Here is a 552304-nt window from a genome sequence, read left to right on the forward strand (position 1 = left end):
GAATAGAGTTCCCATCTTGAACAACTAAACCAAAACATTAACATAAATATTTCATCTTTTAATTTTTGATAGTATAATTGCCATTGGCAATTATGCTACTTTCTTCATTCAACCAATAGTTTCTGAGTACCTACTTTATTCCTGGAACTGATTTAAGTGCCCTGGAGAAAATGGCAAGTAAATACTTGACATAATTCCTGTGCGTGCAGAGTTTACAGTCTAATAAAGAAATATTCATTAAGTAAATGGTCATAAAAATTAAAGTAAAATATCAATAGTAAAAATACTAGATGGGCTATGACACTTTAGATTATGGGATTAGGCCGAGGAAGCAAAGTTTGAGCAGAGAACAGATGAAAGAGAAGAGAACATTCCAGGCACAGAGAACAGGCACATGTCTCCATGTCAGGAGGGAACATGGTATGCATGAATTTTACAAGTTCAGAGAGCAAAAGAAATGAAGTTGTGACAAGAGACTTGAGATGCATATAAGGGCTTGATGGTCTTACAGGCCGGGCTGAAGAATTTATCACTAACCTAGAAGTATTTGGAAGTCGTTGTTTGGATTTACGTAAGAGAGTCGGAGTAATCAGATTTAAGTTCCAAAAACTGGTTCTAACTGACTACAGATGGAGATATTTTTCTGTTGTGCTTTAAAGGTGAAGTAAAGGGACCACAAGGCCAAAGTTAAACTCTGGCATTTAGCAAAGTATCACAACAATTCAGGCAAGAGATAATGGTAATTTGAACTAAGATGAAGTTGATTTGGATAGAGAGAAGTGAACTGACATCAGAAATATTTCAGGAGTAAAATGACAAGACGTTGAATCAAATTAGATAAGGTAGTTTTGGAGAGGAGAATGAGGCATCTCCTTGGTTTCTAGCTTGTGTGGATGGCTTGATATGCGTGTCATCTATGGAGATAGAAAATTCTCAGGTAATTATATGAGTTCAGTTTCACACTTTTTAAGCTTGGGGTGTTTTAAACATTCAAAAGTAGTTTGAAACGTGCAGATAGCTGTATGGGTCCTCCTGGATCAAAAGAGTGCTCTATGGGACCCTGTGGCTCATATGCATAGATAAGGATTGAAGACATGGTCATAGATTAGATTGGTTAGTGTAAGAATACAGAGGAAAATAGAAGAGTTTAGGAGTAAGCACTGAAAATTGCAACATTAAATGGACAAGAAGGGTATAATGATCCTGCAGGGAGATTTCAAAAGAACACCTACTGATATTGAGGAAAAACCAGGGATGTGCAGGATTATGGAAAGTCAGGGAGATGAGAGTGTTTCAGGAAGTGGAGAGAAGCCAACATAGCATATGCTCCCAAGAGATTTCCAGTGACTTTAGTGAGAGAAATGTTGGTGAAATGATGGGAGTAGAAGCTAGATCAAAGTGGTTTAAAGAGTAAGTGGGTGACGAAAACAAATGGAGGCAGAAAGCATGCACAACCCTTGGGAAAATATTACTGTGAAGGGGCAGTGGTAGGGGGTGAAAGGTGAAGAGGAAGAAAAGGTAGCAACTGACAGCATGACTATTTCAGTGAAGGTTTTTTCCCTTCGATTGTAAAGACGTGAACATGGTTAAGAAGCCAAGAATAGAATATATTAACAGGCAGAGGTGGAGAATAAGAGGCAAGGAAAACTGGAAGAAATGGGCTCTAGAAAATAGGTGGTAGAATTATCCTTAGATAGTTATTGAGAGAGAACCCCTTGTTTTTAACAAAAAAGATGTAGGATTATGCTTATGGTTAGGCAAGAAGAAAAAGTTGTCACTTTTTCCTGGCCAGTATTTTTCCTCTGTAAGGTAGAAGGTGAAGGCCACACACTGAAAGGATCTGTAGGGCAGTGGGTTGGAGGACTGAGCTGAGTAGAAAAGGTTGGAAATATTTGTTGTTTTGTGAGACAGTGAGTTAACAGAGAATGGCCATAGACTTGACATATATTGATCCCTGATTGGATTTCATTAGAATCATCTCTCTCTCTCTCATATACATATATATATATATATATATATATATATATATATATGTGTGTGTGTGTGTGTGTATGTGTGTATATATATACGTATATATGTATGTGTGTATATATATGTAATACATATGTATATATTATATATATATATATATATATATATATATATATATATATATATAATTTCTAAGCATTATCAGGTTGCCAAACAAAACAGATGGAATCTGTACATTCGACTCCCTCTCCAAAACTGCTCCTCTCGCAATATTCACGCAAGCATACGTAGAAATGTACAGCTTCACAATTATACTTTCTAGACAGCACCTGAAGTTATTATGACCAAATCTTCCATAACAATATATTTGCAACTACTTTTTAAGTGACACATACATAGATACTATTTGTGACACATAGTTCACAGTAAATATTGAATTACATCTTTAATTTGAAGGAAAGTAAAGAATGAAGAGAAGAAACAAAGATCAGTAGACACCGTTTCCACTTAACAAACAATATGTCTTGCTTTATTTATAAAATATATTCAAGTTTTAGTCATGCTTTTTTGTCAAGCTAAAGTGAATCTTCCCATGAAGGATCTTTGTTTGTTGGTTGGTTGGTTTGTTTGTTTTGGGTGGGGGGAGCAGAGGGAGAAGGAGAGAAAGAATCTTAAGCAGGCTTCACACCCAGCACCAAGCCCGACTCAGGGCTCGACTCGGAGCTCAACTCAGGGCTCGATCTCACAACTATGAGATCCTGAACTGAGCCGAAATCAAGAGTTGGACGCTGAACTGACTGAGTCACCCAGGCACCTGTCCCATGCAAGATCTTTAATGCTTTACATTATAACTAGTCAAGAAACCCACTTATAAAGGAAGATTGGGTGAATAGATAACAACAATGTCTGGGATGCTCAGAAAATGAATATTATAAAAGTTTATTAGCCCATACATCCCATGTAACCAAAATATAAGATAAAACTTCATAACTTATGTCTGTTTAATATCTTTCCTTTAATTCTAGGACAATTAAAGGAAATGTTAACAACACACAGTAATCCTCGAATATGACTAAAATAAGGGATGGCATCTAAAAATGACAATCTGTCTTCTTAATTTAGGATTCCTCATTCTATAGCCTGCAGGTTGTGCCCAATGATAAAGGTCTGTCTCATGTTTCCATATATGCTCTCTTATTCCTTTGAGTAGATGATCTTGTGTCATAAAACCCATCTCCTGTAACACAATATTCTGATTTTATTTTTTTTAAACCATGTAAGAGCAGAGTAAAAAAAATCTCTTAATAGGAACTATTTAAGAAGGAAAAGGGCAATGAGAAAAGATTCTGCATATAAAATAAAAAATGACCTTCTGTGGTGAATTTCACTATTTTTCACGTGTGACAAGAGTAATAAGTCTTGGCAGTTGGAACATGGTATTCACCTGAGGGCTGTCAATCATTCTCACTTTGAAAGACAGAATTTATGAATTGTCAGTATGCCTTTTAGGCAAGAAACCAGTGTTCATTAAGAGAAAAACTACAATAAATGCTCAGATAAATTGAAAATCAAAATGTTGCCTGGTCAGCTGATCTTAAGACCATATTACACATAATCTCCAGTTCATATGTTATAATAATTGGTAATATGTGAGATGTGCATGGCCAACTGCACTGCTATTACTGTGTTTTTCAAGTGGAATATAGTCTGGAGATCAATGGCTTGAGCTTTTCTCCCCCCTACATTCTATATAAAGTAAACTATTTGTCATTGAGCAACTCCCATAAATACAACTCTGCTACCAAAACTGCTGACAGCCTTGTAGGCGATTTTAGTAGTGGAAGCCAGGACTGAACACACTGAACTGCATTAGAGTTGGTCCCTGGAGAACGGAATTGAACTTCATTGGCAACAGCACAGTCAGAGTTCCATTTGACTCCTCATTAAACCTCTCATAGGGATTACAGCTCTTTCTCCGTGCCTGCTACTGCTTCTTTGCTATAGAAGAGATAGATATGAACACATAGGCATCGGCACATTTTTTACATATTTAGGAAAAGAGGGATGTTCTTAACGAAAACAAAGTGACTTACAGATTTTTTTTAAAAGCATCTTCCAATCTCTTGTTCATTAACAGCCTTATTAGTATTTCCAAAAGAAGCAGAATTTTATTTCAATTTGTGCACATTCATTTTTCAATGCCTCTCTTAGAGCACATAAGAGATTCTGTTTGGTCCATTTACCTTTTCTCCAGGAAAAGCGGCATTCGGGGTAAAATAGTTGGGGATAACCATCTCTATCTTCTTTACCCGGCAGTACTGTTATGATAATGAAATCAGAGCAAATATTTTGAAATAACTGGTAAAGCACATATTACCACCTGCACTATATATTGCCCATGGCCATTCTTGCTGATTTGGAGTCTTGAAAATAGCATAATAAGATTTACCATACTTTGGAAGTATTGCACTGGAAAACCAGTCAATAGTTAAAAGAAACACTCTGCATGCTCTATGGATTAAAAACCCCACACTGCTGGTGATACAACATTCACATCCTTCTCGGGAGTCTCTCCTAGGAAGATTCCCAAGACTTATTGTTTTAAGTGCAATAAAAACAAATGAAACTTTTTTTTTTTCCAGCAACAGCTAAGTAAAATACTCTTCTCCAGAGAGGAAATCTTCTGTGATTATGAAATAATGTCATCAGTCTTCAGGCCATCTAATCACAGTGTTACTTAATGGAATATTAATAATGCTAATTACTAATACTTTAATGGAGAATGCTTTACTGCTTTCTGTTCACTGCTATTGTTCCCCAGAAGTGATTCATGTGTACATAAGTGCTAAGCAAATTGTGGTATAAGTGATGAAAAAAACCCAGAAAGACAACATAGCAAATACTATTATGTAAAAATGTACCTCACTATTAAAGTTCTTTTTGCATTTACAAGATGACTGTATGATCAGTAGAATTGTTTTTTGCTGCCCTACATACACCAGCCAAGCCTATATCCCTGTAGCTACACACACACTCACATGCAGGTACACACACATATAAATACCTTTATGTATATAAATAAACCACAACATGGCCACCTTAAAATCAAATTTGATTCAAAAGAGTTGTTAGCAATTTGTGAGTATGATTTTGTCGCTGGTCTAAACGTGTCTTTAGTTCTAGACATTAGATCACTTCAGTGCCACTTTCAGAAACATTTGGGAATAGATGCTGCTTTCGGCAGCTTCAAACTAAAAGGAAAATATATCAAAGCAAAGCCCCTATGAGTGCAGTCCCAAGGATAAAATTTTCAGATAGCCCATGAGTCTGATCCAGAGCGAGGGAGAAGCAGTTAATATTTTCCCAAGGGAAAGAAAAGGTCCAGGCCAACAAAGAGAGGGTATAAAGGCACTAAAATGAGCATATAAGGGGGAAGAACATGGCAACAAAAGATACTTGCACAAAAGACACCAAAGACAATATTTTCATGGAAATTCAAACCACTATTGTACATTTATGTATACGACCATTTAGTACACAAACATACACATGTAAATATATTCAATCTAAACCTTTCTTAGACACACATATGCATACCAACCAAGTGATTAGTATTTGGTCATTAGTTATCTAGCAAAAGGTCAAGTAAATGTAGCCCTGGATCCTTTTTCATGTCACTTCTCCCTAATGGTGGGTCTAAGACAAACTCTCTATATTCATAACCAAGGTCACCTTGCCTGTCTCCTGGTGCCCAAGCATGTCTCAAAGACAAATAGGAAGTTCTATCACTGGCAAGGCACAGCAAGGGTCATTTACATGATAAGAAGGAGTGATTCATATTTGAATAGTGTACTCCATACTTATTTTGACAGACATTTTTCAAAAACTACACATAACCACCAAAGGGATATAAATACTTTGAAAATACACAGCTTGGAAATACTTGCCTGAGCTTCTAAAAGGTCACAGATTAGTTACTCACAAGTAATTCACATGTGTTAAGAAGCAAATGCTGTGAAAGCGGTCAAAGGTTACAAATTTTCAGTTACAAAATAAATAAGTCCAGGGGATGTAAGGTACAGGATGGTGACTTTAGTTAGTATTGGATATTTGAAAGTTGCTAGAAGAGTAGATCTTAGTTCTGCTCACAAGAAAAAAACATTGTAACTATCTGTGATGATGGTTGTTAACTAGACTTGTTTGGGTGATCATTTCACAATACACACAAACACTGAATCATTATGAGGTATACCTAAAACTAATACAATGCTATATGTCAATTATATCTCAATAAAAAATAGTTTGGGAAGGTCCTGTTTATCCTTCACCCAGCTTTCTTTAAAGGTAACATTTTATATAATTATAAAATCAGGAAACGACATTAGTATGGTTCACAGTACTAATTCAGATTTCACCAGTTGTACAGACACTTGTATGTGTGCACGCCGACGGAGGCGAACACTCCTGCGTCTATATGCAGTTTTATTACCTAGGTAGATTTCTGTAACCACCACCACAATCAAGATACAGAACTGTTTCATCACCACAAAGATTCCTAACATTACAGTTTTTTAATTACACACCTCTGTCCCGGAACTCTCTCCCCCACCCCCCACCCCCCACTGGTAGTTATAACCATTCTGGACAAGTTCAACAGTTTCTTTAATAGTTTCACATTTTTAAAGTATATGTTTATAAATACGTAATATATTGTGATCTCCCCTCCCCCACTTTAGGCGACCTGGCAGACTTTGGTATCAAAAGGCAGCCCTTGAAATTTATATAAGAACTGATTTCAAACGGATAATGTATTTAATTGTGCTACTTCCTCCCGGGGAGGAGTGGGACGGAGAGAATGGAATCATCCCCATCAAACACACAGGCACGCACCACGCATTCCATCACCCCAATCACAACCACCGCTCCCCTCCGAGTGCTTTCTGTACTTTTACAACAGCAACTGAGAGCAGATGTAGGAAGATTGAGAGGAGACTGGGATCCGCTCCCCAAGTTGCTCTAGAGGAGTCAGGGAAACCCCCGCACAACTCCGGAGTCTCAGAGACGGTGGAAAGGGTTGGGGCGGAGCCTGGAGTGGGGGTTGCCCAGCAAGAAGAGGCGGCAGGCGGACCCCGGTGGGAGGGCTGGGAGGCTGCTGTCACTTTATGAGCCCGCAGACCAGACTGAGAGTATCCTGCTGCGGGAGGACCGCGGCCGGCTGGGTGCAGGGCCCCCGCCTCTCGCTCACCACGCGCACCCCGCGTCTCCTCCGGAGCCTCGGTGGCGGCGGCGGCAGCGGCGGCGGAGCCTCGCCCACCTCAATCCCCACCCTCTCCATCCTTAGCTGTTAAAGAACAGCAGCGCCTGGCACGTTCCTGGCGGACCTCGGGCGCAGAAGACGAAAGGAAGCAGGCGCAAGGGGACTGGGAAGGCAGCATGCGCCCGCCGGGAACAGCCTCGGCGCCCACGGTCTGAGGCGGCAGCCTCACTTCGCCATTGTGAGCCGCCGCCGGGGGAGCTCGCACGCGCCGTGGACCCCCCGGGTCCCCGTCGGCACCGTGATGGGGCACCTGCCCGCGAGAACGCGCGGAGGCCGCCGCCTCCTGCCTCTGCTCTGGCTCTTTGTGCTACTCAAGGTAGGGGAGCGCCCCCCCACCCCCCACCCCGCCCCTGCCCCGGCGGTCCTGCCTGCGTCCGCGCTCCGACGCCCCGGCTCCATCCCGGGGGCTTGATGGCCGGGCCGCTGCACGCGCCGGTCCGTGCAGCCGGGCGCAAGCTTTGTTGTCCTTGCGTGTGCTTGTTCCCGGCGGTTTTGAGGGATGGGATGGAAGAACAGGCAACTTTGCTCCCTCCAGCTTTCGCCCTTTGTGCTCTTTTTTTTTTTTTTTTTTTTTTTTTTCTTTACCGCGGCTGGTATCCACGTCAAAGGTGGGCTTGTTAGGTAGTGTTTCACCAGGCAAAATGAGGTCACTTTTCCTTCTGGTCACTACTGCAACTCCAGTGCTCTCCCCAACGGTGTGTGCGGCTGCTTTGTCTCAATTTACTTTCTGCTGGAACTATGCACCTGGGGCTGAGCTCCCTGTTCGCAAAGGACTGCCGGGGTGGTTCGTGAGCATGGTTTTCTTTGAATAAAGACTGTCAACTTGAGCCTGGAGAGAACTCTTTTCCCCAGGTCTTCATCTTCAACCTCATCGTTCCCCTTACAAAGTCTTTAGACTTTCCCCCACCTTATTTACAAAGGCTGGTATCTCTAAATTTAAGTGGCAGAGAAATCTGTGTGATTAACTTTTTCGAGTTTTCTTTGGATTCTGCTGCTTTAGGCTGTGATTTTGAGGAAAATGAGAAGGAAGGGGGCTGCTTAAAAAAATCCTACTTTGTTAACTATGCTGTGCATGAAATCTTTCAGACAAATTTCAGCTACATGTTTGCTTGGAAAGTAGTGTGGAGTTGTGAGGTAATTGTCTACCACTTGTGTCCTCAGTGGGTCTAGCTTTTCGTTTCCTCATTAGTCCTTTTCCCTTCCTGGCAAAGTAGGTCACAGGTGACTGGGAGCTATCCTTTCAGCACCACCGTGATTGCTACCTTGGAAATGGATGTAACGTTAATGGATGCAAAGGTTTCCTTACCAAAGAGTCACTTTTTGCTTACGTGTACCATTAATTATGAATGCTTGACAAGGAGACAGTGGAACAGGACCAATGGATTGAGAAAAGCATCAATTTTAAATATTCCATATCTTTATGGCTCTTAATGGAATATAGGAAAAAACAGTTTCAAGGAGAAAAAGCAACAGAGTAAATACATGAAATTTTAAGTTATATTTAATATGTTTTCACAGTTTTCTTACGTTTTAAATGATAGTTTTATTTAAAATCTGGCAAATGATAAGTTCGGTCATAGGCTTTTACTCTAGGAGATTGCTCTTTTAGCATACCCCACAATTGTATTAGATTTATTTAAGCTTTTTATTAATTTTTCTACTTGTCAAATTCTGTCATAACTATTATGTCTATGCAACCCTTGTCATGAACCCCAAGTGGGAGATGGCATCACCACACATGTTTCTAAGTAACAGCTAAGACCTACATGTATGACATCTGCTCCAAATCCAACCTTTGGCACAACCACAGGTTTTTATTTGAATTCTTCATAACGTGTGAGAATTTCAGGGATGTTCAAATGATGAGTTTGAGAGTGGGGGTGGAGCGCTGCAATTAAAATGTACAAAATGTGGCAAAACTTCTAATCAAAACCTGATACAGATGTGAGAAAATGCAGTCAGTGTTGGCATAATAGTAGTCTCAGTGACTGTAATAGAGGTTCACCCTATTCCACATAATAGGTGTATTTTTGCCCATTTGCAGATGGATGTCAATTATGGTTGACTGCATCACATAGTAAATACATTGATAAAGCTTGTCATTTAAATAAATATTGCAATGGGACAACTATGTAAATGTGGTTTTGTGTCGTCTTAATATAAAGTATATCAGAGGAAAAAAATTATATGTATATATACTGAATACCCATCAGGTGCCAGTCAGTCTTCCGGGGACTTCATATATGCTATTTCATTAGGCTTAATCTGTTACAGTTGACAAAGAGATGTTCACAGTGTTAAATTGGGCACAAAGGATAATGCATTTACATTTGGGAATAGTATATTACGTGATAAAATGGGCATATCGTATCATCTCTTTACAATTTGGAGATATATTTGCCTTCAAGGTTTTGAACAAGTGTCAGTAAAGTAGTCCTGAAAACAATTCCGTTATTAAATAGCAGATTGTTGATTGAATCCCAATGATAAGCTCTGTGTGCTGAGTCAGAAACATTCATCCAACCTCACCCAAATCTCTGTAGCTCTCATTATGTCAACAAATCTTTCACTACTCCACATGAAGTGTCTTCTATATAAGAATAAAAATTCTTAAAAGCGATAAAGTTAGAGAAACTAAAATATGAGGCTTGATTTATAGTATTATCTTTTTCACAAATCAGAAGCAAGCAACTGGGTATAAGTGACGGGAAGTCTAAAAATTTGAATCTGTATGATTGGCTATAACTAGTTTCATTGAGGTAGCCTAAATGAGCCTGGGCATGGAAGCCTTTGTGCATCATTCCTTATCCCTAGCTAAGTGATAGGGACATTTAATCAGGCATCTCAGATTGTCTAAATCATCCCCTGTATGCTGTAAGGCTAATATCTGCACAACTAGTGTTGCATAAACAATGTTAATTATGAAATTAAAAAAAAATTTCATAATCAATATTGATGGTGTATATAACAATAGGAAAAAAAAGTAGAACTCTTATCAAGTATACTGGGAACTACCAGTCTGGAAATCTTCTACCCACATATGAATGTAAATGGAGTATTTATCTGATGAGTCTCCTTCTTGTGCGTCTTCCCATAATTCCCAGGGAAAGCAATATAATTTCTCTCACCTATCCTATCTTTACTAAACCTCTTCTTGAAAATTGCTTCCTGTATCAGTTCACTCGATATCAGTATTTTGTCAACTAAAATGCAAATTGTAGAATATGACATCATAGGAATTTAAATTCTGCCTTCCCTGAAATGGTGCTCATTAGTAGTCAAGTGGAATGTTTCTCTAAACTCATAGGCTTGGCATGAATCCTTCTTTCTTTACTTAACCTCCTCTCTATATTTTTCTCTGTGTCTGCTCTTACCTGATGTGTAATTAAAGAACATTAAATTTGAAAGAGGACTTAATTATATTTTCTGAAAGGAGGTTTATGTTTAATTCTATAAAACATGAGTGTTATGATGTTGGCCATAGTACTCCTATTTAGGAGAAATATCCACTTTCCAAGGTCTGTCTGCCTTTCTCCACCATTCTCTCTCTCTTTTCCTCTTTCTCTTTCTCTCCCTCTTCTCATCCCTCTCTCTTTCCCTTTCTTTGATTCTCTCTCCCTCTCTCTTTCTCTGTCTCTCTGTCTCTCTCTCTCTCTCTCTCTCACACACACACACACATGCACACAGACACACACACGAAATAATTTTCACTTCCTCATGGAGGTTTCATTCACATTCTATATTATACAACATTAGCAGATGAACTATAATGTTTTCATCTTTCTGGAGCAGCTTGAACCACCCTCCTCGTAATGAAGTTTGCTGTCATTAACTCCTCTGTCAATCGACTCCTTTGATAAATGTTGTGGCCAACCTTTTAGAGAAACTCTTTCGCATATGACATTGCCAGTTAGTTGGAGAAGGTTCACCGGGCAGGGCTTCTACTGGGGATTGAGTAATCCTTCCAACTGTCCACATGTTTGCCTTTGTTCTTTGTTGCGTGACAGATTATTGTTACCTTAAGGAATAAAAAATCCACACCATACCCCTGCCTCATTTTGGCCCATAAGAAAATGCACATCTGTAGGCATAAGTAATTAAAAACAATGTAAGAATTGTACTTTTTTAAAAAATTTTTTCATGTTTATTTGTTTATTTTGTGTGAGAGAGAGACAGAGCACAAGCAGGGGAGGGGCAGAGAGAGAGACAGAATCCCAGGGAGGCTCTGTGCTGTGAGTGCAGAGCCCAGTGCAGGGCTTGATCTTGCAAACCATGAGGTCATGACCTGAACAGAAATCAATAGCCAGAAACTTAACCGGCTGAGCCACCCAGGCACCCCTTTTTGTACTTTATTTATTTATTTATTTTTAATTTTATTATTTAAAAAACTTAATGTTTTATTTATTTTTGTGAGAGAGAAAGACAGAACATGAGCAGGGGAGAGACAGAGAGAGAGAGGGAACCATAGAATCTGAAGGAGGTTCTGGGCTCCGAGCTGTCAGCACAGAGACTGATGCGGGGCTTGACCCATGATCTGAGCGGAAGCTGGATACTTAACCAACATCCAGGCACCCTTGCACCTTATTTTTAAATGTGGCACTATTTCTAGCATCTAAATGTCCAACTTAAAGTTATTTAAACTTATAAGCACATTGACTCTTGAGTTTTATGAATACAATTTCAACTTGAGTCTTGAGGGTTTGCAAAGGACCTTTGGTGTTGGATACACTTGGTGCACCTATTTAAGCCATTGTGATTGGCAGCAGTGTGGCACAAGAGAAGGCTTAACAGGAATGACCATAGGTATTTCTCATTTTCTTCCTAATTTAATGCCTTCAGCTACACAGTTTCAGTGCTGCATTTTCAGAAGCATAGCCCCACTGCAATGATAAGCTTCACTAGAAAGCACCTAGTATGTTCATTTTATTACTCCAAATACATTTATTTTTGTTTTCTTTTTAATTTTTAATGTTTATGTATTTTTGAGAGAGAGAGAGAGAGAAAGAGAGAGACAGAGTGTGAGTGGGGGAGGGGCAGAAAGAGAGGGAGACACTAATCTGAAGCAGGATCCAGGCTCTGAGCTGTCAGCACAGAGCTTGACATGGAGTTTGAACCCACCAACCGTGAGATCATGACCTGAGCCAAAGCCAACGCTTAACTGACCCAGCCACTCAGGCGCCCCTACGTTTATTTTTGAAATAAAGGAAGGTGTATTGCAATTTTTTGTCTCCCACTGTGCTTAGTATGTGGAATTAGGCAAATGATAGAAGCTTCATAAACAGAATTTCAATTTTCAGCATTATATAGTTTCTGACAGAAAAGTGTTAAATACCATCGTATTGATTTGTGAACACATCTTTAAGGAAAACATGAGAAAATTATCATTTTGTGAATTAAATCATTATAATTACATTGCAGTCATTACAGTAAAAAATAATAAAAAGTTACCAGTTCCTTATATCAAGAACTTATTAAGATTATGAATCAAAATACCAAGGTGTTATTTTTTCCAAAAATGCAGCACTGTTGATTGCTCATTTATTCACCACTGCATTTGCTATCATCTATATAAAAGCAAAGTTGAAATAATAGAAGAAATCTCTTTCGTTACCTCTACATGTGACCTGCAGCTTCAGCCAACATCCAGCCAGCTCTGCAAGTCATATTCTTGCTTCCTCTTCCATATCATCATTCTTCTGTGACCACTACCAGCTAGAGCGGACAAAGATTTCTGCATTCTTCTAATAGAAACCACTCTAATTTTTGCCATAACGTTGCCCTTGAGAGAGATGAAGCCTTTCCTACACCCCAGTCTTGGTTCTATTTATGGTGGTATTTAATCCAAGAGCATAACTCAAAGCCTTAAAGAACTCTTCTGTCATGGCCTCAAAGATCCATTGGTATTAGCTCTTTCTGCTTAAATAAATATGTGAGAGACTTCTTTGTGCACCTGTGTCCTTTATTTGAAGAAGCAAAACAAGGCTGACGTGGCACAAGTGGAATGAGCCAGGGGTGAACAGGTTGCGACGAAGCTAGAGGCAGATACAAAGACTCGTATCCTCATCTCTCCTGGTGCTATTGGCTCCAACAGGTGCCGTAGTGCTTCCACCAGCTCATCAGGGCAATATGTAAATAACCTCATTAAGCACCTCTCTTGTAATCTACAGTCACTAATTATTCCTAATTACTAAGTTTGTCTTTTCACAAGCTTGTCCTTGGGCTCCAGAGCACTGATCCTTAGGCTGTTTTTTTTTTCCTCTGAACATGGTGCCTTCAAATTTACTTCTATAAGTACAACCATATTTTATCCTTGTGTCAGAAAACCGTTCTCAACTCTTTCATTTAAAATCTAATTCTCCAATGAAAGATGTCTGCTTTCCTAGACATTCTAGTTACCTAAAAGGCCAACTCCTTTTACTCCTGAATATAGTAGAACCAACAAACAGAGGATGTTCGAAACGAAGTTCTAGAGGTTTCTTGGTAAGGAAGATTTTTCCTTTCCTTTTTTGTCAAGAAATTGAGATGAAAGAGAGAAAAATGATAGTTGCCTGGGAAAATACTTCAGAAACAGAGAATCAGAACTGCCAATAGGACTCTGAGTTTGAGAATTGTATTAAAAATTATAAATATTCATGTTGATTTTTGTAAGGAAATTAATATAGGGAAAATTAGGAAATCAAATGAAAAGGAAGTTTGATGAAAACAAATGTATTGCCATCTTTCTATTTATATGCAAATAAATTTCTTATTGAATACTCTTCATTTATTTGGTTTCCCACTCTTCCTAAATAGGAATGCTGTGCAGCTCATTTTTCTAACAAAAACTGGTCTTATCATAAAGTGAATTAAAACCAAATGAACCTGCTAATTTTTGTAACTTTACTAAACAAATTAAAAGCATTTATCTACAATGTAGGGGTCCAAAATCAGAATTGTATTCCATAATACTAATGTGTATTTGATGTACATGACAGATGTTTCCCTTTTTTTCTGTATCACCTCATTTAACTGTTTTTCAGGTAACAGAAACTTTGTGTTTGTTTTCTTTCTACCACACCTACTTTTTTATGATAGATTATTTGTATGTGAGAAAATATCATGGGTCTACCAGGTCCTTAATCCTTTTCTTTCTTTATGGCCTCCTATTGACCAAGTGATGCACAGAGACATTTCTGTCCCTTGTTCCCTTTACTCTTAACCCATATCAGAGACCAACTATAGCCCTGTGTGCTGAACTTGATTTTGATTCCCTCTTGGTTCCTCTCATAGGAGCTTGTGATTGGCATGTACAAATAAGATGTTAGAGAATTCCACAGAATCTGCAGTGCCCTTTCCATATTTGGTCTGATCTGAGTTCTGATTCCTAACTTCTTCTACCCTACTTTCTGAATCAGGATTCTATTTTGATTAACTCTAGCATTACTGGCTTGTGATCCTGGCTTTAACTTCTGGTTAATCTCTCCCTGTCATGTAGTTTCCTTGAAAGAGTATCCTATAAACTCTTCTGCCTAACCAGTCTTTCCCCAAAGCCAGAATGGTCACATTAAGAAGTTACTTTTCTTCTTCAATACTAAGTCTGTCTTTCCGATTCCAGGATAATGATTTGCTGTCCAATTCCATTCAGTTAATCAAACAGTGACTGAATATTTATTGTGTGCCAGGAATTGTACCAGATGTTGTAGGTACAGGAATGGACAATAGTCAGTTGAATCTTCACAAATGATATAGTGGGAAAATAGACATAAAAGAAAATGCCATTAAAATTCAGTGAAGTTTTTGTTTGTTTAAAATTTTTTTTTTCAACGTTTTTTAATTTATTTTTGGGACAGAGAGAGACAGAGCATGAACGGGGGAGGGGCAGAGAGAGAGGGAGACACAGAATCGGAAACAGGCTCCAGGCTCCGAGCCATCAGCCCAGAGCCTGACGCGGGGCTCGAACTCACGGACCGCGAGATCGTGACCTGGCTGAAGTCGGACGCTTAACCGACTGCGCCACCCAGGCGCCCCAGTTTTTGTTTGTTTAATAGAGAAAACTATGTTAATAGAAAACTACGTTAACATAGTTAAAAAAAAACTATTTTAATATGCTACAGGAGAGACTATATCTCATGGTTTGGGAAATGATTTCTTAAAAGATGATACCTGAGCTGAGCCTGAGTTAGGTTTAAAAATATGGACATACAGACAGAGAAAACTGCATGAGCAAAGGCCCACTGTTGCAAAAAGAACGCAAGCATGGCAGAGTTTAGGAAAATACAAGCATGCATAAAAGGAAGGGAGGGGATAGATACCAGATCAGGGAGACTCCTATATCCTGTGCTAAAAAAGTAGGATCTTTATTTTCTAGGCGAAGATGATCATTGAAGGGTTGGGCCAGGCATAGTAGAGTAAGATTTGTAGTTCAGAGAGAGTTTTTGGCTATAAGAAAGGTTATCCCAAAGGTGAAGTGGGCCCGGAAGCAGTTGAACTACTAGGAGGTTATTATAATGGTCCAATTAAGAGATGACAAATGGTGACCCTAGGGTGATGGGAAAAGAAACTAAAAGTAAGGAGACAATGTTAAAAGTAGCTAAATTGACAAGGCTGGTTAGATGTGGGGAACCGGGGAGAGAGTAATTTTATGCTAACTTCCAGATAACTGACACCTTTGCCTGAAATCTTGCAGTTTTAAGAATGTGTACTCCTCCAGATCGGTTTACCCCCTTCCCTATCATGCTTAGTACCATTGTTCCCGCTCCACACCTTTATTAATCGTCCTTTAATTAAACTCTCTAGGATTTCCCCTGAGTGCCCTACTGGGGCCTTGACTGATATATAGGACATGCCAAATTTAGTGGAAGATCTCTTGAGTTTGAAGCGCCAAAAAACCACAAGAGTATTATTAGATATGAGTCTGATGTCCAGGGGCGATGGCAAGCCTGGAGATGTGAATGGGGATGTCCCAGCAGAGAGAAAAGTAGAGAAGGGCAGTGGGCCAGGATGGGCTTTGAGGAGCACTAACATTTAATAAGGAACTTAAGAAGATGAAGAAGAAACATCCAGAGAGGTGTAAGAGGAATGTAGAATCAAGGAAATTCGGAGTCTAGGAAATTTCAAGGGGGAAGGATTGGCCAACAACATCAAACACAACAGAAAGGTCCCATAAGCTAAGATCTGGAAAATATCTTTGGACTGGAAAATAGGTAGGCCATTGGTCTCCATGAAGCTTGGGAAGAGCTGAGGAATAGAGAACCGGGCACTTATTTGTTAAGAGCATAGGCATCAGGTCAGAGAGACCTGATTTCGATTTTGGCTTCCTTGGCTATGCCACTTACCAACAAGCTGGATGTGGAGAAAAGTTATTTCACTTGTGTGGTGCCCCTTTGGCAATCTGTTGCACTTATGTCAGAGAATACTTGTCAGGCAGGAATAGGTGAGATGGCCATAACGTACTTTAAAAAGTGCCTTAGAATACAGTAAGCACTCAATAAGTGTTCTGTACAAAAACAAAAAGGGAAGGCAAGAGCTAGGATAGGAAGGCAAGAGGTAGCTAAAGCAAAATCAAAGAGGTAGAACAATAAAAATGTGTATAGAGCCACATCTTCCAGAATATGCGTCATGGAACATGAGAGACTTCCAATGTCAAAGATGTTATTAAAACTAAACACTTCTGTGGTAACATGAATCTTGGAATAATCAATTTAACTTTGTTTAAACTATTATTTATTCATTTACTCTTATTTTTTTGTACCAGGACTTCTCAGAACACTTAGTATGTTAATATGCATTGTGCTTTCCAGAAGGGAGATCTAGCATGTAGCATTTCCCAAGTTTGACTGTAGAACCCATTTTGTAAAAATACTTCATGGGAATACATGTGATTACACTCTAAGAAACAATATCTGTGCTTGTACACTAGACACTTCTTTTTATTCCTTTATCTTTTTTGTAAATGAGAAATTTAACTTTAATGATAAGAAAAAAACACAGCAGCAAGATCCTTTATAATTTAAATCGCAGAATCAGAAGACTTTGCATGAAGGAAAGTAACCATTCCCAACTTTCTTATCAAGGACTGATGTTCAAGAAACTGTCTTAGGAGAAAACAAATGTACATATTCTCCTTATTTTACGGATTGTGCTAACTCCAGTTTTGGTAACTGTGTATACAAAAAAGGTTCTTTGGCTTTTGGCTATTGAAAAGTGAAAAAATCATTTTGACCCTATTTTCTAATATAATCATCTTACTATATAACTTGAGAGAACAATATCTTTTATTCAGTATTATTTGTCTCTAAGATTACTGCCAATTGGTTTACATTTTTTTTACTGTTTATTTATTTTTGAGAGAGAGAGATACAGAGTGGAAGTGGGGGCAGGGCAGAGGGGGGTGGGGGCAGAGAGAATCCGAAACAGGCTCCAGGCTCCGAGCTGTCAGCACAGAGCGCAACATGGGGCTGGAACCATGAGATCATGACCTGAGTGAAGTTGGATGTACGGCCGACTGAGCCACCCTCGCACCCCTGTGACCATTGGTTTTAAACGGTGAAATCACTCTCAGGCAAGAGGTGGCTGCTCCCCTTCTCAGCACCTGTTTTGTTGTTTGGTTAGTTTGGTTTGGGGATGAGCTGTTTCTGGTGGTAGCTTTCACACATTGCTACTATCTCCATTTCACTTGAGTTGAGCACTGTGTTGTGACTGTTCCCGCTTTCTTGCATGCTCTGAATAACTGCTTGTCAACAGACCTGACAGGTTATAAAGATAAAATGTGAGAAGCTTGTCATCTCTCTGTCCTGTCCTCCACCGCCCATCATACCACTTTCACAGTTTACCCTAGCCCAGATTTTCTGCCTGTTGCCCGTTCTTCTCTTTTGTGGCCATGACAGCTAGTTGGGTAGAAGGCAATTCTCGTTCTTCCCAGTAGGGCCCCATGATGAACCATGATATCGATTTGAGAGTGTTAGCATGAGAAAAACACTTGGTACATTATAAGCATTTTATAAATGCAGATTTTACTTTATTCCAATCTCTGTTCAAAGGGTATTTCCTCAACGTGTCTTTTGTGAACAGCCAATCCAAAATCACCCCATCACTCTAAAATTTTACCACTTTTACCTGGATTTATTTTCTTCAGAGAATGTATCACTCACCACGTGGTGAGTTTTTTATTACTTGATCCTCCTTTGGAATGCTTGTAAGTCCCATGAGAGCAAGGACTTTATCCACTTTGTTCCCTGCTGTATCCCCAGCTGCTAGAAGAGCACCTGGACCATGGGAGATGCTCCGTGAATACTTGTTGAATAAATGAATGAATGTTGCAGGAGTACATGGGGTGAGAAAGGTCAGGCAGCAGCGCTGGGACAGACTCAAGAGGATGAGCTAGATGCAGGCGTGCCAGCGCAGGGACGGGGCTGCTGCACAACCCTGTGAACTAGGAGGGAGAGTCGGTCAGGCGGGTGGTGCCTGGCAGCGTGAGGGGAATCAGAATGAGGAGATGGTCTGGAAATGCTGCGCTGTTGATCTTGTGAAGAAAGCAGAGACCTTATTATAAGTGAAAATGAACTTTTTTAGGCATCAGGGGTGAGGTTGCTCACCTATTTTGTTCTTGCTATTTTCTTGGGTCAGAATAAACTGCCAAGGAAGGACAAATGATGTGTGGCCAAGCAACAGATGGGTTCTCTTGTGTGATCAATTCTCATTTGTAGTAAAGTAAAAACGGATTTTTTTAAATCACTTATTCTCTATCGTATTCATTAACTGTGTATAATTTACTTTGACTTCTAAAACAAAGTTATTTCTGAACTCTTGAAATCTAAGAATGTGTTCTTTTTTAAAAAATATAATTTATTGTTAAATTGGCTAACATACGGTGTGTAAACTGTGCTCTTGGTTTTTGGGTAGATTCCTGTGGTTCGTCGCTTACATGCAACACCAGGTGCTCATCCCAACAAATGCCCTTCTCAGTGCCCATCACCCATTCCCCCCCCCAACCCCCACATCCACCCTTAGCTTGTTCTTTGTATTTAAGAGTCTTCTATGGTTTGCCTCCCTCCCTCTCTGTAACTATTTTTTTCCCCTTCCCTTCCCCCACGGTCTTCTGGCAAGTTTCTCAAGATCCACATATGAGTGAAAACATATGATATCTGTCCTTCTTCGACTGATGTATTTCACTCAGCATACTACCTTCCAGTTCCATCCACGTTGCCACAAATGGCATGATTTCCTTCTTTCTCATTGCCAAGTAGTATTCCTGAAAAACAGTGTGGAGAGTGTGTTCTTTCTTGGTTTTACAGTTTGAAAATATCAACATTAAAAGAATTTTATAAATAATTTTTCCTCATTTTCCTCTCACCAAGCATGTTGATGTACTCAGATTGGCTCTGGACCTCTAAACTCATTTTCAGAAACTTGTGTAACTAACTGAAGCTAGATGACAAATTATTATTTTTCTTTAATACTTAAAATTTATGATTTTTTTACCCCTAAAAATGATATTTTTGAATGCATATGAGTACTTCACAGAAAAAATTTTAAATGGATTTTAGAAAATGGATGTCCTTTCCTGTATAAGGTCCCAACATGTAATTTTATATAGAAAAAGATGGTAATTTTCATACTCAGTTGAAATACTGGATAATAAGTATTTCATTATCCCAATATGAACAATTAGTTGAGCTGATTGAGTAAATTAGTGCTTTGTTCATTAAAATGTTAGTATATACACACCAATACCCTGGATTTTCAAGATTTTCAAATGACAAAAATACCCGAAGTATGATTAAAACAAATGCTATTACTTCTATAAATCAGTGTGTCACTAGAGAATCGAAAGGTGTTACATCAGTCATATACCAATCTATATCTAAGTATATATAGTGTACCATTCACTGTGCTGGTCTACTACTGTGCTGGTAAAGTGTGAAAGTTTGGGCTAGTTGTAATTTTTTTCTATTACCTTAATTTTGCTTTGTTTGTTGATAAATTAATATATCCCTTAGAACCAAAAAGAGAAGAAAATTGTGATCAAATATAGATATACTCACATGCATGGCTATTAACCACAATTCTGTGATTAACAAATTATTTTCCTTAAGTTTAATGATCTTTTTTTAATATCAAATCAAGGTTTCTGGAAATCTTCAAAAACAGATTTATAAGGGTCCCTTTTTGTCTCTGAGTGGCTATGTCAGAATTAGACTAATTAGACTACATCATCCTCTCTCTTGGTAACCAGGAATTTCCTCTTAAAGTCAAGTTGGTGCTCCGTAAAATAGACACCCTAGTAATATTGCTATAGCATTTCTATTTACTTTGACATTGTGCTAAAAACTAAAGTGTAGTCATAAAATTGGAGTGTTCTTGCCAAATACCACAAAGTAAAAACATCATATTTACAATAAGTGCCAACACCATTATCATAAGAAATGCCTTATTACTTGGATGTACTTAAAATTCCTAGATTTTATCTAAGAAGAAAAATTGGCTTACATTTCTGAATAAGTTGATTAATAAGGTGAATAATAAAAAGCCAAGGGAATTATATGTTGTCTGTAATGTATTATTAAACGGTGAGTCATGTGGTCCTCCTTTAAAGGATTATAGAAAAATCCTTTATACATGTATGAAACGTATGTGTATAACAGAGTTATTTACATATAAATATAGTGATGAGATATGGCCAAGTTCATTTTTTTCATCATCATGGAGAAATTCCTCTACGGTTTCCCCTAATTTATACTTTTTAATTAGTCTCTCAGAAATGACTACAGGCCTCACTCAAAATGGTTAGGTACTGGGGATTTGTAATATTGAGATTCTGTTGTTGTCAAAACTGTGCCAAGATGATTTCATGGGCTTAGAATTAAGTATTATTGACTTAGTCCTAAAAACAGCTTATCAGTTGCTTCTTTTTAATTAGCTGTAACTGTTAAATCTTCTAAAAATCAGCCATTCTTTAGAGGTGCTCTACGTTGCTTCCTTGAATTCATTTTTTGCGTATTTGCAACTAACAAAATACAGCCGTATCTTTAAGTCTTTTTTCATCTGATTGACGCACCATTGTCTTATTTATTTATTTTTGTTGAAGGCTAATTGGGAACATAATGAGAATCTTTCTATTGAAATTCTTGATGCTGTGCCGAGGCCTTCAATTAGCCTTTTACTACATGGCTTCTGGAGGTTCTAAAGAAGGAAGTACTTAATTTGAAATCTGTAAGTAATTCTGAATCAGGTGTGCATCACCAGACACAAGAATTTTATAATAATGGATTAAGAATTCAGAAACTAATACATGTTCACTGAGGAAACTCTGTCAGATACAACAGGAAGGAAAAGAAGAAAGCCGTCATTCCTACACACTCTATTCCAAAATAACCACCATCTGGAGATATATCATTCCAAATTTTTCCCAAAGTCTGTGTATCTAAGTGAGTATGTAAAAAAGAAAAAATAAAATTGTCCTACTATTTTAGCCTACTCTTTTCACTTAAATGTATTATAATAATTTTTCAAGCATTTTCAATCCTCTGCAATTTAGGACATTAGGTCATAGATCTTTGGGTCGACTGTATTCAATTCCCAATTGTATTTGCATTTGTTAAGGACATGGATGATAATGGGGCACCTGGGTGGCTCAGTAGGTTGAGCGTCCGACTTCGGCTCAGGTCATGATCTCACGGTCTATGAGTTTGAGCCCCACGTCGGACTCTGTGCTGACAGCTCAGAGCCTGGAGCCTGTTTCAGATTCTGTGTCTCCCTCTCTCTCTCTGCCCCTCCCCTGCTCATGCTCTGTCTCTCTCTCTCTCTGTCAAAAGTAAATAAACATTAAAAAAAAAAAAAAGGACATGGATGATAATAAAATTGATTATGATCACAAAGTGTTGGGGATTGTCACCTATATGTGGGCCTCTCATTTGTGAGGCTACTTCAGAATTAACCACTTAGAAAGACTTCAGAAGCTATATTGCAAGCATTTATTGCCCATTTCTCCATAGCTAAATACAGTGCATAAAAAATTTAAGAGTATAGGCTTGCTAGTCAAAAAGATGTAGTATTGCTGATCCTCTCACAGCAGACACAAATTACAGTGGCTGCCCAGATCACCATTCCTTCTGTGGCCAAGTCGGCCATCTGCTCCACTACCTGCCCTCTGTAGACGGAACTTCCTTCTTTCTGATCCATATGTCCTGAAAGGTGTTGCTACCCTCCTACTTGGCCTCAATGCCCTGGACAGAGTGATCAGTCAAAGGGGTGAACCCCTGCCCTAAGATAAGCCCATTTGGGGACTACACCTCACTGACCGTTGTCTTTGAGCTTGTCATTGATCTAAGCCAAACCTATCAGAATCTGTCCCTGCAAGTATTTTCAAACTGGCAATGGTGGGGAAGAGTCCTCCCCTCTCAGTTGTGGAGCTCTGACAAGAGCTAAGACACACAGAGGTAAGACATGAGATTAGAAACTGTTCCCAACCATAAAACTGACTCACAAGAAGATACTTTTTTTTTTAAATATAAAATACTTTCTTTTTTTAAGTTTTTATTTAAATTCTAGTTAGTTAACATACAGTATAATATTAGTTTCAGGTGTACAATATAATGATTTAACACTTGCATACATCACCCAGTGCTCCTCATGACAAGTGCTCTCCTTAGTCCCCATCATCTATTTCACCCATGCCCCCATCTCCCCTCCCATCTGGTAACCATCAGTTCTCTATAAAGAGTCTGTTTCTTGCTTTGTCTCTCATTGTCTTTCTCTCTTATTTTTTTCTCTTTGCTTGCTTGTTTCCCTTCTTGAATTCCACATATGAGTGACATTTTCTAACTTAAAAGGAGGAGGGAGGAACAGTAGGGACTTCAGCAAGACTATCATTCATTGCGAGAAGACTGTCTCATTTCTCAGACTCCAGAGAGTCACTCCAGAGGTACTCAGAAAGATTACAAAACAGCAATCTACTCCAATACAATTCCATCATAGCCAAGCAGGCATAATAGCAATGCTTGGAATCTTTAAGTAATCTGAATAAGAGTGATTATATAATTTATCATACTAACCAGGGCATTTCTGAGAGTGAAGGGATCATTATGCTAGGATAGCGGGCATAAATCGGCCTGTTCTGGGAGAACCAGGACAGATGGTTAGTCCTTCCTGAAAATACTAACAAAAATGTTTGATGCGGATTGTACTCACGAGCTCGTCACCCATCTCACCCATGTCTGAAAACCTATGGTTTAAACAGGTTGAATTAGCCATATATGAGGAACTGTAATTTTCTTCATCAAAACCTAGAGCCTGTGCAGGAATGTTTACAGCAGCTTTGTTTGTACTAGCCAAACACTGAAAATAACCAAAATGGCTTTCAGTCAATGAATGGTTCAATGAACTGTGGTATTCCCATACCAGGTAATACTACTCACAGCAAATTGAATGAACCTCAGGAAAATGATGCTGAGTGAAAAAAGCCAATCTCAAAGGGTTTCATACTTTAAGATTCCATTTATATATACCCTTGAGATAACAAAATTATGGAAACGAGAACAAACTTGTGGTTGCCAAGGGTTAAAGATTGGGTGGGGAGGGGAGGAGGGAGGGGGTAGAGATGGCTATAAAGAGGCAGCATGAGGGGCGCCTGGGTGGCTTGGTCGGTTAAGCGTCTGACTTCGGCTCAGGTCATGATCTCACGGTCCGTGAGTTCGAGCCCCGTGTTGGGCTCTGTGCTGACAGCTCAGAGCCTGGAGCCTGTTTCAGATTCTGTGTCTCCCTCTCTGTCTGCTCCTCCCCTGTTCATGCTCTGTCTCTCTCTGTCTCAAAAATAAATAAACGTTAAAAAAAAATTAAAAAAAAAAGAGGCAGCATGAGAGAGCCTTGTGATAATGGAAGAGTTGTGTATCTTGATCGTGGTGGTAGTTACATGAAGTTACACACGTGATAGAAGTGTATAGGTCCGTATATACTCAGACACAAATGAGCACATAATTACTGGTGAAATCTGAGTAAATTCTATGGATTGTGCCAATGTCAGTTTCATAGTTTGGATATTTCCTTGTTTTGGATATTTTCTTATTTGGATTTGCAAGATGTCAACATTGGAGGAGGCAGGGTGAAGTGTGCACGAGACCTTTGTGTCCATTTCTTTACAACCTTCTCTAAATCTGTAATTTTCTCAAAGGAAAAGGTTAAAAAACCTTGTAAGCATATATATTTATTTACTTATTTTTATTGTGATCGCTTCTCAGCCTTTTGGCTAAGATCAAGTGTATTTTTATTGTGCCTGGCACTCTGTTAAGTATTTTAGCTGACTAGTTGACAGAGCCTCTTTCTTATGAGGACTGTCTCAGAAAGAAAATAATTGTACTAGGTAAAGATATCTAAGCAAATGTGAAAACAAAATATTAGAAAATTACACAAGGGCCTCAATACATCACATTTACCACAAATTCAAGTGCATTATGAAGAAGGTTGGGTGTTGCACTACATTCTTACAAGATTTATCTACTGAGCTCTGGAAAGGACCCAAAGTTATTGGTCCTTTCATAATTCCGATAACATCAATGTTAAAGACAACTTTTTTAAAATTATTTTTTAATTTTATTTTTTTAAATTTACATCCAAATTAGTTAGCATATAGTGCAACAATGATTTCAGGAGTAGATTCCTTAATGCCCCTTACCTATTTAGCCCATCCCTCCTCCCACAACCCTCCAGCAACCCTCTGTTTGTTCTCCATATTTAAGAGTCTCTTATGTTTTGCCCCCTCCCTGTTTTTATATTACTTTGTTTCCCTTCTCTTATGTTCATCTGTTTTGTCTCTTAAAGTCCTCGTAGGAGTGAAGTCATGGTATTTGTCATCCTCTGACTAATTTCGCTTAGCATAATACCCTCTAGTTCCATCCACCTAGTTGCAAATGGCAAGATTTCATTCTTTTTGATTGCTGAGTAATACTCCATTGTATATATATACCACATCTTCTGTATCCATTCATCCATCAATGGACATTTGGGCTCTTTCCATACTTTGGCTATTGTTGATTGTGCTGCTATAAACAGTGGCGTGTATATGTCCCTTCGAAACAACACATCTCCATTTTAATGACTCTTCAGAAAATAGTTGAAAATAGAGTAACAAATTACCATTGTGGGAAGTGAGGACAAAATACTTAATTGATTAATCAAGTGATATCATTCTTCCTTTTTGGGTGAGTTATTAAGTAACATATCTAGAAATAATATAAATAAATTAGAATGAAATAAAAAGTGTAAGACAAGTTTAGGAGGCTTGAGTAAAACAGGGGAGATGAATGCAGGATATATGAAGATGAACAGGTATTTAACTATTTCAACAAGTCAATCATCAAACATATATTAATCTGGACATGTAAGAAACATGCTGTGTTCATCATCTCCAAGAGTATAGGACAAAGTTATGCCCTCAGGAAGTCTGTAATATAAAGGTAAATAATATAAGTATATAGCAAGTTAAAAGGCAATATATGACTTACCACTGTAAGAGATTTCTGAAGTAGTAACACATTTATTTGCAAATGAATGAAACAGATAACTTATAGGCAGCAAAGTGCCCTTGCCTTCAGATAAGGAAGAGAGCCCTTAGGCTTGAAGGAGCACTAGGTTCAAGAATGAAGATAGATTTTAATCTGAATCTGGTCTGATAGAGTCAGATAGATAGACTAGGTTAAGGAAAACTTTCTAGGTTGGAGAAATAGGAGCAAATAGGAATGTGAGAAAATGTAGACTCTGTTTAGGAGGCTTGAGTAAAACAGGGTGGATGGATTCAGGTCCTAAGGGGTTTGAGTGGCTGGAAGCAAGGTGGAAAAGGTGGTTTTCCCCCGCCAGGAGCTTCTTATTCAGAACCTTCTGTACAACAGTGCTACAAAGGCAAACATTAAAATGAGCTTTACCTCAGCAGTGGTGTGCAGGCAAAAAAAAAAAAAAAAATTATCATACCTCATTTTAGCTTTAATTGCTTTTATAATTCTGAATTTGCTGGTAAATGCAAATGCTTAATTCTAAATACGTGCGCTCTGTCTTAATTAGATAAAATAATCCTCTGTTGGTTGGGTAGTTCAGTAAATTAGTCCCTAGACTTAAACTCCCCTGGATCGTGTTGTTTATGCATTAATCTGTGTGCACTCTTAGAGATAAATGGAAAATAAGTGGATTTTTCAGAGACAAGTTGTAACTGTCAGCATACTTTTGTCAACCTTCAAAATAAAATAGCCAGTTAGTATACCAACAAAATGAGTTTATTCAGGAATAGCAGATAAATTGCAATTTGAGACATGCAAACTATGCCAAACCATAGGCAAGTCCGGAGAACAAAGGAGAGAAGTATTGTTTTATAGAGGTGAAAAGAATTTGGGGAGGGCTTTTTGAAACAAAAGTCTGCAGGAGGTGAGTAAGAGTTTGGGGTTGTGGTGACTTACTGGCTGAATTGTGGCAGTTCTCATTGGCTGGGTTGTTGTTGGGCAAGGAGAAAATCTTCCTTCCTCCTGCTTGGGATAGTAAAGTAAGCTTCTTCTAATCAAGATATATAGAGTAAGCCTGAAAGAGTGGTACATGCATCAGTGATTCCCCTTCAGGACCTCCATTTTAAAATTTAAAAAAATTTTTTTTTTAATTTATTGTGACAGAGAGAGAGAGAGAGTAGGGAAGAGACAAAGAGAGAAGGAGAGAGAGAACCTGAAACAGCCTCTGCTATCAGTGCACAGCCCAATGTGGGGCTCAAACCCATGAACTGTGAGATCATGACCTGAGCCGAAACCAAGAGTCGGACACTTAACCAAATGAGCCACCCAGGCACCCCAGGACCTCCATTTTGAATGAGATTTTCCTTTCCGTGGTTTCACACTTTCAGAATTAGATGCTCTGCATGTGACTAAAAGTTGCCATGCTTATTATAAAAATTATAATTCACATACATATCCTGTCATGCTTGTAGAATTTCTTCTACAGTTTTATCCTTTATTTAAAACTACAAGTAAAAATGACATTCTACTAGACAAAACTAACTAGAAAATCTGAACCTGTTATACACATAAACATCCTACCAACTCAGCAATTAGGGTCCTACCAATAGTGCCACATTTGTTTATAAGGTATATCCAAAAGGAAACAACCAGTACAAGTATCTCTGGCAGAAGTGAAAAGACAAGTTCTTCCAACGCCCGCCATCTTACTGAAAATGATGGTGGTGATCCTGACAATCGCTGTCATTTATTGAGAGGCTGTTGTTTACTGGGGACTGGCCCAGAGACTTTGCACACATGACCACATTGCATCCTAATATAATCCTGTAATCATCATCACCGTTTTAATAATGAGTAAACTGAGTTTCAGACAGGTATTGAAGGAGTTAGGAATGAAACCATAGAATCTGAACACTATATCATACCCTTCGGTGTGAGAGCTCTCACATGGCTTCTATTTCCTCATTACTAACTTATATCTTCTGCCTCTTCCTCTTAAGATAGAAGTATTCTAGCACCTGGGTGGTCAGTCAGGTGAGCGTCCCACTTCAGCTCAGGTCATGGTCTCACGGTTCATGGGTTCCAGCCCCACGTCAGGCTCTGTGCTGACAGCTTGGATTCTGTGTCTCCCTCTCTCTCTGCCCCTCCCCTGCTGGTGCTCTGTCTCTCTCTGTCCCTCAAAAATAAATAAAACATTAAGAATTTTTTTAAATAAATTTTAAGATAGAAATACTATGAGACACAGGAGACTGAATCAGCTTTTGAGTCATTGGTGGGGACTACCATCCAGAAAGAAATGGGCTACAGGTTACTCCTGGAGACAGTTGATTCCTGCTCATCCAAAACTCTTTCTTGGAGTTTCTCCTTTCTGTCAATCAGTCTGTTGGTCACATGTTCAACCTTTGGTTTAATGAATTGGGGGCTTTTGCCCTTTGTTAGATAATTGCACAGAGCCGAATATAATACATTGTGTTAAGGTAGAGAGCTCAGACTTCCAGTTTTTGTGTAGAGCATTGAGAATCAATGATTCTCAGGAAGATTTTTGTCCTGGCTTTGGAAGCCGACTTGAGATTTTGTAGCTTGCTGGCTTTCTGCAGCATTTACACCTCAGACAGGCCTTTTCCTCCATGAAAGATGCCACCTGGACAAAAACAATTTTAACACTAATGTCTTCCTTTTGATTGCATTAGATTTGCAAATTAAACAGATTAATGGTAGTGCTCTGTGTTCCTCTCAGCTCTTCTGTTTAATACTCTTATCTGACAAAGTGTAAATAGAAGACATAATTAATTACTCATGACGTGCATGTCAAGTTGCATAAAAAATTACATCCCCAAGACACCCATTATTACACATCTGACTGTTCTGTGAAATTGGTTTTGTAAAGAAAAAGCATACCTGAAGATAAGGTTTTGTTTGTTTTTCTCCTCTTTTTATTTAATTTACTAGAGTATCTTGAAAAAAGATGTGGAAGAACGACATGAACTGTTAACATAATTTTAAAGAGCTTACTTCATTTGCCCAAGGGTGTGTTATTTTTGCTTTTTTGAAATTTTTCTGTCGGGTTATGAGATACTAAGCTCTGTATATGAAACTAGTAAAAATGATGATGCTTGCATAGAAGGAAGGCCCCAGAATATGGCTATTAATGCTTTAGAATATGTCTTGCTGAGAAATTATTAGCCAAGCACACTATGCCTTACCATCCCCTCCATAAATTATCTCAACCTTGAGCTGGGAAGTGTACTACCATGACTGAAAAAAAACCAGAATAATTGTTCAGCCATTTCTTCTGTCTCATCTGTTTGAGTTGATCTGAATGAAATGAGGTCTGTGCTTTAACTGGAGAGCTCAGCATTTCATATTTAGCTCTCAATCTGTTTTATGATAATTTTCGAAGGAACAGACTGCTCATGACAAAATGTGCTGTACTATTATTAAAGGTGTCCTGCCTTTATAGATTTCTATCACTTTGAAGCAAAATGATGGCTGGGAGGATTTTTGAATGGGCATATTTTCCAAGTTTTTAATAGATTTTTAATAAAATGTAATAGGTATCTCAAGTTGGAGAAAGCCAAGTACCTGATGGAAGAGTATTTTAGGGTTATCATAATGAAACAAGGCAGCATGGAGGAAAGATCATTTGCCCACAATCACTTATTCACTTTACCCATCTGTAAAAATGAAAATTTCTACCTCACAGGATTACGGTGCAATTTAAATGAGATAATGTCTGAAAGGTCTTTGTAAATTGTAAGACACAAGTTAAATATGTGATATTTGGGTGCCCGGGTGGCTCAGTCAGTTGAGTGTCCGACTCTTGATTTTGGCTCGAGTCCTGATCCCAGGGTTACGGGATCAAGTTCCGCATTGAGCTCTACACTGAGTGTGGAGTCTGCTTAAGATTTTCTCTATCTCGGAGCGCCTGGGTGGCTCGGTCAGTTGAGTGTCCAACTTCGGCTCAGGTCATGATCTCACCGTTCATGGGTTTGAGCCCCATGTCAGGCTTTGTGCTGACAGCTCAGAGACTGGAGTCTGCCTCAGATCTGTGTCTCCCTCCCTTTCTGCCCCTCCCCTCCCCTGCTCATGCTCTGTCTGTCTCTCAAAAATTACACATTGAAAAAAAAAAAAGATTTTCTCTTTCTCTCTCTCCCTCTGTTCCTCTCCCACTCTTGTCCTGTCTCTCTCTAAAAATAAAAACAAACAAACAAATAAATAAATAAATAAATAAATAAATAAAATATTATCTTATTAAAAAATGATTGTATCTCCTGTTTCATTTGCTCTGGTACAGAGATGTTTTCTTTTTTCACATTTATGTGTATCTGCCCATGTGGATAGTGTGTGTCATGGAGGGCTGTATTTAATACTGTAATATATTCTTTTTCTTTTTAAAAAATAGAGTTTGCCCTACCCAAGTTAATTTTGGGCCACCTATAATCACAGCTTGATTATGTGACTGGTATGATTTAATGTATAAAATTTACTAAATATTTATGACTAGTAACAAAATATTTTCATATCAGCTTTACCTCTGATCTACTGATCAGATCATTCCAATAAAAATGATTTTTTTTAAGTTTATTTATTTACTTTGACAGAGAGAGAGAGAGAGTGTACACGAATGAGTAGGGGAGGGGGAGTGGCAGAGACAGAGAGAGAGAGAGAATCCAAAGAAGGCCTTGTGTTTTCAGTACAGAGCCTGACACGGGCTCAATCTCAGAAACTGCAGGATCATGACCTAAGCTGAAACCAAGAGCAAGAGTGGGACGCTTAACCAACTGAGCCACCAAGGCACCTCTAAAAAAGAATTTTTTACGTAACTTTGTGCATGTAATACTGTCAAGCATTCTATTCGTTCAGTATGTATATGATTATTATTCATCTTTTATATGTTATATTGAACCATAATTCATTCATTCTTTTAATGAACATTTTTTGAGCAATAATTACATGCCAAATACTGTGCAGATCATTCACTATTTCTTCAGGTTTCACTCATCTGTGCTTAGAAATTGGTACATATGTACAATAATTCCAAATATAAACCAGTTGGCTCCATCAGTACACGTGAGGCAATAGCCCTCTTCCTCTAAAGTGTCCATTTGGGTATTTCTGACTATCTAGTGGGGCATTTATTCTGGAACCTCAGTTCCTCTGTGTACCACCTCTGCCCTTCCAGCCCCTTCATTCCCCTATTAGACATCTCCCCTACTCTACCAGGTACTACTCCTGCAGTCCAACCCCTTCCCTGACTCTCTCAACATTTCCTGTCGCCTTGATAACTGAGGATTTCTTACTGGTCAAGCTTGTGTTTTGGCTTTTGTTTTTCTCCCCAGAGCTTGTCAGCTGTGAGCCAATGGATTTCTGGAATTCTTGTCCCACTAATTCTTCAAGCATGTGTGAATTCCACTTAGATAGCAGCTGAGATCTGTGCCACCCCCATCCTATAACATTAACAGTAGCAAAAATTACTTAATTTATTTGATCTGCCTTTCATTTACTTTGTCCACTTTCTTGCCAAGTCAAATAAACTGCTGGAAAGTGAAATAATCAAATGCTTCATAGCATGCAGAATGATAAACAAATAAACATGAAGACAACCTAACTACAAAGAAAGAAGAAAGCTTGTATTAAATACATTCTATTTTATGGTCTTTATTTAAAATTTTTTTTTTACGTTTATTTATTTTTGAGACAGAGAGAGACAGAGCATGAACGGGGGAGGGGCAGAGAGAGAGGGAGACACAGAATCGGAAGCAGGCTCCAGGCTCTGAGCCATCAGCCCAGAGCCCGACGCGGGGCTCGAACTCGCGGACCGCGAGATCGTGACCTGAGCTGAAGTCGGACACTTAACCGACTGAGCCACCCAGGCGCCCCTATGGTCTTTATTTAAAAAAATGGCATCTTAATTGAATGTGAAAATAGATACAAGATCAATACTTAATTTATATTTGGTACCGTGCCCCAGGTATTGATTTATTAATTCCTCAGTGGTTGAGATATTACAAATTATTAAAAGATCTATTTATCTCAAACATATTCACATTTTACAGTAAATGTCCCAAGTAAGTAGCCATTGTACATGAATTCAAAATTAAAATGTAAAAATAAGCTTTATTGTAGACATGAACATATCTAAACTGAAGGAGAATTTTATGTGAGTCTATATAAACATTATTATGTTCTAAGTAAAGTAGAATAAAATAAATAATATATGAAAACCTAGCTTTATTTCTTGGAAAAAAAATAAATAAATTTACACCATTTCAAAGTTCCCATTTTTCATTATTGTTAATGTTAAAAAATCCCAGAGTTATGGACATGGGGAATATGTTATACTGCAGGTGTAATGCTTGCTGATTACATCAGTTTAAGAATCATTAGTGAGCATAACCCAAATGGTTCTAAAATACATTTATTTGGAAACTTAAATTAAAAAAGCAGATCATCTTCAAGTATTTCACAAACATGACACTTATTTTTTAGAGCATATTTGTCCAAAGGAGTAATTCAATCTAGTCAAATTCTGCTAGACCTCCTCCCACAGAAGTCTTATAAAACTTGGATATGTGTGAATAAATCAATGAAAATAATGTCAACTTCTTCCTTTTAACTCAGTAACTTAAGATTAATAAAACACTTATTAAAAGAGGTGAAAGCAAATGTAGTAAATATTGTTGAAATGGTTTCATGTTATAAATTAAAACTCCTATATATGAACTTTCAGATAAAATCCATGTAAGATTTCCCTAATGAAGCTTTCAGAACACTATGTGAAAAAAAAAATGGGTTTAAGTTTGTGATTTCATGGCTCTTTTCATATGCTGATCTCAGTTCAATATCAAGTCTCCCTCTTTTCACAAACCATCTGGGAGATTGACAAGTTGCATCTCACCAGATGGCCTAGCATACCAACCTCTCACTTCAGTGGCACCAACCTCCATGATAAATCGGGGAATGCTTTGGTACAGTGCTTCTGCTCAGGAAGAATTCCATAGCTCATGACATAAAGTGCCAGTTCACCATTGCCCACCTCGTTCTAAGGTTGAGATTGGATATGATTTCCATCGGTATTAAAGTGTTGTAGGACACAGAAGAATTGATGCCGCTCACCAGCCTCCTATTATCCTATCTTTCTATGATTGCTCTTCCTAGCTCATCTTTCCCTTTCTACTCCCTAGTCTACACTTTTATTATTTAAACTTTATATAGAGAGAGCCTTCTTCTTCCTTCCTCTTCTTGTCCCTTATACAAATCATTGGAAAATACACATTAAAGCATCAGAAAATAACTATACAGTTTTGGGTTCTGTGGGTGGGATAATATCTTCCTGAGTCTAGAGTGCAGCCTGTTTATATTTTGTTAACAAGAAATTTAATTGCCTGTGTCAGTTATTTTGTAGAATAACTTTATGTTTACAAGTTACTGCCTGTGACTAAGCTCTCAAGGCCTTTCTGCTTTCCTTTTGTCTTTATAAATGTCAAGGAGGCACTAGCGAAGTCATGAAGGACAAGGACATGGAAAGGGCTTTTTTTTTTCCAGCTTAGAGCTCAAACCTGACTTCAATTTCTTCCCCCATTACCTCCCCTACTTTTCTCCTCTGAACCCCTCTCATAAGTTTTATAAATTCTTCCAGCTATTTAGTATTAACGAAAAAGTGTGAATCAGAAATGTTTACAAATATGATAGGTCTTCTGGTGCCTTGAGCATCTTTCTTTTAACATATTCCATTTTAGCTTCCAATTTTTTGCTGTCTTTCTCTTTCTTGACTTTTAGGCTTTACTGCTTCTGTATTCCCTGACAAATGTAGAAACTGCCCATATCCTCAAGTCCACATTTTGAAGAGTAAGCCTAAGTGCCTGCCAGGTTATTCTTCTCATTTAGCAGTAGTTGACTGTCATGAATGTGCACCATTATAAGCACAGACCATGTCACATTAGAAATTCACCTACAGGAACTTTATTTCAAATCTCCTTTTTACTTAAGTTTTCAAAATTCTATCTTGTGTGTTATTTTGTCTCCCATCCCCAGCTTGGCTATGACAGCAGCATATTCCCATACTTTTTATCTGTGGAGGTTTGCTTCTCTTTTTCTCAGATGCAGAGCCATAGGAAATTGTCCACATCTTGCCAGAGACAGGAATAGCTTGAGGGAACAGCCTTTGCTCAACCCAATTTGATATTGATCCCAAGCGAGTTTAATGCTCCCCTTATGTGTGATTTTGTAGACTAGAAGAACATCAGCCCATCTTTCCCAGGAATCCTGCATGTTCTATTGGTTGCGGAGAAAAAAAGAAATGAGGTCATCAATGAAAGAAGAATCTCTTGATAGAAAGGGTAGAGATTAGTTTCAGCATGGGGTGGGAGAACTACCAACTAATTCAGTTAGTCAGAAGTAATGGAATTAGGCAAGATGAAAATCTGTCATTTCACTCTTCTGTTTAAAATACATAAATGGCTTTCCGTGGTTCTTTGGCTATAATCTACACTCTTTCATGGGCTTAAAGTCCCTTTTTGATCTGGTTTGTGACTATTCTAGCATCATTTCTAATTCCTCACTTTTTATGCTGTGGTCATTCTGAACTTTTCTCAGTTCTTCATACTTGACACTCATTCTCACCATCCTCTAGTCCTTTGAATGTGCCCTTCTTTCTGCCTGGAAAATTCCTTTCTCTTACACTCTCTCCCTAACCCAACAAGCACATACCCATCCTCTGGGTCTTAGCAATGATGATCCTTTAACCACAAATCCATTCCTGACTTTCTCTTCTCCAAACTGGGAGAAGAACCTAAGTTTTTCCCATCTCCCTAGAACTCCATTCCATCCCTCCATGTCCATCTGGAAGAGTTTTGTTTTTTTTTTTTCTTAAAACACAACTTAAAAGCTTCACTTCTTTGAAATCATTCCAGCCATATTCCGAATGTGGTGGACTCCTTCCTCCTTAATGCATCACTGTAACATGAAGATATATCTATTATTGGTTTAGTTGCACCATAGTGGCAATATTTGTCCATATATTTGTATTCCTGACCAGACCATAATATCAAGTTCTGGAGGAAAGAGATTGCCTTAGAGCATGTCTTTTTTAAAATTTTAATTCCACTGTAGTTACCATCTCTCTATTACCTTTATATCCCCAAAATGTTCTTTCCTTACCTGTTCATCCTAAACATGTAATTACTTTTTAATTATCTGGTTCCCAATTACTTTGTAAGCCTTGTAAGGGAGGGACCATGTTTTGTTCACCATTCTTTACCTTTCACAAAGGTTGGGAATCTCGATACTCAGATATTTCTAGGATAAATGTATGCATTCATATTAAATTCATATAAATGATAAATCTTTCTATAAGTAGTCACAAAGAAGACAAGAGTCATGATGGCTCTTGAATAGCCTTTAGTAATAATGTTTATGATTTATGATAAATCAGAGATTATAGAAAGATTCATTTGATCTGATGGGTATAATTCATTTGCCATGGTCCATGGTCCCGTGAAAGGCAAAGATCTAGAAAACATAATTATCTAGTATTCTTATAAAAATTATGGCAAGTAAATCAGATAAGAATATAAAATTTTTAATTTATCTATGGCCCTATAAAAATCAGGGATATAATCAAAAGACCTACATACTTATTGTCATCTGCCTATATTTATTTTGTCATTCAACAAGCACTATTTATTGATCACTTAAAATATGCTAGGCCCTTTTGATAGGAAGAATAACGGTCTCCCAGAGATGTCTACACTCTAACCATGGAACTTTTAAATAGATTACCTTGTAGGACAAAGGAAGTTCGCAGATGTGGTTAAGATTAAAGACCTTTCAAGACTGAGAGTATCCTGGAATTTACAGTTGGGCTTAATCTCACTCATGAGTCCTTAAAAATAGCAGAAAGTAGAAGAACAGATCAGGATGGACTCAGACTCAGCCACTACTTGCTTTGAAGCTTAAGGAAGGAGGGCAAGCCCGGGTATTCAGGCAGTCTCTAGAATCTGCAAATAGTCTTCAGCCGGCAGCCAACAAGGAAATGAAACCTCAGTCCTATGGATGCAAAGAACTGAATTCTGCCAACCACCTGAATGAGCAAAAAGATTCTTTCTTAGAGCCTCCAGAAAGGAAGCCTTGCCAACAACCTTGATTTCAACCCAGTGAGATGCGTACCAGATTTCTTACCTATAGAATTGTACCATAATAAATTTGTGTTGTTTTATGTTGCTTTATCTGTAAAATGTGCTAGGGCAGTAATAGAGAAGAAATACAGCACTGGACTAAACTCTTGGGGGAGAACAATATGGTCTTAATTATGGTCCTTTCTTCAAAGCCTTCTTGAAGACCACACAACAGTTTGGTCAGGAAAACAGATATGTGCACAAATAATGCCAATACAGTGTAATTAAACCTATAATAGAAATACGTAAGTTTTATGCTTCAAAAATAGAGGTGGAATTAAGGAAGGAGTCAACTCTATTTCGAGTGGGATCAGGGAAATTTTCAGAGAAGAGGCAATTTTAAGATGGGTTTTCAAGTGATAAATCCTGATTTTCCATTTGGATGGATGGCTAAAAGATGGCACATCAGTTGGTCAAATGTTGGACTAGGAATGGTGCAGTTTGAGGGGAGTAAATAGATGGATAAGTGTCACAGGGACTTCATTATCATACAAAATATTTTTTGGATAAATAATGCGGAAGGATTTGCATTTCAGAAAGTATAGAATAGAGAAGAGGCAAGACTGTACTCAGGGAGTCTGCTACAATATTCTTAGCAAGAAAGGATGAAGTGTCTGCTTTATAATAGCAACCACTCACCAGAACTTTATTTCGTATGCCAGCAACTATACCAACACTTTACGTGTATAATCTAATTTAATCCTTATTAATCAGCCCTGTGAGGTAGATGTTATATCCATTTCACATATGAAGAAACCAAGGCTCCCTTCAAAAAGATGTGTCCCCCCAAAGAGGTAACAAAAAAGGGATTCAAACACTGGTATTAGTGGAGCTAAAACGTCCACTCTAATTCACTTTTCATGGATGGAGCAGGGGACTAAAATAAGAAGATAGGGAGAAATCTAATAGGTAAGATCAACTAAGCTTTGATTAGATGCAGTGACAAGGAAGAGAGAAGTTAGGGCAACTACCAGGTTTCTGATTTGAATTATTAAAGATATCACTGTTAACTAAGGTAGAGGCCACACCTAGTAGAAATGTTCTGGGACAGGGGTGGGGTGAAATAAAAGTTAAGTTTTGGATGAATTTAAGAAGTGCGAACACGATATCCAAACAGAGATTTCTAGAAGCCAGCCAGATACCAGTTTGGAGTTTAGAACTAGGGCATGGACTGACGATGGCATTTGAAAATTATCTACCGGTAGGTCACTTTCATAGACTAGAACATTTCATATAAAAATCTTGGAGAAATCTCCTATTTCTAATGGACAGGTACAAGTCTATCTTTAACTCTTCAAGAGCTGTATACTCTATTGACTGAACCAGCCAGACTCTAATGGACAAAGTACAAGTCTATCTTTAATTCTTTTCTGAAAGAAATTCTCACGTGAGGGCAGGAGATGGCTCAGCCTCACATCAGTGTCATCAGTGTCAGACTGAGGCTGATGGAAGAATGGCAGATGACCAATGGTCCAGGGATCCCACCCATGTGTCCTGCTTGATGGGGTCAGAGCCCTGCTCTCATGAAAGACCCTCTATGCGATGTAGCTCTGACTCTGTATTTCTTGGAAGCCAGTGTGAAAGTAAGCACTTTGCTTTAGATAACTTTTTAATCTCCTAATGAACATAGCGACTTCCACCCTTCCCCCCAGTTAGCTGCGTGTCAGTCAATTAGCAGATTGACAGCTCAGCCAAAGGAATAGTGGAGGCCAGTTTTGCAAAGAATCATTAAATCCGGCTTGAATATGCTAACGGAAAGGGAGAGGAATTTAAGACAAATCCTGTTCCCTGCTTTCTGATCAAAATCTTTTAAATGAAAGAATTGCCATCAAATACTCTGGTATGGAATTTCTTGAAACTGCCTGGTTACTTTATTAGAGGGGGAAGCAGGCACTAACTGCAAAAGACTACCTTTGTTGTACCAGACACACAAGAAGAGATTTTCACCATTGCAGAGCTATTTATACACAGCCAGCTTCTGTGCTCAGTTCACACACACACACAACTCCCATTGATATCCGTGGAGGCTACAGACATGTGGCGGGAACAGAACTTGGCCCACTGAGCTGCAAGGCTTGGCATTCTTTTGCTCACTATGACAACTTCAGAACTGGATCTCTTAGCATATGAGCTCTCAGAGAAGAGTTCTTGATTTCTTTTTTCTTTCTTCCTCATTATCTTAGCCTTGCAATACAAAATGGAGACCGGGAAACTACCGGCCACCTTGGTTGCTTGCCTAGAGTACCCTGAGGGACTTGGAGAAACTGAGACCTTCTAAATTTTAGATTCAAAAACTTGACAAAGATCATTTCATAGAAGTGCCGTAGTCCCCAGGGTACAAGACTAAAGGTGTGGCTTCACAGTCACCCTGGAAGTAAAGGCAAAAGATGTCTTGAAACAGCTTTTGAACATATAAAAAAATGCTCAAGTCCCAAATTTAATTTACAAATGACATGTCCCAATAAATGTTTGAAATCTGCCACTAATGTGTCCCTTACATTCTTTCTTATAGAAATTGTTCCTTCTCTAGTCCCAAGAGATTCTGGTGGGGAGCAGCCAGACCCCTGTCCCCATTATATGGTTACATGTCAGACTAGGGAGTCAGGGTATCCGATTCTCTTGGACAGAAACATTGGTCCAGAGGTAGGCATATGAACCAAAGAACGATAATCAGTTATGCTACTTCACAGACTATAGAAGCACAGAAAAACTGAGACTCCTAAGATTAGGAAATGAAATCATACAAAAGTTTTAGCTCTTTGGGGACAGTATTCTACCACCTGGAGAAAACATGATAAATAATGAAACTAACAGAGAGGAGAGTAAAGTTATTAAAGAAAAAAACTTTTTTTGATCACATAATTTAAGTACCTGGACCCCGTCATGTCTGACTGGATTTCCCCAATATGAAAGAAAATAAATCCCTTTTTTTCTTAAAGTGGTTTGAGTCCAGTCTCCATAACGCATATCCTATAAAGATTCAACGAAAACAAAAAAACAAAAAAACCTCCTGTCAAATGTACCTTATCCATCCCATTCAAACACTCATATTTCAACAGGTCTACACATACTGAAACTTTCCTAAATAACCTCAGGGGAAATATGTCATTTTCAAATTACTATGGGTGCTCTGCATACTAAATATGACGCAAGGCACATTTCCATGTCTCCTCTCTATAGGGGAAGAGGAAGCCTTGTGGATATGCTTTGAGGAAGCAACTCATGGTCTTGGCTCTTGGCTCTTGGCTCTTGCCCAATGCAGCACCTGATGGAGGCTGAGCCCAGCATGTAGCCCCAGTAATGGATCTGGCAACAGGGAAAGTGTGTTACAGGGCTCCTTCCACTTGACCGGCTACCATCACTAAATCAGTTCTTCCCAAATTATTTGAGTGCCATTTTTAGAGAAAGGAACTGTCCGTGGTTGGTAGCTACCGACGCCACAATTTTCAGAGGAATGAATACCAAGGATGGAGGCATAGAGGATGGGATTTTCAGAAGTGTGGAAACCCAGAGGGAATGGGGTGTCTTCTGCCCTTGCGAAGTTGTACTGCTCAAATCATCCGAGACACAGAGGAAATGTGTTTCAGCCTTGATATACACGAATTGGAAAAACAGCTTACATAAACAGGTTTAGTTACCTTCATTTAGCATAGCAATGAATCCACACAGAACCTTAATAGTTTCTCTGTGCAGTAGATTTTCATCAGTCATCCAGAAATATGTGTTAGGAATAAATATCTGTTATCTACTTCTGAAGGAGTTTGATCATTGAAGAAATCGTTTGCTTTCAGCATGGTCTGATTTCTGGCATCCTTATCAATGTGTGTTTTCTCACATGTAATAACTTATTTTCCAGACACTCATCTTAATACTCCCATCCATATGCAGGTTACAGTATCCATTAGACACAGAAGTCTGTTTTACCACACACACACAAACACACAACAGAAAGCTAAAAAATGTTTAAGTAGTTTCACTCATCTAAGGGAATTTCAAACATTCATTTAACTGTAGGGGTAACGATATCAGGCAAGGCTCCAGTCGCCACTTATGCCTGTCATTTGCTGTAATTAAATCGTATTTGCATTATGTTTCTCTTCTATTTTAAAGTGCGCATTTATTACTGAGTAATAAGAAGGACCATTTAAAGAGGGCTTGCTATGTGCTATAACAAGCACCTTGAATACATTGTCTTACTGAATACTCAAACAGCATGGCACACATAAAGTGACCCCCATTTTGCAAACAAGAAAAACAATCCTCAGTGATAGGAAATCACCAAGCAAGTAGGATGGACTCCAAAGCCCTTTCTCATATATGCTAAGTAAATTTCAGTTACATTGATGTCTATTTTAATTGAGCTTTATATAAAAGGATCTCTAGGGCGCCTGGGTGGCTCAGTCGGTTGGGCGGCCGACTTCGGCTCAGGTCATGATCTCGCGGTCCGTGAGTTCGAGCCCTGCGTCGGGCTCTGTGCTGACAGCTCAGAGCCTGGAGCCTGTTTCAGATTCTGTGTCTCCCTCTCTCTGACCCTCCCCCATTCATGCTCTGTCTCTCTCCGTCTCAAAAATAAATAAACGTTAAAAAAATTTTTTTAAAGGATCTCTAAAGGCCAAAACCCTCTCTATGCGTGTAGTTACAAGCACAACCATCCCCTACCATTCTGCGTATTTTTCCTCAATACATTTCCCTTGAGTCAACACTGACCTACCCAACTGTATTATTTTTGAAATTCTTAACAGTAAAGGTATGTAGGAGAGGGAGGTTGAAGGGGAAGAGGAAGGAAGAGAGAAGCACACAGATTACAATGAATTTAGAAATCAAGGCAACTGTGACTCATGTTGAGTGACATTTCCCTGTCTCCTTCCAGTGCTGCCATCTGAGATGGACCTCTTGCAGGTTAGGTTGTAGGTTGCAGGTTAGGACCTCTTGTTAGGTTAGGTTGCAGTCTCACGACTTTACCCCCAGCACTCTTTTCCTACAAAGGAGTGAAGGCAGTGAACAGAAACAAGCCCTCTCATCCTTACTGACAGGTCGGTTTGGGTTTCATGTAATAAACTGTAACTATGCCCTCCTTCTCCCACTGATCTCCATGTTTACCACACCATTATAAGCAGATGACTCAGCTGCAAACCTCCTTTCTCTGCCCAGGAACAGCCCATTTCTTACTGGGCAATTTTAGTTCCCACTATTAAGAAAACACTTCCAGTAAGGACATGTATTGCCTGATGAGAATTCCTGAGAAGCAGCATGGCCCTCGTGTACAGGACAAGGGATGTAGCTATTCCTTTGTGATGTCTAATGCATTGCAAAGGTAAAGACAAATCCCGTTCACGTCTTTCTCCTCATGTGAAGATTTTTTTTTAATGCTTGAAAAAAATGCTTGAAATCTTGCCCCACAAAAGAACATTTGAGTCAGATCTGTTTAATCTGATAATCATGTATGTTCATTAAAAGTTACAAGATAGGTTAATGTTTGTTAGACTGAAATGTTGGAAATAAAGATTAAAACTCCTTATACATAGGGGTGCCTGGGTGGTGCAGTCGGTTAAGTCTCTGACTCTTGGTCTCGGCTCAGGTCATGATCTCATGGTTCATGAGTTTGAGTCCCACATCAGGCTTCTGTGCTGACAGTGCAGAGTCTGCTTGGGATTCGGTCTCTTCTTCTCTCTGCCCCTCCCCTGCCTGTGCATATGTTCTCTCTCTCTCTCTCTCTCTCTCAAATAAAAAAAAAGTGAAAAAAAAACCAAACTCCTTATAAGTATAAACTGAAGTTTTCCATGGTTATTTATGTTATTATATAAAAAAATAACAAAAAAGTGCTTTTATTCATTTGAGGAGGTAGCTGGTATTTGCTAGAAAAGGAGAACTACCATATAATTAACTGTGTCAAAATGTTTTCTTTGTTCACAGTTAATCTAACTGCAGCTGCTAGGAGGCAGAATGCATAAATATGACTGTGTACTTTTAATTACAGAAAATGACAGGCGTAAGTTGTGACTGGAGCCTTGCCTGATACTGTTATAGGCGAAAATGTTGCTCAGAGACTCATTGAATTAATAAGTAACCTTTTGTTTTTTTTGGTATCAAAATTTTATAGATGTTAACGGCAACTAAAATAAAACAAAAATTCAGAATTTTAATCAGCCAAAAGAAATTTAAATACAATCCGAGTAACATATATAGAGAAATCATGGCACACAGTAACCAACTTTATGCCAAATAATATCTCATGCATGGGACTCTATCTTGGAGAAAGAAATGTTCCACATCTGTAAATTTTCTAAAGATACCTTTAAGAATTAAATCATTTTTTTCCCAATTTTCCTCTCCATTCTATACAAGGAAGTTACTTTCAAATTAAATGTTTATCCTAGGTGCTCTATTTGCAATGAAGAAAAAAATGTTTCCTATTTGATGTTTTTTTTTGTTTTCGACAGTATGTGGCAATGCCCATAAATGGAAAGATGTCTATCCCTGGGCCCTGGAGTTCATTTTCCTCTAAATGTTTAGGTCTATGAGATAGTACTGACTAGAAACGAAGCAGCACTTTCTTCCTTATGACATTGCTCTCCTTATCTGCCTTTCATAGCTGAATGGTACAGCGAGCAGAATGTACACTAGGCTTTACATCAAACATGTTGTATCATCCTCGTAACACTAAACAAACACTTAAAATCTCTCTGACTATCTGTTCATTCTTCTATGAGGGTGAGATGGGATAATTCATGTTTAAATCTTAAATACAGTAGTTGCTGGAAATGGTATTTTAAAAAATTTCTTTCCTATGATTATTTTTTTAAATCATGTTTTCCTTTACATGTCTTTTCTCTTTTCTGTATAATGTTAGGCAGAGAGGGGGTGCGGTTTGGGTTAGAGAGGGTTCAGGAGTCATGGTCAAGGCTGTGCATGAGTGCTGTTTTTAAGCTTTCTTGTTGTCTTCATTCCACTGTTTATCCCTCTACTCATTCACTGTGGGGGTGGCTGTCACCTTGGTGACAGCAGTTTTGTGCAGCACATGTGGTGTGAACACCGGCCTGGTGCAGAGTATAAACAGGTTCTGCTGTCTCAAGTAATTCACTATAAGCAGATAAGCGATTGCCTTTGTTCTCTTAGCTGCTCTGCTGCTGAAATACACTAATAATAGAACATGTTCGTTGAAATTGTGCCTCTCCATCTCTAATTACTGCATGCCAACATATTCTGACTGCTACTGTCAACAACTGATGGCTGTGGGTGATTGTTTTAGATTGCGCCCAAGGGGGTTCTTCTACTCACTCTGCCTTCCATAGCGTGCACACTTACTTGACTGGCTCATTTCAATATGCCGGATGGCTTAAATGAAATAAAAATGAACATTAAGAAAATATTTTCAGACCAGCAGATGTTTGTTGTGGATTGACTCTGTTTAAGGGAAAATGGAGCAGTCATAGAATGAAGACAGTCTGTTCATTCTTGAGTTCACCTTACCTGATGTTGGTGAGGACAGTTATTCAACTCCGTCCTTCCCCTATCTGCTCCCCCAAGTCTCCACACATTTCAGACCAGGCCTGAAACCATGACCTGGCTTCCTTCCTGCTGCAAGCAGTCAACTTTACTCAGTAGGCTTCAAGGTCTTAGACAATCTCTAATCCAGTTTCCAAGGACCATCAATGGAAGGAGCTCCACGCTAAATGAATTATACAAGTTCTCAGGGTAGCCAAAGCAGAGACAGAACAAAAATCCAGGTTTCCCATCTGTTGATCTCATATACTTTCTGCCTCACATCATTGCATCTTTTACCGGTTAGTTCATGTCACTGATGTTGCTGATAAAATGTGAACAGAAGTTGTTGATGAAGGTACAAATCCCAGGCCAACATGGAAAGTTTATCGCTGCCAGAACTTCTGTTCAGTTTTAGTCACATCTGCTTGGGATTTTATGCTCAGTTGACATGCATCTTCTAAAAGACCCTTGGTATTTTGCGTCACTTTCATTTACTCCTTCCTGATACATCTTATGGAAGGAGATTAAAATGATCATGTACCTTGCATGGACTTACACACTCAAAGTTGAATTTTAGGTGCATCCGGAATTTGCTCAAATTCTGTAATATAAAACCTCCGTTGAAACTGGGCTGTCCTCCAGAGCAAGTTTGCTGTAAGTGAGGTACAAGAACAACATGTATTTTCCAGAAGATCCAACCTGCTATTTCTGAAAGGAAGAATATATTACCCCTAGTATATTTACTAGAGGCAGATTGTATTTTTAATAGAAAGGGGAGGGGTAATTAACAAATTATAATACTGATTCTCATCCATGGATGAACTTAGATATATTTTGCATTGATTTAGGCATTCTTTCAGGCCCTTCATGATTGTTTTACTAATTTTCAATGCCTTTGATTTATTCTCAGGTATTAAAATATTTTGGTTGCTGTTGATCATGTTTCTGTCCTTTGTTTTCATTGATTTATTGGAACAGAGTTGATTTTTATGTTGATCCTGTGTCCGGCATCACTGCAGAACTCTCTTATTAGCTCAGTTTGTCTTTCCATTTTCTAACCTCATCTTGTACCATGCCCCTCCCCCACCATTGCTTTAATCACACTGACCTTAAATAGTTCCTAGAACTCCCCAAGCATTTTCCTTACTCAGAGCCTTTGTTCTTCCTGTTTCCTGTGCCTTCGAATGTTCTTCAAGTGATCAGCTCATTTTCCTTTATCTTTCAAGACTCCATTTAAAAATCAACATATTCAAAGAGGCTGTTTCTGACTCCACCATCGGAAGTGGGCTCTCCTTCATCCCTTTTCTAAAATCACCAACATCATGTTTATATTCTTTGTAAAATGAATCACAAGCTGGAAACATTTTATTTACTTATGTATTTACATCAAAATATGAGTTTCAGCAGGGAAGGAACTTATCAGTGTGGCTCACTCTTGTCTTCTCTGCAGCTAGAATAATGCCTGTCTGACAAACAGTGGCTACTCAGAACATGTAAGAATAAAGAGAGATCTGAGGTTAATGATAGAAGATTCTGGGTTATAGCATAGAAGATACATTTCCAAGCATATAATAATATACTTTATATCCATTGTCAAAAGACACAAATAATATAAAATCATAATGAATATTCATGACAAAGAAAAATGGCAAAATTTTCTGTTCCCAGTACTGTTCAAGGTAGTATGCAGGAACAACCAAAAAAAAAATCATGTTATTGGCCACTAGGATTTAAACAATTTGTCATCTTGTTAGTCATATTCATATGTTTTAACCTATAACATATAGGTTAAAAGCATAAACCAATACAAAAAAACTTATGAAAAATATCCAATAGTTTGGCAATCACTTGCTTCAGAAACTCAGAACAGTGAAGAATGGGACTTTGTGGTCAAGCTTCATTAACAGAGGGTTCTATTAATGAACCTTAAATCTGCCATAGGAAAGAAAAAAGTTATTCCGATGTGTCAAATAAATGGGTCAACTATCAGTAGTACAGCTGGTTTTGTCAAAGAGCACAAATGAGTGAATGAGTTAAAAAAAAAAAGTTATGTGGATATTTGGCAAATGTAAAAGAACAAAATTCTTGAAGTTTTGTCACCATGTGGATGCTGTGCTGTGTTCTGATATACAGTATTGCCCCTAATGTTCAACTGTATATCAAACTTCTATGTGGAGAATAATTCCCCCTTCATTATCCCTCCTCTCATACCAAGCTCCTCGGGAACGGCATAATTTAAAAGCACAAACTATCCCAGGGACCTCATTTATGGGGACATTTCCATGTCTGTGTGTGTTGGTATTACTGGAATACTGCCACACTATCACTGCATCCCATTCTCCAAGGTTCTGAAGCATCCCTGAAACTCACTGAGGTCTCTGGATTCACCAGGAACTGTGAAAGATATCAGCAGCTATTGAGAAAACAATGCAAAATGAAGTGTAACCCTGGTTGGACAATAAATAGGGAATTGGGTGCTGAGTCCATATACATCATCCTTGGTCACGCATCGAAGCTAAATATCAGGTTTTGTACAGCAGTGTCGCATTTATTTTTATTTTATTTTACAAATGCAATGCCATTCCACTATTAAAAGCCCAACTATTCTTAAATGCTTCTAAATATATTTTATCTAAGTATTTATGTTAGATTTACTCTGAATATATCAGGCCTTTAGAGAAAAAACCTGATATTTACAAAGTATTTTCTCAGATTAATGTATCTTGTTATCATATGCCCTTTCTTCTGCGATACAGTTGATAAAATTTTAAGAGTTCATTAGAAAATAAATTGGGAACTCGGAGTGAGGCCTAGTAAATTAGGAACCAATACAACAAAAGTAATGACCTCTTAATCTAGAAGTAGCTTCAACTATAATATAAATTCTAGTTCCAAAAAATGAAATTATGACATGCGTGTTCAACAGGTATTAATAAATTACATGAAATCTTTTTATAATCTGAGTTAAGTATTCTCATTATTATAAACTAATACACACAGCTTTCTAATTCCAAACTGGGAAAGCTTACCCTATTTACCAAAATATTTTCAATTAAATTATTTTAAAACTTTACATATATATTTCTATTATTACTTGAGCTTTTCAGTGTTAATTATTTAAACTAATCTTGGAACATCTTGCAAAATATGATTGGAATGAAACTTTCAGGAAGGAATAGCTATAAATTCAAGATGGTGGAAATTTAATTTCGATGCTGACCTTGAGTACGTCTAGGAGGAAAATTGGAATTCTCTTAACAAAATAAACCGGAGTTTAGTTTCTGTATGGAATGGAGTTTGAAATGAATATGGAATGAAAGTAAATATTTAGAAGATTAATTCCTTGAGCTTCCTCAATATCTTAGTTTTGCAAGACTTGGAAACTATCTTCTCCAGGGACAAAAGAAAGTAATTACCTCTCCTCCACATGGTGTTTAATCATGCTCTATTTTTCGAAGAGCAGCTGTGCAACCCTGGCCAGGCTACAAATTAAACACACCTCCTTCAACTTGCCTAGATTTAAAAGATAATGAATATGTTGGGTGACAGAATCTGAATTCCAAAAGATTTTAATAGGCTGGAGCTATAGGCTGAAAATAAGATGAAAGTCAAAGATAAGTGTAAGATCTTACACTTGGGTCCAGGAAACCAGTGAGCAGACTCAGGGTGCAGAAGATATGGCTTAATAGCAACACAATAGCAGAGTGGATTAGAAAACACAACATTTAGAAGCTTTATTTGACAAAAAGCTAAATATGAGATAGTGGTTTGATCTGATTAGCAAAAAATTTAATGTGACTCATACTACGTAAGTAAAAGGATTCATAATTTAGGGTTGATAAACAAAAAATAATTGTGATGGATTAAGGCCCTTTGCAAACAAATGTGATTACTGCTCATTTAAAGTTTCTTCAAACCAAGACCCAAAGGTCTGCATTGACATCATGTTCATTCTACTAGTTTTACTGAAACTTGAAGAGCTCCCCTTATGACAGAATTCACAAACTTGTGGGCACTTGGTGACACCGGACTATTATGTATATAAAATATTTGCATATACAACACACATCAGTTAGTGAAACTGGCAGCAGCCAAAATGAGATGACAACAGAGAACCATCCATTTCGCTAATGGCACTTATTAAATCTACTTTACTTTTAGAATTCTGGAAAACTCTGAAACTGACCGTTGCACAATACAGAAGGAAAAGTATGATCTCCCCCAAAATCACAAAAAGACATATGAGATATTTTTGAGGATTCACTCCAGATCATAAAGAGTGCACCATGATGCAAGTGCCAGGAGATAAAATAAACCTCTAAGCATATGTAAAAGAGCGAGGTTATCAGTATCTACGTGAATATTCATTATTACAGAACTGGTGCATTTCCCCGGTGGAAAAAAGTGTTTTCTTGGCTTCTCTCTCTACAAATAAATCACTACAGTAAAAGCTCTCAAAGGAATGTCAGGTGGGTATTCTGGAAATATTTACCATAATTGATTTCTGTGGGTTTCTAAATGCTTTAGTCCAAAACCTCATTTATCAACTTTGTCTATTTCATTGTAATTGCAGAATTTTCTATTACTATATGCTGCCAGATCAAGTCAGTGCTGACACAGGAGCTCTCATGTTGGAAGGAGGGGAGCACATTCCCACACACCAGCCTAGCAATCCGGGCTCTTGACTGTAATTAAACTTACGGGGGAGTTATCCTTGTCTGATGGGGAAGGAGGCGGCTGATTTGTAGGATTCATTAAGTTTTAGCAGCCATGCTGAATACCTGCATGAAAACTTTCTCTGAATTTTTGAAGCCTGCACACATTTGGCTGAATAAGAAAAGATTGAATGATTTTGTTCTGCAACAGTGGCACGTAGTATATTGCTCAGCCGTACTCTTGAATCCTAGAATCACTGGTCCCATTAATTGAATAATATAAACATGCTCTTTGAAGAGACTGATATACCAAATTTTGCTATTCTAATACCAATTCACTGTAGTTAGAGATGTCTGGCCTGGGATCCCGAGACAGTAACATTTTCAATGGGTTGGTTACTAAATCTCTTGACTTCTGCATTTGGACCTATTCTTTATCTTTATCCTTTATAGTTATCCCTTTCTGGACTTGACTTATTTTTCCTTTGCACAGTTAAGCTTTGTCCCTGCTCTGCCTCACTTCCCCAGCTTTGACCATTTGCTTCTATCTTTGCCAAAAATTTTGAGTCTAATTTTGATTATACTGCTTTTTCTACACTGAATACACCCCCTTAGCCCCAGTGGTGGTCTTGAGGAACCCTGATCCTGGATGCCCTTGTCTCTTACCCTTCTTCCACCCACTCACCCCTCCAATTGTCCAAATTTGGCCAATTCACATGATCATTTAATTTATGTGAGTATTAAATAAAAGTTGAGAAAACTTTATTTTCAAAAAGTAAACACCATTCAGACTTCTGAATACTCCTGTCTGAAATGTGTTCAGATCCTTTGGAATTCAAAACTATGCTCCTTGCCACATGGTTTTCCCTTTGCTTGATGAGAGACTATGGCTTTAAAGTAATGAAAAGCCATTTCAGTATAGATCTTCTAAAAATGACTTTACCATAGGTAAATGGGACAGATGGAAGTTGTGTTTTATCTAAATAATACATTTACATTCAAGAAAAAGACTATTTAAGGAAAATGTATTAAGCACGATACAACCCCAAATAGCTTCAAGTAGCTGAGCAGACCCCTAGGTGGTGAGATTCACTTCATGTTCGTTCTCACTGAGTCCAGGTTCCACCAGATAGTGGCAAAACCCCACAAGCTCCACTTGCTGACTGGTACCCCCCACTCTCTCAAGCTGCCATGGCTACTCCAGAAAGTTTCCCTCTCCATGGAAAATGGCAAGTGCCAAAATTTTGACTTTTGGGTATGTCATGCGGTGACTGCTAATTTTGCCCTTTCAGTAAAAAGCGCGGAAAGATTTCCGCACAGAGTCTGAGACAAAGTCGAGAGAAGGAAAGGAAAAGAAACAGAGTCCTCAGGGTAAGATTTCAGGGGAATTAGATTTTTGTTGCCTTTCCTATCTCTACCTGTCTTTGATCTCTGGGCTGCTTATAATAATTTGACTACCTAGTCCTTCTCACACCTTCTTTACTGTTTCTTGTGTTTTATTAACTCTATCTTTTAACTCCCAAATTTGGCCTTTATTATGATCCTCATCTTAACAGAGGAAGAAGTTGAGGAACAGCGAGATAAGGTCACAAGGCTAATAAGTGGTGAAGCAGACCATTAAGCTACACTGCCTCCAGAGAAATCTAAAGGTAGTAGTCTGAACTAGAGTTCACAGTGGTGCAGAACAAAATTAGTTCAGTGTATTCATTTTTTTCTGACTTCCCTTATTACAGGGTATGTGAGACTGCCAATAAACTAACATTATTTAAACCTGCAATACAGAAGATGTTGAAATACTTGTCTCATTTAGACCCAGTTTCTGTGTTCTGGATTTTTCCGTGGCTATAGAAACGTTACTGTGGAGTATTCTTTGGAGGTATAAAACATCTTTTTACTTATCTGAAATATTCTATCAAAAATAAAAAAAAAAACCGAGAAGTTCCTTTTTCTCCATTCCATCGACAAAGAACATCCTCTTCAACCTGACTAGGTTGCTCACAAATGCATGTCCTCAGACTAATGTGCCCGAAACTGGGCTTCTCACATTCTCCTGCCAAACCTGCTCTCTTGCAATTTTCCCATCTCAGTTGGTGGCAATTGAATCCTCCCCCTTGGCCCAGGTCTCACATTTTGGATCATCCTTGACTCCTTCCATGCTCTCAAACCCCACAGTGCCCAGTCCTACATTGAATGAGATGAAACAGGCGGAATGTTCTTTCTCTTGGTGGACGGCTGTGGTTATAACCAAGCGCTCTAAGCCAAGCCTGCAGTGGATGGAGCCGGAACTCACTCTGCCCCAGGCAACAACACCTGTCCTTCCTCCCTTTTTTGGGTCTAAGGGTGACGGAAGAGGCAATAAAGACTGCTTCCTTGACTCAGGTAGTCCATCAATCAATGAATCAATCATCTGAACATATCCTAGGAAAACACATCGATGGTTTCATTTCTCAATCAGAGGCAAAGTGCTTGCAACCAGCCCATCATGATCTGGACACCTCTTACCTTTTGGACCCTAGGGTAGTGCCCTGCTCTACATGTGGCTCTTCTGTTCCAGTCACGGTCTTTGGCTGTTCTTCCAGTGTGCCTGGTAGAAGCTTTGCCCCAGCTCTTCTCCCTACCTCGAATGTCCCCTTGCACCTCCTCTCTGCTCAGCAGTGATCTTGCCATATTTGGCTGGTTATTCAAATGTTACCTTCTCAGTGAGACTCTCCTGGCCACTTTATATAAGGATTTAGTTTAATATGCCCTCATTGCTTTCCTTCCCGCACCTTTCCTTGCTTTACTTTCCTCCTTAGCACTTCTGCCATTAAAGCACTATACAGCTTATCTATTGGTCCTATTTGTTGACGGTCTATTTCTACAATGTAAGCAGGCATGTTTGTCTGCTTTAAAAACTGCTGCATCCTCAGCACCTAGAGTAGTACATAGCCCAGAGCAGAACTCAAACAAATACTGTTAAATGAATATGTCGTTGGAAATGAGTGAATAACTGTCAGGAAGTATAGATACATATGAAGTCTGTTAATGAGCCTGGATTTATGCTCTAGGTTTAGATCTCCATCATATTCGTTTCTCTGAAAACATGTCTCCTAAGATTAAGCACTGAGAGTTAGAAGTCGTGTAATTCTTGCCTATTGTTACACCTTTAGTTTGTAGAAGTAGTTAAGTAACCTGGTGTATTTCTGAGATGACAAAGAGGGTTGTCCCTTGTTTGAAAATAAACCGTATCTGCCGTGGGGGGTTGGGGTGCGTGGGAGGGAAGAGGACACAGATAACAAACTCACACTCTCCTCTATGGGCAACCCCCTTGGGGGCTGTGAAATCCTGGGGAAGGGCAGCACTGAGATGGCAAATTCTGTCTCACTAAAGAAGCCTGCCAGATGGATGAAACTTAGTTTGCCAATTTAGTGCTTCATTAATTCTCTAACCACCCTGTGGGTGTGAAGGGGACTGCTGTACATTTTAAAAGGAGTTTTAATTGGGTTTTCAGTCAAGACAGTTTCTGTAAAACGAAAATTAAGAGGAGAATTTTGGAAAGGTTGGAAATTGGAAGGGTTCAGTGAACACGTAATCTGCAATAAGAAGGAAGATTTCTTTGAGTTTGTGTCTATTAACGAGACACACCCCATAATTAAAAACAACTCACAACTGAAAAGGTGTGACAGGGAAGAAAGTAGTCAATTTTTTTTCCTTGACCGGAAAGTCTTCAACTTGAACTCTTTCTCATTTACCTGCTCTTATCGATATGCCAATAACTGAAGGTACAGAGAGAGCTTAGTGTAAACCTACCAGGTAAGATGTGAAATCTCTGTATAGCCTCATGGCCTATTTAAACAATTCATCCAATTTTATCTCCTTTGAAAGACTTCCTAAATTGGAAAAAAACATGATGGATTAGGTTAGTTAAAATATTCTACTGGAATTCCTGGATTATAAATTTGACAACCTAATATAGACTGTAGCTCATGTCTCTTTCCTCATTAGTTCACTGGTTACACCAAAACTGCTTATGCAATGAGAAGTGATTTCCAGCCTCTAAAGTTTCCTTACATATTATATTGACAACACAGAATCTGGAAAATTCTTACGAGTGAAAATTGAGGGTTACCCATCAATAATAAAAATTTAAGTCTGTTTCTTCCTCAAAGATTAAGATAGGTATATATGTTATTTTAGTTATGTGACACATGTTTTAGCAGTTCTTTGAGAAAAATTCTTGTGGACAAAGCCTTTGCATAAATTGAGATCTTCACAAAAATTAGTATAAGCATTTCATATATTTTAAAGAAAAATTGGAATGTTTTCCACCCTGTTGTTTTGCATTCCTAAAGTTCCAACCTCCTTTATGTTTCAATTCATCAGTGATTAAAAAATGACAATAAGCAGCAAACAACTCTATGAATAGCAACCTCAACTCTGTCATAATGCATTCAGTGGGAAAAAATCTGTAATACCAAAATAAATCCCAAAGTGGTTGAAGTCTTAAATGCAAATTAAAAGTGTAAAATGATTTTTAAAAATAATATTGAATATTAGTTTAATTATATCATGTAGAGAACTTCTCAAAACATAATTCTAAGTTTAGGCATGAATTTTTTTTTTTAACTTTCAGTATGTTTGATTTTATTATAAATAGATTTAAAAGCTAAGCTATACATGACTGACAGTAGTCTTAATTTTGTATATTCTTGATTTTTGTAATACATAAAGATTTTTGCAAATCAATTAAGAAGAGGAATACTTTGATAGAAAAAATAAGCAAAAGAATTAATTGGCAATTCCAAAAAAAGTACAAATTGGACAAAAGCACAAAAATCCTTAGTGAATATTACCGAAATTTATGAAGAAACTTTGGAATTTCTTCATAAGAAAATGTGTATTCTATTTTCCTTGGATAGGATGTTTTATATATATATATCTTTTAGAACCATGTATTCTGAAGTATGCTTCACGTAAAAAATGTTCTTGTGGGAAAAAATAACTTTAACTAAAGGTACTCATTTAAAATAAAGCATATTAGGGGCGCCTGGGTGGCTCAGTCGGTTAAGCGTCCGACTTCAGCTCAGGTCACGATCTCGCGGTCCGTGAGTTTGAGCCCCGCGTCGGGCTCTGGGCTGATGGCTCAGAGCCTGGAGCCTGCTTCCGATTCTGTGTCTCCCTCTCTCTCTGCCCCTCTCCCGTTCATGCTCTGTCTCTCTCTGTCTCAAAAATAAATAAACGTTAAAAAAAATTTAAATAAAATAAAATAAAATAAAATAAAGCATATTAGATGGGAGGTTAGTTGGAGGTTGGGCGAAATAGGTAAAGGGGATTAAGACTACACTTGCCATGATGAGCACTGAATAATGTATAGAATTGTTGACTCACTATATTGTACATCTGAGACTAATATGTGAACTGTATGTGAACTATACTGGAATTAAAATAAAAACTTAATTAAAAAAAATCAGGCACAGGGGTGCCTGGGTGGCTGAGTCAGTTAACCGTTCAACTTCAGCTCAGGTCATGATCTCACGGTTCGTGAGTTAGAGCCCCTTGTCGGGTTCTGTGCTGACAGCTCAGAGTCTGGAGCCTTCTTCAGATTCTATGTCTCCCTCTCTGCCCCGCCCCTGCTCATGTCCTGTCTCTTTCTCTCTCTCTCAAAAATAAATAAACATTAAAAAAATTTTGGGGGGGGGGCACATGTGAAAAAATCCACTGTTTTGCCTTTCAGGGTCACAAAAAGATAAAAATAAATCATAAGTCTCTTTGTTGGCAGTGACGCAGGCAAGATTTCTATAAACTTCTTAAGAGCAAGTGGCATTAAAAACCAAAACACACAAAAACAGGCATACATTTCATCCAGTAATTCCATTTAGGAGTCTATATGTATGGAATTAATCAAAGATGACACAAAGCCTTTGTCAAAGATAAGTGCAATGATACGTATGAAAAATGGTCGTTGAAGCACTACTTGGAATGTTAAAAAACTGAAGAAGGCTACATTTCCAACAACCAGAGATTGTAAATTGTGACATATTCATACTTGGTAAGCAAAGACAATACTGCTGCATAAGATACCATCCAACCTGTAAAATGTTGATGATATGTTGTGAAATAAAAAAATAAATGGGATGTTGATTGTGATGCAGATTATAATATGGATAGATCTTCACCAAACTGCTCATATTAGCTTTTTCAAGTTGGTGATATAATGATTTTTGAAGTTTTATGCAATGAGTATTATATTTATAATTAGAAAGAAATGATATCTTGTAAAAGTTTTAACGCTTTACAACCAGCAAGTAATTTCTTAATGTAAAATAAATAGAAAAACCTCAAGCTTACATTTTTTAAACACCTGATTATAGGAGAATAATAATCCTCAGACATTCACTAAGCCTGTCATATATTATACGTACGTGTTTGTGATTTTATAATAATTAATATATAATAAACATATACAATAATTTAATAATTAATAATAAATTAGCTCTTAGTTTAATAATTAATAACAAATATTGCCAGTTAATATTAACAGACTATATTATTAATATTGTTAATTAATAATTTAATTGTGAGTAAATTATAATACATTTATTAATTTATAATAAATTTAAATAGTATTTTAAGGGACGTCCACTTTGCAAAATTCTTTAAATTATGAGCTCCTTTAAAATACATGCTGTTCACTAAACATTCCTTAAAAATTCTGTGTGATATATTAATGGTTTCTGCCTTCTTAGCATGTTGGGATGCAATTTAGAATGTGAGATATCCAGGGCTCCTGGGTGGCTCAGCCAGTTGAGCATCTGACTTGCCTTCAGCTCAGGTCATGATCTCATGATCGTGAGACATGAGATGGAACCCAGTCAGGCTCCGTGCTAAGTGTGGAGCCTGCTTAGGATTCTCTCTCTGCTCCCTCCCCCCCCCCCCCCCCCCGCTTGTGTGCTCTCACTCTCTCTCTCTCTCTTTCAAAATAAATAAATAAATGTTTTTAAAAAATAAAATAACAAAAATTGAGATCTCTGATTAACATGAATCTTGGGGCCTAAGCAGAACAAGGTAGATAGAACTTCACTTTTTTCTCTCTATATATAGCAGGACCCATTTGTACAGAAATACCCCATTCTACTTCCATAATGCTTTTTATGGGACGGTCTCTAACGTCCATTATGGAACTAATTAGGAAACTCCTTACTATCGTTAAACCCAACCCCTCTGGTTTGACCACAACTGCTATATAGCAGTGAAACACAATTTGATAGCTCCTTGTCTGTTTTAAAGGAGGAAGTAATGAATAACTTCCCTAATTAAAACCACTATGATTTGGTGGGATTTTATTTTTCTTTAACAGGGAGGACAGGATAATTACACAGATTGGAATGCAGCCAAACAGTAAAGCTAACTGCTTGAAAGTGAAATACCGTGCAAGGACTCAGCTTCCTTAATAAGCTGTTCGGTGTGGGGGATGGGCACAAGACATGTACTCAGGACTTTCCCGAGTGGCTTGTGAATTGAATCTACCCCTGAAGATAACCTAGATATAGATTTTTAAATATAAAACTACAGTAAAACTTTGGTTTGCCAGCATAATTCGTTCTGGAAACATGCTTGTCATCCAAAGCACTTGTATATGAGAGGGAATTTCAAGAACCATGGTCTCAGTTGTGATCATGTGATGTTCAGCATCACATACTACTCGTAGTGCAAGATGTTGCTTGCTTATCAAGTTAAAATTTATTGGAAATGCTTGTTCATCTTGTGGAACACTCTCAGAACAAGTTACTTGCAATCCAAGGTTTTACTGTACTCCGTGTTCCTTGGTAATTTAGCCTAAGAAATAAGTAGACTGTCTTATCAGTGCCCAAGATTTTCACAGGCAATGCTGCAAAGGATATTATTTTGTGCTGGGTTCAGACTAAGACTGGTATAGGCAGGTGGACCATCTTTATTTGTCAGTTGATTAATTAGAGTTGGTTTTGAGTCAGTTAATGACATGACTGTCACCAGGGCAAGTAGGAGTGTAAGTTTATAGGACAGGCAGTAATTAGTGTCTCCAGATGTTTTACATGAAATCTAGTTAAAACACATGGACAGAATCAAAACAGAAGCAATTACAGTACCTATGAGAAACTGCTACCACATTCGGATCCATATCTAAAATGCTAAGTGGGCACAGAGGGGCTTCATAGAAACAAACATAATTATGGAGCATGACGTTGAACATGGGCTTTGCTGCCTTGGACTGTGAATACTGGCATGGTGATGACAAATTGTCTTGTGACAAATACACAATAGGACAGAAGGAGAAAGTAATTTGGGTGCTGAGATCGGCATCACAGTGGGGGCCCACAAGAGCAAATCTTTACCGGTTGTTTTATATCATTTCATACAAAAGGATGTTTTGGAGAGGCAGAGAGTAGGAGGGGTAGAAATTGAGAGATATCTAAAGTTTCCCAAAGTCTATTTTGAACCTATTCTTAATTTCAGCAGTACTTTTTCATCTTTTTTTTCCCCACCCACTCGACTATTTTATGAGTGTAACTTATTTTCAAATTCTTCTAGTTCCTTGTTGAGGGCAATGTGTATCTGTCAAAAATTAAGGGTACAGTTAAAGAGGTTAAAATAAAAATAGGTGAAGTAGTATTTATTCAAAGTGTAATTATCAAACACTTATTATGCACAAATCATTTTATGTATCATAGTAACTGACATTTAATTAGCACTCAGTAAATTTCATCTTTCTTGTTTACTACTAAGGATAAATTCTCTCAGATACAAGAATGTTAAAAAATATAGAAACAATAATTATAAACAAATGTAGTATGAAATTCTAGGAGAAGAATTTTTTTATCTGTGTTCCAGAAAGATCTTAAGGATTCAGGCCAATGAATATATTAGGAACAGTGTATATTTTTGTACTCACATGTGTATATATTTTATAGAAAGTGAGAATCAATACTATTCATCATTCTTTTTCAAAGACTCAATCACTACAAAAATGCAAAGAACAATTGGTTGAAGGAAGAGAATGAGGATACCAAATAAGCTAGAGAACATGTTGATTGATACAGACATTTGTTAATAATTGCATCTGGAAAATATTTTAAAAGATTGTATATTTATTTCCTGCTTTTGGAATGGCACAGAACAATTCTAAGACAAGACTAATATCCATTGGGAAGACTTCCTTTTCCCAAATAGAAACTGGGTCATTAAAATATTGGGAAGGGAATAGGTAAAAATAAGAGCTAATGAAGGGACTTGGAATGTCTGGGATATTAGAGTCAGTCCACTCCTTCATAAAAGCAATGAAAACATGGGAGAAAAAATCATACAAATCAACTTTTTCAGAATTCTAAAAATTAACCGAAGACTTGTAACAATCTTGAGGAGTGTTTATTCCAAAAAAATAAATTGCTGAACCTCAGTAAGAACAAGATTTATGGCTCTTAAGCTTGACCTACCCCATGCCCTTCTCCCGAGTTCTACAGTGGCCTTGTAAAACAATAGCCTCAGAGCCATGAAGCATGAGGGCAGGCTGGCCAAATTCAGAGTTCCTCAAATGGCTCCATCCCCAGAGCATTATCACTATTTGATCTGTCTCAAAGCTTCTTGGAAAATCTTTATTCAAAAGGCATTGTCATTATTTGACCTGATCAGAGCTCAAAAGCCTACCTCCAGGGTGTATGTGGAAAACAACCAACAAAGATTATTTGATATCACAGGCACTTACAGCATCAGTTGGGGCAAACAAGAGCCTGGACAGAAAAATAAAAGGAGATGTTCCTTGGGGTCTTTGAAAAGATCTGATATATTACCAGGGATTTGGAAGTCCACATATATTAGCAGGGCTTTGCGCATGTGAGGAAAACCCAAAAGTGCCCCAATCTCTGATCTCTGGTTGGTCTTGAGGCCCTGTACAAGCAGGAAGTAAAGGCAAAGGCAGAATTATACATTGCCTGAGCATTACTGGAGTTCCAGAACACAAATAAAGTTCCTTGAGAAAGGATAGAAGACTTACTGGCTCAAGGCATTTAGGAAAGTATCTGACCAATCATTTCCTGACCACTTAGTTAATAATAGACTTCAGTGGCTGACCACCACAGGGAATACAGACTTTTCAGAATTAGTCCCGGAAAGTCACTAAACAACCCCCACCCCGATAAAGAGATAAATCCAGCAGCAATAACAATAAAAACTAACAACAACACATCATGGGGAAGAGACCTGAATTCCAGTTTTGCCACGTTATATGTTCTCAAATATACACTTTCCAAGAGGAAAATTATGGTTCAAACACAGGAAAAAAGTTATAAATAGAAACTGACCCTAATGGGACCCAGATTTTAGAGGTACTAGACAAAAATTTTAAATTAGCTATTATTAATATATTCAAAACTGAAGAAAATCATGTCTAAAGAATTAAAGGAAAGTATGACATTGATGCTTCACCAAATAAAGAATATCAATAAAGGAATTTAAAAAATGTTTTTAAGAACCAAATAGAAATTCTAGAATTGAAGGTACAATGACTGAAATGAAAAATTTACCAGAGGGGTTTACCACAGATTCAAGCTTGCAGAAGAAAGAATTGGAAAATTTAAAGGTAGCTCGATTGAGATTACCCAGTTTAAGGAACAGAAAGAAAAATGTCTGAAGACGAATGAACAAGATCTCAAGGAGCTGTGGGACACCATCAAGCATACCAACATACGCAAAATGGGAATCCCAGAGCAGAGGAGAGAGAGGGAGGGGCAGAAACAATATTGGCATAAATCATAGACACAAACTTCCCAAATGTAATGAAAAGCATCTACCTATACATCTAAGAATCTTAAATTTTAAGTAAGGGAAAGTCAAGGAGATCCACATTTATTCAGTCTGTCAAAAGACAAAGAAAGAATCTTAAAATCAGCAAGAGGAAAATGGTTCACCGTGTATAAGAGATTCTTAATAAAGCTAACAGCTGACTTCTCATTAGAAACCAGGGAGGCAAAAGACAATGAGATGAACATTCAAAACGCTGAAAGAGAGATGCCTGGGTGGCTCAGTCGGTTAAGCATCCGACTTCAGCTCAGGTCATGATCTCACAATTTGTGAGTTTGAGCTCCACTTCAGGCTCTGTGCTGACAGCTCGGATTCTGTCTCCCTCTCTCTCTGCCCCACTTGCACTCTGTCTCTATCTCTCAAATCTAAGTAAACATTAACAAAAATAGTTTGAAAGCTAAAAAGATGAGGGGCAAAAAAAACCCCATATAAACAGTAAGTGAAAACTGAAAAGAGAAACAGACAATTCAAAATCATAGTTGGAGAATTTAATATCTCACCTTCAAAAATGGATAGGACACCTAAGTAGAAGATTAATTAGGAAGCAGAAGACTTGAACAATACTCTGAACCAGTTAGACCCAAAAAACACCTATAGAACACTCCATCCAACAGCAGCAGAATACACATTTTTCTTCATTGCACATACAATATTCTACAAGAGAGACAATATATTAGGTTATTAAACGAGCCTCAGTATGCTTAGAATAATGAAATCACACAAAGTATGCTCTTTAAGCACAATAGAATTAAATTTGAAATCAGTTATAGAGGGAAATTTGAGAAATTCACAAAAATGTGGAAATTAAACAGCACACTTCAAAATAACCAATGGGTCAATGAATAAATAGCAAGTAAAGCTTTAAAATTCTTTGAAATGAATGAAAAGTAAAACGCAACATCCTAAAACTTATAGAATGCCGCTAAAACAGTGCTTAGAGGGAAATTTATGGCTGTGAACATCTGTCTATATTGAAAAAGAAGAAAGATTTTTTAATCAGTGGCCTCATCTCCTACCTTAAAAAACTGGGTGAAAAAAGAGCAAACTAAATGTAAAGCAAGCAAAAAGAAGAAAATAAACTTAAAAGTTAGAGCATAGGGGTGCCTGGGTGGCTCAGTTGGTTAAGCATTCCACTCTTGATTTCAGCTGAGGTCATGATTTCACTGTTCATGAGATTGAGCCCCACGTCGGGCTCTGTGTTGACAGCTCAGAGCCTGCTTTGGATTCTCTCTCTCTCCCTCTCTCTCTGCCCCTCCCCTGCTCATGAGTGCCCTCTCTCTCTCTCTCTCTCTCTCTCTCAAAATAAATAAAAAAACCTAAGAAAAAGTCAGAGCATAAATAAATGTAATAGAAATTAGAAAAGCAACGGAGAAAACCTAAAACCGAACTTGGTTCTTTGAAAAGATCAACAAAATGAACAAAACTTAGCTAGACTGACCAAGAAATCAAGACAGGATCCTCAGATTACTGAAATCAGGAATAATAAAGGGGACACTACCGTTGAACTTACAGCAGTAAGGAGAAAAAGGATTATAGGAGAATACTGTGAACAACTACATGCTAACAAATTAGAAAACATAGATGAAACTGACAAATTCCTACAAAAACACAAAATACCAAAAGTGATTCAAAAAGAAATACAAAATTGTAACAGACCTATAGTAAGTAAAGAGATTGAATTTGTAATTTAGGAATTTCCAGTAATTAAAAAGTCCCAAGCTCACATGACTTCATGATTAATTTTACCAAACCTTTAAAGAAGAAATAGTATCAATTCTACACACGTTCACAAAAATTGAAGAGGAGGGAACACTTCCTAACTCAGTGTGAGGCCTGTATTACCATAATACCCAAAGCAGAGAAAGACATCACAAAAGAGACTACAGAAAGGGAGAAAATATTTGCAAGTCATATATCTGAGAAAGGACTTGTATCCCAAATATGTAAAGAGTACATAACAACTCAGTGATAAAAAGTTAAGTAACCCAATTAAAAATGGACAAAGGATTTGAATAAACATTTCTCTGAAGAAAATAAAGAAGTTATTAAAAACTCCATAAATAGATGCTCAAATGCATTTGTCATTAAGGAAATACCAGTCAAAGCCACAATGAGATAACAATTCACACCCACTAGGATGGCTATGATCAAAAAACAGACAATAAAAAATAAAAATTAAAAAGAGACAGACAGACAATAAAAGATAAAAATTAAAAAACAGACTGATAATAACAAGTGTTGGCAATAATGTGGCAAATTTGGAACCCTCATACATTGCTGGTGGGAATGTAAAATAATATGGCAATTTTGGAAAATAATTTGACAGTATCTTACCATGTTAAATTTCATTCATAAATATATGTCCAAGAGAAATCTAAATACATGTCCACCAAAAACTTATATAGAATGTTCATGGCATATTACTCAAAATGCTAAAAAAGTGGAACCAACCAAAATTTTTATCACGACAAATGCAGAAACATAATTTGGTATACGCATACAATGGAATATTATTTTTGTGATTCCATTTGCATTATTCTTTAAATATGGGAAAGATGGAATACTTAAGAAAAAATCTTGCATTTTAGCATTGATGTTCAAACTTAATAAAGGTTTTCTTTCAATGCCCTGTTCTCTGAATGTCATACTCAGATCAATTTAAGTAGCATCCCTACCAGAAACCTGTCTTTGGTGGCTGTTTTCTATACCCCTAACACAATAGTATAAAGTCATTAATGTTCATCATGTTGTATATTTTCAGCCAGCAGTGGTCAAATGACCTTTCTAAGGTTGTGTATTAATTTGTTCTCACCATTACTCCCCTGACAGTTCCAAACCTCAATTGTTACTTTACAAATAACCAAGAAGGTGAAAAGGCAACAAAAGCCTCTCATGACACCTTGCTGCTACTTCATGATGGAAAATGGTCACATTGGGGCACCTGGGTGGCAGAGTTGGTTAAGCATCTGACTCTTGATTTCATCTAAGATCATGATCTCACAGTTAGCGGCATCAAGCTCTGCATCAGGCTCTGTGCTGACGGCACGGAGCTTGCATAGGATTCTCTCTCTCTCTCTCTCTCTCTCTCTCTCTGCTCCTCCCCCCACCACCCTCGTCTTGCACACTGCGTCTCAAAATAAATAAATAAACTTAAAAAGAAAAGAAAAAGGTCATATTTATTGTAACATTTTTTCCCTGTGTTGTTTAGAACATATTTCCTCTTTGTCTGAATTCCAACGGAACATGTGACAAGAGACATACTTGCCTTTGTTAATGGCAAAATATACTTAATATGTTTAACTCCCTTCTACCTTTCCTTTCCCTAAATGGAAAAGATCTCTCGGGTAGTGTTTACATTTAAGCTTCAAACTCTAAGTTGGAAAAATATTTGTCTGCAATTAATGAAAGTTTCATGGCTTTCTTACTTTAGATTCTTTTTAAATGGTGGATTTAAAATTCCCTCATCTAGGGGCGCCTGGGTGGCTCAGTCGTTAAGCGTCCAACTTCGGCTCAGGTCATGATCTCATGGTTCACGAGTTGGAGCCCCACGTCGGGTTCTGTGCTGACAGCTCAGAGCCTGGAGCCTGCGGATTCTGTGTCTCCCTCTCTCTCTGCCCCTCCCCAGCTCGTGCTCTGCCTCTCTCTCTCTCAAAAAAAATAAATAAAAACATGAAAATAAATAAATTCCCTCATCTCTAAAATAGCTAATAATAGCTCTTTGTGGAAGATAAGCTGAGAAAAACAAATTAGAAACATCTAAAAATATGTCTTATCATTTCTAAAACCATCTTTCTGAGCAAACAGAGATTTTCAAGCAAACAGATTTTCAAACAGAGCTTGTGACAAAAGCCTATGTGCGATTATTTTATTAGAGAGCGCAATCTCAGGAAAGAAGGAGGAAAGAAAAAGGGAGGTAGCGTAGAAGTGAGAACAATGTATGTGTGATTACAAAGGCTGTCACTGCTTAGTACCAAGAAAACTGCACAGATTTTTGACGATATTTCAGGAGACTGGATAAATCACTGAATCTCTCAGGACAACTGGTTTGGGAAGAAGAAAAGAGAAGAATTTATCTCCCAAAACTCAAAGATCTAAGTCCGCCACACGTCCAAGCAAAAGCGCTGGGGCTGCGAGCAAACCCTTCTATCCTATGCCCCAGCGCCAACCGGGGAGCTCAAGGGCAGGAGGCAAGAATTGCACAGCACAGACTGTAGAGAGAAAACAGGCTAACCTGAAGCCCATCAGAGCCCGTGCAGTGCTGGTGGCCGCAGCAGCAGGGGCCTCAGAGGCAGGTGATGCTGACAGGGAATGAGATGAGACATAGAAGGTGCTGATTTGCCATCCATCAAACCAAAGCCTGTGGATAGAAATGCAGCACGTTTAAGTTCATGTTTAAGTGACAGATTGGAGCGATTATGTTATTGTTCTGTTCTTGGGAAAAGCGTACAAAGGCTTGATTACAACCATGTCAAAAGGACCATAAAAATTAAAAAAAAATTTTTAGGACATTTCAACTAAGCACAACTTTTGCCTTTCACTATAAACCTTTGTATGTATTGCAATTCTTGTTAATCAGCTCACTGTAGTAGTCACCTCATACTGACGAAATAAAATACCATAGACTGGGGGGTTTAAAAAACAAAAGTTTAGTTTGTCAGAGTTCTGGAGGCTGGAAAGTCCAAGGTTAATCTTCTTGCCAATTCCTGGTTCCTGGTGAGCACTTTCTTCCCAGCTTATAGGCAGCTGCCTTCTCAGAATTTACAGTAAGAATAGATGAAATGTTTAAATAAATTAAAGCAGGAATAAAAAAAATAAAGAGCAAGAGATTATTAAAAGTGGTCACTCATTTTTGAAAAAGAACCAAAATAATTTCTACATATGAGAAAATTTAATGAATAATATTAAAAATTAAACAGAGGACTTAACTAGCAGAATACATTCAATTGACATAAAAGATTATAGAATAGATCTGAACAAATTACAAAGAATGTGGGGCGCCTGGGTGGCTCAGTCGGTTGAGCGTCTGACTTTGGCTCAGGTCATGATCTCACAGTTTGTGGGCTCGAGGGCCGTGTCGGGCTGTGTGCTGACAGTTCAGAGCCTGGAGCCTGCTTCGGATTCTGTGTCTCCTCTCTCTGTTCCTCCCCTGCTCGTGCTCTGTCTCTCTCTCTCTCAAAAGTAAATAAAGATTTAAAAAAATTACAAAGAATGTAGCACAAAGGACACGGATACATGGAAACATGAAAGGCCACAGGGAGACAGTTCAATATATGTCTAATTAAATTCACATAAGGAGTCAATTTTGAAAGAATATTTGTCATTATAAAAACATAATTTTGTTCTACTATTCTTAAAATATAAGAATGATTTTTTCTAATTTTTTTAATGTTTATTTTTGAGAGAGAGAGACAGACAGACAGACAGACAGAGCACGAGCAGGGGAGGGGTGGAGAGAGAGGGAAGCACAGAATCCAAAGCAGGCACCAGGCTCTGAGCTGTCAGCACAGAGCCTGTGCAGGACTCAAACTCATGGACTGCGAGATCATGACTTGAGCCAAAGTTGGGCGCTTAACCAATTGAACCACCTGGGCGCCCAAATACAAGAATCATTTTCTGGGGGCAGGGGAGGACCTGGGTAGCTCAGTTGGTTAAACAACTGACTCTTGATCTCAGCTCAGGGCATGATCTCAGGGTCGTGAGTTTAAGCCCTGTCTTGGGCTCTGTGCTGGGCATGAAGCCTACTTTAAAAAAAATCGTTTTGTTAGGATTTAAAAGATATCTAATAATTATTATATCTGAATTTATTATTATAAAACACATTTGATTTGTAAAATATTTTCACAATAAACACTCAAGCCAATTTTTTAGTGCTTTTCTATCTCTCTTTCTCCGCCTCTATTGTCTGTCTGTCTCTGTCTGTCTATATAAAGATTAGATAGATAGATATCTGGTCATAAACCTGATATGCACGTATAAGTTGATAAATATAATCTTATGTGTGTGTGTGTGTGCATGTTTATTATTTTGAACCATATGAAATTGCCATTTGGAGTGTCAAAGAGTCACATAGAGGCAATTTTATATGCTTAAGCCTATATATACATATTGGATTGAGGATGCATTATATTTTACAGTAGCCTTTCTACATAAGGGCAAAAATATATTTTTCTCTAAGGATTCTCTGAGTTCTATCTCAAATCCGGTAGCCTGTATGATAGTAACATTTCTTCAGGATTGTAACTCCCACACTTGGTTACAAAGATTAGCTCTCCTCACTATAGTGATGCATAGTACTTAATTGACTTTGTCAGACACTCACCTTTATGTTCTCATCTTCCTCCCTAACAGGCAAATTTCTAGATCTTTTATTCCTCCAAAATCTGCTTAGAGAAATAGCTATGATTTCCTTGCCATTTATTTGGCTGCCAAGTGTTAGTAACACCTGATATTAGGTTCATTTAAGATGAAGATTGGAGACTGGCTTGAAATAATCCATTAGATTATTCTTCTCCCATCCTTCCTACTACTACTGGCATCACTGGTAGTAGAAGCGGGTGCAGGCACTGGATGAACTGTATATCCCCCTCTAGCTGGTAGCCTAGCCCATGCTGAAGCCTCTGTAGATCTAACCCTCTTTTCCTTCCACCTTGCAGGCGTTTCTTCAATCTTAGGTGCTATTAATTTCATTACTACAATTATCAATACAAAACCCCCTGCTGTATCTCAATATCAGACACCTTTATTTTTCTGATCCGACCTAATTACTGCCGTCTTGCTACTCCTACCACTACCAGTATTAGTGGCCGGCATTACCATACTACTAACAGACCGAAACTTAAACACCACCTTCTTTGATCCCGCTGGAGGGGTCCTATCCCATGTCCGCACTTGTTCTGATTTTTTGGGCACCCGAAGTCTGCATCCTAATCTTGCCAGGTTTCAGAATAATTTCACACATCGTCACCTATTACTCAGGCAAAAAAGAGCCCTTTGGTTATATAGGAATAGTCTGAGCATTAATATCTATTGGCTTCCTAGGTTTCACTGTATGCGCTCACCACATGTTCACCATGGGAATAGACGTTGACACACGAGCATACTTCACATCAGCCACCAGAATCATTGCTATCTCCACAGGGGTAAAAGTATATCTGACTTGCCACCCTTCATGGAGGCCACATTAAATGATTCCCTGCTACGCTATGAGCCCTAGGCTTTATTTTCCTATTTACTGTAGGGGGCTTAACAGGCATTGTACTAGCAAGCTCCTCGTTACATATCGTTCTTCGTGACACATGCTATGTAGTAGCTCACTTCCACTATGTATTATCAACAGGAGCAGTATTCGCTATTATAGGAGGGCTCACTCATTGATTCCCCCTACTTTCAGGAAATACTCTCAGTAACACCTGGGCAAAAATCCATTTCACAATTATATTTGTAGGTGTTGACACGACGTTCTTTCCTCAGCACTTTCTCGGATTATCCTGAATACCTGGACATTACTCTGACTATCCAAATGCAATACAACTTGAAACACAATTTCCTCTATAGGCTCTTTCATTTCTCTAACAGTAGTAATCTGAATAATTTTTATAGTCTGAGAAGCCTTCGCTTCCAAACGAGAAGTAGCAATAGTAGAACTAAACTAACCACAACCAACCTTAAATGGCGGCATGGATGTCCTCTTCCATATCATACATTTGAAGAGGCAGCCTATGTAACCTTAAAATAAGAAAGGAAGGAAGCACACCTCTAAAACTTCCTTCCCCAATACCTTTCAAATTACATAGCCTCTGAAAACTCTTTTTTGTTGTTGTTGTTTACTTATTTTTGAGAGAGAGAGAGAGAGCACAAGTGGGGAAGGGGCAGAAAGAGAGGGAGACACAGAATCTGAAGCAGGCTCCAGGATCTGAGCTGTCGGCACAGAGCCCAAAGGTGGGGGCTCCAACTCACGAACCACAAGATCATGACCTGAGCTGAAATCAGGTACTTAACCTCCTGAGCCATCCAGGCGCCCAGCCCATGAAAACTCTTGTAAGCCAGATCTATCTCAGAACTAAAAGAACATGAGCAATCTAGAGGAAAATTATTCCACGTATACACAGATATCAAGAAAAACACTGCTTTCATCATGCCATCTCAAACACTTTCAAAGGCCTTCATTGCTTACATGGTACATTCTAGATCTCTTATTCAGTGTGCAGATTCTTCTGAAACCTGCTTCCAGCCCCCATTTCAATCTTACACCCCAGTAACCTAAGCATCTAGCACATGGCTATCAGTTATCACCTCCAAAAATAAGTTGGATCTTTAGCCTACTCCAGTAAAAAATATTACTACCCCAGGAAAAAAAAAGCCCAAAGTTCTTAACGTGTTATTAACAAGAAGTAGGGGGAGGGGACTGTCCTTACCCCACAGAACTCTTAATTTCTGTAGAAATTACTTGCTGTAGAGCCCCATGCCTTTCGTCATGCTGTGCCTTTACCTATAAGCTGTTCTCACCCACCTGGTGACGCCTGGTCCTCTTCAACTGTCAACTCCTCAGGGAAGCCCTCCCTGACATCTTCAGCAGAGTTTGATGTTTTTGCTTTATGCTTTCTTAGTACTTTATTCCTATCTCTGCCTGCCTATCCCCTTAGACTACAAATTCACTTTTGGCGGGTGTCATGCTATCTGAGTATATCGATATCTGCCACATAACCTGGTGCTGTGTCTTTCTGCTGAATGAATGAACCAGCAAAGGAATGAAAGGCCAATAATGCAAGGTAGTTAAGAGAAGTAATGCTAGACCGCTAATATTTTACTGTCTAACCCAAAAAATCTTAAACAGTGATACAACAGTCATAGGAGAACAGTTTCTGTGCTGCTATTATGCCAGTTGAAAAGCTTCTTCTGGTGCTTCCAGAGACTATAGTTGTACAGCTACAGGACTGATTAGTCCCCTGATCTCACAGTTTGATTTATGTGCATCATGCACTCCGTAAGGAAAGCCAAAGGAGATCCACTTCACTGTGAACAGTGCTCATTAGAAACCAACCTCCAGCTAGGCCAATGCACAAAGCCTCAGGGAACGCTAAAGGAGATTTTTTTCCTTTCAAGCATAAATTGTGTTTTCATTTTTTTTGAATGTTTATTTATTTTCGAGAGAGGGACAGAGACAGAGAGACAGCGTAGATAGGGGAGGAGCAGAGAGAGAGGGAGACACAATACGAAGCAGGCTCCAGGCTCTGAGCTGTCAGCACAGAACTCCACGCGGGGCTCAAGCCCACAGACTACGAGATCATGACCTGAGCTGAAGTTGGATGCTCAACAGACTGAGCCACCCAGGCACCTCCGAAATATTCTATTTTTTTAAATGACCACATACTATCTGAAAGTATAGATGTAGAATCATTAATTTAACCAATTTTTTTTTTAATTGCAGAGACTATTCTTTCTTCACTGATTTAATTTTGTTTAATACTAAGACTCTATATAAGCCCAGGCCTGCTTCTGGCTTCTTCATTGTGTTGGAGTCTTAACCAACTGAGCCACCTAGGCGCCCCCAGCACAAATAATTTTTTTAAATGTTTTTTTAATATTTTATTTATTTTTGAGAGAGAGAGAGAGAGACAGAGACAGAGAGAGAGAGAGACAGAGACAGAGACAGAGAGTGAACGGGGAGGAACAGAGAGAGAGAGAGCGACACGGAATCCAAAGCAGGCTCTAGGCTCTGAGCTGTCAGCACAGAGCCCGACGCGGGCCTGGAACCCACCAATTGTGAGATCATGACCTGAGCTGAAGGCAGACATTTAACTGACTGAGCCACCCAGGTGCCCTAGCACAAATTATTTTTTAAATATAAAAAAACAATGTGTATGTTTGTCTTCTTAGTGGAAGTGTGATTAATTTCCATAATGTGAGAATATAATATGTGGATTACCCAAGAAAGTTTTATATTTTAAAACAAATTCAAGAAAAAAATATATAAACACTACAGGAATAAATATTACATATAAATTTTTTACACTTCCTTTAGATAATATAGAAGAGATATCCACCTGCCCACATCCCAGTTTTATAATAAAAATCCATTTTTTAATTAAAAACACATTGAACTCTTTCTTCCCATTTTTAAAACTGTTCAAAAATTATAAGATTTGAAAGGCTTTTGGTAATAGCGAGCAAGTCCTGCCATTAACAAATGCCAAAAGCATAATAAAACACCTAAAATGATAAGGTTCTTGTGTCGGGGCTGAATAGCCCTTTAATTAGAAAAAGTTCATGTATTAGTATTCAACATTAAGCAATGATTAATAGATACACCGTGTGCTTTTTTAAGTAGGGTAGATAACATGTCCAATTTTAATGTAAATTTAGTGACAATATAGCGTGTTTCTCTAAAATGCTCTGTCTGATTAGTTTCAGAGGAGTAAAAACAAAAAATCTTGATCAGTGAGCACATCCGTAAAATATTAATACTAAAACTCCTTACATAATTGTATTCTCTGAAATTGTTGCAGTGGCTGGCTGGGAGGTTTTCATGCTCAAAAACAACATGTTATAAAAAATGAAATCCAAATGAGGTGCTCGCTCTTTTCTCCATCCTAGAAAAACATCTACTCTTACTGACCTCATTCCTTGCCCTCACTGACTGATCAAAGAAAAAAAAAAGCCTATTTTTTTTTCTGTCTTCTTAAAGAAAGCTCTATTTTGACAGTGTCTTTTTTTTTTTTTTCCTTCCCTCCAGGGAATCTTTAAATAGCCAGGTAAGAAGAATTCTCAGAGTAAAAGGTACAGGGAATGTGAAAGCAAAAAATGACATGTGGGACAACTTTTTCTCAACTTTCACATTCAAGGAGCTCCGTTTTAGTAGTGAAGATACCATGTTCCCTCAAATATTGCTGTCAACATTGAGTAAATTTCCCTTGTCTATTTTATTAGGATACCCGTCCTTTCTCACAGCTTTATCTACCATCCAATTCCATCTATTCACCTTAGACTCATATTTCAATGCCAGACTCTTTATGGGTGAATTCCATATTCAATTCCACAGTCTAAGATTAAACTTATCGTCTCCCCATCCCCAAAAGTAGCTCTCCTCCCAGGGTTCCCTGTTTTCCCTTGACACTCGCAGCTGGTTATTCAGGCTCGAGACATTGACAAGATCTAGCAGTCCTTTCACTTCAAATAAAAGTTTCCTTCAAAATGTTTTTCCAGTTCTGTTTTAATCTAGGTTTTCCCCAAAAGCTAAGCCATAGACCAAAGCTTGTGTAAAGGTCATTAAAAAATTTTTTTTTAATGTTTATTTATTTTTGAGAGAGAGTTAGAGAGAGAGAGAGAGAGAGACAGCGCCAGCAGGGAAGGGGCAGAGAGATGGAGACACAGAATCTGAAGCAGGCTCCAGGCTCTGAGTTGTGAGCAAAGAGCCCGACGTGGGGCTCTAACTCCGGTACCATGAGATCGTGACTTGAGCTGAAGTCGGACACCCAACCGACTGAGCCAACCAGGCGGCCCCAAAGGTCATTCATTTTATTTGGGAATATAATCTTAGAGGACAAGCATGAGGGCAGTAGTTTTGAACAGGGAAAAACCAATTTGAAAAATGTGCTTTTGTGAGCTGCCATGCTTCAGTCTCATAGGAACTTCTAAGGAGCCTTGTGAAACATGTTTGAGAACTAATGGCCTGGGGCAATAGGGGAGGCAATTCATCCCTTGATCCCTAACCCCATTACCTAAGGTGTAACCTAAAGTAATCTCTGGTTGTGCATGCATAAGGGCCAAGTAAGGTGTCACAGGTATCCCACACAGTTGTGCCAAGTAGTCCCATAGCAGGAAGAGTTCCATGGTCTCAGCCCACAATGAGATGTTATAAGTCTGAACCAAGGTGAAGATGGTGAAGCATTTAATGGAACTCGCCAGCAAAGCAGTGGTTGGGAAAAGACATGAACTAAGAGGGTATGAAATGGCCAGTACAGCCTATCCCTTGCACCACTCAGATCCACCCATATGCCCTATTAGGTAAAACCTGTCACTGAGTCCCCTTCAGGGTAGTGATAAGTTGTAATCTCTGAAAAGGCTTAATTCCAGGGGTTATTGGAATGAATTACACTCTCACTATTGCAGGCAGTGCCAAGGTCATAACTGATATTTATCATCTCCTTCTTTACTACTCATTCTGTTTATTTTCCTCATGCTAAGCCAACACTCTGGCTGGCCTAGTTTTCTTGTCTGCTGGAATGACCTTGATTTTCATATGTGAGAGATCTGTGCCCTTCGTTGCCTTTCCTTCTTTGGACTGTATTTACTATAATTGTCCATACACATTATCTCTTGGCAGAGAAACACAAATATGCACTCCTCTTGTATGTTGTGATTCTGCATGTACTCCTTCCTATTCCCATTATATATCACAAATCCCAGAACTTCATAGAAATTAGATTCAATCTCCTCTATGAGAATAGTAATTCTTCACCTTGGTTGCTTCAATGGCATGGGCAATTCAACATGACCAAGTAGTAGCTATAGTTTCAAGTTAAAATGGAATGTATTAAGAGTTCCACTCTGTCTTCTGGGGGAAACAATCCCTTTGCACAAACCAAGGTCATTAATCCTGTAGAACCCATGTTTGTGGAGATGAAGATCACAACTTCACTGGGTCACTGGGAAGAATGGTGAGATGAACTAACCCCACTCTCACTCATTAGTTCTGGGACCCATGCATTTTAGCTACTGGAGAGAGTACCATTTATCAGCCATTGATTTAGTGCACTCACCACATCCTAGAGGACAGCACCCCAACCAGACTGTACCTAAGTGTATGTCTTCCTTAAGCCTCTAACTGACCATTCCATTATTCAGTTCCTAGGTGAGGAGATATATGGTAGGACAAGTGGATTGTGTGTTTAAGTGCCCATTCCTGTATGGGAAAAGAGATAACTGTGAGAAACCGTGAAAATATATGTCATATGTTGTATAATCCTTAGGGTGATGACGTCAGTGGTGATCCTTGAATCAGGGAATGCAAATTCATATCCAGAGAAGGTGTCATTTCATGAAAGGATGAATTTTTGCTCCTTCTACTGGGGTTCAGTTTGATGTAATCAACCTACCACCAAGTGGTAGACTGGTTTCCTTGAAGAATGACTTCATATTGAGGGCTTAATTTTGTTTTCTGCCCCTGACTAGTCACCAGTAGTCAGATAAAATTTACAGAAAACGGACCCTGCTACTGAGGCTGTGTAGCTGTATCCCTGCCACAATGGTCACTCTGTTTATGGTCCCATTCTGCTAGCACCAGGGTTGCCAAAGAAAGATGCTTGTTGCCATCCACAGGACAAGTTTCCTCCTTGGTTATTGAGTTCCTCTTCTGAGATAAATGGTCCCTAGTGGTCATGAGTATGAGAAAGACAAGTGCACATGCTGTGCCCACTTCCATAGATCCAGTGCATGGATTTTCCTAAGATTTCATTGTCTCTTACCCACTTATTGTCTTTTTTTCTGAGTTCTGACCAACTAGCCAAACCGCTCTGCCCAGGAGCCCAAAACTCCATGGAAAATAAACTTCCAAATGTTATCTTTGAAGGTCTAGTTCACTCTCATGTCCTTTAGAGCCAGACCTATGTAAGCCTCAAGTGTAACAATTATCCAGTAAAGCTAACATGAAGAAATTGCACCAACTTACCTGTGAATTGGGCCTCAGTTATTTCCTTTGCTATTTAGCCATAGGGAAACCCAAGATGCCATAGCTATAAGTTGTGACAGAGAACCTAATACCTTACAAATGGTTTAGGTGTTTGGTCACCTGTTTATTGTAATTTACTTGTGTCTTCTGGAACTTCTCCAGCCCAATTCTGAATGGTGCATTCATAACAAATCACTACTCTTCCTGCCCAAACTTATGACTCAATGGATTAGATAATATACAGTTCTAAGGATCTAGTATCATGGCAGGAATTTTTTTTTCCAAAATTGCATAATTCTTTGCTGCAGAAGGAATGGTCTTGCTCTAATACCCTAGGAGTTTTTGTTGTGAGTCTTCTACTGAGGTTTGCCCTTTGACACATAGGCAGCTTAGGATGCCTAGAATGCCGGCCACTTTCTACTAATCATGTTAAATTACCATTTATGTCACCGATATAACAAACCAACATGATGTGTTGTGGAATGTAAAAATGATCAAGGTCCCTATAGACTATACAGTGACAGAGAGCAAGAGATTTAATGTAGCTCTGAGGGAAGGCAATGAGTGTATATTGTCACCCTTCCCATGTAAAAGTGATCTGGTTTTGATTTCTCTTACCATGGGGAATTGAATTACAGTCAACAAATCAGTTATAGCCAAATACCAAATACAAGAGACTGAGTTAAGTTACTCTGGTACTGAAAAGGTATCACCTTCAACATGTGGTAATTAGGACTACGACTTGGTTAATTTTTTATAGTTTATTGCCATATGCTCTGATCCTTCTGGTTTATTCAAAGGCCAGCCAAATCAATTAAATGGCATTATCAGGCGAACCTCCACTATTGCAACTGAAGTTTTTAATGGTGGTGTTAACGTCTGAAATTCTTTTTGGCATGAAGTATGGTATCTGATTGCTGTCTGTCACCTGGAGAAAACACCACAGGAGTGGAAGAAATCACACATAATAGAAGAGAATTATAGTAACACTAAAATTTAATTGGGAGGCAGAGGAAAAACATGAAGTAAATAAGATAGAGATGGGGGTCAGAGAGGAGAATAAAATGACAGCAATATTCAAGAAGTGGTCATCAATGTGAAATATTGCTGGGTGTCACAAAGGAATTAGGGCTGCAATAGGGCCAGTAGGTATAGAAAACAGGACACTATTTGCCTTTGCTTGAGCAATTTAGGCAGAAACACAGAGTCAGGTGTCAGATTGCTGGGAACTGAGAAGTATAAGGAAACTGAGGAAGTTGAGGCAACGAGTTTAAACTATTTTAATACGTTGGCCCTTGAGAAGAGAAAAGCGGAAATAGGATGGCTTGGAGAGAAGGAAGATGCAGAATTAGCTGGTGGCTGTTGTTGCTGTCGTTTAGGACTGGGACAGTGTGAACAAATTTTAGTCAGATGACAGAGAGAAAGCAAAGATACAAGAAAGTGAAAAAAAGACTCTTCTTTGCCTAAAAAGCCTCCATTCTTTCAATCCCATGGATAATAACAAATCTCATAGCTTGGCCCATCTTGGAATAGAATCTTTAGTCTCTTATATTGGCTAATTTTATGACTAACATCTTAATTTTATTTCCTTATTGCTTGTAGCTTAGTACAGTAAGATTTGCAAAACCATTAAATGTTAGACTGCAGCATAGAGAAGGCAGGGAATATTTCCACAATTACCTTGCCCAAATTGAAGCTGTCCAAATTTAAATTACTAGTGCTTTTTAAGAGATAACAACCTATGCCCAAATTGAAGCTGTCCAAATTTGAATTACTAGTGCTTTTTAAGAGATAACAGCCTATTTCATTTTATTGTCTCTTAATATATGACAGCACTGCAGAATTAAAGATCACACATGCTGATGATGAAAGCCCTTGTATTGGAAAATGGGATATTCTGGTGTGCCTGAAAAGATTGATTAAGCAATGAACCAAGACAAGTGTATGGTTGTTTCAGAGTAATCAGGCCTTTGGGACTACTTAAGGTTATAAACAGAAGCAGGTGTCTAATTCCTCATGAGTCCTTTTACCATTGAGAACACAGATCAGAGATGTGTGTGTATAATATACCATTTCTGGAAGCTCCTATAGTCTGTAAAAGTTGATTTATTTAATTTCTTCTTATAAGTAGGGTGCGTCTTTTGGTGTGTTCCCATAGAAATGTATCTGAGTATATGTGATGTTGGAGATGTGTGAATTTGCACATAAAGATACAGATTCATAGATGGAAATGTGCGTATTTGGGTGTATATATTTGTATGTTTGCATGTGCAATTAAGGCTTAACCATAGGGGCTGGACTCATCTGAATCACACTTGTGTCTTCAGTTGTGACTTTAAAATTAAAATGTGGTAAAAACAATTCAGTTAAGCATTTATGGTTAATTTTGAGAAAAATGTATATATCCTAAATAATACTGTTGCCTTAAATATTACTGAATTACTATATTTTTTAATTGAAGTTACTGGAAAGATTGCTTTGAGTTGGCACTATTTTTGTATTCAAGAACTAACTGCAAAATTCTGGATCCAAAAAATGGTTCTTAATGTGATGTGATAATAATGTCTAATTAGGGGGGAACAAACCGAAAGGAAACCTCTGTTGAACAAAGAATCCAGAAACAGAAATTCATAGGGCTGGTCAAGTATCTACAGGCACACATGCTGCTAAGTTTTTCATCTGACACAGGCTCATTCTATAACATTGTATAGACTTTTATGGTTCTGTTGAGGAAGAAAATAAAATGGAAGTCAAGGAAGCATTTTTATTAGGTCATTTACTCCCCTTAACACAGTCTTTCCCTTCAAACATTTACAATAAAGCAGATTTAATCCTTTGCCTTCCCATGGGAAGTCTAACACAAGAAAATGGAATTGTAGAAGGATCACACACAGTGTAAGACCAAGTATTTTTAGAAAGTACTCTCCCAGGAAGTGGCTGAGTTACATGATGTGACTAAGGCAGTCTCTGGGAGTTTCACCATTTTGGGACGTCCAGGAGCTTGGCATTCACATGAGTTACTGGATATTTTTCTTTGCTTATAATGCATCACTAAATTCTAAGACCATACAATATTTGTCCTCAATAGAGAGGCACGGTGATATACTGAAATAACAATATTTTACTGACCGGCCTACCATCAAACTTCGTAACTCAAAGATTACATTTCTTTCTAATTAGATTTGCTTTCCTTAGCCACCAAGATCTAAGCAACTGATAATATTTATATCTCTAACAACTGTGTTTTATTTATACAAAGGAAGAACAGAAATAAGCTTTCATTAGGCAACAACAATATGCCAATGACTGTGAAATATGCCTTCCCATGTGTTGTTTACTCCTTGTAATAACCCTAAGAGATTAATATCATTATCTCCATTTAACAGACAATACAAGCCAGATCTTCCTGATTAAAAAGCCCCTACCTCAGTTTGACAGAGAGAATGAGGACTTCCTTCAATTAGATTGCTTTGAATTGTCCTCAGTTGCCCAGTGTTCAAACAGCCATACTTCTGAACTTGGATTTCATAAACTCGAGTCACCTCTGAGTGAGAGCACAAACATATATAACCTTTAGGGCAGTCCCTTGGGAAGGCTGAGTGCCCCAGGAGAGATAAGATCTGTGGCTTTGTTTTTAGTTTATTCATCTGTCAACCAACCTTTACTGAACACCTATGTGCAATCTACTATTTTAGGAACTGGAAACAAAACAAAAATTTCTGGCCCTCAAGGATCTTACGTTCTGTGGCATTCTGTGGGGTGGGGGTGGGGTGGGGAGGATGGTGGCAGAGGATTCGGATTAATATCCAAGAAAGCTCTGAATACTAATTGACCAATATAACCAAAAAACGTAACTATTTGACAACTTAAATTCTTCCAAGGTAGGCCTTGTGGAATGTGGGAATATGCATTATTATGGCAATGGACTACCACCCTGACCCCATGACCTGTTTTTATTACCCTGAAAAATTAAGGGTAAAAGGAATAAACCCCCAAATAAAGCCAGTATCTACAAAACAGGCAGCTGGGGGCCAGGCGGGGGGGGGGGGGGGGGGGGAGGCAAGGCAAGGGTTAACCGATGCTCCCAACAGTTTCCCACCCATCTTTAACTGTGAAGAGAAATACGAGGAGAATCAGAGAAATCTAACGAGGAGAATCAGAGAAATCTAACGTGGTCAGGATGTGACTGATGTAGGTGAATGAAAAGCCCTTTAAATACCAACACTGTTCACAACACAGAGATGCACTGCTTATTGAATTGGTGAAATGAGTAGTTCTTAGAAGCATGGCATGGTTCAAATATTTAGAAAGCTCTTAATATAATACCTTTCCCCCTTTTTGGCCTACTGTTTTTTGGGGGGGGGTGGTGTTTTGTTTTGAGAGAAAGAGGGAGGGAGGGAAGGGCAGAGAGAGAGAGACAGCGAGTCTTAGGCAGACTCTATGCCCAGTGGGGAGCCCAACACGAGGCTCAAGCCCAAGAACCGTGAGATCATGACCTGAGCCAAAATCAAGAATCAAATGCTCAACGGATTGAGCCACCCAGGCATCCCGGCCTGCTGTTTTAAAATAATGGTTCTTTGGTACCCTGAAATAACATCTTTTTTCCATGTGCATTTTTGCTTTCTCTTATTACTTTTGGTCTTTGATCCTCTGGGTACAGTGGAAAAAAATGGACAGAAATGTGTTCCAGTTCCAGATATGCTATTTATAGACTAGCTATAGCTATATTTCTTCATAAAAAATAACTCTCTGAATCTTGGTTTCTCATTTACTTCGTCTTTACTGTAAAAACAATAACACCTACCATAGAGGGTTTTGAGAATTAAATAACATTTAAATTGTCCCCAAAGTAGGCATTTAGTAAATTTAGTTAAATCCTAGAATATGTAATCCTTTGCAGAAAAACTGTTTTTAATCATCTGCCTTATTCAAAGTGGAGTCTCAGTAAATACTTGTGGATTGAATGTTCACATTTTGTATTTCAGATATTTTCAGTATAACACTGAATGTCACTATGTACAACTTAGTAGTTATCATGTATTAGGCATATCAAATTAGTGCATAAAATTTTTGCAAATTATTAGTAAGCATATCAAATTAGTGTATTAATTGAGGATGGAAAACCAGTCTTCTTTTTTTCTTAAGAGTTTGGCTCAATCCTAGAAATGCTTTCTAACCATTAGAGCTGACCCACAATAAAACGGATTGGGTTATTTGGGGATAAGTGCTACATTTCCACAAATGCTAACAAAGGGACTAAATGGGCATCTGTCAGGAAAGTGGCCGGGATTTCTAAATTAGTTGGAAATTATCCAAGATGATTCCCAAAGTCTCTTTTTCTCAATGATCTCATAATTCTAAACAATATATAATGCTTTATTTAGAAACAAGTAAGGAAAAGGAACTTTTGATTTCCTATTACGTTATTCACAGGGACACTTTAAGCATTATTTCATCCCAAATTCTCTTTATAGGTAATAAAAACATCTAACAGTAATGTACCCCTGCGAGGCACTATTCTGAGTTCTTTACACACATTAGCTCATTTAATCCTTATAGCCATCCTATGTGGTGGGTGGGTGGGTGGGTGGGTATTACTATCACTGTTTTACACATGAGGAAACGAAGGCATTGAAAAGTTAAATAACTTGCCCAAGGTGAAGTTAATAAGTGACAGAGCTGGAACTGAAACCCAGGCAGTCCATCCCTAAATCCTAAGAGTATGTGGTGTAAGGGCCACACACAAGACAATCTTGTTTCTCACAGATCCAGAGTTTGTCCCACTAACCCAGAAGCTCCATGTTGGTACTCATCCTTAAACCTACAGTATCTGACACATAATAGGTAAAAAATAAATGATTTTTTAATTTTTAATTTTTTTTTTAATTTTAGAGAGAAAGAAAGAGAGTGGAGGAGAGGGGCAGAGGGAGAGAGAGAGAGAGAGAGAGAGAGAGAGAGAGAGAGAATCCTAAGCAGGCTTCATGCTCAGCATGGAACCAGACACAGGGCTTAATCCCATGACCCTGGTATCATGACCTGAGCAGAAATCAAGAGTCCGATGCTCAACCAACTGAGCGACCCGGGTGCCCCGATGATTTTTTTAATATATAAAGATTAATCCAACTCCCATTTTTCATGTCTTTTAAAAGGCATACCATAGAAAAGTGTGCTGCTTAGCTTTTATACCCAAATTATTATTTATCTGATTATAGATAAGTGGTTGAGAAATGCTTGTTGGTACTATACTTAGTACCAGAAGCCCTTTAAGATGACATAACATGAATATATAAAACAGGATAGGATGACCTAAATTAGAAGTCAGTAAAATCAAAAAGCAAAACCTAGGGCAGAAACATACCATGGATAGGGTAATATAAATACACATACTATTCTATACAGTTACTTCAAGTGGATCACACATTGGTCCTAAGCTTTTCCACAGGCACAGGGAAAAAGGAAATTGATCCATTTTAAATTGTACCTGTCTTTAAGAGTACAAAAAGAGTATTTCTAAGGAGGAGCAAATCTATTCTCAGTATTAAACCAGGAAGAAATCTCTTCCAAAAATCTTCAAAAAGAGACCCTGGTAAGGAAATGAACAATGTCATCCAGAACATTCTGTGCGTATTCTTTCCATACTGCCTCTTAACCAAGGCACCTGAGACCAAGGCATCTCACAGAGCCTGGTTACTGAGGAGGAAGCTGTGCGGACAGCAGGTTCTCCCTCTGTAAGGAGTTGGTGCTTAGTTCTGGTCAGAAGCTTAAGGTAAATTGCTAAACTCCAAATCATTGTATTTAGCTCTGAGTTAAAGATAGCAATAAGTTGAAACAATACACCCCATACACTCTTCCCAGTCTATTTCCCTCACAGCCACCTGGGTGTCCCTTTGAATCCCTTCAAGCATTGTCCCCTGTTTTTTTAAGCTAAGCCGACAATCTTTTTTTTTTTAATGTTTATTTATGTTGAGAGAGAGAACACGTGTGTGAGCAGGGGGAGGGGCAGAGAAGAGAGAGAGAACCCCAAGCAGGCTCTGTGCTGTCAGTTTAGAGTCACATGCGGGGCTCTATCCTGTGAATAGAGAGATCACGACCTGAGTAGAAACCAAGAGTCAGACACTTAATTGACTGAGCCACCCAAGACCCACGCAACCCAAAGCCTACAGTCTCTAACAAGACCTACGTGGCCTGTGTAATCTGCTCCCCCGTCCCCCTCCCAGTGGTCTCGCCACACCTTGTACCCCCTGTGCCTGTTGTTCTCTACCCTCAATCTAAATCGCCTTTGTTTCTCCTTCGTGTCAGTGGCTCTGCATATGCCATCCCATTTGCCTGGAATATCTTCTCCTTTCCCCCTCTGCCATCCCTTACCCCATTAATTCCTGCTTCTCAAAAGCCCCTCTGATGAGCTTGGGGAGCTCTACTCCCCCTTGGTGGACTGGGCATCTTGCATCATTACAGACTGTCATCACACTTTGTGTATTTCCCTTGTGAAAAGTATCAATATTTTAATTAGATCATTAAACTTCTTCCTTTGTTTATCATATATGTGTAGATGAACATCTGCTTTGCACTGGGTACTTTTCTAGCCCTAAAAAAAAAAAAAACAGCCATGAACAAAATATATAAAAACCCCTGCCCTCCTGTAGTTTCCATTCTGTTCTAAGTTTCTTCAGTAAAATCCAAGTGGCATGTGGTCAATGACTATTTCTGTCTTGTTTACTGATGCATCCCCCCGCACGAGGCACAATGTGTTGCACGCAGCTTGTATTAGAGTAGCCCAATAATGGCATGGAAACAACCCACCCTAAGATTTTAGTGGCTTAAAGCAACACAGGTTTTTGATCATTCTGTATGACTGGGGTCTCTTATCACTTACCAGCACAGTCATTCAGGGACAGTTCAGTAGAACAGTCATCATCGTAAATATTGCCAGTCATTATACCAGAGAGATAGAAAACTCTCCGGAGTTCTAACCAGCAGTTAAATGACTCCCCACGGTTTGAACCAAGAGTTAAATACTCTAGCCTGGAAGTGCACAAGACGCTTCCACTACAACTCAGTGTCCAAAATTAGTCACCTGGCCGTATCTAACCACAAAGGGCCAAAGGGAACAACCACAATTATTCGGCAGATGTCACTACTGACTATCACAGAGAGAATTTAATAAATACTTGAGGAAAAGATGACTTAATGGCAATGGAGAATAGTTATGATCCAGATAAAAGCCATGTGTGAATTTCTCTCTGAAATACATGTATTCATAAGATGTGTGCAGTATGTAGAGATTAGGCTAATGATAAAACAAATGAGTTTGCATTGCTTCCTCCCACATCATCTTATACCTTGATTAAAGTCAACAAGGAATGACGAAACTGCTATGTGCAAAGTAGAAAATAGGCATCCTACAGGCAAATAGTGAAGTCACTATCTAATAAAAATTGATTCTTCCAGTGAACTATAAAATATTTCATAGGTCGGATTTCATTGGACTGGTTCACTTGGCTGTTCTCTTTGTGCTCTTTTGCAAATCAGACTTAGACACATTCTGCAGGGGTGACTGAAAAGCAAGATCAATTTCACGTTTTGTTCTCCTTGCCAACTCTAATTTTGTATTTTGCCTGAACATTCAATTTTCTATATTTAATTAAAAATTAATTAAAATTCATCAGAGTATAAATTGTATCTCCTAATTTCATTGAATTCTAACCATGGGTCATGCCTCTTAAACACGGAAATGGTCTAGCATTTTATTTCAGTATGAAGTGGAAGAATTGTCAGGATTATTTTGATGCCCAGATGGGGATTTGGTATTTGTTTGACTGAATTCTGTCTTTAAGTTAGAGAAAGAAAGGAGCTTTGGGAACTTAAATTAGAAAGATTAGCCAGAGCAATAAGAAAATCCAATAGGAATTCTTTCTTGAGATACAAGATTTTTGTGAAATTTGTTTACTTCATGGGATTTTCACCTACTAAATTCTGAGGATTATGAGCCCCTGTCTGAAAGGGCAGTCCACAATACTATGTTTCAGAGCAGTAGTTCCCACATGGAGTCTTTGGACATACTTTTGGAAGACTTAGAGTTTGCTATGTAAATTGTTAAATGTTATGTCCCTATTTGATAACAATTCAATGCATATATATATATATATATATATATATATATGCTTTAGAAAATAAGAATGGTACATGCTGACATTGCTTTTCTGACTTTTATTTATTTATCTTTTAATTTTATTGTGGTAGAACACAGCGTGAGATCCATCAGTTTACTATACATTATTATTGTCTGTAGGTATAGTGCTTTACGGTACACCGCTAGAGTTTATTCACCTTACTGAACTGAAACTTTATGCCTTGATTAATAATGGCTCATTTCACCCTCTCCCCAGGTCCTGATAACCACCTTTTCTGTCTTTGATTTTATGAATCTGACATTTTAGGTGCCTCATAAAAGTGGGATTAGGCATTGCTTGCCTTTCTGGGTCTGGTTTATTTCACTTAGCATAATGTCCTCAAAGTCCATTCATGTTGTCACACATTGCAGAATTTCCTTTCTTTTCAAAGGCTGAATAGTATTCCATTGTGTGCATCTGGACCACATTTTCTTCATTGGTTCATCTGTCAATGGACATTTAGGTGGTTTCCACATCTTAGCTAACGGGAATAGCGCTTCAGTGAACACAGGAGTGTTAATCTCTCCTAGAGATCTTGATGTCTGTTACTTGATTGACACCGAGCATTACTGGTTTAGTTATTCTAAGCATTGATATATGGAATGAAAGAAAATAGTTAGAGATAAGAAGATAGTGGAGTCAAGCCAAGTAAAATATGATAAGCAAAGTGAAGGATAGTTTCAAAAAAACTAAAATAAGAAGATTGGTGTTAATATAAGTACATGTCACTAAACAGAACCTACAGTGTCACACTTGGTACTAAATACATGCGTCGAACGCAACGTGAGGTCGGCAGAGATCATCTGCCGCATTAAATCAATGTTGACAATTTTAAACTTACAAGTTTTGTACTTTTATTTCTGGGTGATTGGTGAGTTCACAGTAAACATTTAGTTTCTTATTCATTTGAAGTTCATATCTGTTTACACTGTTAGCCCTTAGACAAGCTTTACAACTAAGAATAAAAATCAGACCCTTTACCATGACCTGTAAGGCCCTGAAAGAGCTGACTTCTTCCCACCCAGCCCCTTCCCATCTTGCTATATTATGTTTGGACCACGCCACGCTTGGCCATGTTACTCTTGACCACTGTGCTTTAACTCCACTGGCATTTCTGACAGTCCTTAAAGCACACTCAGCCCTCCCTTAATTCATCACGTATACACACAGCGTTTTTCTCTGCCTGCATACTTTTTTAGGCTCATAATAAAGCTAGTTTGTTCTAATCTCTCCAATCTTAGCTTAATATACCCTTTTTGCAGGAGCCTTCCCTGACCTCTCTATCTCCTCCACCATTACTTTCTATCGCAGTCCCCTATTCATTTCCTTCATTGTAGTGAGCTCAATTTATAACTTTATTTATCTGATTATTGCTTGGCTGCCCTAAACACCAAACACACACATGTACACACACACTCCAGGATGTAAGGTCCATTAAGTACAGTGATCTCATCTTATTCTTCATTGCATCCCCATGTCTTAAAAGAGTGCTTGGTACATACAATAAATAGTATTTGACTAAATTACAAAATTCATTCCTCATTAGTCTCCAGTACTATCTTTCTAAAAATCTTTGCTAATTTTATCAGCAAAAACGGCATGTTATTGTTTTAGTTTCCTTCTGGTTACTCATGGCATTGGACATTTTTATATGCTTATTGGCCATATGTATACTTTGTTAGTGAAATTCATATATTTTGCCCACTTTTCTTTTGAGGAAGATTTCAATGTATTTGTGTTATTTATGTAATCAGGACATTGATCTCTTAACCATTTTGCATATTACAAAAATGCGGTTCTCATTATTTTATGATTTTTTTGTGTTTCTCTTTATGACATGAAAGTTGTCAGTGTTTTTCAAGTAGATGTTATTAGTCATATTCTATAGGTTAATAATATGAGATTAAGAAAAAATTACAAATGACTCATGTTTAATAAGATCTCTAGCATACGGTTTCACTTATATGTGGAATTTAAGAAACAAAATAAACAAACGGGGCGGGGGGGGCGGGGGAAGAGGGGTAAACCAAGAAACCAACTCTTAACTATACAGAACAAACGGGTGGTTACCAGAGGGGAGGTGCGTGGGGGGACGGGTTAAATAGTTGATGGAGATTAAGGAGGACATTTGTGATGAGCACCACGTGTTGTATGGAAGTGTTGAATCACTAAATTATACACCTGAAACTAATATTACACTGTGTTAACTAATGGAATTTAAATCACAACTTGGAAGAAAAAAAATGTTTCTAATTCAAATTCATGTTTTTTCTACTCTACGTGAAGCTGACTTCTGCACAGAGTCAATATGTCTCAATGCTCGGCAGCAGATATTTAGCAAAAGCTATATTTCTGTGCATCTGTTTGAGGGAAGAAATAAGTCTGATTGCTTTGTTGTCACATTCGCATGAATATATCATGAATGTCATCTAGCAAAAGATCTAAGGTTCCCAGGATTCTAAATTTTACAAAAACTGTCTTGGTGTTTCTAATGGAAATTGCTCATTTGACTGCATTAAGACTGTGTGGGCCAACTGAAATGTTATGTTTCTAAGCTTTGGGCCAACTTTTTTTTGTCACCTGACTGTGGTATCTCATATTAATTAGGAACTCTAATTGATAGTCCTGTATGTCTGACTAATACAAATGGGAAAATGTATTAGTTCCTAATTAGCTAGTGGGTAGGCAAAAATGTTTAATAATATAGAATCTACAAAGAGAGAAGAAAATTAGTTGTATTCTTTTCGGTGAAAAAGTTTGTAAGCCATTATCCAAGAATATCTTTATTTTCATTTGACTGTACACATATTGCACTTTTTTAAAGCTTATTTATTTTGAGAGAGAAAGAGAAAGCACATGTGCACATGAGCGGGGGAAGGGCAGAGAGAGAGAGGGGGAGAGAGAATCCCAAGCAGGCTCTGCGGGGCTTGAACTCACGACCGTGGGATCATGACATCAGCCGAAATCAAAAGTGGACACTCAACCGACTGAGCCACCCAGGTGCCCCCAGAAGTACTGCACTTTAAGAGGAAGGATTCTAAAGTAACTTTGTCATTTTTAATTTACTGGAAGACAATTAATTATTACTATTTTATTTTTTTGTAATTTTTTTTAATGTTTGTTTATTTTTGAGAGACAGAGAAACAGCATGAACGGGGGAGAGGCAGAAAGAGAGGGGGACATAGGATGCGAAGCAGGCTCCAGGCTCTGAGGTGTGAGCACTGAGCCTGATGCAGGGCTCAAACTCATGAGCTGTGAGATGGTGACCTGAGCCAAAGTCAGATGCTTAGCCGACTGAGCCACCTAGGCTTCCTTACTATTTTAAATAATATATCCTGAATGACAAGTTCTCTTCATACCAGAAGATCAGTTAATTATAAATCGTTCCATTTTGTTAAAACTGATGGAAGTCTACACAGTTTTACCATATGGAGCAGAATGAAAGAAGCAAGACATGAGAGGTACGGTGAAAACAGAAAAGGTAGAAAAGGATGTAAATATGTTCAATTATGGAATAAATAAAAAATATTTATTTTATATGGAATAAATAAAAAAAATATGGAAAAATAAAAAAATAAATAAAGATTTAAAAAAATTAAAAAGAAGTTAGTGGCAGTGTTGGGACCTGAATTCAGGGGTCACCTGAGCCCGCTATAATATTCTTGTAGCCATAACTCACTATTTCTTTTTTTAAATTTTTTTAATGTTTTATTTATTTTTGAGAGTGAGAGACAGAGTATGAGCGGGGGAGGGGCAGAAAGAGAGGGAGACACAGAATCTGAAACAAGCTCCAGGCTGTCAGCACAGAGCCCGATGCAGGGGTCGAACCCACAGCTGTGAGATCATGACTGGAGCCGAAGTCAGACGCTTAACCAACAAGCCACCCAGGCGCCCCTCATAACTCACTAACTCAGATGATGATTTGACTTGTAATTATCACAAACCACAATGGCATCCACAAGCCATCTTCTGCTGGCCACTGTGTGTGCAGGCATCACACATGGATACTATTAAAATACATTGCATGACACATGTAGGGATACATGCAGGGAAAATGATCTCTGTAAGTCCAGCAAAGTTATAAAGAGCCATGAAACTTCAAATGAAATTCTTGTTTCCAGAACAGCTAAATCAATCATGAACCCTGAAACTTCAATCCAAGAGCATGTTTTAATCAACATCAATTTTTCTTGTAGTCTTATATACAATGTCCACCCTGAAGTACTGTCATTTTTGAAAGTGATTTAGATACTGATTTTTAATCTTCTTCTTTTGGTATTATAGCCCTTTTGTTTGCTCTCTTTCTGATTAGGCTATTTTATATGCAGTTTTCCTCCAGTGAACCTACTTGGTTAAACAAAAGTAATAATGCCATGATCTTAGATTAAGTTTAGTTCTGAATGTCTTCTCAAGGGCTTGAAATCAAGCCACAGTAAAAAATAAGTAGATTAATTCAAAGTATCCTGATTTAATTGTGTTTATAGAGAGCACACAAAATGCCACATATATGATGAGGCTCAGAAAGGATTATGCAATATTTTGTTAACGTCCTCTTAGTTACATTGATATAATAAGAACTTAAAAAATATCATAGTAGGAGAACAGTTTTGCACCAATATAAGGTGAAACAGCACAATATTTTGCTTTCCCTGTTTTTTTTTCAAGTCACCAAGATGGTATGGACTTAAACATTAAATAGTGTATAGTAAATAGTAAATAGACGATCCTGATTAGAAATAGAAACTAAAACTAAAATGTAGAAATAGTGTTTTTGGTGCATAAAGTATTTTGCAGCCATTTGTTATTTCTACTATTTAATTCCGTCAGAGTCTGAGTGATTTTCCTGAGTTTGGATTATAGGAATAAGAATGCCACAGTTCATGTACCTACCACAGGCTTCTGGTCCCCTCATCATTTACCTTAAGATAAGCTTCATCTCCGGGCGCCTGGGTGACTCTGTCGGTTAAGCGTCCAACTTCGGCTCAGGTCATGATCTCACGGTTTGTGGGTTCGAGCCCCGTGTCGGGCTCTGTGCTGACAGCTCGGAGCCTGGAGCCTGCTTCGGATTCTGTGTCTACCTCTCTCTCTGCCCCTCTCCTGCTCACGCTCTGTCTCTGTCTCAAAATAAAAATAAAAAAATTTTTTAAAAAATTAAAAAAATTTAAAGATAAGGTTCATCTCTTAGTTAATGCTTAAGTATATTCTGACCTCCATGCTGGTGTTTTTGTTTTGTTTTGTTTTGGTTTGATTTTGACTCAGCATTATTTAGAAAAATCTAAGAACAAATGTTGGTCTAAACCCTCGTATGGCCTCTAGTCCTAATCTAATTTGTTTAAAGCCTCATGGAAACTCATTTTGTTCATCACAAAACTACTGGTTTCTTTTCCTAATTCAGTTGATCACCAAATCTGAAAGCATTGATTAAATCCCTAGAACTTAGTTAGTGTCTACTCCAAAAAGCACTTCAAAATATCAGTCTTTGAGCAATTAGAGAAACAGAAAGATGCATTTCTTCCCTTCAAGTAGCTTACTGTTTACGTAGAGTGCCAAAGGAGAACAGTTAAAGAACATAAGCTACGCGTGCATTGTATAGCTTATAACTATACTTCTTACTGTAACCAGTGGCGACCTTCCAACCTGCAATTACAACTGGGATTTCTAACTTTTCTCTTGCAATAATCCAAAACATTTTGACTTTATCCTCCCTTTTTATTTTGATTATGTTCATCAGATATGAAAAACTAGATCCTAGGGGGTTTAAAAAAAAATGAGAGGAAAATGAAAACTAAAAAGAATAAGCATATAGATGACCATTCTTTCAGTTTTTCTTTGATCTTTGTGTAAGAGGCTTGAAACAATCTATTTATTTATCTGGCTCATTCTCCTGCCTTCCTAGCAATTTCAAAGTTGACTGCTCCTACAAGATGAGGAAATTAAATGCCGAGAGAGAGCAGGTGCTGCCGGGATGGGGGATTTGATGGAGAGAACTGACTTGATTTCCTTAAAATCCCAGACTCTAGCTCAAGATTATTTTCTTAAGTATCCTCTTTTATCATCATTTAATTTTGGTCTCTAGGATTGAGATTCTATTGTTCCAGGAAAAAATACAGATTTTATATTAACCATTTGAACATTCTACTCCTTTGGGTGTGCCTGGAAGCTTCCCTATGTGGGGTCAAGGGGGTGGATTTTCAACGAAGCTTGTAATTATTGGTCTGTGTTAGAATCATCACTATTCTTTTTTTCATTATCTCACATTAGAAAAAGATACATACATTTGGTCATTTTAACTTTATAATGACCAACTTTAAGTCTATAGAAGTCTGTGACTTCTCTCTTCAGATAAAATCAATGACAGCCTATGTTTGACAAAATCACCATAGTATTAGAGAATAGATATGCCATGAGAGGTTCCATTTTTTTTTCTTTTTTTTTTCAACGTTTTTTATTTATTTTTGGGACAGAGAGAGACAGAGCATGAACGGGGGAGGGGCAGAGAGAGAGAGGGAGACACAGAATCGGAAGCAGGCTCCAGGCTCCGAGCCATCAGCCCAGAGCCTGATGCGGGGCTCGAACTCACGGACCGCGAGATCCTGACCTGGCTGAAGTCAGGCGCTTAACCGACTGCGCCACCCACGCGCCCCGAGAGGTTCCATTTTTAATTTACGTCATTTGAAAAAAATTTTTTTAACTTTGATGGTAGTCAGACTTTCTATGTTAGGTTTTTTTCACATACATTATCTTTGAGGTGTGAAAATAAAAAGAACACACACCTTATTTTCCATTTTATTCTTGTTTTTAATTATTTTTTAATTATTATTTTTTTTTTGAGAGAGACCACAAGTAGGGGAGGGGTAGAGAGAGAGGGGGACAGATCATCTGAAGTGGGCCCTACACGGACAGCAGAGAGCCCAACAGGGCTTGAACTCACGAACCATGAGATCATGATCTGAGCTGAAGTCTGATGTTCAAACGACTGAGCCACCCAGACACCCCAAGAATATTAGATTCTTATAAAGCACCAAGTTTGGCACAAAAGGGTCCAATAAATGTACTTACTGTGAATATCAATATTTAGTCCCATTTTCTTCAGAGTTGAATTCAAGTTCTAGTTCCCTTTAGAAAATCTTACCTGAAAATTCAAACTTTTGTGATTATTACCTACTCTAAACATTTCTCTATATTTTGTCTTTTGACATATGCTACTTTGTACTTACGTTTGTGGGTTTTTTTTTAAGTTTATTTATTTATTTTGAGAGACAGAGAGAGAGAGCGCGCAGGGAAGGGGAAGAGAGAGGATGGTGAGAATCCCAAGCAAGCTCTGTGCTGTCAGCACAAAGCCCAATGCAGGGCTCGAACCCACAAACCGTGAGATCATGGGCTGAAGTCAGATGCTTAACCAACTGAGCCACCCAGGTACCCTACATTTGTCTTTTTTATATGTTTGTCCAATCTCCCCAGCTAGATTGTAAACCCTGAGATATAAGGAATGACAACACCACTGTGTATCTCTAGGACCTATTTATCAGAGTGCCTTATGTCTAGTAGACGCTCAATAAAAGTTGGGAATAATTCAATTTTATTTCCACTTCTGTGCCTTCTCGAATGAATGGGATTTCTATATTAACCTCCCAGAGTTTTTCTCTTTTAAATAATATTTTATAGTGATAACTAACTTAGATAATCTAAGTCAACCTCTTACCAGACTCTAGAAGAAAAAAAGGATCTCATGGAAGTCAGCCAATGAACATCACCACTGTGTCAAAACACTGTAGCTGATTTCAAAACCTGCCCTTGTCTCTCTCACTGTGCCAATTTACTTTCCCCAAGATGTGCCAAATTTGAGAGGCCTGACAACAAAGGGCTCAGAGGTATTGCCAATTTCATAGACCCATGATGTGTTGGTTGCCTCTGCAGAGAATATGGGCTTACGGAGTTTTTCCCTGGCACTGAGAGTTAGAATGAGCACAAGCCAAGAGAGTATTTGCTTTCATTTGTTAAAGCAACATCAACACTTCTTAGAAGCAGTAGACAAGAGTGTAAAAGTAATGTTTATTGTAGTGACACTGCACACAGAGAGTATCTTTTCCTCAGCTTCTAAGTATCTGTACCTGTCCTTTTTACTGGCAGAGTAGGGACCATGCATTCAGCAAGCTTAATGTACTAGAAGAGAGAACCTCACAGTAATGATGCTGCCTGATTAAGGTATAACAAAGAGTTACTAGCTACAGGATAATGAGGCAGAAGAGACAGACAGACAGACAGAGAGGCATAGAAAGAAGGGAGAAGAGTTGCCAATGTAAGGAAAAGCAATAAAAGTTTGTGTGTTTAAAGGACACCAGAAGTATGGAATCAACATACACAACTGGTAAAACACATGAGAAAAATAATTCCCTAAATGCAACATGATCTTTGGTCTTTTTTGATGTTAATCAGATTTGGCAAAAGGTAGTTAAACTCCATGACCATAGTTTTCCTTACTGGCGCATAATTTTAACAATAAGATTTTGTTGAATAAATTGCCATTGAAAATCAGTGTGGCAAATGAAAAGAAAACAGCATGCAAATAAAGAACAGTTTCTCCCGTTCATTTTCAGCCATAGGCAAATTAGGGAGCCTCAGTGTCCTAATCTCATGGAGATTTTTATTTATTTATTTATTTTACTGATGGTTGAGAATATTTCTCAGGAAATGTACAGTGTTTGGCTTTCAATATGATGTCTTGTGTTGGTATAGAAGTTTTGGACTTACGTGATAACCAAATTTAGCATTTTGGTTATTTAGTATTTGATTATTATTTGAGAGGTGGCAAATAATATCTGATGGGGTTGTGAGCCTGGCTGGTGCTTTGAGGAACAACTCCAGAGCTGGAAGAGCTATAAAGGGGGCCGACTCTGAGAGAGCGTCAAAGGATGAAAGGGGAGGAAGCAAGAAGGCCCCAAACTGGGTATAGCAAGTGGAAGACCTTGCTGATGGGAGAATTCTGGAGCAGGGCAAGAGATTACTGGTGTCCACCGTGGGTTGAGGCCAGGTGGATGGAACTTTGTGTGTAGTTAGGGCAGGCCTTTGGGGCAAAGGGGTGGGACTGGCAGCCAGTGAGATTAAGCTGGATATCTCAGGGACCAGAGGACCATCCTCCTCTGGAGGACATTTTACACCAAGCAAGGACAGCACTGAAAACCTGGGTATCTGTAACCTCTTATTTCCTGGGAATCTTAAAGGGTAAAGCCAGGAGAGGTGGAGCACCCCTGAACCCTAGGTCCAGACCTGTTTGTTTTTGTCTTCCAGCTTGGGGCATGTGTAGAGTCCTCAAAGAACAAAGGCTTGGGGATCCCAAGAAGAGTGAGTTAGGAAAAAATTTTAATTATACATCTAAATTATAGGAAAAAATAGCAATGATCTGCATTAGAAACAAAATATAGTACCTGAAGACTTTCTTTGAACAAGCAACCATGATAGGTGTTGGGCAGGGCAGGGGATGGGGCAGGGTGGATGGTAATGTTTTTGAAATAGTTAACAAGGGGTGGGGGGCTCATAAATAACACTGCATTATTAAAGATTCCTTAAGGTAGTCCTTCTTACTTAGTTTCATTTCGAGGGGCACCTGGGTGGCTCAGTTGGTTGAGCATCTGGCTTCGGCTCAGGTCACGATCTCACAGTTTGTGGGCTCGAGCCCCGCATCGGACTCTGTGCTGACAGCTTAGAGCCTGGAGTCGGCTTCGAATTCTCTGTCTCCCTCTCTCTCTGCTCCTCCCCCGCTCATGCTCTGTCTCTCTCTCTCCTTCAAAAATAAAAACAGAGGCGCCTGGGTGGCTCAGTCGGTTAAGCATCTGGCTTCAGCTCAGGTCATGATCTCATACTCCGTGAGTTCGAGCCCTGAGTTGGGCTCTGTGCTGACAGCTCAGAGCCTGGAGCCTGCTTCAGATTCTGTATCTCCCTCTCTCTGACTCTCCCTCATTCATGCTCTGTCTTTCTCTGTCTCAAAAATAAATAAACATTAAAAAAACTTTTTTTAAATAAATAAATAAAAACATTAAAAATTTTTTTTTAAAAAGGAACAGAAAAAGTCTTAGAATGAAAGAAGCAAAAAACATGCTAGAAACTAAGTGGAAGTTAAATACAATCCTATATAGGGGTACTTGGTGGCTTAGTAGGTTAAGCCTCCAACTCTTGATTTCAGCTCAGGTCATGATCTCACAGTTTGTGAGTTTGAGACCCACGTGGGGGTCCACACTGACAGTGTGGAGCCTGCTTGGAATTCTCTGTCTTCCTCTCTCTGCCTCTCCCCAACTCATGCTTTCCCTCCCTCTCTCAAAATAAATGAATGTTTAAAAATTATCCTATATATTCTATAAAATTAAGTCACCTATACTTCTGATAAAAATGGATTTTATTAATAATTTCCAGGTATAATTGTGAAGATTAATTTGTTCACATGAATAATTGTAGTTTGTACATGAGATTCAAATCTGCTTGTCATCATCAGTTAGTTTAAAGTCCTATCAGTAGTAAAAATATTATTGTGTCCCGGGGCGCCTGGGTGGCTCAGGTCATGATCTTGTAGTTTGTGGGTTTGAGCCCCGCTTAGGGTCTGTGGTGACGGTTCGGAGCCTGGAGCCTGCTTTGGATTCTGTGTCTACCTCTCTCTCTGCTCCTCCCCTGCTCAAGCTCCGCCTCCCTCACTCTCTCAAAAATAAACATTAAAAAAAAATTGAGGGGGGCACCTTGATGACTCAGTCAGTTAAACATCTGACTTTGGCACAGGTCATGATCTCGCGGTTTGTGAGTTCAGCCCCACTTTGGGCTCTGTGCTGACAGCTTGGAACCTGGAGCCTGGAGCCTGCTTCAGATTCTGTGTCTCCTTCTCTCTCTGCCCCTCCCCTGTTTGTGCTCTGTCTCTCTCTCAAAAATAAACATTAACAAAATTTTTTTTAAATATTATTGTGTCCTAATAGAAATGTAAGTAGTGTGATAGAGAATACTATAGGTGGGATTGAAGTGTAGAATCATTTATGGTGAGGACACAACAGGTTCCTTTTTGAAGGAGTGATCTATTATTGACTCCTACATCTAATAGAGTTCATCATAAAAAGACAATAACATTAGAAGGATAGTTTAAATCTTGGCACATAGAAATTATGTGTCTCTGACAGCTAGTTTTCCAAGCTGAGATCAGGATGCTCTGGAATTATCTCCCTAAAGAAATTACATGGACAATTATGCAATATTTTTGGTAATGAGGAAATGTTAGCTTACTGAATTAAAGTCTGAAGAAGCAAACTGCTGTGAGAAAAGTTAAGTTGATTATTATTTTAAAAATGATACTTGAACTGTATCTTAAAGATAATGGATACCCTTTAAGTCATTCAGTAAATTTTAAAATTACTTAATTTAAAAGTAAGAAGGATGCTTGTTAATTCAGAATGTACTTTACCCATGGAGTCAATGAAAGCAATTATTTAGATTTTTAATCCCCCTATCTCTAATTTGTTATATTCAGAGAACAGTAGATGGTTCAAGTTAATTATTTGTCTAAACTTTTCTGGATATTTGCTTCTATTGTCCACACACAAAATATGGGCTATTACTTCATGTGAAAATGGAATAAAGAGTTATGTTCAAGTCTTTTTCCCGGTGACTGAAGAAAGTTTTCTTCAGAGGAAGCAGTTCTATTTTTAACTTCTTTATTTTTAAATTATTTTTACTTTTTTTAAATTCAAGTGTAATTAACATACAGTATTATATTAGTTGCAGGTGTACAATATAGTGATTCAAATATCTACCCATTACTCAGTGCTCATCATGATAAGTGTGCTCCTAATCCCCTTCCCCTATTTCACCATTGCCCTGCCCACCTCCCCTCTGGTAATCTGTTCTCTACAGCTAGGAGTGGTTTTTTTTTTAAACTTCTTTATAAATAATCTACTTTGCTTGTCACCCTTGGATAAGGAACAGGAAAGGTGACACTGTCTATGGGGAAGCTAAAAGCAAAGTAGTGGGACTTCAGGATCTGAAGGTAATCAACAGTGGCTGTGTATTCAAAACAGAATATTCCAGTGCAACTCACAAGCATTCTAAAGTCTGAGCAGGACACTTGAGCACATTCAACCTTGACCTAAGAGCTTGGTGGACACATAACGATATTTAAGACGGAGAGTCCAAAGGCAATACTTAATTCTTCCGTGATTCTTGACTTAGGCAATCAGAGTACAGTCCACCTGGAAAGTGATTTCATGCTATTCCATTTTTTAAAAAACAAGCTTAATCCTCAAATAGTCTGTGATTTACCACAAAGACTCAGAGCATTATTTGGGGTCATTTTGCTTTATTTAACCTAGACCTGTTACTATTTGTGGTATAAATCATCTTGGTTAAGCAACATGCTTCAAGCAGGCTAAACACAATCGGAATAATTATCACAGAATAAGGAAAAAGAGAGCCTGTCTCCTTGAGAGAGGCATGTTGCAAATTCTGCCAAGATCATTACCATGTTTATTGTTTTCACTTGCTGGGCTCAGATTCACACGTCAGCAAAATTGCAAAATGTCTTTGGGTCACTGACACATGGTTGAAACTACAAATCCTTTACCTGGAAATGCCAGATTTTCTGGCGAGAATAGCATTGGAAAAATGTCTTACAATATTTTAAAACACACAGTGTTATTATTTCCTGCCCTAAGGGATACTGCTCCTTTTGAAAACTAATTCTTAGACATCAGATTTTTTCCAATATTTTGTATAGCCTTAAATCAATGTACACTGTCAGCTGCAACATTTTATATACATTTCAAGAGAAGTAAGATTTTTTTTATTAACAGTTCTATCCTCTGGCTGTTAAAATGCTGTAAAATCAAATGTTTCACTATGAGAGAGGCTATCATTGCTTCATTGGATAAGTCACCAAAAATGTTTCTTTTTTCTGTTTGTTAAGACATGAGTTTAGCTGCTGCTGCTTTTGGAATGAAGAAAACCCTTAATTAACACTCCTGTAACTTCTGTTTTTTGGTTTTGTTTTGTTTTGTTTTGTTTTGTTTTTTGAACTTCAGCTTATAACTAGTTGAGTCATTATATGAAAGTAATAAACAACTGATAAGCAACTCTAATTGTCATGGATAGTGTTGCATTTTGTATCTTCTTATAAATTAGTATTTGGTGAATCTTTACATTCTCTTGAAAGATTGACACGACCAAGTACTAGCCATTAATTACTGGAAACAGTATTACATTTTATAAAACACCTTACTTGGAGTTTCTTGGCTGATACACGCATGGAGATTTGGGAAGAGCATCACTCTTGGAAAAGGCATGAAGCTCCAAGCCCCTTCTCCATATCTTGGCCTGTGCATCTCTTCCTGAGTTATATCCTTTTATAGTAAACTAGTGATCTAGTGTCCTTATGAGAAAAAGACTGAGATTTGACTACAGAGCCAAGGAGGAAGACACTATGACAACTGAGGCTAGATGCCATGCTACTGGCTTTGAAGGGGGGGCCCTTCAAAGGGAGGGAGGGGCCCAGAGCCAAGGAATGCACCTAATCAAGCTCTAGAAGCTGGAAAAGGCAAAGAAACAGATTGTGTCCTGGAGCCTCTAGAAGGAGCATGACCCTGGGAACATCCTAATGTTGGCCCAGTGAAACTCATTTCAAATTCTGACCTCCAGAATTATAAAGATAATAAATGTGTGCTGTTTTAAACAAAACAACACACACACACACACACACACACACACACACACACAAACACACACACACACACACACACAAACAAAACAAAACAAAAAACTAAAACAAAAACAAAAAAGACACACACAAACTCACCTTTTTTTATTTACAGAAAAAGGAAAAATACAAACCAGTGAATAGATGTCCTTGATATAATTAATGGCGGGGTGTGGTTTTTAGCATGGGTGACTGTATGCTTTGAATAAGAATGCACTGATTGATTTTAAAATCATACTCTTTTTGAGATTAGAAAAAAAAAATTTTAAGTTTTTAAATGATTGAAAGATTTGTTAAGTGGGAAAAATATTACATTTGAGCAAAAGTTTCCACCACTGAAAAAAAGCAAGGTTTAAAACTACCAACTTGGGATCAAGTAACATTGAAAATTAAAATATAAGTGTCAATATGCTAAATCAGTATTTCCATTTATCTAAAAAGTACAAAACATAAATTGCAAAGTAATTAGAAGGGAAACAATTGGTCCTTCTGTTCATCTGCCTTTGTATAGATTTAGATTCATTTATCACAGACTCCCAAATAATACCGTTGCTGTGGTTCAGCAGACCACACACAAAGCATTCTAGAAGCATGCAAATCTTAGCACAGGGTCCCTCATCTGGCAGGTCCCCAATAAATGTTTATTTCTCCATCAGAAGCTAGCTAGGTGTATTGGCATAAGATATTTCCTTTTCTTTCCTCCTTTATTCTTTCTTTCCCTAACTCAATCCTCTGCCTAGAAGCTATTTTATTTTTCTCTGGTAAATCGAGCACTTTTGTTTGTTCTATTCGGGGTGTGCCCTTTCTGTTGAGCATCCTTCGAAGAGTCATAAAGGTCTGGTTCATACTTTTGACAGTATTTATTTCAAATTTTTATTTACTCAGCTGCCTCAATTACAATCATAAGTTATCTTTTAGGATGGCTTCTCTTTCTCACAGTTACCCTGGCCAGAAACTCAATTATATGAACACCTGTAAAAGCAACAAGAAAGTGTTGACTGATATTTTATTTTTAAAAGCACCAAAAAAAAAGAGGAAATGGCTGAGATTTTTTTTTTGAAAATGGAAATGTAGTTGTCTAATATAGCCATTTAGAAAAATACCATTTCCAAATCTGTACTTGAGTTTGTATGCAAATTTGGTCTATATCTACTCGATCATCTTTTAATCCTACAATGTTACTTTGGAGAGTACAAGGCCAACACTGCCCATTAATTTCTTCAAGAATAGTCTCAAAAGCTAACTCCACCAAGTTGGTGTGGAATACAGAAGGATTTCATGCATGAGGAGTTCTACTAAGAGAAACTGGGATGAGCTGGCATAGCTAAGGTGGACGGGCCGAGGAAGAACACGGAGACAGAATACAGAAGCAGCTGCCATGTACACTTCATAGAGGAATACTCAAATTTTGGAAAATCCACAAATAACCTAAATTGTTTCCCTTGCTGACCCACCCAACTACCCATGGACAAAATACTTTAAATGGCTTCTTTGCAATCTCCCAGCTACTCAGAGGTTTGCTCAAGAAAAGGTAAACAAAACTTGATGTTCCATATTGTTCCCAGATTTTCCTTCTTTCTCTCTGCTTTTTCTTGTATAAATCAGTGTTTTTGTTAGATGAAATCAATTTATTATACATTCTTTGATTATATAAATAAAATAATGTGCTGAGAATTAACCTTATGTCTTTCTATTCTTTTTTTTTTCTTCCCGTCATTCTTTGAATAGGAAATAGGTATCTAATTTGAAGACATATCTAAATATAATTATGAGAATCAGCCTCAAATATTAAAAGGCTGGAGAGCAAAAGTTTCCTTTTTGCTATAGAGCACAAAATTTATATCAACAGATAATAATCACATGAGAAAGAGCTTTATTAAAATCAGAATACCAGTAAAGTCTCTTTATTTTAAAGTTCAGGGGTCGTATAACAGACTTGGGACAAATAGCACTTATGTATTTTAATCTGTAATTTATTTGTCTGTGAGTCTCATTACAGTGGACCACTTGGAGCCAGGGACTATATCTTATTCATCTTTGTATCTCCTGTACTTAGTATAGTATCTGATTCACATTCATTGAACACGTCTTGTGGAGAAGTACTAAAAGGCACAGTCTTAGGATTTTAGAACCTTTTCCAATGCTGTGTGTTTGCAACATTGAGTGAATGGTTGAGTCAGGAGTCTCAAGCTTACTTAACATTTCCCACCTGCCATGATTAATGGTCAAGTTAAATCTTGGCTCTTCTCTGTTAATCCAATTTCCCAGATCCTCATTGACAGCCCTCTTGTTAGGAAATTAGTGAGTTTTTTATATCCTGGCGGGGTTTTTAACGCTTCCTTTTTTCTTGGCAACCGAAATACTCTTTTCCGTGACCACGTGGAGTTGTACAGATTTTCCTCCGAGTTGTAAATAACAACACTCGAGTTCCCTGGCTTTCTCTTCATTACCTTTATGAATTTGACCTTGTGTCAGTGTTTGGCCAGAAACCAATGGTAATAGAAAATCAATACACCATATGAAGAGAAGTGGAAAAATGGCTGGGATACAAATTTAAAATATTTTTAATGTTTATTTATTTTTGAGACAGAGAGAGACAGAGCATGAACAGGGGAGGGTCAGAGAGAGGGAGACACAGGATCTGAAACAGGCTCCAGGCTCTGAGAGCCCGATGCGGGGCTCGAACTCACGGACTGCGAGATCATGACCTGAGCCGAAGTCGGCCACCCAACCAACTGAGCCACCCAGGCGCCCCTGGGATACAAATTTTATATGAATTTCCTGTCTATACGGGAACTTACACAGATTGGATGTAGTTGAAAATTTCTCTTATTATTATTTACCCAAGCCCTGTTTGTACCTTCCTGAGAGCCACAGGACTTTAGACTCCCATGTTTTGTGAACTGTGTAAACAACATTCTGGAAATGGTCAGATCCTTTATTCCTATACGGCCCAACTATATGCAAAGGTATCAAGTATAGGTTAAAAAATGAATTAATAAAAACCTGTGCAGTTATGGATATCAAGAAAGAAATAAGTGAATTCTATGCATATTACTTACAAATTTTTAATAACACTTGAATATGACAGAAAGATAGAGGATCTTTAATTCCTATATGAATGAAAACAGCAAAAGAATATATTGAGAATGATTAAGCCCAGTTTTCTGCAATGGTTATGCAATGAGCTGTAAATACTGCAAACACCAAGCCTCACTACTCAATGTGACCCACTGTCCAACAGCACTGGAATTGTTTGGAAGCTTGTTAAAAATGTAGAAACTAAGGCCTACTCCAGACTTATTAAATAGGAATAGTATTCTTTACAAGGTTCCCGAGAGATTTGTATGCACATTACGTTTGAGAAACTAGTATAATGAGTACATAGTAAGTATTGATCATACCCTTGTTCCTCCTCACAAAGGAAGTGATGGTAAAACCTTAAACAAAGCAATTAAAGAACTGTAATTGAAGGACAGGAACATTGGTCTGTTCTACATTCTCGTTTGTGTCTGTGCTACCCCCCAGAGTCTACTTCTGAACTGGAATTCTTCAAAGTTTTTAACACTAAGATTTAGTCTCTCTTTAAACTTGCACTCAAATTACAGCCTTTAGGAACTGAGTCTACAGTTGATAACTCAACAAAGCAGGAACATAGTCTAGAGCAGTGCAATCCAAAGTGAGATGAGAAGACTGCCCATCTGTGAGTTGTTTCTTACTAGTCTGCAGCAACACGAGGACCTTGGTAGAATGTGCATAAGGAATCAAGCAACTTATGCCAGAGTGTAAATTACCTACACCACTAGGCACACTGTTAATTTCAGCTATTTTTTTTCCTAGTAAGACTTTTTTGATGAAGGCAGCAGTGTACTGACTTCCATTCAGGTCAGGCTCATGGCCCTCCTTGTGGACAAGAACTTTGAGTAGCACAGGCAAAGAAATTAAATGCAGAGGGCCTCTCTACTTGCTAAATGTGAATATGCTTAATTACCCCAAGTTCTTTTTTTTTTTTTTTAAAGAAATGCTTCTTTTTTATTTTTGAGAGAAAAAGAGTGTGTGAGCAGGGGAAAGGCAGAGAGCGAGTAGGGGACAGAGGATCTGAAGCAGGTTCTGTGCTGACAGCAGAGAGCCCGATGTGGGGCTCAAACTCATGAACCATGAGATCATGACCTGAGCTGAAGTTGGAGGCTTAACCAACCGAGCCACCCAGGGGCCCCCAAGTTCTTCATATTATAGCATACATTAATTACTAATACAGATTAACTTCTCCGTAACTCCATAATGTATATTGTGTTCACTACTAAATTCCTAGTACCTGGCCTAGACATGGGCTTCAATAAAGATCTGTTGAATGAATGAACTGCCCAGATCAACTCCGGCCATTCTTGTTGTTTTCTTTTTTTCTGGCTTGTATTATGAGCTTCCTGCGATGTAGATGTTTGGTATAGATATGGGAGGTCTTGCTTAAAGGGTCCTCAGCAGAAGTGATTGTTGGGACCAATCACACTATACACACACAAAGTATTAACAACTATTATAATAAAAGTAGAAAAATTGTGATACTTTTGGAAGCTTCCAGAGTAAAATCTTGCATGGCTGATGGTACATTTTCTACAATGTAAAATTTAAGGCATTACTAATACATAGTAAATCAGAGTGAGAGTAGACAGAAGATAAAATAGATGTGATTTTGAAAGAAGGAAGGTGAGTTCAAGGCATAGACCAAATAGGCACAGATCCGCTATGACTTTTTAGCAGATATTAATTTGCTCCTTGAGAAAAGCTTCCTCTCCCTTCATTTGTGCCAACAAGTCATTTATCATCTTAAGATGCTCCATGGAAGCTAATTGATGTGATACAATTTTTTCAGACCCCAGAGTTTTGGAGAAAGGGCAATGTGGTAGTAAAGTTGCCTATTAAAAATAGCATCTATAAACTGTCAGCAAAGAGTACAAGGAGAGGATGAAGCAATTTAGACTGCTTTCTTCCTTTTTCAGGATCCCTGGAAATAAATATTTTTATTAGATGTGAGAAATGCAACCACATGCTTAACTGAAGCTAAAGTAAAATCATTTTTTAATAGTTGAGATGAACTTCAAGCTATCTAAGCCACAGAATAAAGAGTGGTGACCTCAAAGGTTGACCTATGGGAATTTTTTTTTCTTCTAATTAAAAAACAGACTATGGTTAGAAAATGACTCGGTCCACCACAATTATTTAATGCTCTTTGAGAGTATTTCATTTAAATAGGCACCATGTGCATGAGAGAAAAAGGGCACAGAAAAGGTAAAAGCTAGTGTTTGTTTTGTTTTATTTTTGTTTTCAGAGAAAAGAGAAGTAATCCAACATTGCATAGACTTTATCGAGATTAGTAAATGTGCATTCAGAGGAACCATTAAACAAACCAACTGAGTCAGTTACGTATTGGACATTGCCCCGGGCTTCTGATTCATGCCCCTCAAGGCCCATAGTTGACTTTTACAAATCTAAGTCTGGTATTGTCCCTTCCTGCTTATAAGCCAATAGTGTCTCTTTCATAACTTTCGGAACTGTGCCCCAGTTGCCTACCATGTCTTGAGAACCTTCAGATCCCACTTCTGCCTGGTTATACAACCTTGCCCAACTCTTGTACCACTCACTCACACCTAATTCTCCTCCACTGCAGGTGCCAGGGTCTGAACCATCCTATCTCTGCGCATTGGTTAGGATTCTCTAACCACCTGGAATGGGATCACATCCTTTTCATCCTGGGAGATAGCCTTTCAGCTGTAGAAACTCAATTCAAGCATCATGTCCTGCGTGTCTTACCACATTCACCACCATAAAAAGGACCCTTGAGACTTAAGTCCTTACATTTTTGCAGGGATTAAATAAAACACTATATGTAAAGTATTTAGCACAGAGCCTAAATATGCTAAGTAACTATCATTATATATTAATTACCCTATGCTGAGAAACGATACAACATGGTGAGACCGCCCAGCTCCATTACTCACTAGTTCTGTGAATCTAGGCAACTTACTGAACCTCTCAGTGTCAGTTTCCTCACCTGTGAAACAGATACTCTAATAGTTCCTACCTCACAGGGTAGTTGTGAGAGTTGAATATGTTTATACAGGAAAAGTACTTAGTACCTGCCTCTTAGTCGGCATTCAATAAATGTTAACTCTGCTAATGATGTACTTCTAAACATTTACCATAAGTAAATTTCAAATATATACAAAATTGGAGACAATAATATAACGATTACCCGTGTATCGTACACTCAGTTTTAGCAGTTATCAAATTTTTGCCGTTATTATTTCATTTATCTCTCTCTCTCTTTTGTGTAGATACTGTTCCTAGAGTACGTTAAAGTGAATTGCAGACATCACAGCAGTTTACCTTTACATGCTTCCTAAAAACTGATGACTTTGTAAATAGAATTATAACACCTTTTGCGCCCCTGTCTTCCATACACTCTTTGTAGTACCTACAGTCTTTCATTGAACTTATTTTCCTGTCTTTCCTTCTAGGCTCTGAATCTTTGAGAACAGTAGTTGTGTTTGACTCACCTTAGTCTCTAGCTTGCTGACTAGAACATGGAAGGAACCCAATAAATATACTTTTTAAAGAGAGGGAAGGAAGGAAGGAGGGAAGGAAGGGAGGGAGGGAGGAAGGGAGGGAGGGAGGGAGGAGGGAGGGAAGAAGGGAGGTAGGAAGGGACTGGGGCCTGGGTGGCTCAGTTGGTTACCCTTCCAACTCTTGATCTTGGCTCAGGTCATGATCTCATGGTTCAGTTCATGAGTTTGAGCCCTACATTGGGCTCTGCACTGATGTTGTGGGGTTCTGTCTCTGTTTCTCTCTGCCCCTCCCTGCTTGTGCTCTCTCTCTCTCTCAAAATAAATAAATAAGCTTAAAAAGGGAGAAAAGTGGCTCATGTAACAATGTAAGACATTTGACATTAAAAGATACAATAACAGTACAAATAGTGCCTGATCAACAGTAAGAACCAAACACTGTGGTCCAAGAGAGAAGACTCCAAAAACCGATGTATAGGTAGGTTTGATTTGCGGGTTAGATATTATTTCGTTGCCTGGGATGTAGAAAACAGAAATAAAAGAGTGCATTGTTCTGTATCACCATGGTGTCAAAGTGTTTATTCTGGAGTCTGTATCTGTTCCCCACTTCCATTAATTTGTATTATTTACCATTACTGAAATACTACTCTAAAGCTTTGTGATGTCTAGTGTGAAACAAAAGAGCGTACAAAGTTCAGACATCAGATTGCCTAGCGTCAAACTCGAGCCTGGCCTTTACTAGTTCTGTGATCTTGGCAAATCACTCTCTGTTAGAAGATGGAGGAGGGACAGTAAAGTATCCTCCAAACTCACAAGGCACTTAGAGAGCAGAAGATGGAGCAGACCACTCCATACGGTTTCCACAGTTTTATTCAGGGTAACTTACCGATTCAGGGGATCGGGCCGGTAATGACCCTGCACAGCTATTCACCCCAACGTCCAGACTGTAGTCCACAGATTTTGTAGAGCAGGTGATGTGCAGAGGACATTGTGGTGACACCAAAGGATCTACCACTCAACAGACCTGTGGGGCCACCTGTGTGCCAGAAAGGTGGGTGAAGAAACTATGTCACCTCTACTAATTACCTAAACAACGTTAGGGAAGATCAGAGCAAGCCTTCCTACATTCTGGTCAGGGTATACATTAACCTCCAAGGGGGCCTGGAACACAAAGCCCTGAGGAAGGGAGGGCCAAAGGTGGAGTCCATTTTGTCGGCACTGTTACAGCGTCTGTGCTTCAGTTCATTTTTGAAGTGGGGCAGTATTAGCACCTACCTCATGGAATTGTTGAGAGTATGTGATATACTTAGGACCATCCCTGATTCATGATAAAATTTTTTTTAATTGTGGCTAATATTATTACTATCTAGCGATCAGAGAACAATGAAATAAATGTGAAGCTTTCCATTTAATAAAAAAAGAGAATGTTTCCATTTCAGATACTTTCTGTGCCACAGAGCTGCTAAACAAATCTTTGCAACAATTCCAAAATAACTTACCCCAGGGAGTAGGATTTGGATATGGCCAAACTAAAGAATTAAGATACTTTTTGAATTGTCATTCATTGTCACCTCTGTCTGACGTAATTGCAAAGAGGGGGGAAAAGGGACATTACCACCACATGAATTTTTTTTTTTTTTACTTTTTTTTTAAACTGTTTTTTTGAGGCACTTGAGGCAATCAAAAACTCACACGTGGTACCCAGCACGTAACTATTAAGATGATGGGTTGGTGCAAATATGGCTTTATAATGAATGAAATTGCCAAAAATACCTTGAAAAAGAATTATAATAATTATATTAGCTATAATTGGGTGTCTGCTATGTGCCAAAATTTTTTATATATTAGATTGAACCAAGTAACACTGCCAATATTTGACCTAAGAAAATAACCATGGAATAAAGCTCAGCCAAATACGTTTTTTTCCATTCCTCCAAGTTGTAGCATTTTCATTTTTTCAGAAGAAATCTGGGCTTAGAAAGATTAAGTGACTTACCTAAACCACATGGCTATAAAGCAACAGCCTAGAGATATAGGCCCAGGTTTGGGGGCCCATCTCATTAGTGACTAATTACAACATCCTTTGAGTATTTCCCACCATGTAAATAATAAAAGATGTAAGAAATATTTGTCATAGTAAACGCACAACTGGGCAGTCAGATTTTAAATATTTAAAACAGGGTTAAATGTTTAGTGAGTAGGCAGAGCAAAACATGCTACCATGTTACCAGAAGATATGGATTAAAGATGTGAATCCTGTGTTGCATAAAACCGAAGAACATTTCCCTTCCAGTGTAATAATGAGATAATTATCACCTATTGATTCAGATACCCTATTGTACATCCTCTCTCCCTAATTCTCAAAGATTATGATATTGCTATGCAAAGGGTATTTGTTATTTGTTTGCTTAACTTTTTAAGGGACATTAAGAAAGAGAAAATATTGCACATTTTGAGGGGAGGATCATTTTAGAGGAATTGAAGCAAAGACTTGGGGGAAGGGTCACTTGGTGGGAATGTGCCCCTGGCTGGGGGACAGGAGAGCAGAGCTCTTGCCCTACTTCTCTCTAATTGCTGTGAACCTTGGGTAAATCCCTCTCCTTTCCCAGGCGTCTGATTCTACTTATCTGAAATAAGATGGCTGGGCCCAATGCTCTCCGATGTTTCCCAGAGTTTTAATAATGTATTCATCTTGTAAAATTAGACCATTAATTATCTTTTAAGTTTATGCTTTGCAAGGTGTTAAGATGGAAGAAATAAAACAGTAAAATATGAATTAGCTTATGATCAGAAATATTTTCCATATTTAATTATAGTTTATTTCTTATAGAAGTGTAAGCTGAGGTGGGGTATAGTAAAACCAATATTGGCCTACTGTGTGAAAAATAGGCGGAAATTACTAAATACTTAAATATTTGTAGAAAATCAGATGTTATTTGCTAGTCTGTATACAGACCCAATTTTACTACTTTCTTAAGCTTCAGAACGAATGAAGACATTTTGATTCATTCACATCTGCAGTATTATTTGGGGGACCTAGAAGTGTTTTTTTTATTTTTTTACCTATGTGCAATGACATCTCAGATTCATTTGGTTTTAGAGTTGCTTCTTGGCTTTCAGCATCATGCTGGTAAAGGCAAGTAATAGGATAATCAGAGGTTCACTCACATCCATTGCTTTTGCCTGTCAATATCCTAATTACCTCTCTAACCCATTTAGATGACTCAGAGTCAATGCCATGAATACTGATGATCAGAGAAGATGCCAGGGAGACAACTTATTGTAGTTTCATACTGTCTTTCTGCTTTTATCCTTCCTCAGCTGAGAAGTTAAGGACACAAGTTAGAGAAGTCTGATCATCTAAAGGGAATTCATTAGCCTTTTAAAATAGGGCAGCCTAGTAGAATAGGCAACCTACAAAAAGATGCATCTCTGACTTGCTGGACAGCATTTCTAATTATCAGCATTTTTTTCTGGTGCTTTAAGTTGTAACTGAATATTCTTAAATAAATATTGCAAGAATAAGGAATGTGACATTATGTATTTACTTTTCAGTGAAATATATTCTTATTTATTTACATACAGCACATTCTATTTTAAATCTTGTATTTACAGAACATCAAAATTCACACATTTGACAGTGTAGTTTGTTCTGAAAAGACTTTTCCAAAAGAGGATAAAGATGGAAGTAAAAAAGTAACATTGGTTGATGGTAAAAATATCCTATTTTCCTTTAACATTTAGCATTTTTATATCATATATATGATTATGGTTGAAGTAGGAATGAATTTGTTAAAGACTGTGGAATCAATTAATAATTATCCATGAAAATAAAAAGGAAGTATTTTTATTTTTTTAAGTTTATTTGTTTTTGAGAAAGAGGGAGACAGAGAAAGCGCAAAGGAGGGGCAGAGAGAAAGAGGGAAAGAGAGAGATTGTCAAGCAAGATCCAGACTGTCAACATGGAGCCTGATTTGAGACTTGAATTCATGAACCATGAAATCAAGAGTCGGACCCTTAATTGAATGAGCTACCCAGGTGCCCCAGATAGGAAGTATTTTTAAATAAATACCCACTCATCATTAACAAATATATTATTAACTCTCTACTATGTGCTGGTCTCTACTATGTGCAGAGAAATAAACTAGTAATAGCTTTGGTTCTTAAGGAGCTTGCAGTCGTTTGGGAGATACGCACACAGAAGGATAAAACAAGTCAGAAGATGGTGATCAACCCATAGTCGATATATAAACAACAAAATAATGGGTGCATGAAAGAGGAGACTCTCCCCTGAGAACTAAGGAAGATATTTCAGAAGAGAAAACATTTGAGCTGAGTGTTGAAAGATACAGAGAATATTCCCAGATGAAGAAACAGAAGCAGGGCATATCAACCAGAGGAAATATCAATAGGTGTTAAGGGAATGTGTAGAGTATTTAGGGAATTTAGGGAATGGTGACCAGGCCAGGCAGCTCAAGTGTAATGGTCAAGGTGAGCTGGGACCCCATTGCCCAAGCCATTCAGTGCAAATGTTTGTCACTCCACAGGTCACCTGGTCTCATCTGGAAGGCCGGATAGGTGTCCCTCTCCTCCCTCAAACATTAAGTGCTTCCTTACTAAAGCTGCGGTCATTTCACTAATGTCTAAGTTTGTGTTTTCCAGTTACTAGAGATTATAATAAGGTTGAACTGCTTGGCTTTCATTTTTCTTTGATTTATATATCTTTTGTCTATTTTTCCCATAATTCATTGCCACCCACCTCTTGGCTTGTAGTAGCTCTTTACGAATACCGAAAGCTATCCTTTGTCATCTTTATGTTTGCTTGTGTTTCTGTGGCATTTTGCCTGTTTGTTATTCTGTTTGTGATTTTATCCTATACACAAGCTTTATTTTTTAAGTTTAGTTAACACTTAGTATGTGACAGGCCTGTCCAGGGGGAGGGGGCATGTGGCCCACCCACCTGCCCCACGGGCTGCTCCACTAATGCTTTTTTTAAGCCTTAGTTCTCTCCGTCGCTTGTCTAGAGCCAGGCCTACGAGCAGCCTTATGCCTTCAGTGCACCTCTCCTTTCTAACTCATCACCTTCAAGTGTAATTACAGCTTGAAAGGCATTCAATAAAGAAGGAAAAACTGGGCATGCTAAAAAAAATGTTAGCACATTTATTCTTAATAACAACTCTACAGGGAAGGTATGAATATCCCCAAATTTCAAGTAAGGAGGCTGAGCCAGCCGCATGGAGCGGTTATCTAACTTGTTGGTATGTGTGAGTCCAGGAAATGTTCCAGAGGCCAGGCTTGGAGCCTCTGCTAAACTGCTTTCTTTAAAATTTGATCAATTTGCAATTCATTTTGTGCACAATTTGAGTTAGAAATCTTTTCCCTTCGAATGTTATATTATTTGTTGTACTAGCCACTATTTCCTTGATTGATTTGAAATAATGAATGTATTCTAAAATAGACATTGATATACACATGGGTTTCTTTATAGCTTCTTGATTCTGTTTTGTTGTTCAGTTGTTCATTCCTCCACTAATACTGCATTGTTCTAACTGTAACTTAACAGCACTGGTGCTGATAAATGTTAGAGTAAGTGTCCTCTTTTATCAAATGCCACTCTTCCTATGCATTTACCCCTCCAAAGAAATGAAGTCAGCTTCTTAAATTCTATAAACTAACTATAGAGGGGGTAGGTGGATTTTGACTTGTGATATCATGTACTTTTCAATTAATTTTAAGAAAACTGACATCATCAAAATGATTATCTTTTTCATACTAGAATGTAGTGTGTTTCCATTTATTGAAGTCTTTTTTATATGATGTGGGGAACAAAGGCAGAAGGCAATGGCAGTTAAAATTAAATTTCCTTATAACCTGCAGCCCATTGGCAAATACTTGAGGCAGGTAGAGTAAAACGTTTCATCAGGAACTCCCTACTATCTTAATGCTAATGCTTTGCAAGGGGAAAAAACAACCTTACCTTGACAATAGCTAGGCCACCAGTATCCTGTGAGTCTTCTTTAGCATACAGAAATCTCACTGGAAACTTCCCCTGGACTTGACCTCCCCCAATCCCATAGTAGATAACCAGTCTCTCCTCATGGTCCCAGAGCAGCTCTTTCTGCCCAAGGGTCCTGTCCCTGTGCTTTAATAAAATCAGCTTTTGCACCAAAGATATCTTCAAGAATTCTTTCTTGGTCATCAGCTGAAGACCCCACTAACCCCACTGCCACCCCCCAAACCTCATCATTATACTTCACACCGTTTTTATACTTTTCTTCTTAAAGGTCTTATACGATATTTGCTAAGCTTATTCCTAAGTTTTTTTCACTGTTTTCCACTTTTAATGAGATCTCAAATTTCATTAAAACTTCTAATTGGATGCTGCTGACGTATTGAAAAACTATTAATATTTGCATGTATTTCTTGTATATAATCACTGCATTAAATTATTATATTAGTTCTAATAATTCTTTAATTAGTTATCTTGGAATTTTTCTTGGACAGTCATACTTATGAAAATTGTAAGCTTTATCTCTTCCTCTGCAATATTTACTACACTTTTTAATTATATGGTCTCCTTTGTATGTGTATAATGAGAACTATGGGTGATAATATTCTTAATTTTCTAGTTCCTGGTTTTAATTGAAATGCTTCTGATGTGTCATCATTAAGATGTCCTTACATAGAAGTTTGTTTTTATTCCTAGAGTACTTTATTTCACCCTCACACTTAAATGACACTTTGACCAGTAGAGGACTTTAGGTTCCCAATTCTTTGTCTCAACTTTCTAGATCTTTCCAAACATAGCCTCCTGTGTTTCAGAGAAGTCTGATACCAACCTGAGAGTCATTCCATTGTGATGACTCATTTAGGGTTCTTCACACTTTTCCATGCTCATTTCTAGAACTGTCTCATCCTTGGAGTTCAAAGATTTTATCTCAGTTTCATCTAAATGTATATAGATTTGGAGTTAAGGTGGCTAGACAAGGTACCAGACCCTCTAGCCAGTATAATTTCAGGTAAACAATAAACTAAAACTCTCTCTCTCTCTGCCTCAAATGTATGTATTTTTATTTGCTAAATCTAACAATACTTATAGGGGATTTATTATTATTATTATTATTATTATATTATTACTTTATTATGCTTTGGCACTTTGTGAGTTTTTTTTCAGCTAAAGTCATTTTTCAGCTCAGAGAAATATTTTTTTATTATTTGTTTAACACTGTACTATGTCAGAAAACTGGTTCTTCAAATCATTGTGTATATTGAATATAGTGCTAACTTTACCCCCCAGACAAGCTGTTCTTAATTTGGTTGTGTGTCTTAGGCTCTTAAATGTTCACATGATAGAATAGAACAAAAATGGTGGAGATTTTTTTCCTCCTTTAGTCTCTCTTCTTGTTTTCTGGGAAAATGAATATTGGATATCCTGAATTTAATCTCTATTTCTCATAAATTTTCTATTACATTTATATTTTTTGTCTTTTATGTCTTATGTTTTGGGAGATGCTGTCAGCCAAATTAATTCTATTATTTAGACTTTTCATTAAAGTATTAAATTTCAGCTATCATGGTTTTAATTTCTAAGAATGTTTTCTTCATCTCAGACTATCCCTTTATCATAGCAATTTGTTCTTCCTCTATGACTTTTAAAATTCTCTTTGTTGCATTATTTTGGGTTCCTCTAGGTACCTCTAATCTTAGAGGTTCTAACTAATCCTCTAGGATTAGTTCTGTTTAATCAGCCTTCTCCTTGGACATGAAGGCTTTGGCTTTCCTCAATTTCTGTTGGTCACTGGTTATCCATTCTTATTTGTACACATTCATGTTTATAAATGAAAGATTGTGCTTATCAACATAGGTAACTACTGTTGTAGTAGTTCTGTAAACAGAAATCTGTTTTGCAATAAGCTTCTCCCTTGAATAGGAGAGGGAAATTTAGGGTTTCTAGGAATGAGGTCTGGGTATGGTGGATTTCTTTTGTTTTACAAGCAGTAGGAGGCAGACAGTTTGGACCCTTTCTTTGCTGTCTAAGCAACTGTTCCTCTGGGTAGCGCTTTTAAGATCAAGTGCTTTAACAAAGGACTGAGTGAAATTTGAAGACAACCACACCATTGTTTTTAGAACAAGTTGATTCAGAACCATTACTACAAATGATTCAGTTGCGAGGGTGCATGATACTTAAAATAACATGGTGATTCTTAGCACACTCACATTGAAATATGGGCTGAGTTTTACGTAATAGTATTGTGTCAATATTAAATACCCTAAACTTGAAAAGTATGTTGTGGTTATATAAGAGAATGTCCTTGTTCTTAGTAAATATGCACATGTTAAGGAGTATGGGGTCATGATTTATGGAAGTTACCCTCAAATGGTTTAAATTTTTTAAATGTATTTTATAATGAAATTATATATATATTTGGATGGACGGACGGATGGATGGATGGGTAGACAGACAGATAAAGAGAACAAATGAAACAAAATGCAAAACGTTAGCAATTGATAAATCTAAGTAAACACTCTCTGGGATTCCTTTGTACTATGCTTGTAACCTTCTTATAACTTAAAATTATTTTATAATAAAAAAGTTCTTTAAAATCAAGGGTTCTAAGAAAAAATTAATTAGATTTAGGTTCGACGTATTGCCAAATAAGAAAGAAGTTTACATCCCTGCTGCCAGGAACTCAGGCTCTTTCTATCTTGTTATTTCTCCATTCATGGCTTCCATTTTCATAGTCACCTCATGGTCTAGGATAAATGCTGGAATTTCAGCATTTCCATTCACATTTCCACCAGAAGAAAGGAGAAGATCATTGAAACAAAGCACATTCCTTTCCTTTAAGAACACTTTGGAAGTGGTGCACTTTTCTCTTATATCCCAATTACCAGGAATTGGTCCTATAGCCATATATGGCTGCATAGAAAGCTGCTAAACACAATCTTCTCCAATTTATACACCCACTAAAAGTCAGGGATTATTGTAGAAATTGGATATTAAGGATAAGAAGGAGTATCTGACACACCATCTGAACAGATCAGTTCAGATTTTTCAAGTTTTTTTGAATCTCATGAATCTCTCACTAATTCATTCATCCATTCCAAAGAGATCTCTTGAGGGCTTACCATGTACCAGTCACTGTAGTAGGATTTGAGATCAACATGATGAGGACGTACACATGTTCCAGCTTAAAGGATGGGCAAAGAAGGGGCTGGAGCAGGAAGACCACTTAGAGAAGAGAGCACATGCACAAATCTCAAGGTGGGAGGGAGAATATTCCAGTTAAGAACCTTAAAGAAGGTCTGCCTGGCTGGAATACAGGAAAGCAAGATGGTATGTGGAAGGAGATGAAGCTGGAAAGATTATCAAGGTTAAAATGATGTGAGCACTAAGGCAGGCCACATAAAGTTACATCTGTCCTTATCCCAGGTATACCAAGCATCCAGTGAAGGGTTCGAGGCAGAGAGCAACATTACCAGCTTTATATACTGGAAATATTTTCTGAATACAGTGTAGAGACTAGCTGGGAGAGCATGAGAAGATAATACACTCTAGAAATCTATGGCCAATAAGAGAAGATGAAATTTGAGCAGAATCAGACATGTTCCGGAGATAAAAACCATAGGACATAAGTTCAATTTGGTAAGAGAAGGTGAGGGTGAAAAGAAATTGAAGGTGACCCCACATTTCCAGATTGTACATTTCCAGATGGATGGTGAAACATTTTCTGAAATGGGGTAATACCAACTAGAGATTAGGGTTAGGGACAAGGTGTTGATTTTTATTTTGTTTTAAGAGCCTTGAGTTTGAAATGCCTTTCAGATATTCGAGCAGGTATTTCAAGGAGGCAGTTAAATATGCTGGTCTGGGGCTCAGAGGAGGTGTCAGGATTAGAAAACCAGATTCTAGAGTGTTCAGCACACAGATGGTTGGTAAATAAACCACAGTCCCAGATGTGGTCACCTATGGAGATAACAAGAGGGAAAAAATGAGAATTTAGAACTTGAATATAAAAAAAAATTAATAGAACAGGCACAAGGAAGATGGCAAGGGGAGGCAGAGGAGACAGAGGAGTGGCTGGAAGATGAGTCAGAAGTTTGTAGTGTGATAGAAGCCAAGGGAAGAGGACTCAGGAGCACTAACCAGAATCAGATTCTGCAGAGAGGTCGAGGAAGGACAGTAAGTCAAATTTCAGACAAAAGGTTTCTGAAGTGTTACTGCAAGGATAAGATGTGACAAATACCTCTTCAAGTCAGCAGTGCATGGGGTGGGGTGTGTGTGTTATGCGTTAATAATAGGACCTCTCTGAAGCCAATTCTCCAACGATCCTAGTAAAGATTTAGCTTCGTTGAGGACAGAATTTCTTTTTTTTATTTTTTTAATCTTTATTTATTTTTGAGAGAGAGACAGAGTGCGAGCAGGGGAGGAACAGAGACACACACACAGAATCCGAAGCAGGCTCCAGGCTTTGAGCTGTCAGCACAGAGCCCGACACAGGGTTCGAACTCAGGAACCACGAGATCGTCACCTGAGCCGAAGTTGGACACTTAACCGCCTGATCCACCCAGGTGCCCCTCAAGCCCTTATAATTTTAGTGGATGTAATCATTGCTATCATGCAATGAAATGGGTCTTACATGGATGCATATATCAAAACACATGAAAATACAGTAAGAAACTCATGGTTTTTCTACATGACTACAAATTGAGATCATTTTCAAAGGGATTATTTCTCTTTTATTTGGCTTTTTACTTTAGAATGAAAAGTATTCATATTTTAGAAAAACTTTGGGTGAGGTGTTATACTTTTCACCAAAAAAACCCCCACAACTATATATTAGTTCAAAAACTGATCACTAATGTTTAATCGTTCCTTTTAAAGCTGCTTCCTCAACCTAGAGACGCATTTGCCGTTCTGTCCATATTTGTGCTACGTGTGACCACGTGGCAATCTTAGCTAATATTCCGTGACCATGCAAGCTTGTTTAGTGTGTGTAAATTAATGTTCATTGCGACCTTGAACACAGCACCTTATTTTTTTTCTTTTTTCAAGACTAAATGTCCTCCTGTATATTAAGTTTGAAAATCCTCCAAAATCCTCTATACTGAACATATATAGCTGGTCTCCGGGTCACTGTGCAGACACTGCATTTCCTGTGTGTGCCTGTATCACGGGGTCCTTCTTTTTACCCAGTTTGCACAAAGTTTGCTTATTTGAAAATGAGTGGTGCGGTACAAATGTCCTTCACAGGGACACCTGGGTAGCTCGGTCCATTAAGCTATCAATTCCCGATTTCAGCTCAGGTTATGATCTCACAGTTCGTGAGGTCAAGTCCCACATCAGGCTTTTACGCTTGGAGTTTGCTTTGAATTCTCTGCCCCTCCTCCACTTTCTCTCATTCTCTCTCTCTCTCTCTCTCTCTCTCTCAAAATAAATAAATAAACTTCAAAAAACATCCTCTACAGAATGATTTCCTTTATTTCTATTATAAATTCTACCAAATTTTAGCATAACTGCTAGAGACCTTGAGCAACTTAAAAATGATTGCCTTGGGGTGCCTGAGTGGCTCAGTTGGTTAAGCTCTCTTGACTTCAGCTCAGGTCATGATCTCACGGTTTGTGAGTATGAGCCTTCCATCCGGCTCTGCACTGACAGCACGGAGCCTGCTTGGGATTCTCTCTCTCCCTCTCTCTCTGCTCCTCCCACACCAGCACACGTGTTCTCTCTCTCAAATAAATAAACATTTTTTAAAAATGATTGCTTTATCAGGTGAAAACCAGATGTAGACCCAAATGAAATACCTCATATTCAGATGCATGAATTTCCCATTTCATATTAAATTTCAAAATACATGTTGGTTTCTATTCAGCATTTTTAGTTTTGATCCACAAGCAACAAAGTAACACTAAAAGTAAATTGGGTTTGGTGGAATATCTTTCATACAAGTAACGGTAAAGAAACTGAGGGCAAGTAAGCACTTTATTTTCTCTCAAGTAAATACAAAAGTAGCAAACATCAATATTTCCTGGAAGAGAGGAAAACTTTTTGCCAGGGGTCTGCAAGTCCATTTGAACATCAAACATTGTCCACAGAAACATAAAAGCTACTACTGGTGTCCCCTGCTTTTCAAAAGTTCAAGTTTTGCTTTGCCACTTTGCTTTTGCAAAAGACCTACATTAGTACCTGTTTTCGCTAACCAAAGGAAATTAGAAAAGAATTTTCCTTTTTAAAAAAAAAAAAAAGGCAAAAAGCAAAATTAGCATTCAGTTTTTGTTTTGCAGCAATCTTCTGTAGAGGCAGTGCCCACCCAGCGTTATCTAGAGGGGTCCCGCCAAGTTTCTTCCCCAGGAACCACACTCAACATCTCAGCATCCAGCCACCGGAGCTGTGAACAGTGTCTGTGACCATCTGTGCTTTATCTCCATTTATTTTGTGCATCCATTAGCAAGATGTGTCCTGAGGTATCAGAGAAGCCTAAGAGAGGTTGTTTTGGGGGTCTGGGAATGCTCAAAAAAATCTCCATATAAATCAATGCTAATTGCTTTTTCACTTTATGCTATTTCGGCTAAGGAGAGGTTTCATAAGAAGCCTCTACTTTTGGGTAGCAGGGAAATCAGTGTCCCTAGGTTCTCTCTAGTTCAACTGCCATAAACTGAAAAGATCTGATCAGCTTATTCAATCCCTATCATATACATAGCAACTCCCATAATGAAAACTTGTAGATAGAAAGCTGAAATGAGGTTATAGACCTTCTCAACTATCAGAGGATAAGAGTAGTTGTAACCATCAAAAATATAACAGACCTTTCCGAAGTATGTCAGCTTAACCATTCAAATAATGGCTCCTAAGACATGATTTTATATGATTTGGGAGAGTTTTACAAAGCACAATTTTCATCTACCTTACAAACTAAAGCAAAGAAAAACTATAAGAATTTTTGTGTAACTGAACTGACATGACACATGCAGTCCCTGCTTGGTTAGTATTGTGTCATTCTTTCAAAAAGAATTATTTATTAATGTTAACACTGATGCAGCTTTGCACTGCATGGGATATACATCTGTGGTTCCTTTGAATTTCAGCTAAGGTTGACCATAGTTTCTTAGTGAATGAATTAGCAAAGCATCTCTTTTTCTTCTTGTCAATCTCTTCATATAATTCCTCTTTACCTCGGGGCACCTGGGTGGTTCAGTTGGTTAAGGATCACACTTCGGCTCAGCTCTTGATCTCACGGCTCACGGGTTCGAGTCCCACGTCGGGTTCTGTGGTGACAGCTCAGAGCCTGAAGCCTGCTTCGGATTCTGTGTCTCCCTCTCTTTCTGCCCCTGGCCCTCCCCCACTCATTCCCCCTCTCCCTCTCTCTCTCTCTCTCTCCTTCAAAAATGAATAAACGTTAGGGGCGCCTGGGTGGCTCAGTCGGTTAAGCGGCCGACTTCGGCTCAGGTCATGATCTTGCCGTCCCGAGCCCCGTGTCGGGCTCTGTGCTGACAGCTCAGAGCCCGGAGCCTGTTTCAGATTCTGTGTCTCCCTCTCTCTGACCCTCCCCTGTTCATGCTCTGTGTCTCCCTGTCTCAAAAATAAATAAAATGTTAAAAAATTTTAAAAAAATAATTAAAAAATTTTTAAAGAAGTGAATAAACATTAAAAAAAATTCCTCTTTACCTCTATCAGTTTTTCTCTCTCTCATATTCCCTACTTCCACATCACCACTGTTTCTTCTCTGTCCTGATTCAGAATTTCTGAGAAAGGTTCTAATCAGCATTCCAAGGTTAGAAGAAATAACTAGGCCCTACTGAGAGATAATGGCTCAGTAGCATGAGAAGCAGAATATGTGTTTCCCAAATACTAATGCTTATAACCCCCGATCTTAGTTGCTTATACCATTGAAAATATTTCCACTAGTCATTGACTCAGACTGTGATTGCTGGATCCAGCAAATGCACAGTGGTTACCTCTGAGTGATGGACTTATGACGGTTTATTTCTTCCGTTGTTGTTAATTTTTTCTTTCTTATTGAACCTAATTATGGTATCCTGATCATGTAGTTTTTTTATTAAAATATTAGGACTCGTGGAAAGGATTATTTTTTAATTTATCATCTGTTACATCTGTTTAATATTTTTATATTTCAACTCAGGGCCTGTTACTGTGTCTCAATATGCTATAAGTGGCTGGCTCGGAGCCCCTATAAATACAGTGCACAGCCTTAGAATGTGACAAACTACAGGTACCCAAATGGAAGGGCTGAAGCTAATTGGCTTTTATTTTCAAAGTATCTAGTTTCAAAGATGTATTTGTTCGAATATTAGCAATTTCGTATGGCTTGACCTAATGCTAAATGGAATTATATCTAAGCAGGATTTCCTCTCACCCTGTTCTAACTTATAATTAACCACATGCCCATAACACATGGATAATCATTACTTTTCTCTATTTCACAAAATCTACTTTGGTATCTCCATTTAGGGGAAAAACTGTTTCACTAAAATGAATCATTTTGAACTGACATGAACAACAGGTTCTGAAAATTTCTGCTTGGTTTCTGCATTGTAAGTTTTCTTCAATAAATTAATCCTTATCTCCCTAGGGCAGGCTTTTGACATGCCTGAAACAAAACTCAGCCAAATGTCAAAATAGGAGGGACAGAAACAGCTCAGCTGAAACCTACCAGCCAAATCCAACTTGGAAGAATTTATTTATCTGGGACAGAGAGCGCTTATGAAATTGATATTGGTAAAGTAGAACTTGTAGCATGTTAACAAAAAGCACTACACACAGAGGTTTTTTAAATAGTGAATCACCTAGTGCTCTGATGCCTCATTAATATCGTGTCAGGCTGTCTGGAACAATGCATGATAGCAGTGCGTGTCCTCGGTAGATTATTCCGCCGTTCTGCAACTTGAAAAGCAATAAATTATCCCAAACTTTGAGGTTTGGTATTTTAAATTATATAAGTGAATGCTACTTGAGGCTTAAATTTTACTCATATGCCCACATCTCTGTAATTAGAGTCTTCTGGTCCGGGTAAAGAGCATTATTAGAAGAAGTAGGATAAAGTGCGTGTGTGTGTGTATTGTGTGTGTATACACGCACTTATTTATTTATATATTTTGTTATATATAAATAATATACCTTTTATGTATAATTATATATAAATTATATGCTTTTTATATAATTATATAATATATTTATTATATATATGTGCTTTGCAAAACATTCTTTTTTTTTTTTATTTTTTCATGTTTATTTATTTTGAGGGAGAGAGAGTTAGAGTGCAAGCAGGAAGGGGTAGAGAGAGAAGGAGACACAGAATCTGAAGCAGGTTCCAGGCTCCAAGCTGTCAGCACAGAGCCCGACCTGGGACTCGAACCCACAAACCACGAGGTCATGACCTGAGCCGAAGTCAGACACCCAACCGACTGAGCCACCCAGGCACCCCTCAAAACATTCTAGTCTCATCCCCTGCCCACCAAAGAAATGAGGGGCAAAGGGATCCCACACTGTCCTCAAAGCAGCAAGTGTTGAAATTGCTAAAATAATGGAATAATCATACAGTCCTATCTCATTTCACTGGGGCCCAAAAGTAAAGTAAGAGACGATCCCCTCAGGTGCCACCAAGGCATGTCTCGTTATACCACCGAGAGAGAAGGGTGTTTGAGGAAGGGACTCCCCTGCAAGCTTGGAAAGAGCAGGCTAAGTTGCACTTCCCTTTTTCCTTTTTCTTACCACCAGAAGACAAAACAACAACACCCTAAAAAGTAACACCTGCAAGGATCCTACATGACTCATGTTTGGGATAATGACCGTGCATCTTCTGGCCCCAGCTTTCCTGCATGTTGACACCAAGGCCCAACCTCCAGTGACTCCTTTGGTATTTGCTTCTTGCAGCCTGTATTCAGCATATGAATCATCAAGCCCCCAGCAGAGGGCTGCCCCAAGAAAAAGCCTAAGATTTTAGTTAGAGAAGCAGCGTTATGGACTGATGGTTGGTTCTCACCCACAACTCATAATGGCAAGTGAAACAGAGTAACAACAAATGGCCATGCTTTTTCTCTTTATTAATGGATTTCAGGGGAGAAAGGCAGTAGAAAGTATGAATGTCGTAAAAGAATGAAATATTCAGGCCCCAAATTGCGCTTCGGTAAATTAAAAAAAAAAAAAAAAAAAAACCACAGCAGTTCTTATTGCTCAATTCCAGCCCATTTGTGGAGAATAATAATAATAAAAAAAAAGCAATGTAACTAAAAGTAAGGTAACAAGCTCAGCAGGTATTTGCTACCTTAGCTTTAAATGCTACTGCATTTGGGAGTCTAGCTGTTTTATCATTGGCCTTCCCAGACCTCACCGGACCTCCGTCAAGAAATATGGAGACACTTTGGATGAGCAAGGCAGCCCTGACAGAATTAACTCTAGGAATAAGAGAACACACCCCATGATGAAGGGTTTACTAGACTTAAAGACAATTAGTGAACTCCTGGTGGAATTTCTGAAGGATGCATCCAAAAATTGATTCTTGAACTTGCCGCAAACCTATGCTTTGTAACTATTATTCTCCACACATGAACAGTCTAGGAAGCAAAATTTTTGAGAGCTAACCTTACCAGCTACATAAGTGGGTTGCATCTTATTGTCTTCAAACAAAAAAGACAATTATAGACATACTGTGTTTCTGGTTCTTTTGAAACTGATTGTTCAATATCGTATGTCAGGTTCATTTCAAAAGGATTGTGATTTATCAGGGAAAAATTGTGATTTCATGTCAGTCTTCTCAGGAGATATTTATTTTATTTTGAAGTATAATTCCAGTTGTGCTGCGTTGCAAACAAGTGAAAATTGCTTCTCCTGTCATTGAGGTAAAGGGTGATTTCAGTTTTCAAGAATTAAAAATTGTGTTCACTTGTGGCAACTGTAACAATGAAGTCACAAATCTGCAGCAATGCTGCAGAAATTAAAGATACTCTGAAACATGATGTATATTTCATTTCTTTAACCTATAAGGTAGTGAAATGCCAAATATTACATGCCTATGTACTTCCCCTGCTTTGCCCACCCAGATATAACTTGGTTCCAATATATGTTAAAAACAATGTTTTCTGGGGCGCCTGGGTGGCTCAGTCGGTTGAGCATCTGACTTCGGCTCAGGTTATGATCTCGCGGTCTGTGAGTTAGAGCCCTGTGTCGGGCTCTGTGCTGACAGCTCAGAGCCTGGAGCCTGCTTCTGATTCTGTGTCTCCCTCTCTCTCTGCCCCTCCCCAACTCATGCTCTGTCTCTCTCTGTCTCAGAAATAAAAAAACATTAAAAAAATTTTTAAAAAACCAAAAAACGATGTTTTCCAATACTGTGAATGTTCCTTATGGGATCATATGTACAAGAATCCATCCAGGGTTATGGTTTTGTCTATTCATGCTTCCCCTGACTTGCAAAAAGCACTAATTATTAAGGAACAGTGGGAAGGAATAGAGCGTGGGCACCACCTGTCTGCACTTGAACCATAGGTTCACATCAAACACTCCTTTGAGGGGTACCTGGGTGGTCCCGTCGATTAAGTGTCTAACTCTTGATTTTAGCTCAGGTCATGATCCCAGGGTCATGGAATCGAGCCCCACATCGGGCTCTGCACTGGGTGTGGAAGCTGCTTGGGATTCTCTCTCTTTCCCTCTCTCTCTCTCTCCCTCTCTGCCCCTTCCCCACTTGTGTTCTCTCCCGCAAAATAAATAAAGAAACATTTTTTTAAAAACCCAGAATATTGTCAAACACTTGTTTGAATGGTTTCCTGTCAACAATGTTCAGGTTCTTAGCCTGGCATTTAAGGCTTGTCTTCCTTTGCTCTAATCTAGCTATCCCTTTGCCTTATCTCTCACTGCTTTTTCTTGTGCACCAAGTGCTCTCACTGAATAAAGTTTCTGAATTTATCTGAAAAAGTCCTATTCTTCACACTATCTCTAACAAACTTTCCTCACCATTTTCACCAGCCTGAAGGATAAGACTAAATCACTTCCAAGATCTCTTCTAATTTTAAATGTAATGACTTATGATTCAAGGAAGTACTACTTCCTATTTGAAACAATCTTTGATTCCCCCCCCCCGCCCCCCGAATACAATCTCCCTTGTTTCCTTCCCCACTCTTGTTATCTTTTCACGTTCTGTATATTACCCATCTGTAACCATGTTTATATCCTCTGCTGTATTTGCAAGTTCTCTGAGCACTGCTGCATCATTTTACCTTGTGTCTCCTACATCCCCATGACAGTACCCGGCTTTCAGGATATTGCCTCAAATTATCAAACTGCACCAAATTACTAAGCGACATCCCTGCTGATACGTGAGTTTTATATGATGGCTGATTTACCAGCTTTTCCTCTCCTGTGTATTGGAAGCCCTCAGCCTGAAGTAGCTGAGGGAGATGGCTGTTTTCTGGTCCTAAATCAGATCCTCTCCTGCCTTTGCCACCTCAGCCCTTCTCTGCCTGTGTTGACCATAATGATGTGACCACCGTAGGGAAAGCTTGCTGTTACACCAAGTACACCAATTTTAAGTCTCTCTGTCCATAATTGTTCAATTTAGTTCTTAAAGTCTGAGCTTTCTGCCTCTGTCACATGGAGTTCATCAAATCTACCTGCTGTTCTTTCTAGATCTAAATCTGGTTCACAATCCATACACCCCTGGAAACATGCAGGTGCACTATTCTTTTCCGACTCTTTGATAGACCATTTCTGTGTGTAAAGAATTATATTTAACTGCCCAACATGGAGGTGGCTTATAAACTTTCCAGACCTGGAATGAGAAAAATAATAGTTCCAAGGCTTAAAGATTCACTCACATGACTTTCAAGCACACATTCCTCTAATGCTTTGAACACCTGCTGTGCAACCGAGTTTCCATGTGTATTATCTTATTAGCTTTTTTGAATAATTCTAAACATAAAGTTGACAAAAACTGGAGCTTAAAGTATAAAATTGAGTAAAACTAAGGCTCAGAATCTTTAAAGGGTAACATAGGTCATAAAGCTAGTAACAGGATTTGAACTGAAGCACCTAAAGCAGAGTCTTGTGCTCCCAGGATGACACCCAGGGTGTCGTGGCGATTTGTCAACTGTGATGCAACATGGCTAGTGTTTCCCCTGCATTTAGAGCCTCTGGGCCTCATCTGTGTGTTGCTCCAGTGGTGGGAACCACCCTTTCCCAAAGATGACTTCACAATAGAGTATCAGCGAGTTGTCTTGTCCACTCAGGGACCTATTTCATCCTGCAAATGCCTCCCAGTCAGAAGGACTGACTTTTTCAGTTCCACTTTACCTAGATGGCTCCTGGCTTTGCTGATTAACTATCCATGCCTATAACCAGGGAGTAAAAACTGAAAAGTGAAGGCTGGCCGTGCAATGTGTGCTGTTGACCAGAAGCATTAACAACATCTGGCAGCTTGTTAGAAAAGCGGAATCATGGGCCCCATCCCAGACCACCGGAATTCATATGCCCTTTAAGTTTGGAAAGCCCTACTCTAGGGGCACCTGGGTGGCTCAGTGGGTTAAGCATCCAACTTTGGCTCAGGTCATGATCTCTCGGTTTGTGAGTTCGAGCCCCGCATCGGGCTCTGTGCTGACAGCTTAGAGTCTGGAGCCTGCTTCGGATTCCTTGTCTCCATCTCTTCCTGCCCCTCCCCTGCTCTCTCTCTCTCTCTCTCTCTCTTTCTCAAAAATAAATGACATTAAAAAATCTCAATTTCTTGGTTTTTGTTCTTAATTTATTCACTTATTATAAAAAAATGATAATCTCTGAAGGCAGTCTTCTTTGCCACTTGGAAAGCACTCACTTGTTTACAATAGCCTCACAAATCTGACCACTCACCTACATGCCAGATTTGATTATACCGCTATAGCACGCATAGAAAGCCCATCTAAGTCCATTTTCTTATGGCGGGAAGAAAAAAAAAGTCAACTGATTTGGTAGGTTTTGGAGAGTGAAACATTGCAATGGAAATATCACTGGAGAGGGTTCAAGAAGACCTGCACTTAAAGAGTCTTCCTCTGGCCGTAGCAACATTTTTCTAGACATGTCTCCTCAAGCAAGGGAAACAGAAACACAAACTATTAGGACTACATCAAGACAAAAAGCTTTTGCATGACAAAGGAAACCATAAAAAAACAAAAGACAACCTACTAAATAGGAGAAGATATTGCAAATGATATACAGTAAAACCTTGGTTTGCAAGGATAATTCGTTTCAGAAACTTGCTTGTAATCCAAAGCTCTCATATATCAAAGTGAATTTCCCCATAAGAAATAATGGAAACTCAGATGATTCATTCCACAACCTAAAAATATTCAAATAAAAATAATTACAATACTGTATGTAATACAAAATAATAAAGAGAATACAAAATATAAAGAAAAATAAATTAATCTGCACTTACCTTTGAAAACCTTCATGGCTGGTGTGAGGGAGATGAGAGAGGAAGGTTATTGTGTAGGACGACTTTCACTATCACTAACAGATGTTGACTAAAGTATGAATAAAGTCCTGTCACATACTGTATTTAATGTAACTGGCAGTAAGGCAACAGAGGAAAGGGTCTATATCTGCGAGCAGCCTGACCTAGAATGAAGCGAAGCATCCCTAAGCTTACTCCTGTATGGAAAAGCAAAGGACTGTCCATAAGTGCTTTGAAGTGACAAAAAATTCACTAGTGCCAGTTGTGGGCACCTTCCAATGTTCTGAAAAATCAATGATTCTTGCCAAACACCTCAGCTTGAGACTGGGCATCTGAGCTTGGGAGATGAGCACCCACAATCCCGCAGTGAGAGAGAGAGAAAAAAACCATTGGCTCAGTTGTGATCATGTGATGCTCAGTGTCATGTATTACTCGTATTGCAAGACAAAGCTTGTTTATCAAGTTAAAATTTATTAGAAATGTTTGTCTTGTGGAACACTCGCAGAACAAGTTACTTGCAATCCAAGGTTTTACTGTATCTGATAAGGGGTTAATATCCAAAATATATAAAGACCATATACAACTCAACACTGAAATAAACAATCCAATTAAAAAATGGGCAAATGAGGGGCACCTGGGTGGTTCAGTCGGTTAAGCGCCTACTTCAGCTCAGGTCATGATCTTGTAGTTGGTGGGTTTGAGCCCCGCACTGGGCTCTGTGCTGACAGCTCAGGGCCTGGAGCCTGCTTTGGATGCTGTGTCTCCGTCTCTCTCTGCTCCTCCCCCACTCATTCCCTGTCTCTCTCTCTGTCTCTCAAAAATGAATAAAAGTTAAAAAAAATTTTTTTAAATGGACAAATGACCTGAATAGACATTTTTCCAAAAAAGGCATACAGATGGCCAACAGACACATGAAAAGATGCTCAGCATCACTAATCATCAGGGAAGTGCAAGTCAAAACCAATAAGATGTCACTTCATACCTGTCAGAATGGCTAAAATCAAAATGACAAGAAATAACCCTTGGGCAGTGTTGGTAAGAATGTAAACTGGTACAGTTACTGATGTAAACAGAATGGAGACTCTTCAAAAAAATTAAAAATAAAAATACTATATGATCCAATAATTCCACTATTAGGTATTTACCCAAAGAAAATGAAAACATTGACTCAAAAAGACATCTGCACCCCTATGTTTATTGCAGCATTATACACAGTAGCCAAGATTAGGAAGCAACCTAAATGTCTATCAATAGAGAAATGGAAAAAGAAAATGTGGTGTGTATAAAGGTGCATGCACAGACACACATATACGTGCTCAATGGAATATTACACAGCCATAAAAAACGATGAGATCATGCCATATGAGACAACATGGATGGACCTGAAAGATATTACACTAAATGAAATAAGTCAGTCTGAGAAAGACAAATACCATATGATTCCACTCATAAGTGGAACCTTAAAAAAATGAATAAACAAACAAAAAGCAGAGTTAGACCTATAAATACAGGGAACTGATGGTTCACAGAGGGGAGGGGGTAAAGGGTTGGGCAAAATGGATGAAGGAGATGCTAGTGACGGAATGAATAATCCAGGGGAATAAAAGGCACAGCATAAAGAATACAGTCAGTGATGAGAGCGCCTGGGTGGCTCAGTCTGTTGAGCATTCGACTTCAGCTCAGGTCATGATCTCACAGCTCATGAGTTCAAGCCTCGCGTCGGGCTCTGTGCTGACAGCTCAGAGCCTGGAGCCTGCTTTGGATTCTGTGTCTCCCTCTCTCTCTGCCCCTAACCCACTCACATTCTGTCTCTGTCTCTCTCAAAAATAAATAAATATTAAAAAAAATTTTTTTTAAAAAGAATACAGTCAGTGATGTACTGGTGATGTAATTGGGACAGAAGGTAGCTACACTTGCGGTCAATGTAAAATTATATATAAATTTGTGAAATCACTAAGTTGTATACATTAACTAATGCAGCATTAGCATGTCAACTGTACTCAAAAAAGCATTGTCTTTCTCCCATCAGCCAGATAGCCTTAAGCAGGCCCTTTTCGCCTCTGGGCCTCGGGTTTCCTCATCTGTATTAAGGATTTTGGACAACATAGTCTAAAGCTCCTTCCCACTCTGAGCACCTGTAGGCACTCTCCTATTACCTCCTTAATAGATCTTTCATTGTGCCCCTCGTCTCGTTCACCCCTGCAAAATCCAGGTCAGTCTTCCTGGGGTTACTACCGCGGCCTTCTAATTGATCTCCTGCTTCGTGCTGATCTCCCCCAGTTCGGGTTCACACCACCAATAGTTCTTTTGTTCTCAAAAGAAAATCTCACGGCCATCTCATGCTCACATTTCAGTGGCCCTAAGATAATGCCCAAATGCCTGGACATGGCCTTCAAGACCCTTCCTGCTCCTTGAAGGTGCTGCATTATCCTCTATTCTTCTTTCCAGCCCCTCTTGCCTGAAATATCCCCCATACTCTGGCCTCTTTGCAATCCAAGTCCTATTTATCTTTCAAGCACCAACTTCCCCGTCACTAGGAAAGGTGTTCTTGCTACCAGAGTACTTTGTGCTTCTTGTCATAATATTGACGCTTCTTACTATTATTGCCCATTAGAATTAACCTTCTTGAGGTCTGAAACCAGTCCCTCTGGCTCACAACCATGACCTTGTAGCTCACACCAGTCAACTACTATGAATTATTGTTCAAATTACTCCTATTTGAATTCCTGGTCTTCCACTTCCTAGTTATTGATAAAATAATAATAGTAAAATCTAAATGTTGTTTTAAGGATGAGGCATAATTAATCTAAAGCACCTAGAATAAACCCTGGCATACATTAGGCATTTAAGATATGCTAGCTATTACTATTGTCATTATTCTTTTCTCTCTTTAATTATAGCAGTTAGTATGGGCTTAATTATAATTACCTGATAACTAACAATCTCTTTCTTATTTTGAATGCTAAAGGGAATAGACAAAGAAGTAGACACATTAATCAACTAGACAAATGGATCAAATTAATGGTATTTTTTATTCCAGTGAAGTAAAGAATCATATTGTTATGTACTAAATATATATAATTAATCCTATTTATTATAAATTATGCAGCAATGTATTTGGAAAATATTGTATTGAATTATCATAAGCTATGATTAAATTCTTCCAGTAAATGTTCTATGATTTGTTTCCTCAAAGCTAAAGCTAATGGAAAAGGCCTGAGAGAAATTGTCATTTTGAAGAAAACAGATCCCGGATACTTATAGCCTAAAAGGAAATCTGGCATGCATTTCTTAATATTCTTAGAAGTTACTCATAGGTTCAGCTTTTATTAATTTATAACTCTTCAAAGTTATGAATTGAAAGAGGTCCTAAAGTCCAATCACTCATCCAATATTTGAATTTCCATGGCACCATTCTAGCCAAGTGGATGGACAGCCTCTGCATGAGCAATTAGACCATTAAATCTCTATTAGTTCCCATAGCAACGTAGGATTTATTAATGGTTTATCTATGAGTCTTTAAGAATGTATTCTCTGCAAAGCAGAAACAAATTATAATGTAATCATAGGAGAGAAAAGGAAGGTGGACAGTGGATAAGGAAAGAGTTGAGATATTAATGCAAATTTAGCTTGATTTTTTTTCTCTGTCAAGTATTAAATAATAACAGAGGTAGAATTCATGACCAGCAAAGATACAAGATCAATGTTATTCTGTCACTGGTTTATTGCTCTCTATTTTACTCTTCCCCAATTTACACATGTTTTTTGCTGTCTCCCACCCATTATTTCCTTGTATTTCTTTAATTGTTATTCTTCATCTGATTCCCTCTTTCTCTCCACCTGCCTTCTTGCCTATTTCCCCAATAGCTCTCTTTGTTTGGCCAAGTATTCTTTTATTTCTGTAATACAAAGATACTGATTTTGGCTTAAAAATCCAGAAACTGAACTATAGTAATAAATGCTCAGACACATAAGAATAGGCTGTACAGACATGGTAGGAATATGTCATGAAAGGCTCAGTAAGTGTAGAGTAAATGAATGGATGGATGATTTAAGTTTACAAATATCTATTAAGTTCAAATAGAAACATACTCTAATAGACAGTAAGTGAGATCTGAATATTTGTCTTTAGGAGATTAAAATCTAGCAGGAAATTTATATATAGAACTAACCAAACACAGCACAAGGCAGACCATGAGAAGCAATACAAAGAGGAAAACATGGAAAGAAAAAACAAGATGTACAGAAGAAGCAAGAAAGGGAATATTATTCAGGGAGGAGGAAATAGAGTGATTGGTAAATGGAAAATTAATATTGATCATAAATATTATATTTCAAGGCATTTAAGATAAGAAAGGCTTGTTTCAGGGGCTCCTAGGCGGCTTAGTCAGTTAAGCATCCAACTTCAGCTCAGGTCATGATCTCACAGTTCGTGAGTTCAAGCCCCACGTCAGTCCCTGTGCTGACATCTCAGAGCCTGGGCCTGCTTCCGATTCTGTGTCTCCCTCTCTCTCTGCCCCTCCCCTGCTCACGCTCTATCTTTCTCTGTCTCAAAAATAAACATGAAAAAAATTAAAAAAAAATAAAGGCATATTTCAGAACTTAAAGCACATTGATACTAATTTTAAAAATCCTATGGATCCCACACTCAGCTGTTGATAAAAGTGCTGCATGCTGTGACTTTACTAAATCTTTATTATGAGTTGAATAAAAACTTTGTAAATAAAGATCTTTTGTTGAATGTAAACAGCGTAGATTATTGTAAATTGACATAAGGTACTTGTGTCAGGCAACCGAGAGCAGCTGCTGCCTTTAAGAACAGAAACCTTAAACTAATCAACAAAGATACGGAGAGTTAAACATTTCTGTAAAGAATCCTATGAAAAATTTTCAATGTTGACATTAGATTCTGTACCATCGACATTTTCTAATGGTCAAAACCACTTTTTAAGATTCTCTCAATGAGGCAAACATTTCACCTTTGTAAAATACATATTATACAGGGCCATAAGAAAATATTTAATGAGGAAATGCCAATTAGCAACAAGTGCAGTGTGTCAAGTAAAACCAATGATATTTCCTTACCAAATACCACAGCATGATTTCCATAAATGCCATGCTTTTCCAAAGAATAGAACCCTTTCACTTGATGCAGTAAATTGCATACTGTCTTTTTACAGCTGTTCCCAAAGACAAAGATATTTTTGAGCTTCATTTATAAAACATAAATATCAGATCGTTGTTCTAGCCTTCTTGTAATTCAAAATAGCATCAGTGCTGGCTGAACATATTACTCATACCATGGAAAGTAAGAAATGGTGACAATTTCAAGCTAACACTGTGAAATGAAGATGAATATGTGAAATGTTAACTTCAAATGGCTTAAGTGGATGCTATAAATACTTAACGTGAGGATAGCGGGATTTTGGTAAACGAGAAGAGCCCTTTGAAATTATTTCCACTTCTTACTGCAGGAACAATGTACCTGTTACTAGACTCGTGTGATCCCGTGTACAAAGTGATGTGTCCTTCACACATTGGGCTGTGAGTTACAGGAAGAGAGAGCCCATTCTTTATGGGATGGTTATAAAGGCTTTGCAAAGAAGGTGGCATTTGATGGAGATGTCAGTGTCAAATAGAATTGGATATTGAAAGTGGGAGAAGGGATATTGCAGGCTGAAGGAATGCATGAATAGAACCCAGAGGAGAGCACCTGGGGCATAGGGAATGGGGGGCTTGACTAGTGTGTAGGGTTTTCAGGGGTTCGTGGAACTTCTTGACCGAGAAGCAGCAGCAGATAAGGTAGAGTTGTAAATTGGGACGGGCTGTGGAGGGGGCTGAGTGTCAAGCTAAAGAATCTGGTTTTTATTTGATAGTGAATATTAAGCTCAGTGATTTTCCCCCGAGGTTTTTAACTTGGAACATTCACATGATCAGAACTCTGCCATGTGTTAGGGGCACTTAGAATGCACCCAGGTAGGTAGTTTACAAACATTATCCTATAGAGTCACCACAAAAATGTAGTTGAAAGAAGATGAGAAAAACCCCATTTTACAGATGATAAAACTGTCTCAGAAAGGCTACATAACTTGCCTGTGGTCAGCAATCTAGTAGGCCAAATTTTTTTACCCTAAATTGTATGTTCTTTACTCTTCATGATCCCATTTTCATAAGTTTATTGTTTAACCAAGATCCTGTAACATCACAATTCTGTTACTATTAATAATTCAGTATATTTGAAGAAGACAGAAAATAGGAGAAAGTCAGGCAAGTTTAGAGGCCATTTTAATAGAACAATAAGAAATAGTTTCTAATACAATTATGTTTGTCACTAGTTCAAATAACATCAAATGTGAGCTACCGTTGTTCCTGAAAAATGCACACTGAAAAATTGAGTGATTATTATTTTAGGGTTTTGTTATGATGTGGAGGGTTCTTACACAAGTGCAAACTTAAATTCCTTTTGTTGTCTGTTAGGTTTCTTATGATAATCAGAATGTTTTCTGATGCAGCTAACAAGAGCTTCCTTAGCAAGATTCATTGAGTGTAATTTCCACTTTTTTTTAGACCATCAAAATTAAGTACTTAGTATGCATAAGGTATAAAATATAATAAGTATCTTAAGTACATTTTTTTCATTTTATTCTCATTCTTAGTAGGCACTCTTTTCCCATTTTATAGATAAAGAAACTAAGGTTCAGAGAGGTCTCTGTGTGATGGAACTGATACTCATATTCAACTTTATTTGCCTTTAAGTCACTACTCTTCCTACTACAGCCAAATGCCCCGCAACTCCCCATGAAATAAAGATGAGTGATCTTAAAAGACATTCATCCTTCTTGGCCGCAAAGAAATAAAGTAAAAGGTGGTCTGAAATGCAGCTCATGGCAGTAACATAAGGATGTGTAGGATCAGTGTTAATGCACAGACTTTGGACTCAAAGGCATGTGGATTTAATTCTCTTGTCTACCACCTAAAAGCTGTGTTTCCTCAGATGTGTTACTAAATCTTCCTGAGGCTCAATTATTAATCTGGAAAATACAAATAATAATATCTATTTCAGAAGGTTGTTAAGAAGATGAAGCAAAGTAATGCCTAAATAGTTCTTAGCAGAAAGTAGATTCTTAATAAAAGTATAAGTTCTCTTGAAGTGCCTGGGTGGCTCAGTCGGTTGAGCGTCCGTCTTCCGCTCAGGTCATGATCTTGCAGTTCGTGGGTTTGAGCCCCTCATTGGACTCTGTGCTGACAGCTCAGAGCCTGGAGCCTGTTTCAGATTCTGTGTTTCCCTCTCTCTCTCTCTGCCCCTCCCCTGCTTGTGCTCTGTCTCTCTTGGTCTCAAAAATAGATAAACATTAAAAAAATTTTTTTAAATATATAAGCTTTCTTAATAGTAGCTGTTGTAGTCCCATGCAATGGTATTTCCTTGATTTCCAGGGCCCCAGCTGCCATCCGTGAAATAATATTTGGTGCCGAGCTCTCTTCTGAATTCTGGATCCATATATCTTGCCAGCTACTTGGCATTTGCATTTGAATGTCCACAGGCATCTCATACTCCATTATGTATCAAACTGAACTGAGTGAATGATACACATTACCCTTTTTCTGACCCTGCTAATATCGACAGTCTTTCCTATAGATGATGATGATGATGATGGTGATGATGATGATGATGATGATGACGATGATGAGTGTGTATAAAATCCATACCACAACCAACTCGAATCTCAGGTCACTGAGTTCTGTGGAACACACTGTCTAAATTTCTGCTGACATCTTGGTCCCAGTCACCTTCGCATCCGTAATAGAATACTTCGATCACACTTATTTCTGCCTGTCCTCACCAACCAGCTCTCTACAATATAACCAGAAGGAGCTGCCTGCCCCTTGGAGGGCCTAAATGAAATTAGCTTTAAATCCCTTCCCATGTCCCATGAAAGCTCAAATTACCTTGGGATTTTTGTCACTTTCCAGGAGGTTTGCCTTCTCACTTCCTCCTCTCTCAGGCGCCAAGTTCCACAAATAGGGCTTCTGTGTCCTAACACATGGATGGGAAACTCAGCCTTCTCTGCAAATTCCACAAATGACCCACTCACACGAAGCATCTGCGAGTATGGCAGATATTATTAAAGGTTGGGATTTGGGAAGATGGAGATGTGTTTACTATACAAAATGCTAACTTCAAGTGGAACATTAGGCATTTCCAGTTTTAAAAATGCTCTTTGACCTCCTCCATCTGGATATTTCCACTGACTGATTTCCCTTCCCTGTGCCAGCATCACACCATCCTGCTGGCTCTCCCCTCTGTTTTTTCTAGTCCCTTCCCTCTTACCTCGCTCTCTTACTTTCTGGAATGAAGCCATTCTTTTCTTTGTAACTTGAAGCTTTCCTTGTAACTCGTTTGATCCTTTTTATTTTTGTTTTTGTTTGTTTGCCTAGATTCCTGTGCTCACATCTGTAGAGTGTTCCCTTCCATCCCAGGTGGTTCATTCGTTACCAAGTAGTTTTCTATTAAAAGTCCCCCCAATAGAAATTTGAGAACCAGCAGTTAACATAATATATTCTTCTATTACAGATGCAAATCCAGTCATTTCACACTCCTAATAACCTGTAAGTGGCTTCCCATTGCCTTTAGCATAAGGCTCAACATTTTTTAGCGATCCTTTTCTTTCTCCAGCTCCTCATCAGGTCAACTATGACTTAAGGCCTGTACTTACCTGTGTGTACTCTTACTTCCTCCAAATTAGATTCTCCTGCTAGGTCTTTCATCATTATGCACTTCTCAACACTTGTAATTATTCATTTATTTAAAATAGTGTATTTCTTCTCTTTTGCTGTAGACTCCAAAGACCATTGCGACAATGACCAAATTTATTTTCTCAATCATTGTATCCTTAGCACCACGCATACAGCAAGCACTCAATTTTGAAAAACTACATGAAGGTAAACATTGAGCCAAAAGTGTGTATGTAAAGTAATGTACTTCATCTCCCTTAACTTCTGAGCTTGAATTCATCTGGCACGGATTGGATCAGTCTTCTAAAAAAAACCATAAAACCCCAATGACGGCGGAGGGCACAGGAAACTATATGCTTTGAAGGTCTGGCAGTTTTGCTGCTGAGGATGTTAACAACTCAGGAGCATTAAAGGTCAGTGCTCACAAAAGGTCATGAAGGTCACATCTAAATATGCTGTGAACTACATGTTTAGTAACGAGACTGCACTCTTTGTTAGCTATCATCAGGATTTAATTAACTGGTGTCACAGTTGGAGAGACACTTCATGCCTGTGGGGAAATTTGACTGAACTCATCCATTCTAAAATAAATGATTAGCACCATCATCTTCCACATTATCTTTCAATAAGTGGGACAGCTACATTTTTCAGAAGCATCTTTCTTAGGTAACACTCTTTCAAAACTATGAATACTGGTAAGGATAGAAAAGAGGTTTGGGGAATAATAAATTCAGGCAAAATTATGTTTTTTGAGTGCTTCATTTTATGAAGGTAACACTTGTTTCACAGAATTAACCTGCCAGGAACCCCTATTTTTTGTAAAAACATTAAACCAGAAGAATGTTGCCTATTTTTAGGAGTGGCCTGATCATTGAACTGTTGAGAACAAATGTATTTTGTGGCTTCCTGGACTGTGGACACACCTCCTCCTGAGTCAATCATCAGCCAGGCACAGCTTCACAACTGTTCCCATGGTAACCTTCAGTCAACTAGGGCAGCTCAGGCTTATACGCAGGCATAAGAGAAAAAGAAATACTGGCTGCTCTTGTTCATGATGCCACAAAAAGGGGTAATGCTGATTGCTGGATGAATAGCCTGAAAGGCAGAAGAGCTACTGAACCATGTATAAATCATGGTGTTAGTGTCCTAAGAAGATACAACTTCTAAAATTTACACGTTCCAAAGAAAATCAGTGTGAAAATGCAGATCAGAAATTTCGTAGTAACAATTAGTTGTGTTTGGAGAATCTACTAAGTAGTAGGTGTTGGGTTAAATAATGCACACATATAGTCTTGTTTGCTTTTCTTCAAAAGCCCAGTCATTCTAGTATTACCACAATCTGCCCAAAGCAACTGAGGTTCAAAGAGTCAAAATGTGAAGGTATCACTTAAGTGGGACTTGAACCCGGGTTTGCCTGTCTCCAGAATTTCTTTTTCTCTCTCAAAGTTGCCTCTTTTGTGATACCAGCCTTTTGGAGTATCTATCAAGCATAATCTAGAGGATTAAGTAATGGTCTGTGCTGAGGGAGTTCACCACCAATTAAATACAGATATGAAAAGTAGTGTTTGGGAAATCATTCTGGCTCCAGGATCTTACAATCTGGGGACGGTAGTGTTATAGAGTCATAAAATTTGCAGTTAAAGAATTGCCTTGAGGTGCCTGGGTGGCTCAGTCAGTTAAGCAACTGACTCTTGATTTCAGCTCAGGTCATGATCCCAGGGTTGTGGAATCGAGTCCTGCATCAGGCTCGGCCCTGAGTGTGGAGCCTGCCTGAGATTCTCTCTCTCTCTCCCTCTCTCTCTCTCTGCCCCTCCCCCACTCACTCAACATTCACTCTCACTCTCTCTCTCAAAACAAATAAATAAACTTAAAAAAGAAAAAAAGAAAAGAATTGCCTTGAGCGCCAGCTCCTCCCCATTATAACAGAGTAGCCTGGAGAAACCATTTAATTTCTTTGCACCACAGTGTTTTCATCTGTGAAGTGAGATAATGATTTCACGAGACGGGTTGAGGATTAAATGAGAAAATGTGTTTGAAAGTGCTTTATAAAATATAAAATGTGATATATGGTTGTTATTGTTTTCCTAAATATCACATTGAATTTTGGCACATCTCTGCAGCATAACATAATTCTTCCAACTTAAAAATGCCAGATTAAGTTCTTTCCTTAGGCATGTTTCGTTTAATCTCCAAAATTAAGAGTTCTGTACAGCTTCCACCACGAGTCCATACTGGGAATCCGGAAATCATTACTGCATTCCTATGTATATAATAAAATGCCATTTGAGGTGCTCAGTGAGTCAACAGTCCAACTCTTGATTTCAACCCAGGCCACGATCTCACGGTTTGGGAGATCGAGCCCCACATCAGCACAGGAGCCAGCTTGGGATTCTCTCTCTTCCTCTCTCTCTGCCCCTCCCCCATCATGTGTTCAAGCTCTCTTTCTCTGAAAAATAAATAAAAATAAAATGCCAGTTAACACATACATACATGGTAACTTGATAAGGAAATGCCATTTGTATTTATTTTAAATGAATGCATAGGGGGTAACGGAATTCTGTTACCATTCTGCACTCTGGTTGGGCAGAGCAAAGAGTATGACGGGAAGCTGCCGGTCCAAAGATAAGGTGTTTGATCAAGGAAATGGCAGTGCAACAAGTTCGGGTGTAATGAGCTGTCAGCCTCTGGGCTGACACTGACCTTCACATGTGTTTTCTTTGGCCAGCATAGTTTTATTTTGCTATAATTGTGCATTTTAAGGACGCTTTTAGGTAATGTGTGCACCCTCCCGTTTGCTAACTATTTCATCCATCAATCCTGTTCTACTAGACCGCTTCTCACATTTATATCACCTGCCTGACGTGTGAGTGTGGACCCCTTTGCCAAAAAAGAGGCAAAAGAGATGAGGACTCTGCATTATGAAATCATAAAAACAGAAGTGAAGGAAGTTATCTAGGCATGTAAAATATGGAGGTTGAACTGTCACGAATATGGACTCGGGCATGGAGGGAGAGCTGACATGTTCCACCTGAAAACATACATTTAGGTCACATACAAAGAAATCTGGTATGACACAGAAGATTGTAAATACCAGCAACTTGCTGGAGGAGCTTCACAGCAGTTTCTGGCGGCACATACCAAGCACATAACTGTGTAAGTTAGTGTTCTTTACTTTTCATCATCATCCTTACCATCATCACCATCGCTATGCTTGGTCAGACGCAGTGCTCGCGAGGACAAAGGCACAGACTACCTGTCTTCCTCTTTACTCCTAAATAGAGTGAATCCCCAGCATCCTGCACCGTTCCTGATATATGCTTGCTGCTCAAGACACATCTGAAGGTTTCACAAATAATGGAAAATTAGTGGGAGGCCATCCCTAGCCTTTGAGATCAACATCCAAATTCTGTTCTGACGATTTCCGACAGAGTGCTGTGCATGATTCTGAGAAAGTGTCAGGAGGAGCTCGGTCCTGTAAGGACAGCTCTGGGACTTTGATCTTCCTGAAGGAACCAAAAGGAAAGAAGATGTTGCTGGAAAAGTTTTCCTGCAGCTGCACAGGAGGCTAAGCGGATGAATTACATAGCGTCTGCAGAGAAGTATGGCCATAAATGCTATATAAGCACCGGACACCATTGATATTACTATTTTAAAGAATTGAGCATCCCATTACTTCTTATGTGGTAACCTTAGCACAGCAGAATATTCTAATTGTTCCTTCTAAAATGCCCTCTCATAAGTCTAATCATTGATTGGGGTACCAGTGGAGCATTGATAATGTTCTGGATGCAGGTCACACAGGCAGATTTGGTGTAGGCAGCATTTTCTTAGACTTTCATCAGGTCTTCCCTGAATGGTTGTAACAGCCTCCTTAACAGTCCACTGGCCTTAGGTGGTCCTACTCGGGCAATTCCTAACTATACTGGTCCATGTTCCTAATTTTATTGACCTTTCTAAACTGTGACCTAATCATGTCACTTTTCTACATTAAAACAGTCCACGATTTCTTTTGGCCCAAGAAATACTCAAATTCACATCTTGAATTGGGCTATCTACCTTCCCCTCTGAAGGTCCTACTATGATCCAGCCACCACAGAGGACTGTGGAGTCTTTTCTTCCCATTTCTCTAGATGACTCTCTGACCTTTGTTTCCCTGGTAAACTCCTGAGCCTCTTTCAAGCATCACTTCCACCTTGAAACCTTCCCCTCACACCCATCACAGAAGCCGAATTAATTGCTTTCTTCTCTACATGGCGATAGCACTGAACAATTCTCTTGTATTGACCAGGACTGTAAGTTTTGGAAGTTCAGCTTAACTGACTTAAGCCATAAACTGGAATTTATTCACTCAGGTCACCAAACTGCCCAGGGGCGGGGCCATAGAACATCTGAAACCAGGGCCTCAGACCGTATCAGGGATTCTCCCCCAATTCTTTCTTCATGACAGAAATTATAGATACTGACTTCTCCAGATTTACATCCATACATACTTGGCACCAGAGGGGAAAAAAGCTCCTTCCCATTAATTCCAGTCATAAAATTTCAGAGAAAGCATTCTAGTTGGCTGACTTGGTCCACATGAGCTTCCCTATGGCTCTCTCCGTGAAGGGAGGACTGGGCAATATGATTCACCCAGACTGAGTCAAGGTACTGACCTGGGAGTAGGGCACTATTAGCAACCTCCATCGGACCCCTTGTTGGCTTTATCGTGGGAAAGAAACAGTGCTCCAAAATAAGGAGGTGCAATCTAAGAAGGGATTCCAGCCAGGCAGAAAAAACAGGCATCAACCAGACAGGCTTTCAAAGTCTGTAACTAAACTAGCAGTACTCACATAGTGTTAAAATTATGCATTCGAGTGAGCCTTTCTCACTAGAGTCCAAGCTCCATGAGTTCAAGTGCCCCTCAGAGCCTGTCGCCAACACCCAGCAAGATATCTGATACCAAGTGGGAGCTCAGCTAATGTTTGTTTGTTGTTGAATTGACAAAATGGATAGCTCTCCAATATTCTGTAAATATAACATCAAGCGAACATGATTACAGAGTCCCAAAGAGTTTTGAAGTTAGTTAAATGGATGTTTATAGAACCTCTATAGTTTAACGGTCGTTGAGGGATTCAGCACTTAACTAAAACACCAGAACCTTTGAAGTACAACCAATATTTATTGAGTTCATTCTATTAGCATTTTTATAAAAGCCATTTAATTCTTAATACAATCCCATGAGTTATAGGAATCACCCCTGTTTTACAGATTAAGAAGATGAAGTTAAGAGATCTTGTTTCCCTGTGTTCTCAGATAATAGGCTGCAGCAAAGGAATAGAAACTCAAACCTTCTGATTCCAAGTCTATTGCTGTGTTCTTAAGCAGATTATTTAACCTCTCTGAGTAAAATAGGGAAAATGACACTTATTTCTAAAGATTGTTGTAATGAAAAAAAAAACAAAAAACATAAAATGCCAAGTGCAAAGCCTGATCCAGAATAGGGGATCAGTACATAACAGTTGCTGTGTTTATCAGAGATGTTCCTAAGACGTCTGACTACAACATCTCTGAGGCCAGTTCTCTTCCTTGTCCCACATTCTAGGCACTCATCCTGCATTTTCCTGCTCTTTAGTGCTGCCCACTCTGTCTCCAGTAGCTTCTGTCCCCTGGGACTGACCATTGAACAGGTCATAGGCTCCTGGGCTCCCCCTTCCTTACTGAGGCCAAGCACCCAGGCTCCCTTTGCTGCCTCAAGCAACTTACTTCTAGTTCATGAAAGAGAAATACCAGGAGATGTAAGGATGTGTGGATCCTAAACCTTGTTCTGACATCAATTAGCTGTGTGACATTTGCACCGCTGTTCTCTCAAGTGTGAAATGAGGGTGTTGGAGCAGAGAAATTTCTGTATTAAATTTTATTATGCAAAGAAAATTTCAGTAAAAATATTTTCATTGCAGAGTCAAGCAATACTATTACTCGGTTTCAAAAAAAAAAGTTTTAAATATTTCTCTATCCACCAAATAAATCCATGTTGGCCTTGCCTAAGTTTATCCATTTCTATTACTTATAAGTCTTCCTTCTTGCTGTACCCAGCAAGGATTACATGTCTGTATCATACATTCAGTATTTTCTCCTGAATATAGGTTCCAGGAAAAGCTGAAGCAAAGAGGACAGAGAAGAAATAGCATGATGACATTTCTTTAGGCTCACTGCCTAGACTCACTTGGCCTGCTGCCTTATTCTCATTAGTCCCACTGACTGAATCTGATTAGCCTACCCTGATTTATTTTTGGCAACCTGGGAGCACATGGGCCAATACTTATTTTCATGGCTGATACAATCATGCCCAAAGCTGTCATTAGATTTTGGAAGATTAGTCTCTTTCCCTGGAAGATTGCACTGTCTGTGAAGCATCATGACCCATTAGATATATGTTTCTTAAACACTTTACAAAATTGAGTCTATTTATCCCTCTTTTCATTACCTCAAAAACTTTGTTATTGGCTACTACAACATAGAGCAGGGGTCCTGGGTAGCTCAGTTGGTTACGTTTCCGACTCTTGATTTTGACTCAGATCAAGATCTCACGATTATGAGATAAGATGGTGCCCCGAGTTGGGTTCCGCACTGGGCGTGGAGCCTGCTTAGAATTCTCTCTCTCCCTCTCTCTCTCTGCCCTTCTGATGCTCGTGCCCCCCCCCGACTGCTTTCTCTCTCTGTCTCTCAAAAATAAATAAACAAAACATACAGCAAAAAACTCTTGTCATTATGAACCTGATGTTTGTAAACTTAACTGTTTTCTGAGTTGGTGAACCAGTATTTATAACCAAAAATTAATAAAAGCCAGAGTTCAGTGTTACTGGATATTCAATGCTTGGTTTAGCGTCACAGTTCCATCTGGATCACTGGCAATATGAATGCGTCCCATTTTCTAAATGTTTATTATGTTTACCAAAAGAACACAATTTTAGAAATCTGCCCATGTGTCTGAGGATGAGAGACAATATGGATAAAAGTACATTTTAAACATCAGTCCATATTGACTGTTCTATATTAGAGAGACCTGCCTACGACTGACCGGATCACAAAGCACCTAACATATGCCAGGCAGTGGTCCTAGAACTCCAGATGCAGCTAGCAATGAGACACAGCCCCTGGCCCTAGAGGATTTGGGGTCTAGTATGGTTATAATATCATAAACACAATTAAATCTACTAAATGTTAACATAGAATTAAACTTCTGTCAATGGCCAGATATTCCTTACAAATACTAGGACCTGTAAACACTAGATTTCTAAAAAATCCGAATAATAAGAAAAAACATTTTTAGGTACACTTTAACCTCATTTAGGGAGCTGATATATGTATTGTATGCATGATTTGGCTACTGACAATGTGTGAGGTACCATTAGGTTAATTCTCAGAGGCAAATGTCCACATATAATTAATGCGATCAGCAATGCTTTCATTCATTTAACAGAGACTTACCAGTTGTGTATGTGTGTCAGACTCATTGTTAGGAAAAGAAGTCAAGAGGGGAAGATAAATAAATATGTGGAACAATAATGGAACTCAATTTTGGTACTTGTGTGATAAGTGCTTAAGAGCCCAAACTAGATGTGTGGCCTGGGGCAAGTGACTTCATCCTTCTGAGCCTCAGTTTCCTTAACTACAAACTGAGATTAAAAAATAATACCTATGTTATGAGGTCATTTTGAATATTAAATGAGATGATCACGTTTATAGACTACATAGCTTCATATCTGGATCCATGTAAGTCCTAAACAAGAATTAGCAGTTTTTGTGTCCCACTTTCACAGAAGAGAAATCTGAGGTTCAGAGCAGTGAAATAACTTCCTTGGACCCCACAGACCCAGAAGATAAATTAAAAACAAGGCAGCAGTGGGGCTCCAGGGTAGCTCAGTCGGTTAAACATCCAACTCTTGATCTCAGCTCGGGTCATGATCTCACAGTTCCTGGGATGGAGCCCCACATTGGGCTCTGCAATGACAGCACGGAGCCCACGTGGGATTCTCTCTCTCCCTCCCTCTCTCTGCCTTTCCCCCATTTGTGCATGCGCTTGTGTGCACATGCACGTGCTCTCTCTCAAAATAAATAAACTTAAAAAAATAAAACAATTAAAAAATAAAAATGGAGCAGCACTGGTATAAAGTATATGAGTCTTGTTTGATATCAGAGAGCAGAAGGACTGAATCTGCCTGTGTAGTACGGGAAAGACTCAGGAAGGAATATTTAAACCAAGTACACAATGACTTTTCAAATGCTGTCCATAAACATTTATCTAGACACTTGGAGCAGTTTTCATTCCCCTAACCGCTGCCGTTCCCACAGATCCCAGTGATTCTCAGTCTGGTTCCTTCTTCAAAGAGCATTTCAGCTTTTCTTATTAAAGATTGGCTAACCTTTAATGAGGAGGATTATCACAGGATTCTCAGTCCTGACTTTATTTTCAGAACTGACAGGTGAAAAGTGAGAGAGGAAATAACTGCCTTACAACATGCTTCTAGAATTTCCCTGGGACTACCACGACATTACTCCTTCCAACGTAAAATAGAGTGCTTCAAACCATATAGTTTCTCCAGAATAGCTGAAACCAAGGACTTCTCTGGAAGTTCAGTGCCAAGATGATTTTCATTCATTCATTCTTTACTCATTTCCACGATTTTTTTTGTTGTGTTTATTACACAACACAACCCATGAACTGGAAAGCAGCTTTTCAACGGAGAAGAATCAAAAGCGAAAGCCTGAGAAGATCATTAGTCATAAGAGGGTTAAATCTCTCTCTTCCTGCTTTTCCCTGAACGCTAAAACACCTGTGTGATGCTTATCACAAATACTAGTTTTATAAAAATGATCTCAACATAATTTTATTGCCAATAATCTCAATTTGACCTTCATGTCCTTTTTTTTCTCTTCTCTCAAACAGAATGCCACAACATTCCGCGTAACTGTTCAAGATGGTAATCGCATCGTTGTCTCTTTAGAAGCTTCAGATGTCACGAGTCCATCATCTGTGTATGTCGTGAAGATAACGGGGGAATCAAAAAATTACTTCTTCGAATTTGAGGAATTCAACGGCACTTTGCCTCCTCCTGTTACCTTTAAGGCTAATTATCATGGCCTTTATTACATAATCACTCTGGTAGTGGTAAATGGAAATGTGGTTACCAAGCCTTCCAGATCAATCACTGTGTTAACAAGTAAGCATCATTTGTAATATCGTCCTCTTGTGTTTCTTTTTGGGGTATATTTTCTTGGGGCTCTCACTGAAAGGAAGGCAGCCCAGAATGTCAAGATCAATCGCCTTGAAGTCAGGTGAGGTAAATTCAAAGTTCTGCTTTATATTAAGAGTACAGCTGCTTGCCAGCATTTGATAATGTTTAACTGTTCCCTTTTATTTTTAAAAACTCTGCTTTAAACTCAGTGAAATAGTATGCTTTGAGACGGAATGACAATTTTAGATTCATGATTGGGCCATGTAATTTTTTGCTATATAACTTAATAGTATGATCATAACTAAACTATTTCTTTCCAGAACACATATTCTCATATTAAGCAATCTGAGTTTTGAGACAATGAATTTATACTCGTATTTAACCTGCTCAAAATTAATTATACATTTTTAGCTGAGAGAGAGAGAGAGAAAAAAGATATCATTATTTATCAGTTTCTATTCTTGACCTCGCTCTCAAAATAGCCTTGGCTTCCACTGCCCAAGAAAAACACCAAGAAAAACAAATCATTGGCATTTTAACCTTCAGTAGCCCATGTCTTAAAGTAAAGAAGTGATGCTGATATTAGGAATTTTTAGGAGTGATTTTAACTATATGTGATTTTCACTTTACTCTCTGGAACTTTAATATCTAATCTCAAAGTAAGATACAGCTCTACTGAATATGTTGAGGTATATGTTGAAAGAAAAACTGTTATCTATAAGATGGTAGAATTTATCACTAGAGCAATTTAATGGCTCAGTGGAGTTCTTTTTGCTTATTGTTCTTTAGTGCAGATTTTCCAGTGGCTGCGATTTTTTAAATGTCAGCTACATGCAATCATTTTCGCCACAATTAAGGAAAAGAACATCGTGATATTTTTCTCTTGGGATAAAAGGAAAGAGAAACATCAGGAAGCAAGAACTCAGAATCAAGCTTGGAGACATATTTTTAATATGTCTGTCAGAAATTAATTAAAGTTTCCCTTGGCAGAGTCTCAGAATCAATATTGAATCCTAAAAATTAGGAATGGAATGGCACACACCCAAGACCTTCAAGGTTTATAGATATAATGAACAAATCTACGACCTACTAGAATTAAAGGAAGAACTTGCCTGTTCTTTAAAATATTATTTTAAACAAGCTGCAGAAAAAGGTGAATTGAGAGTTAATAGGTATGGCAACAGATCTAAGTATACAATGGCTATAATACAATTTCTTGAAATCAGAAGTCCTGCATTATTCATCTTCACAATCTCATAAGCACCTGGCATGAATTTTATACTTAATACGTGAACAATAAATATTAATTCAATGTAGTTGAGCAAGTAACGGGAGAAAGAGCAGAGGAAAAAAAAAGACTAAGACAAAGCAAAATAAAAGTGTTGCTGACCTAACATTCATGAACATGCATTCAGCCACTCAAGATCAGACAAAGCTCTAGCAGTCAGCCCTTGAGCTAACGGTTCGTAAAGACATTTGATAAGTAAGTAAATGATAAGTAGGTACATGGTAAGAGATTTCTATAATATCTCATTGATATTTTAGCATGTGCAATGAGTTCTATTCAAAATATATCTTTATTTTCCTTTGTGATTCCTTTTCCGACATGTGGGCTTGGAAGTGTGTTGAATATTCAAAAGTTTGACATTTTTCAGAAACATTTTTATTAATTTAATTAATTAATTAATTAATTATTAATTTTTATTAATTTTATTAATTTTTATTAATTTCTAGGTAAACGCTGTTGTGATCAAAAGGCATACTCTATATGATTTCAATTACTTTAAAATTACTTTAAAATTGTTTCATTTTATGGTCGCAAATATGGTCTATCTTGGGATGTATTCTGTACCCACTTGTTGGGTGAAGTTTTGATACATCTCAGGTCAAGTTGGTTGCTCAAGCCTTCTCTACCCATACTACTTTTCTGTCTACTTGTTCTAATAATGATGGATAGTGGTGTGTGAAAGTCTCCAATTATATCTGTGGGTTTGTCTGTTTCTCCTTTCACTTTTAGTTTATGCTCTGCATAATTTGAACTCTGCATGAAGTTTGACTTTATATCTTTAAACTTTTAAGATTACCATGTCTTCGTTTTTTATAATCAGGTATCACTTGACATATAAAGTTATATTAGTTTCAAGTGTACGACGTAATGATTTGATATTTGTATATACTGCAAGATCATCACAGCAAGTCCGGTTACTATTGTCACCATTGAGTCTCAGATTTTGTTTCTTGCAATAGAACTTTTAAGATTCACTCTCTTGACAATTTCCAAACATGCAGTACAATATTATTGACTATAGTCACTACATTATACGTTACATCCCATAACTTATTTATTCTATAACTGGAAGTTTGTACCTTTTGATCCCCTTCACAAATTTTGCCCACCCCACCATCATTCTGTTCTCTGCATCTGTGAGTTTTGCCTTGTTTTGTTTGTTTTTTAGATTTTCATATACACGGGATTCTACAGTATCTGTCTTCCTCCGTCTAACTTATTTCATTTCGCAGAATATGCTCACATTCCATCCAAGTTGTTGCAAATGGCAAGAATTCACTCCTTTTTATGGCTGAGTAGTATTCCACTGCACGGGTATACACCACATCTTCTTCATCCATTCATCTGTTGATGGATGCTGAGGTTGTTTCCGTATCCTGGCCGTTATAAATAATGAACATAGAGATGCATATATCTTTTTGAATTACTGTTTTTGTTTTCTTTGGATAAATACCCAGAAGTAGTATTTCTGGATCTGGTAGCTCTCTGGTAGCTCTATTTTTAATTGTTTGAGAAATATACATACTGTTTTCCATACTGGCTGCACCAGTCTACATTCCTACCAACCATGCATATTAGTTCCCTTTTCTTCACATTCTTACTAACACTTGTTATTTCTTGTCTTTTTGATAATAACCATTCTAACAGATGTGAGGTGATATCCTGTGGCGGTTTTGATTTGCATTTCCCCGATACTTAGTGATGTTGAGCATCTTTCTATGTGCCTTTTGGACACCTGTATGTCTTCTTTGGAAAAGTGTCTAGTCAGATCCCAAATATTCTGATGATAACAATAATTTTATATATGTGTGTGTGTGTATATATATATATATATATATATATATATATATAACTAATTAATGTCCTTTCTTTTTATCATACTTTGATGATAACAATAATTTTATGTGTGTGTGTATGTGTGTATAACTAATTAATGTCCTTTCTTTTGATGATGAATTCCTTTAGCTTTTGCTTATCTAGAAAACTTTTTCGTTCTCCTTCAAATGTGAATGACAACCTTGCCAGATAGAGTATTCTTGGTTGGAAGTTTTTTTCCTTTCAGCACTTTGAATATATTTGTCACTCCCTTCTGGTCTATAACGTTTTTGCTGAAAAATATGCTAATAGTCTTACAGGGCTTCCCTTGTATGAAACTTCTCTTGCTACTTTTAAGATTCTCTCTTTATCTTTAACTTTTGACATTTTAATTATAATGTATCTTGAGTGCATCTCTTTGGGTTCATCTTATTTGGAACTCTCTGGGCTTTCTAGACCTGAATGTCTATTTCCTTCCTCAGGTTAAGAAAGCTTTCAGCCATTATTTCTTCTAATATGTTTCCTGCCTCTTTCTATCTTCTCATTCTGGGACTTCTAGAATGCAAATGTTATTCTATTTGATGCAGTCCTACAGGTCCCTTAAACCGCCTTCATTTTTTTTTTATTGTTTTTTTTTTTCTTCTGTTTCTCTGTTTGGGTGAGTTCCACTGCTGTGTTTTCTACTGATCCTTTCTTCCATTTCATCTAGTTTGCTGTTGAATACTTGTGGTGTATTTTTCAGTTCAGTTCTTGCCTTCTTCAGCTCTGTGACTACTGTTTGGTAATTTCTTATATTTTTATGTCTTTTGTTGAAATTTTCACTGTTCATTCATCCTTTTGAGTCCAGTGAACATCTCCATGATGGCTACTTTGAACCTTTTATCAGGTAAATTACTTGTCATTCATTAAGGGTTTTTTTCCTGGGGTTTTATTTTATTCTTTTGTTTGGAACATATTTCTCTGTTTCCTCATTTTGCTTGACTCTCTGTATTTGTATCTATGTATTAGGTAAAACAACTGTCTCTCCCAGTCTTGAAGGAGTGGCCTTATGTCAGGAGAAGAACATTATCATTCAACCTTGCCCTAGCTCTTGGTTGACTCTTGAACCTTTGTGATCAACTAAGCAGCTTGATTTATTCTTGTTGCATCCCAGTTGGATGCTAAGGGGAGTGCTAAGATTTGTCAGTGGAGATCCCGGTGGGAGTGCTAAGATTTGTCAGTGTTCCAAAGGGAGGGATCTCAGTAAACACTTAGTTTCAGGCTGATTGGAAGCCATGCTCTCAGGCAGAAGCTTTTAAGGTAAGCAAGTATGTAAAGTCCTGAGGCACCACAACTGTAAACCCTGTTGACTTCCAAACCAGTTGATCTGGAAGAGTCCCCTGGACAACTGTTGTAAAAATCAGGGCTCCAGACAGGTATACAAGCTCCTTTCTGGGAAGTACTAGCAAGCTGTAGCAAGACTTAGAAAGATTACAAAAATGGAATTGCCTGACCTAAGTTCCCTGCGCAGTCTGTAGATGTGTGGCAAACTTGAAGACTGCCCTTCAGGCTGAAGCTCCAGGACAACTAAATAAACCTTTGTCACAGACACACCGGTGGTATGTTTCAGTCTACTGACTGTGCAGTGCCCTCAGGATGGGAGCCTGCCAACAACTGCCTCTCCAGTTGTTACAGTTCTGTGGGGCCCAGGGACAGAAATCCCCAAGCCACCAGAGCCGGCTGATCAAGGAACACCCTCTTCGTGGACTGTATGGGTTTTAGGGAGGCAGTGGGAGAGCACAGGACTGAGACACAAGCACCAGCTCTAATAAGGCATGACATTTTTTTCTATATGCAATGGCCATCTTTATCCCAAGAAATATGTTTGGTGTTGAAGTTGATTTTGTCTGCTATTACTATAGATATTTTAGCTTTCTTCTGTTAAGTCTTTTCATGGTATACTTTTTTTATCCTTTTATTTTCAACCTACTTATGTCTTTATATGTAAATGGGTTTCTTAGCATTGTACTTTTTTTTTCCAATCTGAAAATGTCTGAATTTTAAGCAGAGTGTTTAGACCAGCAGTATCCAATAAAAATAGGATGTTAATCATATATGTATATTAAATTTGGGGTAGACACATTAAAAATTTTTCTGAAAAGGTGAAATTAATTTTAATAACATTTTAATTAATATTAATCCACTCCATTTAAAATATTACTATTTCAGTATATAATCAATATAAAAGTTTACATATAACTTTTAAGCATAAGTTTACTAAAATTAAATAAAGCTTAAATTCAGCTTCTCAGTTGTACTAGCCTCATGTCAAGTGGTCAGTAGTGTATGTGGCTAGTGGGTACCAATTTTGACAGTGCTCGCTTAGAGCATTTATACTTAACATAAGTATTTATATTGTTGGATTTAATTTTAATCTACCATATTGCCAGACTGTTAGTGTGGGAGATTGAGGCAAGCTGGGTTTAAGGTATTGTCACTTTCAGTTCATCACAGATTTCAAATTTTTCCAGTGTTTTCTGCCAGCAGTGGATGAGTATATTTCTCAGTGCTCCAATTCTACCCTCAGTATCGATAAGTCCTGAACACCCACACCACTGGTCTCCATGATTTTGCCCCTCTTCTCACAATGGATCGCTGTTGCTTTTTACTAGTGCTAAATTTTTGGTGAGAATAAGGGAGGTTTTTAGTTCTCCTGATCCAGCCTCAGGCTTAGGCAGATCCTGTGATCCTGCTGGGAAATTGTCAGCATTCCTACCCCTCATTATACACTGACAGCTAGTCTACTTGGGTTGGAATTTCTGTGTTTTCCCCAGTAGTAGTAGAATTCTACTTTGTATGAGTGCATGATCATAGGTCCAAGGGAGATTCTGCCCCTGTCCCAGGAACAGACTCTTTCACTTCTATCCATCCCTCAGAAGGGGGTATCTTTGCCTGAGAACTTGAACAGAAAGTTGTTTCTGTCCTTCCCCAGTGCCTTAAGGCTTCTGCTTTGTATTCAGGAAAGATCCAGGGAATTGAGTAAGGTTTCAACATGATCTATTAGTGGAGCAAATTATCAACTGCATACCTGTGCCACCCCAACCCCCTGGGGGGAGGGGAGGCTCTTACCCTCAATATTCTCCTGAGCACCTGATTAAAGCCCACAATAAGAGCTAGAAAGAGAGTGTGGACTCTACTTGTGTCTGGGCCTCCCAATCATTTGAAACTAGCGCTGTCCTAGAACTTTTAGGTGGTGGAAATATTCTATATCTGCATTGTCTAGTACAGTAGCCACTGATTTTGAATTTTATTTAATTTTGATTCATTCTGAGTCTGATTAAAATAGCCACAGTGGCTAATAACTATTCTTTTGGACAGAGCAGTTCTAAACTGTCATTGGAAACACACTCAGCCCTTATGAATTCATTAAGATCTCAGTTGCTGTCTTCTTTCCTGCTTTAATGGGGCCCTTCCTCTTCCTGCCATGCTCTACTACAGGTGAGAAAGTCCCTCCTGTCTGCAGGGGGCTTGCCACTCCTGAGTATTTAGTTCATTCAATTGCCTGGCAACCTCACTTCCCTGATAGGTTCAAGAAAAGTTATGATCTCGTGGATTATTTCGCTTTTTCTTCTTGTTGGGGGTTGAGTGTGACATTGACTTGTAGCTTTCTACATCCTAAGTGGAAGAGGAAATTTGCATTGATTTCTAAAGAGCAAAAATTAATTAGTGATGGTTTCTTATCTCTCATCTTCTCATTTTTAAAGACTCAGTTACATCCCCCAGATTTTAAAAGGGATAATAAGTTCAGAATATAAGAACTGGGAATTAAGGCACAAATATTAAGGCACAACGGTGACATTTGGTTTCAGCTTCCTCCTTTAAAAAAAAGTGGGAATTAAAGTACATGATGACTAAGATTAGTTTTGAGCTCTAAAATTACCATTATTTGTCAGTTAATGATGTGTTTTTTGCCATCTTTATTTTTATAACAAGCAGTTCTTTTTAAAGTTTAGGAAGCATGCATAGTATCTGCTCAAGGAGTTGACACATTGTTTTTGAGAATAAAAGGGTATATTTGTTGCAGTCATTTGTTGTGTGTTAGATGCTTGTCTTGATGAAATAAGCAATGACAAAGCAACTGGCCTTGGGACAGTCCCTTGCTACTTGTCTATAGCTGTTCTGAGTCTGACGCTGTTAGAGAAAGCTGAGAAACATGGCAAAAAAAAAAAATCAGCACAAAGTAGTCAGTTGGCCATTTCAAAGGAATTTTACAACCCTTAGGCTCTGACATCTGGTTAATATTTAATTGATTGAGAACCTTCAGTATATTGTCTGCACTTTAGAGAGAAGTTGCTTCTCAATAGATACATTAATACATGAAAACAATTGCTTAAAAATTGGGGAATTGTTATTTGTATCCCCCTGTCTCATGGGTTAGCAAAATCTGAGAGAGAGTAGTTGTAAACATTGCCAAACACTTTAGAGACACTCTTCAAATATAATATTTATAATATATTCTACAAATATAAACATATATCCATACATTATACAAATATAATGTATTATAAATAAAAATAATGCATGAGTTTTTATTTTATTTATTGTGCACATTCTGTATGTCACATCTTATGTTCTAGAAAAATAAAGATAAATAAATACCCACACTGAAAGATGGTATACTGTAGTGTGAAAAACAAACAAACCATTACAAAAATATAAATGCTGTAAGAGATTTATGTGAGAGAGACTGCCCAGCTCTCCTAGGAAACATTGGGAAGGCACCTTAAAAGAAACACATATTGAAAATTTAAGGAAAATTTGCTAAATGAATAAAGAATGTAAAGCGTTACAACAGAATCAAAGGAAGCATGTTTGCAAAGAATGGAGGCTTGCATAGCATGACCCACTTGTAAATTACAAGGAGTTATGATGGCAAGCATCCATGGTTCCAGAAAATGATAGGAAAAGAGGCTAGAAAACTTGAGAAGAACCTTGACTACCTTACAAAGGAGTGTAGACTTTATATGAGAGATGAGGAATGGTGACAGATGCAAAGACATGACATAGTAAGATCTGATTGGGGAAAGCTTATTATACCAGAGCGGCAAGTCATAGAATCCTGAATCGTGTGTTGGAATGGGCAAATTGTCAAGCAGGTAATTTGAGTAGTGGTTCAAAGTATGAACTTTAAAGCAAGTAAAGAAATCTAGAAACCATATGTGTAGCATTAGATAGGTTGTTATTTTCTTTAAGTCTTAGTTTCTAAGTCTGTAATCTGTCCCAGTGGTTGGGGTTTCTGTAGAGACTTATATAATAATTATTTTGTTTTTTTGTTGTGGTTGTTGCAGTTATTCAACTCTGTTGTTGCAGCACAAAAGCAGCCATAGGCAGTATATAAGCAAGCAAGCATGGTTGTGTTCCAGCAAAACTTTATTTAAAGACACCAAAATTTTAATTTCATATAATTTTGATGTGTCATGAAAAATTATTCTTCTGTTAATTTTTGTCAACTATTTAAAAATGTAAAGGCCATTCCTACCTCACAAGTCATATAAAAACAAGTGGCAGGCCAGATTTGTCTTGGGGGCCGTACGTTTGCTGATTTGGGAGAGGGTGCTGTAAAACAATGTCAATATTTTGTAATGTGAGAAATGTTAAAATAAACTCCTTAACAAAATGTGTAGCACTTAATATAAGATCAATAAATACAAACAATACCAATGTCATTAAATAGAAAATTACTTAAGGGGTTGGAAGCAAAAGAGAGTCAACACAGATTAGGCAGGGCAGAGGCAGTGAGGTAGAAGTAACTGGTTTAAGGCAGAGATTCTGACAAAAGTGAGAGCACCAGGTAGCCTGCAGGCTTAAAGATTTTGAGCAGAAACAAGTAGGAAAAAATAAGATGAGATTTGAGGCAGGGAGAGTAGTTTGGAAAGCTTTTGAAATATTCTGGGAAAGAAACGGTGAAGACTTGAACTAAGCTTATGGGTGTGTTGGGAGCCATGACTCTTGGACCACAGGAGGCTGCTGCCGCCAGCTCACCTCAGTAGCCTGTTTGAATAAAGCTGAGATGTCAGGTTAGGTTCCAAATCACCATCTAAATGTTTATTTTTGAGACGGGGGGGAGAGACAGAGAGAAAGGGAAACAGAGGATCAGAGCCCGACACGGGGCACAAACTGATGAACCATGAGATCACGACATGAGCCAAAGCCAGACACTTAACCAACTGAGCCGCCCAGGTGCCCCTCCAGATCACCATCTAAACATAAGTTAGGAACTCTGGCCTGGGACCTGGGAACAGTCTTTTTTTTTTTTTTTTCTCCATCAGAAGCGAGGGTCTAGTCACAGGTTTCTTTCCCTCAAGAGGAATGTGTTAGAACAGGTAGATTCTTAGATTGATCGCATCAAAAGCAAGGATACTGGTCACTGACCCAACAGCTCTTTTAGTTTTAATCCATAAAAACAGAGCAATCTCAGAAAGAAGCACCTCTTAGCACTTAGCAGTTACCCATAAGCACAGGGCTAATTCCACTTTCTTGAAAATAGTATTCGCCCCACATTTGTTTTGTTTCTTCATCATCTATCTAAGATAGTCACCTACAGAACTTTAAGAAACTTCTTATTCATGATTGTCATGAATGATTCAAAGGTAATTAAGGAACACAAAACAGTCTTCAATTTAAACATCAGATTTTATTATGGGGACACCTAATGAGAAAAAAATAATCATATTAAATGTCATTAAAATTTTTTTGATTAAAAGAAAAAATGGGCATTTAATGTTAGGATTTCTAGGAAAAATAATGCAGTAAATACATGCTTGTGATGCACTCTTTACTCCTACCACAAAGCAAAAAGAAAACCATAAGTACTTTGGTAGCCTCAAAAATAAGTTAGTTGTCTCTAAGAATAACACAACAGAAACTCCAAGCAAGGAGGTGCATTGAAGCCCTGGGGCCTCTGTGCTCTATATTTGAAAGAAGACAGCCCTGATCTTGGGCTCCAATAGAATATGGATTGAAATTCTTCATACTAGATGGGCACTGAGCTAGGCTTTCTGCTTGGAGCAGAGATCCTTTCTGCCTGTGACACAATTATAGATGGAGGCCTTGAGATGCAAGGAACACACACAGTCAGTTTTACTATCAAGGACCAAGCTAGTTATCCTCTAATTTGGAATGAATTTGTGATAGCCACTCTATCTCCCACAATATGAAGAATTTCAGGTAACATCGTATGCCCTGTTTCTAGACTAGGGGATGTGGTGAGCTGAAAGAAAGCTATGGCTAAACTGCCTCAATAGCAGGAAACAAGAAATGGGACAAAAAGAAAACAAAAAATTAGCCTAGGGCCTGCATTTCAAAACACACAAAGAAATGTCTGCTAAAAAAGATCAAAACAACAACTTTAACATTGCAAATTATATTTTATATAGCAATCTGACAACAAATGTACAGTATGCTATGATGTTCAAAGAAATAAATATAAGAATTGCATCAATTTAAAGGGATTAAAAAATTATGAAGCAAAGATTGGCAGAAATTAAACAAAAATATCAAAAAAGCATAAAATAAATGTTTTAGAAATTAAAAATACACTTATTTAATTTAATATTTAATTGGTTAGATGAGACAAAATTATCTGAATGCATCAAATTTAAATTTAATTGAAAAACTTCAGTAGATAGGATAAATTCTATACTGATAACAGTTAAATAGCTAGTAAACAAAGATAATACTGTGTGATTGCTTTATAATTATAATTGCCTTACAATTCTCAGGTAGGAAGGTGGGAGAGGCTTTAAGAGGTTAAGAGTTCAAGAAAAAGAGAATGGAGGAAATGATGGGCACAATATTTCAAGAGTTGATTATGAAAACTTCCAAGACTTGAAGAGTGACATCAATCTGTAGATGGACAAAGCATTCCAAATACCTGGTAGCGTAATTCAAAAATAAGACAACACCTAAATATGTGATGGTGAAACTGCAGATTCCCAAGAATAAATAAAAAGCTTAGAACCTACCAAAGGAAAACCAGTATCGTAGCTACAAAGGAAAACTGACAGAAGTTTTCTCTTGCACAGTAATTGATTAAAGAAACAATGGAGCAATAGCTTAAAAGTAGTGAGAGGAAATCTTGTAATTTTATGCCCAGCTAAACTACATCAAGAATGAAGATAAGGAACCTGTCCAGAATACAAAGTCTAGGAGAATTTAACACTTAGACTCTAACTTAAATAACTATTAAATGTGTTTTAACAAGGAAGATAAATCTAGAAGGAAGGCACAGGACACACACACAAAAAAAAACAAAACAAAAAAAACCTGTGGGAATGTGGAATACAACAAAAGTCGTATTACAAATTAGCAGAAGAATATGGAAAAAGAATCCATGAAACAGGCAAAAGAACCAGTTTTACGAAAAGAAAAGCTGAATGACTAACATTAGAAAAGATAATTAACCTCTTTCATGAATTAAAAGAAACAAACTTTCACATGGCAAATTTCATGTGGCAAAAATTAAAAAGGCTGATATGAGCAAGTGCTGGATAAGAATATGGAAAAAGAGGGACTATCATACACTGCTTATCGAAATGTAAATTGACACAAAGTTAGAACACATTTTTACAATAGCTCATACAATTGAAGATGTGCATACCATACTATCCAGGATTTCCAGCTTCCAGAACCATGTCCCAAGATTATTGCAGCATTATTTGCAAAAGTGAATGACTGAAAGCGATCTAACAAAATAACAGATAAACAGTATAGTGTGTATAATTCTAAAGTGAACACTAAAATAAACTTCCTAGAAATACTCGAATCAAGATGGACAGCTCAAAAGCAGTGATAGGTAATAGAAGTAAGCTTCAGAATGATTCATATAATATGAGACCGTTAACATACTTTAAAACACGTAAAATAACACTTCACATGGATGTCGTACACATATAAATATAAAAATAAAAACACATCAGAAGATAACCACCAGATTCAGAGTAATAATTGACTTCTGGCCATTGTAGGAAGGCAAATAGGATCTGAGTAAGTTATATGAGGGAGTTGCAAATATATTTTGTAATGCTAAACTTCTGGAACAATAAAAAGATTGAGGACAAAAAAGTTATAAACAAGCAAAAGTAATAAATGATACACATATTCTAACAATTCTATTTCTTTATCTAGTCCAGCCTGGTCCCCAAGGCAAGAAATGGAAGTGTAAAGAGGAAGGAATATTGAATTAGATCAGAATTTAACCTTGCCATCACTGAAAAACACATAATAACAGCTCTGGTTTATAGCACACCCCTAATCGCAAAAAAGAAAAAGAATGAGGGAAGGAACTGGAGAGACAGTAAAACATTTTTAGAGAATGCACTTGAGTGCTATTGAAAATAGTAATTCTTGGATTGAATTTGCCTCTGTAATGCCTGGGCTTGCAGTTTAGAATTTATAGCTGACCTGGGTCACTTAGGTTGAAGCTCAGAGAACTATAAGAAGAGAACACGCAAATAGGCATTTTTTAAAATTCGTTTAGTTTAAATTTAAGTAACTTGCAGCAGAAAAAAAAATATCACAAAATAAAATACCCATGCTGTAATCCTCATCTGTCTCTTGAATTTCAAAGTTGGGCTGTGGCTTTGATGTGCATACTCCATGCCACAGGGAATGAAAGATTGGGTGGGCCTCTCACTTTTCCATAGACAGAACCCTGGTGAGGGTGGGAAACAGGACTCCGGGCCTGGAAGAGTCCGTGCTCAGTGGCTGCTTTTTGTTGTTAGCTTTCATTTTGGTTCTCTTAGATCCAGAGGCAGTAGGTGGATTTGGTAGACTCCCTGGGTTAGTAAAGGGACTGGGTTGAAAGAAAGACCTTCAAATAGTTCAAAACTTCTTTGGGATTAATCAAAGAGCAATACTCAAGAGTCTTCAGGGGTTGGTTGGTGGGTTTGCTAACATGACAAAGTGAATTCACTCTGTAATTGTTACCTTTAAGCAGGAAGACTCAGGACACATCAAAGATAAAATAGAAACATTTTAACCAGAAAATATAGCATTTAGTCTACAGGGACATGATCACAATATATACCCTAATCTGAAGGCCCTTCCTGACTTTTTGATAGTTTGGCTTGGTTTTTTAAGAAAACTCCAGGAAAAATCAAAGCTTTAACATGTTGCTTCAATCCTTCCTGGATCTCTTTAATCAGAAGAAAAAGCTAAAATAGATTATGATCCTGGAGGGCAAAATGAAAAATATTTTTTTTCATTGGTTGAGACAAAGTAGATTGAAACAAGGTAGGTACTTGATAATTGTGGAATAAGTTAAATTAAATTTTGCTGTCCTATGGTATCAAAATTGAAAATTTCAAAGTGTAAAATTTAAAGTAAGGATATTGCTTCCCTTTGGACTATAGATGATTTCCAAGAATTGCTAATGATAACACTTTGAATCAAATTTATTTTTTTCTGTAATACAATAGTTGACTCCAAACTAAGTTATTTAAAAGATTTTCTCGAATAAAATGAATTCAAGTAAAACTTATCCAATAGCACCATAAGAGGGGCGCAGGAGTTCAATTATTTTACGAGATTTTTGCTGAAGAATGGGTTATGGAGGAGATGCACACATACATTAAATTGCAGTTTTAAAAAATGAGTATTTAAAAAGTTTGTAATGAATTAATAAGTCAAGCGAAATATAAATGAACATTTTTTCAAACTTCTGCAGGAAGAGGGGTTTGATAAACACCATAAATTATGATTCTCACAACCTAGGATGGTTTACATTCTTATACTTAATATAGAAAAATAAGTAGTAACTTCACACACAAAAATAAAAGATGACATAAACATTTATCCTTGGTCAGGGCCAAATGTATTTTCTGCTGCAGGTCTGTTTTTAATATCAAGTTTTCTTGGCTTGGAAAAAAGAAAAATGAACTAGGAATTTGAAGACATTGGCTCTGCCACATACTTAAGTTGCTTTTAACAAATAATTTAAAGTCTCTGAATCATCATCATTGTTTTTATCGGTTGAATGGCAGTATTTACATTTGCTCATCTTAGATCTCAGGGTTGTTGCAAAGGCAAGTGGAAAAATGAATATGAAAGTTCTTTGAAAGGCACAAAACACCTTCTAAATGTATTCTGTTAGTTACTGCTAAGTAGACCAGTCAGCTCATAAGTATGCAACAGTTTAATGCTCATGGATAATAAAAGTATATAAGGTTTTGATAGGCATAATTTTTGGTACTTTCAAGTACTGATAATGATTTTTGTCCCTTTTCCTCCACTTCCCCTTTCTCCATGTACTTCCCTTCTGCAGAACCCCTACCTGTAACCAGTGTTTCAATATATGACTATAAACCTTCTCCTGAAACAGGAGTCCTGTTTGAAATTCATTATCCAGAAAAATATAATGTTTTCACAAGAGTAAACATAAGCTACTGGGAAGGTAAAGACTTCCGAACAATGCTATATAAAGGTAAGAGGCAAAAGGAAGAGTGTTGAATGATAACGATTCCTTTTTACATGATGTTTGCCAAAAGGTCTTCTCTCTTGCTCTAAAGAGGTCTCAGGATTCACTATGTGACCATGAAAGAACCGTTACAAAGAAGTATTAATTAATGAAAATCTTGTCGTCATGAATCTTAGAACATCTGGTTTGCTAGAGTCACGTGCAATGCATAAGCATAAGAAATACTCAAATTACTACCACTTTATATGTGCAGCATGTCTGGTACAAGAAATAAATTAAAACTTAAGCTTAGAAACACGTCACCCTACCACTTCCTTCCAGGTGTGTTAGAAGGGCATTTCTAGAACTAAGAAGCTAGAAAGTCACCTTCCACCAAGTTTCACTTGGAGGTGGTCCAAGACTATTCTCAAAGGCAAATGATAATGCTTTTTTATACCCTTGGATGTATTTTTTATCTGTATGACCAGCTAAATGATTTCATGCATTAAAATACAAAAATTGGTTTCATTGTTTGTACTGTCTTGATGGGAAAGGAGAAAGAAAATCCTATGGGAATCAATCTCAAAAAAAACTGCTCAACTTCTCTGAGTAGACTCTTAGAGGAGGATAGAGAAGGAAGGGTGGAAGGGGAGCATTCAGCTCCATTGGGAGTGAATTGGGAAGGAAAGGAACCTAGAACTCTCAGGATACGACATGTAACATTTCTCTGTTGGCTGCTTGTAAATGGAAACATGTATTAGGGAGGTGGAAAATGGGTCCCAAACTACACAGGGCATGATATCCAGAAAAGTGTCCTTTTGACTTGTTGCTTTTACAAACTCGTTTCTTCCATGGATATTTTTATGAGACATTGTTTAAAACACACGCATCGATTTTATAATTTTTGAAACTTTAAAAAATGAAATAAATATAATCATGAACTCCACAAATTAATCACATTTTTTATTTTCCATGAGAACAGAGTATCTGCAAAATAATAAACGGGACCTTATTTGCTTAGTGATTGCTTGCAAATCCAAGTTCATGAATGACTGAGATGCAGTCTGTGGAATTTTTGTTGAGTTTAAAGCCAGCAGTTTTAAAATAAGTTAATTAATATGCTGTCCTTTTTAAGTTAATTAATTGTTTAAACTATTTTTGGCTTTTAGTTCAATAAGTGATATTTTTAGTTTCTTTCCCATGTTTCTTTCTGATTTGGATTGGAATCTTAAATTTATTATTTTCCTAATGTTTTCCAAATGAAATCCAGATTTGTATTTTCTTCTGTTTTTGATCAAGTGCTGTCTGCCAACTCGCAGATAAACCATTCTACTTTAAGAATGGGCCAGATATTACAAGTGAGCCTAGTGAAAACATGTCTTATAAAATTATTTTTTCCTAAGTCATAAAGTGGCAAACTATCTTTGATTTTTATCATAAAGTAAATGGCTAGCATAAACCTAATCTCGATAATTTCTATATACTATTTTCTCCATTTAATGCACCAAATGTCCCTGCAATAAAAATTTAATTCCAATTGTATCCAATTCTTGTGGAAAAAGCTTTTCAGGATTTGGGACCGAAAGATCCAAATTTTCACCTCTAACCTTATGCCAAGTTTGTATTCCTGACCATGCCAGAAGTTGAAGGGGATATTATTTTATGGCAATTTAATTATGATTGTTTAGAACTTCCTAAACAGACGTGGCATTTAGGAGACCAGAATTGTAATATAATTGATTTTTTTTTCTTCTTCTCAGATTTCTTTAAGGGAAAAACAGTATTTAATCACTGGCTGCCAGGAATATGTTATAGTAATATCACTTTTCAGCTGGTATCTGAGGCAACTTTTAATAAAAGTACTCTTGTGGAGTACAGTGGAGTCAGTCATGAACCCAAACAACATAGAACTGGTAAGTCTTCTGAAGAATCAAATTTAGTGAAAAAACAATTAAGTTATATGTTTGTTGCATATAAATATTCTATCATTCTAAGAAAAATTCTGTTCCAGAGCTAAGAAATGAGATACATACATATTTGTAATAGTATTAAACAAATTCTCTATCAGTGTAAGAGGAGCTGAGTAAAATATCCAAAAAAAAAAAAATCTAAAATATATCAATGTAATCATAGACTTACAATCTTGGTTTGGAAAATAGTACATGATACGACTAAAAGTTACAATTAAGTGACTTAACATGACCAAGTAGACATCTATTATTCTATAACCTGGTAACATGCTCATATGGCAGATAAACAGATAAGAGATGTTCTAGTACAGAATATCAGATTATTCAAGGAAAATATTGGGATTCATATGTATCTAAAACTTGGAGTGTTTAATTTTAGTAGCATCACTAATACGAAGCACGGTTATGGGATGGATGGATGGATGGATGGACATAAATACGCATATACTCAATGCCTGTCACCAATTCCAATATAGTTGACATTACCTGTGCCTAATGACATTACCTTTGCCTAAATTACTCATTACGAATGTTGGAGATGCCTTTCATATGAACGTTGGGAATGGATTGTAATAGATCACCCCTGAGGCCCTGCCAATCTGAATTCTAAGATGCTATGATTTTCATTAATTAGACCAAGACAAAGAAACTATTTCAGCTAAATAAGTTATTCACCTCAATACACTTACAAATAAGAGTCTATTTGTATTTTTAATTATTCAGTTACAATACACTTACAAATAAAACACTTACAAATAAGAGTCTATTTGTATTTTTAATTATTCAGTTCAACTAAGGAAACATCACCAATTGAGTGACTTCTACCTGGAAGTTGTTCTAAGTATGAGAGATGAAGACAAAATCTGGTGAGATAGGTTCCCTGTCCTCAAAAAATGGTAGAGATACAATACAAATGGCAATCATACATGGCAGAAGGTGATAAATGTCATAAGAGGTGCAAAGTTATATAACTGCACAGAGGAGGGAAAGATTAATTTTTATTAGAAATTCATGGACAAAGTGATATTTAAACTGCTCTTTGAAGGATAGGTAGAAACTGTTGCAGGTAGAGACCATATGGTGTGCCTTCACAATTTTCTCCCTCTAGAAAAGTATACTTCCATAATTCACAAATTGATTTTGGGCTCATATGTTTCATTCTAGAGAGGTAAGGTGTGAAGCCATATTTCTAACATGTGTGTTATTGTTTCTAGAGACATGTATTTACCTTTTCTAAGCGCAGCTGTGTCACAGGGAGCATTTTTATCTTGATAGCTAAAGTACACTGTAGCTGCTTGTTGGTAAGAAAGATCCAGTGGCGAGACTCAATTGCTTTAAAAGGAGATTTTGATAAGCCGAAGAATATTTACAAAGCTCTGCTTTGGGCATGGTGAAATTACCTGTTGGACAAGCATACTATCACTCGTTACTGTATTTGAAGTATGAGTGGTGATATACTAATGTGAATACATTGTGCACAAAATCTTAGATAAATGTGTACTTGCCACCACAGTAGTTCTCGATGTAGATTATCTTTATATAGTAGTAGTAAAACGAACCTCTGTTTTGTAAATCCGCTTGCATATTTGACTCACGAGTAACTATTTGCTGTCATAGAATTAAAAAATCACTCGAGAATGAACATTGTCTCCCTTACAGCCCCGTATCCACCCCGAAATATCTCAGTTCGCATTGTAAACTTGAACAAGAACAATTGGGAAGAGCAGAGTGGCAGTTTCCCAGAGGAATCCTTCATGAGATCACAGGATGCAATGGGAAAAGACAAACTCTTCCGTTTTACAGATGAAACCCCAGAAATGCCCTCTGGCAACATTTCTTCTGGTTGGCCTGATTTTAACAGCAGTGACTACGAAGCTACATCCCAGCCGTACTGGTGGGGCAGCGCATCGACAGCTCCTGAAAGCGAAGATGACTTTGTCAGCGTACTTCCCGTGGAGTATGAACATAACAGTACACTCGGTGACACTGAGAAGTCAACATCAGGCTCCTTCTCATTTTTTCCTGTACAAATGATTTTGAATTGGTTACCACCCAAACCACCCACTGCCTTTGATGGGTTCCATATCCACATAGAAAGAGAAGGTAACGTAATAGGAAATCAGTGAAAATAGCAAACGGTGTGCAAAGGAAAGGAAATTGAAATATTTTCAAACTAAATTTAGAAAAAAAGACTGCTGGTAGACAGTTAAGATTTCAAGATAAATGGTAAAGGAAGGGAAGAGTCTAATTGAGTAGCAACGTGGACTGAGATTAGAAAACAAAACTGAACAGGTAGGATCAGCATCCAAGGTTCGGGAAGCGTATAAATTGCAAGTTTTGACAACAGGACACGTTTCACTGCCCAACATGTCACGTACCCCCGGCCGCTGAGGGAAACCTTACGTTTGGAAAGATTTTGATTAAAGTTGTAACCATCACAATTACAAAATATCCTGGAGAGATGTTCTGCTTTCCAGGACACAATTTGTGGAAGCATGCAGCAAAACAGTCTTTCTGACAAGATGGCTGCTTTCCCAAAGGGGTCAGACCTGTGTACTTCTTATCTAGGGACTCTTACTATCCTTAGGGTGTGCGCCCCTCTGGAACCTGTACCACTCACGTTTTCCTGAAGAGGAGCTGGTAATAAAATAGAAAACGCACAGCAACGGATGGTCTCACTACAGCTGCTGTATTGTGTCTCATGTTCATGTATCCAGCATCTCAGAGCCATTCTTTGTATTTTATTTTTAATTTTTTTTTAATTTTTTTTAACGTTTTATTTATTTTTGAGACAGAGAGAGACAGAGCATGAACGGGGGAGGGGCAGAGAGAGAGGGAGACACAGAATCGGAAGCAGGCTCCAGGCTCCGAGCCATCAGCCCAGAGCCCGACGCGGGGCTCGAACTCACGGATTGCGAGATCGTGACCTGAGCTGAAGTTGGCCGCTTAACCGACTGAGCCCCCATTCTTTGTATTTTAGCCCTTACCATAAGAAAAACGGCCATGGCCTTCAGTAAACTTGGGTCATGAATCACATCCAAATTGTTTGGTAGATTTTTATAGTCATTTGCTGTTTGTTTTGTTTCTAAAATAACATATTTTGTTTTATACTTTCCAGTCCAGTAGTTTGGGTGATAAAAGTTGTCAAGTTGGCAAAATTTGAAGTTCCAAATAATAGCCTTATTTCAGAGTAGGGCATTAGTATCATGGACTCTGATGTATTATATATTGTTTGCTCTTATTTTATTTAATAGAGGAAGATATCAAAAGCTGTGGATTCCTCTATGCTGGATTATAGTGCAATCAACCATACCCATATATTGTATAAAGTTGAAATCCTTTGTCATTTCCAATTATTCGAGAAAAAGTCTTCACATTTGCCTGGAATTACTTGTATAAAGTAATCTGTCTTAATCTGCCCTTAGTTTGTCTCTTATTTTTCTGTTCCTTAGTATATTCTATGGAAAATAGGATCCCTTAACTCAGAATTTTTTTTAAACGAGTATTTCTGTGCAGGTTCAGTCATGCTTTTATGTGACTTCAATGTGTTCTGTTGAAGGCTATTGTAGTCACCAACGGGTGAGAACAACTTCAAATGCAGTAATAAGCAGCAGGAGATGAACTTTGAAGCAATGTAAAAATCATTTTTACTTTTAGAAGTTCTGGAAGAAAACAGATGAAGGAAGCATATTGCAAGTGTCAGAAAATCTGCCCAGAAGAATTATTTCTAACTAGAAAGAGTTCAGCTTATTTTAAGGCATTTCTGGATATTTAATACTACCACCAAGAATTTATAAGATACTTTGTTGTCTGTTATTTTTTTACTCCTTATATCTAGATGAAAAAGTCAACTATTTTGATCTTTTCCTCACATTCTCCTATTATTGTGTACATATAATGTTGTTGGGAAACCGTACAGGAGAATCCCTAAGTTTTCTTGATTTCGATGCCATATTTTAGTTTGGTTATTTAAAAGTATTATGAAAACCAGTTTGAATACTTAGTCATCTTTTTTTTATAGCACCTTTGATTAAGATGTGTAATATAACGTGACAAAAGGAAAGAAACAATATTTTAAAAACTACTTTTTTTATTAATTGACTTGTTTACATTCAAGGCCCTTTCAGATTCCAATTCATATATATTCTCTTTTTTACATATGATTCAGAAAACTTTACTGAATATTTGACAGTGGATGAAGAAGCGCATGAATTTGTCGCAGAGCTGAAGGAGCCTGGGAAATATAAGTTATCTGTAACAACTTTTAGCTCCTCAGGATCTTGTGAAACTCGAAAAAGTCAGTCTGCAAAATCACTCAGTTTTTATATCAGTAAGTACCAAAGGGATTATGTTGTACTTACAGGGGGACTAGGACAATGGAACCGGGGAGATTAATGATGCTCCAGCATCAATGATTCATCAAACCTCAGAGACCCTGAGAAATCTTCAAGGTCAGGGGAGGCCCAGATCCATGAGATTTTGACAGCAGAGGAAATATATGTATGTTTAATAGTAGCAGACCTACTCAGAGGTTTAGCTTACAGATTTTTTTTTATTATGGTGATAATTGAACATTTATTAAGCTGACTTTCCACACTAGCCATCGCAAACTCTCCAAGGACATGGACGCACTGTTTAGGAAATATGACGTTTGTTTAAGGCCGTATAGAAAATTGATATTTTTGGACTATGTGAAAGGTCTCACTAGAATGTTGAGCTTATATAATTCAAAGGACAAACAAAGATTCATGGGTAGTGGGACCTAGGTGGTTGCCATAAATTTGGCACAAGAGGGCAAAGCTAGAGCATCCTAGAAGCCCCGGTGTCAAGTCTTAGGGTGACTTCTACTGATTCCATGAGGGGCAAGAGTAAAGTAATTACTACCTCTAAAAGCTGCACAAATCGTGCGTGTCTGTAATGCTTTTAGCTAATCTGAATGTTCACTAGAGGTTTAGAGGTCAAAAATCAGTTCAAAGCAGTTAGATGTGTCTCCGATCAGAAGAAAGGAAAAACCAGGAGACAGTGGATAAAAACCGCTCATCAAAAAGGATGACCACCCTATACTTTATCACCCTCTCCAAAGGCAAAATACCACCTTTAGTCAATCCTCAGAAAGGTGGGTGGGAGAATGAGAAGGGAGGCAGAGGGAAGAGATCAGCTTATTTCACAGCTGAAAAATGTTGCAAATGACCCATGTAGCATTGCTGTTTAAGAAACCAAAAATGCCGTCGCTGATAAGAGGCCTAAAGATCCGTTAGATATACAGAAAGATTAGTCCTAATTGTTTGCACATCGATCTTTGACCTGAAGTCACTTGAGAATGAGGACAAAGTTTAGTATTCCATTTTTTCTGAACCTGACAATGTCTCATTAACCAAAAGTTTTCCTGGCCTGTCAGTAGAGGTCCACCGCAAGTGTGAAGAGCATCCAGGAACACTCCCTCAGCTATTCTAACCTCGCTTGGCTTTCCCTTCTCTGAATTGCTCCTGTGTTTCATAGTGCTCAGCACAAAATACAGAATTTATTTGTGTATGAATATTTCTCTCCATTTCTTTTATATGTGTACATCTCGCTTCTCATACCAAATTACAAAATCCTAGCCTGGGGTTATACTATTAATTCTGCTGTACCTTCAACCAACAAGTAATTCACTGAACTACTTTCATGCATCAGGCACTCTGCCCTAGAGTATCCAAATTGACTAGTGCTATTGAGAATGTGTCAGAATTGCTCCAAAATATAATTATTTCAAAGAGGTACCTATTAATACTCATCTAGAAAAATATAAGGCACTAAAATTTTTGTTTTTTCTCTGCCAATAAAAGAATAATATTTGTAGCACTTAGGATATTCTATTCTGCAGTAGTGGGTCATTCAGGTGTACTGTATATATATCTTTAATTTAAAACAGGACACTGTAGATATAAATACTATACTTACCTGAGTAAGCCCCTACACACAGTGTAGTCTCACACCAGCTAAATTCTATTCACAGACCATTTTCCTGATCCAAACCGGGTGGGAGTTAAGCTATGACATTAATATTTATTACGTTTCATTCAGATTTATGTTTTTTTTTGTTGCATTATGATTTCTAGGTATGTAGCTCTGAAGGTTTTCCTTCAGAGATGAGAAGTAAGGTAGAAATTTATATGAGTCCCCCAATAGCCTTACATTTCAACTACCCCCATTTTTCAGGTGGAAAAAACTAATTCACGGAAAGTTTAATGACTTTCCCAAGTGTCCAAGTGAGGACTAGACCTAGGAATATTTGCTAGCAAAGTCCGTTTCCATGTAGCCTGCAATGACCTGTTACCTTGGCTCGATTATCAAATAAGTGAACTTATTTTCCTTATTCCCACTTTGGCTCTCTGTGCACCTGCTACCCCAGTAATCTTCATAACAGTGTTAACACTTCACATTTACATAGTTCTCTAACACGTATAATCTCATTTGATCCCAGCGACAGATGGCATCATGATAAATTGTCACAAAGCAATGACCCAGGAGACAGGGGGGTCTGGGTTGGGCCCCAAGCACTTATTAGCTCTGTGACACTGGACATGCCATTCACATCTCTGGGCCTCAGTTTCCTCATCAGTTAAATGAGGTATCGGATCTCTAAAGTTGTCAATCCTAACATTCTATGATTTATCCATTTGGCCATTTGGCCATTTATCCATCTGAGATTCAGAGATGTTAAATCATTTGCCCAGTCATTTGCTCACTAATGAGCAAAACTGAGTCTGGGTCAACGTACCTGTCTCCAAACCAATGTTTTCATAGTGCCTCCAGAAGTTTCATGGAGGTGTTAAGAGCATGGATTCTGGAACCAGCCTTCCTGTGCATGAATCCCAGCTCTACTTTCCCTTTCTCTGCCTCAGTTTCTTCATCTGACAGTGGAAGGAGTACTAGTACTTATCTCATAGGTCTGTCATGAAAATTAAAGGATTAAACTATGTAAACATATAAAAGCTTCAAACAGAGCCTGATACATGGTGAATGCCAGGTCTCTTTGCCACCACTATTATGGTCATTTTTTATTGTCTTTATCTCCCTTGCCCCCTTTGCTGTGAGCTGGAGACTGCTCTCCCCTGCAGAGCCACTTCCTTCTTTTCCCCTCATGGATTCCAGCCCAGGAAGACACTCAGAAGTGTATCCTAAGCAAATAAAGAAAAGTTGTGCATTTGCATTTCAACAAGGACTTTCTGTAGATAATAACCATGTTAACACTTCTTGAGTCCTTACTATGTGTCAGGCACTGTGCTAATAACCACTTTAAAAACTTAAGAGAACAAAGCTAATGGTGGGCATTTCTATGCTGATACTTTATAATGAGGAACCCACCGCGACCCTCAAATGATCACCGGGATTGCAGGCAGCTTCTATAATTGAGTTTGCCTGTTTCTTCTCTCATACAGTCACACCCGGCCTCTTTGATCCTGCTGTTACCAAATTTAAAATCTTTTCACACGATGGCAGTCGAGGCTAATTTGAATCTCAAAGTAATTATTTCTGGAGACCGAAGGTCCTAACAGCAAAGGAACCATAAACACTGATGAAATGCCCCACCCACTGTTTGTTAGAAGAGAAGTAGATTCTCTTGGGTGAAGAATTGACCAGCGTCACCTCAGATGCACATAACAGCTGATGTAGAGCTTCTCTCTGTCCCTAGAACTGATTTTGTTGCTGCTGCCACTGCTGTTCGGGCAGTGGTGAGACCAGCTGGGCAGAGAACATACAGACATGCCGGTCCAGCTGCCAGTCTTACTTTGAGTATCTTTGTAAGGGCCAAAGGAGAACAACATGATTTTTAAAATGAGACTCTTTTATCTCAACCAGCTCGGTATGACACCTCCCTTGTGCTCTTATGTGAAATGTTCAGGCCCATCAGGAGAGTGGATCGAAGAACTGACTGAGAAGCCCCAGCATGTGAGTGTCCACGTTTTAAGCTCAACCACCGCTTTGATGTCCTGGACGTCTTCCCAAGAGAACTACAATGGCACCATCGTGTCTGTGGTGTCACTCACCTGCCAGAAACAAAAGGAGAGCCAGAGGCTAGAAAAGCAGTACTGCACTCAGGTAAAGGAACAGAAAACAATGCTGACGGGTTCATTCGCCTGCTGTGGCACAGCCAGACAGGCAGAGCCAGGAGGCCAGTGCAAGAGGCTGTGCTGAGGTCTCCCCCGGGGTGCGTTGTGTACGGGGGATGAGTGTGCATGGCTTTTCAGTGACAGTCTTCCTCCCTGTCCCTCTCAGGACTACCATCCCCCGTTTATTTCCATGCCTCATTCAGGAGACCTACGATGTGGGGGGCACCTGGGGGCTCAGTCGGTTAAGCGTCCGACTTCGGCTCAGGTCATGATCTCACGGTCCGTGAGTTCGAGCCCCGCGTCGGGCTCTGTGCTGACAGTTCAGAGCCTGGAGCCTGCTTTGAATTCTGTGTCTCCCTCTCTCTCTGACCCTCCCCTGGTCACACTCTGTCTCTCTGTCTCTCTCTCTCTCTCAAAAATAAACATTAAAAAACTTAAGGGAAAAAAAGAGACCTACAATGTGGCAGGTACTCTGATAGATGTTGGGGATCTAGATAATTTCTATGCATCTGCCCCTTGCAGAGTTTATAATCTAGTGAGAACAACGCATAAGGGAACATACAGTTACTGCAGAGTATAAAATAAGGCCCAGGGAGCCCTTATGGGTTCACAGAAAGAAAGAGCTGGGCATGAGTAAATATGGATTGGGGCAAGAGGATTGGGAAAACTGGCCAGAGAAACTTTTACCCGGCAAGGAGACAACCAAGCAGAAGATTCTGGGGAGTTTTTGTTTGTTTTACTTTTCCCATTTCCTTTTTCTTGTTATTTAAACTACAAAAAATAATCCATGCTCACTGGAAAACTAATTCAAAAATTAAAAGTACGAAAGGAAAAAAAAAAACTCCCCCTTCACTAATCGCAGCTAAGAAGAGCTTTTTAAAAACATTTTTTTAATGTTTGTTTATTTTTGAGAGAGAGAGATAGAGTGGGAGCCTGGGAGGGGCAGAGAGAGAGGGTGACACAGAATCAGAAGCAGGCTCCAGGTTCTGAGCTCTCAGCACAGAGCCTGATATCAGAGGCTTAACCCACTGAGCCACCCAGGTGCCCCGTTGAGATCTTTGAAGGAGAAATAGGACTTAGCTGAGCACAAGGGAGCATGAAGGGCAAGTGGAAATGGGGTGCAAATCATTAGTTCTGGGAATGGCTACCAGAGTGAGCTTTCAGGCCCAACCATCCATCCGGAGGGAAACCCTGCCACATGGGCCCCGGGGCAGATCCTGCAGTCCGTCGCCCAGAAGTATCCACAGGGAGCCTGGTGCCCAGCCGTACTTTCCCAAAACTTAGTTTTATTTTTTCATACGGTCGAATGTACTGATTCTTGGTGTCTTACAAACAGAATATTTACTTCCCCACAGGTAAAATTATCAACTCGTGTGTCATACACTGGAAATATAATACTCAAATGCAACAGTTGCTATATGAAAGCTTTTAGGACATTTAATGAAATTCAAAGAGTGAGAAACTTGAAACTGATAAGATGAATTTAGGAATCCTGGCCTTTGGAGTGCCAGAAAGGCTTAAAAGTACTGAGATAAGCTCTTACTTGAGGATGAGGCTACCCCTTGACTTCAATTAAATTAAGGAGTAAATATGCTAAACAGATTAACTTGTAATCACGACTCACTGTGCAGTTTACTAGCTTCCTTTCCTGAGCCTACCGAAAACAGCTGACTGGTTACCTTGCTAGAAACATCCGTTTCTCTTACAGAACATGACATAGGACTTGACTGCTCCAAGGTACATTGCTTCGCCCTTCATCTGATGTACAAATTATGTATCTTTTGCATAGAAGCCAAAGGCTAACTGTATAGATAGAGTTTGTAAATTATAAATGAGCCAGAAAAGGCTGGTCTAAGTGTACTTTGACAGTGCCTTCTTGAGATGCAAACATGAAACTGTTAAGGATTACAGGCAAGAAGGCCAATATTTAGAATGGAGGGCGGGATCTAGACCCGCCCGGATCTAGACCCGGGATCTAGACCTCACTGTGTGAGGCATTATCTCAATTACCACAGGAACATTTTGAAGATTTTGTTATTACACCAACATTATCCATTGCCTCACTATACACGCATGCATGTGCACGCGCGTGCACACACACACACACACACACACACACACACACACACAGGCACACACATGTTTAGATGAGGAAACATTATTCAAAAAGTCTCAAAAACTGGCCTGCAGTCAGGTGGCCATTAATCAAAAGAATCCAGAAGACAGTATCACCGGTACCTGTCTGACTTGGGCTTATTTCCTAAAGCAACTGTTATCCAGAAAAAAAAATTAATAGTTCTTTAATTCTGTCTGCAGTGGTACTGTGAATGCATTCAACAGGAAATTCAAGATTTCCTGCAGCTCAAAAATAAGAGTGATTCTAAGGCTAAACACATACAGTAGTCCCTCCCCTTATTCATGATTTCACTTTCCATGGATTCAGTCACCCATGGTCACCCACGGGCCAGAAGCAGATGATCCTCCTGTGACATATAGTCAGAAGGTCAATAGTAGCCTAGCGATAGGTCGCAGTTTCTACATCATTCATCTCACTCTGTCTCATCACACAGACATTTTATTGTGTCACGGCACCATAAGAAGAGAGCGTATAGTCCGATAAGATATTTTGACACAGACTACATTCACACAACTTTAATTACAGTATACTGTGTAATTGGTTTTACTATTGGTTATTGTTGATCTCTTACTGTCCCTGATTTATAAATTAAACTTTACAATAGGTTTATAGGTATGTAGGTATAAGAAGAAACAGTACATACAGGGTTCGGTACTACCCATGGTTTCAGAGGTCCACTGGGGGGTCTTAGAACACAGAATCCCCTGCAGATAAGGCGGGACTACTGTATTAACATTAAGATAATGCTTCGCTATTTGATACTTTCACTCTCCCTACTTGGCATCTACCACTGACTATACCACGGGATCGTTGTTTATATATCACCCAGGTCATCCATGAGAGTCACTGCGAGTACCGTTACCCTCCCTTATACCACCGCTGATCTCTGCATGCTAGGTGGGTCCTAGTGCAAGATCCTAGAAATAAAACAAATTTGACTCGAACCTTGAGTTCATGAGGCTTAGAGTCTGGCCTTCCATGGACCCATTAATTTGAACTTGTCTAAATCCCGCATGTGCTCTTCATGTCTGGTTGTTTCGTGTATAAGTTTGCGGGCAAATGTTTGTGGAAAAGGGTGTTTTGCGTTGCATGCCCCCTAACAACCATCGTGGTGCTTTTCATTAACAAATATATGAGGAACATAAAGTCTGTGCTCCATCAGTGTTATACATAAAGGACCCTGTCAATTCTTCAAAGTAAACGTGCTCTCAGTAGTTTCTCTGAAGACTCACACACAATCCTAAATTTCAGGATTAAAAAACGTTACATAATATATGTATGTGTATTTATTTTTAATGTGATCTGCCTTGTGTAAGTGCCTTGTGTAAGTGCCTTCCAACAATTTACACACCCTGTTATTTAATAGTCTGTATGTATTTCCTGTGCTAAGACATCTTTCCTCCTATTTCTTTAGCTGAAGAGGGATAGGACCGGTGCCTCATTGGAGAGGCATTGGGCTGAACAGAATTCTCTGAAATGGAGACCAAGTGAGCTGGGAACGGGAGAGAGGAAATAGTGAAATGCAAAGATGGGATGAAAATTGGGGAAGGGGATGTGGAATGATCCTCTGGAGAATAAAATACATATTATACACATTATTTACTAAGTAGAGTGCAGTGTACCTACTCCCAAGGCGGTCCAAGATAAATAAAGAGTGATAGATAAATAAGAGGGATAAAAGCACAGATACCAGCTGGCAGCTTAGCAAATATTCGAAAACAGGGTGGCAGAAAAGAGTTGGGTTGATTAATTGTTACCAAGGTTATTTGCAACACCATTGCCCTCTTCTCCTTTTTTTTTTAGTAGTGTGATGTATATACACATAATTGCTTCTTATTAAAAAATCAAATCATGTCCCTAGGATGAATTTGTTATGATGGCATATTTTTTGCATTGAGGTATAATTATCACATTATATTATATTAATGTCAGGTGTGCAGCATAATGATTCAAGAGTCACATACATTGCAAGATGACCATCACAATAAGTCTAGTTGCCATCCATCACCATACAAAGTTACAAAATTTTTTTTCTAGGGATGAGAACATTTAAGATTTACTCTCCTAGCAATTTTCAGATAGGCGATACAATATTACTAACTGTAGTCATCACCACGCTGCATGTTACAGCCCCGTGACTTGTTTATTTCATAACTGGAAGTTTGTACCTCTTGACCCCCTTCACCCATGTCATCCTCCTGTGAACCCCTCTCCCCTCTGGCCACCCCCATTCTGTTCCCCATACCTATGAGCTTTGTTTTGTTTTGTCTGCTCATTTGTTTTGCTTTCTAGTTTCCACACAGTGAAATCATACTGTATTTGCCTTTCTCTGACTTATTTCACTAGCAAAATACCCTCAGGATATTAAATATGATGGCAAACTTAAGTGGCTATGACTTCAGGTGTAGTCATTTGAATAATCAGAATCAAGTAGTTGCCTAAAATATTATCAAACCAAAGAGATTTTAACACCACCCTGAAGTAATCTACGCTTTGTCTGTCCTGCTATTCTAAATATTCTAAAGGAGTGATTAATGAGCTAGGTTAACATTCACAGGCATGCCTACATGTGCATAATATGTTGTTAAGTCTTAAAGGAAAGTTTGGAGCGACATTGATAATGCAACACCTATATGGTTCAATATAATATCGCTTATTTATATATGTGTGTAGGAGGGTCTGGAAGATTTTCCCCCAAAATGCTGGAAGTGGGGGGAGGAGGATAGAAAAATTGCCAGTTTACTTCATTTGCTCTTCTGTTGGGTGAATAATTTTCGCAATGCGCATTATAAGTTTTATCATTTAAAAATGTATTTTAAAGAAATAAGCCAATGTTGCTTAGTTGTGCACAGCATACACATTCTTATTCATAGTTTGTCTCTTCAGGAAATGCTCCATCAGATGAGAATATCTAGTTGGCTAACTTTACCTAGATGGCTTCCAGCAGAATTCACATTCTAAAACATGGGCAAGGACACTTGGGTGGCTCAGTCAGTTGAGCGCCCAACTCTTGATGTTTGCTCAGGTGGTGATCTCCATGGTCATGAACTCGTGATCTGGCAGTCACGAGGTGGAGCCCTGAGCCACACTCAGTGCGGACCCTGATTGGGATCCTCTGTCTCCCTCTCTCTCTCTGCCCTCCCCGACTCATGCTTTCTTTCTGTCTCTGTCTCTCTCAAAATAAATAAATAGACTTGTAAAAATAATAAAATTTTTTAAAAAGTAAAACATGGGCAAAAAATTCTGGTATGAGTGAGTAGGAAAGAAGGGGTGGAAATGCTATTTTGTGAACTCAACTTCATTTTATTTTGTTTAAGTTACTGGAAAAGAAATTATGGTATGCTGCTCCCCCTACTTACATTTAGAGCAAGTTGTCCCAACTCAAGTTATACAATTCCTATTGTGTAGAATCAGTTTCTGGTGTTAGAAAGGCTTAAAATTCATACCCATCAATTCTGTATTTATTCTTAAAATCATAACGAAGCTTAAAAAAAAACCTTATAGCATAGGTAAGCTGTCAACATTATTGTTCTTCTTTGATTTCTTTCTGCTCCTTTCCACAGTAATTTTACAACGTTATACACCCTAGAGGCCAAAAATTGATGAGGAGTGAATTATCTTTATTGAATCTCTAGTTTCAATAGAAACCTGTGAGGTATATAAGCATCCTCACCTGTGAGGTATATAATAGTATTATCTATAGTTTATCAGTCATGAAGCCACGCTAAAAATTATAAATAAATTCCCATGCTGATAAGAGGTAGAGTCAGGATTTGATTTCAGGCAGTCTGAATAGAGAACCTGTGTTCTCTCTACTAAGCAAGGCTGTCTTCAATATCAGAGGCATTAAAGGTCACATTTCTTGACCTGTAAACTGAACCATTAATCCTAGTGCATGCCAACATTTAACTTTAATAAGTACATTTTTTTTTAAATGTACATTTCATTCATGTCGGTTCTGTTTTTCTCTATATTGTATTTGTTACCTAACCAAAAGTTAAAAAAAAAAAAAAAAGAACAGTAAAGAAGGGCTCATCTATATGAGAAATATTTTCTACAACATTATTTTAAGGGGTCACAATAGCCTTCAGAAGCATTTCCTACTGTATCTTGATGCTTAGTCCCAGACTTGCCTGTAACAGCCATTGGAGGTCACAACACTAAGCTTCCAGTCCCAACACTGCATCTGAATATGTGACCTTGGCCATTTCCTGGTTTTACTGTTTTGATCTATTAAATGAGAGATTTGGAGCAGATAATCTCTGAGGTCATTTCCTTCTCTATAATTAGATATTATATGCTTCTTAGTGACGAGAGACCAAAGACATTCCTGCACTGATCTTTGTATGTTTTTAGCTGACACTACAATTTAGGATGTCAGACTACCCTTATGGTATTGCTGATTTGATTATGGTTAGAGGCTGATGTGTCTCTAGTGTACATGGTTAAAATTGACATTGATGGTATAAAGCAGTTCATGGGGCTTATTAAATCCAGCCGTAGAATTTGAATGTTCCGGGTTCCCTTCAGTGTTCACATAAACTATAAATCATGCTAATTTTGAAATCTGACCTTCCCCAGAACGAGCAAAGGCTTCTGGATTTCAAAGGCGTCTGCGGCTCCACAAAGAGTCCCTGAATATGGTATCAGCCTCTGTGTCACATTCTGAAAGCCCACGTCTAAATAAATTATGTTGGGTGTTTGGTTTAAAGGTGAACTCAAGCAAATCTATTATTGAAAATCTGGTTCCCGGTGCCCAGTACCAGGTCGTGATGTACCTAAGAAAAGGCCCTTTGATTGGCCCACCTTCAGATCCTGTGACATTTGCTATCGGTAAGTGGCCAGCCTCAAGAATTACTTTACCAGAGTACTGTTGGTGGGGAGGGGGACGCAGTGTCCATGCCCAAGTCATTAGCATCATATATGGGGGGGTCCATACTCATTCACCCAATATTCTACATCCAGAGTCATAAATGACTACAGTTGTATAACCTGGGGTCTAAAGTTAGCAACTATTACTCAGAAAAATAACATCGGAGGCAAATATGATTTATTCAATGACCATATCAGAAGGGCAAAAACTCTAGTTTTAAGAAGTTTGAAGCCATTTCTAAGACATTCGAAAAGATATTAAACCTTTCTTCTTGGCTCTCTTTTCTCATCCTTCCCTGCTTCTTCTTAGTTCCAACGGGAATAAAGGATCTAATGCTCTATCCCTTGGGTCCTACGGCAGTGGTTCTGAGCTGGAGCAGACCTTACTTAGGAGTGTTCAGAAAATATGTAGTTGAAATGTTTTATTTCAACCCTGCAACAATGACATCAGAGTGGACAACATACTATGAAATAGCAGCGACTGTCTCCTTAACTGCATCAGTGGTAATGGTTCCTTAAGTAGCCGTCACACTTCCGGTGTAAAGAAATTTGCCTTTCTGTACCAAGTGTATCAGAAAAAGTTACCTGTAAATACACATGGGTGGTTTGCTACCTTCAAGATTTTTTTTAGTTGTTTTTGCGTGTAGGACTGTTTTTTCCGAGGGAGAGATTGAGAGAGAGAGATTGAAAGAGAGAAAGAGAGAGAAATAATTATGTGAAGCATGCTTTCACCCCTAATTGGGCATATCCACGTTTTAATAGAGCTAAGAGCTTATGGTCTGTCTCTGTCCCTAGGAGGAAAACACAAAAAGTTACCGTTAGTCATTCAATAATTAGTTGACACTGTTTTAACACTAGTGATGAGTATTCTTAACATCTACACATCACTTAAATACCTATGATGTCAGGCTATTAGAGGATGCTTTTCTTTCTTTTAAAAAAATTTTTTTTAATGTTTATTTATTTTTGAAGGACAGAGAGAGAGAGTATGAGCAGGGGAGGGGCAGACAGAGAGGGAGACAGAGAATCTGAAACAGGCTCCAGGCTCTGAGCTGTCAACCCAGAGCCCAATGTGGGGCTCGAACCCACAGACTGTGAGATTATGACCTGAGTGAAGTCGGACACTTAACCAACTGAGGTTGGTTGCAACCAGGTGCAACTAGAGGATGCTTTTCAAGAGAGCAGGGAAAGATTGCACTTTCTGAGGCTGGAATAATTTCTAAGGCACAGGTCACACATGAAGTGCACGATTGCCCTCTACCCGGTTGATGTCTCTGGTATTTGCCACCCAACAAGGATGCATGATTATGGTCCAAACTGGGAGAACACAAAGTCGTGAGAGGCCAGTTTTTGTAGAAATAGGGGAATGTGTATGTACAGTCGCTTACAAATAAGTACTATTTCACATGCGTAATACAACTTAGGAAACTGCAAAACGAGACCAATATTAGTAACATTGGACTCAATACCGATGAATCACTTTTTTAAAAGTTCTGTTTGTAGATCATTCTATTTACATGCAGATATACATACATGTATATACATACAATACAAAAAGGTATGGGAAGGAAAATAAAAAATACTTATTAATAATTTTCATGACCTAATAAAAGTAACTCTATTCCAAAAATAGGATTTTTTCTCCCTTGCTCTTTTGTCTCCTTGCTCTTTTTAGAGGATAGCCAATCTGTTGCCAGCATGGTACTACAACTTTCGAGTTACCATGGTAACATGGGGAGACCCAGAACTGAGCTGTTGCGACAGCTCCACCATAAGCTTCATAACAGGTGAGTAGTGTTATGGGAACGGCTTCCACGGGGAGAGAACGCCATTTTGAGGAGTTTCTGAAGAGATACATCTCCAGAAAGTGCTAGGCACTCACCCAGCACTGACTGAAGCTCAGTCTCATGGAAGCTAGTATCCTTGATTCTGAAAGTTCATTATTTGTTTAAATGATAGTCTTTGAAAATCAAAATACATTTTCATCCTGAGTCATTGTCCTTTATTTATGTGCCCCTGTTTGGAATCGATTAGAATAGAGATGTAGCAGACAGAACTTTGGGCTTCAACTGATTTTACCCACTCAATGATTTTGTTTGCTAGAGTGCCTCCATTTCCTTATTAATTCAAGTTGTAAAGTTACAGGCTGATGGCAGCATTGTCCACAGCAGGAGTTATAACAGGCTTTGGAGACTGATGGACCTAGGTTTGAATCACGGATCGGCCATCTACCCTGTGTAACCTGTGCATGTTAACTTTTGTAAGCCTCAGGTTTTTTTTTTTTTTAAAGCACTGAAATAGTTGTTAGCTCATTTTCATATAGCAGAGATAGATAACAGAGGTGGTCAGAGATGGCAATGGAAGGGGGATTTCATCAAAGAAACACTGACTATTTCAGAATCCTATTTGAACTATGATTTTTCAGGAAATTTTGGTTGGACTACAAGGCTATAATTAGTGTTATACTGACAGAAGATGTGAGAAAAATATGTTTAGGTGAAGAAAAATGTTTCCAAAATATTTTCTTCACTGGACATCTAGTTTTACTCTGTCAGACTTTATCAATGAAAGAAAATGCAAAGAAATCAATCGCGTGGGAGCACCTGGCTGGCCCAGTTGGTAGAGCATGCAACTCTTGATCTCTGGGTTGTGAGTTCGAGCCCCATGTTGAGTATAGAGATTACTTAAAAATAAAATCTTAAAAAAAAAGAAGAAGTTAATCATGTGAATTCTTACACTATCAACAGACATAGTATATCCCTTTCCTTTACTAGACAATATTTGGAGCTCCCTGTGTTCCAGATATTAATAGTAACACTAGAGTAGACAAGTGAAAGACTACCAAAATATCAAAAAGGTAGAAAATACCAATTATGTGATAAGTAGTGTGTGAGCTTCTTGACTATATTAATAATTGCATACTTAATTTTAGTTACATTTTACCATATAAATAATTCATACAGCTTAACTTTATTGACATTGCCTTTCTGAGAATACTCTTTCCCCCTCAGACAGAGACGTCTGAAAGGAGCCCAGACTTTGCATCTGAAGACGTGATTGAGCAGACCTGGCCCTCCAGAATTCTAGCTGTCAGACTTTGAGCAAATTGTCCTAATGATCCTCGACTTCTTTTTTCTCATTGGCAGAATTCAAAATGTGACCTAACAACCGGCTAATAGAGCAAGACCAAGTGTTTTAGAACTCTCTGTAATAAAGCAGAAAACCACCTTGCCAGGCTCTCTATGGTGTCTCTGAAGGGGGACACTGGAAACGAACGATTAACAGGATTTGGAGTTCTGGACTCAAGTGGCTTAGGTGTGCCTTTCAGAGCTGGGAACTGACTGGGACCTGGCAAAAGTTATGGGCCTGGCAAGTCTGAATAGTTCTATGGTTAAGTGAGCTGCTTGGCTAGATGAGCAGTCTGTTGTCTCCAGCAAATTGATCTTTGTGAACTCCTTATCTTTTCCTGGGACAATCTCCTATTTTAGTGTATGTGCTGCCGAAGCGAGCCCTCCTGGGACTATCTCCTAAGTCATGCTGACACTGTCCCTTCACGGTGTCACCTAAGCATATGAATATAGACGGTCTCAACTCTCCCATCTGTCAAATAGGCATAATAATATTTCACAGGTAGTGTGAGAAGTAAATTATATAATGTAAATCATTATTAAAATATATATGGGCACTGACTTATTTTTAGACTTATTTTTAAAACCAATTGAAATATTTGCCTTATCTCGTTTTGCTTTTCTTCCCTCGTCTCAAGTTTAAAGCAAACAAGGATATCACACTTCTCTTTCCTGTGCTTTTAGTTGTGATCCAAAACGCCAAATCGTGTGATATAAAAGGATACAGGAATAAAATATTTGAATAAGGTGTGATTTATTAGGATCTCTGGACTACTGTCTTTGTTAGGCAACTTTGTCTGCAAGTCAAATGCATAGTAATTATGCCAGTGTACCAAATTATGTTTAATAAACAAATAGTGACATCTTGTGGCCTTTCAGCAATATGCTGAATTTTAAGGCAACAACATGGCGTATAAAAATCTAAAGATCTCTAGTTAATACTTATGTGCGGGGATTTGTGTTAATACTTATACAATTTTAAATACGTTTCCGGGTTTGCAATTTTAAAAGTATTTCTTGTCCTCAGTAGAATTAGAACATGAGAAAATATCCTTTGGCAAAATGTAAGTATAGATACATATGTATAACGAAGTACATAGAAATATAATGGAGGAAAGAAGCCACAGGTATTATTCTCTTTATTAGACTATTCTGAAATACGATTTGGGTTTGTGTTAACTTGCTTGCTACAGAAATGTATTTTACGCTCTATATTACAAGTGTGTTCCGTAAAAATTGTTCTAGAAAGCATAGTTATGAATGTTTGTTACAAGTACTCGTAGCATGTCGAGGAAACTAAATCTTCATGGTTTATAGAAATTCTCCTCCAGATATTTCCTTTGGTCTTGTGCTGTCTCTCAGAATGGAACACTTGCTTGTCCAAACCAGCATGCACAGGGAACTGAACTTCAACTGTGTGTGCGTGTTTCCTAAAATCTTCAGAATTATCAATTAAGTTTAAAAAATAATTAAAATATACATTCAGAGCTCATATATTATAAAGCTGGTAATGAACTCTCCTCCCCATTAAAAAATTTGAATTTAAATGTGTCAGAATATAAAATAAATGAAGAAACTCAGTGTTAGAAGTTAGTTTCGTGGTGTGATAAAAGAGCCCTTCTTTCCTTCCTTGCTACTTGCTTCAGTAACATTTAAGAGCCTACTTTTTGCAAGGTGCTGGTTAGACATGATCAATGGTATTGCTTTGTGATTTTATATAAACAATATTTATTTCCTGCCCCTCTAATCATTGATCTTACTGCCCTTTATTTCTATAAACATCTTTGCTATGCCACAATAAAAAATATACTTTTATAGGACCCCAAGTTTTCCAGTACTGCTTGGAAAATCAATTCGATAATGCCTTATACTATTAATTTATTGATGCAACAAGTGGATGCAAAGAAGTGAACATTTTAGGAATCTTCTAACTATGAAATCAATATAAAAGACCTGATATCCTCAGGTACAGATGGGTCTGGCTGCCTTGTGTCTGGGCCATACAAGGTGGGGACCCAGGAAATCAGTGCCCAGCTTTTACCACCAACCTTCTTTATGTTACTGAGAGGTCCTGGGATCCCCAGGACCATCTTATGGTGTGAATTTTTTAAGGTTTATTTATTTTGAGACAGACAGAGAGAGAGAGAGAGAGAGAGAGAAAGCATGTGAGTGAGCGGGGGAGGGGCAGAGAGTGAGAATCCCAAGCAGGCTCAACGATGTCAGTGAGGAGCCCAATGCAGGGCTCAAACCCACGAACTATGAGATCATGACCTGAACCAAGATCAAGAGTCCGATGCTTAACCAACTGGGCACCAGGTACCCCTTTATGGTGTGAATTTTAATTCTCTAAATTAACTCTACATGGGATTGCATGCTCTGTTGGTAAGTACTTTAATTATATTAGTCTCTTATTAAACTAAAATGTGCCTCTTACCTTCCTTGTAGCCCCAGTTGCTCCAGAAATCACATCTGTGGAGTATTTCAACAGTCTGTTATATATCAGTTGGACATATGGGGACGACACAACTGACCTCTCCCATTCTAGAATGTTACACTGGATGGTTGTTGCAGAAGGAAAGAAGAAAATTAAAAAAAGCGTATGTTTTTTTGAATCCCAGTATCGGGCATCTGAACATTTATTTACATAAACTCTTGAAAACCATTAAGCAAACATTTATTGAAACATTAAACAAATGGTTTATGCCAGTTTGCACTGTTTTGGGCTCCGGAGAAGGGACAGTAAAAAAAATTAAATTCCTCCTTTCAGAGAGTTTACCTTTTAATCTTTAATAGTGATCTCTAATAGTTAAAACTACTCATCATTTACATTTAAAGTTATGATTTGAGGTTTTTATTCAGGATGTCAAACATTTTCAAGAAAACCACAGTTAATGTGTTTTGATATTTTCTCCATATATCACCAATGCCTAAATATTTGGGTACATTGAAAATACTGATTTCTTTTCTCCTGCTTTATTAATTACACTTTTGACATGGCGTTAGTTAGGGTACAGACTAAACTACTGTAAAAAAAAAAAACATAGCTCGAAGAAAATAAAAGCTTGTTTCTCTCGTGCTAGCATAGAACTGTCAGAGCACCTCTGCTGTAAAGGATCAATCATCCAGGGGTCCAGATTCTTTCTGTCTTGTTGTTTCTTCTAAAACTGTGTAGTCTTCATTTGTATAGCTGAACCTTATCATCATTACATCCATATTCTAGCATGCAGGGAGAGGAAAGGAGAAGATATGGAGGCCCAGCACTTACAGAGTGTAGACAGGATTATAAGCTGCCCATGTGACTTCCACTTATGATCCATTGGTCAGAAGTAGATCACATGGTTCCCTCTAGCTATAGAGGAAACTAGGAAATGTAGTCTTTAGTTAAGAAACCAGGTGGCTATAGATATGACTAGGTGTCTTCTGAGCTTCTCAGCTAGGGCTGAGTTATATACATATCAGCAGACACCTAACAGTTGCCTTTTCTAAAATTTGCTGTGAATAAGAAGAAAAGTATCAGAGTAGTACCTATTCTAAATAGAGGATTAATTGCAAAAATGTTCTGATATTTATTGTGCACGTGTAGAGCTACCTTGCATTTGGTTCAGTTGAGGAATTCATATCATTTTCAAAGGAAATAAAGTATCAGTAGGGTTGTAATCAACTATAGAAAGCAGCATAGAGTAGACAGAATGCCTACCATAGCCCTGTAGTTGTTTGGAGTGGTGTTCTAGTTCAAGTTCATTAGAAGTTTAAACCTTCAATCTTGATGGGTCTTTCAGGTAACACGCAATGTCATGACTGCGATTCTCAGTCTGCCTCCAGGAGATATCTACAACCTCTCAGTAACCGCTTGCACTGAAAGAGGAAGTAATACCTCCATGCTCCGCCTTGTCAAGCTAGGTAAGAAAAATATACATGAGGGTGTTTGTGAAAATAGTCATGCCCAGAGAACTAGCGTCTGCATCTCTTGATTTGTCATGGTCTTTTCAATTTGATGAAATAACAGAAAAATGTTCACTCTCTTTCATAAGTGCAACATAAACATGTATGTTCAACTTAAATGTTTATGTATTTTTGAGAGACAGAGAATGAGCAGGAGAGGGGCAGAGAGAGAGAGGAGGGCAGAAGATCCAAAGCAGGCTCTGTGTTTATAGCAGAGATCCTGACCCATGGCTCCAACTCATGAACTGTGAGATTATGACCTGAGCTTAAGTCGGACACTTAACCAACTGAGCCACCCAGGCGCCCTCGTTCAACTTAATATAGGTTTCTGTGAATGGAATTTTTGCTATTCTGGGAGTCAGGAGTATTCCCCATCCTTAGTGAGATTAGAGAAATGAAGAAATCTTAGGAATTTAGAAAAGGAAAAGCCTTAGAGATTATCTAGTGCAGTGCTTTCAACCCCTATCAGACACCATTCCTTTCTCATGTAAGTATTATGTGATGCCCTTTTTAATATCTCAAATTGAGACTTATAGATAAAATAACCCACATACTGATTTTCAAAGTTGATATAATGTCCTAATTGTAGTGTAAAACCAAGGTAAAAAAAATATAACAAAATCATATGGATTCCCTGTGTATTTGTTCAGATACAGTGCTTCTGTAAGTCAAAATGGAATTGTCTAATGACTGCACATAATTAAAATGAAAAAGTTGAAGTTTACAAGCAGTAAAGGAATCAGTAGTTCTTCCATGCACGTATAAAAGGAAATAAAGGCGTGAATAAATAACTGAGCAAGCATAAGTACAAGTGGACCCTTGAATAAAAGTTAGAATTAGGATAAGTAGTAAGAGATTACATGTATTTGCATGTGATGAGAGAAAGAGGAAAATAACCTTAATTAAAGTAAAGAGAACATGCCAAGAAAAATAATAGGCTGTGGATGGGGGGAAATGAGGAAAGTATAATATTCTTGCAAATGAGCTGGAAATGATGGTGTAGTGTAGTGTCAAAATAATTATTTATATTATGAAATACAACTAGGAAGTGACACTATTTAACACAAAACACATCTTTTACATTCAACAGTTTTCCACATAGTGAGGTATACATTTAGTTTCTGATACATAAAGGGGCCTCAGGGATAATAGTCTATAATCAGCAGCAGGCAAGAGAATGGATTGGCAAACAGTTGTGGGGTAGTGTCAGTGTAAGAGGGGCCACCTAGAAATGGATGCACTTCAATGTGTGATTTTCACAGCAGAGATCTCCTTTTTATATTTTGAAAATTAACAGTATAGAGAATGGCAATATTGAAAATAAGAATATTTTCAAAACACTTAATGCAACTTACTGACATCCTGTTTCGGATGTCTGCTAATTTATAGTCTGTATCTAAGTCTGTTCCTAAGAGTGTCAAATTGTCACTCTCACCACATATGTTTATAGGCGTAGCTGTAGGTAAAGACTGATCCAGGGTGTTTTATTAGCAGCTTAAACAAACACCCAGAGTACCATTGCTGGTAGGGATGTAGCTTTAGAAAACTCGTAGCAAATCCCAAACAAAACAAAACAAAACAAAACAAAACAAAACAAAACACAGTCTTTCCTTAGTTTCCCCAGTAGTTGCTTTTCTCTATAATTCAGTGCATAAAACACTCTGTCTTAAATCTTTTTGTCTTCTGTTGGCCATGGCAAAAATTAAATCCTCACACTGACACCCTTTAAAATTAGGGTTGTCCAGGTGGCGCAGTTGGTTAAGTATCCGACTTCAGCTCGGGTCATGATCGCATGGTTTGAACCCCACATCGGGCTCTGCGCTGACAGCTGGGAGCCTGGAGCCTGCTTCGGATTCTGTGTCTCCCTCTCTCTCTGCCCCTCTCCCACTCACACTCTGTCTGTCTGTCTGTCTGTCTCTCTCTCTCTCAAAAATAAATAAACATTAACAAATTTTTAAATAAATAAATAAAATTAAATAGGTAGCTGGAGATACATAACATATTAAATAGAAACTATTGGCAGAAAAAGTAAATTATTGAGTAATTTGTCAATAACACCTTAATTCCATTTAGGTATTTTTCTTAATGACAACTTTCTTCTAAATTATTTTACTCAACTTCCAGAAAATCTTTTCTAACATTATTATGTGATAAAGTACTTGCAATTACATTTATAGTGGATTTATTCTGGTATGACATTACAAACATATGTGGGATGTGGGACTTGGGACAGTTTTTCTGTTTGGAGCTTTCATGATCATTGCAGAACATCTAGCATTTCTGCTTCCTGCCTACAGAAGCCCAGTTAACAACCTTCCTGGTGGCTATTAAAAACATTCCTACAAATTTACAAACACCCTCCCATTGAGAACCACGAGTTCAGTTTCATTCACTGCAGGCAATCTGTTCTTCTTCCCCAACCGTCTGTACTTCAACTCTAGGAATGTGGAGATCACCAGCTTCCAACGTTGTGTGATCCTTCTATTAAAAAAAAAAAAATGCCTGCCTATCACTTGCAACTGCTATCTCTGATTTTGTCCTTCGTGGATATAAAAATCCGTTCAAAACTCGTTTCCAGGTAACTGGAATTGCTTAAAGATTATGCTCACATTCCCCATGCGTTTCTTGTCCCCAGCTTTATGATTACAGGAGGCTGTAAGTGTTTCTTGGGTGCTAGCTGCTTTCTCTAACTCATTTGGTTGTTCAGAGGTGGGTCTTACCAAAGCAGCAATTAGGGAGCCTATCGAGAGCCTCACTGTTGCCATAATGTGACATTATGGTTGATATATGATCAGGAGTATGAGTTAAAGTCCTGAGCTGGTACAGTTATATTCACGCTACACAGGCGTATGAGTAAAAATCATGATAGTTCCCAGCCCAAATTTATCATGAGGTTTTGAGGTTCCATATTTTCCTGTTAGCAGGCAGGACTACTTAAACCAGTGTAGAAAGGTCCTTTAAACTTTTCAAGAAGGGAAGGCCAGTTTCCATAAAAATTATTTCTTAAAATCAATAAGGTTTTCCTTTTTATGATCTAAATATCAGACAAAATACTGCTTCTACATCATTGCTCTCTGAAAACAAGACAATCTGTATATAATGTGCCAGAACTCGGCCTTTTTCCCCCTGAAAACTAAATAATTTCACTTGTCATCCATTTGTCTAGAAGTCTATTTTCTATTCCACTCATCACATTATTGTTTTTTGGTTCTTTCAATTTTCCATAACACATATGGCTTTGCCTACTGTAGGTGCTCAATAGATATTTATTGAACCGAACTGCAACCACAGACCTCAAAGTTGAATACATTCTACCAAATTTTATCTTTCAAAGAAGTAAAATAACATTTTGCTTTAGTAATAGCTGATTGCAGTTATCTTTTATTTCATAGAACTTTCATTCTAGTCATTTTATGTTCCTTTATAGCATTCATTCGGTGTCCATAGAAGTCATACGAATTCTACTTTACAGAAACCTGCAACTCTGGCACACAGATTTTTAAGGCTAGTGTGAATCAGAACGATGTTGTTAAAGGTAGGACCAAAACTGGTTTGGCTAACCCTGAGGTCGGTTTCTTTGTGATAAAAGCCTCTTTGCAATGGCTCTACTTGGTATCATGGAGGGCAGGATCTACATCTATGGGAAGAAACCAGGCTATGATTGAGTCCAGTATAATATAAAGTAATCCAGGATGGTATGTGCAAGGGTAGAGAGCCTCAAAGCAATTGCCAAAGATTCTCAAATATTATGTCACCGATCAGCATCCACAAGAAGACATCTACCAACAGTGGTACTGTTTGCAGGGCATTGAGCCCATCATCCTATTAAGAATTGTAAGTTGTCAGCAGTTTCACGGTACCATGGAGGTATGTGATGACAGTTCCCTTTGGCAGTCAACACAAATGTGAATCAAATCTGCGCTAAGAAATGTCATTTTACAAGAACTTACTGGTCTACATGCAACTGTGGCTTCAACCAGCAACCAGTCATAACTTCTGGTCTTGGTGAATCCACTTGAAACTCTGGGCCAACTTTAAGAGAATTGGGTAAGTTTACACCAGATAAGCAACCATTCAAGAAAGAAAGAAAGGAAAAGAAATAGGGATGAGAAGGGTTGGGCCTATCACAAAATAGCTCTATGGTAGTAGAATATCCATTCATGAATTCATTCAACGAATACATACTGAGAACCTTCTAAGAATTGCCCAGATGCCAGACTACTTGTAATAATGAACTCGAAGGGTTCAGTTTCTGTTCACAAGGAGCTTAGGATCTGCCGAAGGGGGAGATGGTAAGAAGTGCTGTGTACCACATTAAAACAGGGTAGTGTGGGACAGTGTATAAGCAGCAAACCTTTCTCTGAGGAAGCAATGATGAGAGATATGAATCACAAGAAAGGATCTGCCATGAAAAGTTTGGGAAAGGGCATGCAAAGCAGAAGGAATAGGCAGAGACCAAATTATACAGGATTTTTAAGAAGATGGAGTTGAGATTTTATTTTGAGTGTAATAAGAGAGAATTTAAAGAATTAAAAATAAACAATCTGACATATTTAAAATAATCCCTCTGGTTGCTCAAGGGAGGAAGGATTGTTGGGTTACCAGTGAAGATAGGGAGACCGATTAAGGCACCATGTGCCCTAACTTTAAAAATAGCATTCCCGTTTTGGTTTTCTTCTTCAATATTACTTTGGCTATTCGGGGTCTTTTGTGGTTCCATACAAATTTTAGGATTGCTTGTTCTAGTTTCAAGAAGAATGCTGGTGAAATTTTGATTGGGATTGCATTGAATGTGTAGATTGCTTTGGGTAGTATGGACATTTTAACAATATTTATTCTTCCAATCCATGAACATGGAATGTGTTTCTATTTATTTGTATCTTCTTCAATTTCCTTCATAAGCGTTCTATAGTTTTCAGCATACAGATCTTTTACATCTTTGGTTAGGTTTACTCCTAGGTATTCTATGATTCTTGGTGCAATTGTGAATGGGACCAGTTTCTTTATTTGCCTTTCTGTTGCTTCATTATTAGTGTATAAGAATGCAACTGATTTCTGTACATTAATTTTGTATCCTGCAACCTTGTTGAATTCACGTATCAGTTCTAGCAGACTTTTGGTGGAGTCTGTCGGGTTTCCCATGTATAATATCATGTCATCTGCAAAAAGTGAAAGCTTGACTTCATCTTTGCCAATTTGGATGCCTTTGATTTCCTTTTGTTGTCTGATTGCTGATGCTAGAACTTCCAACACTATGTTAAGCAACAGCGGTGAGACTGGACAAAGAATTTGTGGTTTATATATGCAATGGAATACTACTTGGCAATGAGAAAGAATGAAAAATGGCCTTTTGTAGCAACGTGGATGAAACTGGAGAGTGTTATGCTAAGTGAAATAAGTCATACAGAGAAAGACAGATACCATATGTTTTCACTCTTATGTGGATCCTGAGAAACTTAACAGAAGACCATGGGCGAGGGGAAGGGGGAGAAAAAAAGTTACAGAGAGGGAAAGATGCAAACCATAAGAGATTCTTAGAAACTGAGAATAAACTGAGGGTTGATGGTGGGTGGGATGGAGGGGAAAGTGGGTGATGGGCATTGAGGAGGGCACCTGTTGGGATTAGCACTGGGTGTTTTATGGAAACCAATTTGACAATAAATTTCATATTAAAAAAATAACATTCTAATTCGGGGCGCCTGGGTGGCTCAGTCGGTTAAGTGTCTGACTTCGACTCAGGTCTTGATCTCACAGTTTGTGAGTTCGAGCCCCATATCAGGCTCTGTGCTGACAGCTCAGAGCCTGGAGCCTGCTTTGGATTCTGTATCTCCCTCTTTCTCTGCCTCTCCCTCACTCATGCTCTGTCTATCTCTCAAAAATAAATAAATGTGAAAAAAAATTTAAAAAAATAACATTCTAATTCAGTAAGTTCCATTGGAAATGAGGGCAACTTTTAGTTAAGTGGGAATAATGGAGATGAAGAAAAATGGACAGAATTCAGGAGTTATTTTGGAGGTTGTGTCCATAGAACTTGTTTGTGGGGTGAAAATAGGAAATAAGAGAAAGGGAAATTAAAATTAACTCCTAGGCTTTACTCTTAAGCAACTAGGCTGGATGGTGGCACAATTCACTGAGACTGACAAAACTAGAAAAACGAGAAAAGGAGTAACTTTGGGATAGGGTGAGAATCAAAGATTCTTCTCTGGACTAAAAAAAAAAACAAAACCAAACTGAGAGGTCATCCAAATACAGTTGTCAAATAAAATGATTCTTGTTATGTGTCTGGAGATCAGCAGCGAATTCTGGGCTAGAAATATAAATTTTGGAGTGTCTAGATGAGATCACTAACTAGTAAGCAGAAATAGAGAAGAACCACTTCCAGCACTTGGACACTGAGCAGAGAGACTGGGAAGGTATAGCCAACGAGGTCAGAGAAAACCAAAAACAGAATGTATACACCATCACTGTCAAACTTCTGCAGTATCCTGACCACAGCTGTGTTCAGACAGGTTCAAGATAAGGAATCAGGTAACTTCAGTGCCAGGAGAGGTTTGGAGGTAATTGAATGAAACGTCCTCATCTGAGCAAGCTGCAACCTAGAGAAATTTGACTTCACACATTGTTGAGTCTGAGTCAAGAAACAGTGATTTGGCACTTTTTGTCCATCTGCTGTTTATGTTTTCCTGGATTTGGAGTGTATTTTTTTCCTATAAACTTCTTTTTTCAGTGAAAACTCCTAATAGAGAAGGAAGGAATTTCACACCCACTGTGTGGTTTTCTCTCTTCCTCTTTTGGAGTTTGGGTATTAATAACATTGGCTTGATTTTCTTAATCTCAGTCATGAAAAACTTTATATAGATTAGAAATCTTTAAACATAGTTTGGCTATGGATAAGAAAGAATCCATATATTTTCAGGTGTTAGGAATTTGGGGCATATTACAATCTCTCTGTCATAAAATTTCAGTGATTACAAATAATTATTTCTATTTTGATGAAATGTAATTTCTTACTTAAGAAAAACCCAGCTATTATACAGTACTGCCCTTCATGATCTCATGCTCAGTTGAGAACATTTGTTTATTCTTATGTTGAAATCATTGAGTTTACAGTTTGGGAAATGGTTGCTTGGATATATGCAGCCCTTATTTTTGGTAAGAAGTGAGTGAAATGCTGTGAGTCAGAGCATACTGAAGTCTAATGTACCTCTCTCTATCCTCCCGTGCCCTTTTCTTGGATCATGTCCTGGTAAGTGACTACCTTGTTATCCCTCTCACCCCCCACCAAAAAGAAATGAGCTTAATAAGATCTAAATGTGAATAAATTGTGTCAATGTAGCACAGAGAAAAGGAAAGATGGATGGATGAATGAATGTATGGAAGGGAAGAGGAAAGTGAAATAAGAAAGAAAATATGCATATCCATTCTATCTCTCATCTATCTATCTATCTATATATCTATCTATCTATCCATCTGTCCATCCATCCGTCCACCCATCTATATTGACTGCCAGTCAGAAAAAAAACTAATAAATTAATTAAGCTACTATGCTTTAAAAAGTAATTTATTCTAGAGGCACCTGGGTGGCTCAGTCAGTTAGGCATCTGACTTTGGCTCAGATCACGATCTCATGGTTGACGAGTTCGAGCCCCGCATCGGGCTCTGTGCTGACATCTATGAGCCTGGAACCTGCTTCGGATTCTGTGTCTCTCTCTCTCCCTCTGCGCTTCCCCCGCTCATTCTCTGTCTCTGTTTCAAAGATACACATTTAAAAAAATAATTTATTCTATCAATCAACACATATTTATTTAGCATTTACTATGTGTTACATACTAATCTAGGTGCTCAGAATACAGAAATGAACAAGACTGACAAAAATTTCTACCCTCATTCTACTGGAGAAAAAGAGACAATAAACACAAATATAAGGACATCAGATGCTGTGGAGGAAAATGAGGCAGAGAAAGAAGCATAATGAGGAGCAGAGTGCAATTTTTGTAGGCGGTGGCATAAGTTAAGCTTCACTGTGAAGGTGATATTTCAGTCAAAACCTGAAGGAGGTAAAGGAGTGAGCCAAACAGATAACTGGGAGATTTTGTAGGCATAGGCAACTGCAGGTGCAAAGCTCCAGAAGCAGTGGTATACCTGGAAGTTCAAGAAAAGATCAGGAAGGTAGTGTGGCTGAAGTGGAAGGAACAAGAGAGAGAGAGAGAGAGCAGTAGAAAAGAGGATAGAGAGGTAACAAAGGAGCAGATCATGTGGAGTCGTTGAAAAGACATTTCACACCAAGTGAGATGATATTCCAGTAGATGGTTCAAGCTAAGGAGTCATATGACCTGACAAGTTTCACAAGATCACTTTGGTAAAGAATAGTGTTCAGGGATCAAGGTAAAACAGGAAGCCAGGTAGATAAGATGACCTTACATGCCAGTTACCACACATAATACCAGTTTACACTGCTATAGATCAGTTAAAGACTAGTCATCCTCTTTTGCAATTCTTTTCTTCCCTAAAAGTATTCCACTTTGGACATATTTGATAAATTACACAGTCACCTTAGAGTTAGGAGACTACTGCATCTACCCAAATATGAGATTATACTTGTCTGTGCCAGGGTGGTTGCTGTGAAGGTGATGAGCCGTGAGCAGATTCAAAATTTATCTTGAAGATGCCAAGATCTTGGGCCTGAGCAGTTGGAAGGACAGAGGTGCTATTTATTGAGTTGGGGAAGATCATGGAAGAGGCAGATTTGGGTGAAAGATCAGAAGCTCAGATTTGGATGCATCCACATTTGAAGGTACCTGTTAAATATTAAGGAACAGATACTGAGTAGGCAATTAGATAAAGGAGCTTGGATTCTGGGAGATTTAAGGATTGGGGGTATAAGTTTGAGGGTAGTCAGGAAACAGACTTGATGAAGTTATCAGGGGGTGAATGAAGAAGAAAGCATGCTATCCAAGGACTGAGCCCTGGCACTCCAATGTTAAGAAATGGAAACCAGCAAAAGAGCCGGAGAAGGAGTGGCCGGTAAAGGAAAAAGGAGCACAGAAAAGTGTGATGTCCAAAGAACCAAGCAAAGAAAGTGCTTGATTGATCAGCTTACACCTGCTGGTAAGTCAAGTAAGATGTGGAGTGAGAATTGGCAACCCAGGAGTTATTGGTGAGTCAGAAAGGAGGCATTTGGGTGGAATAGTGAGGGAAAATTATGCTATTAAAAGTAATTCAAGAGAGGGCGGCTGGGTGGCTCAGTCGGTTAAGCTTCCACCCAAGTCATGATCTCACGGTTCATGAGTTCAAGCCCCACATTGGGCTCTGCACTGACAGTGGGGAGCCTGCTTGGGATTCTCTCTCTCCACTCTCTCTCCCCCTGCCCTGCTCTCCTTCTCTCTCTCTCTCAAAATAAATATACTTTTTTTTTTTAAAAAGTAATTCAAGAGAGAATAAAAGAAAAAAGGAAGACAGCTGGAATAACAAAACTTTTGAGAAGTGTGATTATAAAGAAGAGAGAAAATGAGCAGGAGCTGAGGATAAAAGAAGCCAAGAGTTTTTATTTGTTTGGTTGGATTTGTTTTGTCTTTCTTTCTATTTTTTTAAGTGGGTGGAAACAGCTTTTCAACGGCTAATCAAAACGATTCAACAGAAAAGGGAAAAATGATGGTGCAGGATAGTTTAGAAGGTGACGTTCATTAAAATGATGTTCCTTGCTTGGGCCAGAGGAGACAGGACCCTGGGGTGCCAGTAGAGGGGGTGGCCTTAGACGGAGTGAATCTGTAGTAAGGAAGAATGACAGAGCATAAGGCCGCCAATAGAGTAGGCCAGTCGGGTGAGAGTGATGATGGAAGCTTGTGGGAGATTTCTCCTACTGACTTCTTACAAGCGTGTTCTTCAGGTTTTCAGAGGACCATGATTGCCCTGCTACCCTTCTTGTATGGCCCTACATGGCCAGCAGCCTTCATCTATGGTCCTACACGGCCAGCAGCCTCATGCCAGCATTAGCTTCTGGGTTGGAATGCCAGGCATGTCATGTTCCGTGGCTCCGTTCCTAGTCCTAAGACTAACTGATGCCTCATCTCAATCTCTCTCTCTCCCATTTCTCACTGTGGTCTCCTGAGTTTCACTGCCATTTCCAGCTGCCCACAGCCAAGCCACACAAAAAGGACATCCTTTTAAGAAGTCCTTAAAAGCACTTCCCCTGCACCCCATGACGTGAACTGATAGGGCAGCAACTATGATGTAGTGATCTCAACGTATAAGCAACTGCCCATTGTGGAAAAGTTGCCCTGTGGGGAAAAAGGAACTTTTCAGAAAGCCCTATCATCCTCAGTTATATGGAAATAGATGGCAAACACCCACATTTTCAGGGAGGAATCCAGGTGTAGAAGGACCCTTAACTAGGTGTGCAGAGGTCTGGATCCCAGTTCTTTTTTTTTTTTTTTTTAACATTTATTTATTTTTGAGAGAGAGAGACAGAGCATGATCAGGGGAGGGGCAGAAAGAGACACAGACAGAATCTGAAGCAGGGTCTAGGGTCTGAGCTGTCAGCACAGAGCCCGACGCAGGGCTCAAACCCATGAACCATGAGATCAGGCCTGAGCCAAAGTCTGACGCTCAACCGACTGAGCCATCCAGGCGCCCCTGGATCCTAGTTTTGTTCTCACAGACAAGTTGTGTTACCATAGAAAAGTGGGTTAAGCCCTCTGGACTTCAGTTGCCTCATCTACAAAGTGAGGGTCTGGACTAAATAATCTTTAATATTCCTTCCAGTTTTAAAGTTCATACCTGAGTTCAGAATAAAGGCAACAAGGCTAATGATACAATGAGGGTAGTGATCCTTTTCTAAGAATTTGGTGAAAATAACTCTTAACTAAATAAAAATGCTAAGTAAAAAAAAAAATCATATTCTTGGAACCAAAAAAAAAGAGGAAGTTAGATATGCTGTTTTGAAACTAAGTAAAGTTAAATGAAAGCTTTCTTTGAAAAATTCTGCTAATCGTTAGAAGTTAGTCGAGCTGGGAAAACCATAGAAACACCCAATGACTCACAGAAGGGGATGTTACACTTGCTATCATTAAGCCATAAAGAATTTATTTAAAATGTAATGGAAATCATGGGTATTTCTAATTCCTGAGAAAATTGTGTGTTTTCGATATGGAAATGGCCTAATTATAATGTAATATTTGCCTGAATTTTAAAAAATATTTCCCAATGTTGTTTTTAACTTTGCTCATTATTTATTAAAAGAATCTCCCTGGGGCGCCTGGGTGGCTCAGTGGCTTAAGCGCCTGACTTCAGCTCAGGTCATGATCTCGTGGTTCGTGAGTTCGAGTCCCACCTCGGGCTCTGTGCTGACAGCTCGGAGCCAGGAGCCTGCTTCGGATTCTGTGTCTCCATCCCTCTCTGCCCCCCCCCCCCGCCACCGCGGCTCGTACTCTTTCTTTCTCAAAAATAAATAAACACTAAAAAAATTTTTTTAAAGAACGTCCCTAAATTGACAAGAGAATAGGCTTAGTAAACTTCAGCTCTAACACAAGTTTCTGTTGTTTAATATAAATTTTCATCTTCTTAATTTCATTGCATATCAGTCTGAACTCATTATGAATAATTTCTCTACCACTTTGCTTTTTCTTTCGAATATTTCTTTCTGTTGCAGATGTTGTTTTTGACCACATTGGACATACTTTATGTGTCTGACACTGTTTAAGTCCCAGGTGTTTTCTTTGACCAAGTTGAATATAAGTTACACGGCTTACACTGCCGAAGGAAGAACTGCCTGCCTTGAGGGAAATAAAAATAGATGTAAAAGACATACAATAATATAGATGTTGAACCATTCTTTGTTATCTGAAGAGGATACCAGCAAATTGCTGTCACTGATACTGAGGATTGAAAATCGATTTTGTCATATTGACAGTTTTTTTACAATGTGTTTTGGTTGAATTCCTCTTATCACCAATGTCACACATTTGTAAAACTAATGGGCCCTCACGGATATCATCTTGGTCTCATTAGCATCATTCTTTCTGCAGCTAAACCAATGGGTCACATTAAAATAAGAAACAATGTAATAATTGTCAGGAAAAGATGGTTTTTAGGCAATAAATACATTCTATTCGTCTCCAACTCTAACTATTACACCTCACTCCCTCTGGAATTTCCTAGGAAAGGAAGAAATTTGCTGCCAGAACAAAGAATAAGAATCAGGCACTAGCTCATACTTTACTCAAGGTCACCTTCACTCCCCTGAGATCCTAGGGAACAGCTTGAGCCTCTCATAATCCAATCTAAATTAAATGGTAGAGGTAGCCTTACAGCTTTCCTTTCCGCCCATGTTCTGCGCATTGTATTTAATTTCCTTATAAAATTAGGTTGGATTCCCCACTCAAATAGGACAGGCACTGAAAAGGAGAGAAGAGAAGGGAAGAAGAGGGCCAGACAGTTGAGTATAACATCAGCAACTCTAGAAAGCTGTTCAAAAATATTTTAAAGCAAACAATTCTGTATCTCTACCTTATTTTGTAAAAATAGTACATCTGTCTCCTTTCCCCATATCCACAGTCTCACAACAAACATCGTGGACTCTGAAATGATTTTAAACAAAAGGAAATCTGACATTATGAAGCAAGGGAATTTTGAAGGAGTTGAGATTTCAAATGTCACTTTGGAAAGTAGACAGTGATAGTAGCCAGGGGGATTTCTATAGCTAATATCTACGTGGCTCTTTATATTATATAAAGAGTTTTTGTGTCCATCGTCTTAAAGCTCATTGAGTCTTCATAAAATCATTGAGGTCTCTCTATCCTTCCCTTTTATAAGCTAGACTATATTTGAGATTTTGAATAGTAAGAGACTGTATTCATTTGCTAGAGCTCCATAGCTAAATATCACAGATCGGGTGGCTTAATCAATAGACATTTATTTTCTCACAGTTCTGGAGGCTGAAAGTCCAAGAAGAAGATACCAGCAGGTTTGGTTTCTCTGAGACCCTTCTCCTGGGCTTCCAGGTGACCACCTTCCAGCTGTGTCCTCACATGGTTTCTTCTCTGAACCCATTCATCTTTGGTGTTTCTTTGCCCAAATTTCCTCTTCTTATAAGAACACCAGTCAAACTGGATTAGCGCCCACCCTAAGGGCATCACTTCAATTTACCTGTTGAACGGCCCTATCTCCAAATACATTCACATTTTTGAGGTGCTGGGGCTTAGGTCTACAACATAGGAATGTGAGTGAACACAATTTAGCCCATAACACAGACCAATCAAAAGGCGTTTGCATGTCATTGTATTCCCTATCACATGAAATTGCCTGGACAGTATTTAGCCAACACTACCTTTTAGTCTCATGCCCAAGGATGGGAAACAGAAATCATCTAAGTCACCCTAGGCTGTGGAGTTTAGCTGACCTTGCCTTCTTATGAGAGGAGATAGACAGCAAAAGGGGGGCCTCTCTAAGCAGCTTCTGCCAAGAATTTCCACACTTCTGCGCTACCAAGCAAGAAGGGATGCTCTAACCCCACCCTGTACAATTGAAATATAATGAGAGCCATATATGTAATTTTAAATTTTCTAGTAGCCACTTCACAAAATACTAAGAAGAGATAGGTGAAATTGAGTTTAATATGCCTATTTAACCAAATATATCCAAAGTAGTATCACTCTAATATGTAATTGATGCAAAGAAATATAAATGAGGTATTTTTATTCTTATTTTGTACTAAGTCTTCAAAATTCAGTCTGTCACTCTTATAGCACCTCTCAATTTAGACTAGCCATATTTCAAATAGTCAGTAGCTGTATGTGGCTAATAGCTACTACTTTGAACAATACAATTCTAACATTTAATACATTTCCTGGGGCAGATGTTGTCTTGTGTAGTGAAATTTAATTAGAATCCCTTCTCAACCCAATTACACCTCCACTTATGAAATATTGCAGTAATTTTCTTTGTTTGGAATAGCTGAGTGAAATTTCTCCCCAAAACAGCTAAAGAAATATACCTATCACAAAAATCCTAAACAGTCCTCAAACAGGTGATTTGTGTATGTTATTCATTGACCTACAGAGCTAATATGCATATATCTTTCAGAAAAGAATACTGAGATAATGGGTGCAGTGACTTTGGAATCATCTCTTGCCCCTGCATAACACCTGAAAGGAAAAATTTGTTTTGTGGCTGGCCAAAGGAAAGGAAAAATTTGTTTTGTGGCCTTTGGAGATTTACCTGAGGATCCAACTTATCACCTAGATTCACATTTTTTAGCCAGACCCAAAGAAACCTCTACTCCATTATCAAAGTCATAATCTTTGGACCACTGAGAACACTTAAAATTCATGGCAATCTTTGACTCTGCCACTGAAAGCTGGTAATTTTAGCAACACGATCACTGTAAAAAGGCAGAGGACATCATGGGGCGCCTGGGTGGCGCAGTCGGTTAAGCGTCCGACTTCAGCCAGGTCACGATCTCGCGGTCCGTGAGTTCGAGCCCCGCGTCAGGCTCTGGGCTGATGGCTCGGAGCCTGGAGCCTGTTTCCGATTCTGTGTCTCCCTCTCTCTCTGCCCCTCCTCCGTTCATGCTCTGTCTCTCTCTGTCCCAAAAATAAATAAAAAACGTTGAAAAAAAAAAATTAAAAAAAAAAAAAAAAAAAAAAGGCAGAGGACATCAAAATTCAACCCCAGTGTGTCTGATCTTGCCTGATGCTTAAATCTTAACAGCTCTGATTAATGAATCTTGACCTGTGGTTTAAATCAGTCAATAGATAAGATTTATTGAGCAATTTCAGGTGACTAGTTCAAGGTGAAGACAAAAATAATTTATAACACATGGTATTTGTTCTCAAAGAATCAAATGGGACCTAGTAGAATCAGGACTTAACTCACGTAGTTCAAATAGGGTAACAGAAGGTCAGAGAAGGGATAGATCATCAAAAGACAGAGTGAACAGGTAAGGCTTCAGGAAGAAAGGAAGACTTTTTCCTGATCTTAGGACGATCCAAATAGAAGGATAAGTACAATGAAGGGAAATACATGAGTTGAGTAAGAGTACTGCTTGTATGGTAGTCAGTGAGAAAATTGGCCCTACCAAAGGAAACATTTCTGGGTAGGAAGGATGGTGATGAAGCTGGATGGGTAAATGTGGCTGATGTAAGTAGGATCTTCAAAATTTGGCACATTTGATGTGATGCAGTAGACATTGATCACAATAGATTATTATGCAGATAGGATTTAACATGAGCAAAGTGGTATTTTAGGTGATTTATGCCTTCACTGACAAATAAGAAAGAACTGATTAAAAGCAGGAAAAAGAATTAAAGCTCTGTCGTGTTGATTGATAAAGTGTGGTGACAAAAGCTTGAACGTGCAATATAATAAAAAGAATAGATAAAAGGAAGAGATGACAAGAATTATTTGAAGATATGCTATCAGGGACTGAGAAACCAGAGGAGAGCCTCGTCAATTGAGAGAATGGTGTTGCTCGTCAGAGTATCAGTGGTTGGAAAGCAGATTGATTTCGGGAAGGCGGAAGACTCAAGGTCTATTTTGACCCTATGGAGGTTAAGGCAATAGTGAAGTATTTGAGTAAGCAAGAATGATAGGTGATTGGAAATACACGTGTAAAAAGTTGGATCTGGAAATCGAGACCTGGGCGGTATTCTTGTTGGATAGCTAAACTGATTTTTTTCTACCCATCAGGGGAAAACAAAAACAAAAACAAAAACAAAAAACAAGACATAATGTTTATGGACATAATGTCCATAAACCTAATCAGTTTAAGAGGCACTCTGAGGAGAAATTCTGTCTTGTGGATTTTAAAAGAGACATAACCAAGGTTCAGCCCAAAAATCATCCATCTCTGCCCCCAGACAACCCTCACTTTTCTCCAAAGATTCAAGTTCTATGAGAGTCAGAGGACCTATTCTCTGACTCATACCTATTGGCAGTGACAGTTATAAAGGATGTGAGAAGTGGAAGCTGACCGCTATGTTTCATCAAGTGGACAATTCATTGCAAATGAGAAAGGGGTCCTGACATCTGTTGTGAATCAAACCTGCCCGAGACTAACCCCCTCCCTTTCCTCCTTCAGCTCTTCTGCCTAACCTCGTCAATTGGCTCTAGAAAGAAAAATGCTTCTTTTTAGTTGCACACAAATTTAAGTTGTCTGGGATAAACCATGAGAAGAATGGTTCTGACATACTTCCTCGTTCTGAATAGGGCCATGAGGATGGTATTCTAGAACGAAGGTCTAAACCTTCCCCCACAAAGATAATGTATATGTCGAAGGAGTGAAATGGCCTTCAAGAGCTTCTTCAAGCACTATTAAAAGCCAGGAGCTAGAGGACAGACTTGGGGGCATGGGACAAATAATAAAAAGAAATCCAAGTAACGAGCAAACAGTTTGGGTAGTTGTCTAACAGGGACATGCAGGTGGTCGGAGTATGATGTTTCATGAACCTAACAGCAAGATATGTGATATGTCAAACAAGCAACGTCAAGGAGGTCTGACAGGGGGTAACAGGGACTCTGGCATAAGCACTGGGGTTCAGGCATAGCACTTTGCGTACTGGAGGAATTCAAGGGAAAGACAACACCCAAATGATAGGGCACGGAGAGGAGAGTAGGAGAGACTCAAGAATGGGGGATCAAGACAGCAAGATCACTTCCTAAAACTGAGGAACAGGCAGGGGTTTGGTCTCAAGCCAACAAATCCGGTGACTCAGTTACTGGAAATGAGGATGAAGGGGCATAGTTTCCTTGACTAATGGATTAATTTATTGATCAAGATGAAGTGTCTAAAAGAGTTAGGTAAAGAAATCAGTCCTCTAACATTTTATTAACCATCCAGTCCCCTTCCATAATCCTTTTCTTTAAAAAAAAAAAAAATCATATGTACTTAACTCTACCCCTCTTAATTTCGACTACATTTTCAAGAAGCCATTCTTCTGACAAAATGATTCCAGGTAGTCTCCAGCAGGTTTTTGGCTAAGTACCAGACTGAATGTCTGCATTAGAAGGCAGCAAACCACTTTCATTTTTCTCAGCCATTGAAGTGCAGATTTTTGTGTCTCCTACAGAAAGTCTGTATTATCAGGGCAGTGCTAGCTCCAATGCAGATGACATAAAAACTATTAATAGATTATGTATATAATAAAGCTGAAGTAGAAAACAGAAGTGCTCCAAAAAGAGAAGTATAAAATGAAAGGGGGAGAAAAAGGCCAAATCCTCTGCCTTCTAAGTTAGGTGACCACCATCTTGGTGAAAGGACATATTTCAAAAGCAATATAAAATTTTGATGGTGCTCTCAACTGCCTGTATTTGGTTTTGGTTTTGGTTTTTGGCCTATTTTATCCTGCCAATCAGTGAAAGAAGAAAGGATATATTAAATTAAAATAAAATTTTAAAACTCTGTCTTTGCTCAGAACCAGCTCCTCCAAAATCACTCTTTGCCGTGAATAAAACCCAGACTTCAGTGACTTTGCTGTGGGTGGAAGAGGGAGTAGCTGATTTCTTTGAAGTCTTTTGTCAACAAGTTGGCTCTAGTCAAGAAACCAAACTCCAGGTACTGTACATTTTGCTTTTTCTTTTCTGAGTTGATTTTGATTAAGGCTAATTATCTGAATGAAGTCAAGTCCTTTATTTGTTTAAACTATAGAAAATGAAAATTGTTCATTTGCGCTTTTGTGTTTCAGTGATAGAAATTAACAGTGTGCTTAGAATAAGCCTAAAATGTAAGAACCAATTTGTCAAATTGCAAAGTTTATTTTCCTCTTTGCATTAGCTTTTGTCCCTAGTTCTTAGTTACCCTGGGTCCTGAGGACTTAAAAGGGTTCATTTTTCCTATTGCCATTAAATCGACCAAAGGTATAGACACTGCCATATAAAATATAGTTTAACAAATATGAACTGATTGCCCGTTATGTGAAAGGCACTATGTGTGATACAAATGGTAGAATCAATACTGGCCTTTAAATTTTTTTTCATGTAGTTATGGATATTGCGTCAGTCTAGAAATAATTAAAGTAAAACTCAAGTGCCATAGAGAGATCCATTCTCCTTAGAGAATTTAAAGAAGGGACTATTTCTAGTCAGTAAGGAGGACAATTTTGCTTGGGAAAATGAAGGCTGAGAGAGGTGACTGTGAAGGCTTTAGAATCACAAACAGCAGGTAGAATGACTCCTGAGTTATTCACCAGGTCAAAAGGAAGGGAAGGAGGGAGATGAACCGGGAGCTCCCAGGGTAACAAAGCCACAAGAAAACAATTTTTTACAGTCAGACGTGGAAGGAAAAGGTCAAGTGTGTGAAGGATGTCACAAAATGCAGGGTAGAGACTAATTCTATGAACATGAATAATTGATGCTTTTTAAATAATGCAGTTCATGAGATTGAAAAGAAGAAAGGATTTCTGGGAGTGGGAATCTTTTCATACAGAATGTTAAGATAATTTGCTTTGATTTCTTTCCCCTTTTGATACTCTCCTCTACAAACTTATCTCTTTTTGATCTATACTGAACAGCTAATCTCTTTTTCTATTCAAAGAATCCTTTTTGGAAATAACTGCTTTGTCAGTAGTGGATTTTCTTCTCTGCGGCTATAGTAACATCTTTCCTCAAGAAAACAATGGTTATGTAGCTGCTTATTACAATTGAGCCTTTCCTTAGAATCATTCTTTTATAGGACAATAAAAGAGGTGGGATTGGAAATAAGTGCTGATGGCTGTCATCTCTTTAGGCAGGAGTGTTTCAGATCCCTGTTTTGAAAAAGAATGTTATGCTGGCTCATCTTTTTATATTGTACTGTGGTACTTGTCACTGGTCCAACCACTGGCCCAACAAATTAACAATCTGTTCTACTCAAGAATAGGTTAATATCAAATGTTTTTGAGAACTCAAAGTTGCTATGCCTTTGGTGGCTGCTGTTTAAAAGCTGAGAATGCAGACAAAGGGGGTAATGTCTTTAGTAGAAGACCAACAACCCAAAACAAATATATCATAGAAAATAAACACAAAAGATTCTTTTTTAAAAACATTTTTTAATGTTTATTTAGTTTTGAGAGAGACAGAAAGAGAGAGAGAGAGAGAGAGAGAGAGCAGGGGAGGGGCAGAGAGAGAGGGAGACGCAGAATCCGAAGCAGGCTCCGGGCTCCCAGCTGTCAGCACAGAGCCTGACGTGGGGCTCGAACCCATGAATCGTGAGATCATGACCTGAGCCGAAGCCGGACACTTAACCACCTGAGCCGCCCAGGCGCCCCAAAAGATTCTTAAACATAGGAAAAGATGATCAAGTTCATTTATGGTAAAAGAAATGCAAAATAAATCTACAATGAGGTACAATTTCCACCAATACGATTGGAAAAACTCAGAGTTTGCGGACACATTGGATTGGAAGGAGTAAATGGGAACAGGTGTTGTCCCACTTTGACAGTGGCAGGATAACATGGAACATGTCTGTAGAAGACAGTATGTCAATAGCTTTCCAGATGAAAACTACACAACTTTTTGACCCAGCATTCAACTGTTGGGAACATGAGTATATATATATGTATATGCACATTCACACATCTACACACATGCAGGTTTTGTGTACGAAGGTGTATGTGTACACGTGCATACACACATACATATATTGAGTGTGTGTACATATATGTTTGTTCCCATAATGTAAAATTATGTTCACTGTGGCATTGTTTGTAATCGCAAAAAATCAGGGACAATGTAAACATTCCTCAGTAGGGGACTGGTTAAATAAAGTGTGTCCCTTTCCATGAATTTCTACAAAGCCCTTGAGAAGAATAAAACAGCTTTACCTGTGCTGACATGAGCAAAGCACCGAAATATACTGATAATCAAGGTAAAGAGTAAGCAGCATGATGTGTGAACTACATTATCACTTTTGTTTAGCTGTATCTTATGTTTTTACCTCCATAAAATATAGATGGGAAAGAAAAAAAAACATGCCTGACAACAACGGCTCCATCTGTGGAAGAGATCTCGGTAGATAAGAAGTAGTGAAATAAGGAAGCTTATTTTTCATTGCTATCCTTTCGCATCTTTTAATTTCTTTACTGTTTATATATTACCCACTCAGCTCTGAAAAATAGTTTAAAAAACAAAACAGGTGGAGATAATATAACATTGATCTTATGTTCTGCATCTCCAGGAACCGATTTCTGTTTCCTCTCACGTTGTGACCATCTCCAGCCTCCTTCCTGCCACTGCCTACAACTGTAGTGTCACCAGCTTCAGCCACGACAGCCCCAGTGTCCCCACATTCATAGCTGTCTCAACAATGGGTAATTCCTGGCATTCGTGGAATCTGGTGTCTTTGAAAGTTTTATCTTTGTATTATTTTTTTAAGTTTATTTATTTATTTTGAAAGAGAGAGCGAGAGTGCACAAGCAGGGGAGGGGCAGAGAGGAAGAGAGACAGAATCCCAAGCAGGCTCCATGCCATCAGCACAGAGCCTGATGTGGGGCTCGAACTCACAAACTGTGAGATCATGACCTCAGCTGAGATCAAGTTTGACGCTTAACAGACTGCGCCACCCAGGCACCCCCAGAAGTTTTATCTTTTTAGATTTTCCTCACATTTTCTTTTCAAATATATGCACTCTGTACTTCTAATAGATCCATGCTCCACTGAAACATTCCAGGCTGCGGGGTCAGGGAGCACGTACCTGCCCTTACCAGCTATGTGATTTAGGGAAAGATATTTACTATCTCTGAGCCTCTGCGTTTTCATCTGCGAAAGTGGAATCATAATATGTGTACCTTGTTGAGCTGTTTTGAAGCCTAGAAATGAAATACGTAAAGCTTTGCACACGTAGCGTGAGTGATAGCTGCCACCATCAACTCCTCCATCGTCATCCTCCTGTCCAGCGGTGGTCACAGTGCTCTGATCGATTAGGGCTCATCTGTTGTCCCTCGGCCCTTAGCCGTCACTGACCATGCGGTGACAATGCTAAATTACTGGGTCAGAGCAGGCGAGTTTCCAATGAAGCCAAACTATAAGTAGGGAAATTAGAAATTAATGAAAGGTCTGGAATACGGGAGTTTTCCTTTTCCCCTTCTGAGTTCTATTAAATGTGTTGCTCCCCTGTTTGTTGGAGTCTGATTCTGCAACCTGAGACCCTCAATGAAACCTCCTGTAATACAACCTTTCACTGTCACAAGATCCCTTTACTGGGTTCATTTTCATTTCTGTAGCATTCATCATATAGTTGTTTGTTTTCTGTTTTGAATTTTTATTTTTCCAGAAAAGAGGACAAAAGTGGACCTGAAAAGTATATTAATGGTCTGTCACTTCTGTGTCCTTTCCACCATTCTGTGTCTCTTCATGCTTACTATTCCCTGTCATTGCTACAGCAACCCCAGAAACAGGTGATACTATTAAGCTTATTTACAAGTAAGGAAAACGAGACCCAGAGAGACAGATAAAATAGCTTCTCCACATGACAGTTAGTAGTCAGATGAACCTGAAAAAGGTCTCCTGACCATGAGTCTAATGTTCTTTGTGTTCAGTTACTCTGCCTGTGAACAGGAGTCAAGCTGGCCCAAATGGGAAGTGGCAAATACACAAAGGTTTATGGATTGAATGTGGTGGCCGGTTGTGTGATTTTATGATCAATGCTGAGGATGGGAGCAGTCTTTCCTCTTGGGTCCACCGTAACGAATTTCATAAAAACGTGACACGTAGTCCCCATTGTTAATATCTGGCTCTTCCCTGTAGTGTGATGAACTAGGCAATGCGCAGTGCCATAGCAGCCCTTATATAAAGTAAATGCGAGGGACACAGCCCCTGTTCTTAAGGGCCCCACGACTTAATAATCGGTTTCATCTCTAGAGTTGTGCAGATGGGAAACCTCTCAACATATGGCTACCGATCATCAGAATGCCTGCTTCTAGTGATGTGTTAAGTGTTGCAGCAGATGGTAGCTTGCTAATGCCTTTTTCATATACGTTATTAGTTGCGAGTGCAATATACAGTTGTGCTTTCTGCCTTTAACGTCATAGGCGTAACGCGAAAACCTGCCCCTCTCCAAGCTTCTGAAAATGTTAAGCAATAATAACGCGTGATGATGACCTCTAGATATTTTGATTTTCAAAAGAATTTAAACGATGGTACAGCACTATTCACAGTTTATAATTTCCCTTTGTAAGAACATTCTGAACAGAAGCTTTGGAGATGGACTCAATTCCTCTAGGTACCTGAACACCGCTTATCAAACTGCTTTGCTAGATTCTATTTGACCAGGAGGAGGTCATTGTCGGCTTGGAGAAACACCATTGTTGCTCTTGTTTTCAACATCATGAGTTCCATGGTGTTAAAAATCAATGGAAAACGATGAGTGGTTCTGTTAGCTTTGTGTAATGGAAGTTTGTAATGAAAATGCATGGCTTTTCTCTTTAGTGACAGAGATGAACCCCAACGTGGTGGTCATCTCCGTGCTGGCCATCCTCAGCACACTGTTAATTGGACTGCTGCTCGTGACCCTTATAATTCTTAGGAAAAAACACCTGCAGATGGCAAGGTAAGTTAAGTTTGGTTAATCTTTTACCCACGGCCTTTAAAGTATTTTAATTTATCATACGTGTATACTTTTGCAGACCTAAATTTTATTAGCGATAAGTTTCATTTCAGTTTTCGGTGTCTATTGTGTGTGTTTTCTAGGTAGACTTTTAAATATTAGTTTAGAAAGCATTATGATGGGGGCGCCTGGGTGGCTTAGTCAGTTGAGCGTCTGACTCTTGATTTCAGCTCAGGTCATGATCTCATGGTTCATGGGTTGGAGCCCCACGTCAGGCTCTGCACTGACAACACAGAGCCTGCTTGGGATTCTCTCTCCCCCTCTCTCTCTGCCCTTCCCCCTCTTGCTCTCTCTTTCAAAATAAATAAATAGACATTAAAAGATAATAATAATACTAACAAGAAAACATCACAGTGGAAATGGCAAAGCAAAGGATTGTTTATACAAATCCAGATCTCCTACTCTCAATCTTGTCATTTTAAGAAACCCATACAAAGGATTCTATTAATGACATTTGGATATTTTCGAACGTATTTTGGAGTCAAATAAAAATCTATGGCTACTTAGTATGATTAATGAAAGGAGTTAATATATGGAGAGACCACAAGAAAGAAAAACATCCCTCTCTTCATCAATTCTGCCAAAACTGTCTTAGAAAACATTTGCAGAGTCTATGATCAGGTCCATTCAAGGCCCCCTCTCAGTTTTGTTCCTACTACTCAGACTTGCAGGCAGTTTTCATTTTTCTTGCAGCCGAAAAAGACTTTTGATTTATGACTTTGGTGATTCCCTATTCCTTTGACCACTGATGCGTTTCTCATCAGAGCACATTCTCAAGTACTTTCGGTGGTCCCCTATATTATCAGAACAATCCATCAATTCTCTTAAAAACTGTTGTTTAGTTGAGTACTACAGGGTTTGGGAAATTTGATTCAAATTTATATTTACCCAATAGGACCCTGCTGAACTGCCAATCAACATCCTTTTTCTTTCTCAGAATTCTATCATTTACCTATTCATAGCTAAATGTATCCATCCAATAATGATTTAATCGGTGTCTTGTATGGCACAATTAAATAAAAATCAGACATGTAAGCTGTCCACTAAGCACTTAGAATATAGGTGGAGATATGTACCTAAATAAATATATTTGGGGCTCCTGGGTGGCTGAGTCAGTTAAGCATCTGACTCCTGCTCAGGTCATGATCTCAGGGTTCATGAATTCGAACACTGCATCGGGCTCTGTGTTGACAGCTTGGAGCCTGGAGCCTGCTTCAGATTCTGTGTCTCTGTCTCACTCTCTGCCCCTTTCCCACTTGCGCTCTCTCTCTCTCTCAAAAATAAAATAAACATTAAAAAATTTTTTAAGAAAATAAATAAATAAATGTATTTAAAGGTATAAACTGACCTGCCCCAGAAAGGAGATAAAAATGAGCTTCTATTAACGTAGAGAAAAGAGATTAGTCTAAATATAAATATCAAACTTTTTGAATGTTGTCATTTAAACAAATCTTAGAAGGATAGGGAAGAAGGTGGTACCACATTGTGGCTAGAGTAGAGAGCTCTGAAATTACACTCCTTGGGATCAAATCTTAATTTACAATCTATGTCACCTTGTGCAGTTCACTGAAATTTCATTTATTCATTAACACATATTAATGGACACCTGCTATGTGTCAGACTTTCCAGATGCTTGAGAAAGCAGATGAGAATTTCTGCCTTCATGGAGCTCATATTCTAGTGGAGGAGGTAGATAATAAATAATATCAATAAAAGTAAAAAGATTACATGGCATGTGAGCAGACAATAAGAGAAAAATAATAGAGCAGAGTAAGGGAAATTAGCAGTACAGGCATAAGGAATATGTGTAGAAGATCTCTGGGAGGTGGGTGAGTCTCACTGAAAGGATATTTGAGAAACAATTTGAAGGATATGCGGGAGTTAGCCATGTGTTTTCTAGGGGAAGAGTAGAGGAAACAGCCAGTGCAAAGGTCCTGAGGCAGGAACATGTTCAGAGAGTAGTAGGAAGGTTAGTGCAGCTAAAGCAGAGGAAATGAAGGAAGGTTTAGCAGGAGATGATGTCAGATCATGTAGAACTTTGTAAGCCATTGTGAAGACTTATACTTTTATCCTGAGTAAAGGGCAGACTTATGCTTTTATTCTGAGTTCAGGACTTGGGGCAGAAGAGCTGCCTTACATTAGAAAACAATCTGTATTGAGGGGCACCTGGGTGACTCTGTTGGTTAAGCGTCCGACTTTGCCTCAGGTCATGATCTCACGGTTTGTGGGTTCAAGCCCCGCATCAGGCTTTGTGCTGACACCTCAGAGCCTGGAGCCTGCTTCAGATTCTGTGTCTCCCTCTCTCTCCGCCCTCCCCTACTCATGCTCTGTCTCTCTCTGTCTCTTAAAAATGAGTAAATGTTAAAAAAATGTTTTTAAGAAAACAATCTGTTGAGACAAAAGCAGGCATATTTTTTTTTTTTACATTTTGTAGTCTATTTCATTTTATTCTATTCCCCTTTTGAAATGCCAACCATGATCCACTTAATCTATTTCAACCCCTTAATGAATATGTTACAGCTCACAGCTGAAAAATTTGGTCTGCACTCGATTGAGAAAAGATGGATACAAATTGTCCCAAAAATTATATTAAATTTCTTCCTTGCAAATGTAGTTCTCTGCAGCAAGTATTGATAGGTGACTGTTGATTTGTAACTTTCGAAATCTTAACAGAAGTAACTCTTGGTCAAGAATAAGGTGGAAAGGAAGAAGTTGAATGTTTGGCTGTTTCTCTACCTATAAAACTGTCTCTGTGGCAATGGGGGTCCCAGTGAGGCTGGATGGATAGTGGACATGTGTAGACACTGATTCCTACTTCTCAAACAGTACTGATGAGAGAAAGATTACATAGAAGGTCCATTAGATTTGCTGTGTAATTATATAACGAAAGAAAGCTAAAGTAAGAAGGACATAGAGACTATAACCATATCAGTTTAACCCTGTAAAAGAAATGCTTCTTTCCAACAATCCCTCTTTATTCAACAAGCCATTTGTAAAAAAAAAAAAAAAAAAAAAAATTGAATCAATCAAAAAATAAATCATTTAGGAGCTGGGAAGAAATGATCAGATTCTGGATATATTTTGAAAACAGAGTCATTAGCTAAGGGGATTGGCTAACAAATTGCACGTGAAATGGAAATGAATAAGGGTCAAAGATGACTCCAAGGTTTTTGGTCCTAGCAACTGGAAAGGATGGAGTCACCACCAACTGAAATGGGATTCCAGATGAGGATTTCAGAGTTGGAGGAACATCAAGACTTTGGTTTTGGAAATGTTACATTTAAGATGATTGCAAGTGCAGGTGTGGAGTGGGAGTTGAACACAAAGGTCTGATGTTCAGGAGCGAAGTCTGGATTAAGGATGTAACTTTGGGAGTTGCTAGCATATAAACAGTATTAAAGCTATATAAAGCTGGATGAAATTCTCATTTACTGGAGGGAGTGCGTGTAAATTAGAGAAGAGGGTCCTGGATTAAGCACCAGAACAATCCAATATCAAGATTTTCAGGGAAGAATAAAAAGATAGGAGCAAAGGAGACTGGTAAGAGGCACCCAGCGGAGTACAAGAAAAGCTAAGAGATTACGTGGCCTGCAAACAGGGGAAAGAATGTATTTCAAGGAGATACGGGAACAGCCCCTAGGTGAGTGGATGGTTAGGAGCAATAATGCAATCATTGGGAAGCATGCAACAAACGTTAGCTCGTAATAGTAACAGTGGTGGGGGTGGGGATAGGTATAGTAACGGACGTAGTGGCATTTCTGAGAATACCATCACAGGAGCATTCGTTGTGGTGCACCCAGCAAGATATTTAGAAGTGGATCTACCTCAGCCAGCTGGTCATTAGAGCAGAGATTCTTAACATTTTTTTTGTGCTGTGATCTTTTCTGGCAGTCTGATTAAGCCTGTGGATCTCTTCCAAGAATAATGCTTTCTTTTTAAGTGCATACAATGAAATACATAGGATTAAAAAGAAATTAATTATATTAAAATATGGTCATCAGACTATTTTTAAAAATGCTTTACATGCTTTTTTATAAATATATTAGATAATATATAGTACGATAATATTGCGTAAGATGTCCAATAACTCTCATAATTTCATCAGAGTGATGAATATGAACAATATTTCAATATCTGCAGCAGGTTCATTATGGAAATATGTCTGCAGTTTCTATGGTTTAGTGATCTCATCTCATCAGTACTGATGATATTATTGTGGCTTGTTGCCTACTCTAATAGTTGAAGGAATTGCTGAATTTCAGTTAGAAATTTAGAGGTGGTGAAATTAAAGATGTACTTTTCCCCCACTATGTTCTAGAGCCCTAAATTCTATCCTTAACCCCTAGAGAAAGAACCTTTGAATTATAAGGTAAAGTAAATCCTATATATAGGAAATTGACATAGGAAAATTAATTGATGGTGTGTAATTTATAGCACAATGTGATATAACAATATATTAGTGTACTTTTCAAAGAAGAAAAATGTTCCAGGCACCTGGGTGGCTCAGTCGGTTGAGTGTCCGACTCAGTTTGGGCTCAGGTCATGATCTCACGGTTTGTGAGTTCAAGCCTCTCATCTGGCTCTGTGCTGACAGCTGAGAGTCTGCTTGGGATCCTCTCTTTCCCTCTCTCTCTGCCCCTCCCCTGCTCTCTCTCTCTCACTCACACACACACAAAATAAATAAATAAACTTAAAAAAATTTTTTTTTAAAAAAGAGAAGAAAAATGTTTTTAGGACACTGTAATAAGAGCAGGCAGGTAACTAAAGTGATTAGTACGTGTGCCAGTAATTTCAAAATCCCTTCTTCAGTTCTGAATAAGTCAATCAATTTCATATAGGGGGGAAAATGAGATGCATGAGCCCAGTAAGCTGTGTTGTTTATCCATTGACATTAGGCAAAGGTGGAGAAGGCATGAGAATATGTTTACTTTTTACCTCCACTTCTGGGGAAAAAAACTTTACAACAACTTTAGCAGTATTTTCTACTGACAGATTAATAAGCAACATTCTGGACAAGAGGCACTGCATAAGCCAATCTATTTCAATACGTATCACTTTTTATACTCTTATCTCAATTGATGCATCACATGGACATCCCAACGTGAGGAGAAATTTTTGGAGGAAAAAAAATCCAACTTGATCCACCATCATTTTAGAGAGGAAATTTAAATGCTATAAAAACAAAACCCCGCAAAGAATATGTGCTGAAAACAGAAAACCCTCGGTCTAGGAGGCTTTGTAAAAAATATTATGCCCCAAACAGTTCAAAGCTTTATGTTAGGATTGGGGTGCCTGGGTGGCTTAGTCGATTAAGCATCTGACTCTTGATTTCAGCTCAGGTCATGATCTCATGGTTCATGAGATCGAGTTACACATCAGGCTCCACGCTGACAACACAGAGCCTACTTGGGATTTTCTCTCTCTCCCTCTCTCCCTGTTTATGCTCACTCCCTCTCTAAATAAATAAGTAAACACTAAAAAAAAAGAGAGAGAAAGATTTAAGCTAGGATCATGAGTGCCTTTTGGAAAGGATTGAAAACAAATACTTTTGGCTTCAAATGACTTGGGCATGTGCAACCTTATGAAAAATTATTTTATCTTTCTATTTTGCATTGCATGTGAAAGAGAAGTACGTGGAACTTAGATGTTTTTTAAGTTTTTTTTTTTTTTTTTTTTTTTTTTTATTTTGGAGAGAGAGAGTGAGCATGGGGAGGAAAGGGGTTGCAGAGAGAGAGGGAGAGAGAGAATCCCAAGCAGACTCTGCGCTGTCAGTATGGAGCCCGACATGGGGCTCTATCTCATGAGGTGAACTGTGAGATCATGATCTGAGCCAAAATTAACAGCTGGATGCTTAATCGAATGAGCCACCCAGGCGCCTCCCCCTTTATAAATTTAATGCTGTGATGATAAACCAGTAAAGGCTCTCTATTATATCAAGGTAAAAGAGTGCTCTGTCAACCAGTAACCTAATTTTGTGGTTCCTTCCAAACAGGGAATGTGGAGCAGGAACTTTTGTCAATTTTGCATCTTTGGAGAGGGATGGAAAGCTTCCATACAATTGGTGAGCATTATTTTGGAATAAGCCTCCAGACAGCTTATCTATGCTGTGTGTGCCTCCAACTTTATTTTACTATCTTTTGCGGATAAATGGTTTTGTCTGATTATCCTTTCACAATTTCGGTGATAGTGGACTTTGAAGGTTAGATTTTCTTCACCAACTACATTAAGTTCATATGAGTTTACTGTAGTCACAAAGTAGAGAAAATGTCTTAGTCTGCTCAGTATTTACTATATTAATCAAAGGACTAACGCAGTCATGAATGTAGCCCATAGCTAAGGAAGGGCGTAAGTGCAAGACCCACATTGAACAGGTGGCAGCCGAAGGCACAGGACAGACCCCACAGAAGCAGCATGTGACAGAGCAGCATCTCTATCTCAAACTGACACTTCAGTGCCCAGGAATGTGAGCCACCACCTTTTGTTCAAAAGTCAAGTAGACGCGTACAGCCCAGGGCTCTCAACTGTTACACTTACAGGTAAATAAATCTCAAGGGCAAGTAAAGTCCCATAGGAAAACATGGCCTCATTTTTTTCCGCCTGCTGGCATATTAAGGACCTGGAGGGAGGAGGTATTTTCAGAATTAAGAAAGCATTGTCAAGAGATTAAATTGCTTGACATTATACTTTAACAGTGATAGATGAGAATTAACGATCCTCTCCACTGCAATGGATGCCTAACAAAATTGCTAATGAAGTAACCATTTAAAATGGAGCCAGCACTGCTTACAGGATCTACTTTGTTTCTTTTGCAAGTGACCATGCAAAGCACATTTATTTAAATGTATACATTTCATGTTAATCCTCTTAAGAGATCTTGGGTTTTTTTCTTGTTTTCCAAATCCCCCAAAATGGTGATCTTAAAGAAATAGTTAGGTGAGACTAGAAACTTTACGGAATCAATGAAAGAGGGAGGGCTTTAACTGAAATATAAATTCTGTTTCCCTGAGTGGGCATCTAGCAGTTGAAAGTCTAGTTGAGATAGGATTCTTTTTAACAAGACAATATGTCGTGCTATTTTTAAATTTTAGCCTGAATGGATTTTTGCTAACTATGAAGAAAAAGAACCCATAACCCCTCGATGGTGAAAAGTTAGTAAACATTTCTAGGTTTGTTCGAATACATTAACACTCTTGCCAAGATTAAGAAACTAATTCACTGATGCGTGTTTCTGGTCTGGCTCACCCTTTAAAAAGCCTCAGTCACAAAGCAGTGACGAGCAGCCCATGTAGAAATTGGCCCAGTTACACTTGGCGACTCAGGACACCTATGTAATTGACTAACTACACAATCACTCACAATGGATAGAATATGAGAGACCAGTTATAGGAGAGCTGAGGCAAAAAAAGAATTCACTTCAGGACCTTTCTAGAAAATCTAGAAAATTCTCCACCAGCTCTTGGCAAAGATAGTTTGCCAGCACACCAGCATTTCCTGGCTGACAAAATAGATATCTCAGTGGGAATTTGTAGTAACTAGAGTGACAAGGTGATGCCATTTCCCCCCACTAATTCTCAGAATAGTTATAGATGCAGCCATCGGGCAGTTTAAAATCCACATTAATGAATGTTCTATTTTGCAGGTGGTTTGAATACCTGAAATTGGATTCAAAACACACTTTTTAAAATCAGTCTGAATGAGAAGTTAAAAGTAAAATGAAATAATTTTGCTCCCCCTCAGCTGAGTATCAGTCAGATTCCAGAACAGGCAGTTTGCTGAGCTCCTTGTCTTGAAAAATGATACCTGAGTGTCATACCATAGCTCTGTTTTAAGGGTTATTTTTCAGAAAGAAGGTATTACTATAAACTAAAAATAATATAGAAAGTCATACCTAGGGGTGCAGCTTTGTAAGAATGTGTCCCAGAAGCTTGGAGTCTTTGTCAAAATCAGTATACGCACAAATTGACGGTTTATATTTCCTCCCACGAGCTGCTGTTAGCTATCAAATGATGTTATCATGGCTCCTTAAAAGAGGTTTAAGCATTGCAAGGGTAATAATACCCAAGAATAAGACCGGAGCTAGCTAATGAGGCATTGAAGAGTCTCATTTAACTGATGTAAAATGTAATCACCTAATAGCAGACTAATCGACACAACAGAAGTTGAAAGAAATATATCTGATTACAATATGGATGTGTGCGAATCAAACTGATTTTGGCAATATGATAGCACTTAAGCCCACACATTTAAGTTTCACAGAATGGAATAATATTTAATCATAATTAAGATGCTTGTCATTTTAATTGATCTTCGTAGGTAATTTACTGATATCTGTTCACAGTTTATGCTACTAACTCTTGCCACTTTTTCATCTTTACATCTGTTATCTATTAATGCTCACAGGCGTAGGAGTATATTTGCTTTCTTAACCCTGCTACCCTCATGTCTTTGGACTGATTATCTTTTGGCATTTTATATTAATCCTTGGTAAGTGATTTTTTTTTACTGTTTACCTAACACAAAGTCTATAAAGTTAGCCCTCCAGAAGTAAAACAAAAAGGAAAAATTCTTTTTAATTATTTTATGTGTTTGGCAGCATCTGAAATTATGACTCCTGTCTTGAAATGGATTAAAGTAGTTAATGGCACCAAGATGGCCTATACGTATATTGGTTTCCCACTTAAAATTTTCTTCTTGGGATGTTCTTGGCAAGCTTTTCTTCCATTTATTATTAGTCATTTGTTTCTTCATTCAATCGATGCATTGGCTTCTTACCTTAGTAAATGATGCTTCCCATTTTCCTTACCATCTCCATCCATTAGAGAACTCTGTTTCCAACAACGAAGAAATGCATGAAGGTAGAGAGCCAAGAATACTGTACTGTGTTTGGGGTCTCGGTGTTTTCATAGTTAATGCTAACTCAGTGAATATTGAACAACTGGCTATTTGCAAGCCTCTTTGTATAATTATCTTATTTAATTGTCCCCACAACTCTGCAGAGGATATTATCAGCCCCATCTTAGAAATATGCCAAAGAATCTCTTAAGGAGATTATCTTATCATACTACCATCTAAAATATCCAGGTTCCAAATCCAGGTTTCTCCGAAATCTATTCTTTCCTCTGTAAAAATAAGCTTCCTTTAAATTCTTATTTTCTTAACTTTTAAATATTTTTAATAATCAAATCTCAAAAGAGTATTTTTTCAGTTTTTATAAAATATAATCATCATCATCATCATCATCATCATCTTGAAATCTCAGGCTAACATATCTAGAAGGATCTATTCCCTTTCCTGAGCCACAGGAAAAGAAAGGTAGTGGTTTCCTGACCAAAACCAAAAATCATTGTCCTGAGATATCCATGGTGTTTAGGTACTACATTATGTACAGGCAGATCCAGGTATCTGGACAACTTCAGAAGGACTCAGAAAAAAGCAATAAAAATAGTTCATGAACTGGAAAAATGGTGCATGGGCAGGGGGAATAGGGAAAGAGTAAAAGGTGAAAAGCAATCTGTAGAGTTATGTATTCAAAAAGACAATTGACTAAATGTTCTTCAGTTTCTCCAAGGACAGAATAAATACAGCTAGCAAGGTTAGGATTTTGAGTTGCAATGGAAGAAATACAAAAAAGGACTTCCTCACAGTAGAGATTGTTTATACCAGAATTTGCATTTTTCTTTTTTTTAAAAGAGAGACTAGAGGAAAGCTGTTGAAGTACACTAGACATGATGTGTTAAGTAAGGAAATCAGAGGAATGTTCTGGATGATGAGGACCATTTGTTGTTATTCTAACTTGGTTGTTTTATTTATTTATTTATTTATTTATTTATTTATTTATTTATTTTGAGAGAGGAAAAAAATGTGCACGCGTGTGTGTGCTCATGCACGCAAGCAGGGGATGGGCAGAGGAAGAGAGAGAGAGAATCTTAAGCAGACTTCTCACCCAGTGTAGAACCCAACTCGGTGCTCGATCTCACAACCATAAGAGATCAGATCTCACAACCTGAGGCAAAATGAAGAGTTGGACATTTAACCAACTGAGCCACCTGGGGGCCCCTCTAAGTTGGTTTTAATAACAGTTTTTAGTATAGGGCTTCACTATACCCAACACAATATTTTAAGTATTTGACATCAGATAGCATTTAGGTACAAATAGTGTGTATAAATTCCATTTTGACCTTCAACATATGCATCAATTTTTACTCAACATCTATTAATCATTCTCAAGTATTCTACCTATCATCAGACCAGTTGTAGTCAATACCCTTAAAGTACCCTCCATAGATCTCAATTAAAACAAAAGAAAGAAAGCTGCATATGCTACCCTATAAATTTCTCTACTTAATTCTGACTTTCCCACAGTTTGGTTTTTAAGCTTATATCAGGCCTATGCATTTTTGCATGCCTTTGTTAATAGGTCCCCTTAATAAACGCATCTTCAAACTCCAACAAACCCTTTAAGGTCTGCTACTTACAGTATTGGTCAAATAGCACTAGACCCAAGTTGGGGGGCGGGAGGGAAACCATTCAGTAGTTTTATCTGTTGGTTATTTAAAAAAAAAAAATCTTTTTTTTTTTTTTTTTTTTTTTTTTTTTTTTTTTTTTTGAGAGAGAGAGAAAGAATGGGGAGAGGAGCAGAGGGAGGAAGAGAGAACCTTAAGCAGGCTCCATGCCCAGCACAGATGCCAACACGGGGCCTGATCTCAAGACCCTGGGATTAGGACCTGAGCCGAAACCAAGAGTCAGATGCCTAACCAACTGAGCCACCCGGGTGCCCCCTATTTGTTGCTTTTAAAAAACCGTTCAGTAGTTTTTAGAAGAATGGTCTTGAGACTGGAAATGGTTATCTCCATGTGAGAAGAGAAGGCAAAACATAGAACCCCCAGCTCTCTGTCACTTTCAGTAAACCACACACATATCAACCAATGAACATGGACTGAACATAAACTATGCTTTCAGCCGTTGGCTTGTGCCGTGTCAGATAAATAAAAGAAGTAAAATACACGATCCTTGCTTTTTTCGGGTAGAGCTACCTCAGTACTCACAAAGCCACCCGAATTCCCTACTGTTTGCTACTTTTCCCCTCATCTAGTAACTTGTGGATATTTTTCCCTGCTAAATAGCCATTGTTAATCCTCTCCACATGGTTCGTCTTCACATTTCACCTACTATAGAAGTAACAGAGCCACCTGCCCCACCTCCTTCCTCACACATACCCTGGTTCTTCCTTAAACTGCCAACTTCATGGAAATAGACGTTCCTGATCATTTTGTAAAATCCTCTGGATGAGCGGTTTGTGTGGAAATCAAGGGACTCTTTCTGGCTCATGGTATTGCTCAAATCTGTCCCAGGGTGGTAGAAAAACCAGGGAAGAGCACCAATGCCCAGGTGGCTTAGTCTCAACATGGTATTCTGCCAAGATTTCTGGCTACAGTCATCTCAGATCATGTTTCCTAGTCAGAGAAAACCATTTCATTCAGACTAGCTCCATCTGGATTCATTGTTACTACTCTCTCTCTCTCTCTCTCTCTCTCTCTAAGGCCATAGTCACCTCATGCTCTACTCAAGTATTCATCTGCTTGCTCTAAATTCTCAACAGTTGTCATTTTAAGGGTGAAGCAACATTTAGTTTAAACTGCTCGGCTTTACTCATGGTTTTTGCACACTTTATTCAGAGAATGATATAACTCTAAACACCTTTTTAAGATTTGGGGATGATTTCCACTTAACCTATGAAAGAGTAAGTAGAGCTTATGACATTGGGGACATATAGAGTGTTTGGGGTTTATGTTGGAGGTGGAAGTTTGTTTGCTTGTTTGTTTGTTTGTGGCCATTATAAATCCCATGTCTCTGCCATGACTTGTATTCTCCTTTGCAATGAATTCCAGTCTGGTTGGCTTTTCAAGATGTCATAACCATGAAGAACGTATGCGTCTTAACTCCTTGAAGTCATCAGGATTTTGAACCTTACCTAATATAAGTGAAAGAGAAGATTAAAAGATGTGCATGGCTGTGTATGCATATATTCCGCATGTTTGATGGGTGTTATCACTTTTATTAAAAAAATATTTTGCAATGACAAGATGATACCCTAACATCACCTCAGATGTTCACTGTGACACACACACACAAGCTAGCTCTTTCCATAATGTGCTGAAGGTAAAATGGCTGGCAAAAGCTTAACTTACATGTTCAACAGTGAATTGTCCCCTGATTGTAGTCTTAGAATTAGCACAGCAATGGAAAACATAGGAACGTTCTATCAGCGTTGCCGGGGAGTCTCATAATTCAGCCCTGTCCTTATCCCACAGCCTAAGGATATAGGATCCTTTGGAATCTTTGGGATTTCAGCAAAATCTAAGCAAAACATAAAGATTGTACACAAATCCTGAAGATATACACATAAATATACACTTGACACAATATGTCATTCAAACCATGTGGTGGAATTTTACATTCTATGTAAAAGTTAATTCAATCAATGAATGAGATTGAAAGAAAAAAAAGGGCCTCTCTTCCACGAACCAGGCTTCCATACAGCTGTTGAATAGTAGCAGCTTAATATTTCAGCACTGAATGTATTCAGCGTCACTCTCCACGGACATTTGTTTCTTCCAAGTTTCCCTTGAAGTCTGCTTGGATAAGAAAGCTTGAGGTTTGGGTTTGTTTGTTTGTTTTTTCACTCCCAATCACAAAATATGTTGGGCAGCCTCCTGGCTTCGCCAAACTGTTACCTATCTAAGCTAACATTCCTGTGTCACAAAGCACCAAATTAATTAGTTTCTACTACATGAAGTCATTGTGGGATTCCTAAAGTTAACTTCGCTACCTTCACAAGAGCTGAGTACACATTATTCGGAAGGTGTTCTTTTAAGTTCTAAAATGCTTAGATGATACAGCCCTGTCCAACATTACAGTGGCTTTTTGAGGGCAGGGGTGGGGGGGGGGCAAAGTAAAAACTGTAATGTCTCTTCCCGCTAAATCTCAAGTATGGAAGACAGAGGATGAGGGAGAAAAAATAAGACATGAGCTGTGGAATGGATTGCCGTCACTCAGAAGTGGGAAGAAATAAAAACCGCCTGAAACCAGAAAATGAAAACAAGAAACACCATTTGCCTTTATGGAAATTTCCCTACATTCCCTACCCTTATTACTTCCTCTCCGCCCACCAGTTCCATTTTCCAAGTCTAACATCAAATTCCTAATTGAATCATTAAGTAAAACTGTGAGGGCAACATGGCAAAGATTTTCTTTAGTGTTTATTTATTTTGAGAGAGGGAGAGCGTGTGAACTTGCCAGCGGGAGAGGGGCAGAGAGAGAGAAAGAGAGAGAATCCCAAGCGGGATCCATGCCCAGCACAGAGCCCAACACGGGGCTTGATCTCATGAACTGAGAGATCTTGACCTGTGCCGAAATCAAGAGTCAGACGCTTAACTGATGGAGCCACCCAAGCACCCCAGCAAAGATGTTTTGTTTCGGTCCAGTTAAGTAAGATTTTTTGAGCACCACCATGTGTTCTATTAACTGTGCTCAGCTCGGGGGGGGGGGGGGGGGGTGGCAGGGGGAAGGACTGTCTAGAAAGGAGCACATATGCAGCTGATAGACATCATGAGAAATACTCCATCGACAAAGTACTATGAGAGCACAGAAGAAGCAGGGCTTCATTCTGCAAAAGCCTTTCTAGAAATGAAGGTACCCAAACATTCACAATTTCAGTATAAATAAATATTTGGGCACATGAGAGCACTCAGGTCACAACTGGTTATTTACTATAGATTGTATATTTTCAGGAAGTTTGGGTGCTTCCATCAATATTTAAAGACCTTGGGAAATTACTTATAAAAATTGTCGCTAGCCCTCAATCATATCAATATACAGGAATGAAGTGTTTCATCAGATAGCATGTTAGCATTCCCTAGCTTAGGTCAGTTATCTGACTTATTGGTTGAAACAATTACTCTAAATAGCCCCTAAAATGTAATTAACTGAAGCACACATTAGCATTGTATGTGTTTGAGCTTACAGAATAGTAATGAATTAAGAACTAGTAAGTAATAGGTCCAAGTCTTCAGATAGCTTAAAAAACTAGTTCAAAAATTCGACTCTTGGTTTCAGCTGAGGTCATGATCTCACGGCTTTGTGGGTTCGAGCCCCATGTTGAGCCTGATTGGGATTCTCTCTCTCTCCTTTCTCTCTCCCCCTTCCTCACTCACACTGTCTCTGCCTCTCTCAAAATGAATAAATAAACTTAAAAAAAAACAAATTCAAGATTGAATAAGAACAACACCATCATAGAATTCTGTAAGATGCATGCCAAAACTGATAGCACACACTCATGTTCCCAGGGAAAATGTCCAAAGGTTCTTTTAGTCTTTGACAACCAACATGTCTACCCTCCTAGACATTAGTTCTCCATTTTATTCCCCAACTCTTTCCTTCTTGTCTGTAGAGCCTGGAGTATTCAAGCAGTAGGTACTTCTAAATATATTTATAAAAATACTTCAGCAATTTAACCACTAGTAGTAAGGAATTACATTTCTAGAATTCGGTATTTGTCAAATCAGAAACCTAAAATGCAGTATGTTCCTGCAATCTAACAGGGTTTTTAAAAAATGAATCTGAAATTATTATCATTATCTTCTCATTTAAGGAAAAGTAATTAAACAAAATGGAGACAATGTTTAATGAAAATTAAATAAAATTGCGGAGCCTGATGTAATTATTTAAAGCTCTTCAAATTTAATCATTATGTCAATCAATTCTTTTGCTCAGATAAACTTGTCTTTTTTTTTGTTAATTCTCAGGAGTAAAAATGGTTTAAAGAAGAGGAAACTGACTAAGTAAGTTGTTCTTTATCATTAAGACATAACCGACATGTAACATTGTGTAAATGTAAATTGTGCGATGTATTATAGCATTTAGTCAACATCTCCATCATGTCACATAATTATTGTTTCCTTTTTGTGGTGAAAACATTTAAGATCCAATCCATAAAACCTTGAAATATACAATACATTTAAGTTTTTCTTACTACTTCCTTTAAAAATATTTTATTTAAAAAAGGTCTTCATAATGATCTTAACTTTGCAAATTAAAACAATTGCTTGCCTTCAAATAGAGGAGATGCTTAAGAAAGAGGCAAATGTGTACTACAATGTCTAAACTATTATGTGTTGGTGTCAGTGATCACTAAGAAAGCATATCACAAAAACCAAGTTAGGAATAAGGAAAATCATCATCATATGAAAACTGGTAAAGAATGGGTTGTTAGGAATTATAAAAGTCTTTCATAGAAAGATATTTGCCATTCCCAATCTAGAAAATGTCTAATAGTTAGCTACATCAAAGTTGTACAAAAACCTTTACTGGTTTGTACTTTGAAATTCTGTGCGTAGTGCAGGGAAAAGCTTTTACTCTATTTGATATTATAATTACTTTGAGAAATGCTGTCTCTGGAAATCTTTATAATAAATAGAAAAGAATAATTACTGTAGCCAGCCTATGGTTTCACTTATCTACTGAACTGCTAAGTCATAAGAATTAAGATTTTGATGGGCAAAAATTAACCGTCGGTTGATTTCAAAAGGCTAATTAAATTGTCACCTCTGGGCCATTGGTTCAAACTCTGCATATAAAAAGTGGAATATTTCCATACATAGAGTTCATCCTTGATTCTTGCCTTGGATAAAATATTGATGACTTAATAGGAGGCAATTGGGGGTTCCGGCCAAATCTATGGCATTCATGCTAATGGAATACATAATACGAAAAAAATTTGGACACAAAAATATTTGTTTAGCCTTTCGTGACATATAGATTTTGGCGGGGGGGCACACATAGATAACAGAATAATTTTTTCCTAAATCTATTTCAAATCAGTATGCGGTCCATTGGTATATAGCAACTGATGCAGGAGAGATGAGAATAACTAACACAGAAGAGAGGTACCATCACCTGGAAAGAATGATTCGACAGAAACAGGAAGAATTTGTTGCCCAAAGTTCTTGGCTGGGTTGCTAAGTAAGGTAGAAAAGCATAGACTAGAGTGTTTAGAGGACAGGGTCTCTGGACCAAAAGGGGAGATTCTAACAGGCTTGCTTTTCCCAAGGCTCAGCAGAGAGGAGGAGGAGAAGGAGGGTGTGGACAACAGTCTGGGTAGAGTGTCGGTGTGGTAGAACCTGCCCACAGGCCCCAAACTCACGTCAAACCAGCTTCCTCCTTCACGCTTCTCGTTTCTTTTCTAATCCTCCCTCCTTCTCTAAAAGCCAGTTCTCCAGGGACTCTCCCGCCCCACATTTCCATTTGCCATCTCTGTACCCTTTCTCTTTCACTCCCAAAGCCCCCGCACCATGTCCCCATGGCTCCCCTTTCCTATCTCCACCTACCTTCATTTCAACACTCCTTTGCTTTACCTCCTCCTCTCCCTTTTCCCTCTAAACCTTTGTTCTCCTCATCTCTGCTCTCTCCCAGCTTTCTTTTGCGTCTCCTTACCATCCTCCTCCTCTCCCTGATGTTCATCCTTCTATTTCCTGGCCCTTCCTCTGTCTCTCTTTTCCTTTTCCTTTTTCTAATTCATAAATATTTTCTCAGATCGCCTTCCCTATTGCGCCTCCATTCTCCTGGTAACAGGATGAAAACTAGAATTGTAAACCTAATCTGAAGGTCAATGCACTGCTCAAAGACAAGAGCCAGAGAGTGCAGGTCTGATGGAGTTCATTCCAGGACAGGAGCCCCATGTATAGCCATTCTTTTGGAAGGATAGCAAGTTTGGAGTAGGAACAGCTTTGAACCAGAAATCATTCTCCCTGCATGCTAGTCTACTGCTGAGAGCCATGTGATCTTGGACTATTTGCTTGACTTACTTAGCCTTGGCTCCCTCACTTGAAGCATGGAGCTAATGTTGCCCATGTGTACTTCAGGGGTCAACTGAGTCAACTGAGCAAGATACCATATGCGAATATATGTACTGTCATGTGTTTTATGGATACAAGTCATTAATATTATTTAGTGAAACCATTAGGGTTTAAATGTGCCTCTGGCAGGTATAATGCCCTTTAAAATCTACTAAATTCTTAACATAATCTATCAGATTGGCTAATCAACAACTTGAAACAAATATCTATTCAATATTATGTATTGGCTAATAAGACCTAAGACCACAGGTAGATGATGTAAATGGAGTAATTTGCAACAAGATTAAGGGAAAGGTGGGCTGGATGGATCCTGCCAGGGTGAAAAGGCTCGAATTAGATGACAGAGTACAGCATCCTGCAGAAGCTGAGAAAACAGGTTGGTATTGGTAGGCTCTGGAAAGGAAAAGCAGCTACAGAAAACTATAGGAAATAAAATGTAATTCTTATTCATGAAAAGAAGAAGGCAAGAGGTGACAACTTCTGCTACAGATGCAGAAATGTAAACTCAGAGGTGTTACCTGATTGTACCTTTGAACCATTTTGACACTTTTATAGATACACAAGCCTCTAAACCTGGCTGTCTAAGAGCGAGGCACTAAAAGCTTTCTGGCGAGGCTGGCAGCACAAGGGCTTATACTTGTAAAGCTGTTTAGATCTAGAAAGTTCTTTAATATACTACATCAACCTTATAAGGTAAGTAGGACCATAGTATTTTATAGATGATAGTGTTGAATCTTACAAGAGTTAGGTAAATTCTCCATAATCACACAGTAAATAAAGAAAACCATAACTCAAGCAGTTCTTCAGGCTCGAATCCTTTGTTCTTTCCCACAAATCAGAGCTTTCTAGAAACAACATTATATACATGTGGGTATATGAGTATGCATATATATAATATTTTATTGCTAGAGTAAGAGCCAATTAAAAATCTAGAGATCTCTCCTATCTCAAGGAAGTGTAACCTATAAGGCCCGCTTTTTAATTACAATATATTAGGGACTGGTAACTTTAACAACAACAAAAAATGGTGAGTGGTAACCTTGGAGAAGTAAAAGTTCTTTTTTCTCCAAGAAAATTGTTCGTGTGTGAAAAGTATGGCATTAAGCAGTATAATAGATACCTGTCAACAGGATTTTTAAAGCATACATTTTTTTGTGTTTGATAAAGCCCAGTTCAACTGGATGACTTTGATGCCTACATCAAGGATATGGCCAAAGACTCTGACTATAAATTTTCTCTTCAATTTGAGGTGAGTGGATAAAGTATTTCCCACCTTCTGTGATAGATAAGGCATGGGAATTGGCATATTGGCATTGATGTCATTTTCCTGCTCATTGGGCACTACCCGTGATATGGTTCATGACGGGCAGGGTGGTAATTGGGCTGGGAGTGTCTAATCTTGCCTTTGGCAAGTCAGGGTGAGGAAAGCAGAGAACAGATGCAGGTCGTGGGGCGAACAAACATGGTTATAAGAGAAGCCGTCATTGAAAAACCAGTGTATTCAAGAGTGCAGGGAAAAGCAAGGTGAGAATTTAGGCCTGAAACAGAATTTCACTTTCAGGGAATTTTTAGTGTGTCTCTTATGTCACGTGGCCCACAGTAAAGGTAGGTGGTGGCTGAAATGTCTTTGTCTTCTGAGCAGAGAAAAGACTGGGGTGGGGCTCTTACAGCTATAGGACTCCTGACATTCTGCTGAATACAGTAAGACCTTGGTTTGCGAGCATAATTTAGTCTGGAAACATGCTTATAATCCAAAGCACTCGTATATCAAAGTGAATTTTAAGAATCATTGGCTCAGTCGTGATCATGTGACGTCCAGCATCACATACTACTCATATGACAAGACATCGCTCGTTTATCAAGTTGAAACTTATGAGAAATGTTTGCTTGTCTTGTGGAACACTCGCCCAACAAGTTATTTGCAATCCAAGGTTTTACTGTATTTTTTTGTGAGGTTTCCCTTTTCTTTTCCTGGGGAAATTGGGGAAGAATTATATGTGGTTAATGTAGAAGAAGAGAAAAATGCCAAAACCTCCTTTCTCTGAAGCACGCATGTTCTTTGAGTCCAAGACCCCATGTCAGGGAAGATGGAAATGAGTCAGCCTCAGATCTCAGCCGCGTGAGGAATGTAACTGGTCCTCAGGGGTTTTTTCCCCATGTTTTTCATAGCTCCTAATGGTCTGGATGGCCTCATCCTTCAGGATCCTACAGCAAGGCTCAGGTGGTCTGTGATTCAAGGAGACTAGGGGAAAGAAAAAGATAAAGTGACTTTTCGAAAGTGTTATTTGAAATGTCTTAGGTTCTCTTTCATGGAAAACACCAGGTCATCGAATGGAGCTGCTTTCTTCTCATTATTCATATTCAGTTCTTCTCTCCCCTCATCAGCCTAGGATGTCATAGGTCTGTGAGAAGCAGCAGGAGTCCTGGTGTGGATATACTAAGAGGGAATTTAAGAAGGAAAAGAACCGTACACATTATCAAAAACAAAGCCCCCTAACGAGGACCCTGTGTCATTAAAAATTCTACCCAGAGCCCAGCTCAGTTACCCACTGCATGCAAGAGCACAAGAGGCTGTTAGATGATACACCAATGCTGTATCTCAAAGAACAGAAATTCTGTGTGAACTGGAGATCTATGGCAAGGAGGGCATTTCAGGAAAAAAGGAGACTTTCTATAAGAATGCATAAGCCAAAATTCAGGAAAAAATAAATGTCTAGGTAATTCTGATAATGATGATGGCAATTATGATGGATGCATGCACACTTTCAACTTCATTGAAATCTCCAGTTCTTAATTCCTACAGGATTATATTACCTTGGTGACACTGCCTTTGCTGGGAGGCTTAGCAGTACCTCCTGGTTTGTGCCATCAAAGCCCAGTGTGACTATTATTGTCCTGCTGGGTTGCATCACTATAAAGACAATTCAAATTTTACCATTTCCTGGTAAAAAGGAAAGATGATTTTAGTTGTGAATGACACAGCATTCAAGCTAGTCTAGACCAAAGAAAGAGGGGATTTGTTCAAAAGAGGCTGAGCTATCTCATGTAATCAAAGGAATCACAATCGGAGCTCCAGTAGGGGGAGGAAAGGGAAGCAGCTCAGTCACAGGTATGTGGGAACCAAAGGCCACACCCCTGCAGGGACACCCGCTACCCTCGTTTTTTTTCCTCATTTCTGCTTCTCTCTCTGTTTGGCTTCCCTTTCTTTCACTACAAACCAACCCCTGAGCGTCACATGCTGGTTTCCACAATTTCCAAAGGGAACTGTTGACTCTCCTTCTTATTCAGAGATTGAAAATTCACAACCAATTCTGACTGGTTGACCTGGGTTGTGACGTCCACTCAAACTAACCACAGCCAGAGACGGCGGAATCATGTAAGAACAGGACAGCTCTTACTGGAACCACTTGGCTAAACCAAAGGAGACCATTAATCCCAAACAAAGAAAGGACACTGGGAGAACCACACAAGAAGTGATTAGATCCTAGCTTCAGGTGCTTCAAAATTGTGAAAAGTGGAGTAATAAATTTTATGTGATAATGTTTAATTTATAACATGCTGAGAGCTTTGATATCTTCGATATATAAATGAACACATCCAGGCTTATTTCATAGGACTTATAAAGGAGGTAGGAATGTACTAAAGTGGGAATCCAAAAGTCTTAATTCTCACTAACATTTTGGCATTAACTAATGTTGGAAAAAAGCCACAATTACTCATCACCTCAACTTTTTCATCCATAAAATGAGTAGGCTGAACTAAGTCAGTGGTTTTCAACTGGGCCAGTACCAGGGATTACCCCTCGGGAGAGTTTGGGAAGGTGTGGGAGTATTTTTGGCTCTCATAATGACTTAGAAGGAAGCTACTAGTAGTATTCAATGGAAAAGCAGACAGGGATGATAAATATTCTGCTCTGAGTGAGACTGTCTTGCACAATAAAGTACTGTCCCAGGTCAATAGTATTCCTTTGAGAAATAGTAAATGTAGGACAAGGGAATATCCACACGTTCTAACTCATGGGTATTAGTGTTCTTCAGAGAAACAGACCAATGAGAAACATATACATGTATAAACACTAATGCAAGGGCACCTGACTGGCTCTGTCAGTAGAACTTGTGACTCTTGATCTTGGGGTCATAAATTCAAGCCCAACATTGGGTGTAAAACTTACACACACACACACACACACACACACACACAAACTGCTAATACAATATAAAAACCAATATAATTCTTTCATAAGTTTATTACATTATGTAATTATTATATATTTAATTTTATGTAATCATTGTAATATGTATATCTTATATCCTATATATGATAATATAATAGACGAAATATATATATAAAGAGATGGACTTATTTTAAGGAACTAGCTCACACAGTTGTGGGAGCTGGCAAGTCTGAAAACTGCAGGGCAGGCTGTGGACCCCAGGAAGAATTGATGTTGCTGCGCAAGTCCCAAAGCAGTCTGGAAGCAGAATTCCTTCCTTCTCAGGGGATCTCAATCTTTTCTCTGAGAGTTTTCAACTGATGGATGAGGCCCACCCACATTATGGAGAGTCATTTGCTTTCTCAAATCCCACTGATTCAAATGTTAATCACATGTAAAAAAAAATACCTTCCTGCAACATCTAGGCTGCTGTTTGACAAAGCACTATATAGTCTGGCCAGGTAGACACATGAAATTAACCACTAGACCATGATTTGAAGGCGTATTTAGTATCTTCATTTATTATGAAGCTTTTTTTTTCATATATCTTAGAACATTGTTGGTCAAATAGGTAATGTATTTGGTGCCATGCCCTCATGTTGTATCTCTGCTCTGAGCAGAAACCAAGAGTTGGATGCTCAACCGACTGAGCCACCCAGGTGCCCCTCCAGAAGTCTGCTTTAAATCACAGGCTCAGCTATATTTTCTGAGCTGACATTTGCCCAGGCAGTGACCCATTGGCCTGACTCACTTTCTTTTTCATTCTCCAGCCTCCCAGGCACTGCCAGCCTCCAACTCCACCCGGCTCCACATCCTCAGGTTCCGTGCCAGGATAGCCTCAGCTATTTCCAAAGACTCATGCTCCCATACCTGATTTCAAGATGTAGGTCAGACCTTTCACAGGGCAGCCCTCAGATTTTCCTGAAATTGATAATCAAAGCTTAAGGGAAAAAAAAGCTTTCCTACTCTAATAGGAACCCAAGAGGGTATCAAGATGGCTGAATCATTGGTCTAACTAAATTCAGTAGCTGAACAGTTATTTGTCCTGTTTCTATGAATGCTTAATACTTTATATTCATTTTGATACTGACATTGAAAGATCACACACATATTGAGAAATCACATCATCTATAAGCATTATGCAAATTGAAACTAACGTCTGGATTTACATATATTACCAATACGGCTATAAGTCATACATGAAGCTATACGACTTGCTAATTTGCACTCACTAAATACATTCTTTTTTCACTCTGCATCTGATTTTGGATCTCCTGGAAACATTGATTATCCTTCTGATGAAACTGTACATCTTTACTTAAGGAGGTTTGGGGCTCCGGGATTAAGTTCAAGTCCTCCTTTCATATGTCTCATATGGAAAGGTTTTGAAGAGCCAGACTTTAGAGCTTGAAATGTGAGCATCCACGAGACATACCATATATTGCTCATTCTGCCATTAATTTCTGTGTTTTGTATTGGTTAGATCAGGATGCTGGCGAAAGCCCTTACCGTTTTTGTTCAGAAATGTGGTTGCAAAGGTCAAGATTAGCTACACTCCTGGCCACATAGTTCATGAGAGATGATCTTTGATTTCTGATAGCCTCTGTTTGCAGCTGTTTTTTCCTGTGTTCCATCCAGTGCACTGGAGACCTGCCCATGGTCGTTATTGAAATAAGTCACCTTGAACCCTCTCCAACAGTTCTTACACCAGAGGTCTTGCTTGGTTCTAAGACCTGAGTTCTCTCCTCTTCCTAATCTTCTAGGTTTGGTCTCTGTTTCCCAGTGTCTGTACCACTGACTGGAATGTTGCCCCTAAATCCCATCCTAGCGCCAGAGCCCTGCAGGCTACTGCTACACTTTCCTGAGGTTGGCGTCCTCATCCGGTCTTCCTTCACCTCCCAGAGATGCCCATTATTAATGCACCCTATTCTTCCTTTAGAATACCTGTTATGGGTTTAATTGTGTCCCCACAAAAGACATGTTGAAGCCCTAGCCATCAGCACTTCAGAATGTGACCTTGTTTGGAAAGAGGGTCATTGCAGGTGTAATTAGTTAAGATGAGGTCAGACTAGCCTAGCATGGGCTCTTAGTCTGACTGGTGCCCCTGTGAAAATTCAGCTGTGTTAAGACACAGACAAACAGAGAGAATGCCATGTGGTGACAAAGGCAGAGCTTGGAGTCATACAGCGGCAAGTGAGATTGCCAACAAACCATCAAAAGCTAGGAAGAGGCAAGGAGGGATACTCTTATATTCCTCTACAAGTGACAGCGGCCAGAGGTCCCTGCTGACACCCTGATTTGGGGCATATAGCCTCCAGAGCTATAAGACAATTAATTTCCGTTGCACTAAGCCACCCAGTTTGTGGTACTTTGTTATGGCGGCCCTCAGATGAACGCAGAGCCTCACTAAATACTTTGCTCTAAATCCCGTGCCCTTTTGTGTTCATCTGGAAACCAGCCAGACCTTGCCCCATTCCACCGAGCCTTTTACTTGCTACAGATGGCACTGCTTCTGTCAACACCACTGGTCCCGTTGTTCCTCCTCACTTCTTCTGTAGTCTAGTAATCTCACTCACCCCATTCTGATGTCCACCCTGTCCCAAGTGCTTACCACCTGCTGACATTGTTACAGACTCTAGAGCCAGAATACAGGTTGTGGTCTTCTCTGAAGATTAATGTGCATGGGATGGACTGGATGTGTTCGCCCAGAATTGATATGTGGAAGAGGTGGGGTCTTGGGACGTAAGTAGGGTTAGATAAGAAAGGCCACGTGAGCACACAGTGAGATGATGGTTCTGTGCGAGTCAAGAGAGGCCCCAGAATGAAATCTGCCTTGTCAGCACCTGGCTCTTGAACCGTGGGAAATGCATTTCTGTGGTTTAAACCACCCCACCTATGATATTTTGCTATGGCTGCCTGAACAGACTAATATAGTGCATGTGTTTGGGCTTTGCTTTCCAAGACCTGCACGCTTCAAACACAGCCCACACGACAGAGACTGCCATTGGGTTTTGGGGATTGCATTCGTTCCTTAGGGCCTGCCGTAACAAATTACCACAATCTTGGCAACTTAAAACTACAGAGAAGTATTCTCTCACAATGCAGAGGCCAGAAGTCCAAAATCAAAGTGTTATCAGGGCCGTGTTTCCTTTGAAGGCTCTGGGGGAGAACCCTTCTTTGCCTCTTCCAGCTACTGATGGCTCAAGGCACTCCTGGGCTTGCAGCCTGCATGACTCCAATCTAGGTCTCCATCGTTATGTGGCCTTCTCTTCTCTCCTCCAAGGACACGTGTTGTTAGATACAGGGCTCACCCAGATAATGCAGAATAATCTCATCTTATGATCCATAACTACATCCGCAAAGCCTCTTTTTTCATAAGGCCACAACCACAAGTTCTAGGGGTTAAAATGTGGACACATCTTTTGGGGAGCCACCACTGAGCCCAATGTGCAAATGACTACATGGCCCAGGGGAAAAAAACACAATGATAAGTTGTGACAGAAACAAAACTGGCAAATGAAAATTCAAAAATGATTTATGTTGGTTTCGGGCCATCACCTCATACTTTGCCTTTATGAAGATTTAAGCCTCTGGAGTTTCCATATGGTTGGAAAGAAAATAACTACAAAGCCACTGAACCGGAAACTGAGTATTTGATTTTCCACTTAGTGACAGGCTAAATTACAAAAGATGGTGAAGCATTTTGTGTATGCGCTCCTGTTCCTGCTTTGCTACGGTTCAGCTCTGGCAATTTACATTTACAGTGTTCAGACAATTAAACCTCTCTTATCAACTAAGGGCATTTACAGCAGGGAGACAACACATAATTAAAGTTCTATCATTCAGTCAGCTTCCATATGTGCTACAGCTCTCAGCTCCAATCTGTTTCCACACTTTTCTTTTGTATCTGAGGCCTCTTCCTGTGGCTCGTCAGTCTGTCCTCAAAGCAGGGGATTTGTGGGGAAAGTTGTCGGTCTGGTAGTACAAATGGCAAAGGAGGGAGAAACTATGCATACAGGCAAAGCAAAACAAAGCATCATAACAGCAGCATTTCATAATCGTTATCAATAAGGCTGTATTTTTTTTAATGTTTATTTATATTTGAGAGAGAGAGAGAGCACATGAGTGGGGGAAAGGACAGAGACAGGATCCCAAGCAGGCCCTGCACTGTCAGCTCAGAGCCTGACATGGGGCTTGAACTCACAAACAGTGAGATCATGACCTGAGCGAAAGACGCCCAACCGACTGAGCCACCCAGTAGGTGGTGCCCAGTAGTACTGTATTAATATTTGTTGAGTTTAATCATTCCAGTGGATAGTCGCTATACGTGACTGAGGGATGGAGGTATTTATTGTTAGCCTTATCTTACAGAATACTAAGCTGATGTTAACAAGAACTGAACAACTTTTCTAAGACCCTACCATTTATAAGTGGTACAACAAAATACGCCATATGTTTTGGCAAACTATCTATAAAGACACTCTCTAAAGGAGGTAGATTTCCAAAATATTTTAGGCAATGGATGCATCATCTAAATAAGCTTATTACTGCCAAGAGGAACTAACCTAAAAATAACTGATTTGGTTTAAAGTTGATAAAAATAAATGATTTTCCTACAAGAAAAATACAGTCTTTGAAAACCCTTTAAAATGGAAAACCACTTACAAAGTGACAGTGACAAGCTTCTGTTTAAAGGCATTTACCAAGCATGTATTTTGCCTGAGTGGAAAAAACCCATTTTGTGAATGGAGGATCAAAGTCAACATGGCTTGTCTTTAAGGTTGGCTTCAACGTGGGCCAAGGAACTTGAGATTTTGTGATCTTAAAAAAGCCAAAAGTGTTGGGACGCCTGGGTGGCTCAACTAGTTGAGCGTCCAACTCTTGATTTTAGCTCAGGTCATGATCTTATGGTTTGTGAGATTGAGATCTGCGTCCAGCTTCACATAGACAGCACTGAGAGCAGAGCCTGCTTGGGATTCTCGCTCTCCCTCCATCTCTCCCACTCCCTCACTTGCACATGCATGCTCTCTCTCTCTAAAATAATTTTAAAAATAAGCCAAAAGAGTTGCAGAATTAAAGGAGGAGAGAAATATGAGTGATTCACGTCAATCCATTCGTGCTGACCACAGGTTTGCATCCCAGGGCCAGTAAGCACATTCAGCTGTCAAAGACCTTTTATGGGGAAGCAGCAAAAGACCCAAGAACTTTATTTCCTTAAAGCATATGCTTTGCAAAAAGCACTTAAATCCAGACAGAAAGGCCATGAAAGAGATATGCCTGGTCAGCCTCTCAAAACATCACCAGTGTCTCCAACTGAAGTCTTTCCAAGAGTCTCCAAAATTCTTCCCCCAGATATGTATTCCTCCAGCTTATGATTCACTGAAGTAAAAATTGGGAGGAATTATGAAGAGTTAAATGTGTGCGCAACATTAACATACTATACGAGTAAAAAAACTTACAGCAGGTGGTTTCTCTACTGCCTCACTGAATAGTATTATAGAAAGGTGCATACCATACAGATGATTCCATTCACAGATGGTTCTATATGCTGTTGACTAATAGTTCCCTGAAATTTGTTCAGGTATAACCAGACCTGCTGCACTGGTTGTGCACTGTTCAATTATATGGAGCGCCATTCACACAGACCAGAGTGAATGATGCCTCCTGGAAAATCCAGGTGACCTGACTGTAATTGCTTGTTTCCTGTAAAGGATGAAAGCTTAGAAGCCGCCCCCCTCTCCTGCATCCTGTAACATAATCTTTTTGAATTATGATGGTTGTCTGTTTATATAAAAATTGCCCTACTAATGTACATTCTGATAAATTGGATTTATAAGAGTACTGATACACACAGACAGGTACCTGGATGTTCCTATTTTCACTGATGGGTTTGCCTACCCATTACTGATTCATCCTTACTGTTGAATTTATTACCAGATATTTAGTGCCTGTAGATCTTATATCTTGTAACACGGAGAATATTCCCTACTCGTTCCTCACTCTTTCTTTTACTACTTCTTGAGGGCCTGTTGCCTGCAGGAGAAATACCTCATAGAATAGGAATATTTACATATATCATATAAATTTCAGTTAATACATACTTCCAAAAATCTGAAATGTCTCTGTTTTCAAATTTTCTACACCTTGAATAATACTCATAATTCCTACCTTCTCCACATGATCACTAAACTATCCATTGGAATTAAGTGGTTTTTTTTAAGTTTTATTTATTTGTTTTGAGACAGAAAGAACACAAGCAGGGGAGGGGCAGAGAGAAGAAGAGAGAGAATCACAAGCAGGCTCCGTGCCATCAGTGTAAAACCCAACATGGGACTCTAATTTATAATCACATGTGAAATCATGTCCTGAGCCAAGATCAAGAGTCAGACACTTAACCAACTGAGCCACCCAGGTGCCCGAGGGTATTTATGTATTATGTTAGTCAGCTGTTCCTCCAGTAATGCTATATAAGCATTATATAGTGTAAATCTCAAAATCTCAGTGATCCACAACAACATTTTTTTAAATATTTATTTTTCTTGAGAGAGAAAGGTAGAGAGCAAACAGGGGAGGGGTAGAGAGAAAGGAAGAGAGAATATTCCAAGCAGGCTCCACACCATCAGCATGGAGCCCAATGCTGGGCTCTCACTCACAAACTGTGAGATCATGACCTGAGTCGAAACCAAGCGTCAGATGCTTAACCAACTGAGCCAGCCGGGCACCCTGATCCACAACAACATGAATTTATTTTCCTCATTCAAGGGTCTGTAGGACAGTGGACAGGCCGGCTTCAGGCCATGGGTCAGAATTAGGTCTGCTACAAGTGTCTCCTCATTCTGGGGCTCGCAGCCTCCCTGGGTGTTATCACAGCAGATGGCTGCAGCACAGGAGGGCAAACCAAACTGAGCAAGCACACTTACTGCTTCTGATTGGAATGATTTCTTCCCAAGTTCATGGGCCAACGCAAGTGGAGAACAGTGGAATGGAGAAGCATGCTCGGCCCCAAAAGGGAGCTACTGGAACATCATGTGGAAGAGGAGGGGTGATACTTCTATTACAGGCAGGGAATGAGGAATAATCCAATATGAACAGTAAGCCAATGTGAACAGTAACCCAGTCCACATCAAGTACGGAAACTCAACTCTATTCTCTGTCATTTACAGGAGTTAAAATTGATTGGACTGGACATTCCACATTTTGCTGCAGACCTTCCACTGAACCGATGTAAAAATCGCTACACAAACATCCTACCATGTAAGCTTATCACTAGAGCCTGTCCTAGTGTCGTCTCTCAAAGGCTGACGGACCGTTACTGCAGATGGATTAGTTTCCCCAGTCTCTGGCTAACCCCAGCTGTGGTCTGGATCCTCAAGGCCATCTCTGCCACTGCATTGATCCCAAGCGTGCTTCCGTGTTACTCAATTCTGTCCTGTGTAGGAAGATTTAATTTCTTTGCTTTCAAATGAATTGTGTCTGAGAAGGAAAGACTGACCATTTGGCTCTTTTTTATCTCTATTTGGAGATTAAAAGTCTTAGCCAAACTCGGGGTAAGATAATCTGAGCTCTCGTAAACTACTTTCAGTCAACTCCCTGACAACAGCAAGAGTGCAGTGTATTAAAATACCTCCTCTTTCTTCTGGCAGGTTCTGCTGTTGCTTAGCGTTTTGTAATAAAGCCAACATTCAAGAGAAGAGTAATATAAAGTACTTATAGGACAATTAAAATACATTCCAATATAGATTTAACTTTCTGCCATACTGGGTAGAGGTGGGGGATGCTGGGAGAAAATGGAGAATGGGAAAGAAGAGAGGTGAAAAAGCCCTAGAAGGACAACCCTTCCTTGATCAGGCTTCTTGATAAAATTGGGTAGTGTCATCATTTACACTTTTACATCTATACGCATTTCAGAATTTACTTTTCTCATCTGAAGTCTGTTTGCACAAAGTCCATGCAACCCCATCTTCTCTGGGTTTCCCAAAGGCAGTGGATTCTCTGGATGTGTTAGGTGACATGGAAATCATGGATTTAGGCTACATTCTACAGCCTTCCATTCAACCTACCAGATATCTTAGTTCCTATAAATATCCTACACAATCCCCCTGAAGCCTGGAGACAAGGACAGGGAAGCTGATGGGGAAGAAATGGTGATTGCGAGGTGTTTCTATATTTATTTAAATAAGTGGGCTAAAGTAAACGTGGGCTGCTCCGACTAGCTGTTGGTTAGAGAAAGTTAAGGCAATCCTTCTTTCCACTCGGAGTTTTGACATTGTTTCTTCTTATTCTTTACAGATGACTTTAGCCGAGTGAGATTAGTCTCCATGAATGAAGAGGAAGGCGCAGACTATATCAATGCCAACTATATTCCTGTAAGTAAAAGACAATAAAAAATTTTTAAAACCAGGCGTCCAAATTCTAGCTCAGCCACAGGAGGACTATTAGAGCTATATATATATGTCAAACAGTTAAAAAGAGAGCCATTCTCCACCTGGCTACCCAACTCTGAAGAATTATCCTATTAATTCCCAGTATCCCACTTCAGAATAACAAATAGGGGGAAAAGCCCATAGATTAGTAATGTTCACGTTTCTTTGTAAAGAGTGAGAGTGAAAGTAAGTAATTATATTAAACATCATCTTTTTTTGTGTTTAAACTTCAGTTTTGAGGTGCCTGAGTGACTGTGTCAATTAAGTGTCAGACTCTTGATTTTGGCTCAGGTCATGATCTCAAGGTTCATGAGTTCAAGTCTTGCGTCGGACTCTGCCCTGACAGTGGGGGGCATGCTTGGGATTCTCTATCCCTCTGTCTCTGCCCCATCTCTCTCTCTTCCTCTCTCTCTCTCTCTCTCTCTTTCTCGAAATAAATAAATAAGCATTTAAAAATAAATAAATAAGCTTTGGTTTTGGCAACACAACTCAAAGGGCTCCACCTGAGCCCCTATTTTAAAACTAGTGACAGTTCTCATGAAAAGGTGTGAGTGCGATTATATGTATACACTTCAGAGAACAATGCTTACAATCACGCCGACCTACATGGGTCAGTTACTCTGATTACCTCTTTGATGAGAAAGGGAGGAACCATTACCTACGTGTGTGATCCTTTGCTAGGCTTATCCCCAGTACATTTTCAGTTTTTCTTCATTTGCGTGGAACAGCATTTGGTGTTGACAGTAGCTTCTTGGGTGACCACTTTGTCACTTAATCTTTCAGGGATACAACTCACCCCAGGAGTATATTGCCACACAGGGGCCACTGCCTGAAACCAGAAATGACTTTTGGAAGATGGTCCTACAACAGAAGTCCCAGATTATTGTCATGCTCACTCAGTGTAATGAGAAAAGAAGGGTAAGTGTCTAATGGGGCTGTTCCCACTGGCAGCAAAATCTGTACCAGCCAGGGCTATGGCTGGAGTGTTTACTGTGTACCAGAAACTTCCACTTGCTTCTTTTATAATGTGCACAATAATACTATACAGTTCTTCAGAGGCAAGTACAGTAAAACCTTGGTTTGTGAGCATAATTCGTTCCAGAAACATGCTTGTAATCCAAAGCACTTGTGTATCATACGACTTTTCCCATAAGAAGTAATGGAAACTCAGATGCTTTATTCCAGAACTCAAAAAGGTTCATATAAAATGATCACAATACTATAATATAATACAAAATAACAAGGAAAATACAAACTATAAAGAAAAATAACAAATTAACCTGCACTTACCTTTGAAAACCTTCGAGGCTGGTGTGAGGGAGACCAGAGAAGGGAGGGTTATTGTGTAGGACGGCTTTCACTATCACTAACAGATGTTGACCACAGTACAGTATGAATAAACTCTTGTCACATACTGTATTGAATGTAACTGGCAGTAAGGCAGCGGAGGAAAGGGTCTATATCTGCAGGCAGCCTGACCTAGAATGAAGCAAAGCATTCCTAAGCTTATTCTTGTATAGAAAAGCAAAGGACTGTCCATATGTGCTTTGAAGTGACAAAAAATACACTAGGGCCAGTGTGGGCACCTTCCAACATTCTGAAATATCACTGATTTCTGCCAAACACCGCAGCCTGAGACTTAGCGTCTGAGCATGGGAGACCATGCCCACAATCCCGAGCGAGAGAGAGAGAGAAAGAGAGAAAGAACCATTGGCTCAGTTGTGATCATGTGACATCCAGCATCACATACTACTCATATTGCAAGACATTGCTCATTTATCAAGTTAAAATTTATTAGAAGTGTTTGTTCCTCTTGCAGAACACTCACAGAACAAGTTACCTGCAGTCCAAGGTTTTACTGTAATTTTGTTTTCTCTAAGTGAGCACGGACTATTTCTTTCCTAGCCTGTTTGTTTTAAAAGGTTGTGTGCGGGGTGCCAGGGTGGCTCAGTCAGTGAAGCATCCAACAGTCAGCTCAGGTGATGATCTCAAGGTTGCAAAGACTGTTTGAGCCCCGCGTCGGGCTGTGCGCTGACAGCTCAGAGCCTTGAACCTGCTTCAGATTCTGTGTCTCCCTCTCTCTCTGCTCCTCCCCTGCTCAAGCTCTGTCTCTCTCCCTCTTAAAAATAAATAAACGTTACAAATAAATAAATAAATAAATAAATAAATAAATAAATAAATAAAAGATTGTGTGCTATTGTCACCTCAGGTGAAATGTGACCATTACTGGCCATTCACGGAAGAACCCATAGCTTATGGGGACATCACCGTGGAGATGATGTCAGAGGAAGAACGGGAAGACTGGGCCTGCAGACACTTCCGGATCAACTATGTAAGTCATGAAGCACCAGTTCAGGTGGCTGTCCCCATGCTGAGGGACACCAATGTGTCAGAGACCAACCCCCCATCATGTAAGACTATGAGCTCTTCCAGCTTTGCAGCACTGCTTTCTTCAAGAGATAAATCCCACTTTTAGTGTATTTATTTCCAGTTTCATCAGCAATGCTGTGTGGATGAAATGGTTGGCCTGGAGATCCCGAGGAGATGAAATAAAAAGTCTGCACCTTTCCATCTCAGATCAGCCCAGGGCAATAGGAGACACAGGGCACCACTGCTCACCAGTTACAATTGACAAGTTCTCATTACTTATACTAATTATGGATGGGTATACTTAGGATATATAAGGCACACTTAAATTTTAAACTAAACACCTAAACCATGATATAGTAGTTTGGATTTGGTTTTCTTTGGCTTTTTTCCTTATTTTTTGTTATGGTTTGGCTTTTTATTATTTCAAAGCTATTTCTTTTTAATCATGGTTCCATATCTCTTTTCAAATGCTATTGATTTCTGAATATTAGCATGTTAGAAAAGTCTAGAGGCACCTGGGTGGCTCAGCCGGTTGAGTGTCCGACTCTTGATTTCTTCTTAGGTCATGATCCCAGGGTCGTGGGATCGAGCCCCATGTCTGACTCTGCACTGACAGCACAGAGCCTGCTTGGGATTCTCTCTCTCTCCCTCTGCCCCTCTCCCCTGCTCCCACTCTCTCTCTCTCTGTCTCCCTCAAATAAAATTTAAAAAAGAAAAAGGAAAGTGTATTTGTCCTGGGTCTGCTACTTCCCTGAATATTAGGCTTCGAGCTCATGCCCAATGTTTGTGTGCCAGGCTGGGTGCCCCTATCAACCAATCACCCTTCTTTACACACAGTAGTCCCAGAAAATAGGAGGGAATTTTTCTAGTACTCGCTTAAACGTGCTCTCTGTTGAGGACACCATTCAATAGGAAAGTCCTCATCACAATGTTCTCTGCCTAGAAACAACACTTCCTAACTGTGTATGTCAGGGGTTCAAGACTGGGCTATGGACAAACTGACCACTGCTTGTTTTGTAAAACCTATGAGCCAAGAATGAGTTTTAAACTTTTAAATGCATGAAAAAAAAAGAAAAATAATATTTCACACCAAATATGGAAATTATATGAAATTCAAACGTCAGTGTCCACAAATAACATTTCATTGAAACATGGCGACACGTTTGCTTACATATTGCCCATGAGTTATTTTTGTGCTGCATCAAGCTTGAGTCGTTGGAACAGAGACAAATGACCCTTAAAACTAAAATATTTACTCTCTGCCCTCGACAGAAAATGTTTGGTGACCCTTAATATGCACAATAGAAACAAATATTGTCCCCGTCAGTGTAGCATAAGTACTCGTGAACTAGCCACTTACTGTATTTGCAAGTTAAATCACTTCTTAACCACTGGTAGTTAACAATGACTTTTGTCACAATGAGAATTTGGGCAAATCCCTAGCAGACTGCTTCATGCTGTTCCTTTTCTTTGAAATGGCCATCTCCTCCCTAAACACATTCCCACCCAGAGTTTCAGCTCACATGTCACCTCCTTTGTTAAGCTTTCTGTAGTCTCTAGACAACTTTATTCCTTTCCGCCTCTGCTCTGTCTCACCTACTGCTCTATCACAAGACATCAGAGATGGCTGCAGTTCTCTCCCTTCGTGTCCGTCTCACCCAGTGTGGTGTGAGCTTGGGAAGCAAGTACCCCGTTTTAATAAGCTTTATAATCCCAACCCTTAGCCACTTATGAAAATCTTTGTGGAATGAATAAATCAGTGAATGAAGGAAGGATTTCAAATATAATAAAGCACTTGGAAAGACGTTCCATCAGAGAAAATACTTGACAATCTGAATGCCATTTGAATCCTGCTTTCTTTTTTGGTTATTTTAGCTGGGAAGCCAGTGTAAACTGCTGGAAAAATGTAGGACAAATATTTCCCTAGGTTTGGATTCAGGAGATAAGAAACTGCAGAGCGCAAGACAACACCTGTTCCCATACCTGTTTCCTTGGCAGGGAAGAGTCAGAGATCACTGTATGATCAATACTATGCTTCTTGTCCTTGGTCTTTTTTTTTTTAATTTTTTTAACGTTTATTATTATTATTATTATTATTATTATTATTTTGAGAGACAGAGAGAGACAGAGTGTGAGCAGGGGAGGGGCAGAGAGAGAGGGAGACACAATCCGAAGCAGGCTCCAGGCTCTGAGCTGTCGGCACAGAGCCTGACGCGGGGCTCGAACTCATGAAAAGTGAGATCATGACCTGAGCTGAAGTCGGACACAACCGACTGAGCCACCCAGGGGTCCCTTCTTGTCCTTGGTCTTAACTTATGACCTATCTTTCAATGACAATCATGTCATTGAAACATAAGAATAAAATATTGAGTAATAGTGCTTTCTGGTAAGATGTTTATACGGTAGACACAGTCACGAGCATTTGGTCCTAGAGGGCCCCCTTTTGGCCATAAATGCAGAATCTAAAAGAACATTGTGCCTTGCCAATGAATATGCTTTTCTATTTGTTTCCATTTTTGTTTACACTCTTCTTTATTCCCTCTATATTGATATGTGGAAACTTTCAGAGTACAACCAGATAAAAGTATATGAGTGAGGAAATCGGGGTAAGAGAGATTTTGGAACAGCTAAGATAATAAGTTTTTCTCCTTCAACGAAGAAAGGAGGAAAATGACCATAGCACACAGTTTTTCACTGTCCAGTGCTTAAAAACTTGGCATGAACTGAGTAAGAACTGGAAACTAAAACCAGCAAAACTTTGTCCCCATTGATGTGTGCCTTGCTATCCAGCTTGACCAGGGATCACCCCAATACCTCTGTCTTACAACTGTAGAGAGACTAACGACAATATAAGCATTGCCTATTTTGGAACCACTTTGCTCATTTTAGCTGGAGACATTTTCAGATCAATTATATATATGCATATACATATACACACACACACATATATGCCTACAATGCACAAGCCTTTGAACTAAGCCTATAATCAGCCTTTGAAGAGAGCTAACATTTTTTGTGAGGTTTTCTGGGCAACCGAAGTTGTCTAGTGATTGATTGAGCATCCGTCGGTCCTCATGGTGTTGAGTAATGGAGTCATTATGCACAATTTATTATGCTTGGGTTACTTTATTGCCATACTTCCTGAAAACAGCAGTGAGAGGGGCAACATTTTTGCAGACTTCATGCTCTATGTGTCTAAGAAAGAGCCCTTGAAGGTGGTGAGGGAGGTACTGCATGTGGCTTGGGATGTTTAGCCTTAAGTGTCTGGGGACAGTGGGTCTAATTGAGTGCTGATTTACTTATGTTTATACAGATCTTATTATGTGTTTATTTATATGCTTTATTTATGCATTTACTTATATTTATACAAATTCTACTCCACCCAAGACCACTGACTCTTTGGAATTCATTCCTCTTTAATGCCTGAACCTAACTTTAGTTTCAAACTCATAACCAGGCCAAATTCTTCCAAATTATGATACAGTATTCCATTCACTGAGGGGATTTTAGGCTCTTGCCAAGTTTGAGGGAAGGGGAGTGAATTAGATCTTTGTTGGGGCCTGGGTTTGGAATATTCCTGACTGTTGATAACAAGAACAGAATAAATCTTTATGCTTACAAATTAGTAGAGACTAAAAAGAGTGAATCTTGAATTATCCTGATAATTACTCAGTTCAGAGGGGACAACAATAAATTTGATGTATGGGTTAATATGAATAAGATACATGTACAAAACATACCCCCTCACTGGGATTCCCAGAGCCAACCATATAAATGCACTGAGCTGGAAGGAAGAGAGTGGTGGAAACTATGGAGTAGTGGTGATGCTAATATCTGACAGGTCCATCCTTCACAGACATGAGCACACTTAATCTTCCCCATAACCCCTGCAATAGGTCGTATTGTACTCTAACATCTAAAAAGACGCATCTTAGGTATGAGAAACCTGCTGTTCAGCCAGTTTGTCTTGGGTCAGAGCCTAAGACCGGGATTGTCCTATTGGTGAGTTATGGCAAGTATGATCTTGGGTAAAACTGTAAGGGAGCAAGGGAAGCAGGAGAGGACAGGGCAGGGAAGGAGCCAGGCACAGCTGTGGGTTCAGCTGAATTCTAGCCTCAGCTGCATACCATGGGGAGTGTTGGGGCATGAACGGCACCTTACAGTTACATGTGCCACTCCGACGTAAGGGGGCCCGCATTTTATACCCCAATATCGGTCACTCCGTAGCTGTGGACTGCCCTCAGTAGGAGAACACATCCTCTCAGGCACACTCCAGCAAGACATTTCCCTTCGTGGAGGGACAACCATGAGGAGGACAGAGCCATATGCTGTTAGCAGCAGCTGGAAAAGGGGCAGTCAGCCTGGCAAAGGGGACCCTATGGGGGAGGGTCACCAATAGCACCTCCCACGGTATTTTTGGGCCAAAGCTGATGCCATTGCTAAACGGCCGAGCCAGAATACACACCCTGATCTGCTTATGCTCTCATCTCCACACAGGCCTGGATTCGCCGATTTATCCTACTATTTGAAGTTGTAAACAATTAGTATTTTTTCCCCAGGGCCTGCTTTGTGCCAGACACGATCCTCAGAGCTGGAAAGGGAAGCGTGCTGACCAGGAGTGGAACATGGCTTTCACTTCTTAATGGCATTAACTTGTGAGCTGCAGTGACGGCCCGGGCCAGCTGGCTAGTGGACCGAGAGATTAATGCTCACTTTGGCTTTTTCTCCTAAAGGCTGACGAGATGCAGGATGTGATGCATTTCAACTACACGGCGTGGCCTGATCACGGTGTGCCCACAGCAAATGCTGCAGAAAGTATCCTTCAGTTTGTACACGTGGTTCGACAGCAAGCTACCAAGAGCAAAGGCCCCATGATCGTGCACTGCAGGTAACTCATCAGCCGCATTTTCTGTCGCGGCACCACAGGCTTTGCTTTATAAAGGGAATCATCCACCAGTCCATGAATCCCTGAGCACAGTGAATTAACGATTAAATGAATTATGAATTTATAACATTGACAACTCACTGATACCTTACTAGGTACACAATTTGCTTATAACATGGCTTTTCCTATCTCCTATAGCTTATGAGATAGATATTTTTATTCTCATTCTTAGCTGAAAGAAAGAAGTGGGGAGGTTAAGGGACTCGCTCAAATTCGTGCAGCCAGAACGTGGAGGGGTTAGGACTCAAATCCAGGTGCACGGTCTCTAAAGGTCGTGCCTTTAGGTGCTGTGTGAAATTACCCCAGCCTATGAGAGATCCTGAGTGGTTTGTAACATGGCCAACTGCAAGGGCAGATTAAAAATAGCCGATCACAGCCCAGAATAATATTAATAGACATAAAAGCAAGATGAGGGAAAGGAGAAATGAAAGTATTCAGCTCATTAAGATAGACATTTGCTATGATTGCTCTTAGAGATTGTCTCTGAATTTCTAGACAGCTCAAATGAAAGGGGTTGTATGATCTAGCACACTATCCAAAAACAAGGGCCACACTAATTCCTTAGGAGAAACATTATCTTTGAATTTAAGCTTTCTTTCTCACCAAGTGAACCAAATCTCCATCAAAATCCATCAGTGTGACATGATTTCGTTGCAAAATTTTTATGCAACCCCCAAAGAGCATGGGATATAAATATGTTCCCACTGTATGCCACAGATAGAAATGGAATGGGGATGTTAGAGGAGGCAATGGTAGCCATGTCAACCTAAGTAAATAAGTCTATAATCCTGGGTCTAACACCTTGGCCTTTGTGAACCAGAATGGCTAGGGGAGTGTGTGTGTGGGGGGGGGGGGGGGGCGGGGACAGAGAGAGAGCAGTATGTGTCTGTGTCTGTCCGGAAAGAAAAACACTTTGTAAGCTACCCAGTTTGGGATCAGGGAGGATATTCTTGCGTGAGTTCACCTCACGTGTTCACAGGTGTCACCAGACAACATTATCTGGTTTCAACACCATTCTTCCCATGAGCAGAAAATAAAGGTGCTCAACCACGCGGTCAAACTCGTGGTTCCTTTCCAAGCAGGAAGCAGCCACAGTTCTGGATGTGACTTTATGGGTGCTCACCCAGAAGCAGAACGTTTTCTCTTAGACAGTAAGTCTTAGGAGGGAAGAGTTGTCTTGTAGAAAAGCAATCTCTGAACTCGAGGCTTCTAGTGTTGGATTTCTCTCCCAGCAGAGACTTTCTCTTTTCTCATTTTACCATAATTCACAATCCGCAGCCTCTCAGTGGTTGGGAGAGAAGAGCTGACTTGAACATGTAGAGCTGGGGGCTCTCCTGACCGCCGGTGGGCGGCGGTCAGTGTCAGTCACTCGCCCCACTTTGTTCCGCTCTCTGAGCCCTGGGATTTGGGGACTGGAAGAGACTGAGTCCAAATATCAAATGTGATTTGGAGGCAACTATCTAAAAGATCGCTGGGAGACTGAAGCAGGCCCAGGACCCACCAGAATGGCCAGTGTGCTGTAAGGAAGGTCTGGGATGGTGAACTCAACTTAGGCCTGACGGCACACAAGTTGCTATGGCCCCAGAGCTAGAGCTGGCGTGTGGCATCTCAAGCCGACTTTCCAGCAGCGTGTGTGTGCCTAACTCTGAGGTTACGCAGAACGCTGCAACTGTTTATGTGTATCAGCTCTCCAACAGGCTCTACATGGAATCATCACTTTCCTCCGGAAGCAGAGGGCCCTGCGGGAGAGGGGGTGTGTGTGAGGCAGTGCAGACCCACATCTCCTTAAGCAAGGTGGCAGGGATAGTCAGAAATGTGCCATCGAATGACACCCCGGACCACAACTGCACGCTTCAAAATCGGTTAGGAAAATACTCTCAGGAGTTCTTCCCTTTTCTCAGTGGTGCCACCTGTAGTTTGGGGGGGGTGGGATTTAAATTGCCAGTTTGTTTGCAACAGCGCAGAGGAATATGTCTGAGGAATATGTTGTCTGAACACTCTTTTGCAGTGCTGGAGTGGGACGGACAGGAACATTCATTGCCCTGGACAGGCTCCTGCAGCACATTCGGGATCATGAGTTTGTCGACATCTTAGGGCTGGTGTCCGAAATGCGATCATACCGGATGTCTATGGTGCAGACGGAGGTAGGAGCAGAATCAATACGCATTTTCAAATTTGCCCTGGAATGAGAAACTTCTCATTATTCAATCTCATGTTTCAAAACTGTTGTGTCCATTTTTTTTTCTGCATCCACTAGTCCCAGTTTTTTATTGTGCATGTTCAAACTGCTTCAGGGTATTAAAAAAAAAGATACTAGCTTCTAGCAATCTCTTCAGTGCATAGAGCTGGCACTGTTGTTGGCATCATATGCCCTTCATAATCCAGAGCACGTGGATGTATCTATGATATCTATAATAGAATAAAGCCTCTTTGAACAGACTGAGAGTTCAGTGAAGGTGACAGCCAATCTGGGTAAATGCCACCGAGTGGGGACTGTGGAACTGATACGATTTAATTCGTACTTGAAATGCTAGATTTGGTTCAGTTAGTTTGGCATTAGTTTGTCCTCCATAACCCTCTGTCCCAATGCACTTTTGATGATGATCAAGGGTTGATTTATGCTTCCTGTCCCCCTTATGATTTTAAGGCTTTCCAGCTCCCAACCTAGCAGTGCAGCCAGTTCCCTTGGTCTAAATGAATGGATTTATCATTGTAACAACAAGGGAACATCCCCCAGAAATATCCAGCTGTGTTATATGCTCCCTCCTCCTCCTCTTCAGCCAAGCCTTCTCCTCCCTGCAAGCCTCAGAATGCACCCTGGCTGGAGTGGCAGCCCCGGGCCGCTGCCACCACACAACACACACTGCCTCCAAACAGCAACAGGTGTGCACCTGGGGGCGCCCCGAAGCCTACGCACAATAGCTTGTTCCTGATCCTAATCACCAAACCATAGTCGCGACTTCTTAGCTTCCGGCTTACAATAATCCCTTTTTTTCCCCCAAGGGGTGTGCAAGAGGAATGCTTGTAGAGTACAACACAACCAGGCCTGACCTCGTATTCCATTTCCAGCCTAAATGCCGCCTTAGTCTTTTTCCTGCTTTTTCTATGATGCACCACTAGATGTCAGTCTAACTCAAAAAGCGTGCAGCCATGGCTGCTGTTAGTGCCCGGTTTTTCTCCTCTGCCTCTGTTTGCTCTCCTGCCTCCCCACTCCCACCTTTCCAAGGCTGGACACAGCTGATGGATGGTATTTATTTCTGAGCTATAGCAAGATCATACCACTTTGGAAAGAGTGACCCATTCACACGCAGGTGCCTCATTGATGATGTGTTTGCTTCCTCACTTCCTTGAACCCACTCACATCCCAACTCTGCTGCCTTCTAATTTACAGTGGTGGGGATGTGAACTAATATTACCTCCTTATCGTAAGCTTGAAATGTGCTGGTTCCCCAGAGAAGCCCACTACCTAGTGATTAAACAGTGCTTTATGAATCGGTCCATATTTTTGGTTTCCACTTCTATAAATTTACATCCTCATATGTGGTTTAAAATGTCCCCATTATGTATAGTAATCCCCAGCCTTCAAAGGGCCACTCCTTATTTTAAGTATTTTGGATGTGATGAATTGTCTGCCCCATTGACTTAATTTATGCCTCTTATAACTTTATAGACTTTGATTATAGCCTGTTTGCCTATGGCTTTCCCAATTACAGAATCTTAATCCCCTTTTAAAAACTACCTTCACATGGCCGACCCTCCATCCAGTTCTCAGCGCCATTATCTTTCCTCGCATGTGGTAATCGCGCAAAACTAGAGCAGCCTCCATGTGCCTCTCTGCAGAGCTGAGGAAGTATTTTGTTTTTCTCCCTAACGCTCTGGCCCCACATTTTGGTTGTTTGGCTTCTTTGTTTGGGGCAGCATTTTAGGTTGACATCTCCAGGGAAACGGTCTTTTTAAAGTACAGCATCCCTTCCCTGAACTCTTGTGGGAAAACTCAGTCAGTAAAAGAGGCGGAGGTCACCACAGGTTACTGATTTTTTCCAACTGTTCCAGCTTCTTGAGTTCCCTCAGGATTCTGCAATGGATGCTTTCTAGTTGGAGTTATTTATTTGTCTCGGTTTTGTTAGTTACGTCTGAAACATCTTGTCCATTTACCTTTATTTTTCATGGCTTCTATGCTCATCATGGTTCAGCCTGTATTTTGAATGTTAGGGTTTTCCTAACATCCTTCTTGAGCCCGTTCATACCCCCCAGACCTTCTGTCTTCTACTTGACTGATGTTAAAACGTAAGGAGCAGAGTCAATTATTTTCTTCAGCTTTATCATCCCACAGTACCCCGTTGACACTAATGATTTTCAAGAGGCCAGTTTGGATTCTCTCTCTATAAACCGCCTGCGTGTTGTGCACCGGGTTTCCTCCCGTGGCTGGTTTCTAATTTCCCTGCCTCCTCTAGACTACCCGCCATCTCCATTCCACCACCCCGCCCCACTCGAGCAATTGCAGAAGTTACCGATAAAACAGCTGTGTCCTGAGATGCACATTTCACGTCCCGGCAACATGCTGCATGGTCTGCAGCATTGACATGCCCTCTTGCCTTTTCTCAACTGACCGGGCACGTGGTCTGGGCCTCTCCACAAGAGCAGGAAGGGCAGTTGGAGAGTAGGGGTGGTGGGGTGAGACCCCGTGAGGGCCTGGGTCACAGCATGGCCTCTGTACAACCCCCTTCACCTCTCACAGGCCCTCCGTCATCTGTAAAATGTGAATGATGCATTTGTGAATCGTACAGCACACATCATGGAAATATCACCTAGACCAGCACGGTGAAACTGTAAAGGGCTCTGTATGGATGGCATTCCCCTCTCCTGGGCTCTCTTCTATTTTTATCAAACGTTTTGTTTGATTTTCTTCTAATAGGCTTTCCCTGGAGGTCAGTGACGGCTTTGCTTTGAGCAGCCATTCTCCTGATCGGCAGCTTAGACTTCTCAGGGGCCCTCAAGGATGTGTCTGTAAATAGTCTTTTATTTACTTTGCCTGTGGTCTGTCTACTTTTTTTTTTTTTTTTTAAATTTTTTGACACCCAAGTTTGGCCACTGAATAGTTACGCACTGAAGAGCCAGGCAGTTTCTGGCCTTAACTGTGCCCAGTGCCTTACACAACACCAGAAACAACAGAGTGGTGTGTGATAATGAGAAGAAGTAGCCAGTTATTGATGATATTATCACAAAATAAGGGAATATAGGGGGCGCCTGGGTGGCTCAGTTGGCTAAGGGTCCGACTTCAACTCAGGTTCATGAGTTCGAGCCCCGTGTCAGGCTCTGTGCTGACAGCTCAGAGCCTGGAGCCTACTATGGATTCTGTGTCTCCCTCTCTCTCTGCCCCTCCCCTGTTTGGGCTCTCTCTCTCTCTCTCTCTCTCTCAAAAATAATAAAAACATTTAAAAAATAAGGGAATGTATTTTTTCCAAAGCTTGTTGAAAAATACAGATTGGGCTTAGGTATCAACTCAGTGAGGTTTGAAGCATTAACCTATCTTTTATAAAGTTGTACAAAAGACCCCTTAAATCCTGCGAATACCATGACTGGTTTTTATTTCAAGGTTATTTCTAATGGTATTACTTACAGAGACGCTCTAGGCAATGAAGACACAGTAGAAAGATCATGAAGTTTCTTTGATTTCATGGCACTAAGACAGCTACTCTCCATATGCTGATGCATTTCATCTCCATCTTCAGTCAAGTATAACTTTCATCCAGTTGTGCTTCGATGCTACATATACATATGCTAATTTTACATTCTAATTTTCCACCTAACATTTTGCTCTGTGTATCTATCATCCCAAATTATCCAAAACTCTATAAATCTCATTTTAAAGACTGACTAGTGTTTCGGTATAGATCTGCTGTAACTTATTTAAACCATTCTCCTTTTTATAGAACATTAATTGGGGTCTTTTCCCACTTGTTTACTATCTGCGTCCAGAGTGTCACTTATTAGCACTTTATTAATAATACCTCTGCCAACCACAGATGAAAACGACAGCTTCAACAAACTCAAGTTATCATTGAATGTGACTTTTCCCCTTCGGTTTTGCTCACGTCATGGATGAAAAACAATTGTTTTAATTTACAATTTTTTATTATGTCGCCATTTTTTGCTTATGGTTTAATATTTCCTCGGTTTACTTCAGAAAATATTTACTAAGCACAAGCTGAGTGCTAGACATTAGGAATAAAAAGGTACAGTCCCTGCCTTCTAGGAATATTTGGTCTAATTGTCGATATATTTTGCCAGTTTAAGTGTGTGTGTTACTGATTGGAGGAATTTTAAAGAAAAGTAAAGGTATCGACTTTTCATCATAATTCTAGAAAATAATTTTCTCTCCCAGTTTCTGGTTTGACCTTTATTTTATTCTTTTCACTTTGTTTCATATACAGTACTTTCAAAGTTTCATTTGTGATTTGTTACATCGTTTTGAAGTTTAGAAAGTCCTTCCTAAAAGGAATCAGACAAAAATTAACCTATATTTCCCCCCCTATATTTTTATGGCTTAATTTAGTAAACTTCCTGGATTTTATTTTGGTGCATATTATGAAGTGATACACTATTTTTCTTTTTCAAAAGAGGCCCATGATTTATCGATTGGACATTTTCTTTAGCATTAAGCGGTGATTACGTAAACTCTATTATTAATCAGAATATTTTTACAGTGGATTCTCTTGGATTTCCTAGTGATAAAATTATTTCAGAAATAATGGAAATTGTTTTTTGACATCATGGTATTTAATCCTGCCATAGGATTAAAATAGTCTCTCTTCGAACGTGTTTGCACAAAAATATCTTGTTCTGAAACACGTTTTTGTCCTATGCACCAGGAGCAGTACATTTTTATCCATCAGTGTGTGCAGCTGATGTGGACGAAGAAGAAACAACAGTTCTGCATCAGTGACGTCATCTACGAGAATGTTAGCAAGTCCTAGTTCAGAACCCGGAGCAGTAAGTAGAGAAAAGGCCATCACGGGCACTCTGTCTTAGAACAACAAAAGGCAGCAGTCACCAGTTGTATGGATTCTGCCCCCACAAGTGGGGTCATAGGGCGAGATTAATACCATTGCAGATCTGAGAGCTTCCATGTACCCGGGTTGGTAAGTGTGACATTAGGGGCTTCAGCAACTCCTTGTGACATGACCTTCATTCTCTCCACCTGAACCTTAAATTGTTCTGATGTTGGATCCATGCACGAAATGTCAGGATACTCTCACCCAACTCTATCTAGATATTTTGTGCAAATGTTTTATTGATTACAAGGGTCATACGAGGGGTTAGTTACAAAAAAGACGTGAGCTGGAGCACACATCCCAGAGAAGAAAAACAGTATTGGCAATATTCTCAGAATAGTGGAGTTTAAGAATGCCTTGATCTCATCCATTATGTGAACATTTTCCTGAGAGCTTCCTGAAAACATTAGTAACATAGTTGGTGCCTTGTGCTCAAATTCGACCAGGAGATCAGATTTGGGAGGTGTAAGTAATCTTAGCTGAAGTAACAATATGCCAATTCAAGTCAGTAAACGGAGCGTGAAATGTATCTGACTACACTGAGGTGGGGGTGGGGGGACCATTCACAGGGTGTGGAGAAGGTAGCTGTGCATTGTGGCAGGAAAATGGAAGGATAAATAGCGTATGGACCAGTGGGTAGCAAGGTAAGATTAGCATTCTACCTTCATATCCATCAAAAGACAGAAAGCCCGAAGAGGCAGGAAGGATAAAGACTAAGACAGAGACAAATCTGTGGAAAAGGGAAAGATATTTAGATCCACAGGAAAGGCTTACACAGAGAAAGATGTACAGATAAACCTATGTCACAGAGCTGTCCGTGTGTGGCTTGACCCTCCCAAACCGCTTACTCTCTCTTTCAATCTCTCTCTCTCTCTCTCTCTCTCTCTCTCCATCCCCACTCCCCCCCCCCCCCCCCACAGGACAGGACATGGTGTGCACCCATCCTCCCTTGCTTCCAGAGTTTTTTAGGGGCGCTGCTAGCCATTTTGCTAAGAAGAGCCCCTGCTTTGTAGTATGTGGCCAAGGAGATAATTTATCTCATTGAAGCACCGGGAAGACTTAGCCTTAAAGAGCCTCCAGTGTCTTTTGGACTCTTTTACTTCTGGACATTGAATAACGGACCACATTCAACCGAACACCAGAAAGGTCCAGACGCTCTGCAAAGGGCAGGAAGCACAGCACTTCCGAAGAGGAGTTTTCTTGGCCCTTGGCTGGTTGGGCTGAGTTTTTGTTGTTGTTGTTTCTAAGTGCAATAATTTTTGTATGTGTGATTTTATCAGGAAGTTGAATTGTTTTCTACCCACATGACCGATCAAGCCCGTAGCCCAAGAGGGAACAGGCATTGTTAGTATCAAATTATACCTCATTGTTAAAAAGCGGCATGGCCACACATGAGGAAACCGTAATTCTGCTTCACGGAAATTGAACTGGCAAAATCTGTACTCCGACATTCAGATGCAGGATCAGGAGGGGGGGAGGGTGCAGGGGGGAAGAGAGAGGGGTTGTACCCACGGATCAACTGCATATCTTTTCCAAATATGAAGAGCTGTAATTCAGCTTCAAAGTAGAGTAGGAAAAATATTTAAGTCTTAATTGTTCTAGTTCTTGATGGTTTTCTTCCTTATTAACAGCTAAGTGTTTTTTCCTTGGCCCTCTTCAACTAATGTCACCCTCCAGATTCTTTTTCAACAAATCAGATCTGGTTCAGAATGGTTTTAAGAAGGACTCTTTAGACTCCACTGCTGTCTGAGCAACCTTGGTGCCTGGAGTTTGCATTCCTTTATCTGTTGACCTGCATACATGTGAAAGCTGTTTCTTTGAGAACTGTAGGCTGTGAAAACGCACTTTCTTTCCCCCAAAGAGCTGGGAACTTATGAAGTTATGGCAATGAGCTGCAGCATGCTAGGACAATTATTTGGCGGCGTTTTTGGGTAATATTGTCAAGCGTTTCTATGGATTCCAGCGTTTGATTTCTTTTCGTTTGGTTTCATTTTTGGTTGTCCGTTTCATTTTAACCAGTGTTAACTAGTAACATTTTATTCTTCCGATTTTGTACAATTACAGTACATGACTGTGCATTGTGACATTTGACGGCATTGTGAAGCCTGTTATTTTGTGTCACTTCCTTAAAAAACAAGAGGTGATGGTATGGATATACAAAGGAAAACATTTTGAGTGGAAAGTAAACACAAGCTGACTGCTTCACTGTGGCAACGTGGCTGTCCTGCCTCCCCGTGCGCGTGCGTGCTCTCCTCTGTGCATCTGATCTGATGGCTGCCCCTCGCCCTGGCTTCCCTTCATTCCCGATCATCTTCATGAAGCCATGTACCCAGGATCAGCTTAATATTTTATCGGTGACCTTAGTGGTGGTGAAGGATGCCAAGTGAACAGCTCCACACCCTACTGTCTCTCGTCACCGAGGAGCCCTGGCCACCGCGGACCTTGGCACAGTTCTGTGCAAGACCTGGCCAGCGAGTGTCAGGTTCACCTTGCAGGGGGAACAGCAGAAGATGCCCACACCCTGCAGGTTAACAGCTTGGGCTCCTCAGGCATTGTCAGTTCTTACCTCCTTTCCTCTCCTTCTCGCCTCCCTGCTGCCACCTCCTCTTCTCACCCCTACCTCTTCATTTCCCTTCTTGGACATGTTAATAATGTATCACCCACTCCATTCGCGGGAACACACAGGGCTAAAGAAAGGTGGCGAGTGTATGTGTGACATCCTTAGATTTTCACACAAGGACAGGTCAGGAGTGACGTGCGCAAACTTGGATGAGCCGATAAGGTGCATGGGTAAGCCGGAATCCATTTCGTTTTCGTAGGCTGGAATATTACTTCCCCTGAAACTTAAAGCACTTCATAAATATTTCATGTTTTTCTTGAGCACCCCTTCAGTGTAGGGATCAAATAGTACCAGATCAACTTTCCCAAAAGAGAAAATGAAGTATCCAGAGTTTAGACTGGAGACTCAAGAGTTTAGACCACAGAAAGGGCACACGAAAGCACTTTTCCAGATGGCTCCCTCAGGGGTCTCCCCAGCAGTCACTTTGTCCATTGGTATGCTGGTGCTCCTGAAACTATAGAATTTAGAGTGGGGAAAGCATCCATCCATCAGAAGGCTTGGATTTTGAGAGATGCAAGACGGCTCAAGAGGGGCAGAGAGAGAATGAGAGAACCCCAAGCAGTCTGTGCACTGACTCGCGAACCATGAGATCGTGACCTGAGCTGAAATCAAGAGTCGGGTGCTTAACCAACAGAGCCACCCGGCGCCCGAGAAGTCTTGGATTTTAATCCCAACAGATGCCTTTGGAACTTGCCTCTCCTGAATCTCAGTTCACCAACTGTAGCAGTGACCTCCTCAGAGCTCTCTATTTTTCAGGTATAAAGAGTATCAGCATGATAATTCACCCAAAGATGCTCTGTATCTCGTCCCTTCAGGTACCCTAAAACCATTTTAAGCAGCTTCATTTTCACTCCAGGACTCAGTGTGAGCATTCAGAGCGGAGGCGGCCAGGGCCTCTGTATTATTAATAAGGTGTTTTGTTTTGTAATCATCTGAGTCGTGCTACAACCTTCTAAACATAGAGGTGCTTAGCACATGCAGTTCATACTAGCCTACGTGGTACAGAGAGAGAGGAAGACTTTATCGTCACAAAATATTTAACTTGGAGTGCTATTGACATCAGATTTCCTCACTGCAAAAGTCAGTTTCTGAAGTTAATTGAGAAACTACCATGAAGGCCTAATTTATAAATTTAATGTCTAATACCAACATATCCACCACCACACATGCTTTTATGTAACTTGAAAAGGAAAAAGAAAAGTGACAAATTACAACATTTTTTAGGACAGCATTTTGATTCAAGGCTTATAAATTTTCCAGTACAAAGTCAATGTTACCCTTCCAAATTTAAAATGAGAGAAGCTAGTAAGATTATTTTAATCTCTTATAAAATCTTTTATCAGATTTTCTAATGTCTTTTGTTATAAAAGCTGTCCCTGCCCCCCCCCCCCACTCCCACTCCCCCAGAGGCAATCCATCTCTCAAGGAAGGTGTGGTATTAACATATAAAGCAGGATCTGGAGACTTTGGATCTGAATTTTTTGCAGACCATATGATAGCTGCTTGCTAGTGGGTTGGCCCTTAGCCAAGGAGTTAAAGTTACTGAATCCAATCTCTAAGAGCCAAAATCCTCCCTGCTTTCTAGCAAGGAGGCCTTCCTTTCCACCTCAGGAAACGTCTGATGTAATGTGCCTCAAATTAGCTGGCTCGCTTCCTGGCTCACAGCTTTCTAGCCTGGTGTTCGGCACAGGCTCAGAGTCCAGAGGCCATGCCCGGGACTAAATATAACATCTACTTTGGCCAAAGGGGTTATAAAGCGACCAAAACATAACATATGCAGTCTCCTACCCCTAGTTTTTCACAGCATTTGACGCATTTGAAAAAGAACTTAAGTTATGACATCTCTGACACTGGGCCTCCCAGAACAGCCAGAGGCTTTTTGTCAGTTTCAGCCCATGCAATGGCAAGGACTGATCCCGGTGGGGCCCTCAGTTAAAGGTGGGTACGGTGTGTAGCTCGGGGAGTCGTATCACCAGGGACATTAAGAAACTGAAGGTTGTCCAGGGGCGCCTGGGTGGCTCCGTCGGTTAAGCGTCCGACTTCAGCTCAGGTCACAATCTCACGGTTCCGTGAGTTCGAGCCCCGCATCCTGTGGTGGCCTCTGTCTTCGGATCCTGGCTCCCAATCTCTGCCCCTCCCGTGTTTTCTCTCCCTCTCTCTCTCTCTCTCTCTCTCTCAAAGATAAATAAACATTTTTAAAAAAAGAAGGAGAAGAAGAAACTGCAGGCTGTCCAAGGCAGTCACCAGAACCATTAGGGATGTGGAAAACAACAGGTCAAAATTACAAGACTTGAGAAAAGTGAGACTGTTAAGCCCGGAGTAAAGGAAGATTCCTTTGTTTATTCAATCATTAATTCAACAAATATTTGTTTACCTAATCATGTTGAATGAATCAACCAACCAAGGAAAGATTTCTTGACCCCGTGCAATAGGCTAGGCACCATCGTAAGCACAGACGGTGCCATATGCTATCTTCTAAAAATATGTCATGGAATCAATTTTGTCGTTGTTGGAAGGACCAAGAAAACATCAGTCAAGACTTTTTCAACATGTTTCACTTATATATCTCAAAACTTAATATATTTTCTGCAATGAGGGGCCAGTGAGGATAATGGTGTTGGGCTTTTCCCCTATGGTTTATAGAACAGCAATACTAGGTTCCCATCGTCTTTGTTGCTCATCAGTCACCACAGACCGTGACATAGTCCTTCTTCCTTGATGAGAATTATCATATATCTCCCTGGAAGATGGCGGATTCTTTTCTACTGAACCCTTCCAGTATGTAGGATTGCCCCCTCACCAGGCAGTCCATCGCTTCATTTGTCAGAAAACATTACCAGCATTCCCTTCCTCTGTCTGCACATCTAAGGACTTTACTGACACTAAGGATGTAGGAGTCTGTGCCTCTCATGGATATAGGCTTGAAGCCCAAGTCATTTCCCCATTTTGGTAAAAGGGCAGGTGCTGTGTGAGTGCTAGAGTCCAGAGCTGCTTGGGACAGAGACCTAATTTCAAGCCATTCAATTTGAGAAACAGCCGATTTCTAACCCTCTCGAAAAATGATTTATTTACTCAACATCCCTTACGAGACACTGGGGCTGTGAAGATGGATGAAACAAGGTTCTTACCTCAAGGAATTTACATTCTATTTGGGGAAATTTGAAGTGAAACTAAGGGCAACAAAGTGTTACAGATGCTGTGATAGGAAAACATAAAGCATCCAATGCAGGCTCAAGAGCAGGATAGGTGTTTGTTTTCTCGAAGGGCCAAAAAAGACTACACTGCCATATTAAAGTATTAAAGACTATTGAACTATATTAAGAAATACTAATGATGTACACTCATTTTGCAATCAGCAAGCATTCAGAAAACCCATTGTGTCATTCACCAGGGCCCATGTGAGTAACCTAACCTCAAATCCTGCCTTCTGAAACTTTTCTTTTTCACTTGACTCTAAAGTGACAATTTCTTTCCGAGCCTCCACAGACAGCTCCAGCTCATGTGTTATTCAGCAGAATGCAATGAATTTCCTGTTACTGCAAACGTAACAGAGCCTATTGGGGCTACATTTTCCAGCTACTTGTGATTAGTGCTGTCCAAGGCAAGATAGGCAGAAATGCTAAACTCCACTCCTTGGCCTGTGACCCCTGATGATCACCCAGGAGCAACCTTCCACCTGTGTCCATCTGTCTATCTATCTATCTATCTATCTATCATCTATCTATTTCCATCCCTCCAGATCAAGATGGAGATGCCAAAAATACAGAAGGAAGCTGGGGCCCCAAATCACTACCTGGAGCAGGAATGAATGCCTGCTGCACCAACTCATGATGTGACCAAGTAACACATTTCCATTGTGTTCTCACAGTGATTATGGTATCGTCAGCTCTGGCTGTCACCCTGCTCTTAAATAATATGGCAGCACCAGGATATGCTTTACAACTGTGTGTGGCTTCAGTTACCGTGGGAGTTTTCCTGGGCAGTGGTGTGGACTTCCCAATAAAGTTCCCAGAAGGCAGGTGAGAGATGAAACAGGGCAGAGCAAGGTCATCCCACAATGCAAACAAGTGCTCAGGAAAAGGCCACAGGAGCAATGATGGTTCTTTTAATAAATAAAGTTTTCTATGGAAATATATGCCTTCTTCTCCAGAAGTGGTTTTCCCCCACGTTAGATCTCTCCTTCTCTTTGTCACCCCGTTTTAAACCCTATAACAAGACCATTATATAGGAACCCCACTTGAGGTCTTTAGCCTTGAATGAAGCTATTGACTCTGAATCAAAGTCCAGGGTTTCTGTGAACAACAGGCCCCACAGTGGTTTCCAACCAATAAAAGCCCAAACACACAGGAGGCCGTGAGGCTCGGCAAGGGAGGTGAAGCTCAGCCAGCCGTGCCTTCGTGTCTTGTACATCACGGTAGGTTCCAGAGCAGCGGCTAGAAGTTCAAAGCCAGCTGGCACAGAGTATTTTTGTTCACTTCTGCGAATACCAAAAAGTCCAAAGGGCCATTTAAACTACAGAGAGGTCACTGCAACCACTACTGCCTTTACAAATAGAAAACAGAATGGTCTCGAAGGGCCCCTTTATGTCCAAAACCAAACTGGATCACTTCCCCCCCGCCCTTAACCTGTGAGTGAATTTGGGAAGCAGCATCGCAGAGTGGAGCAGTTTAGAACAAGGGGCTGTAGATGGAGAGAGACTTGAGCTGAGATTCTGTGCCTGACTGTGACTCAGTTATCTCATCTGTGAAATAGGCACGGTGATGGTAGCTTTATGGTAGCACAGGGCTTCAAGAAGATAAAGGAAACAACATGCGGTGGGGCTGAAAACAATACCAGGAGAAACAGCATATTGCATAGCTGGCGGGGACAAGCAAACCTCCCACAGTCTCCAAGGGCCATCTTGGAATTCTTGAAGAGATTTGGTAAGAGCATCTGGAGCTGGTCCCTGAACTGGGCTGGGTTAGTTTCCCCAGGATGACAAGTGAACCCCCACCTCCATTCCTACCACACACAGTCACAAACCTCAGAATATAAAGGAGGTGCAGCCTGTGACCCAGTGTGGACTCCTGGGTCATAGGCATGTGGTGCCGAAGCAGGAGCTGGTCCTCCAGATCAGAGTCCTGGATGGTCCGGGCCTGACTTTCTACTTTGACTCTCTACTACCCAGTGAGTCAACAGTGTGTATTTTGCGTCTGGGTGCACAGAACCCCCACTCGAGGCAAAGCCATGCTACGGCCTGATTCGCATTCAGTGAAAACATCTGTAACTGGGCAGGCAAGCTGTGCAAATTCACTGCATAAAACAATGTGTGAAAAGCCGACCACTTCTTCGAAGACAAAGAAGCTGATCTGTACAAACTGTAAGACGCAAGAGTTACGAGTTAACCCTCCTGGGTGGACTGAAGAATACAGGCTCGGAGTGAGCAGATGCCCCTGGGGACACCGCTCGATGCCTGAGAGAATGAGTCTCCTTGTCTGTGAGCAGGAATAAGAAGAGTTTCCCCCACAGGGTCGTGTTGAGGATTACACGTAAAGCCCTCGGTGTGGTGCCTGGCGGTTTGAGGACGCGGAGTGACGACTGAAGAAGAAAAGCAGACTTGGAGTTCCAGCGGCCCGTGCTTGTCAGAGCAGGGGGCCCTTGAGAAGTCACCACCGCTGAGCCCAAGTGTCCCCACAAAGTACAAGCAGCCCCGTGGAGTTGTGGTGAGAGTCAGAGCTGGTTGTGTAAAGCACCAGCTGGGGGCCTGGCAGCGTCTGCGTGGCATAAATGCCGTCCGGTTCTCCAAGCCTCTCGGCGGGTTCCGAACACCAAACCTCCCGCTCATTCCAGCACTGAGACGTCCCCAGAGTAGGCGTGTCCCGTTGATTCCTGGATCCCCTGCGGGAGCACTTCTCATGAGATCCGGTCCATGAGGCCTGCTCCCCAGGTTAGCAGTTACAACCCTCCACGCTGAGTGCTGCCACACTTGGGGTCAGCCACTCGGTAAGGGAGGCCCCACCTGCACACGTACATCTGACAGGGGTGTGGGAAACGCAGTCTGACAATTGCTAAAAGAAGTGAGAAGCACCCAAGCAATTTCCAGAGAGCTGTTTTAATTTGCGTTTTGTAAATCCATTGTGCTGTCACCAAGGCATAAAACAACATTTTCCTCTTTTTTTTTTTTCTTTTTCCTATTGCTACAAGACAAATGAAATGAATTACCTAAATGTCTACACTCTGCCCTATAAGACTGGTTGTAGTGAAGACGTAATAAATTCACTTCCCTGGGCTGCTTTCCTGATGTGAAGTGTGTCTTCACTTATCGGCTGCAAAATACTGGGTTGCTATGTCATTAAGACTCTAGACCTTGTCGCCTTGCAAAGGGCTATATTTTGTAAGCTAGACAACAGATCGTGGCAATTGTCTTCGCCTGTGGCTCAATGGCTCTGCCACTTTCATCTTGTGACTGGTCACGCTGATCCTCTTACCACATGCCTCCGAGGAGCCGAAGAAGACCCTGTCACTGTTATGTTTACTGGATAGACCACACCACAGACTGACTTGCAGCAAATGTGTATCTCTTCCTGGTTCCAGCCCGGCCATCACCAGGAAAACTGGGACCAGGATCAGCTAGTATTTGACAATTTATCGGCATCCTCTATAATGTCCACTTCAAAGCCTATGTATGAAACTAAAGAGATGATATCCAAAGGCTATTTTCCTGTCTAAATAAAGTATTCCTTTGAAGGGGTGGTCAGCCACCTGAAATTTCCCAACAGTGTTAATGACTGCTGAGATCAGATCTAATTGTGGGCATGGAATAATCAGCTCCCAATATACCTTCATGTTCACCTACAAGGGCCTTTGTGGGGGAGGGAACCTATGAGACCAGGGCCAGGGGCTTCCAAATGAGGCTCCGTATCTCCTCTCTGCAGCGTCGGCGACAGAAGCTCTGACTTTTATCTGTTTGATACAGTGGTATGTTATATAAAATTTCATGTTTTGAAAGGATGCTTTTTATGCTTCCAATTTTTTTTTTATACACTGGCCTATGATATCTGAGGGTAAAGATTTGCAGGATATGCAGAAGTCCAAGAGAGTGGAGTCCAAATTTAGTTTTTCTACTTACTGTGTGACTTTGTACAAACTACTTGACTTATGTCTGAGTTTCAGCCTCGTTATCTGTAAAATCTGTAATGTGAGAGATCGTAGGGTACTGAATTCGGTTCTTGTTTCCCTTTCCCTAGAATAGATGGGGAGCAGAAGGACTTAGCGGGTGATACCAGCTTAAAGTAAGACACTTTAAAACAGGAGAAGCTATACATATTAATTTCTCACTGTGTGTGTGTTATTCCTTGTTTTTCCATTATCTGCAAGAGACTGTTCATTTGGGGGGATGACAGGAATAACTAATGTTGGAGAAATCATGCTCCACTCCACAGCCAGGCTTCAGGGACACAGAAAGAAGCAGGAATTGGGCCAAGTGCCTGGGACTACAGTCAGGAAGGAAAGAGCTCATGGGACCAGCCTGGACCAGGACCATCTGGGCCTGGCAGGAGCCCTGATTCATTGCCCATCCCATCCCCACACCAAACCAAAGGCATACTTTCTAATATTGTTCCGGTCTCCTTGCACGAGCATTGAGAGGAGAGTGCACAGACCCAGTTCTGGTGAGAACTCTAACATAATCCCTCATGCAGCCTCCATAAATTTACTTTTCGAAAACAAGTGAATCTCAATTTCCTATAGATTTTCTTAGAGAAAAGTACTGGAAGGAAGAGTTTTACGTGATTAGAGTATCCTATGACCCAGTGCGTCTTAAGTGGAGGGAAAGAGAAAATTTACTGCTCACCTCTCATAAGCAGTATAAGACTACAGTCATTGGGATAAGGAAACTCACTGGCTCTTTGGGGATAATTCCCCAACAGTGCAGCAAGCTAGGCTTGAACAGTTAGTCCTGCTGAAATGAGGAGGCAAAGATCGGAGGTCGGGCACTGGAAGGGGCTAGGATTTCCAAAGAACGGCACCAGAGTGGAACTATTTGTGCAGAGACTGGCCACAGAAATCTGGAAGTGAATCCCCAGTTTGCAGAGGGTAACATCACCCAATGTTTAGCAGAGCATGGCTGCCAAAAGGGTGAGAGTGGAATAGAGCTACCAGCGGAAGCTGTGCTGGGGGACATTAGAGGTCCAGCCCAGCAAAAGGGAAGAGACCTGTTTAACACCCTTTAACACTCTGGGAATCTATCTGAGATAGATCCACCCTAGAAATTCGTCCAAAAAAGGAAATTCCTTAGAAGTAAGAATTCCTTAGAAGACTCCACAGTAAAAACTACTCTTGACAGGTACAGACAAAGCCTAAAATTAAGCAATAACCAGATATGCAGAACAGAGAGAGCTTGTAGATAAAGCAAATCAAGTTAGAAGACCTTATGAAACACTTTGAGCCATCAGGATCCATCCTTTGCATAAAATCAAAGACATACAAGTTCAAAGTGATCAGCCAGTACTGAATTGCTTGCCAGAACAAGAATACTCTTCGAAGAAAGATAACAGGTTCTAGAGTATATAAAACATATCTATAATGCCAGGTATATAATAAAAAGAATTACTACACATGCAAGGAAAATGGAAACTAGAACCCACAGTGGGAGAGAGAAAAAGCAATCAATAGAAACTGAGCCTGAGATGACCCAAATGTTGGATTTAGCAGATAAGGATTATAAAGTAGCTTTTATGTGCTAAAAAAAAATTTTTTTAAGTCATTCAAAGAATTGAAGAGAAATATTTTAATGAGTAAACAGATAGTCTCAGCACAGAAACGAAAGTTAAATAAAAGCATGAAATGTAAAACCTGCAACTAATAAAATACAATAACTGAAAAGAAAAATACTCTGTATTAACAGCATGTTGGAAAAAAGATCACAGGGGTAGGAGAGAGGAGAGCTGGTGAGCCTGAATACATAGTAACATAAATTTTCCAATCTGAAGAATGGGAAAAAAATTGTATTAAGAGACATCGAGATTGCTGGGATGATATCAACTGGCTTAATATACATGAAATGGGAGGCCAAGGAGAGGAAGAGAGAAAGCAGAAAAAAGTACTGGAAAGAGTATGGGCTTCGATAATGGGAAAACATTATTCATTGAGGTGCACACAGGATAAATACCAAGAAAACTACATCTATTAACTTTATAATCAACCTGTTGAAAATGAAAGACACTGGGAAAAAAATCCTGAAAACAGCTAGAAGGAAAAAGCATGAATGATGACTGACTTACCATTATGAACAATGGAAGCCACAGATCAGTGGAATAACACTTCTAAAGTTCTAGAATAAAAACTGGCAACCTACATTTCTATATTCAGTGAAATGTGTACTTTAAAAAGCAAGGTGACTCCAAGTTTGGGCCCAGATGGAATCAGAGAAACTGGATTTACCCTCTGGCCTGAAAAATTAAAAAAGAAGCAAAACGTATGAAATTTATGAAAGAACAGTTTTCAAGATACTGGACACTGGTCATTAAATGGCTGTGATCATTGAAAGATGAAAATCAAACGAAAAAAACCCTACAAGTGCTCCAGCTTTCTACCTAGATATTGTCTCCAACCTGGACTGCAGGGAGGGAGAGCCCACTTGGAGTTCACAGACTCCTTGAGTTGAGGACACAAATCTTATAATGTAGCAAGGACAGAGGGGCTAAGGTTCATAGCACAGAGTAATTGAGAGGAGGAAGCGGTGTGAATAGAGCGTTCTGGAGATCTCTATAGGATCTCCACAGAGACTTATGTTGAAAATGAACCAGCGCAGGCACATGAGAAAATGCTCAAGGTTCAGGCACCACCTGAAAGGTTTGGAGGAACAATTCTCAGAGCTCACACAGAACCAGGAATAGTTCTTATCACCATTGGCTAGAGTAGAAAACATGCTGATTCATGGAACAATAGGTTGGGTATTCAGAAGGGTTTTGCCTCAAGAGTGGCATAAAATTAGGTTTAATGCAAATGCCACTCTCAAGTTCCACCTAACAAAGGCAAGATCAGAAAGAACCAAACTCTTTCCCAGTAACTTCACAGCATCCCAAAACAAAGCATGAAGATATTTATAGGAATACAAAAGAATCCAAAAAGGTAAAACCTACAATGTCTTTAATCTGATTAAAAATCACCAGGCACATAAAGAAGCAAAGAAATAACACTCCATAAAGCATTAAAAAGATCAATTAAAATTAACCTGTAAGTTATGATGATAGAACCCATAAACAAGAACATTAAGACATATATTTTAACTGTATTCTCTATGATTTTTTTAAAATTTATTTTGAGGGAGGGCAGGGGCAGAGAGAGAGAGGGAGAGAGAGAATCCCTGCACTGTTAGTGCAGAGCCTGATGCAGGGCTCAATCTCATGAACCATGAGATCATGACCTGAGCTGAAACCAAGAGCCGGACACTTAACTAACTTGAGCCACCCAGGCACCCCTGTATTCTCTATGATTGGTAAAGTTAAAGAAATATTGAGCAAATGGAGACACGGGAGATACTTTGAAATATCAAATCAAGCTTTTAGAGATGGAAACTCTAATGTCTGAAATGAAAAATACAATGAAAGAGACTAAAATCAGACTGGAAACTCCAGAAGAGTAGTGAACTTGAAGACAGCAACAGAAACCACCCAAAATGAAACTCTGAGAAAAAGGACTGGGTAAAAATTAAAGGAGCATCAATGAACTTGGGAAAACATCAAATGGTCTAATATACATGCAATTGGGAGACTTTCAAGGCTAGAAAGGCAGGAGGGACAGAGAAAAAAAAAGGAAGTAATAATTGCTGAAAATGTTGCCAAATTTAGTAAAAACTGCGATCCCACAATTCTAAGACGCTCAGTGAACACAAAGAACAGGAAGAAAACTACACAAAGGCCACGCCATAATCAGATGGTTTAACCAGTCAAGAGATCACCAGTTTGGCAGCTGCAATTAATCCAGTAGCAGTGGGTGATTCCAGTTTCTAGTTTCCCCCTCCTACATTTTCAGAACCAACTTCACTACACCCCCTCAGAGATACGAGCATCAAGTGTCCAGAATCCTCTCCTCAAAGGTCTCTGTCCCAGCTCCTCATGGCATCTCTCCTCTGTGCTCCTGAGGCACCAGCACCAACGCCAGACGGTGCCTCCCCCAAGGCTCTGGATCCAAGATTTCTAGGTCCCTTCCCCCAGACTTCTAAACGCTAATAAACCCAAACCCTTCCTTTGCTCCCCTACACCAAAGTGTGGAAGCTGCGTCCTGTTATTACTCAGTGTTGTTTTTCGCCTATGTAACCAATTCTTTAAATTAAATACCATTTAAACAAGAGAAGGACGAATGCATCTTGTTAGGTGAAAGTATGAACTTTTAAAAATTACTAGATGGAATCTCAAATAAGTATAGAAGAGTAAGTATACAGGCCAAGTAGCCAGAACTGGAATGGATTGTTTATTGAGCTCTTTCAAATCTACCCCTTTTCTCATTTTTATGATTTGGGGCTTTGCCAGGTGTGTTCCCAACGGATTCTGCCCAAGGAGTGTGCTACAGGCAGACAAGAAGCTAGAGGGGGCAAGGCACTTGCTCCCTTCTGTTTTACTTCCTGATCATATTAACATCACCCTCATAATAGTTCTTTACTCTAGAAGTAGCAATTGATCCCCAGCAGGTTCCAGTTACCGGTTTGTTTGTTTTCCCCCCCACACTCCCAGAGCAGCCTCACTGTGCCCTCAAGGAAATCTGAGTACCAGCTGGCTGGCGTGGTCTCCTGAGGTCTGCATCCCAAGCTCTGTGGGTTTGCTTCACTGTTTTCTCAGCTGAATTCTTATCTGAATTCCTGAGGCAATTCAGACAGGTTGTGCCTCCGTCTCAGAGGTTTGTGTACCAGCTGTGGGGTCTTTCCTCTAAACTTCTCAGCTACCACAGACCAAACTCCTCAGATGTCTGGATCCAAAGTCTGCAGTCCCTCTCCCTCAAAGATCCGAAATTCTGTTAAGCCCAGTTCTCCCCTTTGTTACCACAGCCCAGAAGGAGGTAACTGCTTCCTGTAATGACCACTGTGGTGGTATTTTCCATTGGAGTTTTATAGCATAAGGACATCCTTATAAATTACACCAGTTCTTGTAATATCACTTATGTCACAATACACTCAGGTTATCTGACCTTTCCTATCTATTTTCTCTTGTCTTATCGAGAGAAAATTTTCCACATTTTCAGAGATTTTCAATAAGGGCCGAGTTATAAATGCGTGCCTGTGCTTACGACATGGAAAAGATCTAGAGTCATGTTCATCATTCTCTTGGGGGGAAATGAGACCTGGGGAGCTGTTTCCTTATCTACAAAATAAAACTCAGAGAGTTACTGCAGAAACCTCAGTAAGCATTTCTGTGGAAGCACTTAGTAATCGTAAGTACCGTGCACTTTTGTTTTTACTACTGTGACCAGTTCTGACTAGACGGTAGAAGGAAAAGACAATGAAACAAGAGAGGTGGAAAGAAGAGAAACCAGTGGATAACGTATTCTAGAATGGTTTTTACCCACTCCGAAATATACTGGAAATCAATCAAAAACACAACAAATAAAAAACGGGCGGTCTCTGTTCTTCCCATTCGATTCAACCCTGATCCACAGTCTACATACCAAAGACCCCATTTGTCAATGAGACAGAAGCCATTTATTAACATACAGCAAATACTGTTTATTGCAGACTTTCCAGCTGACTCATGTGAAAAAGGCACTATGAAAATTAATGAATCTAGATAATCTCTCTAAATGGATTTATGTTAAAATATACAACATTCTTACATAACATCTGTTTTATATATGTGAAATAATATAACATTTAATGACAAAAATTGTGTTTCCAAAAATAACATTTGTTGAAGGTTAAGTATCTTTCTTTTCTCTATCTAGAATCTTTCACAGGATTAAAATATGTGTAAATTAAGTGTTTCTTATTACCAGAAAAACTTGACACAGATAAACACATAAAATGGCCCCAATATCCATTTAACTACTTATATCAATATTCAGAACGGAGGCTTTCATTAGCAAAATACTGTGACGCACACCAATGTGGGCTACTTCCTGTGATACGTTCTGACGGCATATGACCTCTTTTCCACTTGTGCTTTCTCATATATAAGAACACAATATAGATAATAAGCAGAATATAAACTAAATCAAAACACAGGCTATACAAGGAGTTGTGATCAACAGAGCCATGATACATAAAATGTCTTGGGAATGTTCCATAGGTTTATATTTGCATGTCCAAGGCCTTGTTGTATTTTACAGTTCATTAAATGTTTTGATTTTTTTAAAAAGCTGTTGGCATTAAGAACTTTAAATAAATCTAAATAATTCTATCATTGAGTATGTCAAAGAAGAGACCTAAGTAAGCAGAGGCTAGCCTACAGTAAGCTACACTCTGAATGACAGACACCAGAGTCATGGACAAAACTGAAATCAACAGATTTTAAATCATGGGCAATATCTTTGTTTTGCTGTAAGAAATAAATTCACCACTGTCAAAAAAAAAAAAAAATGCTGCCTTATCCACTGAGATGGGGATGAAATAATTAATCCAATAAAGGAAACCTGACCTTGGTAAAGTAGGCAAAATATTTCCCAAGGGCAGAACATCTATTAAAATTATTCAGTTTTAATAAAAATAATAGGCCAGGAAACAAGTCCTCTGATTTCTTATGTTTGCATTGTTTCTTTATGGTGATAAATTAAGTATTCCAAGAAATAAGGATCTGACATTCCCTTCATGGCTTCTTAAAACAAAGCACATTGGAATAATGCCAAACATTTCAATGGAGTTAAAAACAAATTAGTGACTGCTCCCCTCATCAAAAGATTCCACTCCCGAATCACTAGCAGCAGCACTGATTTTTTCCTGTCGTCTTCGCATGATTTCTTGCAACTCGGAGCTGCCGCTGTTATCCTGAAAATTAAACATGGTCAGACAAGATGGTTACTGGTTTGTGCAAGCTGCAGGTCATGTAATGAAATGGTTCAGGGTAAAAGTCCTTTGTTTTTCCTCTAATATCTCTTGGGGAAAACTGAAGGCTGCCCTTCATGTAAGTGATGCTTCTGGACTTCACTAATCCATCACATGAATCATTTTCTCATTTATGGGAAGTCTTAAGGCAATTCATTCACTATGCCTTTTACTTGAACATGATAAAGATAAATCAATAATGTATGTGGAATGCCCCAGACTCCCTGGGAGAAAGAAAATATGTATACAATAAACATGATAAGATGGTGAATTATCCAAGAACCCTCTTAAGTCCAGCAAGATGTTCATCTGCCTTTAGGGGATTCTAAATTAGGCTCAGAGACTGGGCTCAGAATACGCCAAAGTTCCCTTCAGAATACACGAAGGTTCTGACCCTCTGACATCATGTCAGCTCTCCTCCTTGCCAAGCCCTACCTACGATCCCTGTGCATCCTCCTTATTCTGCTCTCATCAATGGAAGTTTCTGGCAACTCAGATGAGTAATGTAAAAGATGGACTAGATGCAAGAGAAGGGTGTAATGGGAAGGCAGTTGAGGAAGGTGAAGAACCTCAGGTAGTCAGTCCGCCTCAGCTCACATCCAGAGGAATGGAAGCCAGAGATCAAGAGATACTTTTGAGGACAAAGTAGAGGCAGTCTGAAACCAAGGAATTCGGGAATTCTGGAACTTTCTATCCTACTCTTAAGAAGTAATTTTATATACTCTCAATAAAATTAAAATATATAATGGTAAAAAAAAAACTGCCTCAGAAAAGATATAATTCTTATTCATATTCAATAGAAAGAAAGCCTAATACAGAACACCCCGGGGATTCATCTAATATGGAACTCCCAAGATCAGGACCATAGGAAACATTTCCAAGGAAATAAAATTTCTCCTAAGAGTGGTTACAGGGTTGCATGCATGAAGCTACTTCAGTCTGACTTATTTAACTGTTGAATTTAGATGATACACCTGCTAGAGAGAATTATGTATCAATTTTACACCAAAGCCAATATCCTTTCATTTGAGTCGAAGCATAATTTTGTGAAAGTTCTTAAGAGCTGTGAGATATAACAGTTTGAAACTACTACTCTTACACAGCCCATTTTAAGAAGAATAGGATATTGGAAGCTTAAGGATATTCAATCTCAAAAACATTCATTCTCTTCCTTTCGTACACACAGCTAGGACTACATAATTACTCTTCAGCACTATTCTCAGGGATCCCTACCTACTATTGTCCCTCTGATTATTTAGATATATAACAAGACCTAAGACACAAAGCCAGAGTTTTAAGACCTTAAAACCACTAACCTACTGGAATCCTCCAAACTCAATATTAAGAACAGGCCGAAGAGTTCTGGCCTCTTAAGGCATTTACTCACTTAGAAGTGAATGTCCATTATCGTGTCAAAATTTAAATTCCTACAGAAGTAGTTAATGCATATAAAATCAGCACATTGGGCTTTTCATTAACTGTTCAAAAGCATATGCTCCAAGCTTCATGTTACAGGAGCATTTATGATAAATTAATCTTCCTGCAAATGGTCACTGATGGTCTCCAAGGATAAACTGTAAAAGCTGAGTCAAATTTAATTCAGCTCTCTGTGAAAGGGAAAATAACCAATGTGGACATCAACAGCTGATTTCAGAGCTTTCAATTTGCAGACCACACTCCTGATTAATGCAGAAAAACACCACCTCAGGTTGACAAGTCCTACCTCTAGCGCAGCTTTTTGTACAGTGATTTGGCTAAAGACTCTGGACCCTTCAGGGCAGACTGTCTTCAGTTCATCTTTATTGAGAGAGAAAAGCTGTGCCCCGTTTAATACTCCAAGACTATTGACAGTCCTGAAAAACACAGAAGAAAGAAAAAGAAATGCAGCATTAAAAATACTATCTAGGTAAAACATGGGGTGCCTGGGTGGCTCAGTCGGCTGAGTGTCCAACTTTGGCTCGAGTCAGGATCTCATGGCTTGTGAGTTTGAGCCCCGCATTGGGCTCCGTGCGACAGCTCAGAGCCTAGAGGCTGCTTCGGATTCTGTGTCTCCTCCTCTCTCTGCCCCTCCCATGCTCATGCTCTGTCTCTCAATAATAAATAATGTTAAAAAACATTTTTTTTAATTATCTAGCTAAAACAAAAGAAAAAAATTTCTGGTCCTGCTATAACCTCTCTTTTCCAAGTGTTCCATACAATGAAACTCTTATAAAATGGTACTTTGGTACTTATTATGGCACTAACAAGGGACTCTCGTGATGATGACCTTGAGGCTATATAAGATGATTATGAAGTATCAAAAAGGAGCTGATTGTGTTTAGTACCATTATTGTTGAGTACCAATTCCTTGAAATACGGTGCTTCATAGGGGGAACAGATAACTTTCTAGTAACCGGGCAACAGACTAACCAGTGTATCTCATTCACTCATGTTGGGTATGTGAGTTTATAATATTAAAGTTCCCTTAAATATGTATTACTGAAATAGTTCATTGTATCAAATACACATTTATTATTTTCAAATTTTTAGACTATAAATAGAATCTTTACCATGGGCTTACCAAGGGAAAAGCTCTATTACGTTATAATCTACGACAGGTAACTTATTTTTTCATTTGGCTGAGAATCTACATTTTGCAGTCGATAAAAAGATATGTCCTCCATGGTCTGGGGAGTCTAGCTAAGACTTTTGTCCTACCCTGTGTAACCTGATGTGAGGGAAAGGAAGCTACCACCTCAAAGATACTGACAGTTTACTTAAGGGACCGATGGTAAGCAGACACCATCACCTACAAAATAGAGCACCACCAAATTGCAGTTATTATTATAGTATAGAGTTTTAGCTGTAAATATAACTATTTCCTGAGCATGGAACACGTGCAGTCTGGGCTCCCCAAAGTTTTGAAGAGTCATTTGTGGCGTCTTAGCGACCAAACTGAAAAGAAGGCAGATTTTACACAAAGAAGTGTAAAGTATTCCCAGAGACACTTACACAGGGCTGAACCCCTTTGACTGTAACCACGTCTTCACGTCTTCTGGTGTGGAGTCATAAGTGATATTGACAACTGGCACGTTCTGCCGTGGCACGTGGAACCTCTTCTGCGCGGCACTCCGACCAATGGTGAGTCTGTGGATAAGCTCGTCCTGCACTTCCTCCATCTGAGATTTCCTTCCTAGACACCAACACAGAGTACGTTATTTCTGAAAACCCCTGACATGCGTCACTCTCTCTAGAACCCAGTGCCAAAAATCCTTTGACCCCAACTGGACTTATAATCTAGCATTCCCACCATCTTCCCTTTCATCCTCACCCAGTACAAATCTCTTGATCAATTATTGAAATCACTCCTTGGCTCTTCTCCTCTCTCTTCATTGTACTCATCTGGCAAAACCCCACCCCTTATTAAATCTTACTTTCTGCTTATTCTGTGCCTGCACCTGCACACTGCATATAACACAACAATGCTGAATGATCTCATGTTAAATTCATGAATATGAACCTCAACCATGCTGTTAATGTTTCCTGACAATCGCACTGCATTTCCTTAGGCCCCTGGTCTCAAGTGGGGGAAATTTTGACCCCAGAGACATCTGGCAATGACTGGAGACACTTGTGGATGGCACAATGAGAGGGGAGGAGGAGAAAGAATGCAACTATCATGTAGTAGGTAGAGGCCTGGGATGCACAAAACATTCTACAGTGTCCTTGTCAGTCTCCTACAACAGAGAATTATCCAGTCCTGTGTCAACAAGGTTGAGAATCTGCCCTAGACCAAGTAAGACAAGTGCCCTAGACCACTGTTAGACAAGTATTTAGTATCTTCTTTCTCTGCAAACTTCCAACACTCATTTCCCAATTCTCACCCTGAACTGATGACTTCACTTTCCTAATGTCAAATAAAATAAGTTATAAGAGAACCTCCATAAGTTCCCCTAGTGGTTCACCTACCAGCACTTTCCTCATGCACTCTTCCTTCCTCCCTCCCTCCCTTCCTCCCTCCCCCTCTCCCTGTCTTCCTCCCTCCCTTTCCTTCCTTCCTCCCTCCCTCCCTCCCTCTCTTCCTTTCTCTCTTTCTCCCTCCCTCCCTATTACATTATGGATGAACTGTTTCCGTGCTCCTAAGGAAGGGCCACCCCTCTATGTGTGCACTAGACCCCATGTCCTCTGCCTATTTATTTATTTTTAATGTTTTATGTATATTTGAGATAGAGAGAGAGAGAGAGAGAACAGGAGCAGGGGAGGGGCAGAGAGAGATGGAGACACAGAATCCAAAGCAGGAGCAAGGCTCAATCTGTCAACACAGAGCCCAGTGTAGGGCTTGAACTCACGAGCCGTGAGATCATGATCTGAGCCTGAGCTGAAGTCACAAGCTTAACCAATTGAGCCACCCAGGCGCCTCTCCTCTGCCTATTTAATTTCTCCTCTACTTATCCTAGGTTCTCCATTTTCCTCTTTTATTGGATCATTTCATCATCATACAAACACTATCATTTTGTGATTGTTCCTCTTGCCTTTAAATAAACCCTTTCTTGACCCCATGTGCCTCCCAGCTATTGTCCATTTCTCTGCTCCCCTTTTCACAAATTCCATGAAAAGCTGTGTGTACTAGCTGACTCATATTCTTGTTCTCCAGTTTTCTCTTGAATTCACTGTTAAAAAATAAGACTTTTGGCCCCATCCCTCCACTACATTTTGCTAAACTCCTACGGTCAATTCCCAGTCACTGTCTCACGTAACCTACCAGCAACATATGAAGAAGGTGCTCACTCCTTAAAATGCCTTCTTCCTGTGGCCTCCAGGACACCACTCTCACCTGATTTTCCTCCTGTCTCGTTGGCCTCTCCTTCTCAGTATCCTTTTCTGATTCTTCTCATCTCCCCAGTAAGCAATGTTGAGGCACAATGCTTGGACCTCTCCTCTGCCTGCCCTCACTCCATCAATGAGCCGTGTGCCCTTTAAAAGCTGATGACTACCAAAATTACTTCTCCAGTCAGAACTCTGAAGCCATATATGCCAGCCATCTTCTTGATATATTCATTTGGGTATCTATTAGGTAGCTCAAATATAACATGTCCAAATCTGAAAGGCTTCTCTTCTTCCTGAAGCTTGCTTTTATGCTACACTTCTCAGCTCAGTTCATGGGAATTCTATTTTCTCAGTTCCTCTGGCAAAATGCCACGGAGTCATGCTTGACTCCCCTTTGTCTTCTATTACATTCAATCCATCATCAAATTTTGTTAGTCCTATCGTCAAAATGTACGAAAAATCCAGCCGCTTTGCTCCATTTTTTTCTGTGACCAGCTTGGTCTGAGCCACGGGCCTATGTATGGCCTTCCTTCTATTCTCTACCATGGCACCCTGTGCTCCTTCATTTGGTTTTCAATACAACAGTTAAAATGGCCTTTTTAAAATATAAGTCAGATATTGCAAGTCTTCTGCTCCAAACCTTTCCAAGTAATACAAATTACTCCCAGTGAAAGGCCTCAGAGAACCACCTCCTGAGGTAACTCCACTGGCCCCTGGAGCCCTCTGCTCTCACGCTGGGTTCCTTGACGCTCTTGAAATTTAAGGGCCTCTGCCTAGAATGCTTTTCCCCCAGAAATCCACTCAGTTTATTCTTTCCCCTCCTTTAGATTTCTCCTATTTAAAATTGCAACCCCCTTCCCAACAACATTTCCCATCCACATGGCTTTATTATTCTCCAAAACCACTTACCCCCTTCTAACATTCCTCATCAACTCAATCACTTAGGTAGCCATCTCTTGTTGTCAAAATACATGCCTGAAGAGAAAAGGGATGCTTGCCTGCAACAGCTGGAGCAGTTAAGTATTTAGCGAATGCTCACTGAGTAAATGAATGAGGCATTCTGCTGACTTTTTCACTAAGTGAGACTTTGAAAGGCATCATATACAAACTCCTAAATTAATAGCTAAGAGAAGGGAGGTCAAAAGAGGAGAGATGATGCATCAAGATCACACTGTTGTTAATTAGCAGAATTTAGTTAGAACTGGATTTCCTGACTTTCAGCTCACGGTTGCTTTATGATCAAAGTCACTGAATCGACCTTTGATTAGGTTACATGTTATCCCTCTCCCCCACCCATTTTATGCTTATGGGAAATCTGTGTATATGCACATATGTTTATGAGAAAAATGGGGAAGAAATGAAGGTATAGGAAAGGGAATAATGTATTTGTGTATTTTAAAACATTACAGATTATATTATATATATTACATATATAATAGACATATTAAATATATATGTACATACACATATATATAGATACATTATTTGTATGTTACCTTCAAGGATTAAATACAAAAACCGATACAGTAATCCAGTTAACTGATTACCTTGGCAACAGGCAATGACCTGGCCTCTAAAGGAGCTTTTTGTGACCACTGTTCTATGATCTTTTTTGTCTTTTTTCTCTTCCTTTTCTCTTTTTTTTTTTCACCCCCAGGGAGAATGTTTCAGAAAGTGTTCAAGTCCTTGAGAAGTAAATGAAAATATGAAATAACCAAAAAGTGTTATTTCAGTCGAATTTTTTAATGCCTTAGGCATTCTGGGAACCTTCTGAAGAAGGCAAAAGACAGAAAGAGGAGAAATGAAGGGAGAGAGGGAGAAAGAAGAGGGGGCTAGGGAGGGTGAGAGGGAATATTACTGACTGATCATTTAAGTAATACACTACATGCGTTTCACTAGATAACTCTTTTAACTCACTGCATCATACTGCCACACAGAATACGAGTACATCTCAAAGAAATCAGAGAGAAAAAGCGTCACCACACTAAAAGACTTGTTTTCTTATCTACTAACTTAGCCACTGCATGAACATCTCTGGTCCACAGCATAACCTTCCATGGAGTACAAAAACTTCTGCTGTGCTCCTGACTTTCGGTTTCCATTTGCAATGTTCTAGCACACAATAACAAACCAGACTAACTTTACACCTCGTTCTGAAATAACACTTCTGATTACAAAAGATTAAACCCAAATAAAAGGACTAACATTTCAAAGGAAGTGGAAGAAATGCAAAATAACTAAAGCATTGGTTTCTTCAAAAGTGATAAGAGGAGAACCTTTTTAAATCCTGCGATAAACCAATTTGAATAGCTTCTATGACACATGGCTCCCAACAGCCAGTTTGAATAGGCAACCATAGTTACCTTCAGCAAAAGAAGTGTCATTCTGTCTCACTCCTGCTACCTGCTAAATTTTAAAAACAGGCATGCTGGGGCACCTGGGTGGCTCAGTTGGTTAAGCGGCCGACTTCGGCCCAGGTCATGATCTTGCGGTCCGTGAGTTTGAGCCCTGCGTCGGGCTCTGTGCTGACAGCTCAGAGCCTGGGGCCTGCTTCTGATTCTGTGTCTCCCTCTCTCTCTGACCCTCCCCTGTTCATGCTCTGTCTCAAAAATAAAATAAACGTTTAAAAAAAAAATTTATAAAAACAGGCATGCTAACTTTTTTCCTTGTTTATGGCTACTTGGTAACTTTTTTTTTGAGTTGAGTATTCACTTTCCAGTTCCTTCCATTTTAATCACAAGGCTAAGCAGTAAGCAGAGAATGTAGGAAAGCATAAAAGGTTTAGTTTGAGAGAAACCTGGCTATCGACAAATACACATTTTGGTATGTCTGTCTGGATCTAAAAGACTTTTGAGAAGCCCCAACATTCATTCAGAAAAACCGTCCTCCAAAAGCGTGCTCAGGAGAAAGCTTTCACGAAAATAATTCGTTTAGAAAAAGAAATACATTTATTTAATATGAAATTATGCTTCTGAGTGAGATATCTTTAAAGAGAACTTTGTGTAAATACATGGAAAGTTTTATTATTGTAAAGAAAAACATACAAATGTTAATTTTGGAAGAAAGGTTTATACTTTATATGCCAATGTCACCCTTTTACTTATGAAAAACAGATTTGAAAGTGATGAGTCACAATTATCAGGAGAGTTGTCTATCTTGAAAGTATTCAAACTATGCCTCTTTCCCATTAGGTTATTCTTAGTTTCTTAGACTAGGACAAAGAACAAACTGTCCCTACCCACAGACTGTTCCAAATGGGACTAGATGCCTATGGAGTCTGACCTAGGCCTAGAAAGACTAACTACAGTCCACAGTGTCAAAGATCATCATGCTGACGTAGCAAAGAAGGGACGGGTTGTAAACTTGTGGTAAAAATGAAAAAACAATGTTCATTTCTAGGAGAAAAATTTTCCTTAGGGAAATCAATAAACATATTTATAGAACTTTCTCATTGCAAAACTATGTCTTTAAGTGTCTTTGAAAAAAAAGTAAAAGCATCTTTTAAAAGAATACACAAACATTCAAAAAACTTCAGCAGCATATTATGCTTATATACACTGACGTGTTCTCGTACACACACACACAGTTTTTGCAGCACAGTTCACCATTTCTCTGAAACGTCACTTTTCTGTTCGTTTTTTGGTAAGGTCGGGATATGGATAAGAAGGTGACGGATCAACTTTGGGAAAGAAAGTAATGTATAAAAGTAGGCTGATGCTTATGGCATTTAGCCAGGATTTCTAGAAGTAAACAGTAACATACGTGTCTTCTTTTAAATTTAAAAAAAAAATTTACCAAGAATGACCACAACTGACTAGATGTGGCTCTGATTTACTGAAATAAGAAAAATGTTGGGTGAAAATTGGAGTGAAGGATCCAGTCATTTGACTTTGAATCTAATCATCGAATCTCAGCTTTAAAGTTAACAGTTCAGTACTTGTATCTGGACGGCAGAGATGAGATTTGACAAATCTGGGAGTCATTCCTTCTCTAACAATATGGGCAGTACTGAAAGAAATGGAAATGGACTGATCATTTGCAGTAAAAGTATGTTTACATGGAGAGAAGAACCCAGAACTGAGCCGTAGGAGAGGCCACAATGAAAGAACGACAGACATCCTTTATACATATGCACACACAGGTGCATGTGCACACACACAGATACTCTTTATATACTTTTATCATATTGAGGAAATATCTTCCCGGCTCTAGTGTTCCAGGAATTTTTACATGTCAAATATAGGTAAGGCAAAGTAATTTTACAATACTTATACAAACATAATATGAAGATTAAATAATAAGAAAAATTACCTTAGAAGTACCTTCAATTCTCAAATTATCTATACTGCTGTTTAATGGCACTAATGAGGATAATCCAAGGTTTGCCATAGTGTCTTTTCTTTTAGTTTTTAAAATCTGGTTTTCACAGAAACATTCATGTGAAAAATCAAATTTATGAAAATATGAAGTTGAAGTCTAAATCTCAAGCAAGTGTGAGTGTGTATGTGTCGCAAATATGAGGAAGAAGAGCCGGGACACCATGATTATGACACTGAGGATGACAGCAGCAAGCACTGGCTGACTGCTTACTGTGTGTCATATTGGTCACAGTCAAACAGAGTTTTTCAACCTCAGCATCCATGACATTTTGGACCAGATAATTCTGTTGTAGGGGGACTGATCTGTTCATTGTAGGATGTTGCTAAACATCCTTGGCTTCTACCTATTAGATGCCAGTAGCCTCTACCCCACTGTGATGAAAACATGTCTCCAGACAATACCAAATGTTCCCTCGTGGGGGGTGGGTATATAACCATCTCTGGGTGAGAATGACCGATCTAAATGCTTTAAATGTATTACCTCATTAAATCCTCACAATTATCCTATGAAGCAGACGCCATTATTCTCCCCCACTTTTCAGATACTCAAGTATAGAGAAGATTATTAAATTCTTGAAGGTCACATGGCCATAAGTGGTGTTTCACTGTACAAACTCGAGTATGTCTGGCACCAGAGTCTGCATTCGACCACCACAATATAGTGGAATATGCATAGACATGTATACAATAGAGAGTAGAGAGAACTTCATGCTTCTTAGAATTACCTGAAGGACAAGAAACTAGATGAAAAGTCTTTGCAATCTGTGAAGTACCATGCAAGTATAAAGGACCACTATTTATATTGGATAATGTTTAATGCCAGTAGAACTAATAATAAACAATATTTTATTACTTAGCAGTGCTTTTAATTCACAGAAGAAACTGTATATTTTTGCCCCCCTGGCAAACTTACGGTCGACCGGAAGTTGTTTGTGTTTCTGGTTATCTCGCACAATACTACCACCACTGTCACTGGAGCTGCTGTTCTGACGGGTCACATTTGCTGGGACCTTTGGCACAGAAACAGGTGCTGGAGTAGAAGGAGGAAGGGGTACAGGAACAGGAGCAGGTGTTGGAGGAGGCGATGGAGCAGAGGGAGTATCCGTTGGTCTTGGACCATATTCCATCCTTTGTTTCTATAAAAAGACAAATAATTAATTAGAAATTGCAGAAATATAAAACCTAGGCTAGGAAAACAATTTATACTTTAACAGGACATTGTTGGCTATTTATTTGTAAACTTACCTGCAAATCCATAGCAAATTTGTGTGTGCACACACACACACACACACATACACACACACCTCCAATCCTATATGGTAGAATGATCATTAAAAATCATCTTTTAAATATTCTACATATTTTTTCAAATTCAAAATGTAAGTTAAAAAGTCAAAAAGATATACTAGTAGGAAACAGTAGTATTAATGATAGTAATAAACGTCAAAAAAATAAAATTTGAACTTGGAATCACACAACACCAGGGTAGGTCAAAAGATTTCTGATTATTTTACAAATTCCATCAATATTAACCTCTAATTGCATTGGAAGTTTAAATATCAGTAACATAAAGCAACATTTAATCCTCAGTTTAAAAGTATGCTAGATTAAGTAATATTTAATTCTGCTGCTTCCCATGTAGTTTGTTAAGAAAAAGGGTAATATCTCAGTAGATAAAATATCTCAGGACTATGTTTTATAATAAATCATTTTAAAATGCTGTTAATTTTTTCACGCCTTAACACTTTCTGCCGTCATTTTAATGTTAGCTTATTAAAATCAGAAATTTTCCGGGGCGCCTGGGTGGTGCAGTCGGTTAAGCGTCCGACTTCAGCCAGGTCACGATCTCGTGGTCCGTGGGTTTGAGCCCCGCATCGGGCTCTGGGCTGATGGCTCGGAGCCTGGAGCCTGTTTCCGATTCTGTGTCTCCCTGTCTCTCTGCCCCTCCCCCGTTCATGCTCTGTCTCTCTCTGTCCCAAAAAAAAAAAAAAAAAAAAAAAAAAATCAGAAATTTTCCTTATTAAACAGGAATGCTGTGGGGTAAGTGGTGGGAGGGTAATGGTATGGTCTTTAAATGTTTATGACTGCAACTCGAAAACATATATTAAAAACAGTCCATGTGGGGATTTGTAGTAAAAAAGGTGAATGTGTTAATATACACAATAACAGTGGTGCCTGGATGGCTCAGTCAGTTAAGGGTCTTACTTCAGCTCAGGTCATGATCTCACAGTTTTTGGGTTCAAGCCCCGCGTTGGGCTCTGTGCCGACAGCTCAGAGCCTGGAGCCTGCTTCTGATTCTGTGTCTCCCTCTCTCTCTCTACCCCTCCCCTGCTCATACTCTGTCCCTCTCTCTTTTTCAAAAATAAATAAACATTAACAATTTTTAATAAAATAAAATAAGATAAAATACACAATAACTTTCAGTAAGTTTTAAATCATGATTGTTAGGCTATTAGAAAACTTTATTTATGTATATTCCCTATTAAACTACACAGGAGAATTAAAACTTTAAACAAAATAATCTTAACTAATAGATAACTGCAATATAACAAGTTCCAAATTCTCAAAAGGCAGTATTTGGGTGCTTTTTGTTTTTTGTGTTTTTTGGTAAAATCAAAGATACAGAACAATGACTTATCATTTAGGTAAAGTTTAGATACTGCAGTGGCATGATTTTAATTATGCTACTATTCAAGATTAGCAGAAAAAAATGCAAAAACATAGGCCTTTTGGTAATCTGGTCCTTTGGTTAGAACAGTATGTACTTTTAATTCCTAAATTGGCCCAAATATAAGGTGGTATTGATTTTAAAAGAAGGCTCCCCGGGGCGCCTGGGTGGCGCAGTCGGTTAAGCGTCCGACTTCAGCCAGGTCACGATCTCGCGGTCCGTGAGTTCGAGCCCCGCGTCAGGCTCTGGGCTGATGGCTCGGAGCCTGGAGCCTGTTTCCGATTCTGTGTCTCCCTCTCTCTCTGCCCCTCCCCCGTTCATGCTCTGTCTCTCTCTGTCCCAAAAATAAATAAAAAAACGTTGAAAAAAAAAAAAAAAAAAAAAAAAAAAAAAAAAAAAGAAGGCTCCCCAATTTCCACAGAGATGAAAAACATAAAAATACACAACACACACCGTTTTTAAATTAAATCGTTACTCAAAAAAATTTTTAAAAAAAGCAAAAACAAAAAAACCACACTATCATCACAGTTGCCTTCACAGCAAATGAGTTACACCTGTGGAAACCGGTGTGGGAAGAAACCCGGTTCTTCTCTGCTGTTTCTTTAAAAGCTACCACTCACCAGCCAGTGGGGTGAAGAAGGTGGGAAGGGAATCAGGCAGAAATGAAAGCAGAACCGAAAGAAGGGTTTGCAATGCTGCCAGCTATTGGGATATACAGAGGGGGGAGAAAGAAGGGAAGAGGGAGGGAAGGAATAGAGGGCAAGATCCATAAGAGCGTGCCACGAAGTTAGATGGGACAGAAGTTAGATGAGAAAGAGAGGCTGCTAATGCCCCGGCATTGGAGGCCTAAAAACGTTCCTGATCTATTCGATAATAGAGTTCATATATATTCATATATTAATAGAGTTCATATATTTGGGCCAATAAGACATTTAAAAGCAACCAAAATACAGCAAATGTCACCAAAATGTTATACTTAGCACACACCAAAGTCATCTGATTAATGTATATGCAATGTTCCTTTGACAAGAATAGCCTTTGCATGTAATTTCATAAAGGGTCAGTGAATTCTCATGTTAGGATCTCAAAAGTGTCAGTTTAAATTGTTATTTTTAAAGCTTAAACAAGCAAACAAAAAATTCTATCAGCCCTGCATTCCATGATATGATTCATACTTTCTGCTTTCATAAAAACAAGAGCAGCTAGTGTTCTGCTATCCATCAAATAATACTGTGAAAAATGGGACATGCTGTGTGTTACTGTCACAGTCAAGTCTGAAGACAGGCTCACCAAAACTCGTGCCTCACCTTATTTCCGTCATTGCTGCATAATGCAACTTTATTAGTATCAGCTGACAGAATAATAGGCTTAAAATACATGTAGTTGATGAAACAGAAACCATATGAAAACTTGTCATGAATTTACTTGCATATTTCCCCCTTTTCCTGATCCTTTCTTCCTGCCTCGTGTCTCCAACCCACGGAATGAAAAGGGGGAGAAGTGTCTCCTCAGACCATCAGGACCTGCTCTGAAACAGCAACCAGGGCAGCGTTTCTGTGGAAGTCGACTCCTCACTCTTGGTGCGGAGGAAACAGAGCATCAGTACTGACTCTTGAAATCACTTCTCTGTGTCCCTCCCAATCTTCCTTACTCTCCTTTACCCACCACGCAGTTACTGCTCTTCCCTTCATTATTTCTGTCTCTTGGAGGCAGATCCAAATTGATGGCTCCTCAACTTCCAGGAAGTCTTGGAGAGTAGAACCACACCCTGCACCTTCTTCTCCTGAACCAAGTGGTGAAGCTCTAAATCCTGCCTCCAAAAACTCTTGACCAAACTCTTCCTGGTTTGCCCACAACTCTCCCAGTGTTGGGACTGGAAGTCCCAAGTCCCTAACAACCCTCACTTGCGAGCAAACCGGCATGACTGGTCACCTTGAGGTGGACCAACTTCTCTATAGTGACTGTTCACCCTCCTATCTCCCACAAATATATTTAAAGTTCTGTTTAAAACAAAATCCGTCTTCTCTTTCTCTGAAAGGAGTCAGAATGACTAGACCCCATGGCAAATTTACTTTCTTATTGATAATTAAGTCAGAATGAGTCACTTTAGCCACTAAAGTTGAAATTCTCCAGGATTAAGGACAGTTATTTAGAGATAAGCTCCTGATTCATGTAAGAGACTGCTTCAAGGGGAAGTTATGCAAGTAAGCCCAACCAAACCATTGAAATTGAACTGTTCTTAAAATTTTAACCTACACATTTTCCCTCTAAATTTGGTCTCTTTGGAACTCTGCAGTGGAAAAAAAAAAAAAAAAAAGGCACAGCTGGAACATTTGGAGGGTGTTAAGTCCAGAAATTGAATCCAAAAAATGATATTAAAAAGAAGTGTCATGAGGGAACAAATGTGGGTTACCTCTGTCAGCTCGCCAAGTAATTGCTATTAGGAAAATGGAGCAAACCACATTAAATGAGAAATTAACACAGGAGATGGAACTAAAATAGTATCAGTTACAATTCACATCAAATATCAGAACACGTGAGCAAATTATTTTTTGACAGTAAAATTACCTGCCTACAAATCAACTTATATAATTAATTTCCATCATTCTTATCTAACAATGGAAAACTAATTATATAGAATCATGCTACAGTATAAACCGTATAGAGTACTTCAGTACCTATTTGTATATTATTGTGTTTTTAAAATATTAAGATAGGTTCATCTTATTCTTATAGTTTATAAAGAATACAATTAGAGTGCACTATATATAAGGTTAATTTCTCTTTAAAAGCTGACTTTACAAAAGGAAATACATATCATGGTGTGTTTTAGGGAGCTTTAGGTTTAAACTTGTAAGCAGTCTCAACAAAATTTTGTAATTCTGCACATGCATGTTGGGCAGTCATTACTATATAGAAATAGTAACCATATATAAGTCACCTAGATCCATAAGATATATAGATACATATGAGAGAGAGACAGAGAAAGGGAGATGACTTTTCAAATTATTGCAAGAAATACTGGGGAAAATGTCAACACATAAGGCAGAATAAAAAGTAAACATCCTTTTCTAAAAACCATGCCTCTAATTAATAAATAGAATGTTCTGAGATTAATTTTGAAAACACATTTTAAAGAACTGGGTACTATCAGGAAGTAAGTCTACTGGAACGAATATGAAAACATCTTGAGTAAAATGGTCACTGTCCAGCAGTATCTGAATATCTGGACTGAGCTTGAAAAACAGAGCATTCATAACATGGGGTGAAATTAGTAGTGTTACTGGTTTAAAAGTCACAGGAAATATTTCCTTTCCTATTTTAGGGCTATTTAAACATGCATTGAGAAAAATACCACAAATGTGTATCTAGACGGGATTGTGGAGATTGTTGACCCCTTCCACTTCACAGCTGAGCAAACTGGGCACAGAAAAATAAAATGCTTTCTTGAAGTTCACACAGCTAGTTAGTGACAGATTGGGGCTTTTTGCGTACTATCACCATATCTCTTGCTAGGAAACAGAGAAGACAGGAAATTTTCTGTTTAATTCACAGGACTGTAACGACCAGGTATTCATAATTATTGGCACCTTGGTAGACTAAAAATATCTACAATAATAATAAGTACGTAGACTTAATAGTAAGTGGAAGACCCGTTTAGTCAAGCCTTTGAGTACACCAGAGATAACAGGAGGGTGGGGTTAGTTTCTGCCCTCATACAGCATGAGAATCCATATGGGCAAAAAGGTAATTCTAGTAGATGAACAGTCCTAGTGCCAGAGGTCTGGGAATCAAATCAAAAGAGGTATCAGGAAACTTTATGTGGCAAGTAGATTATATGGGGAGAAAGCACCCTGGATGTTGATCTGTCGCCCAGCTAAAATACAACAAAGTACTGGAATGCTCTATAACAAAATTTTTATCAAAAGGTATATCATTTTTCTTCATTTCTCCATAGTCTCTCATAAGCATCTACTTCCGTTTCCCTGTGGTTTCAGTTAATCTTTTCTTGATGTTCCATATCTTTTATAAATTCTGCATTACTGCCCTCCCTTTTATTGTCAAAACTTTGTGGAACCCGTGGGGGAAACACAATAGGTGGGAATGGCTGTCTTTACAGAGCTGTTAAAAATCACTCCAAATGTGAGGATATTAAATAGCCTAGACTCTCAGGGACATTGGTGGCAATTCAACACCTATTTACTTCTGCTGCCAGGTACTAGCATCCCTGCTATCAGAAAAGAATCTCCAACCGAAAGTGTCTGAACAACAGCAAGTACTCTTGTGCCTTTCACCGGGGAACTGCCATCATTCTTGACAGGAAACACAAGGATATGAAACAATAAGAGTCACAACTGTGTGCACTGTTAAAACATTTGATGACTTGTAGACGCCACATGGAACAGTTTACATCTAACTCCCTAGTCCCACTGTTCACAAAATGTCTACTTTCTAAGTAAATTATGTAATTTGGATTACCTTCCTCAAGGATGAAAAAAAAAATGGAAGAACTGATGAAATCTAAGGAATTGGTAGATAAGGCAAAAATTCCACTCTGAGGATGGTGATTATCAGATTAACTTTTATCGCAATACCATGCATGGTAAAGTTATTCTGAGAAAATGTCTCTTAAGCATTCATAGAGTGAAAACTGTATGTATGTACAAAATGAGAAAACAATCTTTTCTAAGCATGATTCCCATTATTGATTGAGTGCATGAGACCATAGGCTCTGAATCCAGAGTCCTGGGTCCCAATCCCAGCTTCACACAGCTGTTAATTGTTCATAACTTACTTTTCCAAACCTTAGTTTCCTCATATATGAAATGTGCCTACTTCATAAGGTTGTTGTGGGAATTAAATGAATCAGTATTGTGACGTCCTTAAACAATGCCTGCACTCGGCATGAACACTGACTACTGGCCATTATCTACTCGGAGGGTAATACCATTGCTATCAGTGCATGTGAAGGAAGCTTAAGCAATTAATCATTAGGTATCATTCAGCAGTCCAGTACAGGGATCTAAAATGTTTTTGCTAGAAGTAGTTTCTTGGGTGCCTGGGTGGCTCAGTCGGTTGAGTGTCTGGCTTCAGCTCAGGTCATGATCTTGTGGTTCGTGAGTTCAGGCCCTGTGTCGGGCTCTGTGCTGACAGCTCAGAGCCTGAAGCCTGCTTTGGATTCTGTGTCTCCTTCTCTCTCTGCCCCTCTCCTGCTTGTGCTCTGTGTCTCTCTCTCTCTCTCAAAAATAAATAAACATTAAAAAAAAAGAAGTTTCTTTAAATTCTTTCAATATTTTGATCTCAATGGATAGAAGATACCAGGGGGAAAAGAATGTCACCAATTTCTTTTTCTTTTTTAATTTTTTTAAATGTGTATTCATTTTTGACAGAGAGAGAGGGAGAAAGAGAGACAGAGCACGAGTGGGGGAGGGGCAGAAAGAGAGGGAGACACAGAATCCGAAGCAGGGTCCAGGCTCTGAGCTGTCAGCACAGAGCCCAATGTGGGGCTCGAACTCATGAACCGTGAGATCATGACCTGAGCCGAAGTCGGTCGCTTAACTGACTGAGCCACCCAGGCACCCTTATCATCCTTTTCTGAGGAGAGAGAGGGTCACTGGTAATGCTTCAAGAACAAAGGAGCAAAGCCGTGGCAGATGGCTTGGTGATTCAGATTCCAGACAGCAGGCTTTTATGGAGGACCTGCTCAGTGCTAGGCTTTCTGTCTTCCTTTTCATCAAATGCAAGATCCTGGCACTCAATAAATATTTGGGAGGTGAATAAGGAGATGAATAAGACACAGAGTTGCTCTTGATTGGTTTGTAATCTGGTGGAGGTCTGTTAGGCTAGAGGGTTAGGATCACTGGAATTTACATAAATATGTGGTATCTTTATTGTCGTTTCAAAATAAGCCACACAGTTTTTCTTTAGGTATATTAGACCAAGGATGCTTTTGTCTTTTCCATCTTATTCTACCTAGTCACTGTGTGTGTGTGTGTGTGTGTGTGTGTGTGTATGTGTGTGTGTGTGTGTGTGTGTGTGTGTGTTATAGATGCTTTGAGAAAAGGAATTCTTTTAGAGTAGGATTTATGCCAAATAGCAGATTGTCAAGACTGCTTATTAAAATTTTACAAGATTTTGGTGGTTTTGTTGGGCTAAGCCCAAAGTTTTCAGGAGCTGTTAAAAAATAAACTCTTTTTAATACCTTTTAAAAGCAGAGCTCTTAACCTAAACACACACACACACACACACACACACACACACACACACACACACACACAGCTTCTATAACGTTTCCACATATATCACTGTATTCAGAGCTGCATCCAGAAATTTTTAGAAGACAGTCAGATAGTGTTGAAAAGTTTAAAAGGAACCAGCCCAAACAGGCAATTCCCACACATTTCTATTTACATAAAGTAGCAAAACAAACTCCTGAAGCTTGTGAGCACTTAAAAAATTTCTTGGTTGTGCCAAAGTTGACAAAAATGTAAGACGAGGCTCTGTTCGAGAAAGGAGGAATAAAATTTATGTCCTCAAAAAGTACTCTCCCTACCTGTGATATGTATCAACAGTTTTGCTTTGGTTTTAAACAGAAGCAACCTTTAAACAGAAAAGTCAACTTATGGCTCAAGCCAAGAATCAAGGAAAAGACAAGAATGAACAATAAACAGACAAAGGTAAGAGAGGTTAAATTCCTTAGGAAATTGCTGGTGGGGTAAAATACTTAGTTAGAATTGACATTATTTGCATGTTTTGGTATTTTATTGGAGTTTGCTCATCCCTAGTAAGGATGCACACAAACAAAACTTTGGATAATTGTTTTTAACTCTTGACTCCTGTTCATATGCAGCATCTAGGGATAGTCTCTGTGAACAGTGTCTCTGATAGCTTATTACAAGTTAACTGTTAAAAAGTTAACTTTTTAACATTAACATTGCATAAACTCAAAGGGTATATACTCCATCACTGTTTTAGGCATATACTTCACTCTTTAACACTGTTTAAGGCATTTCGTCCAACTGTCTATAGGAAAGAAGGTAAGGAATTGGCACTTATAAACCAGGTGGAAGTCTATGTTATGTCAGGTAACCACATCTCAAAATCAGAAAGGAACTCAGGAAAGAAAAAGGTATTCAAACTAAGTTAGAAAAGTCACTTCAAAAATCCACAGGAAATGGAGTAGTAGACCATACCTTGAATAACTCAAACTCCTTCTTTGGCATCAAAAGCTAATGACAAATGATGAACATAAATTAAGTACATAGTACATATGCACATCAGGCTAGCCAAAACAAGCACGGCAAACAGAATTTCCACCACATCACCTTAAGTTATCAAGATACATACATTGTACAATAATTCTTTACTTTATAAGTTTGCATGGGGCGCCTGGGTGGCTCAGTCAGTTGAGCATCTGACTCCCGATTTCAGCTCAGGTCATGATCCTAGGGTTGTGGGATCGAGCCCCATGGCGGGCTCCACACTGAGCATGGAGCCTGCTTAAGATTCTTTCTCCCCCTCTGCCCTCTCCCCTCTCTAAAATTAAAAACAAAAAAAAGTTTGCTTGACTCTTGGATTCTAGTAAGGCCAAAAGTCACTCTGGATGACCACAGGACCTATACTCAGTGTGAACACTATGAGGGGCCACAAGTAATGAATGGTCATGCAGCAGAGGTATGATCACCATCCTACATGTGGACAAGCTGTATCTTACTAAGCCTATACCTGGCATGAACATCAACTCTGTCACTGGACAGCATATGGAGCTTCTCAAGTTTATGACATTATTATGGGGTCAGGTGTGATTTTTTGCTGAAGATTCTGAAAATTAAAATAATTCTTCCTGGGGGCATGATATAGAAACCACCACAGGTTCATATGCTACATATGAGACGGTCCATCCATTCCGCCTCTGCTAGCAGACTGGACTCTAGAGGTTCTGTCACAGGTCAAAAATCCCAAGTTAAATAGTAAGTGGATTCAGATGTTCAGGTGAATGAGCTACCAGAGTTAATAAAGTCTGAAAATGTGTCATGTGACTCAAAGATTATTTAATGATCAACAAGAGAGAGCCTGATCTATCTACCCTATGTCATAAGTATATTTTAATCTTAAAATCAAGAGAGGACCAATATTATAGTCCAAATGAATACCCACGTGTTGGTGTAAGGAGGGGGGGGGGAAGAGTGCAAGTTCAAGGTCAGTGGCAGAACATTTAAGAGAATAAGGGCGAAAGATGGTGAAGATGAGCCACCCTCCAGCCACTGTCCCAGTGCCACCCTCTATGAAGAAACCACTGGATGGGAAGGTTATGGGCAAGAGTGAAGAGGCAGAAATACTGCTTCTCTGAACATCAGAAGGACTATAGGATGTGTGCGAAAAAAGAGAAGGTCACTTACTGGTAAACATTTTAAGCAATTTTCTGAAGAAATAAATCAGAAAAAACGTATATATAATTGTTCCCTATATCTTTCGCCATTGCCCCCCCCCCCGCTAACCCTAGGAAAAAAACTATACAAATTATACAACAAATTAAGTCTCAAAATGATTAATACACAAAAGGTATTTAAGTCCCATTTTAGAGTAATCAATTTGAGAGTTTATAAAAGTTAAATTTTGCAAAAAGTCATAATAAATACCTGTATGGTATGCGTGTATGGTGGATCAGCACGCCCTAATCCAGATTCTGGAGGTCTCACTATATCCAAAATGTTATTTGGCACAAATCCAGAGTCTCCACTTGCATTTCGAACCTTCCACCATTGTTTTCTATCATCAAGGATCTGTCATCATGCAAAAAAAATAAAGGCATCATTCCATACCAAAACCAATCTATGAAAGAAGTTCGATGTTTATTCCTTAGATCAGGAAACTCTTTTCACTTCTAATAAGCTGACTTACTATCAACACACTGTGGGTTGAATGATTCTCAGGAGTTACACTGATAATCATAATTACTAGTATAAAACATGTATGGAACCACTACTGTGAATGTCCCCAAGGTCCTCATCGCCTGCCAAGAAGGTTTAACTGTGCTATCTGAAGCACGGAAAGATGACTAAGATGACATGTTTGGAGAGGTCTTTTGTCTACACCCTTCAAACAGGAAGGAAAAGAATGGAAACCATTCTTTTTATAAAAACTATCATGACTATCACATTACATATTAAAGAAGATGAACTCCGAGTTATGATCTAAGAAATGGATTCGAGAGTCATGGTAGATTATTCCCAGAATCAACAGCTTACTCAATGATGGGTACATTTGTGCAAGGGGACTATGACAGGAAGAAGGAAACGTTTTCTCTCGTTAAAATATTATGATGTATCAACTAGCCTTGATTCCAAAATGGATAAATCCCAGAAGAAAAGAGGACCAAGTAAGCCAAGAAATTCAACCTCTGTCCTCCCCACCAACCTCTGTTTTTCACCCCCTCCCCCAGAAAAACCCAACAAAAAAATAAGATAAAGCAAGCTCCCCCTCCTAAATAGATATAGGTATCTATAACATGCTTTTATCCTGGATAAAATAAAATGACATTGACCTGGCACTTTTTAAGGAAGGTTTAGATATATACCAAATACAACATGCAGTATATTGTATACAATATACAAAATAAATCCACTTTATTAAGAGTATAAAAAAGGTAAAATTCTATTACCTCTAAAATATCATCTTTTAGAACTGAGAGCTCACTGTTGTTCCTTGCCACAAAGTCATACTTGGATTTGGCATACTTCTTGGGTTGTGCTTTCAGTAGATCATAATTTCTATAAAAAGAAAGAGAAATGTTCATTTAGTGAGTTCTTCCTAAAGGCTGAAAACAGAAGTAAGACATTAAAGCAAATCAATGCCAATTCCTACCAGAAAACATTCTGACAAATTATTACAATAGTAGTTTAGTTTATTGTATTTCATAGAATATGAGAACTGAACAAAACTTTGGAGTTATTACTATTAAAATGAGCAAACTATGGCTAATACAAAACTAAATAATGCAAAATCATAAGGTTAGTGGATACTAAGCCAAATACAGAATACAAATCTATGAATTCTTTGTCCATTAAATATACCGGGACATTACTTTGGTAATTAGCAACTCTACCATGAAAGAACTGGGATAAAGATCAATGGTAGCATTTTTTATAAAATTAAAAGAGACTGAAGATAATTTTCATAGTAGAAATTTAAATTATATGTTGATTTCACTAACTCAAGCAATGTCTTTAATTCATATTTAAAAATTATGACTGTCAAGTTTTAGAAAAGTTTTGCCCAGTTCCTAAATTGCAAGGGTAGGTATGAATTAAGAGTAAGACTAATAACACCTCCTAATTAGTTAATCCATTCATTCATTATAAACTTATTTTAATAGTAAGAACAGGTCCAAGAGTCCTATGCTTTTTTAAAAAGAAAACTTTCTTGGGGCGCCTAGGTGGCTCAGTCAGTTAAGCACCGAACTCGATTTCAGCTCAGGTCATGATCTCACAGTTCGGTGAGTGAATTGGAGCCCTGCATCAGGCTCTGAGCTGGCAGGGCAGAGACTGCTTAGAATTCTCTCTCCCTCTCTCTCTGTCCCTCCCTCATGGTCTCTCTCTCAAAATAACAAAAAAACAAAAAAACCCACAAAACTTTCTTAAAAAACCAAATACTTCCTTTAATCATTAAATGACCACTAATAAATTTAACATAACTAAAATATACCTCTATATGTAATACAAAAATTGATATATCAATAATGCACTACTATTTTCTTCATTTCAATAATAAAACACTTTAACTCTTGTTTATTAATTTCACTCTCTCATTTTCTCCTCCATTTACGTTTCCACATTTCCTTACTCATTTCTACAAGGGAAAAAGCAGAAAGGAACTAAAGACGTTTGTTCATCTTTCCCCTGTCAAGTGGCCCACCAGGGTCCTCTGGAATAATGAGTCTCAGCAGGGCCAGCACGACAATTGTGACACAACGTATTCTGCCATCAGAGGTAATTGGCAACCTCTTAGTAACTCCAGAAGAGGAAAGGGACAATGAGAAAAGATGACCCAAAAGCTATGCTACCTACTGGCTATTTTTGATATAGTTTTAAAAAATAAGAAAAGTGAGAAAAGTGACATTATAGCCAAATAATTATTATATATTAATAATAATTTAACAGCTGTTCTGTGGGCTTCCTACCCCCTTTCCCTACTTTATATGTTTACATTCTATTTAGATTTCATTTGGGGGGATAAAAAAATTCAGCCACTCCAGAAGTCAGAAAAACAATAATTTCAGTTCTCTATCTTTCTCTCTTCCCTCGTGTTCCCCTCCCATGATCTGGAAAATAATCACCATTAATAATAGAGAGTTGAGTATACTATAACAGGGCAGAATAACTCTCTGCCACTGTGTTTCGGAACCAGTGAATTAAAAAGAAAAGTTTGCCACAGCTCTCCTTGAAGTCTTTGCTATTTTGAGTGTCTCAGAGATGACTACCCAGCATGCACTCAAAAAGTGCTCTAGAGAGTACAAATCTTTACGGTTTACAGTTTCTTGCCCTCTATAGATAAAACTTAGCTACGATATTGACCATATAATCAATCTGAAAATCATACTGTATAATTTTTCAGATATACTAAGGTTTCTTAAGAGATCTATAATATATAAAAACGTATGTTCTCTGTTCCTGGTTTGGAATAATCGATATCCACTTGATATAGAGCAGATGTGGAGTCAGCAATGATCGGAGACATCTCTGAAGCATGAACTGCTTTGGGATAGAAGTAAACTGTAATCCCTCAAAGGAGAGGGTTCTAAATTCAACAGGTGGTTTACCTAATGGCACAGTAAGTTTCACTGAAGAGTGAATATACTTCACATGGTATTTACTGCATTCCAGGCATAGGCATGTAATAGAGTTTAAGGGTAATAAAAAATAATTATAAAAGAAAATTCCAAACCTCTGTGTATTTTATATCAGACCAGAACTTTCAGATTATCTTTTGCAATAATGATGATACATTTTCTTAGCAACCTGAAACATCAACGATCCAGGTGCCTATGTCAACGATCCAGCACCTATTACAATAGCCTGAGTGAGAGATGGGATCCACAAGACTACTCAGATATACAATCTACCCACCACTCAATGTATTTTTTTTGAATTTTTAAAAATGTTTATTTATTTTTAAGAGAGAGAAAGTGCGACTGGGGGAGAGGCAGAGAGAGAGGGAAACACAGAATATGAAGGAGGTTCTGAGCTGTCAGCACAGAGCCTGACTTGGGGCTCGAACTCACTAACTGTGAAATCATGACCTGAGCTGAAGTCAGATGCTTAACCCAACTGAGCCACCCAGGTGCCCCCACCACTCAATGTATTTTTTTAAAAATTCTTTCCCCGGGTAAATTTTGACAACCCTAAACTCTATACATAATTGAGTATCCCTTCATGGAATTGCCTTCAATAAATTCCATTTAAATTTTTTATTTCTCAAAGGTTACTAAAAGAAACTTTGTGATATTTACCACAACATTCTCTAAATGAGGAAAAAAATCTTTAAAAGTAATGTCCCTTACATCATCCCTCACATTCTATACAAAATTTCATGAGACAAATATTTTTGAGGATTGGATAAAAAAAAAAAAAAAACATTATTTATCCTAATAAACCAATATATACTTCTTCCTTTTGCTAATGACAGCAAATGATTGTTTCTCTTTCTGCTGACAGCTAGGAACCTCAAAGACAAATCTGAAATTCAATCACAGTATCAATCTATACTTCCAAAATTTTAATTCTTACCCCCACTCTTGATTACTTAATTTTGTAGTTTTTGCTTCATTATTTTATTTTTAATATTAGCATTACTTAAACTGCATATAATTTAAGTGAGTTGACTGAATCCAGTTTGGAAGCAGATGAGGTACAGAGATATAACTAAATCACTAAGTCAAAGTACACTCTCCTGACCCTCTAAAATGATCAAGATAAACTTTTAAAACACTTTGTGGTAAGCTGTCCAAAATAAATGGCAGAGTTTTTTCCATCAGTAACACTATACCTAACAGGCTTAGAGGTGAAGGGCAAAGACATAGGTAGTGACTCTGACATGTTGGATACACTACCATGTGCCTATTCAATCATTCAATAAATCAAATAAATCTACACTTACTGAGTGGCCACGATGTGCTAGATGTGGTCCCAAGGTTGACAATGATCAAAGTTAGTTATCAATATATATTATAAATCTGAACACACATGAGAAATGTACTCAAGTGGTTTTGTAGCTTTGTTACTTTGCTATGAAAAATCACTGGTTTACTGGAGAGATAGAACAAAAAGGGAAGAATTACCAATTTAAAATAATTTCTGGTACGTGGATATGTTTTTAAAAAAGGAAGAAAATACTGGGATGAGTAATAAGTTACTCAAGAATTTCAATGAAATAACTTTTAAGCTTCAAAAATAAGTTTCATGCATTATCTCCTAAAAATTGAATCTATAATTAAAACTTATTTCGGGTGCCTGGGTGGCTCAGTTGGTTAGGCGCTGACTTCCGCTCAGGTCATGATCTCACAGTTCGTGAGTTTGAGCCCCACATCGGGCTCTGTGCTGACAGCTCAGAACCTGGAGCCTGTTTTAGATCCTGTGTGTCCCTCTCTTTCTGCCCCTCCTCCGCTTGCACTCTGTCTCTCTCTCAAAAATAAAATATACGTCAAAAAATTTAAAAAAATATTTCATATGTTGGCATCTTTAAAATGTATTATTCATTGCTGACTTTATATTCTATATAATATGTTACTGGTGTCCTTAGAGTAATACTTGGAAAATTTCTATACCAGTTACTTAAGTATTACCTCTGTTGTCGTTCCTAACAAAAACAAAAAAATTTTAATTCTACCTTCTTTATATTCTATTAAGAAAAGAGTATACTAAGGGGCTCCTGGGTGGCTCAGTAGGTTAAGTGTCTGACTCTTGGTTTCAGCTCAGGTCACGGTCTCATGTCTTGTGAGTTTGATCCCTGCATTGGGATCAAGAGCCTACTTGGGATGCTCTTTCTCCCTCTATCTCTGCTCATGTTCTCTCTCTCTCTCAAAATGAATAAAATAAACATTAAACAATTTTTTTTAAAGAAAAGAAGTAAAGGGAATGCAACCCTCGTGGTAAGAGAAGCTTTGTGACAGGAAGGTACCAGCGCAAGCTTTCAGTCCCATTCACCTGAATGACCATCCTTCCATTTCCTTTTTCACCTCCTTTGTTTCTGTTTTGTATATGGGTTGGCCACAATCCTCATTTGGCACCCTCATTTGCAGAGGCTAGAAAACAAGACTGAAGAAGTGAACCTTCTCCAGTGCCATTACTTCTCCCCCATCTCAGTTCTCCACATTTACCCACGCTGAATTTTTTTCAAGAGTGAAACTAAGGGGAAATAAATGAAAGCTAAAACTGGAAAGTAAAAATAAAATACAGTAAGATGAAATGGTAAGAATGGCAAATAAGACACTGACTTCTTCTAAATATTTAGTTTATATTTAGAAATAGTTCTATCTAAAGGAAGGTTTGTTTTTGTTGGAAGGAGAGAAAGATGGAAATTGTTTCCTTTTAAAGAAAGATCCTTACAGACCATCTGGTATAAACTAGTGGAGAGTTTCAAAAACAATTCTTCTTTCTTCTTAATTCACAGATTTTGTCAGAGCACCTTTTTAAAAAGGGAAAGTCATCCAAAGGCATTTTCTCTAAATTAGAGTTATAGGCTGGAGGTTTTCCAGTTAGAATTATAGACTAGAGGCTTTCTTTATCAAAGCCAGCTCTATAAAGGAACAACTGAAATTTTATCAAACAATTAACAGATGGAAAGTTTAAAGAAGTAGTGAACAAAGCAGACACTGGGACCTCTACTTGCACTAAATCAGAGACAGTCATCCGCAGCTCTCCAAGTGGCGCCCATGAAATCTTACCTATCTACGTGGAGATTAGGAGTTGGCTTAAAAGCCACAGCAGCTTCCCCTTGGTCCAGATGGGGCATTCTTGTGTACATGTTATTGAATGCATACCCATCAGGTGGAGGATACTCTGATACACTGGACTGCTGAAAGACAGAGAAACAGAGATTAAAGAATTGCTAAGACTATTTGAATGACCACTGACGTCAGTGAACAAAACCCTCCACTATAATATGATCAGTTTCATTTTCAAGTGATTGGCCATTACTAACAAATTATGAAATGGGGTTGGTACATTTTTTTTTTAATCAAAGACCTATTTATAACAGGAAAAGTCATTAGTACAAAAGCTATATGTTAACTCTGAAAATAGCCGGGTATGCAAGTAATACATTCTTTCCTTAGGAATTCCATTGAAGGTGATTTTGGTATTAGATAGATGTTAACAATTTATATAAAATGAAATTGGTTTAAAAACAAGAATAAAACTCTTCCCCCTTGCTCTCTAAGTTTAAGGAACAGACCTTTACTACTCTAACAAAAAAATGTCACATGAAAATCATCTAAACTCTGTGTATTAAAATTATACCCCCTCTCATTTTTTTAAATGTACACAGTCCCTATTTTTTTTTAAATGGCAGCACTATTACCAGATTTACTACTGAGGAAAATACAGAAAGGCAGAAACATACTGATCTTGAGAGTCAGTAGTCCAGGGTAAGATAATGATGGGAATAATTTCTTTTTATGTTTAACACAATTCTGACATGAGCCTACTAGGTGCTACCAGGAGGGGGAGCTGAGGTCTGTGGGTCCCAAGGAGCACCATAGTTTTAAAGCTATGAGGAAAAAACAAAGAAACAAAGACCAAAAAAAAAAAAAAAAAAAAAAGTACATAAAGTACGTAAAGATTTTTAACTGTTTCTTTATGTGAAATGAGTATGGGACACATACAATAGACCCTGAAGCAATGGAAGTCCTTGGCTATTGAAAGTGTTTGTGAACTCACTGGGGCAGAATATTTGAAACTGGAAATGTCTTAGAAAAGTGTTAGATACATGTTTACTATAGTTCATTCTAATGACAGAGTTCGTTGGAGTACGGATAAACACAGTGTGGGTAGGGTTTCTTCAGTGGACAAGTGTGGATGTCAAAAAAACTCACACTATATTACTCCTCTGGAATATATTTCACTGGAATACACTGCACTTAACACAAAGAAAAAATTCTCACCATTTAAATACCTTAGCTTAAATCATCAACAAAACGAAAAGGCAACTTACAAACTCAGAGAAAACATTTGCAAATCATGTATCTGATAAAGACTGAAAATCCAAACTATATAAAGAACTCATAGCTCAAGAGCAAAAACAAAAACAAAAAAACCCAACCAACCAACCAACCAACCAACCAAACACAAACAAAGAAAAACCCAGTCCAAATAAAAAATGGGTGGAGCAACTGAACAGACATCCTTCCAGACATCCTTTGGCATACAAATGGCCAAAAGGTACATGAAAAGGTGCTCAACATCTCTAACCATCCAGGAAATGTAAATCAAAATCATAATGACATGTCACCTCACACCTGTTAGGGTGAGTATCATCAAAAAGACGAGATAACAAGTACTGGTGAGGATGTGGGAAAAAAAGGAAATCCCTGTACACTATTGGTGGGAATGTAAATTGGGGCAGCTGCTATGAAAAACAGTATGGAGGTTCCTCAAAAAATGAGAAATGTTCAGTAGTTTCACTACTGGGTATAATACTAAAGGAAATGAAATTAGGAACTTGAAGAGATATCTGCATCCCCATGTTCACTGCAGCATTGTTCACAATAGGGAAGCAACCTAAATGCCCATTAACAGATGAATGGATAATGTGGTATAAATATACAATGGAGTATTATTCAGCCATGAGAATAATGCTGTGTGTAACAACATGGATGGACTTTGAAAGCATTCTGCTAAGTGAAATAAGCCAAACACAAAAAGACAAATACGACATGATAGCACTTATATGTGAAATTTACACAAAGAAAAACCAAAGTCAAATTCATGGAAACAGAGTAGAAAAACGGGTACCAAGGGCTGGGGAAATAGGAAGAATTTGGTAAAAGGGCAGAAACTCACAGCTGTAAATGAGTGAAATCTGAAGATATAATGTAATGGTGAATATAGCTGAGAACACTATAGTGTATAATTGAAATTTTCTAAGAGAGTAGAACTTAAATGTTCTCACCAAAAGAAAAAAAAAAGACAAATATGTGAGGTAGATGTGTCAATGTGTTAATTAACTAGACAGGGGGATCCTTTCACAATGTGTATCAAATCACCAGATGAACACCTTAAATATCTTAGGATTTCCAATTATATACCTCAATAAGGCTGAAATTAAAAATAAAATAAATAGCTTAATTAAGTTGGTTTCTCATTTCCCTGGTTGAGAGCAGAGGCATCAGATGGTTAGGCAGCTTTTTATTAAAGGCTGTTATAAAGGGCGGAGTGCAAGAACCCGGTAGAATCACCTTCACCTTTGGCTAACTTTGAACAGAACAGAGTGAGGGCAGCCAGTATGAGATCACTGGGTCCTAAGAGTGACTGGGAATATTGGGAGGGAGGAGAGAATGATGACAAATGACTAACTGTGATGACTACATACACAGCCTTGTCTAGGGCTGTTGCTGGTTCAGAGGAAGTAAAGAAGTTGAGTATTGCTACCCACATTTGACACCCCACGTCACCTATGCCTTTCGATTCTAAACAAAACCACCAGATCTTGAATCATCCAAGTCTTGTCCTGAGTGCATTTATTTTAGTAGCAATAAAGTATAATAAAGTTTCTCTTCTAAGGATGATTGCATTTTTTATGTATTTTAAATCACCATTACTCGGCCTCTTTTCCAACAAATTCTTAAGGCATCAATTCCCCTAGAACAGCTAGCAGGCGCTTTTCATTTCATTTTTTTAAAACCTCGGAATAAGTACTTAAGCCATAAAATGGCAAATAGTTTACAACAGGAAAATGATAACTCATTATAAGGAAAGATTCTCAATAATTCTTCCTTTAAAATTACTTATTCAGTGAGAGTAGACAACTTTGACACTGGGAGCCCAGAACACATTACTCTCCCTTTAAATACACAAATTGAAAAAGAACTCACAGAAGTGAATTTCTGAGGCATGTATTATTAAGTGGATGTATTTTCTTATTTAAGATATAAAGACTGTAAGCTAGAAATTTCTGTGATTTGAAAAGAGTCAGCTGTAACTATAGCAGCAACACGTGTATCATAATTTCCTGTTTGATTACATCTTTTTTTCCCTCTAGAAAAGTCACCCTCTATGAGGAAAGGAAATCCACAGTGATGAGGTCTGAACTATAAAATCCTCATCACCATCCATCAGGATGAGGTCTGGAGAGGGATGTGTGCCTGCCGACCAAGGCAAAGGGCTGTGAGGTCATCTTCTTAATCCCTCGTTTAGAAGGACAGGCAGTTATAGACTCTACCCTTAGTGTGCCAGAGGAAAAAACAATTACATTAGGAAAAAACATATCTTCAAAGCAGTACATGTGCTTTTTTAAAGTTCTGGAATTTAATCAATCTTTTATAATATTATGGTTATTGTTCAAGGGAATGATTTTTTAAAAATTTAATTTATGTAAGTGTTTTTCCTTAAAAGTGAAGATTTACTCCAGTTTGCTAATCATTCCTTCCTATCATGTTTGCTATGAATACCCACAGCAGTCTGAGAAAATTTATCGACGGAATTAAATAAAGGAAACAAACAGGACCTCAAGGGGCATCTAGTCATCATTTACTGTTTCTTCTCCAAATAGACCTCATTCACCTAATTCCTCAGGTTCTGATCACCCTGTTTGGTTTGCTTCAGCTTTAAGCAATGTTTAATTTTCTGACGGAACAAGAAGAATCACAGAAAAGTCATTTTTAAGAGATGTGAAGGGATAACATAGCCAATTTCAATCCCCCCATTGGCTCCCAAAATAGGTTATTACTCCAAAGCTTACTAAATACTTGAAAGGTACAGTAAATTTTGTGATTCTTCTCAAGGTATGATACTGTTAGAAATGCTCATTTGAGCCTGGGGAATGAATCCAGGAGAAGCTCTGGCCTTCTAGCCAGGCTGAGAGGGCTCCAGGGTTTAGAACTAAATGAAAGGAAGGAAGGAAGGAAGGAAGGAAGGAAGGAAGGAAGGAAGGAAGACAGGGAGGGAGGGGGAAGAGGGACAGGAGGGAGGAAAGAGAGGGGAGGGAGGGACAGAGGAGGAAACAAATGGGACATTTGGGAAAAAGCTGCTTGGGACAGGTTAGGAGACCTAGGTCCAGGGAGCTGCCTTTCTAAAATTTTTATTTAATGTTTACTCATTTTTGAGACAGAGACAGAGAGACAGAGTATGAGCAGGGGAGGGGCATAAAGAGAGGGAGACACAGAATCTGAAGCAGGCTCCAGGCTCTGAGCTGTCGGTACAAAGCCCAACACGGGGCTCGAACTCACTGACAGATCATGACCTGAGCTGAAGTCAGACGCTTAATCGCTTAACAAACTGAGACACCCAGGCGCCCCAGGGAGCTGTCTTAAGGGTATGATAATGGATGAGAAAACAAGAACAAGCCAACAGGCAACAGGGTGATTCCCTGACAAGGAGAGAAGCTAGGCACTCAAAAATTGAGACTGGCTCACCAGGACACTGGCAGGGTGATGGCTGGCAGGCTGTGGAAGAATGATATGGGGGGCGGGGGGGGGGGTGTCTTGGGCTTCACAGGGAAACAGAGCAACTGTCACAACAACGATAAAAAGCTGAGAGGTAACTAAGGGCAGCAGGACATTTAAGTCATTAGTTCTAGAACAATCTTCAGATCAATAAAACTAGAACTCACAATCAGAATTAGAAGAGAATGCACAGATTACTGCACTTTCTACAAAAAGTGATGTTAAAAACTTTACCTCTGTGGATAATCTTTTTGTCTCTTGTTTGCGCTGATGTTCTGCTACATTTGCCACAGACTCAGCCAGCTGATAAAGATCTTGTTCCATCGGTGCTCCCATGAAGTTCAGCATTGGGGGCTCCCAACCGTTGCGGAACCGTGGAACATATGGTGGAATAAATTGTTCTTTTGGCCACTCTGCTCTGTAGAGGGACATTAAGGCATAAAATTAAGAAATGTATCCATGTTCAAAATTACTTTCAACAAGGTTAGCCACAAAAAAACAAAATAAAATGATTTGGGCTCCTGGATGGCTCAGTCGAGCTGGACTTCAGCTCAGGTCATGTCTCTTGGTCTGTGAGTTCGAGCCCCGCATCGGGCTCTGTGCAGAAAGCCCAGAGTCTGGAGCCTGCTTCGGATTCTGTGTCTCCCTCTCTCTCTGCCCCTCCCCAGCCTCTGCTCTGTCTCTCTCTCTCTCTCAAAAATAAACATTTTTTCTCTCAAAAACCAACAAACAAAAACAAAGCATACGTAATCTGCCCTCTCTGCACACATAAAGGGAAAAGGAACATGCTTATGCCAGATTGTAATGCCAACAAAATGAAGATTGAATTTTGCTTCACAATCTGTTTTTTCACATTGCCTCCATTCTCCATTCATTCATCTTCGTAACATGGATATAGGTTTTGAAAAACTGGAAAGGGAGTGTGAGGCTAGAAGCGTTGAAAGTATTTAGAACATGAACTTCTCTTGCATCTAAAGTAGATTCAGATTCTCATCTTTCCCTTCCCTTCCCTCTCATCATCATAACCAACCCTCCTGGTGTCAGACATATCTTTCTAAAAAGAAATAACAGAGAATGTTCTGAATGTTTATGCTTTATAAAGGAATAAGTCCTCTAAATGAAACATTACCAATTTTATAAATTAAATTTATCAGCTAGTCTTTAATCAGTGAAATCAAGTTAGGACTAATCTGGAACAGTAATCATTACCCATTCATTATTTAATGACTCTGAGTGAGACTTACTTCTACAAGCTCCTAATCACTCATGAACCACAAAAACACCTGGGACAGAAATTATAGGTTCATTTCTGCTCCACTGTGTTGTTTTATCTCTCACAAGTGAAAGATTAATTCTTCAGGTTATATTTCTCCTATGATAAAATGAGCCATTTATTCAGATTATTAAGTACCTTCATAATTTTTTTATCTTTATGAGTTTTTAAATCAGTATATTCTTTTCCTAATACTCTTAACAATTAGGATTTGAAATGACCGTTTCTCATGTCAAGAGCTAACAGTGTATTTTCTTTTGATGTAGTTTTTCCAATGGTCATTCATTTTCTCATTGTGAGGTACGACCCAAAACCGAGAAATTTAAAAATCTAGGCTATTTTTGTACTATGAGATCTGATTAATTTAGTAAGTTTCATGTGAAAATATTAAAAGATCCCACCTAGACTTATCAAAAGATCATAACCTACAAATATCTAATGGATTTAAGAAATCTGTTTAACCAAGTTTTTACATAGTATGATATACAAATAGTATGATATATTAATATACAAATAATAAAAATAAATTTAAATAATGCTTTCAATATAAAAGTAACAACTATAGTGCTTTTAAAGAATTTTTTGCTTGGTAAACCATTCAATATGTAAGCCATATTCCAACACAAGCTGTTGCCAAAGTGTAAAATACAAGTGGGGACAGTTTATATGTGTTTCCACAAAAGAAACAGAAGAGAGAAAGTATGAATTGATCCATCGCTTTTAGGCTAGTCCATTCAAAAGCATTAGGAAGAAAAGCTTCTAAATGACCACCTGAATGGCTTATTCTAAGTAGTGAGAGCAATAAAATGATTTGGATAAGAAAGGCAAAAATTATTTATTCAATGTCATAAAATGAGAAAGTTTTATACCTTGCTTTGCTCAGAAAAACTTTAATACTGCAATGATAAATGATGAAATCTTAATGATCTGTCTTCCACAATCACTTTATTGACAAGATACAATTTTTAAAATGATCCCCTCCTTCTTTCCACCCAGAGAAGGATCTTGTCTTTCCTAAGCTCAACTACCAGACTGATCTTTCTAAAACACGGATGTGATTACGTCACACTCCTATTCACAAAGCTAGTGGTTCTCTGCAGCCTATACAATCTTCTCCAACTCCGTAGCATGGCAGGGGGAGCCCTCATAGCCCACCTGTTCATTTCCATGTGGCTCATTTAACACCATTTTCTCCTCTCCCCCTTTCCACAAGCACCTGCTACCCAAAGTTTATATGTCAGCTAAACCCATATTCATTCTCCATTCTCTTGACTTCCTGCTTCATGCCCTCATTTGTGTTTCTCTATTAGAAAAACCCCTTCCCAATTATGTATTCGTGGAAATCCTACTCATCCTACTGAGAGGCAGCATAGCAAAATAATTATGGACATCAACTCCAAAGCCAGACTGCCTGAATACAAATGGCAGATCTGCCACTTAAGAGTTATATGGCTTTGAGCAAATTACTTAACCACTCTATGCCTCAGTTTCCTTATCTGTAAAATAGTGACAACATAGTACTTACATAAAGTTCATGGAAGACTGTTTAGCAAACCCTATATGTATGGTGTGTACATATATATTCCACAATATGTGACTATTATTATCTATTGATTTAAATGCCAGCCCTCTCTGAAAGCTAACTACCCTCCTCTTTAAATCCTCCTCCTGATGGTTCCACCTTGCCAAACAACAGCAGTTTATGTGTCACTCCTGGTACTTAACATGCCTTATATTGTGCATACTTTATATCTTTTCCACTAAACTAGTTTTTGAAGGGTTTAGGCTTTTTCTCTGTAATGCCTGGTCCTTCATAAGTAGAAGGCTAAAAATATGTCTCATTAGATTCATGTAATAACAAAGAACAACACTTAAAGTATTATAGGTATTAAACTCATACACTTACCTGGCTTTCATCCAAGTTTCTCCCAGTGACACCCAAAGCTGCCTTTCATCAGCGTTGACAGTATAATTTAAGAAATCAATTGTGTCCTTAGTCAACAGGGGGCTGAGTACTGAACTGGCTAGTTCAGGACCTCCTGTTGCCTGCACCACCTAAAATGACAATAAATCATTTTTTAGCAAGAAGATGGTGATTACTTGTATATTTTCAAAATATGTAAAATCTATGCCCAAAACAAGCACTGTTTTCATATACTCAAATTTTGACATTGTGCAGTGTACTACTGAATGAAAAACAGTTTGTTAAGTCAACTTGCCCAGGCTAATAGTGCCTAATAATCTAGAATGAAAAGTTAATAGTTTAACGACTTTCACAGGATCTGTCTATTGGCTGCACAGGACTGTATTTTCCCTGGAAAATACTAATGGCTATCCAGAGAATTCTAAGTCAGGTGGTTTAACTATCTGCTTTTTGCTTTAAAAAAAAAAAAGTACATGTATCTTTCCTGGCAAATCTATTATGCCCAACTTGAAAAATACGGTTCTATAAAGGAATACTCTAGAGAGAAATAAGTCTCAAGTTAACAGCCTATGGCTGTGCCTATAAAGACATACAAAAATAAAAGGATCCGGAGAGAAAAGTGAGAGAAGAATGAGAACTGGTACTCTGAATCTATGACAGCTTTTCCCAGAATCTAATTCTAGGAAACTGTCCTGATTTAAAATGGATAATTTAATGACTAGCAGAAACAAATAAACAGGTGCAACTCTCTGATAAACAAAATGATGATAAGTGTATGTCTGGAAACTGCTCCAGATTGACTTCTCAGAGGCTATTTCCTGGCTAAAGAATGGTAGTTATCTCCTAGAGCAGAAACCAGAGCCCTTTTATAAAAATTTCACTTTCCCAGAGATATGGCACAAGTAAAAAGGGATTTTTTTTGAATGGCTTCAGACCAAGAGTCAGTTTCTCCCCAGTCATCCAAGTGCCCTGAGCATGCCATGCTATCGTATACCTCTGTGTATCTGCACATGTTTCTTCCCAGTTCCCCATGAGGCCCTTAATTCATCACTCAGAACTCTACTCCAGTACCACCTCTTCCAGGAAGCCCTTCTTAACCCAACAGCATAGCTCTGAGGCACCTCACTGTCCCCAAAACAATTTATATGTATTAGCAACATATTACATTTTAACTTATGGCTTATTCTTCAGTTTTCCCTCCCGTGAGGACTAGGACCAAATGAACTGCAGAAAACACAGTGTTGGAGGGATGAATGAGAATCAGTGAAAGATCAAAGATAAGGAGGGACATTGGCTCTTACTTGAGAACAAAACCCACTCTGACTGTTTGGCATGTAATTTTCTTACTTCCAAGTCCTATAAGCACTTCTAGTAAATGTGTAGGGATGATTAAGAAGGAAAAGTTAAGGAGTAAAATCTAAGAGTAAAGGAATTTTTAAATCTTTGGTTTCACAGAGGGAGGAGGGAATGAAACAAAAGAAATGTAAATAAAAAGCTGCAAGACATAGTTCCCTCTGGAGAACGGATGTCAGGCAGGTTTGCATGTATGTGTGCTGTAGGTAAGCTTGTGTGCAGATGCTGGGGGCAGGCAGCAGGTTTTTCAAGCTTTAAAGCCATTCAATTTTGTGTGGCTGGAAGTAGGCTCTTTATGAACGTTCCTTCCCAAGTTTCTTATCCAAGTAATACATCTGGATCTCTGTAGGCAGAACATTAAAAGAGCAACAGACATATTTTGATCAGAGACACCATTAATAAGGAGTCATTTTTGATGAAAAACAAAGATAAAATACATCATATTTTCAGATACATAGCCTGATCGCAAAGGCTAATTTCTACATGTTAGGGAAACCAGTCCTATTATCTTATAGTTCTCCTCTATGTAATGACTACGCAATTACTTACAATGTGTGAAAGAGTTTGAAAGAATGAGAAGGTGGCAAAAAACTGCTCTATAACCAACACTTCCTAATACGCAAACTAAGACAGTATCAAATGTGTTAAAGAATAAGGAATATAGGGGCACCTGGGTGGCTCAGTAGGTTAAGCATTCGATTCTTGATTTTGGCTCAGATCATGACCTCGCAGTTTATGAGTTTGAGCCTGGTGTCAGGATCTGCACTAATAGTGCTTGGGATTCTCTGTGTCCCTCTCTCTCTGCCCCTCCCCAACTCATACACGTGTGCACGCACCTCCCCCCCACACACACTCTCTGTCTCTCAAAAATAAATAAATATTTTTAAAAAGGAGTGAGGAATATAAATTTTGTTAATGAGCTAGTCTGGGCTTCTTTGCATGTGAATGGCCTTGATCTAATTTTTAAAAGAGCTTATATAGCAAGAATTATTCCAGACAAGTAGAAATTTGATGTTCTATATATAGCAACAACATATGGGAGCATTCATAAATTATTGATGTAGCCTTGGACTTTCATCTTCTAATCTTTTATTGCCCAGTTCTGACATTTATGCTGATAATGTTACTTTCCTATGTTTGTAAAGCAATATTCACTTCATATTCTACTTCAGGTCTTGTCTAGTTGCCCTTGAGGAAAGGATAAGATTTATTATTCCTTTTTGTAACTTGGATTTTGTTTTTCTCATTTTTTTTCTGATAATCAAGTAAAAGCTATGAAAAATGCATTTGAATTTGCTCCATTTTTGATAAATATTAAAGAACTCAAACCATAATGTCCATATGCCCTAAACCAAAATTAAGCTTATTGGCTTCATATAGTTCTTACTCTTTAAAAAACAGCCATAGAAATAATAACACCAAATAATCACACACTACTAACAATTATCATTACTGCTATTGTCATTCTGTTCTCTATTGTCTGCCCTTCTGACAGGGAAAGCCATTCACAACCACTCCACCTGTGCCTGCCTTAGCCCAGAAAACAGGAAACTCTGTCCTCCTGGAAGTATTTAAAACAGATTCTGCCTTCTTTTTACTCCTTGCTCACTTGTCCTCCCACAAAACGGGAATGACCTAGCTAATTGGAGGAATTGTAGAAAAGAGTGATTTGTAGCCCAGTCTCTTTTCATATCTGTCTGTATGTGGGGCCAACAATTGTTCTGCCTGCTTTCTGTCGCCATGCTTTCCCTAAGCCCCAGCACTTTTTTTGTGTACTCTTAAATATTCCAGTGAATTCTCCTAGCTGTCCTGTAGGACAAGACGGCTCTACATAAAGTCAGCTTGGAACAATTGCTATTACACTATTTGCAAGTGTAAGAAATATAAAATAGGAAGGGAAGTATATTATCATACCATATAAGGAAAGAACATACCTGGATACTGAAAATTCAGAAAATGAAGATGTGTATCTTGGATCCTGGCCTATGACACAAGGGTATATAACCTTTTGCTGGATAAGCTCATAGGAAAGTCCAACTCCTCTACAAAGGGAATTGTTTCCAACACACCCTTCTTTTTAGCTTCAAAAATTATACCTTAAGTGAGGGGGGTGGCCTGGGTGGCTCAGTCGGTTAAGCTTCTGACTTCAGCTCAGGTCATGATCTCATGGTCTGTGAGTTCAGGCCCCGTGTCAGGCTCTGTGCTAACAGCTCAGAGCCTAGAGCCTGGAGCCTGCTTCGGATTCTGTGTCTCCCTCTTTCTCTACCCCTCCCCCACTCTCACTCTGTCTCTCTCTCTCTCTCTCTCAAAAATAAATAAACATTAACAAAAATTTTTTTAATTATACCTTATATAAAAATATACCTGTATGAGAAGGGAGTTTTCTGGGGAGAAAAAAATTGTACTACCTGCCTGTCACTCTACCTGACATATAGTGGGCAATGTAAGGACTACTAATTATTCCCTAGTGTCCACTCTCTTCTGCCATCTAGAAAGAGAAGCCCCTACGTTTTGGATGAACCAACACAGATGGAGACTATATTACTCTGGTGTTCGGTGTGGCTATATGAGAACATTCAGGCCAACTGGACAAAGGCAGAAATTATCTGTTTAATTTCAGAGTCACTTCCTTAAAGACAAATCATCTTTCTTTGCCTTTGTACAGCTGTAACAAGAACGTGGAGGTAAAATCAGCTTCCACCACACAGATATCTGACACGGTTGTTCAATTCTTCCTCTTGGAAACATTTTCTTCATTTGGCTTCCAGAACACCATAATATTCTTATTTTTCTTTTCCCGACTTAACTGCTTTTTCTCAAATCTTTGTTGGCTCTTTCCATTCTCCTCACACTGAAACTGCAGCCAGTCCTTACCCCTCTTCTTTATTTGTAACTACTACCTTGGTAGTAGTCTCTGTCTTACCTATTGTTTTCTACATCTTGGTTAATAATTAGGCCATCTCTTCACTCATAGGCCAAACTTTGGAGATACGCTTGGCTGTTGCACAGCATATCCTATCTACCAGAAAGTGTTGCTTCTATGGTTTACACCCAGAATCGGGCTTCTTACGATCTCTAATGCTACTTGATCCAAACACCGTCATCTCCAATCTGGATTATTCTAATAACCATTCCAGTCCCTTCTTCCGCCAGATCTCCAAGTATTACAGCCAGAAGAATCCTTTTGGCGAAAACCTTCCAAAGTGTACAAGATTTCACAATCACCTACAAGGACCAACAAAATATGGCCTTCCGTTTCTTTGCTAACCTCATTTCCTAATTAAGATCTCCCTCATTCTGTTCCGGTCACAACACTTATTTATTCCAAGAGCACAATTTGCAATTACCACCCCAGAGCATTTACAATAGCTGCTCTCTACCTGGAATTCTCTTCTTTCAGAAATCCACATGACTCATTCCTCACTGCATTTGCTCAAATGACACCTTCTCACCTTAACCAACCCTATTCGGAAAGGGTACTACTCCAGCTCACACACTCATGTGCGCACTTGCATGAGCACGCACCTGAAATGCTCCCTGTTCTCTGTCCCTACTGCATTTTTTCAAGTAACATTTATTTTTAGCAAAATGCATTATTTATGCATGTATTTAGATTAACAATTGCCCCTCCATACTACAATATACGTTCCAAGAGGGTAAAAATTTATGTCTGTTTTGTTCCTGATAAGCTACGAATAATACGAAGCACACAGCAGGCTCTCAATATTTGTGAATACATAAATACATGAGCAAAACCTTCCATCCAGTACCAGCGCCTCCTCATGTCTAGCCTATTTTGGGAGAAAGAGAAAAGCTTTTATATTATTATAGCCATTTCTATTATATACTAGTGTACATTGCAACACCAGCATCCGATAAATCTTTCTTTTCATTTCCCTAGCGCTGTCACAGACATCAGTTTCCTCAACTGTAAAATAAGGTGTTTGAACTAGATGATTTCTAAGGTTCTTTCAAACTCTCAAATTGCACATTCTTGATACGTGCATAGATGCCAAGGGAAATAGAATCCATGCAAGGTGATGAAGAAAAACTGTCTAGGTAACTCCAGCCAGGCACATGGGGTTGAAAAACGTACTAAGAGTAATTCCTTTCTTATATTAACAAAGCCTTACCATATTTAATGGAGTAAATAAAAAATGAACCAAATCTGCAGCACTCGGATTCTGGATATGAGACTTCAGTTTGGCCTGTAGCATTAAGAAACCAGACAAACAGATTACTATGATGTAATCAAGCAAAAAACAGACACTCATGAAGGTCCAACACAGACTCAGAGGAAGAGTTCTTTACTACTACTTTCACTTTTAGTGTATTAATCAGCCTAGGTAAGTCAGATTAGGGGAATTTAGTTTTTAAAAAGTTAGGAATCATTCCTTTTTGATAATTCGCTTAGATACATAGGTTTTACTAGCTATTGTCCTAATTAAAGAAAAATCAAGACACACATACCAAAAAACCCACAGGAAAAAGCTTATCTCTTAATTTAATCAATAACATCCTGGCTAGGCTTTGATTTCTTTCATTTGTTTCTTTTAGTTATATATAAATAAATTTCACCTACCAGAAGGTTAAATCCATGTTTAAACTTTTGTAAACAGTCAATAAATTCATCAGGAGGAGGAGGTTTTGCCCGCAGAGTTAAAACGCCCTCTAAAAGAAATAAATGGGAAGAGGGACAGATGAAAGCAAAGTTCTAAGAAAATACATTAAATGAAAAAGTAGAAGAACACATTTGCGTCTATAAAATTTGATGATCATACCAGATACCACGCTGTGTAGCTACTCTACCACATGTCATAGACTAACTGCAACAAACTAAGATGATCCGACATTTGAAATGGATTCTTCTATCCTTAGGCACTACCAATTACTCATCAATTCCATAAACGTATACTGTAGCCTTTTTATGTCCCAGTTACTGTGCTTATCATTGCAAAGACTATAAAAATGTATAAGTTATGGGGCCTCCGGGGGGCTCAGTGGTTAAGCATCTGACTCTTGATTTTGGTTCCGGTCGATTTCACGGTCATGAGACTGAGCCCCTCCCTCATCAGGCTCTGTACTGAGCATGGAGCCTGGTTAGGATTCTCTCTCTCCCTCAGCCCCTTTCCCCACTGCTCTCTCTCAAAATAAATAAATATTTTTTTTTTAAATGTGTAAGTTATAGGCCCCACTCTGTAGGGCCTTAAAATCTAATGGAAGACATGAATCAGATAAGTAACAAAGATACACCAATGAAGTACTATAGAAAGAGACTGCACCTGGTTGGGAATTGGGAGGATGTACACCTAAAAGATGTTTCACAGGGAAAGTAGCCTTTAAGATGAGATTTGGAAAGTCTGTTACATGGCAATTTGGTAAGAAAATGTCATGGTTGGATAAAAACAGCATAAGTAAAAAACATGAAAAAAGGAAATCGTATGTACATGAAACAACAAACTAAAACAAAGAAACACGAGGATGGAAAAGTAGATCAAGGTTAGATTATGGGTGACCTTGACTGCCAAGGGAAGGAGTAGACTTAACAGAACATGGAATTAACATGCTTTTCAGAAGAACAAAGTGACCGCCTTAGAGCTTTAAGACAACTGTCCTCCCAGAATAAAAAACTGGAGGCTTGAAGACTACTTAGAGAGCTGGGTAAAAACGATCACAGTTTGAAGCAGACACTAGTTATGAAAATGAAAACAACTGGATATAAAACACAGTGAAGGAGCATGTGGGTTGCTCAACCGGTTAAGCATCGACTCTTGATTTTGGCTCAGGTCATGATCTCATGGTTTGTGAGATCAAGACACATGTCAGGCTCGCCGTTGAGCATGGAGCCTGCTTAGGATTCTCTCTCTGTCCCTCTGCCCCTCTCCCCTGTTCACACACTCTCTCTCCCAAAAAGAAAAAAAACAAAAACAAAGGAACAAAAAAAACCCCAACTCATTGAAAAAATAATATTGATGTTGGCTGTAAGCTAGAGAATGAAATCATACAAGAATCTGTGGTCTAGAATCTGGGTGACCAAAAGGACAGAACACACTTCATAAAGAATACAGCAGGAATAAGAGGTGTGAGACATAAGGAAGCAATAATACTTAATCTCAGAATATAAGGAAGTGACGTATATATCCAGATATACACATCTGGAAGACAAGTCTACAGGTCACATGCTTATGATATAGACATGAGCTAGAGAAAGACTGGAAAGTCATGTGTCATGAAAGGGATATTTATTTACTATTCTTTTATGTATTTCATTATGTTCTACAATTGCAAGCTTATATATTTTGAAGCCATTTTAAATAGCTAACTACAGCATACTCAAAAACTGCTTGTATGTGACCTGAACATATTGTTTGGGAGTTCTGTGATTAAAAAAAAAAATCAAATCCACTGACATTTGCAACTATATTAATGAGAAAAATCAATCCTTCTAACAAAATAATGAGGTTCTATATTTACAATAAAATACATCCAATTATGGGAAGAACAGAGCTATGACTTTAGCAGACATTAATTTTGCAGTCACTAATTAAAACTATAAACAGATGGTCACCAGCTGCACCTCAGAGCCTCTGTGATTTAGGTGAAGTATCCTAGACTCTTTCCTTACCATAGCCAACTTCGAACCAAAATGGACTTTTCCCTGGGCTCATCTTAGTCTCTGCCTAACTTCCAGGTGCTATCCCAAAATAAAAAAAGGGACCTTGGCCCACTGTCAATGGAGTTTTGCTGAGCAGTTCACAAGGGCAGAAACTCTGCCTAGCACTGGAGTTCTCAAAGGTCTTTAGAAGATTAAGAAAATCCAACTTACCTCCTGGCCCTTTCTTTTTACCTTTCTTAGTCTTCTTCCTTTTAGAAAGCTCAGAAAATGCTTCAGCTGCTTTTTGGAGTTTTGTGATAAAAAATTCAATATCATCCAAAATGTGGTTTAATATTTGCTGGAATTAGAAATTACAGAATGAAATGTAAAACAAAATAAGACAATTTTTTGCCTTGACTTTATACTGTCAGTAAAGGAAAATTAGAAAAAAAAATACCTCCCACATACAAATTTTAAGTTTAGCACTAATTCCAAGAAAAGAATTAAACTAAATATATCTATACCTGTGGCTGAAGTCTGACATTCACATTTTTCTTTAGTTTAATTTTGTTCTATTTTCAATACCATCAAGAAAGCATTCACAGTATCTATTGAGATTATTAATTACTTTCAACTACTCTAATTTTCTCATAGTGCTTCTTCCACATAAAGTTAGGGTAAAAATTTCTAAGAAATATCTTGTTAGAAGAGCACTAAGAATTTTTGTTTTTTTTAATAAATGTCCCAATAAAGTACCGACAGTATTATTTCATGGAAAAAGGTATACAGAATGTTGTATAACCTAATAAACACATAGATAATTATCCTAGAATAGTCATTAATAAGAGTTTCTACATGGTTAAATAGAATCAATGATGAATTATGCTTTCAGGGATTATTGGATGAATTTTGATTATACTACAGTCTTAGCTGACTTTCTCTACTTTGTGTGAAACCTGACATTCTTCTAATTTAAAAGACTAGAAATTGGGATTAAATAAACTTCTAAGTGTAATAAATAATGGTGTGATATAAAAATGAAGTTCCAGACTTCAAATTCCTCTAAGTATTTGTTTACAAATAAGCTAGGAATGTGTGTATAGTATAAAAATAATTATATTACGATCATATGTTGTTATTACATCACAGGGCATTCTCACTGTATAAGTAAACTACTATGGACTAATAAAAATAAATACAGCCTTATCCTTTATAAAGAGTTAAAATTTACATTTTATTTTTTAGGAATTATAAAATATTTTTTAATAAATGTCATGAAGATATATTTAAAAGATATTTCAATTATGAATTACAAACTATGAAAAAGTTAAAATCCCTCAAATCTGATAATTCAGTTTAAATTCCTTTGCAAACTAGTTAATATGCTAGTTTTCTATCAGAGCCCTATTCTACTAAATATTGGCATAAAGGCAAAAAACAGTTAAGATAAATAATTCAAAGGGCATAACCACCAATGGAAAGAGAAAATATACTTTCCAAAAAACACCTTTATTTAAATCAACTTCATTTTCCCAGTTGATATTTTCTCCCCTTTAAAAAACAAAACAAAACAAAAAGCCAATGATCTAAAGATGAATGGTAGACCTACCACATCTCTGTCAATTCGGGCCGCCATCATCTCAGGCGTTTCTTCCTGCTCATGATACTGCCTTGGCTTCTCAACTAAAGAAAGGAAATCATTAAGTCTTTCCACCTGTTGCCTGAGCAGTATCAATATAGGCAATGGAACATGAAAAGAGTACCATTTACAAAAGAGAACACCTTCTTTAGATACAGAATCAAAATTGCTCGTCATCTATGAATGACATGCACTCTTGCTACCACTAAAAAAGAAGGACTCGGGCAGAGCTTTCAACCTTCACAATGCTGATTCACCCTGTAACTTCCCCGCTATTCTCCCTTCTTCCTGACAGCTGCCTGTGGAACCAATCCTAACTTCTCATCCTATAATTCCTACAGAAGAAAACAAGTACCAACTCACATTTAAGCACCTACCCGTCAAAAACTGGCCAACTATTTCTAATGCAACAAACATCCCAATTCTTACACATTCCAACACTTTGATTATAATAAAGCTTTGGGGGTTCTGACAGTAAAGTCCTTTTTAAAATTCTGACAGTAGGGGCACCTGGGTGGCTCAGTCAGCCAAGCTTCCGACTGCAGCTCAGGTCATGATCTCACCTTTCCTGAGTTCAAGCCCCACATCAGGATCTGTGCCGACAGCTCAGAGCCTGGAGCCTGTTTCAGATTCTGTGTCTCCCTCTCTGTCTCTACCCCTCCTCTACTTGTGCTCTCTCTCTCTCTCTCTCTCTCTCAATCTGTCTCTCAAAAATAAACATTTAAAAAATTTTTTTAAATAAAAAATAAAAAAATTCTGACAGTAAAGTGCTTTTTATTTATTTATTTAAAAAAAATTTTTTTAATGTTTATTTCTTTTTGAGACAGAGAGAAACAGAGCATGAACAGGGGAGGGGCAGAGAGAGAGGGAGACACAGAATCTGAAACAGGCTCCAGGCTCTGAGCTGTCAGCACAGAGCCCGATGCGGGGCTTGAACTCACGGACCGTGAGATCATGACCTGAGCCGAAGTCAGATGCTTAACCGACCGAGCCAACCTGGCGCCCCAGTAAAGTGCTTTTTAAAATGTCATTAAGCTTAAAACATGCAATGTTGGGTTCACTGACTTAAACTTTAAAAGTATAAATGCCCTACAGGATTTGTAAATTAAATAATAGATATCTTAAGAGCATTCAAGATATTAAGTTAGCTCATTGAGCTAAAGCATGATGTTAATTGTAAGGTCATTATCATGATCTCCTTCCTGGTTAACACTACTACTAAACACAGATACTTCTACAAACATTTCACAGTATATGGAATAAAAAAAACCAAAAACTGTACAGATGAAACAGGAAAAATGTACCATCAATAATGGAAATACAACTCATAATACATCATGACTCATGATATTCAATACAGAAAACTATAAAAAAAATACTCAAAATTCTGTATTGCTATGCCTTTTTATGCCTAACTTTTCCCCAAAAAAGGAATAGGTACCCCCCCACACACAAAAGAAGAAATTACAGAGTCTTATGAAACTTAATTAGTGGCTGTAAAGTACTTTAAGATAATTAGAATTTACATTCATGAAATCTTGCCAGTTAAATGCTGTTTTGCATGGGTTAGCTACTTCCTTGGGTATTGTATACTACAGAAAGCAGCAAGTTGACCTTGAAATATAGCTAGTAGGAACTCCAGATAGGTCCCAAAATGTCACTTGGCAGGTGAGATAAGGGAGAGGTGCAGTATCTTGCAGACTTTTTCATCACCTAGGACCCCTTCTGCCACTATTCTACAGAGACCACTTTTAGAAGTCATGGGTAAGGCTATGTCAAGGATTCAAAGGAGATTTTAGCCTGAGTCAGCCAGAACTTGCAGAGGGACCAAAAGATACTTCTTGCGGGGGGGTCACGGAAGCAGGGGAGCGTGCAGTGGATTTCCAACTAAAAACTGGCCTGGATCCAGACAGAACCTCACATGGGTAAGTGTTATGTTCTATTTGGTCTAGTAGAAAATTAGAAGTTCTGAAAACCGTTTCTTACTCTAATTTAAATAGATGAGAATGCACAGCATATTTTAGACAAAACCTAATGAGAGCCCACAAACACCCCAGGAACAAATTTTCTCTTTTCTGTAAATTATATTAGTTTTACAGATGTTTTTACAATTTTATTCAGAATATTTGTAAACTTAAGATGTCTTATCCTTCCTCAACTTCAAGGAAGACCATTTTGATCTCTCTCAAAACCCACATTTCTTCCGCCAAACAGCAGCAACAACAAAAGTACCATAAGAACAAAAAGTAAAAAACACTATAAACTCCTACCAGTTTTTTTAAACACAAAATTTTACAAAAAAAAAAAAGCATCAACAGAAATTTACCTTATAAATTTCTAAAAACAGAAATTGTTATAAAAGTTAAAGTAAGTAATTCTGTTACTTCACTTTTGATAAATGGATGTTTCAAAGATTTCTTTCTTTCATCTGTTTGGTAACTGGGCTTATGTGTAAATCTCTAAAAATAACTTCAAGGATACCAAAAAACAAAACAAAACAAAACAAAAAACTAAATAAAATGGAAAGCATTTCAGAAATAAAATGAACTCCATTTGGCAAAAGTGAGACCAACCACACATTATGTGTACTACACTGCAAGAGATACTGTTAGAGGCGTTACTTGCTTTCAGATTCACAGCAACCCATGAATTATTATCCCCATTTTACAAGTGAGATTGAAGCACAGAGAGATACTGTCCAAGGTCACACAGGAGATCCTGGTCTTATTCCAGAGTCTAACTTGCAACTCATCAGATTCAAAATCAAGCCCAGTGTCACTCATTTTGGCCACCAAGTTCTATTGTTTACCTACCCTGCTAGATATCCTGTATGAATAATGCTTTATTAGATAAAGGATAAGTGATTTAAGAAGTCTATTGAACTGTGAGGCAAAAGAGTGAAGCTTCATCAAATTCAAACTTGCTGGATCACAATTATTAACCCTTATAATGAAGACACTGGACCTAACAACATATCATAAGGCATTATCGGTCATAACAATTTCATATTTGGCAAGAAACATTCTGACATGTAAAATGTTACACTATGTTCTATGCTGTGATTTGTCTTTTAAAAAGAATACCAAGGTAAAATGATGGTGCCCACAAGGGCCCCTTTGACAAGCTTAGCCAGATGGAGAATGCATTTTACTCTTGTCCTAATACTACCCTGATATCCTTTTCATGAAAGCACAACACTTTTTCCAAAAAGGACAGTGGTAAGGTAATAATAATGGAAAGAATTTTGAAGTATAGTCTTTAAAAACAAACTGGTAGACTCTTGTTTGGTATATATCATGTTACCATCTTTTTGTTAGCTGAGTCAAACTTCCCATCTTTGATTGCATTTAAAAAAAGGGACCGTAATCCTAACACCATATTTATTTAAATGACTGGCCTGAACTCTCGTATACAATAGTCTTATAGTGTCCAAGGCTTAAATTTCTTTTCTAAGTTTTGTTTCAATTAAAAAAGCTAACCTCAGGCTTTAGCTCAGAAATCAGCATCAGAATTTGAAAGCAAGAACTATGTCACAACCCATAATAAATGTTCAAGAAGTAGCAGTTCTAGAAACACTCACAGTCCCCCTGGTCAGCTGCCCATGCAGACCAGGCTGCCACCCGACTTCTAACATCCACCTGGGTAACAGTCCCAGGGGGCACTGGGGCAGGAGCTCTTGGTGGAGGCGGTATACCAGGGTCTGCTTTTGAAATCATCCTAAAAAAGACGAAAAAAAAAAAAGAATTTTTTACCATCTTACTTTCTATCAATTCTCTCAGTTTATGGTACTAGTTCTTCAACCTTAGGAACTATGTCAAGAGGTAGAACAATAAGGGTTTCCTAACCATTTCATATTATATATATTTACAAATGTACATCAAATACAAAATCATAGGAACATTTTAATTCAACTAATCACTAGGTTTAATTTTTTTTTCCTGTGTCTCCCATGATTTGGAAAGGCTGTGAACTAACTATATTCCTCATATCTATTTGTACTCCCCTAGGCTGACCTTCCCTTAAATTGTCACTCATCAGTCCTGACTCTCTTGGACAACACACGTGGGAGAGAAGCCTTCTCAGAGACAGACCAGAAACATGGAGGGAAAATGTGCACACATAAACCCATAAACCGACAAACTCAGAAGAGCAAATGAGTTGAAATCACAGGTTGTAATCTCTAAAATATACCTTCACTGAAGGCAATCTTTCTAAATCTTTAGAGCAAAAAACAAAACAAAAAACCACAAATGAAAAAACTTTTCTAACAAACAAAACAATTCTACCCCTCAATCTCTTTTAATGATTTTACCTCAGGGCTTCGGGCCGCCTCTTCTGTTTCCCTCCTTTACTGTCACTGATTGCACTTTCAATGTCTTCACTAATGAGGTTTGCCTGCAATGGAAGACAGGAGGTCATAGATTTTTCTTGTCTTGATATGTAGGTTCAAACAACAACAAAAAAGGGATTATGTTTCCTGTCTGAATCAGTAAGTGTCTTGACAAAAAGGAAGTGTTTTCTTTTTTTTAAACGTGCTTTCCAAACATGACTCTTGTGGTTTTTTGATGGTGAACTTTATAATGGCCAAATTTATTTATTTATTTTGTTTATTTACTTTGAGAGGGAATGCAAGTGGGGGAGGGGCAGAGAGAAAGGGAGAGAGAGAATCCCAAGTAGGCTCCACTCTGCCAGCGCAGAGCTCGACACAGGGCTCAACCCCATGAACTGTGAAATCATGGCCTGAGCCAAAATCAAGGGTCGGACGCTTAACCAACTGAGCCACCCCGGCGCCCCAAAGACAAAATTTAAAACGCGAAGAAATTTTTAAAGATTATCTAGTCCAGATTCCATTAGTTTAGACACAAGTTATCCTTGCATAAAGGCAAAGAGGAGAGGGATTTGCATGTGCTGGAAGTATAGGTATATGCAGAAAGCATAACTGGGGGAAAATCTCTGCCTAAGGAGAAATGAAGGAAATAGAAGTGAACGCGTGAGGAACAGAGCTCCTTTCCCATTCTCATCCTCAGGCTCCAGTGGGCGCCTATTAACCTACTGCAACATATCACTCAGACCCAGCAGATACTCTCAGTTTAAAACAAATACACTATAATCATGGAATGAACTCCCAACACTAGGTTGTATCCTTTTGTATCCTATTTTGTCATTTCAGATAAAAGTTAACTTTCTCCAAACAATTAACTTCTCTAATACTCTCCCAACAAGAATATCTGACTGGGTTTTCTTGAGAAACAAGGTAAGATTAGTAGCAAAGAATTTTATTTACGGCCAGTGATTATTACTGCATATTAGATTCTTGCTAGGATGTACTCATCTTCTATTTTTTATTCCTGCTGGTTCTCTGTAACTATGTATGTTTTTCTCAAATATGTATGTTGTATATTCTTTTACCATAAGCACAGATAATCATAAAATTTTAGAGCTGAAAGGAAACTTGAAGATTAATATGTTCTCCTTGTTTTATAATTAATGAAACTGAAGAATACTCATGATGGCTTGGCCAAGGTCACATTCCTAAGTAATTGTGAGGGCTAATGCACGCTAGTTCAGTGTTACTGCGATAAGAATATCTTACTTTCAGGAAGATATAATAAACATCCTGTCAAAGTCTCTCTATTACGCAGGATGTTAAATAAAACTGAAGATGCCTTATGAGCAATTAAACACCAACAAAATGGGCAATCTGGAAGAAATGGACAAATTCCTAGAAACATATACACTACCAAAATTGAAACACGAAGAAATAGAAAATCTGAACAGACCCATAACCAGTAAAGCAATCAAAACAGTAATCAAAAATCTCCCCCCCAAACAAGAGTCTGGGACCAGATGGCCTTCCAGGGGAATTCTACCAAACATTTAAAGAGTTAACACCTGTTTTCTTGAAGCTGTTCCAAAAAAATAGAAATGTTAGGAAAACTTCCAAACACTTTCTATAAAGCCAGCATTACCTTGATTCCAAAACCAGACAGAGGCCACTAAAAAGGAAAACTATAGACCAATTTCCCTGATGAACATGGATGCAAAAATCCTCAACAAGATACCACCAACTGGATCCTCAAATACATTAAAAAAATTATTCACCACAACCAAGTAAGATTTATACCTGGAATGCAGAGCTGGTTTAATATCTGCAAAACAACCAATGTGATACATCACATCAATAAAAGAAAGGACAAGAACCACATGATCCTGTCAATAGATGCAGAGAAAGCATTTGACAAAGTACAGCATCCTTTCTTGATAAAAACCCTCAAGAAAGTAGGGACAGAAGGATCATACCTCAAGACCATAAAAGCCATATATGAAAGACCCACCACTAGTATCATCCTCAGTGGAAAAAAACTGAGAGCTTTCCCCCTAAAGTCAGGAACAAGACAGGGATGTCCCCTCTTGCCACTGTTATTCAACATACTATTGGAAGCCTTAGCCTCAGCAATCAGACAACACAAAGAAATAAAAGGCATCAAAATTGGCCAGGAGGAGGTCAAACTTTCACTCTTCACAGATGACATGATACTCTATATGGAAAACTCAAAAGATTCCACCAAAAAACTGCTAGAACTGACCTATGAATTCAGCAAAGTTGCAGGATATAAAAATCAATGCACAGAAACCGGTTGCATTCCTACACACCAATAATGAAGCAACAGAAAGAGAAATCAAGGAATTGATCCCATTTACAATTGCACCAAAAACCATAAAATACCTAAGAATAAATCTAACCAAAGAGATGAAAAATTTAAACACTGAAAACTACAGAAAACTTATGAAAGAAAGTGAACAAGACACCAAAAAATGGAAAAATATTCCATGCTCCTGGACAGTTAGAACAAATACTGTTAAAATGTCAATACTACCCAAAGCAATCTACATATTCAATGCAATACCCATCAAAATAACACGAGCATTCTTCACAGAGCTAGAACAAACAATCCTAAAATGTGTATGGAACTAGAAAAGACCCAGAATAGCACCAAAGCATGAGGCATCACAATCCTGGACTTCAAGCTGCATTACAAAGCTGTAATCATCAAGACGGTATGGTACTGGCACAAAAGCAGACACTCAGATCAATGGAACAGAATAGAGACCCCAGAAATAGACCCACAAACGTATGGCCAACTAATCTTTGACAAAGCAGGAAAGAATATCCAATGGAATAAAGATGGTCTCTTCAGCAAATGGTGCTGGGAAAACTGAACAACGACATGCAGAAAAATGAACCTGGACCACTGTCTTACACCATACACAAAAATAAACTCAAAATGGATGAAAGACCTCAACGTAAGACAGGAAGCCATCAAAATCCTCAAAAAGAAAGCAGGCAAAAACCTCTTTGACCTCGGCTGCAACAACTTCTTACTCAACATGTCTCCGGAGGCAAGGGAAACAAAAGCAAAAATGAACTATTGGGACATCATCAAAATAAAAGCCTTCTGCACAGCGAAGGAAACAATCAGCAAAACTAAAAGGCAACTGACAGAATGGGAGATGTTTGCAAACAACATACCAGAAAAAGGGTTAGTATACAAAATCTGTAAAGAACTTATCAAACTCAACACCCAAAAAAACAAAGAATTCAGTGAAGAAATGGACAAAAGACATGAATAGACACTTCTCCAAAGAAGACATCCAGATGGCCAACTGATACATGAAAAAAATGCTCCACATCACTCATCATCAGGGAAATACAAATCAAAACTACAATGAGATACCACCTCACACCCGTCAGAATGGCCAACATTAACAACTCACGCAACAACAGATGTTGGTGAGGATGTGGAGAAAGAGGATCTCTTTTGCACTGCTGGTGGGAATGCAAACAGGTGCAGCCACTCCGGAAAACAGTATGGAGGTTCCTCAAAAAATTAAAAATAGAACTACCCTATGACTCAGCATTGGCACTACTAGGTATTTATCGAAGGGATACAGGTATGCTGTTTTGAAAGGGCACAGGCACCCCAATATTTAAAGCAGCACTATTGACAATAGCCAAAATATGGAAAGAGCCCAAATGTCCATCAATAGATGAATGGATACAGAAGATGTGGTATATATATACAATGGAGTTATTACTCAGCCATCAAAAAGAATGAAATCTTGCCATTTGCAACTACGTGGATGGAACTAGAGGGTATTCGGCTAAGCGAAATTTGTCAGAGAAAGACATATGACTTCACTCATATGAGGACTTTAAGATACAAAACAGACTAACATAAGGGAAGGGAAGCAAAAATAATATAAAAACAGGGAGGAGGACAAAATATAAGAGACTCTTAAATACAGAGAATAAACAGAGGGTTGCTGGAGGGGTTGTGGGAGGGGGAATGGGCTAAATGCGTAAGGGGCATTAAGGAATCTACTCCTGATATCATTGTTGCACTATATGCTAACTAACTTGGATGTAAATTTAAAAAATTAATAAATTATTGGAGCGCCGAAGTGGTTTAGTTGGTTAAGCGTCTGACTTCAGCTCAGGTCATGGTCTCACAGTCAGTGAGTTCAAGTCCCGCATCGGGCTCTGTGCTGACAGCTCAGAGCCTGGAGCCTGCTTCAGATTCTGTGTCTCCCTCTCTCTCTGCTTCTCCCCCACTCGTGCTCTGTCTCTCTCTGTCTCAAAAAAGGTGAATAAATGTTAATTAATTAATAATTAATTAATTAATTAATTAAAAAAACTAAAGATGCCCAGGAACCCTGAATTTCCTATGAGAGGGGGACTATCATATTTCTTTTTGGGGATGGGGATATCATATTTCTAAGAAAAATTTTACTACAGAAGTGGGCAGAAGCATTGTTTAAAATCCTCAAAGAAGCTTGAAAAAAATAAAAAGAAACTTCATAACTCAAAAGTGATGTTGCAACATGACCCATATAAAAGAAACCACATCATACTTCATTGTGTTTATATTTTCAATGTCTCAAGGAAAAAATGGCCTCATGGAGAATATGGCACTAATGAGTAAAAACATATAGCTGTATATATGGTACTTGAGCTTTTAGTTACATAAAACAGTAATTCAGTAAATGTTTCAGACTCATCAACACTACCATCCCCTATCAGATAAAATAAGTCCTTTATCCTCAGAATTGAAATTCAGAAACTCTACTCAGCACAGTAACTATTAGTTTCAGGGTAAGTTTTAAAACACTGAGGCAAAAAAATAAAAAATAAAAAAAATAAAAAAAAAAATAAAACACTGAGGCAAACACCAGATTTAAAATGTCTTTTAGCTTAGTCCTCTGTTTTCAAAATATTTTAATTTTATTTCATTATAATTTCATTTTTCCAGAGAAAATATACACTTTCATACTAATTTCATACTTAACAAATCTAACCTTGCACATTTTTTTTGTTTATTTATTTTGAGAGAGAGGGAGAGAGGGAAGGGCAGAGACAGAGAGAGAGAGAGAGAATCCCAAGCAGGCTCTGTGCTGTCAGTGCAGAGCCTGATGCAGGGCTTGAACTCACAAACAGTGAAATCGTGACCTGAGCTGAAATGAAGAATAGGAAACTTAACCAACTGAACCACCGAGGTGCCCCTAACCTTGCAAAATTCTTAATGCCCTTTATGACTTTCAAAAGGTACTATATAAAATTTTGATGAACATCACATATGTAATCTACCTAATGCCACAGTTCAAGTAACGTTTTTAGAAAGTCATCTAAACATAAATTTAAAAAAAAAGAAAATTATAAAATATCCTGATGACAGTCTAATTTATCTATCATGTCAAAAAATACAGAAAAGATCAAGTGACACTTTATGCTAATCTCCCAGCACTTCTTTATCAGATAAAAATTACCTGTATGTTTTATAATATAAAATCAAAGTGATAAATCACTGCTTTGACAAAGCACCAATCAACTCAACCCAAAATGATTTCCCTTTTGGAGAAATAAACTCATGAAATAAAGATATTCAAGGTTGATGATAATTTCTAATGTCCAACAAAGCACTGCAAGTTATAATCATTGAAAATTACAGTGTACTTTGAAATACAAATCTTAAGGATATAGCATGTTTTTACTGGTAACTGTGCTTAACCACTTTCACATTACCACTTGGGGATTACATATCTTGAGCAATTATTCAAGACACATAATTAAAATTAACTTTAAATCTATATCATGGGAAGTGTCTAAGTGTTTCATCGCAATAATCCATGTTTAGTGCAGAATAAAATAAGATGGTATGATTACTTACTGTCCATGAAGAATGATTCTTGAAGAATCAATTTTTAATTATAAGTCCAAGTAACTCAATGAAGAATTTAATATATTATCTATGCCTGCTTTTTTTTAAATAAGTAGAATGCATCTTTCCTTCCTTCCTTTCTTTCTTTCTTTCTTTCTTTCTTTCTTTCTTCTTTCTTTCTTTCTTTCTTTCTTTCTTTCTTTTAATACCACTCTATCTCTTCTTTATTTCCTGGAAGCCCTCAGGAACATACTAAGGTATTTGTTTTCCTTACAAAATCCTAAGAAACTAAAAATCCACCAGTCATATGACTGCAGTAGATAATCCAAAAGCTGTCAGAACATCTACTCAGAGGGGAAAAAAAAAATACACCATTCATTTACCTTAATCTCATCACATTGGAAAAGATGAAGATCTGGCTTGTTCTGAGTTGGCTCTTTGCACACCAGGGCAAGAACTGAATCATAGTTACAGGAATGCATCACAGCTTGGCAGTGCTGGATTGTGTTTAAAGGAAAATTCTCTAGTTCATTCTATAAACAAAGTAAAAACAAACTTGTCTTAATTTTTATTGTATAAATATAATCGATTCCACAAAGAGCTCTTGGCACTGTACACATCATTTTTAAAGTGTGTAAATCATACTGACAGTGAATACGAGTAAACACCTAGGATGGAGAGGATGAGTAGATACAAGGTGACAGCAGAAAACAAGGTGGGGCCAGAAGGTGAGTGGGAGAAAAAGCAACAAAAAGGAAATATTTAGCAGAGGAATGCAGTTATCTTCTTAATAAACAGAAGAAATACTGAACTTGGTAATACTGACTTCCTTAGGTTATGGAGTGGAGATGATGCCTTTAAGAGAAAAAGAAGTAAACTGAGGCCTCTTTCCAAGATTATTCCCCATCTTACATGGTATTTTTTCCCCTCTGGCTATATAGTGTCAGAATTTTTTTTTACTTGAACATTGAACAGTAATACTCAGTCATACACAGAAGTCTCTATCTTCTGTGACCATAAATGTGGGGGGGCTACAAATAATACATCATTTGTACATTTTTCTATTTCAATGAATCTTTCAGATGAAAAGATTAAAAATATCTATATTTATTTATTCCAGCCCAAAATATCAAACAGCTGGGCCAAAAGGATCTCACTAAAAACATATATTCTTCAAAGTGATTAAGATTTCGGTAGTATAAAAGTGAATACTCTTTAACCTATAAATAGCCCACTAAATAAAATACTGATAGATTACATAATTATTTCTTAAACAAATGAACTTTCTGTTCACAATCAGAATTCTGAATTTCATGAGATAAATTTAAAGTGTCTATTGTTAGACTAATGCCTTTATACAAATAGTAAGTGGGTCATGATGGGAGAAACAGTGATTTTTTTAAGTAAAGAAAATACAATATCTCCGATAAATAAAAATAAATTAATAAAAGTAAAAATAAAAAGCATCAACTTTTATTACAGGCGGCACATATACACATATATCACACCATAGATTCATTCTAAATTCTGATTCCCTGACATCCAGCGAAGGCAAAACAAGAAATACTGGCTCCATCAGAATAAAATGCAATTTCTCAGAGTACCAGGGAAATAACAAATTTTCTTTCTTTGCAAAAGTTAATTAAATAATATCCCTTCCCTAGAATTACTTGAAACCATGAGGATCGGAGAGGCACTCAGTTGCTATTTTCTCACAGGGTACGATGGATGTGACTGGTGAAAGAAAGGGCAAATTGTACTCCAAGACCCATCAGACAGAATACGCTAAAATGATTACAACAGTTGGATTCTTTACCTTCACAACTCAAGTGCTTCTTAAATGATGGGGCTCAGAAAAGTGCTGTTTCAGGAGCTCCAGCATCTTACCCGCCAGCCTAGTGCAAAATAAAGGTGCCTGCTACATGGCTGGGGAGAAGGGAATACGTACACACAGACACACCTCTTCATCCCAGGTCACTCATTTCCTGGCATATGGTTTGGCCTAGCAAGTAATTGATAGATGTCATAAGGGCCCAGTGGGGGCCTTGCTTCAGTGCTCTGAATTGTTTTTGCCACTTCCTTCATCTCATTGTTTGTGGTTTAAATAAAACAACAGAACAGGGATCCCTGATCTTTAGTTTCAGGAACTAATTTTTTTGTGCATGATGTGTATGCAGTATTATATTTCTTCTTTCAAATCACTGACAAAATATTTTATTTTATCCAACTTTCATCCACTTTTATACAGTATGACCTGCTTGTAAATGTAAATACCTGTGGAACTTTCTTACAAGTAAAATAGTCCAAATTTTACAAACTTACCTTTGATTCTAAGTCAATCAGGCTCACAGCTCTGTCATCCACTTGAAGAATCATATCTTGAGTCCACACTTTGCCCTTGGCATCAAGCAATTTCAGCTTCCTTATTCCATCATCCACAGTTATCATTGCATCTTTCCGATCCAGAACAAAGGTAGTCAAGTGCTTATGATTGACAAAAAGGAAAAATATATATAACACTCACAGTCTCTTAGTACACGTTTTCCAAAAGAAAGCAATGGTAACCTCATTGAAGTTGGTGAGTAGAGTGGTGAGGAACCAACACAAAGCACCTACAACTTCATGGCTATCTTACTGAGATAATGAAGTCAAGCCAGGTTTTGTTGAATAGAGGCAACAGTGCCTTGAGTCATAAAATACCTAAATCTGCTTAATACTGAGCCATGTCAAGCTACATAAACATAACATAAATTCTAAACAGCTTAAATAACATTCTCTTAAAACCAATCCCTCCCATTTTTTTCATTTTGGTTACTTAAGTGCTGAATACCAGCAGGGAAGCTACACTGCAGGTGGAAAACTACAGACATTGATAAATGAGAGAAGTAGTTGACTACTACTATAACAACTGTCAAAGCCTTGATTGAACTGAAACAAAATTTTAACGTTTATTTATTTTTGAGAGAGAGAGAGAGAGAGAGAGAGAGAGAAGAAGAAGAAGAAGAAGAAGAAGAAGAAGAAGAAGAAGAAGAAAAGAAGGCGGCGGAGGCAGAGGAGGAGGAGAAAGGGAGGGAGGGAGGGAGGGGGAGAGAGAGAGAGAGAGAGAGAGGGAGGGAGGGAGGGGCAGAGACAGAGGGAGAGAGAATCCCAAGCAGGCTCCAGGCTGTCAGCACAGAGCCTGATACAGGGCTAGATCCCACGAACTGTGAAATCATGACCTGAGCCGAGATTGAGAGTAGAAGACTTAACCAACTGAGCCACTCACACATGCCCTTAAATAAAACTTTAAATCTAATTAAGCATGCTTGCTATGGGTAGAAAACTGAAAATAAGAGCAATTTAAAATTTACTCCCTACTTAAATATTTTCTATTACAAACAAAAGTCATTAAATAGATTCCACTCAAGAGCAAATATAGCTTAACAGATAACAACACAGGAAACTAATAAGAAACCACTGTTTAAATAGGACTACTAACGACTTTAGGTAAAATTAAAAATAAAACCAAACCACTCTGTGAAACCAACAAAGGCATAAGTTCAAGATTCTATAATATAAAATAGAAGCCTTTGTCCTGTTTTTAACCAAAATAAGGCTGGCAATAATAAATGAGTAGTTATTTTAATTCACTCTCTATGAAAATAGACCCCAGACTAACAAGATACTTTGATATTTTACATCTAAATTTTGCAAAACTCTAAAAGAAAAAAGGTGAACACAATTCATAGTACATCATAGGAATACAATAAAACATAATTCTGATTTTACTACCAAATTTTTATGTCCCTCAAGTTTCATTCTACATTTTAGCAAACGTCAAAACATCTTACCTCAACACGGTATTGGGATGTGTCGGACACGCTGCTGACACTGTCCCGGGCATAACTCTTCCTTTGCTCTGAGAGAGAAGTTGAAAAAGCCATTATGTACCCACTAAGAGGCTAAAGCTTGTGTACCAGGGCCTTGTGGCCATCTCTAAAACCAGTCTAGCTCACGTATAAGTATAGCAGCTGACAAGTCACTGTTGTGTGGTGTATCTGAAAACACTCATTATTCACATTAAATGAATAAGCCACCAGAAAGCTTATTTAAAAAGAGTTATTTAATTAAGGGCTTTATTAACCAGATACTTACTGTTTGGCAAAAAAAGATGAAAACTGGCTTATAACTCTCAGTTTTTAATGTGTTGAGAACACAACAGAATTGCAAATACTGTCACAGATACTGTATTCTGTGAGTTAGACTATATTATCAAAATAATGGCCACGACAAGGAACATCTCCTTTCACAACATCCAAACTATGGAGAGTGTCAGAGGAGATTCAAAACATGACGCAATCATACCGAGTGCCATTAAACTTTAACAGTCTCCACACAGCTACAGAACAAACAAACATGATGCTCAAAACTGTAGATATCAGCTGTTAGAAAATACAAGAAAGTCAGGTGGAAAGTCACCACACCACACTATTTAAAAAGCAAAAATAAACCTTTATTTTCTTTTGTATAATGCTGCAAAACCAAAATACAATATAAAATATTTTGTACATGTTACTTTCTAATCAAGGAACTTGCTTATTTGTAAATTCAGAGTTGCCCTATTTTTCCTAAAGCAGAATGCTATGATGAAAAAGAACCCTAACTAGGAACCAGGAGATTATTGACTCTAGCTTTGGCTCCATCACTAAGCAGGACACTAAATTTGAGCAAGGTGCTTAGCTCTGGACCTCAGCACTCTTATTGTAAAATAAAAGGGTTAAATAAGATCAAACCTCAAAACTCCTACAGTACTAATATCCACACACACGCACGCACGCACATGCACACACACACACGCACACACCTTAACTTTCCTGATATCTAATTGTTTTTCAAATATAAATATGTTTCTTTCAGTTGATATGAAACCTCTAGACCTTCCTACAACTTCAGAGGTTGAAAAGTTCTGCTGAACATGAACTCAAACCAAGTACAAAATATAAAGCACATATACAGATCAAGAATGTTAACAGAATTTTTTAAAACTTTGATAAATTCTTATTTCATAATATAAATGAAAGTAATTATCTTTTCATTTATATTTATCTGAAACTGAGATGAAAAATACCTATGTCCTTTATATTACATCAGTCTGATATTATTCTGGTATACTCTATTTTTGTTTTTGCAGCATTAAAGTTACTTAATAGAAACAGACACACTACAAAATTCAGTATCTGCTACCTTTCTTTTTTTGTTTGGATGATGACCTGAAGAAGTATGATCCATCCGTTCCTACCAAAACAATGTGATCAAAAAGAAAGATCTGGTTTCACCTTAAATTTTCTACTCCAGTATACAAAACATAAGCTTCACGTACATGACTGTAGTCTACTTATCAAGAAAACAACCATGATTCTTCTGATTCTTAGCTGAGAATTAATCAAGGTGAGATATTAACAAATAGATAACTGTTCTCAGGAGAACCACTGAAATACAATATGTAACTGAGGAACATTTCTGACAAAAGCACTTTTAGAAATAATTACTATTTCTTTTTTTTTAACTAAAAAATGTTTTTTAATGTTTATTTATTTTTGAGAGACACAGAGACAGTGTGAGTGGGGAGCAGCAGAGAGAAAGGGAGACAGAATCCGAAGTAGGCTCCAGGCTCTGAGCTGGAGGGTCAGTTCCAGGCTCCAGCACAGAGCTCGATGTGGGGCTCGAACCCACAAACCGTGAGATCATGACCTGAGCCAAAGTTGGACGCTTAACCAACTGCGCCACCCAGGTGCCCCAGAAATAATTACTATTTCTAAATAGTGTTGTATGTTAAGTGATGAATCATGGGAATCTACCCCCAAAACCAAGAGCACACTGTATATACTGTATGTTAGCCAACTTGATAATAAATTATATTTAAGAAAGAAAGAAAGAAAGAAAGAAAGAAAGAAAGAAAGAAAGAATGAATCACTATTTCAGAATCACTAGTTTATCATTTTCTAGCACAACTCTCTATGGCAGACTCAGAACATGAAGGTGGTTCTGTTTCCTGTGGTCTGACCTAGACAGCAAAAGAAATGGCAATGGTTGCCATGGTATCCAGTTGTGATATGGCAACCCCAGGACATTCAAATGCTTCACTGAGTCTTTCAGATAAGTGAAGCCCAATGGCGTGTTTTGTAATTCAAGTTTCTCATTATGAAGTAGTAAGAATTTGTTCTCCCTAATTTTCTAATATAGTTTTTTAATCCCATAGAAGCTTATTTTATAAGTACAATAAAAAAACACGGACTATTCGATATTTGTAAAAACAAAAACAAAAAACATGACATTAACTTGATCACTCTGATTGCCTGGAAGATAGATGTTATTTCGAATATTCCACATGAAAAATCCATTTTAGAAATTCTTAAACTGCTTTCTCTCCAATGCTACACAATAAATAAGATGTATGTGTTATAAGAAATTACCTTTTAAAGACCCTAAAAATATATAAATGCCACGAAACGGATTTATAAACAAATAGTAGTTCCAATGATTTAAGTCGATGAATAAATAAAGGTTAATATTAACATTTTAATAGGAAATTCTGAAAGAAGGTTCCTAAGAGGCAATTATGGTACATTTCTTTCTTTATGAGAATCATATGTACTCTCAAATACAGTTGTAAATAGTAATCATGCTCCTAAGCTGAAAAGCTCACCAAAAGCCTTAAAAAAGTATGAGAAGTCTAAATAAAGTCTCAATGATACTCCAGATAAAGCCTCTAATGATGTTCCCCACTTTAACAGTGGTTTTCATCCCTGGCTGCACACTAGAATGAACTTTGAAAAATAATGCCTGGGTTCTACTTGCTAGAGATTCTAACGTAGCTGGTCTAGGGTGCAATTTGGGCACTGGGATTTATAAATGGCAATTCTAATGGACAGCCAAGATTGTTCCAAAATCTGTACAAAGGCCAACTCATCTACTACATGTTACCTCTTTAGGTTGAAAACTTTTCTTTCCTAATTAAGAGTGTAAAGCACAGCCAAATAGTACATTAAATAATAACTGAATAAATCTGGCAGCGGAGTTTTGGGTTTCTCATATTATAGGCTGCTCAACTCCCCAATATAAAAGCCTTGGTTTCTGTCTCCTTAACTTTCTCAATCTGAATCAATTAAAGCTAGGAATAAACTACTTGATTGGAGTACCAATGGTTGTGGTTTTACTGCTTTTCTCACTTGCTTTTACACCGCAGAACAGAACATACAAACCCACAGAAACAGAATTAGGTGAATTCAGTGACCAATGATAAAAATTCTTTACAGGCTTTTTTTTAGCATTATTGAGTTGATATGCTTTTACAGATTTTTTTAGCATTATCAAGCTATTATGTGATAATCAACTTGCAGATCAGGAACATTAAATTCAGGTTCCATAAGACATTGAGTGATTAGGATATATTAATATAAGTTCATCAAGGGGCGCCTGGGTGGCTCAGTCGGTTGGGCGACCGACTTCGGCTCAGGTCATGATCTCGCGGTCCGTGAGTTCGAGCCCCGCCTCGGGCTCTGTGCTGACAGCTCAGAGCCTGGAGCCTGTTTCAGATTCTGTGTCTCCCTCTCTCTCTGACCCTCCCCGGTTCATGCTCTGTCTCTCTCTGTCTCAAAAATAAATAAACGTTAAAAAAAATTTTTTTTAAATAAATAAATAATACAGGTTCATCAATAGTAACAAACGCACCACTCTGGTGGGGGCTGTTGACAGTGGAGGGCTATGCATATGCGGGATGATAGATAGGAAATCTCTGTATCTTCCACTCAATTTTGCTATGAGCCTAAAACTACAAGTCTCAATTAAAAAAAAAAAAAAAAACAGGTAGGTTTCATTTAACTCTTCAATTAGTACAATGGCAACTATAACAACATGCAGGTCTGAATATTTAAATGCAATTCCCTTTTGTCTGTATTGCTGTTTATATACACAGCAAAATTTGTAAGAGCTAATATCCAGAAAATTTTATTTTCTTTTTCCAAAAATAAAGCATATCTTAGAAAGTAAGGATTTTGCAATTAAAAAGAAAAAAAATGTAACATAAAAGCAGCTGCTGAGTGGGGCGCCTGGGTGGCTCAGTCGGGTAAGCATCCGACTTCGGGTCAGGTCATGATCTCACGGTTTGTGGGTTCGAGCCCCACGTTGCGCTCTGTGCTGACAGCCTGGAGCCTGCTTCAGATTCTGCGTCTCCCTCTCTCTCTGTCCCTTCCCCTACTCGCGCTCTGTCCATCTCTCTCAAAAATAAATAAACATTTAAAAAAAAGTAACTAAAAACAAAAAAAGGTCATTTTCATAAAACTGCATTATTTAAGAATGAATTTTCCTGGTTTGTCCCATGAGGAGAAAAGAAGTTTAAAATTTTCAGATAAGGTGAAGCACCAGCATGCTCTACGGAACTGAATTTTGACTCTTAATTGCCCAACTTCCTGATAATATATAATCCTGAGCCATGTGCTTCATAAGAATTAAAAGAAAATCGGTCTTAAAAAAGAATATTTAAATGTTTTCTCCAAGTAAAATACACGCTGTAAGTGATGCATGTGGAGAAAAGAGAAATGGGCTTTAATTCGTGAATGCCACCTGAATGTGTAAGAGATTGCTTGGGCTTCAACTGTGACAGTTACACAAAGAGACTAACTCCTAGAAAGGGACAGGAAGAGAAGAAAGATAGGTACAAAAAGTAAAACATGTGGGGTATATATCTATTAAGACAAGTGCTATATTCAGAAATCTTGCTATGAGAAAGAGAAGGCAAGTGCTATGCAAAGATACAGAAAAGTTTACAGTAAAGTCAATTATACAGAAGCCATATGCTTTACAGACTACTTACATTCAATTCTTACCAGTACCTCCTGGAGAAGAAAAAAGAAAAATAGGAAAAACACAAATATATTTTCCTCCTTGCTATCTTTGCAAAAAAGTTCACACTGAAGGCTAGAATGAGACTTAAGAGGGTGCCCGTCTACCATACTTATCCAGTACTACTTGGACTGCAACAATACAAATCTTAAAATTACTATACATGTTGGTAATGACAACAAAATATTGCTAACTGATGATTCTGTGAAACTTGAGTTTTTCTGGATAGAGGATGACTTTAAATACCTGATTATTATAAATGGCTATATTACAAATTCAGCAATATCTAACTTAAAGAGAAGTTACTTTTCTAGGAAGTTCAGCTATTCAGAACACAGCAGAGCCCACACTTAAAGAAGTCCTCTGAAGGGCGGAGAGATGTCACAACGTCGACACATCGAAACTTGCACATTTTAATATGTAGACTTTAACAAGACTCTCAACTCCCCACTCAGAATCTACTTACTCTACTAAAGATATTCTATCTAGCTGATCAGCCCATACATATCAGAAGCAATGTTAGAAGAAGGCACGTTAACAACAGGGAAAAGTGACGGGTATGGGACACAGACGCACAGAAAAAGCAGCCACAGATATTCAAAAGGGAAACGATTTTGAATGATTTGGCGTAAAGATAAAGAATAGAGCTTCTGAACACACGACAGTACACAAGCTAGTGTGCACTGATGACCCTCTGAATCATAGACAAGAGATTACAGGCACCACACCCTGATAGAAGGGAATGTTTAATATATTTTATAAGTACGTCCCTTAAAAATGATATTAAATTTTAGTGCTTAAAGACTTTGACAAGCAGGCTAACTACAAACTGTACATATCTACAAAATTTTCAATTCCCTGATAACACTAGCCAAATGAAATGTTACCGTCATGCGGTATGTGGAGGAGAATGAAATTAATATTTATTTTCTGTTTATTTACGTTGTCAGGGACTTTAGTGATGCAGAGCTTCTCACATACTGGCTCTGAAATTTCTTATATCACAATGAAGAAATAGCAAAACAGGGATATTACACTGCAGTATATTTTTACTACTTTCCTTGAATAAAATTACACATATCCAAAAGAATCAAAATTTATCATCATAATTCTATAATTGACAATATACTTACAGGATTTATAAAAAATATTTCTAGTAATATCTGGAATATAAGCTTAAAAAATATGATGAAGATTACCACTTGATCCTGTCCAAGTTTCACTGTAATTATATACTGTATGTATGACATCAAAACATCAAATTTGAGGGCCTTGATTAATCTGAGCACCCAGGACACAGGACAAAAAATAACTCTCCTACATTCCCCCTCAATGCCATGACAGACTCGTTACTTCTGTTTCCTCATATAAACTTATTACCACAATATTATTATCATTTCTATTTTATAGATGAAGAAACGGGGGCCAACAGGTAAAATCATCTGCTCAAACTGGCAGTGCTTTGGTAGAAATGCCATGATTCAGCCCCAAAGTGCTTGGCCTCCAAAACCCATGATGCCTCTCTTGAGACAGAAGTTCCTGAGTTACTGAATCAGTCTAGGAGGCACATTATGGTGTCAGATCTGAAAAGTGTTCTCATGAGAAAGACAAGCTGCATGAAACTCTAGATGCAATATCTAACCTGTGGCTGGTGTATGAAAAACAATGGTCGTTACTGTAAGACTCATGTTCCAGTGCACTAAATAGTATCGTCATATCCCAAAGAAGTTCGTGTACCGTCCACAAAAGAAATGAACTCTTGATTTACTCAACTGGTTTAATCATTGTGCAAAGAAAAATTGTTAAGAAAATGCATACATTGTGACAAACTACATTACAAACCTCTCCTTTACCACCTCCCATTAAAAAAAAAAAAGTTGAAACTGGGAGGCTAACCATTCTATATTAACTAACTACAGCTGGAACTCCAACTTATTTACTGAAAAAGATTGTTCAAAATCTGAACATATTTCTTCCCTGTCATTCATTCCATTCATTCCATGGGCATTGGACTGAGAGCCCCTTTTGGGAGGGAGGAGTGAGGATTAGATACCAGGAGGAATGAAACATCATCTGTAATTTCAAGAAACTTAAAACCTGCTTACTTCTAAGCCAAACACATTTGCTAAGTCTTCTTTCTTCTTTGACTCTTGGATTTCCTCCATTCTTTCCCTCTCTTTATGTCCTCTGTTTTACCTATACACTGTTCATTTTTGTCACACTACTCAAAGTTGTCACATATTCTCACAATCAAGATTTTTAAAGTTATGTGACTTTGACAATCACCTCACCTTAGAAAGGAGCCTCAGCTTTCTCTATATGTAAAACACAGAAATTCTTGATTCACAGAAATTCACTGATTAAACCTGAAGATTTTCAATCCCCAGATCTACACTTTTATGAAGGTGCTCCTAATACAAAATAAACATTAAAATTTGAGGTGAATTCCACTTTTTTATCCCTTATCCCTTCCTTAGCTGAGAACAGACTTTTGGATCTACAGTATTTGTGAGATGATCAATAATACTCTTTCTCCTTAACAAAAGTCTCAAGGCTATTGTTTAGACGTCTGACTTAACCTGTTTCCATCCATACTCATCATATCCATCCTCAATACTGCTATGAGAGTGACCCAAGACAACAGAACTATTTTTCCTCTGACTAAAAAAGTTCAGTGACTAGTCATTCCCCATAAACAATGCTCAACTTCCTTAGTATGATTGTTCCTACTGTGGCCCATGTTTATTTTTCTAATCTTATTTCCCAATGTAACACCTTGCACCCTCCAGCTAAGACCAAACTGTTCGCAGTTCATACATTCATTACATTCATTCTGCCAGTATTTTACTGAGCGTAAATTATACATCAGCCCCTGTGCTATGCTTAGGGAATCCCAAAGTAAACAAGGCAGATATGGCCCAATTTCACAGAACTTACAGTCGAGTTTATAAAGGACTCCTACTGCTGTTTATGTTACTCTCCAGCCTCCCAAACGCCTGGAGCATACTACTTACATTTCAGACTTTAGCTCAAGGCTCAAGTCTTCTATGAAATCTCTTCTGACTACCGCCCCTACCCATGTAGAAGTGACCACCCCCACTGCACCTCACATGCTGCCATCCAAGCTTATTTAGCTCTTTATTATAATGATGCATTTACTAACCTAACCTCACCAAAATAATGCATAATGAATATGTGTCCTATTCATCGTTGGAATGACTGAATGTTCATGGAAACAGACACTATGAAGACCTTGGCCTGGCTCACAGAAGTACCTAGACTACCTACCTAGAAATAAAAGACTGAAGGAATTCATTATTTTATTTTTGCAAAAACCAAAAAGGCATAAAAACCCTTCTTTTTCAGTTCTTTCAAGTCATTGTCTAGACTGCAAGTCCCTTAAAGTCAAGAACCATATATTACTAGCTCTGTTCTGAGCACATATTAATTATAAAATACATATTTGTTGAATATATTCTCTGGATCTACTATTCACAACTACTAGGACATAATACTGTTCTTATTCTTTATTGTACAATAATAAAAGCCCAGACAGACCCTGTGAAAACAATGCATTCCTAAACACATGTAGTATATGTCAGGAGTCTTCAATTTCTTCTTAGTAATGACTTCTATTTTATACCTAAGTTAAAAAATATATTATTTACATATGAGACAATCTAGAGAGGACAAGGGAAGTTAAAGAAGAATCAGGGAGAAAGCCTGCTGGTTTTGTAGTGCAGAGAGAAATAATGTAAGGACTGTTCCTCATACTATAGTGCTACCCAAAAGTTCAAGAGCTATAAGGAAGAAGTCCTCTGTCAACTGTCAGCCTACAATCAAATGGATCAGTCATGAAGATCAACAATCATATCACAAATAATTGGCCAGGAAATCCACCTAAGGCACTGATGCCATATAAAAGACTCCTTAGAAAACACTATAATACATTTTGCCTGTGGCTTTAAATTATATGACAGTAAGCAGAAGTCACAGCTTTAGTAGCTTTTATAAAAACTCTTTTTTAAACAATCCGTATCTCTCACTACTTCACTCCAATTAATATAAACGAGGCATGGATTCAAATTATAACTTCGAAAACCTCGTTTGTGAAATGTGGTTGGAAATAGAATTATACCTCATCAAATAAACAAACATACCATACAGGGCCTTTGCACTTGTTCTTGAACCGTGTTCTCTGTCCATTTGGGAAAAGGTGGGTGATGATCCGTAGCCACTGTAATAAAAAATGGTCATGGTGCAGGGTTAAAGTCCAAAGTAAGCAAGCAATAAAAATTCAAAACGACAAATAAAAATTCCAAGGTACCATAATCACCATGAGTTTTTTAAAAACATACAGAGTTAATGATACCTAGGCGTCAAAATGAGCCAGATCCTGCTCTGGTCAAGAAACAGAACATGAATGACACTACCCTGATGTAGACTGAGGTAGATGTAAATCATAGCCACGTCTTAAACTTGAAGGCAAAACCTTAGCCAAGAAGATTCAATAAGGTTGAAACTATCTTAGAAGGGTTTAAGAGTGCCATACTAAATCGAGTTGTGAGCAGTGATCCAGTTATAAAAAGTACTAAATGACTCAATTTATAATAGAACAGACATTATTTTCATAAAAATTTAAAATGCAAAATAACACATTATCATTAAATTTGACCAGCTTTGCCCTATTTCTAGCCTCCTGTTACTAATATGTTAGGTGAAGTAAACATATTATTTGAATTTTTAAAATTCATTCAGTAAACATTTATTAAACCCTAAAATCTAGAAGAATAAGGATAATGGCAGGGAACAGGGTTCAGCTAATAGAACAAGTAAAACAGTTACAACAGAATGTAACATCTGGATAACACTAATAGATTTCATCAGGATGTCCAAAAACACTTTACCGCCAAGTTGGCATTTCAGCAGAATACAAAAGTTTGGAAAGAAGCTCTACAGATGGGTGGAGAATTAAGTGAGGAAAAGGCATGCGGAATTGGCTCAAAGATGAGCCTGGTGTCCAAGGGAAAAAAAAAAAATCGTATCTAGTGGGGTATGCATAGAAGAGAGGAGTGGCTTCAGACATACAGAAGGCAGATAGAGGGCTTAAGAAATAAGAATTAAGTTTTTATTCTCTAGATGGAGTATGTATATTAATACAGGGAAGTGACATGATCAAAAACGTTTTCAAAGAAAATAATCCCAGAACTAATGGCAAGGTAACCACGTAGAGGGTGCTGCAAAAATTACGGTAGGCAAAAGGGCCTTAAGTAGGGCTAGAATAGAAAGAACAGAAGAAAGGGACAGAAATAAGAGTTCCCTAATAGAAGAAAATGTTATAAATTCACGATTAAATGGATATTTGTTGTAAGAAGAAGGAGGAAAATTGAGAATGTGGTCAGACTTTCTGGCTTGCATAACTGATGGACAAGGTAAACATGGCACCTGACAATACTCGCCTGGTGCCTCTTACTGGCCAATTATAAAGAGATTTGCAATAATCTTTACAGAGAAAAGATGAAGTATAACTCTTTACAAAGTATGTAACCTGTGAATTCTGAAAAATGACTATATACCACAATGGCCAGTAGAAAATAACAACAACATGAACCATGATATATAAGGGGATGGCAACTTAAGCCAGGGTTGTGATTTCAAATTATACCTGAAGCCACAGGGATAGTTCTGTTTGCTTGTCTGGTCTTTTTATTTGGTTTACGTAGTGATAAGTATTCTGACTGATTGGACTAAGAGACCTTTAATTCTCCTCAAATGCCAATACTTTATAAGTCAAAATAGTAGAATGCTCCAGAGAAACTGAAAGCTCTGAAGCAAAGAACATGTTTAACTATGGAAAACAATAATACATAAAATACCTAAAACAAAATGTCTTCTATTTGATCACTGTCATTGAGGTTGATGTTACTTTACCATTTTTCTTACTAGACACAGTAAACTTTTAATACTATCATACCTTAGTATTAGAAAGAGATTAAATATTAATGAGGAATAAACTACATAAATAAGTGGAGCTAGCTAGTCCTTTCATTAGAAACATAAAACAAAGCCACCAAATCAAATCCAAAAAGAACCCCAACAAATTAAATATAAATCTTCCAACCTACTTCATTTGAGATGGATACATTCCAAAGCCACTGGGATGATTAGAAATATGACCATTCATTGTGGTTTTCACTCCTCTGTTCTGAAAAAAGAAAGGTACATAGATTAAAGGTAATAAAAAGGTCAAGACATTTCAGTTGCAAGTTATTCATTCAACAAATACATGTCACTGCCAGGATGATGGCAGAAATATGAAGATAAAGATCTCCACCCTCAAAGAGCTCGCGCACCAGAAGTACAGAGGGACACAGAAAAAAAGATTCAACTGGCATGTAACATTATGTACTAGAATTATAAGCAAATTTAGGTGAGTAAAAGAAAAAATCTAAAATATAGTTCCAAACCCTCTACATATATAGGCTTAATTGTACATTCTGCTCAAACTCATAATCAAAGGTCAGTTTTATGATGTTTCAGATGTTACTTTGTGTATTGTTTCATTAGGAAAGTAATACAGGTTCATTACATTAAAAAACTTGAGAAATACAGGGAAGTACAAAATACAGAAAGGCACAAAGGGGAAAAATACCACCCAGAGCCCTACCATTTAAAGATAACCATTTAACAGTCTGTCAATTTCCTCCAGACTTTTTCCTGCATCTACTTTTCTTCTTTCTCCCTTCCTTCTATTCTCCCTTCCTTCAAAGCACATTTGACATCTTATACATACACACTTAGATACACCTTTTTTTTTCCAAGAAGGTATCCACTTACATATTCCTTCCACTTCTCACGAGAAAGCCATTTTTAAAGTCAACACCAAATGATATTTAACTTTAGAAAACATTTTTAATATGTTTCACAAATTGAACAAATTCCCTCAACAAGATGAATAAGTAAAACTTCCTTACTGCTAAATCCAACGGCCTTTTCTTTCTTTGTGCTTCCAGACAATACTGCTACACCTGATTTATTTCTATTCTCTCCTGAATACTTGGTCCTTCCTAGGTTCTGTGACACTAAACAATTTTGGGTCTTATCTTATTTTTCTGACTTTTGTAGACATTGTATCACCGTGTCTTCTCAATAACTGAGAGGTAGGTAGGGCACGTCCCAGCTTTATTATAAGACAAAGGCAACAGGAGCAGAAGAATTAATAACTACTGAGTGACTATTATGTGGCAGGCAATAAAGCTGATACTGCCAAGGTGAACAAAACGGTCCCAACTCTAGGCCAACACGCTAGTGGGAAAAACAGTCACTTAGTGAATAAATATGAAACTACAGAATGTTCCCATTACAAAGGAAAAGTTTAGGGTGATATGGAGGTACATATTAAAAGAGAATGTAATTCAGATTAGGAAGCCATCGAAAGCCCACAAAAAGAAATTGTATTCAAGATCAGTAACTTCAAATTAATTCTTTCTCATTCTTCAGATCTCAGTTCAATCACAATGCCCTCAGGGAAGCTTTAACTGACCTCCCTTCTAGACACAAAAGCCCACTATCAGACATTCTCAGACTATAATCAATTTTTCAAAGTATGTATCACAGTTATAGTTTTTCATTTGTTTAAATGACTGATTCTTCACTAGACTATAAGCTGCATAAGGGCAGAGACTTTTGTTTAATGATTGCTGTTTCTCAAGCAGCAGGAACAATACTAGGCATAGAATAAGTGTTAATTAAATATTTATTCAAGGAAAGAAAAAAAAAGAAAGTCCACTTCCCACTTTTGAAAGGCTGCATTGCATTCCTAAGGATATAAAATTAATTCATATGGGGGCGCCTGGGTGGCTCAGTCGGGTAAGCATCCGACTTCAGCTCAGGTCACGATCTCGCGGTCCGTGAGTTCGAGCCCTGCATCAGGCTCTGGGCTGATGGCTCAGAGCCTGGAGCCTGCTTCTGATTCTGTGTCTCCCTCTCTCTCTGCCCCTCCCCAGTTCATGCTCTGTCTCTCTGTCCCCAAAATAAATAAACGTTAAAAAAAAATTTTTTTTTTTAAAATTAATTCATATGAAACACAAATAAGTCCCAATGTATAAGGCTCCATTTTAAATTTAAAATCCTATTTTAAATGAAAAAGCCAGGTCGACTACCATAATTTTGGGAAGGGCTGAGACTTGACCCAGTTCCTGAAGAATAACTAAGAATTTATAGAGGTCCTCAAAACACTCAAGTTTAATTCAAGCTTTCCCAACAGTCCTGTCCATATTTATTCACAGCTTAGAAGCAAATTTCTAAATTAAGGAACAAAGAAATACTGACCTCTCCCCCAGATAAATACTGCATTTACAAAATTACATTACATTTATGTTACATTGTCGTATTCTGTTTTTATTGTTGCTGTTATTGTTTGTTCTCCTCCAATTTATACTTGGATGCGATGCATAGTGTACAGGTCAGCCAGTTCTCTGGGGAAAAATTAAATCCTGATCTGTACTGCTTACCGATTTCCATGGTATGAATATTTCCACTATGGTTCATCTCAAGCTATCAATACTTTTACAGCAGCTTACAAAATTCTTAAGTATTTCACAATTGGTTCTCATAAACCTACAGAGCACATAACTGTTACATTCTAGAATGTGGGCCAGGACAGAGGCCTGGAATAACATTCTAGATCTAGAGCCCATAGCCAGACACATTCATTCACAGTTAGAAGCCTGGAACTCTATTCTGGCACTGACTAGACTATACAAGTCAATTAAGCCTCTGTCTCAATTTTCTCACCAGCAAAATAGAGAAAATTCTTGGATCCTTCTAACTCACAGCGCTAGTGAAAAAATCAAATGACGGATGTGTAAGTTTCTTCTAAGTTTTTTTTTTAAGTGTGCTTTCAAAACAAGCTGGTTCATTCAGTATATAAGTTAAACGCTAGGGTTTGTACTGATTTTGATCTGGTTTGCATTTTAAAACCACAGCAGCTGGTTTAATGAAAAGTGATAGCCACAGCATCTCATCCTTTTCATGTTTAATTCTTCATGACAGTCAAATAAATGCGTGGTTTGTGTTTTGTTTAAAACAGTGATCTGTCAGAATAAGAGAATATTAGAAACAGGAATAGAAAATGTCAATTTGCTAAATTGGATTTTAAATATAGAAACTTTTCCTCTTTGGCAATCACACTGTCACCTGTCACAGATGCTCATGCAGCAATATGGAGTTTCCAAATCCTTAACTATAGCAATTAGAGTGCGCACCTTGCAAAGGAAACAATGACAAATGCCTGGTTTTCCTTTAGGCTTCTAGAAGACATATCCAAATTACATCTATGTAGATCATATATATAATTGAGAAGAACCATCAAGTCTTACTAAAAAAAAATAGGTGTTTTCATTTTTATTAACTATTAAGCAAAACAAAACTAAGGAGATAAACACTTTCTTTATCACTTTAAAGATGTCATAAATTCAGTTAACTCTATTAAGTCAGCTAGTTAATCCTACTAAAAGGGTACACTAACACTGTCATAATACCTTCTACAGATGTGAAATTAGAGCTTCACTTTGCTTATAAAAACACGTTTATAAGTCATAGTTATTATAATTTTCTTCTTCTTTTCTACAGAAAATAACATTCTTCAGCAAGTATTAAGATAAAAGTGGTAAATTTAAGATCTAAGTTAAGCACACCAAAAATGTTAAATACTGAAGTTTTCAGAGTAGTTGGAGTCCGTGAAAATCATCATAAGCAGAAATAAATGAAGCTATCTATAATATGGCAAAACCAGAAAGTTAAATTTGGTATTAGAAAGTGTTAAGATCCCAAATATAAATAAATATTTAGATTCCCTCCCCTTTTCTTTACTCTTGCTAACACACAATATCAGTTTTCAAATTGCTGAATGAGTATGTAGTCATTACTCAATGTCAGAATACCACCTACCCAATCTGGCTACCAAACTGCTAGTAGCTCTCTGTAGACTGAGCTGTCCTTGAAATAACTTGTTCTCTCAGAAAATGTCACAGACTTTCTTTAACTTTTTGTTTATTTATGCTTGACAGAGTATTTTGAAGTATCTCTACTTTGATTTCAATGTAATTAAATTCACGTCTCTTCCAGTCAACAGTTAGCTATGAATAGATCAGTTTGGAGGAAGTCAAAAGTTATATAATAATTTTCGACTGTGAGGGGGGCATGCCACTAACCCCCATGTTGTTCAAGGTCAAGTTTATAAAAGTGGGTCTTCTGAGTGCTCATGCACATGTAAATAGCATGTGATACCCATAAATTTACCTGGATCGTTAGCATTTCTTCCATTATAATGAAATACATATTAAACTGGGGCGGGGGGTGGTGAGGGTAAGCCTCCAATTTAGTTGGAATCCTCCAACAAAAATAAAAATTTGGTAGGAAGGGGAATGAAATTCAGAGAGAGAAGAAATTGTCTTAACCTTTCTTTATTGCCCACTGAACCATATGCTGGGGGTTGGGTTAGGAGAAATGGCGGTTGGATTGGATCTTGAACTATTTCTCAGAAAAGTGTCCATTAAATTTCACAAGTGACATGAGGAATTTTAACTGAAATCTCCAAGTATTTATGTGGGAGTTTTCCTTTTTAAAAAAATTTTTAGGGATGTCTGGGTGGCTCAGTTGGCTAAGCATCCGACTTGGGCTCAGGTCATGATCTCACAGTTTGTGAGTTCCAGCCCTGCATCGGTCTCTATGCTGACAGCCCAGAGCCTGGAGCCTGGAGCCTACTTCAGATTCTGGGTCTCATTCTCTCTCTGTCCTTCCTCCACTCATGCTCTGTCTCTCTCAAACACAAATAAACATTAGATAATTTTTTTAAATGTTTATTTATGTTTGGGAGAGCGTAGGAGCAGGGGAGGAGCAAAGAGAGAGGGAGACAGAGTATCCAAAGCAGGCTCCTGCTGTCAGCAAACCCCGACAGGGCATGGGGGGTGTCGAACTCAAGAACCCTGAGAGCATGACCTGAGCAGAAGCTGTACAATCAATCAACTGACAGGAGTTTTCTTTTTTTTTTTTTCATATACCTTGGCAAACAGGCTCGAATAAAACCTTTCCTCAAAATGTTTATCCCCCGACTATATTATTTCCACAATTAACAATGGACTTACAGTTAGCCTTATATAATGACAGCTGCAAGAAACTGACTTTTAAAGAAGTATACACTTTATTAGCGGAAGTTTCTGATTCAATTACCCTGCAACATAATTAATCAGCATAATTAATCAGGCCTCGGTGCCTCATCACCACTGCTACCATCCTTAAAAATACTGCCATTTACTCCATCACATGCAGCAGAGGTCTCATTAAAACTGCAGCTAAGGGGCCCCTGGGTGGCTCAGTCGGTTGAGCGGCCGACTTCGGCTCAGGTCATGATCTCACGGTCCGTGAGTTCGAGCCCCGTGTCGGGCTCTGTGCTGACAGCTCGGAGCCTGGAGCCTGTTTCGGATTCTGTGTCTCCCTCTCTCTGACCCTCCCCCATTCATGCTCTGTCTCTCTCTGTCTCAAAAATAAATAAACGTTAAAAAAAATTTTTTTTTAAAAAAACTGCAGCTAAATCCTGGTCTTTTTTTTTGGCAATAAACTTTTTTTTTGAACCACTTTATTTATATTTATAGAAAATCTGTGAAAACAGTACTGAGAGTTCTTGCATACCCCACACCCCATCTTCTTATTGTTAACATCTCACATTAGCATGACATATCTGTCACAATTCATGAACCAATATCAGTATTTTATTAACTAAAATCAATACTTTATTCAAAGTTCCTTCATGTGTTTACCTAAAGCTGTTGGGTTTGTTTTGTTTTGTTTTTCTGTTCCAGGATCCTCTGCATAATACCTCATGTCTCATTAGGGTGCTCTACACTGTAACCATGTCTCACACTCCCCCTTTGCTTTTGAGGACTATATTAGTTTTCCAGGGCTTCCATAACAAAGTATCACAAAGTGGGCAGCTAAAAACAACAGAAATTTACTCTCTCACAGTTCCGAAGGCTAGAAGTCCAAAATGAAGGTGTCAGTAGAGCTAAGCTCTCTGAAGGGTATAGAGGAGGAATCCTTCTTTGTCTCCCCTAATTTCTGACAGTTATCTGGCTGGTAATCTCTGGTTCCTTGGCTTGTAGATGCATCACTCAAATCTCTGCTCTATCTTCGTATGGCCTCCCCTGGGTGTCTGTCTTCAAATTTCTTTCTTCTCCTAAGGACACCAGTCAGTGGATTGGGGTCGATCCTAATCCAGTATGACCTCATCTGGATTTATCAGCAAAGACCCTCTGCAAATAAGGTCACAGTCATAGGTACCAGGTAGCAGGACTTGAGCCTATCTTTTGGGGGAACATGATTCAACCTGCAATAATGACCTTGATAGCTTTTTTGAGGAATACTGTATTTTGATATTCTGTAGGCTGTCTCTCAGTTGGGATTCGTCTGACGTTTTCTCATGATTAAGCTGGAATTATAGGTTTTGGAGAGGGAGACCACAGAGATATGTGCCACTCTCACCATATCATATCAAGAGTCCACGCTTCTGGCTCTGAGAACATGGTTTATGCTAACCTTGCTCACTGACTGAGGCAGTATTTGTCAGGTTTCTCCATGATAAAGTGACCTCCCTCCGCACCATTCTACAGGCCTGTTTGGAAAGAGTGATTACATGCAGCCCACAACTTACAGGGTGGACAGTTATGCTCCACTTTCTACAGGAGGGAATATCCACATAAATTATTTGGCATTCTTCTGTATGGGAGATTTGTACATTCTCCACTATTTACTCATTTATTCTATTTTTTAGTCAACAGAAAAGATGGAAAAACAAACAAGAGGGGATCGGATTCATCAAATAGAAACTCCTGATTATTCAAACCCTATAAACTCCTATTTCAGGTGCTTCAGACAAGATCTGAGTTAACCTTCCCTTCTGTTCTGGGTATAGCATAGTGCTGAGAGGGAGAGCAGGAGAGAGGGAGAGAGGGAGAGGGAGAGGGAGAGGGAGAGGGAGAGGGAGAGGGAGAGGGAGAGGGAGAGGGAGAGGGAGGGAGAGAGAGAGAGAGAGAGAGAGAGGGAGAGATGGAGAGAGTGAAGACAGAGAAAGAAAGAAAGAAAGAAAGAAAGAAAGAAAGAAAGAAAGAAAGAAAAGAAAGAAAAGGAAGGAAATGAGGGAAGAAAGAAAGAAAGAAAGAAAGAAAGAAAGAAAAAGAGGGAGGAAGGAAGGGAAGAAAGGGAAGGAAAGGAAGAAAGGAAGGAAGGAAGGAAGGAAGGAAGGAAGGAAGGAAGGAAGGAAAAGAAAGAAAAAGAGGGAGGTAGGAAGGGAAGGAAGGGAAGGAGGGAGGGAGGGAGGGAAGGAAGGAAGGAAGGAAGGAACGAAGGAAGGAAGAAGGGAAAAGAGGGAGGTAGGAAGGGTAGGAAGGGAAGGAAGAGAAAGAAAGAAAGAAAGAAAGAAAGAAAGAAAGAAAGAAAGAAAGAAAAAATGAGAGAAAGGAAGAGAGAAAGATAGGAAGGGAAAGAGAAAGAAATTGAAGCATGGGAGAGATCACAGCCCTTAACAAAAAAAAAACCTTGGCTAACACCACCAAAAGATGATTGGAATTTTAAAAAGTAAACATTATCTAGGAAGTTCAAATCTTCCCAGGCAGAAAGTTGTTGAGTGCAGATTCTCAGAAGAGGTAGAAGAATATTTACTGTGGGTATTTTCTCACAGAATAAGAATAAAAGTACAACTTTTTCTGTCAGTTTAGTTCTCAACTGAACACATATCAGGGAACAACATTTTGGAACAAGAAGTAAAGAAAACCATCCCACCTAACTCATCTCATCCCATTCCCCAGGAATTTTTTTTTCAAATCTCTACTTTTTGAAAATCAGCCTTAAGGGTTAGTATTCACTGACATTCTATGAACCTTTTGGAAAGGTTTCAAAATGAAATTTTGTGTCACTGCTAGTGCAAAACAAAAGCTACTGAGGAACTTAGGATCTCACATATGACTATTTTTTATTGTGAGATATTCTTTTTCCATAGTGTGCCATAAGCCAAATTAGTACAGCTCAACACATTTTACAGAGGCAAACAGATAAAGAGCTATCTGGGCCTGATATAACCCACACTTTTCTATTCTAAATATGTTCTAAAATCATCGTTATGGGTTTAGAAAGAAAAATACGTTCTAAAATCATCTTTAATGAGCCCAAAAGTCTTGAATTCAAATTTCATTATGATGTATTAAATGGCCTCTAAAAATAGTAAATCATAAAACCTCACAGGTACAGTGAGAAGAGTTTTAACCTACAGATGAGATATAACATTTTAATATTTAACTACCCTGCTGTCACATGATTACCTCCCTCTGCATTACCCAGAGCAAAGGACATGAAGCAGTAAATAAGACACCACTGGTGACTCACTCTGCTCTGTCAGTACACCTCCTTACGAGGACTGATGGTGTACAAACATACCACACAGCTTTATAGCAAATGTAGCAAACTCCACACAAAGCGGCAAATTTCACCTTTAAGCAACTATTATACTCAATTCATCTTACTTTTCTAAATCATAAATACATCTCCCCAAGGTTAGTGTAAGTAAAAAATGCTTAAGTGTTACTACACAGGACTTTTTTAAGCAATGCAATTCTGTTTAAATGGAGGTTAAATAAAGCTTTCTACCAGATTATAATGTACATCACCCCCAAACTGCTTCCCAGATAGTTTATAAAAAGATGCTACTTCTCACCTCAGCCTCATTCTGCCTGTTTGCCATGCTACTCCAACAGTGATCATTTCGGTAAGAGGACACAGAGATAGCATATCTCATCAAGGATTATTCATGATTTCAATTTGTTCTATATTGGCAAGATACAGTTTTAGAGATCCAAATGCCAACATAATGGTTATATGAGGGCAGGTGTCTCAAGTTCAACATCTATAACTTTATAAGCCAACAAAGTCCATGACTGGACTAATAAGGTAAAACTCTCCAATCATGCTTAACGACTCCTTATTCCTATTATTCCACACTGTTTAACATTTTGTTGACAGAGATAACAGTGCATGCCTTTCAAAATACTATTTTTCACTTATCTTCAAAATCAGAGACAGTCCCCATATGCTACTAAAGAGTGATGTAACAAAAAACAGTCAAAACACAATAGAAAAATCAATTCCAGTCATTATCTACATTTGGCTGAATATAAAAATAACTGATAGTCCGTACTCCCACGAAGAAAACAAATCCTAACAAAACCTTCCTTGAAAACTCTCCCATCTTATACAGAAATTTTAGGGGGGAACAAAAAGAAGAAAAAGTAGGGGCTCCTATGTGGGTCAGTCAGTTAAGAGTCTGATTCCTGATTTCAGCTCAGGTCATGATCTCCCAAACCGTGAGATCGAGCCCCATGTTGGGTTCTGTGCTGACAGCGGGGAGCCTGCCTGGGATTCTCTCTCTCCCTCTCTCCCTTTGCGCCCCCCTCTGCTCATGCTCTCTCATTCCCTCTCAAAAATTAAAAAATAAATAAATAAACAAATAAATAAAGTTCAAGGGAAGTCAGAGGAGTGGGCCTAGAAACCAAAATCTTCCTCAAAAAAGGGTTGAATCAAAGAAGGTAAGATAAAGATCTTTAGAAGTGAACAGCACATGTAGGGGCACCTGGATGGCTCAGTTGGTTAAGTGTCCAACTTCAGTTCTGGTCATGAATTCAGGGTTCGCAAGTTTGAGCCCCACATCGGGCTCTCTGCTGTCAGTGCAGAGCCTACTTCAGATCCTGTCTCACACCCTCTCTCTGCTTCTCCCTGTCTCTCAAAAATAAATAAACATTAAAAAGGAGAAGAAGAAGGAGGAGGAGGAGGAGGAGGAGGAGGAGGAGGAGGAGGAGGAGGAGGAGGAAGAGGAGGAGGAGGAGAAGAAATAATGAATGGCACAGTCGGGGGAGGAGACATCAACAGGATCATTTATGTAGTTCAACGTGGCAAGTAAAAAGACAGAACGCAAAGTGGGCAGCTTATGCTGGGAAGGGGCTAGGCATTCAGTTCATAAAAACCTTCCTCCAGGGGCACCTGGGTGGCTCAGTCGGTTAAGCATCCGACTTCGGCTCAGGTCATGATCTCACAGCCTGTGAGTTTGAGCCCCGCGTTGGGCTCTGTGCTGACAGCTCAGAGCCTGGAGCCTGTTTCAGATTCTGTGTCTCCCTCTCTCTCTGCCCCTCCTCTGTTCATGTTCTGTCTCTCTCTGTCTCAAAAATAAATAAACGTTAAAAAAAAATTAAAAAAAAAAAAAAAAAAAACCTTCCTCCAGGCTGTAATACATGAGCTGAGTAAGCCAGAAAACAGAAGAGCAAACACAGGAGACAGCATGGTACCATGCTTTTGTTAGACCAAAATTCAGTGTTTAGTCACCATATCTGTGTAATGCTATTCACAGTATAGACTAAGATTACATTTCTTTCATTGTACAATCTTTTGCCTTTAGAATTAATAATCATCTTACCTTCAACCCTTAGTTTTCCTTCATCTCCATTAATTTGATCCTTTCCCTCTCCACCAAAAGTGAAGTTTCTTTTGATGCATTTAAACACAATCTACTCTACCACTATTCTTATCTTTCTGCAGGCATCTCTCCCTGATTCCTACACCTTCCTGTTACAATCAATCGATTAATCCCTAGGTCTCCTGTACAGCATTCACTGTGGTTTCCAAAGCAGCCTTATCCTACCCATTATTTCCTTTTCCTCCTATCTTCAATCCTTGTTTCTTGGATCCCAGGACTCCCTCTTCTTTACTTTTACTTTTTTATCTTGGAAGAGTACATACTTCAGGGTATAAGAAATGTAATTTCTGCAGCTTTACTAGACTGAAAACATGTTTATTATACCTTCATAGATGGCCAGTAGTTTGTCTTGGTTTCCAGTGCTACCTTGCAAATTACTTTTGCTCCCAAATTTTGAAGCCATTGTTCTGTCTCCAGGGTTCCTGCTGAGATATTAGGTGGCATTCTGTTTCTCAGTGGCCTATTTTCTTCTTTCTGCAGTTCTGGAGTTTGGGAATCTTCACTCTTTTTCTCCTAATGTTCTGAAATCTCATGAATACACTGGTATAGACTTTTTTTTTAATTCAATATATTAGAAATTCAATGGATCTTTTCCAATTTGAAAATCATGGTCCTTAAATTCTAGTAAATTTTCCTGAGTTATTTCTTTGATCGTTTCTTCTTAAAATTTTTTAATTTTACTTTTCTAAAAAATTCTATTGTTCTATTCTGAGGACTGAGCTTCTAATTTTATTGCCTTTTCACTTTTGTTTTTTCATTTCTTGGTATTTTGTTCTACTCTCTGGTTGCTTCCTTAACTTTATCTCCTAAAGCCATTTAAAAGTTTTCAAGTCTTCTATCAATTTTCAATTTCCAGGAGTACATTTTTATGCCCTACATGTTCTTTTTATCATGATACTTGTTCTTATTTCCAGATTGCAGTATATTCTTTGATCTTTCTGAAAATGTTAATGACAATATTTAACAGTTTTCTTCTTCTCCCTTTATTGTGCCTATTGCTGTCAATTTTGTTTTCTCCAGGCTTGTTTTGGTCTCTAAATTTCCTCAAATGTCTGATGATCACTGGTCACTATTCACAGTGAAGATAAAACACTTGAAGACTAATTAGAAAGTTCTGTGGGGGCACATGGGTGGCTCAGTCGTCAGTCTTGTCTGACTTTGGCTCCTCAGGTCATAATCTCAGGGTTCATGAGTTCAAGCCACACATTGGGCTCTCTGCTTGTAAGTGAAGAGCCTGCTGTCAGCACAGAGCCTGCTTCAGATACACTGTCTCCCTCTCTCTGCCCCTCCATCACTCGTTCTTTCTCTCAAAAATAATAAAAATAAACATTAAAAAAAAAAGAAAATCTGTGTAGGTGAGTGGGACTTGCCAACACATAGGTTTCACTGTGGAATTATCTGGCTGGGCTATTCCAGCGGGAGACCCTCAACCAACAGTATCCACAGGACTTTTGCACAGAAGGGTCAGATTCTTCAAAAAAGCATCTTCCAATTGAAATCCTGGAGAATATATATCTAACTGCCAAACTTTTGGAGATGAGTAGAGGACGTGTGCTGAGAGTACCTCACTATTTAGTATTTCATTTTCCACTCTCCTTCTATGCCTTGGTGTCCCCTACTCAAGAGTTCCCTAGCCCACATTCTCCACAGAATTAACTTCCAGTCTTGCTGGAGTGTGGGGAGGCATCTGGGGCCTAAGTTCACTTTAAACACTCTTACCACTTAATTCTCCTGTTTTCAGCCTCACTCTCATTGTCGAGCCTTTCTGAGGTTCTGAAGGGAAAATCAGGCTGCTTCTGAGAGTCTCTCACTAGCAGCTCAGATGCCTGCTTCTTAGAGCTTGTAGGTTAGTAACAATCACCCACAGGCTTTCCAGAGTCATTTTATCTCACTGAATTCCTGCATTTTTTTGAATCCCTTTGCTGTCACTCTTTTGAAAGGAGTGGAATAAATGTATGTGCTTGATCTGCCTTTTCCTGTAACATATTTTCATTGTCAAAACACTGACAAATATTTGTTAATGGAAAACTCAAGGGAAAAATTCAAGTCACTTCCAATATGAACTTGAGAGGTTAAGGTGGACTATAAAATATGAGCACAAGTTTATACTAAAAACAAAAGGACCAGAACAGCCGCAGTGAAAGCAAGATAAAAAATGAAGGAAATTTACCTCACATAAGTCAGCTGATATTTTGGTAGATATGTTTAACTACCTGATGTTATATATAACAACAAATGCTGTTTTCAAATCCCAGGAAAGAAACAACAATTATAGTGAGTAAAAGTGAGGCAATATCCCCAACTACATCAGGCATTATTGTTAATTTAAAAAATGCCTTGTTTTTCTAGAAATTAAACCATAGCTTTAACTGCACAGCAGAGTTAGGTGACTAAATGAAACCTGAAATTACCCTTAGATAAATAATCAGTGATGTATTCATTTTAATTATTCAGATTTTTAATCTGTTTCCAAAGAGAAGCCCTATTTAAATGAATACAGGTGGGAATAAAATCTTTTTCAGCTCCCCAGAATAGAAGTCAGAGATATCTGTGCATTAGTTTTAAAATTCAAGTTGCCTAAGGGGTGCCTGGGTGGCTCAGTCAGTTAAGCAACCGACTTGGGCTCAGGTCAGGACCTCACAGTTCATGGGTTCAAGCCCCACGTCAGACTCTGTACTGGCAGCTTAGAGCCTGAAGCCTGCTTCAGATTCTGTGTCTCCCTCTCTCTCTGCCGTCCCCTACTCACACTCTGTCTCTCTCTCTCAAAAATAAATAAACATTAAAAAAATTTTTAAGTAAATAAAATTCAAATTGCCTATAAAAGTAGTGTGAAACTCTTTTCTTGGGAAGTTAGCTATTCACATAGTCATACGAATTAAAGAAAAAAAAATTAAGTCCAAAGGAAAAACATTTTTAATTGAGGCTACTAAATTTCATATTTAAAGACAGTATAATACAAGCTTTGGTTACGAATAATATTACCCTTGAAAAATGTCTACCATATAATAACAATGGAAGCTCTCAAAAATAGGAGTAAAGTTCCTCATAAACGTGAAACCATCCATGAACAGGGATAAATTTAGACATATCTCTATTTGCTGTCGTCAAAAAAATAATGTTCATTTATAAGCACTTTAGTAAGTCACGGTGCAAGCGCTTTCTTATATTATCTTACTTAACTCTTACGCACCTTATGAGATTGTTGAGAGGTCACAGATATCAGACAGGCCAAGGCCCCTCACCAAGAGGGTTCCTGGCTTTGTGTGAGAAAGAATTCAAGAGCAAGCCCTTTATAGGGAAGGGACACAGATTTATTATATATAGAGGACTGGAACAACTTCACAAAGTGATCTCTCCTCCCAAATAAGAAAAAGGACCCCTGCTTTGCTTCTAACAAGGGTTTTATCAGTGTTTTGTTTTGTTTTTTAATTAGCTGACCATATAGGAAGGGGCATACTCTAACTTTGGGTTTATCACTTACATTGGGTGGTTAGTTTTTCCATTGTCTTAGGTTGTGGAATTACCCACAGGGAGATTGTTAACAATGTCCAGTCTTTGAGGCTTTTACTGCCACAGAGAGTGAGGTACTGTGGTTTTCTATGAGTTGGATCTTGTGACTCTTTCTACGACCTACTGACTTTCAGCCTAAAACCAAAATGGCTTTACTTTGGTCAACCTGTCCTTATTATCCCCATGTTAATGAGGAATCTGAGACTTTTAACTATTGGGTACTTCCCCTCAACTATGGATAAATCTGGAATTTGGAAACTGGTCAGGGATATGTCAACACTGATTAAATAAAAGCCAAAAGGACCTTTGTAAATAATTATTCAAATAAGATTCATTCAACAGTAATTGCCACCAGCCAATATCGGTACTAATTTATTCATTCATTCACTCATTCAACAAGCATGTACTATGTAACCATTATGTGCCCATCAGGGATCTAGATGAGCACTGATAAATAAAACTTCCTGTGATGGTGAAAATGTGCAGTATCACCACTGCCCAAAACAGACACTGAGTCCAAGTGCTGAACACCTGAATTGTGGCTAGCACTACTCAAGAGCTCTGATTTTAATTTTATTAAATTTAAATTAGTTCATACTGAAATGTAAATTGCCACATCTGGCTAATGGCTATCATACTAGACAGGTGAGCTCTAGATACTGAGCACACAGTTAGCAAACAGACCTGGTTCCTGCCTTCATGGAGTTTACAGTCTCGTAAGAGAGCCAGCATGAAGTAAGTACAATAATAAATATAATATTATAATTTGTTAGTGGCTTAGAAGAAAAAGGATAGAAAAGATAGTATTTATAAGGTTATAAAGTCAGACTGAGTCACATGTAGCTAGGAACATCTAAAAACTGTATGATTCATTTTGAAAATGTTATTTCAAGCTTTCCCCCTTCAAAATCCAGAATAATTAGTGAACCACTGAAACAAGATAATTAGTGAACACTGAAACAAAGAGTTGATGCATTTTTTGAAACTGCGTTCAATGTTTTAAGACTGATGCACAGAAACAGTGCTCTGTTGGCAAAGAAATTTATGTAAAAATGATTCTGAACAAGGAATGTTCTTTGTATCCTGTTAATATCTTGAATTTAAAAAAAATAAAATTAGAGTAGGGAAGAAGAATCATAAGAAATAAAACAATAAAATCTATAAAATGGCAAATTCAGGTACTTCGAGTTTAAAAATGTGGATTTGATGGGTCAGGAAGTGAGAGAAAAACAAGTGAAGTACTATTCCCCTTGGGGTTAAATGGAACTTTTTTCATGGTAACATGTCCCCTTTTGGGCCAGTGTCATTTTTTAGAAGGAGGAGGAGGAGGAGGGGGAGGGGGAGGGGGAGGGGGAGGGGGAGGGGGGGAGGGGGAAGGGGAAGGGGAGGGGGAGGAGGAAGAAAGAAGAAAGAAGAAAGAAGAAAGAAGAAAGAAGAAGAAGAAGAAGGAGGAGGAGGAGGAGGAGGAAAGGAGGGAGGGAGGCAGGGAGGGAGGGAGGGAGGGGGGAGGAGGAGGAGGAGGAGGAGAAGAAGAAGAAGGAGGAGGAGGAGGAGGAGGAGAAGAAGAAGAAGGAGGAGGAGGAGGAGGAGGAGGAGGAGAAGGAGGAGGAGGAGGAGAAGGAGAAGGAGAAGGAGAAGGAGAAGGAGAAGGAGAAGAAGAAGAAAGAAGAAAGAAGAAAGAAGAAAGAAGAAAGAAGAAAGAAGAAAGAAGAAAGAGGAGGAGGAGGAGGAGGAAAGGAGGGAGGGAGGCAGGGAGGGAGGGAGGGAGGGAGGGGGAGGGGGAGGAGGAGGAGAAGAAGAAGAAGGAGGAGGAGGAGGAGGGAAGGAGGGAGGGAGGGAGGGGGAGGGGGAGGAGGAGGAGAAGAAGAAGAAGGAGGAGGAGGAGGAGGGAAGGAGGGAGGGAGGGAGGGAGGGGGAGGGGGAGGAGGAGGAGAAAAAGAAGGAGGAGGAGGAAGAGGAGAAAAAGGAGGAAGAGGAGAAGGAGGAGGGGGAGGGAGAGGAAGGGGAGGGATAGGAGGGGGAGGAGGAGGAGAGGAAGAAGAAGGAGAGGAAGAAGAAGGAGAGGAAGAAGAAGGAGAGGAAGAAGAAGGAGAGGAAGAAGAAGGAGAGGAAGAAGAAGGAGAGGAAGAAGGAGAGGAAGAAGAAGAAGAAGAAGAAGAAGAAGAAGAAGAAGAAGAAGAAGAAGAAGAAGAAGAAGAAGAAAATAATAATGTTTCCAGGAGTTACATTCCTAGATTTGAGCACCTGGAAAAGAAACAGAGCAAACACAACTCAAGATAGTGAATAAGTTAAAGAGAGGTGCTTGGGTCAGCTGAGGAAGGGAGAACCACCAAACACTTTCATGTTCCCGGATCATATGATGTGGATTTTTGTTTGGGAAGTTAAGATAGACTTGTTTGGGTAAGTAGGCTAGTTGAAGTTAAAAGGAAGAGGAAATTTGGAGAGGGATCTAGCACAAGGGCTAGTAATGTCACATTTGCGTTTCTTTCCACTCCCATCATTCCCACTTTTAAGCAAGTGGGAACCCTGCCTATAGGCTGAGGTAAGTAAAACTGGGGGGAGAAACATGACCTGATTTAATTGAAATGTGTTGTTCATAAGAAGAACAAGTTTAATATTTCTAAATAGCCCCCCCCCCAATTATTTCAGCTCTTTATTAAATAAACGAGGTATAATTTAGCTGGCATAATCACTGTCTACCATTTTAAACCAACTGTTTTTATAAAATCCATTCACTAAGAGATCTAAGCTACCACTACGAGTGCTAATAGCACTGAGAGGAGGAGGAGGAGGAGCTAATATTTATAGAGCACTACGTGCCAGGCACAATTCCATTGCATATATTTGTTTTAATTGTCACAACAACCTCATGAGTTAAGACCATTACTATGGCCTTTTACAGATGAGTTAAGAAAGGGACAGAGTTTAATCAAAGTCCCAATAAGTAGTTGGTATGAAATAAAATCCAACAGCTTTGCCATATAAAGGAAAGTAATGGTCAGAGTTTGTTTTTTGCCCCAAATCACATGGTCACCTAGCATCCAAATAGAACTAATAGGATTTTTTTGTTTTGCTATAAAGCTATTATAAATGAAAACACATACATTTGTATAGAAAAGAACTAACAGTGAAGCTTTACTTATAAAGAAGAAAGAAAAACCACTGGATTCAGAATGTTCATGAAGTAAAGGCAGGAGACAATCAGGAGTGTCAGAAATATTATCAAGATAAAGGCAAGGGTCATACCAGAATAAAAACAATGGCCCCTAGAATTTCAAAGAATTACAAAATTCTAAAGGGTCATGGCATCACCTTGACTTCTGATCAGCAAAATCCATGCCTATTACAGAGTACTTCTCTATGGTAACATATTTCCAATTGTTTAATGGCAATCAATAAAACTAGAATTGACTTTTATATTCAACTTTCAGATAGCATGTTTTCACAAACATGGAACATATGAATTATTATAAAAGAAATGTGTCAATATGTATATTTCTTCAAATAGGCTCTATTCCTTCAAAAAGGCTCTATGAAAATGTAGAAATAATCCATTCTGCCTCTATCAAACAGACACAGTGGGTGCTTTTCCTCCAACTTCTTTGGAAAATTTATTTTCTCAGGAACTTCAACAAATCAACCTAAAACATGTTGCTTTTTCTAACATAATCTTACATAGTTTTACTGAATTTGATGAGGAAGGGAGTTAAGTTTTCCTCAAGCTGCTAAACTAAGTGTCAGCCTAGGTTTAACTCAGCAAAATCTTTTAAAAGTTCAATATATTACACTCTAAGAGAGATATATGATTGTTTCTGATAAAACATGGTTTTTTTAATATTTGGTATTATTTTTTAATAATAGTAGTTTTCAAACTTGAAATATTTGTGTCATGTAAGCAGTAAAAATCTATTAATGAGAGGTGCCAGGATTTTAAGTGATCTTTTGATAATCTAAATTGGAATCATTTCAAGAAGCTTCTGTAGATAAAATCTGAATCAACCTAATACTCCTGCCTTCTAAAACTTAAATTTATTATTCTTTATTTTTATGTTTTTTTTAAATTTATTTTTCAAGGAGAGAGAGACAGAGCATAAGCGGGGGAGGACCAGAGCAAGAGGGAGACATAGAATTTGAAGCAGGTTCCAGGCTCTAAGCTGTCAGCACAGAGCCCGATGAGGGGCTTGAACTCACGAACTATGAGATCATGACCTGAGCTGAAGTCGGACGCTTAACCGACTGAGCCACCCATGCGCCCCAATCATTCTTATACATAAATCCAATCAATGGTTCCTCACTGCCCTCCAGGAAACATCCAGTTGGATGAAACAGCCTAGTATTCTGTGATCTGGCCTTTTACACCTGTAAAGCTTCCTTTCTCCCCACTTCTGCCTTCCTGCCACCTCCCCTGTTCCGTCCCAGACCCACTCCTCCACCCTGAACCCTCCCTATAACTACACAGGCACACCATACATCATTTTAAAGATTCTTGCCAGCAAATTACATCTTCTATCTGGAATATTCTCTCAGCCAAAAACCTCCCTGCCACCTTCATCTGGCCAGCTCCTACTCAAACTTCAGATATCAATCTAGGGAGACCTTCCCTGATTTCTGCAAAGTAGGATAGACAGATGCCTCTTCCATGTGTTCCCATAATGCTGGAGTCTAACACTAAGATGCACTTATCATACTGAAGTCAGCTTCCTATTTTGTTGTTTGTACACAGGATTGTAAGTTTCGTGACGGCAGGGGCTAAATAGTTTTACCGAATACAAAAACTAAAGACAGTAAGTTCTCAATAAAAATTTATTCAATGAGTGTAAATATTATGCCCAAATCAAAATGTTTATTTTAAAATCTTATTAAGGATGGGGCCCCTGGGTGGCTCAGTCGGTTAAGCATCCGACTTCGGCTCAGGTCAAGATCTCATGGTTTGTGAGTTCAAGCCCCGTGTCAGGCTCTGTGCTGACAGCTCAGAGCCTGAGCCTGCTTCGGATTCTGTGTCTCCCTCTGTCTCTCTGTCCCTCCCCAACTTGTGCTCTGTCTCTCTATATCTTTCAGAAAAAAATGTAAAAAAATAAAAATAAAAATAAATAAAATCTTATTAAGGAAAGACAGAATGAAACAATGCTCTAAAAGCAAGAAAATCTGAGTAGGAAATATGTTAGCTTGTTGAAGAGTTAAAAACAGAAAATATTTAGCATCACTAGCTTCTAACAAGAACCACTCAAGGAAAACAGCAAGCATGGTCTGCTTTATGCCCTAATCCCTGTAAATCACCCCATCCACACTGCATATTTTGCACCTCCTTCCTCCAGCCTCTCCACCTTGACCTCTGTTATTGTTAGCCAACTTCCTTATTTTCCTCAAATGGAATGGAATAAAAATCCTCATCTAACCATATCCTCTCACCATTCCAATTCTGTCCCTTGTCTGATGGTGAGCATCAGTTCTACCAGAATCCAACCACTTTCTGTGGCTGTGAGGAAATTTCGTTCCTAGGCTTGCCGTTAGAACATCCTACCTAGATGTCAACTTGACTTAGGTTTGTTGTGAAATTAGAAAACACTGAACACCGAATACTCTTGCTTGCTTTGTCAATACCATTCCCAACTCTGTGCCCTCGGACATGTTAAACTCATCCTCATCAGTCCTTTTCATAAGCTGGAAACTAGGGTATTTCCAAGAATCCTTTGCAGCTCCAAAGATTAGCTCAGTGACATCAGTCATAGGCCAGCACGCTGGCTCAGTGTGCTGCCTCTTGTCATCTAAATTTACCTCTACAGACCACCTGACAAAACAGAACATAGGACAAAGTATCCTATTTTACTGGGGGTGGGGGGGGGGGGGAGTTAACACAGGTTACTCAGGTTAGTCCTTTGAGGACTGGATATATGTTACCCTCACAACCTCCAAGCCTGCCTACGAAGAAAGCATGTGCCATAATTTTTTTGTCTGTTTTCAATTTAGTTGGTAAGAAGCACTGGGAACAGCACATAGCAGCATATAGTAGCACACTCCTCTAACTATTTAGCTGGGAAAAATAAGATAAATTTCCCTGATCTCCCAAGAAATGAAGCTGCTCCATTCCAGGATGCTAAAAAGGAAATTTTTCTAGAAAACAAGTGTTTGAATTTTATGAGATATGATATGTTTATGAGAGTAATACTTAATCTTAACTGTCACTGATGTCACCTCAGGGAAGACTAGTTTTGCCAAGAGTCACACAGCTGCTTCCCTGCCATGAAAGAAATAGGATGAAGGAAAGCGGCCTACTCTAGAAGTGACTGTGTGCGTGAAGACAAAAAATCAAAGACTCCAACTGATCTAGACCCAAATGCTTAAGATACAGGAAGTGAAAAATGACCAACTAATAATCTACTATTTAAGTGGGCAAAGGATAGGATCCATGCTGTGGATCACCACTACCCACAAATGTTCCTAAACATAGTTGACGGCCCTTGCAAACCTCACAGAGCTTCAAATGACAATACTCTAGTCTTAGAAAGCAAAGCCCTATTGCTGCTCCCTGGGAGGGAGTGAGCCAGCTTGCCCATAAGGCGATTTCCCACCATCTAAAGACCACCTTCCAATTCCTAAAAAATAATAATAGTATTTCCGCCAAGAAGAAAAATGCTTTTGGGGTGCTATTTCAGAGCTACTGGAAACAATAAAAACTTGCCGAGTATATTGCAATGCTTGCATTGTGGTATTGCGGGATAGTAGAAAGAAGGTAGAAGGTCCTAAATGTAAATTTTCACTCTACCATATCTCTATGATGTTGAACAAACTTTATCGACTCTGAGCCTCTGTTTATTCATCTGTGAAATAAGGTTGTTATGAAGACTGTATGCAAAAGCACACACAGGTCACTTAAGATTTATTATCTATATCGACATCTATGAGTTCTTTATCTCCCTGAAGGATTGTATATTGGAGACAAATAGTAATGGAAGCTTTCTTTAAATACTGGTTCTAATAATGAAATCCACTGAGGTAAAAACCAATCGCAATCAATCAAATACAAGTCAAGTGAAATACATGAGAATCAGAGTAAAGAATGTTACCAATTACATACTCACACACCCAAAAAGAAATTTCCTTTGCTTACCATTCCAGGCCTACCATGATTTTGCCCTAAAGAATTTCTCCAGTCCTCCATATTCTCTCCAACACTCCCACCCAGAATCCTTCACTCTCTTCTGAGCATACGGAGCACTGAGCCACCTTCAGGCCTCTGCTCTTACCCTAAATACCCTTCCTGCCACTTTATACCTACCATCGAGCAACAGCTCAATTCCTCCATTCCTACCCCTATTTTAGTCTTCCCTGACCAACTCAACATCAACAATATCTAGTCATTCAGCAACTATTTATCATGTTTAATATTTTTAATGTAGTTATGAAGAAGAACTCTGGATTATTCCTTCGTATCTCTGACACAGCTCTGGGATGTGGCAAGCTAGCACAATCTTCTGCAAAATAACTGCTGTACTAAAATTGCGCTATAGGAGTTTTATGTACATGTTGTGCTAGAATTTTAGTGATCAAAGGAGATAGCATTACCAATATAAATTTCCTCTAAGATTTACACAAATGACCGCCTAGCACAAATCAGTCCTGTCCGAGGACTGGACATTTTTGTTGCAAAATAGGAACTAATTTAGAAGTACAGAAACTGAATTGAAATTTTTCAAAAAAAATTATTTAACAGAATTTCTATAGTCACAATTATATAAGACTCTCTGTGTTAATTCAGTGGAAATACCAATAAAAGTACTGTTGTTGGTGTGGTCAATGATTTTAACATATGATCTAAAAAGCAGAACTTTGGGAAAAAGTACGCCTATTTATATCAAGGAGACTCAGAACTGACTCAGAGGAAAAAGTATTATCCTCTGACTCATCAAGACCACTTCCTGAAACACCCAATGTTTTTCTTGGAAGGAAGTCTATACAACAAGTGCCATTTCATTCAAACACTGATTAGACAAAATTGAAGTCTAACACAAAATGAACAAAAAGACATATATTTTCCAAAGCCAACAAGTTTCAAAGGAGACCATTTCATAAACATATATTATCTGGTCATAAAAGGGAAGACTTTAAATACAGTCAAAATGGATAATCCAAAGTATATTATAATGAATAAACCACTGACTACCTACACATATCCCTCTTTATACCATAATCTCTTAATGATAAAGAAACAACCATATGATTTTAATCCACAAAATTAACTAATGTCTTTGGCTTCAAAACAGTCTTTTTTTTTTTCCAAGGGAATTCTCTTCTGAATCAACTGAATCAACTGTGTGGCCAATATTTAATAGTAATTTACAAAAACAATAAATAACACTTATTAAGTGCTTATGCATGCCAAACATGTTACAGGTTGTTAGCATGCATTTACTCAATAAGGAACAGATACAACTATTACTTCAATTTCATAGATGAGGAAACTGAGACACAGAATCACACCTATTACACAGTAAAACCTCAAACCCCAGGCAGACCACCACAAAAGCCTAAACTGTTTTTTTTTTTAAGTTTATTTTGAGAGAGAGAGAGAGAAAAGAAGGTGCAGCACACGCTCACGTGAGCAGGGGAGGGGTAAAGAGAGCAGGAGAGCAAGAGAATCCCAAGCAGGCTCCACACTGTCAGAGCACAGCCAGATATGGGGCTTGAACTCACAAACACTGAGATCATGACCTGAGCCAAAATCAGGAGTCTGACACTTAAACAAGCGTCCTGAGCCACCTAGGTGCCCTGAGCCCAAAATGTTTTGATGCTTTCTGTGCATGTGACCACACACCTCCCACTAGAATGCTCGCTAAAAGTTAAACATTAAGCACACACACAACACACATATAATTAATTAAGCACACACACAACACACATATAATTACATATATGTATAAATATTTCATTTACATAATATGTGCCAAAATTTAGTATGTCCTCATTTACTAGTTTATAAATCCTAACGTGACTATTATATTGATAGGATTTGTGTACAAACACCAAGTCTCTGAACCAGAAGAACAATTACTTGGACGAGCTTTGAAACACTCCACTGTCCAGATACATTTATATCAGTTTCATTTGTTTTTTATTTCTACAACACTGAAAACATCTCACAGAACTATAAAAACACCACAATGATACTGTCCTGGACACAGCCCTTGGGGAACAAAAATACACATAACATTTCCTATTTCAAAATAACAAGCAATTAAACTGAATCTTGCTGTTTGTTTCCTCTTGAGTAATCTAGACTGGAAGGAGTTCAAATATCTGACTCTCGCAGTATTTTGCTTTCAGTACAAAGACCATCCTTTAATATGCCAATTCAGCTAATAAATGTTCACTCGTATCTCTACCTGGTTCATAGAAATGAGTTTAAATATTAAATGACTGCATATTTCTAGTTCTAAACATTTGAAAAGGAAATTCCTAGTTAGCTAATGAGGTAGAATAAGCACTTATAAATATGCCACACCACTCTGCCCTTCAGATTATTAAGGACCAGTATAAGAAGGGCAAATTTATCACAGAGGGTTAAACCCTTAAAGCAGCAGCCTATGGAGACAGAATATTCCCAGCATCAACACCACTCTGGAGGTGCTGAGATGCAGAGGTGCTGTGGAGCCCTGCCTGCCCAGTGTGATTTTAGGGCCAGGACAGTCATCCTGCTTTTTTAAAATGTATCATTTACCCAAGTGACACAGGGAATGAAATTCTACCACTGGAAATTAATTTATTCTTTTGAATTATGTGTTGTAATCCCTAGGAACCACTTTTAAACTTCAATCACTTCTGGGACTAAAAATATATTATTATCACGTAAGTATGAATTATCAGATACTTCCTGCTATGATAGGAGGAATTTAAAGTACTATAAGAATACCTATGAAGCCAGTGTGCCAGGAAATGTAAGAAAGCTTCACAGAAATGAAGCAGTAGTAAGCTACTGAGAAAAAAATTTGCCTGCTTAATACTTTTGCCTATGATATGTCCAATTATTAATAATTACTGAAATTATGAAATGAATTCCATCTTATACCTGGAATGATTACTTATTTACTTATTTTTATTTAGGAATGATTCTTTATTAAAGACAAACATCCTATATAGCGGGACTATATGGACAAACAACCTATACAGCGAGCAAAACCGTCTAAGAAATGCATCCAGTATTTTTTGTCTACACCTGCCAGGTGCTGTGCTTCACAACAAGGGCATATAATAAACAACATGGTATCTCTCTGCTAGGAGCACTCAGTTTAGCAAAGAGATAATTACAATGCAATTTAATAAATGCTACTGTCATGGCATGAACAATGTATTATGGAAGCATCCACCTGGAGAAGTTTGTTGGTAGGTTTCATAGAAGAACTGACGGTAGAACCAGATGTTGAAAGACACAGAGGAGTGTGTCAATTGGAAGGGTGCGAGGGCAGTGAGAGAGCATTCCAGGCATATGTAAAGCATGGTACATGGAAGGACATGAGCTTCAGAGAACAGGGAGATATTCAGTGTGGCTGCAATACAAGATGTATAGAAAGATAATGTAGTTGAGAAAAGCCTGACGCCAGATCGTGAGGGGCCTTGTAGAGCATGCACAGAAATTCAGACTTAATCTTTATGGAAACACAAAATCATATTACTAATTTTTAATTAAGTATGGGGGCATTTTGGAGGACAGACAAGATTAGGAATTAAAGCTAACTTATTTTAAGGAAATTTTATCAGTTTCTTTCATTCCTATGGGAACCATCTCAACTGTATTCTGTGCTAGATATCTTTTTGGAAAAACTAAGATTCACCCATGTCATTCCCATAACTTCTTCAAATCTGAATTCTCCAAAGAGAAACAGGAAGATAATTTAATCTAAAATATAGTACAAGGACACAGCCCACATTTTCAACAGTTACTAGATACACAAGAAATCCACTGAAGTTGCACACATCCTGTTTTAGGAAAGTTCATTTTATTTTATTTTTTTAACGTTTATTTTTGAGACAGAGAGAGACAGAGCATGAACGGGGGAGGGTCAGAGAGAGGGAGACACAGAATCTGAAACAGGCTCCAGGCTCTGAGCTGTCAGCACAGAGCCCGATGCGGGGCTTGAACTCACGGACCATGAAATCATGACCTGAGCCGAAGTCGGCCGCTTAACCGACTGAGCCACCCAGGCGCCTCAGGAAAGTTCATTTTAAAAATCCAGAGAGTAAGAGAACTGAAGGTTGTTTTTGTTTGTCAGCCATTGAAAACATTCCTTTAATGAAGTGGCTTCTGTGGAAACCCATGGCAGAGCTCCTCAAAAACTTAAACACAGAATTACCGTGTACATTGTAGTAGTCCCACTTCTGAATATACACCCAAAAGAACTGAAAACAAGGACTTAAACAGATGCTTATATACCCATGTTTACAGCAGCACTATTCACATCAGAAGAAGGTGGAAGCAAGCCAAGTGTCCGTTGACAGGTAAATGGATAAGGAAAATGTATATGCACGGAATGGAATATTACTCAGCTTTCAAAAGGAAGGAAAGACTGGTACATCCAACAACACGGATGAACCTTGAAGCCATTATGCTAAGTAAATAGGCCAGTCACAAAACAACAAATATTGTATGATTCCACTTATATGAGGACCCAGAGTAGTCACACTCATTGAGATAGAATGTAGAATCCAGGAAGGAAAAAAAAAAAAGAATCCAGGAGCTGGTGGGGGGGGGGGGGGGGGAGAAGGAGGGAGGAAAAAAAGAGTAGTCGTTACTGTTTAACGGGTACAGAGTTTTAGTTCATGAAGATGTACACTTAAAGATTATTCAAGTGGTAAATTTTATGTCATGGATGTTTTACACAATAATAAAAAATAAACCTGAGGAATGAAAAGACTGCGTCATGTCGGCAAGCCCATCAGGTGTGGCCACCTGGTCCACTAAGGTGAAGGCTGTAAATGAGGATGTAATGGAAGCATAAAGAATTTACATGTGGCAAACACACTTGTAAAAAAAAACTTAAAACCATCCTACAATCTTGTGTGTGTGTGCATACATATACACATATGTATGTATTTTTTTATTTGAAATACACTAGATTATCATATACTCCACTTTAATAAAGATCAAGAGACAAAATTCCTAATCTGTAAGACCAACAAATTGGAACTGTGTTTTGGAAACAAACAAACAAACAAACAAACAGCACTGATCAAGTTTTCACCAATCCTTGTTACCATCAGCGCTAACATGATTTGGCAGTCCCTCTCACAAAGGCCATTTTTCACCAATCCTTCACTTTCTTATTAGTCAAATGGAGTAGGGCTCCACGGTCCATCCTGACATAACCGATCTCACAGTGTGTTGAGGGGATAAAATAAGACAAGGTACACATACAATTACTTTCAAAGTTTAAAATGATTTGGAATCGACATGCTCCTGTACAAAAGGATCATCTGACTTATGAGATGGCTTAAAGAGTTTTTTTAAATTTCTCTGCATTTTTCACTTTTTAATTGAACTTTTAAACAATTTAGTAGGCACAGAAACTTTGAGGAAAACAGGCATTGAGCAATAAAATATATCAGTATTCCAAGGGCGGGTAAATTCATACACATGTATATATGTGCACATATACAACCGACCCTTGAAAAACACAAGTTTGAACTGCACTCCACCTATACAAGAATTTTTTTCAATAAATGCATACAATACTGTAAATCTATTTCCTCTTACTTATGCTTTTCTTAATCACACTTTCTGTTCTGTAGCTTTATTTATTCTAAGAATACAATATATAATACATATACAAAATTTCTGCTAATCAACTAAAGGCTATTAGCAGTTAAATTTGGGGACAAAGTTATATGTGGATTTTCTACTCTGCAAGGGGTCAGTACCCAAACCCCCACATTGGTCAAGGGTCAGATGACATATTAAATATACATATATTAAATAAGATGGCTTCAAAGGTCTAGCTTTTAAAGCGATAAGGAAGAAAATATTTAGATTTTGCTTTTATAATGAATTAGTCCATTGCTAAGTATCATACCAAATATCAATAGGAATTATAAAATGATGTTAACAAAAATTGTTAAGATTCATTTAAAAGGCCTAAAGAACATGCCTGTACTTTTGGTTAAGAAAATTGTCAGGAAATTGATGCCTTAGGACAAATCAGTTGTTACCTGCAATAGTTAGAATATCCTCTGTTCCTGCAAATGAGCCCAATGGCACTGACAATATCTAACTCACTAATTTTAATACTCAAGAGAGAATCCATCTAAAATAAACATCTAAGAGTTTTTCACATGCCAGTACTGCCAATTCCCCTCCCAACATATCCTTTGTAAAACTTGTATTATCTCCAGGGGGCAAGGGGAAGAGTCTTTTTTTTTTTTTTTTTTTCTCACTGATAGAAATGAACTTAGAGGTCTTAGTGAGTACTTACCTCATCTGCTGTCCAGTATTTCTCTTTTTGTAAGGAAATAGACTTATGACATCCAGTAGGGAATGCCTCAGATTTCATATTAAACCCCCAACAATGTGATACTATTAAACTAAAGTTCACTGAAGTTTAAGCTTAAGTAAGGCATACGCAAGTGGCATTATGAAATTGTTGTATAATCAATTGTACGTGTGTTGTTTTTACCACTTAGCGGCTATTTTTTTTTTTTAACTCAAAGGCCATCATTTATGAATAACCCTGAAATGTTTTCTTTCCTTCTTCTCCAATTCCCATTTACCTTCCCACTTAAAGTCATCCTCTCTTCCCTTAATTGTCGTAAACCTCTATTTTACCTCCAATGCATGCTTAATATTTTGTAAAATAGTCCTTCCGTGGTTACTACAACTTTATATCACAGACCTGGGAAATACGCAATCCTCTCCCCATCCTTTCTACTTTATAAATTCCTCAATGCACTCAAACCAATAAGTGAAATTATCTAAATTTAGAAGTCCAAATATGATTTTGAAGAAATAAGCTACACAAATAATAAGCATTTGAGTATTTAACTTTTTAATTAAACCTCTAAGCCTGATGATCATGTGCTATTTGGCCACCAGTGATCACCCAGAGAATCAGGGATCACATGTTCTAGTAAGGAACACCCTTCCCTTAGGCTGGTTATTTTAAAAAAATGGCAATATTCATTCTAGCTCAGATTTATTCCTGATGTTGTAATAATGCAAATGTACTTTCCTTCTCAGGATCAGACCCAGCTGAAACAGTCTACATTCCTTTTTTCCTGCTTTTTCTATGCAGACTCTTGGTCCAAGTTCCATTCAGACCCTCTGACCGTAGTTACCAAGGTTTGGGACATCTGGGCTGCAAGTGACCTAGGATAATCTGGGATTACCAACAATCTGAATAGTTTGATGTAATTACGTAGGCTTCAGAGAGAGAGTAGTAGCCTTCATCCAAGGAATCCCTATACTCACAATTATACCATGAATTTCCCAGTGAAATGTCCATTCATTCTTTGTCCATTCAGTAAATCTTCCTAAGGGCTTTCTATGTGCCAACAGATACTATGCGTATGAAGCTGGGTATACAAGGAAGAACAAAACACATATAATTCCTGTCCTCAGAGTCGTTAGGAGACACAATGACCTTCTTTGATATTCCTTTGAATATGCCAAGCTCTTACCATCCTCAAGGCCTATCATTATCTGTCTGGAATAATTATCCTCTTTGTCTTTGCCTGACTCCTGCATTGCAGCTTAAATGACCCCTCTTGGGATGTCCTGTCCGGACCTTCCAATCTATATTATTAGATCCCTCATTGCATGTTTTCACAGTACCCTGAAATCTTCTTCATAAGGCTTTATAATTAGACTTATGGGCCAATATTTGTAACATGAGCTTTTCAAAAATAAATGGCTGCCCAGTATACTTTCTATTGAAGCAGAATAAACTTCTCTATTCTGTACTTTATATTGAAAACGTTTTAAGTCTCATCTTTCTTTTAGGTGAGTATTATTTTAATTCTTTCAGGGGTGCCTGGGTGGCTCCGTCAGTTAAGCGTCCAACTTTGGCTCAAGTCATGATCTCACGGTTCGTGAATTCAAGCCCCAAATCAGGCTCTGTGCTGACAGCTCAGAGCCTGGAGCCTGCTTCAAATTCTGTGTCTCCCTCTCTCTCTGACCCTCCCCCATTCATGCTCTGTCTCTCTCTGTCTCAAAAATAAATAAATGTTTAAAAAAAAAACAGATGAGTCTTGAATTTTTTCTTTACACTTTATCTCTGTAACTGCACAATTTATCCAAAGATCTTCCTTCATTTGCAAATTTTATAATAAAATTACAATTCTTCAAACAGTCCTATTTTTTGTATGTGAAACTTAAATGTTCTGTTTATATTTGAGATACTAGCTAAAGATACTACAAATGTCCACATATGATATCTATTTAGATATTTTCAAGCCAGAATTCTGAATAGTCTATACTCAACTTTTAGCATTTTCTTATGTGGGAGACCCAAATATATAGGAATCCCACTACTCATTAAGTGTGAAACTTTAGGTTTACTTAGCTTCTACAAGCCAGGATTCCTCACTTAAAGTAGTTATAGTATCTGGGACGCCTGGGTGGCTTAGTCGGTTAAGGGTCCAACTTTGGCTCAGGTCATTGTCTCAAAGTTTGTGAGTTCAAGACCCACATTGGGCTCTGTGCTGGCCTGCTTCAAATTCTGTGTCTCCCTCTCCCTCTGCCCCTCCCCACCTCTCACTGTCTCTCTCTCCCTCTCTAAAAAATAAATAAACATTAAAAAAATTTAAAGTAGTTATGATATCTTTTAAGGGTATGAGAAATAAATATAAGGTATACAGAGCCCCTCGCAAAATATTTTTAATAAATATCAACTCCTTCCCACATATGAGGGGAAAAAAGGCACATGTTCAGAAATGTAGCTATGAAATATAATACCAGTTTCCATTCCCTAATCTGATTTCCTAAAAGAGAACAATCTAACTTTTTTTTGGACTATTTTTCAGGTCAGGTGTTGACAAACTTTCTATAAAGGGTCAAGTGGCAAATATTTGGGGCTTGTGGGTCTCTGTTGATAATTTTTTGTTTTTAATAATCTACTAAAAATGTAAAAACCATTCTTGGCTTATAGAAAGAAAATAATCTATTGGTCAGTTTGCTAATCCCTTGCTCTAAATACATAAATACTCATCAATTCCACCCTTATTTATCCATTACCTGTATAATATTTAGCTTTTAATCAACACTCAACTGAAGAACTACTCTCTCCACTATTCATCAATGCTTCCATTTAACAAGTAGGGATTAAACACTTGTGTCCGTGTTTCTATGTAAGGCCCTGTGAGGTAACTGGCCACATAAAGAAAAAGTGACTAAGGACAAGCAATAAAATCAGTACAAATAAAGTCTTTTGAAAGCATCCTTTAGCATAACCTCTCTTTTTCCTCTTTTTTTTCTCCCTGAGCCTACTACTAATCAGGATTTATAATATAGCTATTTTATGCTCATGACCTCAGATTTCTTGTGCTATAACCTTGTATCAAAACTGGTACTGATTTTAGTTCTTTTATGAGAATCTGATTGGGCTACCCACGACATAGAGTGAGAATCCCCTCTGCTCATTCTCCATTGGGCTCTCATCTTTCAATTCTAACATACTGTTACAAATTTACCTCCTTTTTTTCCAACTTCCAAAGCAATTATTTCTCCTTCTATTCAGCTCAGCCTACCTCCTTATTGCCAACTGTCCAAATTTTCTCCCTTTCTATATATAAACTCCAGAAAAAAAAAAAAAAAAAAAAAAAACCCTGAATTAGGTATTAGAATTAATTTCTGTTATTGTTCTGCCTCTGACAATCTGCACATTTCTTAGCCTGGGCACCTCAGTTTCTTCAATTATTACAGGCATTGAAATAGCCCGTGATGCCAATCAGACACAGTTAAGAAGCGTAGAGGAAATAACACCTGTAGTTTATTAATTTATAATCTACAAAGTACTGTGACAGACCACTAAAATCTAAGGCTCGGAAGTCAGACCTGATTCTAGAACTGGCTCTGCCCTTTATATTTATGAGTTACCTACCTTGGGCAAGTTAATTAACCCATCTAAGTTTCATTTTCCTCATCTGTAAAATGAAGACAGTAATAACACATACTTTATAGCGTTTTATGACGATTACATGGCTAAACTATGTCAAGCGCTTATCACAGTGCCCAGCATATAGTAAAGGCTCAAAAAATGTTAAACATAATTACTCTTATTTAAAGGTAAGATATATTTTTACTCCAGGAGGCCACCGGCTCTTGTATTTATTTCTCAGTCCCTACCTGCTTTTGAAGATACCCATTTATGTCCACTGATAAATTTATGCCCTTTTTTGTAAAAAAAAAAAAAAAAAATCATTTGGTATTTTGCTCTGTCATGCTGTGTCCCTCCTTACAGGGTCTATTTAGTTTCTTTCACCATCAAAAGAGAGGGAAGAGGAAGAGCAGAAATGAAGGAAAAAGAGAGGGAGAACCATCAGTTTGCACTCTGTAGGTTAACAATTAGGACAAGCATGTTCTGTTATAATGCAACACACATATTCCTAAAAATCATGATGCAATTCAAAATCACATCATTAAAACCACAAGGCTTATGGAGAAAATGGGGTTAGAAGCACAACACTCAAAAACTCTGTCAGTGACACTTCATAAAAAAAAGGAAAGAAACTAATAAAGATTGTAGCAGTTTTACATATGTTAAATGGTTAAAAAAAATAAAAACCACAATAAACATGGTACCTTACCTTGAAAAAGACCTGAAGTTTGCTTGTGGAATTGGCTGCCACAGGGTTACAGCTAAGTAAGTTATTGTGAAATGGAGGGAAAAGGGTTATCTGAAATTGGAGAGAAAACTATAAAAGATATGGGTGTGTTTGCAGTTCATAGCGTACAATGAAGTGAGGTAGCTGGAGATGTCCGAGGACTGTGCACATGCATTTTGTGTATTCCTATGTGGCTCAGGTCAACCAGGTGGAACTTTCGGTGTTCACCTACTATTTCTCAGATAATATCACACATGAGAAGTGTGAAATTTACGTTATCCTCAAACTGTTCCCTAGTACCAATAATGTAGGAATAAATTCCCATTTTCAAAACAAGCATTATAGAAGAACTGACTATTCATTCCCAAACTACAGACTCATGATTAATGTTCTCTGACTCAGAACTCTAGTCACGATCTACAAAGCCTGTGTTACTCTTCAATTTCCTATTAGCCCAAAGTGTTTATCTAGAAAACGTTGTTCTTTCTTCGTCAGTATTAAGCCATTAAACATGATCTAAAACATTTCTTAACTGCATCTTTGACTGTTCCCTCAGCTTTCCCTTCTGGGGACAGCTCGGATTCAGACAGTTATGTCACAATTGTTTTCTTCTCTAACTGACCCCCTATCCCCAAATGTCCATTCCAACAGAGGAATAAAATGTCTGGTGGTAACACGCTGTCATGTCATTTCATTTATTTGCTCACCAAATATTTATGAGTATTTCCTGAATACAAGGTAACACAGGAGAAACATGATGAAACCACCTCCAACCATCCTAGTAAGAGGTAAGAGACTTAAGTAATTCAGTGGATCATTTAAAGTTGGTCGAGGCTATACAGGAGGGGTAAAATATTATAACACATGTAAAAATAACTGCAACACAAGACAGAACATGAAGCACCTTAAGACAATGCAGAAGGGGCACCTGGGTGGCTCAGTCAGGTGGGGATCTGACTTAAACTCAAGTCATGATCTTGCAGTTGTGAGCTTAAGCCCTATTTCAGGCTCCCTGTTGTCAGCACAGAGCCTGATTCAGATCCTCTGTCTGGCTCACTCTGCCCCTCCCCCACTTATGCTCTCTCAAAAATAAATAAAAAAATTTTTTTAAATGCAGGAAAAAAAAAACCAGATTACTTTCAATGTTGGAAAAAGGGACCAGGAGAAATTTAATGGGGGTGATTAGCAGACCTTATGGATGAGTTAAATTTTGATTATGAGGGAAACGATTTCTAATTGCTACACGAATAAAGAAAAAGGCAGGAAATATATAATAAAGCATCAAGATCAAGACACGTAGGCCACAAATTAAGATACATGATGACAAATAATAAGTTCTATAACAAACTTTGAATTTTATCTGATGGAAAATGGGAAAGTCACTGACAATTTTTAACCAGAAGAGTGTAATTTAACCAGAAGAGTGTAACATCAGTGATGAATGAGCAAAAGGGAGCCCAACTGGCCTTCACAAACCCAGGCTTTGAAATAAGTGAAGAGACTTCATTCAGAGTCTTTGGAATGCCAAGTAAGAGCAGCAGGAGGGCTTTCCCAACAACAATCCCCAGCTTTGTGTCCAAGATTGATATTCACAGCTCTACTTAATGGATCCTAACTGTGTCATTTGGTCTGGCAAATTTTTAAAAATAGTGGCATAAAAAAATTACCTGCAAAATGAGAGGAAAGTATATTTTTGGAAACAATGAGGGAAAAAAAAGAATACAACTTAAGAGTAATAATAATATTAGCAGATATTTAAATCTGATCATTAGATCATATAATTAAGAAAGTTAATATGGTTTTGAATTACATCTAAATATCTGACACAATATTTTTTTAGTAGTCAAGAAGCTGTATATCAATGTTCTCCCAAAGCAAAACCTTCTTGGATTAATGTGCACATAAGGTCTAAGGCAAGTATAAGAAACACATGTTCCATTTCAGCTCAGATTTTACATCACTAAGTACAAAGAGCACAGTATTTCACATATTGCTTTAATACCTTAGAATATATATTAAGAATTAAAACTACTACAAGTTTCTTCTAATCATGTCCCTGAATCTGTTAATGTATTCTATACAGCAGACAGAAATGCCACAAATTTTAACTAAAATAATACATTTTGATTAGCTGAAAGTCCACTTTTCAGTGTTTCATGAAAAAATTAAAAATTAAAAATATACACACGGGGGGTACCTGGGTGGCTCAGTCAGTTAAGTGTCTGACTTCAGCTCAGGTCATGATCTCATAGTTTGTGGGTTCAAGCCTCGCGTCAGGCTGTGTGCTCGCGTCAGGCTGCTTTGGATTCTGAGTCTCCCTCTCTCTTTGCCCCTCCCCCGCTTGTTCTCTCTCTCTCTCTCTCTCTCTCTCTCTCTCTCTCTCTCTCCCCCCCAAAAAATAAACATTAAAAAATATGTATATATACATACACACACACACAAGCTTAAACTCTAACAGAAAAAAGAATTTTAAAGAATAATTGTTTAATTAAATTAGAACTTTGTTACAGGGTAAATGATCAAAAGACTATATGAAAATCTACTTTGTTATATCATCCGCACAAAAATTTTACACAATTCAAGTAAAGTATTATTTAAAAATCTAAAATATAATGAGCTAATTTTTGTCTGCTTAAAACTCTTCATGCCTACCTTGATGAATTAATGCAACATGATTTCTCTGAAAAATAAACTAAAAAGGAAACTTCTCTATACAATTTATTTCAGAATTACACAGAAAATGAGTATAAACATCTTATCCTTCCCAAAGTCATTTTCTCCTATATGTAATTTACTTAAACTGAAGAAAGTATTTCCAAGTCCATCTGCAAAAAAACAGAAACCACTTTTAAAACTAAACTCCAGGTGGGGCACCCAGGTGGTTCAGTTTTTTCGGCTCAGGTCATGATCCCATGGTTGGGGTATCAAGCCCCATGTAAGGCTCTGCACTGAGCATGGAGCCTACTTGGAATTCTCTCTCTCCCTCGCTCTCTGCCCCTCCCCCACATTACATACCATTCCGAGAGCATATATAAAATTTATACTGAGCATGACACTGACACTTGCTTTAGAGTTCACCCTGTAAAGCTGACCAAAGCTCTGCAACAAGGTTAAGAATAACTCAGGTCATAAACATTCCACGGAATCTCACCTATGTATGCTACCAAACAGTTGCACATTGTGCTTATATGGGAAGTTTAAGTTTGTGGTGTAGATGACATTCCTTATGGTATAGAGTCTTAATAAATAGCAGACACATTAGAGAAAAATCAACATATTCAAGAATGTACTTCAATGGATCAATATAGGCATAATAACCATGGTACCTGAACTCAAGAATACACTACATTTCCCAGCACCAAAACAGAGATGTAACCGGTTATTTACTTTTGTTCTCTATCTAGTATACTGTGATACAATACTATTAACTCTTGTTTTTAAATAGTATAAATCTTGGCCTTGCACTTAATTACTCGTAACATAACAACAAAAAGACTCCTCCTAAAAAAAATTAAATGTAACAAATTGATAAAAGCTACAAAAACATCTCTATGTAAGAATTATAGATAGATAGATAGATAGATCTATATATAGATATTTCACACTAAGCTCAAATTTTATACTTAAAACATAATCACATGATTGAATTTTTTGGAAGAGTTTTTCCTTAAAAATTTCCATTAATTGACTATTTAAATGTTTACAAGTTCCATTAATATACACAGGCTCAGGGGAAGAAGAAAAAAAAAACTTTAAATACACATATTCACTACAGTTTAGGTCCCAAGCAAAATGTTTACACAGAAATTTGGCAGTGTTAAGTCTGTGGACTCAAAGCCAATAACAACCTAAGAAAACTGAACTTGGTTAATAAGCAAATTTTCATAGTACAACTGACATTGTATAAACAATCCAAAGCAGTTAATATTTATAGGATAATCACAGTATTTTGCCTATCAGATTAACTTAAAGTAATTTTTAAGAAAACTTCATATATTCTATCTGTGCTTCCCCAACTATTAATCGTCAACAGATTTCTTCTCACCTACAATTTATGGGGGAAAATGATTCTCTTAAACATATGACCTAACAGAAAGAAATCCTTTAAAATCCCCCAGAGGCAGGAGGCAGGAGGCAGGGCTCTGAGGAGCCCGAGGCACCAATTTCAACAAGTTCAGAATCCACTTGGAATACCAAATGGGAATTTAAGAAATTGTCAAAAGGCTAACTGGGACTAAAAAGTATTACTGCGTGGTTCAAGGTCTATATATATCTTCTAAAATAATTATGCCTTTGAGAGCCCTCCTTAGCAAAGTAAATATTCACAAAGTCAAACTTACCTACTCACACAATCCAAGCAAGACTCCTCTAAGCGATCCGCCAGGCAATATTGAGAGGACATTCCTCTCAGCTCACTCTGGGTGCCAAGTGACCTTCGGCATATCAACAGAAAGGGTGGGACTCTAAGCTTCAGTTTCGGCATTTTACTATAGTGAACAAAGTTTCTCCTCTGGTTTCTCTAGGGCGTTAACTAAGACTTCCTCTTCTTGTTAAGTAAGAAACACAACCACTTCATTTCCAACTCTTCCCTAAGGTGCTAAAGTAAAGCTGTAAATGGTGCAAATAATAATAGCTAACAATGACTGAGAACTTAAGATGTGCTCCAAACTAACACCATACAGACAGACACTATTATTATTCCCATTGTTAGGGGTGGAATCTCAGGAACAGAGGTTAATATGTAACTGGAAGAAACTCCAGGTACAGCAATGTGGCTAACTGAGCTAATGAAGACCTTCCACTGCAAACACACAGAAAAAATGAAAAAGAGTGTAACAAATTTTAAAAAGAAATAACACAGCTTCACTTACGACAAAGAAAATCCCCTGGTGCTACACCAAAGCTAGAACCAAGGGCCAAAGTGGTATGCACCAAAGTAAATACTGCCAGTTATGGCCTCCAGAAATGACCACAGGAATCACCTCAGCGCTTCGGCCTAACTGAAATTAGTAAGGAGATGCCCTCTCAAGCAATGAGATGGGAAGAAAGTATTCTCTCTGAAGAAGAGTCTAGATTTCTGGCCCTGCTTTTCCTCAACACAGGATACCACCTACCCAACTGTACCCTGATGACCATGTGCAGGCAGAGAAAGAGCTCTCAGACACACAAGGTATAAAGTTGGTACTGAGATCCTTTCAAAAAACCAGAGCTATTTTCAAAAGGCTGCAATCACAGTTAAAAAATGATGCAGGGAACAGGACAAATCCACCCACTGTCTTAGTAAGACTTCAAGACAACCTGTCTCTGGGAATCTGGGTAAAAGCATAGGGGAAATGCAACAACCAGAAATTAAAACCCTACACCTGTGTCACAACAGTTCTCAAGTCTAAATCTTATTTGTATGAGAATCTTCAAACTCAAAAATTGAGATAAAATTGGGTCCGAGGCTTGTGATATCCCTGGAGTATCCAGAAGAAATGAAACCACTCTAGAGTAACACTCTATAGGCCACATGGGACCTCTATAAGCTAGAAAAACTAAACCAAACAACAACAACAAAAATCTCAAATGAAGATAAGCCTATAATTTAGAAATTACAAAACATGTAAGAAAATGATTTACTGTGATTGAACATTAACAAACCAAACAGGGGCACCTGGGTGGCTCTGTCCATTAAGCATCCAACTCTTGATTTCGGCTCAGGTCATGATCTCACAGTTCACGGGATCGAGCCCATGTCAGGCTCTGCACTAACAACATGGAGCCTGCTTAGGATTCTCTCTCTTCCCCTCTCTCTCAAAATAAACAAATAAACTTAAAAAAGAAATGGGTATACACACACACACACACACACACACACACACACACACACGTGTGTGTGTGTATACACCAAATAGAAAATACAGTACTCAACTAATTTTTTAACATGAAGATAGAAAAACAAAGCATAATTATTAAGAGACGGAGGAAGAAAAAAGAGCCTATAAAGAATAGGAAACAGAAAAAACAAGTAGGTTTTACAAAACCATACAAAATTTATATACAAAGACATGCATATTCTCTACATAGAGCACCCTGAGTTTTCATCAGGTTTCTGTAACTTAAAAAGAGAACATTGTTAGTATAGATGGATAGAAGTTTAAAAACTTACTTAGACAATAAGCAAAGCAGGAATTCAATTATATGGCAGGATCTATTGCACACCAACTTTCCCTCTCTACCATTGATGACCACTCTGCCCTTGCAATGCCCCAATCCTGGAAATCCTGACCCATCCCCCAGGCCGCCGTGAGCCCTCTCCAGCACCTGTGCAAAAAGGACAGAGTGGAAACTGTGATGTGCCACTCAGATCCCCTTTCAGGACTGAATGATTTATCCCCCTGTTGAACGGCTGCCAGCAGACAGCCTTCAGCTACCAGCTCTCTTGAGAACGGCTTTGGCTGAAGATTCTTCTCACACAAGTTCATGCTCCCTTTCCAGGGCAGCCCACATTCAAAGACAGGTGGCTGCAGGGAATATAAAGATGTGGCCCTCTCTCCCTAATGGGGGACAATGGTGGAGAGCCATCCTGGCTTCAGAACTCCCCTCTGGGTCAGACCTCCATCAGGACTGCACAGTAGCCTAATTTCCCTTCTGCCCAATACTGGTATCTCCCTTCCCTTCCACAGGGGTTGATCCAAAGAGCACTTTTTAAGAAACTTCTAGCACACTAATTTCCATCTGAGAGTCTGTATCCTGGGGAACCCAGACTGCAACAGAAGAGCATCATAAAAAAAAAAAAAAGGACAGGATATGGGGCAGCACTATGAAAGGAGTGATAGTGAGAAAGGGCGGCCTGGGTGGCTCAGCTGGTTAAGGGTCCGACTCTTGATTTCAGCCCAGGTCATCATCTCACTGTTCATGAGCTCAAACCCCACATCAGGGCTTGGGATTCTCCCTCCCTCTCTCTCTCTCTGCCGCTCCACCACTCGTGCATGCTCTCTCTCAAAATAAATATTTAAAAAAAAAAAAAGGAGAAAAGAAAAATAATAAAACGTTGAAACCAATGAGGAGAACACCAGAAAGTACTAATATCTCTTTGGTGAGGAGACCAGTAGGACAAGGGAAAGACTTTTTCAAAATGAAAATATAATCATAAAATTCCACAACACAACATTTCATAACATCTCAAGGGTATACCAATTCCAGTGTGTCTTTGTGAAGACAATACCTCTTAGGTCCATGGGTCTGCTAAATGCCAAAAATGTTGCTGCTTAGATATAGGCCATTTATTCTTCTAAGACAGTCACTTTCCTAACAGTAAGTTAACTGGTACATTCAATTCCCTGCTGGGGGGCAAGTTTACTAATAGAGATGTACGTGTACAATTTCCAGCTTCCTTCAATAGTCATGGGAAAATGTGCAACAACCAAATCTAACACATTCCAAATACATGTTTCTTATGGCTACTTCTGGTAAATGCCCTATCTTCTAAGGGTGAGGAAATCTACAAATCCCATGAGCCCTGTTTATATTTACCCCATGTTCCAAGTAACAGAATTCTGATACACCTTTTGGTTCTGAACCACCAGTAAAGATGTTAATGACAGTTTTATAAAAGGTTAATCAGGTTCAGGCTAGTATATAACTAATCATTATTAAGAATACTAATAGGGGTGCCGGGTGGCTCAGTTGGGTAAGTGTCCGACTCTTGATTTCAGCTCAGGTCTTGATCTCAGGGTCATGAGTTCAAGCCCTGTACTGGGCTCTGAGCTGGGCATGAAGCATACTTAAAAAAAGAGAATATTAATAAAAAAAACTGCATGGACTATAGCTATATTCATTCATATGCACACTAAAGGATGTCAATGACACGGGACAAATCCAAGCAAGGCTCGTGGGTATTTGACTGCCTCACCCTTCTAAGACAGGGCAGTGTACCAGAAGTAGCCATTAGAAATATATTTGGAACATAGATTTGGTTGCCACATGTCTTCCGTAACTATTAAAGGAAGCTGGAAATTGCACATACACACACACACACACACACACACACACACACACACCCCTCTCTACTGGTGTCCCTGCCCTACATTCCACACTTTGTAACCACAAATACAAAGGCAGACAAGATAAAATGTAGCAAAATGTATCAAGACTTTCAGATTCAAAATGACATGAAGTCATTAACATAAATTATCAGGACAGGCAAGCAGAACAGATCAACAATGTCACAATACATTCACCTTGGAAATATGCAGAACTTCACTCTCAGTTTCTGTACACTTCATTCGCGGTTCCTCATCTGTCTTTCAGCACTTCCTCTCCCAAGAATCACAATCTGCTTTGTTTTCTGTAAACCAACCCTTCTTCTTCTAACTTTAAAACTCTCATTGGAAGTAAGAAACTAACATGTTACTAATGAGAGAATCCAAAAGAAGTTTCTAAACTCTAAATTGCACATTGCCAAATCTCAGTAACATGCAAGTTAAGCTAGCTAAATTCATATGGGTAGAATGATCAACCAAATCCTTTAACAACTTATCTAGATATGAAATAGCAGTGCAATATAATTCATATTTGGGGAGAGTCATGTAAGATTATTAATATATCACAGGCATACAAAAGAGCAAATATGCATGGGATGTGAATGAGATGAAGAACCAACTTGCTCATATTAAAAAAGATTAAATGATGGGGTGCCTGGGTGGCTCAGCTGGTTGAGCATCTGACTTCGGCTCAGGTCATGATCTCACGGTTTGTGGGCTCAAGCCCCGCGTCAGGCTCTGTGCTGACATCTCAGAGCCTAGAGCCTGCTACAGACTCTGTGTCTCCCTCTTTCTCTGCCCCTCCCCTGTTTGCACTCTGTCTCTCTGTCTCTCTCTCTCTCAAAAATAAGTGGATATTAAAAAAATTAATAAAAAAATACTAAATTTTAAAAAAGATTAAATGAGTCTCTATCATTTTGGAGATATTGTTTGGACACAGAATCTGGATTAAAGGTGAAAAACAAACAAAAAAACATAATGGACACTTCTTGGGATGAATAAATATAAATAGCAGGACCAAACAATATTCATTGTTTACATAAGCTATTAGAAGAGTGGTACCATAATTACATTTTCAAGTCTACAGATGGTTTGAGTCTCCAATAAGAGAAGTACGAATTTGAGAAAAATGAACTGCAAAATTAGGTAACAGGGTATATATAAGGGAACAAAATGGTAGTTTCACCTTAAAGTAGCAAAGTTTAGGTACATACTCAGGGAAACACCACACAAACTCATTTGATTATGGATATTGTGTGTCAATTTTCCACTTAGGAATCCCCATACAGTTCCAGGAAGTCACACCCTTATTTGACAACTACAATCAAAAAGAAAAAAAAAAAAAAAACACAAACATTTTTTAATGGTGAAAACAAAAAAGTGATGTCTCATTTCTATTCAAGTCCTATAATCAAAGACAAGTAGTAAAGTGTAAAGACCTCAGTACTAAGAAACTGAAGGCTTGTGTTAAAGCATCACCTCTGCCACTTAGTAGCTCTATAACCTCAGGCAAGTAACTTAATCTCTCTCAGCCTCCATTTCCTCACCTGTAAAATGAGATCAATGAGACAAATTGGTGAGCTCCCATTCAGATCTATTCTAGAACATTCTCACAGTTCAAATTTAAAAACAGAAAATCTACTTAATTAGATTTTGGCTAAATCACTGTAAATGGCAGTTTTACACTTTTCAACAGAAAATGGTAAATTATCAGAAAAATTAAATCACCGAATGAATAGTCAGGAAATCTAATGACAAATGAGGAAAAAGTATTAGTTGCTATGAGGACATTTGTTAATTTACCTCACAAATTACGAAATAACACATTTCAGAGGCCCCCCAATTTCTGCTAAAAAATTCCAATTTAAATACAGACTCTTCTAAAACAAATAGGTATAAAGAATTTCTGGGAGGCAGGAAAAGTGGAAGCTTTTGGCATGTAGTACCAATATTTCCTATCATTATTAAGATTTCACTCAGAACTTCCTTATTTCACCTGACTCACATGGTACTAGCCTTCATAATTGACTCAGTGAATGCATATCAGAAGAACTAACAGATGTTCCTTGTAAAACGGCATTTTGTAAACCTATATCATCCTCCAAACCTTTGTTTTCCATAAAACGTTACTCTCAAAAAAAAAAAAAAAAAAAAAAAAGATACGAGTACTTATTTTATTAAATAATAAAGTGCTTCTGGATTCTTTCATCAGTGCTTCTGGATTCTTTAGTGTCGTTTGGAAAGAAAATGGCATTTCATATAAGCCTACTGATGCTTTCTAGAGTATTTTTACCATAACTCTGTAATACAGTCAAGAAATTATCACATTAGCCATATAATGAGACTCAACTGCTCTTGAGTATTGTAATCATGTGCTATAGCACTGGGAAGAAAGGGAGGGAGGAAGAAAAGGAGGGGGGGGGAATCAACAGATACAGAAAACAAAGGCTCATAAGGACCTATCTTATCAAAAAATAAGAAACGCCCAAGTTTAATTTCAAAGCATATACCTACTGAAATACTGCAAAGAACCATCACATATACACTTCAACAAGTTAACTGAGCAAGCAGGCTTGAAAAAGTAAATCAGGAAGCATTACAATACAGAAAGAAATGCATGTTTTCAGAGCAGCAGTTTAGAAAAAGCTGGAGAAATAGCTATCAGAATGACATAGCTTATGTCATCCTTCAAAAATAAAACGTGCAATTAAATTTGCACATCAAATGATCCTTAAAGCTCATGTGTTACCAATAAAGAGGGGCGGCAGAGGGCACTTAAATCAGACAAGCTGTGTCAGTGGCACATAGTACTGTGGTCATATAAAGAGAAGCCATTACAGCAAAGCTTTAACAGGATCTGAAGTGGAATGTCACAGTGAAACACCGATATTAAACTGCCAGAGGCTATATTCATTTCAAAAAGTGATTTAACTTCTTTGAATATCACCAGGCTAGAGTCTGCACAGGCAGAAGAATATATAACTACATGGCCTTTGGCTGAAGTGTTAATACGTTGCAAGTTTACCACGGTTGAGCAAAATATTAAGGATTACTTTCAAGTTTATTTCTCGTCAATAAAATATTGATCCTCCAAAAAACTTAAGCTTTATTTAATCTGCAGTTTCAAGACCTTCGAATGACAATTCTAACACTAGTATCTAATTCCTCTGTATTTGGGAGATGGACCTATGGAAAAGAGGTTAAATAAACCCATGTCAAGAGGTGAAATGTTATGGTCCAAAGACCAATGGGTTTGAAACCTAAAAGCTTAATTTTTTCCCCTGGCTCTATCATTTAGTATCACATGACCTTAAACAAATCATTAATGTAGGCAATAGAACATAGTTGTAAAAAACTCAGGTTCATGTGCAAAACAGGTACAAACACCAGTGCTATTATTTACAGCTGTATCACTTTGGCCAAGTTACTCCACCAAATCTATCTGCTTGTCTATGAAATAAAAATAATAGTATCTTCTTCAGAGAGACTGAATGAAACAATGCATAAAAGAGCACAGTGTAATAAAGTGGTTAAGTATTAAATGGTGAGCTTAAAGAACATCGCTATTTCTCTTAGTTTTCTTTACCTTTTAAGTAATCTACCTTAGATGTTGTCTTAGAATAATTTCCTGTGCTCCATGTTGTCTTTATCAGGTCACTGGTTACTTAAGAAAACTGAGTTCCCTCCATTATTAAAAAAAGTTTGTTCACAACTAGGTAACCTTCTGTATTTGCCTTTAAAATCCTCTTTCACTTTGGTCAGACAGATAATGTGACCACAGGTCAATGATCTGTGACCCTATTTAGTCAACTAGTCCAAACCTTTTGATATTTTTGACAAAATTCCTAAAGTCTTGTTGACATCAACTTGATTGTCAGGTTATCCAGAGGGCCCTTGGAAAATCTTAAAGGATTTGTATCTCATCTTATGCAAGAGAGATGTTAATATAATTAGGTTTGACATGGGAAAGACTGAAATAAGAAGTGGTGGTAAACATTCAGGTTATGTTTTATGGATACATCGTATTAAGATAGGTATTCCAGAAGTCACACAAAGTTCATAGAAATTTGTCACCACCCTCTATCCAATTATCATCTTAGATTGTTGTATACCATAGAAATAACTAATTTTCCTATCAAATGAACTCTCATCAGAATTTTAACCGTACCAGGGTGCCTGGGTGGCTCAGTTAAGCATCCCACTTCGGCTCAGGTCATGATCTCACAGCTCGTGAGTTTGAGTCCTGCGTCGGACTCCGTGCTGACAGCTCAGAGTTACTGTTCTGCTCCGATTCTTTCCTAAAAGTGTTTACAATCATCTACTATGAGAATGCTCTATGATGGTATCACTTGAAAAACTTTGACACTATGCCACTGGAATGGGTAAGAATTTCCAGAACTGATGTAGGAGCTGATAGACTCGTAAACCTGTTAACCCAAGAGCAAGCAGAGTAAGAATTAATTATAAGGGACTGAATGGACTGATATGGATGATTGTAACTTCTGTTTGAAGTAGCACTTGTTCTTTAATGTTGTGTTTTTCCAATTTAAGGAAACCTTTTTCTCTTTCCTTTTGAGCTACTTATAACTCACAGCAATTTGGTAAATTATACTTCTGTAAACAGAATTGAAGCATTTCTCTTTTCTCCCCAACTCATCTCTCCAGAATTTGAGAATTCTTACTGAGTATTCTTATTTTCATGGCAATATAGTTATTTGCATAAGTTCAATAAAAATCGGTCCTCCTTGTAACGGGACACAATTGTAAACATTGCTTATATTAGAAAGGCTTTGACTGGAATGTCATATTTGAAAATGATGTGCACAGAATCAGATGTGACCAGACAGCTTCAAGGAACTAAGGTTAGCTTTAAGGAGCCAATGCTTATAAAGCTACCCTTCTAAAAACTACCTGGTAGCTTGCTTATAGGATTTCTGCCTAACAGGTGGGTACCCTTACTTCCTAGCCGAATCCAGGAACCTCAGGATACTTGGGGGATCTCAAGAACAGAGGACTTTACTCACATTTATAAGTGTTACAGGCAAAATCTGACAGTGAGTCACTGGCTGAGTCTACAAGCTTCAAGAGCCTTTTGAAAGTCCAATCTATGATTCCTCATTAGAAGTTCCAGCAAAGCGGGGGTGCCTGAGTGGCTCAATCAGTTAAGCAACCAGACTCTTGATCTCAGCTCATGATTCATGAGATTGAGCCCCACATCAAGCTCTGTGCTGACAGCGTAGAGCCTGCTTTGGATTCTGTCTCCCCTCTCTCTGACATTCCCCTGTGCGCATGCACTCTCTCTCTCTCTCCCTTTCCTCTTTCAAAATAAATAAATAAACTTAAAAAAAGTTTTGGCAAAGCAGACTTTTAAAAAGTATATATGGTCAACCACTATCCTTGCTGCACCGATATGATCATGCCAAGTTAATGAAACTAGACTCATGTGGCAAACAGATTGGTCTTACTTAAATTATCTTTGATAGAAATGAGGGTGACTATAAAGACAAAAATTGTGTTTCAATGGAAAACTACAGCATACCCATGTGGGTGTTAAATTCTAGTCCTCTTCATTGTCTTTAAGGTTTTGTTTTCTACCTACAAAGTAGATGGGATCCTGAATTCTTCTAGTCTCCTCCAATATCTAGCTACAATTCTCCAAACTAATGTTTCCAATTTTTCTCCCACCCTTCTGACTTGGAATTACTAAAAATTAAAACTGCCTTTTTCCCAAAGCCCTGCAAGTTGAAGCTGGACAACTTGAGATCAATTTCAGAGAAATCACCACAACAACTCATATATGGACAACCCTTCCTGCCTACTGCTATGTGGGCCACTCAGAAAGTTCACCAGAACACCTGATGACATCACCAGAGACATTCAAACTGCAAACCAGGAAAACCTGCCAGGTTACTACCATCTGCTCTCACCCTATCTGAAGATGCTTTGAGTCAAGCATCTATAAATATTCTTGATGACTAACTGCCCTCTGGACTCAAAAACCACATTCATTGGTTAATGGTTTGTTCTAACCATTAACCATTAACCTTTTCTTTTTCTTTGGTATCCACAGAAATGTCCAGGACTGAGAAACTGGTTCAACAGATAATCTACTAAATCAGTTTCTAGACCTTGGAAGTTCTTGGGGGAAGTTTCAGATAGGGGAACAAATGACATGTTTTAGGACAAGCTAACCCTAAAATATGGAAGCTTGGCATATTGGATATTTAGGGTAAAGGAGTTTGAGAAAATGGAAGAAGCAGGAAGATCACTCTGACCTTCCCTGGCCCTTCTCTCCTGAAATAGGTCATAAAACCCTAGTGTGAGAGATGCCCTCCATTCACCAGGAAGAAAGGAGCATCCTTATCTCTGAAGACAAAGGGACACTGAGAAGAATCAGAACAAACAGGCTTTGCTAAATCTCCTCCAGTTTACTATATTTATCCCATACTCTTTATTCTATCATATTCCTCCATAACTGATCAGTTTTCATCTAACCTAGATAAAAATACTCAGGCCTCCTTTTTCCTTTCTTTATGAAGGCTCCTATCTCATGAAAACCTTCTATTAAATAAATCTGTATTCTTTTCTCCTATTAATCCTTCTTTGTCAGTTTAATTTACAGATCCAGAGACCCTAAGAGAGCTGAGGAAAACTTTTTCCTCCCCTACACTCCACAGATGCTATACTTATACTCTCATCAAAACTATATGTATATCACTTGTAAAAATCTATCCCAATTTGAAGGAGAAAAAACTTTTTATGCCATTCTTAGTTCAGCAGTGATCTTTCACTAAAACCTTAACCTCAAATTTTTCTTGCTGATTTTTCACTTTTTCGTTGAGATCAATAGGATTCATTCTGTTAGCTACCAGCATGGGTTTTTTTTATTATGTATGTACAAGACACAAACATGCATAACATTTTTCCTCTAGACCAAAATAAACATACACCTTGCATTGAGGTTCTCAGTGTCAAGTTCTAAGTTAGAAAACTATAATGCAGACCTATTCTACATCTATTAAAAAAAAAGAAAAGATAGTAGGTTAGGTCTTTTGGTACTCTCAACAATGTCAGTCAAAGAAAGACAGATGTATGTTTTCACTCATATGTGGGACTTGAGACAACTTAATGGAGGACCATGGGGGAAGGGAAGGGGAAAAAGTAGTTTCAGAGAGGGAGGCAAACCATAAGAGACTCTTGAATGCAAAGAACAAACTAAGGGTTTATGGGGCGGGAGCAGAGGAGAGGGGAAATGGCTGATGGGCATTGAGAAGGACACTTGTTGGGATGAGTACTGGGTGTTGTATGTAAGTGATAAATCACGGGAATCTACCAGCAAAACCAAGAGCACACTGTATAAACTGTATGTTAGCTAGCTTGACAATAAATTATTCATATATATATGAAGAATATCAGACATGATTCCCTAAATTAACAACCACATTTGTGTATCTTTTTATAAATCTGATACATGTGGTAAAACTTTCTTTATATACCTGCCTAGATTATTCTAATTACATTTAATCCAAAACCAAAAGTGCCTGTTGACCAACTCCCAAGTTAAAATCATTTTATACTGCAGGGTATCTCTGTGGTTCAGCTGGTTAAGGGTCCAATTCTTGATTTCAGCTCAGGTCAGGATCTCAAGGTAGTGAGACTGAGCCCTGTGTTGGACTACAGGCTGGGTATGGAGCATGCTTAAGATTGTCTCTCTCCCCCAGGCACCTGGGTGGCTCAGTTGGTTAGGCATCCAACTTCGGCTGAGGTAATGATCTCACAGTTTGAGTTCCAGCTCTGCATGGTGCTTGGTCCTTGCTGACAGTGCGGAGCCTGCTTGGGATTCTGTCTCTCTCTCTCTGCCCCCGTCGCTCTCTGCCTCTCCCCAACTCGCTCGCGACCTCTCTTCTCAGAATAAACTTAAAAAAAAAAGGATTCTCTCTCTCTCTCTCCTTCTTCCTCTGCTCCTCTCCAACATGCACACACACTCTCTCTCTCTCAAAAAAAGATCATTTTATACTGCAGAAGAAAAAACTTACACATTAACTTAATGCTAACTCTTAACCTCTTCCATCTCAACGAGGGCACAACTTAATTTTTACTGCAAACACAGAATTCAATTTTAAGATAACCAATATGTTGACTGTGCTAGTATTAAAGCATTATTTCATTTCTGTAAGGATGCCTGTTGTCATTCTTTCTTAACTTCCTACTGACTTTGAATATTACAGTACTCATTAACAGAAAAGCTGTATGGTTTCATAATAAGGAATCAAAATATCACCCAAGGGTCAGTCAGTCCCTCTCTAATGCTCATGAACTTTCAGAACTTGGTGTCAAAATATAATCCTTATCCAAGACTCCTGGGATAAATCGTGCACTTCACATGTATGGTATTGTCTCAAATACCACCAAAAAGTCTCCATCAACTGACTTCGACATTAGAGAAGGACTAAGATGCTAACAAGGCAGATTTTCTGACTGTCAATAAGTTTTGGCAAAAGCTTTCTATATCTTTAAATACAGAAATTAATTCAAATCAGCAATAATCCTACTTTAAAATTTGGCTGCTATAGCATAATAAGTACATGTTGAATAGGGGGTTACATGGCTCTTTAGATTTTTACATGCATCTTGTAGAAAGACACATACATATGCATAACTCCCACACAAAATTTTCCTGGCTGGTCTTGCTCCATTTTGCAAGGGGGCTTGTTTACAGACAAGCCAGTATCTCCAAGGAACAGATACTACTTTATTGTTAAAACGTATCAGTCTTCAAGGTTTCCCCCCCTCCCAAACTAAAATACCATAAGATGCATTAGAATAATGAGTCTTATATCATTTTGATTCATTTAACAATGAAATAAAATTCGATGTCAAAACAAAAAATCACATAGGCATCCTGTTAGGGAACATAAAAAACATCTACTTTGTTTACTTCGAGGCAAATACTCTTCTGCATTCTATTAGGATACCACTAGCCCAGGGATCCACACCAATAAATCAGGATAAACCAGCAGATCTTATACTTACCTGCTAGATCTCCAAACCAAGTTCATTCACAGGGACTTCCAGTAATTACAGCAGCAACATGCTTTATCTCTACCACTAGCTTTGCAATGACTGAAATCACTCTCAGAGGATGTGTGGGCACACACAGTATATAGTTTACATAGCACTTTCACTTACGTTATTAATTCTTTGACTTTTGTCACCTTATCAAAAATTATACAATGGGGTTACACTAGCAACTCTTAGTCACACAGTTCCTTACCCACTACTCGGTACTGACCTTGGACTTCAGACCTGTAGAAATCTCATTACAACAGCCCTGATTCACCAACAAAGAACAGAGAGATGAATGAAGAAAAAAAAATACAAATGAGGGGGGAAATATGAATTTTAAAAATTCATAAGCTCTGTCAATAAACAGTGTCTTAAACATTTGTTGAAATTTGTCTCAGGTGAGTACTGAAGGGGAAGGAGAACTCTTCCTTTGTCCCTTTCCAGGTTCTCCGGCTGGTCTAACAACAAATTGACATAAAACGGATGAACAGGAGAATAACAAAATTAATTCATACATATGGGAGCTCAAAGAAACATGAATTTCAAAGAAATCACCAAAACAAGGAGATTTTACATCTTTTAGACAAAGAAAAAGTACATTCGTGAGGAAATGACAAGACAAAGGGGTTTGTGCTTGTGGTAGGAAATTAGTAAGGAAGCAGTAACAAGGTTTGTTTATACAAGCTTCTCAGACTTGAATTCCCTCTCTTTGGTAAATAAGGATGCTTTTTACTCTCCAGGTGCAGGGGGGGTACCCTTCACACGGAGAATTTAATTCCTGCTTTCAGAGGGAGAGAAGAGGGTCAGTGTCCTTCTGGCACAGGCTGTTTCTTAAGTGACTTTAATCCACAATAATCGTTATGCCAAAGTGGTATATTCTGGGGCAGCCTGTCCTGAACCCATCAGTGTGCTGACTTGCTCATAGAAAATGTAGAATTCTCCCTTTAGGTTGTATTAGAGATATAAACACACACTCTAAATACAGACTGCCCTTCAGGTTAATCTGTATTACAGAAGTACATATACACACTAAAAGCATACAAGTAGCACAGGTATATGCATAAACATTGAACACCACATAAATCTAATGAAATCACACTTGTGTATAAACAAAAGATCAGAAGACTTTAATAGGATGACCAGTGAGGAGTCAGTCAGTTTACATAAAAACTGAATAAATAAAAGGTTTCAGGAAGCAAATTGTCACTTCTTTTCCAGTAAGGTGAGAAAGCCTTCGTGGGGAGTTTAATATCTGAAGATAATTTCCCAAAAAAACTGAAGAGCCTGATAAAGCAAGGAGGATTGTTTTCTTTCACATGACAGACAAGTTGAAAAGAATACAAACAGAAAAACATCAAGAAAGAAGAGGGTTCATTACTGTCAAGGACGGCAGAGTGGTGGGTTTGGGGGAGAGGGCTGCGATTTTCATATTCACCTACGGGATAGGAAGTTCAGTCCCTGTGGCTTCTCAGGAAAAAACATCTTACAAACAAATCACCTGGAAAAGGCAGCACTGGCTCCGAATTCAAATATGTGCCAAAGTCAGGAAAAGAACTAGAACAAAAGTTCTACAGTAATACGTGCCAGGTGGATTTATGAAAAACAGTCAAGAGGGAAGTGCCAGGTTTTGTCAAAAGCCTGTTTGTCTATACAGTGACAGCGAGGAGTGAAGAAAAATACATATATATGTATATACATGCATACACACATACAGGATGTTTTCGTGCTGGACACATTAGTGATACAGTAGGCATTCCTCAAAACAGTTAAATAGCAATAAGAGGCAGGTTTTGAAGTGACAATGTATAGCTTTCTCCTTTAATTTATTTAATGCAAGTTGGTGATTAATTATCCTGCCTCTCCTTGCCTCCTGAAAGAAGGAATAAATAAATACTTATAGTAACACTATTATGTAGTGTGTACTATATTAGGTATCAATGAAATTATATAGTCATCCTAGAAGCAGAAATGATTGGAATTTTAATTATTTATTTTTAATTTTTTTAATGTTTATTTTTGAGAGAGAGAGAGAGCGTGCCAATAGGGGACGGGCCGACAGGGAGGGAGACACAGAATCTGAAGCAGGGTCCAGAGGCCAAGCTGTCAGCACAGAGCCCAACATGGGGCTCCAACTCACAAACCATGAGATCGTGACCTGAGCCAAAGTTGGATGTTTAACTGACTGAGCCACCCAGGCACCCCTATAATTTTATTAATGATGTAGAGATAAAAGAGAAAAATCTCTTCACCTGCAACTAATTAAATGGAAAATCATTTTGATTACTGAGTCATGAGTTAAAGAGGACGTATCATAACCAGAACTGAACTAATTTAAACTTTGTTGCATATGTGACTCCTCAGATTTAAATTATTAAATAGATGAGACTGTAATTCAGTATGTGGTATTTTTTCAGGCTTTGAAATTTACTAGCTCTCTTAAATCCTCATCCCACTCAGGAAATCTTATTAATTTGTGTAAAGTTGAGTTATACACAAGTAACTACAGTTTTACTGTTTAAATCTCACAAGGCCTGTGGCATCTGGGGTTCTCATTGTTTTCCCAGCTGATTTAACTTCTAAAGATCTCGGGCTGTACAGAACTGGGTTCGCTATAGGAGCACTGACCCCAAGCAGGAAACTCTTATCATATCCAGTTTGGCCATTAGGCAAAATAGTGCGTGCATGCGTGTATGTGTGTGTCTATCTCCAAATCAACAAATCATTACCCCCAATTCATTGTTTTGCTTGTATTCGCCCCTCTTCATTCTTGTGTTATATTGTAAACCTAATTGAAATACCTTAATTAATGTTTGTAGAAACCTACAGGTTTAAGACAGCTGATCCACTGCCACAGTTTATGTACATACAGTAAAGCAAAGTATATGAAATGATGACAGAGTAAAATTAAGCAAAAGTAAGAATTAAGAAAATTAAAAATGAATAAACCTTGTTTCTTTTATCATGATGTTTTTGTCCGTTTTCTTCTCTCTCCCCCATTATGCTTCAACAAATGAAGAAAAGTTCACAACTACAGCACAGGATAACAAATCCCCGCCCGTTCTGATTGCAATGGACAAGTTTAAAACCGAACCAAGGAAACCCCTGCTGATTAGCATGAAAGGAAATAATCAACAGATTAAAAGCATTGATGTGGCTAATTCTACTAAATCACTAGTTTTGCATTCTAACTACTTGCTTTTTTTAGTGTGGCCAACTGGTCATAAGAAAACACAGGTGACTTAACCTGGAAGAACCATGCCAACTATAAAACTAAGCAGACTATTCATTCCCATGGTAATAACTCTTAAAACAGACACAGAAGCCAATTCAGAGATTCCATTTTCAAACCAGGCAGCGATTTGGGGGTATATGCATGTATATAATTTAATCAGTGCCCTGTACCAAACTAATAACAGTCCAAGAGATGAAGCTTACAGAAACTACAGCAGTGGCCCTTTTAATATTGACTCCTGATGCATGGTAAGGTAATCTGCTCCTCAGGCAAAGAACCACAGAGGATGTTACAAAAGCACCAGGACAATAATCAGGAACATCCTTCCAGGTGCTGAGTCATTAATTGAATTTCAAAGGTCAGGCATGTCTCTTCAGGGCACCATATCTACTTTAGGAAAGCACATACCTTTTTGCGTGAAAATTTAAGTCTGATAGTTCTGCTTTATGCGTTGAACACAAAAGAACATTACAAATCTAAGATTTATACTTTCGTTACTGTTTTTCGTACTTAGTTCCTTTAACTGTTTCCCCAAGCTCTGCTTTTGAGCCCTTTGCTTTGCAGGTGACTCCGCTAAGGGAACGCTGGTTTGTCCACATATACAGATTTATTAGAGTCCTCTTGCCCCAGATCTACAGGGCCTCTTACCAAACATAAAATGGGCCCCAGACCTACAGATCTGAGGTAGACCTGGAGAGGTCCCACCCAGATATCCCTTCAAGGAATGATTCCTTGTCCCAGCTGCTGGCTGTACAGTCAGCAGACAGCCTTGAGCAATCAGCCCTTTGAGGGATTGCGTCAGGGGCAGTAAGCTACCAAGCCCAAGGTCATGCCCTTCCCAGGGAGGCCCAGGACCAATGAGTGATCAAGGTGGGGGTACAGACATTTGGCCATTTCAGCCCAACGCAGGACAACTTTTAGGCCATTTTTGCTCCAAAACTCATGGTGATGTCAGCAGTCTGTCATTGGTCCTGCAATGTAACCTGACTCCCCGCCCCACTGCCTAATCATGCTATATCTAAGATTTTAAGTAAGCTTTACTGAAAACAGTCATTTCAGAGATACTATTTCCAGAAACAGTTAAAGCACAATATATTTTGATATCAAACTTTGGGAGCAAAATATTTAAGCCGGTAAAAATATGCTAAAAAACACAAAAACATAAAAAGACAAGCCACAGACTAGAATATTTACAAATCATATTTCTTTTAACATTTCTTTCAAGGCAGGTGTACTGGTGACAAATTCCCAGTGCGGTGTTGTCCTTGTTTTGTCTCAGAAGGTCTTTATGTCTCCATTTTTGAAGGATAACTTTCCTGGATACAGAATTCTAGACTGGTGGTTTGGATTTGGTTTTCCCATAATGTTTTTGTTTTGTTTTTAAAGTAGGCTTCATGCCCAGCATGGAGTGCAATGCTGGGCTTGAACTCACAACCCTGAGATCAAGACCTGAGCTGCGATCGAGTTAGATGCATCACTGACTGGGCCACCCAGGCACTCCATGGTTTTCCCATAACTTTAAGTATTTCACTTTATATTCTTTTCTTGTTTACATGGTTTTTGAGGAGAAGACCAGTGTGATTCCTCTAAAGGTGAGCTACATCATGTTAGCCACTATTAAGAATAAAAGCACAGAGGTGCCTGGGTGGCTCAGTTGGTTAAACATCCAACTTCAGCTCAGGTCATGATCTCCTGGTTCATGGGTTCAAGGCCTGCATTGGGCTCTGGGCTAATGGCACAGAGCCTGCTTCAGATCCTCTGTCTCCCTCTCTCTCTGCCTCTCTCTCTCAAAAATAAAAAAATAAAAATAACAGCACAGCCTTTCCCTTTAGCATTTGATTCCATATTGCCAGTTTAATTTAATCAATGCATATTCCAAACACTGAGCTAAGTACTTGGAGATGATCAAAAAAATAGAGATTCAATAGGATACACTGGAACTAGGTTGTTCATGTCTACAGGGAGCCTAGAAACTCGGGGACTTTAAGACAGAACATTCTATTTTGTAAAGGAAACTATGAAGTTTTTGAGGGCAGAGACTTTATCTTCATTGTGGCCTAGTACTACTCAACCTTCTTTACATTTGCTTCCTGGTTTACTAAGGAGAATTATAAACTTGATAATGAGACACACAACAAATCTGTACCAGTCTTAGTTGGTCTCTGATTGTGGTGGACTCCACACCATATTCCCCATAGTGACCACATTCTCAAGTTATAATAGAGCATGCTCCTCCTTGCCTTCACCCCTCCTCAGAAAATAACTACGCTTCCCATATAACTACAAAAATAGAGACAAACAGCATCACCTCCCTTATCTCCATGTAAATATGAGAATCTTTTTTTAAGAAACTCTTTAATTGCACAAAAGGTCTATTAGACGTTAAGTATTGCTTCAAAAATGGATTCACAAATGACAAGTTTACATATGACATTTAAATATTCCATTTACTCATTTCAGAAATGCATCTCAGGCAGAAAGTTCAGTCAACAATATATCTTATGGTATCTTAAAAGCCTGTCTTTATATCATCTGGAAATAAATCCTTGTTGGATAGAATAATCTTGTTACCCCAATTTTTTGCTGATTTCATCAAATCCCCTGCACAGAATCTTTGTCATCTTGGAAATATTTATTCCCTTTTCAAAATAGTTTTAAGAGTTAAATTCAGAATATAAAACTTTAAAACAAACTTTTCACCATTTTAAATGTTTCACACACTCAGGTCTTTCTCACCTCATGCAAACCTCACACCAAAGATTCAAAGAGCTAGGGTATTTTCCAAATAGAAACATCTGTTTTTTCTGGTATTCTTGTATAAAAAGATTTCACTGCATTTTATGTGTCAGTAATTTCAATCATCCCCAAACTGATAGCAAGAAGCCACCTGATGTGCTGTTATCTCATCCCGACATCTTGTATGCTCACACTCTAAAATGAAAGAAAATAAAGTGTGCCTGTATGCAGGCAAAAGAAAGCTGAATGATTAATTGCTATATATGTCTCTTCTTTAAAATCTGACTTGGTAGCTGAATTTTTTCATCATATCCAAAAAACAGAAACACATACTGAAAAAGTAAAATTTTTAAGTGGTTAATACTTTTAGTGTATTGTTTCTGCAAAGGTAAACAGTTTAAATAACTGCTTACTTCCAAGGGCTAAGTCTGAAGTGAAACTGTGTATTTCCTAAAACTCTAGTGCTATTCTCAGAAACAGCTCATTAGCTACCAATTAACCCATTTCTGTAAGTCTTTAGTAATCTTATACATGCTGACCTACCTCTAGGCTTGGACCTTCTCATGGTAACGAAGACGAAGGGTGTATCAAAGAATCCATATCTACACACAATTTCAACAGCAGACTTTTGTCAATACTGCATTGTGTCTCTAGCTCACTGGTACAAAACTCCTTTTGGGCTTCATCTCACAACCATGACAATGATGATAACAAATTGCAGGAAAAGGATGAATCACCAATGACAATAACTACCTAAGCACAAATTTGTGCTCCATACTGTATTGGGCACTTTCTGTATGCTATCTCAATTCAATCCTTACAATTCTATGATGTCAGTAACACTATACCTACTTTACAACTATAAAATTTGAGGTTCAAGAGACTACATGTCCTAAATTTTACAAGTGTTGGATGGTGAAAGCTGTGAACAGGCTTTCCTCCTACAGCCTACACGCACTATCTAGATAAAAAGGCAATTGGTAAAACCCCTCTACGATTATGTTTCTTTAGACTGGTCAATTACTTTTTTGGGGGAAACCAAAGAAATGACTTTTAGGTGGAACTAAATAAGCCAGTTGTTTAGTAAGTCACAAACAACATTTCTTAAAAATACAAAAGAATATGACTGGCAATTGTATTAAGAGAGCACAAAAGTAGTTGCTAGATGACTCAGCCAAGCAATAAATTAGAGGTTAGAGCAAGAGAATTAAAACTGTTGAAACCGGATTGAAGATTAAAAGACAGGTGGCTGATGGCTGTGAGGGACCTTGAACACCGCCCCCGCAGTCCTTCAACAAGGAACTGAGTAAGTACATTGTATGAGAAAAATTTAACATTTTCTTCTGGACTAAGACACAGAGAGAGTCAGCAACTGCAATGTTAGACAAAAGATAACCAAATGATCTAGCTACAGCAACAGCCACTGCACTAGAATCCATAATATCTGAAGACAGAGTGCAGGAAGACGGTAATTTTACTACCATCTGACCGGTATTTCTCTCCCAAGATATAAGGAAATACTCTTAAAACATAGTTACTAGAAAGAAATATCATAACCACAATTGCTAAATAGTATCCTGGCACCTTTAAAAAGCTTCAGGATACAATTTGGGACACCCAGAATAAAAGGTTATGTGCAAATCCTAAGCCCAAAAACAGATAAAGACATGACGTGTGCCGGGTGAGTTGAAGAAAAACAAGAGAAATAAAGGAAGTTAAGAAGACAAACAAAACAAACAAATTTATGAAGCTAAAAGAAACACCCACTCAGTATTACTCAAGCAAGCCTCAGATCACCTATACCAAGGTATCCAGATGAATGGCTAAAACACCAAGGAAGAGAAAAATCAGAACTAGATTTTTTCCCCCACATCAAGAATGTAAAATACAGAATATAAAAATATTGAAAATAATGTGTACAGGTTTTTAATAGAAAATGCATTTAAATATTGAGATATAATTTGCATACCATAAAACTCACCCTTTTAAAGTGAACAATTCAGTACATCTGAACTATTATTAATAATACTTTGTTTCACACACATACACACAAAGAAAATGCATTTAGTAATCCACAGATTAACAATTCCTTCAAATACATCCCAGTAAATGAAGACATTTTTAATTCTAAAAATGCCAGTACTTTCCAAGCCACCCAAGTGGTTTTGTTTTCTTTCCTCTGCTGCTTCTTCCTCCTCTTACTTTCCCCTCTTCTTTTTGTGCTTGCCATTTTTCTCAGAAATAATATAGAAGATGGCACAGTCTTCCTACCGTTCCGCTGCTAGTAGGCTACAGTAACATCCAAAATTTCATACTCATAAAGATTCTATGCATATAAATGTTAAGACCCATTGAACTTACTGACAGTTGACAGTTTTAGTACCTCTACCTACCGTTTTTCTTAATGAAACACTTACATATCCATGATCTCAATTTATTTTCAAAACATGTAATCTGGAAGGTAAGCTGAGTCAACAGTCCCATCATCCCTCTTTTAAAAACAGGCAAACTGACACAAAGAAGTCAAGTAAGCAGGGCACCACACCAACGGCCCCTGCAGCAGGACTGGGCATGAAGGCAGGGGCAAGCCCTAGATTCAGCCCGGGACTCTCAGGCTCACACTCAGCACTTCATGTGTAACTGTAGTGTTTCTCAGAGTACATGCGAATGTCAAAATTTCCTGAGAAACAGCAGATAGCTTGAAATACACTCATCTCTCTACAAGTGGACTCACCTCAAAAATGAAAATATGCTCCAATTCTCATTTTTCCACTTCAGTCCAACGAGAGCTGTGTTAAAGATGACCTGTACATAAAAATAAGTGAATACAAATTAAATTCCACTTTGAAGCACAGTATGAAAGCAGCAGTCGTTTTTGCGTAAAACAGGTATGTTCTCTTTTAAATTTTTTGTTCTCTTTATGTAGTGAAAAATTATATGGATGGAAAAGATAAAAAAGAAAGAAATCATACGGGATCAAATATTGGGATCGGCATATTAACACGCCCTCTGATTTAGTCCTGCATTGCAGTAACTCTGAGAAGTACTAACTTCCAAACGAACTACAATTCTAAGACTTATTACACTAGGATTTGAATGGACCAAATGCCTCAGAGGTACTTTATTTTGCAACTTTTAACATTTTCCTAGCAGTTTACAAACTATATGTATATTAGGCATATTCAATTTTTTCCTATATATAGTTGGACCTATATATTCAGCTCAAGGTCTAGAAACAAACATTTAAAATGCACACCCCAACATTGATTGTAAGGGCATGTTATCAAATGACTTATATCTGTGTAACTGATAATATCACTGATATTAATATCACTGATAATAACTGATATATAATAATATATATCTTCAGCAGGTACCTATCCATCAGATATTTAGCGAATCCATATGTGTGAAAAAAAATTTTAAGTTAAATAATAAGACATGGGACGCCTGGGTGGCTCAGGCGGTTAGGTGTCCAACCTCGGCTCAAGTCATGACCTCACAGTCCTTGGGTTTGAGCCCCCTGTTAGGCTCTGTGCTGACAGCTCAGAGCCTGGAGCCTGCTTTGGATTCTGTGTCTCCCTCTCTCTGCACCTCCCCCGCTCATGCTCTGTCTCTTTCTTTCTCTCTCTCTCAAAAACAACTAAAAACATTTTTTAAGTTAAATAAGATAGAGAGTTCGTGCTGTAAATAAAAAACAATAAGTAATACCATATAATGTTCAAGAACTATAATAATTCAAGTATGGACTTTTTTGACATGTGACTCTAAGAGCAATGAGAATGGACTTTGGAGTACAGGAGTTCGAACAGAAATCCCAACTCTGTATCAGCATGGAAACACTGAAGATCAGCACCTCATTCTTCTGTTCATATCCTAATATAATATAATCTCACTTGCCTAGAGGCCACACATAAATGACAACCTCAGCAATGTCAAAGAGTAAATTAAAAAGTTACATGGCTAGTGAAATAGATGCCACATCATCTACGTGCTAAATTTCTGCATTTGACTCTGGGAAGATGCCCGGAAGCTCAGTTTAGATCTTTTAAAATCTTATTGTAGAAAAAGTTCTAATGAACTTGGTAGTCAAATCAATCCACAGCAGGGAGAAGCATTGATCAGAAGCATTAAATCTGAATTTGGGGAGCTAGGACTACTAGAGGTTAACAGAAAGAAACAACAGCAGAAAGAAATTGGTAGATTGTAATGAGAGATTATGACACAATGGAAAGAAAAACTGTATAAGGCATCCTTGGAATATTTGACATAGAACCCATGCATACATTAATTTCAAGGATACACTATATTACGATCCAAATAAATAGTATGCATAGTAATAAGTAACATTCTGTTTAAGAAGACTAAAAAGGACTTGATACTTAGAAGAAAAATTACCAACTTAACAGTTTAAAAATAAATAAAATTCTAATATTTACAGAATTATATATACAGAATTATAATATACTTCAGAATTAACTCTGAAGTATATAGCTAGGAAATGCACTTATTTTGAACTTGGAAAGCATATTATTAGGCAAACCTGATAAATGAAATGTTAATGTAGTTAAATGAGCAAATATTAGGGACTTAGGCCTCATAACTAAAACCAAGCACTATATTAAACAGTCTCTCCCTTCATAAGGTTCACAGTTCAGTAGAAAACACCACCATATATATAATTAAATTTTAATACTATTTAGATGTGTAACAGAGGTATAAGCAAGAGACATATAATATTTGGTTGTTTCTCTTTTTATGATGTTACCAACGTGCAACATTATTGCACATTGATGTGCAATGCCTAGACACTTTAATTCAGTAAGGGTCATAAGTGTGACTTCAAGAAGGCTGGAATATATAAAATGGATGAGAAAAAAAATATATCAAAAGTAAAACTATGACATGGATTAAAGATAAGTATCAGAAATTCCCTCCCTCCTTTCCACTATAATAGCAATGAAAACTATTGACAAGAGGATCAGTTAATATTTACTGAGAATTTATTGGCCCTTATAGCTATACTCAGCTAGAAGGGCCTAACATGTGTGAACACATTCAGTTCTCAACAACAACCCTATGATGAAGGCTCTATTATTATCCTGTTTTAAAATTAAGAAAATGGAGGCATGCAGACCGTAAATAACTTGCCCAAAGTTACACCGGTAAATAAAGAACCAAAATTAAAATACAGGAAATTTGGCTTCAGAATCCATGCTTTTCATCACTGCATACCTAAGAGTGTACTAAACGTGTAAAGATGTACTCTCTTATAGAAGGTGTACTTCTCAAAGCACCACACATTGTTTGCTTTAAAAAGAGCTACTATCAGGGCACCTAGGTGGCTCAGTTACTTAAGCATCTGACTTTTGATTTTGGCTCAAGATCTCAAGTTCGTGAGTTCAAGGCCCACGTCAGGCTCTGTGCTGACAGAGCAGAGCCTGCTTGGGATTCTCTCTCTCCCTCTCTCTCTCTGCTCCCTCCCCTGCTCACTCTAGCTCGTGCATGCTCTCTCTCTCAAAATAAATAAATAAACATTTTTTAAAAACAGCTATAATCATTAACACTTTCATATTCCTTCAAAACCAATTTTCCATTTTTGCTAGTTTATCAATTCATGTTTAGGATTTGGTTCTATAACTATTCTATATTCTCCAGATGCTTTGCTTAAATATGTCAAAATTTCCCCAATGACTCCTACTATCACAAATTCTGAAACTGACTAGGAATTTATCCAAAGGATACAGTAGTGCTGATTCATAGGGGCACATGTACCCCAATGTTTATAGCAGTGCTATCAACAATAGACAAATTATGGAAAGAGCGTAAATGCCCATCAACTGATGAATGGATAAAGAAGATGTGGTATATATATACAATGGAGTACTACTTGAAATGAGAAAGAATCTTACATTTGCAACAACATGGATGGAACTGGAAGGTATGATGCTAAGTGAAATAAGTCAGTCAGAGAAAGATATCATGTTTTCACTCATATGTGGAATTTGAGAAGCTGAACAGAAGACCATGGGGCAAGAGGAGGAGAAAAAGATACTTTCAAACAGAGAGGGAGGCAAACCATAAGAGACTCTTAAATACAGAGAACAAACTGAGGGTTAATGGTGGGGCGGGGAGGAAAACAAGTGATGGGCATTGAGGAGGGTACTTGTTGGGATGAGCGCTGGATATTGTATATAAGCGATGAATCATGGGAATCTACTCCTGAAACCAAGAGCACACTGTAAACACTTTATGTTAGCTAACTTGGCAATAAATTATATTTAAAAATAAAAATAAATCTTTTAAATTAAAAAAATAAAAATGAAAATTCAGAAAGGAATAAAGAATGAAGCATTTATCCAAACTCTTTTATATAAACTATACAATTAGCTAAACAAATAGTACATGAGGGGGAGTTTTTCTTTGTAGACTCATTCCAGAGAATAAACCAATATAAAGCGGCAATTAAAATATCATCCTGTGCAACTCCTAATGAATTCAAGTATGGAGGCAAAACAGCTACTAGTATAAAAAAAAAAAAAACAAAAAAAAAAACCACCACATATGTCTCCTGAGAGAAGAAATACCATTCGTATATTAGGAAGTGAGGAGGATGGGGAGAACAAAGGGAGGAAAAGAAAGAGAAGCGGAGGTGAGAGACAGGGAGAAAGGAAGGAAGGAAAGAAGGAAGGAAATCTGAATTTGATTAAGTCTCTAGACTCTACCACTTTATAAAAAACACACAGGAGATAAGGACATGTTAAACTATACCACCAAGACCCCATCAGCAATATGTAGCAAAGTACATATTAATAAGAATAAAGGACACCATTTGGACCCTGACTCAAACAAATGCAAAAAGAAGCCTTATGAAACCATTGGCAAATTGAACATTAATTATTTAGTAATATTTAGAATTAACTTTAAGTTTCAGGTATGATAATTAAATTATGGTTACTACATTTTAAAGTGTTTTTATCTTTTAGAATAACATACTGAAATATTTACAAATAAAATGGTACATCTGACACCTGCTTAGTTTCACACAGAAGAGAAAAAATGGAAAGGGGCAGATCAGTGAACCAAGATTAGCCCAGAGTTAGTAACTGCTGAATCTCAATGATGGCTACCTAGGAGTTCATTATACTAGTTTGTCTACCTTGTATATTTGAAGGTTTCCAAAATACAATTTTTTTAAATAGGGGGTATACAGCACATTAAACAAATGGTACTTAAAATATTATAACAGAAGTACTTTTAAGAATTTAAAACTTCACTACATGTTTGTATGAGAAAAAAAATGTTTTAACAAAATAGTAACACTAATGTCTCAACTAGTAGGCATTTTTCTCAATTTTTAGCTAAAATGTTATGCTTTGTTTATAAGTAATGGTTGATCTCTTTATTAAGTACAGCTAGTACGCTGAAAACAGCTGAAACAGTTGAAAATGGAAAAGCAGTAACTTTAAAAACATAAATATAGGCAAACTGCCAGACTTTAGATTTTTTTACTTCCAAAGTTTTTTGTTCACTTTGTCTGGCACTAGAAAGACTCAGGTTGAGGTAGAGGGGTACATGGAGTTTGGCTCAAATTCTTCAAGTTTGGATAACATATGTGTAATTTAAATTATTGTATGATGAATCCTGTTAAGTGAGAAACAGTTGTATTCAACACAAAAAGGTGAAAAGTACAAAGGCTTTGAAATTCAGTTTTTGTTCCATCACTTATTAGTTTCACATCATTTCAGGCAAGTTTTAGTGCCTTCATCTGCAAAATGAGAAAAATAATTTCTTCCACATAATGATGTGATACATGGATTTGATTATACTATGATATAAATTATAAATACATATTCAATGTATTTTAATATTTTATATAAACTACAGAAGTGTGTGTACACACACACATACACACACACACAGTTTCCTAGCATTGTTCTGTTAGATAGTGTTTCACAGTAGCTAATATTCCAATTGTCAACATCCAATCATTATTCTACCAGTTAACAGTATTGTTATGCTACCTGATATTACACTCACTTCTTCCCAAATGCCAACAATATTTCCCGTGGGCATAAATAATAATTTGGAAAACACACACACTGATGAACTAAGAAACCCCTTTATACACTGAAGCTTTGGGTGTTCTTTATGAAATCAGCAGGCCAAGAATTTGCCTATAACTTCTATTTACTTAAGTTGTATAGATTTTGGATAAATAATATTATTTGAAAAGTTTAAAGGTAGGCTGCTTTCAGTTACACAGCCAAATCTTACTTACACTTGAAATATATTTGGTGTTTGAAGGATAAATCTACACTAAAAAATATCAAAGTAATCACTGGACTAATGCTCCTATAAGAAAATTCTTACCCTTGAAGATAAAGTATCAACAAGAATGGGCTTCCTTCCAACTCACTTGATGCCCTAGGGCATTTTGCATACAACTTAAAACACTTACCATGTTATATCAGTTATTTATTTACATACTGGTCCCACAGTTGGAATATAAGCTTCAAAAAGACAGAGAAAGACTTATTTTCCTTTTCTATCATCAGCATCTGCATAGTAGCGCCTGGCAGCAGCAGGTGATTAGTAAATGTTTGCTGAATTCACATATAAGTATATGCACCTTCATTCTCTAAGGGCTTCAGGATCAAATCATTACATGCCCCTTTGTTAAGTACTCCATGAAGGGACTGAGCCTATCAAACCTGGGACTAGAACCTTAAGAGACTTCCATTGTACTCTTACCTTTACCCCTTATCCCCTAGAGGGCACATCTATTGCAGATCACTTGAATTCAACACAGACAATATTCCTGGGTTACTCTTCTAAGCCTAGCCTTCAATCTATAATACCAGCTAAGACTTACTGACAGCACTTTATGTGCAAGGTGCCACACTAAACACAGCATATACCTTTGCTCGTGTGTTCTTTATGATAGGCTGGCATTATTAGTATTACTCCCATTTTACAGGTAAAGATGCTAAGGCTTAAAGAGGTTACGAAATATGTTCAAAGTTCCAAGGTCATAGAGCAGAGGCAGGATTTGAGCCAGGTCTGTCTGACCACGGCCCACATTCTTAATCACTGACTCTACTGAAAAGAAGACTACTAGTAAACAAAACTTTTCAAAAAAGACTCTGAAAGTCTCTTTCTTCTTACGTTTTCTGACACATGGGGACCCTTCCATACAGTGAATACTAATCAACAGAAGCCACTCTAAGATGGCAACAGAGGATGGAAATCATGCTTAAAGAAAAAACAATCTGAGCAGTCTAGAAATCTTGTGAACAAGACTAGAAATTTTTTTAAAAAAAGGAGAGATGCATAAAGGACTAGATCACTATTAATGACTAAATCTGTATAGAACTCAAAAGCTACAAAGCACATACAAATACACACACTAATTCACAAAGCTGCCCTGGAATGTTGGTGTCATATAGATTTGACGCTGAGACCTTCATTAGAACCAGCAGAGATAGTATAGGTTAACATAAGACTGTTTTTCCCAAGTTTAAATCTCAGCTTTGACAATTACTGCATAGCTTTAGGAAAGGTACTTATCAACCACGCTAAGCCTCAGTTTCCAGGGGTGTAAAATAGAAATAATGCCTCCCTTGTAGCAAAATGATGAGAAAAACAATTAATACATCATGTTGCTCAAAGCCATTAACTTAAGCACATGTATGTGGACTGGTAATGATAGGAAGAAGGCAATGCTATTTAAGGAAACAAAAAATGGTGCTTTAGAGGCCTGGATGTTCAAAAGCAGCAGCAGTAAAGAAACTAAAAACAATCAACAAGCTGTCCTCAGGCTTAGATTCCCAGGCAAAACTGGACTGCCTACAGAGGGGATCCTACCCAGAAAGGTATATCTGAAAAAACTGTTCTTCACCCGGGCAGGCTTCAAGGGCAAGCAACAAGAATGGGTAACAAATACTTTTTTTCTTTTAAGTCAGCTCTATGTATAATGTAGGGCTCAAATTCATGACCCAAGATCAAGACTTGCATGCTGTACCAACTGAGCCAGCCAGGCACCCCAGTTAGGACATACTTTTTAAACTGTAAAAACTACTGGGAAACTATTAACCACTTCCAACTAAGATTAACCTAACTGCTTTCCTGACAAAACCACATTGGGATCAATAACATTAATTCTTAATGACTAAGGAGAAGTTTTCACCTAGAGTGGAGCTGAGCAAGAATGGATATAGCACTTATGACAAAAATTGCTGGCCTCTCACTGTTTCACCCTATGAGATACCCTGTGACACCTTCCTCCGCCCCTTCCTTGGTCAATTAACCCTTCAAAAATTCTTACTAAATGCAAACACTGTTCTAGTTCCAAGGGATACAAGGACGAACCACGAACAGGAGAGTGCAATAGGACAGTAACAATAACAACAGCTAAGATCTGAGTGTTTGCGCTGTGCCAGGCTCTTCAGGTGCTTGACATATTTCATAACTTAATTCTCACAACAAGCCCACAAGGTAGGTAGTAATACTGTCCAATAAATGACAAAAAATGGAAACATGGAAATCTGTCATAACTTGCAAACTCATTCAGCAGTGAAGCTTAGATTCAAATCTAGGCAGGTAAGATAGAATGATAAATGTTGGACAAACAGGTTATGGGAACATCAAGGCCCCCGAAATGTAAGTAAACTGGTTAGTAATGAATAAAGTTAATAAGTATACTTTAAAGTCTTAGAAATCCTTAGAAACACACAAAGAGAAGGTAAACAAAGACACGGGCCCCATCTTTAAAATTTTCATGGACCACGTAGATAACAGCTCAGGTTCACCACCACTTCGCAGAAACATCAACAGCTGTTACCTTTGGTTTCACTCAAACAAAGAAGTTTAAAAATAATAAATGAAGAGTGACTAGAGAAATACATTGCCCAAACGAAACCAGTTAATGTTATTAAACTGAATTACAATCATGACCAAAAATGTGATCACATCATAAAATATCATAAAGCCGCTCCAGCAATGAATGGCTGAAAGGTAAGACCCTTCTCTGTAACACATAGGTTTTACATGGGGTTGCACACCCAACTAATACTTTTATTGGAGAAGAAGCATCACACAGTTGGGCCAGTAAAGTTCTTCTTGAGGTGAGCTTGCCCACACCAGTTAACCAGTTAATTAACCAGACGTTTCATCAATGACACATCTAATAGATAAGTTTCTCTTAAAGCAACAGTCTTAGGGAGATTTTCTGGAATTAAATTGCCTTCAGTTGTACCGTGTGAAGAGATTAGTTCTATAATACATGCTATGCTACTAGTCAATCCTCATTACCTGCAAAGTATAATTTAACATTTGCAACATGAGTCCCATATTCTTGTCTGCCTAATAAAACAACTCTCATTGCTTTCCTAATGTATTCAAAAATGAGCTTGAACTTCCTCACAAAACAAGTTTACTCTCCAAATTTACTAACTTATTTTAATACGTCTCCTTTTTCCTCATCACTCAGCCTGAAACTCTAGTTGTTACTGACTCCTCCATCTTTTTCATTCTGTATCACCTCACGCCAGATTTATCAAAATAAGCTTCACCGGTCTTCCTATTTCAAATAACTTTTCCTTCTAATCCTTTTTCTAAGACTGTGAAAGTTTTACTCTTAAAAAGCAATGCTTTCACTTTGCTACTCTCTGTCCCAGAACCAACAACGGCAACAACATATAAGATCACATAATAGAAGCAACATTAGCTTAATAATTAAGAAGCCTTGGTTCCAGGCCCAATTTCTCCACTAACTAATTTGAATGATTCACTTTGGTTTCCTTACCTGGAAAACATGAGTCCTAGGCTAGAAGAGCACTGCAATCTTTAACTTGAAGAGCAACAAATCTCTTGTCCTGGAATTCATGGTCCACCATAATTGAGCTCATCAAACTCATCTACAACTATCCCCAGCATGTATTTTCCTACCCCCCCAGCTACTGTCTGCATACTCCTGAATTATGTCAGGCATGTTTGTACTATACTAATTCCTTTTTTATTTTAATTTTAGAGAGAGTATAAGCAGCGAAAGAGGAGGGAGGGAGGGAGAGGGAGGGGGGGAGAGAAAGAGAGAGAGAGAGAGAGAGAGAGAGAGAGAGAGAGAGAGAGCGCTAAGCAGGCTCTACACTCAGCATGGAGCCTGGTGGGGGCTCAATCCCATGACCCTGGGATCATGACCTGAGCTGAAATCAAGAGTTGGACCCTCAACCAACTGAGCCACCAAGTGCCCATAATTCCTTCTTCTAACATGACCTCACTCTTTTAGTAATCATCAGTAATATGTCCTTTTTCTTTCTAGAGACTCTATTGTCTACATTTGGCCCTGTTAACTCTAAAATTTAACCTATGTATGTTGTGGCTCCAACAGAAGGACTCAGTAGTTAATGAACTGATTTTATTTTGGTTCTCCTAAGTGCACAGTCTAATTTATCAATGCTCATCTGAACTGATTATCATATATAGCTAATGTAGTTAGTGAAAGTACTTAATCCTAGTACATTAAGAAATTCACTTCCTGTTTGCTGGAAACTTATTTTTAAACATCATATTATTTTATGAGCAACAAGTTAGTTCTAATAATGTCAGTTCAGGAATTTTATAAGTTCAATTATTTTTTGTGAGCTGATCTGAGACCCCCAAGTTACCATCTTCAACACTGCATTGATAAGAAAGTGCCAGCTGAGGAAATGATCACTTGGGAGGAAGTCCAAACCTTTTCTCCTGTCCCCCCGTGGCCATTCAGCTTGCAGAAAGGAGAAATCAATGACTCAGAGACACCACATGGACCTGATTTTGACATACAACAGAACAAATACTCATTTACAAAAAAAATCAGTGCCCTATAACACAGTAAAAAGAGCAAAGAATGTGCTGTCAGAAAACCTGTACCAAACCCCACCACTTAGTAACTAATAGCCACAGGTTAAGTCTCATAACCTTGCATCCTGATTTCTCATCAGCAAAATGGGGATAATCATACCACCAGCCTGACCTACTACATAAGACCTCTGAGGCTCAAATAACATAATAATGTAAAAGTGTTCTGAAAACTGCAAAACATGCTTCACAATGCAAATTTGGATATTATGTAAGCAATATTCATAGTCAAATACTCACCAATTGTATTTATTATCAAATAAATGTACCTAGTAAGAAAACTAAAATGACTAGATAAGAATCATCCTTAATGATACCAATTTTCTAAGTCTGGGTTTTTAAACACCTTGCTTTTTGAACTAGGACACACAAAACTCTACACAAACAACTTCAGACAGTTAAGTGTCTGAACGCCTTTTCTTAAAGCTTCTCATAGCTCTCTTGGTATTTTTCCCTCTGGAACTGAACAACTCAAAGTAGAAAAAAGTAAGTTCTCATTTCTTTCATCTGACATAAAGAAAATAAAATATACCAAGTTGGTGTAAAATAGAAAAATTGGCTGTAAAAATTCTATTCTACAACAAGTTTCATGGCAGATAGAGACAAAATATCCAAGGTATAATGGATGTAAGCTTTTTCTCTTTCATCAAATTCCCTCCTTGCAGAGGTGGAAACATGCATTGCCTAAATAAAAGAAAAGAATGCAGATCAGTTCTTAAATTTCATAATGGAATACTAACCTTGACACCTGCCAACCTAGAATATAAAATATAAGGTCTCCTTTTCAACCTACACCACAGAACCTGAGCACTTTGTGCACTTGTCAAATTTTGATGTTAAACTCCCGACAAAAGCAAATATTAAGACAATTGGTACTAGAAAGAATTTAAGGCCCATTTAACCAAATTTCACAAGATCCACCCCTGAACTATATTACTTTCACACTGTTACCAAAATGTTTTTATTACTTGACTACTTAGAGTTATGCCTTAGACTCTCACTGAGGAGCAACGTAAGAAGCAAGTACTTACAAGAATGTTTTTATTCTGGCATCCAAACTGTCCAGTACGTTATTCAATACCTCTTTCAATGCACTGTCTTCCTATAGCAAGCACTCTCTCTGTGGCACTTCACTAACAATTCACACACTCCAATTTACTGAAATTCTGATTTGCTTGTCTATTATCTCCCCTGGACATTAAGTTTAACGTAGAAACGACATTTTATTCAACATGATTTCTCACACATTGAGGACAGTGACTAGCACATAAAGGAGCTTAATAATCATGGATATTATGAATAAGTCATATATTTTAATTTTATTTTCCCAGGACATATGTTCAGTCCTAAATAGAAAATAATCTTCTTAAAAAAAAAAAAAAAAGAAGCCACATCTTCCATTTATTTATCTTCTCCACTCTTCCTGGAACTTTTCTTGTGTATTAGCCAGGAATTAATAAATATTTGAGGAAGAGGATGACAACAATTATGATAGTATTGGTGGAAAAATAACTTATCCTCCTCAAAACAAGGCAGAGCAATAATTGTGTTCATCATTAAAATCAAATACAAAATATTAACAATTCTGTATCTTAAAATTATAGATGATTATTTTCTATTTTCTAAGTTTTCCAACATTAGTTGGGAGATTTTACTTGTGCTATTATACATCAGTATGCCTAAAAAGAATCAGCTCCCACAGTAAACAAAATCTAGAGTGGCTACAGTAATTCATCTAAGAAAAATTAATCACTTGCCACAGAATATTTACATTTCAAAAACCTCAAGCTTCCTGCCTTTTGCCCCCTAAGTCCATGATTTCAGATGATAACGTTCCTCGGTTCCCTCCTGCTGAGGACGACTGCCTGGAGAATTGGACTCTATCTTTCTCAACCTGCCGGGTGCTTGGATGAAGATAGGGAGAGAGCAGGGAGCCAACAGTGACAGTGATCTCGTACCCTGTAGAGGACACACCTGTCATTCTGGTGCTCGGTATGCTCTTGCCATGGCCCTGCCCTAATTCCAGCTCCGGTTTTAAGTCATACCTGGCGGAAGCAATTCCTCTTGATTAGCAAGCCTAGCTCTATGCTCTATCCTATGGTGGACAAACATGCACCAAAAAAAAAAAAAAAGAAAGAAAAGAAAAAGAAAAAGAAAAGAAAAGAAAAGAAAAGAAAAAGAGAAAAAAATTCTCAAAGTTACACATGAAGCTGATGTTTATCCCAATCAGGGACGCTTTGATCCCATAAGCAGTACAAGCACTCTCTGAAGGTAAAACATTGAGACGAAATTCCTTGAAGTGTATCATCTATCAAGATAACCTGTCCTCTTTAATAGAATCATTCAATTTGTACTCTGGATAGGTTTCACTTTCCCAGAGTAGTATAGTATTTGGAAACTATACATCCTTATGGCTTAAAATGGCCCACACCAGAGTGCAGAGATAAAGGTGGATGAAGATGTGAGTCTGACATGTAGAAGCACTCACTTCAGAGCCCAGATTCAAGGAGCCTAAAGCAGTGAATACTTGCTTAACACCATTGAATGCCAAAATAGACCAGCAAGAATGAAAACAGTGGATGCCTTTCATCTCCTAGTTGAGTACTTGAAAGCAGAGCTGTTATTCACATGATATTAAAAAGAAATATATTTCTGGAATTAGTGTGTATAAAAGTGTTAACTAGCCAAAAAGCAAATTTTTAAAAGCATATTTTAGAAGCATATCTACCTATTTAAATATTGAACTTAAATTAACTCAAAAAGGAAGACCTTATATAAAAATAGCCCTTCTTTTCCTCAGAATCAAAAGAATTCTCTTTCTGAATGCTTTAGTGTAAATAAGAGTATACTTAAAGAACAAAATTCTTATTACATTAGGCAGCAGAGGGAGATAATAAGATCCATACCTCTGCTTCCTTTCTTATCATGAGACCCAAATCCTTGGCATGACATTTGAGATTCTGCATTATCGATTTCAGAATGCTAGTGTCAATTCCAGTGATCCCAATACTTATTCATTCAACAAAAATATGTACAGCTCTAGCAGTAAACAAGGCTGAAGTCGATCCCAGTCCCTAAAAGTTCACACTGAAGTGCCCCCCAGGCAAACCAGTCAATTCAGTGTATCCCCCAAACAATCATTCAGCAAATATTTACTGGCTAGGTTAAATGCTGGGCTTATACAGAGATAGAGCAGTAAACAACGGGTAAGATTTCTTTCCTTTACAAAGTTCACAATGTTATGAATGAAGACATGTACTGGTCCTTTCGTACTTTTCTTCTCTGTTCATGTCAATTTTCCCCTCTCCTCTGTACACCTGGACATCCCCCCTTCTCCTTAGTACCAGTCCTACCAAATTCCATTTACACCATAGTTCAGATAACATGTTAGCTGGACTGCTAGTGAAGAAACTGGGACTCAAGCAAGACATAAATCTGGAGGTGTGTGGGTATGGGAGGGTTGGGGTGGGTGGGGGTGGTCAACTCAAGTTAAGAAACCAAAGACAATTAAGAGATCCTGGGCAGGTTTTTAAGGCCAAGACAAGTAGTCAATATAGGAAATCTGTGACTAGGTCTGGGGTAGTCACCAAGCAAGATGGAAACCCAGTTATCAGGCTGATGCACAAAGTTAACACACAGAACCAACAGTAACATTATTTGATATCAAATAAGAAGCTAATGAGTCGGGGTTCTTAAAATTCTCCAAAGGACAGAGCCGGCCCCTCAGGATTGGGTACAGCCTTTAAGGAGAAGTCATATACTCTCAGCAATGAAATGAAAAGGAATGTATCTTTGCAAACCATATATCTGATGAGAGGTTAATGTTCAAAACATATACAGAACACACGCAACTCAATAGCAAAAAATAATCAGATTTTTAAAATGAGCAAGGGACCTGAATAGATATTTTTCCCACAAGGACACATAAATGGCAAACAAATACACAAAAGATGCTTAACATCATTCATCATCAAGGAAATGCAAATCAAAACCACAATGTGGTATCACCTCACACCTGTTAGGATGGCTATCATCAACAAGAGATAACAAGTGTTGGCAAATGTGCAGAGAAAAGAGAGCTCTTATTCACTGTTGGTGGGAATGCAAACTGGTAGAGCCATTATGGAAAACAGCAGAGATTGCTCAAAAAATAAAAATGGAACTACCATATAATCTAGCAATCACATTCCGGAAACAATCTCTTCTGGGTGTATATACAAAGGAAATAAAAGCAGTACCTCAAAGAGATACACCCCCATTTTCACTGTAGCATTATTCACAATAGCCAAGATACAGAAACAACCTAAGTGTCCATCAAGGGATGAATGCATAAGGAAAAAATGTGATATATATATACACATAGGAATATTACTCAGCCAATGGAAAGAAGGAAATCTTGCCATTTAAGACAACATGAATGAACTTAGAGGACATTATGCTAAGCGAAATAAGTCAGAGCAAGACAAATATTGTATAATCTCACTTATATGTGAAATCTAAAAAAAAGACAAACTCACAGATCAACAAGTAGAATGGTGGTTGCCAGGGGCTTGGGGGATAGAAGGTAGAGGGGAGATGCTAGTCAAAAGATATAAACTTCCAGCTATAAGATGAAGAAATTCTGGGGATCCAATGTACAGCATGAAGACTAGAGTTAATAATACTGTTTTGTATTGTTGAAATTTGCTGAGAGTAGATTTTAAGTGTTCTCACCACACCAAAAAAAAAAAAAAAAAAGGTTGACTATGTGAGGTGATGGATGTGTTAATTAACTTCATTGTAGTAATCATTTCACAAGGTATATGTATATCAAACCATCACATTGTACATTTTAAATACATACAATGTTTACTTATCAATTATACCTCAATAAAACTTAGGGGGGTAAAGAAATTTAGGGGCTCAAAATCAACATTATTATTACATTGAGGCCTCAGATTCCCGAAGAAAATTAAAAAAAAAAAAAATCTCCAATTATAAATTCTAGATTACCAACTGGCATGATGTGCCTTCCCTTTCCTGGTAAATTAGTAAATAGAGGATATTAGACCTGAGAAATTATACTTCAACAGTGAAGATGTTAATAGTGATGTTAGCTGTGATAAAATAGTAGAAAAGTAAATTGTATTATATCTGTTTATATTTATTGATCAACTACAGTCTTTTCGTTTTGTTCTGTTTATTTAGAGAGAGAGAAAGAGACAGAGAGAGAGAGACAGAGAGAGAGAGAGAGAGACAGAGACAGAGAGAGAGAAAGAGAGAGAGGGAGGGAGGGAGAAGAGGGGCAGAGAGAGAGAAGCCCAAGCAGGCTTCGCGTTATCAGCTCAGAGCCCAACCTGGGGCTCAAACTCACGAACCGTGAGATCATGACCTGAGCCAAGATCAAGAGTCGGACACTTAATGGACTGAGCCACAAAGGCACCCCTGATCACCTATAATCTTTAAAAATACTTTTGAGTCTACTATCTTATCTCGTTTCATAAAATCCCATGAGGAAGGCAAGGCAATCATTACTTTTATAATGACATTGGCAATATTAGTAGCATTTCAGTGACATTATGGCAGCAAAAGTATTTCTAGGATAACGGCCATTTATTTATAGCACTGTATCTTACAGAAATGTGCTTCAGGCTGTAACTGGATCCTTAAGAAATCAGGATATTTCCTACAGCTGCAAATCCAGTGGTAAATAAGAGACCCCAGTGTTGGCTAGCAGGAATAAGTGTTCTCTCCCCAAACCTACCAAAGTAATTCAGCTTTGTTTAAAAACAAAAGTGTTGGGGCGCCTGGGTGGCTCAGTCAGTTGGGCGTCCGACTTCGGCTCAGGTCATGATCTCACGGTCCATGGGTTCGAGCCCCGCGTCGGGCTCTGTGCTGACAGCTCAGAGCCTGGAGCCTGTTTCAGATTCTGTGTCTCCCTCTCTCTGTGACCCTCCCCTGTTCATGCTCTGTCTCTCTCTGTCTCAAAAATAAATAAACGTTAAAAAAAAAAAAAATTAAAAAAAAAACCAAAAGTGTGTCCAGAAATATCATCAATAAAGTTCCTGGGCTTTCTCTGTTACTTTCGAGAAGATTTTTTAATTAAATAAAATGTAACTGTAAAAATGCTATTAGTAATGCATCATCATCATCGCAGAAAGCAAAGCTAGTGTTAAAATGGAAGACCTATGCAGATGAAGTTCTGCAAAACAATCAGGACTTTGTTTTTCAGAATTCTCTCTTGATTTCTTCATATACCTCCAACTACATTTCAGACTTAAAAACAAATCATAACAGCCATACATTATTATCAATAGATAACAGCTATTATCACTGTTCAAATAAGGCATCCTGAATATTATACAATAATCCAGGAACAAAAGCCTAAGTACCTTCAGAGGCAGCAGATATATGTCCACGTGAGGGAAACCTGGGATGTTCATTTCTGACTTACATATGTCAGAGAGTGACTGAAGGATAAAAGGTATTAAAAACGACTGCAAACCTCGGTACAAGTATTTCTAGTGATCAAAATAACTTTTTATAGCACATGGACTACACTAGTTCAATAATTCACATCTTCACACTTCCTCTCCTACGCTCAATCCCGAAGTTCTTTTAATACTTTAAACAGCCTCGTGTTAAATGGATTTCATTCTTGAATTCTGGCAAGCAATTTGAAGCTTTCACACTGCTAATAAAGTCATATTGATAGTACTATAGTTACAAATTTAAACAAAATTATGTAAATATCAAGTAACAGTGAGGGCAATTACTGTTTCCACAGGGTAAGTCCTGCAAAGGGACAGCTGGACATTTTATCTTAGACATGAGTGGGTTGGGGAAAGGCGAGAGCCAATGGGTCACCCACCAGGTTGCCATCTGGCTTGGAACCAAGCAGAACAATCAAGCCTGGCAAAAGAAGTCACTGTGTCGTGCCTCCAACTGGGCATTAGCTTTATCCCAATGGCCACTGTTAGGAGGCACAGTTTCATGCCATTCTTCTAGTGTATGAATTCTTCCCCTGTGCCAGGCGGATGAGGGGAAGATTCTGTCACAGTTGGTGTTGGCCTGACCTCAATTAAGATACTTGTCCCATTTGGGGGCGGGGGGGGGGGGGGGGGGGGGAGTGTAAATGGCTCCTGTTCTATAAACTCCCAAAGAGTCCAGAACCCAAACCAAAACAGGCAAATGGAAGGAAAGGATGGAATTGGCAGGGGTCATGAGCTTGGCAGGAAAGGGAAAGCAGAAATGGAAATCCTGGATCTCTTCACACCACACCATTATAAATCTGAAATACAGGGGAAAAAACAGAAGGATGAGTCACATAATAAGATATTCCTGTTTCATTTAGTAGCTCATCTGAGGATACAGTAGTTGACATGGCTGAATAGTAAATGGGGAATAAGTGAATAGGTATTCAGCTTTAGATCCTGGGTGAACAGAGTAACAGTCATGTATGCTAACACAGATAAAGACATCCAAATAACTCTCAAACGTTTTCCGTAACTGGATATGATAACTAACTCTTGTCCCTGAACACCCAACTCCATGTATTTCAAGCAAACTATCCATAAGATTTAGCTAAAAATGTAAACAAAATACATGAAAGAACCGCACCCCCCCCAAAAAAAAATCTCTATGAGCAACAATATTAGCTTTACTTTTTCCCCATGTGTTAGAGACAGGGATACAGACTGGCTCAGCAACGTGTAATGTGATGTTGTGATGTGAAGAGGCCAGGGCAATCATTAGGCTCCCTGGGAATTCCTGCCACTTACTCTCTTCTCCCTCTTTCCCTCTGAAGGAAAGGAATGCTCTCCCTCTAATCCCTAAGTCCTTGGGACCACAGTTCCTCACCCTTACTACCCTCTCCACCAAAATACCCCACTGGCCTGATGTGCACGTACCCAGAAATGGTATGTCTGAGGTCAAGTGTGCTTGATCCTACTGGCTAAAGATGTCAGGAGAGTGGGGCACCTGGGTGGCTCAGTCAGTTAGTTAAGTGTCCAACTCTTGGTATCGGCTCAGGCCACGATCTCTCCTTTCTTGGAAACGAGGCCTGCATCAGACTCCATTCGAATAGTTGTATTTGGATGACATTTACCAAAGGTCCATGTAGAGGGCATGACTCACACGTAGGCACACTTTTGGAGCCTTTCAAAGTTTGTCAGCCAATGCTTTCTGTCTTGAGATTGTGGAAAACCAGCCCTTTCTCCAGACACTTGAAAGTATTCATCTTGCAACCACCTGAAGCAGTGATGTCTCATTCTATGGGTTTCCCACTCAGCAAATCCTTAAACTAGTTTCTGTTTCTTAAGCACCCAAGCTCACAGCTCTGCTTCAAAATTTAACAGGCTTACTCTCTCCTCTCCTCCTTTCCTGTCTGCCAACATTCACACCTACCCTAACGATCTCTTTCTATCCCTCCATTGACTCTTCACTCCTCAGTTTTGCTCCATTTCTTAAATAATCCCATATTCTTGCACATTTATCTCACCATCCCAGAGTGAGGCCTTCCTATCATCACATGCCTTAGCATTTTCCACTTTCCAGAACTCATTTATATTTTGATTGCTCTTTCCCCAGCTAACTACCATTACTCACATATTTTATATAAGATTCTGAAGCAGCTCCAATCACATTTCCCCTCTGTCTAAAGGTACACCATTTTACTTAGCAAGAGTTGTACTCTGATACTCTTCTCTAAGGAGTTGATTGATCCATTCACTCTCTCCTGGAATTTTTCCTGTAACCAAAGTTACATGGAAGAAAATGTTGCTAAATATTCAGTCTGAGAGCAAGTAAAAAATGAAACTGTGTAGTCCACAGAGGAATTAAATATCATGAACTTAATAACATTAGCAGAGTTGTCTAAACAACAGAGTTTCACCAGAAAGAGACAACAATGAAGTACTCTAAGTAGACCCATTATGATACACTAAAATGATTAAAGCAATAAATAGCAGAAATCAATCCTTATTGCAGGGCTTAAAGGAGTGTTTTTAGAATGAGGAAATCCCAACATCCCAAATTCACAATAGGAACTTGCTGAAAAAGTTTTAAAATTTTTACTGTGTTTTCATAACACAGATAGGGATGAAGTCATTCTTTGGGGAAAGTTTAACACCATTTCAAGAACCACATGTATAACTGTTTGGATTATACAATACATAATGTGGCATATTTAGTACTTTTTTCACATTACTAATCTATCAGAAACCCAGTTATGATTCCAGGATTTTATAGTGTGGGATTTATTCCTCCTTATTTGTATTGTATGTCTTACCAAGAACTGTAAATAGAATTCAGAACAGATAAATCTGTAAATTTACCATTTTCAAACCAAATCAAACAAAAAGTGCTTCTATCATTCTTATATCCCAGAACAAAATAAACAAACAACTATAAGAAAATGATGGCTCTTATTGACAGAACTTTTAAATCCCCATAGAGATCATTTATTATGCATTCTATTCATAATCAAGTAACAGAGGGTGTGAAGCATGGTTCATCTGTATAGAACTCCCTCAACAACTATTTGGGCCCTATGTTTGATGCTACCAAGGTTCCTCAAAGCACTGTACCCCATATCTTTAAAATATTATTCAATGGGGGTGCCGGATGGTGCAGTCAGTTGAGTGTCCAACTCTTGATTTTGGCGTGGGTCACGATCTCATGATTTGAGTTCAAGCCCCGCATTGGTCTCTGCATTGACAGTGTGGAGCCTGCTTGAGATTCTCTCTCTCTCTCTCTCTCTCTCTCTCTCTCTCTCTCTCCCTCTCTCTCTCTCTCTCTCTCTCTCTCTCTCTGCCCCTCCCCTGCTCATGCTGTCTCTCTCTCAAGATAAATAAACTTTAAATAAATAAATATCACACAACAGTATCCTTACAGTCTTTAATTCATAAACATTACTATTCACTAAGTATTTAATAATAAGAAATTTGGGCCATGATAGATTTGTATTTTAAAACACATACATTTCTGTATTTAGAAAAAGATACATCAAAACTCACAGAACTTCTAATATAAAAGTGCACTTAAAAAAATCTGTTTTTAATTTCAAACCTGCCTGATAAAAGTATAATTCAGGCAGCACCAATGACCAGTCTTAAATTCCAGTATATAGTTACCATAATGACATCATTTTACTCTCTTGGAAAATAAAATATCTTAGTTGAATCATCTTGGAACACAAATGTACCACTCGGTCAACCCTTGTGAATTCCAGTCATGTTAGTTTTCATCCATAAGCTCCAAGGCTATAAAATCAAATCTCTTGTATTTCTATGTCCCTAGTTTCAAGGCAGTATCTCCAATGGAAACCTAACAATATTTATTAAATCAGGGTGCAAAATGACAAGAGTAAAATGATTTCTAAGATTGTTTCCATTTTTAAATCCACTCAAAACAACAGCATAGAGTGAAATGTTGACACAGAACTTGATGGAAGCTTATATTATTTGCAAAATTACACTTCCCTCACGTTACTTATTAATTGCAAAAGGAAAAAGGTATTTATGATGGAGAGAGATGATGGATACCACCTTAACCAAGTGATCAAACATCACCAGTTACGTCACAGTGACGTCACATTCCTCCTGATATGATGCAATAGGAAATTCACACCATCACTAATGTAGCACCCTTGCTAAATTGTTTAATCTGTGTATGAGCTATTTACTGCTCATTTCACAGCTCAGAATTACTGTGAAAATTCCTCAAAACTTAGCAACTTGAAAAAATAACAATAATCTATGAGCTTTCTCTGTTTCTGTGCATCAGGAATTCAGACAGACCCCAGCTGGGACTGCATGTCTCTACTGTACTACATCTAAGACGTCAACTAGAAGAACTGAATCATCTGAAGGCCCATTCACTGGCACATCAGGTTGTCAGCTGAGACCTGAACTGGTACTGTGTAACATCTTCATAAGACCTAGGCTTCCTCACAAGGTGGTAGTTGGGTCCCAAAGGTAAGCATTCCAGGAGTGAGTGAGGAAGTCTTAAGGCATATGGCATACTTCCACCGCACTGCAATGATCAGCTGCCACAAGTCCTTGCCCATCATGCCCTCCCACAGGGAGGGAACAAAGGCTCCACCTCTCAGGTGAGATGGGCTAAATATATTAGTGTAGCTTTCTTTGAAAGAAATTATCTGCCACAACCGGAATCAAATCACTAAGGAGCAATCAAGTCAAACTCATAATGTGGAAAATTCAACAAGACAACCAGCCTGAATGCTTCAAAAAAATAAATCAAATTTCATCAAAGACAAAAGGGGGTGGGACATGTCCTAGATCTGTCCAATAGAACTTTCTCTGATGATAGAAATGGTCTGAATTTGTGATGTCCAACAGAGTGGCCACTAGCCACATATGGCTACCGACCCCTTGAAGCAGAGCTAGTGTGACTAAGGAACTAAGTTTTTAATTTTGTTAATTTTAATCTACTTAAATTTAGTCACATACAGCTAGTGGCTATCAAATTGGACAGCATAGGTATAGATCAGAGGAGGCCTGTCCAGAAAAGACAGGATAAGCATATACAATGCATCTGCCTTGTTAGATCCTAGCTCATGCAAATGAACAAAATCTATGAAAGGCAATTTTAGTACAACTGGAGAAATTTGAAAATGGCTTATATAGTTGGTGATAGTACAAAATCACTATTAAAAATGTTTTATTATAAAAGTGGTACAGTGGTTATGTAGGAGAATGTCCTTGTAATTCAGAGGTAATGTAGTCAGGGATTAAGTACCCTGATATCTACAGCTTACAATGAAATGATTAAGGGAAAAAAAGAAGCATACATGTATGTATATCTATATACAGATGCACAACACATACATATGGGGGGAGGGAGAAAAAAACATAATTCAAATATGATACAGTGTTGACACTGAGGAATTTAGATGAAACATATATGGGTGTTTACTGTATGTACCATTCATTCAACTTTTCCGTAGGTTTAAAAAAATTTTAATAGAAAGATGTGGGGGAAGTAATTGTTTTTCTTCTTAATACCTAGTATACAGTATACTTCTCACATAAATCAGATTATCAAAATTAGCTTTGGTTTCATGTTTTGTGGCTTGGTATTATATAACCCTACATTTTCAATGGATTTCACACAGGAACCAACAGAGTGCTATGATACACCAAAAGTATTCCCAAAAGTATGTTTTGATTAACTGATTAAGTTTAAAAAAGAACATCTGTAGAGGGGGTGCCTGGCTGGCTCAGTTGGTAGAGTATGCAACTCTTGATGTCAGGGTTGTAAATTCAAGCCCTGTGCTGGGTGTAGAGACTGAAAAAAAAAGACAAAAAAAAAAACCACAAAACAACACTAAAAATGGAAAATCTGTTCATTTAATTGGGAAGCAGAATTACTTCTTGATGGGGGCGCCAGGTGGCTCAGTCGGTTAAGCGGCCGACTTCGGCTCAGGTCATGATCTCACAGTCCGTGAGTTCGAGCCCCATGTCGGGCTCTGTGCTGACAGCTCAGAGCCTGGAGCCTGCTTCAGATTCTGTGTCTCCCTCTCTCTCTGACCCTCCCTCGTTCATGCTCTGTCTCTCTCTGTCTCAAAAATAAATAAACATTAAAAAAAAAGTTAAAAAAAAAAGGATTACTTCTTGACGAATAAAGTTATATCATGCCCCCCATTTTTTTTTTTTACTATTTCCAGATATCCTTTTTTTTGTTTGTTTATTTATTTATTTTGAGAGAGCAAGCACCAGCAGGAAAGGGGCAGAGAGAAAGGGAAACAGAGAATCCCAAGCAGGCTCCACGCTGTCAGCACAGAACCCTATGCAAGGTTCTATCTCACAAACCATGAGATCATGACCTGAGCCAAAATCAAGAGTCATTCAACCAACTGAGCCATCCAGGCGCCCCTCCTACTTTTTTTTTTTTTTATTGAGGTATAGTTGACATATAACATTATATTAGTTTCAGGTGTACAACATTATGATTCGATATTTGTATATATTACAAAATGATCACCATATTCAGCCTAGTTAACATCCTAGTTATACAATGCTTTTAACATAGCAATTAGCTATATTTTCAGAATCTTGATCTGCTTCAACACAGAAATGATTTTATACAATAAAATGCTGAATGTCTAATGTATTTAATATGAATTTAAAAATATACAAAAAAGTTATATTGAAATGAAAAATAAATAAATAAAAAGATACGAGCATCCACAAATTAAATCTTCTATACTAAAAAAATTCTCAAGCTCTTTTAAATTTCAAGTTGTGTTTTCACTATAAAATTATGATTAGATGTTTCTGATACAGACTTATATTTTAAAATAGAGAGTTTTTTTTAGGAAGAAGACAAGTCATAATCATAGCTGGGTAAAAAGAAGAATAGGTGTGTATACTAATATCAAATAATGACATCTGACTGGGTTCAAACACTCAACTTTCCAAGTTGGCCATGAAAACAAGGCAAGGCAATGAAATGTGGAAAAAACAAGGCAAGGCAATAATATTTAAGAACCCTAAAGGATGACACATCTGGATCAGTTCCAAACTAAACGGAGACACTGCACCTATTAGAGAACACAGAAATAGCCTGACAGTTGCCTTAGTCTTCCAACAAAGGATCCTTGGGGCATGAGAATGAGAGGCAGGAACAGACTTGACATGCAAGGCAACCTACCATCTTGCACCACAGTGATGGTGCTGTATTTACAACAAGGGACCTCGGATTCTTAATGGAAAATACTCAAAGATTCTCAACTCTAAATGGCTTTGTAAAGGTAATTATGCTCCTCTCACCTAGATGATAAAACTAAAACAAGACAAATTCACAAGGCTACACAGACACCTGCTACATGGCATCTTCCTTTCTCCATCCCATTTTAGCCTGGTATAAAATTTTAGTGCAGCCCTTCCACAACATAATGCCACTGTTCTAATTTAGACTTCAAAGTCACAAACTCCAGACTCATTTCACACTCAGGACATACTATCCCATGCCTCCTCCACTTATTTAAGCCTCCATAATTTTCTATTAAAATATATAAGATTATTTATCTTCTAAGTTGTTTCCCTGGTACAGTAAAACAAACCATGACTTACTCATTTGTTTTTATCCATAACAATACTCAGCACAGTATTTGTACAATGCTGGAGTATAAAAGATACTTCATCAGAAAAGCTAGCAGTAGGTAGATGGGAGGTCAAGAGACAATCTGTTCAAATCAACAAGGTTCTAGGCAAAAGCATAAAATTAAGAAACTTGCCAAGATCAGTAGGAATTCTATTAAAGACCTCTTCTCTCTTAAGTCTATGACTGTAAGTCATAAAGATTGTATTTTCTCGGCTTGGTAAAGCTTCAACTAGATAAAGTAGGATAAAAGTATGAGATGTTGAAATGACTGGGGATGAAAGAGGGAGAAATAGGATGGCAGCAAAAAAAAAAAAAAAAGCAAAAACTGGAGAAACAAATTTCTTCATAAAACAATGTGATCATTATACAGGGAGTTAAAGAAATTACAAAAGTCTTCTATAAAGCAATAGTATTTTTGTTTTAGATATATGTCTACACTTGGAGAAAAGTTTTATCAGAGAAATTAATGCTCTTCAATGATTTGTCTCAGTGTTTAAAAAAGAAGCTTAAGAAAAAAAAAGAATGTGTTACCGACTATAAGACCCTTGTCCAAGTTAAAAGCTAAATGAAACTGATTTTCATCCAGGCTCAAACAAATGAAATAAGACTCCATAGGGTCATTCACATACACATCTAAACTTGATTCTCTGAAATAGGCAAAATCACTCAATCACTACTATCAAAAGGAATTAGTCTTTTTTTAATGTTTATTTATTTTTGAGAGAGAGAGAATGGGAGCGAGCGGGGGAGGGACAGAGAGAAGGAGACACAGAATCCGAAGCAGGCTCCAGGCTCCGGAGCTGTCAGCACAGAGCCAACGTGGGGCTTAAACTCATGAACCAGGAGATCATGACCTGAGCTGAAGTCAGATGCCTGACCGACTGAGCCACCCAGGCGTCCCATGGAATTAGTCTTAAGCTGTAGCTATTCATAACATTTCCTCTAACTTTAAACACCAAGTCACATTTGTAAGATTCTCGGATTTCTATTTTTCACAAATCCTACAAATCAGTCAAATATCTCTTATTTTTGATGAAGAAGGCAGCAGCGACAGTGATGACGGTGGTGGAGAAAAACAATGTGGCAGCTGCTGACATTTGGTGTGAAGTGAAGAACAAGAGACTGCAGGATTGCTTCTTGTATCCCACTCAAAAAACAACACTGTGCTTCTAGGGTTAAGGAGCCCTAAAGAATATTACTTAAAATGCATTCATGCTAATGAGAAGCTTATAAAATGGAAAGAGAATGAGATGTAAATAGAACCAAGGGAGTTCAGGTCTATCTTGTTCACAAATTAATTTTCTAGAAATAGACTACTTCCACTGAGGTCTGGAGAATACTACTTACCAGTGGTATTTTATGCAAAAAAAAAAAAAAAAAAAAAAGAATCCCACAAAATTTGTTTCTGCTAACATTTACTTTGAAGTTTTCTGTTCTAAAGCCACAGGTTGTACAGAGGACAAAGCCATTAAATGACAAAGAGCAGTACAAATTAAACCCTCCTCTAGGAACATCCTACTGAATGGAAGACACAAAAGTTCACAATAACAGGTCACGCTGAAGCCATAAAAAAGTACTTCATACCAACATTGTTAGTTTCCCTATTCTTCATAATAGCAAAGCAAATGCCCTATTTTTCCAATACATTAAAAAAGTTTTATATTCACCCATCCCCCAACACAAAATACTTGTGTCAAACTGTGATATGTCTTAGTCTCTACTAAACATAGTTGTTGTAATAAGGAAACTGAAATGATTGGTGGTTGTAGCTCTCCTTCCAGGAATACCTGTCAAAATGCCCATTTGTCAGTTTCAAGCTGTCTGGAAATCTACTTTCCCAATAGGGTTTTCCAAAGTAAAAACATATCAAATAGAAAAAAGTATTCTACAATTATCTTTCCCCAGAGAATAAAAGCTAGATATTTTGGGGTTGTTATTTTACAAATAGTTTTCCACTCAATTTAGGATAATGTAAGAAAGGGTAAACATTACCCTAAAAATTAGACTGGTGCTACCTTTCAACCATAGTTGAGAAGTAGTGTAAGTTAAAATCAAAGACTTGTAGAATATTAGAGCTGGGGAAGGAATCTTGGAGATATCCAACTTGTTAAAGACTGTTCCAGGCTATCCAATTAATTACTGAATAATCCTGTGGAAATGGAGGAAGAATGGGATTTGTGAATTCTAAAACAGAGATAATAGCAATTACCCAGCAAAATATACCAAGTTGGGTATGTAGTAGTTACAAAATATTAAAGAATACCACTTTAAAAGTTGGGTTCTTGATACTTTAAGTCACAAAATTATCAGAAGCCAATTTTTATAATTTTTTTAATGTTTATTTATTTTTGACAGGGAGAGAGAGAAAACTTAAGCAGAGGAGGGCAGAGAAGGAGAAGAAGACACAGAATCCAAGACGCAGGGCTCAAACTCATGAAATGTGAGATCATGATCTGAACCGAAGTCAGATGCTTAACCGACTGAGCCACCCAGACACCCCATCAGAAGCCAATTATTTAAAGGGAGAAAAAAATGTTTTAATATTAATATCAAGCAAATATAATCTCCTTTTATCAAAGCACTGGTTTGTCTATCCACACACACCCATAAAGGAAAAACTTTTTTCCTACTCATATAGGTGAATAGCTAACATTAAACAATATTGGCAGTTGTCTCATAAAGTCATCTTAACAATGATACAGAGGAAGGGTGCCTGGGTGGCTCAGTTAGTTAAGCATCTGACTCTCGATTTCAGCTCAGGTCATAACCTCAGGGTTTGTGGGATCCAACCCCATGTCAGGCTCTGCCCTGACAGCAGGGAGCCTGCCTGGGATTCTCTCTCTCTCTCTTTCTGTCTCTCTCTCTGTCCCTCCCCTGCTCATGCTGTCTCTCTCAATTTCTCTAATAAACATTAAAAAAGACAATAATACTAGGGAAAATATGAAATAATAGTGAAAAAAGACAAAAAGAGAAGGTCCAGGGCTCTCTGCATGTTTTCTAGGTTTACACACCTTTTGATTAGGTAGGAAAAGGAAAAAGAAACTAAATGGACCAAAAGTATTTCTTAGACACATGCTATTTTAATTAGACTATACTTTTAACATTTTATAGACGAAAGTAAAATCATCTGAGCATTTAAAATAGAAAATAAAAATTAAGCAAGCTACAGTTGTTCATAATTACAGTGGCAAACCATTCTAAGATTCTTAAAAATTCTTTGTGAAGAAATAGCCCATTCTCCATATGCCCCCAGGCTAAACCAAACATTCTCTGCCACCCCATAAGATCTCACTTTATATTCTATTAACCAAGACTGCATGAACTAACCTCAAGAAAAAAAAAAAAGAAAGAAAAAGAAAAAAAGGACAGGAGTTCTCTTTCTATAGAATAATGTTGGTACACTCAGCCATAGCAATTTCTTACTTGACACATCCCCAAAGGCAAGGGAATTAAAAGCAAAAATGAACTACTGGGACCTTATGAAGATAAAAAGCTTCTGCACAGCAAGGAAACAACCAACAAAACTAAAAGGCAACCAACGGAATGGGAAAAGATATTTGCAAATGACGTATCGGACAAAGGGCTAGTATCCAAAATCTATAAAGAGCTCACCAAACTCCACACCCGAAAAACAAATAACCCAGTGAAGAAATGGGCAGAAAACATGAATAGACACTTCTCTAAGGAAGACATCCAGATGGCCAACAGGCACATGAAAAGATGCTCAACATCGCTCCTCATCAGGGAAATACAAATCAAAACCACACTCAGATATCACCTCACGCCAGTCAGAGTCGCCAAAATGAACAAATCAGGAGGCTATAGATGCTGGAGAGGATGTGGAGAAACGGGAACCCTCTTGCACTGTTGGTGGGAATGCAAATTGGTGCAGCCACTCTGGAAAACAGTGTGGAGGTTCCTCAAAAAAATTAAAAATAGACCTACCCTATGACCCAGCAATAGCACTACTAGGAATTTACCCAAGAGATACAGGAGTGCTGATGCATAGGGGCACTTGTACCCCAATGGTTATAGCAGCACTCTCAACAATAGCCAAATTATGAAAGAGCCTAAATGGCCATCAACTGATGAATGGATAAAGAAATTGTGGTTTATATACACAATGGAGTACTATGTGGCAATGAGAAAGAATGAAATATGGCCCTTTGTAGCAACGTGGATGGAACTGGAGAGTGGTATGCTAAGTGAAATAAGCCATACAAAGAAAGACAGACACCATATGTTTTCACTCTTATGTGGATCCTGAAAAACTTAACAGAAACCCATGGGGGAGGGGAAGGAAAAAAAAAAAAAGAGGTTAGAGTGGGAGAGAGCCAAAGCATAAGAGACTCTTAAAAACTGAGAACTGAGGGTTGATGGGGGGTGGGAAGGAGGGGAGGGTGGGTGATGGGTATTGAGGAGGGCACCTTTTGGGATGAGCACTGGGTGTTGTATGGATATCAATTTGACAATAAATTTCATATATTGAAAAAAAAAAGAATAATGTTGGTACAATAAATTGATGTGTACTTATCAAAAAGCACACAACATAAGAGAGATAATCAGGTACATGTTACAAGTCATTCTTCCACCATTAAGACAAAATAGCAATTCTACTTGTATAAATTTTATCAAGAGACTCATTAAAATACCTACAACAAAAAAGAAATAAATGAAAAATGCATTTCTGTGGAAATATTTAAGAGAATCAATCAAAATGAGGTAAAGTAAGCAAATTAACATCATGGTTATCCATCAATTTTCAAAAGTTCTAACAAATATGGTATAGGATGCTACTATTGGCAGAAATTAGAACACAACATTTCCATGGAAGTATCTTAAATATCATATCTGGAAAGCAAAACATTTTAAGAGATTAGCATATAAAATGTATTTATGATTTAAAATAGTCTCTACCAAATTATTCTAAACATGTCATGAGAACATTCAAGATTCTGTTGAATTTCTTCTCAAACAATGAACATCTCTAAATAGTAATCATATTGTCAGTCCTTTGTCCAATGCTGGCATACTCCAGAATCTGAGCACACAGCAAAATGAACTAAGCTAAACACAGTACAAAAATTTCCTGAGGATTCTGACCAAAGTCACCTTTCACTATTTTTTAAATTTTTGTGCAGTTTTATTTATTTTACTCTCAGGAGCTAAATAATACCCAAAATAGTTCCACTACCATAATTACTTGTAAATTTCACATTTTTAACTGGATTTGATTCATTATAAAAACCTGGAATAAGAATCACTTAATATTGGGGCGCCTGGGTGGCTCAGTCAGTTAGGCGTCCAACTTCAGCTCAGGTCATGACCTCACAGCTCATGGGTTCGAGCCCTGCATCAGGCTCTGCACGGACAGCTCAGAGCCTGGAGCCTGCTTCAGATTCTGTGTCTCCCTCTGTCTCTGTCCCTCCCCTGCACATGCTTATGCTCATGCTCATGCTCTGTCTCTCTCTCTCTCTCAAAAGTAAACATTTAAAAAAAAAAAAAAAAGAATCACTTGATATTACCCTAATAAGCAATAGTGAATCTAATTCACTTTAGCACAGAAAACTGTGCAAAATAAATTAGAAAAAAAGCAGGTAAAGAATAGATAGCATCATTCATACTATTAAAAATATTCATAATTACCATGGAGCTTAATAAAAAACAATGTGCTGAAGGATGGCTTTTGAGGCCCTTTTCATTTTTTAAATGAAAGTATCAGAAAGATCTCATTGTCTCACTCATAGGTTGTTATTTTACACAAGCCTTGAAAACTGTACTCTAATGACAGGAATGGATAGAAAAGTAAGGTGTGAAACTGAATTACTCTCACCTTTGTTGACCTTTTATTTCAAGAGTTTGGTTTCTTCATGAAGTTATAAACCACTTTAAGACAATGGTTCAATTATTAAATCTGTGAGATGTTTAAAGGGAATAATCATAGCCTACACTGAAAAGATTAAGAACTTGAAAAACAGGCATGTTTGCCAGAAGTTTTATCCTAAATAACAGAGTACATTCTGATTGTCTCCATGATTAAACTTTCTCAGAGTTTTTCAATTTAGGCTCAGCAAAAATTGTGGTCAGTATTACATTTTTCCTTTTCAGACTGAGAGTTGAGGTGTTATTGATATAAAACTCACAATAGAACACACAAGACAGAAATTCATTTATTTCATCATTTAACAAACGTGTATTGAGCTCCTACCACACCAAAATCGCCACTCCAGGACTTGCGACTTGTCTGAAAGTAGAAATTAGATACGAGCCTACCTAGGAGAAGCTTAACACTTGGTGGAAAGTATGACATATGTATATATATGTTACAGTACATGATAAAAATAAATATCAAAGGATCCTGAGAAAACACATGAGAAGAACATTTATCAGACAACATAAAGATCATTCCATGATGGCACAGAATAAATCTGCCAAATGACAGATTAGATCTGCACATGAAATAAAGTCAAAACCTATTCCAAAGAGAAGGAGAGACACCAAAGGCAGAGAAATTGGAAAGACAGAGGTAGATAGGGATAAGGGTGTAGTACTTCACCTTGGCTTATCAGTAATTCATAGGAAAGAGAGTAGGGGGGTAAACTTGAAATGAAGGGAAATCAACAGGGCTTAGGTAATGATCTCGTGGTTCATGAGGTCGAGACCCACACTGGGCTCTGTGCTGACAGTATGGAGCCTGCTTGTGATTCATTCCCTCTCTCTCTCTCTCTCAAAAATAAATAAACTTTTTTTAAAAATGAAGGGAAATCACCAGTCTAGGGAGGATCTAAATTGAATCTGCTTCTGTTGGCAGTGTTTTAAGTAACGGACTGACATGACCTAGGCTCAGCTTTAGCAAAACTGATCTAGAAGTAGTAATTTTTTTTTTTTAATTTTTTTAACGTTTATTTATTTTTGAGACAGAGAGAGACAGAGCATGAATGGGGGAGGGTCAGAGAGAGAGGGAGGCACAGAATCTGAAATGGGCTCCAGGCTCTGAGCTGTCAGCACAGAGCCCAACGCGGGGCTCGAACTCACGGACCGTGAGATCATGACCTGAGCCGAAGTCGGACGCTTAACCGACTGAGCCACCCAGGCGCCCCTAGAAGTAGTAATTTAGAACAAACTGAAGTAGGACTGAGGCAGATGTAGAGACCACTTAAAAGGTAACAGGTTAAGAAAACAGCCATGTGGCCCTAAAATAGTACAAGAAGGGGAGATAGGGCAAAAGCAGGGTGAATTTCAATGTGAAAGCACCAGTACCGGGCAACCAACTGGATACGGCAAGGCAAGGAGAAAGGGTCAAAGACGTGGTCTTCCGATGAGCTAGAAATTCTCCCTAGAGTTGAACTATTCTTGGAGCTAACTCACTGTAAGGCTTATGTGTGCCAGTAGTGAGAGCTAGTTTCACAATACAAAAGAAAGAGGGGAAAAGCTTATTTCGTGCAATTTCATTAGGAACTCAAAGGAGGTTACCACATAAACAGTGTCATCCACATTTGTTTCACTCTTCCTTTTATTTTAATACCTTTGGGAATAAATTAGAGAAAACATACCCACCATATACACATCATTCGAGTAACAAAGAAAACACAAAACTCAAGTATTATCCAATCATAACTTTCTTTTCAGACTCTAGGCAATAAGCCACTGAAAGAAGAGTAAGGTTCACCCAAACAGCGAGTGAGGGTTTGAACAAGCACAGGGTTAGACTTTGGAGTGGAAGAGCCTTGTTTTCTAGAGAGTTGTGGAGTCCGATCCATTCCCTAACAAAACAAGGGAGCTCAACTTTTGGACATCAACCAAAGACAAGTCCAAAATAATACACTGTCACCAGAAGGAGCAAAACTATCCCAAGGTTGAGTAAATTTTTGTCCTTCAAGCTTTTTACCTTCATGCTTTAATTTTGGAATATTTAACCACCAGTCTCTAATTCAGTTTAATTTCAGCCATACCACTCTAGTAGATGATCTGGAAAAAAAATCAATTTATCAAGATGTTAAGAGATTTGGGTGGATAGTTAGGATGCTAAGCAAAATTCAGTTGACCTTTGAACAATGTGGAGGTTAGAAACACTAACCCCTTCCACAGTCAAAATCCACAAATAACTTTTGACTCCCCAAAAACTTAACTACTAATAGCCTACTGTTGACCTAAAGCCTTATCAATAACACAAAAAGTTGATCAACACATACTTTGCATATTACATATATTACATACTGTTTCCTTCCCCAAAAAAGTATGCTACAGGAAAGAAAATATTAAGAAAACCAAAGGAAAAGAGAATATTTACAGTACTATACTGTGTCGAAAAAAATCCACATATAAGTGGACCCACACAGTTCAATTCATGTTGTTCAAGAGTCAACTATATTCACAAAACACAAACTTAAATAGCATAAACATAATTTAATATCAAGACAGCCGAAATGAGATAAACCAACTTAATCACTTTATCATACAGAAATACTATTCTTCTTTTGGCAAAAGTTCTCTACCACTGAATCAGCAAAAGGAAAAGAGAGATGAAAAGTCCTCTCACAGAGAAGGGGACAAATTTGTTAAACACATGAGAATGGCTAGAGAGAATATTATTCAAGGGGTTTTGGCTACAATAAATGTTTCTCAGGTTCCCAGATGGGTTTTATGATTTTTGTTCCTATTATGAAAACACAAAACTTTAGTCACTAGTTTATCATGAAACAATGCTGAATTTTGTCAAATGTTTTTTCTGCATGTATGGAGATCATCCAATTTTTATCATTCATTCTATTAATATGTCATATCACAATGATTTGCATATGCTGAATCATTTTTGAATCCTAAGGATAAATCTCACTTGACCATGATGCATGACCCTTTTCATGTTGTTAAATTTGGTTTATCAGTATTCTGTTGAAAATTTTTGCCTGTGTATTCATTGGGAATATAGGCCTGTACTTTCCTTATAATGTCAGGATCTTGCTTTGGAATCAGGGCAATGCATGTCCTCATAAAATGACTTCGTAAGTGCTCCTTCCTCTTCAGTTTTCTGGAAAAGTTTGAGAGGAATTGGTTTCAATTCCTCTTTAATAGAATTCATCAGTGAAGCCATCAGCTTTTCTTTGTTGGTAGGTTTTTTTATTACAGATTCAATCTCCTTGCTTATAATTGGTCTGTACAGATTTCCTATTTCCTCTTGATTCAGTCTTCACAGGTTGTATGTTTCTAGGAATTTATTCATTTCTTCTAGATTATATACTTTGTTGCCAGATAACTGCTCAGCCTCTTATGGTCCTCTGTATCTATGGTATCAGTTGTAATGTTCCTCTTTCCTTTCTGATTGTATTTGAGTTTTCCCTTTTTTGTAGTCAAGCTAAATGTCAGTTTTATCTTTTCAAAAACCAGTTCAGTTTTATTGACCTTTTCTATTGTTTTTCTGGTCTCTTCTTTATTTATTTCTGTTCTGATCTTCCTTCTGCTAACTCTGAGTTTCATTTGTTATGTTTCTAGTTCCTTGAGGTTTAAAGTTAGGTTGTTGACTTTCCTTTTTCTCACTGAAAATGTTTATGGCTATAAACTTTCCCGTTAGGACTGCTTTTGCTGTGTCCCATAAGTTTCAATAGGCTGTTCCAATTTTGTTTTTTGTTTTTTGTTTTTTTTATTTCCCTTCTAATTTCTTCTTCGACCAATTGACTATTCAGGAGTACACTATTTAATTTCCATATATTTGTGGGTTTTTCAGCTTTCCTCCTGTTACTGATTTCTAATTTCATATCACTGTGGTCAAAAGAGATATTTGGTATGATTTTAAACTTAAATTTACTAAGACTGTTTTGTGACCTATCATATGATTTATCCTGAAGAATATTTTGTGTGCACTTGAGAAGACTATTTTGCTGCTGTTGGATAGGATGTTCTACATATGTCTGTTAGGTCCATTTGGTCTACAGTGTTGTTCAAATCCAATGGTTCCTTACTGATTTTCAGTATGGATTGTCTAACTTTTGTTGAAAGTAGGGTATTAAAGTCCCCTACTAATATTGTATTGTTTTCTATGTGTCCCTATAGATGTGTTAGTATTTATTTAATATAGGTACTCCAATGTTGGGAGCATATGTATAATTTTATATCCTCTTGATAAATTCACTGTTTATCATTATATAATGACCTTCCTGGTTTCGTGTTATAGTTTTTAACTTAAAGACTATTTTGTCTGCTATAAGTATAGCTACCTCTGCTCTCTTTCGGTTTCCATTTGTATAGAATACATTTCCCAACTCTTCAGTATGAGCCTATGTGTGTTGTTAAAGCTGAAATGAGTCTCTCATAGGCAGCATACAGTTAGCTCATTTGCTTTTCTTTAATCCATTCTTCCATCTATGTCTTCTGATTGGAGAATTAAATCCATTTACACTTAAAGGAAGTACTGATAGGTAAGGACTTATTAATGCCATCTTATTGGTTTCTGGCTGTTTAGTAGTTCCCTTGTTCCTTTCCTTCTCTCTTGCTATCTTCCTTTGTGAATCGATAATTTTTGGTAATGGTTCCCTTCTCTATCTTTTGTGTACCTACTATAGATTTTTGCTTCTGGTTATCACAAGGCTTGCAAAAACATAGATATAATAGTGTCTTTTAAAGTAATAACAACTAGGGGCGCCTGGGTGGCTCAGTTGGTTAAGCATCCGACTTTGGCTCAGGTCATGATCTCACGGTTCCTGAGTTCGAGCCCCGTGTCAGGCCCTGGGCTGACAGCTCAGAGCCTGGAGCCCACTTCAGATTCTGAGTCTCCCTCTGTCTCTTGCATTGTCTCAAAAATAAATAAACATTGGGGCGTCTGGGTGGCTCAGTCGGCTAAGCGTCCGACTTCAGCTCAGGTCATGATCTCCCAGTTTGTGAGTTCGAGCCCCGCGTCAGGCTCTGGGCTGACAGCTCGGAGCCTGGAGCCTGCTTCAAATTCTATGTCTCCCTCTCTCTCTGCTCCTCCACTGCTCACGCTCAGTCTCTCTCTCCTTCAAAAATAAATAAAAACATTTAATAAATAAATAAGTAAATAAACATTAAAAAAAAATTTTAGGTAATAACAACTTAACTTTGATTAGGAAAAACTACACTTTTACTCCCCCCCTCAATTTTAAGTTTTTGATATCACAATTTACCTCTTTTTGTGATGCGTACCCATGAAAAAATTGTGACTATAGTTATTTTGAATACTTTTGTCCTTTAACCTTTACACAGAGTTAATAAGTTAATGTACCACTACCTTATAGTATTAGAGCATTCTGAATATAACTAAATACCTTTACCAGTGGGTTTAATATTCTCATACATTTTTCTATTACTAATTAGCATCCTTTCATTTCAACTTGAAGACCTACTTTCAGCACTTCTCATAAAGCAAGTATAGCAGTGATGAATTCCTTCAACTTTTGTTTGTCTGGGAAAGTCTTTATCTCTCCTTTATTTCTGAAGAACAACTTTGCTGGGTAAAATCTTGGTTGGCAGTGTTTTGTTTTTTTTTTTTTTTCTTTTTCTTTCTTTCAGCACTTTAAGTATACCATCCCACTCTCTCCTAGCCTGCAAGGTTTCTGCTGAGAAATGCACTAATAGCTTTGTGGGATTCCCTTGTATGTCAGGAACTTCTTTCCTCTTGCTGCTTTTAAAATTCTCTCTTTCTCTTTGATTCTACACCATCTTATTATAATGTGTCTTAGAATAGATCATTTTGGGTTAAAATCTTGGGGCAGTGGAGAGATTGAGCTTCATGAACTTAGATGTCAATTCTCTCCCAACATATAATTTCTCAGCCATTTTTTAAAAAATAAGCTTTGTGCCCCCCCCCCTTTCTCTTTTTCTTCTCTTTCTGGGACTTCAAAAATGTATCAATTGTTTCTTTTAATGGTATCCTATGGTTCAAGTAGGCTTTCTTTACTCTTTTTCATTCTTTTTGTTGTTGAACAAAACTATCCTCTAAACTAGATAATTTGGAGTGATCTGTCATATACTTCACAGATTCTTTCTTCTGCTTAATCCAGTCTGATGTTAATGCCCTCTACTGCATTTTTTTGTTTCATTCATTATATTCTTCAGTTCCAGAATTCTTTCGGTTCTTTTTTATGATTAGTATCTCTGTTAAACTTCTCATTTTGTGTATTGTTTTCCTGATTTCATGGAGTTATCTTGTATTTTTTTTCTTTTCGTTGTTGTTGCTGTTCCCTGAGCTTCATTAAAATGGCTATTTTGAATCCTTTTATCAGGAAAATTGAAAATCTCCATGGGTTGGTGGGGATGTCAGTTAGTGGAATACTGTCTTCCTTTGGTGGGGTCATTTTTCTTTGACTTTTTAGGTTCCTCAAAATTCTGCATTGTTGTCTCTGCATTTGAAGAAGCAGTCATCTTCCCCAGTTTTTACTGACTGGTTTCAGGAGTGAAAACCTTGCTTCAGCCCTGTTAAGAATTCTGAGGCTTTCTCAGACCTTTTCTATAGATATCCCTGCTGCATACTTTTTATTCCCTTTTCTGGTGGAATTCATAAGATCGTATACCTTCAGTGGATCCTGCAAGTCAGGTCAAATGCTGATAACCTCCCTTTGCTTTCTCTAGGGCAATAGTGAATACTCAATTTGTGTAGCTTCTCCAAATTCTGCAGAGTCAGGCCGGCTTTCTGAAAGTACTCACTAGCTGTCTGCAAAGGTTCATTCTCACTGCTTTAGAAGTGTACAGAGGAGCTGCTCACTAGGGAGTCAGGGGGGTAAAGGGGTAAGGTACACAAAGTGTTTGGGGTGCCTGTGAGCCACGTGTGAGATCCACAGGTGAGGCATCCCCTGCAGCTCATGGATGGGCTTCCTGATATAGTCTGCAAAGCTGTTAGTAGTATCTGCAGCCCTTTAATACATCCCAGCCTGAGCCCTGACTGCTGTTTTCCCAGTCATGCAATTCACTACTCAGTATTTTGGATGCAGCATAATAGAAGTAGGTCTGTTTGGTAGCACCCCCATACTGGGGAAGCTGGACACTCACTCACATATTCTCGCTCTCTCCCGTGGGAGAAATCCCAGGCCAAGAAGGTCTCTCTTGGCACCAAGCTATGCCTTAGGGGAGGGGCAACACATGTAAAGTGAAACTGTTCCTGTTACCCTCCCCAATATGTCCAAACTCAGATTTTGTTTTATTTTTTTCTCCAATGATGTGTTGGAACTTCTCTGCTGGACTCCCAGGCTTCCACAAGGGCACTACTGTCCACAAGTGATTGCCAAAACTGCTGTTCTTTGTAGGAGGGAGGGGAAAGAATGAAAAAAAAAACAAAAACAAAAAACAAAAACTCTTACTCCACCAGGATGATAACATCACTTTTCTGCAACACAAGGGGTATTCACTCACCAGCACTCCGCTCTGGTTATGGCCCGTAATCATTTCTTAACGGTTATTTTATGGTTAAACATGTTTAACATCAAGTAGTATACTGCGTTACAACATTCTTACAGTGTATGACGTGTGAAACATAATTTTTCTCCTTCATTAAATGGACTTAGTCTACAATGATTTGGGTTCTTTCGCTTAATACAGTACGGTATATAAAGTATATAGTACATAATGTGTGCAGGCACTTTTTCTCTCTCTACCAGCCTGTCAGCTGTGCCTTCCCTTTATTGTTTATATACCTCTCTAGAACCTCATCATTGCCCTCAATTTCTTTATTCTTCCGGGACTGGAAATAAGCTAGGCAAGTTTGTTCTAAAATTCTAATAAAGAGATGTTGAATAAAAGCCTAAGTATTGTGCCTGTGATGTGAGGAGATAAACTATCATTTATATCATTTCAATAATTTGTTTATCTCTCCATGATTTAGTCCCAGCTATGGAGAGCTATCTTATTACCATCTCTATCCCCAGTGCAAACAGATAGGTAGATAGATAGACCTGATAAACATTTCGAATAAATGAATTTTCAACCTCTTAACCAAATCAAGAGAGCATGAGGCATATGACAGTACAGTCAGATGAAGGCTTGGGACACTTAGATTTTAGGACTAACTCTGTGATGAACTAGTTGTGTGACTTAGGACAAATCATTTGACCTGTCTTGGTTTTACTTTCCTCATTAGTAAAATAAGAGAGTGGACTACACAATATTTACATATCTTATATGTCATATATTTTAAGATTCTTTATCACCTATTCTGATTACTTATACACTCTTTTTTCTTAAATAATTGAGATTTAAATAATTAAGATTATAAAGGAAGTCACCACCAGAGAGGTATTGTGACTGAATACTGATCTATTGGCAAATATTATGGGTCTACTAGCAGAAAGGAGGGTTATAAAGGGTGGTGGCAAGAAGCAAAAGGTTCAGTTTTAAAGCTTTCCATACTGGCCCAATCCTAGCGTTTTACCTAAAAATCACAGTCTCTGCGGCCAGATGTAACTTGAATGTTAAATTTCACAAGTGTAGGAGGCATGGCAACAGTGACATGTCCTGGGCAGCTGGAGGACAACCTTGTGACGTCTATGGCACAAAACAGGGAAGAATGACAAGAAGGAAAGAATGATACTGCAGACAAACTGTGCCGATCTTACCATTTCACCTCAGAACACTCTGGGAGAGAAAATAGGTAAACCTGTCAAACAGCGAACAAGTGAACCTGCTCAGTTTTTCTACCATAGTGGGTTTATAGGTAGAGCAGATACGGTAATCTCACTCACACCAAAAAGCATGTTAAGCATTTATTCATTGAACATGTATTAAAACAAAAACTGAGTGCATGCGGTACACTTAGCATTGTGCGAAGGCACAAGAAAGACAAAGATTTCTCAGACACACTTCCTACCTGCAAGTGTTCAGACTAGTTAAAGAGAAAAACAAGTAAATAAACCATAAAATGCAACGTAATTATTAAAGTAAGTATGAGATACCACTTGGGCACAAAGAAGGGGCTAATTTTTTCCAGGAAAGTAATCTTTAATAAGCCAAATGTAAAATAATATAGACAAAATGATGAGGTTGACAGAGAACAACTCCAAGCAGAGGGAACAGCTTGGGCAAAGTCATGGAAGCATGACGCTAAATGCATTCAATTAGTGCAATTATTATAGTATTTGTGGAGTACAAGACTCAAAGAAAGAGACCTGAAAGTAAACTAGGGAGACAGTCACAGAGGGCCTTTGATGTGTGCCAGTATACAGAGGACCTAGACTTTTTAAAGAGCATATGGGGAACACTGAAGAATTTCAAGCAAGGTAATAATATGATTAGCAGTGAGGATCGAAAAGAAGGGAATGCTCTGTCAGCCATTCTGTAGTAAGAATCAAAAGGATTTGGTGACTTACTTAAAGGTAGGACAGAGTAGTGGGTAAGGCAAAGAAAAGAGTCCAGAAAGATCCACAGATCACTAATGTTACCATTTCAGTTACAGTGGCTCCATTTAGAAAAACACAGAGAGAAGGTTTAGGGAAAATGCAACAAATATATTTTGGGAAATGTGAAGTCTAAGAGGCCTTTGCTACAGTCAGAAATAATCAGAAATAAACGACTAGAGCTTAGGAGAATGCTACCAACAGGAGACAAAGAGTTGAGAGTCACTGTTTTAATTAAAACAACGTGAAGTACTGAAGTCATCTTGGGAAACAATGAAACATGAAACGAGATGACAGCTGAGAAAAGAATTTTGGAAAACTCAGAAACTTCTCAACTTGTGAGTGTTCAGATTATGAACAAAACCATGAAATGAGCCAAACAAAAACAAAACAAAACAAAAACACAAAGGGGGCACTGGCTGTCTCTGCTCCCAACAGATGGAGCCAGAATGTACTTGAGGAGATTACCACTTTAGAACAACTCTTAGATACACATTAAACTCCAAGGAGCAGAGCCTCTGAATGGACATCTAAGTGCACACAAATAACGAGAGAAGTAGGATGTAAACTGGGAAAGGGTAGCAAGCGCCATGGGAGCCAAAGGAAGAGAACATTCTTTAAAAAAAAAAAAAAGAAAGAAAAGCATACATTCATTCAACAAATGGACAATCTACAAAGTACTAGATTCTAAGCAATAAAACATTCAAAAGTGAACAAAACAGTCCATGTCCTCTAAGGGCTTGCAGGCAAATGTAACAAAAAAATCAAGTAAGATAAAAACTAAACATTTTCCTTTTGGCTTGGCTTCGACAAGACTACAAATGACCTAGAGACATGAGCTCAGGCACTAGACTACAGTGGGTAGACTAATGTAGGAAAAGTGAGGAAGAGGAAACAACAGGTAAAAAAGTTGTCATCAAGAATCTTATCTGGGAACAAGACAGAAATACAGCAGCAGAAAGAGAGCATTAAGAGAATAGTTTCCAGATAGGCATGACACTACATCAAGAGACACAGGAACTCCAAGGGTTTACAGTATAAACAATCTGACACAGACACGTACATGTAAGAGAAGAATAACATTTTAAATTGACCCCGTAATACATTCTACATATGCGCCTGTCTCATATAATATTAAAATTATGTGCCAATGCTATTAATTTTGATTAATAATGATTCTCTTACTACAATTTACTTTAAGTCATGTTGAAAATAAGAAAGCAATCCTGAGGCCAAAGACATTCAATCACCCCCAACGGAATAAGGAAAAAGAATGATACCTTGATGCAGTTTAGTATTAAAGATATGCATGGGACCAGTTACCTGTTACAAGGAGATGAATGAAATATTTTAGAACCAGGTTTACTGGTCCCTTCAAGAGATGCTAGAAAGAAGTAAGAAAGTATTGGGGGTGGGGGAGAGAGACAATTGCATAGTACAAGCAAATTAAGTATTTTAAGGACAAGTACTTACTAGAAAAAAAGAGTGTGATTTATGTATGTCCAGTTGGCAGAAGTCTGTGCCAACTTTAGAATCCCAGCAAATCATGTTGGTTCAACATATTTCAAAACAGCATATGATGTGAACTATATCCATACCATGGGGCAAAGAAAGAAGCTCTTATCCACTTCTAGCTAACATATAAAAGGCAAGATGGCAAGTAACAGTCCGTGTCTGACCGAACAAAATGGACCTATAGGCACAGTCAACTACACGTATTGGTAAATATTTGCTTAATGAGAGAAAAACAGCCTAATCATCTTGGGATCATCAAGGAACTGCTACCAGAAATGCACAAACTAATTCACTGAACAAGTATGAAAACAATTCCACCATCCCTTCCCAACCCATTCTCATACTACCTTTTTCTTTAAAAAAAAAAAAAAAAAAAAGTCTTCAAAACAAACTTCAAAAATAAGAGTATGCCATAAATCTTTAAAAAATAAATAAGATCCTCTAGTAAGGATTTGAAACACATATAAGAACGAATAACCAAAATGAGGAAATGAATTAAGTTTTCTTTTTGAACAAAAGTGCTTTTATGTTATGGATCTGGCAAAGCTAGAGAGATAGATTTGTTTCTACCTCTCCTTCTTTCTCTCCCCAATACCCAAACTTGTATACAAGCCTACTGTTATTTAAGCTAACATCATACAGCTATAACTCTCCAGTTGGATACTCAGAGCATGGAAAATTAGGTCACAAGCTTGCCACAGGGACTCCAATCGTCTATCTGGCAAGTTTGTATAACTTCCTCCTCCCTGTGATTCTGTTATACACTGCCCAAAAGGCAAGATAAGGGAAAGGTTATCAGGACTTTCTATAATAGCTACAAAAATATTTGGTCCACATCATGAACAATGTGGGAAAACTCAGGCACTTTTATCCTTCTGAAGTCAACCTATCAGTGCTTTGACAAATAATTATTGAGGGCCTTCTTTGCACAGAAATTTTGTTTTTTAAAGTTCAATGCCAATCATGGCCCAACCCATATGTGTTGACTTACAACTTGAAAGCAATTCTTGATCCTGTTTCCAAACAATTAAGCTCTTTGCAATGCAAATAAAGATGCTTTTTGAAATAGATAGTTAATGAATCTTTCATTCATAGTAGCTAACGAGAAACACAGGAGCCAAACACATTGTGGGGATCATTTCAATGGTGTGTAATTTGAGAGGTGTGTCAGAAAGCACTTTGCTCCACTAAAGAAGGAGCCCACATTTTTCTTTCTTGCAAGTAAAATGCAAAGGCAATGTTGCTTCATACAGCCGTCTTAAAGTTACCCACATTCCAAATTCAAGATAAGAAATATTTCCCCATCTCTAAAGATTAACAGTTTACAACCAGCCTAAAGTCTTCAGCATGACTTTGTTTTATGAATAATGGCTTCTTCATTCCTAAAAGTTTCCAGGAAAAAAAAAATATATTGCATAGTGTCTATAGAAATAACACAAACCATGCTTGTCTGATCTGATCTTAAATTAACCTTGACAACTGAAAATCTTTCAAAGGGAGTACGGGTATATTACATTTTTTCCCAAAACTATGCATAAATAAATCTTCCTTTAGTGGAATTATTGTAAAATCAGTCATAATTTTGAAATACTTATAAATTCACATTATCAGTACATGTAAAAATTATAATGCGAAATGTAAATATCTTCACTCTCTTAGGATTCAGAGAAGGAAGGAGGGAGAGAAGGACAGGAAGGCTTTTATTTCCCATATTTTTGATCATTTACCTAGAATTTGATGCTTACATTTTTAATGCTTCTTTTATTTTTATTTATTTTTCTTAATGTTTACTTATTTTGAGAGAGACAGAGCACAAGCAGGGAATGGGCAGAGAGAGAGAGGGAGACAGAATCTGAAGCAGGCTCCAGGCTCTGGGCTGTCAACACAGAGCCTAATGTGGAGCTTGAACCCGTGAGTCTTGAAATCATGACCTGAGCCAAAGTCGGTTGCTTAGCCAACTGAGCCACCCAGGCGCCCCTTTAATGCTTCTTTTAATTTAGGCCTCTGACATTTGTATATTTAGCAAGGATAGAAAATGCAGCATCTTCATTATTTACTAATATGTCTAGCACTGAACAGGCACTATTTTTTTTAGTATTTCTTTATTGATGTATAAATTCCACTAACTGAAATAGAACTATTTTCTATTAAATAAAGCTGCATATGTCTAAGACTATTATATCAAGAAATTAAATTGGGCTGAATTAAGCCAATGACTCTGCTAATCGTTTAGCCAAACTCCTGACCTCACATAACTATCTCATACATGCAGATCACAAGAAGAATTACTGTAGAAAGTTGAGATGGATTAAACAAGCTCCATCACCAATACAACAAACAAAACTCACCCTCACATACAAAGGACAGTCCCATATGCATTTTATTGTATTTGGTATGCATTTGTGTACATATTCCTCTTCTATAATTTTCTTTTAAACGAAATTTAGCCCCACTATTACCCTTCCCAGTGACTGCTATGGTTGACAGCAGTAACAAAATCTTACTGAGAGTAATTAGAGAGGGAGGAATAGGAAGCTGAAATGACCATAGCTAGAAGCTTTTAAAGTTCTTTAAGGAAAAAAAAATGAAAACAAAATAAACACTCTTAGCTGAATTAGTTTCTCTCACCTTAAAAATTAAGCTATGTTCTCAAATCAATCCCTTGCAAAAATCTACGGGCTCTTTCTTGTCTTCCTTGAGTGGAGAGACAAATTCTTAGGCTTAGATCAGCTACCTAATCTAAAAAGCTTCCCCCCAAATTCATGTCCGCTCTCTCAAGAACATATAACTAGATCAGCCTCCATATACAGTAAGCATTTGTTACACCTACTGTCTAAACTCCAATTAATGTCCACACTAACCTAACAGAATCGATGTTAGCTAGAAAGATCTTGCAATAGTAAGAATTTCCATGTTCTGAACCCAAAGCCTTTTCTTCTGCATTTGAATATTTAACATACATTTCTATCACATAATACATTGTTCTTTACAGTATGTATAATCCAAGTTCCCCAAATATAGCTCATGAATGATGGTAAAAATGGCTTATAGGTTCCTCTCTCTGCTTTTGTCACATCAAACTATTTCTATGAACTATCAGATACCACCACCACTGGTTTTCCCAATCATTTTCCTACTTCATCCATTAGTTTGGAATCTTCTAGTTTGATCATATAAATGCCTTTGAAAAACACAAATATAAAACAAAATATAACTGGTAGCCATTAGGTGCAATGATCCCCTATTCTCAGGTCTTCTCTTCTATCATACAGTAACAGCTCATGAATTCATACCTCAAATGTTGCATTAACTCCCCGGCAGAGAGAGAAAATGGAAATAACTATTAGTAATGGATATAAGTAGAAGGGAGGAGGTGTTGGAAGTAAGATCAAGAGACTTTTATTCCTATTTGAAGACTTCTTAGAAGGCCATGGAGTATTCAAAATAAAATTATTTTTTGTATTATATGATTTCACTTGAGATATATTTGAATTCAAATTCTAAAACTCCCTGCACTGTTAAGGGGCTCCTACACAACAAAATGGAAAGAAAGAAAGAAAGAAAGAAAGAAAGAAAGAAAGAAAGAAAGAAAAAAAGAAAGGCCAGTAACATATATTCTAATATACAAACAAAACCACAGTGGATCTTTCCTAATTAGTACAAAAACTGGTGTTAAAATGTATTCCAACTCAATCAGTATTAATGTGTTCACTCTGGACAGGATTTTGTTATCTTCATAATGAGACTTACTACTTCCAAAATAGTTTACTTACTACAAAATAAGATGAAGGTGATGAAGGCTTCAATCACTTCTTTGTTTCAAACCCTCTAGCAGCCTAAACTTAACCTTCAGTGTCATAACCCACTATGAATGTCCCTTCATTCAGACTTCACTCTCCGTGACTGAGATCTCACCTGGCAGTGAGGAAAAGCTAGAACAGTAACTAGAAAGACAGCAAAGTCACGAAACATACATGTTTCAACCAAGTCACCTGAAAATTGAAAAAAGCTGTCAGATACTAAGGCTAGAAGATGGGATCAAACAGGGATGAAGGAAACAAGATGGAGAAGAGGTGTCAAAGGAAAGCCCACACTGTCATCTATGTGCTCCAAGATTTTTATGACTATTTTCTTCATGAGACCATGGAAAATAGCAAGACTTAAAATACTTTTTAAAATGGTAAAATATAGCCAACTATGTGGATCTTATAGTAAATGGTGCTGAAACTTTTTGTTTCAATAATCTGGATAAGAAACAAAAAATTTTAAATAATATAGAAAGAAAAGATGAAGCTTTAAACATTTTATTCTGTAATTCTACAAAGAGAGCAAATATACTACTATACAAAAAATACAGAACTGATCCATCACTCCTAAATTTAAATGAAGTTACAATTTTTTATATTATCTTGTTTTCTTATTCTTTATACATTGATATTCAAGCTGGCTATCATAGATTAGTCATTTAAAAATAGAAGAGATGACGGGGCACTTGGGTGGCTCAGTCGGTTGAGCGTCCAATTTTGGCTCAGGTCATGATCTCACGGTTTGTGAGTTCGAGCCCCGCATCAGGCTCTGTGCTGACAGCCTGGAGCCTGGAGCCTGCTTCGGATTCTGTGTCTCCCTCTCTCTTTCTGCCCCTCCCCTATTCATGTTCTGTCTCTCTCTATCTCAAAAATAAATAAAACATTTAAAAATAATAATAATTTAAAAAAATAAAAATAGAAGAGATGAGATATTAAGCAAAGCTGTAAATTAATGCAAATCTAGTTAAAATCTTTAGAGGACTAGTTTCCTCAGTAATTAAAAACACCCTCTTTAATACAAATTCTTTAGGCATACATAATAATTCCACACCTTTACATGCATAAGTATCACATGAATAATGCTATAAGTTTTGGCCCAGTGACTAGATTTTTATCACAGAAAGAATTCCACTGCTTTTAAATTATTCAGAATCTAACAAGGCCCCACAAAAGACCTAATGAAAGAACTACCGGGGCACCTTGGGTGGCTCAGTCAGTTAAGTGTTGGAGTCGATTTCAGCTCAGGTCATTATCTCACCATCCTAAGATCAAGCCCCACATAGGGCGCTCTGGGCGTGGAGACTGCTTAATGTTCTCTCCCTCTCCCTCTCTCTCTCCCTCTCTCTCTCTGTCTCTCTCTCTCAGCGCCTAGGTGGCTCAGTCGGTTGGCATGGCTCAGTTGGTTGAGCACCCTACTTCAGCTCAGGTCATGATCACACAGTTCCTGGGTTCAAGCCCCGAGTTGGGCTCTGTGCTGACAGCTCAAGCCTGGAGCCTGCTTCGGACTCTGTGTCTCCTTCCCTCTCTGCCCCTCCCCAGCTCACACTCAGTCTCTCTCTCTCTCAAAAATAAACATTAAAAAAAAAAAGATTCTCTCTCTCTTCCTCCCCCTCTGCCCCTCCCCTACTCGTGCATGCATGTGCTTTCTCACACTCTCTCAAAAAAAAAATTAAATTAAAAAATTGCATATAGTAAGGTTACCTTTTAAAAATAATAAACTACCAATAAAATTAATATTTTATCTTGACAAAAATGATTCAGAGATGTAAAAACATAATAATAACACTAGTTGTAGTATACGTGCTGAAATAGATTATACATCACAAGTTTTAATAATGAAAATAAACATGTTAAAATAAGAAAGACAACTCAATCTGAAGATAGGATTTCTACTTAACATTTTTTTCTACATTAAAGAGTAATATTTTTAAATTTTGATATACAGTTGGTTATAAAACAGGTAAAGTTTTGAAAACACACTGAAAAGGGAAATTGTAAATTACACACAGGCATACAAACACAAGCTGAGCACGGTATTAAGGCGGGGGGTGGGGGTGAGGAATCTATGCATGGAGAAAGTAACGTTCTAGTTTCTTTCACTTATCAAAGTTAAATGTAGCTTCTCTATCATCACAAGTATATCTTTCTTCAAATTTAAAAGTCAACATACTTAAAATCACCTTACTTTATGTTCATGTCTTACAAGTACCATTAACTTCAAATGTCAAAACTATTACAGAAAATTAAACAAACTGTATTCAACGTCTTTTCAAAGTGACAGATTTCACTTTTCTTTGTGGATTGGTTTTGCTGCTTGTACTTTTTAAAATATTTAATTTTCAGGGTGCCTCAGTGGCTCAGTTAGACGTCCAACTTCAGCTCAGGTCATGATCTCGTGATTTGTGAGTTGGGAGCCCCATGTTGGGCTTTGTGCTGACAGCTCAGAGCCTGGAGCCTGATTCAGATTCTGTCTGTCTGTCTCTCTCTCTCTCTCTCAAAATATAAATAAACATTAAAAAAAATTTAATAAAAAATAAAACATTTTATTTTCTAGTGAAAAACAAAAACAATTATAATATCACAAAACATTACAAAAACAAGAATCATCAATAAAAAAAACCCACAGTGTTTAATAATCACAAACATTGTATTTCAGACACTGGAAACATACTATCGTTGCAGTAAGCCAATAAATATATCAATAATATACATGTATTTCTAGAATAAGGACTAATATTCTAATGGTGATATTCTAATAGAAATGTAACATTTTAATGGTGTTGATAAGACTTTCTAAATAAAATGAAGTTTATATCAATAGTCTTTAATAATGGACTTTGGGGGCATCTGGGTGGCTCAGTCAGTTAAGCACTGACTTCCTCTTAGGTCACAATCTCCCTGATCTGTGAATTTCAGCCCCCCATCCCCATTCCCCAACTCCCCGCATTGGGCTCTCTACTGTCAGCACAGAGCCTGCTTTGGATCCTCTGTCTCCCTCTCTCTCTGTCCCTCCCTCACATATGTGTTCTCTTTCTCTCTCTCAAAAATAAACATTTTTTAAGAAATGGACTTTAAAAATGTTTTTCTCTCCTTTTGTTTTTTAGTTTTTTGGTTATTGTTGAAGAATAGTTGATATACAATATTACATTAGTTTCAGGTATACAACATAGCCAACATTTATGTACATTATGAAACAATTAACCACAATAAGTCTAGTTACCATCTATCACCATATACAGTTATTACAATATTTTTGGCTATATTCCCTATGCTGTACTTTATATCCTCATGACTTATTTTATAACTGAAAGTTTATACCTCTTAATCCCCTTCACTTATTTTGACCCCCCCCCCCCATCACCCTCCACTCTGGCAACCACCAATTTGTTCTCTGTATTTATGAGTCTGTTTCTGATTTGTTTTGTTTGTTGACTTGATTTTTAGATTCCACATATAAGGGAAAGCATACAGTATTTGTATTTCTCTGTCTGGTTTCTATCACTTAGTATAATACCCTTTAGGTCTATCTATGATGTTGCAAATGGCAGGATTTCATTCTTTTTATGGCTCAGTAATATTCCATTGTATTTATATACCATATCTTCTTTTTTTTTTTTTTTTTTTTTTAAATTTTTTTTTCAACGTTTTTTTATTTATTTTTTTTGGGACAGAGAGAGACAGAGCATGAACGGGGGAGGGGCAGAGAGAGGGAGACACAGAATCGGAAACAGGCTCCAGGCTCCGAGCCATCAGCCAGCCCAGATGCCTGACGCGGGGCTCGAACTCACAGACCGCGAGATCGTGACCTGGCTGAAGTCGGACGCTTAACCGACTGCGCCACCCAGGCGCCCCCACCATATCTTCTTTATTCACTCATCTACTGATGGACACTTAGGTTGCTTCCATATTTTGGCTACTGTAAACAATGCTGCAATGAACATACAAGTACATATATCTTTTTGAATTCATATTTTCATTTTCTTCAAATTAACACCCAAAAGTAGAATTACTGAATCATACGGTATTTCTATTTTTAATTTTTTTAGGAAGCCCCATACTGTTTTCCATAGTGGCTGCACCAATTTACATTCCTTCCAAGAGTGCACAAAGATTCCCTGTTCTCCACATCCTCACCAACACTTATTATCTCTTGTCTTTTTGATAATAGCCATTCTGATTGGTATGATGTGATACCTCACTGTGATTTTCATTTGCATTTCCCTGATAATTAGTGATGTTGAGCATCATTTCATGTGTCTGTTGGCCATCTGTACGTCTTTGGAAAAATGTCTATTCAGATCCTCTGCCCTTTATTTACTTGGATTGTTCAGGGTTTTTTGGTGTTAAGTTGTATTAAGTTCTTTATATTTTTGGATATTAACCTCTTATCGAATATATCATTTGCAAATATCTTTTTCCATTCAGTAGGTTGCCTTTTCATTTTGTTGGTTTCCTTTGCTATGCAAAAGCTTTCTAGTTCAATGTAATCCCACTTGTTTCTTTTTGCTTTTGCTGCCCTTGCCTGAGGAGACAAATCCAAAAAAAAATATTGTAAGACTGATGTCTAAGAGCTTACTACTTATGTTCTCTTTTAGGAGTTTTATAGTTTCAGGTCTTACATTTAGGTCTTTAGTCCATTTTAAGTTTATCTTTACAAATGGTATAAGAAAGTGGTCCAGTTTCACTCTTTTGCATGCAGCTATCCAGTTTTCCCAACACTATTTATTGAAAAGACTGTCATTTCCCCATTGTACATTCTTGCCTCCCTTGGTGTAGATTAATTGACCCTATGAATGTGGGTTAATTCCGGGCTGTCTATTCTATTCCATTCACCTATGTGTCTATTTTTGTGCCAATATCATACTGTTTTGAATACTAGCTTTGCAGTACAGTTTGAAAGTATGATACCTTCAGTTTTATTCTTCTTTTTCAAGATTGCTTTGACCATTTGGGGTCTTTTGTGGCTCCATACAAACTTTAGGATTATTTCTTCTAGTTCTGTGAAAAATGCTATTTCTCGATAGGGATTGCACTGAATCTAAAAATTGCTTTGAGTGGTATGGACACTTTAATAATATCAACTCTTCCGATCCATGAATATAGGATATCTTTCCATCTGTTTTAACTTCTTTCATCAACGTTTTGTTGTTTTCAGTATACAAGTCTTTCACCTCCTTAGTTAACTTTATTACTAAGTAATAAACTATTGCTATTGTAAATTGAATTTTTTTTTTCTAATTTCCTTTTCGGATGGCTTGTTGTTAGTATATGAAAACAGAACAGATTTTTGTTGATTTTGTATCCTGCAAATTTACTGAATTCATTTTTTCTAACAGTTTTTTATGGAGTCTTTGAGGTTTTCCATATATAGTAACATGTTATCTGCAAATAGTGACAGTTTTACTTCTTCCTTTCCAATTTGTATGCCTTTTATTTCTTTTTCTTATCTGACTTCTGTGGCTAGGACTTCCAATACCATGCTGAATAATAGTAGTTAAAATAGGCAACCTTCTCTTTTTCCTGATCTTAGAAGAAACACTTTCAAATTTTTCACAGTTGAGTATCATGTTGGTTGTGTGTCTGTCATATATGGCCTTTATTAGGTTGTGATATATTCCTCCTATGCCACTTTGCTGAGAGTCTTTATCATAAATGAATGTGAATTTCGTCAAATGCTTTTTCTGCATCTATGGAGTTGATCATATAATTCTTACTCTTCATTTTGTTAATATGGTGTATCATGTTAAATTGAAGATACTGAAATATCTTTGCATCCCTAGACTAAATCCCACTTTATCCTGGGGTAGGAATCTTTTAATGTATTATTGAATTTGGTTTGCTAAGATTTTGTTGATGATTTCTGCATTTATGTTCATCAAGGATACTGATCTGTAACTTTCTTTTTTTGTGGTGTCTTTATCTGGTTTCAGTACCAGGCTAATGCTAAACTTAGAGAATGTATTTGGAAACACTTCTTCCTCTTCAATTTTTTGGAATAGTTTGAGAAGTATAGGTATTAACTCTTCTTTAAATGTTTGGTAAAATGCAACTGTGAAATAGTCTGGTGACTATTGCCCCTCTCTTGACTTTTACCACTCTCTTTAAATATAAACTTCTCTTCCCTCTATTGATGTTCACTTTTTTCTATTTGGTCTTTCCTTTTTTTTCTTCTCCCATATATTAAAAATGAACTCTAACCTCCTATCAAGCACATAATTCGTTCACTTAAATTATTTTAGCATATTCACTAAAATTATTAATTTAGAACATATTATGTTCAGGTTCTGCTCAGAAACTGTTCATGGCTCTTAGAATTCTGGATTGGCTCAAATAGCACTAGGTGGTGCCTTTATGGGATGTTACATTCTAATGTTGCTACGCTACTAAATATATGCATGGTTTTAGACACAAGCTCTTATTTCACTTAAAAACACACAAGCCTCTTTCTTAATAAAATCACTTGAGTGTCACAGGACTGGGTTACACACACACACACACACACACACACACACACACACACACAGAATTTATCTATCACATAAAGGACTATATTTAAAAAGTCCTATGATTAGAAGAGGAGATTCATGCAATTCTTAAAACAGGTTTGGTATTGTTATCCTCTCCTACTATGATGCAATGAATACTCTATTGTACTATTACTTACAAAAATGAAAAATAACTGGTTATTCAGTTCTTTCTGATATCCCTGTAGGCTCTGTGAGAATGTACAGAATTTCCCACGACTCCCATCATGTCCACCCATTCTGCACATCAAACATATTCATCTTTCTGTCTGGAATGCCCTAGAGTCCCACCTCATATTCTTACTCTTGGCCTCAAAAATTCATCCTATAAAACTCAAATGTCACATTCTCCAATAGAGATTTTTCTGATTCCTCAGCCACAGTAAGCCTCTCCTTTTGTCTATATGCAGAGATATAAATTTTTTTTTCATTTAACCTATCCCCAACAATCATGTCAAATAAGTACTATTATCATTTTCACTTCCTAGATAAGAAAATTGAGGCAGATAAGGTCTCTCTGATTTCAAAGTCCACTGCTTGCTTGCTTATTTATTTAATATATAATCTCATTAGTTCCACACTCTACTGAAATGGTTGTCTCCATTCTCTGGGTTCCCTAAAGACAGAAGGTAGAGATCCTGTCTCATTCATCTTTGTATTCCCAGTGTCTGGCACAGAACAGATACTCAACAAATGCTCAATAAATGATGAATGAATAAATGAAATGTAATAACGTTCATCTTCCTCTGGGAGGAAAACTCAATCCCTTCTAACTGTTCTTCTGTAAGAAGTATGATAGTAAGTGCTAATTTCATTCAACAAACATTTTGTGAGTATCTATTCTATGTGATATGCTGTGCTTAAAGATAATTGAGTTTAGAGGCGCCTGGTGGTTCAACTGGTTAAATGTCGGACTTTGGCTCAGGTCATGATCTCATGGTTCGTGGGTTCAAGCCCCGTGTTGGGCTCTGTGCAGACAGTTCAGAGCCTGGAGCCTGCTTTGGATTCTGTGTCACTCTGTCTCTCTGCCCTACCCCACTCAATGGTCTCTCTCTCTCTCTCTCTCAAAAATAAATAAATGTTAAAAAAAAAATAAAAGATAATTGAATTTAGTTTCCTGCCCTCAAGAAACTTGCAATTCAGTGGGGAAAAGGTATAAACAATTAGCTAATTCTACTATTACATGTTTTATTTTTCCCAACTCCCACAAGTTCTTCTCTTTAAAGGAACCTCCTTCTTTATAAACATGTTTCAATGACTCACATCTCTGGGTCAGGAAGATGCAAATCAGTCAACAGAAAAAATTTTTAAAGAATCTCCATGTATCTCAAAAACACAATTTTTGAACCATTCGCATTTAGCTCAGTTGTCATTTAAGTAGTGCACAGTTTTAAAGAAAAGAATAAAGGCAAGGACACCCTGATACTATCCTTGCACTTTTTCTTTTATGAGAGACCACGTGGCCAAATGGAAAGTTTTAGAGTCAGAAAGATCAAAGTTCTCATCCCAACTCTGTCCCTTTCTCCCCACATGGACCACAGACAAGTCACTTTATCTTTCTGAGCATATTTCTTACCTGTAATACAGAAATTAGGAGATCTGCCTTAAAGACCTCTTATAAGAGTTTTAAAAGATAATGTATAACACCTGCCACACCAAAGCTGCTACTTTTACTGTGTCAGATCTCACTAGACGCTTTTTGAAAACTAATTAATGGTTCTATCTATAGCGTAACAATACAAGTATTTCTGGCCCCACCCATTATCAATAACACAAGTGTTTACCAAAAGAAAGGTACTTGAAAAAACTATTTGTGGCAAGGAGAGAGGTAGGAGATAAGATTCAACACCATACAGTTAAGTCTCAAATTTCTAGATAGCACATACATCGTCTGCCTCTTCTCACCACACACCTTGTAAATCACGTCTTTCAGACACTCTTTGTGAAAAAGAAAACCTTACTAATTATTTCTTACAGTTCTAAAAGATCTAAAAGAACTGAGAGATATTACTCTGTATTAACAATTCCATTTTTCACAAAGAAGAATCTCTTAGTAAGGAAGAGAGAAAAATGTACAACCTCCAGGAACCAATCTCAACGCATAGTCTGTGTATTACTACATTTTAGTTTACAAGTCATTTCTCAACTGTTTCTTTTAAGCAATTTTGCAGAGTGTATTTTTAAAAATCAAATAAAAACAGTCTCCTGTCAATCCTAAACCTAATTTATAATCTACTTGACTTAAAAAGCTCATTTACATGATACTGATACAACTGAAAGTCCATGGGCAAAAAAAGTGAATCTAGACACAGACCTCACACCTTTCACAAAAATAAACTCAGAATGGATCATAGACCTAAAAATGTAAAACTATAAAACTTCTGGAAAAAATAAAAGGATAAAATCCAGGTGGCCTTGAGTCTGACAATGAGTTTTTAAATACAACACCTAAGGCTATCCATGAAATTGATAAGTTGGCCTTTATTAAAATTAAAAACATTTGTTCTCAAAAGACACTGTTAAGAGAATAAAAAGGCAAGCCAGACTAGAAGAAAATATCTGCAAAATACATATCTAATAAAGCACCTGTATCAAAAAGAGATAAAGAATTCTTAAAACTTAACAATAAGAAAACAGATGAGTTAAAAAATGGTCAAAAGTGGGGCGCCTGAGCGGCTCAGTTGATTAAGCGTCCAACTTCGGTCAGGTCATGATCTCGCGGGTTGTGAGTTCCAGCCCCAGGTCAGGCTCTGTGCTGACAGCTCAGAGCCTGGAGCCTGCTTCAGATTCTGTGTCTCCTCTCTCTCTCTGCCCTTCTCCCACTAGTGCCCGCGCACGCGCGCTCGCTCTCTCTCTCTGTCTCAAAAATAAACATTAAAAAATTTATAAAAAATAGTCAAAAGTTCAGAACAAATATCTCACCAAAGAAAATATACAGAAGACAACAGCATATAAAAAGATGCTTAACATTAAATGTCATTAGGAATGACAAATTAAAGCAACAATGGGATGTTACTACACCTATTAAAATCCATAAAATCCAAAAAACTAACAATATGAAAAATTGACAAGGAGGAAAAGCAACAGAAGCAAGCATTAATTGCTGATGGAAATGCAAAATGGTATAGCCACTCAGGCAATATCTTACAAAGCTAACAATAATCTTATATGATCCAGCAATCATATTCCTAGGTATCTACCCAAATGTTCTGAAATCTTGTGTCTACACAAAAAGTTGCCCATGAATATTCTTACCAGCTTTGTTCAGAGTTGCCAAAACCTGGAAGCATCCAAGATGTCCGTCAATAAATGAATAGATACAAAAACTGTGAAAACATCCATACAATGCAATATTATTAAATGATAAAAAGAAATGAACTATCAAATCACAAGAAAACATAAACGAACCTTAAATGCATATTGATAAGTGAAAGAAACCAGTCTGACAAGGCTCTATGATTCCAATTGGAAAAGGCAAAACTATAGAGACAATAAAAAAAAAAATCAGTGGTTGTCAGGGGGAGGGAGTTAAGGGAGTGATAAATGAGGCACAGGATTTTTTTTTAATGTATGATATTTTGATTCTATAATGATGGAGACTTGAAATTATGCATTTGTCAAAACCCAGAGAACCTTATAGGATGAAGAGTGAACTTTAATGTATGCAAACTTTTAAAAAGTCATTTAGAAGGAGGGGAGGATCCCAGGATGGACTGGAGATTTAACAAAAGGGTCTGACCCTATTATAAAGGCATGCAACTACCTCATATTAAGTAGGACAGGAGAAAAAGGAGTAGAATCTGTAAACTACAAGCAAAAGAAACAGCATGAAAGCACTGTACTCTAGTTGATAAAGTTGTTTCCCTCTCTCTGTAAAGAGAATAGAAGTTAACAATTTCAATACTGCTATACATATGTTATAGGACTGAACAATTAAATAAATGGATGGCAGATGGTGGGATCCAGGTTACTTCTCACAGTTAGAGTAAGTTTACGGATAAGCAAGTAGAGGAGAACAGAAGAACACAAGTGGAGATGGGGTAGGCAGAGTCACAGACATCCATACAAACTCATATTTTGCTTAATATGAATACATAGGATTACATAGAGAAATTGTATAGATATGTGTATATACATAGGTTGGTTTACATGCATATATTTCCTGCTCTGTAGATGAGAAACTCTAGAGGCAATGACACCCCAGTAACAATAAAAACCAAACACCCAAATCCTGGCTTCTAATACTATTTTCCCAAGGAAATGAAACAGATTCTTTCTGGCTGATTCTAAGACTGTAACAGGAAATGGAAATATAAAAGATGAGCCTGGAGCATCTTTTAATGCCAGAAAGTAAGGAAATGATCTTTAAGTTTATTTATTTATTTTGAGAGAGTGTGTGTATGTGTGTGGGGAGGGAGGGAGGGAGGGGTGGGGAGATAAAACGTGAGTGGGGGAAGGGCAGAGAGAGACGGAGAGAGAGAGAATCCCAAGCAGGCTCGAGATAACAGTGTGGAACCCAATGCAAGGCTCAAATTCAAGAACCGTGAGATCACGACCTGACCGGAAATCAAGAGATGTATGTTTAAAGGACTGAGCCACCCAGGCGCCCCACCTCACATTAATGGAGATATGTCAAAGGAACACAGAGCCAACTAAATGAGCTCCCAATGACGAAAGCTGAAACAATGTGAGCAACAAAATACAGCAGTACTGGATTACAACCCAAAGTATAAAATGAATATCCATGAGTACAGGCCAATGTAAGTAAATGATTGAGTAAATACGTAAATGCAGAGAAAAGAAAAATCTGCCATGAAGAAGAATTCTAAATAAATTATAGATACCCCACCCTCAAGGAGGAGAAGTAAAACTCTCCATTCCTTAAGTGTGGGCTGTGCACAGTGACTTCCTTCTAAAAGTACAGCATGGAAAGAAGAGTAACTTTTCATTGCAGAAACCTAGCAAACACTAACTCAGCCAGGTGATCAACATCAAAATCAACAGTGATAAGTCTGCGTGATAGGATGCACCCTTTATATGATGTAACAGAAATAGCATTTTACCTCTGTGATCTTTCTTCCAGAAACCTAAAACCCCAGTCTGATCATGAGAACAAAGTCAGACTAATTCCAAAAGAAGGGCATTCTACAAAACACCAAACCAATATTCCTCACAACTGTGAAGGTCATTAAAAACAAGAGAAGTCTAACTGTCATAGCCAAAAAGGGGCCTAAGGAAACATGACAACTAAGTGTAATATGGTATCCTGAAACAGAAAAAGGACATCAGATAAATACTAAGGAAATCTAAGTTAAGTATGAACTTCAGTTAGTAATAATGTACCAACACTGGTTCATTAATTATAGCAAATACTAATGTAAGATGTAATCAGACATGAAATTGAGTAACAGTGCATATAAGAAGTCACTGTAGGGGCGCCTGGGTGGCTCAGTCGGTTAAGCGGCCGACTTCGGCTCAGGTCATGATCTCATGGTCCGTGAGTTCAAGCCCCGCGTCAGGCTCTGTGCTGACAGCTCAGAGCCTGGAGCCTGTTTCGGATTCTGTGTCTCCCTCTCTCTGACCCTCCCCCGTTCATGCTCTGTCTCAAAAATAAATAAATGTTAAAAAAAAAATTAAAAAAAAAAAAAAAAGAAGTCACTGTACTATCTTTATACTTTTTCTGTAAATCTAAAACTAATCTAAAAATAATATATATATATGTATATATATTTAAATACCATCTAAGAATGTATCTAAAAAACACTGGAGAGGTTGTAGTGCAGTAGTGAAAAACTTCACACCTTCCCTGCATACATTAAAGTTACAATGTTTACAACCATTTTGTTACAGAATTTTTCTTAGGAAAATATTTTCAATCACTAACAGCTGCAAACAATTTCATGCAGTAATTCCCAGTAGGGATGTACTATAGCTGAAGTACTTTAACCAAAATTCCACTTTTCCCTTATATACCATTGCAGATGTCTGAAAGTTTGTAACCTATCATTAACTTATGTTCTGTGATGATCCAAATAACTACCAAATACGTTTAATACAACTCAGAAAAGGTAACCTAAATTTCATATAAATTAAGTCAGTGGTAAAAATACTCATCCAACAAAACTTCAAGCATCTAAAGAGAGACCTCGAGAAAAAACTATCATCTTTTATTGTGGATAATATATTATCTTATATAAACCATGGTTCAAGGGAACTGTTGCAGAATTAAAATAGGTAAATGAAAATAACAGGAGAGTCAGGAGAAAAATAAAAGGTAGCGGTGAACATCTTTGCAGCATAGCGTAAGAAAAGCCAGGGTCTAGGATCTGAAGTGTAGCAAATAAAAACTGAAGGCAAAGGGAGCCTATGTTATAGCACAGAAAAGGCCCAATTAACTGAAAACAGGAAAAATTAAAAATAAAACAAAATGAAATCTCTTCATTCTATGAGAAACAAGCAAGGTGTTCAAAATTAGACTCCTAGAGAGAGCAAACCAGAATAAACCACGGTGAAGAATCACCATAAATACAACTTACTCTCCCACCATTAATAAAAGGCTGAAAATTACCATATAATGATGTCCAATGACATTGGAAAGTGGGAAGAAAAAATATTACAAAAAGAAAGTACCAAATATCATGAACAGTGGTTATTTCAGAATACTGGAATTAAAAGTAACTTTTCTTCTTTTTTTTCCTGCTGTGAAGTGAATGACTTGTGGAATTTTAAAAAGTCTTAATCTTTGAATTGTGCACTAAAGGCATTTATACAATGTTATTACATTTGTGATGCACTCTACCCTTTAATGGCAATTCCATAAAGTGCATTATTTTTCTCACTGTAAGTCAAAGTGTGAGCCGATGACCCAATTTTTTTCACAGTAGCAACTTAAGAACTATAACTTAACTATTATAACTGCAATCTATCCAAAAAACTCCAGTTCCAAATAGAAAATCTATAGTAGGTGAAAGAGGATGATATTGACTTTAATTTCAATGACCACTTGATCTACATTTAGTGCACACTTTCCAAAACCCAAGTCGCTGTAGAATGGTATCCTCTCAGTGGAAATAAAATAGAAGCAACACACAACACAGCTACTTTGGTATTACGTGTGTTATGTCTATATATATATATATATATATATATATATATATATATAGACCATATATATATATATATATATATATAGACCATATATATATATATAGACCATATATATAGACCATATATATATATATATATATATATATATATAGACCATATATATATATATATATATATATATATAGACCATATATATATATATATATATATATATAGACCATATATATATATATATGGACACACACACACACACATATACATATATATATACGGACATATACACACACACACACACACACACGGTCTTCTGGGAATCCTAATTCTCCTACCTCCCAAAAGAATAACAAGGTCAAAAACAAACTATTCGCATGCATCTGAAACCAGGTTGTTCCTGAACTCTTAAGACAGTAGCTATTTCTCTCATTATGAGACCAAAACTGAAACCTTCAAAAGAAAAGCAGTAATACATTTCACCGGAATGTAATTTGTAAAGGAGAATTCCAATTCCTAATGCTCCACCACTCGAGACATCGATGGATTTCAAATCCTAACACCACAGCGTCCTACCCACAAGGAGATTCCAGCAGTACTCTGGGTTCTACGAGAAAAGAAGCATTTGAGAAACAATGCGAAGGAAGAGAACAATCCGTGCAAAGATTTTTGCATTCAGATGGTCCTTGGAAGGAAAGCAGGAAGAGTGACCAGAGGAGAAGCGAGCCGGATCTTCATACGTGGTGAAATCCACTCCAAAGGCATTAACTGACAAAGACACCAGAAAGGCTATCTTTCAAAAGTAAAATTGTGAGTAGAGCGGAACAAACTAAGAACGGAAAGTCAACAGGAAGGAATCAGGAAAGACAACTATTCAAAAACAATGAGCTATCTTAATTTGAAGGGGTAAGCGATGGTGGGACCCTGTCCCAAAGTGTCAATTTGAAAAGACACCCTCCATGTGAGGGTGGGGAGGGTAGCTCTCGAAACCCCAAGCCTAAAACAGGCCGTGAGAACACCCGTTGTGTAGTCGCCCCACGGACAAGACAAGCGCAGGTGTATGTGCGGAAGCTCAGGTTACCAGGAACTATTGAATCTTCCCTGCCCACCCGTCCCGGAGCCCTGGGCTCGGCGGGCGGCGCGGGGCGGCGGGGCGGCCGAAGGTCGGCACGGGCTCCGCGGCGCACCAAGACCGGGCGCACCACGACCGGGCGCACGGACGCGCTCCGGTAGCAGCGCCCTGGCACACCTGGCTCCCAACACCAGTTGAAAGCAGTCAAAGTGAATGAAAGCGGACGCGGCGCCTGGCACCGCTCCACGCAAGCACACAAAGGCGGGTTTTTAAAATCGAGGCTGAGTCCAAAACACTCGACCCCCGGCCGGCGCCTTTCGCCCGAGGGTCTCTTACCTCGGATCCGCCCTCGGGGCCGTGGCTTTCCCCGGAGACGCTTAGAGCCCGGACGAGGCAGGAGGCGGCCAAGAGAAAGCCCCCGTCCTGGACCACGCCCTTCCAATCCTCCGCGAACCGCCAAGCCGCCGTCTGCGCCCGGCAGAAGAGGAGCGATCTCCCGGGCGAGCACAGCGCCCGCCTCGCGCTGGGCAAGACCGCCGCGCCCGCCGCCGCCTGTGAAGTCTGGAGCTGCCCGCCCGCTCACCCGCTCGCCGCCAAAGCCAGACGCGCGCCGCGCATGCCCAGTACCCCTGCGAGGAGTGAGCGAGAGCGCGCTTGCGAGTGCGCGCCTCGCGCTGACGGAGCGAACTCCACTCTCCGGGTCTTGCCGGCAGCCGAGCCGCGGAGTATCTGGTCGACCCCGGCGCTGGAGGCGAACTGGGCGGTGGGGGCGGTGGGGGCGGTGGGGCCGGGTGGGCGGGAGAGGAGCGGAAGAAAAGAAGGCGAGAGGCCGCGCTAAGTTATCTAGGCCATCAAAGTCGGACCAGGGTTCCCAGCTGCAGACAGGTTTCGAGAAGTGCCCTAGCAGGACCGACTAGCAGCTGGGAGACGCGGGAAGGGGAACCGAGCGTGTGGAGAGGTTCCCCTCCCGGCAAGGGTTGATGCCCCCGGCCATGGGAGCTCCCATCTACATCGCCCCGGGTCCTGGTGCACAACTTCTGGCCTCTATCCTACGGGCAGTAAGCCCGCCGCGCCCAAAGCCCCGCGAACCTTTGTCTTCCTTCTTGCGGCCCTCCCACCCATTTTCCCCCTTTTGTCGCTCTCCTCTTGTTTTGTCTCAATTCATGCCATCAACTGGTGGCACCCAAGGGCCTTCATTTGGTCCTTAGCTCCAGCCAGCAAGCCCAGACTCGCTTCGCTAGCCTGCCTTGGATCCCATTCTTAACGTAGCTCTTGCCAAGAGCCTGATGTGGTTTGAAGTGGTGGAGACTTTCCTGAATGCCTCTTGTAACTTAACCAACCCTCGTGATTGGTGCCTCCTCCATGAGCAGCTCACGGAGCCACTCAGTGAGAAGCCCTTTAGTCTTCTAGTTTATTTTTCCTTACTCTTGAAACACTCATTTGTCATAGCTACGCCCCCTTCCTGTTCTAACTTCTTTAAAGGCAATTGACTCTCTTTGGGGCGCCTGGGTGGCGCAGTCGGTTAAGAGTCCGACTTCAGCCAGGTCACGATCTCGCGGTCTGTGAGTTCGAGCCCCGCGTCAGGCTCTGGGCTGATGGCTCGGAGCCTGGAGCCTGTTTCTGATTCTGTGTCTCCCTCTCTCTCTGCCCCTCCCCCGTTCATGCTCTGTCTCTCTCTGTCCCAAAAATAAATAAAAAACGTTGAAAAAAAAATTAAAAAAAAAAAAAAAAAGGCAATTGACTCTCAGAAATCAACGAGGATTGGATAAAAGAGAACCTGCTTGCTTTGTGGAGCAAGGGAAAAGACAGAGCAGTCAGGGGAAAGCAACGTTTCACACCAAGGTGGTAATCAAAACCTTTATGCTGAAAGTTCAAATGTATCTTAAGTCCAGTCCCCTATCCTAAATGAAAATCCTCTCTTCATATTTCCACCATACCATCATCCACTTAAAGTTTCACAATGTTTTGAATCTTTATTTTTATCAATATGTATAATCATGATTATTGAGTTTTTACATATGCCAGGAACTAAGCAATTTTTATGTATTATTTCTAATCCTTAAAACGAGATAGGCCTTATTATCCCCATTCAATAGGAAAATAAAGCTCAAAAGTATCATTTCTTTTGCCAAAGCCAGTTTTGATGCTAGAATGAAAATCCAGATCTGCTTAACAGACAGGTCTTTAACGTTTGATTCTGGACATCAATTCAACTTCCCTTAACTTACACCACAGGTGCTCATTCTGACCCCTAGGAATTAACTAATCTCATTCTTTATAGACATTGCAAGTCTTGAAATATTTGAAGCAAACCTCTAAGTAGCTGTCAGAATATCTAATATTTTTCCATTCCTCAAAATTTGTAGATCCTTTCATTATTTGTCAAGTGGAATGGTGAACTCTCATAACCACACTCTTTACCCTGCTTTGAATATCCTTTGACTTTTCCTTTTCCTTCTCAAATGTGCACTGAAGACAACACAACAGGGGTGCCTGTGTGGCTCAGTTGGTTACGTGTAGGACTCTTGGTTTTAGATCAGGTCATGATCTCACCGTTAGTGATTTCAAGCCCCACCTGGCATCAGGCTCTGAGCTGACAGCACAGAGCCTGCTTGGGATTCTCTCTCTCCCTTTCTCTCCGCTCCTCCCCTGCTCACTTGCACGTGCTCTCTCTCTCTCTCTCTCTCTCTCTCTCTCAAAATAAACAAATAAACTTTAAAAAGAGAGAGAGAGAACACAACATTCAAATACTGTGAGCCAAGAACTTTGTCACAAAGTGATCGGCAGTCCCTTTGACCCAAGCATACCTACCCTGTCAATAAGATATCCCAAACTTGAGTAAGGCTTTTCTTTTAGCAAATGTATTTTACCTAGGGTTGAATAAAACATCCAAGTCTATTTTATATGGACTACAATTAAACCATACTTACCACATTACATAGTCTATACTTCTATAATTGTATATGCTTAAACCCAATTTTTGCCTTTAATCCATATTAAACTTCATCTTGTTTGTTTTAAGACATAATTTCAGATTTAAAAATCTTATTAGTGATCACTTTTAACTTACAGTATCTGTAAAGTTCATGAACATGGCTTCTTTGTGTCCAGTTAAGTAAGTTTATAAAGTTTATAAAAAATTAATAAATTCCAGTTTATGAAGTCTAATAAAAGTTATATAAAAGAGGCTGAGAAAAGAGCCTTGTAGCCAACCACCAAGAATAATCTCCAAGACAATAATAATAAATGAACCAACACTTTTCAAGATCATACATTTTATTTCATGCAATCATACTATAACCAACAAGGATTTTATGAAAAGTTTTCTAAATGCTTTACTGAAATGAAAATTCACTGTCTCTAGCATCCCCAAATATACCGGTCCAAGTATTTATTAAAGAAATAAAAGGGGGAAAAGAAGCAAATCTAGTTAAACTGGATCTGTTTTCAAACTAACCCATTCTGGCATCAACGATCTCCATCACCTTTTCTAAGTGCTTGGAGCCACTGTTAATAATCTTTTTTATACTTTTCTGAGAATTGGTCGAACTTTCCTGTTTATAGTGCTAACCATGTACAAGTTTCTCCTTTCTGAAAATCTCATTTGTTCATGTTGGTATGTGGGATGAAAATGATGCAGGACAGAATGAGGGCAGATATATGGAGTGAATGGGGTCTTTCAGATGTGGGGTGTAGTTGCAAAACTTGAGGACCATATTAAGTCTATAGCTGGGTGTAAAAGCCAGATGCAGAAAATGGGAAGGAATTATAGTGCTGAACGTATACAATCTGAAGACTAAGAGCTATATCTAAACTACCAAGGAGACAAATATATTCTTCAAATACCCCCTCTCCATCCCAGTCCCCCAATCTAATGTCTGAATGTCACGTAGGGACTGCTATGTGTAGCTTTGCAGGCAGTCTTAAAAGCAAATAATGCGAACCATATCTGTGGATAAATTAGAGAAGGTATACAGGCATCGCTTGTTTTATTGCTCTTCGTTTTTTTGTGCTTCAAAGACACTGGGTGGATTTTTTACAAATTGAAGGTTTGTGGTAGGCCTGCATCCAGCAAGTCTATCAGCACCCTTGTTTCCCAAGAGCATTTGTTCACTTCATGTCTCTGTGTGCCATTTTGGTAATTCTTCCTATATTTAATTTTTTTTCGTTATTATTATATTTGACATGGTGATCTGTAATGAGTGATCTTTGATGTTACTATTGTTACTGTTTTGAAGCTCCAGGAACTAAAAACATACAACATATCAGATATATAGTCATGAAAAGAAGACTGGCGTATCTGTATGGATATCACACACAATGGACTCAAGATAAAAAAATATATATTATTGGAGATAGGGTCACCACTTAATGATAAAATCTACAAGGAGAAATTGATAAATCCACCATTATGGGGAGATATTTCAACACCCTTTCACCTATTGATAAATTATTCAGAATTCCACGTATATACACTGACATTGATGTACGACATGTAGAGAGGACAGCGTGGGCATACAATACTTAGAGAATGCACATTCTCATTAAACCCATAAGAAGTATTTACATACATTAGCTAGCTTATTTAATACGTTTCAAAGAATTGTATTATCTAGTCCAAGGGTTGAGAAACATTTCCTGTAAAGGGCCAAATAGTAAGAATGTTTGCTTTGCAGGTCTCTGTTGCAGCTACTCAACTCTGCTACTGTAGCATGAAAGTTGCCATAGAAAATACACTTATGCAATTCAACTATCTTTTCCTGCAGGAGCAAGGATAGTAATTAAGCTAATGGCCATGGCCATTTTCCCATAAAACTTATTTAGGCCCACTGAATTTGCACTTTATATAATTTTCACATACCTCAAAACATTATCCTTCTTTTGTGTTTTTCAACCATTTAAAATGTGCCAACCATTCGTAGTTCACGAGTGTAGACAAACAAGTGGCAGGCTGGGTTCGTTCATCACTGACTTAGACCTTGTAATCTCTACTAAAATCTCCCGATAGATTTTAGGAATCAGTAGACTAATTTTTTAAAGATTTAAATTTAGGTGGGTGATGTGTATTGAGGAGGGCACCTTTTGGGATGAGCACTGGGTGTTGTATGGGAACCAATTTGACGATAAATTTCATATATTGAAAAAAAATTTAAATTTAGCTTTAAATTTAAATAATAGTGCGTTTTAATTTCTAAAGATTGACTTCAATAAATGGGATTTAAAAATAGACTTCAAAAAAATAAAATAAAAATAGGCTCCACAAATAACTCATGGATCAAAGAAGAAATCATGAACGAGAATTTTAAAGTACTTACAATTGAATAAAAGAGAACTAAATTTTGATATACCCAGATCATGAAATATTCATGGTGTACATGAGGTAACAACTGCTGTGTTCAGTAGCAGAGGTAACTCTTAGAAACATAACACTGAGTGAAGTTCACAGAAGACCGCATATAAGTTGCCCTTTCACAAAGCTCAGAAACAAGCAAAACTAAGTGATATGTTATCTAGGAACACATATACATCTGTTTAAAACTGATGTGTGGGGCACCTGGGTGGCTCACTTGGTTAAGCATCCGACTCTTGATTTCAGCTCAGGTCATGATCTCATGGTTTGAGGGTTCTAGCCCCATGTTGGGCTCTTCACTGACAGTGTAGAGCCTGCTTGGGATTCTCTCTCTCCCCCTTTCTCTGCCCCCCGCCCTCCCCCCCCCCCCAGAATAAATAAATAAACATTAAAAAGAGAAAACTAGTATGTAAACAAAGGAATGTTATTCACAAAATTCAAGACAGTGGTTTCCTCTGAGGGCAGGAAGGGAGCTAGAACAAGGCTAATGTGGATAAATTGCAATAGTATTGTAAAGTGAGTCACCTTACAGTGTCCCTGCTTCTGCAGGAGGAAAAGATTGTTGAACTGCATACAGCAGGGAGGACATTAATGCAGGGAGTCAGCTATGGCTAGGGACAGTCTGGAAGAGGTGAGGCAGAATGACATAAGAAGGACAAGGCAATTGTCTGATTTGTAGCGCAAGTGATCCAGTTACTGTTCTTTTATTTACCTTGACACAGGTCGGCAGAATGCCTCGTTGCTTATTATCCCTGACCTTTCAATGACTGATGAGCTCTGGAGATAAAACACTCCTTTCTGAGCAGGACCACAGCTACTCTGTTCCTAATTTTAAATGTGAAGCTCATTTTTACAGTAAGATTCATTTCCCCCAGAAATTCTAGTGCTTCTGTACAATTGAGGAAAATTTCATTTTTGAATCTGAGAGATATTTATCAATTTACTAGTAACAACTGAATATTCCTTATTTTTATCTTCTTTATTTTTTTCCTGAATATTCTTTAAAATGCAAAACAGACACCATTTGTTTTATCTTTTTGAGATCATTTTCTGCTTATTCCACGGAACTGGAAATTTGCCATTCAAGAACAACACTTATTTCACTATTTGCAACTTTTCTAGTCAACACTAGGCTTTTTGTTTTTCTACGTGTGTCTAAGTAGATGAGATTCAAAAGGAAAAAAAAAGGTAAAACAACGGTGGGAAAAAGTAATCACCAATTTTAAATGACAGTATCGCCATTAAATGGAATTCTCTCTTATGGTTGAAAGGAGTGAGGTGATAATTAACTACTAACTTTGGTGGACATCAAGATATATAGTTGTTAAGGTGGAGGGAGGGGAAGGAAGGCAAGTTGCAATGCACTATCTAGTATGAATTAATTTGTATTAAAAAAAGAATATAAGACAGAAATATAAGCCAACATTTTTTAATATGAAATTTATTGTCAAATTGGTTTCCACACAACACCCAGTGCTCACCCCAACAGGTGCCCTCCTCAATACCCATCACCCACCCTCCCCTCCCTCCCACCCCCCATCAACCCTCAGTTTGTTCTCAGTTTTTAAGAGTCTCTTATGGTTTGGCTCCCTCCCTCTCTAACTTTTTTTTTCCTTCCCCTCCCCCATGGTCTTCTGTTAAGTTTCTCAGGATCTACATAAGAGTGAAAACATATTAAGCCAACATTTTAACAGTATTTTTATGGGGAGAGAGATGACTGTATAGTTAGAAGTTACTTCCATTCTTTCAGTTAATATCATTCTATAATATTTGAATTTTTAACTATGTACCTACATTATTCTGTGGCAGAGAAAATAACATAGTAATATTTTATTATCTATTGTGAATTTTTGGTGTTTCTGAATGCTTTATTCCTTCTAGAACTCAGCTAGATTTTTAAAATTTTTGTCCCTAGTGCCTAAAATTGTGTTTTTATGGCTTTAAGTTCCTGAGCTATAATAACCCTCAGGCTATTTTACAATTCCCTTTGGCTATGCTCATTGGCATTGCAAACACAGACTCTGTTTCCTTAAGTTGGCACCCAAATTTTTTTCTTCATTGGTAGCAGAATCCCGAGGGAGGGGTAGAAATAAAGCAAAACAAAAGAAAACTCTTATTACAAATTTGGAAGTTTTTAAAAAGCAAATTAGGATCTCTGAACAGCTTTCTCACTCAAATATCCCTGGTGCTCAAGAAAATTCCAACAACCTTACAAATAATTTCCCTGATAACAGCATATAAATCCAAGTTTCAGCAAGGCAAGAGCAAATATATCCCCCAGATTCCACGTCTAATTTCATCACAAAGGACTTGGAACTACGCACATACACACGGAGAAAAGAGAGGAAAACATCCAACATGTACTATAAACGCTTATTGACTTTCCAAATACGCTACAACTTTCCTTTCCTTTAATAGACAATTTTTTTGAATGCAAAGCTTTCCAAGCATTTCTCACACTGTCTTACCATGTTAAGCAGAGCATTTCTGATCTTATTACTCGTAGGTATCATTGTGAGCATTCATGACTCTACTACGCAGGTAGTAAAGGGGGTGTGTAACCCCTTATGCAAAGCTCTTGCAACTAGGCATGGAAATCTAATGAAGGTACTCTTCATACAGGTTATCTGCACCGGATCTTGCCTGGTGCTTATGCCATATATTCATAACACCCCCAGCAGGGTCTGTAATTAACACATTTTTTCTGCAGCAAAACATATTCACACAAATTAGAACTAAGTTCATAAGTAACCTTGTATCACTTCAGATCAAATTTGCTGCCAAACAAGTGTAAGTCAAGTAAGGCTTTGTCAGCAGATGAAATTTGAAAAACAAAGAAATAATTTTTTAAGGAGTCTTTCAACTCAACATTGCAGATAAAGTCTTATGCACCAGAATGGTGGTACCACAAAGCCACTGTATATTGTTCACCTCAATAACTCTCATTTTGAGTACTTGATGTCTGTCCGATTCTTTAAGTCTTTCTGCCCTTACTGTGCAATTGGGAATCCCTCCATCCATGTTGTGGCTGTGATGTCCTCTACTGTCTTCTGCCCTGATAATTTATTACTTTCAATCTTCTGTGACTTAAAACAATGGGCAACCAAATTATTATAATCGTGTATGAAATCACAGTAAGTTTTACATAAGGAGCTCAAAAGTTATATTATGATAAGAGGTGTAAATTTTGCTCGTGTTCTTAATGACACCTATTTCAACAATTTAGAGGCTTTTTTGGTTTGCTAGTGATTATTACTTGTACGCACAATATTTTAGATTGTTATCCTTTAAAAATTAACTCCAACTTCTTGCGCTTTAACAAAAATGTTTCATTTTATAGATGTCACCTACTTACAGGGAATGACATCTTATGAAACCCTATTATTCAAATATATGTCTTTTTCATCATATCAAAGTAAGTTAAGGTTTAAAATTTATTCATTCTTTCACCAAAAAAAAATAGGTTATGACAATAAAATAGTATTTATAAAAGCTTAAAGAACAATTTCAGGGTGACATTTCTTTTTTTTATTTTTTATTTTTTGAGAGAGAGAGAGAGAGAGAGACAGAGAGAGCACAAAAGGAGGAGGGGCAGAGAGACAGGGAGAGAGAGAATCCCAAGCAGGGTCTACACTGTCAGCACAGAGCACGACGTGGGGCTAGAACTCCTGAACTGTGAGATCATGACCTGAGCCAAAGCTGAGAGTCGGATGCTTGACTGACTGAGCCACCCAGGCTCCCCTGAGGGTGACATTTCTAAATAATCACAGTCATCTGTCTTTGCTCAACTTGCAATTTCTTCCATTTTCTGACCCCACCCTATACATTTATCCTCATTTTTTAGTGCCTGGTCAGCCTTTCCAGGCTCTAATATGCAGAGCCCTTTGGCCACACTTATCACTGCAATACATAGGAACCCTGGGGAGGAGCTGGAGGGTCATGAGTGGAAGTCAATGTGGGAATGTCCATGATGCAAGGTGCCAGGAGAAATGTGGCCAAAGCTGGTGAAAGATTAATACCAGATGCTAGGAGAATGAGGTGATGAAAAGAAAAGTGTGGAAAACAGTGAGAACCCACAAACCTAGTCAGGTGACTCAAGCATGAGAACGCATCTTAAGGGCTTCTGACTCATCCTTTCAGCAAAGGTTCAAGCACCTGCCAAGCATAGGGATAGGCCCTGGGGATATAACAAGGAGTACAAAATGGTCCCCACCCTGGAGGGTTTGCAGTATCAGCAATTAAACAGACACACACAGTGACAACCATATGCCATTTTGTAACAGCACAATGTAATATCAAGCACTGTCAGCACAGAGAAATGGATGCCCACCTCCGCTATGCAAAATCCAGCGGGCATCCTAGAGACTTCTATTGTTTCTCACTGACTACCTTCCAACTTCCTCGCTGTTCCTCGAGCACTCTAGCACACCTCCACCACAGTGCCTTAGCACTTGCCATTCCTGTCTCCTGGAATGCTCTCTTTCCAGATAGATACATGGCTCACTATTTCACATCACTGAGGTCTCAGTTCAAATGTACCTCATCAGAAAAGATTTCTCTGACAAGGGCGCCTGGATGGCTCAGTTGGTTAAGTGTCTGACTTCGGCTCAGGTCATGATCTCGGGGTCCGTGAGTTCAAGCCCCATGTGGGGCCCTGTGCTGACAGCTCAGAGCCTGGAACTTGCTTCAGATTCTGTGTCTCCCTCTCTCTGCCCACTCCCCACTCATGCTCTGTCTCTCTCTCTCTCTCTGTCAAAAATAAACATTAAAATTTTTTTTTTAAAGATTTCTCTGACCAATTAGCCTATTTGAAACCTTCTAACTTGTCTCTACTTCCTATCTTCTATTCCACCAACCAATGTTCATGTATTTTCTAAGACAAAAACCTATCATTAATTCAATCATGCATTCAGTCATTCATTTACTCACTTGATCACTTATTTTTACTTAATAACATGTTATGGAAACCCACTGTGTGGATTTATTTCCCTCTAAATTCCTTCAAAGTGCCTTGACTCCTTTATACTATCCTTATGCCTATGTACATTCTGTATCCATTCCCCCCAGCCCATCCCCCCATTCCTAGCTCCCTTGACAAACTGCTACCTGCTCTTCATAACTCAGCTCAAATTTTCATCATTAATTCATTCAGTTATGCTCAGCACTGGGGAAACAGTAAATAAATACTGCAAATAAAAATCCCTGTTCTAGGCTTCTGGGTGGCTCAGTTAAGTGTTCAACTCTTGATTTTGGCTCAGGTCATGATCTCATGGTTCGCGGGATCAAGCCCTGCATTGGGCTCCATGCTGGGTATGGAGCTACATGCACTTTCCCTTTCTCAAAAATAAATAAATAAATAAATAAAATCCCTCCTCTCACAGAATTTACATAAGGGACACAGACAATAAAGAATTGAACAAGATGATTTCAGACTGTGATAAGTGCTATGAAAAAAGGGCAATGTGAGGCAATTTGGGGGGGGGAGGATTAAGAGAGAAACAGAATGTGCCTGTGTGTGTGCATATGCATGCGTGTGTTACAGGGTACAATGATCTGTACTTGGCACACAGTGGGTTTTCATTAAACGTTATTAAGTAAGTGAGCAAGTGAGTAAATAAGTGAGTGAATATGTGATTGACTTAATAATAGATTTTTGTCTTAGAAAACATGTGAGCATTGGTTGGTGGAATAGAAGGTAGGAAATGGAGCCAACTTAGAAGGCTGGTCTTCTGTAGAGAGAAAAATAATGATGGCCTGAGCTAAGACAGTGGGAATAGAGAAGAGAGACCACATTTGAGACACAAATAGAATTGTCATATGATTGAATATGGAAGAAGTCAATGAAGGAAGAGGATTCTGATATGGGTGTCCAGATGGGTGGTGCCATTGAGTATAAGGTAAAACCAGGTTTGGTGAAAGGAGGCTGTACCAGGGAGATAATCCATTCCATGCTGGACATCTTGGGATTGAAGTCTCTTTGTTATAGGTGGAGACAATTAACATGTAGTTACAAGCATAGAGCTATGAGTGAAGTCAAGACAGAAGACAGGTTTGGAATAGCATGGATGTCTTCACCCTCAGAAAAATGTAGTAGTGTAAGAAGACAAAATTTAAGGATAATTTAAGATGTCAAGAGGTAGAGAGAGGCAAAGAAGTCTCCACTGAACACAGAGAAACAGGTAATAGGGTGAAAGAAGACAATTAGAAGATGAACCCATGGGAAGTAAGGAAAGAGTGAGGGATGCAAGGATGCTTAGAGAGATTGGTGAACAGAAATAGTCCAAAGGTATGAAGAAAGGTAATGATAAGCTAAGAACTCAAATTTATTTTATTAAGGGATTATAACACGCCAGAGACCATTTTTAGCAGTTTGCATGGCTGGATACATTCAGTTCTTACAACTCTTTTGAGATTATTATTATTCTTCCCACTCTATAGATGAGAAAATGAGGCAGAGAGAGGTGAACTTGCAGCCCAGGTTTCCACAGGAAGCAAACGACAAAGGCAAGATGCAGAGTCCAGCCATAGTACTCCACGGCCCACGTTTGCACAGATGGATGAGTGTGCTTCATGAGCGCCCTTTGCGATGGCAGTTTCAGCGGAGTGGCAGCTCTGTGGCCTGGGGAGGTGAAAGGAAGATGAGAAAGTCAAGAGAGCAAATGTAGACAGACTGCTGTTTGCAAGAAGCTTAGCTAGGAAGAGGGGTAGAGTAATAGCTGGAAGGGAACACAGGAGTGGGAGAAGCTGTTTTGTGTTTAATGAGCAAGTGTAGAGCATGTGGTCTGATAGATTCTGTTTACATCGCACTCTAGAATTGCTAGAACCAAAATGAGGGGGTTGGATGAAAAGATATGCACGTTACTTCCAGCCCTGATTCTACTATTCCACAACTTGGAAATTCTCTCTCGGTGCAGCCAGATGGACCATTTCACTCCATAAAATTAGTTGGAAAATAATTTCATACACTTTGAAAGATGAATTTAAATAGAAATAAGTGCCTGTGTATTCTAGTTTCCTTATAATTCATGAGCTTTTCATATTTTTCCATCCTGGTCTGTGACACTTTTTGTCCTTAGGAGAGACCTGAAGTTTTTGCTGTCTTCTGACAAGTTTTTGTTTTCTTTTTCTAAGCTTAGGAAAAAAGGAGTCATAGTATTCTGGGTTCATGTTATTTTCCTCATTGCCTTTCATTTGTGCTCTGCCCTTCCTTCCACAGGAAAAAAATTAAAGCACAGGAAGTTATAGAAAAGCCCTATTGTTTCTTTCACCATATGTCCTATGCCCTATCTAATGTAATCATTAGTGTTGTTTCCTGCCATTCTCTCTCTACTAAATCCCTTGAAACACCTCAGCTTTGAGCCCTTCTATCTTTTGCTTCTGCTAAACTTTTTTCGAAAACATTATTTATTTATTTTGAGAGAAAGAGAGAGAGAAAGCACACGCAAGTGGGGGAGGGGCGGAGAGTGGGAGGAGAATCCCAAACAGGCTCCCCCTGGTCAGTGCAGATCCCAATGTGAGGCTGGAACTCTCAAACTGTGAGATCATGACCTGAGCCGAAGTCTGCCGCTTAACTGACTGAGCCACCCAGGTGCCCCTCTTATGCTAAACTTTTCCTTCTACGAGCAACTGCAATGGACACATACCAATTCCAAATCGATTCCAAAGCACTTCATTTGGTTTCTATGTTCATTTGCACAAAGCCCTTTCTCGGCACACATCCTTCAATTACACATATTCCTATCTTTTTCTTACCTTGGCACAACCTTTCTATATCCAGTTGCTCATTTTCCTATTCACACAATGTCCGTTTTCAATTATCCACCAGTAGGACTATAAGATGGGGGAGAGACTGGCTGTAAAATATATAGAACTCACTTCTTTTCTGGCTCTCTGATGTGTTTTCACACTTACCAAAATTAGGATATACCCACTTTTGGAAAATCACAACACTTCATACAAAGTAAAGCTATACTTGGAAAACATGTCTCAAAAGGAATTAGAAAGCTGTCCACTTAGCAAATCTTTGCTCCTTCCTCATTTCTATTCTGGGCAGCCCTCCATACAATGGATGAATAGCATTATCTCCTAGACAAATGCAAATAATCTTCATAGAGAGATCTTTATTTTCCTCTCTAAAACATGATATCGTTCTAGCTCACAATTCCCTGGAGCAAGGTGATAATTAAAGTGTTTCAGGTTCAAAGGCGTTCCTGATGAGCTAGCTTCAGACAGGACGGAGGATAAACAGAAACGGCAATGATATCATAAGTGAATCAGGTTGTAATGTTAATAAGACGTTGAAGATAAGAAGTGTCTGTCTAGTATCAATAATTGACTCTATTCACATTTTCCCTGACACATGTGAATCCAAATCCCATCGTTCACAACAGTAGTTATTTTGGCAGGTAAACGCACCTAGCGAAGATGAACGGAGCTCATACAAAGAACCTCCGTCAGTACTATAAGCCTGTTCCGTGATAGCACCTCATTATAAAGAGACCTAAAACATTTTGTGACAGCAGGCAATACTTCCCTAGATATAGCAGAAATCTTTGCAGCTCTGAATCCAAATAATGATTCGCACTCTTTATCTTTACAGGATGTGCCTTTGTAACTACAAAAGATTTTAGAATAGTCAGCAATGATCTGGGGCAACCCAAGTCCTTTTTTCTACAGTAAGCAACATTTTCAAGTGGATGATTCTAAACCAATTTAATCGGCTTCATCAGGCAAGTGTTCCTTCATTTTACTCTTGGTAAAAATTATTTTTACATTATTTGATACAATAAGTAATTCCTTCATTCTATTTTTCCTTATTTTTGATTCTTCTTATTTAAAAAAAAAAAGAAGGGGCACCTGGGTGGCTCGGTCGGTTGAGTGTCCGACTTCGGCTCACGTCATGATCTCACAGTCTGTGAGTTCAAGCCCCACGTCGGGCTCTGTGCTGACAGCTCAGAGCCTGGAGCCTGTTTCAGATTCTGTGTCTCCCTCTCTCTGTGACCCTCCCCCGTTCATGCTCTGTCTCTCTCTGTCTCAAAAATAAATAAAAACGTTTAAAAAAAATTTTTTAATAAAATAAAATAAAATAAAATAAAAGAAGCAGCAGAAACCAGGTTGTTGAACCAGAAAAATGTTACACTGGCTAGGAATATGGGCCTTTTGAGGTTAAAACAATTAAGTGGCAAATACAATGCAGATGCTTTTTGTCTATTAAAATTTTATGTCCATGTTTAAAAGGCTAAAAAATAAAAAACTTAGAATATGTGATTTACGCCATCCAATAGTGAGAATTCATCTCAATGTGAGATTCATCTGTGAAAGGAAAAATTTCCCCTACGTGAGTTTTTGCATGGATCCATTTCCTATATTCCTGGGACACAACAGTTCCTGACTTTTTGACAAGACCCACCTCTTAGAGCTTCGATACTCTTTCCTAATGGTCATTGGGAGGAAGCTTCTCTTTGCTTTCTCTGGGGGAAAAGGCCAGCACACTCTCCTGCCGCTATTCCCTAGTGACCTACTGTCCCTCCCCACTTTTAGCTCCTAAGGGTTCTGCCAATTGGTTTTAATCCAATTCAACTTTTTAACTACGGGCTTAGAAAGGCAACTTAGATTTTTATAACATTTCTCTTGCTTTATAAAACATAAGATAAAAAGATTATTATAAAATACTGACTTGCAAACACCTAAATGGCCTTGGCTATGCTTTCATTGGCAGAGTTTAGGAAAGTGCTGTGGTACCAAGACCTTTTAAGAGATAGAATCTTATTTCTGAAATGGATTTGGACAATATGCAATACATGTAAGAAAGTTGTGTTTTCCCGCTGCAGTGGAAAACATGTGTTTTGCTCATGGATTTGACTCTACTTGCCAGAATAACTTTCCAGATGTTTTAAAAGCTCTAAACAACTGCAGACTTTCTGATCTGCTCTGGTTCAAAAATTGATTTACAAAGAAAACATGTGGGTCTGTGACATGAATGAAAACAAAAATATTCCTCTTAACCACTCTATAATACCCAAATATTTTAGATATGGCCTTAGATTAAAAGCATTTTATAGATTTTTTTTTTCCTAAGACATGTATACAGGCATTTATACACATAATCTCTTGGAAGGGATTATAGTCTGAATAGAAAATTGTTCCCATTTTTCTCAATGCAACTAATTGTTACTGCTAGACTATGCCCTTTTGTCGTTTCTGCAGCTTTTTGTTGACTTTCAGTAAATGATATCCTGGTAAGATGTAAGTATGCCCAGCACACATTGATCTGTCTTCCTTTATGGGCTCCTAAAATGCATGAAAAGTATTTTATATTACATACTATTCATTCTTCTTCAGTTTTTACCCTGGCTATTTCTTTCTAGTTAGCCTCCAGCTATGTTTTGTTAGTGTTGTTGTTTGTTTGTTTAGTATTTGCATAATTTAAAGAGACTATTTGTATCTCATTCTTTCATGATCAACTGTCAACCAATACTTCTTTTTCCTGCCTCATTATACCTACAGACTTCACTCTGTGCTATTTTTCCTAACCTTGTTTGGATCTAAATCCCTTATGTTTTAGTTTCATTTATGTGAACTACTCAACTTTCCCTTTCCCTCTGTACAAAGTCCTCCAGGAAATCATATTCTCATGTCCACTACAATTCAGAAATACAAGTGTTTTAAAAGGAAATTCCAAATAAAACAGAACAAATCTATTGTGTATTAAAATTTAGTGTGGAGTGTGCTTGAGATTCTCTCTCTCCCTCTGTCCCTCTCCTCCTCTTCCACTTTCTCTCTGGGGACCCTGGGTGGCTCAGTCAGTTGAGCATCCTACTCTTGATATAGGCTCCAGTAATGATGCTAGGGTTGTGGGTTCAAGCCCCACATTGGGCTCCACTCCAAGGGTGGAGACTGCTTGGGATTCTCTCTCTCCCTCTGCCCCTCTCCCCTGCTCACACTCTAAACAAACAAACAAGTAATAAAATAAAATTCAGTATGTATTTTCCTTTATAAATATTTACCAAACTTTTATATGTTTCTTTATTTCATGTTATACACAAGTTTCCAAACATCAAGAATCTGTTTTCAGTATCTTTTTAAACACTAGTCAGTCATTTCTAATTAAAACTTTTTATATTCATCCCCTAGATGTAGGCTTTATCTTGTTCACCTATATATGACTACTGCCTAAAGCAGAACAGCACAGCTGGTAAGCAATAAAGTACCATTGATTAAATAAATCTCACACTTCTGGAGGGGAAATGGGGGAGGCATTATGTCTAGAGCACTTTGCTAAGTAATTTTACATATATATGTGTATATACACACACACACACATAAAGCACACACATAAAACACACACACACACACACACACACACACACACACACACACACACACATTTCATGTAATCTTCTCAAAGTCCTGTGAAGGAAGTATTATTATCCCCATTTTACAAATGAGGAAACAAACTCAGGGAGAGAGGGAAGTAATTTATCCAAATTTATACAGGTAGAAAGTTGCAAATTATTAAGCTCCAAACACAGGCTCTTTGAGTAACATAAAAGAGAAACATGATCCATACAAATTGCATTCTTTCCTATTTCCCTCTATTGTGGCTGGTCCTAAGGAAAACTTAAAAAATAGAATCGATCTTCAATTCTTTTCTTTCTCCTCAAGACCTAAGTTTTGGTGCCCCAACTTTTTGCTTTATCCATCCCAACCAACCCCCAAAAGCTTCTGCTATGGACATTTCCTCCATCATTGTGAGTCTATGTGCCTTGATCTGGTTCTCCAGCTATCCTCAGCCTTACTAACATCCAATTACCCACCTTTCATCAAACCCTGTATCTCATTGCTTCATACTACTTGCAGTTTTGAGATTGAAAACTTGCTTATTAGGTAACCATTCCTCCCTAATGTTGAAAGCTACAAGTGTCTAGAATTATATGGTCGTGATTTTATGGCCTACATGTCACTGCCCATTGTAATCAAAAGAAGTAAACTTAAATTAGGCTGTATGGAGTTAAACAGTACTACTATTAAACAGTAGTGAAGCATTCAGTTATTTCACTCAAAAATAAAGGCTGGGGGTATCTGGGTGGCTCAGTAAGTTAAGCATCCCACTCTTGGTTTCAGATCAGGTCATGATCTTACGGTTCCTGGGATGGAGCCCCAGGTCAGGCTCTGTGCTCATAGTGCAGAGCCTGCTTGGGATTCTCTCTCTCCCCCTCTCTCTGTCCCTCCCCAATCACACTCTCTCTCTCCCTCTCTAAATAAATAAACATTAAAAAATCATAAAATAAAGTCTGGAGGTAGGCAGTTCAAAGCCAGGGGAAGAGTTTCAATATCATAAAAGACACAGGTTCTTCCCATATTTCCCATCTGCCAATCATGTGATTGCACAATGGTTAGAGATTCTTCTTCAGTATTGTGCAGTCACACAAAAGTTGCAAAAGAAGTAAGAAAGGAGGTATTCTCCTTAAGGCATCTCTCTGTTACAAGGGAGGAAATCATTTCCAAATAGCCCCTACTAGCCTCTCCCATGTCTCTTTGGCTTGACTTGGTTCACCTGCCCACACCTAAGGCAATAAATGATGAAGGACAACAGGGCTGCCATGATGTAGTAACCCCTACAGGTACTGCTTCCTCACTATCTCCCAAGACCTCAGTTTAAATACACAATATGTTTGCACGGATAATAGAATTTCCATTACTGCTTTTAACAGAATCATTATAATAGTTTCCTATTTGCCAACCATGGCCACAGTCTTGTATCACAAATGTACATTAGTTTTATTTTAGTAGCAAGAAACAATAAGTATTATATGAGTGGAAATAGTGACTAAGTAAGGTAAAGTTTTATTTAATTCCTTTGTCATTTGGTCCAATCTGTGACCGTAAAATTTTGCTGAGGGGGTCCCTACTAGCAACTAGATAATGAAAACTGGCCCATGTGACATTAGAATAGTGTCAGAGAAAAGGGCATGGCTAGCATATTTGAAAATATTGTATCTGTCAGTGTAGTACCTGTTTGAATTTATTGTGTTAATTTCCTATGCTTCTTATATTTACCCAGAGTTCCAACTTTCCAATGTTAGTCCAGACATTGAAGTGGTAACTCTATGTGTAGTGTCTATGTGTAGAATGAAAGAACCATTCCAACCATTAAAATAATATACACAAAAACTTTGTTTTAACGTCATGTAACTTTAAAACTTCAATATAAATATTTTATTTAAGGATCCTTCTTCATTTATACTGTGATAGTTTCAAGACTATATTCCAGTCTTCCATTACTGCATAACAAACCACTCAAAACTCAGTGACTTAAAACAAAATAATCATTTATTTTGCTCATGAGTTTGCAATATTTGGGCTGGTCTTTGTTGGAAAGGCATGTTTTGTTCACCCCAGCGTCAGCTGAGACAACTTGACCAGGGCAAAATCTACTTCCACGATGGTTCGTTTACACAGCTAGCAAGTGCCTAGCTTAGCTGCAACTCAGCTGAGGCTGTTGGATGGGTGTGCAGTGGGTCCTCTACACATGAGCTTCTCTGCATGAGCCTCGCCATAGGACTGCTTGGGCTTCCTCATGGCATGGCAAATGGATTCCAGAAGCTAATATTTCACAAGGAAGTTGAAACTGTAAGGATCTTAAGGCTTAGGCTCAGAAACTGTGACATTATCACTTCTGCTGTATTCTATTAGCCGCACAAACCCTACCCAGACTTAAAGCAAGTGAACATAAATTCCTCCTTGTTGATGAGAGGAGTGCTCCTCCCTGACAAAAAAAGAAAAAAAGGAAAAAATATTTTTTTAATATTTAATCTCTATAGGCTAGAAGGAGAATTTGGTTCTGTTTTCAAGGTTCATTCCTATGGAAATTCCCTATTCTTTATAATACAGTACAACCAAACCCAGTTTTGTAAATAAAAACCACAGTGAAAATATAGCACAGTTTAAGGATAGAAACTACCATAATTTTTGGCATTAAAAATGGTCTCTCCGCTTTAACTGGTAACATCAACATTATCTGTCATCCAAAATTAAATTGTGTACTTTATATTTTAGAAATTATACTAATGCTATGTATTATTTTAGATAGCTATTTGGGGTTTTCACTATTAAAGAGTCATAACTTGATTTTTCTTGAGGTATTTGGAAACATTTGCTCATTTGGAACTGAGATTAACAACAATTTCTACTTACAGAGCCCCAATTTTCTTCTAAGTCTTTTTTTGTGATATCATCTTTACCCTTAAAACATATACTGGGAAAGTTATTTTTATCACGTGTTTTAGACAACAAAACCAAAGCCTAGCTATGTGAATTAATTTTTTTCAAGATTACTAAAAATTTTAGCAACAGAATCAGGACTCAACTTTAATGTCCAACCAATGCTTTTCTCTAAGAAAATTGGTCAAATTTTCACCATGAAGCAATACTCGTAATTATGACTAAAAAAAATGGTCTTTGCTTATACTTCTTTATTTTAATTAAACAATTCTTAATTGGGTAAGGTATATCTTCTCTTAAAATGCAACATTCTAATTATATACTCTAGGGGCGCCTGGGTGGCTCAGTCGGTTGAGCGCCGACTTCGGCTCAGGTCACGATCTCGCGGTCCGTTAGTTCGAGCCCCGCATCAGGCCCCTGTGCTGACAGCTCAGAGCCCGGAGTCTGTTTCAGATTCTGTGTCTCCCTCTCTCTGACCCTTCCCTGTTCATGCTCTGTCTCTCTCTGTCTCAAAAATAAATAAACGTTAAAAAAAAATTATATACTCTGTTAGGTGTTCTAAAATTGTATTTTTTGAGAGGGAGAGAGAGCATGTGCGTGCACATGCATGCGAGTGGGGGAGGGGCAGAGGGAGAGGGAGGAAAAGATCTTAAGCAGGCTCCATGCCTAATGGGGAGCCCAATGCATGGCTCAATCTCACGACCATGAGATCATGACCTGAGCCCAAATCAAGAGTCAGTTGCCTAACTGACTAAGCCACCCAGGTGTCCCTCTAAAATTGTATTTTAATATGTAGTTATAAGAAAGTGAACCAGAATGGGAAATTTTTCTATATAGAGTTATGTGGAACATAGCAGGTAACTTCTGATGATAAATAAATCTAAAGTATTATTCTATAATGAGAGAATAGTATTAACTCAAGATAGGGCACACTGAAGTAGTTTTCAGTTAACTTTTTACTTTTACGAGGATGATATAGTTGGACTTTATAGAAATTGAAAGATTTCATCATACAGTAAATGACAAATATTACAGGTTTTTCTTCTATTTATTATTTTTCTGCTGAAGAAAATGCCTTTTTTTATTTGTGAGAAAACTCTATGTTCTCTGGTTTTACAGGCATCATTAACATTGTTTGTCAGTTATTGTTTAACAACAATGTGCAAGGTTAGGCATGAGCAGTCAAAGCAATAAAGTGAGAGACTAAAAAAGCGAGTAGGTATTTGCACTGGTAGTGTTTTTCCTTCCAAGGATACGCTATTCAGAGTTTCTAGTACTATTAGTCAGAGGACCACTTCCTCCTTGAACATTTTGATGATAGTGCTCCCCCCACTCCAGGCTCTCTCGCTTCTTCTCAGTCTCCGATGGTCTTGTGTCCTCTTTCTCCCCAAAGAGCATTGGTATCTTCACAGTTCTGCTCCTGGTCCGCTTCTATTATAATTCTACCTTTCCTGGTCACAGCTCCCAATATTTATATGTCTAGCCCAAACTTCTCCACTGAATTCCACACCTATAAGCCAACATTTCCATCTATGCATTTTACAGGAATCTCAGCCCCAAATCAGAATCATCATCCTTCTCCCTAAATAATTCAGTTTCTCCCCTTCACCCACACCCATTAGCTCAGTAGGTTCTTAGGTTAATTCCCTCTTAAAACACCCTCAATTTGCCAGATCATCATCATTAGTACTAACATATATCAGGCCCTTATTTCTTTCCTTGGTCATTACAAAGGTCTCCATGTAGGTCAAACGACTTCCGAAGGAAACTGGAAGCCATCCTACAAACTGCTGCCCGACTGACTATCCCTAAAATACAAATAAGATCATGTGACTATCATACTTAAAATATCCAATCTTAAATATCATACTTAATATATCATACTTAAATACTTAAATACTTAAGTATATATATCATACTTAAATATGATATATATAATATATCATACTTAAATACTTAAATATCATATATATATCATACTTAAATATGATATATATAATATATCATACTTAAATACTTAAATATCATATATATAATATATCATACTTAAATACTTAAATATCATACTTAATATCATACTTAAAATATCCATACTTAAAATAGTCCAGTCTCTATAATCCAATACAGTAAATCCTCCATGATATAGCCCTTGTCTTCTTCTCTGTTATCTTCTTCCTCTGCTGATTTCCCAAACTATTCCATTTCCTGAAAGAGCCCTCATGCTGTTTCATGCCTCCATGCTTTTCTGTGCACCACTTCATGTGAGTGCACATGTACACACACACACACACACACACACACACACACACACCGCTCCTAAGCAGAATGCCTTCCCTCTCTTCATACGTATACAGAGTGACTCTGTTTGCCAAGACGTAGTGTAAACATGGCCTTACCTTTGAAGCTTTCCCTTACCCCTCCTTCTCTGTTGCAGGTGATTTATTACTAAATGCATTGTGTTCGCAATTTTGCCTAAACCACATGTAACTTCTATTATTACACTTACAAAATTGTATTTCAATTACCTTTTGCATATCCATCTTCTGCAGAAAAGCATGAGTTCTTTTAAGAGTGGGAGCCATGGCTTGTTACCAGTAGCATCTAGTTGCAGGACCTCCACAAAATCTGTTAAGCTGTGTAGTATGAATGGAAAATGTAAAGATAAACTGCACTAAATGTGGAATGCTTACTAATTTCTGAAATTATGTTGAGGGAGTAAGAACTACATTCTACTTAAAGAGAGAAAAGGCATAAAAACCAGATATCCAGAAGAAGTAACACTTTGAAATCTAGTCACAACAAAAAAATCAGTCTGTCAGATTTTAACAAGTGGTATCAGATACTTTTCTATGCAACAAAGCCAGAATTTAGAAGCATACATGATTAGGGGCGCCTGAGTGGCTCAGTCGGTTAAGCATCCGACTTCAGCTCAGGTCATGATCTCAGGGTTCGTGGGTTCAAGCCTCGCATCAGGTTCTGTGCTGACAGCTCAGAGCCTGGAGCCTGCTTCAGATTCTGTGTCTCCTTCTCTCTCTGCCCCTCCCCTGCTCACGCTCTGCCTTTCGCTGACTCTCAAAAATAAATCAATGTAAAAAAAAAAATTTGTAGAAGCATACATGATTAGAAAAAAGCAAATGAAAATAATTGATATTCCAAACAATTGTAGAGGCAGAAAGGACTGAAAATTGTTACTGTAGTATAAACACTTTGATATTAGGAAGATGATAATACAGAACAATGTGAAAACAATCAGGAGGAAATGAAGAATCATAAAGAATAATAAATCAAAATAATAATATCTACTATTTATTTCTTATTACGTGCCAGACACTGTTCTAGAACTTAACATATCTTATCTCATTTTATCCTCACAACCATCTTGGATATAGACATTACTATTTATGCCTGAAGAACCTCTGTCTTGGAGAGGTTAAGAAACTTAAAGTATCAAAGTCACATAGTATAGTGATGGAGCCATGCCTTAAAATCTGACTTGAAAGCCAAGTTCATATCTTAACTGCACTAATACAGAATGATTTTTTTAAACTTTTATTAATGTTTATTTATTTTTGACAGAGAGAGAGCACGAGCACAAGTGGGGGAAGGGCAGAGAGAGAGGGAGACAGAGAATCCAAAGCAGGCTCCAGGCTCCAGGCTCCAGCACAGAGCCCAATGTGGGGCTCTAACCCATGAACCGTGAGATCATGACCTGAGCTGCAAGTGGGATGCCCAACCGACTGAGCCACCCAGGCGCCCCAAAACAGAGAATTCTTTACCCGTGTTTGACCATGTTTCTCTAGTCCCACAGTGGGGAGAAATTAGGAATCATATCAGAACCAAATTTCCTTTAATCATAGTAGTTGGATTCGATTACATTTTGTGCTCATGGTCTGAGATCATGACTGCAACACTGGCGAATGGTGTTTTCCCTAAAGGGCATATATGTTTGCCATGTCAATCGTCTATCCACTAAGTAAAATCCCATGTGCACAACTAAAGAATCAGACGGTAGGTGATGGCTTGAGGTGGGAGAAGAAGTTTCCTATTTCTCACACTAGAAAGCAGATTTTTGCCTCCCAACAAAGGAGATATATGAAATGATTTTAGTGGACATTGATGAGCTGATCCTGGCACATAGATTTAGTCAAGGTGTCTGCCTGACCAGAGGGTGGGACAAGAATAGGGATTTGTACAGAAGTTGTACTTAATTGTTAGATTTGCAAAAGCAGTGAAGAGCAGGCAGCCGTGCCCGGCAAGGCAGATATTTCATGAGGGGGGCGATGAGAGCTTCCCTGTGGACAGCAACTAGAGAAAGCTGGGCTAAACCTGTGAATAAACGGCTGTGTGTACCAAGAATAGCAGCTGCCACACAGGCAACAGTTTATAAATGTTTGTCATTACGGTCAACATAACTTGATTACTGATAGTAGCTATGATCTTATTTTTAGCCCTAAGCTGTTGAGGTCTAGACCTTTAAATCTCATTAATCACATTAATGCCCAGCTTTAAGACCTTTAGTACCTCCCTGCTGTCTTCAGAAGGAAGCTCAAATTCCTTAGCATGGCACACACAAGGCAATTTATGAACAGCCGTATTGCTAAGGTCCTATCCTACCAGCCTTCTGCCACCACATACAGGCCCGCAAGCTCAAATATACTGACTTATGAACATTTCTCCAAATGTGTTGTTCTCTCTTTTGCCTGTGGACATGTGTTCCTGTTGCTGTGTGTAATACACTTCTGCAAACCCCTCACCTGGTTGTGTCTGTGAAATCCATTCTTTGGGGCAGGGCTCAAGAATTGCCTTTTTTAAGAAAACTTGCATGACTAGAGTTCAGTTTAGGTACCTAGCTTACACTATTCTCCCTTAAAACCCTGCAGAGACTTATACTTTAGTCTTTACCACCCTGCCTTGTTAGGATGTTTATTTATCTGCTTCCTTTTTAAACCACGTGCTCCTGGAATGCCTGGCCTATGTAGGTAGGATTCAGTAATATTTGGTGAGTGAACAAATGGCCAGAAATCCTCTCAGTCACGTATAGTCGTGACTGCTCTAGCCCCAGGAGATTTGCATGTGCCCTTTCTTCTTTGAAAATCATTTAGGCTGGAGGCTGGTTCTTCCTTTAATTTGCAAAGAAGTTTGACCAAGATTGAAATTAGTGAGAAGGGCAGAAAAGGACTTAAGAAGGAAAAGTTGACAGTATTTTCTTTTCCTTCCTTAGTTATATTCATGGAAGTTATGACTGCTTTTTTCACATATTATATGAATTAAGTTGATGATACTTAGAACATGCCCAAATGTTTATAATATGGATATATTACTTATTGCTTCCAAGATGGCTGCTGAAGGAGGTCTATCTTTTTATGTGCTCACTAATAGATTTTCTCATAATGAGCACTTTTGTTTTTTTTAATATAGATTTTTAATTTTTTTTTTAACATTTATTCATTTTTGAGAGATGGAGAGAGACAGAGCATGAGGGGGAGGGGCAGAGAGAGTGGGAGCCACAGAATCCAAAGTAGGCTCCAGGCTCTGAGCTGTCATCCCAGAGCCCTACGCAGGGCTCGAACTCATGAACCATGAGATCATGACCCAAGCTGAAGTCGGACGCTTAACCAACTGAACCATCCAGGCACCCCTCACAATGAACACTTTCTAATACTCTTTTCTCACTGTGAATAATAATAATAGTAACAATAATAATAATAAAGATGTACTTTTCCCTTAGACAAATTTCAGTATTTGAAATGAATGAGAGTACTTCGGGAAACAAAGATGATTAATTCTCCCGGTCCATACCAACTATGATTTCACAACTCTTTTTTTAAATTTTTATTTATTTTTGAGAGAGAGAGAGAGAGAGAGAGAGAGTGCACAACTGGGGGAGGGGCAGAGAGAGAGGGAGACAGAATCCGCAGGCTCCAGGCTCTGAGCTGTCAGCACAGAGCCCGATGTGGGGCTGGAAGTCACGGACCAGGAGATGATGACCTGAGCCAAAACCAAGAGTGGGACGCTTAACACACCGAGCCACCCAGGTGCCCCTCACAGCTCTTTTAAATAAGTCTTTCACCACCATGTCATTTTCTGGCACTCTTATCCTATTAAAGGAGTAGAAGAATGTATTGCTCTGATCCTTGACATAATCATCAACTTTCATCAAACTTTGAAATGAACTTGAATTACAACAGTCAGTAACAAAGATCAACATTTGCTTTTCAATTTAATGTATTCTTACCAAACAGGTTGTTTTACTAGAAGTTTCTGTCCCAGATTTTATGATCTATTTTAAATTATCACGGAAGAGCACCCACTAGCCTCTGTCTCACTGTGTTCCAATTCTATTTTGTTTGTATTCTATTGCATAAAAATGGATCTAGATATTGACTCATCAATCATGTTGAATCCTTATATACCCCTTTCTTCTAATTGTGAAATGGAGGTTTTATATTTTGATATAATTACATTAACATCGATTAACAGCTTTTCTCTCTACTGCTGATTGAACATTGTTCTTGCTTTATGTTCTGAAAAAACATTTAAAGCATTCTTCTGTTTTTCAACATTCACCCAATTCAACATTAACAAGCTTCAGATGGCATCAGCCTCCATATCAAGATTTAATTTGCAAGGATTAGTTAAAATTTTTTTGAGTTAAAAAAATTTTGTACATTCAAGAAAGCAGAGAAATAATAAACACATGGAAAGATATTCAATATCATTAGCCACCAGGGGAATGCAAATCAGAAACACAGGGAGGCTCCAGTCCACACTCAATAGAATGGCTGTAATTAAAAATAAAGACAACAGCAAATGTTGGCAAGGATGTGAAGGACCCTCACACATTATTCGCAGGAAGGTACAATGATGCAGTTGTTCTGGAAAGCAGTTTGGCAGGTCCTCAGAATGTTGCATATAGAGTGAGCATATGACCTAGCCATTCCATTCCTAGATCATGTGAATACATGTCCACATAAGAACTTGCCCACAAATGTTCATGACAGCATTACTCACAGTGATCAAAAAGTGGAAACAATACAAATGTCCACCAACAGATGAATGAATACACAAAATATGATATGCTCAAACAGTGGAATATTATTTGGCCACAAAGAGAAATGAAGTACTGGTATATGCCACATCCATCTATGTTGTAGTAGGAGATTCATGCTTGTCTTGGGCAATGGAGGGCTTGGAGGAAGTGAGGAGTGACTGCTAACGAGTGCACAGTTTCATTTTGGAGTGATGAAAATATTCTAGAATTGATAACAGTTATAATTGCATAACTTTCTGAATATACTAAAAAAAATCATTGAATAGTTTCAATTGGTAGATGTGTATGGTATTTGAATTATATTTCAGTAAAACTGTTAGAGGGCTCCCGGGTAGCTCGGTGGGTTGGGCGTCTGACTCAGGCTCAGGTCATGATCTCGCGGTCCGTGAGCTCCAGCCCACGTCCGGCTCTGTGCTGATAACTTGGAGCCTCGAGCCTGCTTCAGATTCTGTCTCCCTCTCTCTCTGCCATTCCCCTGCCCATGCTCTGTCTCTCTCACAGATAAATAAAAACATTAAAAAAAACTGTTAGAAAATATATAGGATGAAAAAACCCTTCATATTACACACATATGTAGTAGGCCCATAAACACACCTTCAAGATTTCAAAATATGTTGTTTGGCCACTTATGCACCAATATTTTTCTAAGAAACAAAAAAGGTTACAACATAAGTTGAAATCCCTGATCTTCACATTTGCCACCTTGCCTAGAAATAATCACTGTCCTCAAGTTTGTGTGCATCATTCCCACGCGTATTTGATTCTTTTACTATTTACGTATAGATCCATTAATAAAATATCTATCTGTTTTGAATAGTTTGGACGTTTTATGTAAATGTATAATAAAACAACTTACAAAGCCTGCTTTTTTACACTTAGCATGGTGTTTAAAATGTAGAACTGTATCTATGTGTACATATGTAGACTTAGTTCATCCACTTAAATTCTGTATAGTCTTCCACTGTGTTAAAATAGCGCAATTAATTTATCCATCGTTCTAGTGATGAAAAGTCAAGTTATTTCCAAACTTTTACTACTATAAAAAATACTGGAACAAACATTCCTTGAACATGCTTCTACGGGCATGTTTATAAATGTTTATCTAGAAATATATATTTGATGTTGAAATTTTCTGGGTTAAGGGTTATGATCACTTTAAATAAAGTCAAGGTTAATTTCCAAAGCATTTGTACCAATTTTCATCCTTGCCGACAGAATTTGAGACTAATTCCTTCCACCACGATCATCACTCGGTATTATCAATCATTTCAAGTTTTTGCCAGTGTGATGGTGGTAAAATAATGTCTTACTGTATTTTAATTTTTTTCTTGATTTTGGGTGTGATTGAACATCTCTGTGTTTATCACCTTTTGGATGTTGTTTCTAAATTTTTGCCCTATCCATTGCATATTTTTTATGGGGCTATTTATCTTATTTTTACTGATTTGCAGGGACTCTTCATGTATTCTGGATTATAATTCTCTATTACTCAGATCTATTTTAAAAACTTCCCCAATTTTGGTTTGCATTTTAAGTTTTTAAATAATGTCTTTGTCAATGCAGTTTTTAAATTTTTATGTCATTAAATTTAATAATCCATTTCCTTACAGCTGGTGCTTTTAGGGACATGACTATATTCTGCTATATTTTTTTTAATATTTTAAGATTTCACTTGACATATATGAATCATAAGCATCTGAAATTTATTTTTTGTGTTGTGTGAAGTAGAGAGATATTTTTCTCTCTTCCTTTAAAGGCCACTTATCTCAGAACCTTTTTATTCCTTCTTAAGAACTATTATACCCTCTGTTCCCTATATAGATTTTTGTCTATTTCTGGATTATTGATTCTTTACCTTTGGTCTATTTATCTTTTCTTGTGTTGATACAATGCCATTTTAATTACTATACCATAGAGGTCTTGCTGTCTTACTACTTATTCTTGTACCCTACCAGCATTACTTTGACCAATCACCTAATAAACTTATAAAGCAAAATATTGGGGGAAATAAATTTCTCAAAATGATAAGATGTTGGCATTGGTTCTGCAATGTTGTTTGGAATATTTCACAATGGTACCTGTTAGTGATATATGCAACTATCTAGAAATGTTTTGACTCATGGCCAACTGCTCTGGACTTTGAATATTGTATCTACTATGGAGAAGGATTTTCACCTGAACTTGCATAGAACTCCATTAAAACACTGGGTCTATGAGAAATACATTAGAGCCTTGTTTTTAGTTTTTTACATATAATATAAAACTGTGCATGGGAAAATTATTTCAAAGGCAAAATAACTAAATTCTGGAAGTGTAAGACATATTAATCATAATATGAATTTTTATGGTGCATCACAAACATCCATATACACTTTATATGAGGTGTTACTGCAAAAACTGATTGAATAACTGAAATATACAAATAGAAAAATTAAGAACATGGAAAAGGTCTTACCATAGCAACAGTTGGCAGTAGTCAAATAGCAATTTTTCTAATACTGATAAAAATTCTCAATAAAGGCCGTTGGGAAATTTCATTTGCATATAACATTAATTAAAACTCAATGTTTTTCTGGGGCGCCTGGGTGGCTCAGTCAGTTAAGCGTCCGACTTCAACTCAGGTCATGATCTCACAGTTTGTGGGTTTGACCCCGCATCGAGCTCTGTGCTGACAGCTCAGAGCCTGGAGCCTGCTTCGGATTCCGTGTCTCCCTCTCTCTCTGCCCCTCCCCTGTTCATTCTCTGTCTGTCTCAAGGATGAATAAACATTAAAAAAAAAACAACAACTCAATGTTTCTCAAGATGATTTGTCCACATATCAATTTCCCCTCAACTGCCTTGTTTCTGATATAGGTATCATTTTCTTTACATTTTTTCCAGGTTCAAAACCTTGGAGTTGTCCTTGATTTATTTTACCTCCATCTAATCTATATATAGTAGGCAGAATAATGACACCCCCTGCCTCCAAAGAGATGTCCATGTCCAAATCCCTGGAACCTGTGAATATGTTATATTATATCGCCAGGGAGAATTAAGGTTGTAAATGGAATTAAGGTTGCTAATCAGCTGCCCTTAAAACAAGGAAATTATCTTGTTTGTATGGTGAGCCCAACCTTAATCACAAGGATCCTATAAGTGTTGATGAGGGAGAAGGAAGAGTCAATGGTAGAGTGACATGGCTTCGAAAGACTTGATAGGCCACTGGCTTGGAAGATGGAAAGGAGCCACAAGCCAAGAGAGGTGGGTGACCTCGAGAAGCCGGAAAAGACAAGGAAACAGACCCTCCCATAGAGCCTCCAGAAGGAACGCAGCCCTGTCAACACCTTGATTTTGGCCCAGTGGAACCCATTTTGGACCTCTGACTTTCAGAATGGTAAGGCAATAAATTTGTGTTGTCTAGACCATCAAGTTTATGCTAATTTGTCAGAGCAGCAGTAGCAAATGAATACACTATCCAATCAGCAATCACACCTTCACTGGTTCTTACTTTATACTTCCTGTCAAATGTCTGTTTCATCTCCATTTCAAATGGCATTTTGGGCATTCATTTGTTAGCTCCACATATTGCAATAGATTCCTAATCATAAATAGTCCGTAATTGTGAGTGAGGATACCTGAGTTCCAGTCTGTTTCTGCTGTCTGAGAAAACCTCTATGCCAAACTTTCTCATCCTCCACCCTAACACACACACACACACACACACACACACACACACACACTCACTCACATTATCAGAAAAGGAGGAAGTTGAATAAGATGATTATTTCATTCATTTCTAGCTCTTATTAAGGCCACTGTATAGTCAGTCCACCTCTTAACTCCTCCCATCTTTAATCCATTCTATATATCAATTCAGAATTCCTACTACCTGCTTTGAATACATAACACACATATGCGGCAACTTGCATTAACTTTTCATTGCTTGCAGGTTAAATAAGTCTCTATTAAAGATCTTTCACAATCTTTCTACTGCCCCATATCTTTCCAACATTTTCTTTTCTTTCCCAGAGTACCTTACCCTACCTATTTCAGCAAAACATGTCTGCTCATTCATTCCTCAAACATGGGCTGCTCAAGCTCTTCCCCCATCCTGTGATATCCATTCCACATGTATCTGGTTATCTGAGCCTCGCTCCTTGTGTAAGAAGCCCAGCAACTACCACCCCACAGTTACCGCCGCATTTGCTCCTCCTCCTCAACTACTGACTTTGCTGTCTTTCTCAAATTAAGTGATATTGAGAAATTATAAATGATCTAAAACTTCCAGCTTCTCAGTGTTGAGGATGATGGCAAAAGGATGATTGAAGAGGGATAAAGGAAAAGAGAAACTAAGTCCCAAGGGGTAAACTTTGCCTCTGAAGTTTCTGGAGAGTGAGGAAACAAATATGTTCAGAACTAACCTGGTGCTATCTTGCATTATTATTTCTCCTTTTATGGCTATGTCTTGTCCCCCAAGGCATAAGCCCTTAATAACAAGGTCATTTCGGATATTTCTTTTTATTCTCACCACCTAGAAAAGGTTTTATGTTTTACCAACAAAAGTTACTTGCTTGTTTGCTCAATGTTGGAATACAAATATGACAATGACATCAACACACCAAATCCAGTTTTAGTCTTCACAATTCACGAGGGATAGGAAATACTTAGAGAAGATTTAATCAATGAGTTCATCAATCAAGTATATATCAAAAGCTTACTTGAGCTCCGTGTATGTTATTCAAATAATCCCCGGTGCTGGACTATATGCACTCTCACTTAATCTTCATTTCTTGGACTCCAAAGCCCACCTTTTTTTAGCAGCACTTTTTGGTATGTGCCAAACATGACTCATAGTTCTCTGATCCCTCTTGAGTTTCTCCAGTTTCGGGGAGGGAGTTCTTCCTACCAGTGGTCCAAAGTCCACTTCATTGCAAGCTATCGTCATGGCCATATCCTGGAGCAGTCGGTTATAGCCAGTGGGCAAGGCAGTGGCTTGAATGAATCCAAGAGGTGGCTCCTTTTCCAAAAAGAAGGGCAATTTCTTAAGAAATTAGGCATCTGTGAAAGCTAATATTAAAAAAAAATGTATTCCCATTCTACAACTTTGTGAAACATTTTTAATTTCCTTAATTTAGTTAACTTAGTTTCTATGCTTGAAATTCTGTGTTGAAACCATCTTTTAAGCCAATATTTGCAATTCAACTTCATGGGGGCTCCCTAACTTTTCCGTTTTATTCTGAAACCAGAAGGACTTCTGCCTGATCAGCTTACACTCCTGTACTCCACTGTGCTAACAGCTCAGCTGCCACGACAGAGGTAAGCTCTTGGCTCAAATCTGGAATAATGACTTTAATCCAAGGTGAATAGAGCACTTGCTTGGAAATCCTGGACACCATGTCAGCACAGATGCATCACTGAGAATCTAACGTGATATTTAAAATCATTACATATGGCTAAACATTTTATTTTTTTTGTATTGGTGTTCTCTCTCTCTAGTCTGTTCTCTTTTTTTCTCACACTGAAATTCATTTCCACATACGTTTTGTACCAGCTGTAAGTGGCATCCAAATGCTTGTTAACGACATCAATTTTCTCTAATATATCTTGACAAGGACATTGTATTTGAAATGTCATTTCCTTCTGTCATTTAGTCACAGATTTTAACTCTCTTTTAAACATTCTGTAGCTTTTTCATACAAATTCCCTTGCTTATACAACATTTTTTCCTTTCTCACACAGAACAAGTATTTTTTTTTAGTTTTTTGTTTTTTGTTTTTTTTTTTTTTTGAGAGAGACAGAGAGAGTACAAGCTGAGGAGGGGCAGAGAGAGAGAGAGAGAGAGAGAGAGAATCTCAAGCAGGATCTGCAGAGTCAGAATTCACAAAACCATGAGATCATGACCTGAGCCAAAATCAAAAGTCTGATGCTTAACCAACTGAGCCACCTGGGTGCCCCAAGAACATGTATTTCTATATGACATACTACAACCACTGTAGCTTTCCAAAACCATGATAATATCTTGGACCTAACATACTCTGAGCTAGTTAGTTCAGTCATACATGTGTGCGTATACATAGATACACTTACAATACACAGCCACCTTTAAATGATGATTCATTTATAGTCTCATTCACATACATAGTCATACACATACATTAACTGTTGCTGATTTAAACATACAACTTGGGCCTGCCCACACAGCCCACAGACAGGTTACCTGACTGCTGGGCCCAAAGCTATTTGGAAGAACATTCGGATGAAGTGCTTTGCCAGAATAAACGTAACTGGATTTTACCAGACAGTGCAAAATATTCCTTTACTTTTATATCCCATCATCTTATTTGAGGATACAGAATAAACCTTCTATGGGTGTTGTCAAGTCCCCCTTTCTTCTAAGAACCCACATTTCTTTTATATTCCTCAGCACTGTTGCTGCCAGCCCATAACCCTGGCTCCATCTTGGGAGAGTAAGATGCATATATGGTTCTTGACAGTTCTTTATGAAAGTAGGCTTAGAGTCTTCCGAGGAGGGTCATGATAAGACAAACAAACCCTTCTCTTTCTATTACTGGTCATTACTCAAAACAAAATTTCAGTGCACAATCATGATATGAAGAATCCGAACTGAGGATAGAAAGAAATAAAAGGACAGAGAACAGACATCCCTCTCTTACCACAAATATGTAACAGAGGCCAGATACAGAGGCCCACAGTTGTGAGGCCCAGCTAGGGTGACCCAGGTTAAATAATGGCCTGGGCAAAACTCTGACTGACCTGAGTCTTCAGGCCTAAATGGGACAATTGCTTTAGGCAAGAGAGATACTTTGAATGAGTAGTGAGGCTTTGAGAACTTGTCTGGGAATCTCTTGAGGAACTCAGTCCAGTCTTTATGACAGCAGTGTGGTGCCTGGGATATAGGCAAAATCTGACAAATGCATGGGACTTAAGATGTAAATAACAACAGAAAATGGAGTGACAGGGAGTGTAAAAACTAACAATGAGGAAGAGATGAGTGCAAGTTTCAAGGAAATGTTGACAGTAGTTCAGAAGGAGTAAAACAGTCTAGGATGGAATCCCTTAAACCAGTAAGAACCCTAACATCAGAATGTAAGCTCCGTAAGGGCAAAGATCTAGGACTTTGTTGGGAGAGGCAATCTACTAATGGACCCTAAGAGTCCCTGCACAGTCTTCCTAGATATGACAAGAATACAAGGTCCTCTGTCTGGGGACTGGGCCATTTTTCAGGGTTACATTTGTAGCAAGCAACTTTGGAGGGAAGAAGTAACATCTTCTCTCAGGCAAATAACAGGCTTGTTACCATTCATTATGAAATTGATAAATACTCCAAACACAATGTTCTTCCCCTATAATGCAATCCAATGGGTGTGTACGCACCCATGTATTTCCCCCGGTGTCATCCTGTGGCATTTGGGGGTAGAGAGAAGTTGACAGAAGCAAACATGGGGGGCTCATGCTGCTGGCTATACCATGAGTAATAAAGTCCTGTGTCTGACTCAAGAGTCTCTTGTCTTCTGCCAGTATCATAACACAGAGAAAAGCTAGCTTACTATCTTGAAAGTAGAATAAAATTCCAGACCCTTCACAGTTGCTCATAGCTCTGTTCCTAGCACTGAGAATAATATCCAGCAAAGAGGGGTCATTCCATGTATTAAATGAGTCCCTTAATAAAGATTTTAATTTGGTTTGTTTCCCTATTAACCTCATTAATGAGCACTAAATTACTCAATATAGGCTTGTGAAATCACATGGCATATTATTTATGACTGTTTAAAAGATAATGCTAAGCATTTAATGCTCAAATTCAAATAAAATGGAGTTAGTGGGACTTCCATTAGGAAATGCTGCTAGGGGCGTCTGGGTTGCTCAGTCGGTTAAGCATCCGACTTCAGCTCAGGTTATGATCTCGCGGTTTGTGAGTTCGAGCTCCACGTCGGGCTCTGTGCGGACAGCTCGGAGCCTGGAGCCTGCTTCAGATTCTGTGTCTCTCCATCTCTCGGCCCTTCCCCTGATCATGCTCTGTGTCTCTCTGTCTCTTAATAATAAATAAATGTTAAAAGTTTTTTTTAAATAAAAAATAAAAAAAGTGAAATGCTGCTAATAATTTCTATATGCTAATAACAAATCAGCAGAAAGAGAAATTAAGAAAACAATTCTATTTACAATTGCACCAAAAATAATAAAATACCTAGGAATAAACTTAGCAAGGAGGCAAAAGACCTATATTCTGACAGTTATAGAACTTTGATAAAAGAAATTGAAAGTGACACAAAGAAATAGAAAGACATTCCATGCTCGTGGATTGGAAGAAAGAACATTGTTAAAATGTCTATACTACCCAAAGCTATCTAGAGATTTAATGCAATCCCTGTAAAAATGACCAACAGCATTTTTCACAGAAGAGAACAAACAATTCTAAAATTTGTACGGAACCACAAAAGACCCAAAATAGCCAAAGCAATCTTGAAGAAGAAAAACAAAACTGGAGGTATCACAATTTCAGACTTCAAGTTATATTACAAAGCTGTAGTAATCAAAACAATATGGTACTCGCACAAAAATAGACACATAGAACAATGGAAATGAATAGAAAGCTCAGAAACAAACCCACAATTATATGGTCAATTAATCTTCAATAAAGGAGGCAAGAATATGCAATGGGAAAAAAAAGTCTCTTTAACAAATCGTGTTGGGAAAACTGGACAGCTACATCCGAAAAAATGAAACTGGACCACTTTCTTACACTATACACAAAAATAAACTCAAAATAGATTAAGGACCTCAATGTGACACCTGAAATCATAAAAATTCTGGAAGAGAGGACAGGCAGTAATTTATCTGACATTGGCTGTAGCAACATCTTTCTAGATATGTCACCAGAGGCAAGGGAAATAAAAGCAAAAATAAACTATTGGGACTACATCAAAATAAAAAGCTTCTGCAAAGCAAAAGAAACAACAAACAAAATTAAAAGACAACCTACTGAACGGGAGAAGACATTTGCAAATGACATATCCAATAAAGTGTCAGTATCCAAAATAAATGAAGAATTGGGGCACCTGGGTGGCTCAGTCAGTTAAGCATCTGACTCTTGATTTCAGCTCAGGTCATGATCCCAGGGTCAGGAGATGGAGCCTGGGTGTGGAGCCTGCTTAAGATTGTCTCTTTCCCTCTCCCTCTGCCCCTCCTCCATCCCACTCGTGCTCTCTCTCTTTCTCTCTCTCTCAAAAAGAAAAAAAGTCACGCAAAATGTATAAAGAACTTATAAAATTCAACACCCAAAAACCAAACAACCCAATTAAAAAATGGGCAGAAGACATGAACAGACATCTTTCAAAAGAAGACATCCAGATGGCCAACAGACACATGAAAAGATGCTCAACATTCATCATCATCAAGAAAATGCAAATCAAAATCATAATGAGATATCACTTCACACCTATAAGAATGGCTAAAATCAAACACTCAAGAAATAAGTGTTGGTGAGAATGTGGAGAAAAAGGACTCCTCATGCACTGTTGGGAGGAAGGTGCACTGGTGCAGCCACTGTGGAAGACAGTATGGAGATTCCTCAGAAAGTTAAAAATAGAACTACCCTAAGATCCAGTTAATGCACTACTGGGTATTTTCCCAAAGAATACAAAAACACTAATTTGAAGGGATATATGCACCCCTATGTTTATTGACGCATTTAAAAATTTTTTTAAACGTTTTTATTTATTTTTGAGACAGAGAGAGACAGAGCATGAACAGGGGAGGGTCAGAGAGAGAGGGAGACCCAGAATCCAAAACAGGTTCCAGGCTCTGAGCTGTCAGCACAGAGCCTGACGCGGGGCTCAAACTCACAGACTGTGAGATCATGACCTGAGCCGAAGTCAGACGCTCAACCGACTGAGCCACCCAGGCGCCACTGATGCATTATTTATAATAGCCAAACTATGGAAGCAGACCAACTGTTCACTAATAGATGAATGGATAAAGAAAATGTGCATATATATGTATAAGAAGATATGTGTGTGTGTGTGTGTGTGTGGATATATATATATATATATATATAGTAAAGGAATGCAAAACAGACTTCTCACCATTAATTTTTCAGTGTACCCTGACCAGAATCCAGATCAAGATGCTTTGGAAAAATAAACAACATAATTTTCCCTTTCACCCAAGGAAGCCATTTGGTCTCAGATTCTCTGAGTTTATTTCCATTAAGGCCTCAGGGATAATCCTCTCACTTGTGCCTGTAATTGATTTGTCAATAAAATGAATAACCATTGATTAAGGACACCTTTAAACTGAATCTTTTATTCACTTATATACAAGAGCATAAAACGGCTTAGACTTGAAGTAACAGTTGCAGGGCATGCGCTGTGTACCCGTCTCAGTGTTATGTACTTTCACATCCACGCTGATGCATAATCTTTTTGTAACACATGGCCAGTGTTAAGTCTCTATAACTAGTTCATTGTACTTTCCTCAATATGTTGCAATCTTTTTGCATGTGGGTTCCACACCTTTTTAAATACTTGGTAATTTACGGGAAAGGCAGTTCTTTTTTTCCTGGTGAGTCGTTGTAGAATTTGTTTCAGCTGAAAAAAACTTCCTTTTAATTTCAAATAATGTGAAACTGTAAGCCACCGGCAGTGGCACCCATAACACTGGAACAAAACTTCAGTGAGGAAAAAGGATCATCAATATTTAATCCAAATCTTTAAATTTGGTGACTGCCTTGACATGATCTTACTGAATAATCTTCTCTAGATGTCTAAGAGTATATTGAAGATGAAAAGTACTTTATTATAAAGAAAGAATAAAATTGAACTTTGTAGATAAGCTCACTACACTTTTTTTGCCACTGCTCTTGCTGTAAACAATTCACTCATATAAGATCCTGGGGCCCTAGGATTTGGACCAACATGACCATTAAGATCCCATCTTTGGGATGAATGAATGTCAAAGGGAACATTTAGATTATTCAGAGCATCACGTTTGGCTGAAAAGGAAGAAATTGGAAGAAAATGAAACATGGAGATATGTGAATTTTCCCAGGAGGTGTTGCACCAAATAATAATGCAAGACTTTACAAAATGAATATGTATTTTCCATGTCATCATATAACCAGTATGACAAACATTATGTAGATTTGCCTCATGTCTGCTCTGAAACAGAATTTTCAAAGATGATCAGTGATCTCATTACAGGCAAATAAAATTGTCTTCCTTTTGTCTTCATTTTTTAAAGCGTTTCTTGCCATTGCTGGTCACATCCACTTTCTCGACTATTTCTCTGCGTAATATTATACTATGACTATCTCCTTACTAATCTGTCACCACCACTGGAGGACTGAGATCTTTGATTAGAGAGATGATTTCTTATTATTATATTTGTATAATCATGCATAGCTAACTGTTTGGAACATCTAAATAATTAATAAATATTGATTGAATAAATGAATTTGTATCCAATCCTCAACTTAGAGCTTTTTTTTTAATCTCTACCCATACTTCTTTGGCTTTCGCTTATATATGGAAATCACCCAAATATATCTATTCATCCATCTATTCTCTCTGAACATTAGGTCTTCAGACTCCAACTGATTGCTGGATATTTCCCACTGGATATCCCAGAAGTGTGTAATCTCAACAGATTTGTATGATTAAATTCTTAATAGAGTCCCCTAATTCAATTAAGCTTGAAAACTACAATTCAAAAGTAATTTGTTGACATCCCTGTGTAAAAGGCACTAGAGTGGACAATGCAGGTGAGATGAGTAAGAGTAAACCACAGCGTCTACCTTCAAGAAGCTTACGGAGGCGGTGGCAGAGAGCGTCGTGGGCGCCTGGGTGGCGCATCCAACTGGCTGAACAACTCACAGTTCGTAATTCAAGCCCAAATTGGGCTTTGTACTGAAAGTGCAGAGCCTCTTTGGATTCTGTCTCCCTCTCTCTCTGCCCCTCCTCTGCTCTCAAAAATAAACATTAAAAAGGTAACAATATTTAAAAAAAATAGAACCTTACAGGCTATAAAGGGGGCTGGGCGTTTCAAACTGTAGGATGGTAAGTATTACAAGAGAAGTACAAACTAAGGGCTGAAAATTCTGGAACTACCTCACAAGCACTAACTCTCTGGGAAGTAAGAAAGATTCATCTAGAGCTAGATGCGAACTTTAAAAAATTAACCAACATGCTTTGTTCCATGTTTACACCCACACCATGCACTGATTCTTCACATTGGCCTCAATGCTCTAATCATATCCAAAATTTTGGCGAGTTTTTGGATCCTGACTGGCTTTCCCACTTGCTTCACGTTCTTAGCTGAAACATGCTGGAGGTGGTTTACGTATCTCTCCAACCTCTAAACCCCTACTTGCTGTCCAGGAACATTGGCATCCTGACCCTCACCCATTTGGCCTTCCATGCTTCATTCTGCCCCAAGGTGCCTCGAAATCTATAAGATGTATTCCAAGAAAAAATAAAAAATCATACTTTAGGAAATACTTTAAAAGTTAGCATTTGACCTAAATATTAAAGGATGGGTTTGATTTTAATAGGTCCAGAGAGTAAGCAAATTGATTAAGGGAGATGGACTAGTATGAGCAAAGACACCAGAAAAGACCCAAGGGCCTATTTCAGAAAGAGTGGAGAGGTTAATTTGGTGTGCTTTGGTCTATCAGGTTCCCAGCCACATACTTACTCCTCTACTCACAAGGACTACTTGACCTCATTATCCTCATACTCAAAGACTAACCCTAATATCAGGGAAAAGAAATAATATGCTAGAAAAAAGGCAGTAAGAAGATGGGGAAAGAAGTAAATACACAGTAAAATAAGGCAGGAAATAGCATCAGGAAGTAGCAGAGTTGCACAAAGTCAATTTGGGCATGTTGGTGGTTGTGCATGCTGTTTGCCCATTCACTAGCCCAAGGCAGGAGAGTCGGGGTATGGAATAACAGAATTATCAAATAGTAGATACTCTACACGGTCTCTGGATGAGTACTCACTGGATGAAAGCTGTCCTCCCATCTACCCAGATTTCCTTTCTTTTCCCAGGCGGTATCAGAGGGATCAAGAGCTCTCCCTATTGGCCCATGGGCATGCTAATGGCAGTAGGCTCTGCTGGGAGGGTAAAGACGGAGGTGGTGCTGTTCTGTATGATGAACGCCTCTTCTCTCAACTCCATGGTATTGCCCTGTGCCAGCAGTGCCACCACCTCTGCCTCTTCTCCAGATCTCTTCCCACGGAGGCTGTTGCTCTGCCTCCCCCACACCCAAGCCACTTTGCTCCGGAGTTGTGAGGCCTTCTGCTACATAGTCCAAGGCCTGGACTCTGCCACTATGTCAACCCAATTGGGTGCTATGGAAATGAGCAGACAGGATAGAAGACTATTCTAGCACAGAAGAGAAAAAAATGAAATGGTTCTTGGAAAAGGTCGATCTTGTCCTGAGCTTTGAAACATGGGGAAAGGGGAATTTTGAAAGGCAGAGAAGACAAAGGAGAGCTTTCTCAGTTTGAGGTAAAATGTCAACTATAAAATTACAACCTGTGTTTGGGAGTCATACCATAGAACTGTTTTGCAAGTGATAAGAATTCATGTCAGGGACTGTTGACATTGTCATTTATCTTGGAGCTAAATATTTTCTTTTAAATGTCACGACAGAAAGGTAGAATTAACAAACAATAGGCTTTTATGAAGCTGGAGTATGTTCTCTTCTCTGTTGAAGAGAGTTGAGAGTTGTTTTTCTAAGTTGAAAATGGTCTCCTTTTTCACATGGTCTTCACGTAGAGAAAAAAAGGCACACACTTTTAACTAGAATAAGCAGAGTGAAGACATTTATCACAGTGGTTCAAGATTCTCCGATTAATTAACAATTAATACATTTGCTTTCAGTACCAATAGGGTAGCCTTTAGTAGGGCCACCTACTGGAAGGATGTCACCTTCGTCCAAGCAGATATATTCTCATGTGGGCACATAGATTGGCAAGACAGGTGAGAACTGAATTGAACCCCACTTGCCCCATTAGCCAAATGTCCTTGGGTAGCAAACAGCCTGCCCTAAAACAAACAAACAAACAAACAAACAAACAAAATGAAGGCAATCCTCAAGTTCTAGCTATTTTAAAGTGAATGTGGGAGGCCCCACCCCCCTCTCTTGTGTGACTTGAAAATAGAGGTTTCAAATGACAATTTGTTTATTTTCTGGTGCAGGAAGACATAAACCTCGATTCCCCACCCCCACACCTATTTTTCCTCATCTCTTTCCTTGAAATTGCATTACTTGTAGCCTTGAGTGTTTAAAAGGGAAGATCTAACCCATTTATTCAATGTCACTGTCAATATTGATCCCAGGGCTCTCTACTGGAATGGATTCTCTGTAGGCAGTGCTCACTATGACTTTCAGGAGTTCAGGAGAATTTATGAGCACAATTCTTTTTTCTGTTAAAAAGGAAACACATTCAAGATGTACTAAACTAGTTGAAAAGAAGTGCAGTGCTCTGCTTTACGAACATGAGATGAACTTGTATTTACTAGACAAAGAATTTATCGCTGGAAGAAGTAGACTTCATTTTATAAGAATTTCTAACTATCCTTCTACTCACTCCAATAGCTCACTGAAGAAAATTGGTTTCTGAGAGACTATGAAAAATGATAAGGTCATAAACAATTGGATAATAACATTCAATTACTAGCTTTCTCAACTAATAATATTGCCTGTATGATTTAATGCAACTTATAAATAGCCACTTAAAATACATTCTTTCCATTATATATGGTGACATATAATTTTGTAGATGGGTTTACTACATAGAATGTAGCTAGCTATAAACCATGCTTTTTACCCAAAGATTTGTTCTGGGAATCTAAAGAAAGTGTGGACCCAAAAGTATTTTCCCAACTTACATAAATGTAAGATAAGATGAAGCATTTTATACTTTGTGACATCTTTTAATTATATGAGAAATCAATACCCTGCTTTGTTGTCCCTGATATTTATTTGCAATTATAGGTAAGGCTACTCAAATTTTTTAAGTTGTGAAATAATATTGAAAAAAATTAATGGTAGGGTTTTCTCCTTAAAACAAACAAACAAACAAACAAACAAACAAAAACTAGACAACAGGATTCTATGTTAACACTTTTCAGGATAACATTGATCAAATCCCTTCATATTCTGGCATTTTATTTTCTATGATTCAAATGGATATTTTGATCCCTGTTACCCTAAAGTCTGCTGTGACAAAATGAGAGCAATGATAACCTCTCAACTCGATAATCTAAATTCTACCTGTAATCCAAACCAATCTCAAGCCTCTGTAGGAAGAGGCTACCTACCTGATCCATCCTCCCTCCCTTGAGGTCCTATATCACTCATACCCATACACTCATTTGTCCAATTTCAATGTAATCCTATGCAATCTTACATTATGTCTGTCTAATATGTATGAGCTTTGTTTCCTTAGCAACACTATAAGCCCCAGAATAGGAAATGAGGCTTATCTCATTTTTGTTCCTGTATAGAGTTTGGTGTAGAGCTGAGCACAGAACTGGTACAACTCAGTTGAATTCAGTAAATTTGAGTCAGCTTCCCCGCCTGCCCCCCAACATACAGACTGTGTAAATTCCCAGGATGTTTGGCTATGTGATCAATGAGATTCCCACACACAGCTTGACACCCACCACTATATATATATATGTGTGTGTGTATGTGTGTGTGTGTATATGTATATATATACACATATATATACATATATGTATATATATGTATATATACGTATATATATGTATGTATACATGTATATATACGTATATACGTGTATGTATATATGTATATATATACATATATATACACACACACATATATATACACATATATACATATGTATATATGTGTATATATGTATATACACATATGTATATATATACACACAAATATGTGTATATATATATATGTATATACACACACACACATATATATATATAATTTTTTAACTACCGATGCTCACCAGATTTTATCAGCCTTTACCTATAGTCTACCACCCAACGTCAACTAAAGAACACAATACGTATAATTAAAAAATGTTAAATTAAATTTACATTAAGATTCCCTTTCCTCAAGAGACTTATTAATAGTTTGGAAATGAAAAATGCTTGCTAACATATAATCAGCACCATAATATGTGAACAGAAAGTAAATGTGGACTATCTCATCAGATCCATGAAAAGAAGTAAGGAGGAGTTCTTCAAGTTGAGGAGACTGGACAGGGTATACCACAATCTTCATATCACAAAAAATACATGAGATTAAGAATTTGGATTTGGATAAATTCATGAATAACAGATGCACTATAGCTTACCAAGACAGAAATAAGGAATATAAAAAAATGTCTAATGCTTACTTACTGTACACCAGTTTCCATTTTATTTTTTTTAACGTTTATTGATTTTTGAGACAGAGAGAGACAGAGCATGAACGGGGAAGGGGCAGAGAGAGAGGGACACACAGAATCGGAAGCAGGCTCCAGGCTCCGAGCCATCAGCCCAGAGCCCGACGCAGGGCTCAAACTCGCGGACCGCGAGATCGTGACCTGAGCTGAAGTCGGACGCTCAACCGACTGAGCCACCCAGGCACCCCAACCAGTTTCCATTTTTAATGGTGTCTTCTTCATCCTCATAATGACCCTTAAGGGGGATACTATCATCTTCATTTTTTCAGAGAAGGAAACTGAGACACAGAAAGATAAAGTTAATCCATGACAGAGCTGGGATTCAAACCCACACAATTTCAAGTAAGATCTGGAGTCTGAAGTTAGGACATCTTTTTACCCATTTGGATTGACAGTCTAGTGCAACTACTATATACTCAGTATACATAAAGTTGCCCCCCGACTCCCAGGCCCTGTTCACTGAACTGAAAAAACTGAAAACCCCTTTTATTTGAACTTCTTCCACAGTCGTTCTGAGTGTAGACTTTTCTGGCAGACATACCATAATGTGACCCTCTGTGAGTCATACCCTTTCATAATTCCCTTCTCTTCAGTATGGGATAAAAGTTACAAGTTTTATCACTTGTTTCATCACAAGTTTTACAAGTTACAAGTATGTAACTTGTTCCTAACCCAAAAGAATATGAGAAAGGTAATGTCACTCCCATGATTAGATTACATCATAGAAGACTGTTTTAGCAGACCGGAGAAAGGTGTTCTCCTACTGGCCTTCAAGAAGCAAACAGCCATGTTGTAAATTGTCTGTGGAGAAGGCCTATGATAGGGAGCGATGGGTAGCCTCTAACACTGGTGAGTGGCACCCAGCCAACACCCAACAAAAGTCCAAGGTCCTCAGACATACAGCCAACCAAAATGAAAGGAATTCTAACAACCTTAATCAGCTCGGAAGTACATTCTTTCCCAGTCAAATCTCCAGATGAGAATACAGCCTAGATGACACTTTGGTTACAGACTTGTGAGAGTGATAAGCAGGATTCTAAGATTGTCCCCAAGATGCCCCATCCGCTGGTGTATACATCTCTTATCCCAATTATTCAGTCAAACATTAATCTAAGTGCTGCTGTGAAGGGATGTTGCAGATGTAATGAAGATCTCAAATGAGTTGACTTTAAAATAGGGAGATGATCCTAGATATCCTAACCTAATCAGGTGAGTCTGTAGAAGGGACTGGGACCTTCCTTGAGAGATCTGAAGTGTGAGGAGTATTCGACACAAGGGAGATTCTCCACTCCTGGCTTTGAAGATGGAGGGCGCCATATGGTAAAAATGCAGGAGGTCTCCATGAGCTGGGAGTAGCGCCTTGTTGACAGCCAGCGAGAGAATGCAAGCCTCATTTCTATAGTCACAGGAACTGAATTATGCTTGGAAAAGGTCCAGATGAGAATGCAGTCTGGCTGACACCTTAATTTTAGCTATTTAAGACTCCGAGCAGAAAATTCAGTCACACCATGACCAAACTTCTGACCTACAGAACAGTGAAGCCATAAATGCCCAGTGTTTTAAGCTGCAAATTTGCAGTAATTTGTTTAATTTGTTACATAGCAGTAGAAAACTAATATACTACTCATATTTGGAATTGACATAAATTGAGTCATTTCAAGTAAGTAAAGTGAAAACTCCCAGTACAGTGCCTGTAATAGAGAAGATGCTAACTATTTATGGGACCGTTTTCCTAGTGAGCCTCTGAAATACAGGATTTCTTCCTTCATCATAGGAGTGATCAGCAACATTTGTGATAAAAAATGTTCACCATGAAGAACAAGTAAAAAATACCATATGACAGTCTATTGAAACACGGCACAGTCACTATCCCGTGGACATCTATAACTACTCGGGACCAAAACAAAATAAAAGCCAGTAATTTTTACCTGCACATCTCAGAATTAGACTACAAAGAATTCATGTTACTGTCCTGGTTCTCAAAAAGTAGAATTTTAGTATTTCATATTTTAGTTATTCTATTACTTCTTATTTCTCCAGCTTCCAGCCATTCACTTTCTAAAGTCTGAAGACATTGAGATCATGGAAGAAATTTCAACAAATTGTCTCCTGACTGAATCATAAAACTTGGCAGCTGTGAATTTGTTTGTTGTCCATGTAAGAAGATCTCTGTGTTGAGAATTTAAATGCTTAAATTCGGGCCTATGTGTCATAGATAATATGGGTATCAGTGCCAGGATTTGGAGATACATTCCAGTTGTAAGTATGTGTTGTCTGAAATTTAGTGATTCTCCTGTTGTTTAAGGCTTTTCACTTTCTGCTTTAAGAGATGTTATGCATCAAGTTGGTACTATTTGAGATGATTTTTATGGCCCCAGAGGTGGTTTCACATCACTGGCAAAAATAAATGGTTCTCTTGTATCTGTCTGTTAGCCATTTGAGCCCCTTGGGTTTTGAAATTTGTAAGTGATCCTGACCATTTGAAGACGCCAAGTATTATGACTGAAATGAGTGCATTTAAAAATTATTCTTCCACAGTGAAGAAAGAGTTAGCATGCAGCATGCTGACTTCAGCAAGGTTACAACTGGCAGAGAGCACTACAGGAAGGTACCTTGTAAAGAAAAGAGCTCTTTTTCATTAGAAATACATTTGAACTTTGAACAGAGGTCTTTTTTCAAGTTTGTGCTGGTAAGGGGAAGAATGGGGTGAGATGTCCCAAAATTTTTACTGATGTAAAAAATTTACTTATGACCCCTGTGGATGTAAATTTATCTTTAATAAGATAAGGCAAATTATTTGAGACAGGGAGCTGTTTTATGTTGGTTCTAAGTTTATCATACTTCACTTTTTAAAGCAGGCACTTTTGCTTTTGAATGGAGATTCAGTTCAATATTCAGTGAAATAAAAACTTTTTTTGGTCTTTCTTTGGTCTTTCCTTCCTTTTTTAACTTTTAAACACGAACTACCTTTGCTACCCAATCCTATAGTCCTGAGAAATAACTCTATTTGGTTTGAAGGATAGTGTACCACTGTAGGAAGGTAGGGATTCATTTCTTTAAAGGAACATGACATCTTTTGCTTAAGAAAATATTATCATTAGGGATTCTGACTAGTATCTAGGAATTTACAGATTGAATTTTATAAAGTTTTATACTGCTGCTCACCAAAAAGGCTCATTAACAATTTGAAGTGTTATTCTTTGAGGGTTCTGGAATTCCAAGATATTCTTATTATATGTTGAAAAATAATTTCTTGTTAGTAAGACCTACTGGCCTAGAGATCTCTTCCTAAATTTTATCCTTGGGGTAGTGAGGATAGGACAGGCTCTGTATGATCAGTAAAGGGAGACATAAGGGAAAATAGAGGATTTTGTTGGGGCTCTTCCACATACAGTTTGAATATCAAGTGATTCTGAAAGCCTGAAGAAATGACTAGAAGGAAAGAATGATGGCCTTGGCTATGAAAAGATAAAGCACAGTGAAAGTACAGTATTATAAACAACTCTCTCTTGGTTCTCCAGCTATCTCTTGAACCAAAGTTCTTCTATTTGTTTTGCGAGCCCCATTATTTTCCCACCTCTCAGATCCCCAAACAGGATTCATGATCTTTCTTCAAGCCCTGCTGTCGTGGATGGCACCGCCATTCAAACATGTAAGAGCTGAACTAGGCTCTGTCTCTTTCACTGCCTGTGTATAATTACCAGCTCCTATTGTTTAAAGCTTCCAGATATTTATCAGATCCCTCTCTTTTGCTTCATTCCCATTGCTTTGGCTTTAAGACAAACCCCAAGCATGTCCGTGTCTGAAACACTGTAATAGCCTCCTTCTAATTGGTCTCCTTGCCTCACTGCCACCTGTCTACCCTCCCCACCCCCACCCCACACCCATGGACCCAACTTCCACGGTGCTAGAAGGATATTTTTTAAACACAAGCCTTGACTTTTCACTTCCTTGAATGACTGACTTCCCATTGCCTAAAGAATAAAGTCCAAACCCTTTAGTATGACGTGTGAGCTTTTTTATGATTCAGCTTTGACCAGTTGAGCTTCTTTTTTCATGCTTTCTCCATATACAGAGTGTACTTCTCACACTTTGATGCCTTTCTCCCATGCCCTTCTCTCAGCCTCCAATCAATTCCCTTTCCTCCCTTGTCCATATGATAAGCCTTTACTTTTCTTTCTATTTGCCCTGTCATTCCGTCGATTCCATTTCCTTCATTCATCCGTGTGCAAATAATTATGAAGACAGAAAGCTGAATCAACATCTAGCCTCCTCTCGAGAACCGGTAGTCCAGTGGAGTTCCGTGGACATACGATGGGGTGAAGTGGGTACACACGGCAAGATGTTTGCCACTGTGAGGGTTCAGAGAAGACAAATAAAATTGTCGTTTTTGCATTTGTATACTTTTGGCATCTTTCTTAGCAAAAACATAAAAAACCACAGACCACAGGCTGATCCAACGTAGTGTTTCATTTATTCCCCAAACATTTCATATTTAAATGTATTGCTAACACAAACCATAACTAAATGCAACAAAAGCATTGCTATAACATCATGTATAAATTAATGTATTTACTTAATTCTCTTTACTGTTTTTTTCTAGGTACTAATATTTAACAAATACTTGCTTCATTTATAAACACAATATGGAAATTTTGTTCAAGTTTACTATTGTGCTTTATACTTTGTTCTGATTCTTTTTTTAAATTCTTTTTTTAAATTTTTTTTAATGTTTATTTATTTTTTGAGACAGAGAGACACAGAGCATGAACGGGGGAGGGTCAGAGAGAGAGGGAGACACAGAATCAGAAGCAGGCTCCAGGCTCCGAGCTGTCAGCACAGAGCCCGACGCGGGGCTCGAACTCACGGACCGTGAGATCATGACCTGAGCCGAAGTCGGACACTCAACCGACTGAGCCACCCAGGCGCCCCTGTTCTGATTCTTAATGAAATATTGTTTCCTACATATACTTTAGCTACCTATACAATAATTCAGCCACATTTATTCTGTTGTGGCTTCATATTTAGTTAAAACCCTCAATGAAATACTACAGTAGCATTGGTTTACTATATTATGTGCTTTCTAGCTGTCAGTAAATTTGTCGTGTGCCTGCCTGCTACATGCCAGTATTCCATGATACCATAACACTTCTGAAATGAGTGATTTTCATTTTTCAGGGATACAGGTTAAAAATTCTGCATACCCAGAAATTATGCCTTCCTGCTGGATGATATTTTTCAGTATTTACATAAACCAAATAATACATTTTTACTCTCAAAACCAATTTCAAAACATATTGGGTAATGGGCACTCATCACTACCTCCCATTACACAAATTTTATTATAAACTGGTGGTGGTATATTTTATCTACCAACAAATGTCAGCAAATAGAGTACTTCCAATTAAGGGATTTGGGGGAAGATCCATGGAGGAAGTAACATTTCAGCAGGGCTGTGATAGATGGTTTGGAAGCAACATGGACAAGCCTGACTGTGAAAATAAAAGGAAGTCTGTGAGGAAATTTCATGAAGGTAGGAAAGTTCAGAGCATGATTATGGTACTGCTGTAACTCAAGAAGACTACAATCAGTGTGTACAAGAAGAAATTTAGGAAGTAAAATTGAAATGCTAGATTGGAACCAGACCGTGGAAGCCCCTGAATGACAGGCTATGGATATAGATGTTCGTGTTATAAGAAATTGTAAGCCATTAAAGGTGTGTGTTTGTTTTTTAAGTACATTAATTACACAATGAAGGCTGCCCTTCACAAAAGAGTCATCTGGCAGCAGCACTTTAAGAGTATTTAGAAAGGACAGCTTGGGGGTGGGGTGGGGCACCTGGCTGGCTCAGTTGGTTAAGTATCCGACTTTGGCTCAGGTCATGATCTCAGGATTCATAAGTCTGAGCCCCGCATTGGGCTGTCTGCTCAGCACAGAGCATGCTTCGGATCCTCTGTCTCCCTCTCTCTCTCTGCCCCTCCTCCCCATGTCTCTCTCTCTCAAAAATAAATAAACATACTTTAAAAAGTTAAAAAGTAAAGAAAGGACAGCTGGGAGGTAAGGAACACTGCAGAGGGGCCAACAGTGCAGATAATGTAGTATAGAGGTGATGAGAGCCAAACTATGGTGGTAACATAGGGAGCCTATAGAAAGAACAGAGAGAAAAAATAGGATAGAGATTGGATTAACAAAATTCATTGGGGTTATTTGGATCTGGAAGGCAAAGGAGAGAAGAGGCAAAGATTGCTGTTGGTACTTGGGGGAAGGGTGGTATGAGTTAGGACAGAACTAATATATTCATTGTAGGAAGCACTGGATCACTGAATTTGAGATGTCACCAGATCATTCAGAATGAGCTTTCCAGTAGGTAGTTCACAATTTAGGAGCAGAAATCAGGAATAAGGTTAGGTTTGGAGCTGTGGAGTTAGTGGTTGTGGCAGCCTTGTGAATGTGCCTGATAAACTTCCTACTACAGGGAAAGTAGTTAAATGAGGGCCCCAGCTACTGGACTTTAACTCCCCACAGGGTTTGAGCAGAGGATGAACGTTTCACAGATGGCTTCCAGCCAATGAGCAGGTGCAGTGGAAATACAAAGCAGATCAGCCTAAGACAAAGGATTTCTTTGTCGGCCAACTTGAGCTCAAGGATTCACCAACGGCTTTGCTGAGCCTTCTATTGACCGTGGTGCAGTCTACAGGGCTCCCACCCAAACTTCCTTCTTCCCAATCTTCTCTTTCTCTCTCCTTCACTTGAGATTAGATTTGCATCAAGGTCAGACCTATCTCCCAACCTCTCTGGACTCTTCCCGTTTTCTGTAGCACAGCCATTTCGCACCAACATAAACTCTTTCCCCACTTAATGCTGTCTTGGCAACTGCTTCTCAGAGCACCTAGATTAACACAACAGTTATTTGAAGAAATGATAAATATTCCATATGCCACTTTGTACAATTAGAATTAATGTAGAAAATAGTGATATTAAAATTTTCTAAAATCTTGAATCATTAAAGCAACATTAAATTACTAAACTTAACTCAAACTATAAAATTATGTTTAGTAGGTTATATCTTTAAGTGAGGATGTTCTACCTTTATATTCTAAAAGATTATTTTAAATGGAAAGGTGGAATCATTATAAAAAATTCTACTTGGTGGATATATTAACCTTCAACAAATATCTCCGAGTTATGAATCATTAATTTGGAATCATAGATAAGAGTGACCTTTGAATAATGCTAAACTCTAGGTAAGTAATATATATATATATTTTTTTAATTTTCCAAATACTTGGAAATATGATGATCCATTCATGCTGCTCATCAGCACCCTTCTTTCTAAAACTTTTAAGCAACAATACTCCCTCTAATATTAAAAATAAATTCTGATTGGGGCGCCTGGGTGGCTTGGTCGGTTAAGCGTCCGACTTCGGCTCAGGTCATGATCTCACGGTCCGTGAGTTCGAGCCCCGCGTCGGGCTCTGTGCTGACAGCTCAGAGCCTGGAGCCTGTTTTGGATTTTGTGTTTCCCTCTCTCTCTGCTCCTCCCCTGTTCATGCTCTGTCTCTCTCTGTCTCAAAAAAAATAAATAAACGTTAAAAAAAAATTAAAAAAAAATAAAACAAATTCTGATGATATATGTATTTCATAAATAAAACTAATAAATACAATAAAAAATCATCTGACCATCCACTATTGCATTTTACAATAAGTCGAGTGGACTAAAGGTCTTTTTTGATTCTAGGCAGCAAATAATCTTAAGATTTCTCTTACACCATTGTTTCAAAAGAAAATCCATGCTCTCTAAAAAGATATGGCTTAGAATCAATCAAAACAAAATGGCTTACTCAATATAATAAATAGACTAGCATCTAAATCAATTTAAGCTATTATGGTTTTTAGGATTATTGATGTGAGTATTCCAAGGACCAATGTAAATTAAGAATTGTTGCTTTGGTTGCTACAGATATGGTAGTGTATCTCTTTAGATGTTAGAATTTAACTTTAAGAGAAACATTGTATGGATAGGCCTTTACTCAAAAGACTTGTATTTCTTTAAATTCTTAAGAATTGTTTACTTTCTCTTTTGCATCAAGCTGTGGTTTAGAAATCTAATATGTTGTTAATTCTGTATCTATTGGATGCCTTTTGACTCAGGAGACTAACAAACAATCGTAGCAGGAACATCTGTTGATCTTTTGAAAAGTAGCCAGTGAGTTTGGAGTTTCCCTGGCCAGACAAATCATGGGACCACAGCCCAGTCCTGAGCTAAACTTAAGAACAATAAGATTAGTTCTGACATCTAGAAAAAGAATGGAACACATGGGAAAATGCTACACTTAAAAAAAAATTAATATTCTTTCATTTTTTTTCACAGTTACAATGAATGGAAAGTTAAGATTAGTGCTAGCTAGAAAGGTTGTAAAAACTCATATATACACAATTAAAGGGTTGAATGATTACATGGAAAATCTGGATCATATAAAACTGCTGTGAAAGAAAAATACTTCATTCGTTAGCAATAGAATTTTTAATAAACATATTTGAACTTGAAATGCTTAAAATAAGTTTCTAGAAATAAAGCATCTCTCACTAATGCAAACTTCCTTCAGATATTGTGGATTGCCTCTTGGTAAAATTTCAGGTTTCAATTCTTTCCAGGTTGTTTTTTTTTTAATCCTTCAGTTACTCAACCAGAGAACTAACATGTCTTCAATTCTTCCATTAGGTGATCTCCTAAAGGCTCTTTAATTCCCTGCAAACCTTTATTCCTTGTACTACTATATTAGTTCTTGGTGATAATATTAACTCTCTGGGCTCCAATTACTATTTATCTACATGCATTTCATATCCACACCCATCCTTCTATCTCTATTTTGTTCTCTGACATTCTAAATAGTACATCTGAAGTCCCACCTTGAACCAACTTATTAAGGTAATTCTTAACTGTCTTTGAACTATCATATATCCCCAAATCTAATTATATTCTTGTCTTACTTCAGTGCCATGACATGCATAGTTTATTTCTTAACTATACTTGTAAACTTTTAAAATACGGATATAGGGGCACCTGGGTGGCTCAATCAGTTAAGCATCCAACTCTTGATTTTAGCTCTAGTCATGATCCCAGGGTTGTGGGATTGAGTTCCGAGCTCAGCATGGAACCTATTAAGATTCTCTCTCTCCCTCTCTCTCTGCCCCTCCCCTGCCCAAGTATGCTCTCTCTCTCTTTCTACCAAGAGCAAAAAGCCAGATATATATTTGCTACTCTTTTATATCTCTCATATGTAAAATTCAATTTTATCTTGCTCCTAGCAATATATAATATATAACATTTTCTTTACATCTTTATTTTTAATTCTCACTTCTAACAAAAATAAAACACGATCAACTTGGACAGATGCTTCATCTTAAAACACTCTCCCCTTGTCTTCTTAGTTACCACAAATTGCTCATTCTGCTACTTCCCAGACAGCTTTTCTGCCAACTTTGCTGACTCCTTCTCTCCCAGCCCTCAAATACCAAAGTTGCTTGGGACTTTTTCTAGGTCTTCTTTTCTTACAAATTCCTGTCACTTTAGGTGATTTCTCTTCTTCAGTAGTTTCCATTGTCTCCCCCTTGGATGTGAGGATTGTTTAAATATGGCTGCAAATTCTTTAATACTTTAATACCGTCAAAATATTAAGATCCAAACAATATTATCTGCATAGGAAATAATTCCTTGATATGCCCTGGCTACCACTTTCAGGGACTAAAAGCAGAGCTCCTTCCTTTCCAAACTCATCTTCTCATGCAACTTTCAGGTCACTGCATCAGTTATCTATTGCCTCATAGCAAGCCACACCAAAACATGGTGGCTTAAAACAATAGTCAATTATTTTGGTTACAAATCCATAAGGCTCAGCTGGGTGGCTCATCTCTGCTTCGTGTGGTATCTGTCAGCTGGAATGGCTTGACTGGGGGCAGGAGGGTCCAATTTCAATATGGCACACTCACATGCATAACAAATTGGTACTGGCTGTCAGCTAGGAGCTCAGCTGTGGCTGTGGCCAGGGGGCCTCCGTTTCACTTTATGTAGGTCCTTTCATGGCCTTCTTGGGTTTCTTCATGGCATAGTTATTGTTCCACATAAATGTCCCAAGAAAACAGGTGGATATGGATGGCATTTTTATGACATTCCTTTACTTGAAGCAGTCATAATGACCTGCCGAGGTACAAAGGGAAGGGACCTAGACTCCAGCTTTTGCTTTTGGATAGTGGCAAGGGTCTTGAAGAACACTTGGATAGGTGATACTATTGCAATTGTCTTTTAAAACCACCCTTCGCTACCATGACTAAAGTACCAAAGTCACCACCTGTAGGTTACTTCTGGATTATACACATAATTCAAATGCTAACCCATATGCCTCTCCAATTCTAATCAGTACAACTTTTTGTCTATCTTTCTCCAAGGGTTTAAAGATAGCAAGAGGGGCGCCTGTGTGGCTCAGTCAGTTAAGCGTCTGACTTCGGCTCAGGTCATGATCTCACGGTTCATGAGTTCGAGCCCCGCGTCAGGCTCTGTGCTGATAGCTCAGAGCCTGGAGCCTGCTTCAGATTCTGTGTCTCCCTCTCTCTCTGCTCCTCCCCCACTTGTGTTCCCTCTCTCTCTCAAAAATAAATAAACATTAAAAAAAATTTAAAAAATATAGTAAGAAATTGCTTTCATACATTACATAATCAAATCACTATACATTATAATATATATTATAATGAGTATATTCTATGCATATAATATGCTATATATACATAATAGATAGTACATATATGTATTACATATTATATGTGTATCACATATAATATATATGGGTTACATAATGATTATGTACATAATGTAATCATGCATATCATGTAAATAATTTCATGCATTACAATGTCAAATGACATCTCACAGTAACATCTAGGTTAAATGCTGATTATAATCAAATATATACCCCTGTCAATGTGTCATTTCTTTTTTCCACAGCTTTTGAAGAGACAAGAAAATAAAACAAGCAAACAAAAACTCCCCCTTTGGACAGGTCTTCAAAGAATAAGTCTCACAAAAGTGAGAGTCAAATACACAATCTTATTCAATTTCTGTCCCTTCTGCTGAGATGGCCAGTTTTTAGAAGAAGCATCAATTTCCTAGAATACTAACTGTGCTCCTCAATTTATTTCTCCTGAAACATCATTTTTGAAAGACTGAAAAAAATTATAGTCAGCACCTCCATAAACTTAAATCAGAGGCCTTCAAAATTAATACTAAATGTCTCATTTTTAAAATTTGATATAGTCTTATATTTAACACAGCTTTACCACCTAAAACTTTTAGGATCATCTATCATATATCACAAGCATAAAATAACAAATCAACATGTGACATTCTTCTATCTCCAAGGTCACAAAAATATTACTGTTTCATAAAAGTCACTCACACACAAAAAAGACAATATGTGCTGGTTTTATTCTGTTATTTCCTTCCAAATACAAATTATATAAGCTATTATCTTGTTTTCAAAGAAAAAATTTACGTGAGCCTAAAGCTCACATATTAGGTCTCCAGTAAAAGTCTTGATTCTGTTTGTTGGCACCCTATCCAGATTATGGATCTTTTGTTGGCTTTATGGGTTTACAGACTTGCTGTTCTTGGCTTGATAATCTGGGGAAATAATTAGAAATGTGATTTGCTTTCCCTTTTTGTCTATACGTATGCATTTACTTTATGATGTCAATTTCATGGGAAATAAATAAAATTCTGTTTAGAAACAGTAAACCAAGATACATGGGATGCACTTTATCTTAGTAACTTATGCATTCTTAAGTATGGGAGCTATAACATCTTCCTCAGAGTTTTAGATGTTTTTATTATGTACATAGATTTTCAGAATGATACTATGAATCAGAGTGATATGGTCATAGTGTTTAGATAATACACAACACCAAATGAATAAGCTGAAAAGAGAAAAACATAGCTAGCCAACTAATTCTTATTTAGTTGCATGGTATCTGTAAAAGAATGAGTTCTATGCTTAGATTAACTGGGTTGAAAGCCTGGTTCATATATTTATTGTGAAATGAGAATGATTAATAGTATCTGCCTTTTACGGTTAGCAGGATTAAATGAGAAATTTCCTGTAAATCCCATTAGCATATTGGCTGACACATAGACAGGACTTGGTGACTCTGAGCCGTTATTATTATTGCCAAGCTCAGCTGTCACCTCATCTGTGAAGCTCATCTCTCAAATCTTCCCAAATACTTTAATGAGAACTATTCCTCTCCTTCTGCACTCCTTTGGCATTTTGCTTAACATCTCTCTTATAATTCTCCCTATTGCCAATTATGGTTATTAACATATATGTTTGTCTTCCTCATTAGATATTAGATTCCAAAGGGCAAGGACCATGTCTTCATCTTCATATTTTTCTCTCAGTATATCTTTGCCAATGCCTAATAGCAGGCTTATATATTGTAGACTTTATTTATTTTGTAATTTTTTAATGTTTATTTATTTTTGAGAGAGAGAGAGAGAGATTTTTCTCTCAGCACACCTTTTCCAAAAGCTGACAGCAGGCTTATATATAGTAGACTTTATTTTTTTTAATTTTCTTAATGTTTATTTATTTGGGGGGGGGAGGGGCAGAGAGAGACAGGGAGACACAGAATGTGAAGCAGGCTCTAGGCTCCAAGCTGTCAGCACAGAGCCTGATGCAAGGCTCAAACTCACGAACCGTGAGATCATGACCTGAGCTGAAGTTGGACGCTTAACCAACCGAGCCACCCAGGCACCCCTACCGTAGACTTTAAATGAATGTTTCTTAAGTTAAGATGACAGGTTGCTTTTCATCCTTCAGGTCTCACGTCAAAAGTCACCTCTCTGTTGGCTCATTCTAAAGAACCCTCATGATCCACCCACTCCCTACTAAAGCAAGTCTATTATACCACGTGTTTATTTCTTTATCATTTGGGGAAATTATTTCATTAACGTATGTACTTACTTATCTCTCTTGGCAAAATGTAAGCACTATGACAGTGGAGCCTTTATTCGCCTTTGAATCCTTAGCACCAGAACAGTAAGTGTCTATTTAAGTACTCAGGAAGTATTTCTTAAATGAACCATTTTACCTCCTAGGGCCCAGGTATGACAGCAGCAGCAGAGGTGATGTGTCCCAGTGACCCTTCTTTAAATAACTAGTAAAGTTGGTGATGACTTTTGAATATTAAGAAGGTGATACTCAGGAACAGCTGTGAATAAGATGTCAGTCCCTGCCTCACTTCCTTTGCCATCCCCAGCTACTTCTGCACACAGAGAGCCCCACCTACAAGCTTAAACCCAAATGAATTCCCAAACCAATCTTAGCATGAGGAAGGAAAGCCTTAAGCAGGTGCTGGAGCCATGACTGAAAGAGAATTAGTAAGGCTTGGTTATACCTGAAAAGTTTGCTTATATAGTAGGGTCTGCCAAATAATACTCCCCAGGCAAGCACTGCCTCTTACTGTAGATAATGAAAGACTCTGGTTCATGGGGAAAGAGCAAGGACATCGCACCATTTGAATGATTCAACCAAAGTTTTGAGTTATTATTGTTAAATGTAGTGAATGGGATGGGGCGCCTGGGTGGGTCAGTCAATTAAGCCTCTGACTTCAGCTCAGTTTCTTGAGTTCGAGCCCCGCGTTGGGTTCTGTGCTGACAGCTCAAAGCCTGGAGCCTGCTTTGGGTTCTGTGTCTCCCTTGCTCTCTGCCCCTCCCCTGCTCATGCTCTGTCTCTCTTTCAAAAATAAACAAACATTTAAAAAAATAATAAATGTGGTGAATAGAGATGATCTTCCACTTGGCTCATTCCCTGGGTCTGGTCAATAACCTGATGCAAAAGATCTGGCAGGATCTTCTGTAGAAATAGTATTGAAGCTTGATAGTCATTACAGAACAAGGGTTTCTTATTCTGCTTAAAGATTATAGGAGTCCTAACCAGTTATATGGAGTATGGTGTATATTAGAGTTTGGAAAAGAAATAAATCCTTTTTGGCAGAAATTGATGACTTCCATGTGAAAGAAATTATATGGGTTAGGTCATAGCTTAAAATCATCAACTCAGTTTCTCATTAACTAAAAATATTATTACTTGGACCACAAATCTTGAGTCTGGAGTTCCCAGGTTGGTGAATGCGTGGAGGCGCTGGGAGAGTCGCGCACTCAGAGAAGACGTGAAAGCTCCACATCCCTTCTCACATGCCTCGCCCTAGGCATCTCTTCCATCTGGCTGTTCCTGAATTCAATATGCTTTTGCAACAAACCAGCACTCACAGCACAAGGCACACAGAGAGAATACCACATAGAAACAGAGGCGGAGATTGGAGCGATGCATTTACCGCCGAGGAACACCAAGGGTTGCTGGCAACACCAGAAGCTTAAAAAATACAGGTATGAGGGGCACCTGAGTGGCTCAGTTGGTTAAGCAACCGACTTTGGCTCAGGTCATGATCTCGAGGTTCGTGAGTTCAAGCCCAGCATAGGCTCTGTGTTGTGTGGAGCCTGCTTGGGATTTTCTCTCTCTCTCCTTCCCTCTGTTCCCCACTTGTGTTCTCTCCCTCAAAATAAATAAATAAACTTAAAAAAATTTTTTTAAAGGTATGAAACAGATTCTTCCCTAGAAACTTCAGAGAGAGCACTGGCCTGGCCACACCTTGACTTTGGACTTCTCGCATCCAGAATTGTGTGAGAATAAATTTCTGCTGTTTTAAGCCACCTCGTTTGTGGTACTTTGTTATGGCAGAAACTCATATTGGTTCCTTTTTAAATCGAACACATCATAACAAAATTTTCCTCTGAGCACAGCATTCACTTCATACGGAAAAGAAAACAAAAACAAAAACAAAAATGGTTTGTTCCCTGGCGAATTTATTACAGTGGCCAGGTTGTCGCTTACTGGAGACGGATTTAACGCATTTTTGGTTGTGACGGCTTATTTGATAAGATTAAAGAAAGGTGCACAGGGACTTGTTATTTTCTGTAAACATTATAGAAATAAGCATGAAAAGAAGAGACTTCAAAGCTTATTACGTAACACTTGGATAGAAGATGAGAATATAATTGGTTTAATTGCTTTCCAGAGGTAAAGATGAGTGAGGATTTTAAATTATATTGCCTTTTCTAACAAAAGCTACATCTCCATACCCTCAGTTGTATTGTATTGGAATTGCAAAGTTTAGTGTAGACCTAGCTGAACAAATAAGTGATAAAACAGATGACAAAACACATAAAACTATCCGAAAGCAGGTTTCAGAAAAACCAACCTCAGGAAGTTGCTGGAATAAACAGTATTCAAAGCAGAACAGAAGCTATATTTTATACAACTTAATATAGGTATTTAATAAATGCAAATGTTTTCATTGAAAAAAAACCACAAAAAACCTTTGACTCTTTCTCTCACACTCTCCATCCAATCCGTCAGCATATTTTGCCAGCTTTTCCTTCAAAACATTCTAGAACCTGACCACCTCGGATCACCTCCACTGTAGCACTGTGGTACGAGTTTCCATCATCTCTCTAAGGAATTATTGAAATATCCTCCTAATCTGTGTCCCTGTGTTAACCTCAGGTCATCTTGCTCTGTCACTCAAAACTCACCAGTTGGCTTCCTACCTCACTCTGAGTAATAGCCAACGTCTTTACAATGTCTCCAAAGACCTAGGTGATCTCCCCCTGTACCTGCCTCCACCTCTCTCACTTCATCTCCTACCAACCTCCATCTTGATAACTACACTCAAATCTTGGTGGCCCTCTTGCTCCCCTCTTCCCCTGAAATGTTCTTCATGCAGGTATCCACACGGCTTACTCTTTTATTTCCTTCAGGACTTTGATAAAATATGACTTTATCAATGACACTCCCTATATCCCATTATTTTTCTCCACAGCTCTCATCACCACGTGCCACACCATGTATATTATTTGATTATTTATCTACATTCTCCGTTCCCACTAAAATGTAAGCTTTAAGAAAGTGGAATGGGGGTGCTTGGCTAGCTCAGTAAAGTATATGACTCTTGATCTCAGGGTCATGAGTTCAAGCCCCAGGCTCAGCATAGATATTACTTTAAAATAAAATAAAATAAAATAAAATAAAATAAAATAAAATAAAATAGAGAAAATGCTTTGTGTGTTTTGTTCACTGCTCTGTACCCAGTCTTCAAGACACTACCTGGAATATAGTACCACTATATGTAAATATTTTTCATACATTGTAATCCTACATTTTTCTGACTCCTTCTCTAGATTTTGTGTAAAGGATGTGTCTTATTCATTGATCTCAGTGATCCAGTGTTCTTTGGATGAATTAATATGAAATGTTTTTAAAAGAATGTTTAGTTCCACTTATTTCAAAAATCACTTTACATTCGCACCAAATAGCAATTAATGGGCACAGATGGTGTTATTTTTAAGTTTGTTTGTTTGAAAAGATGAGAAAAATAATTGAAGAGCAACCAATATTCATTTTGAATATTGACTTCTAATCTTCTTATTTTAAAATTCAAATTATGCTCTGAAATGCACTAAAGGACTGAAGCAGATATTTTTAATTCTCTAGACGTTGAACCCATATTTCCTAGGTTGATGTAAAACTTAGGCTTCCCATTCTCTTATTTTAATTCTCCCTTTTTTCCATTTCTATATGCAGAGGATAAAGAGAAACATTCATCCTCACAGAGTGGCATAACACAGGGGAGTGATGAGGGCTGCACTCTAAGAGGATTAAGCACACAAAGAAGATAATTAACTTGCTGAGGCCCCACAGAAAATCGTGGAATAGCAAGAACAGCATTCAGGGTTTCTGTTATCCTAAGAAAGATTCAGTCACATAGCTACAGTTCATGTCACATAGTTCACTGGTAGCCCCAAGTGTTAACACAATTAAGAAAAAATACTGAACCTTATACATCATGCAAAGAAAATAAACTCTTAATAATTTACAAAACTGTTTTGTTCTTAAATATAGGTTGATATCTACCTTAAGACCAAAACACATTCCATTCTTTTTTTCTTGCTACTGTCTTTAAAATCATTCACAACAGCAATAGAGCTCAAATAAGAAAATTTCACTAGGGAAAATAAGAATGCAGAGACATAGATTTACTTCTCTAAATACAAAACCTTAAAATTGGATATATTATAGGATACTTTCCCTGGGTGGGGAAATTAGGAGCGATTTTAATTTTTCTTCTTTGAGTTTTTTTAGAGTCAAAAATTTTATAAAGAATATGTATTTTTTATAAAAAATATGAAAAGTACAACATGTTTATATATTCTTCTGTAATATATAGTAATTCCCCTTGAACATAATGTTCAGGCTTCAAATTTAGACATTAAAAATGCTCTTCTTGTGTTGGAAAGCAGAAGTCCCAGTTGATCTGAAAAACAGTTCCAAGACTACCAAATTTGACTTATTCCCTGAGTAGTGTTTATTATAAATTGAAAATGTAATGCCAGTGGATATGCCATCACCTAATGAAAGTGAAATATAGAGAATAATTTTTGACAAGTAATTGGACTTGGAAAGAAAGGAATAGAGTAAGAGAAAACAATTGGGGAGGATTTGAGATTTCTTTGATGCCTGTAATATCCTATATGCAAACAGCAGTGAGAAATGGGCAGTAATTAATTTAAAAAATCATGCTTAAAGATCTAGTATCCTCTCAAATCTTAGAAATCAATATTATCAATATCCCTGAGTATATTATTTCAGGAAAGACTTTACTTTTTTATTTTTATTTTTTGGTTATTTATTTATTTATTTATTTCATTATTGTACATGGCCTTTTAAAAAATTTAAATCCAAGTTAGTTAATATATAGTGTAATAATGATTTCAGGAATAGAATTTAATGATTCATCACTTACATGTAACATGCAGTGCCCATCCCAACAAGTGCCCTCCTAAATACCCATCACCCATTTAGCCCATCCCCCTATGCAACACCCCTCCAGCAACCCTCAGTTTGTTCTCTGTATTTAAGAGTCTCTTACGGTTTGTCTCCCTCTGTTTTTATATTATTTTGGCCTCCCTTCCCTTATGTTCATCTGTTTTGTATCTGAAATTCCACATATGAGTGAAATCATATTTGTCTTTCTCTGACTGGCTTATTTCTCTTAGCATAATACACTCTAGTTCCATTCACATTGCTGCAAATGGCAAGATTTCATTCTTTTTGATGGCCCGGTAATATTCCATTATATGTATATGTATATATATACACACACCACATCTTCTTTTTTTTTTTTTTTTTTTTTTTTTTTTATTTTATTTTATTTTTTTAATATATGAAATTTACTGTCAAATTGGTTTCCATACAACACCCAGTGCTCATCCCAAAAGGTGCCCTCCTCAATACCCATCACCCACCCTGCCCTCCCTCCCACCCCCCATCAACCCTCAATTTGTTCTCAGTTTTTAACAGTCTCTAATGCTTTGGCTCTCTCCCACTCTAACCTCTTTTTTTTTTTTTTCCTTCCCCTCCCCCATGGGTTTCTGTTATGTTTCTCAGGATCCACATAAGAGTGAAACCATATGGTATCTGTCTTTCTCTGTATGGCTTATTTCACTTAGCATCACACTCTCCAGTTCCATCCATGTTGCTACAAAAGGCCATATTTCATTTTTTCTCATTGCCACGTAGTATTCCATTGTGTATATAAACCACAATTTCTTTATCCATTCATCAGTTGATGGACATTTAGGCTCTTTCCATAATTTGGCTATTGTTGAGAGTGCCGCTATAAACATTGGGGTACAGGTGCCCCTATGCATCAGTACTCCTGTATCCCTTGGATAAATTCCTAGCAGTGCTATTGCTGGGTCATAGGGTAGGTCTATTTTTAATTTTCTGAGGAACCTCCACACTGCTTTCCAGAGCGGCTGCACCAATTTGCATTCCCACCAACAGTGCAAGAGGGTTCCTGTTTCTCCACATCCTCTCCAGCATCTATAGTCTCCTGATTTCTTCATTTTGGCCACTCTGACTGGCGTGAGGTGGTATCTGAGTGTGGTTTTGATTTGTATTTCCCTGATAAGGAGCGACGTTGAACATCTTTTCATGTGCCTGTTGGCCATCCGGATGTCTTCTTTAGAGAAGTGTCTATTCATATTTTCTGCCCATTTCTTCACTGGGTTATTTGTTTTTCGGGTGTGGAGTTTGATGAGCTCTTTATAGATTTTGGATACTAGCCCTTTGTCCGATGTGTCATTTGCAAATATCTTTTCCCATTCCGTTGGTTACCTTTTAGTTTTGTTGGTTGTTTCCTTTGCTGTGCAGAAGCTTTTTATCTTCATAAGGTCCCAGTAATTCACTTTTGCTTTTAATTCCCTTGCCTTTGGGGATGTGCCGAGTAAGAGATTGCTACGGCTGAGGTCAGAGAGGTCTTTTCCTGCTTTCTCCTCTAAGGTTTTGATGGTTTCCTGTCTCACATTCAGGTCCTTTATCCATTTTGAGTTTATTTTTGTGAATGGTGTGAGAAAGTGGTCTAGTTTCAACCTTCTGCATGTTGCTGTCCAGTTCTCCCAGCACCATTTGTTAAAGAGACTGTCTTTTTTCCATTGGATGTTCTTTCCTGCTTTGTCAAAGATGAGTTGGCCATACGTTTGTGGGTCTAGTTCTGGGGTTTCTATTCTATTCCATTGGTCTATGTGTCTGTTTTTATGCCAATACCATGCTGTCTTGATGATGACAGCTTTGTAGTAGAGGCTAAAGTCTGGGATTGTGATGCCTCCTGCTTTGGTCTTCTTCTTCAAAATTACTTTGGCTATTCGGGGGCTTTTGTGGTTCCATATGAATTTTAGGATTGCTTGTTCTAGTTTCGAGAAGAATGCTGGTGCAATTTTGATTGGGATTGCATTGAATGTGTAGATAGCTTTGGGTAGTATTGACATTTTGACAATATTTATTCTTCCAATCCATGAGCAGGGAATGTCTTTCCATTTCTTTATATCTTCTTCAATTACCTGCATAAGCTTTCTATAGTTTTCAGCATACAGATCTTTTACATCTTTGGTTAGATTTATTCCTAGGTATTTTATGCTTCTTGGTGCAATTGTGAATGGGATCAGTTTCTTCATTTGTCTTTCTGTTGCTTCATTGTTAGTGTATAAGAATGCAACTGATTTCTGCACATTGATTTTGTATCCTGCAACTTTGCTGAATTCATGTATCAGTTCTAGCAGACTTTTACACCACATCTTCTTTATCCATTCATCAGTCGATGGACATTTGGGCTCTTTCCATACTTTGGCTATTGTCCATATGTTGCTATAAACTTTGGGGTTCATGTGCCCCTTCGAATCAGCATTTTTGTGGCCTTTGGATAAATACCTAGTAGTACAATTGCTGGGTTCTATGGTAGTTCTATTTTTAATTTTCCGAGGAACCTCCACACTATTTTCCAGAGGGGCTGCACCAGTTTGCATTCCCACCAGCAGTGCCAAAGGGTTCCCCTTTCTCTGCATCCTCACCAACATCTGCTGTTACCTGAAATGTTAATTTTAGTCATTCTGACAGGTATGAAGTGGTATCTCATTGTGGTTTTGGTTTGTATTTCCCTGATGATAAGTGATGTTGAGCATCTTTTCATGTATCTGTTAGCCATCTGGATGTCTTCTTTGGAAAAGTGTCTATGTCTTTTGCCCATTTCTTCACTGGATTATATTTGATTTTGGGGTATTGAATTTCATAAGTTCTTTATAGATTTTGGGTACTAATCCTTTATCTAATATGTCATTTGCAAATATTTTCTCCTATTCTATCAGCTGCCTTTAAGTTTTGCTGATTGTTTCCTTCACTGTGCAGAAGCGTTTCATCTTGATGAGGTTCCAATAGTTCATTTTTGCTTTTGTTTCCCTTGCTTCTGAGACATGTTAAGTAAGAAGCTGCTGCAGCCGAGGTCAAAGAGGTTGCTGACTGTTTTCTCCTCTAGGATTTTGATGACTTCCTGTCTTATGTTTAAGTCTTTCATCCATTTTGAGTTTATTTTTGTGTATAGTGTTAAGAAAGTGGTCCAGGTTCATTCGTCTGCATGTTGCTGTCCAGTTTACCCAACACCATTTGCTGAGGAGACTGTCTTTTTTCCACTGGAGATTCTTTCCTGCTTTGTTAAATATTAGTTGGTCATGAATTCAGCAAGGTCGCAGGATATAAAATCAATGTACAGAAATCAGTTGCATTTCTATACACCAATAATGAAGGAGCGGAAAGAGAAACTAAGGAATCGATCCTATTTACAATTGCACCAAAACCCATAAAATACCTAGGAGTAAACCTAACCAAAGAGGTGAAAAATCTATACACTGAAAACTATAGAAAGCTTATGAAAGAAATTGAAGAAGAAATTTAAAAATGGAAAAACATTCCATGCTCATGAATTGGAAGAACAAATATTGTTAAAATGCCGATACTGTCCAAAGCAATCCAAATATTCAGTGCAATCCCTATCAAAATAACACCAGCATTTTTCACAGAGCTGGAACAAACAATTCTAAAATTTTTATGGAACAACAAAAGACCCTGAATAGCCAAAGTAATGTTGAAAAAGAAAACCAAAGCTGGAGGCATCACAATTCCAGATTTCAAGCTGTACTACAAAGTTGTAATTATCAAGACAGTATGGTATTGGCACAAAAACAGACACATAGATCAATGGAACAGAATAGAGGACTCAGAAAAGGAAAGACTTTAAATCATTCTGAAATAGATATGTGTCATTAGGACATTCTTCACAGATATACCCTTTCTCCTACTACTCTCCGATTTTGAGAAGTTTGATCCAATTTTTAGGTCTCTGCCAACATGGAGTTGGTATACAGGGAAGAAAGTGGTTGTCTCCTAGCCTTCAATAACATTAGTTAGACTAAGTAATTCCTGTGGGTATCATCTTCAAGTCTAAAGGTCTAAATCAAGAATAAAAGCAAAAGGAAATTCAAGAGTGAAAGGAATTTCTGCCATCTTTTAAGAAGTGGGATGGGGCTATTGTTGAAAATCCTGCTATAAGCATTGGGGTACATGTGCCCCTATGCATCAGCACTCCTGTATCCCTTGGGTAAATTCCTAGCAGTGCTATTGCTGGGAGGCAAACCATAAGAGACTCTTAAATACAGAGAACAAACTGAGGGTTGATGGGGAGTGGGGAAGAGGGGAAAGTGGATGATGGGCACTGAAGAGGCCTCTTGTTAGGATGAGCACTGGGTGTTGTATGTAAGCTAATCTGACAATAAATTATATTTAAAAAAAAAAAAAGAAGCGACATGGGGTTATTAGAATAGAACTGATTGGGATAAAACCAATAAATCTGAAATTTTTATAAGGAAATGGACTTAAATTTTAGATAATTAAAAACCATGATTTTCTTAGCATGTGTTGAAATATCGTCTAAATACATTTTAATTTGTTAGTTTAAAAATAAAAATCTTTAGGTAAACCATGAGCAGTCCCTTTACAAAGCTGCTTCAAGGTTATAAATGGAGCAACACATGTGGAGGGAGTGCCCTCTAGTGGCTAAAGAAAAAATATATTTTTGTGTAGGATAGGGCTAAAAACTTAAAGCAAATGTTTGTATTCCCCATTATCCTGTTTTATTAATCAAATACTTCTACTTTTATTAAGGAATTAAAGAGGTTCAGATAAATATATATATCTTGTGCTTTAAAATACATAAATTTCTTTGCTGATAAATGTTATTATTTTTTTTAACAGTATAGTATATGCCATTGTAGAAAATTTCTAAGCCACAGAAAATTATAGAGAAGAAAGCAAACTCTGTAACCCCACAACCTAAAGACAACCATAGTTAATATTTTAACTAATTTTGTTCAACTTTTTTTCTATGCATTCACAATTTTTCATATAACTGACATCACAGAAAGTAATCCATTTTGAGGGATACTTTTCATTATGTGTTTTTAACCATGTTATTAAAACTTGCTGTGGTTTGAGTGAGGTTCCTCTTCCGGAGGGAATAAAACATGCACATGTATAGATAAGTGACAGAATATCTTATGTTCAAAATTGCAAGTGGCTCAGTACTGTTGGAAAATAAAGTGAGAAGTTTACAGCTCAGTGAGAATGTTAGGGAGAAGAATTAATAGGGGTTGGAGAGGTATGTAGAAACCAGATCAAGCACCATGGGCATGCCAGTTGGATACATTGTCGGTTGGTATGAATAACCACTGAGGAACTTTGAGTCATGGACTGACTTTATTGGACTTGCATGCCACACAATAATAAAATAATTTGATACTAATATGGAGGATAGACTGAAATAATGTTTCTCGAAGTTGGCTGCACTTTAGAACTACCTGGGAAGCTTTAAAAAATGCCGATCCCCAGACTCCAATCCAAACCAATTAAATCAGGATCCTTGGGAATGAGATTTTTTATAAAGTTTCCCAGATGGTATCATTACATAGCATGGAATGAGGAGAGATGAAACTAGATATAGAAGTACCACTTCGAAGGGTGTTGCATTAGATCGTGCGAAAAATGATGTGCGCCTAAACTAGGTGAGTGATAGTGTATGTGACGAAGTTATTTAATTGACACAAGTTGATAACTGCACACAAGGAATCAAAGATTATTGTCTCATGGTGTCTTGATAAATGTGGTGTCAGAAGGAAATACAGCCACTTGGGCATGTATGTGGGAAGTGGGGAGCATGTTAAGAAGCTAGCATTTTCCTTTAGATTCATCACCAATGACACAAACACACTTAGATATATTTTCTGTTTGCTCTTTTATAAATCCTTCGGCCAGATAATTTCTCTTATCTCCACCCACCCTTTAACTATCTGCTTTGTAGTGGGGGCGGGATGGAGGACCTAGACTCTGCAGATCACACATTAGGCTCTTTTAGCAAGTGCAACACAAGAGGAAGAAGAGATTTGCTCTTTACTGTCTGATTCTTGGTGGCTTCCCATCTGCCAGTGGTTCTACTAAAAATCACTCTGGCCACACGTGATTGCCCCTACAGTCACGCTTTTCTGTAGCAGCTGCTGAATCCGGTTCGCAATTTTTTCAACACTTGCAAAACCAGCCTCATCACCATCCCCCAAAGACACTAGCACCAACTAGCTGGTGTCAGCTCCTCAGGGGTCTAGGTTTCAACACCCCAAGGCCCCTTCTCTAAGTTTCTAGGTTTTTCTCCTTGTTCCTTCGGGCCTAAACCTGCTTCTACTAGACTGGCCTTACAGAAGAGGCTTAAAAGAGTTCTTCAAGTTGAAATGAAAAGATGCTAATTAGTAACATAAAAATAGACAACACACTGGTAGAGGTGTTAGTATCTTAGTAATATGATGGAATGCTTCCCAGTTAACTCTAGAATAAAGGTTAAAGTATAAGAATATTAAAAAATAACTATAGCTGCAATATTTTGTTGATGGATACATATTATAAAGAAAAGGTAAGTTGTACATTAAAAAAATAAAATGTAGGGGGGTAGTAAAATGGAAGAGTTTTTGTATGCAATCAAAGTAAATTGTTGTTTTATGTAAACCTCATGGTAATGACCAAGGAAAAAGCTATAGTAGATTCACCAAATATAAAGGGGAAAGAATCAAACAATATCACATGAAAAATCATCAGTTTACAAAAGAAGGCAGCAAGAAAAGAAGAAAAGAACAAAGGACTTATGAAACAGGTCCAAAACAAATAAGATGGTATTGGTAAGCCTGCACAAAGACTCAAAGTGAAGGGATAAAAGATACATTCCATTCAAGGGAAAACCAAAAGAGGGAGGGGTAGATAAACTTACATCACACAAAATAGACTTTAAGCCAAAAACAGTAATGAAAGACGAGGAAAGTCATTATATAATGATAAAGGGATAAATTCATCAAGAGGATATAAAATTATAAATATCTACGCACTCAAATCAGAGCATCTAAATACCACAAATCTGTGGATATAAATGGAAAACAATGCAATAATAGTAGAGGACTTCAATACTCCACTTTCAACAAATGATAGGTCATCAAGACAGAAAATCAACAAGGCATCATTGGACTTGAAACATATTTTAAGCCAAACGGACCTAACAGACATATACAGAACATTCCATCCAACAGCAACAAGAAAGTCTTCTCAATGTGCACATGGAACATTCTCCAGTAAAGATCATACGATAAGTCACAAAACAAGACATAGAAAATTTAAGAAGATTAAAATCATACCAAGTATCTTTTCCAACCACAATTGTATGAAACTGGAAATAAATAATAGAAGAAAAGCTGGAAAATTCACAAATTAATGGAAATTAAACAACATATACTCTTGAGTAACCAATAGTTCAAAGAAGAAATCAAAAGGGAAATTTAAAAAAGTCTTGAAAAAAATGAAAATGGAAACAAAACACACCAAACTTTATGGGATGCAGCAAAAGCAGTTCTAAGAGGGAAGTTTACCGTGGCATTAAGAAAAAAGAAAGAGATCAAATAAAAAAACCTAACTTTGTACCTCAAGGAACTACAAAACAAAAAGACAAATTAAGTACAAAGTTAGCAGAAGAAAGGAAATAACAAAGATCACAGCAAAAGTAAATGAAATAAACACCAAAAATAGAACTGAAAAGACCAATGAAACTAAGAACTGTTTTGTTTTGTTTTTTTAAAGACAAACAAAATTAACAAACCTTAAGTAGACTAAAAAAAAAGAGAAGACTCATAATAAATAAAATCAGAAATAAACGAGGAGACATTGTAACATACCACACAAATAAAAAGGATCATAAGAGACTATAAATGTTTATATGCCAACAAACTGGATAACCCAGAAGAAATAGATAAATTCTTAAAACATACCTACCAAGACCAAATCATGAAGAAATAGAAAATTTCAACAAACCACTTATGAATAAGGAGATTGCATCTGTAATCAAAATCCTCCCAACAAAAAGCCTAGTATCAGATGGCTTTACTGGTGAGTTATAACAAATATTTAAGTAAGAATGAACACTAATCCCGCCAAAAGTCATCCAAAAATTGAAGAGGAAAAACAACTCCCAAAGGTGTTTTATGAGGCCACTATTACCTTGATATGAAAGCCAGATAAGGACACTACAAGAAAAGAAAACTACAACAAATCAAAACCACACTGAGATAACCTCACACCAGTCAGAGTGGCTAAAACGAGCAAATCAGGACTATAGATGCTGGTGAGGATGTGGAGAAACGGGAACCCCCTTGCAGTGTTGGTGGGAATGCAAACTGGTGCAGCCACTCTGGAAAATAGTGCGGAGGTTCCTCAAAAAATTAAGAATAGGTCTACCCTATGACCCAGCAATAGCACTGCTAGGAATTTACCCAAGGGATACAGGAGTGCTGATGCATAGGGGCACTTGTACCCCAATGTTTATAGCAGCACTTTCAATAATAGCCAAATTATGGAAAGAGCCTAAATGTCCATCAACTGACAAGTGAATAAAGAAGATATGGTTTATATAAACAATGGAATACTAGTTGGCAATGAGAAAGAATGAAATCTGGCCTTTTGCAGCAACATGGATGGCACTGGAAGGTATTATGCTAAGTGAAATAAGTCAGTCAGAGAAAGATACCATATGTTTTCACTCATAGGTGGATCTTGAGAAACTTAACAGAAGACCATGGGGGAAGAGAAGGGGGAAAAAAAGTTACAGAGAAGGAGGGAGGCAAGCCATAAGAGACACTTGGATACTGAGAACAAACTGAGGACTGATGGGGGGTGGGGGAGAGGGGAAAGAGTCATGGGCATTGAGGAGGGAACTTGTTGGAATGAGCACTGGATGTTGTATGGAAACCAATTTGTGAATAAACTATATTTAAAGAAAAGAAAACTACAGACAAATATCCTTAATGAATACACATGCAAAAATTCTTAACAAAATATTTGCAAATCAAGTTCACATTAAAAGCATCATGCATCATGATCAAGTGGGATTTATCCCTGGGATGCAAGGGTATTTCAACATAGGCAAATCAGTAACTGTGATACAGCACATTAATAGAATAAGGATAAAACCATATGATCATCTCAATAAAAGCAGGAAAAGCATTTAACAAAATACAACATCCTTTCATGATAAAAATGCTCAACTGGCATAAAAGGAATGTACTTCAGCATAATAAAGGCCTTATATAAGCCCACAGCTAACATCATACCCAATGATGGAAGGTTGAAAGCTTTTCCTCTAAGATCAGGAATAAAACAAGAGTGCACTCTTACCACTCCTATTCAACAGAGTACTACTAATCCTAGCCAGAGCAATCAGACAAGAAGAAATAAAAGGCATTCAAAACAAAAGGGAAGGAATAAAATTGTCTTTGTTGGGGATGATATGATTTCATACATAGAAAATCTCAAAGGCTCTGCCAAAATACTGATAAGATTAATCAATAAAGTCAGTAAAGTTGTAAGATACAAAAACAATATACAGAAATCAGTTACATTTCTATACATTAACAATGAAACATCTGAAAAAGAAATAAAGAAAATAATCCCATTTGCAATTATATCAAAAACAATAAAATACTTAGGAATTAAATATTTATTTAACCAAGAAGGTAAAAGACCTATATACAAAAGACTTTTTTAAAAAATTAAACATTTTTTTTTTAATTTGAGAGAGAGAGAGAGAGAATGAGTGCAAGCAGGGGAGAGGGGCAGAGGGTGAGAGAGAGAGAATCTTAAACAGGCTCCATACTCAGCACAGAGCAGAGCCTGATGCAGGTCTTGATCCCACAACCCCAGGATCATGATCTGAGCCTGATGCTCAAGAGTCAGATGCTCAACCGACTGAGCCACCTAGGTGCCCCCATACTAAAGATTAAAGATTAAAGAAGTTAGAGAAGACACAAACCAGTGAAAAGATATTTCATCACAGATTGGAAAAATTAATACTGTTAAAATGTCCATACTACCCAAAGCTATCTATAGATTCAATGCAATCTCTGTCAAAGTTCCAATGGCATTTTTTACAGAAATAGAAAAAAAAATCCTAAAATTTGTATGTATTCACAAAAGACCCCAAATAGAGGTAACAATCCTGAGAAATAAGAATAAAGCTGGAGGCATTGTACTTCCTGATTTCAAACTATACTACAAAGGTATAGATATCAAAACAGTGTGGCACTAGCATAAAGACAAGCATACAGACCAATGGAACAAAATCAAGAGCCCAGAAATAAACCTTTGTATATACAGTCAATTAATATTTGACACGGGAGCTGAGAATAGACAATGGGGAAAGGACAGCCTATTCAATAAATGATGTTAGGAAAACAAAATAATCACATGCAGAATAATGAAATTAACTGAAGATGGTTTAAAGACTTAAACATAAGAACTAAATTGGTAAAACATCTAGAAAAAAAAAAACAGGACAAACCTCCTTGACTTTGGTCTTGGCAATGATTTTTTGAATATGACACCTAAAGCATAAGAAACAAGAGCAAAAATTAATATGTGACACTACACCAAAATAAAAAGCTTCTGCACAGCAAAACAAACAACAAATGAAAAAGCATCCTATGGAATGGGAGAAAACATTTGCAAACCACATATCAGATAAGGAGTAAATACTCCAAATATATAAAGAACTCATACAATTCAATAGCAAAAAATCAATCCAATTTAAAAATGGGCAGAGGGGGGGCGCCTGGGTGGCGCAGTCGGTTAAGCGTCTGACTTCAGCCAGGTCACGATCTCGCGGTCTGTGAGTTCGAGCCCCGCGTCAGGCTCTGGGCTGATGGCTCGGAGCCTGGAGCCTGTTTCCGATTCTGTGTCTCCCTCTCTCTCTGCCCCTCCCCCGTTCATGCTCTGTCTCTCTCTGTCCCAAAAATAAATAAAAAACGTTGAAAAAAAAATTTTTTTTAAAAAATGGGCAGAGGGACTGAATAAACATTTTTCCAAAGAAGGCATACAATGGCCACGGAAAGGTGCACAACATCACTAATCATCAAGAAAATGCAAATCAAAACCACAATGAGGTATCATTTCAAATCTGTTAGACTGGGTATCATCAGAAAGAGAAGAGCTAGCAAGTGCTGGAGCAGCTGTGGAGAAAATGGAACATTCGTATCTTGGTGGAAATGTAAATTGGTGTAACGACTATGGAAAACGATATGGAGTTTTCTCAAAAAAACAAAACCAGAAACAAAATAGAGCTACTGTCTGATCCAGCAAGCCTACTTCTGAGTATACATCCAAGGAAAAGGAAATCAGTATTTTAAAGAGATATGTGTACTCTCATATTCTTTGCAGCGTTATTTACAATGGCCAAAATATGGAAACAATTGAAGTGTCCATCCATGGATCAATGGATAAACAAAATGTGATATACATATGTAATGTGGTATACATATATGTATAATGGAATACTGCTCAGCCATAGAAAAGTGAAATCTTGCAATTTGCAACAACGTTGGAGCTTGAGGGCATTATGCTAAGTAAATCAGTCAGGCAGAGAGAGATAAATACTAAATGCTCTCACTTATACGTGGAATCTAAATTTTGGAAAAACCAAACAAGGTGAGAGATACTGAGAACAGATTAGTGGTGTCCAGAGATGGGAGGGGGGAGTGTGAAAAGGGGGAGGGAGTAAAATGGTACAAAATTCCAGTTATAAAATAAACAAGTCATGGGGGTGTGATGTATAGCATAGCAACTATAAAGTTAATAGTACTGTATCGCATATTTGAAAGTTGCTAAGAGAGCAAATCTTAAAAGATCTCATCATAAGAAAAAAACTGTAACAATGTATGGTGATGAATGTTAACCACACTTATTGTAGTGATCATTTCACAATATACACAAATATTGAATCATTATCTTGTACACCTGAAACTGTTATATGTCACTTATACTTCAATTTAAAAAAATTAACAGCTTAAGGAGCGTCTGGGTAGCTCAGTTGGTTAAGTGTCCGACTTCAGCTCAGATCATGGTCTGACAGTCTCATGGTTGGTGAGTTTGAGCCCTGCCCTGGGCTCCATGCTGGCAGTGCAAAGCCTGCTTGGGATTCTCTTCTTCTCTCTCTCCACTTCTCCCCTGCTCATACGTTCTCTCTCTCTCAAAATAAATAAATAAACTTAAAAAGAAATTTTTTAAAAATCAGCAGCTTGGAATATCACAAATTTGTTATCTCAGTTTCTCTATTTAGGAGTCCAGCATATTTTAACTGGGACTTCTCACTATTTTTAAGGCCGAAATCAAGATGTGGGCCAGCTGTATCCTCATCTGGAAACTGAACTAGGGAACTAATCTGCTTCCAATCTCCTTCAGGAACTTTATCGAAATTATTCTTTCCCCCCCTAATCCATAGTGTAGCTCTGTCATTGGATTTTTCTCTATGAAGACTAGTATTTTGTTCCTTTTTGCTATTTTTATACCATGCCATTGCCACAGTGTTTATTACACTTGAAAATGATATTCATGGTACCCAGTTAGAGAAGTCTTCTCCCTTGTGTTTTTTCTTTTTAAGTATGATGGCCAGTCATGGTCTTTTGCTGTTCTATATTTAACATTAGTATGCAAAGCTCCATTTTATTTTTTAAATGTTTATTTTGAGAGAATGAAAGAGAAAGCACGACAGGGGGAGGAGCAGAAAGAGAGGCAGAGAGAGAATCCCAAGCAGGCTCTGCACTATCAGTGTAGACCCCAATGTGGGGCTTGATCTCGTGAACAGTGAGATCCTGATCTGAAATCAAAAGTCCAATGTTTGACAGACTGAGCCACCCAGGTGCCCCTGAAGTTTCATTTTAAACAATTGGGGCTTTAACTTGGAATAGTATTGAATCTGTAGATCAATTTGGAAATGTATTAGTTTGCTAGGGTTGCCATGACAAAAGATCACAGATTGGGTGGCTTTAACAACAGAAATTTATTTTTTTTCCACAGTTATGGAGGCTAGACGTCTAAGATCAAGGTGGTACAGGTTTGGTTTCTTCTGGGCCTCTTTCCTTGGCTTGCAGGTGGCTGCCTGCTCACTCTGTCATGTGGTCATCCGTTTGTTTGTCTTCTCTTCTGTTAAAGTCACCAGTTATGTTGGACTAGAGTTCACCCATATGATCTCATTTTACCTTCATTACCCCTTCAAAGGCTCTTTCTCCAATTCTCCAAATATAGTCACATTCTGGTGGTTAGCCTTGAATGTATGAATTGGTGGGGGGGAGGGGGAGCACAATTGAGCTTGTAACAGGGGACCACTGACATTTTTCCAATACTGAATCTTCCAATCTATAAACACAATATATCCATCAGTTTATTTTTATATTCTTTAATGCCTTTCAATGAAATTTATCATTCTCCATAGAGGTCTTAAATATTAAATTGAGGGGTGCTGATGGCATGGAGCCTGCTTGGGATTCTGTCTTTCTCTGCCTCTCTGTTCCTCCCCTGCTTGCTCTCTATCCCCTTCTCTCAACAATAAATAAACATTTGAAAAAAATTATGTTGAATATTCTCAATTTACTTAATCAGATCCTTACTCCTTCCTTCTGCACTATGGTTCATGTCTTAAGAGGGATGACATTTATGGCTTCCATCAAGTGACATTTAGGCACTGCTTGCCTCCTGACCTCTGGATAGGTTTAGCCAGTGGGAAGCATGGGCAGGAGATCTGAGTATTCATTCCCTTACTTCTTTTCCACTACTGGGGCTCGTGATGGGTGGCTACAGCTGTGTTCCTCTCCTGAGTTTTGCAGCTCTCTCCCAGTAGCCTTCTCCTATCGACATAGCTCTGGGAATTCAGGTTAAGATAACTGCTCCTTTTCAGTCACCCATTCACATCTATGGTTAGTACCCCATCTTTCCCCTGAGTCTCTTCAGCATTCCTTATCGGTTACTTTTGATCCTGACTACATCTTAGTAAATGCTCCATTCATTAAACTCTACATTTTCTATATGTCAGTGTGCCAGCTTCTTCTCCATTTCTACATTTCAGTGTGCCAGGAATTTCCTGCTGGGAAACATACTTGGTCAGATTTATTCCCAAGTACTTTTTATGTCTCGAAGCTATTTTATATGGCACATTTAAAAATTACATTTTCTGTTTGTTGCTAGTTATAGAAATGCAATTAGTTTTCTGATACTTTTTTTTTAATCTAGCAACCTTGCTAAACATTCATTACTTCCAATAATTTGTTAGATCTTTAAAACATATTTCTTTATATATTAATCTCCATGAATAATCTTTAAATAATCGCAGATTTGTAACTTGGTTTGCAACACATGCCTATTTGGGTTATCTAAACATCTAATAGAATGCTGTGTTGGAGTGACATTATATTAATTGCATTAATCTGTCTTCTAATATTAAACTGCTTTTGAAGTCTACACCATTGATCCAGATACATATTACTTTCAAAAATTAGAATCCAAATGAGCAGGAAGTACACTTTTTAAAAACACATTTTTCCCTGTTTCCTTTTCTTAAAATTGAAGTATGGTTGACATACAATGTTATATTAGCTTCAGGTGTACAACATAGTGATACGACAATTCTATACATTATGCAATGCTCACCACCATAAGGGTAGTACCATCTGTCATTATATAAAGTTGTATACATTCTTTAGAGACAGGTAGTTATCAGTTATATACTTATCTACACCCGATGAGCAACTAGTGGATATATACTAATATTTTACTGACTAGTTGCTTTGAGTTGTGTCTTTCATTTACCGCCATCAGTAATAGTTATTTAATCAGTAAACAATCATTTGTTGAGCATCCACTAAATGCCATTCACTCTTCCAGTACTAGAGTACAAAGATGACAAAGCCATAACCATTGCCATTAAAAGAAGCTCATAATTTAAGTGTGTGGAGTCTGTGTGTGTTGGACCACAGAGGGAGTAAGACCAAAGATAATGGAAAACATATAGAGTAAGTCTGTACTGTAAATGAGTGAACAAAATGCTAAGAAAATAGAACGGGAAAGTACTTCAAGTCTCCATTCAAGAGTTGAATCTTGAATAAGCGATACACGCTTATTACCAAAAAAAAAAAAAAAAAAAAAAAAAAATGAAGGAAACATTCAGTCATTTGTGCTGATTTATTGGTATGTGCTAAAATATTATGGTCTTGGGGATAAAGTACTGAAAGAGCCACAAAAATCTGTCTTCCCTTTACAGTCTATATTAAAAGGAAAGAAACTTGCACCAGGAAGGACGTTTCCTGCTTACAAAAGTTTTGTATCAACAGTTCTGATTGTTTTACAGAGCAGCAATACCCCTCCTGCCCGAAGTGGGCTGCCTGTAGGAAAATAATACCCGAGGTTCTATTTATAGTTTTTAGATTCTTCTGGTATTTACGTTTTTGCCTAATTGTAACGTACATGTATGTAATACGCACATCATCTCCATAATGGGAGTGCAGATTCAAATTTTACTGAGGTGAATATTTCATCAAAGTTTGGGGACCATTGCACTAGTGTCCCTCAACGTCCTCAAAAGAGAAAGTAATATAAATTTATTTGTATTTAAAACCACCTAACACTCATATCTAAATCGCTAACACTACTGGAATTTTTATGAGTGCCTGGAGAAACCACGTTTCTTAAGGGCCTTACTTGTAGACAATCCCAGAGGAGCTGCCTATGTAGTTGTTTAGTAAGAACTGAAAAAAAAAAAAAAAAATTCCTAGACGAAGTTTGCTGGTTTGGGGCGCTGCTGGGAACAACTCTGTTTTTCTGTTCAGATAACAAGCACGGTCCAGCCAGTTGGATTGCTTGGCGCATAATCCACAAGGGCCGCCAGGTCCAGGCTCCGAGAAGGGCAGTCACAGCTTTCGACTCAGCAAACTCCGCCCAGGGACGAGACCGGTTTCGGCTGGTCAAAGCTGGGAACTGGAGACTCCAAGGCAAAGTCTAGAGCTTCTCTAGGCGCCGTACGTGGCCGGTGCGGGACCAGGGTCATGTGCCCAACGTGTGCCGATCTAGCGCCTGCGCACTGCTGTCCTATTAGCTCTTCCACCGGGCAAACTTGCCTTCTTGCTAGATCGTCACTTCCGACGGACGCTTGACGTCATTGGTATCGTCACTTCCTGCCGGTACCGGTGTGGACCGTGCGGGTCTTGGCCGCGGGTTCTCCGGCTTTCCCCCTCCCCTACTTTCCTCCCTCCCTCCCTTTCCCTCCCTGGCCGCTGTCGGTCGCCCGTCGCGGACACCCTGGCCCATCCCCAAACCCTTTCCTGACCTCGCTGCTGCCCGATTGGCCTCTTTTTCCTGTTTCTCGGCCCATCCCCAGTCCCCAGTGTCAGGGCGGGGGCCTTGAGCCAGAGGCTCTGCGGCAGAGGAAAGAAAAGAGCAGACGACCCTCGGCTCCGCAGCCGGATCGCTCGGTTCGCCGCCGCCATGGCAATGAGGCAGACTCCGCTCACCTGCTCGGGCCACACGCGGCCTGTGGTTGATTTGGCCTTCAGTGGCATCACGCCCTATGGCTATTTCTTAATCAGCGCTTGCAAAGGTGAGCAGGGCCCCTGGATCCAGATCCCTGACGGGTAGGACTGGCTCCAAAGGTATTCCCCAGTGCCGAAGGGAGATCTCAGCCTTTGAGATTGAGGCCAACATGGTCTGATGGGGAAAATAGGGATTCGTAGTTGGAGCCAAGAGAGGCTTTTCTGATCCTCTGGTGAGGCCAAGTATTGCCCTCCCCCCGTCTAGGCCTCTCATTTTACTTTTATTGCTATTTCTGGAGCATCCGGACTGTACGCTTGCGTAGGCGCCCCGGCCATCAAATACTGTAAATAATCTTTCAAGGATTTGGGGCATGAAGAAACTAGGCCAGGCTAAGTAATACCTTTCGTTATTTTACAGAGACTTGTCATTCCTGTTATTATTTCATTGGACATTCCTTTGTGGTAGTAGTCCCGTTCTTCAATTGGAAACTGAGATTTAGGTTAAGACGTTTGTCCAAAATAAGACTGAAATCTACATTATTTTGACATAGATCAGTATTCTTCCTACCGAATTACAGACGCTTCAGTGAGCATGTCTGGCTCAGCTCTTCAGTTAATTTAGTTCTGGACGTTTCATAGTGACCTCAGTGAATGAGAATAGTTAAACAATAAAAGCAGTGTTCCACTTTGTGATTTAACACAATCACTTTATGTTCGAGTCTTAGATTTTAAGTAATCTGAACTTCGAAATAACATGCTTTTTTAAATGTGTTTTAGATGGGAAGCCTATGCTACGTCAGGGAGATACAGGAGACTGGATTGGAACATTTTTGGGTCATAAGGGTGCTGTTTGGGGTGCAACATTGAATAAGGATGCCACCAAAGCAGCTACAGCAGCTGCGGATTTCACTGCGTAAGTATAGCCGAAACAGCCAGTTTTGGAGATCTCCGTGGATTGTGTTAATGGAAGTACTCAAAACTTCAACTTCAGTTATTCATAAAATTCTGACTCAGTGCCTACCAGATAGAGCACATGATGTTTGATCTCACTAAACCTGTAGTCCTTTCTGCCTCTTTCTCTTCAGTGGTTCTCACCAATTTTCAGAGACTTTAAATGACTTATTGTCTATGTCTGGATTAGGACCCAGGAACCTGCATTGTTAACAGGCACTTTAGATAACGAATCTTGGGAGGGTCGTGCTTACAAATGCTGCACTACATGTGCTTTCTGAGTGATATTGCACACTTCTGTGGCTCCCTAGTGCTGATGACCTGGATTTTTAGCCCCATCTCATTCTCTGTTTTTGTTAACTGGCTTTACACATATTTAAAACTTCCAAACTCCATTGCTTTTTATTTTCTAAGTTTTTTAAGGTTGAAATTTAAATTACTCTTGATTTCTTCCTTACGTCCACATTATCGTTTTTTTTTTTTTTTAATTTTTTTTAATGTTTATTTATTTTTGAGACAGAGACAGAGCATGAACGGGGGAGGGTCAGAGAGAGGGAGACACAGAATCTGAAACAGGCTCCAGGCTCTGAGCTGTCAGCACAGAGCCTGACGAGGGGCTCAAACTCACCGACCGGGAGATCGTGACCTGAGCCGAAGTCGGCCGCTTAACCGACTGAGCCACCCAGGCGCCCCTCTTCATTGTTAATTCTATAGCAGCATATCTCCTGGCTATGATGTTTTTATGTCCCTACCACTAGTAGCTTTCCTTTCTTTTTATCTTCCATAATCTTCCTAAAAACAGATTTCATCATGTCACTTCTCTAATGATCTTCCTTCTTCCCTCTGCAGTTTCCGTGGTTCCTGACCTTGCATGTACCCAAGAGAACTTTAAATTATTCAGATGTATGTGTCTGCGAAATTCTGATTTAATTGATCTGGAGGTGGGGCCCCCACATCCCCCAGCATCAGTTTTTTGGTTTTTTTTCCTTGAAGTTCTGCTAAGTGGTTCTGATGTCCAGCCTTAGAACCACTGGCCTAAACGTTAAATTTCAGTTGTTGCCAGTTTACACTTTGGCCTCATCTTGGTTTATCGACATCTCTGGCACTGCATACCATATGCCTTGTGGTTTAGTTACACTAAACTTACTGTCGCCAAAATACATCTTACCTATTTTGGTTTTTGGCCTTTGCATATGTTAGAGTGACTTGTAAAGACCCACTTTCCCCTTCTGGGCACTTTCATTTTTTTATATAGTCTTGGTATTCTAGTTTCTGATTGTGTTTATGACTTAACAGACACTTAAATGTGTAAACTGATGAAGGCAATGTCAAGAGCAATTGTATGGTAGTAGACTTTGTTACACTCAACTCTGGAGAGTAAAAGTAGTCTCCTTCCTTCCTTCCTTTCTCTCTCGTAATTCTATGTTAGGAGTATTTATAAAAAATAAAGACAGAGGCGCCTGGGTGGCTTGGTCGGTTAAGCGTCCGACTTTGGCTCAGGTCATGATCTCACGGTCTGTGAGTTCAAGCCCCGCGTCGGGCTCTGTGCTGACCACTCAGAGCCTGGAGCCTGTTTCAGATTCTGTGTCTCCCTCTCTCTCTGCCCCATCCCCACTCATGCTCTGTCTCTCTCTGTCTCAAAAATAAATAAACGTTAAAAAAAAAAAAAAAAAAAGACAGATTGTAGTAGTAGATATGTGACTATGCCTTTGTTGAAACGTGTAGATTTCTATGCCACAGAATGAATTCTACTGTATGTAAAATTAAATAAATTACAGTTTTTAAAACAAGGTGAGGGAGATAATAGTGCTTATCCGGGATTAAATTTGAGATGGTGAGAGCAGTAACAAAAGTTATAAATGTCAGCCTGAACGTTTGTCTGTACTTCAATGAATAGATTTCTATTACGTCTTTATGCGTAACTGTTACAAGGCTTTGTGCTGTGCCTTGCTGTGATTGTGTGTAATCCTGATAAAATAAGGAGCTGTTGATTTTATATAAATCCTGTAATGTCAACAGCTTCAGGTCAAATGTTACTGTAGATGTGAGCGTGCATACTTGTAACATGTCCTTCCCATTCACCTTTTTTTATTTAATTTGGTAAAAGTGATTCTCAGACGGAAGACTTCTGGAGTGCAATCAGGTGAAAGTGCCCATTCATTCCTTCTTGGGCTCACACTGTTCCCAGTATTAAAACTTCTGGCACTTTGATAGCACATAATTGATTTATGTGTTGTTGCTTCTTAAAGTCAGGGGTCATGTCTTATATTTTTTATATCCCTTGGCTTGTTCAGTACTTAATATTTGTTGCATAAATAACTTGAGGAAGTTTTCTAAAGTAGACGGTAAAGAATGGGTTAATCACAGATCTTGGTTTTGCTTCTGTAATACTTGTGTCTGATTGCCAAGAGGTTAGCTTTTTTTTTTTCCACTTCAACTCCTCCAGAGTTTTTTGCTCAGTCTAGTAGGAACATTGTCATTGGAAATGAAAGTCACTGATTTTATAACAGAGGTAGAAAACTGAGGTTTTCAACTCTAGTAGACTTCAGACATTTGGGATGAGGATATTAAAAATGTCATTGTTGAAACTAGCTCCCAGTCTGGTGTAATAAGTGAATAGTTAATAAAGTGGTATTTTAAACATAATTAAGTTTTGGGGCTCCTGGCTGGCTCAGTCGGTTGGGTGTCTGCTCTTGGTTTCAGCTAAGGTCATGATCTTAGGGTTGTGGGAGCATGGAGCCTACTTGAGATTCTCTCTCTCTCCCTCCCGCTCTCTCTCTCTCTTCCCCCCCTTCTTTCTCTCTACTTCTCTCCCTCTCTCTCACTCTCCTTCCCTCCCTCCCTCGCACCCTCCTGCCCCTCCCCCTCTCACGCAAGCTTGCACAGTCTCTCTCTCTCTCTCAAATTAAAAAAATACAATGAAGTTTTAAGTGGAACAAGATGTTAGACACTGCAAACATTAGCATTAAACAAGCTTTTGAATTGCAATTCTGAAAGGATACATTTTTGTTAACCTCAATTCTGGGCCCTGTCAGTGTTAATTAGTGAGCAAAATGTTTTGTCACCTCCTGCTTGATGGGCTTGCTCTGATCTTTAAGAGACTTGTGCAAAAAGTTGTTGGGAAGGATGCCTGTCTCTGTAACATCTGTGAAGAGCCTTCGTTTGTGCATTTGACCAAATTATAATGCCAGTCCTTGGGAAGATAAAGAGCTAGATAGAAATTACTGTTCATGCGATAACGCCTCTGAAATGGAGAGCGAAAAAGGTGTGAAAAAATATGGCACTTTAAATACTTAGAGTCTTGGAAAGAGTAGTCAGGATTTTATCTTGCTGCCAGAGGAACAATTATCTTTATTTAGGTCACTTACAGAGCATTAATAACCCAAATCACACATTTGAGGACGTGTGATACCTATTCCTGTGATACCACAGGAATACCTGTGGATAGGTATTCAGTGTTTTTTTGTGCTTAACATTTCAAGTCTCAATGTCTGTGTTTACAAGTGGCATTAAAAGCATGAACCGGATTCTGTAATTGAATCCTCCTTCCGGCATTTAGTAGTTCTGTGACCTTGGGAATTTATTTAACCTCTTTTTTCTCAGTGTCGTCATCTATAAAGATGAGAATAGTAATAATGCTTGTCTCCTGTGTCAGTTGTGAATATTAAATGAGTTAAAATGTTTCTAATATTTAGAACATTGCCTAAAATTGAATGAGTATGTAAGTGTTGCATGTGTAAGGTAGCAGTGATAGCTACCATTCCCACTAGACCAAAATCATATGTACAATTTTGGAACTTCTTTGGCTAAAGCCATGAAATTATTTGGTTTTGTGCAAGAGGGTTGAATAGATTTAAATATTAAATGCTTTTGGTTTTGTTCCCCCCCCCCCCTTAAGGCTTTTAGGTGCCATGATAGAGTGGGAAAGATAGATATAAGCATTCGCTTTGGTGAGGGCTGAGTTCATGTGCTAGCCATGCTGTGTATTTCCAGTTTGATCATGGGTTGCTTCTTAAAACTTTGGCTTTCGTATCTGTAAGATGGGTGTAAGACCACATGGTTTTTGGGAGGATTAGAGAGATCTTTCTCCATTTACATCCTTGGAGTTTAGCACAGCGTCTCTTGCCTAGTAGATGCTTCAATAAATAGTAGGTGAGTCTTACCCCTTACTTGTTCAGTGTCTGTTTTGGAGGAGTAGGAGCCTTGTGTATAATCTCTTTTAATGATTTGCATGGGACTTGCTGTTACGGAACCTGATCCAGCTAAAGAATAGCTTCCCCCACTTACCTGATTAATCATAGTTGGTATAAATAATTTTTGGGAAGCACTCACCCTTCCTATGTTTCTCATAAAATTCATTAATGTCATGTGTATCTAGAGGTGTATTTTGTTCTTGTGGAGAAAATGTATTCAGCAGAGCTGGTCTGTGGGTCAGTTGGAATGCTATCTTGAGATAATTCGGGCAATTGAGTCAGGTGATAAGTACACTATTTCCTGAAACTCTATCCTCTTTATATCTTTTAATTCATGAAGCTAATGTAAGCTTTACTTCCCATGATCCTTTTCTTAGCATCTCCACTTTCCTCTTAAAATCATTTGGAGAGGGTGCCTAAAGTGGAGAAGGTTACTGTGCTCTGTTCCAGAGGGTGATTAAATGGATCTGGAGTTAGGCCCAGCAATCCATAGGTAAACAGTGTATGGTCACTTTTCTCGCTTGTAAAAGACAATAGAAAGATCGATTTTTCTCTGAATAAGGTTGCCAATAAATTGAAGGTGGAATTATCTCCTTTTTGATGACTTGGTCATGTTAAGATAGCTGGGCAGTTTTTTCCACCTAAAATAACTTAATTTTTGTTGTTGTTAAACTTTAAGCAACCCCTCTTTTGAGACATATGGTAAGTCTGTTCCAAGGATAAGAAAAGTATTGAACAGATAACAATATTATATGCACGAAACAGGGGATGTAAGGTGAATCAGTAGTTTAGGGAGATGACGGGTACTTCATGAGTTGTGCAGAATGTAAATGCTGCATGATTCGCTGATGAAAGGGTATTGTTTTAATGATCCTTCACTGTTTTCATTTGAACCCCTCAGCCAGCTAGTTAATATCAGTTTCACATCTGGTGATTGAAAAATACATTAGAAAACATTTAGGTTATTCTAGATTATTTTTAGGGCTATAAACCCTTTTTAGGATTGTTACTGTGAATAATGGAAATATGCCAAAGTTAGTAGAAGTGATTATTAGAACACACTGTCAGAAGGGGTCATCTTCAATTTTAGTAGTGTTTCTAAATAGGATGGAAAAGACTATAGATATATTGGCACCCTGGATGCTGCTGCTTTGGTCATGCTTCCCCCACACCCCCCACTCTGCCCCCCACTGTATATGGTTCCCTTTATTTTTAAAAATAAATGTCAGTTACATTAAAATGAATATCTTTTTGGAGCATAGTTTGTTCACTCTTAACAGTTCTTTTCCCAGTAAGCAAGGTTTTCTTGTTTATTTTTCAATAATCACTTCTGATAGAAAATGAGTTTTTTTCTTCTCTAAGCTTTTTTATTTGGGGAACCTCTTTTTTTTTTTTTTTAATTTTTTTTTAACGTTTGTTTTTGAGACAGAGACAGAGCATGAATGGGGGAGGGGCAGAGAGAGAGGGAGACACAGAATCGGAAGCAGGCTCCAGGCTCTGAGCCATCAGCCCAGAGCCCGACACGGGGCTCGAACCCACGGACCGCAAGATCGTGACCTGAGCTGAAGTCGGACGCTTAACCAACTGAGCCACCCAGGCGCCCTGGGGAACCTCTTATAGTGTGCATACATACATATATATTTGTATAGACACACAACCACACATATACTTTGGGTTGGAGTGGGTCAGGGAAACAGGCAGTTGAGAGATTAAAAATCCTGTTTTAGCATTATATAATCAAAGGCTGATACTTTGGGGGAAGTTAATTGGACTAGAATTTGAGAATTTAAGAGTCAGCTTTGAGGAAGAGAATATTTTCTTCTCTACTGTCTTGATAATAAAATTTTATGTGGCCTTTTCATTCTTCTGCAAATTTTTTCTAGGATTTTTTGTTTTTCGCTTGTTTGTTTTGCACGTAAGTGAGACTAGTGACTAGAGAAACAAATTGGAAAGATGAAACTTAAAATTGGTTAAAATGTTTTGTAGTCTTGCTAAAAGGATATTATGGCTGTAGGCTAAAGGTAAGGATGGGTTGGTTCATGGATATCATTTACTTAAATTTGTAGATCTTTTTCATTGTCAAAATTAGATTCGCTACATGGCTTCTACAGGTATATTTTTCTTTAGAATCATTTAAATTATTTAATCAAATGAACTCTTAACAGTGAGGGATACTAAAGATAATGAGAGATACGTAATACATTTATATAACATTTCATGTATCTAACTTACTTGGTAATCATCAAAATTACCATTATATTTCTCTTCTAATTTCACTCTTTTTACTTTTAGCAAAGTGTGGGATGCTGTCTCAGGAGATGAATTGATGACGCTGGCTCATAAACACATTGTCAAGACTGTGGATTTTACGCAGGTATCAGAATATAGAATTTATTTTAGGGAGTGAAATTGCTGTTACTATAGGATGTAGTGACATTGTATATTTGATTGGTTTGTATATTTGGGGCGATATTAGGTGTATATTGCCTTATATTTGATAATATAATTGCATATTAAGCTATAGAGATTTATTTATTTATTTGGTTAATCCTGAGATACCCTGGAACTCTTGGATGAATTCTCCGTCGGTAGCAACAAATATCTAAAATGTGCCAATAATGTTTCCTAACTACTTTCAGAGGGGAAAGGATAAAGTTGAGATCACCAAAGAAGTGTTTGTTAGTGGGGAGGGGAGCAGGATAAGGCAGATGGAGAAGATTCATGTGGTAGGTGGTGTAATACACTTGAACTGGAGAGCTTAAAGGGTTTTACGAAATTTAGGCAATTACGAAAAGAATAAATGTTCTACAGTATCTTCTCAGAATTGGTACGTTTTACATCTCTTTGTGATGCCTGCGAACTTTATTTATTTCAAGGTTATTTTTGAGAGAGAGCGTGAGCAGGGGAGGGGCAGAGGAGAGGGAGACACAGAATCCAAAGCACGCTTCAGGCTCTGAGCTGTCAGCACGGAGCCCGATGTGGGGCTCAAATTTATGAACTCTGAGATTGTGACCTGAGCTGAAGTCAAATGTTCAACCGACTGAGCCACCCAGGCGCCCCGATGTCGGTGAACTTTATTTAGATTTTAGTTGGTGTTGAAGAAGTTTCAGAAAGATATAGCTGTTAAAATGGCTAATCTGTTAACATTTTCCTTGTGTGTGTTTTCAGGATAGTAATTACTTATTAACCGGGGGACAGGATAAACTGTTACGCATATATGATTTGAACAAACCTGAAGCAGGTAAGCATAATTTATACCTGTATTATATTTTGTTGTAATTTAAATAAGTTTTCTTGATTAAAAAGAATCATGTTCAGTGCTCAAATTTGGAAGTTAAAGATAGTCACAAAGAAAAAAATGAAAACATAATTCATAATCCAGTATTAATCATTGTTAATATCTTTAGTTTTTGGTTCATATTCTTCCAGGTTTTTTTTTTCTATGCAAATCTCTTTTTTATAATGTCCATTTATTTGCTACATTGTACTTGTATCTTTTTCTTACAACCTAAAATCTTATTTTGCTAAATTTTTATCATATTAAGTTTAAAAAGATGCATAGCATTGTTACTACTTTTTGGTAAGAATGAGTGGTTATCTGTAGAAGGTAAGAAGGGTGCAAGTTCTTAGTGTGTACATATATTCAGATTTTTGAACCATGTGAATGTATTAATAGGATTTTTAAATTTTTTTTTGAATTAAAAAAAATTTTAAAAATTGCAATTCACAATTTTTTCATGTTTTGAAATATTCTATCCACTGTTTTTAATGACTGTATCATTTTCATCCTATGGATAAGTGGATTAAAAAATCTCTTACTATGTGACCTGTTTGGGCTACTTACAGATTTTAAATATCATAAGTAGTGTTATGCTTGGGGTGCCTGGGCCGTTCAGTTGGTGGGGCATCCAACTTTGGCTCAGGTCATGATCTCACCATCCGTGAGTTTGAGCCCCGCGTCGGGCTCTGTGCTGAAAGCTGGGAGCCTGGAGCCTGCTTCAGATTCTGTGTCTCCCTCTCTCTCTGCCCCTTCCCTGCTCGTGCTCTGTTTCTCTCTCTCTCAAAAATAAGATAAAAACATTAAAAAAATGTTTTTATAAGTAGTGTTATGCTTAACATCCTTTTAATTGCAAATATTTCCGCAATTGTTTCTGTAGAATAACTACATAGAAATAGAATTGTTGGGACAAAAAGGAGGTATACTTGGAAACTGTTGGTAGGAATTACTAAAGTGTGTTCTACAGAAGTGTAAAAAATATATCTATAGTTAACCTGTTCTAGCAAACACTGATAACTAACTGTATCTTTCTCAATTCAGTAGAAGAAAAATGTTTCTGTGGTATTAATGTAAACTTGAAAAAAATTATTCATGAGATTAAATAACTATGGAGTGCCATTTTAATGTATTTGTTGGTGAATAGCCTGTTCGTACTTTTTGCCAATTTATCTGTTGTGGTGTTCATCTTTTTTTATTGGTTTTAAGGTTCTTTATTGTATTCTAATTTGTTGCTTGCTTTTACATTTTTTAAAAAAGTTAATTTATTTTGAGAGAGAGAGAGAATTCCAGGTAGGTTCTGCACTCTCAGGGTAGTAGAGCCCATTGTGGGGCTGGAACTCAGCAAACCATGAGATCATGATCTGAATCAAAGTAGGAAACTTAACAGACTAAGGCACCCAGGTGCCCCTTAAATTTTATTAGTTAAGGTTTATGGTATAGGGGTGTCTGGGTGGCTCAGTTATTTGAGATTTTGGCTCAGGTCATGATCCCAGGGTTGTGGAATCAAGCCCTGCATCAGGCTCCATGCTGAGTGTGGAGCCTATTTGAGATTCTATCTCTCCCTCTACCCCTCTCCCCTGCTCATGCATGCATGCTCTCTCTCTTTTCCTCTCTCTCTCTCTTTTCCTCTCTCTCTCTGTCTCTCAAATAAATAGGTTTATGGTATACACATTGTAAAGTTTTTGGTGGTGAAATTGATCATTTCCCTAATGAATTCTCTATTGCATCGAAGTTGTAAAAGATACCTTTTCTTTTCTGGTACAGATATTCATTTTGTAGTAGTCTATTTTGTAGTAGTTTAATGCTTTTCTAGCCACATTATAATATATTTCAAAAGCTATGAAATTATGATGAACAAGATTTTGTTTTATATAAGTTGGTCTCTTAAATTTTGTATCATGGGTATTTATTATTTATTCATAAATCTGTGAACTTCCAAAGTTTGTGTGAAAGTCAAAGCTACATTGGATATTAAATAATTATTCTCAAGATACTCTCTTTCCTAAAAGCATTTTTAAGGTGACCAAACAGACTACATTTATAGGTGATTCTTCATTAGCATCTGGAAGTATTTCTCTTCATTCTCTTTGATAACTTGAAGCCAAAACATAGCAAAGTACTTGGACCTCTTACAATCAGCATGTCTATCTGACTCTGCAAGGTAGTTCAGGCCTTTGGTGGATATTTTTCATCTTTTACCTTTCTCAAAGCTGATTTTTGAAAGTGGTTCTTGCACTGTACTGGCAATAGAAATAACAGCAATTAACTGAAGTTTTACTGTATGTCAGACACCGGGTTAGAAGCTTCAGATGAATATTCTCATTTGGTCCTTATACTCAAATTATGAGGTACAGTAACTGTCGTTATCCCATCATACAGATGAAGAAATGAAAGGGTTAAGTAACCTTTACTTCGACAGATTAAGTAACTTGCCCCAAATCAAAGTAGTGTTGACTAGCTTTGCCTCCAGCATGTTTTTGTCCAAAGATAACACTGAGTAGTTTTGTTGTTGTTTTTTAATCTTTTGAAGGGAAAGTCTCCCAATGGAGACAGGTTCCTATTTTTTGGGTGCTTTGCTCTCAGCGTAGAAATATTCTTGGGAGGGGCACATGGGTGGCTCAGGTCATGATCTCATGGTTCCTGAGTTCAAACTCTTGCATCAGGCTCTGCACTGACAGTGTGGAGCCTGCTTGGGATTCTCTCTCTCAAAATAAATAAAGTTAAAAAAAAATATTCTTGGGAATTGCCACATTGCTTTTTATTCTCCTTTTCTTCTGTCAGCCTCTATTTCCCTCTTTTTTCCTGTTAGTTACTACCAACAGTGACTTGGATGAAGGTCCCAGTGTTAGTGATGATGTTGGATTAGCTTCTTTTATTTCATTGTGGTACAGTAATGGTAATGCTTTTGAAAGCAGAAAGTAGCCTGGAGGGAGTGATATATTCAGTCCCAAGTGAGGATAAATAACAGCATAGTTCTTGGGTTCTTTGTTATGCGAATAAGTTTTCCATCCAGTGCAGAAAAACTAAATGTGTTCTTTTATAAACTGTAACTTTGTATTGTGTTGGGCTTTGAAAAGTTGGCAGTCTTACTTAAAATTTATTTTTTCTTTTCTTTTTACATATTTCAATGTTGCTCAGTTAAGAAAATGAAATATTAACAATTTTAAATTGTTTTATCTTAAGAACCTAAGGAAATCAGTGGTCACACTTCTGGTATTAAAAAAGCTTTATGGTGCAGTGAGGATAAACAGATTCTTTCAGCTGATGATAAAACTGTCCGGTAAGTAATTTTTCTTTAATAATTTAAAACTTAAGCTGTACACAGATAACATTTTTCTGGAGCTGTTTACTATTATAAACCTAGAGCAGAATCCACAAGACACTTAATTAAAACTACTGATATCTTTATAAGCACGTACTCTTAACCTGAGTCAGTGGACAGGCTGGGTGTAGGGAGTCCATGAAAGTCCTGAAATTCTATACACAATTCTTTGTGCTGATTGTTTTCTCCCGTAGTAATATATAATAGCTGTCATCATATTCACAAATACAGAGTATAAGAACCATTATTTAGAGTGACACTAGAATGGCAAAATTAAGATTTATATGTCTTAACAGTGTAATTTTGCTAAATTGCTTGGGAGGTATGTGTAAGTGTTAAAGTTGACCTCACCAACCAGATACCAAGTAATTTATCATTGTATAGGAACCCAAACATTCTCTGTATCATCTATAATTTGTGAATTGGAATGAAGGTTGTTGTACCACAATTGTGATTATTCTCTCATTGATTAATCTGTAGGTATAATTGGGAATTACGCACTTCTCTTAAATGAGTAAATACCACTGTTTTCCTCTTCCTTTTTTGCAGCCTTTGGGATCATGCTACTATGACAGAAGTGAAGTCTCTAAATTTTAATATGTCTGTTAGCAGTATGGAATATATTCCTGAGGGAGAGATCTTGGTAATAACTTATGGACGATCTATTGCTTTTCATAGTGCAGTAAGGTATGTCCAAGAAATACCTTAATTTTTCTTTCTTTTCTTTTCTGTCTCTCTCTTTTTTTTTTTTTTGTTGGTAACTTAAAAATTAGAAGGCAAATGTGAAAGGAATTTAACTCTTTACAAAACAAATCTTAGCCTATACTACATAATATAGGAGGAAATATTTCCATACCATTAACAATATGTTTTTTAAGAATTTGGAATATTGATGAATTAATCATATTAATTTCCAGATATTTAGGACATTGGTAAAACTTAACAACTTTTAAATGATAATTTTCTTAAAAGGATTGCTAGACTGGTGCTATAATTAACATTCATTACTGTATAAAACCACTGTGATCTTGATTCTCTTATTAATTTTCCCTTTAAAATTTTAGAGAAACTGTTTTTTTTTTTTCTTTGAAGTTTGTGTAGACCTAGTGATGTTTTCCAAAAACAGACCTCTTTTTTTTGTGACCATAAATATGGTTAATACCTCTGTTGTAAATTTGGGAAATAGAAAAAAAAATTTACCCACAGTTCTTCAACTATAGATGCCAGAATGTTAATGGTAGTTTTATTTTCTGTCTTAGTCTTTTATAACATTATATGTGTGTGTTCATGTGGGCATTTGTCTTTAGTTACTAGGGTCCTATGAGTGTAATTCAGATTTTTTATTTTAAATTATTCTCAGCTATTAAAAATTGTTTGAAAATATTTTTGGTAGGTGTATTACATAATAGGTGTTAATCATGTGTCAGTTTCCCTGTTTTAACGCTGCAGTGATTTATGGTACATCTCTGATATTTCCTTGTAAGAGAAACCTGAGTATTTCCTTATATGAATTAGCAGTTCAAAGGGTAGGAAAGTTCTTTGTAGGGGCGGCTGGGTGGCTCAGTCAGTTAAGTGTCCAACTCAATTTCAGCTCAGGTCCTAATCTCTTGGTTTGAGTTCAAGCCCCATATTTGGGCTCTGTACTGACAGCACAAAACCTGCTTGGGATTCTCTTTCTCTTTCTCTGTCTTTGCTCCTACCTGCTTGTTCTCTTTCCCAAAATAAATAAATAAAAACTTTGATAAGTAAGTAAATAAATAAATAAAGTTCTTTGCATACATGATTTCTGTAAAGATTATACCACATTATGCTCCAACCAGCAGTCTTTTACCTTTTGTCAGAAGGGCAACTTGCACAGTTGAGCTTTACTGGAGGGCAAAAGGAAAGAGGAGGTAGTAAAAACGGAGAAAAGCAGTTAAGAATGTAAAGGAGTTCATGCACCCACAGTGAAGTGGTAGTAATAGAATACAATTGCCCGGAGCCATTAATTTGTATGACTGTGTTCACTGGTCCCTTGTGGATTTAGGCAGCACATAGCCCTGCTTAGATCAGCACCTCGGATCCTGTTTCAGTGGCAGAGGTTTGCTGGCCTACTGAACCTTCTACCATTCAAGGCAGAAGGTTGCTCTTCAGTGATCCTGCACCAGTCATGACTAACTTGAATTTCTGTATGTAGTGTGTGATGATGGGAATAGGGTGGTGGCATTTCGGAGCAGGAATGCTCTTGATGTTTTATGTTGGAGCCTTTCAGGACTTTTAGGATTAGACTGGAAAAGAGCCGATGTCCAAACTCATTGATACTCAGGTGAAGCTGTTGTTGTGCATTGATTTTTATTATATAGCTGTAGTTTTAAATTTGGTTATTCTTTTAAAGCTTGATATTAAAAACTGAGCCATCTTTAGCAGTTTTATATTTTTATGGCACTGAAGGTTTTTTGTTGTTGCAGAAGCTCATACATTTTCAGCAATTGAGAATAATGTACAAATAATCCATTATGTTACTTACTGTAAAACCTTTTTCTGTTTACAAAGATAATGCATGGTTATCATGGAAAAATCAAACAATACAGAATTACATTTTGTTCAGTGTAAAAATCCAAATAGATTAGCCATGCTGTTTTAATTAGCTAACAGTCATTTCCAAGAAGGCATTCGCTGCCCAAAGTGCCTTGTATTTCTGGTATGAGCTCCGCTTGGGCATAGTATCTTTCTGAACTTTTTTTGCTAATATTATTTAGAGGTTTGTTGTTTTTTTTTTTAACATCTCTATTTATGTTTGACTAAATGAAGATGTAATTATTCCTTGTGTTTCAGAAATTAGGAACAGTTTAAAAGAAACTGAATTATTTTTTGGTATTATTATGCAGTATTCAACGTTTATAAATATTATTTAAATTATTTTCCAGTTTGGACCCAATTAAATCCTTTGAAGCTCCTGCAACCATCAATTCTGCATCTCTTCATCCTGAGAAAGAATTTCTTGTTGCAGGTGGTGAAGACTTTAAACTTTATAAGTATGATTATAATAGTGGAGAAGAATTAGGTGAGTTGTCCTTTTTTTCTTCCCTTAAAATGATGTGTTTACATTTGTCAAATGCTAGGTTTTAGTAGTTAACACCTCAGTTAGCAAATTTTATGGCTAACTAAAGCTTGCTATTTCCAAGCGAAAAAATAAAGGACTTTTTTCCATTTTTGGTAGAAGTATTTGTAGAACTACAAACAAAGTATACTGAACTCTCAATTTTACCTTTTCCTTTTAACCTAAGTTCATTGTATTCTGATATTCTATACAGTAGTGCAGTATATTTATCTGAGGATACAACAAGGCAGTCTTATATCAAAATTCCGTTAAGCAGCTGTAAGGGTGTTTGTTCTTTGTGAAGCATAGTGCTAGTATGTAGCCCGTCTATCTGGCTCCTCTGTTTTGCCAGCGTAAGAATCTCTAAGGTTTGTAGAGAATAGTGTGTGTGTGGGGGGGGGGGGGGGGGGGGGAAACAGCTGTGACCTATTATAGGGATACCTTTGGGATCTGAATTGGAGGAGATTTTGGGGTTTTTTTGGAGTCTGACTTTTGCTTCCATTTTCATAATAATAGTCCTTAGTAAAGGAGGGGGAGGGACATGTAAAGTTAATTTGAAGTTGACATACATCCTAACTTTACATTTATCTAGGTTTAATAATCATTTATCTAGGTTTACATTTATTAAACTGATAAGAACAGATACTACACTTGATCTTAGCCAAAAGGCCGAGAAGTGATCTAGGTTTACATTTATGTAGGTATTTCATAATCATTGCTCTCAGTATCTACTTTTAGCCTTCCCAAAATAGTTTTTGCTTTTTGAGCTAGTGTGTTCAGTTTTTATAATCCCTTTTTCCATAAGCTGCTACTTTATTTCTTCTAACTCTCCTGCTTTACCACCCAATGATATTAAGCTTGTTAGAATTATACACGAGAGCAAAAGACAACTTTATGTTTTGTTTCTTTGGGGAAGCTAACGGATTTGGGTTGGATAAGTGGAAGTTTGGTGAAGGGACCATATAATTGCTTATGGTTCACTCTTTATTATTTGAGTATAAATGACTTTTAAATAAGAGATTCTTTTATTCTTAAAGTAATCTCTACACTCAAAGTGGGGGCTTGAATTTATGACCCCAAGATCGTGAGTCAGGTGCTCTACCGAACCAGCCAGATGCCCCAATTAAGATTCTTTTTTTCATTATCTTTATTTAATGTCAGTTTCCAAGGTTTCAGAATGTTTTGGCCGTGTATTTTGTTCTTTTTGAAAAAGAAGTAAATTATTTGCCTGAGATCTGAGGTCACAGTTAGTGAACTCTGGACCTTTGATCCAGCTATTCTCATTACAAACCTCTCATATTCTTTCTACTCTCATGAAAACTTTTCTCTTGTGATAATACTCTCATGATATTCTCTGGTTGGACAGAGATGGGGGAAGATGAGGGTCCTTGAGTTGAATGGATGGAGACAGAACAGGAGCATTGGTCTGATAAAGACTTTGAAAACTAATAAGATGATTAGCATTTAGAAAGTAGATGAGAAAAGTTCATAAACAAGGATATGCTTTAAACAGAACAGCACCACTACTGATCTGTACATTTTCTCATTAAATTCCACAGATTAAAATATTTAAGGATCAGCATTGAGCTTGTATCTTAATGTTCCATGTGACAGAATGAATAGTAGAATCCAGATAGTCTGGTAGGAAATTAAGAGGCAACGTGTATAAAAGAGCTCCATCTGGTGGCTCTCCGTAGTCATAATAGGAATTGGTTTCCTGGTAAATAGGCAGTGAGTTTAGGATGTGGAAATTGGGATTGAACTGAGACTTTAGACCTGTTTTCTGTAGAATTTACTCCCTTCCTTCGTCCTTATTGGGACATGAAGCCTCTTTTTTTTTTTTTTTTTTTTTTGAGGGATAATACGAAACCATAATGTGCGCTAAAATTCTAAGAGGGTAATTTTATTGAGAAATGGTAGACATTATGTACCACTTTGTGAGAAGAATCACTTTGATTTTTGAAAAATGTTTTTTTTTAATTTATTTTAGAGGGAGAGAGAGAGAGTGGAAGTGGGGAAGGGTCAGAGAGGGAGGGAGACACAGAATCTGAAGCAGACTCCAGGCTCTGCCCTGTCAGCACAGAGCCTGACGTGGGGCTCGAACTCACAAACTGTGAGATCATGACCTGAGCTGAAGTCAGATGCTTAACTGACTGAGCCACCCAGGTGCCCTTCATTTTTTTTTTTATTATGTTTATTTATTTTTGAGAGAGAGAGACAGAGACAGAGCATGATCAGGGAAGGGGCAGAGAGAGGGGGAGACACAGAATCTGAAACAGGCCCCAGGCTCCGAGCTGTCAGTACAGAGCTCAGACTTATGAACCATGAGATCATGACTTGAGCTGACGTTGGACGTTTAACCAACTGAGTCAACCAGGCGAACCAGAATCACTTCATTTTTTTTAGTGAGGTTTAGCTCTTTGAATTTGGACTTGAGAATTTTGCATCTTCCCAATAATAAAAGACAGTATTTTCTTTAGTGTATCAATACTTAGCCACTATTTAAGTCTTAAATTATCTAATAGCCCTTCTCCTCTTTTTCAGAATCCTACAAAGGACACTTTGGTCCTATTCACTGTGTGAGATTTAGTCCTGATGGAGAACTTTATGCCAGTGGTTCTGAAGATGGAACATTGAGACTATGGCAGACTGTGGTAGGAAAAACATACGGCCTTTGGAAATGTGTGCTTCCTGGTAAGAATTTGTATTCAAAGTTATCAAGTTTATGGGGCCCCGGCTGGCTCACTTGGCGGAGCATGTGAATCTTAATCTAGGGGTTGGAAGTTGAAGCCCTGGGTTGGTAGAGTTTACTTTAAAAAGCCCACAAAGTTATCAAGTTAAACTTCATAATTTTGTGTCATTTTTCATCACTAGTTTTATTTCTATGTTTCTGTCGCCTATAGATTTTAAATTCTATATTATGGTTGAAGCAGAGAAGCCCATGATTATAAATTGGCCACTGTGTTATTTTGTTTGGTTAAAGTTTTTTGTTGTGTTTTTTGTTCTTTTGTTTGTTTTTATACTTGATCATTTGGTGAATGGAATGGACCTAATTCAAATTTTGCTAGAGGGCAGTGTAAAGAATTTATAAGTAAATGTATTTAATCTCTGAATGGTATTACTCACAGATCCTTATTAATAAGGTAGACATGTTTTTAATAAAAATACTTAGTTATTGATCCCAAAATAGTTGTAGTATGAATTTAAAAGCGAACTTTGAGGAGACACATAATATTTTAGAATTTTAATTATTAAGAAAGAGGTTCCTATGTTGTAGCTCATTTCTTAGAATAATGCGTACTCTTCTTTAAATATTGGAAGTTATTGGAAGTTATTCACATAATCATGAAGTGCTTTTCTTTCCATAGAAGAAGATAGTGGTGAGCTGGCAAAGCCAAAGATCAGTTTTCCAGAGACAACAGAAGAGGAGCTAGGTAAATACTGATGAATGAACTTTCGTTGGGTCCTGGGGGATGTAAATTAAAGGGTTAGATGAGTTCTATTGATTGACAAAGGACACTTACTAAATATGGACATACTTAAGTAATGGAAAGTTTATTATATGTATGTAATTTTATACACATGTTCATAAAACAAATATTTAAGTATCTATAGCATAGTGGTAGGCATGGAGATGTAGTGTGGATTCGAGGTAGTTACTCTTATAGTGGAGTCTAACTTATGAGGCAGTTGCTAAAATAAAAATACAAGCTGTTGCAGTTGTAATTGTTTTGTAACATTTATTAAGGACATACTACTTCCCAAATGTAGAATTACAGATTGGAAGGTATACTGATCATAAAGTATTGTTTGATTTTGAATGAATAAAGGAGGCGGCCAGGTCTTCCAAAGATAAGACTTTAATTCAGTGTTTACTCAATAGTTGGAGTCACTGAAAGTGTAGCCCAGCAGAGGGTCCCCTGGGAAGTTAAGTTACAGTGTAAGAGTGTAATGGGTGAAATACATGAACTCTTTCTTCATTGCATTTTTAGTGACATGAGTCTAGTCATTAATGGTTTGTGCCCTTGTTCTCTTTTGCCTCGCGTCACCAGCACACTTACCAAAAAAATTTTCATTCCTTTATTACACAGAAATGTGGTTAACACAGAAATTTACACAGAAATTTTCTTTATTAAGTTGACTAATGTGGGGTGTTTTTCATTGTTATTTTTTTCATTGCAGAAGAAATTGCTTCAGAGAACTCAGATTCCATCTATAGTTCAACTCCTGAAGTTAAGGCCTGAGCGTTGGGCATATGCTGCAGATAATGTACAACTTATGGACTAAAACAAGCAAGCAGAGAAAAGCATCAGCCTCCCGGAGTTACTCTCTGCTTAAGGCAAACATGAGCAGTAAATTATGGGGAATATGACTTAGCTCCAGTGCTGGAACTAACTTGGTGTTTGTTACCTGTACATGAAAACGCAAGAGTCTCACATGAAGGCAGGTGGAAGTAGGCTCTTGTGGTATGATGGCCTGTTGTCTTTTTAATGAGTATGTGCAAGCCAACATCCAATTTCTCTTATTATAATTAGATTTCTTGTAGCCGTTTATGTTATTATGGAGAAGAAAAATATATTGGCCTATTTTTCCGACGTTTCCCTTAAAAGCAGAAAGCCTTTTTTTTTTTTCCTTTTGCTTTAGTTGTAAAGAAGAGGGAATTCATGATAAAGTAACTGGTTTGATTTCTCTTTCATTGTACACTGCTTCTGAACATCTAATTGTTTTAGTTGTCTAAATAAAATGCCTCTAAACAAAACAATGTTTGTTTCTTGGGAGATTTGAGTTTATAAATGGAAGTTGCCAGAAAGCTTTTCTACATCATAACTATATCAAAAAGACAATGTGGTTAAAGAATTTGTAGTAAACATGTTGTTTCCTGAATTTGAAATTCAATTATTTGTACTAAATTTTTAAAATTTCCATGTTTTTTGCTGGGTTTGCATTTACCTTCCTTCTTCCTCCTTTGGATGGAAATGCTTGACTTGCTTTTTAAAAGAAATTCAGAATAATGACTTATTTAAATGATATATGCTAGTTATAAGAAAAAAATAGTAAATCAAAATTGGCGGAAAGCAGGAAAATCACTTAAAATCTCACCATCCCCCCAAAATCTGTTAAAATATACTGAGCGTTAATGCGCATTTGTGTACCTATATGTGTATATACAGATAGCAAATATTTTATAAACGTGGGATAATTGTACACCTGCAATGTTTTATTTTACTTTAAGTTCAGATGGCATTCAAAAAGCCTTGTTACCAACCTTATAATAAAATGGGTCAACTGGATTTAGACTTGTACTTATTTTTTTAAATATGAGGAGTCTGTTAAACCAGTAATTTGGAAAATACTTTAGACCAATGAATAACATCACTGCCAAATTGCTTTTTCTCTCCGTATTCATCTTGTGAATGACCCTTGATAACTTTCCTTAAAAGAAATAACCAACCAGAGAATACGTTTGGGGGGATTTGTGGTATTCAGAAGAAAGCCCTGTAGGCCATAACGGCCTCTGAAGGCCAAGAGAGGCATGGCAGCAGGGAGAGCCGCTGATAATCCCCACGGTCTCAGGATGGTGGTTTTGTGACCGCTTATTCCGCGCCTGCTTCTCCGCTCAGCTGCAGCAATATTATCAATGTACCGTGGGTTGCTTAGACTCTAGTCAGTCTGACTGACCTTCAATAAGTTGAGATTTATAGGTGTCAGATTGGAATCATGAAATTTATGATTCAAGGGGATTTCTTCTCCTTAGGGGTTAGAAAAATCTAAAGACAATAACACAGATACATGCTTCCACATCATTGGGTGGCATATAGCTTGGAATCTATAAAAGTTGTTTCGAGCTAAGTTTGTAAGTTGAAGGATTTCAGGCGTGAAGTTCTGTCATACCATGCCTTATAATTCTTTTGTAACTAGCCTATTCATGTTGGTCAGATTTCTGGTTGACCGTGTTGAATAAAGTGTCAAATTGTTAAGCTTTTAGCATGTTTTTACATACTGGTTACTCAGGTAAGTCATTTTAGTTGTCAGCTTTTGCCAGATTAATGTTGCTTTTGATAGCTACTTTTGTTTTTATTTTGTTTTTCTGTATTTTTTTTTTTAATTTTTTATTTATTTTTGAGACAGAGAGAGACAGAGCATGAACAGGGAGGGGCAGAGAGAGAGGGAGACACAGAATCTGAAACAGGCTCCAGGCTCTGAGCTGTCAGCACAGAGCCTGACGCGGGGCTCGAACTCACGGACCATGAGATCATGACCTGAGCCGAAGTCGGATGCTTAACCGACCGAGCCACCCAGGCGCCCCTGTTTTTCTGTATTTTTAAAGAGGTTTTTAAATTTATTTTAAAAAATGTTTTTAATGTTTATTTTTGAGAGAGACAAAGTGTGAGCCAGGGAGGGGCAGAGAGAGGGAGACACAGAATCAGAAGCAGGCTCCAGGCTCTGAGCTGTCAGCACAGAACCCGATGAGGGCTGAACTCATGGACCATGAGATCATGACCTGAGCTGAAGTCAGATGCTCAACGGACTGAGCCACCCAGGTGCCCCAGAGTTTTTAAAAATTTTAAGTCATCTCTATACCTAACGTGAGGCTCAAACCTACAACCCCAAGATCAAGAGTGTCATGTTCCACCAACTGAGCCAGCCAGGCACCCACTGCTTTTGTTTTTAATAAGAAAAGGCATGTTTTCAGAGACTTTACTTTTTAATTCTTAAGGCTAACCTTGTTTTTCTTTGTAGTCATATATACTGACTATACAGACCAGGCTGTGGAAACAACCAGTTTGGTATCCTTTGTGTATTGATTTTCTATTGCTGCTGTAATGCTGTAATAAATTACCACAGATTTGTGGCTTAAAACAATACAAATTTGTCTTAAAGTTAAGGAGGTCAAAAATCCAGAATGAGTCTCACTGATCTAAAAATCCACGTGTTGGCAGGGTTGCATTCCTTCTGAAGACTCCAGGGGGGCATCTGTTTCCTTGCATTTTCCTGCTTCTAGAAGCCGCTGACCTTGGGTCATCATCCTTTCATCTGTCTTCAATGCCAGTAGTATAATCTTCAAATCTCAGACTCTCCTGTCACTGTCCTTCACTTAAAAGGACATGTGTGACTACATTGGACCTTTGTGGATAATTTCCCCAGTTCAATATCCTTAATGACCTCTACAAACTCTTTTTTGCCATGTAAGGTCATATGTACAGGTTCCAGGAATTTGGACATGGACATCTTTTGGACTGGAGCGGGGGGTGGGGGTGCATGGCCATCTTTTGGAGGCCATTAGTCTGCCTACCACACTTTGTAATGGTAGAATCTTCTAGTAGAATTAACTTAAGCAAAAAGTTCGAGAATATATCTTATTTAAGTTGCACTTGTCAAAGTCTTCAGTGTTTGTCATGGTTCTAACCTAGTCACTTTTCCGTCCTCATTTTACTAAACCTTCAGCAGATTCAGTAGTTGTCTACTTCATTGTTTTTGAAACACTTTTTTTTCCCCACTGTCTATGAAACCACACTCCTGGTTTTCCTTCTACTTTTCCAACTGCTCATATAGTTGCCAAATCTTCCTTTTCTGACCTCTGGTCTGGGCTGTACTTCCTAGCTCTGCCTCTCCAAAGGGGGACAAAAAGCATCATCCATATGGCATTCAGTATTTTCTGATATCTTCTAAATTTGTATATCCAGCCTGCCTCCCTGAGCACCTGAGTGTTGCACCTTCACCTTTATAAGTATTACAGACCTACCTAACTAAAACAAATCTTAACTGTTTCAACCAAACCGGTTGCTCTCAGCACTCAGCTACTTATTTCCATTACCAGCTCTACCGGCACTACCTAACATTTGCCTAAATGAAAGAAGTCCTGGAGCCCATTCTCCCATCCCCATTTCTAATCTCTACGCAAGTCCTGTGGGCTCTTCTGAATCTGTACCTTGCCTCTTCTCTCCACTGTTACTCTCCTAGGCCAGGCTCTATTTCTCGCTTGACTATTGTGGAACCTCTCTGCCCCTGCCTCCCCCACCCTGCCCTCATCCCATCCATCCTCAACATGGCAGGAAAGGTGATTACTTTAGGATTTGAAGAGACCAGGGACTGCCTTATTTAAATCCATAGTGGCCTCCCACTTTACCAATTTTTTATTATGATCAGACTTCTGCCTTCTTGTGACCGTTTCATTTTTCCTTTGCTTACGCTGCTGTGGCCATGGTGGTTTTGTTTCTATCTCAAGGCCTTTTCGCTTGGCTTGCTATATCTGCTGCTTGGTCTGCTCTTAACCTAAATATTTGCAAGGCTAACCCTTTCTTGTGATTCAGGTCTCAAGTCCTGTATCCCTTCTGTTGTCACTTATTTTGCTTTTCTTTTTTCTTTCTTCTTTTTCTTTTTTTCTTTTTAAATTTACATCCAAGTTATATTTTGCTTTTTCATTCATAGTCCTTACACTATCTGAAATTATCTTGAGTCTTTTTCATCTTCAACAATACTATCTTTTTTTGCCTAGAAAGGAGGCTGGTATACTAGCAAGTGTTCAAAAGGTGTTGAGGGGCACCTGGGTGGCTTAGTTGGTTAAGTGTCTGACTCTTGACTTTGGCTCAGGTCATGATCTCACAGTTTGTGAGTTTGAGCCCAGCATTGGGCTCTGTGCTGACAGCGTGGAACCTGCTTGGGATTCTCTCTCTCTCTCTCTCTCTCTCTTCTCCCCTGCTGGCCCTCTCCTCCCTCTCTCTCAAAATATATAAATAAATATGTTGTTGAAACAAGGCCCTAAATTAGCACCAAATTTATCAGACCAGGAAGATAATTTTCTGCTTATCCCCCATGTAGCAGATCATCCTGTTCATGGAAGAATCTGACATGGAGCGGTCTCCTCAAAGCCCTTGCCCATGTACAGCCAAAGGCAACCTGAGGCCCAATTACCTAGGAGCAGTCCAGCTTATAGGATAGTCTCGTCTCCACCCACTGTTTCCCATTCCATTCTTCCCATGGAGCCTCCTGTCTATGTCCTAATGGGCAGTAGGTCATAGTGATTGAATTCCCACCTAGTTTTTAGTAACTTCACTTCTGAATCCTTACTTCTCAGTTTTGGTATCATCCAGAGGTTTCTTCCAAGAAACCAGAATTGAGTGTGGTCAGTAAATTGTCTTGAGGCTTTGTCCTACCAGTAAATTAAGCTCAACACATTCTTTTTCAGGCTGTGAAATAGTATGGTAAGTATGTACCATAATTCATAATGACAAGACATTTTTAGTAGTTCAAATTCATGGTATTATTAATTGAGCTGTCTTTTCTTCTTTGAGACTAAGGGCAGGGGGGTTGAGGTAGAGAGATGTAATTTTCCGGAAGGAGAAACAACAAAATGAGAGTTGGAAAATGCAGACGGGGAAAATATTTCTGTAGTAGCTACCTATGTTTTACACAAGGAGGATTAATATTTTGAAACAAAAAGTGATTCTTACTGGGTTACCATATGCATTACTGTACATGTTTGTTCTTATACTAGGGGAATTCTTAGGTAAAAAGAATTACTGGAACAAGAGCATTCTCAGGAGTTTTAGCTTTTCTTTGTTTATCTATAGGAATGCACCATTGCCAGTGAGATAGTGTCACCTACAACAGTGTGACTATAGATCGATAAAGTTCCTGAAGAAACAAAGGAGGCATCTAACAAAAGTACCTGTGGAAATAAGGCCAAAGCCTATTATCATTAGCCATGATAGCTAATACTTTATAGGTTGAGTCACCTTATATAATTAATGAGAGAAAAGAACTTAGGCAGAATATATCCATAACCCAATGAAGATAGTATCCCTATTTTATACACGGAAAACCTGACTTTCAATAGTTAAATGGCCAATCTAATGAGTTTGGGTTCAACAAGATAGTGGGAACAGTATGTGTGTGGTCTGTAGGCAGGGGAAGGGCAGAAGGAGAGGGAGAAGGAGAATACTCATTTATTTTTTTACTTTAGAGAGAGAGCATGAGCAAGGGAAAGGGGCAGAGGGAGAGAGAGAGAGAGAGAGAGAAAATCCGAAGCAGGCTCCATGCTGAGGGTGAAGCCTGACATGGGGCTTGATCCCACGATCCTGAGATCATGACCTGAGCAGAAGTCAAGAGTCTGACACTCAGTCAAGAGTCTGACTGAGCCACCCAGGTGCCCCTACTGCCTGGGTTTTAAATCATCCTCTAGCACATAAACTAATTTCTCTGTGCCTTAGTTTCTTTATCTGTAAAAGAAATTGATAGTTCACACATACATCTTTTTGGAAATAGCTAACAGGGGTTTTTTTTTTTTTCTGAAATCTTGAATAATGTAAAGAACTTAACTCATAGGAAGCACTTAGTATTAGCTAGTATTATAGATTTATTCTACCAATGATTCTCTAACTTTGGGATTTTGTGGACCAATAGATTAAAGAAAAAGGAGGGGTGAGGGGCAAGAAAGAATGGTTTGCTTTTAGTCTTGCCAAGTGAGGCTGTTAAATTTTTTCTTTCTACCACTGCAGTCTTCATAAAAGAGACATTTTTACAAATCCAAGTTGGTAGTAAAGACCTAGTATCAGAATAAAGAACTGTTATTTAAATGGAATAAATTTATCTTCTATAAAAGACTGAATATACTTCTTATTTCTTTTATTTCACCATGAAATAGAAATTAGATGTCCTATAAGTGTCCCTTCAGTTCTGAAAGATTTCGATTCTGCCATTCCTACTCTTGTCTGGTCCTCCTTGCTTCTATTTCTTTCCTCTTTTGATTTAGAAAATCTGGTTACAATCCATATATTCCAAGTGAATATTTACCTAAGGAATCTGTGAATGCTCTTAGAAATCATAGGATAGAGACTACAGTCAAATGGAATTGGACTGGATAAAACCATGGGCATTATAAAAAAAATAGCCCCGCCAGTAATATACAGTTATTCATTTAACAAATATACACGGTTTACCGTGTACCAATGATGCCACTAAACCTTAGGCATGTGAACAGCCAAACACAAATGGTCCATGCCCTTTGAAGGTTAACAATTGGATTACTCTTATGTCCCAGGCATCGTAGGTTCTTGAGGCTTCAAGAATAAATATGACATAGTCCTAGAGCTTTACTTTTAATTGAAGAAGGAGTGGGGATGGGAAGACAAGTAATT

General features: G+C 38.2%; 3 protein-coding genes, 1 long non-coding RNA gene and 2 pseudogenes across 8 annotated transcripts; 3 read left to right on the plus strand and 3 right to left on the minus strand.

Annotated features, from left to right (window-relative positions):
• Positions 1-7133: 7133 nt before the first annotated feature.
• On the plus strand, positions 7134-66611 carry LOC122225355 (annotated as a pseudogene).
• Positions 66612-172225: 105614 nt separating this feature from the next.
• On the plus strand, positions 172226-247050 carry PTPRO (protein tyrosine phosphatase receptor type O). The gene is made up of 18 exons (XM_042945899.1): positions 172226-172485; positions 173657-173768; positions 177555-177706; positions 178889-179009; positions 196460-196599; positions 199198-199330; positions 201447-201567; positions 207617-207685; positions 216429-216464; positions 219705-219786; positions 229914-230004; positions 231040-231116; positions 231957-232091; positions 233383-233505; positions 238277-238431; positions 240497-240632; positions 245361-245481; positions 246464-247050. Exons 1-17 carry the CDS (start codon positions 172315-172317, stop codon positions 245463-245465), a joined length of 1959 nt encoding a protein of 652 aa, XP_042801833.1. The 5' UTR covers positions 172226-172314; the 3' UTR covers positions 245466-245481; positions 246464-247050.
• Positions 247051-260839: 13789 nt separating this feature from the next.
• EPS8 (epidermal growth factor receptor pathway substrate 8) lies at positions 260840-449440 on the minus strand. Of its 5 annotated transcripts, XM_042945902.1 has the most exons (23): positions 449198-449440; positions 443947-444017; positions 389246-389316; positions 331688-331767; positions 329723-329799; positions 320513-320580; positions 319005-319166; positions 317066-317215; positions 310778-310860; positions 310046-310182; positions 306436-306509; positions 305058-305184; positions 302814-302902; positions 302365-302439; positions 296861-297009; positions 293916-294099; positions 288966-289096; positions 283686-283794; positions 282664-282807; positions 272270-272492; positions 265163-265343; positions 263895-264024; positions 260840-262114 (listed from the first exon to the last, which is right to left on the minus strand). In XM_042945902.1, the coding sequence occupies exons 4-23, from the start codon at positions 331744-331746 to the stop codon at positions 262001-262003; spliced, it is 2466 nt and encodes an 821-aa protein (XP_042801836.1). In that variant the 5' UTR covers positions 331747-331767; positions 389246-389316; positions 443947-444017; positions 449198-449440; the 3' UTR covers positions 260840-262000. The 5 variants fall into 5 exon arrangements, with proteins under 5 accessions (XP_042801836.1, XP_042801838.1, XP_042801835.1 ...); XM_042945904.1 differs by lacking the exon at positions 443947-444017 and having other exon boundaries at positions 288966-289093; XM_042945901.1 differs by lacking the exon at positions 443947-444017.
• A 54014-nt stretch (positions 449441-503454) lies between these two features.
• LOC122224294 lies at positions 503455-525881 on the minus strand. Its single transcript, XR_006204712.1, has 3 exons — positions 525518-525881; positions 520335-520377; positions 503455-503598 (listed from the first exon to the last, which is right to left on the minus strand). It is a non-coding gene; the product is annotated as an uncharacterized LOC122224294 (long non-coding RNA).
• Positions 525882-525975: 94 nt separating this feature from the next.
• LOC122224293 (serine/threonine kinase receptor associated protein) lies at positions 525976-546188 on the plus strand. Its single transcript, XM_042945906.1, has 10 exons — positions 525976-526412; positions 527122-527257; positions 533781-533862; positions 534657-534729; positions 537949-538045; positions 538637-538774; positions 540994-541130; positions 543711-543860; positions 544535-544600; positions 545349-546188. Exons 1-10 carry the CDS (start codon positions 526301-526303, stop codon positions 545408-545410), a joined length of 1053 nt encoding a protein of 350 aa, XP_042801840.1. The 5' UTR covers positions 525976-526300; the 3' UTR covers positions 545411-546188.
• On the minus strand, positions 541675-541847 carry LOC122225765 (annotated as a pseudogene).
• Positions 546189-552304: the final 6116 nt, after the last annotated feature.

The sequence above is a fragment of the Panthera leo genome, chromosome B4 (assembly GCF_018350215.1).
Source record: "Panthera leo isolate Ple1 chromosome B4, P.leo_Ple1_pat1.1, whole genome shotgun sequence".
In the NCBI taxonomy this organism is placed as follows: Eukaryota; Metazoa; Chordata; class Mammalia; order Carnivora; family Felidae; genus Panthera; species Panthera leo.

Excerpts from the sequence above, each read along its gene's own strand:
- PTPRO (XM_042945899.1), top strand. The coding sequence starts at position 172,315 with ATGCTCTATCCCTTGGGTCCTACGGCAGTGGTTCTGAGCTGGAGCAGA. Across the intron at positions 231,117-231,956 it reads TCAATGCCAACTATATTCCT|GGATACAACTCACCCCAGGA; the intron begins GTAAGTAAAAGA and ends TTAATCTTTCAG. Across the intron at positions 240,633-245,360 it reads TGTCTATGGTGCAGACGGAG|GAGCAGTACATTTTTATCCA; the intron begins GTAGGAGCAGAA and ends CCTATGCACCAG.
- EPS8 (XM_042945901.1), bottom strand. The coding sequence starts at position 331,746 with ATGAATGGTCATATTTCTAATCATCCCAGTGGCTTTGGAATGTATCCA. Across the intron at positions 310,861-317,065 it reads TCCAATGTGATGAGATTAAG|GCAAACCTCATTAGTGAAGA; the intron begins GTAAATGAATGG and ends CTTCCATTGCAG. Across the intron at positions 302,440-302,813 it reads AACATGGATTTAACCTTCTG|GCCAAACTGAAGTCTCATAT; the intron begins GTAGGTGAAATT and ends TTAATGCTACAG.
- LOC122224293 (XM_042945906.1), top strand. The coding sequence starts at position 526,301 with ATGGCAATGAGGCAGACTCCGCTCACCTGCTCGGGCCACACGCGGCCT. Across the intron at positions 541,131-543,710 it reads TAATAGTGGAGAAGAATTAG|AATCCTACAAAGGACACTTT; the intron begins GTGAGTTGTCCT and ends CCTCTTTTTCAG. Across the intron at positions 544,601-545,348 it reads GACAACAGAAGAGGAGCTAG|AAGAAATTGCTTCAGAGAAC; the intron begins GTAAATACTGAT and ends TTTTCATTGCAG.